The 576,716-nt window shown below is 39.3% G+C and overlaps 23 protein-coding genes, 1 long non-coding RNA gene and 1 other non-coding gene across 50 annotated transcripts in view; 12 read left to right on the top strand and 13 right to left on the bottom strand.

Moving 5' to 3' along the window:
• The window catches only part of LOC144082868 (X-linked interleukin-1 receptor accessory protein-like 2), a 181,180-nt gene extending 70,505 nt beyond the window's left edge, over positions 1–110,675 (bottom strand). For all 3 annotated transcript variants that reach the window (XM_077610328.1, XM_077610330.1, XM_077610329.1), the window contains exons 1-2: positions 109,844–110,675; positions 76,054–76,165 (exon numbers count right to left, since the gene is read on the bottom strand). In XM_077610328.1, coding sequence (XP_077466454.1) covers positions 76,054–76,159 — 106 coding nt within the window. In that variant the 5' untranslated portion in view covers positions 76,160–76,165; positions 109,844–110,675. The remainder of the gene's footprint in view (positions 1–76,053; positions 76,166–109,843) is intronic.
• Positions 110,676–146,760: 36,085 nt separating this feature from the next.
• Positions 146,761–182,985, bottom strand: LOC144082643 (pro-neuregulin-2, membrane-bound isoform-like). Of its 4 annotated transcripts, XM_077609927.1 has the most exons (13): positions 181,786–181,927; positions 181,494–181,699; positions 166,302–166,464; positions 164,589–164,707; positions 163,650–163,773; positions 157,840–157,898; positions 156,249–156,272; positions 154,365–154,467; positions 154,053–154,215; positions 153,684–153,811; positions 152,354–152,566; positions 151,142–151,325; positions 146,761–150,088 (listed from the first exon to the last, which is right to left on the bottom strand). In XM_077609927.1, exons 2-13 carry the CDS (start codon positions 181,600–181,602, stop codon positions 149,615–149,617), a joined length of 1,863 nt encoding a protein of 620 aa, XP_077466053.1. In that variant the 5' UTR covers positions 181,603–181,699; positions 181,786–181,927; the 3' UTR covers positions 146,761–149,614. The 4 variants fall into 4 exon arrangements, with proteins under 4 accessions (XP_077466053.1, XP_077466050.1, XP_077466052.1 ...); XM_077609924.1 differs by having other exon boundaries at positions 181,494–182,984; XM_077609926.1 differs by having other exon boundaries at positions 154,095–154,215; positions 181,494–182,982.
• Positions 182,986–187,692: 4,707 nt separating this feature from the next.
• LOC144082822 (transcriptional activator protein Pur-alpha-like) lies at positions 187,693–192,528 on the top strand. The gene has a single exon (XM_077610252.1). It carries the CDS (start codon positions 187,789–187,791, stop codon positions 188,635–188,637), a length of 849 nt encoding a protein of 282 aa, XP_077466378.1. The 5' UTR covers positions 187,693–187,788; the 3' UTR covers positions 188,638–192,528.
• A 1,288-nt stretch (positions 192,529–193,816) lies between these two features.
• On the bottom strand, positions 193,817–227,390 carry LOC144082310 (PH and SEC7 domain-containing protein 2-like). 7 transcript variants are annotated; one of them, XM_077609362.1, is made up of 16 exons: positions 227,246–227,390; positions 219,827–220,367; positions 218,004–218,756; positions 205,475–205,672; positions 205,308–205,388; positions 204,033–204,145; positions 203,059–203,117; positions 202,599–202,601; positions 201,725–201,814; positions 201,604–201,647; positions 201,325–201,515; positions 201,108–201,178; positions 199,773–199,930; positions 199,554–199,698; positions 198,570–198,713; positions 193,817–197,091 (listed from the first exon to the last, which is right to left on the bottom strand). In XM_077609362.1, exons 2-16 carry the CDS (start codon positions 220,285–220,287, stop codon positions 196,867–196,869), a joined length of 2,736 nt encoding a protein of 911 aa, XP_077465488.1. In that variant the 5' UTR covers positions 220,288–220,367; positions 227,246–227,390; the 3' UTR covers positions 193,817–196,866. The 7 variants fall into 7 exon arrangements, 6 of the variants coding, with proteins under 6 accessions (XP_077465488.1, XP_077465487.1, XP_077465489.1 ...); XM_077609361.1 differs by lacking the exon at positions 202,599–202,601 and adding an exon at positions 226,825–226,931 and having other exon boundaries at positions 201,725–201,815; positions 203,057–203,117; positions 227,246–227,279; XM_077609363.1 differs by lacking the exon at positions 202,599–202,601.
• Positions 227,391–237,137: 9,747 nt separating this feature from the next.
• On the top strand, positions 237,138–246,314 carry LOC144082799 (uncharacterized). Of its 4 annotated transcripts, none has more exons than XM_077610221.1 (8): positions 237,138–237,320; positions 237,396–237,442; positions 238,443–238,704; positions 240,326–240,726; positions 243,732–243,849; positions 244,704–244,818; positions 244,907–245,138; positions 245,678–246,314. In XM_077610221.1, the coding sequence occupies exons 4-8, from the start codon at positions 240,555–240,557 to the stop codon at positions 245,833–245,835; spliced, it is 795 nt and encodes a 264-aa protein (XP_077466347.1). In that variant the 5' UTR covers positions 237,138–237,320; positions 237,396–237,442; positions 238,443–238,704; positions 240,326–240,554; the 3' UTR covers positions 245,836–246,314. The 4 variants fall into 4 exon arrangements, with proteins under 4 accessions (XP_077466347.1, XP_077466348.1, XP_077466346.1 ...); XM_077610222.1 differs by adding an exon at positions 239,048–239,085 and having other exon boundaries at positions 237,138–237,442; XM_077610220.1 differs by having other exon boundaries at positions 237,138–237,442.
• An 11,200-nt stretch (positions 246,315–257,514) lies between these two features.
• On the bottom strand, positions 257,515–260,410 carry LOC144082850 (uncharacterized). Its single transcript, XM_077610301.1, has 2 exons — positions 260,077–260,410; positions 257,515–259,221 (listed from the first exon to the last, which is right to left on the bottom strand). Exon 2 carries the CDS (start codon positions 258,992–258,994, stop codon positions 258,098–258,100), a length of 897 nt encoding a protein of 298 aa, XP_077466427.1. The 5' UTR covers positions 258,995–259,221; positions 260,077–260,410; the 3' UTR covers positions 257,515–258,097.
• Positions 260,411–262,370: 1,960 nt separating this feature from the next.
• LOC144082350 (CDGSH iron-sulfur domain-containing protein 1-like) lies at positions 262,371–266,302 on the bottom strand. The gene is made up of 3 exons (XM_077609459.1): positions 266,110–266,302; positions 264,159–264,361; positions 262,371–262,970 (listed from the first exon to the last, which is right to left on the bottom strand). Exons 1-3 carry the CDS (start codon positions 266,165–266,167, stop codon positions 262,881–262,883), a joined length of 351 nt encoding a protein of 116 aa, XP_077465585.1. The 5' UTR covers positions 266,168–266,302; the 3' UTR covers positions 262,371–262,880.
• Positions 266,303–267,525: 1,223 nt separating this feature from the next.
• Positions 267,526–276,201, bottom strand: LOC144082072 (ubiquitin-conjugating enzyme E2 D2). The gene is made up of 7 exons (XM_077608906.1): positions 275,907–276,201; positions 273,455–273,518; positions 269,904–269,935; positions 269,698–269,775; positions 269,468–269,573; positions 268,893–268,986; positions 267,526–268,591 (listed from the first exon to the last, which is right to left on the bottom strand). Exons 1-7 carry the CDS (start codon positions 275,928–275,930, stop codon positions 268,546–268,548), a joined length of 444 nt encoding a protein of 147 aa, XP_077465032.1. The 5' UTR covers positions 275,931–276,201; the 3' UTR covers positions 267,526–268,545.
• Positions 276,202–276,772: 571 nt separating this feature from the next.
• Positions 276,773–313,742, top strand: LOC144082071 (protein phosphatase 3 catalytic subunit alpha-like). Of its 3 annotated transcripts, none has more exons than XM_077608902.1 (14): positions 276,773–277,144; positions 288,837–289,037; positions 291,760–291,884; positions 294,068–294,179; positions 296,764–296,909; positions 298,282–298,421; positions 300,177–300,254; positions 301,878–301,972; positions 302,048–302,173; positions 303,479–303,556; positions 305,361–305,445; positions 306,528–306,625; positions 307,887–307,934; positions 311,424–313,742. In XM_077608902.1, the coding sequence occupies exons 1-14, from the start codon at positions 277,102–277,104 to the stop codon at positions 311,600–311,602; spliced, it is 1,554 nt and encodes a 517-aa protein (XP_077465028.1). In that variant the 5' UTR covers positions 276,773–277,101; the 3' UTR covers positions 311,603–313,742. The 3 variants fall into 3 exon arrangements, with proteins under 3 accessions (XP_077465028.1, XP_077465031.1, XP_077465030.1); XM_077608904.1 differs by lacking the exon at positions 276,773–277,144 and adding an exon at positions 277,417–277,694; XM_077608905.1 differs by lacking the exon at positions 307,887–307,934 and having other exon boundaries at positions 277,124–277,144.
• Positions 313,743–315,515: 1,773 nt separating this feature from the next.
• On the top strand, positions 315,516–317,558 carry LOC144082723 (uncharacterized). Of its 4 annotated transcripts, none has more exons than XR_013303320.1 (6): positions 315,516–315,643; positions 315,827–315,912; positions 316,915–316,988; positions 317,048–317,184; positions 317,247–317,316; positions 317,425–317,558. It is a non-coding gene; the product is annotated as an uncharacterized LOC144082723 (long non-coding RNA). The 4 variants fall into 4 exon arrangements; XR_013303319.1 differs by having other exon boundaries at positions 317,247–317,323; XR_013303318.1 differs by having other exon boundaries at positions 317,247–317,366.
• Positions 317,559–318,883: 1,325 nt separating this feature from the next.
• Positions 318,884–339,249, bottom strand: LOC144082346 (bromodomain-containing protein 8-like). 3 transcript variants are annotated; one of them, XM_077609452.1, is made up of 22 exons: positions 339,100–339,249; positions 336,946–337,042; positions 336,795–336,864; positions 336,646–336,695; positions 336,433–336,555; positions 336,282–336,362; positions 336,119–336,183; positions 335,514–335,677; positions 335,189–335,380; positions 334,612–334,708; positions 334,352–334,497; positions 333,169–333,607; positions 333,056–333,093; positions 332,792–332,991; positions 332,593–332,685; positions 332,424–332,492; positions 331,442–331,727; positions 330,451–330,495; positions 328,863–328,962; positions 323,657–323,817; positions 319,181–319,254; positions 318,884–319,101 (listed from the first exon to the last, which is right to left on the bottom strand). In XM_077609452.1, the coding sequence occupies exons 1-19, from the start codon at positions 339,116–339,118 to the stop codon at positions 328,903–328,905; spliced, it is 2,334 nt and encodes a 777-aa protein (XP_077465578.1). In that variant the 5' UTR covers positions 339,119–339,249; the 3' UTR covers positions 318,884–319,101; positions 319,181–319,254; positions 323,657–323,817; positions 328,863–328,902. The 3 variants fall into 3 exon arrangements, with proteins under 3 accessions (XP_077465578.1, XP_077465579.1, XP_077465580.1); XM_077609453.1 differs by having other exon boundaries at positions 334,352–334,494; XM_077609454.1 differs by lacking the exons at positions 318,884–319,101; positions 319,181–319,254; positions 323,657–323,817; positions 330,451–330,495 and having other exon boundaries at positions 326,733–328,962.
• Positions 323,786–325,860, top strand: LOC144082347 (DNA damage-inducible transcript 4-like protein). The gene is made up of 2 exons (XM_077609455.1): positions 323,786–324,066; positions 324,952–325,860. Exons 1-2 carry the CDS (start codon positions 323,889–323,891, stop codon positions 325,395–325,397), a joined length of 624 nt encoding a protein of 207 aa, XP_077465581.1. The 5' UTR covers positions 323,786–323,888; the 3' UTR covers positions 325,398–325,860.
• A 719-nt stretch (positions 339,250–339,968) lies between the features above and the next one.
• On the bottom strand, positions 339,969–367,689 carry LOC144082608 (glypican-6-like). The gene is made up of 10 exons (XM_077609867.1): positions 367,669–367,689; positions 367,030–367,193; positions 352,186–352,344; positions 346,918–347,315; positions 344,780–344,945; positions 344,190–344,320; positions 343,964–344,110; positions 343,761–343,885; positions 342,767–342,939; positions 339,969–342,676 (listed from the first exon to the last, which is right to left on the bottom strand). The coding sequence occupies exons 2-10, from the start codon at positions 367,184–367,186 to the stop codon at positions 342,465–342,467; spliced, it is 1,668 nt and encodes a 555-aa protein (XP_077465993.1). The 5' UTR covers positions 367,187–367,193; positions 367,669–367,689; the 3' UTR covers positions 339,969–342,464.
• A 4,434-nt stretch (positions 367,690–372,123) lies between these two features.
• LOC144082493 (glypican-3-like) lies at positions 372,124–486,631 on the bottom strand. 2 transcript variants are annotated; one of them, XM_077609706.1, is made up of 8 exons: positions 486,164–486,631; positions 479,120–479,281; positions 425,168–425,850; positions 416,913–417,055; positions 414,702–414,827; positions 410,076–410,187; positions 390,336–390,522; positions 372,124–374,170 (listed from the first exon to the last, which is right to left on the bottom strand). In XM_077609706.1, exons 1-8 carry the CDS (start codon positions 486,321–486,323, stop codon positions 373,989–373,991), a joined length of 1,755 nt encoding a protein of 584 aa, XP_077465832.1. In that variant the 5' UTR covers positions 486,324–486,631; the 3' UTR covers positions 372,124–373,988. The 2 variants fall into 2 exon arrangements, with proteins under 2 accessions (XP_077465832.1, XP_077465834.1); XM_077609708.1 differs by lacking the exon at positions 372,124–374,170 and adding an exon at positions 383,641–384,285.
• A 5,929-nt stretch (positions 486,632–492,560) lies between these two features.
• On the bottom strand, positions 492,561–498,382 carry LOC144082758 (calcium-binding protein 39-like). The gene is made up of 9 exons (XM_077610158.1): positions 498,035–498,382; positions 497,543–497,682; positions 497,264–497,428; positions 497,050–497,168; positions 495,716–495,884; positions 495,567–495,626; positions 495,427–495,492; positions 495,201–495,344; positions 492,561–494,999 (listed from the first exon to the last, which is right to left on the bottom strand). Exons 2-9 carry the CDS (start codon positions 497,657–497,659, stop codon positions 494,808–494,810), a joined length of 1,032 nt encoding a protein of 343 aa, XP_077466284.1. The 5' UTR covers positions 497,660–497,682; positions 498,035–498,382; the 3' UTR covers positions 492,561–494,807.
• Positions 498,383–500,684: 2,302 nt separating this feature from the next.
• LOC144082919 (PHD finger protein 6-like) lies at positions 500,685–509,216 on the top strand. 3 transcript variants are annotated; one of them, XM_077610411.1, is made up of 11 exons: positions 500,685–500,851; positions 503,086–503,247; positions 504,744–504,845; positions 505,774–505,907; positions 505,990–506,036; positions 506,119–506,264; positions 506,353–506,496; positions 506,591–506,695; positions 506,793–506,926; positions 507,533–507,669; positions 508,257–509,216. In XM_077610411.1, the coding sequence occupies exons 2-10, from the start codon at positions 503,116–503,118 to the stop codon at positions 507,660–507,662; spliced, it is 1,074 nt and encodes a 357-aa protein (XP_077466537.1). In that variant the 5' UTR covers positions 500,685–500,851; positions 503,086–503,115; the 3' UTR covers positions 507,663–507,669; positions 508,257–509,216. The 3 variants fall into 3 exon arrangements, with proteins under 3 accessions (XP_077466537.1, XP_077466538.1, XP_077466536.1); XM_077610412.1 differs by having other exon boundaries at positions 506,116–506,264; positions 506,814–506,926; XM_077610410.1 differs by having other exon boundaries at positions 506,116–506,264.
• A 658-nt stretch (positions 509,217–509,874) lies between these two features.
• LOC144082642 (hypoxanthine-guanine phosphoribosyltransferase-like) lies at positions 509,875–517,269 on the top strand. The gene is made up of 9 exons (XM_077609923.1): positions 509,875–510,099; positions 513,348–513,454; positions 514,745–514,928; positions 515,012–515,077; positions 515,772–515,789; positions 515,881–515,963; positions 516,551–516,597; positions 516,673–516,749; positions 517,064–517,269. Exons 1-9 carry the CDS (start codon positions 510,073–510,075, stop codon positions 517,109–517,111), a joined length of 657 nt encoding a protein of 218 aa, XP_077466049.1. The 5' UTR covers positions 509,875–510,072; the 3' UTR covers positions 517,112–517,269.
• Positions 517,270–519,308: 2,039 nt separating this feature from the next.
• On the top strand, positions 519,309–527,029 carry LOC144082272 (P2R1A-PPP2R2A-interacting phosphatase regulator 1-like). 2 transcript variants are annotated; one of them, XM_077609307.1, is made up of 11 exons: positions 519,309–520,299; positions 520,373–520,484; positions 520,604–520,682; positions 520,747–520,800; positions 521,275–521,318; positions 522,503–522,557; positions 522,846–522,947; positions 524,321–524,406; positions 524,573–524,637; positions 525,171–525,267; positions 525,529–527,029. In XM_077609307.1, the coding sequence occupies exons 2-11, from the start codon at positions 520,393–520,395 to the stop codon at positions 525,668–525,670; spliced, it is 816 nt and encodes a 271-aa protein (XP_077465433.1). In that variant the 5' UTR covers positions 519,309–520,299; positions 520,373–520,392; the 3' UTR covers positions 525,671–527,029. The 2 variants fall into 2 exon arrangements, with proteins under 2 accessions (XP_077465433.1, XP_077465432.1); XM_077609306.1 differs by having other exon boundaries at positions 519,310–520,484.
• On the top strand, positions 522,619–522,773 carry LOC144083007 (small nucleolar RNA U109). Its single transcript, XR_013303442.1, has one exon. It is a non-coding gene; the product is annotated as a small nucleolar RNA U109 (small nucleolar RNA).
• A 96-nt stretch (positions 527,030–527,125) lies between the features above and the next one.
• LOC144082273 (motile sperm domain-containing protein 1-like) lies at positions 527,126–531,245 on the bottom strand. The gene is made up of 6 exons (XM_077609308.1): positions 530,776–531,245; positions 529,209–529,478; positions 528,303–528,378; positions 527,975–528,207; positions 527,744–527,905; positions 527,126–527,670 (listed from the first exon to the last, which is right to left on the bottom strand). The coding sequence occupies exons 2-6, from the start codon at positions 529,363–529,365 to the stop codon at positions 527,639–527,641; spliced, it is 660 nt and encodes a 219-aa protein (XP_077465434.1). The 5' UTR covers positions 529,366–529,478; positions 530,776–531,245; the 3' UTR covers positions 527,126–527,638.
• Positions 531,246–531,364: 119 nt separating this feature from the next.
• On the top strand, positions 531,365–543,045 carry LOC144082734 (integrator complex subunit 6-like). The gene is made up of 18 exons (XM_077610065.1): positions 531,365–531,678; positions 531,798–531,875; positions 534,262–534,411; positions 536,115–536,204; positions 536,273–536,456; positions 536,546–536,674; positions 536,810–536,976; positions 537,068–537,220; positions 537,394–537,526; positions 537,605–537,699; positions 537,787–537,897; positions 538,673–538,888; positions 538,967–539,093; positions 539,189–539,331; positions 539,421–539,652; positions 540,237–540,617; positions 540,760–540,853; positions 541,936–543,045. The coding sequence occupies exons 1-18, from the start codon at positions 531,568–531,570 to the stop codon at positions 542,048–542,050; spliced, it is 2,709 nt and encodes a 902-aa protein (XP_077466191.1). The 5' UTR covers positions 531,365–531,567; the 3' UTR covers positions 542,051–543,045.
• Positions 543,046–543,413: 368 nt separating this feature from the next.
• LOC144082871 (ER membrane protein complex subunit 5) lies at positions 543,414–546,155 on the bottom strand. Its single transcript, XM_077610339.1, has 4 exons — positions 545,979–546,155; positions 545,676–545,728; positions 545,489–545,592; positions 543,414–544,522 (listed from the first exon to the last, which is right to left on the bottom strand). The coding sequence occupies exons 1-4, from the start codon at positions 546,055–546,057 to the stop codon at positions 544,372–544,374; spliced, it is 387 nt and encodes a 128-aa protein (XP_077466465.1). The 5' UTR covers positions 546,058–546,155; the 3' UTR covers positions 543,414–544,371.
• A 150-nt stretch (positions 546,156–546,305) lies between these two features.
• On the top strand, positions 546,306–548,253 carry LOC144082872 (prefoldin subunit 6-like). The gene is made up of 4 exons (XM_077610340.1): positions 546,306–546,522; positions 546,671–546,741; positions 546,808–546,932; positions 547,707–548,253. Exons 1-4 carry the CDS (start codon positions 546,459–546,461, stop codon positions 547,825–547,827), a joined length of 381 nt encoding a protein of 126 aa, XP_077466466.1. The 5' UTR covers positions 546,306–546,458; the 3' UTR covers positions 547,828–548,253.
• Positions 548,254–552,150: 3,897 nt separating this feature from the next.
• Positions 552,151–554,390, bottom strand: LOC144082533 (transcription factor HES-5-like). Its single transcript, XM_077609763.1, has 3 exons — positions 554,257–554,390; positions 554,062–554,157; positions 552,151–553,346 (listed from the first exon to the last, which is right to left on the bottom strand). Exons 1-3 carry the CDS (start codon positions 554,302–554,304, stop codon positions 552,882–552,884), a joined length of 609 nt encoding a protein of 202 aa, XP_077465889.1. The 5' UTR covers positions 554,305–554,390; the 3' UTR covers positions 552,151–552,881.
• Positions 554,391–557,844: 3,454 nt separating this feature from the next.
• On the top strand, positions 557,845–560,489 carry LOC144082732 (transcription factor HES-7-like). The gene is made up of 4 exons (XM_077610061.1): positions 557,845–557,936; positions 559,378–559,473; positions 559,566–559,659; positions 559,763–560,489. Exons 1-4 carry the CDS (start codon positions 557,883–557,885, stop codon positions 560,377–560,379), a joined length of 861 nt encoding a protein of 286 aa, XP_077466187.1. The 5' UTR covers positions 557,845–557,882; the 3' UTR covers positions 560,380–560,489.
• Positions 560,490–576,716: the final 16,227 nt, after the last annotated feature.

Below are 576,716 nucleotides of genomic sequence, written 5' to 3'. Positions count from 1 at the left end.
GACAATCCTCTGGGCAGTGTTAATCACTTTCTGCATGGCCTTTTTGTCTGCCGCCGTGGTTCCAGCGTACCACACTGTGATGCCGTACGCCAGGATGCTCTCTACAGTGGTTCTATAGAAGGTTCTCAGAAGATTGGAGCCCAAGTTGTTCTTCCTAAGTACCCTATCCTGCAGCCACGGCAGCTGTTTCTAGAATAGTTTGGATACCTCTGCTTTAGAGGGATTATCATTAATAAAAACAAAAACGCCCCCATGGAACCCTCAGCTTCTATTTTCAGTTTGAACCCAATTATTTTATTTCTATGTATATCCTGGGAAAGTAAAGCTATATACAAAAACCGAGACATGCAAGGTAGGCTGATGGGACACTCTAAATTGCCCCTAGGTATGAATGAGTGTGAATGGTTGTTTGGTGACCATCTTTGCGTGATATCATGTTATTTTGGTCCTTCACTGTCTCTCATATCAGAAAAAAAATCAAGGGAGATGAGAATCAATGGTAGCATTTCTCCACAAATAGTAAGAATTACCCGTGTCCGAAAATGGATGCAATCTTAGAATTTTTTACCAAAAAATATATGCCTCCAAGGGTGAGCTTTTTAAAGTAGGCTTCAGTCTTCATGCAGCGTCACCTTTTTTAGTTTAATGTCATGGTTTAAGAAAAAAATTAACCTGTGTTTATAGAACTTTAATGGAACTTTATGCTGATTCCATAAATTAAGACTTTTCAACCAGGTCCTTCCACTTCCATTTAAGTTCATTTGAAGCTATTAGAAGAAAAAAAAGATAACCCTTTGCATTAGGCACAGATAAAAATCAGCTCTGGGATAGTTTTGCTACTTAAATTGGCCTGAACCTGCAATTTGGCATAAACTAGCCTTGTGTTTTCCACTAGGATTTACTTTTTTGCTCAAATGTTACTTGTTCGGTGTACAGAATATGATCATAACGTGTCATCCTTGATTTATTGCCATCTGTTAATTCCGTTTCAAATTTTCCTATGAACAGAGGTACTTTAGAGCAGAGATGGGTAGACGTCAGCATCGTTCATGCTAGAACGTTTTCAACTGACATTGCTCTGCCATTGATGGGGTCCCCTTTTCAGGACATAGCAGAGACTCTTAAAGTGTTACTTTTTTGCTAGAATACCCATTTTTTTCCATAGGAGAAATGAACAGATGCACATAGACAGCGGAGATGGGGAGCAGAGAGTGATTCTCAAAAGGACCAAGTAAGAGTTGCAGACACTGCACTTCTAATCAGATAGGAAAAGCCTCAGTCATCAAGGTTTAGGTTCGATGTATGTGTGTGGGAAATCAGGCACAGTGAGTGCACACTCCTGAATGTGACAGTGTGTTTGCCTGTAAGCATAGAAAAGTATGGTACGTGTGTAAGCAGCAACGTACTGTATGTGTGGGCGGGCTGCAGTGTGGCTTGTGTCACTCTGCTGATGAGTCAGTGTGAGACACAAGCTGCTAAATCACTGCTGACACACAGCAAGTGTATTTTGAATAATTTATGAAGATGTAAGATCGGATATGTGCATTGAAGGGTTCTGCAGTTAAATTAGGGCAAAAAATGTGGAGTCTTAGAAATGGTGAGTTCCTCAAAATCATAGCACGACTAAAAGTGAACTAAAGTATGTGCTGGGATTACGAGGGAATTGCAAAGTGCCATGGATTTGGTCAAGTAGTGATTTATATAAGAAATAAGAAACATTAGCCTATTAAAATATATATATTTTTGAAAATTTATTGGGAGGAGGCAAATGAACATTTAAGTCAAAATGGATTGGATGTCTAGCGCCATCAATGTCACTGGAATATGAGCATTCATGGGCCCCACCCTAGTTGAAAGGAATTGGACATCTGTAATTGTCAATGGCAAGCATTGAGTTAATGAGTGAATGGCAGCAATCATTTATCAATAGCTTTTCTAAAGTTCCAGCAACAGAAAAGTGATAAGATTCCATGAAAGTAGAATTAATTAAAAACTGATCTGATGAGATTCAACAGAGATCATGTGGACACATTTAATAGGATTGCACTTTTTAAATTAAATAGAATTCTCTATCTGATTAAGATCTGGATGGAACGCGATTTAGCATTACAACCTCTGATCTTTAATACCAAAACAGGCCTTCTTTCCAAGGCATTCTTTAAAAGGAAACTAAATGTTTCCACAACTGGATTTATGAAATGCAGTGTTTTAACAAGAATGAAAATAGAAAATAGCATGTAAGACCCATTGAACACAAAGTTGCTTAAAACAAATTCACGGGATTTATTTAGTAGCTGGTTATAGAAAGCAGATAAACTGTCATAGAACTCAAAATATTACTTTACCTCTATAATTGTTATTCAAAAGGAAGTTTCAATACTAATCCTAAACAAATCAACACTCCTGCAGACGTGACTTCTATTCCAGACTCCCTTTGGAAAATCAAATGATTCTGCAGCAGCAGAGTCCAAAAGTCTGCCAGCTTAGAAGCTGATGAAGCTTAGGCCTGCAGCTACATTTCAAAATATCCTTCACAAGATAGTTTTTTTTCCCCCTTGTTGTTTTTGGTACTTGCAGTGTTCGCATGCATTTTGTATATCTGACTCAAAAGCAGACTGAACGCAGCAGAGGTGAACGATGGAAAAATCCGTGGCACAGCCCGAGGGATGAGCTCGCTCTGATACTTGTACACAGTGCTTCTGCACAAACATAGAAATGACACAATGCCATATGGAATGTTGGCCCAAACTTAAACATCTATCTTGACTGACAACTCATCCCATGTGTGTAAGTGAAGGGTGTGTATGTGTCAGGAACAGATTAAAATTGTGCAATGAACACTATTGGACATTCACGTTTGGCCAGTTTTAGGGGACAAACTATAACAAGTTCTGTTTTGGGGATTTAACGTTAATATAGGCTCATTTATCTTGCAGATGGAAGGACATCTGGGAACAAACAATGAATTTAGGTGGTGCAATGGGGAATGAAGGGATTTTTCTTAAATAAATACGGAGGTACATTTTTAAATCTGCAACAAATTACTGTTATTAAGCTTATGTTTGCATGTGTGTGAGTATTTGGTAAAAAATATACATATACTTTGGAGTTTATTGTACATTATCCTAGCCAATATATTTGACCATATGTAATGCAAGAAATACTGTATGATCATTTTGCAACATTAGATAAAAGGAACTGAATTTGTAGTAGTCGCAGTAGTAAACATACATACCAAATGTAAAATTTTGGCGTGTGGTTAATGTTTAAAATGCACAAAAAAAGATAATATGGATTGTGAAACTGTAAATTAGGGTCATTCACTAATTCATTTTATCCTCACAAGGGTCATGCTAGAACCTATCCCAGCTAAGTACAAGCACCAGCCAGGGCACACTTTGATTCGGTGGCCAGCCAATCGCAGAGCACAACGAGACAGACAACAATTCACGCTCACACTCATACCTAGGGGGCAATTTACATTGTTCAAACAGCCTACCATGCATGTTTTTGGGATGTGAGAGGAAACTGGAGTACCTAGAGAAAACCCTGCAAGCCCAGGGAGAACATGCAAACTCCACACAGTGAGGGCCCACATGGGATTGAAACCTTGACCCCAGACCTGTGAGGGCGATGCGCTAAACCACTGGACCGCCTCAAGTTTGGCTTAGTATTTTGTAAATTTACATTGAGTTTATTTAGTTTGTTGTCCCTATTGACACTGGTTTATCATCAATCAAACTATTGTAAAATTATCCATAATTAAAAAAATATATACAAAGAAAACCAACTATATAGCGCTAGTCTAATCATATTGTTTCTTGGTCTCTATAGTTTAGGTACATCATTTTTTATTCAATTTATTAAGGACCACTGTCATTTCAAATTAAAAATCTAAATATCTACAATTTTCTGATTTGCTCTCAGAGGCAGTCTCATTTAAAAAGGCATCAATGAGCTATTGCTAATACTTTGTGAGTACTTAATTTAAAGTATATCTCGTGAGCAATCTGTGTTAAGCCTTACTGCAAACACTTTAAACTGGTATATATTGGTCCATTTCAACATTGAACTATTCAGCATTTAGAGCAAGCAATGCTCTTTTAACATTCTAAACCAAATACATTTGGTCCCTGCACATTTTGGTTTGTGACCCATAAATATTGAGTAAACTGATACGCCACTTGAAGTTAAAGTATTTTTCCCTAACAAAGAGCCCTAAAGCATGTTTCAGATGAAAGGAGCCGTTAATCCCCAAGTTGCCTAGTTAGATCAGGGATAAAATCAAGACATTCTCATCTCCAGAAAACGCTTGCAAAATATCAATAAATCATCTCATGGTTCAGCAATGGCACAGCCAGATCTAATCGGACAGGGGCGATTACTATCAACATGCTCCCTCTCTCCCTACAGCTGCAAAATCATCCAAATATGATAAAACTATAGAAAACGGAGATGAGGGGGGAAAGGGGCGGTCAGAGTGGAAGAGGCAGTGGTCCTAGGTCGAAGAGTAAAATGATATATATTGGGTGCAGTGAGAAGACAATTGATGAAAAGAAACTTTTACTTGATAAAGTGCAGTTAAATGAGTAAACAGGAGTAGAGTTCAAATAGCAGTTGATAGAAAATGTGTAATGACAAAAAAATACAGGAAATGAAGTTATTTTAAAATACATTTGGGACAATGCAGCAAGAGATGCTTTTTTGAGAGGTGGAAAATCAGCAGATAATTGCCTAATGCACAAGAAAAGTGATGTTCTGTCAGACAAAAGTATAATTATGTAACATATATTGTATTTTCCGCAATATATGGCGCACCGGCGTACAAGATGCACCTTCACTAGATGTCCTATGATAAAATGGTTTCCATATACAAGGCACACCGCATTATAAGGCACCATAGACGTAGTGAACGTAGTGGTTGGTATACGTTATGTATCCATTAGATGATATACAACTCTAGCATAGTCTCTTCCAGTTTAGAAAAATATTATATTATATTGGCTCGCATTCAAACGAATGGTCAGTATGTGTTAGCACATGCATATACACAAACACTAACTAAATATGCATGCCCTTAAACACTTGTGTTTCAAAAAGCTAACCAGAGCTGATTGTATGCTCATGTGCGAAAATACAGAATACACACATTTCCCTCTCTGTGAATATGCAATATGCATGAAAGCACTTTTCTGGCTTTTTTAAAGGAAGGGGAAACATGTGCATAGTGTACGCAACTCACATACTGTACCTGACTGAGAGTCTTTGGCAACACTTTACATTTTAATAGCCTGGTAATGATGATTTTTATAAGATTGACTTCCTCCCTATCCTTTGAAAGTCTGTCAAAAACTGTAGTTCCGAAAAAGTGTCTGTACTCTTCAGGTGGAACTCGGCTACGTCTCAAAATAAAAATAAAAAAACATACTGATTGAACCCTTGGGTCCTCTGTAAATACTTTATACTCTTTAGCAAACATTAGTTTGATCATTTAAATAGGACAGGAATATGCTCAAGAATGAGTATAGGTGCTTTCTTTGTTTGCGTGCAAAAGAAGTTGCACACCTGGGAAAAAAAATTCATTTTTTTCAGCATAACTGCATACATAGCTCCATCCTTAGTCAAAGTATCTTGTTGGTCTCGGAGAACAGCTTTCAAAGGACCTTTCATGCCAGAACACCTGCACGTACAATACTTTAAGTGGGGAAAAAATACAAAATGCTTTCAATTATAAATGAAAGTTATATTTTGAAGAGTTACAAGAGAAAAGGGATACCCAGAGGAAACCCACACAGGCCCGGGGAGAACATGCGAACTCCACGCAGGTAGGTCGACCTGGATTTGAACCCAGAACTATGAGGCCGATGTGCTAAAGACTCAGCCGCTGGACCGCCCAAATAGTTATTTTTAATTGAGATTTAAATACTGTTACAATATCCGAATTCAATTTCCAAAGATTTTGCTAGAAACAGAGACATTTGAAGCATTCATTCATCTTCCATACTGTGCATCCTCGAAAAGGTTGCAGGGGTTGCTGGAGCCTAACCCAGCGACTTTGGGCGAAAGGCAGACAACACCCTATGGTCGACAGTCAACCGTAGGGCACATGGAGGGTCAAACGATCTTATGCGCTCACAGTCATACCGCCACCAGCGGGAATCGAGCCCGCGGCTGCCCGCAACGAAGTCAGGCGAGTGAGCTTCTACATCAGGAGTCGGCTCCATAGTTATTCAATCAAATTAAAAATTCTAAAGGTCACACACAAAAAAAATGCATATTACACCTGGTCCGCAGTATTTACTATGGCTTCCTTTTAGGAAAATAAATTTGTTAGCTGTAAATTGTTATTTTGCATCCAGAATACATGGAATGATAGATTCAAATTGTGTCAACTTTTAAAAATATCTGTAATTATAAAGTAGAAAATTTCTTTTGACATATTAAATAAGGATTAAAAACTAATTTTATGCCACTGATTATGGCAGGTAGAACAGTTTAAAAAAAGAAATAATTGCAGGTGGTGATCCAAGCCTGCTAATCTTTGTTTGATGAGCGGGTGAATCACCCACCAGGGATTTCTATTAACAATATCTGTATATGTGACAGTATAATTCAACAATTAAAACATCTCAAAGTAGCATTCGACATTTTCAGGAATTACTTTTCAAAAACATTCTGTTTCTTTCTGCCTTTCATTGCTTGCTTTGTTCCATTTTTGAATTGAAATCTGCAGGGAGTGAAGCTGAGACACACCATCAAATCAATAATATGTTGTCTTCTACTCTTGTTTTGCTCTCTATTTCTGTCCCTGGGATTGTTTCTGCATTGACATTATTGTCATCATTAATTTGAACCTTATCTGTGTTTGTGGGTGTGCATGAGCATGAGCCCTCCCGAACCGTCAGCTTGAGTCTCAGCAGGAAATTCAGTTACAGTAGCCAATTAGAGGCCACACACTTCCGAAAGCCTTCACAGTCACACAGACGCAAAAACACTAACAGCTCAGCCCTTGGCTAACAGTCTACTCTCCAGGAAATTGTTCTCTTATATTATGTCTTTGGTGCACATTATAATTAAAATTATTCTGAATTAAAGTGATCCTTTTAACCAGTTTGAAAGTAGGCTTTGGGTCATTGCCAATTTGGAAGAGACATTTGTGGCCAAGGTTTTACTTCATATTATAATGTCGCCAAGCCCACAACAAGCCCAGAAAATGATGCTGCCAACAGAGCATTTCTACTTTGCTATAGCAATCTCAGTCTCGCAGGATTTCCCCTTTCTCCCCAAATGTAACTCTTCAATTTCAGTTTTGTCATTTAGATACCAGTTTGATTTCACAGTTTATCTGGAGTGCAGTCACAGCCAGTTACACACAACTATGGAGCTAAACTCTGCTCTTTGAATTGTTACCCGTAAACTTTCAATGGAAACTCAAAAGTCTGACTCAGGGAAAACTTCCATTTTGGGCTTCATCGATACACTCACGTACCAAGAGAAGAAATGCACCCTGTTCACATGCTAAAATTTGAGACTGAATCACTGTGTAAATCTAACAGTGATCTGGTCATCTGTGAATTGAAGGCCTGTTAAAGCTTGAGGCTAAAACTGAGCGGTGCGGCATCAAAAGATCCCTCTTCTCCGAATGGCCATTGAGGCTAGTTTTGAAATACACAACATATCCCCCACACATCTCAGTAGGTATATCACTTTCTTAGCTGCAGTACATACTACTAAGCTTCTTTATCACGTATACATCTCTTTTACTCAAAATTATTTTTCTGAAATAATTTGCTAAGATTTTTCTTTATTTATATTACAGAAGTAATGGATCACAACCAATCTAAAATATTGAGATTTAAATACTGTTACAATATCCGAATTAAATTTTCTAAGATTTTGCTAGAAATTAACACTTCAAACTATTTGACAAATGCTTTGTGAGTGGTCTGTGATAAATCATAAGATTATTGCTGCCTCTGTCCATCCGTATATGACCTTGTGCTACCCATAGATTTGCATTTCCCTGGCAACCAACAATATCAGAAGGAACACTCTCACAATGTTACGGTGCAGAGAAAGGCAATGGAATTATGGTTGACGCAAGAATGTGATGCAAATGTTACGTAAATTTACTTGCCAAGACAGCATTATGAAAAGGACGATTGGTGTTAAATTGAGGTGAAAAGCAGCTTATAGTAGGACTCAATGCCGTGTGAGACTGAAAGCAAGTGTGGTCACCCTTCACTCAACACATGGATTAAATGCTACAGAAACAGAGAAACGGAATGACATGGACGTTTTAAAGCCTCAAAACCAAGACAGAAAAATGATGTCTGTAAGATTGTTACAGTTTGAATTATATACAGTAGATGCATTTTTAAAGCTCCTGAGGACTCAGTTGTTGCAAAGATTAGCCATGCAATAAACTAAAGGTTTGGTAGATACGAAAGGAATGTCCAGGAGGGAATAATCAATAATTTAACAACTAAAAGATCAGTTACACCTGGATAATCCTTTTATACAAGTGGTGCATAAAAGGGCCTCCTCAAAAAATAAAGGAAAACTAAATAAAGCTAAAAAAAAGCTCAGTCATTCAGATTGCAGTTTCCGTTCTAGATGATATACTCCCCAACTATAACTATCTTTTCCTATTATAATAATAATAAAAAAGGCAACGTAGGCTAGAGTCTTTTCAGTTTCACAGATAAAATTAATGGGGGTATTAGTTTCATTTAAATAAACAAAACAATAATCAACTTTACATTTATTCAATATCAAATGGAAATATATGTTGTCAATAGTAATCACTGTCGAAGTACAACTTTGACAATATTTTCCAGAGCCAATTCCAAAGTGCATTCTGAGTAAAGATTTTCTATTGAGATTGGGGAAATAAACAGAAGCAAATGCAGCTGTAATGAGAAAACGTTTTGAAACAGCCAGAATATGCAACAAATGACCCAGAAACAATTACAGTGCATTTAACACATTCTTTCAATTAATTGAATTTGACTGTTTACCTACAAATCAGAATTCACATGCCGTTCAAAGCTCACACGTTTGGTGCCATTTCAGTACTCTTAATAGTTACTATACGAGCAAATATCTAAGCAAGAAACATAATCAAACATCAAGGTGTAGATATAAAAGTTTAAATGTTATGACTAATGATTTCTCCAGGATTTTGCTTAAAATAGCCCATATTTGATAAACCCACCCAATCCATTTGTCTACTTCCCTTGGTCTTTGAAAATAGATAAATTGGGGAGGAATCTGATCAATCTGGCAACACTGGCTGTGTTAACATAATGCAAGAGACAAGGAATTTTAACCTAGTGCAAAGTATATTTAAAATGGCGAATGAAACCTTTAGGCCAACCTGGGCATGTTCTTATTTGGTCACTGTAATTTTTTTTTAATTCTTCAGCTTCTTTGTGTCCATTTTAACTTAAATTTTCCAAATATGTTTATTGTATACAGTTTGTAGTGTTATACTATTTTAAGGGATACACATTTATATTCTGTAATTGAAAACAGTGTAATAGTGAAAAGTAAGATAAAGTTTAATAGAGTCTAAAATAAAAGTAAAACTAGAGCGGTTTGTTGGAATAATGATTCAAACCTCTAACAGGTTAAACAAAACAAAAGTGCTGGTATTGTCCTTTGTAGATCCTGACCAATCTACACCTACGCAAGGACTTTGAGGGGTATGGGGTTCGTGTGTGTGTGGGTGGGTGTTCACAGGCTGGACTGAAGACACAAAGTCCAAATTGAGGTCAGAAGACCTCCTTTATTCCAGAATGCAGCGAAGCAGACATGAGGATATGAATTGGAGCCTTTAGCAGAGGCCCTAGTAATGTGCAGCCCTCACTAATCGTGCTACATAATCAGTTTTCTGTGACTGAGCAATCTGTTTGAAATGGGAGGAACATGCAGTGGTGATTGCTTGATAATGCTCTGGTCTCCTAAAACATTGCGGTTTAAAGCACATCTGCTCATGAAAGACACATTGTTGAGGCTCATAGCGGCAGGCAGCAGTTAAAGATTAATGCCTTTTGTCCAACAGGAGACTCATGGAAATCACATTGCTCAATTTACCTAAAAAATAAGTATATATTTCTTCAATGTACACACAACATTTTTAGCAATGAATTCCATGGTTTGAAACTATTTGTTTAAGGAGAGGAATAAAGGAGATAAACAGGAAGGGGGAATATTTGTTTATTAAATTTTCATCAATCATTCATTCATCTTCCATACCACACATCCACAAAAGGGTTGCGGGGTTGCTGGAGCCTAACCCAGCTAGCTGTCTTTGGGCGAAAGGCAGACTAGTCAGTCGTAGGGCAAACAGAGAGAAAAAAATGACCATCCGCATTCCCAATCATACCGCCACCAGAAAAGTAAACCTTGATAATGTTTTTCTTTTTTTTAATTGATGTAGATTTTTTGAGATATTTTACCGATGGAAAAATCTCAGCAGATTGAGAAGTGAGAGCCTTGATGAGCATCTATTCATTTAGATACCTAAAAACCTTAAATTTTCAATTACTCTATTGCCACCATGCAACTTCTATTAAATAACATGCACTATAATACTTTTCCAGGGATTAACCGCTTCACAAAATTTAAATGAGCTTCCTTTTCTTGTGTATGCTCGCTTGCATGTCTGTCCGTGGGATCATCTCATTTCTATATTTGTGCCATCCTCAGTCCTACCTCCTCTACTCCCACCACATTTCCAATTGAGGAGATGAGTAGACAGGAAGGAATCACAAAAATGAAATGAGACTGTCATTCCTTAATGACATGGTATGGGAATGACTAAAAAAGATGATGTCACACTCTCAGTAATCCCTCTGTTAGAATAATCACTGCTTCCTGGGCCAAATTACCCACAACAAATGGATATGTAACTGCAGTGTATACCATGGTCATACCTAGTAATTTTAAGACAGGAGTCATTTAAAAGGAGGCGATGAATTACATTTTCACACGCACCGACATAAATAACACCATTCTTTAATCCATCCATCCATTAATCCATTTTATATATGAGCTGAAACATTTTCCGAGCCGATTGTGGGTGAAACACAGGGCACAGAGAGAAATAGCCATTCATATTTACAGTATATTCACACCTACGACAACCAAGACACAACAGTGAATGCTCACAGATTGCAGACAATCATAGTCAAAAAAACAATTTGTAGCAGCTAGTGTAGTAATGTGGAGGTCAGTCTGGTAGGAAGCAGGTCAAACTAAATGGTACGTACATGAATAAACACTTGATGGACACATCTCAAGTGAATGAGAAATGTGGAGTTAAAAACAACTTGCTTCAATAATCAACAAAACCTCAAGTGTGTAACTGAATTTCAATACATATGCTGATTGGAGAAATTGACATTATACTGGATTTAATGGAGGGACGTTTTTAGCACATGATCAATTCCGGAAAATTTACTGTATAAATCAGAAAAAAGTCATGTGTTTTTAGAGGCGCTATTGCATGAAAAGCCCCTTTCAGACACACGGTGAAGTCCGATAATCTGGGTATTTACCCGAGACAGAGCGCGGAGGCTGATGACGTAGCTATTACATGCCTGCACTACATTTCCACATTTTTCTTCACTTCTAGATAAAATGACTTTTGATAAGCAATTGGAAGTCTCTGCCAATTTTAGGGCTCAGGAAGAGACCTTTGAATGGGACTGTGCAGGGTAGCAGAAAAAAATGTAGTACGGATGTTTGTAGCAGTCTTTCTTTGTATTATTGTTAGAGTTTAAAAAAACGTGAGAGAACATGGCATTGTTCAGCAGGCTCTCTTATGAATGAACCTGTCGCTTTGGGACAACAAATTAACTTTCTCTAGCTATCTAAATAGGCACAACATCACGCCCGAGTCGCGCAGTGTATGTTATAGCTGCCGAGCCACGTAAATTCCAGTACATTTCCATGTTGAAAGTCAAAATGCAGGTAGATAGCATGTCACATACCCCAGTAATGTTGCTGTATAATATGTCTAATAGAGAAAAAATTTAAATCTCTTCCATCTAAAATGAGAAGGCAATTAAAAGATGTTTCATTAATTAATACAATTAGTGCTTTTGCTCAAATTAAATATGCTGTATTATATTTAAAATCTCAGTCACAGATGTTCCCTAAAGTATTATGCTTCTTTTATAGATTTCTTTGAATGAAATGTACAAGACAGTAGAATTTGTGTGCCAGGTTGCTCAGACTCTCTAAATCTCTGGTATAATAATTGCCCCTGGATGGTACTTTTTTAATTTTTAATTATTATTTTTTAATTCTAAGGCTCTTATTTTTAAGGTGAATGTAATAATTTGATAATAAATATGAATCTGACATCTGTGAAATCTTTCGTTGCAAAGGTGTTTCTAAATTGATTATAAATCCAGTTTCTTTTTACGAATCTTTATTCTGGGGAAGATTTGTTATTATACACAGATTAAGCAGAAAAAGTAACAAGAAATTAAGAAGTCATATAAAAAACAATGAGAGAATAGTCATTCAAATGACCCTTAGATAAATATTTAGGTCAAACCATGGAGTTTGTTTGCTACAGCCGCTAAGTGTAGTGAAAACATGTTGTGCCTCTTTATTGCTTTCATGAAAAAAAACAAAAATCAGCAAGTCCAAGAACTTGGCTGTATTGCCTTTGTATTCTTTCTTTCATTTTATTCTGTCCCATAGATAATATTGCTAAAAATAGAAGATTTTACAGTGAAAGTGGAATACACAATTGAAATAAATCATACAATGTGCATATGGTCACAAGAATATGAGAGTGTGAAGTGATACGGCATTAGACTGCAACAGGCATATAATAACATTGGGCCCTGTGACATTTTAATGAAGTCACCAGGTGGAAATTCTGGACATGGTCCATGCTCTTGCTAATTAGTGGACCTTTGCAGTTCAGCACACATTTTTACAAACACACACACCTGTGTATGCACACATAAATGATGGATAGATGTCAAAACCAGGTCTCCTATCTGTTTGTGTGTGATCAACGAATACAAGTGCAAAGGTAAAAACCTATTTGTCCAGACTCTATTAAACACCTGTTCACTAGTTTAATGTATATGACCTTTAGACTCAGGCTGCTACTGTTGTACAGCAAAGTAAGTAGATGAGGACTAAAGCCTTTCTGAGAACAAATTCCTAAAAAAAAACATTCACTAATCTACCAATAAAATAATTATCTTGATATATGATTTCCAATTGACATAGTAAATTTTAAGAGTGTATGTCCCTATTGCCTTCATACTCGTCAACAGAGCGATGGAATTCTGCAATCTTGATTCTTTATCATCTATAACAGCTTTAAACAACAGGAACAAATAAGATGTTTAAGGAGCAAGCATGCATTTGAAAAGCAGAGATCTATGATTTTAATTTAATCGCTATTTTGTTTGGTATACTGTAGTTTTGTGCTATAGAAAATACTGAAGTTTGAGTTCAGTAAAACAGGGTTTTTTTAATAGATAATACCATTTTCTCATATAGTAGTTATGGCTGTGCGAGTGCATGGTTGTCCCTCTCCTTGTGCCCTGCGATTGGCTGGACACCGATTCAGGGTGTCACCCCCCTCTGGCCCGAATTCAGCTGGGATAGGCTCCTGCACCCCCCACGACCCTAGTGAGGATAAAACGCTTCGGAAAATAAATGGAAAATTAAGGATGTGTGGTATTAGTGCCAAACTAAACTGCCTTGCAGGCAAAAAGGCACAATGATCCAGAAATGACAGAAAATAAAATTCACTGTGCTGAGTGGTAAAATGTGTCTGGTCACTTGCTTTACTTGTAGTCAGTGAGTCACCTTATGAACATTTTTCTTCTGGTTGTCAATCCGAATGGATGAGACTAATAGGGTCATGCATGCAAAATACTCCAGTCTCTCTGAGAGAGGAATCCTCTCTTTGAGGTTCACCATATAAGACCTCAGAATGTTGAGTGGTTTGTGGCAAGTGCTGTCAATGTGACTTCGAGTCAGTTCCTCAGACAGCCCAGCCGTGCAAGACAGTCCCAATGGGATGTTTTTGCTCCACCTGTTGCAATATTAGTTTGTGTATTCTGTTGGACACGGAGAAATAAAAATGAAAGCTTGTAATGTCATGTTTCATTGAGAGTAAAATGAGCTCCACTGCTGTTATCACATTTATGTGATAACATGAAACAATAACTGTAAAACCAGTTGCTTTATACTTGCCAGTAAAATTAATAGATTTTTAATATTGTGAATATTTAGACTTAAGACAATACACATTATTTGTGCTTGTTAAAACAAGCAACCAGTGACAATATACGCATGAGAGGATCTCATCTCATCTCATTTTCTGTGGCCAGCCGATCGCAGGGCACAAGGAGACAGACATCCATGCACACTCACACCCATACCTAGGGGCAATTTAGAAGGTCCAATCAGCCTACCATGAATGTTTTATATATACGTATATATATACATATATATATACATACATATATACATATATATGTATATATGTATATATGTGTATATATATACATATATACACATATATATATATATACATACATATATACATATATATGTATATATGTATATATATACATATATACATATATATATATACATATGTATATATACATATATATACATATATACACACACACATATATATATATATAAAATGTAATCATGCAAACCGTATAAATCGATTTACTGTTTTTCTCCAAGGTGGATTATCCGCCTTGCAAAAGTGCAGCCTACAATAGCAGCGTACAGGCAGTGGTTGAAATTTAGAGTGGCAGTCGACCAGCAGCCAATGGCAATGTCATATAACCAATGTCAGACTATATATTGGATTGCCTATACTGGCATCACAAAGCGCTGAATTTTTTTCAGGCAGTGGCTGTGGATGCTAATGACAGGTATTCTGTATAACATTGATTTCTTTTCTACCTTGTGTGCCTGGCAGCCAGATTTGAGCACCAACATGATACCCTGTATCAAGACTGCTAATTAAATAAATGAAGGGCTCTTCAAAGAGCCAACGGGGTGTCAGCTCAGTCACTTATCGTATGGCAAACCCTCTTTGCTTCCAGACTTCTGTCATAGCTGTCAGAGCAATCGAATTAGCATGACTGAAACACTTAACTTCAACATCAGTATGGGCAATGGCCCCTACACTAAATACAGTATTCGACATCTAGGGACGCAGCAATGATCACTCCGTAACCATTATCACTCACGCAAGCTTTTGGCTGTAGGTGTCCTCCTTGCCACATTCTCTCTGCCTTCAAGATGCTCTCTCTCCTCCCTCCAGCTAATCATAATCTTATTACCTGTCCAGACATCTGTCCATTTTAATCATATCATTTGATTTAACATTGCACTGCAATAATAGCTGAATTACACAAATTGCAGGTGTCACAAACACAAATGTGTACCCGCATGCATGCATGATATATACATGTATACACGTGTATACATGTATACATGTATATATATATATATATATATATATATATATATATATATATATATATATACATATATACATATATATATATATTTATATTTATATATATATATATATATATATATATATATATATATATATATATAAAACCATAAAATATGTTTATACCAGCTTTTGCTAGACTTGGCTGATGCATTGATAATGAATGTGAAGCATTTATTCAATGAAAACCTCGTTTCAGATAAACAAATATGTACCAAAATGAATAGGATCTGAAATGGATATGAAATGAATTCATTAAGCAAATAATGAGGGATTTGATTTAAAGCAGAAAGCATAACTTGTCCATGTTTTAAGTCTCGCAATATTTCAGGGAGCATGAAACTAGTGGCCCATCCGGCCATCGTTTGATTGATGCTAAATCAGACAAGGGGTAAAAACGTGTCACTCTGAGTCATTGCAGACAGATACAATTTACTCTAATTTACCAATGTGACCTCCTCATTATTACTCACTTTTTTTACTCTCCTCTTCCTATTAGAAAGCTTCCAGTATTTTATAAATGAGAAATGTGTTTGAATACGAGATTAGTCTTATTGTTGATATTCTTAAATTCAATGAAATAAAAGCAGTGTGGTTAATATTAATCATGCCAGTTTGAACCAAATAAAACAGTATATATAACTGCATTAGCTAAAGATGTACGATCAATTGATCATTATCACCCAATATGGCTTGAAAACTATGTAATCAATGATTACCGATCAATATCTTTTAACTGCAGGTTCCAAGCATCGATCGATTAACAGCGGTTGGCTACTCTCCAGCTTGTTAACTGCACATTCTCCATTAGATTGGTTCAAACATTAATAGTCATATCTATATCAAGTATAGCATTATATTTTGATGTTCACTTGACTAATAGTTTGTGTTTATGATATTGTGAAATGTGTCTGGTGCATTGCCCATTCCTAATGTGTGCAGTTGAGCTAATATACTTTAATACTGGGAACAAGTAATGTGTTTAGCGAAGGAATGTGTGCAGTGTTCAGGATCATTGCATTTATTATGTGTGATTTTTAAGTCTGGTATCTGATCATGCTTAATTGTGTCTGTTTGCTAGAAACCAAGTTAACAATGTATTTTTCACACAATGAACTCATTGAATAGATAATTTGTATGAAGCCTGTAGAATTTTTTTTTTATTTTACCTGTTGCACTATTCAGCCTTTTGAAATTCCATATTTGGAATATAAATGTTGTGAATTATGGGTTTCATCAGAAAATTATTTTATTCTTGACCTTTAACATCAAAATAAGCTTGCCATCGCGCCGGAATGACATAAGGCAAACGAAACTACTGAACTGTACTGTTTCCTTTTAATTGTATTTCTTTGAATCTGTAGAGCTGCATTAGATATCTGCAGTGGATAAGGCACAGTTGACCCTATGGGCCGCAAATTAACAGGTATGTTTCCGTTTGACCGTCGGGCAAAATAATAGGTAACCAGCATGAAATACTATAAATATAATTTAATGTTACAATCCATAACCCTGGGTCAGCCTCAATATTTGATTTATTCTTCCTAATCAAAATCTACCTTTGCAATATTATCTTTTCAACTTTGAGTCTGTCACCTTTAAAAAGTATGAAGAGCATTTCACTCTGGTACTTGATACCAGAGGACACGGAATAGATTCAATTATTTGCTCGGTTTGATGATTTGCTATGGCTTTAATAGCTCATTATCAATGAATGTATGACTGTGAGTATTCAGCATTCATCATCTATTATCCATCTAGCCAGAATAAAGCCTAACATACAGGAGATTAGCAGACCACCACTAGTTAGCCAGTCAATTAATCACCAATCCATTCATTCAGTGCGGAAACAGACTGAGAAGACAGGTTGAGTCGTGACCCGCATTCTTTATCATGTCTGACTAACATTATGACTACTGTCTGCTTCCATCTATTTTTCCTTCCCTCACAGATCAAACCTTTGACTCTTCTTTTCACATTCCTCTTTTTTTCTGTTCATGCACGGATTCTAAGATAAAAAGTTAAAAAGTTCAGCAAGAAATCCACCATGAACTTGAAAACCACAATACTTTAAGAAATGTTTGACTGTTTATTTCTTACCATGACCTACTCCCGTCATTACTTTCCATGAAGTACTACAGTCTTTTCAGAACAGTTTGTTTTTTACATATGGTTATTAAAGAAGATCTATAAGCCACATTGCGACCACTGTTATCGCCTTCTGAGTGAATAAAGGGAAACATCAGTGGTCTTTGGCTCCTGTTGAGACAAGAAGAAACTAATGCTTAAGGGTACTCAGAAATAAGGACTCTGCATGGGAAAATGTAATCACAGCATTATGAAGGGCCATTAAAATCCTCATTTCCCACTGGAAATGCGGTGGTACAAACTGCTAACACAGATAGAGCAGGTTTGAGTAGAAGTGGTAAACACTATCAACAAGGACCTCGCATACGAGGAGATGCTGAGGTATGTAACGAATTGACATTGAAAACCATTCGGAGCATAACCAACGTAGGAGAGTTAACTAGTAGTGGTCTATGCTATCAACCCATGTTAATTGATATAAGCTCAACTGTACTAAAGCCAGGCCACCTCGTGGTGTAGAGGTTCACTCGCCTGACTTCGGTGCGGACTCAATTCCTGCTGGTGGGAGTATGATTGGGGGTGCGGATGATCATTTGTCTCTGTGTGCCCTATGACTGATTGGCGACCAGTCTAGGATGTAGTCTGCCCGAAGAGAGCTGGTTTAGGCTCCAGCAACCCCCGCAACCCTTTCGTGGATGGGCGGTATGGAAGATGAATGAATGTAAGCCTTACCAGAACACAAACTTAAACCATACAGTTTTTTACTTCAGCTCCAATCTATCGCAGTTATATATGCTTCAAGATGTTTCTGACCACCATAAATGCGCTTGAAAATCATGAGAAAAAAGCTATTCTTAATTGGTCGTCACACTCATACCTAGGGGCAACCGTACAGTATCAGTATCAGGTGTCAAAGAAAGATCTTGCAATAACAGTAAACGTAGTTAGTGAAACATCCATATTACAGATGGTTGAAGTTAAGTTCTACAAAGTACATGTAATGATTTTTTATTCTTCAATTAATGCCACATTCATTTGCCGTTTACTTGAGAAATAAGACCACCCAAGACAAGAGTATGTTACAACTGGGAGAAACATGACATTCATTCATTTTCTGAACCGCTTAACCTCACAAGGGATGCGGGGGGTTCTTGAGCCTATCCCAGCCAACTACGGGTGGAGGACATCCTGAATCGGTGGCCAGACAATCGCAGGGAACGAATAGACAACCATTCACACTCACACTCATACCTAGGGGCAACCTAGAGTGTTCAACCTGCCTACCATGCAAGCCAGGGAAGAACATGCAAACTCCCCAAAGGAATGTCCGGACCTGGGATCAGACCCTCAATCTCCAAACTGTGGGGCTGACGCGCTAACCACTTCTACACTGGGCCACCGATAAACATAACTGTGTTTTGCTATTCACACAAACATTGTCTTCTGAGCCTGTAAAGTGTGAAGGAAAAATAACAGTGTGGCATTAGTACATTGATCTATAACATCTTATGAAAAGTTGCCCAATTATTTGTGTGTTAATTCGGTGTAGAAGCTGGTGTCAGAAGAAAAGGCCTCCAACTGTCATCAGTTTCAAGAAGTTGGGATGCGTCGTTATTCTAAAAATATGGATGGCGCGGATATAAAGAGAGTTTTATGTCAAAAGTCATTACTAGTAAAATAAAAACTAGGAATGTCAAAGTGTGAGTCACTGTGCCTCTGCAAAGGGTTCATTATTGCAGTCAGATAAGAAGAGGGTCTACAGGGGCAGCATCCTGTCACCTGGTTGGAAAAGGACCCTCCACTCTGGCAGCTGCTTTAGCAAAGTAGCTGAACTGTTCCTCTAAGACACTCGAATCTGTCAGCACTCAGTTAGATATTGGCAGTCAAGGTCTCGTCAAACTTGTTTGTTTTGGGGGAAAAAAGAGCATCAAGTTACTCTGTTTTAGAAAAAATGTCAATGCTTTTCCGTGAAAAGAATGTCATAATCGGTCGGTTGGAGATATTAGCTGGATAAATTAGCCGGTTATGCTGATTTGAGTGTGAAATATTGATGCAGTCATTTGGTGACTGTACGAGATAATGACATTCGTTGAAATAAATGGTATCCGATGTAACCTGGTTATGCATCGTAATATCCTGCTGCATTTAACAAACCAAAATTGCAGCAAAGCATGCGGGACATACAGAACTTGAAGAGTGGCTGCCCTCCAGCACCCAAGTAGTTAATCGTAAGTACCATGGGTGATCAGGGGAATAACACCTGGACGCTCTGGCTGGGGTTCGATGTCAATAAAAAATACTACTTCTACTCAAATATTTTGCTCTAAACTCTGTATTCAATCTTTTTTGACGGATTTAATCTTGAGATTTTTTTAATATACATATCTGCTCATTTAGTCTTTGTTTTGCTATCTTTCATAAGTACTATGATTTGTTTTCTTATTAAATGATAAATTGTTTTTATTAGACATTTTTCTACATGGTGCGAGTGTGAATGGTTGTCCGTCTCCTCGTGCCCTGCGATCGACTGTCCACCGATTCAGGGTGTCCCCCGCCTCTGGCCCGTAATCAGCTGGTATGGGCTCCAGCACGCCCCTCGAAATGAATGAATTTTTCTACATGATAACCATGCAACAATGTAAACTGGCCTCATTTCATCTTGATTTAATTTTGAGGGTAATGGTTTTCTTTCTTTTCATTCAAAACAGTAACAGAACCACATCTATCAGTTCTGTTCTCTTTCAATCTTGTCCCCAACTGTTTCCCGTATTCATTATAATAAGATTGGTTATTGATCACATAATCATCCTCAATATTGATCCAGTAAGAAGTCCATGAAAAATCTCCACAGACTCCGAAAGAGACTGTTCTTGTTGGATGTGATTAACATTAATATTTATGGCTATAGTGTTTACTGCAAGGAAATTCTGGTTTTTAAGGTTCACAGTGAGAGCATTCTTGAAATAGAAGTGATTTCTTGGTGTACTCAACATAACTCCTTTTATTTTCTTTATGGCCATGATGGTAATGCTAAAATCGGATTGTGGTCTTTTATTTTGTAAATTAATAGAAAACACAGCTATTTTGAACGAATCCTCAGGCTGTGATAAAACTTACCAAAGCTTACTTTCTGGATCCAAACATCATCAGACAATAACGAGCAAAGAAAGAAAGAAATAAATTTGCTTAATTCTGAATGCACCATGCATTGTACCTTTGAAAACCATCCATAGTGCTACTGGCGGTACCGCCATATGTCTGCACGTAGATTAGACAGCAATAAATAGAACAGCTTGATAGCTTTCTAGTCTTGGCAAGACCTCAATTCATCTGCATCTTGTTTCCTAAATTCACAGCTTGACTCTTGATGTCTTCCTGATTACTCCGTGAACTGAGAATGGGCTCTGCAATGAGTGTGTCTTAAGTGTATATGAGTGACATGCTGAGATGTGATATTTATTTCTCTGAATTCAAGGAATGAACACACACACACACACACACACACACACACACACACACACACACACACACACACACACACACACACACACACACACACACAGGTTTAGACGCACATATGTCCTGCCTGGCAATAAATGCGCTGACAGGAATGGATGATTACAGATGCCTTTACAAAATAGGGGTCAAATTCAGTTCGGAATATCCAAGAAAAAAATGGAGACATGCTAAAAAGAATATTTTCTACTTTTGTCAATGCATAATGGCAAGTGAATTGTGTCTAAAGTTTCTATTGTAATGTACCTAAGCCAAGCAGTTTTTGTGGGGAAAAATGTTTGTGCCTTTTGCTCGAAGACAGGGAAAATTAACTAAGCCAAAGTGATTCATTTGACCGAAACTTCAATCATGTCATTGGATTTGAAACTCAATGTGATGCTGTTAATAGGGGTTATTATCCCTTTTGTTTGAGAACAGTGGGTCATGAGTTCAGAAGGGTACATGAACAGACAATTTGAAAATAAACACAAAACACCAACTGTATTTTAATTTAATTTACATGAACTATTTCAGTGCAAATGACAATGAACTGCTATCTAATCACTCTTGCGCAGTGAATTTAAATGAGTATATCGCTAGTAGACATCCATTCCATTTGAGTGAACGTTTTCTCATTAATTGCCACTCCTCCCACTTCAATGAGATGAAGAAGGAGAAAAGAAAATTAGCCATTTTGAAAATCAAAATTGGGTGTATAGTTAATAAAAATATTAAGATAAAGACAATTTTGTCTTAGTTGTCAATCTAGCCCCGGGTGCAGAAATATTTTTCAATGTTGAACATAAGGAAAAAGATGATGAAAACAATTATAAACTCTGTATTACAATGGTGGATAATTAAGTTAATACTCTCATGATTATGAAGTTGAGATCTTAAATAAGATAAAGGTCAAAAATGCAATAGTACTTAAATGAGTTTCTTCTAAAGACTTCATGACATGTAAGAATACACTTTTTTTAAAAACAAATTTAATCTCTATCGAATATAAACTCCTATCTTGACTTACATCAGCCTCTTAATTTTGTCCTATGAGCCACAGTGAGACACCAAGTCATGGGACTTGCACAATTTATTTTAGCTTCAGGGTACTTCATTATGAACTGAACTATGGTTCTGTGTATTCTTATTATCATTAGACTGAACAGAGAGCCACAGCGACCAAGTAACTAAAAGTTTAATTTTCAAGAACTACAAGAGCAGTCATTATTACTTACAGTCGTACGGCTTGGTGGTTTATGCAGTGAGCAACCTGACTTATTTAATCATTGTCTATATGCTACCTTGAAATTCTACTCAAGTCAAGGAAAGTCGAAGATAAATTTCAAGCTGATCTGGTTCATCTGTTGCAGCCAATAAATAAAATTAACATGTGTATCACAACATAGATAAAATGTCTCATCTCATTTTCTGAAGCGCTTTATCCTCATTAGGGTCGCAGGGGGTGCTGGAGCCTATCCCAGCTGACTCCGGGCCAGAGGCGGGGGACAGCCTGAATTGGTGGCCAGCCAATCGCAGGGCACAAAGATACGGACAACCACACCTAGGTGCAATTTAGAGTGTCCAAAGTCCCGAAGAAAACCCATGTAGGCCCGGGGAGAACATGCAAACTCCCCACAGGTGGACCAGCCCTGGATTTGAACCCAAGACCCCAAAGCTATGAGACCGACGCGCTAACCACTCACCCACCAGGCCGCCCAACGTAAAATGTCTGAGTTTTAATTTTCTATATGGAGTTAAAAAACCTGAGACCCAGGGGAACATTTAGTCACAATCCCGTGCTGTTGGAGGAATAAGGGACTAATTAGAAGGGACGTCTTAAAAGAAATGTCCTTGGTTATCAGTTTTATACGGTTACCTAAATATGCTCATCTTATACTTTGTACAATATGTTTTTTTTTTCTGAACTTAGTCATTTATCTTGTGTTCTTTCTTGTCTGTACTCTAATAAAAAAGCACATTCCTTATTCTGACCGGCAGCCACAAGGTTATCTGGGTCGTTTGTACACCTCAGGGAGGAGTACTATTGTTTCTTTCAAAAACAACACTATCTCATTTGTAAATGTTAAATTAACACAGACTTTAATATTAGAGAAGACATGGCCTGCCTGTATTTAGATGTCAGGCATACCTTTGGGGCTACACACTGAGTGAGAATGGAATAACAAAGAAACACACTTTCCTTCTCCATTTCTTCTAAAAAAAAAAACCAACATGGCATATTTGAATAATATATGATTTTTTTTTTTGAAGTCATACAACAAACAATACAAAGATGGCCTTTGTTATGAAAATGTGCAACACTTGAGCTGGCTAAAACTGCAAGGTATTCAGCATTTGGCTAATATGGTCAATCAAGGGGATTTTTTTAAATGCCGAAACTAATACATTATTGTAATTGTTTCATTTTAATAAAGTCAAACTGCCATCAAGAAAATGATAAACCCGACCAAAAATTTACATGAAAAAAATAATTTTCTGATCATAAGGCACTACTTATTCCCTGCACTTTACACTTTGAGGTTTACTGTACAGCACGGGATATATATGACTTGCTCTTTGGTGTGAATATATCTGTGGTTTATAGTCAAGTACGGTTTATAAAAGAACAAATGTTGTTTTCTTATAAAATAAGTTGGGTGTAGTTTATACTCAGATGTTCCTTATAGCCACAAAATTATACAAATACTTGAATTGAATGGAAGATAATTAATTTCCATTTATTACATTGTGTGTTTTGAACCAGTAAATCCCAATCTTTTGAGGCAAAGCACATATTTTACAAGAGAAATAAACTCACAGGAAACTGTCATACAAAGTGGATATATTATTTATAACCTATGGCATCCATTGGAGCAATAGAGCACTTAGTAATTGTTCTAACAGTCACTGAATCTCGCTGTTGTATACAGTGAAGCAAATTACTGGTAGTGAAAGGAAAGACCAATTGAGTGAAATTGGAAACATTTCCTTGAAGTCCTTGATTATAGCTCTCATAAAACAATGATTAGGAGTCATTTCATTCATTAGTTTTCAAAGTGCTTGGCATAAAAGCTGATAACTGTAGCTTTGACCATATCCAAGAAAAAAACACTTTCACAGGGTTCATTCATACTCTCACGACACTATTATGCATGGAGACAAACATGATAATCGCCGCATGCTATGTGCTCAACAAATGGAACCTTGCCCAGCTGAGATTCCTATAACATGAAACTGCAATTATATTTGTCGGACAAGCGTGCAACGATGGCTTAATGTTACTTACGGAGTGGAATCTTCCTTGTTGACATGATATGAAAGCAAAGATTTACTACAGATATAGTTGTAGATTCCAAAGATATAACCTAAAACTTTATTCATTAGCATTTTATGTTTTCACCTGTCTGTATGAGAGGAGTCAAATATTGCCCCCTTATTTTTTTTCCCATGCATGCATGGTTTATGGACCTTGACACATGCAATATTAAACAGGGTCTGGCGCACAGAGGTCAGTTATTTCTTTATTTATATCCCAACATATTTTTTATGGTTGTGATTCATACAAAGCTCGTCGAAATTGCTTGAAAATACATTCAAATTAGTTGAATAATGCGGTCAATGCTTAGCTTGTTGGTTTCATTTCAAAACCATTGTGATGGTTCTTAGAGGCTTATGTATGAGAACTGTGTCAGTGTCCAATATTTATGGACCTGACATTATATTGGCGAGCAAGTACAGCAAAATTGGCTGTCGACCAGGACTGTAGATGTGTTTGACTTTTAACTTTTCCTTACCTACTACTGCCGATACTCGCCAATTTGAAAATATGACTATAAGACCAAGGACAAAATTGAAACAGCATTTTATATTTAGGATGGGGGAAAAATATGCACAAGGAAGGTGTTCATATATGGATACATAATTAAACAACATGCATCCATGCACAAACAAACACAGGCAGACATCGGAATTCATTATTAAAAGTTCAACATTTCCCGCATTAAATATAGAAAACATTTTTAGCTTCAATGCAATCTAAATAAGTTCTACATTCTCTTATAATAGTAGTTATATAGTAGTTAAACATGATAGTGATCTTGTTTTGACTTGAAAGAATAGAGAGAAGATATTAATTCTTATGGTGGTTAACCTCACTTGGATATTGAGTATATTAATGTGATTATGCATCATCATCCCGGATTATCATTTAAATTAAAATCTACTATACCGTCTTCCCTGTGTTTGTCGGCAATTCCCGGGTGTGATTGCATCAGTTATATTTGCCAAATGTATTGTTTGTCATCCAAAAAAATAAAGCAGGATGTTCCTGTATCTGCTTGGTAACAGTCAATATTTAACCCCTCTCACACAGTTCAGCCTAACAACATCCCCAAATACGCACTCCCCCTCTCTTTCTTTCCCTTTAATTCAAATCCTATCCTCTTGCAGTTTTCTGTCTGTTTTCCAAAATTTCCTTTCTCATCTCTAACTCATCAACACTTTAGTTTGGAACATTATTAATGGCAAGCTGAATTGTAAAGGTGGAGGAGGTGGATGATATCAAGTATTTGGGGGGTCGGGTGGCGGTGGGTCTCGTGGGAAGACGTTAAAAGTGCTATATATAGTGTCGAGCGTGGGTAGCTGTTGTATTGACAGGAAAGGCACAATTTCTCTTACGAATCAAAAGAATGAAGGAGAGTGGATAATATGCAAGGAAAGAAGTGGCAAACATAACAACAAATAAGATCCTTTGCAAGTGTTTAGAGATACCACTATGTATTAACCCAAACCTGACCATACCTAAAGAATCTTGAAAATGTCAAAGTTAAAAATTCAGTTTTGTCAAATGTGTGTTAAGTGTATTTAGAAAGATGGTATGTGCACAAACAAAGAACAGTAATCATGCTAAAAAAAAACCAAAGTACTACGTCTTTCATTGCAAGCCGATTCTTACCACAATGTCATCTTTCTTTATTTGCATGGATATTGCAATGTACGCAATCACATTGATCACCCTATTATTGCACCATGAGATTATCTTTAATGTCTGTACAAGGCAGTACAGTGAGTAATTACTTGGTTATATTTAGTTTATGTTGTTGGCTTCCTCTGGCAGTAAACACTTTTTATAAGTGAATGTTGAAGTGCTTTTAACTTCCTTGACGTTAAATGTACTCTGCTTTCTGGAATTGAGCCAGTAAAAAGGAAACAAAAACTAAAATAAAAGTTAAAAAAAAATGCAACAATTGTTCCGAGAGGGCTTGTTTCTTAAGCAGAGGCCAAATCAAACATTTTTAAACATGTTTAATCATCATGAAAGCACTGTCAGTGGGAGGCAATATTATTAATAATGAACCAATAGTAATATTCTGATGATGATGATGATGATACTGATTTCATAATTTAAATCAAAAGTACAGGCCTTTGCATGACATTAATAAAAGCAAAAATAACAGCAAAACGTGTGAAAAAAAGTATGAAAACTTTAAATTTCAGTGGTGTTGACATTCTATCTTATCTCTAAACTATCACTGTTGAATGGTTATCTAACCCAACTGATGTTGGGCAAAAGGCAGACAACACCCTAGATTGGTTGTCAGTCAGCCGTAGGGCACACAGAGAGACAAACGACCATACAGACTCACAATCATACCGCCACCAGTGGGGATTGAGCGTGCCCGCACTGAAGTTAGGCGAGTGAACGTCTACACCACGAGGCGGCTGATCTTAGTTCTGATGCAGGAAAAATATTTTGGAAGCCATTTTGTCTTTAAAAGTGTTGATTTTTTTAATTTTACAATATAGAGCGATATCACGTTGCACAATTCTCATATCAATTCAAAAAACATCTGAAACAATCTTTACAATTTTTTAGCTACACTAAAAATCGCAATAATCTTCTTAATGCAGTGATGGGCAAACTGTTCCTCAAGGGTGCAGGTTTTTGTTGAAACCGATTCTGCACAGGCACTTTAACCAATGAGGTTTCCGTGGAAACAAGAAGCACCTGACTGCAACCCACTGATTGATGAAAATGTGTCCTCTTGATGGGTTGGGACAAAAACACGAACCTACTGCGGCCCTAGTTTGCCCACCCCTGGTCATAATGCGTACTATTGGGGTTAATTGAATCATGATATGAATCGTATCGCAATATATGAGGCTATACACACTCCTAATTACTCCCACTGAATTTAGGCTGCAATGCTCATCCACTTTTGGTTTCCACATTTTTGGCTTTCTAAAATTTCAGTTCTCGAACATTAATCCAGCCGCCTCGTGGTGTAGAGGTTCACTCGCCTAACTTCAGTGCGGGCACGCTCAATCCCCGCTGGTGGTGGTATGATTGTGAGTCCGTATGGTCGTTTGTCTCTCTGTGTGCCCTACGGCTGACTGACAACCAATCTAGGGTGTTGTCTGCCTTTTGCCCAACATCAGTTGGGTTAGATAACCATTCAACAGTGATAGTTTAGAGATAAGATAGAATGTCAACACCACTGAAATTTAAAGTCTTTATACTTTTTTTCACAAGTTTTACAGTTATTTTCCTTTTATTAATGTCATGCAATGGCCTGTACTTTTGATTTAAATTATGAAATCAGTATCATCATCATCATCAGAATATTACTATTGGTTCATTATTAATAATATTGCCTCACACTCCCACTGACCGTGCTTTCATGACGATTAAACATGTTTAAAAATGTTTGATTTGGCCTCTGCTTAAGAAACAAGCCCTCTCGGAACAATTGTTGCATTTTTTTGAACTTTTATTTTAGTTTTTGTTTCCTTTTTACTGGCTCAATTCCAGAAAGCAGAGTACATTTAACGACAAGGAAGTTAAAAGCACTTCAACATTCACTTTTCACAACAAACATAAAAAAGTGTTTACTGCCAGAGGAAGCCAACAACATAAACTAAATATGCCCAAATCAGGTTAGATTTTTTTAAATTTACTTAAATGAAAATCTATTAATTTTAGTTGCATTCTTCATCAACATCAGCTCCAGTGAACAGACTCAGTGGCCTTTTTTCTCTTTCAATGTATGCCCAATCAATGCATTCCTCCCTTGAGTACACTTGCAGTTATTAAATAATCAATAGCACTATTCTCATTAAAGTTACTGCAGAATCAATGCAGCATTCAGATTACAGCTATGAGCTGAACCAATATCTAAAGTCTTTGAAGGAACTTCACATACAATTGCAATTGGGATTTTTCTTGATTTACAATTGATCAATGAAGTCCTGGTGTATATATTAGCTTTCTGGATTACTTTTACTTGTTGGTCTTCTAGACGAACACCTTTCAAAACACAGAGAACACACTACACTGTCCTACAGAATCATAATATCACTATTAAAATGCCTTAGGTGTCACATCTGAGTTGGCTTTGACTTGTGTGCAAAAAAGGAGAGAATCATTCCTGCTGAAGAAGAAATAAAATATATTTTTAATATCGTTTTACATTCTCAACTTATTATATTTAACAGAAAGCGATCTCACTGTGCTTCAAGGGTAAAGCTAGGGGCACCACGCTTAGGCAAAACTATATGCCTTTGAGTTTGACTTTATTACTAAGCTTAGCCTAAGTCCCAAAGCTATTGCAAAAAAATAAAAATAAACTGTAACTAATTGCTCCTTGTTAAAGCCGTTACAGTGACATCAACCTCTCGACAGTCTTCACTCACAGTCAACACATACCTGTAACCATATCCTTTTCAGATTTAGGTATACATTTACTAGATGTAAAGAGAGCATCATTTAAGTTATCGCTACAATCATAAATTGATATATACTGCTTTTGTAATTTTTTTTGCAGCATCAGTTTTGTTGCTTTTTTTTAACTTGAGTTCAATTTTTGAGGTACTTTAATTTTTGTTTTCTCACTTGAGTGCTCTTAATGGTTTTTAAATATCGTCAGGCTGTCGTTTACTTGATAAGGCTACACATTACCCGAAAACAGTTTAAGTTTGCGTCTCGAATCTTTATTACAAATTGTGCTAGAACTGCTTGACACCTGATTGAAAACCAGTATTTGAAGTAAATTGTAGGTTGATGACGATTGCTTTTTGTTTGAGCGGCAGTTTGAAGATAGAATTTGAGATATTCTTGTTACTTTAGTGACAATAATTATAATATGTTCAGTTATTTCAGTCTAGCATTTAGTATAGTGTGTCAGTCAATAGATAAATGGCATGTGACGTGGTAATAATGAATAGACTTCAAAGTGAAGCTTTGTGAGGAATGAAAATGGATTCCTGCACAAAAAAAGACAACACAGAAATAACATGTGCAAGACAACTTTTCCATGTGGTGTCGAAACATCCTTGAAAAATATTCTACCCCGATGGGAAAACATTGAATAAATGCAATTATAACGCTCCTACCCTAAACAAGATATTTTAGTAATGTGAATTGCACATATCTTGTACAATATTCACGTGGCAAATTAGAATTATTATTAAGGAATACTTTTATATTGCAAATTAATAATATAAAAGGGGTTAAGGAAAAAGTCAAGTACAACAAAACAATCAATCAGTCGCAATCCCATAAATTCTAGTGTAAAATGTTTCTATACATTATATAGGCAGAAAACAAATAATTACTGATTTCACCACATTAAATATAGCTGTGAAATCAACGTACTAATCTGAATGTTTAATTGTGCCTTCCATATAGTTCTACTTAAATGTCTATGTTAACATTCGCAAGCACTTGTTACACAGGGCAAAAATTGAAAATGAATTCAAGACGATTAATTTCATTTGGCTGCACTATGCAAAAATAATTCAGTTGTCATTGAATCACCAAAACTATGAAGCAAAGTTATGTCTGTAATAAAGCAGATTGAACTGCCTCTTAGATTTTATTTGCCTCCTTAAAATTGGAGTCTGGCGACATGTCTGATTCATTAATTATTTTTAATAGTACGACTCATACCAGCAATCCTGACAGTGGATTTCTCCTGCACGTAGTATGTCACATTTACTGCTGTGGGGGTTGACCTTGTCTATTTATGGTTGTACTAAAAATGCTAGCAGGTTTTTAAAAAAAATGAGCAATTGAGCTTCAGAAACTATCTTACATGAATTCATTCATTCATTCATTCATTCATTTCCTGAACTGCTTTATCCTCACAGGGGTCGCGGGGAGTGCTGGAGCCTATCCCAGCTGAGTTTTGGGAAAGAGGCAGGGGACACCCTGAATCGGTGGCCAGACAATCGCAGGGCACGAGGAGACAGGCAACCATTTACACTCATTCTCATACCTAGAGGCAACCTAGAGTGTCCAACCTGCCAACCATGCATGTATTTGGTATGTGGCAGGAAACAGAAGTACCCGGAAGAAACCCACGCAGGACATTCATACTTCACACAGGTGGCCGGACCTGGATATGAACACAGAGCCCCAGAACTGTGAGGCTGACACGCTAACCACTCAGCGGCCAGGGCACCCATCTTACATGTGTTCATTGGTATATGTTGACAGCTCCCAAAAATGCATATCACACCCAAATATTACCACTTCTGCCCAGGTTTCCCTACATAATACTTTAACCCCCCCAAAAAGACATCGCAAATATACAACTTGATAAATGTGTGTTTTATGAAAAAAAACCCGAAATAAACTAAATAGTACGGTCTAAATTCTACCATGCAGACCAGTCAGCATTTTTTGGGAGGATCAGTTGGCATCCTACCCTTAGGTTGGGACAAATAGCACCCCTAACTAAGGTCTACTTCTGTCTGATGTTTCATCCTTTATCCTGTTAGAGTGAGGTTTTCTCTTGGCTCTAGTGATTTGTCACTCACAAATTTAACAGCTCTTAGAGCCAGCTCATTGAAGTAAACAACCTGAGCCACGATGGCATGAGTATTTCTTTCCATTGACCCTCACTTTCTTTCTACAAGCCACATGTGAGGGGCAGTAATTGCATTGATTGGTCATTGCACTGAACAAAGGACGGCAAGGCGGCAAACATGCAGAGAAGAAAGAAATATGAGCAAAAGAGAGCAAGAGGCAACGGACACAGGAGTGTATATTAAAAAATACAGTGGCTAAGAAAATGAGTGAGAACAGGAAAAGGAGAAAAATCTGGAAAATTTGATTTACAAATTCTATCATACAAATGCAAGACAATCTCGATTGATATGAAAACAACATGCACAACCACCCATCTATCCAATGAAAAGAATAAAGACAACCTAATTTGATAATAGCACGTGTCAGCATGTTAAAATTAACTGTTGTTGCATTGTTACTCTCCTTTGAAAAACTGGACCAACACAGGACCAATCATTTCCCACAGAATAAATCGGATCAGCTCCTTAAAGGGGACCATGCATCAAATTCCAATTTCATGCATGATATAGATCAAAATGATTGGGTAGTGCCTGAAGTTTGTCATTTCTATGGTTTTCGATTTGATTTTAATCACTTCTGTAAATAAAAATGCTTTTAAATCAGTGTCAGTTGACGCCATTCATTATGTAAGTGCCTGCCCACGTTGTACGTTGTTCTTTCTACACTTGGCAACAGCCAATCAGAGGAAAGCATTTAAATATCAACCATAAATATTAAAATTCAACCCAATGAGAAACTGGCTGAGGCAAGCAAAAATGAGCAACAAAATATAGCTTTAAAAAAAGGACATTCTGGGCGTTTTCAATGCAAATTATCTGACAAACTTCCAAGAATGTAAAGGTCATATGAAATCATGTCAAAATAAATAAAAAACACTTTTGGAGCCAACAAAGTGTTTACTATAAAAAATTTCAAAGTTCTATTATAAATAGTTAACTTTGGCTTGTATTTCATATTTTGTTCCTCGAATGCATTAATACACACTTTTATAATTAATCATTTCATTTATCTATTTAGTTATCATTAGCATCATTAGTACAGTCGCTTAAGTGCACCTATTGTTCAACAGGGGATTTTTTTTTTTTTAATGTGTGACAGAGCTTTGGCAATTGGGTCTGAAGTTGTTCACATAGAATTGTTTTTAAAGTTTTTCTATGTGTTGAGTGCTGGAGGGAGGCAGTTTGGACCTTAGATCACTTTAACTGAAAGTGCTGCAAATCCCTCTGCCAGTGTGACCTGATGAAAATAAGAACATGCCTGCCTTTGTGGTTTCAAGAGTAGATGCTTCCCATCCTTGACACCATACACAACTTTAGTGCATTAAACATAAGGTACAACCCTTAATAGGTAATTCAATGTGACATCCTTAACAGATGTTAACTTTTAAAATTCAAATGCTTTCTGGATCCAGCGGCGCGAGTAGTTAGCACGTTGGGCCTCACAGTTCTGGGGTTCTGGGTTCTAATCCAGGTCGGTCCTCCTGTGTGGAGTTTGCATGTTCTTCTCGGGCATATGTGGGTTTTCTCCAGGTACTCTGGATTCCTCCCACATTCCAAAATATGCCTGGTAGGTGGGTTGGACACTCAAAATTGCCCCTAAGCATGAGTGTGGATGTGAATGGTTGTCCGTCTCCTCGTGCCCTGTGATCGGCTGGGCATTGATTCAGGGTGTCCCCTGCCTCTGGCCCGGAGTCAGCTGGGATAGGCTCTAGCACCCCTCGCGAACCTAGTGAGGATAAAGTGGTTCAGAAAATGAATGAATGAACTTTTTACTCATTCATTTATTTTCCATACTTTTTAACTTCACGGGGTTGCTGGTGCATATACCAGTTAACTATGGGTAGCGGGCAGGGTACCTTGTGAGGAGACACAGTTCAGAAAATGAATGAATGAAATGCCTGCTGGACACGAACAAAATAAAGGAAATATAAATAAATACGGGGTGTTTTTGCTGAAGACACGGGAAGTATGTTGTTTGAATTGAATGATTTTGAAAGTAGCAAAAATATTACAAAAGTTTGATAGACTTTAATGCTGGAAAGTTGATGATGTCAATCACTCAGCTGTGCAAAGATTTGACTTCATATTGTAGTTATTCAAGGCAATATGTTTCAAGGTTGACATCAGATTGAATGCTTTTGTCATTATGCGTAATTAATTTTTAAGCTTCACCACGAAGCTGTGAAGTCGTCATACGCAGCGGAGTATGATGACAATTAGTCAATGATGACAAAGCCTATGTCTGATTATTATTATTAAGTGCACAAATAACAATCAAATAGACAAATAACTAATCAAAAAATAATAATATAATTATGAATAATAACAATAAATAATCAATAAATAATAATATAATTATGAATAATAACAATAAATTATCAATAAATAAAAATAATAATTATGAATAATAACAATAATAAATAAATAAATAATAATATAATTATGAATAATAACAATAAATAATCAATAAATAATAATACAATTATGAATAAATAAGAAATGAATAATAACAATAAATAATCAATAATAATGAATAAATAAGTAGTGAACACAATAATAAGTCAACAACATAGATAAGTAGGAAGTGCATAAGTAAGCCAGCTCAGACATTGTAAATTTGAATCCTAGCATGTGGTTCTTTAATTATTATTTTTAAATGCATTTACTGTAAATGTTTGAGATATTGCACAAAGTGCAAACATGCTAAGTAAATGCAATTGAGAGCAGTGCTTACCGAGTGAAATTGTTACAATTTAAAAAGAAACTGGAGTATGTGCTTTTTCCTTGAAAGCTAAGGACATAAATGTATTCAATTCGCTTTCATTGCATAATGAATTTGGATAGCTTGACCGCAAATTATCAGTACATCACTCGTGATGGATGCATGTTTCTGTGTGTGAGTTTTCAAGTGCATGCATTGGCATGCATGTCCTAAAAATAAGTGTTTTATGGGACACTTTTGTTTTGTTTCACTCTATTGGACATACTTAGCTTGGAGGTAGTCCAGAACAAAAAGGGAGAAAAGACAAGATGAGGAGAAAAGGAAAAACTTAAGAGACCAAAGGGAAGGGCCTAAATTATTTCTTTAAATAAAACTGTTTAAATGGGTTTTGCATTTACACACAACCAATCTTGGGATCCACGAACAATGGACCTGTTTCATCATTTTATATTTTGGTAAAAAAAAAGTCATTTTTAGAACAGGTCTTGTATATATGGAAGTGTTCTTTAACTTTGGACGGATAATTTTATTTACTAATTAATTGCTACTGATATGTAAATATACATAGATATAACTTACATTTTCTTAGAGGAGACATCTTATGGTCTAGTTAAACTTTGCACTGTTTTCTTACATGGAAACTTACAGTAGCAATGCTTTTACAAGCACAACGTCAAAACAACAGTTTGACTGACCTTGCTCAGCTCCACCTACTCGGAGTATACTAATCCATCACTCAGAGAGACTAGACACTGGACTCTCAGAATTAGACAGAGTGCAGAATAGCTCCATAAAGGCTGGGGGAAAATGTCCGCCGTGATCCGGTTTGTTTGTAATTTTGTGTGTGTGTGTGTGTGTGTGTGTGTGTGTGTGTGTGTGTGTGTGTGTGTGTGTGTGTGTGTGTGTGTGTGTGTTCGTGTGAGAGTTAATGTGATGGGTGACAGTTTATGGACCTATAAAGTCCTTGGCAATAAAATGGTGCATAGAAAGAGGCCAAAAGGAAGACAAACGAAAAGAATAAAGCAATCGAGAAGAGTGAGTTACTGTACGAGCTTAATTTGAAATCTTCAGATGACAAAAAACATCTGTTATTTTCTTATGGCTATATTTTAAAGCAGGATGGCTCAAAAAGTCGTTTACGATTGAAAACTATTAGAAGCAGTCTAGCAAAACAGTTAGCCTATCTACTGAACTTGGCGGGATCAAACATTGTTGCTCAATGTTGCTTTAATTTCGACATTTTAACATCTTGGAGCATTAAAACCGCAAGTGAATAACGTTCTTTAATACACAAATGTTAGTATTCAAAATACATCTCGCATCATTTACTAAAAACATGTAAACACAAGCAAACTGAATGATCCATTTTACACAGGGCTGATATTTTCATTAATATGCAGGACACATAAGGGGGCAGAAAAGAAAGGTTGCACGAAATGCACTCTCACACATCGTGATTTACTCCCTCCCCTTGAACCATGCATTTCTGTTAGTCTGAGCCTGGTGCCCTCTTTGTTCTTTTATTCTTGTACCTGTGTGGTGTCATCCTTGATGGCAGCTAGCAGAATGAATGCACACTGCAATGTCAAAGAGGACATGACGCCAACTCAAATGTAAACTTTTCAGGGACGTGTTGTTGTTCCCCATTCAAAGACAACACATCACTAGTTGCTCACGCTATGCTCCCTCACTGGAGTATTTACAGACTTTTTGAAGTAAAATTCATATTTCTGAACTGTGACAAGAAAGCCAGCTGCAGTTGAGTGGCCCTAGAGGTGACAGATGACCTTTGAACAAGGCACATTTTGCACTTGCACATATGTCACTCTTCTGTCTTGGCGTGACTTCTGGTGCTCATTGTTTCACAGAACTCAGAAACTATGACCTTTCCAAAGAACTTTGTATGCACGTTTCAAAAGAATTTTGAGTGGGCTTTTTGGTGGTTGGTTTGTTATTCAGCAAAAATCACCTAAAAGTAAAATACATGACATTTTTCAGAAAGGGAGATTCGTTTGCACATTTGCAGCTATTGATAGCAATAGACATGAAATCAATTTGAACTGAGATGTTTGGGATTGATTTGGTCATATATCAGTGTCATTGACAGCGACTGACATCCAGTGCATTTGAACCTGGAGAAGCTGGAAATAATCCACCCAGCCCCAATGGGTTGGACATCTAATGTTGTCAATGGGTTAATTTCTGAATCAGAAAAGTAAGAAACTTTTCAACATGCTTCCTTAGTTTTAGTGTTGAATTATAGTAATATGACAAAGTTACTGTGTGGTCAATTCAAAAGCTGTCAATGGCAGCCAATGAATTGAAAAGTGGTGCAAATTCAGATTTGAAAAAAAAAACAATATTTAAGAAGAGTAGACAAAATAGTTGTCACACATTTTGAAATGCCACTTTTGATTTTTAATCAAATGTGAATATTTCCGATTGCCCCGCCTCCTAGTCACACATTGGCTACATAAGATATTTTATTCGGCCAAGGAGAAGCAAATTTTGTCTTCCTTGTTTCATTCTTCTTAACTCACCTCCCTCCCCTAGGGCAGCAGTAGCTTCTCTATCTCCCTGAAGGTCTACTGTCAGATACCCGCTTACCTCTGCACTCTGTGTGTAGCCGAGTCGGGTTGTGCGTGCGTCTATGTGTTTTTGTATAAAGCTCTTTGCCAAGCTGCCCTACACAGCCTTACATCACTGGGATTTGACAGTTTTACTCGACTCTGTCTTTTGGGGGACACATATTGGTATAGAAAGGAATAGAGAAGCAGTTATTGTACTGTGGAGGGTGAATCTGTATCTAGGGACTTTGTAGAATTGTGTGCAAACAATGGAGACCCCAGAAAGTAGTACAGTTGAGTTGTAGTTTAGTAAGGTCTGGATGTTTTAGACTAAATCCAAGAAAATAGCTATAGTATTTCTTACCACAGAATCAACTGTAACTCTTAACACATCATAAGCAGACTGCATTTCCTAGAAATACCTGTTTTGAAATGAAATAGTTATTGTATTGTATGCACTTTCATTTTAAAATGACTGCAAAAACCTATTCAGTTTTTATTCATTCACTTATTTTCCGTACCTTTTAATTTTACGAGTGTCATGAGGTTGCTGAAGCATACACTAGTTAACTATGCGTAAGGGGCGGGGTAAAATCTGAACTGGGTGCCAGCCAAGTGCAGAGCTCAATACACATTAACAATCAGTATCGAACTTATGGAGTAGCTGGAGTAAACCAGCGCAGGCTACGGGCCAGAACGTCAAATATTCGAGCAGACCAAAATCATGAATATCTGAGCGGGCCAGGTGGAATTGCCCCCCCTCCCATCCGTATGGCTAAGTCTTGAGGGTCACCCTGAATTGGTTGCCAGCCAATCGGAGGGCAGAGACAAAACACTCATTCACGCTGATATCTAGGGACAATTTAAATGTGTTCAACCAGTCTCTCATGCATGTTTTTGGGATGAGGAAAGAAACTGCAATATCCAGAGAAAACACACAAGGGAGAACATATACATTCCACAGAGTAAGGTCGGAAATAACCCGGGATTGAATTCTTAATCTTAGAACTAGGAGACGAACGTGCTAACCACTATTTCACCGTGCCAGCCATACTCTTTAGAAAGAAAGTCAATTAAGGGAATTGGGGTCACTGCAATCATGGAGCAGTTTAGGAGAGCATTGAGTTAGAACTGACCTGTACAGATACCAGATTCTGGTATATTACCAATGCAACAAACTAAGAAACGACAACATTTTTAGCCATAATTTACCGTCATGTTGATTTACTGAAACATTTAATTTCATAACTAAAGAAAAATAATAAAAACATAGCATGCCTGTCAACCTCAGAAAATTGCTCCCCTTACTAATGATTGCAATTCCCCTTATTAAGCAATAATAAATCGTACAAATGCAACGGGGTACATATTTACGCATTGAAAAGTCTAAACTTTTCTCAAAAGTAAACGTATTGCCCAAGCAGTCGCTGTGCCTTTTGTATGCACGAAATACAATATTCTGTAGATGTTGCTGTATGACACCGACAGCTTGACTTTCTGGGTACATTGCTTGCTGACGCATTATATTTATATACTGAAAAGACGGACGTGTGAAAGGGGAATGCGTGTGTGCATATCATGGTCAAAGCATGACAATATTAGCAATCGACGATGACATTTTCGTCTGTACCAGCGACCAATATGATCCGGATTAGAGCCAAAATGGGAAAAACGAGATCGGTTTTACAAAAAAAACCATACTTAAAAAAAACAAAAAACCTAAATTCCCATACAAAAGTTGTTATACGGCGTACACTTTGAAATGATCAAAAAACATGTAAAATACGGGAAAAACGTATAAGTTGACAGGTATGACAGTCATTAAAAGGTCATGTATTTTAGTGGCGTTGCGCACAGATGCACGTAGTGAGCATGAGTACAGTAGGAAACTGGTTGACCAGTGGGGATAGTGTCAGCGCTGTCTTTGACTATCAGAATCCAGCTCCATCCCTAAACTGCTGACCTCACCATTGTGACAAAATAATCCTGTCAGAGAACTCCGCTTAGATGGCATGTTCTGGACTCAGCCTGCAAATGTGTTTTTGTGCGTCCGTGGTGGTCAACTACAATGTGGGTACCATTTTATTTTCGCCAAGAAGTTACTAATCTGAAATGTCAGCATCATTCTTTGTTTAAATAGCAGGTGACCAAGAATTTTAGCCATAGTAGACTAATTCAGACTAAAATATGAGATTATGGCACCTTCATTTGGTGGGAAAAAAATCCTTCCAAATTAAATTAAGGCTTATTAACACCAGCCCTGTTTGGTCCGGACCAAACCCTGTAAGATCCGTGGTGCGCCCGTTTGGGCTTGTGTGAATACAGACCAGGAATCTCTGGTGCAGACCAAACAGCGAATCCGAGACCTGGCACTGGACGTGGTCTCGGTTCGCTTAGAAGCAAGCCGTGATATGGTTCGGTGGATGAGTGAAAGCGACCACGCCGTCATTCAGACTAATGATTAAATCACACAACTATTTGCATGTAATAGGCTTCTGAAGCTACAGGCATTATAGGAAATGTTTGGTTTGCAATAAGTCGGTTAACATGAGTTAGACATGGAGGGATAAGGCAATGGAAAGTCTTCTAGATATTTACACCAAAAATCCATGTTGTATCAATACACTCTGATTTGCCAAATGTCCCACAAATGCATATAATTGGATGACCCATATAAATATGAGCACAGTGCTTATCCCATGCAAAGACTGCTATGCCCCCTGCAAACTATTTAAAGTCAAATGGCTAGTTTAGGTCATTCAAAAAGTGGATCATTCCAAATTATGACTAAATGCTGACTCATTCATTTTTGGACACCCCACACTACCAACAGCATCATGGCCATCCAACAAGTTGCATTTAATTTTAAGAAGAATGGGATGCAAAGATGACTCTCCTGTTCATCATATTTCCTTCTTTTTATAGAAAACCCATTTTGTAAAGCTGAGCAGATGATATGGCGACCAGATGCCAAGTATAGATTGTTTTTAATATAGAGGATTCACACATAAATCTGCTTTAGCAAACATCATGGATTAAACTGATTGACTAGAAGCACTCTTTGTGAGGCCGGAACAACCTGAAGCCTTTGAGCGGTGTTTAAACTATCGTCTGACCTAGTTTTAGTCATCAAATGTCTTGTGAGCTGAGTAACCAACAGCTGGCAAGACCATCTAGACTGGTTGTTTGCATGGGTGCATATTATCTATTTTTGTTTGTGTGGAATAAGAGGCAAGCAGCGTTCTTAATGCTAGCATGGGACAAAGACAAATCTGGGCCTGGTGTACTGCTATGCCTGCAGGCACGTCTTTGATTCAGAGTGAAGCCTATTCAGGTTTCTTCTTCCAAACATTTTCACCACATACCATGAAGATACAAAGGCCAAATGTCAAATGTTCTGTTTTAATGATGACACTCTTAGAAACTTTGCCAGTTTCTTAATCTGCCTGACAACCTCTGCGATAGGAGTATTTTCAAACATGATGAGCTAATCCAATGTTTTTGACAACGTGTCATAAAGAGGAAAAACCCTTCAACAACATGAAATGCTTTGATAAGCACTTTCCATATTTGTAATTCTAGAAAAGCATGTTGGGGAAATGGGAAATGTTTAAGTGTATTTTTAAATTGGATAAAAGTGTGAACAATAACCTCCAACCTGAGAATTCAATACAATGCAAACAATCAGTGCGACTTCAGAGGCATTTTGTCCCCAGGTACACTGGAACATTAGCACCTCTTCAAACAAATACTTATGCGTAGTTTAAATCAAGGTTTACAGGTACACAGTGAACATTAGAGCTGATATTAGACTGGGCCTTGTCTCGAGGGTCACCCTACAGTACTCTACAGTACATTTCAGTGTTTGCCAGTGTAGGCTAGTTAAGTGTTTTGTGAATCACTACAGTTGGTTCCCTAGTGACATTACTATGTTTGCACAAACTTGCAACCAACACTATTTTTGCCACTCTCCGCTCTGAATATTATGTAAAAAATGCATTGGAGGTAGACAGGACGGTTTTCTAACACACAGCCTCTATACCTGTCATTCCATGCATGACTCAAAGTGTTTGTGTTTTTTTTTAACCTCAACAACTGCATTGTCGCATTTTATTGGGTGAATGTTGTAAAAAGAAAAAAAAAGAAACCATACACAGTGCCTTCTGTTGACAAAAACCATCAGCCAGAGCTGCCGAGTCTACCGAATGACCTTAGTGATCACTTCAAATAAAAAAGTACTAACACGGTTATAACACAGCAGTAAATGACTTCAGTGGAACTTTTGCTAATAAAAATGGATTTTGTGATCCTGTCTCAGGGTTTAGGCTGCAATCAAGACACACAGAAGACACAGTGCACTGTTGATGAATCAATCTATTGTATATGTACATCATCCATTAGTATCTAGGTTTAAATTAGCAGTATATCAACAGTTAAATTCATTAGCGGAAAAAAACAGTACTTACAAATCAAATTGTGTGTGAAATAAAATTTAGGATAGGCTGATAATGGTCACTTCCATGCTGCAATCAGTAATTGCAAGATTGAAAATGGTATCTTGTTATTAAAACCATTAGGCTTTGTTGTTCAGGGATGATGAATCATTCATGGGACGATAAAGAGGGGTTGTATTCATGCAAGTTATTGGCTACTGTCATTACTTTATTGTTCGAAAGAGATTATTAAATAATTAATGTAACAAAACCTTGGGATTTGTGTGTTCATGGTATTTGTGGGGTAACCACTAATCCTGTGTTTGGAAAACAAGCATATTTGCATGACACTAGATTAGTCTACTTATCTAAACACTAAGTTTACTATTCAGCTTATTTTAGTTACCCTGATAGATAGTGGCTGCACCTGTAAGACTTGTTACTATGGAAACCAAGAGGGCTTTTTTTTGTTGACTGATGTGGAATTGAAATGAACGCAAATTTGAGTCTTGTTGGCCTTTTTCCTTACAATGCCACCGACTGCCCACGTACCTGATAGCAAACTTGCTTTTCTCCCTGTTCTGACCTGTAATTATATATCTTTTGATATGGATGTTCAGACGCAAGGGTTTCCAATTGACAGCATGTTTTGTATTCAATGTTCCGTTACTGCTCGGACGACAATAATACCTGTATGTGTTTGTTTATTTTATGTTTGGTCTTGAATGTGACCTTTTGCATTTATTTGATTAACTTTTCAGGAATGGATGCCCATTTTCTCTATGCCTGAGGCTATTTTTCAGAAAGGGCTAGTTTCCACCATACTGTTTTGGAAAAACTCTTTGACCAAAGGTTTGGATATTCATTTTAGTCCCTGTGTGTAAAAAGTTGGCAGGAATTATTACTATAGGAAATTTGACCATGGGTTGTAGAAACAAATATGAGGAAAAAATTATAGTTTCAACAGTGGCGGGCCATCAGGGCCTTCAAGGCCGTCTCTGCTGGCCTAAGAAATATCTGAATCATATTATATTTTGTCCATCAATACGTACTTATTATTCCAAATGGTCTGTTAGCTTCCTTTCATTGCTTTTCCCCCTGGTTCCACTGCTTCCAGATGTGTGTTTTCATATTGAAGCATTTAACCAATCACATTTCAGCCATTATTTGTTGCCAGATCAGATCTGCCTCAAAGCCTGCACAATCAGTTCTTGCGGGCTCTGCTGCATTAAACTAGACTGTTGCTTTTAACCAATCAGATTTCAAGTTGGCAACCCCACAATGATTTTTCATAGGTGTTAGCATTTTGCTGGCTGGGACATGTCATTGCTTTCACAAACTATGATTGGCTAGTAGGCGGGCCAAAGCAGTACCGAGGCAGCCGAGATCGCAAACTCCACCCACTATGGCCGACAGAAGCAAAAACAAATAGAACAAAGAAATGAAAAAAATGGACATCATTAAGAAAGTGCGGTCAACTCCGAAGCTAGCAAGCCTGTTACAGCCGGGAAAATGGTGTGTGGGGCACTTTCAGCGCGCTAACTTAGCTCCACAAGCAAATAGTATATTGTTGTTTTGATTTAAAGCCATTTTCAAAACGGACTATGCCAGAAATATGACAGGACAGGCTCGACTTTCATCATTAGCTTCGATGGCGATAGGAAAGAAGGAAGAAAGAAAGGAGGATGGATATTGTGTAAAAAGGATTTTGGGTGAGTAAAATATGGCTATATTCCTAAATAATATTTCAATTGTGGGCCAAGTTCTGATATCTGAAAAGCTCCAGTGTTTGTATTTAAGCTCCAGTGTTTGTATTTAATCACAAAATGCTGCTAGGAAGTGGATTTTACCCCAGTTTAATTTTTGGCGTTTCACCATTGACGTCCATCGCTGTCTTTTCCCAGGAAAAATCACCCCCCTGGCCTGGTTGTAATGTCTCAAAAGCTCCAGTATTTGTATTCAATCAATAAATGATGCTAGGAAGTGGATTTTACCTAATTTTAGTGCATTTTTTGTCATTTCACGTATGGACGTATCGACGTTCATCGCTGTCTTTTTACCGGGGAAATGATACTCCGGGCCCGGTTCTGATGTCTAAAAAGCTCCAGTATTTGTATTTAATCAGTAAATGCTGTTTTTGGCTGGATTTTACCCCATTTTCGGGCAATGTTTGCCCGTACGCCATTGACGTTCATCACTGTCTTTTCCCGGGAAAATCACCCCCTGGCCTGGTTTTAATGTCTGAAAAGCTCCAGTATTTGTATTTAATCATGAAATGCTGCTAGGAAGTGGATTTTACCCCATTTTTGTGCATTAATTTATTGATCATTTTTTATGTGTCACAGCTGTAGCTGCAGTAGAGGTTTTATAGCCATAAAATAGTTTTTGAGGGTTGGATTGATACGTTGAAGGCGCTACCAGAAAATGCACCGCCCGCCACTGAGTTTCAATACAACAAAAACAAAACTAAGCATATACCGTATATTACAAAGTTAACGCCTGGGGCAAATCAGATCAGGAGAGTTTAGATTTCCCACTCTGGCATACAGTGGCTCTAAAACTAAAAAAACACAGTTATCAAATGTAAAAAAAAATGGAAGGAGTGCAACTTTAATATGTTTTCTATTAATGTGCCTGTTACAAAATTCAGGGACTTGTATTATCTTGTCACTGTCATCTATATGGTTTATCTGACAGATGTGGTTTTTGTGGTTGTGCCAGCCAGGATTAACACAGCAACATCTCTCTCATGTGGTTTAAAGTTGTAGCCAACAGTCACCATAATGCTTGTGACAATGATAAAATAAATAATTCAGGGTGTGCAGGCTCCAGCACCCCCTGCGACATTTGGGAGAATAAGCAGTACAGAAAATGAATGAATTACCACAATCCTACGAGTTTAAACCTATCTGCCTAAGGCACCATGTTGGAAGATAATTTTAATCACAGGGTGAATAAAGCATCTTAGCAAGTAATGCGCTGTGTTTATTCATGTTGCTTCAAGGGGAAATTCAATCCCGAAAAAAGGAACCATCATTGGGAACAATGCATTTTCATAGTCCTTGCACGTCATTGATTTGTTTTCTCTTTTTCTCACAGAATCTGCCAACTCTGAGTTGGTAGACAGTCAATTCAAAGGTCAACAAGTGATAATTTGGTAAAGTAAGTTGGGATGCCATTCGTTTTGTTTTGCTGACATTTTTGCAGGCAATGAAATGGCTTCAGAAACATAGTACATGCCAATGGCTCAGAGTCTCCTAGCTTGAGGCATGGACCAACTCAATCAAATAACACTATTTTGAGCATTTTTGACACGTAATGACTCGAGTGCGTGACGCAAGGCTGAAAAGTGTGAAAAGAGCCAGTTGCCAGGTCATGCTGCAAATATTACACTTAGCACCATCAGCAAAGTGACGGAACACATCTGTGCCTGTGTGTTCTGTTGTTTAGGAAAAAAACATTTGTAGTATGGTTTATCATGCTACAGTAAAATAATTTAGATTGTAATACTCAGCATGAATTATTTTCAGTGTTTCATTAACTCAGGCAGTGGCCCCATTTTATTAAATGTATTGTGTTTACTCGGTTTGCTGCTAAAACAAACTATTCATCACAAAAACATGCTTATTTTACAACTACACAACCAACTGCCCTGGTTGTCAATTTGCAAAGCATGTACTTACTTTCTAAGCAGGTAAAATCAGTCTATAAAAAATATTATCCAGGAAAAGAGACCTCAAATTCTAAAAACAGATGATGTGTGTCATTGTATCTTGCATGCCAAAGGCTTTGCATGTTGGGAGTACCACACCACGCATGAGTGAAACTGTTGTGCTATGGCTTTTAGATTCAGGGTCTTTAGATAATGTTAGCTTGAATGATTTCTTTAACCTGACTTGTGACATATGCTGCAAGATAATGTCCTTTTAACAAAATGTTCCTAGCAAATTTGCAGTCTTGAAAAACAATGTTCTGTCTCACCAAGAAAAATTCCATTACAACACATTCAACAACACAACTTGTACTTGTTAACACTTTTAAACTATTTCATGTCCAAACAGATGTGTGGTTAATTACTTCTTCATAAATATACATGTTAATCATGAATAATTAATATTTAAATCTGACTTGTTGATTATTAAAATGAGTGGTATGATTTACAATACCTCAATTGGTGTGTTTCTAACAGTTATTAATTCGATGAAAGGCTACTTTTGAATAATGACCTCTATTGCTTCCTCATTTTGGGTGAGTCAATCTTTGGGTTAATAATGAAGAGAATTGCATTTGTTCTCTTTGTGGTAAGCAATTTATAATTAATGGAAAGTAGGGGGTTGGAAATGAAAATAATGTGGTATTTGTAATTCGTTGTTTGGGAGTAATTATCCAGGTACGTGGTTATCTGACTCCCTTTTCTCTTGGCAGTAAATCAAGGGACATGCCCTTTAGTCTAACACCAATCCAACCACCCCCCACCCCCCAGTCATTATACATACAGCCTGGAAGAAGAAGCTATCATAAGATGCTGTGAGCCAGTTTTGATTGGACATTCTGTACTCTGCCTTTTTGAGTAGACCTGGTAAAAAAAATGACTCAAGCACCTGCTTAACCACAAGTCCCCATGGTGTTGTTTGATGGTGCAAGGAGTGACATGAAAATTAAATATGAATGATTTTTTGCTTTTTGAAGAAAAATGTTAACAATAAAAATCCAATAGAAAAACTGTAGAATCCCCTGTTATGTGCCCTACCTAATTGGTTAGTGCCACCAAAATATCAATAACACCACGGCCATGGAAAAGTAGCAAAACATCATTTTGTCTTCTTTTATGTGTGTGTCATGGCTCCTCTGTGTACCAGTCTCCTCATTGAAAGCTGACTGAGATCAATGACATCACTGTTCAACTGACTCAAGAGACCTTGCTATGATGCATGGGCCCATTGAGGTGTGCACCAACGCTTGTGTATGTGGTTGCAGCAGTGTGTATTGTGGATACATGGAGAGGCTAATTCATAATCATGACAGGAAATACTTCATCATATTGCAGTCATCTTTAGCAAACAGCGGGGAGGAGAGAGGGGACTAAGAGAAATGGGAGGGAGGAGAAGGACAGACAGTAGCTTGAATGAGATGATGGTCGAGTGAGACAAAGATGGACATGCTGCAAAAAGGAAAATGAGGTATGCTGATTCAACTCTCATCATTTAAAATAAGTACATTTGTAGTGCGCCAGACATTGTATGTGAAATATTACAAACATAGGAGCGCCAAATAAATGATATGAAGTTACACAATAGGATGTTTAACTGATTACTTAAAAATGTTGACATGCTGAGTTTTTAAACTTAAAAAAAAATCAATTAGATAAATAAGCATTATTTTGATATAAATGAGATGCAAGAGAGTCAGTGGCACATCTTTGCATTCGTGCCTCATAATACTCAAGTGAATTAAAAACTAAAGTCCCCTTTAAAAGAACAATGAATATATGGATAAGTCTAAAGGAAATTAATTTATTCATTAATTCATTTTCTGAACCACTTTATCCACACAAGGGTTGTTTGGGGTGCTGGAGCCTATCCCAGCTGTCTTTGGGCACGAGGTGGAGGACCCCCTGAACTTGTGGCCAGCCAATCGCAGGGCACAAGGAGACAGAAAACCATTCACACTCATACTAGGGGCAATTTAGCGTGTCCAACCACCCTACCATGCATGTTTTTGGAATGTGGGAGGAACCGGAGGACTCGGAGAAAATCCACGCAGGCCCAGGGTCCACACAGGTGGACCGACCTGGATTCGAACCCAGAATGAGACTGATGTGCTAACCACTTAAACGCCGAGCCACCTCTAAAGGATTTTTTTTAAATAAATTAAAATGTCGAGAACAATGCTCAGTTATAATGGTAGATAATGGTTACTAACATATATGCCATATTTATCTAAAACATTTTACAATAGAGCTAATAATAATATAGTGGTACTGCCACTGTATGAAAGAAACTGTCAGCTTGTTTGTAAATGGCTGCTTGTCTATATGTTCACTGTGCTTGACCGATTAGCAGTCGCTATCATTCACCTTACAAGTGTTCCAATCTGTCCTTTTTGAAGAAAAGTTCATTACTTACAACAGTACAGTACTGTTAAAGCATGACTAATATGTTCCTTTTCTACAGTTATTTTAACAACATGCAAAGCAGGGTCTGATATTAATGGTTGGCCGATGGTCTGGGACCAGTATGAATGGCCCCTACAACGTCTTATTGATACAGGCCACACTAGACCAGTATACATTTCATAAATGTGATTAATTCAATACATCAGTAGGGTGTAGAGTAGTCAACCGACCGTGGTAACATTTGTAATGACATAACAGTGGCTGCCCACCAATTCAGTCAGGGGGTCCCCCGCCTGGTGCCCGTAGTTAGCTGGGATAGGGTCCAGCATCCCCCGCGACCCTCGTGAGGATAAGCGGTACAGAAATGAATATGCCAAATTATTAAATTGCAGAAGTGTTTTTCCTGTATTTTACTGCACGTGCTCTTAAACCAAGGCAGGAAAGTGGTGAGATATTCCTGCACAAGTAAAAATATTTTCAAGCAGAATTACATTTATTGGATGATGAGTTAGCAAGTCAGACTCACAGTTCTGAGATCAAGGGTTCAATTCTGGGCTCTGGGTTACCAGTGTGGACTTGTTCTCCTCATGACTGCGCCGGGTGCCTCCCACATCCCAAAAATTGCATTGTAGGCTGGTTGGACACTATATTCCCTATGCCAGGGATGTCCAAACTATTCCAAAAAGGGCCACAGTGGGTGTGGGTTTTCATTCCAACGCATCGAGACAACACCTTTTCACCAATCAGGTGTCCTACAACTGCAATCAGTGGATTGCAGTCAGGTGCTTCTTGTTTTCTGCAGAAATTTCATTGGTCAGTGTGTCTGTGCTGGATGTGTTGGAACAAAAACCTGCACCCACAGCGGCCCTCGAAGACCGGTTTGGCCACCCCCACCCTATGCTACCCGTGTATCTCCTGGTGCCCTGCGATTGGTTAGCCACCACTGACTGCCCATAGTTAGTTGGGATAGGCTCCAGCACCCCGTGACACTCGCGAAGATAAGTGGCTCGGAAGATGAATGAATGGATTAAACAAATATAGGCACATTTATTTTTAGCCTCTGGGGTTGTCTGTGCTCCCTGAGCCAGATTGACTTAAAGAAACAGCAGTTTGAAATGACCCGCTATTTGCCTAATTCCTGCGCTATATCACTGAGGAGTCACTGTTGGTGGTGTTCAGTATTCTGGGCATGAAAGACTGAGGCAAGATCGCAGGGTACGGCAGGGCAAGCGTGCCTCAGAGGCAGCTGGAGAAGGATGATAGAGTGAAAGCATTTTTGCTAAGCTTGCTTTTTTAACACTTACTAACAATATTTGAATGTGTGTTTAGAATAATGTTCCCGGGGGTATATACTGACATGAAAAGTGAATAAAATACAAGTCAAACTTAAAGGTTTTGTATATCAAATTTAAAGCATTAGCAAGTCATTTTTAACTGCAGCTTTAGTTTGCGGGAAAACCATTTTCACTGGAATGTGGAATGAAAGTAGTAAAAGAAATTAGCTTCTTTCTCCAGATGAGTAAATCTCCAATTATTGTTGGTGTCATTACATAGAAAAAAATTAGTGTGTTTATTGTCACTAACACAACGAAATAAAATATGATTCATGACTAATACAAGGCTAATCCCCGATCAGACAAAACACAGCTGGATGGCCTGACTGTATCTGAATGATGCTCATACTCTTTGCAAAAAAAAAATCATATTTTTAAAATGAACACAGTGTAAATAAATAAATTTAGTTCATTAAAATGGGCTAACAGAATAGCAATATGCCTGGAAAACCCAAATTATGTAGAGATTCACTCCATGAATTCCATGAAAGTTTTTATTATTTATTTTAGCCTTCCTTATAAACTGCCTTTTCCTATTTCCCTCTGTGTATACCTTGGTCTTTTGAAACTATTCAAAACAAAACAAAACATCAATGTTTTTTGCATTTTATATTCTTTTCTTAAATGAGTTTTGATATTGTTAGCTTATTGCTTTTTTAACTTCCTTGGTGCTTAGTAGACATGCTAAAGAACTAAAACAAGTCCCTTAAAGCAGAAGACTACAGCTGTGTTTAATATGAGCTTATTGTGATGCGGTCTTAGTTTGATGGGAGTGTGGCATATTTGTGGGAGATAGTATCACACATTGCAAGTGCCTGCTGCGGGGGTGTATGTGGCAAAATATTTGCAAACAATAAGTGTTGTGAAAACCTACTAAAGCTACTGCTAAAATTTTAATAGTTGACATTGAATGTGTGATCTACACCTGCTAGATCAAATTACAATGTTTTTATCATGCATGGGAAATGAGAGAAAACGATGATCTGCATCTAATGACATGATATCATCTCACCAGAAATAGGTTTATTCAATAAGAATTTACAAGAAAATGCGGATGAAATTATTCCACGACTATTGTATATCATTGAATTATGCATTGCATAAAATAGGGGGGAAAATAAAGACTGACTATGTTGACAAATAATGATGAAAATGAAAAGGATTCGAGAAAAATATATTGTATACATTTACACAATTTAATTTAAAAATTGTTAGTTATATAGGTAGGTATCCATAAGCAAAACTAAAACTGACTGTAGAACTGCTGCCAACACAAAACTGAGAAATATTGAAATGCACAAGTCAGAAAGGAATTCAAAATACGCAATATGGTGTGTATTTTTAACACATCTATTGTATCTGGAAGTTGACCAAATGATGTTAGGTGGACTGAACTTTATTGCATTTTTTATGAGCTTAATTTGTTTTCACAGATGATTCACTTATTTCACTAACGACACATTTTGCATGAATGTATTATTCATAATTTAGTTAAAGATGTTCAAGCTGTACATACCTAAACCTGAGGGAACAGCATGTAAGTTCGTTGGTTAAGCTCAGTCACAGTTTTCTCGAATCTTTGTTTGTATTTGATAGCTGTACTGATAGGTGGTAATTTCTGTAATGTGTTACTAGCCTGTGAAACTTTTGGTTAAACATTCCCTGCCAGCTCTTTTGGCTTTTACCCTGGAATTAGCTACAGTTCTAACCCTTCCGTCCACAAGTGTGGCAGATAAAATATAAAGTGAGACTTTTTTTCTATTTACTGTAGGTGTGATTCACATGCCTTCTGTAAGCCCACCTGCTCCCCTCAGAATTTATGAAATATTAAAATCTATTTGAGTCATCACATGCTTGTATCAAGATATAACACTCTAAATAAAAGCTTCAATATTAATACTAGTTTGCGTCATTAGAAATGGTTCACCAAAGAACTGAGAATTTCGCTGAGTCTTGCAATGCAGGAATACATACAGTACTTTCGAAGTCAATGACAATATTTATTTGTATGACGCCCATGCACGGATAAACTCAAACTAAACTTCAAGTCGATCTAAAATATTCATTCACTTATCCTCACAAGGGTTGCGGGGGTGCTTTTGAGTGTTTAAACAGCCTACCCTGCATGTTTTTGGGATGTAGGAGGAAATTGGAGTGCCCAGAGAAAACCCAGACAAGCCCGGGGAGAACATGAAAACTCCACACAGGTGGACCGACCTGGATTTGAACCCAGGACCCCAGAGCTTTGAGGCTGATGTGCTAACCACTCAGGGCAGCCCAACTGTGATATTATTTTATGTAAATTTAAAAACACAGAATCAGCAAGATGGTTTCTTTCCTGTTCGATATAAAAAAAAAAGTTGAATGGAAACTAGAAACCTCACTTCCAGTGATTTGTTGTTTTAGCAATGTTGTCAAAAAACAAACAAAACAAATATATATATATATATATATATATATATATATATATATATATATATATATAAATATATATATATATATATATATATATATATATATATATATATATATATAAGTTGAATATGACATGACAAATATGCACATATGTATAAAAGTGGAAGCTGTACTCTGCATTGTAAGGAGGTAAGATGTATGCTCATTGTTTGAGACAGAAGCACTCTGAGTAATTTCAACTAGAGTACTACAAGAGGAAGTTAAGTCAACTGTAATTATATAGCCTTTGCACATCTTGGAATGTCATAAATTTAATTAAGTCAATTTGTCAACTGGACCTGAAAATCCTGTAAGGAAATGTTGGACACAGTTGTTGGGTAAGGTTTATGAGCTCTACAAGATATTATGGGTTCATATTGTGTAATGTAATTCATTTTTCTTTTTGCTAGTGGAGGAATAAGACTTAGTGTTCACAATGTTTTTGTTGTTTATGGAGGATTGTGAAACTAGTGAGCCATCGTTTTGCAAGTCTTTGGTTGTTTTTCTTTTATGCCAAATGTCATTACTGATCCATTATGGCTCAGGACCAATAATGGAGGGCTGCATTGGCATTGTGAAGCCTCTGGTGTCGGTAGCAGCGAACATCATGCCAATTTGAATGATTTAATCATGAAAACATTTCAAAATCCTACAAAGCGCTTAATGCATCATTTCCTTGTTGGAAGCAATTCATCTGTCTGATGAAGCATTTCTGACTGACATGGAAGCAGGGACCAGGGTCATCAGCTCCTCATTCTCTATCTCCATCTACAAAGCTTGTCAAGCATGCTGTTGGAATCCAAGAAGACATTTCACAGGTGAATTCACACTTAAACAAGGGCATGCAGGAAACCTCTAGAGCGATGACAAAGGGAGGGGAGATTTAGAGGAATGGCTAAGAATTTCGACAAACAATTGCTCTCTCTTTCTTTGTCATCGATGGCAAGTAAAGCTGAGAATCTCCCAGGCAGTTACTCTCCAGTTCTACATGGCTGCCTTCCAATTGGAATACCATTACACTTGGTCAGGCAAACACAGAGGCACACAAGTGGATACTTAGGGCACGCATATCTGCAATGAAACCAATGGATCAATCACAGAGAACAAAACTAATTAGACAATGCATGATTCATCTTTTTCCGTCTTGTTTCCATCTTTGTGTCAATGATCACCTTCATGCCTGATCTGTCTTTTTATGTCAGCAGCTTGAGAGTGTTTTTCCTGCCCTTTTTTCCATGACAAGAACACGTCTCACATGAGGCCGGGTCAGCGTGATTTGTTTCAGTCGGCAAGCACATTCTGGACAGGGGTTGATTTGTTATGTGCTCTGATCCTCTGTCCCCACATTAAACACTTTGATTAGTGACCATCTCGAGCTGAACCCTTCCATCCCTGTTGCACATTTTGATTTGTTGCACTTTTCTACCAGCAGGGTGAGCAGGTCGGCGCTTCTGGAGACGCCTGACTGATGTTCATCAATAAGTAAACAGCCGTCTCACACTCAGTAATGATTTCTTTAAGTTCAAAAGATGGAATTAAAAAGAACTAAAAAATCATTTGCATTTTAGATTCAACAGCTGACATTTGGATGACGAACTAACATTGGTCGTTCTCACATCCCAGTCTATGGACTGGATTTACTCTCCTTATAAAAGACAATGGCTGGTAAATGTCATATCTCTCTGTGATTGAGAGCTTCTGCGTGAATGTGAGTGCATGCACAGGCACGTGTGTACATTTTCAAGGCTGTTTATTGTCCATTAGAGCCATTCAAGCGCTCAAGTGTCTGTAAGAAAATGAAAATGCCAATCTTACTGTATTTTATTTTGTTTTCCTCTACTAACTCGCTCTGACAATAAACACACGGGCAGATTTTTACGCGCTGGTTTCTTTATTACTGCACTTCATTTATCAACCGCACTTATTCAGTATGACCTTTGACGAAAGACAGAGCTGATGTGGAGAAGAGTAAAGGGCAGCAGTCTGGACATGGATGGGTAGAAAAGCATGGGCTCAAGTATGCATTGTTCTGCAAATATCATGAACTTTTACCCACATTTTACCTAGAATTCCCAAATAAAAAAGTAAAATAAAATGTCAGAGTATGATTTGATGGAATGGGAAAAGTTATTCTAGGTAAGATAATGTTTATGTATATTGCCTTTTCAAAGTAGCAGCTATGTGCCAAAGTGCTTTCGAGACCAACTGACATGGTAAACAAAAATAGGAATGCGAATGATAATAATAATAATAACACAATACTTGCTGTCTCTCCACATTTGATTTTTTTTTGCCATGACACAGTCACGCTTGAATGTGAAGATTACTGAAATATTTATTGACCAAAGATATTTAGTGAAAAATTATGAATCCACTCTGAAGTCTAAGCAGAAGACAGTTATATTGCCAGGTTGCGTGACCGGACGTTTGGTCGCCGGACTTTTGGTCGCCGGACGTTTGGTCGCCCGGACCCAAACAACCGGCGACCAAACGTCCGGCGACCAAAGGTCCGGCGGCAAAACAAGGTAAAAAAACACGGTCTACGCATCAATAAAAGCCAACAATGGCCCTGAGCAGTTTCACTGAGCGGACGTGTGAGTGTATAAGAGTTTGTATGTACATGAGTTGTCCCCTTAGGAAGGGACGTCAGTCAGGGTCTTAACAAGTTCTCCAACAAAACACAATAAAAGTACGGGAAATTTGGAGCTTTTCTTTAGCCTAATAATTAATAGGGCATTAACTATGACTAAATAATAATTCGCAGTTTGTATTTAGGGAATTTGAGCAACGATTTAAATGGTAATTATCAATAAACTTCCGGGCGACCAAACGTCCGACGACCAAAAGTCCGGCAACCAAACGTCCGGCGACCAAACGTCCGGCGACCAAACGTCCGAGTACCGCCAGGTTGTACAGATGCATGTGTGCCCCGGAGACTTGTTCCAACCATTCCAAGTAATCGATAAATTACCTCGTTGAATAAACCTAGCTGGCTATATTGGTGCAATGTACCCAATAAATCCTGTAAAATATGCCTTTAATGTAATCAATTAACTTTCATCCAACATAGAAAATAGTGAGGGATGAAGGTTAAATGATTTACATGATAACTTAATAATGAGACAGTAGTGGAATTTCTTAATGCAAGGTAAGAAGATATATAATATTTTTGACGTCATGCTAACCTGGTGTTGTTTTAGTAAGAAAGTAGGTAAAAAAAAAGAAGTATTGGAATTATTTAGCTTATTAAAATTCCATTATTGAGCGATAACATGACAATGTCATAAAATAGATTGTAACTTATTTGGATCTCGAACAGCGTGGGAGACATTCATAAAAAAAAACCTTATCAAACTGCCACAACTGATAATGACTTAAAATTAGGGTTTCAAATGTCAGGTTCCTCCCATATTCCAAAAAACATGCATGGTAGGCTGGTTGGGACACTCTAAATCGCCCCGAGGTATGAGTGAGTGTGAATGGTTGTCCGTTTGCTTGTGCCCTGTGTCCCCTGCCTCTGGCCCAAAGTCAGCTGGGATAGGCTCCAGCACCTTCTGCGACCCTTGTGAGGATAAGCGGTTCAGAAAATGGATGAATGAATGAATTTCTGCCAGGATTAACACACATTAACACAACTGTACATATTGGACATCATACAAATAGGTATTGAATGGCCAGTTCTGTGTTATTTGAAAATGTCAAGGGTGTTTTTTTTAATTATCTGAAATAGTTTAAATTAACTTAGGCTGTCTTTATGAAAACTACATTAACTGGACCTCCTTAAATTCTGTTTGATTACCACTGACTGCCTGCTACTGGCAAATTACATTACAACATTCTGTAGGAGGGGAGACGGCTGTTAACAAAACACCTGAGACACAACAGATTGACTAAAGGACTCAACAGCCAAAAACAAAAACGTAAGTCTCATTAACTAAAGCATTACAAGGTATCCCACTTCTAATGAATGGCTAAAAATGCTCCCCTTCCCCTTCCGTTTTTACTATTCCTTTTCAAACATTAATGCTATATTGAAAATTTCCACCAATACCATTGGTTTAAGGATTAAGGTATTATTGGAAACAAAGGAGCTATAAATCACAGTTTTATCAGTATTAATTATTTTTTTTTACTGTGTATTTATTTTCTTTTAAAACCAAATAGGCACTGAGGCATACACCGGAATTCAAGCCTTATATTATCAAACACATTAAAAGCCATTACTAAATTCAATGTTTTGTTTTTTTTACTGGAAAAGCGCACTTTGTGGAGTAGCACCACCAATTTCGTCATACCCAGCTGTGTATGATGACAATAGGCTTTTGATGATTCGATGATGATGATAAAGCCTATGTCTGAACAGTTATCAGAATAACATATCTAGTACTACATTATCAGGTTTATTATGATACGAATGGAATTTTAGCTGCAAAACCAGAGTAGGTTTTACAAACCATAATTGATCCTAACATGACAGTGTGTGCCTGTTTTGTGGTGTGTGTGTGTGCATGCTCGTATGTAATGGTATCTTAGCACCCAATAGGACACTTTCTTTTTTTACAAGTACACGAATAATTAGCAGGTGTGCAATAAGGCAATATGTAGAAATTGCTAAAGCGAGAGGGGGAAAGAAGGAAAGGAAATTGCTGCACCTGCCACTGAGAGAAGATAGTTGTGATCACACACATGCAGATACTACATCCCAGACAGTGCGACTGATTAGATGAGCATGAGATTTAAAATGAACACGGTGATGCATGTTTATGCATATATAGAGTATGTGCGCGTGTGTGTTTGTCAGAAATAAGAAAGAAAAATGTCCCCCAGGGCCTTAATTGGATAGGTAAGAAACTTATGTTGTGATACAACAGGACCTTTAGTTAGGGCAAATCTATGTCTAAAAAATATTGCTTCACTTAAAGAATGAGAGATACCTACGCTAATGTAACATCATGGTTTTGCGACAATGGTAAAAGGGATTTTTCATGTTCTCCAAGTGAAAAAAAGGCTAGCAACATCATCATGATCGCTTACTGTGTTCTCAAATACATCTACAAGTCAATCTGCAGCTTTTGTGGATAGCTATAGTAAAACTATTTTATATATTTTTGTTTAGAATAGCAATAGTGATGCCAACGACGCAGTGACGCATGATGGCATTGTTGGAAGGTCACAACACTTAAATACTGATTGACTCTATGCTATTTGAAATGTCAGTTTGGTATATAAATACAAATATTGATTATTCATTCATTCCTTTAAGTTTTTGCAGGTTTTTTTTTGTATTTGATCCACAAAAAAAACAGATTTGTGTTTTGAAAAGTATTGGCTTCTGATACACACAACATCAACAACTTAAAAGTGCAGTAGAACCAAAACATAAAATCTTACGTCTTCCAACAGTCAACCAAGACTAGATAAAACATCACTTACCCACATCTCACATCTTTACGACATCCAAATACATTTGTTCCATTTGACATTTCCGTTATGTGGAATTTCTATCAAACTTCTGGCTTCACCAGGAAAAACATTGCGGAGATTGTGAACAACACTGCATTCATCATACGGAAACAGTTGTTTAATGCGCAAGAAAGTCTGTTTAGAATGTATGAAACAGATGAAAATATTTCTTCCGAATCTGCAAATGCACACGTGTGGTCTGTGTGTTTATTGGTGTAGGAGTTGATATGTTCATAGAATGGCTTTCACTCCCGCTGAGAGTGAAAGCTCGACCCGAGGCCTCAGCTAAGATCCACCGTGCTTCTGGCCAACTTTTAGTTAAGCACCTTCATGCACACACAAACACACACACACACAATCCTCAAAATTGTATCTTCATTGGTTGTCGGAGCAAAAATACAGTACATGGAAGATAGCAGTGATGGTTCAACTTGCTTGAAACTCTCATGGTCAATAACAGAAAATTCCAACCTAACTTTATTTGTTAGAATTCTATTCTGCAGGTTGACTGTAAGATAAATAGAACATAAAATGATCAATTGGTTGGCCAATGTCATAAAATGTCATTGTCTTTTATTATTGTAAAGGCTATTGGGAAATAATTTTGGCACATCTGTAGGGATTCAGTTTTCAGAGTGATAGAAAATATTAGTGAAAATGTCAACATTGTTGATTGTACACTGACCCATATCAATGGATGAATAGATTTTATTGGCATTTACAATTTCCATTATTTTATGGTAAAAGGTATTTTAATACAAGTCTCATGGCTTTGGTAATTTCAGAATTACAAGACCAAGCGCATAATTTTATTTAGGCGTTATGATCCTGATTAGTGCTTTCCGCCTCTCATTTAAAAAGCCAGATGTGTGTTAAACTATTCATCCTCCCAGATCTCCCCCAAGTGGATGTTGTCACTATAATTACTTTACCTAAATTCCTCCCACTACTCCAGTTATAATTGCTATGCTAGCTAAAAACCCAAGACAAAGATGTTGTCACTGAAATATTAAAGATACAGTTTCTCGCTTTGGGGCACTTCAAATTAGGGATTGTGCCATTTGTCATGAGAAAAGCCATTACAGAGGGAACATCTTTTGAAATGAGATTTTAATATAGTTAAATGTAAACTAACCTCCTATGCAATATTTAACCATATAAAAATCTAATGATTTACATCCTAATTATGCAGAATAGGTTAAAACTGTGTATGTTACGGATTTAAAACTACTACTGTTAATTAATCTCGAGAGGTTAAATGACTGATAATTCTTCACTTAGATTGAAAGTAAATTTGCATGGAAAAATAGTAATGTTGAATATTTTATTCTTCAATAAGTGGAAATGTTCAAACTAACATTAACATACATAATGATCACTAACCATGATTTCTCATTTGATATCATCACTAAAATTTACACAATTTATGTTACACTTTATATGTTACGGTCAATGGTACCATTCCATTCACCAATTGCCTTGAAAATATTCACACTTTTGCTCTTAGCCACATTCTTTTCTCTGTAGCAACTCAGTTGATAAAAGTCATACAGTACCACGTATTGTATGCAGAGCCTCAAAAGCATAAAAAATAACCCAAGGGTTACATCCAAAGAACTGCAAGCTTTGCTGGCCATTCACTCATCAGAAAGTCACTAGCCTAAATGACATCAATAGGAGTGTTCCAAGGGAAAATCCCACTGATGACAGACAAAACAATAAAGGCCCCATCTATCGAGAAGTGTGTCTCAGTGCTTTTGGAAATACTGTACTATAGCCAAAGTTCCAATATTTATGGGAAGATGATTAAGTCAAATCAAATGACCAGTTCAGTTACTGGCAAACGTGGAACAACCAATAGTTTTAAGGGAAAAGTTCTTTTTAATGATGCATCAGAAAGGTTTCAATAATTTTTGCACTTCTTGAATGACATCATTCAAAAACATATCTGTTAATTCTTATAGTAATTAAAAAACATCTGAAAAGTGCCAAATACAATTTTACAGCAATGATACATGTTTTGTTAGAGCTGAAATAGGGCAGTTCACGTATACTATATAAATCTGATTACCTTTAAAATCCACTGTGGTAATGTTGACCATTGCAAAAAAATAATAATAATAATTTAGATGATATCAGATTTAGAAGAAGGGCTGATAAAGCATTTATATTGCCAGGATTAATGTGTTGTTTATTATTTGCTTAGCTTGAACAACCAATAAACCCACAGCACTGTATTATGGCATTTAGCCATGACATTCACTTGAGACTGCAAAAATGACTTGAGTCTCAAGGAAAAGTCCCCTCATCACACCTGCATTAGGACTCAAACTACAATTTGTGGCTGGTATAAACAAACTTAAAAACAAAAAGGAAAATAATAATAATATTAAAAAAAACAAATGCCACCCAGTTTTACATTTTTTGTGCAGGCTGTCTGGGTTTAAATCTCACTCAGTGGCGATGTGGTTGTGTGAATGGTTGCAGGTCTCAATGTGTGCCCTACAACTGGCTAGTGACCAGTCGGATCCAGGCTTGAGCACCCTGCGACTCAGACAAGGATAAGCAGTGTTGAAAATGAATGATTATAAACAAATTGATAACAATAATAATCTAACTGGGAACTTAAATACCCATGAATAATTAACAAAAGCGTAGGTTCAGAGAACATTTGTAACCAGAAAATGAATTGTGGGATAGCCTGTCTGTTTGGTCAATAAGGAAGCATTTTCTTTTTCTACTTGCCACTAGTTCAAGAGCATTCACTGGTGACCATGCATCACCTCCCTTATCATCTATTGTCTGCTGGTTTCATAACTCCCCCAATATGTCTGCCACTACATCCGCCTCTGCCTCTAAAGTCTAATTGAACCTTAGGGATGTCTTAGCTAAACTGATAAAGTGGCTTATGTGGTTAGTCTTTCAAGCAGAATGGCCTGCCTACAATCAGTACATTACATCATTATATACCTGTAGGTTTATCATTTCTGTTGTATTTCTACAGCTTCTAATAAATTGTGCACCGCTCACATCCAATAATGAATACAGTGAACCAAGTAGTTGGAAGACTTTAAAAAGTTTTGAATTGATTTAAACTTTTAATACTTAATAATCAACACTGTAAAAACAGTGTCTGTTTATTTTCCATTTTTCTGTGCTTGAATGAGGCACGCAAAGAATTGATGTCCTCGGTGATGACAATGGCTGGCACAGATTTCTTTGGAGAGAGCTGCATGGGCGTGGTGAGGCTTTGAAGAATTTGCTGCTGTGTTGGTCAGCATATTTTTCTGATATTTGGTTAGTCGCATATATCATTCTGCAAGGTTTTTGTACTCGAATGTTGAACATTGAGTATCTGGGGCAGGGATTTTGTGAACTATTAGCGTAGGTGTATTAAGCTACAAGATAACCCAAATTCAAACGTGGGTCATTATTTCCCTCCTAGAAAGATGCTAACATCATTTGCGTACTGGAATGTAGAGAGTTGTACAATTTGACAAATACACAAAAAGGTTCCCAGAATATGACCACCCATTCTTTGCTTTGCAAAAGTCAGCAAAGCAATGCATATTAAAGACTTCAATGACAACACACTTCTATTTAATTTTCTTGTGCACGTTTACAAATATTTAACACTGGTCTTTTATCTATGTTTTGATAGTTCTAGCAGCCCGAGCAGTTTATGGGCAAATTTTATTACGTTTCTCTTCCACTGAGACACAGGTACATTACCTTTTATGCACACAGTGAGACAGCCTCTATGAATCTATGAAGTTTACCTTATAAGCACGCTGAGATTTTTCTTTTGTTACCACATTAAATTGACCATCTAGTTTCTTTTCAGAATAAATGATCTGTTAAACTCAATTGTCCTGTGCTTCTTGACCCTTTTCTCAATTTTCCAGATGCTTTTTCACATCTTTACTTCACACCTTCCACACTGGTGCACCATTGGGGTGATAGTGACTATTGCATCTTTTCTTCCTGTGCTGAAGATGTATACGTCAATGCAACAGCTCACTAGGTGTTGCGTAAACCTGAGATTTTGCAAAGGATTCGTTTTATGTGCTTGTGCGCAAGTATGCACAGTTTCGATCAAATTGAGAAGCGTTAAAACCTAGATTCTCCTTGATTGTCTCTGCTTCCATTTCCTTTACACATTCGCTACAGGCAGCATGGGATCAATTCCCACTTAGTGGTGGTGTGAGTGCAAATGGTCTGTCACCAGTTTAGGGTGTAGTATGTCTTTCACTCAAAGTCAGCAGGTAAAGGCTCCAGTACCCCTCGACCCTGACAAGGATAAACTGTGTTGATAATTAATGGATTAAGAAAGGGTGACCAAACCCCAGTTATTGGCCTGCAGCAAATTATGGAAACATCATTGAATGTGGCCCGCACAAGATGGTTAAATAAAACCTACAGTGCACTTCGCAGCTAGTCACTTAAACATCGGTCTGTCTTGTAGCTCAGAGGTCAAAACCTGACAAATGTTGCAAAATATGGTGAGAACTGTATGGAATTATATTAGTGTGATATAAATATAGATATAATTTGGGATTATTTTGTTGCATGTAGCCTTCTATTGACAAATAGTATAAACCTTAAAATCCATTTCAACCTGAAACGCTGGTAATGTACAATCATTTCTTATACCTCCATTGATGGCAATAGAGGTCCAATCCAATTTTACTGGAGGGCTTGCAGCAATTGAATGAGTGGTGACAACTCTCATGGTAAAATGGAATTGACATCTAGTGCCCCAATGGGAGCAAATTAGTTAATACTTGAAGTACATTTCTAAACCCGATCTTATTCTTACCTAATTCTGAACATTCTGTTTTAGAAAAAGTGAAAGGATGTCAGTATGGCCTATGGAGTCTTAGATTTTTTTTGGGACAGCGGCTTTCGGGGAAACAAGTTTGGACGCACGTATGCATGTATGCACGTATGCACGTATGCACGTATGCACGTATGCACATATGTACATTTTTTCCCCTTCATTTCACTCGCTCTTTCTTCTTGTGTTTTGAATTGAATGTGGAGTTAGGAGTGTTACTTGCCTCCACTCAGGTTATGTTGTGCATGTGTGTGGGATTGGAGCTCAACTGTGATAATGTGAATAATTTGCAGGTGTTACCCCTTTTTCTATGTTTGAATCCACATTTACAATTTTACACTCACCCAAATGTTCCAATGTTTTTTGTTGGTGCTTTCAACTTTGTGACAGGATAAAATGGCCATTGTAATAGCTTTATGTACCAGTTTGGCAGTACTGTCACACAGCTCATTGCCTTTCCATGATGTTTCAGAACTTTTATAAAATTGTGTCTATTGTTACAATGCCCAGATCTCTTTTTATGCCATATTATGACATTTCATTTAATAGCGACACGCAACTGCTACATGCTTACTTTTATTGCTGGTGAAATGCAATTTTTCGATACGTGAAAAGAATAAATCCATTAACGTTGTAACCTGTACAAGGTTCTTCCTTCTACATCAAAACCAGGATGGCAAGTTGTAGCATGTCAACAGCCAAACTGACTGCAAGTATAGTTTTATGATAGCTCCTATAGATACATGAGAAGACCAACTAAAAACATGAAAATGTAAGGGTCGAGAAAAAAATCATTGGGCCTTCAGTGTAATGTAGTACTAAGGACTTGGGGTTGATGCAAAAGGTACACAACAAATTTAATTTTAATTCAGTAATTTCTACATTTGTTGGAATAAAATTTGCACGGGGACATTAGTTTGTTTTATAAATATTTAATTCAGGAAATTTTGACATTTTACTGGTGATACACACCACCACAACTTGTTCTTATTTTTAGTAAGAAGGTGCCTAAGGCCAGGTCATAGAAAGCCATTAAGTTTAGAATGTTCTCTCTGAAACTTGAACATGCATTTGAAGGACAACTGTGGCAAACTGCCGTGAGCCTGTCAATTGTACATGGATGGCAGAATGTATTGTAGCGTTGTGCAAACAACCAGCAGGGTTTAATAAATGATATTTAGTATTTATTAATAATGTAATTCATAAAAGAATGGGGATGATGATGAAACAAATATGGGAGGATGTATTAGTTCTTAAGCTTCAGATATCTCTAGTTGGTAGTTTAATTTGAGTTTGTTTATTCATTCTTTCATTTTCTGAACCGCTTATCATACCAAGGGTCGTGGGGGCAGCCGGAGCCTATCCCAGCTGACTTTGGCCATGAGACGGGGGACACTCTAAATTGGTGGCCAGCCAATCACATGGCATGGGGAGACAGACAAACATTCACGCTCACACTCAAACTTAGGGGGAATTTAGAGTGTTCAACCAGCCTACCATGCACGTTTTTGGAATGTAGGAGGAAACCGGAGTATCCAGAGAAAACCCACGCAAACCCAGACAGAACATACAAACTCCACACAGGAGGACCAACCTGGGCTCAAACCCAGGACCCCAGAAATGTGAGGCTGACACGCTATCCACTCATCCGCCGGGGCGCCTGGTATAGCTTGTAAGAGGGTCAATTGATTTTTGACAATAAATACAAAACTACAAGATAATAAATCTGAGCATGAGAGAGCCTCCAAAATTCAATTAGACTCTGGGGCAAATCCTTCAAACTATGCACTTTCACTCACTGCTGTGGTTTCTTTTAAATGCACACAATAGAGGTCAGTGTTTCAGCTTTCTAACCTGCAGCTATTTTCAGTATTAGAAGGACTCTGAAAAACTACTTCAGCATGTACCTAATTACGCTATTCATCTTTTATCTGGAGAATATACTGTATGAAACCTCAATGGTGCTCTATCCAAACAGAATGCTACAAATAGCCATCTGTTTTTACATTTTTTTTAAACCTTATCTTATTTTAGAGGTCTCTCTGAATAGATGTTTTTTTCATTCAGTCATTTTTCATATCGCTTATCCTAGTGGGGGCTGCCAGAGACTTTCCCAACCAACTATGGGCAACAGGAGGGGGATACCTCAAACTGGTGGCAAGCCAATCATAAGGCACTAGGAGACGGACAACTATTCATGCTCACACTCTAAACATTTCATTGCAAAAAAATAAAATAAAATAACAGGAACAAACAAGTTTTACGGAACGTTAGGGATTATTTAGAATGAAGAAATGAATTAAGACTTTGTGTATGACTAATATATTAATAGAATAATATTTCTGTGCGAGTGTCTAGTTTACGCCCTCCAATTTACTCTCTTCTTTGGGTCACTAGTTATTAACCCTCAAACAGTCACCTTGACAGACTTGCTCCGACACACGCAGAACTCGAACTGAGCAAGTCTGGCAGGCATACTTCTATATGATCTCTTATTAGGTCTTTTTGATCCATCCCATCACATCTATTGGCAACCATTAATCTCAACATGAATACTCAAAGGCTATATTATGCTTCATTGTAAGAGTAGCTTTTAAAAAAAATATTTTTTAAATTAGTCCATGGAAAGTTCTTTAAAGGTTATCAAATGTAATGTCAGGGGAAGTAATTGTCCAAAAAACTGCTTTATGATGAAATTTAAGGAAACAGATATTAGGTGGATAATTGAATTAATGACACAGAAATGGGGGAAAGTAGATAAAAGAAGTGTATTAGTTGGCAGTTGTAATTGATTTTTTATATGGGCTATAAAATATGTATAATAATTTCTAATACTCAAATTAATATTATAAAACCAAGCTGCTATATTTACCAAAAGTGAAAAGACTGACTTTACTTTGATTTACCTTGCAGTGGATAAATCCCTCTTAAAACTCTGTATGCTTGATAAATGGTTAGGGACATTTTTGGCTTGATGTGTGGATTTCATTCCTTTTAATATCTGTATAACCAACCATGACTGTCCTTAAAGTGTTCTTCTAGATAAGCGAATGAGGCCCTCGTTGTCGATAAAATCCCTAGAGTGGTTGATGAAGTGCGACAATTGAGCAGCTACCTTTTCCGTTACTAACAGCGATCATGTAGCAAACTCTAGCAGTCCTATTTTCTCTCCTGGCATTAAGGCTCTTTTGCACTCTGACACATTGTTCTGAGACCAACGGTTCAATTCTGGGCTTCAAGTGTGGAGATGTTCTACCCATTGATCCGGGTACTCTGGCTTCCTCCCACATCCCAAAAACATGCATGCTGGGCTGACTGAATGCTCCATTTTTTCCCTAGATATAAGGATGTCCGTGAATGATTGTTTTACATGTGCCCTATGATTCACAGTGGCAAAAAGTTCAGAATGTACCCCTCCTGCTCCCCATAGCGGCGATGGGCTCCAGCACACCCGCGACCCCCATGAGGATAACCAGTCCAGAAGATAAATGAATGGAAGAATACCTTACAAGAATTAATTGCTGTCACATTTGTCTTTTTAAGTGTTTAACATTTTTAGCAAAGGTGGTTAAAAAAAATTAGTCGCGTTTATTTTATGACAGTCTGTTCCATTTGTTTTTCAAACATGAAGCAGGTCGAGCTCCACTATTTCTGTCCTACTTTCACTGAATCCCACCTGCCCACTCTTTAGTTAGGGGCTCAGCTCATGGAATGTCCTTTGTATTGGTGGCTCTGACTCCTCAGTCTCACTGCTAGTATAAACCCAGTTGGGAAGCTGCTGGAGCTCCCAGGGCTTTGTTTTTGTTAATTTAAGTTTCAACATAATGCAAATTTGGACACACCAGCATTTCCGAATATGCTCACTGCATAATTAGACCTAAGAGTTTATTTGAATAAACTCCCACCCTCACCCTCTTTTCTTTACTACCTCCCTCCTTCTTACACACACTCCCACTCAATCGATATCGGCTAATAGCTGTGGAGTTTTTCAGACCTTTCTTTTGCCTGGAGTATCTAATTAAGTTAATCAAAACCACCTGACAAGACCAAAGCTGACAAGAAAGTGTTGTATCTGCAATTTGTTCAATAGCTTTTATGATCAGCATAGCTGAGAAGAGCTGGGTACTGATTTTTTTATTATTGCTTTGGTATTTAACAACCAGATAAAAGCAGGCAGAATGGTGATTGAGTGATTAGCCCATCTGCCTCACAGTTCTGTGATCGAGGGCTCAATCCCTGGTGGGTTTCAACCTTCCTATGTGGAGTGTGCATGTTCTGCCTGTGGCTGTTTGGATTTTAAGTTAAATACACTGAGTTATCAGATTTAATCATATCAGAATCTCTGAAATTGAGTTTATAGATTAGTGAGAAAATGGCAACAAATCAGGAATATTTGCAAGCACACTTAGGAAAACCCCATTTATATTATACACATGAATAATTCCAACTATATTTTCTTTAATATGTGTTTCTGGAATGTGCAAGGAAGTTGAAGCAAAAAGAAAAATATATCCCCCAAAAAAGAGAGGAGAAGATAGAGAGCAATATTAATAACTCTCTGTTTTAATCAGAATTTGGTAGTGACCTGGGGGCATCCGCCCCATATTCAAATTGTGCCACAAGCAAATAAGTCAGTTCAAACATGTGTTACTTGAACCATGTCATGTAAATACAACCCTAGGTTTATTAATGTTAAAAATCAGTTTGTGATCAAATTGATGATGTTCAATCAACAGTTTGTCTGCCCCTCAAATTTTAAATGTTAATTCAAACATAAGAGCCGGGAATCTCTGAAGGGGGTGGAAGAAGAATAGTTCCCAGTCCATTAAAATGTAATTAGAGAAAACCTCATTAAAAAGGCAGACAAGAGACAGAGTGAGCCATGGGGGATGAAGAAATAAACAGCTCTCTGCTTTCTAGTTTATCATTCATTCTGAAAGTAAATGATCAGTTTATGTCAAGTAAACACAATGAAGATGGGAAAACACATTGCTGGAAGGATATGTGATTCTAATTAGACAGAAGTACACGGTTTGGCAGCAAAGAGAAAATTGTGTTCGATTCACATTTGTACTTGGGTATATTGAACATATTTATTTCCAGTCAATCAGTCTTTTCACAAAGATCTGGGTTTATGTTTCCCGTCCTCATCTGCCAAGCAGCTCAGAATCAGTGGCTGGAATGATTTCCAAGTGTTTAGAGTAAAAAGGATAGAAATAATTAGGATACTTTCGCTGATCTGACTTTCATTTCTTTTCGATAAGCTTTTTGTTACTCATTGCAGTTGTTCTCACCAAATTTTTAGTCATGGAGAAAAGAAAAAAACACTGGGAAAATAATAGAACTTCTGGGTGTACTTTAAAGGAAATCTTGAATGCAGCAATTAATGCATGGAATGAGTTAGGTCATTACACAGCAAAATGATCATACAACTTGTAATTCTGATTTGCAGAGAAAATACAGAAAACCCTAAGCACAAGGACACATCGCACATAGGTTATATTCATCTTCGTGAGGTTTAAAATGTATATATAATTAAACTTACTTTGATAATTTGTTCATAATTTTCTTTCCTTACATTCAGTCAGTTAATTTTATTTCCATATGTCTGAAATATTTAGCAAAATGATCATCCTGTGATATCCTAGCAGTTATTTTTAAGCATAAGCGGATACTAGTGAAATTGAAAATCAATATCACTCTTCCATCACAATAATCCAGAATGCAGATCATAAATCTTCAAGCTGCCTTCCTTTAACTATGGCGTAAAAAAAATCATGTCCAATCAATAGGATGTTGATTTTGAATTCCTATGTGCATTTATCCAACTATTCATAAACACTATTTTGAACTCATACATTGTGAAAGACATCGACTTGAAAAACACTTGACTTAATGATCAATGCTTTGCCGTGGATGAAAACAAAAGCAAAGCAATCTGCTTCAGCACCCCAACACATTAACAGTATATAACATGGATTCATTTACATTCAAGGTCTAAGGCTAAGGATCTGTAATGGACAGTGATGGTATATATTCCTGGTCTGCTGCTTTTCATTATGCGGGTAATGATTTTCTGTCAAGTTCAATTGTAAATGAAGGAGCCACAAAAGTGAAGGAATAAAGAGTGGAAGGGCAAAAATAGGAAACTCCCAGTGAAACATTACATTACACACTAGGGTTGAGCATCTCCATCACAATGTGATATCCATATATTTATTCATGTATTTATTTCTTGACCTACTTATTACCTATCTATTTATGTCTAAAATGCCTTTCCTATTCCTGCATCCTCACACTCTTGCTACTGTGACAACGAAATTTCCCGAATACGGGATGAATAAAGTTATCCAATCCAATCCAATCCAATTACAATGTGATAATAACAGCTCTGGATGAAGGTCTGCTTGATGATCAAAAAATTATTACTTTACAAAATAATTACAGAAAAAAGTGCCTCAATTGCACTGTACTGCTGTCACTGTACTGCAAAACAAGCTACCCAAAACACAAACCTCATTTCCAATGGTGTCCAACTTCAAAATAAAAGCACACAAAGTAATGCATAGCTTATCATCGTGATAGCTGGTTTTCAATATTCTTGGCACAAAAATGTACACCGATGAGTGAACTCTGGTCAGGACGTTATTTTGATTACCACCAATAAATTATATAACTGCAATAAAGGAATTATAGTATTTGGCTAATCTGGTAAATCCATCGTGCTATTGAAAATAGGAAAATGGTAATAATACATCATTGCCATTACATACATTTATGCATTGATTTTAATATGGGGAATGTATCATTCAATCTGATTATAGAGTCAATAAAAAAACACTGAATGGACACACATCTGGTCCCAAATTATTCAGTGGTAATTACATTGTCAATACACAGCAAGCAATGCAGCATCATGTTGACCATCTCCTTAATAGGTAGACCAATGCTAGCCTTTAATTGTCCCATCAGTCAGTCAAATATTTTAGGACTTTGAGAGCACAACACACAGTCCCACTGGTGCATTTTTACTTTAAGACTCCCTGTGGGTAAATAAAGCAGTGGGTTCATCAGTGTCGCATCACACTCACTCTTTTTAAGCCACACACCATGATTTTATTTTCTACCTGCTACCCCAAGAGCTTCACATATTGAAAAGTCATTTCCTCATCTCTATCCCCGACACTCTCGAGATTCTCTTATTTAACCCCAACCTCTTGCCTTAAATCAATCCTTCTCTTTTTCACTATATAGATGTTTGTTTGTGCATTGCCTTTTTTTGCAATTTTGCAAAAACTCACACACAAAACACAAGATGAATATATGACAAAATTGCAATGCATTACAAATACACATCTGATCCCAAAAAAATATACCTGTAAAACCAGACCCAATCAAAATGTGTGCATTCAAAACCAATCTACGCTAAGGATTAACCCTTTAGAAGCCCACAAATTTGTCAAGATCAAATGGACATGGCTTTCATCAAAATACTTTTCAGCTCAGTTTGGAAAAAGAATAAAAATGTTAAATATAATGCTTAAATGCTTATAAATATTGAGTAGGGATATGTGACTATGTAGTGCAGCTGTTGGATAAAGATACAATGTGAAGTACAGAGGTTTGTACTAGACATTTGAATCAAAGAAACAAGAAATGAAAGAGCAGAACATCCGCGAAAAAATATTGGTGACCTGGAACAGTGATAGTTTGACTTCTTTCTTATGACATACAGGAGCACTATCCAAGTCCTGTCATGTTTGGCAGCAGAGTACAAAGTTCAGACCTACAAAGCTCTACTGTTATGGGCAATGGCAGTTCAGACAGCTTTCTTAAGACAGTGAAAGAGGTCATATTCCAGATTGGAGATTTTACCAACACTGTGAGCTCCCTTGATTATGATTTAATGCAATAATTCCCTAAACCTTTTAAAGATTCTGGGTTTTGGTTTTACTACTTAGTCAAATCACCTTCTAATATGTTTCTGGTGAAGATTCTTACCTCCTCAGGTGATGCAAGGATAAACACGTTTAAATTAGATGTTCTCATTTCTGTTACCTGTGTTCAGTTTTTTAAAAGATATGTATCTTTGAATTTTCTTCTAATTTCTGTACTACTCCTGCACTTGTATTTTCCAACCTCCACCGTTGTTCTTTCTGTCTTTTCTGTATCTACTTTCTGTGCTCTGTGTTAAATTACCACTTGTACGGAGCCATTGCAGACCGTGCTGAATTTAATTACATGCTGGCTGACAAAAAGCACCGTCTTTGGGTTTTCTTTTCTTTTTCCTCTTCCAGCTGCTTCAATTTTCAACTATTTCCTTACTTTCTTTGGAAAAGTTTGTTATTCTCTGATTGTTACTTAAAAGTTTTTACATTCCACTTTGGGGGAACTTGCTTATTGACCTGGTCACAATATGTTCAGGGAGGATCTTAAATGTGCTTCTTACCATTACTGGTATATTGTCCAATGTTATTGTACTCATTGTTTAACTTTTACTGATGGAGAAAAAATGATCCTGTACATGATGTCTTTCCATTGCCAGTATTTCTGATTCCTTTTTATAGTTGGTAAAATAAAATAGTTTAACAAAGCAAATTGCTTAAAAACTAAAAGAAATTGAAGCAAAATATATATTTATGTGTATAAGAAATGAGAATTGGGGTGGGAATTAATTTGTTCGCTGTATCCCATTCATTTTTAGGCATGTGTTTAGTTTATTTTTTTATTTTTTTATTTATAATGCAAACCAGGTGAAACTGATAAACTGTGCATGCCTTGATTAATGCAACTGCCTGAAATTAATGAATAAATTAAAAATACATTTAAAAAGAAGTTTCGGGAGTATGAAAAGGTTGCTGGTTCTGTTTAATAAAACTGAGCTATCAATTTATACATTTCACGGTACTCGGCCGTTTGGTCGCCGGATGTTTGGTCGCCCGGAAGGTTATTGATAATTACCATTTAAAATTGGTCACAACATTTCACTGACCCCTCCTTTTCAAGAGTCCATGTAAATCAACCCATTTGATTTTTTTTCCTTCGATGCAACATATATGACTGCATATGCAGACACAAACACAAACGAACACATTCAGACAGAGGAATAAACACATTTCTCATGCTCAAATCATAGTCCCGCTCCTCACTGTTCTAAGTAATTTTGTTTCCCCGCTGTTGAAACGTGTTGCCACATTATTTAATCAATTCCTTTCCCACATGAGACAACGAAACCCTATTCTATTTAAACAACATACTCCACTATTCCTTGTGTTCCTGCTTCTTGTGCATCTCAGCAAATTAGCCTTAAGATGTGTGCAAAGAGTGACAATCAGGCCAAATTACAGCATGTTCTCTCCCTTCTCATCAATGTCTGGCGAGGCTCGCTATTTCCTGCAGTGTATGAAGTTACTTTCTGTTAGGTCCTTGTTTGGTTATCTTCTCCCTGAGGCATGCCTCACTCGAGGCAGGTTGGGGGAATTGATTTGATTGCAAGTCGGATATCAAATGGGTGGAGTGGCAAGAGCTGGCAATTGCCATCAGCTGCCATTAAAATGTTGCCTGGTCGACTTGTCTGTTTCACACCTCGTTCATTTCTCGCCCTGTTTTTAGCGCAGTAGTACTACTAAAAAATGTACCCCTAATTAATCAAAGGGAATTTCTATATTATATAATACATTCTCAGGTGTCGCTTCATATTATTATTTTTTATCCTGTACTTTAATTCAAAATAGTGCCACTGAAACTGTTGGCTTAACTCAATTGACCTATTGAATTTGACAGCACTTAAATATTGTTGTCTAATTATGTGTTAAAATTGATAGATATCCAGCCACATTCGCTTGTCTTGTGATGGGCAATAAGAAACAGGAAATGCAGCCCCTTTTAAGTGTTAAAAAAATAAATGAATAATGAAAAGTGACAATGCTGCCATTTGAAGACGCTATTAATTGAGACACAGGTCTGGCTGAGCTCTTTTTGGAGTGGGGGGGTGGGGGGTTTGGAATGGGGGGGGGGTGTAGCCTGTATCTGTCTGTCTGTGTGCCAAATTAAAAATCGGATTTTAGGGTGGGTAGGTATGTGTAGAGCAAAACCCCTTGGTGTACGGAGTCAACGCCATGTCAGCTTTTATCAATATTTGAATGCAGTACAAGAGAAGGGATGAATCTTTAATACGACCTTGGAACTCGACATAGACACGGAGACAAGTGAAAAAGAGTGATGGTGACAGAAAGTGAGAGGGACAAAAGGGATTCACAGTCTCGGCACAAATAGGTTAGACGTTTTGATTGTGTTAAATATCATGTAGTAGAGTGGCATATACAGTTGGATTGGAATATGTTTGAAATGCACATGTTAGGTACTAGACATTTTTGTAACAAACAAGAACTATACAGTCTACTATTCGAGACTAATGGTATTTTTTTTAGGATATCCCTTTTTTCCGCCCTGTTCCTTAAAGAATACTAACTATGCAAGTAGATGCTGCAAACAACTGAAAAAGGAAAATATATATAAATATATGATAACTCTGGCTGGACATGGCATTGTAATGTATATCAATTGATACACATCTTCACAATTGGAATTTATTCTTTGTAACGCTCACGTCGCAGATCAGTCTGCAAAGCAGCTGGTTAGTAAGCAAGCCTTTGCTAATATTTCTTCTAGGTCTTTTGCGAGCTGGAGAACACCCACTTCACACAGACGGCCTGTCATCTTTGGCTTAGAGAGGCAACAAATGTGCAGTGTGGTAGTTGGTGGGTGAGCACTCTCCAACAAACACACATGCACAGTTGAATGTGGGGAGAGCTGTGATGATATGACAAACATTGCATCCTGCTCAATGTAATTAGTGGGACTATTTCAATTCATCTAATTGACTTTTTCACGTTGTTATTTTATTTTGGCTCAAATAAAATATATAATATTAAAAAAACATGTGATTGGGCAGAATGGGCAACATTGGTAGTCCTACAGATTTCTGATAAAATGAAGAAAACAACGTTTTCTCTCATTTTCATGCAATGCCAAACCAAAATTATACACCTTTGCAAATCTATGGATATAAATCTAACGACTGACATTTTCTAAAGAGACACGAAGAAAGGATAAATGAGTTAACTGGATCTTCGTGGTGAAAATAGCCTGCAGTGGGTGATACCCACTGGCACATGTCCAATGGACATATTGAGAATTGTCAAGTCTTAGTGGACATTTGCAATGTTATTCTAGTTAGTGGTTGAATTTATTTCTCCCTTCTGCCCTTGCTGGAATGAAGATAAGGGTCTTATCTTATCTCTGTTCACCTTCTCAGGTAATTTATTGCTTTTGTCTCGGATGATGAAAGTGTTAAGGTGTGGTATAGACCATAAAAAACTAAGCGGGTTTGTGGGACAGATTAAGAGGAGGTAGGTTGATGCTGGCAAAATCTTGAAAAAGAAATTATAAAACTAAAAATATAAAATGTGCACCTCACCACAGAATGTGTAGACACTGCCGTGATGCCAAAACTGCCATGAGCTGCTGGCAAGATATTTTGTTTGTGTGAATTTCAGTTGAAAGTGCTCTACTAATTAGCAGTGGAAATTGTTTTAATTGCTCCTTTGCTTAGTCATTGAAATATAAAGTTAAACTAAGATGGCTTTCCAGCAGAACTTTTCGAATTATGTTCCAGTGTAGCAGTCGATATTATGGAAGGAGAACAATGCATATGTCTTGAGAAATTAGTTTGGTTTTGTTTTCAATTACTCCAATTTGACCATTATTTTTGCTACCAAATGTACAAATTAGTGTTAGAAGTGAGCCGGAACCATTCGAGCTGAATTTGGGCGGGAGGCACAGTGTTCACTGGACTGGCTGCTGGCCGGTCATGGTTAAATGGTCCCTCCTCTCATTTTATGCATCTCTCATGTTAAAAAAAATTGCACACTCCTATTAGCTAACATTGCGTTTCTGAATGTTCTTTACATACCAAAATACTCCTTGTAGCCATTTTTCATCCTAAATGCCATGTGATTGAATGCAAATACCTGTAGCCCTTTCCCTCTTTAAATTAGATTGTCTATGACAAGAAAACATTATCATGGAAAACAATTTCAAAGACAAACAATGCTAAAGTGTCCTTGAGCCAGACACGCTTGACAATACATATACACAATGCACCCGGATGTTGGATATTATTACCATTTATGTTGTGTACCATTATCACCGCCACGTCTGTGTCTTTTATTTCTTATCATGGCATGTCCTCATTTTGCCTACTTCAACAAGGTCTAGTGGAGAAACTGACACGAGAAAATTGTAGTTCCTTTCCACATGGTGTGTCCAGTTAAAGACACCTAAGCAGCCAGCGAGCCTATCTTTGACTGGATGTAGCAGTCGCCCACATAAATGTCCGCTTGGCTCTGCTCTGATCACATAATTGCTTTCTACACACCTCACCCACACAAGTGCACAAATACTCGGAAGCGAGCAGAGCGAGTACATATACTAGAGGTCCACACCACTGGCCATAACACACAACATGCACAACAAGCATGCATGTATGCCTGTGATCTTACGCGTTTTGAAAAATACCAAACTACTCCTACCAGCTCACCACCTACACAGTCCAGTTTTAGTGAGTTTACAAGACACTAGCGCAAGGAAACCAGCCAAAAGATGAAAAAACAAAGTAAAACCAACCCATTTTCTCTTTGCAAAGACAAAACCAAATCCTCCCTTTAACGGGATATTTACACGTTGAAGGTGAAGAATATGGAGCTTGTCTTATGCGCAATGCAAAGGATATCTAAAACAAAACAGGAGGCTCGAATGACCTTACTTCAACCCCTGACATCATTGTTATTTCAAGATAGGAAGGGGATGTGAGCATTTTGCAAACTCGAATATTAAATTAAAGGTACATGAAAGTCTGTTAAACTAAAATGCATGTCCTGAGGGGTTTATAGTCAGCGGATACCTCTTCGAAAGAGAAATATTACATAACTACTGAGAGAAACATGAATATCAGTTAAAATATTAGGTACAGTACACTGCACCTGCAGTTCCATTTATCACCATATATGTCAGGGCATATTGTTGGGGTGTTGGTTGGTTTTGTTATGCCTTTTTCCCTGTGGGTCCTGTCTGCGTGCTTTTCCCCTCGTGTCCCTCTGGGCTTCCCTTCCTGTTGTAACCAGCTGCGTGTACTTTGTGATCAACCCTTGTCTGTCTATTTAAACCCATGTGTTTGTTAGCCATTGTCAGATCGTCTGCTATGTTTACTTCATGCCAAGTTGCCCTGCCATGTTCCATTTTTCTTGTTTCCCCATGTCTTCCCGTCAGGTTTGGTTTTGTGATTTGATTTCCAAGTCCATGTTGTTTTCTGAAGAATTCTTCCTTGGTTATTATAGTTTTGTTTGGGCACTCTACGTCCTTGATTGATTCCCTGCTTTTAGGTCTAACCACGTTCCACGAATGACTGAATTGTGACAATATATTTTATTTCTTGATTTCTTTGGTCCAACATCCAACGTCTCAAGAGAGGAAAGCAGTGCTCCAAGACAGTGGGGAAGGGGCACTGCTGACCTCGCCTCGGAATGTTATGAATTGATGGGCCGAATACTTTGAAGACCTCAATTTCACGACACGCCTTCCCATGAGGTAGCACAGCCTGGGGAATATGAGGAGGATTCTCTGACACGCCTCTGCAATATCGCGTGGAAATCGGAGAGAGTGCCTCTGAATTGGCAGACCAGGATGGTGGAACTGTAGGGTGTGTTCCAATTTTTTCCTATTTTAGGGTCTGCTCATTTGACCACAAGAACATGAATGTCCACTGGAATGACAGCAGTAAGTAGTGTGTCGGCAACAAATGAAACCAGTCAGTAAAGCGGTCAGGGTCATACAATAATTTGAATTTAGTACAAATACAAGGGACACCACGGACACCCTGTTTCAAGCACCATTGTTGGACAGGATAACATTGAATGATGCACTTGCAAGGCCAGGATTTCCAACGTGTTTAATCATTTGCCTTCATTCTTTTTCAAGGCTCACTCGGTGTGAAATTGTAAAACAGTAAGCTACCTCTAAATTAGGTTGCGATGCTTTCTGTCCGACAAATATACTAGAGTCAGTGAAGAGAGGGAGTAAAGAAATTTGAAACTTTAATTCACACAGTCACACGTCTTAAAGCTTAAATATCACTCTGTCACAAACAAATATTTGTTTAACTACTTTACTTCTGTTTTACTCCTGCACTTTCAGTTTCTAGAAAGAAAACAGACTACTTATGTTGAACTTTCCTGAAAATAAAATATTTTAACGTGTTATTTTAAATGTTTCCGAATCAATTGCAAGCCATTTCTTTTTTTAACTTTACTGAACTGTGTTTTTTGCGTAGTTACACACCAAAAATTGAACATTTATTTTAGCTTAAAACTCTTGCACAGCCATCTGATGGTGTGGGGGTTGACTCGCCTGACTTCAATGTGGCCAGGCGCAGGCTCGATTCCCGCTGGTTGAGGTATGATTGTAAGTGCAAATGGTCATCTGTCTCTCTGTGTGCCTTATGACTGGCTGGCGACCAGTCTCGGGTGTAGTCTGCCATACATCCTGAATCAGCTGGGTACTACAGCACCACTCAACCCTTATGAATATGTGCGGTACGGAAGATGAGTATATGAACTCTTGAACGGCAAAAATGTTTGTTTATCTGTTTTATAATCACAGTTCAATCATTTCATTATCATAGCATACCACTTTTACTGAAGTCACACAGTGCTGATTACAAGGCTACACACGAAGCAGGTCCACCATTGTTAATAACAAATGCAAATGCAAAAATCACTTTTGATTGTTGGGAGCCAAACTCAACATCCAAATCACTGACAGCAAGAACCAAGACACCATCAGAGAATTAAATGGAATTTGTTAAAGGAAGCAACACAATAGCCAAGTCAAGAGACACCCAAAAAGCAAGGGTGGATAAAAATGAGGAAGAAAAGAAAGGTGGTTAGATTGAATAGAAGCTGGATAAAGAAGAGAGGAGAAATATGATAAGTGTTGCTCCCAGAAACAAAACTGAGAAATTCTGAGTTTAATTACATCACAGACCAATGAGCATAACAACCGGAGGAAAGTATCTGTCCTACCAGAGTTCCTTTTGGAGATGTACTTGACATCATCACCGTTTCCTGAGGCAAGCAACGCAAGGATGAGAAGGAGAAAGAGTGAAGTCTTCATTGCTCTCCTCTCCATTGGGACCTTAAGAACAAACAGGACAGAAATGTTATACGTAAAACACCATGCATAATTCTGTCACTCTTCCAACTAAAACAAACAAAAAATTATCATCAAAAAGAAGTTAAGTTCAGATGTAAAGAGGATTGTCCTTCTGACCATGGCCACTTGGCATACCCCACTATATTTCATTAAATAATGTTTTATTCAGTGATGAGTTATGTATGACCTTACGTTGATACCTGCATCTAATTAGTTAAACATAGCTTCACCTCTTTAAAGTGAAATTTCAGTTTGGGGCACAAAATTTAACCAAAAAAAATGTAGCTTGTTTTTCAAAACGTTCATATTTTTAATGTATTCCCTTGACATGCCAGGACTAGAAAAACAAATATTTGGAATAATCTTACAAAATGACAGGGCTGCAATTAAAGGTTAAATGTTGCATCACCGCAAGGTTTGTCAGGGTTGCGAGGTCTTGGAGCCTCTCCCAGTTGACTTCGCTAAAAAGAAGGCACATTATACTCTAGACTGGTCGCCTGTCAGTTGAAAGGTAGACACAGTGACAGACAACTACTCACACTCACAATCATTAAGCCACCAAGTGGGAATTAAACCCAGGCTACCCGTACAAGACAGAAGAACCACTGCACCATCAGTTGGCAAAACCAAGATGTATTCATTCATTCATTAATTTTCTTTACCGCTCTACTGGTATTGTTTGAGCCTATCCCAGCTGATAAATAGAAATTCCATCGAATAATAATGATCTGAAAATGTAGTTTCAATACATTATTTCATCATTTTTCATCTGGTAAAACACCAATAGGTTTTGATCTTGTTTGAAACACTTGATCCAAACCCATATGTATCACTAAATATAATATATATAATATATACACATAATTTCCCTTTAAAATAAACAGAGAAAAAAAGAAAATACACTTACATACACACATACATGCACAAACAGCCTTTGAGTAACCTGTGGCGAATCCTATCGATTTTCTTATGCTCATACAAACACGCTGGGAGGGTAAAGCTCCAAACAAAGGGTAAAATCAAAGAAGCGTTGGCATGCAAGCGTGCATTCCACTGTGTTCTCCATAAATATGACAACAGAAACATATACTTCAGCCGGACCGTGAAATAGCATCAGTTTCTCAAGGACAGTGTAGTTGATCAAAACGACATGAGTGATATTTACGAAGTGAGAGAGAGTGGTTTAGTATCAAAGACTGACAGAAGACCTTAAGTTGATGAGACAATCGTGGTGAACAAAATATGACAGTATTTATGTATTTTTTTAATTATAATTATTGTTGGAAAGTGGCATATTACTGATCCCTGCAGTCATTTTGGATGTATAATGCCTCTTATCACTTGAAGCTGAAAGCAGAATGTTTTTTTCAAATAAAAGTGAATTAAAAGGGTTATCCAATGAGGAAACCCTGGAGGAGACAGACCGAGACCTCTCATATCGTAAGTACAGTACCCTTTAGGTTCAAGAATAAATGAGTCAATCTACAGAAAGCTAAGAATCCGAAGGGCATGAATAATTTAATAAAGAGGACTATACTGGTCCTTTCAGAACAGAAATTCCTAAAAGACGGTTAAAGAAGAGTGTGCTATTTTCCTATTTCCTACTACTGTAAACTTACATTAAAATACCAGGTTATTATTATGCAGCGAGTGAATATTATATTCAAGAATAGTACATGTGTTTTGATTATATTTTTGTTTGGTGGTCTGCAATAAAGTTGTTCTATTGCATATGTGACTTGGTTTAGGAAAAACTCAGACATCAACACAGCAGGACTTCAACGGTGACTAACAGCGCCAAACTAGTTCTGGCTGAGCAAAGGTCAAAGCCAAAGTAAATAATAGACAACACAAACTACTGTGTTTGGACTAGCACCGAAGTGTGAAAAACAGTGTGCAATGCATTTAGATGAAGGCTAAATGGCAGCATGTGTTATTGGATTGCATGATACTCCCCATGCTGTTTTTTGGGGATGATTTGTTTCTCTGTAGCGCTTCAAAAACTAGGTTGAGCGTCCCAACGAATTCACATTCAAACACCAAATGTTTCAAATAAATCAGACATGGATTGTTTGATCACTTTCAAAACTGGAGCAATTATAAACGATGCATTATTCATTGTAAATTGAAGCAATTCTAGGAGGCACACTTTGAAGAGTTCAGCACTCTTGGCTTGTGTTACACTGTTTGTGTGTTGTCTGGCAACCTGACGTTAGCCTACTTCCATTCTCCGTAGGAAGTGTGCGTGCAAACTATATTTCTCTACCGCAGATGACGTCACTTTCTTTTAACAAACTGTAAACTGCATCTAGTAGTATATGTTAAATAAACAATGGTGGGTTTGTTTATACAGCATTATATTTGTTGTTATATAAAATTTACTATGGCATTAGACGACAGCATATGACTCACCATGGAGCATGAAAGCTTGGATCATCCAGTTGCTCAAATAGCAACGCTTCCAGCTTGTCTAATTAACCATGCCCTCTTACGCAGTGCTTCCTAACCCAACATACAACACCTCCTTTGGCATTCAAGTGGTGACTTGAGCATTCTTTGGATAATTTGCACTAGGTGCACATCTTAAGTCTAAATTATGTCCCTCTGAAAAAAGCTAAACAATCGTTGTTCTTGTAACACTAGAGATCTGTGCCTTTCATGAGCAAGTCAGATAATGCGAGTGTGAGATTGCTCCATGTTAACTGGCTAACTTATTAGGCCTAGTGAAAGGCATTTTGCCTGCTGAGTTACTCTGCATGAATGTCACCAGTGGCAGCGAGTGAATCAATGCGCTTACTAAGTGTTTTCTTAAGAGTTTGTTCAATAAAGCCATTGAAATTGTATCGTTGTCTGTGTCTTTCCTTGACCACTTGCGGATTGTTATAATTTGATCCTTTTAGCAATGTTATTCCTCAGTAAATAAAATGTTACTGTATATAATAATTCAGCTTATCCACCCCACAACAGGGAGTAGGCAGGGTATATCCTGAATTTTTTACCAATGAATTGCAGGTTACATGAACTAAAACTAAAATCATGCATTCATATCTAGGGAGAATTTTAGGTGATCAGTCAGTTTATCATGCATGTTTTGGGAATGAGGACACAGATGTGCAAAGTACAGCAGATCAAAAAAGTAACTGCTGTTGAAGTGGAATAAATTGATTGTGCTGTGATGTCGTGGAAGAAAACCGATGCAAGCAAATGTGCAAACTCACACAGGAAGGTGTGGATCTGGGATCGAACCATTGATCTCTGAACTGTGAGCCCTGTGAGGAGTTTGCATGTTTTCCCTGGGCTTGGGCGGGTTTTCTCCAGGTACTCCGGTTTCCTCCCACATTCCAAAAAACATGCATGGTAGGCTGGTTGAACACTCTAAATTGCCCCAGCAGGTATGTGTGAGCATGAATGGTTGTCCATTCCTTTGTGCCCAGCGATTGGCTGGCCACCAATTCAGGGTGTCTAAAATCAGCTGAGATAGGATCCACGACCCTTGTGAGGATAACCATTTCAGAAACATGAATGAATAAATGCTTGTAAGGTGGTTGATTTTAAAGAACGTAAACAACAAAGCCTCTGTGCATTTACATAAAAACTAAGCATTCACAGGCAGAGAGCAGAATGGCAGCATTGGAATTCATCATTAACATGAAAAATTACAAGTGATCAGTTGAAAGAAATGAATATTGCACCCCTGTGCATCTAAATGAGGTTCCCTTCAAATTAAAACTGCTCATTTTACCAACATTTGGTAAATACACACAGAGGAGGACTCAGAGTGAAAAAGAGAGCAGGGCAGAACAAATACTATTAGAGCATTGCTCACATCCTCACGAATCTTTCATCCTCTCTGTGGCCTTGCTTTATGTCTGTCAGTCTGTGATAATAATGTGCCAACATGGGGAGAGCCAAGCGGGGTCAACGTGTATGATCTAAGGCACACTATGCATTGTGTCACAGAATACATCCACTTATAAATACTGACCTTTGCTTTGTGCTTGTTTTTGTGTTGTTGTGCGTATTTTTAAGTGTGTTATCATCCCTGGGCTCTTTTGGCTTTTTACTATGTGCTCGTCTGATGGTAAATGATGTGATGTTTCAAGAATTGCAAGCAGACGTAGTAAACTCAGTTATGTTCATGTCTTTTTGATCCTGTAATTTACATCTTTATAGCTTCTGAATAATTGGTGGTATGATAAAATAAAGGATCACAAAAGGAAAAACCGCGGTTAAAGCAAATACAGTATATATGGTAAATAAGTAGATGTAGTTCTTTATTTTAAGACACCCAGGGGCAGGCTCAAAAGGTCACTTTGTTCACTATCTTCTTGTTGAGAACACTTACTGAAATTACTACTCCGCCATTATTTGTGGAGGGATGCGAATGAAATGTAATAGGTATATTTTTGGGACATTTTTTTAATTTTTATAGCCGTCATACGGGATTCATGTAAGGTGATGTAAACATTGTCAGATAATGCTTCAAGTGTTTTAAGTGTGGAAACGTAAATCATTATTTACAATGTATAGCTTTATTAAAACTAGTTTGCTTTTAAGTCACTTTAGCAAACTTGTGTGAACACACACAAGCCCAGATAGCAAGCTATTCTTGTCTCAAATAGACCAATGCTAAGCCATTAGGGTGCATCAGCCACACATCCAATATTAAAGACAGCCTCGAGCTCTTTTCTGTCACACTATCTCTTCTCTCCCAAACTGCATGAGTCATGCTGTTTTAGTTACAGAGGCAGTCTGTGTTTTACATGGAAGCATAAGTTGCGTTGTCATCATTAAGAAAAATGTGATATCTGTCCTTTTAATCTCCTCATCAGGATGTGTAATTAGTTTGAATCTGGATTGAAGTCTGGCACCGTACTGCATTTAGGCTGGATATAAATTGTGTATTACACTGAGGCTGAGCGGCATCTAATATCTAAGTACTTTCCTTTTGCTCTCTTGACACACGTTTTAGTGTACTCGTGTGCACAACATCATTTTGGAACTCAACATTTTCATGTAATCTTTTTGACAACGTGACTGTTGTACACTCCGTCTCATTTGAAACAATGAAAAAGTTGCATTGCACTTTCTGAATTTAGGTCTCTAGCAGGTGCTTTTCTCGGACAGAAGGTTTGAACACTAATTGAACACTAACACTAAACACTAAACATCGAACTAAAAGAAAGAAACAATAATGTACTACACAACCAATTATATCTACCTACTATGACCATATCCAGCGCTAATCTCTCTGTTTCAGAAGTTAAATATTAGCTTTGATATCTGTCACATAGAGAACAGATATTCATTTAACATTTACATTTATTTTTGCTGTTTTGAAATTGTTTAATGTACAAATGATGACCTACCGTATTTTCACGCCTATAAGGCGCGCATAAAAGTTAAAAAAAAGTCAAAAAAATTCTCCAAAATAGACAGGGCGCCTTATAATGCAGAGCGCCCTTTGTGAGCGCCGAGCGCCACCAAGCGGCGCCGAGCAGGAGCGCTCGCGGGGGCGCCGAGCGGCGCCGAGCGGCTGGCGATAGCGCTGGCTACCGGAAGCAGCTTATTTCCCGGTTCCGGTGCGCAGTGACTGCTGGGAAATATAGTTCTTCCTCGCTACACCCACATGCTAAAAACATGTTTTAAAAAGGCAACGGAAGCAAAACTGAGTTCGGTTGTACTTTATTTAGACATTTTACAATTTACTCAAGTCATCATCACCTTCAAATCCCTCAAACTCCTCATCTTCTGTGTCAGAAATAAACAATTACCCAAACGAGCCTTCCAAATAGCAGCCCCCCCCCCCCTCTCTTCGTTATCAGTCACCGTAATTTCCATGAGGCTCCTTAGAAATTATGCCGGCTTTGGCAAAAGCTCGAACAACCGTGCAAGCAGACACGTTCGCCCAGGCGGCAACGATCCATTGACAAATCGTAGCGTAAGAAGCCCGGCGCTGCCTGCCACTTTTCGTGAAGCTGTGTTCGCCAGCGATCATCCACTGCTCCCACGCCGCTCGTAACTTTGATTACGGCTGTAATTCTTTGGTCAAGCCTCCGGCAATGACGGCAAGCTCTGAGTTATTATATATAATATATATACATAGTTCACAGTCTAGCTTTGAATGCTCTGTTGAGGCCAACATTTAGCGGCAGGATTTCTTTTGTAAATACAGCCAGCACCAAATTAGTGTGGTCGCCGCGACCACACTAATTTGGCGGGACCCAGTGGGACCCAGCGTTTTGGAAGACTCATTTGGGCAATTGTTAATTCGGACACAGAAAATGAGGACTTTGATGGATTTGTGGGTGATGATGACGTTAGTAAGTTGTAAAATGTCTAAATAAAGTACAACCGAACTCAGTTTTGCTTCCGTTGCCTTTTTAAAACATGTTTTTAGCGTGTGAGTGTAGCGAGGAATAACTATATTTCCCAGCAGTCACTGCGCACCGGAACCCGGAAATAGGCTGCTTCCGGTAGCCAGCGCTATTGCGTTTCGATTTTCATCCTATAATATATAATATATATGCGTCTAATGAAATGGTGCGTGCTTTGTGTGTCTAAAATACAGAAATAGCACTCGTTACTGACACTGCGGCGTAAGAAACGATGCGCCAAATAGGCGTGAAAATACGGTACATTAATTTTCAGGTGTCTTTGTAAGTAGAAAAATAATGGAAAGATGTATTCTTTTTAAAAGCACAATAACCAGGAGTTAACCGATGTTACTAATTCATTTAATTTCATTCATTTTCTGAACTGCTTATCCTTACAAGGGTCGTGGGGGATGCTGGAGCCTGTCCCCATGGAGTTCAGGCACCAGGCGGGGGACACCCTAAATTGGTGGCCAGCCAATCACAGGGCACGAGGAGACAAACAACTATTCACGCTCACACTCATACCTAGTGGCAATTTAGAGAGTGTCCAAGCAGACTACCATGTATGTTTTGGGAATGTGGGAGAAAACTGGAGCACCCAGAGAAATCCCACCCAAGTCTGAGGATATGCAAATTCCACAAAGTGAGGACCAACCTGGGCTCAAACCAATAGCCCAAGAACTGTGAGGCTGACCCTCTAACCACTTGGCTGCTGAAGAAAAGATTACAAGTGTATTTCAGTGGAACAAAGTGACCTCTATATGTAAGCGAACCAAAAACTGAATAAACTGTCAAATTACACGGTCATTTTTTTAATGTAAAGATACTTATGGTCAACATGTGTGGTAATGGAATATATTCTCGTTGATAAAATCTACATTAAAATGCAACACGAGAAGGCATAAAAGCTGTGACCATCCCATCTGCATTCCGTAATTTAAAAGACACGGTGCTTATTTTAAGACCAGTCCAATTATGCACACCTCTTTTAATGATATGTTGATTTAATCCAGAAAAGGACTCTTGCGGAGCAACTGCAGTGTGTAGGTTAGACATATGCTGTGACACAGCAAGATATCAGGATCAAGCTTTATTTGTTTAGAAATTTCTAACTACAAGATGGGGCAGAAGGTACCACCAATTAATTTACTGTTTTAACAATGACATGCTGACAAATATGACATAATAGAAAGAATGATATATCCATCATCCATCTATCCATCCATCCATCTATCCATCTATCCATCCATCCATCTATCCATCCATCCATCTATCCATCCATCCATCCATCCATCCATCCATCTATCCATCTATCCATCCATCCATCCATCCATCTATCCATCCATCCATCCATCTATCCATCCATCCATCCATCCATCTATCCATCCATCTATCCATCTATCCATCCATCTATCCATCCATCTATCCATCCATATCTCTATCTCTAGATCTATAGATAGAGATATACATACATATGCATACGTATATACAAACACACACACACACACACACACTTTTAATGAGTAATATATTTAGTGTTTTGCTTTTTTGCTACAATATGCTTGTCATATAACACTTAAAAATACAAAAGAAATTCTATGACATTGGCTGGCCACCAGTTCAGTTTCCCCAGTTATCCTGCCTTGTGCCCATAGTTAGCTGGGATAGGCTCCAGCACACCCATGACACTTGTGAGGATAAGTGGTACAGAAAATGAATGCAATAAAATCAGTTCATAGAATTGAAGTAGGCAGTTCTGGCAGAATTTTACACTGGAGATACAGTAGTAGTGACATTTAACCCTCAAAACTATATGCTTTTGTACCATTTAATTTTTTTTAAAAAGCCTGTAAAATGTTTGCTAAAGCTCTAAATAATAAAAGCCTATCCCAGCTGAGATTGGGCAAAAGGCAGACTACACCCTAGTAGATTGGTTTCCAGCCAGTCATAGAGTACACATAGACAACCATTGCCACTCACAATCATAACAGCACCAAGTGGAAATCGATTCCACACTGCATCCTCCAAAGTTAGGCGAATGAACCACTGCACCAACAGCTGGCTTTACATTTTACATGAAAACTCAACTATACCTTTCTGTAGGAAAACAAAAGTTTACCCAATACCCAGATTTGTCTGAACACCAATAATGCCTGAAGTCTTCTCCTTAGTTTGGCACCTTAAAACGAATTTGAGCTAAAGACATATTTCACACATCCCCCCCCCCCATCCACAGTGGGCACCTTTGGCTATAGGAAGATTGGCACCGCACTAAAACTTTACGCCAATTTAAAGCTCAACACTCAACACCTACTAGTATTTCCAATATATACACAGCAACATCCCAACTGAAATTTATTGAGATTATTATTATTCTCTAAGTAACTAAGAAGACCGCAGGTGGATATGATATTCTGTTAAACCTACTAACTTGAATATTCGACCTCCGCTTGCTAAACTGCCCTTTTGACCGCCACTGTCAAGATAGTTTATCTGTATACTGAGTGAGTCTTACAACTCTCCCTGGCATTCCTCATCAACATGACATGCTGTACCCTGGAGACTGCAAGTGCTTATGATTCAAAGATCTCACAATTCAAGGCATTACCACACAAATATTACAGCTATTTTGAAGAAGCACAAAAAGCTGTTTTTGACACCAAGGATCACCAGCTGACACATGTGGACACACAAACGTGCACACACCTACAACAATATCCAGCACAAACTGCATTAACAGAACAGCTGGTAAACACAGTGTAAAAGCGCTTTTGCCATAAAGTTGTTTTGGATGATTTCAGAGACAAACTCCAAGGTCATGTGTGACACTGCAAGAGAAATGAGTTTAATGAACATAGATGAACAATTTTGATTATTCTATTTCCTAATTTAATAAGCCTATGCGTATGCAGTTAGGCATTTATTCATTAATTAAAGTGAAAAAAACAGAATAGCATAGCGGTTTTTGCTATCCCAAGTATTTTTTTCTTCAATGAATAAAGATTGCATTCTAGTGAAGATTTTTTATTTTATCGGAGACCAAGAACCAGATTACTTAGTAGTAACAATAGTAACACGGAGAACAACAGACTAAATAGGGATCTGCTAAGATAACAGTTTTTCCCGATAACTAAAACAACAACATAACAGGCTGTCAGTGTTCAGCAGAGATTTAAAAAAGAAAAGAAAAGAAACAACCATTCACGCTCACACTCATAGCTAAGGCAATTTAGAGTGTTCAACCAACCTAGGATGCTTGTTTATTGGATGTGGGATGAAATCAGAGGACCCAGAGAAAACCCACGCAAGCCCGAGAAGAACACGCAACCATCACACCATAAGGACCTGGGATCAAACCTTCGACCCCAGAAAAGTGAGGGCGACGCACTAACCACTCCTTCAATGTTGTCAACATATTAGTAATAAAAAGTAAAATGCAACAAAAGTCTCACGTGACCACTAAATACTAATACATCACTCTAAATATTTACATTTGTGATTTTATGAAGTACAGCATGGGCGTGCAGGGATTTAAAAAGGGTCTTTAAGGCATTCGCAGTATGAATACGAGGCAACATGACACTGACAAACAGACCCACATTCATGGATGCATGCACTGAGTAATACACAGCATGGGGTGGGTGCTAATGAATGCAGTACCACCTGTTCAGTAAATGATTTAATTGCTCTCAGCAGATTCACATTTTCTCACTTTTACACACTAACAGCAGCATTTAACAGGTAAGTCAGGCTGTGAGGCTTTGAGCAGTACTTACCCTCGCACCTTCACTAATTCAACATTTAATAGCATCTCTTGTGATCACAGCACCAGTTGCTTTTATGTAATAAGAAAACTAAGAGGGTTAAAGGGATGAGAGGTAAAGCTAGCTTTTAAAGTGGCAAATCAAAGAATGGAGATGGGGGGGTTTGATGCTAAGTTAAAGATTTGCATGAGTGTGCGGATAGGAAACCATTACATTTCGACATAAACTGTTTCACAAACGTATACAAATGCAAATATGTTGAACATATGAACATGATTCATCCAAGGCATCCACTTTTTTTTTCTATCCCGCCATGCAAATTTTGACGAATCAAAATACACTCTATACTTAAAGAGCTCATGTCAGGGTGCTGAAATCTGCATAAACCACACTCATGTCTTTATAAAAGAGCATCCATTTGACATATCTAAGCCAATTCGCAGATGTTTACTGGTAAAAGAGAGGCCTCCAAACTTAAATAACTTTCTTAATCTTCACTTTCAACAAAAGTTGATGTCATTGAATGGATTGATAAATACCCTTGTTTAATTGATTCAGAAAATAAATTTGGAATAAGTCACAAAAGGGATTTTTTGTGCTTTTCATAAAATGAATTTCAAAAAGCCAAAATATAGGATTTGATTTAATATTGCTTTCAATATATTCTGATAAAACAAAGAAGTAACCTTCCAAAAATCCAACATATACTCTAGTACAACTTATATATTTTATTTTCTTCTTCATTGTAAATTGTTTGGCTGGTGCGACTTAGTCCAAAAAATACAGTAATTCCATTTTACTATTTTTCATACTTTTATTTTGTGTGAAAGTCTGCTTTGGGAGCTACTGCACAAATAGCCTCATAGTCATAGTCAATCATTATATCCATATAAATGATCTAAAAATTGTTTCAATAAATGTTTCTTGTAGAATTCTACAGAATATATATTAACAGAAATGACAATGTCTGAGCTTTCCTCTGTAGTGATTGGGTGTTTGCTTGCCTGGCATAGATCTACAGAGAAGGGATTAACTACATGGCAAGACTGTCCTCACCACTGAGCCACCTGCCATCCAAACAAGCAGCAGTAAAAACTAAGGCTTCAGTACATAATTTACAGTGTCCGTTGAGCCCTTTTAGAAAAGAAACAAGATACACTTGTCTCTGGCTGCAGAGTAAACCCTCAAGTCTGTCATTTACAGTCAGGGGAAAATTATTAGGGCATTGTGTTTTTCCCAGGCCTTGTTCATTTTAACGGGTGGTGCCACTAAAAGTGCACACAGTGACTTAGGAACCAAAAAAACCCCAAACATAAAACACCAATTTTGACATTGCACTGCAATTTCTAACAATGGTAGGGCATAAGTAATTTTGGTCATTATGCAGAAAATCCCAGAGGATGGCAATAGAGGGTTAAATTAAACAAACAAGCAAACTTATTTTACTATATGATTATAAAATCTTCCCATTCTATCTTGACTTTCAAATGTCAGCCGTATGCTAGTTTGTGCATCTGCTTTATTGTATTCTGTCTTCACAGTACAAGTTCCATGCGCCATTAGTTTTGGCATCACAATGATCAAGTTTTAAAAGAAAATACAGTGGCACCTCTACTTATGAAATTGATGGGTTCTAGAACTTGTTTCTTAAGTAGAGCAGTATATTATACGTAAATTCTGTAATTCGTTCCACAGTCCTCCAAAAAAATTGAACAAAAGATGCAAGAAACAGACAAATGAGAGAAAATGATGAGAACATAATTTATTAATGTATTAAAATGAATAACAAACATGCAAAAAAAAAATCTTCTTCGTGCAGGTGCAAAGGTGTAAGAAGGAAGCTACTGTTAGTGACAAGCAAAGCACGGTCAAGGAGACCGCAACAATTTCAAAATAAAATTAAGGATACAGGAAATTTATTTATTACTAGGATCTTGTTTTCGTATAGAGGAACAGTAATTTGTATATCAAAGGCTTCATAACCTGAAAATGTCATATGTAGTGGTACCACTGTATTGAATTACTTAATATGAATCCTTAAACACCCAGTTATTCCCTGTCATGTATAATCTTAAAAATTAAAGTTTGCACCAATGTGCCCTATTGAAATTTCGAATCGACTTCCACAGTTGGAACGGTTATGCTGAAGCTTGTTCATGCAATATTTATTCAAGACCTTTTCCAGTGCCTGGGAGAGAGCAAATCACAGCAGAGAACCACACAAACAGCAAACTGCTGAGTTGAAGCTGTTTATGTAGGAACAAACAAAAATGTGCTGTGGAGCGTTTCCAAACAAGTATTTTCAATGGTCCTCTTCATTACAATATTTATGCTTACCATGCAACACCACAAACATGCGACCTAATTTGTGGTGGTAATTTTTAATTCAATCATTGCTTTAGTTCAGGTTAATATCCTCGAAATTGGATCTTGTATATACATATATACACACAAACATACATACATACATATATCAAACCACCAGCAAGTATTATGTGGGTCTCATAATAGTACCATGACCTAGCCGAAATAATGTAGCATAGAAAGCTGAAATACAGGAAAATACGTAATTTTTCTTACATATGGATTCCACACAAGATCAAAGGAAATTGTATCCAACTAAATCTTTGAAAAGTAGAGTTTTCAAGAATACACTTAAATGTTAAAAACAATTAAACTGTACATGAATTTACTGCAGTTAGGTGGATTAAAAAAGTTTACAGAAGTTTGAACATTTATCCAGTGATCTTTTTGTAGAATTTTCTCAAGATAAGTCGACTAGTTATGTATGTGATTGAGGCTACTATGAAACCTTAAAATGCCTTACGTCAGTAAGCACATTCCAAGTATGACCCCTAAATAACTAAGCTCCCGACATGCAGCCCAGAGCGCTGCTGTGATTTGAATATACAAATCAGATGCTATGCAGGTCAACTTGTACATTAAAATATCACAACTTTATATTGAATAGTTTAATATAAATATAAATGTAATAATTCAAAATAATTTAAGATGGAAATTAGCCCTTGGGTACAATCTTAAATATTCACATATATGTTCATTAACATCTACATGAATATGTTCATTAATATGTGCTGTCTCTTATTAAATAAATGAAACTCAAACATTATCAGTCATTTGACTCTAAGGTCATGTCAATATGCAGGCCCCCAATGAGACTAGAGAAAAATATGATGAGGTCAATTGTATGAGGGGATCAATGGAGATTTGCTTGGCATTCGGGCATGTTTTCATTGGATATAAAGCCAAAGAAGAACAGCCTTGAATCCAGGATTTCACATTTGGTGCAATTGTGTTTGTGGGCCATCTGGATTTCCTTCATTTAATTATGCCAGCTTTTTTAAATTAAAAAAAGGGAAAAAAGTACAAAATAAATACCATACAGACAAATAGTGGGTGGCCAGAACTCAGGACAACTATGAAGGATTGCATTTAATACCTTTGGATAGGGGCGGCCCGGTAGAGCGGGTGGTTAGCGAGTCGGCCTCACAGCTCTGGGGTCCTGGGTTCAAATCCAGGTCACATTCACCTGTGTGGAGTTTGCATGTTCTTCCTGGGCCTGCGTGGGTTTCCTCCGGGTACTCCGGTTTCCTCCCACATTCCAAAAACATGCATAGTAGGCTGATTAGACACTCTAAATTGCCACTAGGTATGGGTGAGAGTGTGCATGGTTGTCCGTCTCCTTGTGCCCTGCTATCAGCTGCCACCGGTTCAGGGTGTCCCCCGCCTCTGGCCCGGAGTCAGCTGGGATAGGCTCCAGCATCCCCCACGGCCCTAACGAGGATAAAGCGGTTCAGAAAATGAGATGAGATGAGAGACTATTGGATAGATTGTTGGTCCACAGGATGATAAGAGAAAAACTAGCAGGCCTACATCAGTACAACAGAAAAAAAGATTTTATATTCAGCACATTGCAAATGGTTGGGCAAAGGCTTTGATTTTCCATCTTCACAATGAAATTATATTCACGCTCCTGGAAAAGTTTCAATTTTCATTTTATCAGCAGTTATCAAAGTATTTTTCACTGACAAAACTCCAATCTGACTCAATAGCCCAAACAGCCCTAAAAAATGCTTTTATCAGTCATATTTCAGAATACTCAAAAGATTTCTCACATCATTAGAATCTTTGTGCATGTAAATTATCTTCCTTATTGATACAATGCATAATGCCAAATTAATAATATTCAAGATAAAGATGCAACATATGTGTTCAAGGTGTATTCACTTTAATGCCCTGTTATACTCTAATAAAGCTTTTTATGACTTCCAAACCGGTACTCGGATGATTCGCCTAAAGACGTTTCGCCGACGGACGTTTGACAGACGGACAGGTCGCCGAATGGACGTTCCACCGAACGGTCATTCGGCCGAATGCCCGTTCGGCCGAACGGAGGTTTTGCTGAAACGGGATTCGCGCACTCGCCCCGCCCCCGGATCGTGTGTGTACAAGTTTTGCAACCTCGGCCCGCGGGCCATATACGGCCCGTTAGGATTTTTAATCCGGCCCGCCGAGTAGGTAAATCATATCCCTACGGTCATCGGAGGGGTTTCACCCCGGGAACAGTGCTTCGTGGGCGGATTTTAATGACACATGCCGAGTTTCATTATCGAACTCCATATATTTCCCGAGATGAGCACTTTAAAAATTGGCGGGGGTTCCCCCCGAGCCTATCCGAGAATAGTGCACCGTGGGCGGACTGGGTTAGACGACGCCCCGCTGAATTTCTGCAGCTCCAGAAATTTTTCAAATTTGAGCCCCACACACATTGGAGGGGTTTTTCACCGAGCACAGTGCTCTGTGGGCGGACAGGGGTGACACATGCCCCGATGGAATCCTGAGCACCATATTTTTTTTCTAAGCGTGAGCACCACACATCTGCGGCGTTTTTTCCCGAGCGTAACCAAGGATAGTGACACATGAGCGGATTGGGTTGGCTGATGCCCCGCTGAAATCCCGAGCTCCATAAATTTGAGTATGAGCACCACACACATCAACGGTGTTTTCCCCAGTGCCTATCCGACATTTGATGTCGCAAATACAAATACTAGTATTTGTATTTAATCATTAAACGCTGTTTTTGGCTGGATTTGACCGAATTTGAGAGCATTTTGAGCCGTTTGGCGAATGGCTCTGTTCTTAAAATGGCCGACAAGCGACAACGTCGAGCTCCGTTGCCTCACAATGAGCATCGGACATCTAGTTTGTATACACGAAGAATGTGAATTTCCTTTCTCTTCCTTTAAATAAGATACTAGTATAAAATACAATACTAGTATTGTATATACAAATACTAGTATTTGTATTTAATCATTAAACTCTGTTTTAAGATGGATTTTGAAAAATTTCTGGAGCTGCAGAAATTCAGGAGGGGCGTCGTCCAACCCAGTCCGCTCACGGTGCACTATTCTCGGATAGGCTCGGGGGGAACCCCGCCGATTTTTTAAGTGCTCAAACTCGCGAAATATATGGAGCTCGATAATGAAACTCAGCATGTGTCATTAAAATCCGCCCACAAAGCACTGTTCCCGGGGTGAAACCCCTCCGATGACCGTAGGGATATGATTTACCTACTCGGCGGGCCAGATTAAAAATCCTAACGGGCCGTATATGGCCCGCGGGCCGAGGTTGCAAAACTTATACACACACGATCCGGGGGCGGGGCGAGCGCCCGAATCCCGTTTCAGCAAAACCTCCATTCGGCCGAACCTCCGTTCGGCCGAACGGCCGTACCTCCGTTCGGCCGAACGGCCGTACCTCCGTTCGGCCGTATGGCCGTTCGGTGGAACGTCCATTCCGCGACCTGTCCGTCTGTCAAACGTCCGTCGGCGAAACGTCTTTAGGCGAATCATCCGGCCACGCTTCCAAGCCAATGTGCTGCAGGTCATTTAGCTTGCCTTGACACACATCTGGGACACAGACGCACACACACATACACAAACAGAGTAAAACTGCTGCATTAACAGCTTTAATGTGCCTGAAGATAACACTATTACCACAACATGAACATATGACATCATAACTCCATACACTTAATACACAAACACCTGTGAAACTCATGCATACATACACTGAATCCACATTCGTCACGCCCAATCTTGTTTGTTCCAGTAATAGTTTGTGTGTCCTTAAGTGTTTCCTTGAGTGCGTAAAAGGGACTAGGGTGTGAGATGGTTGCAATAACATACACAGAGGAGCACTTTTTGATACACTCAGTCTACTTTCACACTGCATGGCCCACAAATTGGCGCATTAGAGGCGTTACTGTGGATTAGGGATTTATTTACCTGTCTCATTAGAGATGCAGCTCACTGAGTTTACTGCAATTGGATCCAGGTTGAGATGCAATATTTTGTTTAGATAATTAGATGTGCGATGACCTCAGTGTAGTATTGTCAATTACTTTCAACACAAGGGCAAGGACAATGCGTCCGAGGTATTAAACCCCAAATACTACTTGCGCTTGACAGTGTTTCACTTATACTTGCAACTTTTCAGACACAAAAGTTGGAAAGTATGTGCAACCACGAAAGGGTGTAGACGTGTTGTCCTAGCAACACAGCCAGAAAAAGGAAGAAAAAGTGCTGTTGCCTTTTGAACTAATAAACATCCACTGCAAGACTACAAAGTATTAGCCTGCATTAAGTAATAGGTTATGAAATGAGCTCACACTAAACAGGACAAATGCAGTTTGATAAATGGGTATTTTGCAATTACAAGAGCTATTCTTTCAGTCTGTACAGGTGTTGACATGTAGCCAACAGCTTGTTTGTTTCAATTTAAATATTACTGTACTTTGTGAACAAATTAGAAAATGTATTATCATTACCATTTCCATAGTTATGTAAATAAATTGGGGGGGGAAATACCTGTTTTCTTTCAGGGGGACATGTCCTTACACCTCTGTACAGTACAGGAAATCTTTAAGATTTCTGACTGCTATTTTCAGTAGGTTGTTCCATTCTCATACTGCAATTTTCAAAGAGGCCAAGTAAACTGAAGAAATAATGGATTTGCTTAGGCTATTTTGTGGTAGGTAAAATGAGTGTGGAAGAATGGCAAGGTAATAGAAAGCTAATGGAAAAATGACACAATGCATGTGTTTGTTTGTTTGTTTGTTTCTATCATCACTCAAGACATGGAAAGATTCAAAAACCCAAACTGTCTCAGTGCGTTGCGCAAGTGCCTCACCCATCGCATTTGATTTTGTAACTTTACTCTGTGAGAATGTGTTAGTGTAAGGTCTGTGATTTAAATCCATCTTAATGTGAAAGTCTCAGTGTGTGTGTGGCTGAGAAGTGACACAATATGGCACCATTACGCCACTTCTAATAACATCACATTCACCACAAAGCCTTTCAGACCATAATAATGTCTGTATACAATACTGTGTGCATGCAGGATTAGGGTTAGTGCCCACTTGTAAATGTCTTCTGGAGGCTTTGTTACAGTCAACAGTGTCCAACCTAGTTTGAACAATTTGTGTCAAATACCTTGATTTGTTCTTTAGAGGTCATTTTATCTTTATACTACACAAAGAGTCATTGCAAAATATTCCAAGTGGGCTGTATGCAGGTTTGTTACTATTTTAGTGTGTTGTCTTAACACACAGACACTCACACACAAACAAAAATCACTCTTGCTCAAGTCTCAGGATAGAGACATTACAGCCATGACAGCCCCATATTGAAATACCATATGTGCTCATCAATTAAACATCCAAATGCATAACAAATAACCACACACAGTCTGCTGAAAGACAAAGAACACCTCAGAAAACACGCACATGGTTTGTTGGTGTAATGACCCATTTGGCATTGAAAAGCATGTGAATGTGTTTTGCGGGTGTTAATATATTTCTCCTTGACACAGTCAGTACCACGTGTTTATGGAGAGGGCCGGCATGTCCCAATGTGGGACACATGCTTTCACATGAAGCCCTGCCACCTGCAGAGCAAAAGCATCTTCATCATCAACCATCTGATTTTTTTTTTTTTTAAACCTAAAAAATTCAAAGAAACAATAAAACTAATGTTTAGTGGTGTGTAATTTGTTTCAGTGTTGTTGCCTTGTGTGAATTCATTTGCTTGAACTACTACAGTTATTTTGCACATTATTGCAACCACCTACTGACCATGTAATGTATTCAGTATATGAATTAACCAAAACTATTGCCGAGTTATTCTGTTAACTGCTGAAAATTTAAGGCATGTAAGATGTTTTAATAAGCAGAAGAATTGTGTCAATTCAGTAGTAGTGATTTTTTTCTTCCAAAGAAAAGGACTGAGATGTGGCTCAACACAGTCCTAACTGTCAAATTCAGTACCCTCACACGTAATATGGGGCCTTTAAATTCCATTCAGCACAAAATATGTGATTAGTAAAAATGCAAGGACAGATGACCAGCCACGAATACATTTAAAAATGCCTTCAAATTTTACTTGGGTGAACTAAATTGTTGCTGAAGGCATATTGAGGTAAAAACGCCATTGCCTGCAAAATTCCATTTTAATTAGTGTAGTTGTACAATGTCCTTTGACCCCTTCCCAGATGGTAAAAATAAATGCATCACCGCACAACCACATTTTTAAGCACGTGCATGTATTTCTATATCTACTTAATTGGCACATTGTTCTGAACGCAGTCTCAGATAACACACCAACAGAGCTACATTATTTTTTTACAGATCTCAGTCTCATTTCATGATTTTGACTAGAAACACTTTAATGTGTCATTTTCTTTGCACAACAATGATGAAAGTGGATGCAACGGATGTAAACAGTACGTACTGCTTTTCTTGTTTTCATTTTGGGCTGTTATACAAGCTCATCATTTTGGGTAGTAATACATAATGAATAAAGTTAGGGAAATAGGGATTCCCTAGAATTGTGTTGATCACTTTGTTACTTATTTAAAATGCAGCAATTGAAGTATGAATAGTTCCCTTCACTCATTGCGATCGCCTGCTTTTCATTGGGTTTCTAAACTGTGGAACCAAGAACAAATGTAGACGGAGACTCACCATAAGTTATTTGGTGATGTAATAGTGAGAAATAGATCCTAAAAAGATTTGTTTAATCTGTAAAAAAAAAAAAAAACAGTTTCAAAGGAATTACAAAAAGGCTCTGTGTTTGGCATACTGAATTTATCCAGATTAGAAATCATGTTTAAACAAATTATATGCATATAGCGAGATCTACGAATCAGAAAGTTGTTTAATCAGCTTCAGCTAAGAGCTTCATATGAAACATTTAAAAGGTAAAAGTCTAATGTGATTATTTATCTATGCTGCCTAATTGAAAATTGTCATGTTAACAGTCTCATCTCATCTCATTTTCTGAACCACTTTATCCTCATTAGGGTCGCAGGGGGTGCTGGAGCCTATCCCAGCCAACCAATCGCAGGGACCAAGGAGATGGAAAACCATGTACACAGACCCATATCTAGGGGCAATTTGGAGTGTCCAATCAGCCTACCTTGCATGTTTTTGGAATGTGGGAAGAAACCAGGGTACCCGGTGGAAACCCACACAACCCCAGGGAGAACATGCAAACTCCACACAGATGGACGCGCCCTGGATTTGAACCCAGAGCTGTGAGGCCGACGCGCTATCCACTCACCACCGGGCCGCCCAGTTAACAGTCTGGATACATATTTAAAATAATCAAGAAAATTGTTTTCCATCTCTTGCATCTAATCTTAATTTTGATGATCATTTTTAAAAGGGGGTGAGCCACCTGATGGTGTAGGGTTTAACTCGCCTGACTTCAATGTGGGCAAGTGTGGGATCGATTCCCACTTGGTAGAGAAATTACCCTTGTACTTTTTCACATAACACTGCAAATATTTTTGTAATGAAAGTGCAACAATACGATACTAAAAAAAAACTCGACAATTCAATTCAATTTATTGGCAAGAAAAAGCACTAGGCTAAGGGCCATGTAACAAAGATACAAGAAATGTGCAACAAAACACGGTGTAGTCACTGGTTCACGGCCAAAACGTCATCCAGAGCCCTCTTGAACTGGGCGACCGTCGGCTTCTCGACCACACTCTGCGGAAGCCGGTTCCAAGGACCGGCGATGCGCACTGAAAAAGCAGCCTTCCGCCGATTCAACCGGAACCTGCGAGGATACAGCTTCCACGGATGACCCCTCAGACCACGATCAGGTGCGGGCGTGAAGAAGAGATCGCGGGGCATGTTGTAGATACCGTGGAGGATGTTGTAGGACAGTATCAGGTCCCCTCGCAGACGCCTAGCCTCAAGGGTCGCCAGGTTGAGTCGCTGGCATCTTTCCTCGTAGGACATTAAGCTGAGGCCACGGACCATCCTCGTTGCAAGCCTCTGGACCCGCTCCAGATGCTGGATGTCCCTGGCGAGGTACGGTGATGCGGCTTGGATCCCATACTCGAGAATGGGCCTCACCAGGGAAACATACAGCGGAAGGAAGATGTCTGCTGTGATGATGGCAAAGGACCGGAACATCAGGAACAGCACTCCGCGAGCTTTGTTGGCTGCTTGGATGCATTGGGCCGTTGGTTTGAACGTGTCGTCGACAATGATGCCCAGATCTTTGCACCGTTGAGACAATGTCTCCTCACAACTTCTCCACTGCCATTCTCAGGAGAGAACCAGACCATTCATTTAGTGCTTACATTGACTTAAATAAATGTTGACAAAAGAGAATTGAATAGTTAAGAGGATACATACAAATCCCCAAGTGGATTCTAAATGCAATGAGATCCAGGCCACATACCAATATTACATTTCATCTCAATAATATTGCCTGTGTGAAGCTGCCTGTTTCCCAGCGGGCACATCGAGATCTTGCGTGTATACGTACACAACAAGCAACCTGGCAATTTTGGGGGGGCCACGACGGATATTAAACTAATGAGAATTTATCCCTGAAAGTGGCATCGTGAAACCAATATTTAGACATTATCACTAGCACATGCACACACGCATTTAATTCTCCTTAATATTCCTTCTTCACCCATTTGGAAACCTGCTCTATTGACAGTGCAATAGTCCACTGGGAGCCCCGAGAGATAATATGAAGGCAAGATTTATTGCTCACATATACATATACACACACACACACAATACATGCAAACAAGTCCATTTGTGCACATAGAGAAATATCCTTTTATTACTCACAGAGAGGATACTTAAAGAAACTGAATTTTGTGCAATATTTGTGATTCACACACACAAACACATTCGTCCAGAAAAGGAACCTATTTAAATGCTAAGTAAGCAGTCTCCGTTTCAGGGCTATGTGATTATACAAAGGATCTCATAAGCAATGCTTCACAAATAGATTTGCACATGTAGAACTTAATTACAAGCGGCCTCATTTCTCCATGGGTGATATTCCCAGAAATATGTCTACTGAGAGGTGGGATTACCTTACTATGTTTGCTTGTAAAGACCATGTAGCTGCTGTTTAGATTTGATGACACATTTCCATAAACAAGTTTGAGCTGTGTTCCCAGAATCGCCTTTGGAATTCTCTTTTGCCTTTGTTTAATCTATGTTATACTCACAAGGAGAGGACGCCAGCACCCCAACAGCTCATTGTGAGAATGAGTGGCTCACTGCCACTTCCATAAACACTGACATATGGATTGGATAACTTTATTCATCCCGTATTCGGGAAATTTCATTGTGGCAGTAGCAAGAGGGTGATTAGACAGAACAACAAAGCAAAAGCACAAAGTACAAAGCAAATCAAAGTAAATGGGATCATTGAGAATCACCAAATCAAATCATTTAGACAGAAAAGCAGCAAAAACACAAAACGAGCAAGAGTGGACGGAGCTACCGCCGCCGGCTGCCACTTGAACGGCGCCATCTTGGTTGCGGTAGCTAAAACGGATACAGACTCAAAAAGACGTCGTAAAGTATCCTTTTGATTTTGTATGGATGTTACTTGATGCCTGCATTGTGTTAACACTGCAAGTCGCATGTTTTTGCATGTGGAAGGTCAACCTCAACTCACCATCAATTCAAAAATAACAAAAAAAAGTATCTAAATTCAGCATCACACCCTGACATGCGAATGTAATGGTATGCAGCACCCTAAAGAACAGTGGTAACTTCAACAATAAAGAATATAAGACTATTACTGTATTTTTCAAACTATAATTTAGCAGAATGGTTGAAGCACGTCGTGTTCAGAGTTCTGAGATCGACGTTTCAATGCCCGGTGGGTTACGACCTTCCTATGTAGAGTTTACATATTCTCCCCATGCCTGCGTGGGTTTTCTCCAGGTAGTCTGGTTTCCTCCCAGAACGTGAAAAACATGCATGGTAAGCCATTGTCCTTAAAAGTGAGCATGATTGGTTGTCCATCTCTTCCTGCCCTGCAATTGGCTGGCTACCAATTCATCGTGTTCCGCGCCTGCTGCCCATAGTTAGCTTGGACAGGCTCCAGTTCCCCCCTGTGATGTTAAGCGGTACAGAAAATGATAGGATGAGTTTTTAATTTTCACCTAAGTATAGGTCACAATGACGAGAGAGACAGAAATTATATAGAAGTCCCATTTGCATTGTGGGAGGGATTTTACTAAAGACCAAGAACAAAAACTACAATTGGAATAATAAAACAGTGGGTGAAAAAAGCTTAAATAGGCTTTTAACAATGTCAAATTAATAGTTACTAGAGCCTAAACAGCACTGCACAATTTACAAAACTCTCTATTTCATTGAAAATACCAATCAAATCCATTCAAACATTAACGTCATAATCACTTCTGAACAACTCTAGCGACTCGGGCATGCCTAGAAGGACCTCCATAATGCTCTCAGAGTTAAAAATAATAATAATTTTTTTTTTTTAAATGCTTCTGAGTATTAGTCAGAAACTTTGTTCGACTATGGACACGGTCTGAATATTTTTTGACTTTGAGAAAGTGTAACAGAAACATGAAGTTCGACTTTTGGATGTAACCAAAGTCCCAGTTCATGGTCATGGACACACAGTATGTCGCTCACTGATCCGAGACATTTAGTCCGGCAAAACATAAAATGGAAACACCTTCTGGCAGGAAAAGACACGATCTTCTCGGCTCATTCAGGCAGTTGCAGAGCCCATGTCGCTGTGAACAAGCTGGCCAAAATGGAGGAGCTGTTCTGCATGATAATGTTCCAGCTGCAGCAACACAGCACAGTACACTTCAACCTGTTTCCCAAAAATTTCTCGCTCTTCTAACCACAACTGTATATCACAATGTGACATTTACAAATGGCATTATTTTTCCTTCTTCAATGGAAACCGCATGAATCCCTTTAGTACTCAGTCCGGTGGAACCTGCAAGTCCGTTCTCTTTCACCTCCCTCTACATTAATAAAGCCACGGCTACTATGAACACTAGCTGACAAAGATGAATGGGGGGGAAACGCAGAAGGAGAAGAAAGAAATGAGAAGGTGAAAGAACTAGAATGCATGGAGATAGAAGAGACCACCATTGTTTCTGACTTTCACAGGCACTCATCCAAGCGGTTTCAATTTTCTGGTGTGGTATGTTTTCTCCAATGGCAAAAAGGTGACCAAGTCATTTTTAAAGCTCTCGAAACACAAAAAAGCACACACTGAGCTGAAATTGATGTCTCTTTAAGATAAAGCAGCTTAAGGGGGAAAATCCTTCAATTTAGATTAAACTTGCTGTGCACAGTAAGAATGTGATGGATGTTATGTAAATGATCCCAACAATTTATTGAATGTAAATATTCCTATAAGGACATTTTGACTCTGGCATACAATGACTTTCTAGAACATATGTGTCAAAGTGGCGGCCCGGGGACCAAATATGGCCCACCGCCAATGTTCCCTCTAATTTTTCGTTGGTCTGGGCAGAAAGACAACCTCTCTGAGCGCACTGAGTACCAGTGTGAGCGACATCATTGGTACTCGGATGATTCGCCTAAAGACGTTTCGCCGACGGACGTTTGACAGACGGGCAGGTCGCCGAATGGACGTTCCGCCGAACGGAGGTTTCGCCGAAACGGGATTCGCTCGCCCCGCCCCTGGATCGTGTGTGTACAAGTTTTTCAACCTCGGCCCGCGTGCCATATACGGCCTGTTAGGATTTTTAATCCGGCCCGCCGCCGGCGTTGTCCAAATTATAGTAAAAATCAATGATTCATTTCCCTTTGCCGCTCATCACTCTCAATTTATTAGTCTACCATCAATGGCAGCCCGGGAATAAGCACTCTTGGGTGGGCATGGCAGCCCGGGAATAAGCACTCTTGGGCGGGCAGATGTAGCAAAAACGAGCCGTAAAATGACAGCAATCGGGTCAAATCCATCTTAAAACAGCATTTAATGATTAAATACAAATACTGGAGCTCTTTGGACATTAGAACAGAGCCCAGGGAAGTGAATTCCTCGGTAAAATGTCGCGATGATGTCGCATGGAGGCAAAAAAACGTCCATATACGTCCATTCGCCAAACGGCTCAAAATGCTCTCAAATTCGGTCAAATCCAGCTGAAAACAGCGTTTAATGATTAAATACAAATACTAGTATTTGTATTTAATCATTAAACTAACAAATACTAGTATTTGTATTTAATCATTAAACGCTGTTTGAACGAACGTTCATTCGGCGACCTGTCCGTCTGTCAAACGTCCGTCGGCGAAACGTCTTTAGGCGAATCATCGGGTCACAACATCATCATTGCTCGCTATGGGCACACCAGTATCACACCTGCCACAAGCAGGTGCATGTCAATGTTCCCTCTAATTTTTCATGTAAAACATGCTGTAAAACACGAAAAACATAAGAGTGGACAGGGCTACTGCCACTGGCTGCCGCTTAAACGGCGCCATCATGGGGAAAGGGGTAAAAAAAAACAATAAAAACAAAAAATACTGCGCGCCATATGATTGCTGCTGCGCAGAGAAGACGAGAGTAGTGCGCAATTCAGCACGCACGCAGCTTAGAGGGAACATTGCCCACCGCATCATTTTGTGTGGCCCGGGAAAGTAAATCATGAGTGCCGACTTTCTGTTTTAGGATCAAATTAAAATGGAGTAAAGATGTATATCAAATTTCCTGATTTCCCCCCTTTTAAATGAATAATTGTAATTTTTTAATCATTTTTTTCAGTGTTTTTAGTTCAAAAATCTTTTTGTAAAATCTAAAAATATATTTAAAAAAGCTTAAAATAAACATTGTTTTAGATCTATAAAAAACTGAATATTCAGGGATTTTAATCCAGTTCTTTTAATCCATTTATTAAAAAAATCTAAATAATATATATAAAATGGTCCGGCCCACATGAAATCGAGTTAACATTAACGACCCCGCAAACCAACCCGAGTCTGACACCCCTGTTCTAGAACCTAGAAAAGCTGCTAGTGTCTCTTTTCTCTCAGTTAGTGAGTTTTTCCTGTTGCTGTATCAACAGGACTTGAAATTAGCAGTAGCTTTGATTCAGTAGTACTGAACTCTTCAGATAATACTGTATATAATCATTCCAGTAGTTTCCAGTTTTACTTTTTGGTTGTCAAGTTGCAAATCTGTTTTGCAGTACTATATTGAATATACAATGAAAAATAGAAAAACACATTGAATATAATTATAGTTGCAGCTTTAATGCCACGTTGATTTGCGCACCCATTTAATAATAGTAGTTTGGAGGCGACAGTGACTAAACTTAATTAAAATCAAGCGAAATATCATCAACACTCCCCATCTGTGGAATAAAAAGGCCGGAACACACACACACACACACACACACACACACACACAAATATAATTGCATGACAAAGCTACAAATGTCTGTCCGTCTGCAATTATTAACCAATCGTTATTATTGAGCGTAATGTCTGGAAAAGGTAGACATAAATAAAATGATTGCTTGAAGGCGAGGCTTTAATGCAAACATAATATACATTCATTTTGTGGATTCATAATTGTTATGGGTGAGCTGCAGCATTTGCTAAGTTTTTTTCCTCATCAATCTTGAGATTAGAATCCATATTAAAATTTAAAAAATAAACAGTGTGTTCAAGATCTATTATACTTAATATTTACAATATATTAGAAGTCACATGTCACTTTTTAATTTCACAAATAAAACTTCCAAAAGAAGCCTACTTTATTCTATAACATTTATTTACCCATGGTTTGTCAAAGGAATAACTGCTGAAGCCTTTAAATAACTACAACAGTGTCAGAACTCTAACAACAATTTTAAGGGAGATAATTTATCCCTCATATGCCAAAATCAAGTAATAAGGCAAATTTGTTTACCTTTAATTCAATGAATATCAAACATTGGTTTACTATTTACCTAAGAGGCTCATTTCTGCATGTAATCTGGGACAATCGTGTTTCTTGGACATTTTTAGTCATTTTTGGCAAAGTGTTTGCTATTTTGAAATATTGATTATTGGCAATATTATACATTTAGTCTGTGTTCATTTTAAATAAATAAATAATGTTAATTAAGTCATCCCTAGGTGTCAAGGAGCCTCACATGCAAGTTTTAATTGCAATATGAGCACGTTTTTTTTTTAAACTCTTAGAAGTTCTGAGAGTTCTAATATTTTGGTAACAAAAGTTAAGGTTTTCATTTCCCATACAAATGCAGTATGGAAACATGCAATGTTTCAGAACAGCCATACATTTCACAAATTAATGATTAAAGCAAATTATAGTACATCTCAAGAAAACTAACTATGTAGAGCAGTGGTTCCCAAACTATCTTACCTGACGCCCCCCTTCTTGCTTCCAATAGACCCGCACGCCCCCCCCCCCCCCCCCCCCCCCGCCCTCCCACTTCCTCTTTTGCTCATGTGAACTTATTTTATTTTATTGCATTTATTTCTTAGCATTGTTCAGGAAAACAGATCTCTGTTAATAGAAAACGGGTTGGACCGTTGGAGTGACTGCTATAATCATATTTTGCATGCATTTAATGGCAGATATTTGTTCTTTGATTTTATTATTCTTATAATCTATTTAAACATTTTTTTAGCAGATGACTTCACGCCCCCCTTGAATTCTCTTTACGCCTCCCTAGGGGGCGCGCCCCCCAGTTTGGGAACCACTGATGTAGAGGATGGTTTCCATGCAGAGCATTTTCCTCTTTGTTTTCAATCCTGATTGTGAGTGGCATTTTCCTTTTTAAAGGGAATAAAATCCAACATTTTCCTCTTTGTAGTAAGTCTGGGTTGCTGGTAAAACATGTGTTTCACAGTGAGAACTCCATTGTTACAATGACCAGGCACTCTGATTGTAATGAGTCACACCCGGTGCTCCCAGGTAACCAATAAATGAGAAGGAGAATCCAGGGGTGGTAGAAAGGGAGCCAGGAAGGCAATTTGACAAAACATATTGACCCTGCTCTCATTCAACTGCTTTTATTTTACGCATGGGGAGTCTGCTTTATGTTTATTTGATTCAAGTGAAAATCTAATGCAAAATTAAGAAGCCATGTTGTTTTTTTAACAAATGTGAATCTATACATGGGTGTTGTTCTACCGAAGTAATTTAATCATTTCATTTTACCAAATGATTAGAATATATTTGAATATGGTCCACCAAAAATCTTAAATACAGCCTAATTTGTTTTGCAATTCTCAACTTGACCACTAGATCACTTCACACACACTTACACAATGCCTGTTTTTTATATAATAAATATATATATATATATGTATATATATATGAATATATATATAAATATATATATATATATATGTATATATATATATATATATGTATATATAGATATATGTATATATATAAATATATATATATATATATAAATATATATATATATATTCTGGAAATCAGACCATGAATAACTTCCAGTTATTTTTTTTTTCATGTTTTACATGCAAAATGATTACTATATGTTGTACAATATCATTTTGTTGGTGGTAGTTCTTAACCCATTCCCTGCTAAAGACAGTTATAGACATCAAGTTTCAACTGGGAGTACTGGCGATAGATAATCAATTCAATTTCAGCTGTGTCTTACAGTCAATGTTTGATCTGAGACATCCCCCAGTCAAAATGAAATGGTTCTTTATTGTCGTCAATGGCAACCAATGAGTCAAATACTTTAAAATACAAGTTTCAAAACCTGATCTTTTTTTAAGATCACAATTTCAATATTGGAAAGATTTCACGTTGGCCCTCGTATTTAACTTTTCTGAAAGCAGCCCTCAGAGAAAAAAATGTTTTCATACCCTGATGTAACAGATTGAATTTTTTAATGATGGTATTAATCTCATTCTGCATTGTTTTATTCTCCCTATTTGTTTCAAATAATTAACTAAATGAATCAGTAGTTTTCTATAAAAATATTTAAAGTAAATAAGTACGGACTCCACGCTTAATATAAACTCAAATTCACAAGAAACACCATGTAATGGAAACTGTTTAAGTAGTCTTAAACAATGCTGTTTTCAAAAAACAAACTCAACTGCTCATGTACTTTAAAGCTACTTACATGCTTTTTTGTCAGCGTAATGTAGTCGAATGAATGTAAAAATATGTCAAATCGTTTTGGCAAGACGCTGATCTTTGCCATATTACGGCTGCTGTTTTAGCAAGCTTGAACTGCACTGTTGTTGCTGTGTACACTATTACTCTATTTGATCACAATCCATAGGGACGAGCCTGTCAGAAAATGTTACTTCAACAAAGCAGAGGCTACAGACACTGGTAGATTTGCTGAGGGGTGTACTAGAGAGCCACAGTGATGAATAGGAGGGGGCGAGGAGTTAAAGGAGAGGGCATATGTTTCTATTTCATATACAAACTGCTACCAATTTCATTTATGGATTGAGTGAAAGAAAAAACAACTGACAACTGATAAGAACTAAAATTGGATAGAATAGTGATTATTTTATGAAAACATTTAACATCATCCCACAGAGAGTTTTGACTTGTTTTAAATCTCCTGTAACTCATTGAATACCATTTTTGGGCAGGATGACCAATTTATTTGAACTAAGAGAGACAAATTAATTTGTTCATTCACCCCTTCCAGTTCAAATGAATTGGTCATCTTGAGCCATCAATGGCAATGAAAAATGAGTATTCCCAGCCAATCTTCTTGGTTTAAATGATTCAAATGTTTATCTTTGTCAGTGGCAGGCAATGAGTTAATTTTGGGACACTTTCCTGTTAATGTTAGGGTACTAAATGATCATCTGGGATTATTTCCTAAGCATTTTGGGGCCTTTCAATGTCACTTCCTGTGTATTTTGGATGAACTTGACATTCATTCATTCGTCAATGACGCTGAAAATGTGTGTTCACAGCCAATACTCCCATCTATAATTAAGTGGATGTCTGTCTTTGTCTGTATCAAGCAATGATTTAATTTTGGAACACATTTATGTTCATTTTAGAGTGTTAACAGTTACTTCCCCTTTACTTTGAGTCACTTCTTACACATTTTGGCTGTATAAGTTACTGTGTATTTTGAATAACTTTATTTTTGGGCATTGGCAGGTTACATCCTGTTCATTTCTAAATCAAGTTGATAAAAACCTTTTTTGTGGCAGTTGGATCTGCCATTGGCAATGAATGTGAATAGGCATTGGGAGGTTTTTGTAAAAAAAAAAATTAAAACTGACAATTTTTTTTTTTGCCAAAAACTAGCAGATGACTTTGTGCGCCTTGATTTTGTGAATATTTTTTCTTTTTATTATTAATGTGTGAATTGGTCAAAAACTGTAGAAAATGTAACATTTTGAAATTTATGTTACAGTATATTGTTTGATTTTGATAAGATAAACTATTTACAAGTGCCTTGGTAGGACAATGTTGTTCCTTATCTACATTGATTTTGGGAGTGTCTACAGGCAAATGGCTTTCACTGTGCGTAGATGAGTACACTTTCCATCTTAAGAATGGACATTGAAATAGCCACCAGCAAGATAAAATCTTTTAGTGTTCCCCTCCGTTGCCAAGGTTTTAGAAACGTCTCTAACCTACAGGAAAAAAAAGTCCTCCCAGTCAGATACCCAATCACATTTAGGCACAAAAAGAGGCATGTGACCAAAATCGCTAATACAAGGACAGTTGATAGTTGCAATCTAAACACTGTGACCGCTAAGAAGGCTAACACTGCCTGGGGTTTCTTCTACTGTTGGATTGCCACGAGTAAGAAAAAGCATTGAATCTGGACAGCATTAAATGACACCTCCACCCTCTGTTAATGGTGCCTATACAGCTATATTGTCTGTAGTCCCGCAACACAACCAAAAGTATATCTTATCATCACTGGCAATGATGAAAGGCAAATAAAAATATCATTAACAGTGAATCAGCTCTTCAGAATAATCAACCTTCAAGTGAAGGATCCTCATCCGAACCCTTTGTCAGCACACAGCCACCCTTCTGACAGAGAATATACTGAATCACCAAGTCCTTATCAGCTGCAGGGCTCCATTCTGAACTCAGCTTGTCCTCCACAACACTGTGAATTGACCTACAGGCGCCATAACACTTCCTAAGAATGTTATTATCATTTGCTGCAGGAACAGATTTAGAAGTGGCTCAGAACTTCTGGCTTTTTTTGTTGCAACAGTAGCAGAACCATAGCAATCAAGTACTGTATGTTCACAAATGTTAATTACAATGAACTGGAGTATTGTGCCAAAGTTAAATACTAGAATAGAATGATGCGTGAATTTTGTTCAACGTATATGCAACGGAATACTCGACAATGAGAAATATTGGGCCTATTTTCCATTAATTTTCAAAATCAGGGTCAGAAGTCTGTTATTTGAATTAAAGTTGGTTGGTGGGGACTTTTGGAAGGCAAACGTGCTCCATGGTGTCTTTTGACATTTTTTCGAATGTTATGATGTTGAAACTCCTCATATTTTAAATAATCTTAATGCAGGTTCTCATTTTATTTGATTTTAATTGTATTTGCACATTTTGGAAAGCATCACACAGACAAAAATCTTTTTTTTTTACATTTCCTCTTTGTCTCCACTTTTGTTGGAAGGCTCCTGTGTGTTTCATGAGCTCAGAGATTTAAAAAAAATATTTTTCTAAATCAATGTGTTTTGAAAATATCCGTGTGTGCGCTATTACAATATGTGCTTGATTTAAGGGGTCTAAAAAATCACTTAACCATAAGAGCAAATGCTAATAACCTTCCTGTGGTAAGATAAAGAAGCATTGATCAAGTCTCCATGCGTGAAACAAAATGTCAGTTTCCCATGAGACAATCATCAAACTAGCGTATTGTATGTCATTAATTTTACCAAATACAACTTGAAACTATTGTAACTTATGTGTATTATTTCAAAATTAAAAATGAGAGGTTTAGAGAATTATGAATACGTGATTTCTCACAGTGTTCAATGGAGAAATAATGAAGGGCACCTTATTTAAACAAATACTGATAGAATGAACTGAGGCAGGCTAAATGACATCTTCGGTATACACTGATTTATATTTACCTAGGGGGTGATGTTCAGGACCATTGCATTAGACAAAAGCCACCAAGTGGCAACCAAATGTATATATTTTAAAGCTAATGCATATGGTAATAGGAAGTGTGAAATGATCCCAATTCTCTCTGCCTTTGAAACACTTTCCTTCTGGCAAGTGCTGACTACTCTGCTGTAATAGGCTATGTGGAAAAATAATTATCACAAAATAGCAAAGAGTCAGCGACTAAGAAGGATTTTTAAATATTCCAATGCTGTAAAAAAGAGCCAAGACAATTATTGCTTACTTTTGTAATTTTATTATATAATATTTCAATTTTAAAAATATTGTATGCTTTCATCAAAACAAAGAGACTTTGACCGATGGGTAAATATGAACTGTAGGATTTTTCTTTTATCTTGCCAAAATATGATCTGGAGTTCATGAATTTAACCCCCAGTGAGGGTGAAGATTGAGGTTGAAGACTTGCGGGAGGATTGGCCGACGGGAAGTAAGAAAACAACCTGTGGGTCATTTCCAAAGAACAGAGCATCAAACCTCCAACTATTGACTTTAGTTACTTCCATCAAATCATGCTGTGCCCAAGACAACTATTTGTGACCTACAATGTTGTCTGGGTCCACCATTTATCCAGTATTTAGCCTTTTTGACCCTTTACTGTCCTTCGGTGCCCACCTCCGTCTTGTTCAGGCCACTATGAGAATCTCTCGGGCAGTCTTCAAATACATCAATTTGTTTCATACATTTTGCTCTCTTGTCTCTCCACTGTAGCACAATTCACAATGTACAGTGTTCGCTTTGTTTCTTATTTTTTAATGCCTCTTCAATCTGTATGTCTTTCATCCATAATGTAGTTTCCTACTGTTTCTACAAACCTTTAATCAGCACCATTCTAAGATAAGCAATTAACATTAAGTTCTACATCCCTGAAGTGATTTACATTTCAAATTTGACTTCACTTTCCATCTGCAAAGGTTCAAAAGGAAGGGTAAAAAAGGATGGACGGATAGACGGATAGATGAACAGATAGAGGGATGGATAGATGGATAGAGGGATAGATTGATAGACAGACTGACAGATAGATAGAACGTCTTAATTCATAAGCATTCCTCATAAAAACGTGTATACCATTGCATGACCAACACACACTGTTTTCTGAACGGAACCTCCCTCTAATGCTCATACAGAAAAGAAGATGGTGGGGAGGAGGACGGAAAGGGAAAACACCTGCTGGGCTATAGAGCACTCAGACAAACAGTGTCTGTATTTGGACGACTTGAACAAATGACAAAATTATACAGAGAATCCCCTAAAAGATGTTTTGTCCTCCTTGCTGCTTGACTGAATGTAGAACAGCCTAAAAATATACTACTAATTTCTATATTCTGAAGCCAATAAGTGTACATTGCAAAAGCTCCAATAGAAGAGTACAACAATATCAATTTAAAACATTATTTGTAGTTTAGCACGTTCATTGATTTCTACATAGTTTGTAGCAGCGCACAATTGCACTGCTACAAACTGAAAGATAAGACGATGTGTTCGTAAAGGCCCGATATTAGGAAGAACCTGATGATGTACTGCAGTAGCCAGGTTGGAAAACACGCAAAAATGCATCAACTTTATATTACAATACGTATTTGACATTGTCAGCTATACCATACAATTGCATTAGTTGTTCTTAAACCGCAAATGTATGCCTAAAATTGTGACCTTTACCTTTCAGCAAGTGCAGGACACTAATGCAGGAATTTAAGAGGAACACAAGTATACTTGCATGACTTTCAGGAGTGGGTGTGCAGGTGTGTGGGTGTGGGTGGGGGGGGGGGGGGGGGGGGGGGGGGGGTTAAACGTAAAGCACCGAATACTTATTTATAAAATATATTTGTGTTGGCTTCCATGCAATGCACACACGCAAACTGTCTCTGCAATGCATGCATGCCCACTTTACCGGCCATGACGCACACATCCGCGCGCCCCCAACACATAAACTTGCCAAGTAGCCCCCCCACACACGAAAGCCACGCGTAAAATTGCTCCTTGACAGCATCTTACCTGCAAGTCCGGCGTCCAAAAAAAAACCGTCAATGTTATGGAGGTAACGAGGACAATCACATATAAAAATAATCCAACCTCTCCTCTCTTTTCAACGCTGCAGTCAAGCGTTTCTCCTTCCAGACGCTCGCTTTCCTCTGACCAAAAAAAAGCGAACTTTCTAGGTTCAAAATATAGGGGTTCAAAATGAATAAAGCCTCATGCAATCTTCCCTTGGATCCGTCTGTGTCCGCGCATTACCATGTAGCCGTCCGTCCACTTTTACGCATCCAAAATGCATTCAGTGTGAGGCGTACACAAATAAAAAAAAATCAATGTCCATACAGAGCAATGAAGCTAGGGATTTTCGCAATATAGAACTTTGAGTCAATCATTCTCCATGCGTATTTTTTTACCACGTCCTTAGAGTCAAGTGATAATTGACTGCCAATAAATTGGGCAATTTATTATAAGAGTCGTCTTCAATTCTGTCCGTAACATCCCAAACATGCCAAAATGAAATCCTGGTGAAAAGTGGCGTTTCATGCAAACGTGCGCCTCCCAATGTATATTCCAAAAACACGTTCAACCATGTCCACCTCCAAGTTTTCTGCTTTAGACGATTTGTCCGCTTTTTCTACCATTTTCTTCCAAATTCCTCCAAGAAGCGCATCTGAAACCCCCGATTAGCAGTCTTCTGCCCTTCACTGGATTGGGCGCTCTTTTGCAAGGAAAAAAAAATGTTAACAAGCCTCGAGTCACATCTTTTGTCCTGATGATGCTGAGAGATTTTGAGAGGATGGATGTCTTCGCTTCCGACCACACAACAGACCTCTTCCAGTGACTATGTGACAGATCAACTCCACTTTTCCCAGTGAAGGAATGTGCCGCCCCCTCTTTCTCCTCACCTCCTCCTCATCATCATCTCTCTCCTCCTTTTGCCAATCCTAAATAACTTCAACTCCGCAGAAAGGCACCATGAAATAAGAATTTAAATGTGACATTTTATGTTCACTGCAACCGAATTGTTTTTATGAATACTTTAAAAGATAGGGCATCCCTACCCACAACAAACCGACTGATAGGGATTGCTAGGGTTTTGCATTGTTGTTTTTTTCCCAAACGCTTTTTTACACGTAAAATTATTATTCATCATTTTGACCTCAAACGTTGCAGAGCAACTTAGAGGAGAGAGGAGATGCTTTTTGTACGTGGGTTGTAGGAGGAAAAAGTGCCATTGTGCTGCCCCCTTTTGGTTGCAAAACGTTATAAACCCGTGAGGGACCATTACTGTATAAAGAATAACTGCTTCAAATCAGTTGTTTTAACAGACCATGCAAACAAGGCTTTATAGTGGTTGACAGATGGTTGACACTCTAAATGACTGCCCCTTGAACTCCCCCCATCCCTTCATTTGGTTTTACAATACTTTATTAGACAATTCTATATTCTTTGGACCACATAGTCAACTGTGGCCCACAAAAGCAATGAAGCAGGCAACAGCTGAAAAGGCAGGCTGGTCAAGGCTGCAGAGCTCCTCAGTATTTCAGTAAAGCAACTTGGAAAAGGCAGCATTACATTGCCATATCTTTCCAAGCAAACCATGCAAATCTAATGGGCGATACACCGTTATAAAATAGATTAGAGTTTCCCACCCGACATGCCAACAAACTCTCTCTCTATCTCTCTTCCTCCCTCAATCCCCCCTCTCTCTCACTCTCTCGCTCTCTGTCTCTCGCCCTCCTTCACTCCATCTCTCTCTCCTCTCTTCCCCTTTTTCTCCCTCTCCCCCGCTCCCCTTCTCCCCCTCTCCCTCTCTCCCTCTACCTCTTTATCTCTCCCTCTCCTTCTCTATCTCTCCCTCTCTATCTCTCCCTCTCTATCTCTCCCTCCCTCCATCTCTATCTTTATCTCCTCTCTCTCGTCCCTCTCTCTCTCCCTCTCTCCCTCCATCTCTCTCCCCCCCTTTCTCTCCCTCCCACCATTTCTCTCTCCTCCCTCCCTCTCTCTCCCTCTCCCTCTCTCCTTCCCTCTCCATCTCCCTCCATCCCTTGTCCCTCCCCCCTCTCTCTCTCTCTCTCTCTCTCTCCCTCCCTCCCTCTCTCTCCCTCTCTCCCTCCCTCTCCCTCTACATCCCCTGTCCCTCCCCTCTCCGTCTCCCTCCCTCCCTCTCTCTCTCTCTCTCTCTCTCTCTCTCTCTCTCTCTCTCTCTCTCTGTGTCTCTCTCTCTCCCTCTCTCTCTCTCCCCCTCTCTCTCTCTCTGTCTCTCTCTCTCTCTCTCTCTTTCTCTCTCTCTCTCTTAATTTCTCTCTCTCACTCTCTCTCTCTCTCGCTATCTCTCTCTCTCTCTGTCTGTCTCTCTCTCTCAATCTCTCTCTCTCACTCGCTCTCCCTCTCCCTTTCCCTCCCCCTCTCCATCTCCCTCTCCATCTCCCCCCGTCTCTCTCTATCTCTCCCTGTCTCTCTCTCTATTCCCCCCACTCTGTCTGATAGGTACTTCTAGCCTCGCTAGGTCGAACATAAGCATTTTGGTAGGCATCACATTTTCTATAATATCAATGACAACAAGTGGAAAGCTGTTTTGTTCCTTCTACTGCATATGTAGTTAATGTGAATTTTCTACATGTCTGTGGCATAAGTATAAGTATAAATATATATTTATATATATATATATATATATATATATATATATATATATATATATATATATATATATATATATATATATATATTTGCTAATTGTTTAAGCAAACAATTAGTTTGCTTAAAATGGAGAAAAAATGTTGATAGAGTTCAATATATATATATATATATATATATATATATATATATATATATATATATATATATAGATATAGATATATATATATATATATATATATATATATATATATATATATATATATATATATTGAAATCTATCAACATTTTTTCTCCATTTTAAGCAAACTAATTCAGCAAAATTGACTACTTTCCCGCAGCATCCAAGATCATCGCTCATGATTGTTAAATCACTGATGCAGAAAATCCTGAAAATATATCAGGTTTGGGAGATAAACATTAAGGGACTATGTGGGAAAACAATTGTATGAATCAGAGGCCTGAGGCTGAGAGTGACATTGTAATCATCAACATAATGCTTGTGAACTATTTTACACAAATAATTAGAATTTTTAAGTCACCTGTGGTTATTATGAACTCCTTTTTTAATGGTGCCGACTTATCGTCTGTCTTGCTAAACAGGGTACGCAGTGTGACAATATTCTTTTTTTTTCTCTGTTGCCAGCGGGCATTTAAATATTTGGGTACTCATGGTTTTCAGTTATGGTGTTTACACCAGACCACAGTCTGCCAGTGTGGCCACTGCAATGAAATAAAATTACTGTGAGATGATGATAAACTGCTCATAAAAGTGTTTACTCCCAAATCATTTGCCCTAAATTATCGATTTGCCCGTGCCCATATCAATTACACCACGATCACATTGTTTTATATACAACAGCAACGTGGTTTGGCCAGCTTTTGACTACCAAGAGGCTCACACAATAAGAACAATAAAATAAAAATAAAACACGTGGTTCAATGATTGACAGCTAGGCGGCCCGTTGGCCTCACAGTTCTGGGGCTGAACGTTCCATCTCAGGTTGGTCCTCATGTGTGGAGTTAACATGTTCTCCCCGGGCTTGCATGGGTTTCATCTAGGCTGCTTGAACACTCTAAATTGCCCCTAGTTGTGAGTGTGAGGGTGAATGGTTGTCCGTCTCCTTGTGCTCTGTGATTGGCTGGCCATCACCACCCCGCCTGGTGCTCGTAGTTAGCTGGAATACATTCCAAAAATAATAAAAAGTAATTAAAAAAATGAAAGAATGATTGACAGCTGCAGCAAGTTATAGCCAGTGCAGATGATTGAGGATGTCAATTCAAAAGTGAAAACTCTTGAACAGATGGCTAAATAGATGTAAAAGGTCACTGTCAATACTGCCTGCCCTTTTCTTCACCCTGGTATCATGCTGTTCCTCGAAAGAGTCTACCAGACAGGCCAAGTACTCAATGATGCAGAAAACATTTTGGATCTGGTCCTGGGAACCCGAGGAAGCAGAGACAATCCAAACGGAAAGAGACAGTTGTCAAATTATAACGGGGGATCATAACATTTCAAAAAACATGCATGGTAGGCTGATTGGACACTATAAATTGCCCAGAGGTATGGGTGTGAGTGTACATGGTTGTCTGTGCCCTACGAGTCGTACAGTGTTTGTAAGGTTTTTTTGGGGTTTGTAAGGGGAATCATAATCATTTATAAGGGCAGTTATCGGCAGAGGTTGACAGGTATGTGAATATGTTTACTAATCTGCTAATTCCCTTCACTTGATTGTGTAGGTGCAGTGTGATAGTGTCTTGTTAGTCTCCTGTCTAAAAGGTCAATATTTTTGTTAGTCTCAATAGTGCCAGTCCATTCATTTCCTCATCAACATCCTCTTCAAAATAACTAGTATAACATACGGTATTTTCCTGAAGTTGCTGATGATTAATTTTTCCCTTCAGAGAAGCGAATTTTTGCTAGCAATTAATGTTTCAGCCATTCTGAGAACTTACTATTCACTCATCTTAAGGCTGTCTTCTCCCAAATTGCTGCTGTCACAGTGGAGAATTTTTTGCAATATACCTCAGGATTAACTGTTGTTTCTAGCCCTCAACTCTTTCACTGCTATTGACAATTGTAGACCTCAAATCCATTTCAACCGTAAAGGCTCACATTGAGTGATCCTATTTGACTGCCATTGACAGCAATAGACTTCCAATCCAGTTTGATTGAGCAGCATTAAAAAATGAATGAATGAATGAATAAATGAATATACATCATTCATTCGCTTCCACCCTCCCAGTCAATTGGATCTGCCTTTTACTGACATAATGACAGCAAATGAGTTAAAATGTAAAAAAGAATAAATACATTTTGGCTGCCTTGTGGTGTTTTTTAGTGCATGTGCAAAGTAGATGCCGGTAAAATATTATTTTCTATTAAACCCAACATTCCAACTGCTAACCTTTTCTTGCCTCATTTTAAAATGACTAAATCTTACGATCTGGCAAATTGACTGTCTTTTGTATTCTTCTTAATTTGTTAAACTGCTATTCGAACCAATCAACCACCCACCATCCTTTTGAATATAAATCTGTCTGAATCATTTTGTGTGGATTTATTTGTTATGGAGGATAAAGTGAAGATTTTTCAGTCACAGATAGAATGAAGACAAGAAATTGGTGATGCAGAACAAGAAACAGAGGACTTAAAACAGGCCATAAGCAGACATGTGAAAGGGGGCTTAATTGCCTTCGTCTGTGGTTAACATTTTGTTTTCCCTCACTTGCTTTGACACATGCACACTCATTGCTGTTTTTAATTCTAATTAGCACTAAGAGAACTCTGCAAGCTATTTAGAGAGTAGAGGGCGCTTTGGACAATCAAAATGACACACACATTCGAGTATCTGAACACATAAATCAGTTGTTTGGTATTGGATATTTGTTAATTGAACACCTCTGAAAAGCAGGTCAAACTTACTTGTCTCATTTTAAAATGAGAAATCTTACGATCTGGCAAGCAAGTCAAACTTACTTGCTTCTGTCAAGATAAAGTATTCCTTTGGCATTAAATTGAAAATGAGCCTCATTGACTTGTTAATATACGTATCATTTGGCATTGGGCTGGCATCATACTTGGCAATCATGGAGGTCTTGATTTCCCAGAGGTTATATCTTTATCATAATACCAATTAAAGATCATGCCTACACCAAATGCAAAAACAAATTCCACTGATGAATACAAGTCAACTATCAAACATGCTGTCCTCAGCATTGAATTAACACCTTCATTTACATAGTAAAGGCAACACAACAGACTGCTTTGTGACTTTAAACTGTTGAAATGATGATTACATCACACTATCAGAATCATTGGTATCAGATTCATAATTGATCATAAAATGTAATCTGATGTCTTGAAACATAGCCACGTACCGAGCTGAACATACCAGTGAACATGCCCTTCTAAATACACTGTTTTCCCCCCCAAAAAAAATCTGCTATATTTAATTACTACACTTTGGACAAAAGGGCTCTCAGAATACCAATGATCAACAGTTTTTAGCTTGCACAAAGGTGGAAATAGTCATTGAAGTATTTCTAAAAGCATTGACGCTCAAATCATTGAGACAGATTTTAACGCTGTTTCTGCTCTCCCTTGTGTCTGGCTTATAAAGCTTTTGCAATGAAAATAAAGCATAATGCCCACTGAGCGCAGAAAAAAAAATCCTACAATGTCGTCTAAAGACTGAGAGACATATCTGGGACATGCTAACATCTCTGTTTTCGTAAGCATTAAACATTGTGTTTCGGATTTTAGATGCTCCTATTGATTCTAAGCAAACAAACACACAAAAAAAGAGTCACTGCCTCTGGTGTGACATTTTCAAGAAAGAGAAGGAATGTCACCATTGGTGAATTTCTTTTACACAGGTTTAAAGTCATCTACCTTCTTTTATTGGCAAATGTAGCGGTGTCAGGAAAAGGTGGCAAAAAGATTTCGAGAGGATTATAAAAAAATATAGCAGCCTGGCAGATAAGTGGTTAGCACGTCAGCTTCACAGTTCTGGGGTCCCGGGTTCGAATCCAGGCCGGTACTCATGTGTGGAGTTTCCATATGCTGCCTGGGCTTGTGTGGGTTTTCTCCAGGTACTTCGGTTTCCTCTCACATTACAAAGCATACCATGAATGGTTGTTCCTTCTCCTCGTGACCTTCGATTGGCTGGCCACAAATTCAGGGTGTCCCCCGCAACCCTTGTGAAGATAAAGGGTTCAGAAAATGAATGAATGAAATATAAATATTTAAAATTATATACCCAAGAGAACAGAATGGGTAATAATAAAAAACAGCAAACGCGAGGATTGGGAAACTCAGTCAGGTCTGGAAACTAAACAATAAGTAATGTCTGCAGGATAACACAAAACAACTAAAACTCGTTTTGTCCGCTGATTCTTTCCCAATCTAAACTTAAACATTTTCATTCGAGAGTGATAATAAAAAGGTGATATCATAGGTAGCTTTCACTCATTGGCAGTTTTTTCTGCAGCAACATAAGCATTAGAGCAAGTTTGAAAGCGTGACAAAGCCAAATAATAAAAGGATCTCTAATATTACTTTCATATCTAAATCATATTTTTTTTGTCTTATTTTACAAATTTTAAACCTGTGTTTTTCACATTTGTTGGAAATTGACCCTAACTTAAATCTTTTGCTGATATCTGAGACTCTCAATTGGTATTTGGCATCTTCTTGATGCTGATTAGATGAGGCATCCAATCATCAGCATCAGATACTGCAGGTATGCTATTTTGCCATCACGAGCCCACCAAGCACCTATAAAATATACTTTATCTCATCTACTGGTCTACCATGTCCGTTCCACTCAGTTTTGATCCTCGCCTAACAAAGGAATGAGCACAATGCAATATGACTGCAAAAAGACACTGCATAGGCAGTTGCGTATTAAACCAAAAAACAAAGCAATAAATTGTATTAGTATTTTGTTTGTTTGTTTGGCTGTACAAAATGGCTGGTTACTGTACTTTTTATTATTTTAAGAAGTAGGTCAGCTATGATCATGAAAGATCTGAACATTTCACCGTGGCCATATTTTGATCTCAGTTGAGAAAAAACAGAGCTAAAGGATATCTGACTCTCTCTGATACACATAGGAGTCATAAATCACGTTGATCCATTTAGAGAGAAGACTATTTGGGGGACACATTACAATGAAACAGAAATTAGATTTAGGAATTATTCTTAAAAGATAAGAGAAAGTGTATGCTGGTCTGCCTTCCCCGACTTCATCACTGTTGATAGCCACTATTGATCAACTGATGTTCCTTTTGTCACATTTTGTCTTCTCATACTGCTCTGCCATATAATATTGAAGTAATTTGGAGATACTTTTTTTCTTCATAGCCTTAAAATGTAAAAAAAAAATAGATCAAGTATGTCCACATTTTTTTGCCCTGAAAAAAAACATGGGCCAACTTGAAATCATTCCACTTTTGTTAGAATATCTGAATCAGGGAAAAACAAACTAATAAAAAATTAAAATGTATTTTAAGAATGAACTCATGGGCAAAGCGGCACAGGTCGCCGGGGTGCTGGAGCCTTTCCTGATCATCCTGAATTGGTTGCCAGCCAATCGCAGGGCACAATGAGACGATAACCCATCCATGCCACACTCATACCTAGGGACAATTTAAAGCGTTCAACTAGCCTACTATGCACTTTTATGGGATGTGGGAGGAAATCAGACTAACCGGCAAAAACCCACGCAGTTCGGAGGAGGAAAAGTCCAATACGTTTGGTTCCATTCACTCATGTTTTATCGAGGTTGTTGTAAGTATTATTTTTGTTATTGCCTTCCTCACCGTTACAAAGTATGTTTTAACAACTGCCAGTTTTTTTATCTACCCATTATCCCGATTATTACTTAGTACACCAGTAGTTTGCTTTTGCTATTTCCAAACGGTTATACTGTAGTTGCAAGTACCAATGTTTATGCTGAGAAACTTTGTAACATTATACCAACCCAGCCTGCAGTGCTTATGCTCTTTAGGGCTTTGGGGGTGCTAGAGACTATCCATCTTGTACAAAATAAATACTGAATACAAAACATTTGCGAATACGATGTGGTCTTACACTTTCAAAATGTCCTTCATAGATACGGCAACATGTTGTAGAGGCAATTTTCCCATTGTTAAAGCAATCCATCTTTTTTTCTGAAGCAATACCACGCTTCATAGAAAGAAAAACACTGTGTGTTGTGAATTGCAATTGAAGTATAGTTGAAATTGGTGATGGACTGCCTCTGTTGTTATTTCCTACCCAATTTTTCTTTTTCAATATATTTTCCTTCTTTGTATTTCCGTATATAACTACAGAAAGATCAGTCTTTGACTGCCCAGTTCTGCTTTTAGAGCCATGCTAGAGGCCGAAGTAAAAGATGGATGAATATAAAGAAAAGTAAAATAGAAAATGCATGACAGAGCAAAGTGAGCTGAAAGCTAAAACAGCAAGTTGCCCTGCCGGACAGCTGAGCTTGCAATGAATATAGAAAAACAGCAATGCAGCAGAAAGTAGATGAAGTACATACTGTAGTGGAAGTTGAAATTAGTTTAGGGAGAAAGAAAGGTGTGGATGAATGTTTGAGAAGGGTGTTTACCTGAAGATTATTAATTAATTAATTAATTAGATTCTAAAAGATATCTTAGTTGCAAACATCACCAATTTTTCTTCAACGCAACACTGACCTGTGTGACATGCACTGCATAAACAAAGTTAACACCAACAGCTGTGATTTCTCCCTGTGACCCATAGGTAGTTTGGGTACACGGTCGATTGGTCGGCGGTCTTTTCGTCGCCCATCTTTTGGTCACCGATCTTTTGGTCGCCGATCTTTTGGTCGCCGATCTTTTGGTCGCCGATCTTTTGGTCGCCGATCTTTTGGTCGCCGATCTTTTGGTCGCCAGTCTTTTGGTCGCCCGGAAGGTTATTGATAATTTCCATTTAAATCGTTGCTCAAATTCCCTAAATACAAACTGCGAATTACTATTTACTCATACTTAATGCCCTAGTAATTATTAGGCTAAAGAAAAGCTCGAAATTTCCCGTACTTTTATTGTTTTTTTCTGGAGAACTTGTTAAGACCCTGACTGATGTCCCTTCCTAAGGGGACAACTCATGTACATACAAACTCTTATACACTCACAACCATTGATGCGTAGACCGTGTTGTTTTACCTTGTTTTGTCGCCGGTCTTTTGGTTGTCGGTCTTTTGGTCGCCCGTTGTTGCGGTCTGGGCGACCAAAAGACCGCAACCAAAAGACCGGCGACCAAAAGACGGCGACCAAAAGACCGGCGACCAATCGACCGCACACGGGTAGTTTGGGGGACCTTAGAACAGGTTAGGGCTTTTACATGAAAAATGTGTCTCTAATGACAAAAAAATTCAAGTTACAAAACCACTTCTGTGACCAATTAATTTGTAAGTAGAGGTGCCAACATAAATAAGGCGCACAAAATGCTATATTTAGGTTTATTTATTGAACGCAGAATTAGATTCAATGCTATTCATTGAGCATTATTTAAATAGAAAGAAAACTAATCCTCCTAAGTCAATGCAAATTGCGTTATTGCGTGTCTGTCTTAAATGTTGACAGTGGACTTTTGTTTTAAGACTAAGCGGAACTCATGTATCACAGAAGTTCTCTAATTCCCATGTAAAAATGAAGGCATGCTCTTGAAAATATTGTTGTTTGTATGTATACATATCAGAACATCTCTTTATTCATCTCTGAGGAATCTTGACTAAGCATGCACCCAACACACTGGTTTAGCCGTGAAAAGCAAAGTGAAAAAAAGGATTGGTAAGAAAACTCAGATACATGTGTTTTACGCTTTGAATTATGCAAATTAATCCTTTCATATGTTGATTCATAATACACAGCATTTCGTTCCCCAATTGAAAGAGTCAAAGTTGACGTCACCCACTAAAAATATCCTTTACCATAAAACACACAGCAGCCTGCCATATGAGAAGCATGAATTGAATTAATTTGTTTCGACAGTAGGATTTCATTTTCATATTCTTGGAAACAGACACACATTTTCACACCAACACATGAAAGCTCAACCTTGCTAGCAGAACTACAGACTCAGAGAATGATATTTCACATACAATGGGAAGCCCCACCGTTATTAAACCTTTGCTCATTGTTATGCAAATAAAATGCAGCCTTATTAAAAGCCTTTTTATTTGAACCACAAGTGTCAGTGATATCTTTTGACATGTAATTCTTTTCATCAATTTCTCCACTCCCTATAAAGCTAAGTTAAAACAGCGTACATGAGCTAAATGATGTTCTTTTTTTTCTTAACTTTTCTTTAAAAACTTAAATAATTGAACAGCCTTTTCTGAGGTGACAGAATACCATTCTAAATTCATGCTTGACATTTGTTAAGATGTTACATAAGACCTATTGGTGAATTGAATTTGTTAACTTTAGGTAATGCAACCCAATGGAGCAGTGGTTCATTTGCCTGACTTCAATGCGGGCAGCATGGGATCAATTCCTACTCGGTGGCAGTGTATTTGGGAGTATGTATGGTTTTCTGTCTCTAAATGTGCTTTATGACTGACTGGCGACCAGTCTCATCGGTACTCGGCCGTTTGGTCGCCGGACTTTTGGTCGCCGGACTTTCGGTCGACAGACTTTTGGTCACCGGACGTTTGGTCGCCTGGAAGGTTATTGATAATTACCATTTAAATCGTTGCTCAAATTCCCTGAATACAAACTGTGAATTTTTATTTAGTCATACTTAATGCCCTATTAATTATTAGGCACCAACAGCTGTGATTTCTCCCTGTGACCCATAGGTAGTTTGGGTACACGGTCGATTGGTCGCCGGTCTTTTAGTCGCCGATCTTTTGGTCACCGATCTTTTGGTCGCCGATCTTTTGGTCGCCGATCTTTTGGTCGCCGATCTTTTGGTCGCCGATCTTTTGGTCGCCAGTCTTTAGGTCGCCCGGAAGGTTATTGATAATTACCATTTAAATCGTTGCTCAAATTCCCTAAATACAAACTGTGAATTTTTATTTAGTCATACTTAATGCCCTATTAATTATTAGGCTAAAGAAAAGCTCCAAATTTCCTGTACTTTTATTGCGTTTTGTTGGAGAACTTGTTAAGACCCTGACTGACGTCCCTTCCTAAGGGGACAACTCATGTACATACAAACTCTTATGCACTCACACGTCCGCTCAGTGAAACTGCTCAGGGCCATTGTTGGCTTTTATTGATGCGTAGACCGTGTTGTTTTACCTTGTTTTGTCACCAGACTTTTGGTCGCCGGACGTTTGGTCGCCGGTTGTTTGGGTCTGGGCGACCAAACGTCCGCGACCAAACGTCCGGGGACCAAACGTCTGGTCACGGTCTCGTCTGCCTTTCGCCCAAAGTCACCTGGGATAAACTCCAGCATCAAGACCAAGTGGTGTTGAAAATGAATAAATGGAACTCACTTTGAAACTACCAATGGATTTTAGTGGGAAGAATTGTTTGAGGGATAAAACGCCTACAATTCACTGACACGTTGTTGGGGTTCCATACCTATGAGGCATGCAATTGTATTTTTAACATCATTGAGATACTGCTTTAAAGAGCTAAAACAATAAGAATATCACTGTGTGTGATGGATGTGCACAAAGTTCCCCCTGCTCTTCTATCTGTCACTCCAATTCAATAATTTCCGGTTAGACCAAACATTATAACGGCAACACAGGCAAACTGTGTGAAAACACTTAGAAGTGAACTGAAATGGAAGTGACAAAAAGTAGGGGCACTTTTCAAAATGAGAGATTGTGCTCCGTACAGCACCCACACAGACTTTTCTGTACCTTTGAACATACAAGTGAACACCCACTTATCATCCAAATGAAAGTAGCACCAAAGGCGGCAAAGACTTTTATCATTTGGTGCAGATATTTCAACGTGTACTTCAAGTTATTCACGAACAATCAAATATTTGGTATGGACATATGCAACTATGATACCGTAATCGAAAACAAAAGCTAAAAAAGTAAATGACATCTATTGGTTTAGAATTGGTTACAAAGCCATATTCTAAACATTGAGAGGGAACGAGAACAGAAAATTAGAGAAAACTATGCAGTTATATAAATTTTAGAAGGAAGCTGCTACTTTTCCACAGTGCTGTGTATAATGAATTCAGAAAAAAAAACTTTTTAACATAGATGTATTTTTGTGCATTCAATGTGATTACATCAGGTTAGTGCAGCACCTAATGAAGCAGGCTGCGAGTGTGCTGAATGTTCAGACACACACAAAGCTCTCTGATGAGTTAATACTTTGAAGTGCAATTCTTTTCCCACATGTTCATCCTGCTTTGTTAAGGGGGGATATATCCAGAGCCTCCCTGATGGTGCTTGTAAAAGCTTTTGCGCTTCCTTCAATACCCCTACACCCCTGCAATTCAAATCCACTCTTCCACTACTTCACTGCCCAATGGAACCTGCCTTATCTCCCCACCAATTTTCAATGCACCACCTCTCAACACCAGTATTTATGTTTTCTTTCCTGCATTTATATGCTGTAGGTCAACTCGCGCATCAATGTTCTTGCCTTCATTCATTTTCTTTCTTTGCCTATTGGACAAAATGCTTTCAAAAGGCATTTAAATTCTCCCCTATTGAAGATGAATATTTGCATCATTAATTTAGCATGTGTTTTATGCTTTAGACCCCAATGAAGTTGGGCCATTGCATGAAACGTACACAAACGTAGCAAAGCCTGGGTTACAAGCAGCTACGTTTTTCACAATGAGAAGCAAAACGATAACCCATCCGCATATGAGTGTAAAATATCTCTGAAATTCTGGATTGAGAAGCCACTGTATCTTTTTCAGTGACGAAGCCTCTCTTGATCTTTTCTTCTACCCCTGCTTTAGAAAAGACCTGCTCACATCTCTTTGGCAAACACCCACACCACAATACACACTCTTTCGGGCGAATCATTGCACACACCCACATGCTCACACACACATACACACACACGCATGCTTACAGTACCGATACAAGAGGAAAGCCGGAATAGCCCAGAGTGTTTACAGCCCACACTGGTTTCCTGTGTGGAGATAAGGCACCATACACAAAACAGCAATTTGAAACAGAGGAAAAATCACATTCCATTTTTTGATCCAACTGTTTGATTTTTTTTTCCATTTCGCCAGCATGCTCACTTAGCAACAGTGTGCTTGTGCAGTCTGGACATTTTTATACATCTAGCAATTGTCTTTAACATGCTGTGGAATCTTCAACCTTTTTGTGTGACATTATTCTATTCCATGGGTTCGCCATTCTTGGCTTCAGGTGTAAGTTTTGGAAGCTCATTGTCATGTATTTTTGTTTTTATGTCTTGATGATATAAACATAATCCATTCCACAACCAAGCTCGTAAAATGAAGCTAAGTCAAGTTCAACTTTATAGTCAGATTTTCCAACATAAGACATACCACAGAAACAACGGTCCTCCTGGACGTTGTGCTTGTTTCATGAATTCATTGTCTCTCAAATACATAAGTGAATACCACTCATGCTGTGTAACACATCCCATGACCCCTATGTTGGCCCTGCGTAATAATAATAGTATATATAATGCATTTAATAATAGAATGTATAGCATATGTAATAAAATGGGCATTATTTTTGTTGTAATTAACTGGGGGGACGTGGCTTATGCTTACTTTTAAGCACAAATAATCGGAATTAACTTTGATACAAAATTAGGCAACAAGGATTAGCGGCAGGTGGGAATATGGGGGATTATGTTGATGCGAGATGCTCGTATCCCGTTTTCTTATGTTCATCTTTATGCAACAAATTTTACCTACTCAATGTTAACACGATTTTGTACATTATTAGAATTAATAAGACTTTAAGTTACTACAAGCTTTCTATAGTTCACTTGCCTGACTTCAGTGTGGGTAAGCTTGGGGTCGATTCCTGCTTGGCGGTGGTATGATTGGGTGTGTGATTGGTTGTCTGTCTCTCTGTTTTCCTCTACAGCTGACTGGTGACCAGTCTAGGGTGTCATAAGCCTTTCACACCAAGTTCACTATAATAGGCTCCAGCAACCCTTGTGAGGAGGTGCGGTACAGAACATGAATGGATGAATGCTTTCTGTATGCTTTGGGCTATGGCCAATCATTTATAATTAGAAAATAATATTTTACATTACAATGAACAGGTTTCAAATCAGTTGCGGGTATAATTTGGTTTGTGATGTTTTAGAAAACCAAGCGGATCACAAACCTTCAAGCGAAGATATATCTAAAAGTAGTATTTCAATTATTCTCAGATTTTCATCATTGTCTCCATTTCCTCCTTCTACTTTTACATTCTTCCCACTCTTTCTCATCCTGCACTGCCTCTTCTAAATGAAGCTCTTTACATAACACCTCACCCGTGATATGAAAAACACATGCGTTTCTACATTTACATAAAAAGATCAGGCATACACATGCAAAATTTTGTATTAGAATGTGATTGCAGAAGGCTTATTTGCAATGTTGCACACACAAAACAAAAAATAATATCTTTGTGGACTTTTACCAAGTCTGAAGTCATAGTCTCTTCCATCAATCTATCATCCATACATTCATCATGCACACATAACTACGTTTTATTGCTTGTTTTATTACAAGGAATGTTGCAGGTACTCCAAAGTTAAAGTAGGCAAAAAAAGCTGAAGTAAAAATGAGAGCAACAGAGAAATCAGATTAGAGGAGAGTTGGTACAGGTGGTTGAACATTCTAAATTGCCCTTAGGTATAACTGTGAGTGTGAATGGTTGTACGTTTTCTTGTGCCCTGTGATGGGCTGGTCAACAATTCAGGGTGTCTCCTGCCTGGTGTCCATAGTTGGCTGGGATGAGCTCCAGCACTGCCCTGTGAGGGTAAGTGGTATGGAAAATGAATGAATAAACATAATATCAATGTCACACTTAAGTGGAGCCTGTGGAGAGCAGCCACACAGCCTGTGGAAGATCATTGCTTTGCCCAATCAAAACTCAAAATGTGCTGTAGACTAAACAGAAATGGCAATGCTTTACTTAACAAATGTTATCTTTTAGCACCAAATCAAGGAAACCAGAGTACCCAGATAAAACCGACGCGTGCTCAGGGAGAACATGCAAACTCCACACAGGAATTTTCGGACCTGGTATCGAACCCATTTAATAATCGGAAATAGGCTTTGTCATCATCATTGACTCGACAAAAGCCTAATTGTCATCATACCCAGAAACTGCGTATGACGAAATTGGTGGTGCTTCTCCATAAGGTGCGTTTTCCCGGTAAAAGACCCAAATAAGTGAAAATAATTTCAGACTCTTAATTTGGCATTCTGCCGTGATGGATACATCGCATCACCCCCCGAGCGGATCACTTACCTCTCACTGTCTTTCACTTACCTTCAGTCAGCCAGTAGGAGGCAGATCACCGCCCAACGTCTTTTCATATTACCTGTCACCTCACCCAGAAGTTATTACACATTTGAAGGGATTGTGTGTCCATCTTTGAAGCCGACATCCTAACGACTCATCCACGGGCGTGCTAGACAAAATAAAATAGAGCTTAAATGAAGCTTTACCGATCTCATTATGTGTATCCATACCGATCCCACACCTCTATCGTACTCATCGCTATTAGATTAGGAGCCAGATGAGTCACGTGGAGGTACTTTAAGGGTAAATGAGGACAACAATGCTAATTCTCCCTGCTAAGTATGCTCAAATGTATAGAGAACTCCAATCAGGTAGTAATGGCGGCCAGCCCACAAGCACCAGGTTTCTCAAGCCGCATCCTGTTCCGCATCGCACTACACAGCCTTGGCCGAGCCAGACAGGCTCCTGGCACAAAGCCACAGCGGAGGTCGGATGGGCCTGCAGGGAACGTGCTGCAGCAAGTTGATCACTGCTGTACACTCACCTGCCCCACAGCTACCTGTTTGATCCAGACAGAAGTGTATGATTTTGCCAAATATTTACACTCCAACTTCTTGTAAAAGAGTAAAGTACAGAGTAAATAAAAGTAAGCACTGGTGGGACCAGTGTGTCTTGGGTGTTGCTAAATTTGCAGTATAGTGGAAGAGTTTTTGTTTTTTTTATTGCTGATTAATATGACAACCAAAAACAAAGTTTGTTCTCATCCATTTTACCCTTCTGGAACTAGATGTACTTTTCTCAAATGAACATAATATAGGAATATGTTTTTCAGGGTATACATCTTTTCTTTTTGACATTTATAGAAAATTTTGAATTTCGTTTTGGGGCATTTTTTCATTCTAGCCATATATATATATATATATATATATATATATATATATATATATATATATATATATATATATATATATATATATATATATATATAGGCAGGATTCAGTTTGGTGTAGACCTATTTTTTTTCACTTTATGTTTCATGATTTTCCTGATAAACGGTGTGCCTCTGCTATGCTTACAGTATGTGAATTGGGTCTATGAACTAAAAAAAAATCTAAAATATTAGCCTTGCACCTTCATTCAACACCAGCCCCCAATGTGGATATAATATTACTAGACTGTACATTAAGCCATTTTGGGAGCAAAATACAAGATGTATTTTTCACACAAGTTCATGGCAGAAATCACAAGGTCAGAGAACAGGAAATGAAGAGATTGAAAGTGGCTGACATTGCAGACTGTGTTATCCATGGGAGGTGAGGACACGAGCACCTTTTTAACACTGATGAAAATTTTGTGCAGCCACTGAAGTGATACTTGCTGCGACAGATGATGTTTCGCCAATGGACTGGCCTAAGCGTGCGTAAACAGTGTGCGGCTCTGCCAGAAGGTAGAAATGGATCGCTAGCTAGTTCAAATAATAATTATCAAACGCTATGTAAATGTTTACCTTGGAGCGGAATTTTACAGACATTTAAATATTTAAACCAAGGACGCGAGAGAGCATGTTGATTTCCTTTGTCAATATTATTCCAACATACATAAGAACAGAAAACTTATTGGGCCTTTTCCTTATTGAAAAGGAAGTCTCTAAAACTTATTTTGGGGCACAAAATCAAGTTTACTTTGTTATAATTGCATCCCTAACACAGCATATTCACACTGAAATTCCATAGTTCACTTTTTTATGCCTGTGATTTCAGAACTGATTCAAACCAAAGAGCAGTCATTTTTCCAGCCAATAGCAATCCACATCTCGGTTCGATCAGAAATGAACCAAGGCCACCTTTCCGTCGGCGTCTTGGACCACTTCACACTATACTTTGCTGGTTTGTATTCATACTAACCCAAAAGGTGCGCACCACAAACTTAATAAGTTTAGCCTGAACCAAACAGGGCAGGATTTTGTGTGCCCTGAAACTATTTTACAGAATGTATTTTTGAAATATCAGCTGTAATACACAAATCACATAAATGTGTGGTTTAATATCCTCAGTTTGGAGTGTGTGCATATGTAAATGGTGCTTTTTGATCATGAGGGAATTCAAAGGGTATTAGTATTTACATTTGCATAATCCCTTTAATCTTTCACTCAAGACAGTTTTGTTCTTTAGACAGGGTGAACGTTAGTATAAATCATCGATAGTATCAACATAAGCAGTAAACATCTTAGTTGGAGCAGGACATGCCTTTGCCATAAAAGTGAATCATGCCCTTTAATGACTGTACTATTTCACTTCAGTGAGAAGGAGATGACATGTAGGACAAACTTCAGCAGCTGGAAGTCAAGCCATTAACAGACCTTTGACATCCCTGCTGTCAGATTAAAACTGTCAGGGAAGAACAGCGGGTCACGATGAGTTTTTCCATGCTTAACCGCAGGTATTTTATGTTAGGTGTGATAAAACTTAAATGATTCCTGCAGGGAAATTGCATGAAAACGAGGATATTTCTATTAGAGGTAAACAGACTTAGGGGAAAACTCCAAAACTGAAGTGTGAGCTATTAGAATTAAACAAAGACATATTTTTAAGTTGGTCTTTGAACATGAGGTTGATTCTATGAGCATGTTTTATACATAGCTGTACGGAATGTGACCTTTGGAGTTCACCAGATTAATACTTTTTTTAAAATGGTCTATGTCCAAGTACTATATCTTCATAATCAGCTTCTCTATACATTCACTAAGAAAATATGAGAAACTGAGCACCTGCAGTAAGTTTGATAAGTACTGGCCTTCTTGATATATTGATTGAATCGGGAATGAGTAAAGATGTGCACATGAATTTTTGTAATGACTGGTTGTGGTTTTTGAATTTAAGGCAAGTTAATAAATAATACATCATCAATCAGAGCTCTTACAAGATTTGTTTTTCTTGGAAGACAACAGCTCTGGTTTTAGTTCAACATTGGCGAAAGTTTTCTTTTGATTTAACTTATGACAAATTAGAAAAAGCTCAAGCCAATGCAAGCAAATTCAAGTTCAGTTTTTAAAATGGCTAGACCTTATCAGGTCTCCTGAAAATCCTAATGGAAATTGCCCTTACTTTTGTGCAAATGCCACAAATTGGACAACTTCTGGTAAAATATGGACCTTTAAACTACCGTGAAAGATGATTGAACAACTTGTTAACGCTTTTGACGGATAGCTGCTTGAAAGAACTACTTCTCTGGGAGAGTTTGTTGAATTTGATTTTAAGTTCGGACTAGCTGACATTCACTGGCCTCTACATCTTCTTCTATGAGTCAGCCAATAAATCAGTACATATCATCGGATATATCTTTTATTGAATTCCTGCTGGCTTCTTGAAAGAAAACCATACAAGAAGATGAGGGGCAACTCGGGAAAATAGGTTCAGAGAGGTGATAGCTGAGTGCAGAAGACAGCTTTTCAAAAATACTAGAAAATATTTCAGAGGGTCTGCTGTTATTTAATTGCAGGACTTGAACAATTGTAAGCTACTGTACAAGACCTAATGGCTGACTACTGCTTAAGTTGACTAGCTTTTGGAGGCCTCAGATTAATATTTCCCTGATCACTAAAGAAGTCATTGAATTTGCCTCTAGCAGGGGTCAAGAACTCTGGTCCTCAAGGGGACCTTTCCAGTCTGTTGTCCACGTATCTCTCCTAATCAGAATGAGCTCCTCGGCAGCTTGCTGATGAGTTGATCATTTCATTTGGATGTGGTAGAGGAGGGATATATTGAAAAACAGACTGGATAAGGACCCTCGAGGACTGGAGTTGGCTCATAGTCATTTTAAGTGATGGTGTACTGGCTGACACCAGTGTCTGGTTTTCCATTGTTTTTAGTTCCTGTCTTGAATGCTTAGGTTTTAATTCCCACCTGTTCTTGTCAACCCTTTCCTCTTTTTAACCAATCAGGTTTCCTCAGACTCCCATACCGAGTCTAGGTGGTCCTATTTAACTCATCAATTGCTTTCTTTCTTTCAGTCTCTCTCAATTCATTGTTGTTGTGCAAAAATAAATGCATTTCAAAAAGTAAAATAAATAGAGAGGCCCCAGTGACCCCTGTGATGAACTGGACTTTCAAGGTTTAAACTTTAAAATTAGTTATCATAAATAAGGTAGTTAGGACCTTTTTTTTACAGAATAGGCAATTTGAGGCAGTCTTTCATGGCTGGATTCCTGCAATGCACTTTTTATGCTGATTTTCCAGTATCTGAGACTTGTACATATATGTTTTGTTTGGCTTTTATTTCACACTCAAAATCCTGCATTGCTATTGCATTCTAATTGCCTTCCTGCTCCCCTGTATTGAGGGTTCCATGTCTCCAGAAATGTTTCATGCATATTTATATTTTATCATGCTGGTATTCATGCAAATTTGAATGTCTAATTGCGCCAATTCCAAGAAATGACACAGGCTGTGGGCATACTGTGTGTGACAAATTATATTGCATACTTTGAGGGAAATATAGGTATGTATTTGTAATTTTGTTGCATGGGAATGATGCTAGATGTGCCTCAGGTGTGGGTTGCGCTTTATAGTCGTGACGGAATTGTTCATTTTCTTGTATTTTATTTTTCTTTTGTACTTTTTCCAAGTCATACATACAGGTGGATGATTAATATAATCTCTTTGATGTACATTTTTTTACATGTTGTTATTACAGTAGGTAAACAATGTTTATCATTGGAATTCAATTCCTCCCACATATAGTGCACAAGCATGTTGTGAGCTATGTTAAGCCTGCTGGTAATACAATACCGCTATTCCACCACAAACGGAAAAAAAAACAGGAGGAGGAAAATAATTCAATGGGATGATGAAATTATACTAACAAATGATTTAACCTAACAATACATATCTTAGAAAGGTACATCAGAATATATATTCAGGATTAAAATTAATCATCATTCAATTGCTTTTTTTGCACATAGTCCCTGCTCTTTATGTTTTCTTCTTTAGGTAAATGCTAGTAAAAACAAAGCATTGAGCATACATATGAGATTTACAGTAGTGCTTGTTTTGTCCTAACAGCAGGATTAACTATCATAAAGTTGTGCTCCCATCAACACTCATGAACATATCTGGTATGATCCTCTACTCTATTTTGTCTTATCTGATTAGCATATTGTGTGCAGTAACTTGCTTTGAACAAAACATAATCTACTGGAAAATGTTTAATGGTCGGCCAAGTCTGCTAAGGTTCATGCATGTTTGCATTCATGTCACTTCAAGTTTTTTTCACCTCAGGGTTTTTGTTTTATTCTTACATGAAATCAGCATGTTGTTTGCACTTAACAGTTTGATGCTTTGGGCAGTTAAGATGTTTTGAAGCACGTGCCAACAGTAAACAAATAATGTAAACAAGATGTACACCTGGGGTATGCATATAGAGTGGCAATTCGTGACAATCATGCAAATGCGATCTCACATAAACTAAGTATGCCGAACACAGTATTGTATTGACGGTTTAATTGGGAAGATTAATGAAGTTCAGTATACCACAAAAGTTAAAAAGAGAAGTACGTAGACACCTCTGGACAAAGAAAATCAACGGTACACTGGGTTGAGTTTGTAAATCCACCACCAAAAGTCAATGTTCTTAGAGGTTCATCAGATTTATTTTATTATTAATTGACTGTATGTTCACAAATATACAAAATCAAAAGTGTAGCAACGTTTTCTTTTCAGCAACCAAACATTATAACAATACTTAATCCTGTAAGACTCATTAGTGTCACAGTTTCTTTAAATGACTAGTTATTTATGGGGGAAAGGACTCATAATATCGACACATCTGTACTTGTCTGCAATACATATACTTGCCTCAGACACGAGACAGAAAACGTGTCTATTTCACATGTGCACGGGACTTGTAGGCTAATTATTTCATCAGGCACCAGGGAGGTTTTGTCTTTGCAGACCGAATATGACAGGGGAAATGTTTTCGCCATGAGACCACACTACCTTTAATCGAAAAGATAAAAGAGGAAAACTCATAAAGTGTGGAGGATGTGCTTTATGTTAGGGATTTAAATCAAGCACCACCCAATACGATTTCCCAAGAACCACAAATGACCACCAATGTGGCGTAGGCATGAAATAATTCCACAAGAAGGTGGGCAAAAAATGATTAAACAAAAGATCAAACAAGAACAAAAACTGCATTGGGGAAAATTAAAACCTGTCCACGTCTACGTAATGTTAGAGAGGCATTACAACAGGACAGACCCACGACATTGAGGGCCTTTAGGCAATCCAGTCAAATCTCATGAGTATGTAAGTATCCTCCATTATTCAAATGTATTTCAATTGCATTTACAAGTGTCAGGAAAATGGCATGCACCTTGATTTCCGCCCTATCCTCAAAATAAACAAGTCATGCATTTTTGGTGGCTGCGCACAAATCCTCCTCTTTATGCACGATGAGTGTCTTAGAAGTGTGAATGTAAAAATAGTAAATGGTAATTTCAAAGAGGAGCAATTCAAAACCGGCTTTAGTGCGAGTGCTGAGTGTGTGTCCATGTGTGTGACTTCTAAGCTGGGTTTTCTCCAGTGTCACAGCATAATTAGACAAAGACCCAGAGCATCTGCAATCCATCGATCACTGGCACACCCCCATATCACCTTGTCGCCAACAGTAAAGACAAGGTAAGAGAAAATACAGTCCAGAATGTTGTTTGAATACCTCTCGTTGTCAATGGCAGTAAAACATGATCGCTAAATCCCAGACAGCTCAGTTGAGTGAGTTTTAACTCTCAGTGGCAGTGACTGAGTTAATATTCACCTCATGCTACTGCCATATTAAGATTTTGTATTGTTCGGGTGTCTGGAGATGTTATCTTGGAACATTTTGTAAAATGTCAAAGCTATAAATCTATATCAAACACCATATTAACATTCTTGGCACCTATGTTAATTCAGGGCAAAGGAAAACACATTCAGGGTTTTAATTGAGTTGCTTACCTAATTTAAATTTCCTTACTATTTTGTCAGATTAGCCATTATGTGGTTTGCCCTTTGGGACTTCCATGTGTTGAAGTATATAGCTAATGACAGTATTAGCCAATATTGTATATACCAACACAGTTAAAACATATATATAATAATTCCCAAATAGTGAAGCTATTTCTACAAATTTTAGACTACCGTATTTTCACGCCTATAAGGCGCGCATAAAAGTCAAAAATTTTCTCCAAAATAGACAGGGCGCCTTATAATGCCGAGCGCCCTTTGTGAGCGCCGAGTGCCGCCAAGCAGCGCCGAGCGGGAGCGCTCGCGGGGGCGCCGAGCGGCTGGCGATAGCGCTGGCTACCGGAAGCAGCTTATTTCCGTGTTCCGGTGCGCAGTGACTGCTGGGAAATATAGTTCTTCCTCGCTACACCCACACGCTAAAAACATGTTTTAAAAAGGCAACGGAAGCAAAACTGAGTTCGGTTGAACTTTATTTAGACATTTTACAATTTACTCAAGTCATCACCTTCAAATCCCTCAAACTCCTCATCTTCTGTGTCAGAATTAAACAATTACCCAAACGAGCCTTCCAAATAGCCGCCCCCTCCTTCATTCTCAGAGTCACCGTCATTTCCATGTGGCTCCTTAGAAATTATGCCGGCTTTGGCAAAAACTCGAACAACCGTGCAAGCAGACACGTTCGCCCAGGCGGCAACGATCCATTGACAAATCGTAGCGCATGACGCTGCCTGCCACTTTTCGTGAAGCTGTGTTCACCAGCGATCATCCACTGCTCCCACGCCGCTCGTAACTTTGATTTGAAAGCCCGGTTGATGCCGATGTCCAGCGGCTGTAATTCTTTGGTCAAGCCTCCGGGAATGACGGCAAGCTCTGAGTTCATTTTCATGATCTGGTTTTTAACCGTTGCTGTGAGATGAGCACGCATGGAGTCGCAAATCAAAACAGACGGCGAGCCGTGAAAAAATCCATCTGGTCGCTTGACATATACGTCACGAGCGCCGCCGAGACTGGTTACGTGACGTATACTCAGAGCTTGCGCCAAATAGGCGTGAAAATACGGTACTTGGATGCTATTGGTTTGTTTTTTTAGGTACCGTATTTTCACGACTATAAGGCGCACCGCATTATAAGCAGAATGCCAATTACAAGTCCGTACTAGATTTAGGTCTTTTGCCGAGTAAACGTAGCTTATGGAGAAGCACCATCAATTTCGTCACACGCAGTTTCTGCGTGTGATGACAAGTAGGCTTTTTGTGTTGTGATAACTACAACAGGGGCCTATGTCCGATTATTATTATTATTATAAGGCGCACCCTCAATGAATTAAACATTTTATTTTTTTTCCATATATAATGCACACTGGATTATAAGGCGGCCTGTCTATTTTGGAGAAAATTTAAGACTTTTAAGTACGCCTTATAGTCGTGAAAATACGGTAAATTTAGTTGTTGATTTTCTGTGCATCAATTTTGTGTACAACAAAATGGTTTGGGATTTACATCACTTAATGGATCATTTTTTTCCCAGTTTAGTATACAGTACATACTAAAATTTGCTAATGATATGTTTGCGTGGCATTGATTTGGGCAGTGTGGAATATTTGTCTGTCTTTGTGTGTGCCCTACGATTGACAGACAACCAGTTTAGGGTGTAGTCCGTCTTTCACCCGAATTCAGCCAGGATTGGCTCCGGCACCCTGTGACCCTGACAAGGATGACCGGTGTTGAAAATGAATTAATGTACTAAAAACATCCAGTGCTTTTCAAGTACAAATCAGAGTAGTGTTGCACAAATTTCTACAATGTCTAGTGGGGTAGCATGCTCAAATGGCATTGGTCATGCATCATTATTCTGAGCTGTCAAATGGAGTTTGCCAGTGGTGTTAAATCAAAGTGTACTTAAGAACTAAAGACAAGGCAATCACATCAAAATGTCATACTGATTAGCCTGAAGCAGAGTGATCTCTAAATATCAATGCACGAGGCAAGAGAGTAGCAGGCCATTTCCTGATTCACAAAATATAATATTTTGTATGAATAGGGTTCCATTTCATAGTCTAGTGTAAAAGGAACTATTCTTGCAAAATCAAACTGCAAAGATAGAAAAAACATCTAACAACAACACAATCATTTGTGTGTTTATATATTTGGTCTCTCAGCCGACTACCCCAAAGTATGATAAATTGCATTTGTAATGCAGTTCAACTTCATTTTCGAGTGGAGCTGGCGAAGGTTTTCAACACCACAAATGCAAAAATGAGAAAAATAAATAATTATTTTTAATAGACTGTAATATATACAAAGGAGTATCTTGTCTGCATGTTTCCTACTTATTTTTCTATGGTGAAAGCCCAATTGTTTTAAATGATTGTGCCATATAAGTATGAAAAAACAAATATTTACACTATATGATTATAAACACTCCTTGCATGGATTTGAGTAAGTCAAGGGTTGTCATTTGCCATTAACATGCTCACACTAAAAAAACACAACAACAAGTAGCCTGCAGATCCTCGGAAGTTTTTGGTACACAAATGATTCTTAACTGATAGGAAGACTAACATAGTGGGACAAAGATCAACTCTCGCTTCAGAGAAGTTGGCCATACTTTTTAATAAATAACACATGTAGTGTCAAAACAAGAGATTACTTAAGTGAGTGAGTTGGAGTCCCAGGAGTGCATAAAATGTAGTTGGTCAGCATTTGTAAATAAAATTGAAAAAAAATGAAGATGGTCATGCTGGAAAATAATGAAGGATGGAACGGGGCAGGAAAACAAAAAGTGACAGGTGCCAAAGTGGTCAGAGTCACGGCTGATCTACATGCCACAATGCATTGACGTCCTTGTGCGTACGTGTTGTCACCTTACATTTTCATCTTTGGTGACAGTGTGTTTCTTTACCTCAGTCTGTTGTTTATGTTATATTCCATTACAGCTGTGTAAATGAACCTTGATTTCAAGAATAAACAAGTGTGTGGTTTATATTCATCCTCCAAATTAATATGAAGATGTGTGAAATGTGTCATATTCTTACAGCGCAGGCTGCACAGATAAACACGACCAGTAATTAAATAACAAAGGAGAAAGAATGATTAAAAAAAGAGAAAATAATGGAAACTAACTTAATTTGTATATTCTCCTCTCCAGTGTAAAACAAAGATAATTACTTGTCTAATGGCTTAATTGTTTTGCTCTGCATGTCCTGAATGAGTACTGCGTCACAGTAATTTATACAGTGATTAATCTCCCGGTATATCAAACCTTTGAAACAATGGGGCTCCATATATTCCAGTTTTTATGTTTATAATCTCAGGAGTTCCATATAATAAAATTACTAAACATAAGCATATTCGCTGTTATGCTGTTAAGTCTTAGAGGCAAGTAGAAAACCACAGGGAAGCAATATTTGTGTTTACTTAATGAAGACTGGTTGGGCCCCCTGAAGCAAAAAAAAAAGAAAATTTACTCTGCTTACCCTGATGACTACAGCAAGATAGAAAATAGTGTCGAAATATTCCACCTAAAAATTACACACAAAGTCACCTGATGGTTGAGAGGTTCACCCGCTTGACTTCAGGTAGGCGCGGGCTCGATTCCCGCTGGTGGTGGTATGATTGTGAGTGCAAATTTCTCTTTGTGCCCTACGGCTGATTAGCGACCAGTCTAGGGTGTAGTCTGGCCTTTAACCTGGAGTCATCTGGGATAGGCTCCAGCAACCCCCGCAACCCTTACGAGGATGCACGCTATGGAAGATGAATGAATGAACATTACACACAAAATGTGTAAACAAATAAAATACAATGTGCTTCAAACCCTCTTAATTCATCACCAGCAATTAATGGTGGTAGAGGTCCAATTCATTTGAAATGAAAAGCATGATCTGACAAATTTTTTTATTTGTTTTCAGAGGAATTGTTGATATTCACAATGAAACAGATGTGCGACTAATAGATATCTCCTAAACAAAGCACACACTTAGTTCTTTTTGCCGTCATAAACTATAAAGAGTTAGACACCTTGACTTCAAATGATTCCAAATGAAATTGAATAGTTATCTGATTGGTATTAATGGAGAATTGTTTCACAAAGGGGTAGAACTGTAATTAAATCATACCTTAGTTAATAACAAAGATTCATTCGTTGCTGAATCCTAGCCCAGCTGACTTCAAGCACTTGGTGGAAGACACCATGAATTGGTGGCCAGCCAATCACAGGGCACCAGGAGACGGACAATCATTCAACAATTTAGAGTACTCAACCAGCCTACTATGCATATTTTTGGAATGTGGGAGGAAACCAGAGTACCTGGAGAAAAGGCACGCAAGCCCAGGGAGAACTTGCAAACTTCATATAATGATGACCAACCTGGGATCAAACCCACACCCTCAGAATTATGAGGCTGACTCACTAACCACTTGGCCGCCAGGCCACCATGACTAAAAAAATAATAAAATACAATGAAAAATACTCCGTTTTAGCATAAGGCACACAAAAGAATGTACCTTCTGGTATTTCTAGCATGCTTGTGTCTGTACGATTGGACAAAGAATGTTGCCCAACTCCCAGGGCACCCCAATGAGTCCCATAAATTTTCTTGCCCAGAAGGAGATTGAATTAGAATGACAGCTTATATAGCCTACGTAGACTCTAGTCTAGAGCAACAACCCTGCGTGCCACAATATGATTTGGTTACTAAACATACTCCTATCCCGTGTTCCTTTCCTCTACTATATTGAAGTCATTTGATATCTGGACATCTCATCTTGAGGGTACACAAAACATTACATTACTTACCAAACGCTGCCAGTTAAATAGTAAAAGACCTTAATAGGACTTTGGTCTACCTAGACAACTCGTAAAATGAGTTTGTTTTTTTGATTGAACAATTTGCTGATTTATTTACTATTTATCTAATTTGACATTTTAGTAGGGTGGCTCTGCAAATGAGTGTTAGCGCTTCAACCTCACAGTTCTGGGTTCCTGGATTCGACCCCAGGTCGATCCTCCTGTGTGGAGTTTGCATGTTCTTCCAGGCTGTGTGGTAAAGGAGGGAGGTATAGAAAACAAACTGGAAGTGAAACATGATGCTTCTTATACCTTTCAAGCGGGGATCTGTCATTCTGATTCTAAACAAAACCACTAAAGGACATTCTTGTAAAAACAAAAAACAAAAAAAGAGGACTGAAAATGGTGATTGTAAGCAATACGATGGTGTGTTAACTTCGACCTTTTGAGCCAATTAGTGTCACTTCACTTCTGAAAGAAAAGGTGTCCCTGAGTACAGATACACACAGAGGCATCCTCCAAACACACACACGTATGCAAGACATATCAACTTTCATTCTTGGTCCCATAGCCCATCTGTTGCATGGCCTCTGTCAACTAAATGTCATTTGATGACATCATAAGCCTGTCAACCTTTCCCCTCATCACATACAGAAAGTGTTCGCGCTTAACCCGATTCAACTTCTGCCTTGTCCTTGATTTTCTTCTAAACATTTTCCTAAATCTTTTCAGGTAAAGACATCCAAGATTTACTTAAACAGCACCTTTCCATTAGCTGAGAATTTTGATTTTCACAAATAAATAATTCTCTTTGTTCTCCAAAGTTTGTTTCAGTAGTGTATGTATTATCTATATATACATATATATACATATGTGTGTAATAATACATATGTATATATATGTATATATATATATATATATATATATATATATATATATATATATATATATATATATATATATATGTATGTATATATATATATATATATATATATATATATATATATATATTTATGTATTATAGCTGCAGTGTTACCCATCTTTGGGTAAAAACTTTTGATGACATTTTAACCTCAAAGAACTAACAGAAAAAATTTAATCCACCTATAACACACCCTTGGGTTATCATAGCCACTTTTAATGACACAGGTTATTTTCCAGTCAGATGGCATTGCAGTAGCTTGAAACATTTTGACAGCCAAAACTGTTATTTCATTTGACCTTTGCATCAGATTTTTTAGCTTTGCCCTTGTAATGTTTCACAAGACAGACATGCTCACTTGATATATTTTTCTGTAATGGACAGTTTACAAAAGATTTATTCGGTTTAGCAATTTCACTCTTTAAGGCTGAGTTTCCCCTCAAAAAGGGTGGCCGACTGATTTTTCAAAGGGGCCGGATGAGAAACTGTGATACTTGTGAGGGCCATGACAACATGCTAAGCCAAGTTGGTTATCTATTATTTTTCATATATTTTGATCTATCAAGGTTTTTACTTATCATTGTTTTGTTATAACTAAGAAATAGAAAATCTTTGATAAAGTCATAGTTATTCAAATTATATTGTCACACATGTTATATCAATTATTATCTTGTCCAGATTCACAAAAATCATGTCTCACAAGCTGATTTTTTTCTCCCTTTTTACATTACATTTTCAGTTTTGTTATACATCACTAATTATTACATTATATTTTATTTAAATTTTACTTAAACAAGAGTAGAAGAATAAAGCTAAAAAGGATAATAAAATGAATCCAGTTAAATGCATTAATTTTTAACACCGCTTATTCCTGTCAAGGTCACAAGGTGCTGGAGCTTATCCCATCTGACTGTGCAAAAGCCAGAATACACCCTAAATTGGTGGTAATTGACTGGTAGGGCACATCATATCCAGTTAGGTGTTTTTCTTTGTGTCTACTAATTTAAAATGTATTTTCTTAGAAAGCCTATTTGTGAACTTCAAATTGTATGGCTTTCTGTGCTTTGATTAGAGATGTCCCATTGTCCAGTTCCTGGGCCAATTTACAGTTACTTCAGTGGTCAACCAAGGAACTGTAACACAAAAAAATGTCTTTATTTCCAATGGCCTGCTAAACTACTACTTATCACTTCTACATCCGAATCCTATCATTATCTTTTAACACGCAATACTGGCGAGAAACAATAAAATAAAATAAAAAGACAGGAGATTGTAAAACCTTTATAGAGAACCACTTTGTGGATGTTCGTATTTCGTCTGACTTGCCAGCTAATTAAAGCCATCAAACACACATACAAATACATTTCTATGAGCATTTCCTAGACGGCTAATTAAAGCATCTGTTTCTACCTGATCTTTGGTCCTTTAATCTTTAATGCTCGCTTTAAACATTTCACTGCAGTTCCTCGATAGACTTTTGGGAGGAGTAATAAAAACAAATATATTACCATATTGCATCACCTTGAACATCTTGGATATCAAAATGAGTGATTGAACATGATGCTTTATCACAAAGTCTCAGTGTATGTTTTACTAAAGTCATTACCCTTTATTTAGTGAAACCCATATGGACCTCTGTCATGGCCAAACTACCTGTTGTTAAATTTGTCGGACTTCCCTTTGGTTAATGTGACTAGAGATATGGTTGTTCCATTAATGTGACTGTGGCAATGTTGAAATGAACATGGACAGCTATTCATAAGGTGACACTTAGGACCTTTAGCCTATGGCATCTAAATGCATTAACATTAATGTTAGTGAGTGTGATTGACAAACAGCTTGGGCACGCCTACAGAATCCTAGCATTGACAGGACAAGCTGATTAAAAAGGCTTATTTTGTCTACTTGTCAGGATTGGTAGCACTCTTTACTTTCACCCAATGTAACAATTTATACATTTCAATTTGACCTTCGAGAACCTTGAAATATAACCAATTATAGTTTTATTTTTTAATTCATTTTAATATAATACTAACTACTAATGTTATTATTAATAGATGAGGTGGCTTGGTGGGACAGGGTTGGTGGTTAGGACGTCTGCCTCAGAATTCTGATATTGAGGGTTCATTTCCCGGTGGGCTCTGATCTTCCTGTGTAGTTTGCATGGTCTCCCCGTACCCGTGTGGGTTTTCTCTGGGTAGGCTGGTTGAACCGTCTAAATTGTTTGTGTCCTTGTGCCCTGCGATTGGTTGGCTGGCTACCAATTCAGGGTGTCCCTCCACCTAAACCTAACCCTTCCCTAAAAAATGTGCATTAATATGGTAAATCACCTAAAAACTAAGAGCTTGCATTTTTATCAAAATCCTCACTTATGGGTTTTCCCTTGCACAACATACTGAAATTTCATGCTTTAGTTTTGGCATTGTGTTGCTGTTGCAAACTATATTTTACAATTGAATGATTCTTGATGTCAGAAAGACTGCTGAGGAAATAAGGTCACTTTTAAAGGCTTTTAAAGTTAATGGAGCAATTAAAAAGGTGCTATTTCATAAGACTTTATATTTATTTGATATCTTCTTACATTTCCATAATTCATTTATGGATGCATCATACATTTTAGCTTTATTTTTATCCTCTGCCATCACGTTATGTCAGTGACCTCGGAGATAATGGTGAGGACTGTTTAAAAAAAAGTTAAACAACAGTCACATGGATGGATAAACTTACTTCACCTCAAGGGAAATTATTGAAAATAATTGAATTTACGGAACAGTTACTAAGCTGTCGAGTTGTGCTTGTTAAATCTTATAATCACTACGAGGTACCGAATTGAATGACGTGTTTATTGAAAATGGCCATGGGAGATCTGAGTAGGGAGGAGTAGAGGAAGTGTTATATATTTAGTGTTTTATTTATTATTACTTCACGCATTGAAAAAACAACCAGTGATCGGCTAAAAATATCGACGTATAACTCAACCCAGCCTGTTAATGAGGCCTAGAATGTCTCACTGATGTCATTTGTACATACAGCTACAGTGGTTCTACTCGAGCTGAGGTGCCACTAAAAAAATGCTAAATAAAAAGGGGAAAACATTGAGCCAACCCTTTTTAATACTGAATTGTATTTTCAATATTTTTCTTTATTATTTTTCTAGGGATCCTGTCAGGGGAGGTCTATCACAATGACTTACGTATTCCTACCTGACTCTTAATGCCATTTTACAGTAGATATAGTACTGGGGAAAATGCTCTAATTCGTCTTTGTGGTGCTCTACTGTCATCCAGTGGTAAAATGGGCTATCGCAAAATCTAGTTTTCATTGTCTTCTGCTTTCAGGTGGAAACTAGAGTTTTAGTATAAGGAGTTAATTATAGTCAACTAAAACCGGAGTACCCAGAGAAAACCCGCACAGGCCCGGAGAGAACATGCAAATTCCACATAGGAACGTCCAAATCTGAGATTGAGCTTTCGATCTCAGAACTGTAAGGCTGACACACTAGGTTAAGTTAGATTAGGTTAGGTTAGAACTTTATTTCATCCCGTATTCGGGAAATTTCTACAAGATGGCGCCGTTAGGCGGCATGCGATGCAGTAGCTCTGTCCACTCTTATTTGTTTTCGTGTTTTACAGCCTTTCTATCTTTTTTTATTACATTTTAATATTTCTTGATACATTCCTTATTACTTTACTTTGTACTTTATACTTTTTATTTTAATGTTTTTACATTTTTCTTTGTTCTGTTAGCCTGGCTTCTTTCTGCTACTTCTCGTTTTGCAACCATTCAGCCATGCCTACGCTGTCAAACACATGGGATTAGCTGTGAACAATACAATACACACCACTCGACCACCCGGCCGCCCCATATATTAATGAATAAAATTAATATGCATTCTGTCACAATATTGAGCATCATTGAAGTCCTTAAATAACAGAAGTCATGATTAGCTCCGAGCTGTATATAAGCCGACTGTAGTACAGAGTGGGAAAAAAAAAGTGATTGGTTCTTTATCACCCTACTTAAAAATGAATGGTACACTAACTTCTAAACTATAAGTGGAATTGAATAGATAATATAATATGATAACTCTGCCTCAGATTTTTCGAAGTTGTTGTTCTAACCAGAATAAGCATACACAGCATCCACTCTGAATTCAATCAGATGGGAAACAAGGCGTCAGCCATCTGACATCATGAGCATCATGTTTGATGACATTCTTTCGAAACTTTGAATCAAAGTCAATTAAAGCTGATATATCACCTAAAGACTTAATTGCAAACAATGCTGCTCGCTTCTCCAATAGAAAATTTTCCCGCATTCAATGTAATTGTCTTAAACTAGACTTAAAATAAAATGACTAATTCAAGCTCAAAATGACCCAAAAAACTGGCATTACTTTAAAACTTAAAGGTATACACTTTGAGATACCTAGCTTTAAAAAATAATACATAAGTATGCTATATAAAAGTAATATCAATATAATTCAGAAGTCAATATTATCCTAAATATTGCGAAAGGAATTTTCTGAACATATTTCTGGGTTTGTCCGTATTTCAGAAATCCTTCCTCCAAAGTATAAGGCAATCGAAGTCTTGGGAAAAGGCAGCTATGGAGTTGTGCTCAAGTGTTTGGATCGGGAAACCAAAGAAAAAATTGCCATAAAGATTCCCAGGCCAGGAAGGAACATCCAACGCGAGGTGTGTAACTGTGTTTATTTATTTACACATCAGTTTGACATCATCTTTTTCCTTTTTAATTTTAGGCATCCATACTACAGCTATTGATGGACATTCAACTGGATAGGGACAATATTGTAAAGTACTTTGGTTCCTCCTCCAGTGAAAATTTTCTCGTCTTTGAAATGTTGGACATGAGCCTGGCTCAATATTATCATGCAAAAGGCCGTATGCCCCTGAGAGAAATAAGAGCCGTCATTCAGCAGGTGAGGATGAATATGTGCTATTTGTGTTGTTTTTTTGTCGTGATTTCTCCATAAATATGTACTGTATATTTGGCCGTCCAGCTAGCCACTGCTTTTGATGCGCTAAAAGCTGTGGGAGTGATCCATGGGGATGTTAAACCAGACAACATCATGCTGGTGGATCATGGAAAACGGCCATTCATGGTAAAACTGATTGACTTCAGTGTGTCTCTTACACGACATGAAGCCAAGAGGGTCGTGATGAGACAGGTTGCTTATTTCAGGTAAGTTATCGTGCAAAGGTCACTGTGATTTTGTTTTTCTCTGTATCCTGTTTTATTCTGTATTATATATATTTTTACCTTAAAAAAAGAGCCCCGGAAATTATTCTTCAGCATCCATATACAGAGGACATTGACATCTGGTCACTTGCAGTTGTAGCGGTGAAGATGGTGCTTGGCATTTTTCCTTTTTTGGGAAGCACAGACTATGACTTAGTACGTATATTGATTTGTTTTTGTTTTTTAATCGTGTGACAATTTTACAAGACATTTTCTTTGTCTATACGGGTAGGTTTTGATCAAATTTATTTTACTAATCTTTTTTTTCCGTCTAGCTGGAATGCATGATTGGTCTACTAGGATTGCCACCAGATAATGTTCTAAGTGGTGGGAAGCAAACATTGCAGTTTTTCAACATTTCAGATTCTGGTCAGTGGATTTTCAAGGTAAAATGTGAATTTAGTTGTTAGTCTAAAGCAGGGGTGTCAAAACTACGGCCCATGGGCCAACTCCAGCCTGCTGCCCAGTTTTTATGTACAGGGAGAAAATAATAAAAATATCACTGAATTTGGCCTGCACATAAAACTTAAATTCAGCCTATATCACACTTTGCATCTTTAACAGTACATGGAGCTAGTCACTTATAGAATGCCTCTCCATGAGAAGTGTAAATGCGATTAGATGGAGTATATGTGTATTAGATTCCAGATTAGATATATTGTAATATCTGTTATTAATATCTCTATTATTTTGTTGCTTGTAATCCTTAACTCATACACTTCTATTGGCAGTATTGGTATTTTAACTTCACATGTTTGTATTGAGTCAGTTTTTAGTGATAGATGTCCAATCCAATTTCACTGCCATTTTTTAAACTGATTCCAATCATCTATTTAACATATAAAAGTGGAACAATGTCAAGTTGGCCCTTGCATCATTAGATATATTTTTTTAAACGGCCTGCAGAGAAAAAAATTTGGGCACCCCTGGTCGACGGAAAATATAAATCTCAAAATTATTATCCAATTTTGTCATTCAAATTGTACCTGGAAGTACTCAAAATATTAACTGATTGAACCCCAGGATGTCAGGTTTGCACTTTAAAAGATTCATCCAAACATATTTGGACACCTTAACATTTTTGCTCTAAGGATGGACACACAAACCATTTTACTGTGACCATAATGAGTTTTAGTGAAACTTATCACAGCTGGACTGCAAAATAGTTGTTGTTTCGGTATCTTCAACTAATTTTTTTTTAATAATTTCTCCTTCAGAAGCGCAAAGAATATTCCGAAGAGTCAGGTGTCAACACAAAATTTAAAATTCGTTCTATGAAAGAATTAATCAAGGTTGGTCACAAACAGCATTACATCAAAAATTGAATGTCATTTTTAATAGTTTTATCATTGTTTGCCTACTAGATGTTTCCAGAGAGAGACAAAGAGGTTGATAGTTTTTTCGAACTGTTGAAAGCGATGTTCAAGTGGGATCCCAGAGAAAGAATTAAACCCAGCAAAATTCTCAAGCACCCATTCATCAGGAAAAGCTACAGCTACAAGCGCTCCCACCTCACTTTATCTCAGGAATTTCACCGGGCCTTGCAAGCAGTGACCAACCAGGCTGCCATCAAATGTGCCAAACTGGGTTGCAGATGTCTTGCTACTCCACCTCCTAAACCACACAAGAGGAAGCGACATGCAAAGAAAAAGGAAATGCACTGTATCAAACGATTATTTTACTGGATGAAGAGAAACATTTTGCTGTTCCTGCTTGAAGGTGCTTGTTCAACAAAAATCCAGTAGGTCACAAGGCCAGAATATTCTTCCGTACCTACTCAAAACATACCTTCGATTGCACAAATATGCATAAAACATTTATACTAACACACGATCAGATTTTTTTTTTATCTTACTGCAGCTTTATGGTCATTTTATTTACTCGTCTGCCTCAATTGACAGAGCTGGATGTTCGATCTAGAACATTTGTTCATTCGCCCCTCCCAGTCAAAAGGAATTGGACATTTAAGGCTGTCAATAGCACTAAAAGACTAGCATTCATAAACCTCACAGTCTAAATTACTTATTATCATAGAATAACTGTGCTAACATTTATTCATTCATTTTCCAAACCGCTTATCCTCAAAAGGGTCACGGGGGGTGCTGGAGCTTATCCCAGCTGACTTCAAGCACCGGGGGAAACCCTGAATCGGTGGGTAGGCAATCACAGGGCTCAAGGAGACAGACACATTCACGTTCACACTCAATTTAGAGTGTTTAACCAGCCTACCCTGCATGTTTTTGGAATGTGGGAGGAAACCGGAGTACCCGGAGAAAACTCACGCAAGCCCGGGGAGAACATGCAAACTCCACACTGTGAGGACCCACTTGGGATGGAACCCTCGACCCCAGGCTGACATTCCCTGCTAACATAACAGTGGGAAATCTGCTCAAATTTGTGCTCAAAATGATCCAGTGTTGGTGTCAGGGATGGAATTTCCTCTGCTTAATCCCATTAAAGAATCAGAGGGAAAATACATTTTGAACTAATGTGTCTATGCAAGTGTTTTGTTAAACAATTTGGCTTAGAAGAATGTCGCTCAGTTCCGATGGTTAATGTCCATTTTGGTTTTGGTTTTTTACACACAGTAATCCACAGTAGTTAAGAGAGAGAGACACACACATTTATAGGCAAAAGCTGTGGTATTTGGTTCATTACTGGGTTGCCCTGTTGAATTTAAACTCAGAGATGAGCTCCATATTTTTATTTTTTGCAATGGTTGGAGTTTTCCTTTCTTTTCTACCTCTAGAGAAGCATCGATAAAATATAGGCAGAACTGCACTCCTTTCATTTTGTTTCCATCCCTTTCCATTTATGACTATTATGGCTATAGGATGATGGACTTGAGATAATTATGAATCATGTGGTGTATTGGTCAACACTTGAGTAAGTCATTCTTGTTTTTTTTCTTCCTTTGCCAATTTGTTTATTTGTGAAAACATGTGTTTCTATGATTTTGTTAATATTTTTATATAATGCAGTAGTATATATATTTTTCAATATTTGAATACTCTCATTTATGTATTATTTGAACCCGGGTGTGGGGTAGAGTTATGCCAACAATGTTTGTCCGAATGAGGAACTGTTTAAACAATTAAAAATAAAGTTGTTTAAAAAAAACAGGAAAAAATGTATATACTGGTCATAAATCACTCACGTTAAAAAAAAATAAAAAAATGACGACTAATCAATGATTGATGTGCTGATTACCTTGTCTCGGATCAGAACATTTGAAAAAATACTTTAATTTACTGTACTGAACTTTATGAAACTGGAAGTAAAAGAAACAATTATCTTTACCTTTGGTAAAGATGGCAGGCCTTTTTTCAATGGTAGGAATAAAGTTTTATTTTTTCCATATGAATTGAGTGAGTTTAGACTTTTTGTCTTTTACAGGTTTTTGTTTCTCGGTAAAACTTGCAAACAAACAAAAATCTAGCATATTCCAAAAAGGTCGGGCATGAAGATAAGGGGATTTATTGCTGAATGTTAAAATGAAGACACATTTTTTTTTCACCAAGTGAAAAAAAGAAAGTTTGCTGACGGCTTTATCCATGCACCCAACTACCAGTACCACTAGGACATGCAGGGGGAGGAGCTGAGAGTAGAGAAGAAAGGGAATTGGTTAAAAAGAAACAAAAAATGGTAGCGCCAAACTGCGTGACATACACAGATGTGAAAGGGCTTCATGTTTGTTCTTGTACATGTATGCTTGATTGTGTATGTGAAGTGTGTCACACGTATGTCTAGATTGAAAGGGTGAGGAGAAAGGGTTGGAGTGTTAACAATTCAACTAGCTCTAGAAGCACACTACCCTCACTTGCATTATTTCCACATTGCAAATCCCAGATTGATTACAGTGATAATAAGACAAAACTAGGCAGACCTTGGAGCCATTAAAGCCAAATGTTTTTTTTATATATATTTATATAATTCTAATATGATTCCCCTTAATTGAATGGGTTTCTCTTTTTAAAAATACTTGTTTTTAACCGTGATCCATGCATCTCCTGTGTGAAAATAATATAAGAGTGAAGATTATTGTATCTGACACATAGAACCCGGAGGGCTCTCTAGACCCAATGCACTGTACATATCTGAAATGTAAGGGTTTCCGGCACTATCGCCCTACTATAATAATGCGCAGAAGATGGGGCCTCAATTCGCCAATACTTCAGAAATTGTCTAAGGGTTAAAGAAAAACGTGGATGCGGGAGGATGGATGGAGAGGAAGGGGTGGCCGAAGACGTGTATAACAGAGCATTCAGTCAATATGACCAAGCAACACAAATTTACCAAGTAAAGTATTGAAATACATATCAAGGATGCAGTAATTGGTGTAACACCAGTGTTTGGAATTGAGCTTACTGAAAAGTCAAGCCAGAGTTGCCTTAAAAGTAATAATGTACCTTTCCGAGCAGTGAAAGGTGAATTCTTCACACAGAAAACTTTCCAGTAGTGCAAAAAAGAACTGAAGTCTAAGTAAGAATGGGGTAGTCTCATTTGCAACATGCATGCCTGTTTTCACGCAGCCTTTTTGGACTTTAAGGAGAACGGAAATGATAAATCAAAATGGAAGCTTTTGTCCACTTTTTCTACCCACGCATCCTAAACCGCTGCCCTGACCTGATCGCATCAGACTTGGTCAAGGAAAGTGAGGGGGGTGTGATTCTTGCCTGCAAACGGAGAGGCTGTCGAGATGAGGAGCTCTCTCTGCTCAAGTCTTTTTAGGTGTGATGTGATGAGGAAGTCCTGAGACACAGTGCGGCTCTAAGCTGCTGGCATAGGAAAGATGTGGGCTTGGCAGTCCACAGGAGGCCAGAGTCAGGCTGGATTTCAACTGGTGGGTTTGAACGGACGGCTCCCTGGCCAATCAATGACTGCTCACGTGGAAAGGGTCAGTGCAATGGAAGTTTTGGCAGCGCGAGGGTCGGTGAAAGGAACTCGCAAATGAAACAAGACACCAACCACATGAGGCTTGATGAGGCGCACACATACTGTACACACATACTCTCAAAACCAACCCCTGTGTTATGACAGCACCCTGATCGCGTACGTGAGAATGAGATGCCGCATCCTCATTCAAATTCCACTTCTCACGGGATAACCACATCAGGCAGTGAGGGAGAGACGCAAAATGAAGGATGCGCGTTCAGCCAAAGTGACAAAACTACCCAGCGATGTCCCTGTGAGACGAGCACGTACGTGAATCAAAACTATGTAAACTGACACTTTTTACACAGAAGGACTCGATATTGCATGATGACATAATCAGATCACAGTTCAAAAAGAGGAGGATCCCAAATCAGAGAAAAGAAAACAAAGCAAAAGTAAGGAAGAGTATCGGTCTCTATAAAAATGAGAAGTCTTTATAAGAAAGGCTACAAAACTCAATGGGACCTCCGACTTCAGCGTACAGCAAAAGGCACCACAATATTATTCTATTTATCTAACTTGTGAAAAAATTGGCACGTAATTCTCGTATTTTCATCTCTCGTACTGCTGTAAATCAAAAAACCTTTACATATAAATATTTCCCCCCTTTATAAAAAAAGTCTTTGCTGTTAGCTAGTAGACAATTTTTGCTGAAATGAAAATAAATATTTCATTTGTTTACAATATCTGTCTGTTATACAAAATAAAAATATTTCTCCTTGGTGCAGGTCTCTAGTCCAGAAGAAGGAAGAGGTGTGCGAGGTGGAGTGGTGTGTGGTGTGGGAGGGGGGGGCTGCATGGGTGGACAAGTGGGGGGCTTTGGGAGGGAATCTTAAAGGGGCATGTTGTCTGACTTGAATCGCTGCGACTGTGAGCTCCGACTGTGCCCATTGCTTCGATTCCCCGGCCGACTCAGCCCTCGGTGAGTCCGCGTGTCGGCCCCCGTCGATGAGTGGTAAGCCGGCACGGTTAAAGGCAGGTCCATGTTCATGTTCTGCATACTGAGGAAAGGTGTGCTCTCCCCCTGAGCTTCGTCTTCCTCCTCCTCTTCCTCTTCCTCCTCTGATTGGCTGAAGCTCTGTGACCTGTAGTCCCGTAGGCCCGCTGACCTCTGAGATTGTCCGTTGAGGCGGTTGCGTCGTGGGCGCCGTCGACTCCGGATGGGCTCCCTGGAGGAAGCGTATTCCTGCGTGGTCTCATAGGCCTCTTCGTCAGGGAGTCGGTAGGGACTGGATGGGAGACTTCCTGTGCTCTCTGTCAGGTAGGGTCGACGCGGTCGTCGAGGCTGCCTGTACAAACTGCGATCCTAAAACACAAAATATATATTTGCTACACCAGTATTTGATGCATATTTAACCTAGATGCTAGATGTCTATAAATTGGGTGACACATTTTTTACATGATCAGAAACACCACACGACTAAGTGTTGGGTAACATACGTACAGACATAAAAATAATAATTCTGGCCTTCATTGACTTTGATTGGAAGGAACGATGAATGTGTCAATTTGTTTCTATTATCAAAATAGTGATTCCGTGAGACACAAGTAACAAGACTTGATGTGTCCTTTTTGACAGTTTGAGAAATTCGGTACTCGGACGTTTCGTCGAAAGACGTTTGGTCCCCGGATGTTTGGTTGACCAGACGTTTGGTCGGCCGGACGTTTGGTAGAACGGACGTTTGGTAGAACGGACGTTTGGTAGAACGGACGTTTGGTAGAACGTACATTTGGTAGAACGGATGTTTGGTCGCCGGGTTGTTACTGTTGAAACCAGCTCTCAAAATTATAATCATGAGAGAGAGAGAGTGAGTTCAATATCTAAATATCTAATATCAAAATATTAACAGTAAACTCTCTGTCATAATTTGACAGCGAGCAAACCCGGTGACCAAACGTACGTTCTACCAAATGTCTGTTCTACCAAACATCCGTTCTACTAAACGTCCGGTCGACCAAACGTCCGGGGACCAAACGTCCGGGGACCAAACGTCTTTCGACGAAACGTCCGGTCGCGGAGAAATTCCCATGAACACAAAAGAGAGGGAAAAATATTTTCAGTCAGGCGAGTCAACCTCTACAGTCCACACCATCAGGTGGCTAACCTGACATAAGATGACATAAAATTTGGAACATTTTCTCTTCATTTTAGATTGTTATTATCATTATTTATTATAGCTTTAACAATATGTGTTGAAAACACACAGAATTTACAATCTGGATTGATTTTTTTTTACTGTTATGACAGAAAAAAACAATTGTTCAAGGTTTTATGGCATGTAATTTGAATCCTGAAAGTGAATGTTTTATATACAGTCCTATCATGGATGATTATTATGTAGATAACCTGTGAACATACATCAGGGCATCTCAGTAGCGGCTGGTCTTCCTCTCTATGATAGGTTGCAGCGGCAGGTGGTAGGGAGAGAGCGTGGCTTGTGTTGGGTGAGGTGATGTGGAAAGTTGGAACATGGGCGGATAGCGGTGGGTAGTGAAACTCCACTGGTGACAAGCGAGCTGGTGTGGTCAATGCAGACACGTATCTGAATGGGGAAAGACAGGAAAACACCAGACACCGACAGAGTTGAAAGGGTCATTGAGCATAATATATGCAGTCCAGTAAAAACGAATTGTGCCTACAACTCATCTTTGTACACCATTTTGTTGTTAATGCATCACTTTAGCGTTCTCTTTGTTGTTAGTTCATCAACTGCTAGTGCCTACCTAAACCACAGAATAAAGAATCAAACTGTTCATATTTCGTGCCACTTGATGTCGCCAGAAACTAAATAGAGTTGTGCGACCACTGTCTCAGTGACACACATTTTTAGAGAAACGGTGCAGAATAAGTGTTTGTTTTACACTCTCAGGCACCCCCTTTAATTTTGGAGGGCCTATTTCATGTAGCCAACCAGTCAACAAAAAGGCATTTCTTTAAAAACTGACTGAGTTGAAGATCTGTGTAATAATAATAATAATATCATCTCTCATTTTCTGAACCGCTTTATCCTCATTAGGGTCGTGGGGGGTGCTGGAGCGTATCCCAGCTGAGACCGGGCCAGAGGCGGGGGACACCCTGAATCGATGGCCAGCCGATTGCAGGGCACAAGGAGACGGACAACCATGTACACTCACACCCATACCTTGGGGCAATTTAGAGTGTCCAATCAGCCTACCATGCATGTTTTTGGAATGTGGGAGGAAACCGGAGCACCCGGAGGAAACCCACACGGGCCCGGGGAGAACATGCAAACTCCACACAGGTGGACGTGACCTGGATGTGAACTCAGGACCCCAGAGCTGTGAGACCGGCACGCTAACCACTCGCTCCACTGGGCCGCCCTTATAACAATAATAATAATAATAATAATGATAGTAAATTAGACCAAAGAAAGTGGGAGGGAACCAGTGTCTTGAAATTAACTTCATATGATAACACTGTAATAGTATGGAATACATTTGTAACACATTGAAACACATTTCCAAATTATTATCAACACAAATAGAGGGACTTGTGTAATGTATAAATTTCACAAAAATGTCACCGAATGCATACATGAAACTTCGCTACCTGTCACTGTGAGGGGAATCTCTAAGTGAGTCGTAGGAATCTCCGTAGTGCATTCCCGGACTGGTTACATCTGTGCAGCCCCAGTGCGCCCTCCTTGCCATACAAGCTGGACTGCTGCATTTACTGGTTCCAACAGAGCTGGACAGGCCACCTGACTGGCAGTCCGAATTCATGCTGTCTGTTCGCTCCATGCTCCATGTCTGCTCCTCATGTCTGTGGATGTAAGCGAAGTCCTACTTTAAAAGGTTACAGTAGCACCGGTGAACCAGATAGACAGAGTAAAGCAAGATGACAATGGGGACTATGGTGCAGTGGTACTTCTACATATGAATGTCTCTCTATTCAAACATTCTCGTATATCATCCTGTAATTTATCTTGAAATTGTCGTGATAGGGTTACTTTCCCAACATTATGCTGGACTCCCATTGGCTAGAAGGGAGGTGCCTCTACATGAACCAGAGGGTAGTGCGCTGTATGCGAACGCGAGAAACCGGCCGAGGGCAGTAATGGCCACCATATGGGACAAGGGAGAATTTCAGTGCCCTCAAGCCTCGTTTGTCACATAGTTCTAACACGTTTTTTTCTTTTGTTTTTCTTAGTGTGCTTAATTAAGCTTTCTTCCTTGTTTTGCATCACTTTACCAAGGAAATGTATGCTACAAGGGAAAAGAACAAGCATGCTGTTATCAAAGTGTCCATCAGTCTTGCTATCACCCATTTTGACGAGGAATACCTTGAACATTTTAGGAAAATTATAAAAAGTCATCAACGGCAATCGATATTCCACCAATTGTAACATAATTTTAAGTTGTTAAGTTGTATGTTTATATGCATGTGTACATATGTTTACTCAGCTGCCAAACGTTTGCCTCCTCCTCCACCCTCAAACACACACTCGCCCATCGATCCCAATGGAAAATGTCTTTGCGTGTCTCATTAATTTTAACAGCTTAATGAATAATTTTCTTATCGCTTTCCTCCATATTTTGTGTTTGGCACATATTTAATACAAAACTGGTTTACTTTTATAATTTTTTAAAGGGTTTCGGATGTGGTAGTGGGGACTTGACATTGGTTGGAATAAATTAGAGATTTTACATCTAAAATGTGTCTCTAGCTACAAAATAATCCAAGTTAGGAAAACACTCCTGGAGCGAATTAATTTTGTGGGTAGAGGTACCACTAAATATGACATAAATGTGTGTAAGTCAGATTTGACCTCCCCATACTATATGATTTGGCTCCTAGATTAACTAATTAGTTGGTTTGGGGGTGCAAGGAGCATGTGAATAAAACACATTTTCACTGAAAAAGTGCATGTAAGAGCTACCTGGATGCATGTGAGGCAGTGGTCGAATGATGTGAGCGCGTCGACATTCTGCTGCCAGCATAGTTGCCAGCACCTTCAGCTCCGTGGCTGATGACACACTCGGTGGTAGGGACACTCTTGGAGATGTACTGTAAACATGTAACCAGGTTTTAGTTTTAGTAAAAAAAAATGATAAACATCTAGATGCTTTCTAATTTGTAGTTAAATTAGGATATGAAGTGGTTTTAATTGGTTATGCTTCCATTATGTTTGATTATAAAAGATAAACAATAGACAATGGAACTATAAATGCCGATTTATGGGTTGTTTTGTATGTTTCCATTTGTACTCAATGTCCTGTCTATTGAACCAGTCTGACATTAGAATTACCTGTACCTGTCTCTGCTGTAAGTTTCTACTGTTTGGACTCACATCAACCATGGGAATTTCCTCGGGACCAGGCCCGGGGTGGTTGGGCCCGTTGGCCAGCATGCGATTAGGTTGTTCCACACATTGATTCTGGTTCTGATGCAGTTGGTGTTGCCTGTGCTTCCTGTAGGTCACAAAATATGCAACGGAAGTGGTTAGTGGTTAATTGACAGATGACTGTTTTTCTGGGTTTCTTAATTATTATTTTTTCTCCAAATCAGTCCAATTAAAGGTTTAACAACATTCAAGTGTGTAATATTTGTTTGGACATACTTCGTTTTGCAGTAGGCCACCACACAGACAATGCCAACCACCAACAAGGCCACACAGACTCCTGTAATCGTCAGCACCCGCCTTTGGTAGAGCTCCTCGGCCTCTGTGAAATGAAAGGCACACGTACAAATACACACATTCGTACACACGCGACACACACATTCATGTGTTGGAGACAGTACAGATACACAAGAACACAAATAAGACATGAGCATGATGAACACATCATAAATGAGTTGCAGTGCTTTAGATAATACATACTAATGTTTTTTTTTTAAGTGATGATATTATTTAGATTTTTTTTGCATATTTTCTCATTCACCTATATTACATTGAACAAATAAATTCAACCAGAGTCATATCATAGTGTATGAAGTATTTACAAATTTGTTACATCGTTGTGAGCTTTAAATCTACTCGTTCTATGTATATTCCGGTTAAAAAAATATTCTATCACATTAAAGACAACATTTACACATTATTATGAGAGGGAACAGAAACGGTTGCATTGATGCAAAGCAAAATTATAAAAATTAAATGAAAAATATTTACACCACAATAATAGCACTAAATTTGCTCATGCTCTGTAAAACCTCTGAATTTGGGGCAATAGGAAACATATATTTTCAGATTAATTTACCAATTATGTTTTATCTACTATTATTAGTTATAGTAGTAGTAGTAGTTGTTGTTGTTGTTGTTGTTGTTATTGTTGTTGTAGTATGCATGAAAACTATTTTGTACTACAATGACATAGTCAAGTACAACCAAGTTTGATATAATGCTGTTTGAATCTGTCCACAGCCCATGTGAATTTATGAGATCAAATATCTGAGATCAATGTAGTAATTTGAATTTGCTTTACTGTGGTGTAACAGTGAAAGCTGAGGATGCACATGCAAAAACACAATGATGGGGGGAAACAGACTGGGAAAACAAGAGGGGAAAGGAGAAAAATAAGATAAGAAGCATCAGCGGTAAACATTATGGGAGCAGGATAGGGACAGGGTCTACAGAGAAACAAAATAGTCCAGGAAAATGAACTGGTCCCCAGAAGCTGTAACATAAGACTGTGCTTACCTAAATAGGATTTGAAAAGCTTGTCGGTCAAGCCCTCTTTACTTTACTTTAGTTAAGTAGAGTTCAGTGTTGTATATAAGATGAGTTCTATTTTGAAAAGTACATACATTTGTTATTATTCGACATAACCAGAGGCAAGTCCATATCATTTTAACCCAATTTATTAATTTAACTTTAGGAGGGAGGCTATCGTTTAGAAATGAAGGATCTAATTGTGAATTAATGAGCCGTTAGTAGCCTTGACCCTGAATTGTGCATGGATCTCTGTGTACTGATACAGAAAACCAAAGGGAATTGGGAAGGCAACCTCGCCTGCACAGCGGAGCCGACAGCATTTGTGATTTAGGACAGACTCGCTCTGACACTGTCTCAATCAAGGACACAACAATTAGGACAAACAATGTGGTCATGGCCTTTTTTAGTCTTTGGCAAGACTTTTCAAAATTATTTGGCCCATAGCATTTCTTCAGATTCTCTCATTTTGGGTTGTGGCTCTAATCTTCCAAGTGATCCAGTCCATTTCTAGGCCCTTTACAACCCCTTAAAATTACTTCTGCCTTTCTAGCTGGAAGGTATTTGTTTCAATTATCATTTTTATTTCTCCCTAACTAAGTTAGTCTATAAAGGAGTGCATGCAGAGAAGGAAGAAGAGGGATTGCATTTCTAAAAATCAGGTTGCTGGGCGAAAAAAAAGGAGGGACAGGTTTGTTGCTTTAACAAAGAAGGTAGCACAATAATGTGTGACTTTGACACAATCTTGGCAAACGCTTAAAGCACAGCAAAATAAATAATAATGTTCCATACCCATAAATTCAATTCTGAGAAGCTCTGCCAGCACAGAAAGTTGTTGTGGTGAAAAAAAGGAAAGAGACAGACAAGGGTCAGCGGTAATGTCCACTTTGGAGAGGATCTGCTGTATATTATGTTCCTTCCCTGTATTTGCTGAACCAGGAAGTTAATTAGTGCTGTGGAATCTGTCAGTCAGGGTAACTGACACATGTGCCGTCCAGTAACAGACAGACAAGTCACACAGCCTCAGTTCTGTAAACCCCAAAAATGTCAGAAAAAAACTAAAACACGCAGAAATGAAAGACAAAAGGGAGAAAATGAAACAAATCAAGAACAAACAAACCAAAATAAAAATAAATTAAAAAAACAGGCAGGAAAAGGCATGCGGAGAAACACGGACCAAGATAAGGCAAGCAGCCACATCACTGACTGCCATATTGACAAAAGCCTATTCATATAACATTGGACATTTGTACAAAAATACAATAAAGTGAAGATAACAGTGAAGTGAAACACATAAATGCTTATTTAAGTAAAGATGATGTACAAACAATGGAGATGTGTTTCCTTTGACAAATTATATATATATATATATATATATATATATATATATATATATATATATATATATATATATATATATATTTATATATATATATATACTTTTGGGGGGGGGGACACAAGCAATATTGAACAAGACTTGCAAGTCTTGAATATGGCACAAATATTATATTAATCACATTTAAATGTGACAGTTTTGTCACTCCATGTACTTTCTGGCAATCTGTTTTTTCTTCTAATTTCAGAGAAGAGAACACAGAAAACAGTTGCCCAAACAAAGTGAGCTCATATAAGCAGTGAGGATTAGCAATGGAAATGAAACCACAGAGATAAGTCTATTACGTTTATATTACTTAAATATATATGTACAGTAGAAGTCTCAAAATTGTACGGAAAAAATATGTGCTTTTAGGCCCAGCTTAAGGATTTACTTTTGCTGCTTATGCAAAGATAACTTTCAACTCCCAGCTCCGTGATTCAAGTTTTCATCTTTGTTTTACAATTACTTTAATGTTATTCCAAAGCAAGATGTGACAATTTAGCTTCATGCAAATATGACAGCACGTAACAGATAAACTGTTTACAGTGATGATGAAAACAACAATCGCAGTACTAGGCTTTATCCTTGTCCAACCAATACTTCAATCAATCCAATACTTAGTAAAATATAATAAGCCTTAGAAGTATTAATGTAAAGAGCATCCCCAATAAATAGTGTAACTTCGGATAAAATAAAAAGCCTCTGGCGACTATTAGTGGGAAAAAAAGAAATATAGTAGCGTATTGTGCTTCAGGGTTGCAATTTGTCCTTCATTTTTTCAAATTGGACTTTAACTTTAAGTGAAATCCAAAGTAACCTTTGAAACTGTTTGAAATTGTACACGTATCAACCATAACAACGACAGTTGTCTCAAAGGGTAGCATAGAAACAAGTGAGCACAAAGCATGCAGACACACATTTAGAGTATTTAGAGTATGCACCACCCCGTTAATGTAGCATGCTGCATTTTAATGAAAGGAGACAGACAAGAGCAAATGAACATACTGTAGAAACCGGCCATGACAGAGTTTTCACAGCGGTCCCCCGTATAGTCATTGGGACACCTGATGGAGAGAAACAAGACACAGAGGGGAAAGAAAAGGGTTTGGGGTAAAGGATAACAGTGGTGGGAGAGGGGATATATTGGGAATAAATAGGAGTAGAACAAATACAGACAGATAAGAAAGGAGGAGAAAAGGGGGAGGGAGGAGACACAAGAAAGCACAGAGAATGCTGAATTAGAAACAAAAACAATTCACTAATTACAGGAAAAAGATGACCTGTATACTATCACATAACTGTCATATATATATGACAACAGTGATGCAATGAGGATATCATCACAGTAATGAAGGTCATGTGATGCTACTATGGGAAGTTAATGTGGGAGTGGCAAACACCTAACTACTACAATTACAGGTACATTTACAGACGAACATAAACATGTAAAGTGCAAATATTGACAGGAACATTTGCATTGCCTAGTGAGCAAAATGATTTTTTAAAAAAAACTAAAGTAATTTTGATACTGCAGCTCCTAATCCACGACGGGCTGAAAATAGAATAATACGTTTTTAAATCAGTACCTCACAAAATGAGTATTATATTGGCGTTGAATGAGGACTTTTAATTTCTTGCGCAGGACTTTCTCTTAACCAAACAGAAGACAATGACCAGCAGACTCCAAGGAATTGATTCACAAAAGGTTATAAGTTTTAAAAACAGAGATAAAACTACTTCTGATCTACTAAAGATCGAGGGCTAAATCTGCCAAACACTTGAAATTTCATGTAGTTTATTTTGTACATTCTGGGAGAAGTACAATATATGCAAAAAGGTGAAGTTAGCATGTGAATGATAAAGTCTCGGACAAATTTTGAGAACTGATTTTGCATCTTAAAATCTAAAAGTCAGCTGTGAATGGCACCACTTGGCAAATAGGCAAGGTTAGACGAAGAGAAAAAAACTTTTTGGCTGATGTAAATATATTTGAATGCATAAAACAAATATTATGGTATATCCTCAGTTCTGAAGCTCCTGAATAATACAAGGGTTGGCTTGGGGCCAGCCACAAGTAGGAGCCATGGCATTTGATCTATTAAAAAAAGTCTGCATATATTAATGTCTGGATAATTTTACATCACTGTAATAATTGGTCCTAGCCATTACCAGATGAGTTTTCCAGTTGTGCTGTCCCAGGTTTAAGCTAAATGGACGCATACCGCCAATTGTATCAGATCAAGTTTTTCTATTTTCACGACTATAAGGCGCACTGCATTATAAGGTGCACCCTCAACGAATGACGCATTTTAAATTTTTTTCCATATATAAAGCACACTGGTTTATAAGGCGCCCTGTCTATTTTGGAGAAAATTTAACACTTTTAAGTGCGCCTTATAGTCGTGAAAATACGGTAATACAAAACAAGTTGTTGTTTTTTTAAGTTGCTGGCTCCCCCATAATTATCACTGTCAAGTCAACTAACAGGAAGATGCACTTGCCCCCCTCCAGACCTGCAGGGGGCAGAGAAAACCCAATCAGATAAAACTTCCTGCCCACAGATAGTCTTTAAGCTTGAGTAGAAAAATCTAAACAAGCCTCATGAACCACCAACAGAGCAAAGCAATGGACAAGAGAAACCCAAAACACCCTTCAGTTCCAAAAAATTTCACACTGACCTAATGTCACAAAAGTTTATGTCTGCGGACCCTGAACAACTTCCAGTTCGAGTGAGGCAAAAATAAGTAATGTAATGTATTTAATCACATAATTGTATGACTTTTCTCCAAATATTACTTAAATCTCTTAATATTACGCAAAAAAAATTGCCAAAAGTTGATGGCCTAGAAACCCAATAACTGCCAGTTCATGTTAGAGAAAAATAAGCAACAAAATGACTGTTTCACGATTTGAATCTTGCAATAGTATAATCTAAGGTTCTTTCCAGATGGACTTGCCCTCAAAGAACTATATCTTTCTCAGGAAGCTGGAAACATCCAAAGTTGAGGATGAAGCCTCCAAGCATGGAACTGGAAACTCCTTTTATGTCATTCATCTCATTTGATAAAATGAAATAATGTGAGCAAATGCCAGTTTCATGCCATATCTCAACTGGCTGCTGTCGCTTTGTAGGAAATGGATATGTTGCTGCTTCTATCAAAGTCATTTAAATGGGCAGCATCCAACAATGGCCCTGTGATGTGCGATTGTTTTTGTGTTACAAACTTTGTTTTTGGCAGTTCACAACTATGGAAATGTCTCTCAGCTGATTAGCTGGCTTTCTCTTCTGTTCTCTGACAGCAGCCTAAAAGTAGGCTTGCAAAAAAGTATCTTCACAGCTCATTTTAAATTGATAGCTACAGTGTGTATATCTGACTTATTCAATAAGTAGTCTTCAGGATCAGTTGTTTGGATTACTGTACAATATTAACATTGCTGACTCATAACTGCAAACAGGCTGTGGTGTTTCATTTGTTTTTCTTCTGTAAATATTTAACTGATAGTGAGCCAAATAGTAAATAGCTACAACCAATACCATGTTCATAGTAAATTATTTGCACGTGTAAAGGAAGGAAAAACAAAATCTAGGATCTTTTAAAGATTATTATTCATTAAGAATTTCTTTCCCCGATGGGGTTCCACAAAGTTAATATCGGGTGTATGTACTTTATTTTATTTATCTTAACGTGTGTACTTTCGAACTAACAAAAAAGTTGAGGCTATTTCGTATTCGGTTGTTGTTTTTTTCCTGATGAATTTTAAATTCTGAACTCTAAACTTGAAAGGTGAATTTCATTTTACTGCTAAACTTTTGAAGGTACTTTCAACTGCTTTAAGAGCTATTTGCACAACCTGCTGCTCACTAGCAAGGAGCAGAAAGAGAGAATTCACATTAAATGTTTGATCCGTGAGGATTTCTAAGGACGTCTGCATCTCTGCCATAAAATGTAAAATACTCTGAGGTCAGTGAGAGCAATACAAGAACAATGGATCAATCTCATGTTGTTAAAATGTGATACACATATTGAAGAATACTCTTTAGACTGTTTGCCAAATGTAAATGAATCAGGAAATGAATTGGGGGATTAATGGACTAAATTATTGGATTAAGAATTCTGAAGTGTATGTGCAGTCAAGGACCACAGTGTTCGAAAACATGTATTACCTTTTCATTCATTTTCTGAACTGCTTTACTCTCATTAGGGTCGCGGGGGGTGCTGGAGCTGAACCCTACCCCTAATCCTAACCCAGAGGCGGGGGACACCCTGAATCTGTGGCCAGCCGATCGAAGGGCATGAGGAGACGGACAACCATTCACGCTCACACTCATACCTAGGGGCAATTTAGAGTGTCCAATCAGCCTACCATGCATGTTTTTTGGAATGTGGGAAGAAACCAGAGTTCCCAGAGAAAACCCACGCAGGCCCAGGGAGAACATGCAAACTCCACACAGGTGGACCGACCTGGATTTGAACCCAGGACCTTAGAGCTGTGAGGCTGACGCGTTAACCACTCATTGAATTTTTTTCATTTTATAATTTTTGTATTATTAATTTAGCATAACCAGTAAAAAAAAGTAAAACTATCATTTAAAAAAATATCAAAATCCACTACATAGCAACAGAGCACGACAGAGTAAGGCAGCCACGCGATACATTTCTATAGCCTAAACAATATGTTGTCAACATAATGAGATTAAAACTGTAAGGATCACTCTCCCCTCATGCATATATATGCGGTCCAAAAAATTGGCTGAGTACCCTTTTTCTCTTCTTTCTTAAAGATAACTGGCATTTTTAATCAATTACAGCGAAAACCATTAAAAATGTCCGCACAGCAATTTCTCAGAGTTATAAATAGAGCAGAGTGAGGTGGAAGACAGAAAAAGCCTTAGACCAACATGGAATTAATAGGTTTTGTTGTTGTTTTTCTCACTCCTTACCATTTAACTTCCACTGCTTTCTTTGTCCACATTTTGTTATTTTATCCCGACACCGGTTTTACAACTACTGGTACAAGCTAGTGAAGTCGTACACATTCTGACCCCTCATTTTCTGAAATGTCAAGGTGTGCTTTTCATCCATCCATTTGGTAATTTTGCTTTGATCTCATCACTCGTACATTTCCTCACTGTCGACATACAGTAGTTATAGCTGCCCAATGACAAAGTGAACAGCAGATAATTCCTTGATGCCATCATCACTACAGTATTCTGAACTGTCATAATCTTCACTAGTGTCATCAAATAGAATGGAAACATTATCCTCTTCTAAGCAAAAGTAAACATGTTTTTTCTTCTTGTTTTTGGTTATATTTGACGCTTTCAGAACTTATTTTCTTGTGTTTTTTTCCAACCTTTTATGTTCTGTTTTTTGCAAGCATTCTGTCTTCAGGACTCTTCAAGAAGAGTTGAAAACCTGTCTATCTATCTATAACTGCAAGTAAAAAAAAACTGCCTAAATTTTGTGATCAAATGTGATAATCCAATGTACAAAAAATCTAAAATGCAATATAATATTTTTTTACATAATCATGAGTACCCCAGGTCCTGTAAAATCATGTTTACAGTATAGACCCATTGAGTATCTTACTATAAAATTAAAATGCATTAAAAATGTGTTTAAAAGTTGTCATAATTTGTAAGAACACGGTAGCGACCTTGATCCTAAAAAAATATTTTGGAAGGCAACAGTATTTTTATTTATTTTTGTATTTACTTTCAAGCCATGCATTTTTTTCTTCTCAAGAAATGTGGTTACATGAACATTTTTTTCCTATGGATAACAGGAAAAAACTTCTACATGAGCTCAACTCGCCCAACTTTGGGTGTCTGCAAATGTGGTGTCTGCCCATATGAATAGCATGTCAAATTATCTTGGTGCGGTATTGCATTCATTATACAAATCATTCTTGCCTGAAGCCAAACACGTAAAAAGAAACATTGTGAAAATTTCATTCTATCATAATTTGCATACGATTAACTACTTTTAAACTAGCATTGCAACAGTATAATATCAACAGAAGCAATTGTAAGGTTCGCCCACAGCTGCCCGAAATCACCAAAATCACATTTGTATTTCTGTTATTCTGTGAGGGGGAAAAACTAGGAACAAAAAAAGTAGTTTTATTGTTGATGATGCCAGAATCCCATTCTAAGTATCTTGCGTTTTTAACTGATTAATTCATTAATTAATAATTAATAATCTGTCCAGTAAACTATCTTAAACTAGTGTATTAAAAGGTGAATTCAGTTTACAATTCTTAATCCCTGTGCAAAGTGGTGATCTGATGAAACGGTTAATGGTAGCTCAATGATATTTATAATAAATACATTTTAATGACCTTGTGAAGTGATTTTCTTGAATTGTTTCTAAATGCATTACATATGTTTGAAGATCTTGAAACATCGGCACAACATAGGTTTGAGTGACTTATGAGACTACATACATATATATTCTCTGCAAGTCATATGCTTTTGTCCCTGCTTTAGTTGATATTCTATTCATTGGACATAGAGCTGAAGAACGTTGTGCCATTCAATCACTATTACAATGCACTAAATATATAGACTCATGGTAACAGCACTTTGAAAATGGTATCCTTCATGGCTGGGACTTTGGTTGTCTACTGCATTTAATAGAATCATTACAAAAAAGGCATTGCAGAGGTTTGTGGGTATATTTCGACCAGTGGACAGAGGACAAAGAAAAGAATGGCATAAAGCAAGTCCTTGGCCCAATACAAAAGATTGCTAGACAACAAGAGGTGAGATTGGAGAACTGACTGAGAAGATGGAAACAACAGAGTCAACTTACTTGCAAGAAAGCTCGTTAATACCATGTATGAAGTAACAGTCTCCACCGTTGCTGCAGTAGGCCTTTTCCGTTTCGTTGCAGTGCCTCACATGGCTCACACCCAATGACAAAGTGGTGGTAGTTACTAAAAGGTACAAGGTAAAAGTTTTTTTCAGTTTACAATGAATGCAACTTGCATGTCCTGCTACTAGCTGTAACTACTTATTCAAAACGTGTATTACAAAGAATACTAAAAAGGGACAATGTTTACTTCCATTTTGACCCAGAGTGACTTTAAAGACCCTGATGATTTGTTTCTAAATATGTTTTAAAATAAGTGACAGAGAATTCTGAACAATTTGATACTGCGCAAGTATGATTTTTGTGGACTAAAGGCACACTTGACCCCTAAGTGACGCATGAAGCGAGGTAGTGCCGAATTCGTCACGTATACATTACAAGACGGATGAATGTCAAGCAAAGTTAATTGTTTAGAACATTAAATGTTAATTGTTATAGCTAAAACCCAGTGGCAGGCTCGTCCAATATGTCAAAACCTCCCTGAAAATGTAGGTCCACATAATAGAGACACTTCAGGAAATTTTAACTGTTTATTTAACACTCAGGGTCTTTAAAAGGCCTTTCTGTGTTTACTTAGTCTCCCCAGGATTGGCTCTCTGTCGCACAGTTAGTTCAAGGTTCAGCTTCATTAACCAAAGCACTAAAACAAAATCTGAACCGTTAGGTTACATATTTTAATTCCCACTGGTGCTTAAAGATAGTTTAAAAGTATAGAGCGTATTTGTGGCTAATAAAGAACCTTAACTTTATATTAAACTTTTTATAGTGCGAGTTGTAAAGAACTATATTCAATCTTCTGCTCTAAACCAGTACAGTAACACAATTCAACCAAAAAATTGTAATAGATAAAAAGTAACATTTCAGTTGATTAATGCTCACATATGTGCACGCTGATAATACTTGTGACGTTTTCTTGTCCAACTGAGTTTTCAGCCACGCAGGTGTAGTTTCCAGAGTCTTCCACACGCACCCGACTAATCAGCACCTTGGAATTTTTTCTTTAAAAAAATATTGACAGCAAAAATAGAAGAAAAGAAGCAGATGTTGTCTGTGATTAGACCCAATTGACATTTGATACTTAAATATGTTAATGATTTTGAGGGTTGGTGATATAAAAAAATTGAAAGCATACAAAAAGACAAAATGTTATTCCTATTCCATATTTTATCACACCTTATGTATTATAGTATATATATTGTAATACCGCGCATCCTTGTAAAGGTTGCGGGGGCTGCTGGATCCTATCCCAGCTGACTTCGGGAGAAATGCAGACTACACCCTAGACTGGTCGCCAGTCAGCCTTTGGGCCCACAGAACAACAGACGACCATTCACACTTACAATCGGACCGCCACCAACAGCAATCGAGCTAGTTTGTGTTAGAATCTAAAAATATCAATCAGTTTAAAATGCAGGTCAGTCCTCACTGTGTGGAATTTGCATGTGGGTTTTCTCCGGGTAGTGCGGTTTCCTCCCAGATCCCCCAAAAATGCAGAGTAGGCTGGCTGAACACTCTCAATTGCCCTCAGGTATAGTGTGAGCACGAATGATTGTTCATCTATTTGTGCCCTGCGATTGGCTAAGGCACCGATTCAGGGTGTCCCCAGCCTGGTGCCTGTAGGTAGCTGGGATAGGCTCCAGCACTCTACGCGACTCTTGTGAGCATAAGCGGTTCTAAAAATGAATGAATGTACATCACTGCAATTATGATGTAAGAAATTAAGAATTCCGACATTTTTAGAAAGTGATGGTTACCACATTGTAATTCTGCTCTTGATCTCTTTCTCATGTCTTTGCATCAATATAAGGAGAAATGTATTACTTTCTGGCCTTGTTGTTTGGCATTATTCGAGATCTGCATACTACCAAGTGCCCAATTTTATATTGTGTTTCACGTGGGAAGTGGAGTAGAAATGTAAATATTGGATTGGATTGGATAACTTCATTCATCCCGTATTCGGGAAATTTCGTTGTCACAGTAGCAAGAGGGTCAGGATGCAGAAATAGGAAAGGCATTTTAGACATAAATAGATAGGTAATAAGTAAGTTAATAAATAAATACATGAATAAATAAGGGTGTTGCTAAAAAAAGAATATATATATATATATATATACATATATATATACATATATACATACATATATACATATATATATACAATATATATATATATATATATATATATATATATATATATATATATATATATATATATATATACACACATATACATACATACATATACACATACAAGATGGATCCAAGATCCAAGATGGCGGCGCGCACGGGTGCAGCGGCTCTATGCTCTCCAGTTTGGTGGCATTCGTTATTTTACCAATTTTGTCATACGCAGTTTTTGGGTATGATGACAATTAGGCTTTTGTCGAGTCAATGATGATGACAAAACCTATTTTTGATTATTATTATATGTGTGCATACACGTGTGTATATATATATATATATATATATAAATACATACACATATATAAGCACATATATACATACATACACATAGATGTACATGCATGCATACAGTAGGTCTTAAATGTAAATGTTAACACATTAAAACTCCAAAGAGTTTGGTGGACTTACTTGTTGGTTTTTATTCTGAGGTCTCTCCCTCGCTGAAGTTCATGTCCATCCTTGTACCAGCGAAAGGAAGGGCTTGGATTCCCTGACGCCTCACACTTCAAGTACAATTTGTCCCCTTCCATCAGAGACTGGCCTTGCATCAATCGCAGCTTTGGAACAGAGGCTGGCAAAGAAAAACTTAGCGTCAGATTTCGTTTGATCGAATAAACAATTTGCACTATCAGTTTTCACTCATCCAAGACACTGTGCTGTTTCTACAAAATGCTTCTGTGATAGATATAACCACGTTTTTCACTTTATGCCACAACAATCAAATGTGTTTCCTCGACAGAGAATAAAACACTGTAGCCCTGGCAAAATAAAAAGTTCCAAGGCAGTTTGCCGCAAGTACATTTTGTCCTACAGATTAACACTGAAGCTAAAAAAGAAGACAGCTTTGTAGCATCAAAAAGCACAATAGAATCTCTAGTAAATCCCAATACTGACTTAGTGGAGAGCTTCTCTTTGAAGTTTGCTGATGGCCGCAGGGGGGAAAAAATCTTTAATATTCCATCTTTTAAATAGAAATCTTCACATATTCCATTTAAACTGTATTTGAATGTGTCCCGAAAAAAATATTTGACTCAAAATCAGTCAGGAAATAAATGTACTGTATAGTCCAATAGAAAACAAGCCAAAAAACCACCCTTTCTATCATAATTATAGGAATTCAATCTTTCAACACATTGTTATATCCAGGAACGATGCTGTTTCCGTGCCGAGACACTAGTGATGTATAATTCCCAGTCATGCCAAAGTAAATCATTTCAATATGAGCAGATGCTGCCTCTCTTTATGACTTCTGCCTTGAAACGAGCTGTACTAAAGAAGAGAATATCATTGCTGTCACATTAGGGAGCTGCTAGGTTAGAGTCTGAATTGCTTGCTGCTTGAATATTTACTTGGAGGTAGGTCCAGATGTTCTTGTGTTATGGTCTTGTTAATTGCTAGAGCAGGCTTTTGGATTCGAATTTAGCTTTGTTCCTATTTTAACAAAGGGCTAGTATACAACTATTTAACTCATTCACTTCCATTGATAGGGATAGAATGCACATTTCTTTCTGTCACTGAGGTGGTAGGCATTGAATCCATTTTGACTGGGAGGGTCTGGCAGAGATTGTTCGATTTATGCCAGCACCCCCCCTCGGAAAGTGGATTGGAATTCTACCCTTGTCAACAACAGCCATTGAATCAAGGCATCCAGATACAATTGAAAAAAAACAGTCTTCCTTGGTTGTGTACAGTGAGTTGTTGCATGTTCTTCTCGTCCCTGTGTGGATTTTCTCTGGGTACTCCAGTACTCGGCCCACATCTCAAAAGTTTGCATTGTAGGCTGGTTGAACAATCTAAATTGTCCTTAGGTGAGTGTGAATAGTTGTTTGGCTCACCATGCCCTGCTATTGGCAGGCAACCAATCACATGCCTATATTTGGCTAAGATGGGCTCCAGCGCCCCCGTGACCCTTGTGAGCATAAACCAAATGATGAATTAATCCATCAAAACTGTGTCATTTTTAACAGGTGATTAACAAATCAAATTTTTCATTATCAACGACGTTAAAGAAGCTAAAAGCATCACAATGAAACATTGACATTTGGTTAGTCCCATATGTTGAATCAGTGCCTGAAATTTAATCTCATGAAAAATTGTTTTATAAATTACATTGAGCAGTCTGTCTGATGTTTTGGTCCAGTGTTTTACTTGGATATTTTGCAGGACACAATAAGGGCATCATGGAAACTGAAATTTAATAACAATGTACCATACATGCAGTTAAGATTTCATTACGGAAAGGGGAGGACCAGATATATGGACGTGACATTTAGACATCGCAGTGAAAAAATACCTCCGTTAATAATAATTTTTCTTTGCATTGGACTTTTCAAATATGAATTAGGAAGTCAGTGAATATATTAGAAAATTCTGATGATCCTTTACAAGTAAAAGGAAAATGTCAAAAACTGGAAAGCGACATATATGATATTGTGAATATTACAAATCAAAACATTACATGTCAATCTTGGGTTAAAAAAAACGTGTACATAAGCTACCAAAGGACTGAGATTTTCCTTCCTTAGGCTAAACATCATTAAGCCAAGATTACAAAAATCATATATGTGTGGCCTGGATCAAGTGTCATGTCATTTACCATGATATTAATGTTCTTATCATGTCCTGATGACCAAGCAAGATGAGTTATTCAAAATAGGCATTGGTCCTAAATAATAATGTAATGTTGCACATTTTAAATTTACAGTATTAGCATTTTCTTGAATCTTGGCTTGAAATGCTGAGGCTGCCCTAAGCAGTCATTCAGAGGAGACTTTTATGTCTTTATGAGTGTGAAAATGAAGAGTAGTACAACTGAAGCAGGTGGAAGAGGAGGTGAATCTTGTTACAAATGTGCTCATCCTTTACCAAGGTACCACTCCTCGGGCACCATGATGCTTTTGTCGGCTAGCAAATGTTCGCGGAACCCTACCCGTACATATAACCTCCAATTTGTCATGCAAAAGGAGAGGTAATATTACACATTTCATTTTATTTACTCTCAACATCCTAATTAGAGCAATAATAGTGGTTATCAAGGCTTTATTGAGACTTTTTTCATTTGAACGTTTCCAAACATGCAGTATTACATATATTGTTTGCACCTTTGATTTTGCATAGACCAAGGGTGTCAGACTCGGGTTGGTTCGCGGGCCGCTTTAACGTCAACTGGATTTCACGTGGGCTGGACCATTTTAGATATAATATTTAGATTTTTTTTTTAATAAATGGATTAAAAGAACGGGATTTAAAGCCCTGAAGATTCATTTTTTATAGATGTAAAACAATGTTTATTTTAGCTTTTTTATATATATATTTTTTTAGATTTTACAAAATAATTTTTGAACTAAAAACACAGTAAAAATTATTAAAAATTACAATTATTGATTTAAAAGGGGGAAAATCAGGAAATTTGATATAATCTATACTCTTCATTTTAATTTGATCCTAAAACAGAAAGTCGGCACTCATGATTTACTTTCCCGGGCCACACAAAATGATGCGGCGGACCAGATTTGGCCCCCGGGCCGCCACTTTGACACAGGTGGCATAGACTAAATTGTTTTTGATTTAGAAGTTGAATAAGCATGAATTGAGTTTGTTTTTCAGTAGAGGTTTTTGCATGTTTTTTTCCCTTTGTTTAGATTGCGGAAATCAATGTCAACTGTGATAATGAGTTTCCAGGTGAGCTGGTTGTTCCATGCAGTGATGCAAATCAGAGTTGTTTTTTCATGCATAACTGTGGAAGAGTAGCAGAATTTTCTAGGCCCGTATGTTTTTCTCCAATGCAAGGTTGAAAAATAAGAGCGAATAGACTGGACGCATCACGATAATCATCCTACTATTAAATCATCTGCATGTGACTCGGAGAGCAAACAGCCTAATTCAGGTATAAGTAAGGTTTTATGGAAAACCTCTGTCAGGCAAATGTGTCATATTGAGAGAGAAGCTGTTAAAAAAATTCCAGGTGAGCATTAATTAAGTAATTAAAAGCTACTGCTGTTCTTAGAGTCCCATAAAATGCCTTAATATAGTATCCTCAAATATGAAAGTGCATGAATCCATAAATGTCCCAACCAATTTCACAACATTGTGCTTGGAAAGAATTGAGAAATGTTCAGATGGTCATCATGTCCCAACCAGGTTATGATGTGATCAACGAAATGGTAGAATAATAATTGAGTAAGAATTAAGATCATGCAAAAATTAGTCTGACGGGATTTAACTGACCATTTCCTCCCACAGCCTTCTACACATTAAAATAAAAGAAAATATATAATCTCAATTTTGCAGGTTAAAACAATCTTAAATTGCTATCTATATAGACTCTATTAGTGGTATGTACTGCCTCATTTCTGGCAGTGTGATTCATGTCACGATACACAAGTGATGATTCAATCCGGTCCCGATTAAACCCATTAATACACTTTAAGACCAGTATTGAGATGTACATAAAAATACATTTATATCAATTTATTTCTGAAACCTCAGTAATCACCAAAGTAAACATGGTTTTTGTTTTACATTTGAACAACACAAAGCCTTCATTATAAAATGTTCTTAGTTTTTTGTGCATACCTGCTTTTGTGCAAACCAGATTTAGTCCAAACCTGCCTAAAGAAAGGATTCTAAATACTAGGGAAAAAAACATTTTAGAGAATGAATAGCACTCAATAACGAACAGTTGTTTAAGACAAAAATGGCAGGTCAAAACATTAGCTTGAGCATTCATGTATACCAACCACCACCGGGCCGAAAGATAAAAAATAAAATAAAACATACTCAATGTATTGTTTGGGCATGACTCTCCACTTGTTGAATAAATGTATGTAGTAAAATTTTATATGGGACCTTGTGCATAGGAGCACAATTACTACATGTCAGCAAACTCATTTTTGTAGTTATTTTGGCAGATTGCAAGGCACGGCGACTGGGTACATCCAATTAGTGGACAGGGTAGAAGTGCTGCCAGATATTGTTTATTTCCATCAAAAACACGTGTAAACAATGTTTCAGAAGGATTTTGAATCGATACAAGAATTGTGCAACATAATATGACGACTTAACGCAGAATCAATTTTTAAAAACACCTCTAGTTGTTCTACAATTAAACAATGAAGAAAAAAAGCGAAATACTGCCAGTGTTGGGTATACAAAAGTCATACCAAAGCGACAGCTGTGTTGTGACGCAGAATATATTACTGGGTGATGCTGACCTTTGAATGACTCTTAATATAGAGTAACTATATTTTCAATCTCAGCCCACCGAGGGATTAGTAAAAAGAACATCCATCTTGTGAACTCTGTCAAAATCTCTCTTAAGGACTTGTGAAATAATCTATTTTTGGCAAAGGTGTATACTGAGAAATATTAGACGGATTAGAGTGAAACCATTTTGCAGTGGCTCAATAATGAAAAGCTGCGTGTGACGTTGATGTTTAGCACATTTACCAAAGCCAGGTTCAATCTGCAGCTGCGAGTGACACATAGAAACTACTCAATGTTTAAGTGGAACATTTGTCATACATTTATAAATATTTACTGTAGTGTGTGCACCCGAATGTGTCAATGTACGTGTGTGTGTGTGTGTCTGTGTGTGTGTGTGTGTCTGTGTGTGTGTGTCTGTGTGTGTGTGTGTGCATTCAAGCACTCAAAGTTGCTGATCCAAGCCTTCTGTATCACTAAGTGATGGGAGGATTCCTCAGCAAGAGCACTGGGGGGTTGAGGGGATTCTGAAATGGACGGCAGAGTGCGGCCAATAGTCTGTGAGTGGCCTTCTACGCGAGCCAATCACACGTGACCAGCGCTCCCAACAGCCATCCATCAAGAGGTCCTTTTCTCAAGGTCAGCTGACGCTAGTACCCCTTTCCCTCCACCCCGCCCCCTTCCCCCATTCAGTAAAGTCGACATCAACAAAAGTGACATCTTTTCGCAATTCCTGTCAGAGTATCATCTAGTGCAGGGGTTTGTATGGCCTCACGTAAGTATGTTGGCCTGAACACCAGATGCTAGTCAGGTTAAATAAACGTGTGTCTATTGTGAGTTAGTCCGCTTTATAGCACCCACGTCACGTCTTTTCTCTTATTGACGAGCCTGATTAGTTATGTTTCGACTCACACTTCCTGTTTCTAATTTTGTGCGCATGTCTGTGTCTCTGCTCATGTATAAAAGAAGAAGCCTCTTCTATCTCATTCGCCGATCAGTGTGATTTCTGCAGCGCACAGCTGTCACCATGGAAACCAGGGAGGGAGCCGGAGATAGCGGATGTAAGGGAGAAAGAAAAGGGAAAATGAGATTGAGAATGAGCCAGAGAGAAAAAGAGAGGAAGGAGGGTGTGTGCGCGCTGTGTATGTGTGTCAGTTGTTGGATAACAGCCACAGAAGGCCTGCATGCAGTACCACCCAACTAACCTCTGCACAGCAGCAACATGAGGGGAAGAGAAGCAATTTGTGATAGTATTTGTCATTACATTCAATTGGTGAAAACAATGAGCCCTGTTCAAAAAATGAGCACATGCATGTGCTAAAGTAACAGTTAGTCATGTTGCACATCAGTGCAATGACTTTTTCTGTACATAAGAATTCTGGAAATCTCACACTTGCAGGATTTCTTTTTTATATTTAACGTGTGATGTTTGGTAGTTCTGATTTGTCTGTCCTTTTTAAAAAATGACTGAAATTCTCACTTCTCTGCTGATCCATCCATGGGTGGATGGATGAATTTTGGTTCCCACCTGTTTCCAGAGTATTTCTTATCAGACTTTATTGCATCTTGCCCCCCTCCTTTTTGTCAGGCACACACTCGGTTAAGAGTATGCCATCCTCTTTTAGCCACCCCCTCCAAATCTCACCCCTCATTTTTGCCTCTCTTTTTCACTTGTGTCTTATTCCTGGTTCATCCATTCTGCTCTCTTAACTCTCTTCACCCTTTTTCACCTCTCATTTTAACCTCAAACAACCCTGCCCTACCTTACATGTACACACACACAAAAACACACATGCAACATTAGCTTCAGGCAGGTAGAGCAGACTAACAAGCACAGTTCAGGTGTTGATCACATCTGTTTTCCATCAGTAGTGAATGGTTCGATCGCACAAAAATGTCCCATTGGTCCTTTGAAAAGCCTGAAAGTGGACTACTGGGAGTGGATTACCCTGTTGCTACTTAGAAGTGCCATTAAGAGGCAATATAAATCTTGTGGTGTGCCTCAGGGTCCTTACTGGTATTCCTCTATTTTAGAAATGCTTTTTAAAAAAAGGGAGCATAACACCCGAAACAATTGTTTGAAGTTGTCTGATGTTGTTTTTGTGTCAAGACTCTTATTGCGGAGATCAGATAAGAAAAATACGGTGCCTGAAAAGTATGAACCAATAAACCTAGCATGGTACTTGAGAAACCTCCGTTATGGCTGACAAAAGATTTCATGTCTGAAGCATGGCACGTTCACTTTGCATTAAAGACAAGTGATAATATGGATCACAATGAAAATGAAAATTAATTAGAATTATTCAGTTGTTCTCCATACTGCGGGGGGTGAAGTCTATGACAATCGTAGCCAGCCAATCACAGGGCACAAAGAGACGGACAACCATTCATGCTCACAATCATACCTAGGGGCAATTTACAGTGTTCAACCAGCCTACCATGCATGTTTTTGGGATATGGGAGGAAACCGGAGTACCCGGAGAAAACCAACGCATGACCGGGGAAAACATGCAAACTCCACACAGGAAGGTATGAAACTGGGATCGAACCCTACCTACTGCTTTTTCATTGTGTCTTATGCCTGCTGCTAGATCCTGTCCTCCCAGTACATCATCGGTTTTTAAGAATGCTGATCCACATTGTTGCATAAATTATTTCTTTTCTGTACAATTTTAATAGTTATGAATCTGTCTGAGTCTTGATAGTGTGCTTGAATACGTTTTGACAAGATATCATTTAATTAGTGTGTTAAAATCTGTGATACTTCAATACCTGACACAGAGAAAGGTAAAAAAAAAATGTTGCTTTATATATTCATTCTTCAGCTTGTAGTATTTCTATTTATTTTGAATGTTCTCTTTATCTCTCTGCTCACAATGTACCCACAGAGTAGAGTCAATATTAGGTCCAAGAGAAGATGTCACCAGGTAGACAGAAAAAGATACGCTGCCTGTCACAATCAAACACCAGTAGACTAAAAGAAACTAAATATAGAATACATTTGTGCACCGATGATTTCTCAAGAAAGAACATCATAAAATTCTTTTGTTGCTCGAGTAAAATAGACCAATCATGTTAAGTTGTGGTGGGATCAAACACAGCGAGAGCAAAAAATCACATAACTTCCCAAATAATTTGTGAATATCAAGCGTTAGCTTGCTGGTCACAAGCACATGCCAAACACATTTCCATAAATGCGTACCTCATACATTTTTTAAATTTTAAATGAAGTGTGCACTTCTACTATAGGGCAAAAATCTTAAATGAGGAGGTTGGAGCAAGCCCATCTCTGCTGAAAAGAAGCACTTTGCTGATGGCACGTGTGGGTAACATGCGCTTCTGCGTGTGCGCTCGTGTGTGCCTTCGCTCACGGTTTGACGAAGACCTCCCTCATTCATAAACTAAGCCATGTGGCAGTGAATCTGCCCCTTTAAGAGGCATGAGCTTTCTACTGAGGCTGACTCTTGGAAAAAGATGAGTGCCGATACATTATTCACCACCAAGGACACACACACGTGCCGATACACAAACATTCTCACACACAACACAACCAAGGACAAGAAAACGAGTTAGGCAATCAACAGCGAGAAGATGCACAAAGAAGTGCGTTCATATGAAGCGATTGGCGTAATGTCACAGGGAACATAGGCATTGATGTACTTTTCATCGGGGTGATACTATCATATGGAGTCTCAAACACACACCAGAAGGGAGAAATTTTCAGCATTCTGTTTTTCTGTGTGCATAATTTATAGCATCCCCAGATCTCCCCACTAATGACAGAACACTAGGGCATCTGCAGCACAGCAGCAACAGCTGACTGGCTTGGTGGAGGGTGTTTGTGTGCGTGGTGGATGCGCACATGGTGAGGGGACATGGGGCAAGGACAGCATGAGAGATCGAAGTAAACAGAAAAAGAAGAGAAAGAAACACAGCGGGCTCAGTTTTCATACCCAGCACAAACAGGTTATAGAGCGGGTGTGTTGGTGCGAACAGGTGCAATTGATTCTATTTGCTGCCAATCCAAGCGAATCTCTCATTCCCTTTAAATGTGAGGGATTTACATGTCATATAGCGCTATCTCCAAAGGAAGACTTCCCAGCTACCCCTGTGTTTAGATCATTTTCAGTTCACCTGGCCATTGTGGTAAGAGACAACAAAAGTGGGCACCCTCAAATAAACTGGTGATAAATGCTAGGTATTTAAATGTGTCCACGTCACGTTACTGTATCTCAACCCACTCTTGCTCGTTTTTGTGTTTTTGCTGCTTTTCTGTCTTAATGATTTGATTTGGTGATTCTTAATGATCCCATTTACTTTGATTTGCTTTGTACTTTGTGCTTTTGCTTTGTTGTTCTGTCTAATCACCATCTTGCTACTGTCACAATCACATTTCCTGAATACGGAATGAATAAAGTTATCCAATCCAATCCAATCCTGATTGTTACTGTATTCATTGTATTATGATAATGATGATAATATGAATGATCATGGGTTCTCAACATATCTTAACATTGCTGCCATACTTGTGCTATTCAATAATAATAACTCCTTCAGTGCCGTTGAGGATGCTAGACATTTGCCATGAATAGACATTCAGTACATTTGAACTGGAGGTCGGGAAGCGAATGAATGAATGTCCATCAAATGGACTGGATGTCTATCGCTGTGAATGGGAGTCACTGAGTTAATATGACTGATCACTACAAGTTATTTTGTAATGGCATCAGCAACTACTCAGATGTATTGAATTGATAATATATGCTAACCCTCGTGGCCCACAATTATACCTGATATTATTTTCTGGCCCACTAGGTTGCCCAACCTTGCCGTCTGCTTTGGATCATTTTTCTGCCTTGAAATTGTCAATGCACCAGACATAGAGTATCTTGAAGCACAAACCCTTGCTACACTGCAACAACCAGTGATAAACCAAATTCCCAAATGGTGTGTAAGGGTTGGACCTGCAAGAAAATCCAGATGCATGCATTTTTCCACTTGAGTACTGCCAGGCCATCTACAGAAATAGAACACAGTGTGACTGAAATAGACACAGGTACGCAACAATGATACAAATGTGACAAGACTCTCCGGAGACACATGCGCACACACAATAAAGTTAAACTCCTCAGGGATATTTTTTCCCATTTATGTTCAGTGTGTCTGTCAGTCTGAGTGGCACTTTGACAAGCTATTAGTGTAATGGTGATTGTAATGTGTTAATTATTAAAGCACCAAAACACTATCGCGACTACTTCTTTTTATTTTTTGACCAGTAATGTGTAGGTGTGAAGAAAAAATACTGATGAAAGCTAGTCAAGGGTGTGGCTTTGGCTACGACTCCTGTTGTGAGAATTGTCTAAACGTGCTGCAACAGGGCAGAGATCTTCTAATTCTCAGATCAAATCCTAAGTGATTCTGCCCTGTAGGTGATACGTACAGTGACGGAAGAAGAAGCTAAGAGAGCACTTCTTATTAGCATAATGGCCTACCCGGAATACAAGCATGTGTAAAAAGCTAATTTTACATCTTGTAAGTTTGTATCGTTTTTGTGCTTGTTTTTCTTTTTGGAATTTGGAGACTTTGCTGAATTCGATAAATTGAAAAAAAGCACAAAACACAGTTTTAGTACAATTTTACTCTTGGCCAGGTAGTCAGTTAATGACGTAGTGGAAGCTTGCCTTTTTTTCCTCCGTTTACTTTCATGGCTGTGGTGGGCAGCGTTTTAGTTTTTTTCCAAGTCAATCTCGAAAAATGGTTAATACGTGTTATGTAAGAAATTAGTCCAACACTAGCGACGTAACACTGTTTTTTTTCCCGCCCTACCAATCGGTAAACTGAGTGCATTGAGCACACACAGAAGTAAGTTTTTTACAGACAACTGCTTTGAATAGTGACGCTAATTAAATATTAGTAATTGTTGACACCGGTGTCGCCAAAAGAGCACCAGATAAAATCACGGTTTTAATATTTTCAGATTATTTTTTTTTTACTTTTAGCTTTTAGTAGCCGCCCGTGATCCGATATTAATGGAACCCAAAATGTTTGCTTGTCAGGCCCTCTCTCTCTTCCTTTCTCACTCGCAGTGTTATGGTCATTCTGCCTCTGGTTTGAACTTGCACGGTAAAATCTCCCTGAAAACATGTTCTTTGGGACTTACTTCCTCCGCTGACACACTTTCAATTTTGACTTCTGACTCACCGCACAAAGTCAATAACTCTCGACTACTGTTTTCCATTGCAACATATGCCCTCCTCCGGAATCATTGCTTTTGATTTGATTTCAACTATGCAGAGGCATAGCATAAATAATTTTTATTGTACAGTTTCAATAGTTATGGATCTGTATGAGTCTTGATAATACATTAATGAATACTCTTTGTCAAGATTTACTAATTTAATTAGTGTGTAAAAAAACGTTGGACCTCACCTTGAGTCACCTCTAGCTTGTTGCGGTTTATGGCAGAATATTAAAAGTAACGATATTTGTTCTTCCACTTGATAAAATGTTGGCTACTATCAGCTTTAGGATATTAACTTAGTGGCTGCCATTGACGGCGAGAGACGACCAATCTAATTTGACTGGGGGGCTGGAAGCAATAGAAATCCAGCCTCCTAGGCAAATTGGATTGGACAATATCAATGGCAGTGAAGCAGGTGCCTTAAAGCCAGCAAAACCAGTTGATACAGATTTGATGTCTTTCACTGTCAATGGGAGTGAAGGAATTAATCATAGTCGCATCTGGTGGTCCCGTCATAGCATCAGATCATTCCTCACCATTGAGTTCCACTCCTCAATTTTCCTGACTAACTGTGGGGCAGTCATAACTTGGAACACTCTCCAGCCACAGCAGGGAAGGAAACCCCAAAAGTGTTGTGAGAATCAGTGACGGGAGTTTATGGCCTTCAAAAATTTGATTTTAGGAAGAATCTTTAATTCATTCATTTTCTGAACCGCTTATCCTCACAAGGGTTGCGGTGGGTGCTGGAGCCTATCCCAGCTAACTACAGGCACAAGGCAGGTTCATTCATTCATTCATCTTCCATACCACCCATCCTCAAAAGGGTTGCAGAGGTTGCTGGAGCCTAACCTAACTGTCTTCGGGCGACTGGCAGACTACACCCTAGACTGGTCGCCAGTCAGTCGCAGGGCACACAGAGAGACAGACAACTACTCACACTGCCACTGAGTGGGAATTGAACTTAGACTGCCTGCACCAAAGGCAGGCGGAATAACCACTGCACCATCAGGTGGCTTCACAAGGCAGTTGACATGCTGAATTGGTGGCTAGCCAATCGTAGGGTAGAAGGAGACAGACAATCAATCATTCACACTCAGACTCATCATTCAACCAGCCTACCATGCATGTTTTTGGGATGCGGGATGAAACCGGAGTACCTAGAGAAAACCCACACAAGCTTGTGCGGAAAATGCACACTCCACACACTCAGGACCCACCTGGGATCGAACTGTGAGGTCGACATGCTGTTAAAAATGAGTTGAGATTTGACTATATTAATAAGGAACTGCAATGGTTTCTTTTAGTGTTAACTACATTATTTTGTCCAGATTTTAACATGAGTGTGAGAAAATGAAGTGCAGGCTCAAATCACTGCTGAAACAAAGTATGGTATGCAAGTCTATAGTTGGGAACATCTGGACAAATAAGAATTTGTCCATATTATTGTTTAAAGTAATAAAGCTAACATTGGGTGTTGGAGGGAAAAGCAGGTGGTAAATCCAATTTATCAAAAGTGAAAAGACCTACTTATCACTTTTACCATTCCTTTAAATGCAGAACTTGTTTACAATGCAAAGAAAAATGCTCCCTTGTGATTTTTTTTTCGCCATTACAAATGGATCATCTTCAGAGTTATCCACAGTAAATATTAACATTTAATAGACAGTCGCCAAGCTTTGATGGTGCTGTCTATGTAACAAGAAAAAAAGAGAGACGTACAAGTTCTCGGAAAACATTTGCAGCAGCAAATTATGATCATTTGTAGGAAAATGATTTGCTTCGCTGAAGACCTACACTATATTCCATTTCATTCAAGAAACAGCCAATTCAGTGGAAATGGGGGAATTACAATGGGAGAGGGTTCAGTTTCAATGAATGAAATATTCAATTTTTCCAAGTCTCAGCAATACAAAATAAAGTCGTTTTTGTTCTTGAAAATACTTGAGCACAAATCAATTCTTAAATCCGAAAGCACAATCAGAGTTTTAAATACATAGATTAGAATTGTATGTGTTTCCAGAAGACAGCTATTATTGGTTGGCAGGTATTAGGCCCGGGCATTGATTGGTTAGGCTCAGGGTGTGTGTCTGCAGAGAGCCGCTGAGCTGCTTCTAATGAAAGCCAGCTTGATGTGGTTTTATATTATATCGAATTATAATATATTAGATTGATTAATCCAATCTATAATGTTAACACACGCTTTTAAAGTCTACAATGGATTGTTTCCCTTGCCTTTGTGTCTCGGAGTGCCAATCTCTGCACTGCCTGAGAGTGTTCCACACTGAACCCTGATTACAACAGCTATGTCATAAATAAATGACTTGATCATTTTAGCATGTCACAGAGCTAAAAATAGAACATCACAATGTTAGCCGGCCTGTTAGATGAGCTCTTTGTACAGACGTTTGACTTCCTTCCTGTTCCAACTTCCTTCCAAGGGTTTAATTAGATTATTTTTGATTTATACAGTGTCTTTTCGGCACAACAAAAGTCAAGGCATTTTCCATTCACATTTGCAGACTGGTGTTCAGCGCAATTATGCCACGCAGTGTTGATTTTGCTTTCAAAATTAAACATACCAAAGACATATAGATGGCAGATGGAATGTTATTCTGAAGAAAAACAAGAACTTGGAAGGTGGAAAAAAAACACTTCTAGGTGAGAGATGGTATGCTGTACAATTTGTATCATGGAGTGATTTGATTCGAGCTACAGAGTTGGTTTCTTTAGGAAGACAAATGAGAGGTAGGTTGTTGTAGGGAAATGTTCATTGCCATTATTACCTTATTTTTTTTAAATAAAAGTCACTTTTATTAATAGTTTGGCTAGGCCTGTGACTTATTCTTGGGTGTGACTTATATGTTTATTTTTTTCCAAGTGACAGCTGAATGAAAGAGACAAAGCATTCTAGTCCAGCCCTCTATTTTCATAGTCGACAGAAGTGATACTAATAAAGAAAATTGGGTTGGCTAGTGATTTGGAGTGAGATCGAGGTGTTTTTTTATGTAAATATTTGAACAAATGGTACATCAACAGGGTGCTTATTGTTCTCAATTTTAATTTTATGAGTTTAACATATGTATAGTGTTTATTCTTGCTCGCTGATAACGTAAATTTCCCCCCAGAAATGCAATTTACCCTGCATTGTGAAGTTTTTTTCTTACCCATAACCAACTCATAGTACATTTTTGGCGGGATGTGAAGTCCGCAAAATAGGGTATTTAAAAAAATAATAATAATAATTCAAAATGTCCAAGATAGGCATGTTACATTCCCTCATTACAACTACTAAAAGTTCAATGTTGGCAGAGTACTTTTTACATTATTTCTGTTTGTAGAATTCATTCTCATTAGTTACCAATGCTTGACTTCAACTTGTTAGGGCTTTAAAGTTTTTCCTCTAAGGTCCTGGTTATGTACAATTTGATGCCAGAAGAGTGAGAGGCATTCCCTAAACTTTTCGCATGAGTTCCAAACATATCCATCCCAGTTCCTAATCCATTCCCAAAGTACGTCATGAGAGTTTGCTTGAAAATGCTAAAAGCTAAACGTGCAACAGATGCGTCTGCATAAACACTATTTCCGTCAGATACCCGGGGAACGGGATGGCCTATCCTAACCCTGTGCTCACAGGTCAATGCAGTCACAACTGCTAGACATGTCATGATTTGACATCTGATATACTGGCCCCTGGCAACAGTCCTCAGCAACAGACACAAAGGTCACCTCAATGCAAGCAAGCTTGCTGTCCTCACACACACACACACACACACACACAAACACACACAGGAGCTCCACTCTAATCTGTGATGGTGCAGATCTTGCTGGCTCTGCTCAAAGAGTCAGAATGCACTGATCACCAGTCAGCAGGAGTCTGCAGTGGATGGAAAGGAGGGAGGGAGAGAGAAGGGGTAGTTTCTACTAGCACACGCGCATTCATATGACACACACACGCACGCACGCGCACACACACACACAATTTCTAGCATGCTTCTCATTTAATTATGGGTGACCGGGTTATAGCGGTATTGAAGTGTCAATCGGCTGGCGCATGCGCACGCGCAGACCCCTGTATAGACTCGGCACGTGCACGCGCGAGCCGGTCCCCCTTCGCCTTCAGTTCCAGTGGCCCTCACTCACTCGCCGTTGGAACTTACCGCAGTCCTCGCATAACACTCTCTCCACATCTTTCTTGAGCTCCGGCTCGCTGGCGTCCACGGGGGCGTAAGACGCCTTGAAGACGTAAGGCTCCCCGGTCGGGTCCATGAAAAAGATATATTTGTGGTCCTTCTCCACCGTGGTGCATGGGGCCTCGGAACTAAAGTCCCCGACGGTGACGAGCTGCTCCCTCTCGAGGCCGCCGCTGTTGACGGGCCACACGTCCAGCACTTTGACATTCACACTGTAGGGCTCCCGGGAGGAGACGTTCTCCGGGGAGGAGGAGCGCACCTCGCCCTCAATGACCACAGCTGATCGGTACGCTTGGTCCTGGAGGGAGTTGAGACTCGGGGCGTAACAGGCGAACGAGACCCCGATGACCAGCATGGAGAAATGCACTGGATCAAGCCTCATACCGTCAGCCTATGCTGTGGTGCAGTGCTGCTGGGCGGCGGAGGGAGCTGCAAGAGAGAGACGGCGGCGGCGAACGAGCTCCGGCAGGGGAGAGGCAAAGCGGCAGACCTTGTGGAAGTGTCCATGCCATCTGTGTGAGCCGCCGCTTTCCCCATACGGCTGCTGGCCTCGGATGGGGGGGGGCACACACTCAATAACACACTAGCACGCACACTCCAACACACACGCACGCGCGCACACACACTCTCACGCACGCACGCACTCACACGCTCTCACACGCCAGCCTAGGAACCGGAAACGGCCCGCTTCTTCTGCATGCTTAAAAAATGTGACTGCTGCATTCTCCTTTCCCAACCGCCCTCCGCCTCCTTTCCTCTTTCCTGAAAGGCAAAGCAAGACTCGTAAATTAGTCTTCTCTTCAATGCACGACTGAAACCTCTCCCTCTCTCTCCTCCCTCTCTCTCTCTCGCTCTCTCTCTCTCCAGCTAATAGGCTAGCATCGCATGGGTGGGCGCATTGCCTCCCCGGGTGGGAAAAAAAAATCTTCTGCGCGTGTAGTGGGAATCACAATAAACGATAAACACTCCACGCCAGCTCAGGCTTTTGATCCGCTTAAAAAAGTATACATCACGAAGAAGTCTCTGTTCGCCAAATCCGTCAGTCAGTACAGAGGATGCCGGGGAAGACCAGACAGGATGAGATAGCGGTTATCCGGTGAGGCGGTGCAACAGTAGCGCGCACCCTCCAACCGCGTCCCCTGCGCCCCTCATCGCATGCGTGCGCCTTACGTGAGCAAGCATCACCTTCCCGGCCACTGGCGTCCGATCGCCGCTTCCTGCGCAAACGCTCTAAAATCCCGGAGAAACAGCTGGAAAGCAGCGATGGTGGTGCATGTGGATGCAAGGCGGTCGAGCCCCCCCTCGTTGCCTGGTTGCAGTACGCAATGCACAGACACAATAGCGTGTTGCCAAGCCTCTCGTATAGGTGACCAGTGTGGCTCTCCAGTGCTCCCTGCTACACACTGCGGTTGCGATGAGTAACGCTGCGAAATGCTTTCAATGGGGTCCTCGGCTACAGCATGTGATGTAAAGAGAGAGACGCCGCAGCGACTGATGCACAATGTGCTGTTTGGCGATGAAATGCCATGTTGCAGTTGTCGAAGGCAAAAAGACATTTATTGAAAATGAAAAGAATTTGACATCATGTGTTCAGGATCAATTTGCCATCCAATATCCAATTTCTGTATCCCTCTGCGTGCTGGAGCCATTCATCGTGACATAGCCTTTTAACACTGTCAACAGCCAAGCGTCCTTTACTAGAGGTCAGAAAGCCTTTCATTGACCATCCCGTGATCAATGAATTCACGGTCATACAGGGCACCTAATGGGAAAATTGAAGGCAAGGGCATTTTCTGAGTGTACCAAAACTAAACAGCTTCCTCCATCTGATTCACCAGAGGATCACGCGAGCAACATGCTTGTCCAAGATTCTGAAAGTGCTTAGGCCTAATACCAATCACATAAAGAAGGCCTTAGGAACATCATTTGGATGAAGGTTTGGTTGCCCTCTTTAAGATCCAATTAATAATGCGCTTTTAATACCGGCTGCACCCCCCTTAAAAGAATACTACCAAATCTCAATTAATTGAATGAGAGCCACATTACTGGGATTGCTGCTCCAATTCCAGGAATCAGTTCAGTGACCCACCCCCTTCTCTGCTGTCTACTTATTCACTAATCATTCTTCTTTATCCTCATGCATTTAGTGCAAACCTCTCGTGTGGACCTCACTATGTCAACATAGTCTGTTTAGGACTTTTTTAAAAAGATTAATTAACATTTTTATTTTAAATGTGTAAGACTGGCGCTGATTGGTTAGCAATTTAGCACATCTGCCTCACAGTTCTGAGATCAAGGGTTCATTCCACGGTGGATTCGGACCTTCCTGTGTGGAGTTTGCATGTCCTCCCCAGGCCTGCATGGCTTTTCTCTCGGTGCTCTGGTTTCCTCCCATGTTCCAAAAAATGCATGTTAGGCTGGTTGTGCATCCTAAATTGCCCCTAGGTATGAATGTGAGCATGAATGGTTGTCCGTCTCCTTGTGACCTGTGGTTGGCTAGCCACCAATTCAGAGTATACCCCGCCTACTGCCCATAGTTGACTGGGATAGGCTCTAGCACCCCCGCCCTCCTTGTGAGGATAAGCCAGATGGAAATTGAAAGAATGAATATGTAAGTCTTTTGACCAAAAATGGTACTGCAACCCCAATCAACCTATTGCCGTGCATAACATCAGCCTACAAATCAGCACAGTAACAAATATTTCATTTGGTAATGCATTGAAAGCATCAATTACTAACAAACGTGCATGCCTAAAGTGGCTATCTTTGAACAAACAATCTTTTTTTCAAATTCTAAATCTGCATTTAATATAGTAACACAAAGATATTGTTCGAGAGCCAAATTGCTGTTGTATTTTTTCTTGCTTTCGTGTCTTTTAAGAAGCATATTATTTATCCTATATCCTATCCATATAAAATAACTATTATTTGTTGAATGGATATATTCTAATTACAAATGCTACATGCAAGTGAAACGTTTAAAAATTTTCTGATTCCTATTGACCAAAGCACTTCAAGTGCAAGATCTGATGAAAATGAGTGAGAACGTAAATGGTTGATTGTCTCATTGTGGCCTGTGATTGTCTGACAACCAATTCAGGGTGCCCCCTGCCTACTGTCACAGTTGACTGGGATAGGCTCCAACACCCCCACGACCCTTGTGAAAACACATGGTAATGAAAATTAATGAATGAAGAAATTATCTGAAAAAGTTATATACGTATTATGAGCAATACTGAATGGATGAATTTTATTTGTAATGAAGATTTTAAGCATTGTTATTTCCAGTAGTAGAGACAAAATTTTAAGAATTGATATTCATTTTCTGAACCGCTTTATCCTCACTAAGGTCAGGGTGCAGTGATGGAGCCTATCCCAGCTGACTTAGGCACGAGGCAGGGGGGACACCCTGAATTGGTGGCCAGCAAACAACCATTCAATTTAGATTGTCCAACCAGACTACCATGCATGTTTTGGGACCTAGAGAAAACCCACACAGGCCCAGGGAGAACATGCAAACTCCACACAGGTGGAATGACCTGGATTTGAACAGTGAGTCTGCCAGAATGGAATTTGTCACTTATTCAAAGCGCTATCCTTTAAATAACTAAGGGTTGCACACAAAATGTATTTGTTACGTCCACGGGAGACGTCAAGGCGAGGTAGGAGGGATTAGGACCCAGTCGCGGGGAAGCAGGTGAGGACGAGGCAAATTGTGCTCATAACCAAAACTTTAATAACTTAGGAGGGACCTTGCAAAATAACAAGGAAACGAAACATGAAACCAGACCGGACTAGGGAAAACACGTGGAATCGAGGAACAAGGTAACGTGGATGGATGGTAAGGGAATTTAGGCAGACGATCTGACAATGACATTAAACTCAGTGGGGTTTAGATAGACAAATCAGGGACTAATTTCGAATCACGCGCAGCTCTGCGAACACAACGGCAAGGCAGAAGGGACAAACGAGAGTTGGGAAAAACAATAGCAGGCTGCTCCTAACAGTAATCTTATTCGGACAATACAGTACCAAGTATTTTTTTCAGCTCAGTTTTTGAGCAATTTTATCATGTATCTCAAACATTTTAAGTGCAAGACTTCTCAAAAAGTAATTCAGTTTGAAAATAGCTTTGCGTTTGATTGGCAACATAATTTGACACCTGAGGCCAAATTACAAATGTTTTTATTTTATTTTTTATCTTACTTTTCATTGCCCCACTGAGTGCAATGGGAAAATAACTTCTAGGATCAGCTGTCATACAATATGCTTTTCAAGCTTTCATGGTTATTGCGGCCTCTTAACAGGATTATGTCTGCCTCATCCCATTCTTTAGCTGCAGTTTTATACAATTAGAAAAATTAAAGATGTAACACAAGATTATTAAATGCATTAGTCAGACTAAGAGAAATCAGAATGCACATACAAGGCAATTTAGAACAGCCTCTTCTGTTGAAATATCACATTTTCCTCGTCATCCGAGGTTTCAAAGTTGTTGTTATTATTTTTAATCAATCAAATACACGTGACCAATCTCAAACGTCAATTACCAAAATTTACAGTGGGCAAACAATGAAAATCAAGACGTCCTGCTGGGAACGTGTGAAGTGAGGCAAATCGGATTCCGCCTCTACACTGTGCAGCCTCTTTTAGAGTGGCCGTGGCAGCCACACTCAAGGGACGCAGGAGGGCACACAAACTGATGTTAATGTAGTTAGTTGTTTGACTGCAAACCAGACTGTACTGTGACTTTGACAAAGACTGCACACTTCACAACTGGTGGGGAATAAATGCAAAACTCACAGAAAGCTTCTTTAAACTAGGCCAGCAGTGTCAAATAAGTTTGTAACTAATACTTATGGTTAAATGTGATTACTTATTATATTATTTTATACACAACAATTTGAGGTTTGTCTGTTTATCTATGCTTCAATTAGAGAGAAAAAATTAAATTCAAAACAAAAATAAAGTTTGGCAGTCCGGTGGAAGAGTGGTTAATGCATTGGACTCACAGTTCTGAGATGGACGTTGCAATCCCCTGTGGGTTCCGACCTTCCCATGGGGAGTTTGTCCTGCATTGATTTTCTCCGGGTACTCCGGTTTCCTCCCACATTCCAAAGACATGCATGTTAGGCTGTTTTAACACTCTAAATTGCCCCTAGGTATGAGTGTGAGCGTGATTGGTTGTCCGTCTTCTTGTGCCCTGCAATTAGCTGGCCACCAATTCAGGGTATCTTATGCCTGGTCCCCATAGTTGGCATGGGATAGGCTCCAGCACCCCCTGCAACCCTTATGATGATAAGTAGTATGGGCAATGACTGAAAGAATGAATACAAATTAAGACAGTTTCTTTCTCAGGCTACTTAAAATGACCTGGATTTAGCCAATTCTAACAAATATCACACTGCTAAACAAATGAACCTGACTATGATTGTGTGTTAATTTGTAAACATGAACAGATGTAAACGTGTGTTACACGACAGTGCAATGACTACACAGTAAAAAATAGAAGCCTACAATGTATAATCGTCTGTTCTGGTCAATCTAAAGTACTCTGTACATTTGCTATATTCACATCAAAATGAAACTCCTGTTCCCCACCCCAGGTCAATAGAGGTCTTTCGCTATCGACGGATTCATTCCTGCGAGGCCATCAATAATTTCCCATTGAGAAATAATCCCACACAAATCCAATCACAAGGCAATGATTCATGGAATTTCACCAGCCTCCCTCAGACTCCCACTCGGCTATTCATTCAGAAATCTTTCCTTGACACCCCCAACGCATTCACGCTCGTCACCACGCGCGCACGTCGTTTGCCACGTTCGCTGTCCGTGGTCCTGAAAGCCTCACCCCTTGACGCCCTTCAACCTGGGCAATTTGCCGGCCATCTGTCTATCCAAATTACCGAGGCAATGCATGTTTTTTTTAAAAGTCAATAAATAGAGAAGGATTTTTCTTTAGAAAGGAGTTTTTGATTTGCAGCCCTGCGTTTCTAGTTGTATTGTGGTGAGCAACAATGTTGCAAAATCACCGTGAGTGTCTTGAACGTCGCTTAGACGCATTGAACTACAGTAACCATGGTCACTTTTGCCTTTTTTTCCTCCCTCCATCCCTCCCCCTCCAGTTTCACCCTCCCTCCTCTCTCCCTCGCGCACTTCTCGCGATAGCAGCGGAGCCGTTTTGACAGGCAGTCGAGGTTGCAGCAAGCAAGCAGAGGGATACACGGTGGAAGGAAGGTAAAGCAGGGAAGGCAGCATCATGGCGGACCGAGACAGCGGCAGTGACCACGGAGGGCCTACTGCAGGCCCTGGCTCGCTGCCGCCGGGTGCGATGGGAGCCATGTCCCGGCTGCAGCACGACACCGAGGAGCTCGCCTCCAAGCGGGTCGACATCCAGAACAAGCGATTCTACCTTGACGTCAAGCAGAATGTTAAAGGACGCTTCCTAAAGATAGCCGAGGTCGGCGCGGGGGGAAACAAGAGCCGCCTGACACTCTCCATGTCCGTGGCCGTGGAGTTCCGCGATTATCTCGGCGACTTTATCGAACATTACGCCCAGCTGGGCCCGAGCAACCCCGACTTGGTGCAGGATGAGCCGCGGCGGGCGCTCAAGAGCGAGTTCTTGGTGCGGGAGAATCGGAAATATTACATGGATCTGAAGGAAAACCAGAGGGGGCGGTTCCTGAGGATCCGGCAGACCGTTAATCGGGGGCCCGGGCTGGGGAGCTCGCAAGGCCAGACCATCGCGCTGCCGGCGCAGGGTCTCATCGAGTTCCGCGATGCTTTGGCCAAACTCATCGACGACTACGGCGTGGACGAGGAGCCGGCCGAGCTCCCGGAAGGCACCTCGCTCACGGTGGACAACAAGCGTTTCTTCTTCGACGTGGGCTCCAACAAGTACGGCGTCTTCATGCGGGTCAGTGAGGTCAAGCCCACCTACCGGAACTCCATCACCATTCCGTGCAAAGTGTGGGCAAAATTTGGCAACACCTTCTGTAAATACGCCGACGACATGAGGAAGATCCAGGAGAGGATTCGAGAGAAACGGGTCTCGGAACTACTGCCCGAGGGCCCCCACGGCGCCGATGACGACGGCGACGACGACTGACTGACGGGCTCAGACGCCAAACCGAACTGAGAACTCATCGAGGAGATGGGACTTCACGGTGTCGAGCGACTGTCAAGAGAGAAGAAGATCTCCAAGGGAATCACCCCCGACCCCACCGTCCCCTCCACACACGCACATAAGCACCACAGAAAAGGCAGCAACTTGGCTGTCTTCTCTCTCATTTGACTGGATGTCACCCACTTGATCACCACGTCACAGTAAGCGCTGCTATTAAGGACTGTAACATTTCAACTGTTTCTTACTTGAGTTCAGTGACGATGAACAGTGTTTATATCTGTCTAAAAAAAATTGCACACCTCAAAAGCTATTTAAAAAAAAAAGAAGAAATCAAAACTACTAAAGATTTCACCAGAAATGACAACAGAGCTCTATTATGTATAAGAAAAACCGCCTTCTCATCGAATGCGTTGAAATATCAGCACAAAGAGAACATTTAATGACAATATATCCCAATGTTTTATAGTTTAATATAAAGGTACGCAGACTAAATATGGAAACTCTCTACAGGTGATTGACCTGCAGAATGGCAAAAGCCCTTCTGCATGTTTGTGTTCTGAAAAGAGGGTTGGTAAATTACTTAGTTATTTAAATTTGACCCAAAAATGCACAGTCTAATTAATTTTAGAAAATTAATTAATTAATTAATTGAGAAAATAAAAACTCCATGCACTTACAAATGAGATACTAAGTCTATCTCCGTGCTATCTTAGGGTCCGATCCTCCTGCACCATGTCCTTAAAGACTTCAGTGGGGGGGAAGTGCTAACTTAGATGTACAAATTATGATTTTGTGAATCAGCTCTAAAAAGAAAACAAAATCCTTACGATACCCACGTTTTTGTGGGAGAATTTTTTTCAGTTTCTTTTATCCTCCCACAGGGGAGAGGGTCCATTTTGGGGATGTGCAAAGCTTATAATTAAGGGGGGAAAGACACGCCTACGCAGTGTGGGCATCCTCTCTGACGTCATTAGAACCCGTGCCTTATACACTCCGCCCATTTACGTGTCCTCACGGGAATGGTCCGTGACCTTTGTCCACTTTAATTTAAGTGTGCTGTTACTTAGGTGGAATGGCCTCCATACTGTTGCAAGGGCGGTAACGTTGAGAGCCTTGCGAGGTAGCGAGCGTGATGCTTTCCCAACGGCAGCGTGTTCTCTCACCCTTCGGAACGCTCCGAGGTGGCCTAGATGTTCCTAAAATGTCGTCGGTGGCTCTGCGCACAGCTGGTGTAAAAAGTAAAGCGGCAACAGAAACAAAAGAAATCCGCAGAGGCTCCACCAGACGGTTTGTCAGCGTGGAGCAAAGACAGAAGCTGTTAAAGGACCAGGCAAGGCGTCCTTGTGCCCTTTTATCAGTGCAGGGCTGAGGCAGTATAAATGTTATTATGGTGCTATAGCCCCGACATTGCTCCTTTTCTCATTTTACATATAATATACGTGTATATATCTATATATATCTATGTCTTTTTTGCTCTGTTCTTTTTCCGTTTAGTTCCCATCGCTTTGTCATGCCGAAAATCGTGTCAGGTTTCCCCCTCCTAGACTGGGGCGGAGCTACTTACAAAAGAGGGACATTTCTTATTAGTGTGCAATATTACATGCATGCCGATCATGGCGTAAGTGTCACTTGTATGGACTATCACAAGATGAAAACAATAACTCGGTATATGAATATTTGAAAGCATGGCAAAGTACTTACACAACGTGATGTTTTTTTTTCTCAGCTAAAAATTCTGTAAAACTCGGATCGGTGTGTGGGGTTTGCTAGTCCACCATGAACAACTCTCCCGTCTTTTATTCTGCTCCACGCACTTACAACGTGTACACTTGCTTTGGGGTCTTACACACAAGCACGCACATAGCCTCCCCCCTGCTGAGGCCTCATGTTGCTTTTGGAGCGTTTGGGAGGGCTCTGCAGTATTTTCAACAAGGCCTCTTCTCATTTGAATCCAAAAGTGTGCTTGGGGACTGAGCGCAGACCTTTTTTCTCACCTGGCACCAATCATTGGACGTGCACATTTGATGATTTCACAAAAAAAGTCATCTACATAGGTTTTCTAAAATTTTAGAAAAGGCTCAAGGTTGGTCTGTTGAACGCTTGAGTGAAAGTGACGGTGCGGACTCAACACCACCAATCTAATGTGATGGATTCTAATGATTACCTTTATACAGGTAACCTTTGATTAAGACTTTAGTGGTCCCATTTGCCCAGGTTTTTGATGAACCAATTTTTGGCTAAACTAGCATCCAAGGCGTTAGAAAGTCAAGCTCCAAAGGTGGGAATCCAACTATTTTTGGAAAGGTTTGCATGGCTAAATATGAGGAGAATCCAAGTGTGCTCATAAACGTGTTTTGTCAATGAATAACTTCCACATAGATCGCAATTACCCAGTCGTGTGTTGAGTCCTCTGTAAGAGAAAAAAATAGTTTTTTTTCTTACATGCACTATATTATTCTTAAGTGCCCCATTATTATTGTTTGTTAACAACAGGGTTTGCAAATATAATGTATACACCACTTGAAAACAGCAGTGTTTAAAAAGGATTTTAATTGAACATGCTTTAAAGCCTGACTTGGTTGCTTTAAAAAAGTCTTTTTTTTTTACATTGACCACATAGTAACGCATCGTACAGAAACTAAGGAAACAGATCTTATACCAAAATGGACAACAAACTGAATTTATACTTGGCGCTATGATTCAGATTTGACTGTCCCTCAATGAGTTTCTGATAACATTAACCACACAACCAACAGCAACAGTCTTTGGTCTCAACTCCACACAAACCACCCACTAAGTAGCTCATTCAGCTCTTCTGTTTGCACTCTGATCAAGTGTCAGCTCCATGATTGGCAGACTGTTTAGGCTAATATTGTGTATAGATGTTCGTAAGGGAAGTGGATCCCAGATTTTACAGGGCAGGGGTGGGAAAAGATGGTGTCTATGCACAATGGACAGATCCCATGTCACTATTAGGACATAAGCCCTTTACCATCCCATAAGAGATATGTTGTACCTTACAAAAAGATTTTATCTGTGCTGTGTATGTGTGTATATGTATATATATATATATATATATATATATATATATATATATATATATATATATATATATATATATATATATATATATATATATATGTGTGTGTATATATGTATATATATACACATACATAAATACGTACTTAGAAAATATATATATATATATGGTTTGTTTATATGGTGTGCCTCCTTTAAAAAAAAATTACATTATAAACAGGAAAAACATTGCGTTTTTCTTTTGCTTTGTATATTTATACTTACAGAAAGCATTGGATAAAAACAGATACCTACTTGCACTTTAGATATACTATGAGAAATACAAATCTGCATATAATTTTTTATAGGGATCTAATTCAAAGGATATGAATTACAGGCTTTGTGGTTATTGCTGGACAGAGATGTATTGAGTTCTACTTATTGAAGTATATTTTGTCTGTGTCAGAAAGTTTACTGAAGTAAATTGCATGATAAAGTAGTGCTATACACCAATATTGTTCTTTTTTTAAGTTGGTAAAAATGTCTGAAAACTGTGATAACAACCTTCTTGTATGTTAAAGCTCTCCTTCCTGTCAAAATATGGCCTTTCCTGACTACATGACGATGGTGCTTATACTTTGACATCAAGCTCATCCTGTACATCTCAGCATCATCGCGACTCGTGTCCTTACACTCTGTTTACCACCTTATTAAATTTATGTTGATGGCTAAAAACAAAAAGGAAAACAAAAGCAAAGGTGTGCTGTTTTGTACAGTGCTGTTTATTTTTAATGTTTGGGGGAGTCTTGTTGTCTGAAAAATGATTAATCATGCAATAAAATCTCATTCCATGTGTTATTGTCACTGCAGTATTGTATCAACACTACATTTACGGATGGCAATAGTTGCATATTTATTTATATATATATATATATACATACATACATACATACATACATACATACATACATACATACATACATACATACATACATACATACATACATACATACATACATACATACATACATACATACATATACATATACATATACAAACATATACATACATACATATACATACATATATAGTCATTATGTTTTAATTGGATTGACTTAACTCTCCTACCTTAATGGATAAATAATAAAAGGTATTATTTATTACTATGTTGTGTATATTAGTTAACATTTTGTGAACCAAATTTCACAGCCACTTTGCTCTTTTTGAAAGTTTTCGATGACAATGATCATATTTCCATATAATAAAAGCAATACTGTGAAATGAATAGCATCGTAATGAAAATTAAGAAAGTATCTTAAATTATAGTTAATAATAAATGTTATCCTCACTCAAAAAACAATTAACTCAGTTGGATTACTAAAAATTTTGGATGGAGCCTTTTAAGTAGTGTGGTTATTGCACTACTTGGGGTTGCGTAGAATAAAATTGAAACATATTACTTCTTTTAATTCATGAAGTAAGGATTATTTGATTTAAAAAAAACATTTCCCTTGTTTAACATCAACAACAAATATCTGGGCTAATTGTTATCAAATGTTTTTTATACTGATGCTTAACGTATTAAACATGAATCCGTACAATCACTTTTCTTGAGACATTTCAGATGAAGTAAATCATCGGGTTTTAATTAACGGGTGAATTTAAATTGATTGCTTTTGAGTTTTTGGAAATAGCAAAGCTACAGTAACTGAGTATGTTTGAATGGAAACAAGTTTGGTTTAAAATATTTAATGGGAAGATTCTTAGAGCCACACCGATGGTTTAATGTGAAAATAAACATTTACGTGGCGATGAGGATGTAAATTTAACAACCCTCATCAATAAAAAAAAGGTTGAGTTGGCGTGAAGTCAGAGCCTTCAAGGGCTTGTCTTCTGGACATTTAAATACTATCAGAAACAAAGACCGAGATAAATGTACAGATGAAAGATTGATTTAATTGGAATGACCATTTTTAGGAAGTAAATTGCAAGAAAACTAAGAAACGTGTGTACCAAGATTGCCGGTTTGCACATTTCAAGCTAGGACATTTGGGGGGGGCAGCAACCAACTGACACAGGTAAGGAAAAAATAATTATTGTTCGTAGATCGTTATCTACAATTCAATTATGACGCAGAAAATAATTGTCTTCTTCTAAAATGCCTTTAATATAGAGTACAAAGAAATATGTACAGTACATAATTGACGTCAGTGGCACCCAAGCTGCTGCACATCATTTTGGTGCCATTATTAATAAATCACAACTCCAATCTTCTCTATAAAAGCTTACTTTATGAAGCACATACTAAATATTCAGTAAATATGTTTCTTACGCTGTAGGAATATCTGGGTGGAAGAAATTTAAAAAAACAGTTCAGATATATACAAACAAAGTAAAATGACAGGTCTATGCTGACATCAAAGTGCCAAAGTTGTCTTTTTTTTTTACTTAACATGACAATCAACAAATATTTTTGTCACAGTCCTATTATACAGCACAGGCCTACCCTAGGACATGAGGACCAACTGTTAGCACAATAGTCTAAATGACTAAAAGGGCCTCTGTATTAAAAAAAACAAGCATGATATTCATCCTGATGTTACAAAGCTCTCTACTGCTAACATTATTCAGCCCAAATTTCCAGTGTAGCCCCCAAATGATTTCTAAACCTGTCCATTAAGAAACAGAAGAACTGAACCCCAAAGCGAAGACATGACAGCTCGTCATTCTATGGCACGCTCAGGTAAAAAGTCAACAAGTGCCTCACAGAGGCTGCGTGAGGGGTTCTAAAATCTACAGTTGTGTCATAAACAAATTACTTAGAACGGGTGTCTGTGCATTTGAGTGAGATCAACAAGGTGCTCACAAACATCGGTACCATCGCCACTGGCTCGACAAGCCAATGTTCTTGTGTTATCCAAGAGGAGCCTTAATGTGATATGTTGTTAAATTAGCACTAGATGACTGCTTTGTCTTCTAGGTCTTACTGAGAAAACCTAAAAATCCGCTTGTTGGAAAACAATTGTTTCATAATAAAGTGACCAACGCGGAGGATGTTTCGATGGATATTCCCCTGCTGAACTTGTTTTCCAGCCCCTCTTATGACACTCTTATTTGACGTTTGTGTACCAAATGGCTGCTACGCTGGTCCAAAAAGGCCAAAGAGGACAACACGATGAAGAACACAGGACTGAAAGATTTGTATGTTTGCTCAAAAGCTGCATGTCAAAAGAAATTGAGTTGTATTTGTACTGAAGTTTTTCTGAGGCGAGAAAGCCATTTTGGGATTCAAAAACTTCAACAAAATACTTCATGACCCCTGCAAGATGAACTTCTTCATGAACATTTTAAGTATTTTAACAATGACGGTGAGAATTGGTGATTTCATTCATCTCCTATTATCTGACTGAAGTGTAAAATTCCAGCTTTATTTTAAGAGGGTGAAAGTGAAAAAAAAACTTTCACAATGATACAGTGGAGAAATAATCATCACATAAATATTCACTCAAATCTTTACTGGATATAAAATGCTAATTATAGATTAGATGGGCTTTCTCACGTTGGTGAATCAGATTTTCACACCCAAGAATGACAGTAATTGTAGTTATATTGTTAAATTATCCCAGGAGAAAACGCATTAAAAAGGGATCTCAAACTTGTGGCCTTGTGGACAGTATTCTGCTTCCCCCTGACCATGATTTTTAACAAGTGTGTTTTAATAACTTACAGCGCAGGACAAGCTACCATAACTCAAGTTCATGACAGTTTTCAGCAAGGTTTGTCAATAAGTTGCCAAATTTTATTAGCCAATGTCACTTGGTTAAAACCAAGGGGAAAATATGTTTTAGTCATTCCTCTTAGCATGCTATGAAGAAAGCAGTAAGAAAGGTACAATGCTCAAAATATTCCAATAAGTCCTTGTATTTAATACTTTAAAATACAATATGGAAGTGGTCAGGACGAGCCCAGACTCTATTCCACCTGCCCCAGGGAAAAAAATGAATTTGAGACCCCTACTTTAGCATCTTCACACCAAAATAGTTTTAAGCCAATAAAATTGACATTAGAAATAAAAATTGCCATTATTACTGAATGCCAATCAACAGTTTTTTTTGTGAAAACCTTTAAACTAAAGCTAAGTTTCTAGACTTCAATCACAATCATCTGAAGACTGAGACTTAGTCTAAATAGTACTAGACCTAACTGTATTGAGAATTGCTTCCACTGATATTTCCAGGTTCATACATCCATCTTTAAACGCTTCCCACCAACTACTGTCAGTGCAGTCTTTTAAGAAAAGTAGGTTGGTGGTCATAACAACACGGCACAGTGCTTTAATTCAGTCACATGCTGATTCCCACTATAAGACGCTAGAAACAAAGAATATTTAAACACGTGTCACTATTCAGGGATAACAGCAAAATCTAGAGCTCGAGCCAGATCTGGCTCGGATTCAAGTTCTTTTTGATTTGATTCAAGTTCTTCCTGTTGACCGTTTGCTCACTAGCTAGTCAAGGTGCCGCGAGTAAGGCACTCAACTCCGAGCTTCTCCGGCTAACAGTTCCACGGGGACGGCCCTCTCTACACGTGTGCAAGGAAACGATGGTAAACAGAGTGAGTTCACGATCGTTTTTTTTAATTATTATTATCATCATATTAAGAAAGAAATAAATAAATAAATATGCTCGGCATGGGCGGATCCTTCTGAGTTTCAGGGAGTTTCTGTAACAGATTCGTGGCGTCGCCTTTGCAAATCGCACCCCAGCCAAAAAGTAGGTCCAAAGGGGGGAGTGTGAAATGCAAAGGGAAAAATGCTACAGTAGTACCATTTCCTCTACTTCAGCCGCTGCCTGCAGAGACTATGGCATCGTTCTCTTTGCTCAAACGTACTTTATAACACTTATTTTAACTAATGACTGCATCAAAGCTTGCTTTACAAATAAAAATACTGATGATGTCATAAATATTGATCACAGTTCCGATCATTTTCAATGTGCAACAGCAATGAGGTTGAGGCGGGCGGGGCAGGGTCTTCTATTGCTCGATAGGGTTTTATCACCAGGGTTGATATTGGTATTTTCATTTCGGTGGAACGACAAAGAGGGAACCTAATATAACACGTTACGTGACGCTGGTTTTGGCTTGGAGGGAGGTCGTTTTTAGGGCAGTGGTCTCTGCGGTCCCTTTCTCTCCTCAGCTCGTCGTCTGTTCCACAGCAGTGCAATCGCCGCCCCTCCCGTTCAAGCCACTGTGGGCCTGGCTGATGGACGGTGAGGACTTTGTCTTGCGTAGGTGGCCAGCGTGGACACCCTCCGTCATCAGGCCGCCCAAAATGCTGGCCTCGATCTTCTCCAGATCGTCTGTCTCAGTGCGGATTTTGGCCCCAAGAAGGCTGATGTATGTCTCATACCGAGTTTTCTGTTGAGGAGAGTATATTGGAAAAAAGAGAGAAATGGGCAAATAAGCAGTATGACCGAAAATGGTTAAAAACTGTTATTACTGCACTGATACACAAACTGTACATGGTCACAATTTGGCTTTTGCATTTTTCCCACCTGAAGAATCACCTCTTCACTGATTTGTGATCAGACCAAAGTCATGTCTAACATGAAATTATTGTTTTGGCACCATTTTGTGGAATCTGGTGGCTAGAGAAGGAAGGGAGGAGACTCACAAAATCGCCACCCTCTTGTGGCACCAACAGGTAATTACAAACTTTTGAGGTCGGGGATATTTTTCAGTTTTTTGGTTTTAAAAAAAGGGCTATGTGAAGTATTTGGCAACAGAAAAGAAAAGAACATATCGACACTGAAATATTTCCTTGACTTGACAATTTTGGTTTTTTGAGGAACGACACTTGGATCCTAAACTATTTTTTCCGACTGTCAAATGGCTGGAAATACCATTTGTCACATTGTGCTACTTTAGTTGTGTTCCTTAGCCACCAGGTAGCATAATACTAAAAGTCACAACAACAACAATACTGGTCTTGTTATACATGAAGACGACAAACACAATTGCTAACTTAGCTTAGGTGTTTTTGTTTGTTTATTTTAAATATATATTTGCAGTTGTTCTCTCTGAATATGTTGAAGGTTTAAAATCGCACCTTTTCATATCCTAAGGCAAAGTTGTCTTCATGTTAAAAATATTCAAGGTCCAATTCTCTTTATTTAGTTTTAGTTAGGCAATAAACAAAAAGCTGTATTGAAAGAACATGTTGAAGCTGCTTTTTCTAAAGGTAGGTAGCTAAGCAACAACTTTACTCTTTAAAAAACTCTATTAAATGCGTCACCACTCCATGTACCATTAAATTTTATGTTGTAAAAAAATAAATAAAGCACTGCATAATATATTGAAAGCAAATATTACCCCTAACCACAAACTCCTCTCAAAACATCAGTCCAGGCATTTGCGGAGTTTGAAGAGTTACATTTTTTAAAAATTGTATTCCTTCTTGATCCACTCTCGATTCACGCGAAAGCTTACTGCCGACATGCCAAATTCATAAGAGCTTAGCTAAGGAAATCAGCAGAGGATAGGGATCAAAATGTTATTGTCGTTACCAATAGTACCTTGGCTATCTACCAATAGTTCCTTGGCGATCTACCAGTAGATAGGGATCTACGTAATGGGTACTTGGTGTGGATAGACCAATTCTACGCCCAAAATATACTAGCTATACCACGTTTGTGATATACATTTATGAAAGTGGAATTCAAAACTGAGCATTATTTTGTTATTCATTTTATACAGCATTTGTATTAGGATGGAGTACATTGTGTTCAGAGAGAGCAAATCATATATGTCATTGGTGATATGCAATAAAGCCTTAGCATATGACAAAATAAACAACATTATGAAAAGAAAAGACCAATTATAAGCAAAAAATATACCTCGTATGTGAGGTAGTGCTCTTTGAGCCGATACTCCTCCCACTCGCGGCTTTTGGGGTCAGATGAGGGTGGGTTTTTCCGGTGCTCTTCCAGCTCCAGGCTCATCTGCTTCAGCTTGCTCTCGTGACTCAGCAGCTGCTCATCCTGCACCAATCGCATGCCAGAAAAACAACAGAAGACCCACAAGACAACCAATAAGAAGGCTTTGCACGGAAATAGAACATGTAAACGTATGGAAGGTAATTGAGAGCAGGTGTGGTTCCTAATTTGCAATCATGTGTAATTATCTTCTGGGAATATGTAAGAAAATTTAGATCAAATACATAAAACAAACAATCTTGGGGTGAGTCTATCCTACAGTTTAGGACTCAAATGTTTGTGGTAAGAATCATTTTTAAAACTTTAGGCAAAAGCTCAACTTTGGTTGGAACGGCTCCCATATCCACTAGGCGACACATTTATGCATATGTGAATTGGTACACGGTCGATTGGTCGCCGGTCTTTTGGTCGCCCATCTTTTGGTTGCCGGTCTTTTGGTCGCCGGTCTTTTGGTCGCCCGGAAGGTAAGTGATAATTACCATTTAAATCGTTGCTCAAATTCCCTAAATACAAACTGCGAATTACTATTTAGTCATACTTAATGCCCTTGTAATTATTAGGCTAAAGAAAAGCTCAAAATTTCCCGGACTTTTATTGTTTTTTGTTGGAGAACTTGTTAAGACCCTGACTGACGTAGCTTCTTAAAGGGACAACGCATGTACATACAAACTCTTATACACTCACACGTCGGCCCAGTGAAACTGCTCATGGCCATTGTTGGCTTTTATTGATGCGTAGTCGGTGTTGTTTTACCTTGTTTTGTCGCCGGTCTTTTGGTCGTCGGTCTTTTTGTCGCCGGTCTTTCGACCAAAAGACCGCGACCAAAAGACCGACGACCAAAAGACCGGCGACCAATCGACCGCACACGTGTGAATTTGTGTATACCTGCTTGAGTCTCGTTGATGAGGACGGAAGGATGGGTCGGCAAAATTTTTTCATGGAGCCAATGGCGGCGGGAAAGGCCGGAGCGGAGAACAGTGCTGCCACCAGATTTATTCGAAAGATCCACGACATCATCTCTTCCTCACTCCTAAAGAGAAAAAGCACAACGATAAGCTGATTTGGGGTAAGCGAGAGAAAAAGAGGGCTCTTCCGTTTACTCACGGAGCCTGCAGCAGAAAAACTCTCCAATCGGAGGTTTTGAGCTTGAGTACGTTGGCTTTCTTGCTATAATCGGTAGCCCGAGTGGCTAAAGCGTGGTGGATTCGCACGGCGTTCTTAAGATCCACCTCGGAAATATCAGCATCTGGCTTATACTCATCCTGAATGAGACAAATTTTAGGCCGTATTTATTGATAAGAATCACCTAAGTTTTTCATGGTAGAAGAGTAAAAAAGATGATCATTTGCAGCCTTAATCGAAGACTGTTGAAAATTTGAAGAATCAATCTCTCTCTGCAGGTGAAATTCTGCTTTCATAGAGCACATACTGTATTGAGCAATGGTGTGCAATTAGTGCACAAAGGGCCGCAGTGGGTGCAGCTTTTTAGTACAACCAAACAATAGGACCCCACTTCCCCAATCTTGTGTCTTACAAGTATAATCAATTAATTGCAATTTAATTGACAAAACTCTGCAGCAATGGTTGGAACAAATACGAGGACCCACTTTCTGGAATAATGAAAATAATCCGGTATAAGAACACCCCCATTCACCCACCGTGGAGCAGCCCATCCCTAATTACCAGCTATTTATCAATCTGTCTGGCTAGATAGGTCTCTTTCAATCTGTAGCAGATAGAATGTTCACCAAAATATTCCTCTGGACTACAAAATGGCATTAATTAAATCTCTTCTCATTTTCTGAATCGCTTTATCCTCATTAGGGTCGCGGGGACTACTGGCCAGAGGTGGGGGACACCCTGATTCGGTGGGCAGGCGATCGCAGGGCACGAGGAGACGGACAACCATGCACACTCACACCCATAGCTAAGGGCAATTTAGAGTGTCCAATCAGTGTCCAATCAACATTTTTGGAATGTGGGAGGAAACCGGAGTACCCAGAAGAAACCTACACAGGCCCGGGGAGAACATGCAAACTCCACACAGCTGGACCAACCTGGACTCGAACCCAGGACTCCAGAGCAGTGAGGCTGACGTGCTAACCACTCGTTTCACCGGGCCACCCCAATAATTAAATGTGTATAAAAGAAAATACTGGCCCCTCCGTTCACCCTTCTACCAAAAATTTGGCAATCTTAACATATTTTTTGACAACATTTAACCTAAGATCAATGTTTTTGAGTCAGAAAAACGCTTGCAAGCACAAGGCAAACCAGCAGAAGGCGACAAACACACTACATTTGAGAGACCTTATTTGCCTCGCTCTAAAGCACTCAAAAGCGCGTTGCAGTCGGACCACTCTACAGCATCCACCACATCAGTGACGTCTTGTAGTGTTTGTTTCTATGGCAACGGAGAAAACGGGTGGGGTGCAATACCTTTTGGAGATATAATATCATTCCCTTCAGAACCGCGTAGAACTTCTTCCAACCACGGCGACCTCGAGGGGCTGGAAAGTACAAATAGGAGTGAAATTGAGGTGAAATCGTCTCAATGATTTACAAAACTATAACGTATTTTGACATTCAAAAAATATATCAATTAAAATACTGACTTCCCAGTTTATGCATTACTCAGCTCTTATTTGTGACTCACTCCGTTTGCCATCCATGTCAGCATGGCTTTTGCGAGTCAGCACTCCGTGTTTGTAGGTTACGGCATTAAGGAGGATGGGGATGGCGATGAAAGGGTTATTACTGTCCGTTACCCTGGCAACACGTTTACTCCCGCCCTCACATTGCTCCTCCACCAGCTCTGACAGACTCTTACGTAGCTCTTCTTCTTCCCTGCACCCAGAAAAGGAAAAAAAAGATGAACAGGAGATTCACATAGTGAGATGCACCTTCTTTTAAACAGAACTGAGAGCATACTCACACAGCCCACTCGAGTTTCTCGTTCTTGATGGAGTTATACAAGATCTTTTCAGAAAAGGTCGAAAAACGGCATTATTAAATCTTAATAGCTGCACACCTTTCAGAAAGGCTAAGAGCTGTACCTTCAATAAGTCCTTGGGAAAATCACTGCCATTGTTGAGGCCATCTAGATTACTGATAAACTGTTGGCAAGACATCTTTTTTCCAATGTTCTGAGGAACGAATAAATCAAATGTGTGACAGTTATAATTGTTATGTTCTGCATAAGAAGATGTAAAACTTGCTCCTAAAACGCCCTTTTTATTTAGTCTTAAAGGGCCCAGAATGAATGCACTTATAGATCTGTCCACCTAGGGGCAGTGTTTGTCTTCCCAACTCTCCTGCTTGTATGTGACGTGATAAAGGTGCTGGTATATGGCAAATGCATATCTTAGTAAGCTTGCTTACAAATCATAAACATCCATGTTAAGTGTCATAAATTATACTTAATTCCTCATTTTACAAGATTTAGGTGTTATCTTGGGAAATTGGCATTTGATTCAGTTTCCATGAGTAATTAAGTGTTTTTGTTGTTGTTGTTTTCTGAATGTCCTACTATTGTTCTCTGAGGATGTAGCACAACTTCCCATGAAGGATGTAATGTTGCTAGTAGATATCTAATCAACAGCACCTCTGGTGGTTGCAGAGCTAACTACTACATTTGATTCACTCGTGTCAAGAAATGGAAAATTAACAATTGAATTCATAGCCTCCAAAAATGTTTGTATTGGCCTAAGAGCCATTGCTTTTTTTCCAACTTTATAACATTTCGCATTTAGAAAAGTACATCTCACGGAGCTCTGAAATCATATTAAATTGCTATCATTTTGGTGACAGCTTAATCTACTGAATGGAAGGCAAACATAGCATCGGCGCACCAAAATTGGGACATTACTTAAGAAACCAAAATGAGCACATTCGGATAGATTCCATTTTTGGCTCCAGAGGAATACTTACCACCTGCAGGGACATAGAGAGGCCAGGAAACCGGATGTGGTGAGCAGGGGGTTGGGGGGATTTGAAAGGGAAGAAAAGGAACCAAAAAGAGAGAAAGGATGTTAGTTAATGGAGGGCTATTCACTACACAAGTGTTTAGCAGGGGCAGGGTAGATGTGAGCAGTTTAGGGGACGTTTGATGACTACTGATTGTGCTATGTGGCTCACATCACAATGCTCCAGTTAGAAATGAACACTTGAGACTATCTAAGGACAGTAGAGACAGAAACAGGTCAAAAAGTAGGCTGGGAGGCAAGCGTGAGCAGAGTCAGCAAGACGTGGGGAGGAGGGATGGGAAATCTTTAGTAAGAAAAGAAAATGTAGATATATATTTAGTATATATACATTTTGGGTTTTTTCAAATGTGCAAGGTGATTAGATACACTGCTTGCATTAGAACTAATATAGTGTTAATACATACATGTCCATGTAGATCTGTGTTAAGCAGCATGAGAGCGCAGGTTAATGTGTGGGCTCCATCTGCAGAGGGACGACATACACGAATGAGGTCAATTTAATGTCACACAAAACACACATGAGCACATTGTCACACATTCTCTGACTGTGTAAATCAGAAGCGTTCAAGAGATCTGAATGAGTTGATGTCGCTACTTCAGTGTTTCACAACGTTTTTTTAACTCCAGCATGCATTTTGCATTGGAAAAAATCTCAAAGCACACCACCAGCTGAAAATGTCATTTAAAACAATGTCACTTATATTTACAATATAAAAAGTTGTTTCTATCAAAGTTTTTATTTATTTTTTATTTTTTACCAGGAATCAAATAAACCCCAAAAGTTATTCCAGGCAGAACATACAAACTCTACACAGGTGGACCAACCTGGAGTTGAACCCAGGGCACCAGAGCTATGAGGCCAACGCGCAAACCACTCAGCTGCCAGGCCGCATGTCTTACATTGACATATTTTTTCTTTTAGTATTTAAATCACACAAAATTCTTCATGTTGGTAAATATGGTGTTTCCTGAAGCAAATTGACAGGATTTAAGAGAAGTATTTGTAAAATGCTGTAATATATCTGTACATCAGTGTTAAAGTTATGAGTACACTAAATACTGTATTTGTATTTAAAAAAAACACTTGTAGGATTAACACGTAGAGGGAAGTTTGCCTTCTTTTGTGAGATGTACTGTCTTATATTCCTGATGTTGGATGCAAGCTTAAAGTGACGTGGGTCCCAATTTTCCTAAACTGCCGACACCCTATAATTACATTTGTGAATGTACTTAATATTGTGCTCAGTGAATATATACAGTTACTATATGTATAAATAAAAAGTACATCATATTCAATATATTCTTAGCGATAATGGAATGGATTATCTTCTGCTAGTTCACTTCATTAAGTTCGCAAAACCAATACTATTACACTGACCTTCAGAAGTGAGGGTTTGTAGATTGCAGTGGCAGAAGCGCTTGGAGAAATGCACAAGGATTCTCTCCCTTTCCTGTGTCTCCCCCATCAATGGAAAGGCTTTTAAAAAGTTCCTGTCATGCATAAAGGGTCAACTGGGGGTCAGAAGTCTCCTAGTAATGCTACGAAATATGCACATTCATCATGCTTGTCATAAATAGAATTTGAAAAGGTCACACATACAGACAAAGTTCACATCGAATACTGTCAAAAATTTTAATTACGTTTTTCAAAAGATTGTATGAGAGATGTTACTTGGCAAAATGTCAAAAACAGTAAGGAGTTGAGGATCATCCCTTGTTCATAAATCGAAACAAAATATAAAAAATAAAAAGTCTCCCCTTTGGTCTTGGAATTAAAAAAATCTAAATATAAAATGGATTATGTGGTTATTTTTTGTTTCTTTTCAAATATTGCATTACACTTCATTTTTATCATTTCAAGTTCAAACAGAGTCTCTTTAAAAATGAATGGGGCATAGCAAAGTAACCTAACTTTTGCACGCAACGCAAAAAAATGTGTTTAACATGTTAGGGTTAAGTACATTTTAAAAAATATTTTCTTGTTTTATGGTGTCTGTTTTCTCCATGTATATTTTTTTCACCTAATCAGTACATTTTAACCCTTAATTTACACAAATGGTCAATGTTCTTTATGAAGACAACATTTAATGTTGACAAACAAGAAACATTGAGAAAATTTGTATAAAATGAGCAATTTAAGATTTATTTTCAATATGTGCGCATAGTCTTCAATAAGCGGCCTCTGCGAATATGGCCACCATGGACATGTTACTTAGTTAGGCTATAATAGTGCATTGATGTCTTCATAGATGGATTACATCATGGTGTTCCTCCTTACTTTTCAATTTTTCCCATACTAAAATTAAAAAAAGGCTGTAATTTAGAAGCATTACATTGACTCACAGTAATAATGACTGAAATATTATTTTCAAGTCATCTAAAAAAACCTGTCTCTTTTGGAGGTTGATTGCTTTTTTTTAATGCTATTGTTGGGAACAGTACTCCAGTAATTAGGACAACATCATCTTGAAATCCCAGCAGGTCAGCTACAAGCAAGTGATGTGCTTACCGTCTGTCAGCTCTACTAATAACTCCACACGACTGCTTAATTAGCAGAGTCAATGCCCTGTGAATAGCAAATGTGACTTCCACACTTGTGGACAAGTCTTTACACTGCCCCGCACGTACACGTGTATAGCTGTGTGTGCATTACCGTAAGGCCCTATCCAGTGAAAAACCGGAGAAGTCAAAGAAACTCAGGTACTCTGACGCCACCAATTGACTGAAGTCATTACTGCAGAAAAGGGCAACAGTGAATCAGTGACCAAAACAGTAGAGCTAGGCCTATTTTTCTCAGTGTTCATGTTCGCATGTGCTCACTTTTTGCCCAGGTGTCTGGCCACATCGCAGCGTTTGAAGCCCTCAAGGTGATAAAGGCGCTTGGCGAGCCTTTTGGCTGCATCGTAGTCCGCTCGGCAGCCATTGGCCAAAGTGTCGGTGCTTCCACGCTCCAAATGCTCCAGACTGCCCAATTCACACTCTTCTGAGTCAGACAGCACATGTGTGAGGTTGGCATCGCTGGTGGGAGGAAAACAAACACATGAATGGAAAAAGAAAAAACAAACACATGACGAAGGAGGCCAGGAACAGAAACAGTCTAACATAGCTAATAAAATTGTTATTACTAGTGAATGTGGTAACAGAAATAATGATGTATATTGTTCATCTATCCCAAAAAAGGTCAACATATCTCAAACTTTAGTTCAGGTATTTCTCTGAAATTCTCCATGATGAAAGGTAAAATGCCACTTCGACATAGCAAGACTGAGCTTTTATTGTTTTAAAGATCCTCAAAGAAGCACCAAGTGTTCTCCCTGGCCCTTCAAGTTGCCCCTGAGCTAAACGGCATCAGCTGACCTACAAAACTGACAATCTCATGCTCACTAGCTTCAGATCTGGCAAATAATGGATACAAGAGTGTGACACTGAGGCAGAGTCCTCTGATCTGATCTCTTTTAGAACTGGATGTTCAACACTTAGTCACTCCTATTAGGAACAGTTATGCAAGTTGAAAAACTGTTAAAGGCCCTTTAAAATGTAAATGTCTTTTAAATTAGACAGACTATGAAGGAGAAAAGTCAGACATTTAATATTGAGTAATTAGCACCACGATTCATTGTTTTAAGTAAATTTTAAGCAATTATCTTCAAAAGGGTATACACTGTATTTTTCAAAATTCAGTCATTCATTTTCCAAACCGCTTATCCTCACAAGGGTTGTGGGGTGGGCTGGAGCCTATCGCAGCTAACTATGGGCAACAGGCGGGGTGGGGGGGGACACTGAATTGGTGACGAGCCAATCTCAAGGGACAAGGACAGGGACAACCACACCGGGCCGCCTATTTTTCAACAAATAGCTATATTTACATCACACGCTATTTAATGCATGTAAATGTGCTTTTTTTTTTTTACCTCACAAATATACTGTAGATTTAAACGCCCTGCAGCTCAAATAGCATGTACATGCACCATGTAAATGTCATGCAATGCAAGATTTAACAAGAACCCCCATAAATAATATGCATCATCATGAATAAAACCAGATTAAGCAATAAAAGTGTCAAACTGGCTGCCATGTATTACGACTCACAGTCTTTTTCAAACATTAGGAAAAAATCATGTACAACCACAAACATAATTATGGAGAAAGAATACAATACATGCTCAGTATGTTTACTCTTCTAGGAAACAAACAAAGCTATTTACCTGTTACATCTGTATGGTGTCATCACAAATGTGAAATTTTTTATTACTCAAGCCCAAGTTTAATATTCTAGCTGAGAATAGAAGGTTTGACATACCAATTTCATAGTTGAAGATGAATTTTCTTTTAATTCCTACAAACATACATAATGAAAACAAAACTGCAGGAGGCCTTTCTCAGCATAAACTCAAGCTCCTATTTTCTTTCATCACACTAAATGTCATTTGTTCATTTCCTCAGGGTGTGCATCTGTGTGGCATGTCAGCATTCCCACCACATGGATCAGGATTTTTTCTCTTTTGCATAATGAGATCAACGCAATTGTGTTACCCTCACAAATTCAATAAATTACAACCCATTACAATTTGTGATTTGCCAGTTACCATGGTCGCAGTGGAATCCAAATTCTCCGTGAAGGCTGCCAGGCTCAATTGTGCAACTCGTCAAAGAAAACAAAAACTGTCATGTGAATAGAAATTGACACTGAAGAAACCCACAGTAAAATGGTTCCATTCTCCCCCCCTTTCTATGCTGTGCCCCCATCCAAGGCCCTTGACAATATTTCTACATGCAGTGTTATGTTTTCTTTTATTTACTGATTCAATTAGACGTTAATTATTCTCCATAAAGCCCATGACCTTGAAGCACTTGGAGCCACTGCGCTCAACAAAACAAATCCCAAGTTGGCATTTATCCATCAACCGTAGATTGACCTTCACCACTCTCTTTTAAAGTATAGATTGTATCTGCTAAAATTACTTTGAAGTGGAGGATGTCTAGTCTCATCCTTGGGGACAGGGTGGGCAGCTGTTATATCCGGAAGTGTGAAACCATTAGAACAGTTAAGGGGCAGCCAGTGGACTTGGTCGGAGGGAATCTGATTAACCTTCTTCCTGTACTGCTAAGGGGGATGCGTGTATTTGCAGGGGTACATAGTAGAGCTGGGCGATAAGACGATAATTATCCTGAAATAATTTTTGTCAACGATAATATTAAAAACTTTTGATACAAATTCCATAATTTTAAACTGCAATTACACCAGCCGACCACCACAGAGAACGGGGGCACTGTTGTGAGATAAACGCTAGTTCCAGACCAAGTTGATTATTTTATTGATTTCATATTGCACAGCAACTTTTGGTTTGAAGGCAAATTTATAAAAATAAAGAGGCATGTTGAAATTTCTGCAGATGTTATTCTTTAGTGCAAGGGTGTCAGACTCGGGTTGGTTTGTGGGCCGCTTTAACGTCAACTCGATTTCATGTGGGCCGGACCATTTTAGATATAATATTTAGATATTTTTTTTATAAATGGATTAAATGAACTGGATTAAAATCCCTTTATATTCAGTTTTTTATAGATCTAAAACAATGTTTATTTTAGCTTTTTTAAATATATTTTTACATTTTACAAAATGATTTTTGAACTAATATCACAGAAAAAAATGATTCAAATATTACAAATATTGATTTAAAAGGGGGAAAATCAGGAAATGTAATATACATCTATACTCTTCATTTTAATTTGATCCTAAAACAGAACGTCGGCACTCATGATTTACTTTCTCGGGCCGCACAAAATGATGCGGCGGGACAGATTTGGCCGCCGGGCCGCCACTTTGACACCTGTGCTTTAGTGTAAGCAGGGAGTTGTCTTATCTTTATTGCAGAAAAGAACAGCAAAATTACTTTTTAAAACCATCATACTTCATATTCTCTTTTCTTATAAAGTAAAGTAACATCGTTACCTTCATTTTTTAATTTAATTACTTATTCACAGAAGTTTGAAGTTTCAAAGTTGAGACAAAAAGATGTGGTAGTTATCGAGATAATGATTGATATCAACTGATATATTTTTTTATCGTGATAACAATTTTTGTCATATCGCCCAGCTCTAGTACATAGCCAAACAAACCAGAGCTTCTGTTTATAATAATACTATACCACATACCACACAAAATAGCAAAAAAAAGTGATGCTATACTGTATACCTGCTCAGTGAGGACACCAGGTTGCATTCAAATGTTTAATTGCGTCAGTGGTGGTGACATAGTGAACATGATGGTGCATGCCACTGACTCACCTAATCTCTTTGGTGGTGCACGAATACCTAAATTGTGTCTGCCTCCAAGGTATGTGTTACACTTTACAGTATGTGTAAGCATTAGTGGGACTATAAGTGATCCCAGTGGCATGAGTGGAATGAAATATTTTGAAATTCTGGGATTTTTCACTGATCAATCCACTGTGGGTCACCATAGTACAAATCAAAACATGCAGAAAAGCTTTTGTGTATGAGTCCTATATTGTATGAGCACATTTTACTGAAGGATTTCAGATATGTTAGCTAGAAAAAAAATGTTGCAATAAGTACTATTTGGCTTTAAACTGGTGTTTCAGCAAATAAAGATACTTATGTGTGCAGAGTTGGTTCATATATTGATTTAGTAATTTGGAGACCACCCACTGGTCAGAGTACGTTCATGAAGATAACCACAGTGAAAAATAACATAGATGAATAGGTTTAAGAAACTATTTCAGAGCAATAAATTACAGAATTTTGTGAGATGATATAATAATTTCCAATTTGAAAAAAAAAGTATTTTTATTAAACTGCACTTTTTATTACTTCATTCCTATACTGTGACGCCATCTGTATCGGCCGAACTGCGATTAATAATAGGCCATTATTTATACAAATACACATTAAAAACAAGAATTAAAAAAAAAAGCAGTAACATTAGTAAGCATTCATTCGTTCATTTTCTGTAACATTAGTGAACGCGCCCTTCATATGAACACTTTTCCACGCTGGAAAGTCGCAAATTCGCCGGTAAATTTCGTAATCAATGATTTGGACTTACAGGAGTTGCAGCAAAAAATCAAAGTGAGCATCATATTCCTCTTTCCACATCGTCTCAGATTTGGCAAATGACTGGCGAAAGGCGCGATGTCCGACCGACACATCATCCGGCTCTCGCCCACATCTGTATGCGTCCGTTCGGCTATTCTACTCCGAATGTTAGCGCAGTCAAGGGGAAGGAAGTCCGCTCTCGTATAAGTACAGCCTATGAATGATACGTAGTCGTGTTATTCCGACATACTGTCAACGGGCGGTGAATAAATTTGGATTTTTTTTTCCTAGAAGTTTCTTGTATGTCTGAGAGAGGATGTAGGGGCGGAGCAGAGACTTTTCCTGATGCATGGGTTGATTCTTCTGCAATGGCCCCAACTTCCTCTGGGGCCCCTCGTTAGTTATGAACACTTCTTTTGCTTAATTTCATGTCGGTTTAAAGCAGTGTTTCCCAACCTTTTTTGAGCTGCGGCACACTTTTTGCATTGAAAAAAATCTCAAGGGACACCACTATCTTAAAATCTCATCTCATTTTCTGAACCACTTTATCCTCATTAGGGTCGCGGGGGGTGCTGGAGCCTATCCCAGCGGACTCCGGGCCAGAGGCAAGGGACACCCTGAATTGGTGGCCAGCTGATCGCAGCATTTTAAAATATTTTAATTTAAAACTATGTCACCGATATTAACAAGTCATTCTCATCAGAGTTTTATCAGCAGGAATAACATAATCTTCCAAAATTATTCCAAAATCAAATTTTGCACACTGACCTAATGTCACCAAAAGTTCATGTCTGCGGACCGTGAACAACTTCTGGTTCGAGTGATGCAAAATAATGCAAGATGCGGTTGTAAGTGGTTTGCGCCTTGGCCTCACAGTTCTGGGGTCCTGGGTTCAAATCCAAGTCGGTCTACCTGTGTGGAGTTTGCATGTTCTCGCTGGGCCTGCGTGGGTTTCCCCTGGGTACTCATGTTTCCTCCCTTATTCCACAGACAAGCATGGTAGGCTTGTTGGACACTCTAAAGTGTGAGCATGAATGGTTGTCTGTTTGGCTGGCCACCGATACATGGTGTACCCCCGGCGACCCTTGTGAGGATAAAGCAGTTCAGAAAATGAATGAAAAATGCACGGCTCTATAATACAGTGCTGGGTTTCCAAACCTTTTTTGAGCTGTGGCACACTTTTTGCATAGAAAAAATCTTAAGGCACACTACCAACTGCTGAAAATCTTCTCATTTAAAACGATGTTGCCTATGTTAACAATAAAAAGTCGTTCTCATCAAAGATTTTTCAACAGGAAGAAAATTACACCCCTAAATTATTCCAAAATCAAATTTTTCACACCGACCTGAAGTCACCAAAAGTTGATATCTGTGTACTCCAGACAACTTCCGGTTCAAGTGATGTAAAAATAAGTAATGTACCGTTCTTAGTCTCATACTTTTATGGCTTTTTCTCCCAATATTAATAAAATCTCAGAATATTACGCGAAAACCAAGGTTGTGCTTCGACAGATTTTACTTCTCCAAAAGTTGAGCCATAACATTTAGTTGGCATTAATGTGCCCCGTGAACCAAACTGAGTTTGATACCTCAGGTGTATAGTTTTTAAGTGTTAAATATCTCTGCCAGCATATCCCCCTCACCCCCAAACACACACTGCTAACCCCATTGCCTTCCATTGACAACATTCCAGTCCATTTAGGCAATTTTGTCATCTGAATCCAGTACATAACAAAACGTTTCTGTCAAACTACTGCAGCAGCATTTATTTAAGGCCCCAGATCACAGGGCATCATGCTGACACAACATTACATGCCTCCCCCCCTTCCTCTTTTTGATTAAGTGGAAAGAAGGAAAAAAGAAACAGATGGCTGAAAAGCCGCTGGAAGGTCAGCAACAACAGAAGATAAGAATGAAGATGCAACAATGATGGATTGGTAAATTATGTTAGCACAAGGTAACAATCGGTTTCATGTCTATGATTGTGGATGATTAGTCTCGTCTCTCGGTGCCAACGCCAAGTCCATTTTTGAAGTATACCCTTTGATCAGTCGGTAAGAGTTCCATGACTCATGGATAACCTATGTTATTTACTCAAGTTTTTCTATAACTGCTACTATATTATTAACATGATGCAGCACAGATGTAATATCATAGCAGCATAAACAGAAGATGACTTAGCGGCTTCTTAATGTATGCACTCAACAGTTCGGGCTTCATTAGTCAAAGCACTCAATCTTTCAAGTGACTAGAAAACATTTTCAAGCCAGAAAAAGGCCCAGACCACAATTAAAACATCAATATCCCCATTTTAGTCCACATCATGGATGGGATTCAACTAAAATACCTTGTGCATATTGATCATGTGACGAAATGCAACTGTAATTCTTACATTGTCTGAGCTACCCCAAAATAAAATCTTAGCACCCTAAAAATACCAATGACAATAGTGATTATATTCACCTTTATTATTATTTTCTATTGTTTTCACAACATTAAACGTCACAGTCATCTTCTTTGTATATCTTAATGCACATGTGTCAAGGTTGCGGCCCGGGGGCCAAATCTGGCCCGCCGCATCATTTTGTGTGGCCCGGGAAAGTAAATCATGAGTGCCGACTTTCTGTTTTAGGATCAAATTAAAATGAAGAGTATAGATGTATATTACATTTCCTGATTTTCCCCCTTTTAAATCAATAATTGTAATGTTTTAATCATTTTTTTCTGTGTTTTTAGTTCAAAAATCATTTTGTAAAATCTAAAAATATATTTTAAAAAAAAGCTAAAATAAACATTGTTTTAGATCTATAAAAAACGGAATATTCAGGGCTTTTAATCCAGTTCTTTTAATCCATTTATTTTAAAAAATCTAAATATTATATCTAAAATGGTCCGGCCCACGTGAAATCAAGTTGACGTTAAAGCGGCCCGCGAACCAACCCAAGTCTGACACCCTTGATATAGCCTATTCAGCGCATGTGCTGAAATTACTCACAGAACACATTGGGATAGCTCACTCTCGCCTCCTTTTTGACAGTCGGTCTTCAAGTCACTCATTAGCATTCAAACCATTCATTTGAATCGGATTTGAACTGAGATTGAGATTTGAAACTCATTTCCATGTTTACTAATCTTTAGTAAATTGCGTCTATCAAAAACAATCCAGGTAAATTTGTTCAGGCTCATTACACAAAGACTAAATGTGCCTCAGCCAGGAATTACAGTCGCTTTTAAAGTACCAAAATGGAGCGATTACAAACCACCGATTAACATCCTTTCATTTTCTGCCACACCATATATCCTGTTTAGAGTCACATGTTGAGTCTCTTAATGGCAAGTATCTTGTTAATTTTTTATTTTTTTTTATAAATGTATTTACATTTTTCAATTTGAAAAACACAAAATGTGGAAAAATTGTGTCATGTTTTAGTTTATTTTTTAATACAATTTAAGTGCATTTTTTACTGTTTGAAAAAAAATCATTTACCTTAGTTTTTTCATTAAAGCAAAAAAGGCCGTGTTCTCTTATTTCTACAGTCCATATTATTGCATGGAGGACTACAGAATCTCATCTCAAATCATTTCATTTTCTAGGGTTGCGGGGGGTGCTGGAGCCTATCCCAGCTGACTTCGGGCCAAAGGCGGGGGACACCCTGAATTGATGGCCAGCCAATCGCAGGGCACAAGGAGACAAACAACCATTTACGCTCACACTCATACCTAGGGGCAATTTAGAGTGTCCAATCGGCCTACCATGCATGTCTTTGGAATGTGGGAGGAAACCTAAGTACCCGGAGAAAACCCACGCATCCCTGGGTAGAACATGCAAACTCCACACAGGATTTGAACCCAGGACCCCCACTGTGAGGCCGACCCGCTAACCACTCAACCGCCGGGTCGCCCCATGACTACAAAATTTTAAATAAAATGTTATTTTATCAGTCAACGGTCATGATTTACTTTTGTGTAGCCGGGCTTCTTTGGCCCCCAAGCGTTGAGTTTTACACGTGCTCTAATCTATCCTGCTAAACCTGAAACTTGAGGAGGTATCTTTTGTTCTGAATACATCTCAAAATGCTAAAAAGCAAGCCTCGTCAATTCTGACTCATCAAAGTCAGACAGAAAAAAAGAGAAACGCGTGTGTAGAAGTAGCAACCTCCACTAAACCTGTTATTGTTACAGCGAGGCTCTCAGACGTGTGTGAAACACACAGAGTGCGGCTATATATAGACCAGAATAAATCTGTCAGTGCTCAAATGATTCAGCGACTGTGTGGGCCTGTGGCGAGGATGCAGCAGAATTTGAATGTATTATTGCCCGTGCGTGAGTGCATAGCTATTCCTGTCAGTGTCTGTGTCTATATCACTACATTACTAAGAACCCATGAAGGGATAATCTGCAGAATATGTTTGCCACACTATAGAAACATTGTAAAGGTTTAATTTCTCTAGTGTTGTGCTGAAATATTATGAAGATTTGTGTGCAAACACAGAACGACTTGCCCCAATGAGCGATATGAGGTACTACTTTAATTGTGCCATTATTCACATTTGTTTGCAAATGCACTGCATGATTCGAGCATACGTGCAAGAGATTAGTTCTCAAAGCAGAGCTGCCTCTGTGATATGGAATCAAATGTGCTTGGCTTTTATCTTCTCTGCATGGGCTTAGATCTGCTAGTCTTGAACGCAAGGGGGAGGAATACACAAACCGCATGTTTCCAGCGAAAGGCGTGCTTGCATGCAAATGCGCAGTCACAAATTCTGTACACATTTAAATTGGTAATCCACATTTAAATACACACATTACACTATGTGCTATAGATTGCTGAGGGCAGTGTTTCAGAGTAGCATACATGTAAGATGTAAGGCAGGGGTGTCAGACTCAGGTTGGTTCGCGGGCCGCTTTAACATCAACTTGATTTCACCATTTTAGATATAATATTTTGATTTTTTTTTTTATAAATCGATTAAAAGAACTGGATTAAAAGCCCTGAATATTCATTTTTTTATAGATCTAAAACAATGTTTATTTTAGCTTTTTTATATATATTTTAGATTTTACAAAATGATTTTTGAACTAAAAACAGAAAAAAATGATTAAAAAATTACAATTATTGATTTAAAAGGGGGAAAATCAGGAAATTTAATATACATCTATACTCTTCATTTTAATTTGATCCTAAAACAGAAAGTCGGCACTCATGATTTACTTTCCTGGGCCACACAAAATGATGCGGTGGGTCAGATTTGGCCCCCCGGGCCACCACTTTGACACATGTGAGGGATTTACTTGAAATTTTCCCTTCACCTTGTATTTCAATGTGTTGAAAATGCACAGTGTAAAACATCTGCAATGCTTTCCACTGTTTTATATATCCCCTTGAGGCCTGTGGTCTACTTTACTGCAAGGCGCCTGGTAAGAACAATTAATATAGGAAAGAAGGAGATTTACGGTGCTTGTCTAGGTTGGTTTGGGGGTGTGAGATTTGTGTTTTAGTCTCCGTTGGTTGGGGGCGTAACATACTCTTGAACAGGTTTGCCATGGTGTTTTTACCTTGCATTTGCAATTTTAAGTACTATAACTGCCGGGAAATGCGTTTGGATCTGGTCCCACTTTTACTAATTAACATAACATTGGCTGCTGTTAAAGGTAACAGACGTCCAATCCATTTGAACTGGGAGAATTGGCAGTGAAAGATTACATTTCAGTGCTACTGACATCCAATGGTGAGGATCGGGTTGGAACAGAAGAGGATAACTTGCAGTTCCATTGCAGGGGAACTGTTTGCCTTGACCTACATCTGCTTAACAGCTGTTGTGAGTCATAAAAGAAGATATCAGGGGTTCACTCCAGGTCTTGAAATTGAGTAAAAAAGAACAACTCGAGAAATATATCAAAGTTGGAAACATCCATCATTAGCAACAGACTTAGTTGACTATATTAGCTGGCAAAATGTACATGTGAAAATCTTCGTTGAGTGGACCTTGACAGCTGGTCCATTGTGAAATAGATACCATCTTTGAAAGAAAAGTACCCCACCAGATGTATCCACTCGTAAATTAATTGGTCAAATGTGCAAGGCAGCTTGCGTGGTGGGGCAATAACATCTCCCACACACAAACTGTAGACCAGCCTGTTGGGTAGAGGAAAGCTGAAGATGATGATGTCATTGCATAAACAATAGCTCTTTCATTCTGGCACTTTTGGTCAGGAAGCAAGTCTGTGCCTGAAGCCTAACATCTGTAGATGGGGGGACCCACATCATCTTATCAAAACTTACTGAGCTGTGAAAGCACCAGCAGAGCCTATAAAACAAATCCCAACAGTTAGCAGATGAGATCATGTCAAAGGTCTCCCATCTATATGGCATTCCTGTCGTTTTGGAACTGGAGAAACAGTAGTGGGCCAGGGGGGGACCAGTGTGTGCTAACAAACCAAATAGAATTGCTGCCATAGTTCAGGTTTCATGGCTCTCCCCATATGGTTTCTATTAAAACCTCCCCCCTTCAGTAGCGCTCATTTGTGTTCTTTAGCCATGGTTCGAACGATTAAAAGGTACTCGTTTGTATTTTTGTTTAACCCGGTCTTCGGGGCTCCGCATTGTATGGATCAGAATCGATTCTTATGTGTCAAAGCAACATGACTGCTTAGCAGAGGTGAAGTGACTAACACAGGGGTGGGCAAACTGTTCCATAAAGGGCCGCAGTGGGTGCGGGTTTTCATTCCAACCCATAAAGAGGACACCTTTTCACCAATCTGGTGTCCTACAAGTGCAATCAGTGGATTGCATTGCAGTCAGGTGCTTCTTATTTTCTACAGAACTCTCATTGGTCAAAGTGTCTTTGCTGTATCGGTTGGAACAAAAACCAGCACCCACAGCGGCCCTCGAGGACCGGTTTGCCCACCCCTGGACTAACATCTTGTCCTTGGATATTTGCCTTAGAAGTCTTGGAAACTGAAATTTTCAAATTAAGTCCATTAAAAAGGGTTGTGATGGAAAGTTTGCAATTCTGTGTTTCTTTAGTAAAGTTTTTTTCTAAAAAAAAAAAAAAAAGGCTTTTGCGTTATTGAATCTCTGCTTTGGGGCTAAATTTTTGTCATCACGAAATCTAAAACTTGTATCACTAAAGGGGAAAAAAATCCTTCATGAATTTTCATGAATCCCAGTCATTTACATTTAAACTAATCAGGCTCATTATTATTTCCAGATTTTCAACCTTAGTATCAATTTACTTTGACATGTCAGTACATTTTACTTAATTAAAGTCACTATAAATATTCATTGGCTTTTTAGGGCTACATGAACAAGTGTTCTTTCGCTGCCAACCCTCCGAATTCAAGCCGTAGAAACATCTTCTACTGACTCAACGTCAGAGTAAAACATCATCATTTTAGACTGATAGATGAGTTGTCAGTAGATATGTTCCCTGTAAAACTAAGGAGAACAAATTACAGCCTCATTTCTATTTAATTCATTTCAGTTTTGAAGTTAAATTAATTCCAATGACTGTGATTTCACATTTATTTTTCAGTCGAGTGTGCTCTCAGTCAAAATAGCCTGGTTTTTGCTTATATGTTGACTTCACATTCCATAAATTTACATTTGAGAAAAACCAAATAACAGAAACCAATTTCTCCTCAATTACCAACCTCTCGCCACCTACTGGTTCAGGCAAGGTTGCAACAAAGTATACTGCAAGATCTGCATCATGCTTTAATAATTCATTCATTTTCCATAACGCTTAACCTCACAAGGTTTTTTTTTTGCAAATGGACATCTGCCATCACATCCCTGTAAAAGGTGGCAAGACACATTAGATTTCTTCTTCCTCTTGCTATATAATTAGTAAATTGAAGCTTTGTGTTCTTATAGTTTTGTGCCAGTACTTAACTGGTATAGGATCCAGCATCCCCCGCGTGAGGATAACCGGTTCAGAAATTAAATGAATGAATGAATAATAACATATCCATGATATATGGTTTATTACATTGCATAATCGAGCGGCCAATGTATATAGATTGATGTTTTTATAATTTTTATTAGTTTTTTATCTTGTATTCACTCAAATAATATATGCCTTTATTACTATTATTATTTACTATAATATAATCTGGGTGGGGGTTAATACATTTATCGACTCTTATTATTATGTGTCCCAGATATGCTGAATTTGGACTAAAACTCTAAGAGGTAGATATATTAAATAATGTTTGGTGTTGTTGACTGTTATTTAGGTATATAAGAGGAGTATAAAAGGTGAAACGCAAACTGTGAAATGTAAGACCTTACCTAAGCGAGTTGTGCATGGCTCCACAATCCTCCAGGGCTTCCTGGGAGTCGCTATGGTATCCATTGGGGATGGCCCAACGTCCAGGCTGACTGAGAACAAACTCCGACCTGCTCCCGGGTATGGTGGTCCTCAGTGGGCTTGCTTCTACACCTGCCCCAGCCCCGGCTCCACCCCCGTCATCGGGATCAGCGGCCGGGGCATCTGGTCCGGCCTCAGCCCCATCCTGCTCTTCAACCGTTGCCAGCTCCAGCTCCAGGGGCTCGGGGCCCTGTAAGAGAGCCCTCTGTTGGATGAGCGGCGTCAGTGGAGCTTCAAAGCTGACGCAGCTGTCAGTCTCGTCGGTGAGCGACAGCACATCCAGAGAGTCCAAACTGCTGTAACAGGTCCCGCCTCTCAGCAGGGCAGACTCCACAATGCGCTCAAACGTGGAGCTGAATCCATCCTTGTTGTCCAGCTGACCTTTCTGTCGCTCTTCTTCCACAGCCGTCTCCTGTTCGTCCTCGCCTTCCGCTCGCACCTGCTCGACAACCTGCTCAAACGCCGAGCTGAAACTGTCCTGGTTTCTCCTTCCAGCTCCTTTATTAGGCACATCTTCCTCCTCCTCTTCCTCTACTTCTGTGTCAGCCTGTTCCACAGTGGTTTCAAAGTCAGAGCTAAAAGTGTCCAAGTGAATGTGAGGCCTGATTTCATGGCCTTCGTAGTCCACTTCAGGAACTTCGTCGTCTTCAGTCCCGTTCATGCCGTTTGTTAACCTGTAGAAAGAGGTAAATATATTTTGCTTGTGCTTTAATCAGGGGTGGACAAACTGGTCCTTGAGGGCCGCTGTGTGTTCAGATTTTTGTTCCAACCGATCCAGCACAGGCACTTTGACCAATGAGATTTCTGTACAAAACAAGAAGCACCTGACTTCAATCCACTGATTGCACTTATACGACACCAGATTGGCAAAAAGGTGTCCTTTTTATGGGTTGGAAAGAAAACCCGCACCCACTGCGGCCATTTGTGGAATAGTTTGCCCACCCCTGGCTTTAATCATAAGACGGACTGGGTCGTTCGTTTCACAGTCACTGTTGAATTTGGCTTGAATGAAAATTTAAGAAACAGCTTAATGAAGTACTTGAAAAGTACATTTGTACTCTTATCCCATTATGTTTCTTTCTATTCATATACTTGAAGTATTTTGCGTTTTTTTAAATAAAATTACATTTAAAAAATCACTTTCAATGATAAAAATGCTCCGCATGTATGCTCATGAAATCCAGTTAGCTTAATTACAATACTCACATTTAGTTATAAATAAAAAATAAAAAAGCCAATCAATGAAATGTAACTCTGAGTGGCATTGACGCTGATAGCTGTCCAATCATGTGGCTCTGTTTCGATTTGGAACGAGTTTGTTACTGGTAGACATGCATTGCATTTTAACTTTGATGACTTTTTATGAGCTTTGATGTCATTGGTTTGTACTTCTATAGCAAAATGTAATACAAATCGAAACAGTAAACATTTTTTCCCCCGCTTGTAAAAATGATACTACCCAGAGTACTATATGAGCCTGTTTAAGGATATTAAACCTGATAAAAGGGTTGATAAAGAGCTTATGTGATGCTCGGTACAAGTGGATCCTCTGCCAAAAACAGATTCAATTTTGTGGCGATTTCCATGCACTAAGCCTGAGTTGACCCGAGTGATGCACATTAAAGGAACTGCAAATCATATTTTCATCCGCTGTCATCCATCTTAGAGATCTCGAGTTAACATCTACACATCGAGATAGTGACAGAGTAATCTTCCGCTAAAAGTGATGAGCTGTGAAACTAACCGTCCAGCTTGCTGGAGCCCAGTTGCTTCGTCCTCTGTGTACGGTTGCATCTCTTCATTACTTCCACCCTCTTGGTCTTCTTTCATCTCATCTGCAGCGTGTGTTTTCTCCTCTCCTGTTGAGCTCACCTCATCCTTCCTGCACTCATGTCCGTTTGACGCATCGCACTCTTCCTCCTCCCCTCTGTCTGTCTGTTGATCGTGAACATCAGCACTCTCATCCAAATCACCTCCTCCTCCCGCCCTCTTTATGTCTGCCCCCCCGTCAGCATGACACCGTGTATCCTCCTCTCCTTTCTCTTCTTCTTTCCTCTCCTCTATGTCTTTCTTCCCCTCTTCGCTCGGGTTGTCTTGCTCTCCCCGATTCAGAGCCTCTGCGGGCAGGTCGTTGGTAGTTGAGACAGGTTCTGTTGTGTTTTCCGATGGGGTGGGTGAGGGCAAAGCCTGCCCCTCCTGGGTCATGTTGCTCCTCACGACAGGGTGCAGTTGTTCACTCTGGTCAGGGTGGAGAACCAGAGAGATTGGCAAATGGGCGGGATTCTCTGGAAAAAAAATAGTGAGAGAAGTACATTAAAAGCAGCAGAGAGATTACTAATATAAGGAACCTATTGTGGACAGTCCTTGAACTTTTTTTTTCATTGTCAGGCTGGTGATTACAGAATTGGAGCAAACAAGCGACCTCTGATTGCACGGCAGAAAACACTGCAAACTTCCCAGCTTCAGCTACCTCGTGGTGTAGAGGTTCACTGGCCTGACTTTGGTGCGGGGAGGCGTGGGCTCAATTCCTGCTGGTGGTGGTGTCATTGTGAGGGCACGTGCTCGTTTGTCTCTCTGTGTACCCAGTCAAGGTTGCAGTCTACTTTTCACTTGAAGTCAGCTGGGTTAGGCTCCAGTAACCCCTGCAAGCCTTTTGAGGATGCACAGTATGGAAGGTGAATGAGTGAATGATTGAACTTGCCATCTTAGCCAACAGAGTGGCACATGCTGGGCCCATAACGGGAGAAAACACTGTGAATTTCACTCCTCAGAGAGCAGAGTGGTGCAGTGGGGGGGTGCTGGGCCCATAACCCAGAGGTTGATGGATCAAAACCATCCTTTGCTACATGGGTCTAATTGTCATCCCACTGTAGTGTTTATGGTCATTAAAACTAGTACATGGTTTTTAGAACCGAACTCTGTTTGCAGCGGAGAACACACTGCAATCTGCACAGCTTCGACAGCAGACTGATGCAGTGGAAGCGTACTGGATCCGTAACCCAGAGGTCGGTAGCTTGAAATCATCCTCTGCTACATGAATCTATCAGTCCACCCACTTCTGTGTGTATAGTCATGAAAACTGGCACATGATTTTAAGAACCGACAACTAATTGAACGGGAGAAAACATTGCGAACTGACCTATTCAGACAGCAGAGTGGCGCAGCCATAACCCAGAGGTCGATGGATCGAAATCATCTTCTGCTATCTCGATCTATTGTCCACTTATCTGTGTATGGTCATAAAAACTGGTGTGTGATTTTCAGTATCAGCCTCTGATTGCAAGGAGGAAAGCACTTCCAAGTTTAGACAGCAGAGTGGTGCAGCTGAAGTGCGCCGGGCCCATAACCCAGAGGTTGATGGATTGAAACCATCCTCTGCTTGATCTATTATCCACCCACTTCTGTCTGTTATGTCAAAAAACTGGTACATCATTTTAAGTACTGACCTCTGATTGCAGACTAGAAAACACTGCATTTTTCAAATATTAGACAGCAGAGTGGCACGGCGGAAGCGTGCCGGGCCCGTGACCGGACGTTTGGTCGACGGACGTTTGGTCGACGGACGTTTGGTCGACGGACGTTTGGTCGAACGTCCGGGTACCGCGGGGCCCATACCCCAGAGGTCGAAGAATTGAAACTATCCTCTGTCATACAAGTATGTATTTGTCCACTCACTACTGTGTGCAAAACTGGTAAATGATTTTAACTACCGAACTTTAACTACCGGTGAGAAATTACTGTAAAATACCTATAATTGGCGATGGTATACTGGACCCAAACTCACAGGTCGATGGATTGAAAACATTCTCTTCAACCTGGATCTTTTTGTCACTCCAGTACTGTGTCAAAGGTGATTCTAAATGATAAAACATTCTCAGTACCGATTTCTAACTCCAGTGTAGTAACACTGCCAAACTAAAACATATTGAATTAACTATAAATGTGACGGTTATCATATGTGTTACAGCAAAACGTAAATATTTTCCAATGCAAGTGACAAAATGCTTTTCATCAGGTTAACCTTTCACTCACTTTTTGAACTAATGTTTTGATTTAATAAGGCTATAAAATTTGGTGTCTTTGGCTCAAAATGATGACACAAATCATTCAGAAGCCAAAATTCCAACTAGGCATGTAACCTGTCTTTTTTCCTTTGTTCTCTACAAGTGATTCTTTCAAATAGATTTCTTTGTCCTCCTTGACAGAAAATGCATTAAGTTATTCAATTGCAGTATACTGTAAAATGCGGCACTTTTTTTATTTGTGTGATTTCCCGAGACCGTGTGTGTGTCTGCTCCTGTCCTCTAATCCCCCTTTCTCTTGTGTGATGATCTCAAAGGACTCTCTGACTGATCCCTCGGCAGATTCTTTTTGAATTTGTGAGCTGTAATTGGCTGACTCATTTTCTTCACGGGCCTATATTAATTGGAACTATAATCTATTTACCAAATGTTGTCAATATATTCCATCTGCAGGCTTCGGTCCCTGTGGTAGCACATAAGAGTGGTTCATTTGATTCGATTAATTTAATGCACTACAACACATTTTTAAAATGTGCATATAAAGTCGCATTTTGAATATTATCACAACAACTAACAAGCCCTCTAGCTCTCATTACTCATTGTAATTAAATCCAAATAGCCCTGTGCCATAGTGTTGTATACAGTGGAGCTTAAGTAATTACATAGTGAATGCAAACAAGCACTATTAGCATCCATTTATAACTATACAAACACACATCTGCACACATCAACACGTAGTCAAATGTGAGCACATTCCAAAGCAAAACAGTGACACTACTCCATAAATGGAAATAGTGAACACTTATGAAACCAGACATGGAAAGTTGGAATTCACTTTGTGTCTGTCTGCAGCGTACCGTTTCCTTTCCCTTCCCTCCTCTTCATCTGTTCCACATTATGTTTTCTAATATCTCTGTCTAAATCCACTATCGGATTCCCATTTTGAACTAATTGAGCTAAATGGGCCTTAGAAAAATAGGACAGTGGTACTACAGTGCATTGTGATTTCCACTACTGAGGAAAACAGATGTGTTCTCACACATCTCAGAAGGATTGATGGAGCATCTGTGCTTGTTGAGTGTGTTTTTTGCGTTTATATAACAGCTAAGGGATTCTTCTTGCAATTCCATGTTTCTCAGCAGAACGGTGGAGCTCTTAAACCTTATCTAAATGCAGTGGCCGGCCGTCACGGCCTTCAAGGCCTTCTCTGCTGGCCTAAGAAATATCTGAATCATATATTATATTTTGTCCATCGATACTTAAATAATTCCAAATTGTCTGTTAGCTTCCTTTCATTGCTTTTCCCCCTGGTTGCACTGCTTCCAGATGTGTGTTTTCATATTGAAGCATTTAACTAATCACATTTCAGCCATTATTTGTTGCCAGGGATAGAAATCTGCCTCAAGGGCTTCACAATCAGTTCTGCGGGCTCTGCCGCTTTAAACAAGCGTCGATAAGACTGTTGCTTTAACGAATCAGATTTCGAGTTGGCAACACCACAATGCATTGTCGCAGGTGTAGGGATACGTCATTGCCTTGTCGCAGGCGTAGGGATACGTCATCGCTTTCACCAACTATGAGGCTAGTCATTAGCCAGAGCTACCAAACTGTATTTGGAGCGGGCTGCACAAGCAAATATATTGTTGTGTTGATTTAAAGCCATTTTCAAGATGGACTATGCCAGAAATACGACAGGACAGGCTTGACTTTCAGCATTAGCTTCGATGGCGATAGAAGAGAAGGAAGAAAGAAAGGAGGATGGATATTGTGTACAGTTAAAAATGATTTTTGGTGAGTAAAATATGGCTATATTCCTAAATAATATTTCAATTGTGGGCCAAGTTCTGATATCTGAAAAGCTCCAGTGTTTGTATTTAATCACTAAATGCTGCTAGGAAGTGGATTTTACCCCATTTTAGTGCAATGTTTGCCGTTTCGCGTATATGGACGTATCAGCGTTCATCGCTGTCTTTTTCCTGGGGAAATGATACTCCGGGCCCGGTTCTGATGTCTAAAAAGCTCCAGTATTTGTATTTAATCAATAAATGCTGTTTTCGCCTGGATTCTACCCCATTTTCGGGCAATGTTTGCTGGTACGCTAATGACGTTCATCGCTGTAAATCACCCCCTGGCCCGGTTGTAATGTCTGAAAAGCTCCAGTATTTATATTTAATCATTAAATGCTGCTAAGAAGTGGATTTTACCCGTTGAAGGCGCTACGAGAAAATGCACGGACCGCCACTGTCTAACTGCTTTAATTTCACTCAAACTGGCATGGCACTCACACAACCAATCAGACAAATAAACCACCAGTGAGCATGATAAATAATCAACTGTGACATGTTGCTTTTTTAGTTCAGTCTTTTGTGTTTCAAACCCACACAGACACTTCACGCATGTGTATATTGTGCACACACGAAGGTGTGTTACACAGTATCGATCCATCTGTTATACATTCGTGGTCCACTGGGAGGGTCTTCAGATAACCATGATTGCGATCTGTCATAGATCCCATAGCGGCTACTAATGCAATTAGAGTGGAATTAAACAGACCCACTTGCTGGCAATCACATTTAACACAATCCTCTTTCAGGACTACAATCAAGCTAGATAAATACAGACCATTTGATTGAATCTTTTTCCAGTGGAAAACTATATATGAAACATATGTAAGGATTAATACATAGTACACTGCCAGAGTTTACATCCCCAAACATCTAACATTGCTTCGCAGATTGGCACAATATCCTGTGGAAACTCTGTAATCAATTTCCGTGCGGTTGGGTCATTTTTTTACACCACACTTGAAACCAAAAATCCCATTGCAACCATCATTCACTGATTGAACTTCACTGATACGTTGAGCATCCATCAGGAATTAATTCAATATACTAGGTTTGTCATTTTATTATTCATGTGAGAAATAAGACTGTCATTATCATTATCAAGAACCAATGTGTGTTTGACATTGAAGTCTCTATTATAGTGTCCACCTGAACTCAGCATCCTTGTTTATACACATCGACCTCCAAACTCACCTTCATGTGTTCAATGCATACAATCAAAATGTGCCACTGGTGGATAATTTTGCTTCTTTTCATGCTAATGAACTGAAAGATGATGACTATGTGTTAGTAGCAGTATTACCATAACAAATAGAGCAAGAATAGCGCAGGTTTTGTTGTGTCATTTAAAGGACAGTGAGAAAATAAGATGTGCTTCAGCTTTTCTGACACAACTAGTACATCAAATCTTTATAAAATATGTATTGAATGCTAAATTAATTAATTTCTAAAGCACATCCACTCGCAAAATTTGAAAACAATCACATTTCAGTCGCTATCTCAAACAGAGCTAATACAATATGCATGAAGCTGAATCTGAACACTGATGAAATGAACCATGACAATAAGATGTGAGTCGATGCCTCCCCCTTCTCCATCATAGACATTCTCAGGAAGAAGAAAAAAATCACTCACAAACCATAAATGACCCACTGACCCTGTTCACTTAATGTTCAGCAATGCCACTGCAGCCACTGTCCAAAGCTTCAGTGTCACCTTTTAAAAATGCATTTGAGTGTCACGCATGCAGATGGAGGAAGAAATCCTTTCCTGGTTGTCAGCCTGAGACAGGAAGGCAGGAAAACAAAAGTTGGAAGCCTTCCAGCGTGTGTTTCTGCCTGCCTACTATGTCCCACCATCATTGAGCCTCCAGTGAAGCGGAACAGTTCCCTCAAATCACCCCGATATGTCACTTCTAGCACATCAAGGTCAAACTATTGTGCCAATTTACCGATAAACGACCCTAATAGATAAACACATGCAACATACCGAAGGACTTTAGACACTACTTTGGAGTGTGTCTGTGGATTATATTGTGACTGTGTAAAAAAAAATCTGCTTTACTTCATCACAGTTGTTAGAAAAGGCTGCTATCAACGAGTTCTAAACTAAGCTCAATCAATCATACTTTCAAATATTCTCACATATAGATATGGAAGAATTAATTCATTTAAAGTCTGGCATCAAGTCTCACAGGGAACGAAGGGTTCCACCCCAACCCTTGACTGATTAATTAATAAAGATGTCCCAGTCCCTTCATGTCCATATGGCATCCATAATGCATGGCTTTATCATTTTATTGGCTTATTCCTCGGTTCATTCCATAGAGGACACACTTGTCTTTGGGTTGTAATATAAAACTTAATCAGTTTATGTAATTCATGGGTAATTTCCATGTTATCTTCCCTTCAATGCTGGCGTTGTATCTTTACTTGTGCTGACAAAGTGTGAGCCTAATGCAGCTGATGGAAGCGCCTTCTCGTCTAACACCTTGACATTGAAAATCTGACTCTGGATCTGAATTCAAACAGACCTCGATTAGACATGTCTATAATTAAGATAATTGTGCCTTTTATGATGCTGATTGTAATTAACCTGCCATTAAGTGTCTCTTGTCCGGAAGCCCTGTTTCAGGGGAAGGAAAATTTACACCCTATTGTTTTTGAGTGTGCACATACCAAGTTATATAATCGTTATGCGTGTTATTGTGCCAACCGTCTGACAGCTAACATGTGCTTGCCGCATGCTTGTTTTTCCCAGAGTCCCCAGTACACTTTAAGTGACATAAACAAACTAGATAGACAGGGCTCATTGTCTGCTCGCCCAGAGAGAGAGAGGAGGGGGGTTTGAGAGAGGGAGAGAGTGAGATGTCCTACCAGCCTCCTCGAGCTAGTAACCATGACAACAAGATGGCTGGGCGACTTGCTTGAAGCTCAAATCAGGCCGGTGTCTTGCATTTCCTCCAAAATAAACCTTGCTGACACTTCAAAGAACAACGCGGCTTTGCGTTAAACGATGAAAACCAGGAACTTTTTTTTAAATTACAAACTCACCTCCCCCAAAATCCCACAACCTGCACATTTACAACGGCTAAACAGAAACTGCAGGTCTCAACCTAATATTTTGATCCCAGATTAGCAAGAAAAACATAACGTCAAACGTCATAGCAGCCTGGTCTATCCATCGTGATAGAGAAACATACCAAAAAAATACATGTTTTACTTCCCAACAAGATGACATGCTATTGTCATATAAGGCTAACTGTATGGCGTAGAATATGAATATTTCTTCACTCACCAGTAAAATGTGAAAGCGGAGCTGCTCCTCTTCACCCGTCTGCCTTGGTACATCCACACCGGGGAATAGAGCGAGCAGACGGGTTTGTTTCTCCTTTCCAATTCTCTCTCTCTCCCTCTCCTCTCTCTCTCTCTCTCTCTCTCTCTCTCTCTCTCTCTCTCTCTCTCTCTCTCTCTCTCCACCTCTCTCTCTTTCACTCCCCCCTCTCTGGTTAAAAGGACGGATGGACTGCCTGTGTCCGCCTCCACGCGATGCCGCAAAAAATGTCTGAAAGGCGGCATGGGACCGCCTCACTCTCCCATCTAGGATTGGAGCACCAACTGGGAACAAAACGCAAATGTCTCCTGTCTTCCAGCAAGATGGGCAAAGTTGCATCTGACTGAAATTGGGATGATTAAAATCCTTTAACCGTATTAAATGTACAGTATGGAGCTCTATATGTCAAGGGATGCCCTCCTCTTCAACTCCTACTTGCCTATTTATTTCACAGAGTATTGACATCACATGATGATGTTTTGATTGGATGGCTTTGGTTGGAATTGTGACCTGCAAAAAAAGCATAGCATGCAGATGATTTACAGGCAGTTAAATAGTTCTGTCCAAGGTCTAAAGTCATATCTAGACGTAAGCATTCATCATGCAAGTTTGGTTTAGATAGGACATTGACATCAGCCAGCAAAAACAAGATTGAAATAGCTGGGTTTGACATTCTCAACTGCAGGATAAATAAATCAAACCATTTAAAAAGGATTTGTGGCCATGTAAATATGTCAAGAATATAAAGTATTTAACTGATGCTAGATTGAAAGCCGATTCTTTGTCCAAATTATACATTTGCTCGATTTAAAGTAGTGTTTCCTAACCTTTATTGTATTTCACAATAGGGGGGGAAACAAACCTAGCAAATGTATAAAAATACCTTTTTGTGGAAGATTTTTCGATGCTTATATACGTCAATATACACTACTGGGATACTGTAGATTGATTAACAAATGTTTTTTCCACATAATTTGTGTTCAGATTATTATAAAGGAACATGACATTAATTCTTTGGATAGAATTGATAGTCCTCTTATCCTATTGGATCAGCCCAGTGATACACTCAACTGGATCATTTAAACATTTAATTTGATGTTTTCTGTCAATTCAATGAAAGCTAACCCAAATAAGAAATACTGAAAAATGCTGAAATTTAGACAATCAATTATGCAGCCTTATGAAAAAAGATAAATAGCAATTGGTGTCAGTTGACACCAGTCGAGAAATACTGATTTATGAGCAGTTGATTTGTTGTTTCGTGGTCATTGTCTCTTTGGGACAGCATTCTTCACAAAATGAGGAATTGATTTTCCACCACATATTAGTGAGCCGCTGATGTGTCAGAAAAGAGCGGAATTGCGCTGTCAAGTAGAAAATGGTTTCTGCTTCCATGTGTGTCTGACAAAAGAAAGAATATTTTTACCGACATTTTTTATTAGCTTGATGCATTGTCCTCAACAAAATCACACCCCTATAATACTTTTCTGTAAACTTTGACAGTAAAATAACCTACTTAAATCAATATTAAAGAATTTATTGCACGATAAAGATATTTTATGTACATTGTTTACTACTTCCAACTTCAAATATATTTCAACTTACCTGTCCAAGTATTCCTGTGCACCCGTTCACACGCTTTCCCTGTAATGAAATGGGAAACTATCATTGAATATAATTTTTGAGAAAAAGAAAACAAATCTCCCCTATACAATCAAACTTTTAAGAGCAACACGTTTATTTGTTACGTTTTTTTTTTAATTTACTATCTACTACAGAATTGTCTCATTAAATAGTTAATAAATATTGAAAATATCAAATTTTTCAACCTAACAATATAATCATATGAAAATTAGTCAGCTTAAAGCAGCGGTGTCAGACTTGGTTCGTGGGCCGCGTTAACGTCAACTCGATTTCATGTGGGCCGGACCATTTTAGATATAATATTTAGATTTTTTTTAATAAATGGATGAAAAGAATTGGATTAAAAGCCCTGAATATTCAGTTTTTTATAGATCTAAAACAATGTTTATTTTAGCTTTTTTAAATTTATTTTATTTATTTTACAAAATGATTTTTAAACTAAAAACACAGAAAAATTGATTAAAAAATTACAATTATTGAAATAAAAAGGGGGGAAATCAGGAAATTTAATATACATCTATACTCTTCATTTTAATTTGATCCTAAAACAGAAAGTCGGCACTCATGATTTACTTTCCCGAGCCACACAAAATGATGCAGCGGGCCAGATATGGCCCCCGGGCCGCCACTTTGACACATGTGGCTTAAAGCTAACAAATAATGCAAAATCCCATTTACCAGCTAAGTAAAATTAGCGTCGAGGAGTACGCTGTAAATGTTTAACATAAAGAAGGTCATTGCATTAGTGTTATCTTGTGGTATATTAGGTTATATTACGGTATGGTACGGTGCATTACGTTTCAGTACGGTGCGTAACGTTACGTTATGTCATGTTAGAGTGTGTTAAGTTATGTTATTTTGTGTTGTGTATCGCCACTCTACGCTATGCGATATTATGTTAGTACTTACATTATATTATCATTTATAAAAGTAGATTTGGAGAAAACAATTAAAATGTTACTACAAGGCCTCAGAAAACACAACACTGCAGTGACCTTGTGTTAAGATTTGGTAATGTTTTCTTCTGGGATATTAAGAATTCTGGCCTTTGTCTCAGGCTTTATTGCAAAGTCTTTATAGATTGAGAAGATTAGTCCATCAGGTGATCTCTGGTGATCAATACCACATGAGGAGGAGAAGAAGGAGTATTTGGAAGAAGAGTGCATATAAAATCTAAAGGGTTTGTGAACAGAACAAAGGAGATGTGTGCGTTTGAAGACAAGGGGAGGCGAAGGTTAGACAGGCAAGACCTACTGTGAGGCAGGTAGGGGGTGGGAAAAGATGATGTTCTAAGGTTAGAGATAGGTTGGGGTGTAGAGATGACAAAGGGGAGATGTGCAGCTAACTAGAGAATTTGAGATTTCAGAAATACGTAGTTTGGGGGAGGCCTACTGCAGACGCAACGTCAATCCTAATCACTAATTCATTAACCTGCTGGTCTCCCCTCCTCCTCCTGCGGACATACACAGATGCACTCACTGCTGCCTCTTGTGTGTCCCTGGAGAGGCGGAAGGCTGGATAGAGAAATAAGGAGGTGTGTCTGCCGCTAAGTGACATCTGCTGGACCATGACAGTGGAAATATTTTGGGAACACTGGAAATCCCTGGTGTGACTATGGGATGGTGGGGAAAAGTGGGGGAGTGATTTTCGAGGGATGAAAAAAGATAACAGCTTGGCTGGTCGGTCGGTGTTAGGTGGTCCCCAGTGATGGTGCATGCAGAAGTGTTTTGTTGTGTCAGAAAAATAACATCAACTTGCGCTGCGGGTAAGGTGTGCATGGGGTGGGGATGCTATTCATTGAAAAAAGCTGGCTGTGGGGATAACAAATCAATATACATAATGAGGTTGCTGAGCTCACGTAATAGCATTATGAAAATGCAACTCACTTGCCATAATATTAGGTACACTTCCTGCATCAAATAATGGCCATGTCGAACAATATTTCATTGGCTGCAATTGATGGTTTTAGATGTCCAATTCATTTGGACTGTTAGTCTTCATATATCAAATGAATTGGCAGTCTGTCGACATCCATGGCAGGCAATACGTTACAATAAACTTGTGTGGAATGGCATATACCATAGTTTAAGGGTGTCAGAGTCGGGTTGGTTCGCGGGCCGCTTTAACGTCAACTGGATTTCACATGGGCCTGACCATTTTAGATATAATATTTAGTTATTTTTTTAATAAATGGATTAAAAGAACTGGATTAAAAGCCCTGAATATTCAGTTTTTTTATAGATCTAAAACAATGTTTATTTTAGCTTTTTTATATAATTTTAGATTTTACAAAATGATTTTTGAACTAAAAACACAGAAAAAATGGATTAAAAAATTACAATTATTGATTTAAAAGGGGGAAAATCAGGAAATGTAATATACATATATACTCTTCATTTTAATTTGATCCTAAAACAGAAAGTCGGCACTCATGATTTACTTTCCCGGGCCACACAAAATGATGCGGCGGGCCAGATTTGGCCCCCGGGCCGCCACTGTGACACATGTGCCATAGTTTGAGCATTAACCCTGCAGTTAGATTTTAAAGAGAAAAAGAAATAACCTTCCTGCATAGAGTCAACCACATGGGTTTCTCCAGGGTACTCTTATTACCCATAGTCGGCTGGGTTTGGTTGGCTCCAGCACCCACACTACCCTTGCAAGGATAAGCAGAACGTAAAATGAATGAATTAACGAATCAACTTAATGAAAGGCAACGTACTTATTTGAAGAGTTTTTTTTAAGTCAGATCCATTTTTTTAAATATAATTAAATGATTTTCTTGTTTTTTTTTCTGGCAATGACTCAATGGGATCCTATTCCCATATTTTTAGAGCAGTAAAAATTATGCAAAACATAATGTCACCAGTAAATGACTCATTATTTTTTAGTATAAGAGTGACCCCTGCTACTACTACCTCCTCAAGAAATACTCTGCTTACAATATACGATTACTTTCTAAAGAGAAGTAGTCCCGCTCAGCGGACATGCTTGCCTGGTGGTTTAATTAATAACAGCCAAAAAAAATGTACTGTAAACACATTTTGCTAGCCAATTTTGTTACCAATTTTAAACAGTACGATACGTCAAAAATAGGCCAATGTCAATTCTGAGTATTGGTTTGGGAGCCTAAATAGTTCAATGTTATTACCCTTAGAAAGTGTTAATAAATATTTTAGAAAAATCTATTCTTAAACATAAATATGACTCTTTTGGAGCTAAAGTTGAAGACAACCTAAATGTACTTGATTAATTCTTTGTAGTGGATTAGACAATGTTTGAACATTTTATTCATTCAATCTGTTGTGTGGCAATAAAATGAGCCGGGGTACCATTGGTGGTACTCATACCACACTTTCAGGAAAGCTTTTCTGGATGTTTTTTGAGGCAATTGGGAAATTGGTCAGGTCTAAGGAAAATGTGATGTAGCTAGAAATCCTGGATAAAAACCCGCCCTCAGGTGCTTTCGATCTCAGACTAAGAAAATAATTAATCTGTCAGAAAGACAAGAAACTGAAGCGCAGGGCTTGAGGACAACTATGTGAATGTCCTTGAGTGGCCTTGCCAGAGCACTGACTTGAATCGACTGAACATCTCCAGAGAGATCTGAAAATAGCTAGTTATCAAACCAGATGCTGTTTGCAAATGGCTTCAAAGACAGGAGTGAAATGTGAGTAGTTTATTTTTCACACAAAATAAAAATTCACAATTGTTATGGGTTTAAATAAATGTCAATAAAAAAAACACAGTAAGACATACAAAGATGGTAAGCAGAGGTCCCAATATATAAAGACCCACACGATCAGTGGTGTCTGTTTTGTGTTTTAGTGCTGTTAGATCAGATTTTCAGATATTCACTGAAACTATATACATTTTGTATGTCCTTTTTGGGGTAGAGAGATTAACATAACAAGTAGTCTCATCTCATCTCATTTTCTGAGCCGCTTTATCCTCATTAGGGTCGCTGGGTTTGCTGGTGCCAATCTCAGCTGTCTCCGGGCCAGAGGCGGGGGACACCTTGAATCGGTGGCCAGCCAATAGCAGGGCACAAGGAGACAAAGGACAACCATGCACTCTCACACCAATACCTCGGGGCAATTTAGAGTGTCCAATCAGTCTACCATTCATGTCTTTGGGGGGGGGAATGTGGGAGGAAACCGGAGTACCCGAAGGAAACCCACGCAAGCCCGGGGAGTACATGGAAACTCCACACAGATGGATCTGTGATTTTATATGTAACCACATTGTAAGGGTTTATTTACACTGACTGTGAGTATGCCCAGAATCCACAAATATACTGGACACCTTTTGGCCTGCAACTTCTTGGGTTTGTTCTGTGTGGTATGTAATAATTGGAGGGTTGTCCATGAGTCATACTTACCACTTGAATAATTTAACCCTATAAACTATAGTAGTATTCGGTTGAAAAAAGTGGTACTCAGTATCTTTTTGACAGAATGAAATAACCCATTTTTAGTTCACATTTTGCCTGTTCTGCATATATTTGGTAACGCAAGTATTCAGTTCTGATGAACTAGCTTTGTATCAGTGTGTTAGTCTGTAAGTGTGCTTGCACGTATGCTTGCAACTGCACACAAATATGCGTGCATCAACGTTCGCTGACATCAAAGCTATTTTTATTGCAGTTGACAGTTAGAAGACCTAATCAGCATCACAATGACTATAATGTAGGTCATTTCAATAGAAAGACACCTGTGCTTCATTGGTTTTCACATCATTATTCAGACGGTTTTCATCACAGCTTAATCAGCCACATTATCACGGAGGAGAAAAGGAGCAGTGCGTGCTTGTGGATATGTATATGTTATAAGGGTCATTTTGTCCACAGGCATGAAAAAGTCTGACACAGCCCCATTTAAGTGGCACTTTGAGAGGTTTCCGTCACTTTCAGCTGTAACCACTCCATCAGATGATCCATGAAAGGGAAGCATTAGTATCTGAAAAATGTTCATACCAATTTACTGAGTGCATGTGTTTGTGCCAGGCAGACAAACATCGGAAAGTCTGCCAGCATCATGACAGAGTGTGTTTGAGACACACACACTGCGTATGGTGCTGATCGTGCGAACTGAGTTTGTCGGACAGCCAGGTCAAAAGACCGATACATCGCTATAGCAACAGCACCAAGCTCAGTCCTCCTACTTGCCAAGTAAATATCCTCCTGCCCAAAAAATAGCCATAGTCAACATGTAAATGGTATTTGCCTCCAAACGTACTTCTTTTTTTAATGTGACTTGCTTCTGATTTGCAGACAGCAGCGGATTTAATAGAACTTAAGATCATGCAGCAGGGGAAAAAAACATATTCTACCTCCCCGCTAGTTTTCTTTCCAAAGAATAAGCCAAAACACACAATTGTTTTGACTACACTGCTCGCTTTTGCGGGGAGATTCAGCTGGTATTCAGATGTTGCACTTTCTACATTTGAGATTTCCAATGTCGAACCAGCTGAGTGTAAGCGAACCATTTCATAGCCTTCATCTTGGAGGAGCTCCATCGTCTGGCGTTGGAGGACCTGACAAAACCATGAATTGATGGCATCTTTAAAGACAATTCTGCCATTCAGAATTTCTTGGAAAGAAAATGTCCCATAATACTTTGAGGTCTGTTTAACTACAAGCATAAGGGAGGAAGCTATATTTTTCCATTGGGGGTCACATAAAAAGAAAATGGAAGAACCATTCATTCATTTTCTTTGCTACTAAAAACTACATTATAATGTTATGTAGACATTTTGCCTTGACAAGTATCTTTATAACTTTACACAGTTGCAATAACAGTGTCGCATATTAAATAGTGATGCACTAAAGGGATTTTTTTTTTATCACAATCATCTCTAAAATGTATTCCTAATGGCATAGCCAAATCATTTATCATTTTCACACTGATGACAAACTGAGCCACCCAGTGTTGAAATAAAGAAGTGCAATGCAGACAATCAAGTTTAGTGCAGGCCCTGTTACATGATATTTTTAGAGCATGCTGCAGCCTGTGAATAACGGATATGGTTCGAGGCTGGACATCAGACACGCCTGTAATTGAAATTCTGCCAATTTAAAGTAAGGATTACAATCATGTTACCAATCAAGACGACTCAATTCTCCCTGTAAATTGAATTTATTACATTTTTATTACAGTCTATCCAATTTTTGTCTTGCTACTTTTTTGTGAAGCATTTGGTGCAGAGGAAAGCAAAATCCTGGACCCATATTTGGTTGGGCTCAACAAATCCTCTCTTTCTTTCCACCGTGTTTTGCATTTTTGGTCGAGGAGTGTGGAAAATGTTGCGGTGTGTTTTTTCATGGCTACCACTGGAATTGGAGAATATGACGGGATAAAGTTATAAAGCAGCCTTTCACCAGTCCTCCATTCTATTCCTCAATCCTCAACTTTTTTCTTGTACATGCAGTGTAGGAATAACACAAAGGTGTAAAGTGTTGCATTTACAAAAACTCAATAATTAGTTGTATTGTTGCATGTAATTTCAAAGAAATTTAGTTGATGAGGTTTGTAACTTCAGGTTTTGCAGCTCTATTTACTTTTAAATCATTGATTTATTCTTAGTTCAAACAGATGAGTAAATCCTGTTGCCGTCTATGGCACCAAAACATGTTTAAAATGAAAAATTTACGTAATATACTAGAATAATTCATGTGTTTAGTAAGACATTGTCACGTGTGGCCAGCAGGGGTCACTGTTTGTATAAGGATTCCATTAAAACGTGTCCTAATCTCATTCACGTGCTCGATGACGCTATGGTGGTATTTGTGGAGATTTTCTCGAAGTGTGCCTGCGGGAAAGGCAAATGTAGGTTGCACACATGGTTTGTTTCCAGTTGCAAACAATTTATCCACCAAAATTGCTTAAAAGGGAAAAGAAGGCGTCATCATTTTCACAAAACTCATTTGACATTTCATGCCTACCCATGTCTATTGATTGATGGTACATTTATGGGCTGTCATTCTTTACCTGTATGTCAATGTGAGTTAACTGTCTTTTGATTTTGTTCACAGTTGCGCAAGTACTAGTTTTGCCTATTTGTTGTGTGTCTCAACCTTGACCTTTCCTCTGTCTCGGCAGTGACAAAATAAAGACAAACAAATAAGAGTCTGGTATCACTGTGACTCTACTTTTTGACAGAAACCCATCTGTATTAATCGATGTGGTTTCGTTTGATGCAATGCTATGGGGGGATGCAAGAACTCATAAGGATCTTATCAATTTTGTTTGGTTGAATTGTTTACACACATGTTCTGAGTAAGGTCATACCCATCTAGGTCTTATGAGTCACATGATCAGGTGGAAAAACATCCCTGATAGGTATCACTTAGAAAGAAATGTCTCACTTTGAATCGATACATAAGCCTGTCCACATGTTATATCCGTTTGAATGGACTATTAAAAAACACACATCATGCCAGTTTTCTCCATCATTCTGTTCATTGAAGTGCTTGTTTACTAATAGTGAGACATAAAACAAAGTTAAATGACACATAATGGAAAGATAACATTTTATTGTATGTCGTAGCTGGAGTTTTGGAGACCATGAATTGGGAAATTCAGCCATAAATTGACCGCCTTCAAGAATGCATTGCTCATTTGCCATCTATGTATATAGGTGGGAGACTACTATACAGTTATGACCGTTTACAGACATGCAAATATTAGTGCTTTTGTGTCCTGTCCACTGCTACATTACCTGATTAACAAGATATTTGACCATTTGGATGAATGATTGTCAATCTCCTTGTGCGATTGGCTGGCAATCGATTCAGGCTGTCCCCTGCCTGGTACCCGTAGTTAACGAGGATAGGCTCCAGCACCCCCTGCAACTCTTGTGAGGAAAAGCGGTTTGGAAAAGGAATGAATGAATGTCGGTTCCCACTATTCGACTTCCTTTATGTTAAGCAGGAAATCCTTCTTGAATAGGCTGATTTTAACAAGACAATAATTAAATGGTGACCCCCCCAAAAAATAAAAACAAAAACACAGACTAAAGCAGGGGTGGGCAAACTATTCCACAAAGTGGGTGCAGGTTTTCATTCCAACCCGTAAAGAGGCCACCTTTTCACCAATCTGGTGTCCTGCAAGAGCAATCAGTGGATTGCAGTCAGGTGCTTCTTGTTTTCTGCAGAAATTTCATTGGTTAATGTGCCTTTGCTGGATCGGTTGCAACAAAAACCTGCACCCCCAGCAACCCCCAAGGAACGGTTTGCCCACCCTTGGACTAAAGCATTGGTACCTGAAGCATTTTTGTGGCTAATAATTATGTACAACTAGAACTAGCAATTGTCAACTTGTCTGGGAAGTACATAGAAACACAATGAGTGGTCACTTGACAAGCATGCCAACAGCCTATCATCAGCTTAGTTTAAGTATGCGCATTCCTTCCTGCACATGTGGTGTTTTGATTACTGCTTTCACACAAAGCCAACGGGACTTCCTTGCAGGAAAAAACAACGGAAGGGAACTGAAGATCAACAACCAAGTGGAGTAGGTAAATAGATGAAATCAAGGAGGGAAAAGGCCAATGAGCCTCCACCACTTCCTGTTTGTGGCGTCCGCATTATGCAAGTGCAGCTCATTCTGATGGGGCACATTTGTATTTAAAAATCTTTAGCATGATTGTGATGCTTTTTATTGAGTAGCTCAGGTCATGTATACAGCCATGAGAAGGAAATATAACTTTAATTTTGATTATATGTTTTGTATTTTGGGTGGTCAACAATTCAGGGTGTCCCACGCCTGGTCCCCGAAGTCAGCTAGGATAGGCTCCAGCACCCCCCGTGACCCTAGTGAGGGTAAAGTGATTCAGAAAATGAATGAATAAAAATAAAATAGTTCTTAAAAAGTTTAAATTGTAAATATGATAATTGCTAAAAATGTCTTGCCTTATGAGGGGTGAAGATTTTCAACCCTTGACATCTATGCTCTTTGTTCTGAAAAGTTTCTTTCACTAGTGTAAATATAAATATACAGTATAAAACTTACTACTGCAAATTTTGCAATATCCCTCTGGATTATTTAAATTTATTTCAGAAATAATGCAATGTGATAAACTGAGCTCTTTTGATTTTCTTGACCCATGTGCCCTCTTTGTTCTGCAAAGTTTGTTTATTATTATTGTTTTTTGTATCCCTGAACTGCCATTGACATTTACAGACATCAAATCCATTTGAATTGTAAAAGCTGGCTGGCATAGAGTGATCATGTTTCACTGCCATTGATGGCAATTGCCGTCCAATCCAGTTTGACTGGCGGGATGACACTGTCCAAGTGGAATGAACGACTTTCGCCATCAATGCTAGGCATTGAATTAATGCTTAAAAACAGAGAAACACATGATAAAACCCTGATCATTTGTACTCGATTCCGATCCTCTGAAAGTGACACGATAGGGCACGATTTCCGAACACATGATCGAATCTAAGACAGCTCTAGTCAGGGTTAAAAGTGTGCAATGTAGTGCCCACTGTGCTTGAAATGATTAATTGCAGTGATAAGAAAAGAGGAGGAAAAAGAAGAATGTTCCGACGTCAGTCCGTCCCACTCATGTCAAGTCCAAACGCCGCTGGGAAGAGCTGAGGCTGCATTCCACCACCCTGACGCCTGACCTCACACACACTCACACGCACACACACACACACACACACACAATATATGCACAGTTCCAGGCGCCCACGTCACACGCTCATCACAGCACTCTCTGGAGGAAGCTCAGAACAGTGGAAGGGGATGCTGGCGGCTGGCAGCCACTAAGTAAGTCCACTCTCATTCCCTCTCTCGGCTTTTGTCTTTGTTTCGCTTGCCATTCTAGAACATGTCTCATTTCATTCATCTCCCACACTCTGTTCTGTCACTGTGAAAAACAGCCGCTGTGTTCTCACATGAGGGGGACTTTTTCAAACTCTTCTCTCAGTATGCCTTGCACACACACACCTTTCTCCCACACACACACACTTTGTTTTCGCTGCGGGTGAGCGGAGGCACAATTGAAGTCTGGGCCTATTTGCATGTTGGAGCACAGCCACAGTGGCAAGTTTTTTTTTTATTACATGGAAACAATAGAGTTAAGCGTGTGAATGCTGATCCTCTCTTTTAGGACCTCTCCTGGAAACTTTGCTTCATTAAAGCAGCTAGGTAAATTCATGTTACGTATTTTGGTTAGGGTCATTCTTGAAATATGAAAATTCATAATATCAATTGTATCATGATTGATTAGCTTTGAAATTGTGCAATAAAAATGTGCAGTATCTTAGATTGTGCAATATTTTAGAATTACCTTGTCGGACGTGACTTTTTAAATTACTTATTTATGTTTTTACTGGGAAACACGCACTTTGTGGAGTAGCACCACTAATTTCATTATACGTAATTGTTGTATAATGACAATAAAGGCTTTTGACTTTGACTTGAAATTTGAAGACATGATTTATTTTGTGTTTACAATATTGAGTATAGTCCAAATATGTTACTAATGTTGGCTTTTTCTCAGGGTACAAGCTAACCTTTTGTTGCTGCGGATCAAGAAGAGACACTAATTTGCGTAAATAAGTAAAGAAAAGTTGAGAAATAAATAATCATAAGTATCTTAATCTAATTGCAGAGTGTAGTATAAAGTAGAGTGAGACATTCAATCAAGGCTAACTATTAAAAGAAAGAAAAATAGAAGAGGAATAAATATAAATTTGCTATAGCCTTTAAAATTAAAATGCTTTATGATTCAGTACATTATTCAACATTTGAAGCGTGGGATGCAAAATGTCCTTTAATTCTGAACTAACGCATTATCACTGTTATATTTTCCTGGGCATATTAAAATGTTCATGCCGCCCCACGAGGGCAATGCATGCCAGCTGACAGATTTAAGGCTTAATGCTTGGATCCAAATCTACCTCGCACGTGGCTACACTTGAAGCTCTAAAGTCGGGCCTGATGTTTCATCTGCTTCAACATGTTTCATGTCCCTCTCTGAGTCATTGGCGGAGCCTTATCAGAGCGTGTACGTAAATTCTATTGGCTCATTTGAATCTTTGTTGACATACTTTAAAGGAGGAAGACGGCGGTTATTTTCCGGGAATATGCTTTTTTTTTTAGTACTTTCCCAGTAACAATTAACCAGGCTCTCAACAACTAGCAGTGTTGTGTGTCGGTGAGCAATAAAAAGAATGTGTGCTGTTTGTGGATTCATTATTACGTATTTGTAGATAGTCATGTGTCAATGTGTGCCTTGTTTGCATTGCGGTATTTCCAAGCGCGGTGACGTTCGAATTGCCTTCTCACTGTATGCACAGTAAAGAAGGGGCATGTATTTGAAGGCCTATCTTGTATGTGAGTGGTCAATCATCTTTCTCTCTCTCTTTTTCTTTTCAACTCACAGCACCAGCCTTTACTCAGTTGATCCAGACAGGAGAGTCCAGCATATTCCCACTGTGAGGGAGAAGACTGGCAAGAGGATAGCAGGGTTTTAACTCATTCACAGAGCAGGAAACCGGAGCCTAAAGAAGGGGGGGAAAAGAGCGAGACATCATAAGGCACGGCTGAAACGAGATCCTCTCGACAGCTGCCCGGCTGACAACTGGTTGTGGTGCTTGAAGTAAAGCGTCAGGATGCTGGCTAAAATCCTGGAGGAGATGTGGGTGGAGCCGGAGGTGCTGGAGGCTCTGAGCGAAGAGCAGAAGAGGATCCTCTTCCTGAAGATGAGAGAAGAGCAGGTACGCCGCTGGAGGGAAAGAGAGGAACAGGAAGAGGAGGACATCACCAGAAGCAGACCCAAGAAAGGTAACATGCACCAGGAATACCACAACTTACTTAAGATACAAATCTTATCTTTTTGCCTAACCCTATATATTGTCAAACATATAATTGATACATTAATTTTAAGGAATGTGATATTTTTCCTCCTGTTAAAATGGATCTGTCAAATGAATGTGATATAAATTTAGGAATAATTATATTTTAAATATGGTCCTTTTTTGTCCTGAAGGACCATTGTAGGGCTCAGGGCTTATTATTTATTTAGTGGTTTAGGCTTCAAAGAGTTTAAAAAAAGAGGGTTTGCAATATATACTGTATATACTCCCCACTCTAATAATAGAAAGAAAACTGCATAGATCAATCATCATTAGGACTGTTTGCACATTTATTCATTGATTTACTGAACCGCTTACAAGGGTCATGGGGGTGCTGGAGCCTATCCCAGCTAACTACGGTCACCAAGTGAAGGACATCCTGAGAAGGGCAACTATTAAACGCTCACACTCATACCTGGGGGAAATTTAGAATGTTCAACCAGGCTACCGTGCATATTGTTGGCATGTGGGAGCAAACCGGATTACCCGGAGAAAACCCACACAACATGCAAACTCCACAGAGTGAGGAGTGACCTGGGATCGAACTCTCGACCCCAAAACTGTGAGGCTGACGTGCTAACCACTCAACCTCCAGACCACCCCTCTTTATGAATAATTCTCTACAAAATATAATAATGATGAATTTGTGATGATTTCAACATTTACTGCAGAATGCTATGAGGTGTGTCAAAAAACATTGAACCTATCAAAGGTAAAGGTTAAGCATAATAGTAGAAGTGAGTGATTTAAAAAAAAAATCAGGGCACTTTGTCATTGTGTTTTGAGGCAAACACTTCATCTGATTTGTCTATGGCAAAACAGTGGTTGGTGGTGGTCAAAAGGGCTTATGATGCAAATTGCCTGCCTCGCTTTTGTCAGTCTGTCCCCGGGCAGATGTAGGCACAATAGTAGCCCAGCTAGTTTGAAGTGAATAATTGTAGCCCTTGAGTGTCCTGGGAAAAAATACAATAGAAATCCAATGTATGATTGTTTCATTGTATTTAATCAGCAGTGACTTACTTTCATGAATTCTCCATTTGTCGCTCATTCGACACACACGCACAGGTGTTGGGTCAGGATGCGACAATAGTGTGTAGAATGGAGAAAAAGAAACGTGGCCAGTCTTCTCTTCTGTCTTCCTGCAATCATTCTGATCCATCTTTATTTAGTTCTACTCCAGCAGAGAGCCTCACCTTTCTCCATTGGTTCAGCAACTCAACGTGTACGCATGTGTGACTGACAGACTCTATCAGCATGAGTCGAATCGGTTTACGGGCTTGCAGCTGAGTAAGATTGACTAACCCCCTGTGGTTTCAACCATATATTAAATTACAGTCTTTGTTTATCCAATCTCTGTCATGTCACCCGAGAGGCAACCAGGTCTGTTTGTGTTACACAACACGCACTTTTTTTTTTGCATTCGTGTTGGTGGCAAGTGCCTATACATAATTTAAAAAAATAACAGGAAATTACGATTCCCTTTAATAATATATATGCGTTGGTTTTAAATATGGAGAACATTATTAGATAAAAGTTTTTTTTAAATGTTGAATGTCAAGTTCAGGTATTACCTGTGTTCCAAATGATGAGAACCTGTATAAAATGTTGAAATATAAAAAATAATTGGGTAGAGATACACTTAAAGTTATAGCTTATGACAACTTTAAGTGAATTTGGGAGGTTTTACCTATCAATATATGGTATGCAGCAAAAGTAATATATACTATTACTATGTACAGGATATTTCAAGCTAAACTTCATACAGAATGGACAATTATTGTGTACATTTTACGTTATGTTTCCATGACTGGTTCTAATGACTCCGATAGTGCAATTGCTCTCTTGTGCATGTCCGTAACATTAACTCTAAAGAATCCATTAATAAAGTCTCTCCTTTGAGCAGGAAGAAAACCTTCAAACAATTAATGGGATGGAAAACATTTGTCATGTTGGTTGTCACTGCCTGTACTTTGATGTCAAGTGATCAAATTGCAGCTAAAAATAGCCTAATTTGCACTTTTCATGTTGTAAATTGAATGGAATCATTGAATTGGAGAATTTGTTGCAGGTTATGTTGTATTTGCTAAATGGAAGTTGTCTTATATTGTTTTGGCGACATACAGTTAATTAATGTTTTGAACATTGTATTATGTAAAATTGTATTATTAACAATGAGCGGCCCAGTGGTAACTGAGTGGTTGGCCTCACAGTCCTGGGCTCAAGGGTTCGATAACAGGTGCGTCCTCACTATGTGGAGTTTGCATGTTCTCTCTGGAATTGTGTGGGTTTTCTTCAAGTACTCTGGTGTCCTCCCACATCCCCAAAACATGCAGGGTAGGCTAGTTGAACACTTTAAATTGCCCTTAAGTAGAAGTGTGAGCATGAATGGTTATCCGTCTCCTTGTGCCCTGTGATTGGCTGGCCACCGGATCAGGGTTTCCCCTGTCTGATGCCCGAAGTCAGCTGTGATAGGCTCCAGCACCACCTGCGACCCTTGTGAGGATGAGCAGAAGAGAAAATAAATGAATTAATTATTAAGAGTTTTGAAAGCAATATTTTAAATTATCATGACATGGTTATGCCTGTGTTTAAAAAATAAAATAATCTACAAAAAAATTATGTTAGTATGCCAGAACTCTGTCATTCCAGTCTGTTATCAATATAATGACAATTAAACAAGGTTATTAATTATTTTGGTCTTAATGGCATGTGTGTTTTAAGTAAAAAAAACAATGTTGTGGCTCGCTGCTAAACAAAGAATGATTGACTTAAATCCGTGAACAAAGGGCCAAAAATTCAGAAATAATCTGCTAGGACAGTTTATCAGACTTTGTACAACAGCACCACCTTGTGGACACAAGTCCCCATGACAACCCTTGTGGGCAACATGCTCAAATAACGTGTTCCTCTTTTTGTGTGTGTTGTTGTTTGCAGCTACCAGTAAGCACGTGAGCTGGCTCCTCGGTCGTGACGGAGACGTGTGCGTTCGTGTGATTGGAGAAACGGATGAGTTCAGCTCATCGAAACTTCTCCACAACCTTTTCAATGACAGGTTAGCGTACACAAAAAAGACAATTAACATGACTGACAGATCCACTACCATTATTAGGGCCCGAGCACCATCAGTGCGAAGGCCCTATTGTTCTTTAATTGTTCTTTATAAGTGCTCAGAATCAGTTACCTTTTCAGAGGCCTTAAAATGCTCAAATGTTGAGGAAAGATTGCAAAATATGGTGGTTTCAGGAAAATCGCACAAAAAGTGGCTGAACGACTGCCCCTCAAATTTTTCTAAACCCCCATTCTATCCCTTTTTTCAAACATAGAGCTATGAAATCTATCGATACTTTGGCCCAAATGCACAAAAAAAGTTTATTTTGGATTGAAGTTGGAAAAATTGACGCTTTTTGGCCGATTTTGGCCATATCCAGGGTCCGCATTGGGGCGAACTTGTTAGTTATTGTTTTGAAAATAGGGATGAAAGCAGGTTTTAGAAATACAGCAACAACCCTGACCAGAAAAACTAACAACTCCACATTATATTCAACAGGATTGTGGAGTCAATCTTTATGCTCAAAATACCTCATGCCTAAACCAAGGTGTTTTTGGTGCCCACCATTACTTCCTAGCAGGTCTTGTGCGACTCACTTTAGTCTTAGCTGTCATGTTGACTCGTATTCTCCAGGTAATACATGACCACATGCCCCATACATTCCTGTCCTTTTCCAACATGGCATCTCGTAGTCAAAGCAGCACCAAAAAGGGAACCGAAATTTACATTTCAAGGGAGCTCAAGGTTCACGTCTCCCTCATTAGATCATTGAATTTATTGGTTAAATGAGTGAATGGCTGAGTGATTCATTGGCGAGTCTATCTGCTGACTGCTCTCCAATGGCGATTGTCCCATAGGCTGCGCTGCGATAATATGAATGGCATCCAGACAGCAGATGTGCAGGCAGGAAAAAAGGCCCTGCAGCTTGGATTTAAAGAAGGAAGCCAACTAGCCTTTACTGAGGACACCACAGTGAGTTCATGTGTTTGCTTTGCTGTTTGGGTAAGGATACTACGATAACTGTTCACTGATTGTGACATTATACACTCTTTGCGCACAGAATGGTTGTGACTCACCAAACAGCCACTCCTCTCAGGACGAGATGGACTCCGACTGCGCGGATGATGACCCCAAGGACCCCGGCGAGGGCAGCGACAGTGAATCAGGCAGCAGCTCGGACAACCTCGGCGACTGGGCTCCTCTCTGCGGGCCCCGTCTTAGTCGCCATGGCAACAAACCTGCACTCAAAAGCCAGCTGTTCGACGCAGAGATGGTCAGCCCACAGGCCAGAGGTGAGAAAATGAGAGGATGATTGAAATGAATTGCTAATATTCATTTCCTTAAGAGGAGCAGCATACCGATTAATTAGGCGTAAGCAAATCGAACAACTCTGAAAATGAACATTGAACATTAACAATGGTACTTTAGTCTTATTGTTAAATTCAATCTGGAATTAGTTTTTTTGCGGTAATGTGTCATTGTGCCTTTGCAACAAAATACTATTAATGGCGCTGCCAGTGTCATAAATTAGAACAAAAAAATCAAGGATAGATTAATGCATTATTAATGCTTGATGGATTAACTCAATGAAGTTCTTAGAACCAATACTTCAGAGATTCCACTCACTGCAATTTGACTGTGCGATTCAAAGCACTAATAATACATTTGTTTGAGGATGTAAACTTGTTTAGTTATTACAAGAAACTATTACTATCATGTTTTATCTTCCTATCCCTCATCCTGTTTTGGATAAACATTTAAACCTATGCAACAATATGTGTCATTTTCATTCCATTTTTGATATTAATATTAACCCTCCTTTCCGTATCAGATGCCTGGCGGGTTCAAGAAAACAAATCGGAATACGGTGGGAGAGTGGCCCAGCTCAGAAAAGCCTTTGGATCTGCTCCTTCAAACAGCTTCAGCAAGCCTCCATTACCTGCCAAAACTGCTCCTCTACTGACCAGGCGCATGCCGTTGATCCATTAGCCTTCCCTTGGACCAGCTTTGAAATCATGCTGTGAAGCCAAAAAGACAAATTAACAGCTTTTCCAGAGTAACATCAAACTCAAGATGTTTGTGGTCCAGAATAAGACACTCATTTCAATCCTAATGGTGAACTGAGTACAGAGAATTACAAAGAAATTGCTCAGTCTCCATCAAGGAAAATACGGAAATGAAATGTAATAATTGACTATTCCATAAAGCACTTAGATTAGTACGTTATATTTATTTGTGGATCTGTAAGTACAGGATCGTACATGGTATTTTATCCTGTATTTCTCAATTGTATCTTTTGAAATCCATCTTATTATTGAATATGCCAAATTTTCTTGAAGTACCTCGTTTTAAATAATGTTCTTTTCATACAAAATGAGTAGAAGCTGTTTTTGTTATACAATATAAAGTGTACACACATGGGTAAAAAACATGCTATTCAAGTTATTCATAAATGAATGTCTCACTTATGTCACTGTCAAAGCCCTCGGGTGCTGCTTTCATTTAAAACATTACATCTAATTGTCTATGTGGGAATCCATATTAAGACTATTAGTTCTGGCAAGGGTGAGGATTCATGAGAATATCAAATCAAATCAAAAGCCTTTATTGTCATCATACACAGCTGCGTATAACGAAATTGGTGGTGCTACTCCAAGCTTTTCAAAGTGTGTTTTCCCAGTAAAAAAACAAAAACAAATACAGTGGTACCTCGTCATACGACCGTTCGTCATACGGAATGCTCGTCTTACGGGGGAAATTTCGATCGAATAATTCGCCCGTGATGCGGTCAAAATTTCGTTATGCGACCAAGCCAGGTGGCCATGGCATTTTTTTTTGCATATCTTTCGTGTACGTATAACAATATTTACGAGCACCGGATGAGCTATTCAGACCAGGAAACGCACAACGCCCATGCGCGGGGAAAAGAGGGCTTTCTGGGTAATGAAGTATACTCGTGCTCGCAACAGCATCCCCGGTAGCAACTCTATCATAGGCGCCGTTCGAGGGGATGCGAACACAGATGCTACAAGCTAAAAGGAGCCGCTAGCCAGCGCCCCTGAAGCTCCCATGAGCACATCGGGGGCACTGGCTCGCAACAGCATCCCCGGTAGCAACTCTATCATAGTCGCCGTTCGAGGGGATGCGAACACAGATGCTACAAGCTAAAATGAGCCGCTAGCCAGCGCCCCCGAAGCTCTCATGAGCAGCGGGGCGATCGCTGATAAAAGACTCTGCTCGTTGGCAAGTGGTCGTGCGTTCTCCGATTGTGAGGACATTTGTGTGCATCATTTTCGGAATATTTTGAAGGGAATAGTACGACAGCAAACAGCCCATGGATAGCGAACGTGAGGGTGGAGTGTTTGTTCTGTTTACGAGTGCGTCGTGTTGAAAACAAACCGAAGCCCCCCGCCCCTTTTGTGCGTCTCTCTCTCCCCTCGGCGAAATCCGCCCAATTTTAGTTAGATTAAACACTTTATTTCTATTAAACCACTCGTTATTTATTACTTTGTCAATATATGGCGAATTATAAGAAATAAAACATTTTTTTCAATCCAATATCCTGTTTTTGGTGTTTTTTTCAGAGAGTTGGAACGAATTAATTTGTTTCCCATTCATTTCAATGGGAAACTTTACCTCGAGTTACGAGAAACTTGTCATACGAGCTCAGTCCCGGAACGGATTAAGATCGTATGTCGAGGTACCACTGTAGTAGTATAAAAGTCACATCCCTAGTTGAATTCTCAAATAATGTGATAATAATATGATGTGTGATGGGCATTGCTACCTGCCTTATTTACTAACATATTTGAAGACACTTGGTAAACGACATCAGTCCAATCAAAGGTGAACGTGACTCCCCTGTTTTGCTGTTCTCACATAGTTCAATTTCATATCCTAACTTGTATTGAGTGCAGTGCAATCAAAACCAAGTGAAGGCAAGGACTGTTAACTCAATACATTACAGTAATTATATATATTTTCATTACAACAACAATAAGGCATGCTGTGAATTCTTTTTCAAAGGAGGTTTCCAGGCAAAAATTAATAAGCATACAATGATCACAGCCATGTAATTTTCTATATGAGAAAATGACCACTCTGAAGTGATTCAACAAAAGAGTTGACAATGAGACCATGTTTAAGTTCACTGAAATGCCAGGAATTCAGATTTTTGGTGCACGGAGGTGATAAGACGGATCAAGTCAATGTAAGAAGCTGTCCTTGTTTTTGTTATCAGTTGTTGAATGTGCAAAGGACACTTAATCCTTTTTGCTTTCAAAAACTATCCTGCGACAACAAAGTTGGGTCTTATAAGTATTTTTTTTTTTAATGGGATAAAATAAATCTCATTTCCATAGAAACCCCAACATATTTGATAATGCAGTCACTATAATAATAGAATCATTTATTGTCTAGTATGCTGGTGAATGTAGCCAGAAGGAGTGAAAACATGTCAAAAATATTGACAGACCAAACTGCACTGTATCACTTAAGGGGGGTCCAAATCTGGGGGAAAAAATTCATCGCATCAAAAGAAAAATTGTTGTATGACTTAAGCAGGAGTTACAATTGAGTAATACAAATTTTTTTATTAACTCCTAAAACATTTGGGATGAACAACCTAAAAGAGTGGCTGGCTCTCCAAGTACCACTATAATGACCAATATTAAATACATAAATACAGTAGCAAGTATTTAGAAAAAAAATTGCCCAAAAGTTCTCACATTACAAGAAATAAAGTCCAAGTTTTGCGGCAAATAAAAATATTATAATTACTCATAGTCATATTATAAGGTTACAAAATTATTATATTGGCAAGTTAGCAATTAGCAGTATCCTAGACCAAAACATAACATAAATGTGAATTAAACACAAATAAATGTAACATTTTACATAAAACATGTCTCATTCATAATATCACAATCAATATATAGGGGAAAAAGCACAAAAAACTGAATGCTTGATGCAACATCTTTAACATCTTAAGTTCAAAATCATTGCACAATCCAAAAAGAGAAAACACCCATATAAAAGTGCCAAATGCAAACATACATTGAAATAAAGTTAAATACAACTGAACTGGGCTACTCATTTTCTTACCACTAGAGGGAGCCTGGTCACCACTTGTGGTACTCCACCATACTTTGGAAACCATTGAATTCACTTATTGGCTGCCATCCCTTTCCAGTCCAAATGAATTGGACCTCTATTGGCGTCAATGGCATTGAGAGAGTTAAGTTGCACTTTTTTTTTCAAAAACCTATTTGACTCAAGTTGCGTGTATCTATAGTTGACATTCCGTGTGATGGGGGGGTCGGGGGGTATTCTGTTAGGTTTAGACAAGGAGGTTGTTGATAGTGACTCGCACAATGATTATCTATTCAGCAAGAACACAGCCCACCAGAGATCAAACAGAGAGCACATAAAGCTGATTAGCATGTGGTTAAGACGCATAGACAGAGGGCGAGACGCTCGGGGAGACGGAGCAAATGTGAGTTGGGTCACGGGGAAGCAACACGTCACAGCCGACTCATTAAAGCTCCTCTCAGCATTCCCTCACCGCCTCCACACCCCCAGCCTCGGGATTTGGCGTCTGTGTATGCGCCTGAGTGTGTGCACGTCCAGCCCATATCTTGGATCATGTGACTAGACGCACGCACGCAGTGCGAAAAGGCCCACTATATTTAGCAGGCCAGTGTAGGGTTTCCTAGCGAGGCATTGTGGAGAGAGCGGTCAACTTTGTCGCACAAGAAACTGCACATCATATTAAGGGTGAGAAGCAAGAGTGCGCAAGGTGCTCTTTTTTATGTCTCTCTGGCCCAGAAGGAGAAATCAGGCCACTTCTCATGTGTGGTGACAAAGCACCTGTCCAAGATCACATGCTGGACACCTGAGACCATTTCCTCCCACAACGAAGTCATTGTGGAGAAACAGGAGATCAGAATGTTAAGCTACGGCTCTCAGCTAATGAGATATTACACTTTTTGAAATTCCTGTTTTAGAGGAGGTGCCAATTCATACCAAACTTCAACATTAAAGTAAGATTTACAGGTTAATGTCATATTTTTGTCATAACACTACAACACAGTAGACACTTAAACAATGACCCTAGGCCAAAGGTGTCAGACTCGGGTTGGTTCGCGGGACGCGTTAACGTCAACTCGATTTCATGTAGGCCGGACCATTTTAGATATAATATTTTTAGATTTTTTATAAGATTTTTTTAAATAAATGGATTAAAAGAACTGAATATTCAGTTTTTTATAGACCTAAAACAATGTTTATTTTAGCTTTTTTAAAATATTTTTAGATTTTACAAAATGATTTTTGAACTAAAAACACAGGAAAAATTGATTAAAAAATTACAATTATTGATTTAAAAGTGGGAAAATCAGGAAATTTAATATACATCTGTACTCCTCATTTTAATTTGATCCTAAAACAGAAAGTCGGCACTCATGATTTACTTTCCCGGGCCACACAAAAGGATGCGGCGGGCCAGATTTGGCCCCCGGGCCGCCACTTTGACACATATGCCTTAAGCCAAACACCTACAACAGGGGTGGCCAAGTCCGGTCCTCGAGAGCCCCAATCCAGTTTGTTTTCAATATCATCCTCCTCTACCACACCTGAATCAAATGATCAACTCATCAGCAAGCTGTCCAGAAGCTTCATACTGATCCCGATTATTTGATTCAGGTGTGTTGGTGGAGAGAGACATAGAAAACAGACTGGTTAGGAGCTCTCGAGGACCGGACATGGCCACTCCTGACCTACAAGGTAAACGTAAAAGATGACAGTTTTTGTGACTAATTTTGTACTAAAATATAGTGCAGGCCACCTCGTGGTGTAGAGGTTCACTTGCCTGACTTCGGTGCGATTCCTGCTGGTGGCTGTATGACTGGGAGTGCCTATGGTCGTTTGTCTCTCTGTGTACCCTATGAATGATTGGCGACCAGTCTAGGGTGTAGACTGCCTTTCGCCTAAAAATAGCTGGGTTAGGCACCAGCAACCCCCGCAACCCTTTTGAGGATGGGTGGTATGTAAGATGAATGAATTAATGAATGAATGAAATAGTGCTGTGTATGGCATTTATTGCACAAAGGGTCACATTGGTCTTTGTTCCAACAGATGAGGTTTCTGCTGAAACGAGCACCACCTTACCGCAATCAACTGGTTATACTTGTAAGACACTGAATTGGTGAAAAGACGTCGTATTCTCCAGTTGAACTAAAATCTGCACCCACTGTGACCGTTTGTGGACTAATTGCCTACCCTTTGTATAGTGACTACACTTTGTAAAAACATCTTATTCCTTTACGTATCACTGACATTGCAATAAAAGTTCAAATTTGGTCCACATAATATCCATATAAATGGGTCTGTTCTAAATCAAAAAGTCAAAAAGTAAGCAAAGATGCAATCGTTTTATTGGGTGCATTCATTAGACAATGCTAACAGTGTTAGAATAGAGACTCGAGGTTCTACTAGATTTCAACCTGAAAGCTGATGATTTTCTGAATCTTTTATTCTCAAGGGTAGCAGGGGGTGCTGGAGCCTATCCCAGCTAACCACGGGCACCAGCCGGGGGACACCCTGAATCGGTGGCAAGCCAATCGCAGGGCACAAGGTGACGGACAACCTTTCATGCTCACTCTAATACCAAGGGGCAATTTAGAGTGTTCAACCAACCTACCTTTTTGGGATGTGGGAGGAAACCAGAGTACCCGGAGAAGACCCACACAAGCCCAAGGAGAACATGCAAACTCCACACAGTGAGGACCAGTCTGGGATCAAACCCACGACCCCAGAACTGTGAGGCTGATGCGCTAATCATTCAGTTACCGCCATATAACAATAATAATTTTTTTTTAAATTAAAGTCTATCACTCACTTCTCCTTAATTTTAGTCCCTCTAGCTAAGTGACTTGATTTGATCCATTTTCAGCCTGATTGAACAGCGGCGAAAAGTAAAAAAAATGTGGTATGTTCAAGAGTATATTCTTTTTTTTTGGGTTTCTTCTACTTGAGACTTGAGAGGCTTCTTTTGTTTGTCCAACAAAAGTCCTTTAGATCATGCTTAAGCATGTGCATTTCAAAGGTCATGTCAGTACATGTTTTTTGTCAGCACTCTGCAACGTGCTATTGATCTTTCTGTTCTTCAGTGATTTTCTTGCTATATTACTTTAAAAACCTTTCAAATAAAAACCAAGTCAAAATTGATCGAATATCAGTAAAACTATTCAAATTGCTGTAGTATACAGTCAGAATCCATTGAAATCTACAAATGCAATCATTGATTTGTACTTGTTTGGAAGTTATGTTGTTTAAATTGTCTCTAAATCAGTGTGGGTTCACGTTTCATCTTTTGCACGCAATGCGACGCACATGTTTTCTCAGTGCAGTAATTCCGAGCATGCACACGACACTGACGCACAACAAAATTAACCGATTGACATCAATGTGCCAGAAAATCGGGCAAATGACGTTAAGGACGAAGCAAAACGACATTGCTTGGATACGAATCTTGATTTTTAACAAAAAAAACATGCCTGTTGGGGAAAAGAATGCGAGCCTTCAAAATGTTGACATTTTTGTTGTTGTTTTTAAGACATCTTAATTATTCACTAATTTATTAATTTTCCGTACCGCTTATCATTAAAAGGGTTGCAGGGGTGCTGTGGGCAGTTCAGCGGAGGACATCCTGAATGGGTTGTCAGCCAATCACAGATCTCAATTATTACTATACTTTGAATACTGCGCTCTAAAAACCATAATAAAGCCAACTGAATTCAGGAGCAAATCACAAACCCAAAAAATAGTTCTACAATTTCAATGTCCATTTGCAAAAAGTATGATCTGAACAAACAATACAAAAACAGGAAAACTCCACGTCCATTTTAATCTTCCATTTTCTTATCCACTGTTTAAAAACACACACAAAAATACTAATATTTGTTCAAACGGCGCTTCAAGAGAGATGATGACTCACACACGGCTGAAAACTCATGACACATTATTGTAACTGGTCTCCCTTTGTGGTAAAGTATGCTGGGTTGGTCTTTATTCTTTGGAAATTAAATCAAAGAAATACTTTAATACCGTTAGGATGAAGCGTACTCAAATTTCACAGTGATTACACAAAAGTCCTGCAAAGTTTGATTTAAAATGTGCACTTGTAACTTGTGCTGGTCAAATATAGATCCGGGTAACTCACTATAGCGGTTAACGCTAACAACTAGTTACCATTTTATACAATTATATTCAATGGCAGGGTAATTGGTTTCATATTGTGTGTGCATGTGTATATTAGATTAGGGAATGTACATGATTTAAGGATGGAATGGTGTTGATATAGGCAGCAACAACGGGATGTATGATGGCAATATAAACTGCCATGGCACCCACAAATCTCAAAGTTAAAGTCAAATCAGATGCCATGTTAATTTATCGGTTTTCTTTTTGATTTTGATTTTTTTTTATATAATATTGACCAGGTACCAGTCAGAAGCAAAACAACAAAATGAGGTCTGGTGGGAGAAGAAAATAAAATAACGGGAGGTCACTGAAAGGAGTTTGGAGGTGAGTAGCAGCCTTTTAATCCGGTGCTCGGACGTTTGGTCGCCGGACGCTTGGTCGCCGGACGTTTGGTCGCCGGACGTTTGGTCGCCGGACGTTTGGTCGCCGGACGTTTGGTCGCCCGGACGTTTGACAACATGACAGAGAGTTTACTGTTGAAACCAGCTCTCAAAATTATATTAATGAGAGAGAGAGTTTAATATCTAAATATCTACTGTTGAAACCAGCTCTCAAAATTATATTCACCCGGGCGACCAAACGTTTGGCGACCAAACGTCCGGGCGACCAAACGTCCGGCGACCAAACGTCCGGCGACCAAACGTCCGGGCGACCAAACGTCCGGCGACCAAACGTCCGGCGACCAAACGTCCGGCGACCAAACGTCCGGGCGACCAAACATCCGGGCGACCAAACGTCCGGGCGACCAAACGTCCGGCGACCAAACGTCCGGCGACCAAACGTCCGGTCACGACCTTGATGCATCAATGTGAGAATTTCCAAACAGTGGTTTAAAATATAAAGTTTTGCCATCTTGAATTTTGTTATTATCAATAATCGGAGAACAGTGCATTTCAACTAAAATACATCAGAAAGAAATCGGAACATTCATTTCCCGAAGCCCTAATTTTCATTACGTAAAGCACAAAGTAGGAAGATTTATATTGCGTTTCCCTAGGGATAACCACAAATCACTTCATAAAACTGCAATGAAAATGTTAGTTCATCCCCGTTTGGAATTGTATATTTATTTAAAATCACGCAAAATTACAGCTCCTTTCATGATATATCACTGGGTTAAAAAAGGAAACGCTTTTGAGAGTGATGCAAATGGAGGAGCGAAGGCCGCTCCGAGCTGAATCCTCGGTGGTAGCAATCGATTCCGCATCATGAGATGGCGTGACAAGAGGCCGTGATGAACTATCCCTGCAGGCAGGCAGACTTTATCAGCGTGCTTTGCTTAACTTCCTGGAGCCACCGTGGCTTTTTCCCCTCTGCGACCAGCAGCAGGCTAAAGATTAACAGAATTTCGTGCACACATTACCGCTAAGAGAGAACGCCATCTGACCTTGCCTAAAATGGCAGCCAAATGCGTGAAATGGCTTTGAATGCTTAGAGGGGCAAACTGGAATATATGTATTACAAGCCAATCATCAAGAATTGGGATGAACTTTACGTCCTTTATATTTTAGAGTACCAAAATTAGCCTGTTAATTATGATGGCACTATCACTTGCGAGTAATTGACTTGACTGCTGGGTTAATGCGGGTACTGGTTTTGCGATATTGAACTGGTAAGCGATCATCTTCTATTTGGTAGGCGGGAAAAAACACGTGCCTTGAACTCTTTTACCGACATTGACAGCAATATACATTCCAGAGGGAGGACAGGAACGATTAGTGCAAGGGTGTCAGACTCGGGTTGGTTCGCGGGCCGCGTTAACGTCAACTTGATTTCATGTGGGCCGGACCATTTTAGATATAATATTTTGATTTTTTAAAATATAAATGGATTAAAAGAACTGGATTAAAAGCCCTGAATATTCAGTTTTTTAAAGATCTAAAACAATGTTTATTTTAGCTTTTTTTATTTATATTTTTCGATTTTACAAAATGATTTTTGAACTAAAAACATGGAAAAAAATGGATTAAAAAATTGCAATTATTGATTTAAAAAGAGGAAAATCAGGAAATTTAATGTACATCTATACTCTTCATTTTAATTTGATCCTAAAACAGAAAGTCGGCACTCCTGATTTACTTTCCCGGGCCACACAAAATGATGCGGCGGGCCAGATTTGGCCCCCGGGCCGCCACTTTAACACGTGCCCTACATCATATCTGATTGATTGCTAGAGAGGGTTGACTTTCAAATGCTGTCGCATTCAATTGACAAACTCGATAGATGACAACTGTAAAACGGCTAAAACATTTATTTTGCTCTAGGATGTGCATGGGAAAATGGAATTTGACAGAAGACTTTAAAATAGCAACAACACATGGGATTAGCTAGTGCTTTACCCAAGATATTCAAAGTGGCTTTGCAAACAAGCAGTAAACATTGACAACGGATATTTTGTCTTGGTAACTTTTGTGCCAATAGATTGGTATTGTAATTTTTCGTACAAAATTGTAGAAGGGGAATTCAATGTGTTGCAACTGTTTGTTGATGTCTTTATTGATGTTTGTGATTTCTCTTGGGAATTGAGTCAGCGAAGCCACATATAGCTACGGCCTTTCCTCGATCCATCTTTATAGCTTAAAAGGTCAAAGGTGAAGAATCCACTTTGACCCCAAGTGTCACAAAAATACAAGCGCAGGGCAGATGAGCCGGATTTTTTCCAGGAAGTAGAGACATTTGTGTTTTGGAAGGGGAGGGCTTAGGTTACCACACGAGAGGCCTATTGGTTAGGCCTCACAGCTCTGAGGTTCCGAGTTTGAATCTCAGGCCCCACCCACCCTGCGGCACAGCGGCCCAACTGAGGACACGCGTGTGCTGCAAAAAAGGAACGGCGTGTCGCTATTCAAAACGTACCGACGCCATCACACCTTTTCCAACACCCCGAGACGCAGCGTCTGCGAGCTCACGCCAGGTCCGTCCGGCGAGCGGGCGGGGGTCCGCCCTGCTTCCAAGGAGCAGCCTGGCAGAGTGTTCCACCGCAGTGCGAGAGGAGTTGCTGCCAACATACGTAGGCGCCACGGGGTCGCTCGATTGCACGCACCGAGCGACGCCAGCGTCATTCGCTCGCGCACCTTAGCGTCTCCCAGCATTTCTATCACCTTCATCACTTTATTGTGCGTGGAACTCTCAGTCATCTTTTCACTTTCTTTGTTTGGGCAACGTTATCTCCATCCCCTGCTGTCCGTCTCCCCGCATGTCACTCTTTCTCTTTTTCCCCTCCTGCGGCCTTCTTTTCATCCACCCCTCTCCCGTATACCCCCCACCTCCCACCCTCCCTCCCTCTCTGCCCTTCACCAAGTCTCTTTCAAGCCCCCCTACGCACCCTCATTCACCCTCCACCTTCTCTCCCTCTCCCTGGATCCGCTTTCGACCCCCACCCCCGGCCCTCCTCCTCTTCCTCCCCCAACCCCCTCCCTGTCCCCTGTTCAATCCCTTTTCCTCCCCCTTTCTTTCCTGCCATCTTGCAGGCCAGTGGAGCCAGACTGCAGGCGTTCAGGGAGTCACTGGACCTGCTGGGCAGCGGGTGACACAGATTTCCGGTGTGGGTGTGTGCGTGCGTGCGCGAGGAAAAAAGGGGAGGGGGGGATTAGGCTCGGAATCACTAGAAAGAGGGGAAAGAAAAGCCGCAGATCCAAGAATGTCGCTCCCGAGCGAGAGCCGAAGAAAGACGAGCGCGCCGACTTCAGCGGGAGATTTTGTGTTTGTCATTCAGAGCGAGTGTCGTAATTGCATGATGTTGGAGCTCGCCGCTGTTCTCCATGAGTTGGCAGTGTCCTGCGTTGGTTGGCGTGCTGCGCCTCTCTCTCTTTCTCTCTCGCCTGCCTGACAAACACACACAACCCCCCACCCCCTCAGATGCACGCACACACACACTCTCACACACACACTCACACACACACATGCACTCACGCGGTCCCTCTGCGATCCCCCCTGACTGAAGGCGCACAGGAAGTGCAGCCGTGGCCCAATTATAGCGTGACACCTCAGGCCGACCGTTGCCATGGTTACGTCTTCCCTGAGGTCCCCTGGAGTGTGGCGCCGAGGAAGAAGGTCTTATCACATCAGCCATCGTTACGGCAACAAGCGAAAAACCCGCACGGCCCGGTTCGCTCCGAGATGTCCTTTCTTAGGCCAAGTTGCGGATAATAATAAAAAAAAGCACGTTGCGTCACGGGAGCGGGCGTGTGCGAACGGAGATTGTTTGTGATGTGTGTCAGCTTAGGTGTGCGCGCCAAGCGGCGAGTAGGTGTGCGTGCGTGAGCGTATGTGCGTCTGCGGGGTGGTGATAAGGCTTTCCGCCACGCCATTAGGTGACTCATAAGCCCCACATACGCGCACGCACACGTATCAGCGGAAGCACGGTGGCCGGCAAACACATATTCCCAATTAAATAGGAGTACAAGCGTGTAGACAAGCGCGCGTGGCCAATTTCTTTTATTTCAAAAGGGCAAACAGTTCTATACAGTACAAGTTGCACATGAAATAATTTAGACGACTCGCTTACTGATGATGCGTTGACAACAGAATCGAGAGTCCCCGTTCGAAACAAAACATTTGGCTCTTTTTTTCCCGTCTTTCTCTTAAGCGGCTGCAACACAATACATCCAAACTGGAAAGGGATGTAAAAAAAGACATAATGTTTCCCCCCATATTTACAGTCTATTTACAGCTTCTTTTTTTTTGTTTTGTTTTTTGTTTTCTCCTCGTTGCCGACACGGTTGACACACGGGTGTCCTTCTCTCGCTCTCTCTCTCTCCCCCCTCTCTCTCTCTCCCTCCCTCTCTCTCTCTCCTCTCCGATTCACTGATTGTCAAAAGAAAGGATGGGAACGAGTGAGAACATTCTTGAACAGAGGTACAGCTCTGCACTAAGCATCATGTTCGTGTCTTTCGACCAACACGGTGTCCAGTGTGTGTTTGCGTGTGTGAGTGCGTGTTTTACACTTGGGCTCCTCGACAATCATCTGAGCGGGATCCTGTGGCAGAAGTTACTATCCGTCCAAGGCGCCGCTGCTCCTCTCCTGCGCCAGGCCCAAAGAAAAGTCGGAGCCTCTGAGGTCAAACGCGGACACTCGACCCTCGAACCCGGGGCCGCCCGGCTTCCTCTTCAGCTCCTCGCACTTCCTGTATTTACAGATCTGGTGTCCCCTCTTACGATTGCGGCAGCTGCTGCACTGTTCGCAGTTCGTCTGACGCCGACATGGCACGCACTCGCCGCAGCGCTTCCTCTTCCGCCGGCCTCCGCCGCCCCCGCCCAGGGAGCCGGGCGAGTGACCCTCGGCCACGAGGCCTTCCATGCCGTCGGCGGCGACGGCCGCGCTCCTCCAATGGCCTCCCCCCATCTGGAAGCCGGCGAGCGGCAAGAGGGTGGGGCTGAAGGGGAACCAGGCGCCCAGGTAGGGCTGGATGTCCGTCCTGCATCCGGGCGAGTCCTCTTCCTCCTCCTCGGGCCCGGAGGCTCCGCCCTCGCCGGCCCCCCTTCCGCCCTTGGCCTCGACCGCCTCCCTTTTGGCGGGCTGGCCGCCGCTCGGCGCGCTCGGGACGGCCTGCTCGGCGGCGGCGGGGGTGAGCGCCAACAACCCGGCGCGCATCAGCAGCTCGGCGGCGTGCGCCAGGTGGAGCCCGCTGGGCGACTCCCACATGTCGGGCCAGGAGGGCGCCCGGCGAGGTTTGGTGGGGCCGGGCGGAGCGGCCTGCTGCTGGGCCTGGGAGGGCTGCATGAGGCCTTTGACGTCCATGCCCTGGGTTGGGTTGGCGATGTAATGGGACAGGCCGTACGGGTGGCTGGAGCGCTTGAGGCTGGGTCTCAGTGGCTCGTTGGGGATCTTAGCACTGCTGTTGCCTTGGTCTGGCGAGGAAGGGCCAGCAATGTCTAATGCTGTGGACATAGCCGTGAATGTGGGCGGCGGTTTGTGTCCTTGTGTGTGCGCCGGAGGGGGGGAGGAGAGGTGAGGGAGGGAGGGAGGAAGGGAGGGAGAGAGAGAGAGCGAGAGAGATAGAGAGAGAGAGGGATTGACGCCGGCGCGCGGGCTTGACAACTGTCCTGTTCCTTCAGCCAAAATGGCAAGCCTTGGCCTGTGTCCCTATTCCCATTCTCTGCAGCAGCCGTGGAGTCCTGGGGAGCAACACATGAACAGGGCGAAGGGAGGAGGGTTAAGAATAGAAATAATCGGGGGAGGGAAAAAAAAAAAGAAGCCAAGAGTAAACACAGCGGGCTAACCTAGCTCCGGCACTGCTCATAATGTGACAAATGCATAAGAAGGGTGGCAAACGCATAACAACAACGCGGCGGTCATCGACATCGTGACAATTGTTTGAAAAGAAAGCCCCCCGAGGGAAGCTAAGCGGCCCCTGCGAGCGCATGTGTTGCCACTTATTTCCGCATCCAGGAGGTTAGTATCCCTTTAAGGATTTCACGGTATATCAATGCAATCAATAACAGAGCGACAACAATATGCAAAGATATGCGCATATGCGCAGGTCAAATGTGGAGCGCGCTTTTCAAATACATTTTGACGACTGCTCTTATGTGTGCCAGCCACGCTTATGTGGCTTTCCGGGGCAAGAGCAAACGCACAAGCGTCCGAAAACAAGGCTGTCTTTTGTCTGCTATCGACGACGACCAGCGGCGAGGTGCGCAACGATGCGGTGGCGGCGGATCGAGGGGGGAAAAAAGCAAGCGGGCGAGAATCCACGGACACGTCGCTGGACAAATTCGCCGTTCGCCCAGCGATTCGACACGGCTAGCTCTCGCCCGGGGAACTCGGCGCCTCGTTCGGGGTAGGCGCACAATGGCGGAGCCCGTCGGCCGTTTTCGGCCGAGTGGACGGTTACCTAAGACGACGCTCGGCCGACGCCACGGCGCGCTGACCACAGTCCGAGTGGTCGCTGCGACACGCTCGGGAGCGAAGGCGACGACACAAAAGCAGCCCCGAGCAAGCAGGAAGTCACGCCGAATGTGTCCGCTTACCTTTCAAAATCGCCCGTTCGAACGCCGCTGTCACCGAAAAACCCTTCGACGAAGTCATGAACTAATGGCGTTGGCGCTGCTTGGAGCGTACACAGACGGCCGAGCTGCCGATTCCTCCTCCACCTCTCCGTCCCGGAGGGTCTGCAAACACTCGGCACGGAATTTGGGGGCGTCGCTCAAAATGCGAAGTGGACTCTCGGTGGCGGCGGCGGCGCGACGCGGCCGTGACGCGATGGTCGTCGCGGTCACGACGACCCACGCCGAAATTACATGGAAAGCTGGCGACCCGCTAACGGAAGTCGATACTTTTAACACGCCGAGTGGAGGAAAAACAAAAGCACACGTGCTATTAGACTATACAAGTTGCTCCTTATAGTTTTACTCTTTACGGGGATAATGAGTTGACTCTCGTAAAAGTTTTTTTCCATTAGTCAATTGGAAGAAAATGTCATATAACACCTAGATATTGATATTATTCAGACAATTACATTATTTTTTTTTGCAAATGTATAGTATTTGAAGTTGTCAATCGTTAAAAGAGGAAATGTACTTCCCGATTTCAAAGTATAACAAGTATAAGAACAGATTTTTTTGGATTCAATGACTTTTGTTTGGTCAATAAATGGCTCAAAGGTTCAAGCATTATATTGCTTTTTTTTGCCAAACAGAAAGTACATTTTGTCACTTTTTTCATTTTTTTCAAACTCTGACATCAAGGGTCATCCAACATTTTAACTGGGATAACTTACTCTTAATGCTCAACTTTCAATGTATTTGACGTCTAGTGCCGTCCATGGCAGCCAAACTGTTAGTAAGTGTATCTTTTAATCGTCATATGGTGCATTTTTTTGTTTCCTAAAGAATAAAAAACATTAATTAACATAATTTAACCCAATATTCTCATTTGAGGACAGCTGGTCATTCTTATTTTTTTGTTTTTACTTGATATATAGGAGTTTTATGCAAATGTTATGAAAACGTTACAAAAATCTAAACATTATTAACTTGAATTAAGATTGTAGCGAGTATAAACCACCTAACATTATTGAGGTATAAAATGTGTGATTTGGCTCAATAACGGTTGAGAAACACGGAAAGGATAAAAAAAATGTTTTAATAGTTTTGAGAATACCCACATTAGTAAGTTGATCTGCTCTGTAGGTGTAAAACACAAAATCAAAACCAATTATGTAATGTTACAAAACGATATACAAAATAAAAAGTTATGATTGTTTTAAGCCTGTTGGGTGCACGTAATCCCCCGCACTATACTCTGTGATTTCAGTTTATATTTTAAGTATGCATTAGAGGAAGACATGAATCTGCCAAAATAAAAATCAGTGTGTCCTCTAGAGACGTTTTGCATACTATTAAAATCACAGCCATTTCCAATAGCATTTGGCTGTTTTTTTTCATATTTCTTTTTGCTCCAGTTCCCCTCAGCTGCCCTTTTATTCTGAGACAATAAAAATGGCCGGAGCGGGGACTAGTGTCGCTTTCGCAGGTGACTCCTCACGAGACGCAAAGTCCACTCCACCTCTTGCGAGAGTCCTGCTTGCATCTGGCACGCAGCCACATAAGCCCGTGCACGCGCCCGTGCGTGTGTGCGTGCGCGCGTGTCACTATAGCAGCAGGGGCCCCCACCAACACTCGTGAACACGCTCTGGACACGACTGCTCGTGTAAACACAGCGTCTTCTAGTGGTGACCACACATACTGACGCGTCTTAAAATGGCCACTCGTGCTCGAGGTGGACACTGCAGACCCCCCCCCACTACCATTTTCATCCATCCCCCCCTCCACTACCAGGTTCGCGTGAGTCAGTGCTTGATCCAGTGGTTTAACAAAAAACACTTTTAGTACTTTGGTGGTAAAGACTTTTTCAATTAAAGAAACAAATAAACAAATCAGGACGGCCCGGCGGCCGAGTGGTTAGCGCGTCAGCCTCACAGTGAGGGACCTGGGTTCAAATCCAGGTTGGTCCACCTGTGTGGAGTTTGCATGTTCTGCCCAGGCCTGGGGGGGTTTTCTTCGGGTACTCCGGTTTCCTCCCACATTCCAAAGACATGCATGGTAGGCTGAATGGACACTAAATTGCCCCTAGGTATGAGTGTGAGTGTGAATGGTTGTTTGTCTCCTTGTGCCCTGCGATTGGCTGGCTTTCACTTCAGGGTGTCCCCCCGCCACTGCCCCAGGATAGGCTCCAGCATCCCCCACAACCCTAGTGAGGATAAAGCGGTTCATAAAATGAGATGAATTGAGACCAACAAAACAAGAAGCGTGCTGAGCCACTATCCTCCCCACAAAAAAACTTTTATTCACACGATGCGGAAGGGAAAATCCTCAAATCAGACAACCAGGTGACAGTAGATACATTAACATTTTCGGGAGAAATGTCCCCACAATGATTTTGGCTGATCAACACTTGCGAGTATTAGAGAGAATAATTTAAGACAAACATCGAGCTCTTAGCTTAGCAAAACAATCACATGGAACATTCAGCTTTGTAGTGCGTCTTGGAATTCATTGATTTAAGGCCTTGAGCTTTAGGATAGATATCAGGTCTACAACTGAATACACCAACCATTCTTAAGTGGATGGAGGCTGAAACACCACCTGATTTTGGCATTCATCATCTCCTTGCAAACGTTTATCATACTACTTTTGTATAACTTGGTGGGGAATCAAATTCTACTGAGGCCTGTGTGATTTGTCGTGTTAATGAAATACCGTAATGGCTCTTGCGATGCCGTTCACAAAAACAAAAACAAAAAAACAGGAGCGGAGCCAAAGTTGGGATGGTCTCATGCGTCCTTCTTCTTGATGATGAGCGGCCCCACATTGTCACCGGTTTCCTCGTTATGTTTGCTGTGGGCGCCGTCGCAGAAAGGGAACTGCAAAAGCAGAAAATCACAATTCACACAATCTGTATATGAATGGATGTGATTCTTATGTAGAGGTTGATGTTTTTTTTCTTTTGCATCATTTGGAAAATTATGCGGGCGACGGGGTGCTGAAGAATACTTTCAAAACGGGGTTTAAGTGTGTGTTAAGACGGTAGAATGTAAAAGTGTATTGTCTCTTTGTAATGAGGATTTGAATCATTTAGGACGTGAGCACAAGTTAGCGATTGCCTGAAGCATGTCTCAAATAAAATGTTTTAGTGCGACCCAGCTTGACCCTGCAATATTATTTCCCGCGAGGAAAGCTGTAGTGATGAACAACAAATTATTATCAAAACAATTATATAATCCACAACTATGGCAGCCCGAGTGGTTCGAGTGTCGGCCTCACAGTTTGAAGATCGGAGGTTCAATCCTAGGTTTGGACTTTCGTGTGTGGAGTTTGGCATGCAAGTTTGGTTCCTCCCACATTCCAAAGACATGCATGGTAGGCTAATTGGACACTCTAAATTGCCCCTAGGTATGAGTGTGAGCGTGAACGGTTGTTTGTCTTCTTGTGCCCTGCGATACTGGCAACTAGTTCAGGGTTTCCGCCGCATGATGCCCGTAGTTTGCCGAGATTGGCTCCAGCACCCCCCGCGACCCTTGTGAGGATAAGCAGTACGGAAAATTAATGAATCAATTTTTTTGTTGGATTCACTCAACGGTTTTAACAGGAATTTGTTAAAAGGGTCAATGCAAATTCTTACCTTAATTGAAGAAAGTGAGACTATGACACAATGAATCATCAACAACTATTCTGATAATCGATTGTTCAGAGCAACATGAAATATTTTCTAAATGCAGTCCTCCTCTATGAAGACAATCTGATTATCTGTATTTAGTAACAATATGTAAATGTTTTTGCCCCTTTTCAGTTGACAATTGCGCATTTTCTTCTCTGCCAATATCAAATGTCCAGTTTTTAAATAAATTGATGGAAATTAGAAACTTGAAAAGATAATCAATAGCACATAGTAAAAACAGAGTTGTAGCCATAGGAATTTGTGTTGAAATCCAAACAATACCAACGGTCTCTTTTGGAACACTAGCAATAAATGACCTCAACAAACGGTCGTAAGAGTTACAGAAGAGACTTTGATCTTCAGCAATAACTGAAACAGCGACACACAAACTGACCTTCTGTGATTTCCAGCAGCGACAGTAGACAGCTTTGGAGCCAATGTCCTCCATGTCAAAGCTATGCACCACTTTGGGACTATCTTTGTTGATGCAAGTGTTGACCAGGCCCTTTTTGCAGCTCCGCCCACTCAGGTAACGGCTGACCAGGAAGCCTCCTGCGGCTGCGACAACAGCCACGGGCAGCGCAACCAGAAAATGTTCTGCAGAGAACAAAGCAGAAGGCACGCAAATGTTATAAAGTACCGTAATTTCCGCACCAGTCAAACAATAAAGAGGAAAAAAATATATAGCACTGGAGTATGAATCACATTTTTGGAAGGGCTTTCGTTATTTTATCAGAAACCAAGAAGAAACCTACATCCAAGTAACAATAATGAAATAGAGAACAACAGACTAACAAGGCATCTGTTAACATAACATTAACAACATTTTTTAGATAACTTTAGCCTAATAATAAAACATAGAAGGCTGTCAGTGCTCAGGGAGAGAAATTAAAAACAAATATAAGTCGCACTTGAGCATAAGTCGCAGGTCCAGCCAAACTAGGAAAAAAATTACAACTCATTTCGACATGAGTCAGATGTTGCATTTCCGATATCCACCAATTGTGCAGATTCTCAGTTAGTAAAGATATCTTGAAAAAGATGATACAAGCTCTTTGACGCCATTGTTTGAAGTTCACTGCCAAACAGTTTGCAACACAAATATAATTACAAATGAGAAATAAAACAAGAACGTGGCTTTGAAAGCCTGCAGGAGAAGGCTAACAATGCAAAACATTGGGCTAAGCATCTCATGGTGATGTTATGTTTTAAAGAACTGATATTTGGCAGCTAGTATAACTAGCCAAAACAATTAAGTTTTATTCTCTGTGGAAATAATAACTACAGCAGCTTCTGAGGACTTTACATTAGTTGGCTGTCATGTCACGACACAGGTGGGAGCCATAATTATTCCTGACGAATAAACGGTTAGCGTCGTTATATGTGATTCAATTAGCCAAGTAAAATAGTATAAAGTGCTAAAATGAATCTTTTTTTGCATTGCAAACATGTTATTAGAATCAAGCGGTATATACACCGATATTTTGACATTATTTCTGTATTTTCATTTCGCGATTTGTCATCACCGGAACTTTGGGAGTTTTTCGTGTCCAGTTTGGGAATGCAGGTTGTTGCATGTTCTTAAAACATAACCCAGGGGGGAAAAAAGACAAACAGTGGTTGGAGAGATGTTACTCATTGGTGCCCTTGAGCAAGGCGCCACTCCCACCCATCTAGCCAAAAAGCAGCAGTAAGGACAGCTAAGACCAACATACGTGGCTGGACCTGTTAAACTTGATGCGTTATAACTTATAGATTTCAATTGTGTAAAATCTGCTAGTAAAAATTTATATTTAATTCTCTTTTTCATCAAAGGTATCCATTTGTGACATGATGTGTTGTAAGATTTAGATTGCCTAATCTAATTTGTAACACATTTTATCTGCAATCAAAATATCGCATGAATTTCAAGCGAATTCTTTTTTTCTTCTTTTATGAGGCCATAAGTAAGCAGATGCCTGCAGAGTAGAAACAGGGACGAGCCGCCTGTCAGGCTTAGCAGGTCCCGTGATGAGTCTTTACTCTGGGGCACGAGGCCAAGCCACGGTGAGAAAGTTGGATAGCCTTCAAAACGACCACTGCTTGGAAACTAAATAGGACTCTTCGGACTGTTAAATGTTAGGTGCGTGTTAGCCTGCAATAAACGCAGTTCGTGTCCTTGCAGTGCTCTTCACGCCAATCATCAACCTGAAGTGACTTCCGGATGCGTTATACAAACAAAACAAAGCTGTCACAAAATGAGAAGTCAGGTGCCACCGATGTTAAGTTTTGGGGGGTCGCTAAAATAAAATAAGTTAGAACAAGGCCCGTCGCCACATGCTAGGCGCTATAAATGAACACTTTACCTTTTGACAACCTCATTCCCGAGCTTGATGACAACGGAGGGATGGAGGGGGTGGCCATTATTTCCGTGGACGCTGGTGTATTTGGCTGCAGCAACAAGGTCAGCCGCGGCTAAGCGTTAGGTCCTCTTTCTGCTAGCGTTGGTCTCGTCCTGCGTACGTCAACTAACAACACGCATACGTAATACAGAGAGGTTACAAGAAGCTTCAATCAGTTCCCCCCTAAGAACTTCTGGTTTCGCTTTAGCGCTATTATGAACGCTGCTCGAATCTCCAAATTTCCCTCTCAATGTTATTTTGATGTTTACGCATAGCCATAGTCGTATTGAATAACACCAAATATTTTTTTTAACAACTGAACGTTTGAGAAAAAAATAGTACGAGCTTCCGTTATTCATAATCGTTGAGATGAACTCGCTTGATAAGTACCATCTTTGGTTACAGTGACGTCAGTACCCCCGATCCTGACTCATAGATATAACATACAAGGCAAGATGTCTGATGCGCACTGTAAGCCAGCGGTAGCAGGCGTCGTCAGTCGCAGCCTTTTTTTCGGTCACAGCTATTCAATAAACACATAATAGTCAACGAAACGTGCACTTTGAAATAGTTATAGATTGCCTAACTTTTAATCTTTTCATAAACATAAGAGATACAGAAAGGTTACTGTATTCACACAATGTATTTTTTTTAACCAATATTAAGCCTGATGTCGTTTTTGTATTTGTAAATAAAGCTCACTTTATTTTAATTGACCATCCTTATGCATTGCAGTAGTAGGCTAAATGTAGTACACAACCATCGTAATGAATCAATCATAATGTTGTTACATGATGTAATTTTGTGAAACGACTAAAGGGGGCGACAAAACACCCACTGCTAATGGAAATCAAATCAAACGCTGTAGTATAGTCAATAGCCAAAGGAAATATGTACTATTTACTTCTATTGTAAAGGTGTTCCTAAGGTTGGATATAATCAGCTTCATAACCTAGATATGGTTAAATGCTAACAGAATGTACAAATTTAACCCATTGATGTGTGACCCTGTTGAGATTTTAATGTCTTTATCTCTGCAATAAAGTAATTTCAGGATTCAGTATTGAAGGTGTTGCTCAATTGACTTGTTTTTAATCATTATACATTCTACATGCATTATTTCCTACCTTATTCACTACACCTCAAATGCACATCAAAACGTTAAAACTGAGATCTACCCATTTTCAATAGTATTGCATGCATTGAGGAAAACTATTAGCCAAAGGATTTGGGACATGTTTCCTCTAGGAGTAGGAAAGGGAATAGTAACAAGGTAGTGAATTTGTATGTTTAAAAAGGGATCCCACGCAAGACCTCGCTTTAAAAATAACCCTTTCATCCTCCCATGTCCTCCCCAAAGGGTGTTAAAATGACCCAACATAGGAGTCAAGGGTTTTTATTACACAGTTTAATCAACACAGAAAGCTCAACGAGCCTCTCAGGTAATTCAATATACAGAGGTTTTGTGCAAGAAGAGTGGGTTCTCCTCGCACTCAAGAGCCCAAGCCAGTCCCAGAGCCATTTAAGATGTTAGCCTCTAGATTTAACAACAACAAAAGCAAGTAACAAAAAGAAAATAAGCAGCCTAAAGAGTTATGGGGAGATGGATATGTGGGGGGATTTTAAAAAAAAACAGGTTAAACTAGGAAAAATTCATTTTTAAATACCCAGTCCAAAGCCTTCACTTGATCGATGAAGAAAATATGCTGGCCATTATAGGGGTGACATAGGTTTAAAACGGTTCATGTGTGTTGTATCCTTATAGTTAATAGTCCCCTTCAACACAGTCAGTCTGCTTTCTCAACATGATAATAAAAATAATAATAAATGGGAAAAACAGATTTTAGACTGAAAAAAATACCCCCAAATTTTGTGTGTGTCCCCAACCCCCCCAAAAGGGAAAAAGAAACAGGTCCCTTCAAATTAGATGTTTAAAGGAATGCTTCAAGTGATTAACAACCTGTGGTGGGATACTAATTATGGGGGCGCAAGAAAGGCGGTAGGGGCAGCCCAACCTGTACGTTAAGTAAATAAAACCGAAAATAGACGGGAAATAAAAAGGTAGGGCACTACGGAAGAGGCGTTTATTACAATTGCACGTTGGCTGTTAGTTCGTGAGAGGGAGGGCAGGCAAGACAGAAAGATGGAGACAGGCTGGGGTAGGGGAGACAACACAAATGTGGGTGTGTGTGGGGGGGGGGGGGGGGGGGGGCAGAGGTACTCTGGTGATGGGGAGGCGTGGCTCAATGAAAGCACTCCAATGGAAACCAACAAGATCTTATTTTAAAACTTTTCTTTTGTTTGTATGTTTTTTTTGTTTTGTTTTGTTTTCTCTTTACATCTCAAGCTCCCCAAACGTTTGCCTTAGAGCTGGTTGGACATGATTCTGCTTCGCCAACACTACATTGCATACTTTTGTGTCCATTCCCGGGCTATTTTGTTATACCTGTAAACAGACAAAAAAAGGTGAAGTTATTTTCTGTCGTTTTAAAATGTGACGTGCCATTCCGATTTGACACAATAACAATGGAGGCATGATGTTTCATAATATTTTATGTATTGTACGTACATGGCTTCATGTCAAAGGCGGAGAAAACTAGGGTTATTCATGGGTAATTTCTCAATTTATTTCTGATAAATTTTCAAATATAATAATTTTAAAGACAATTTATGACATTGAACTACTCAGGGAGTGCACACCCACTGACAAACTGAACTTCATCAAAATATAGAATGAGAAAACATACTTTTCCCTGTCCGTCTTGTAGATACGGGCGATCTCGGGTACTAAGGGGTCATCTGGGTTTGGGTCACACAGCAGAGAGCAGATGGACAGGAGAACTGGGAAGGACATGTCAGAGGGTCATCAAACAATTTGGGAATCTGAATTCAAATCGGACACTCTTTTTCTGTAAGCATTTTTTTTTTTGCCAATAAAGATTTCATGTATTTGTGTAAGGCAGAATTTTTGCAAGGTGATGTTTTTAACAAAGTGGGCACTTAAATAGCCCAATAGTAAAACAATATTGTATACGCGAATATGAGTGCCAATTTTAAACAGCCAGAAATATTTTAGTAGGGAGCAGCTAACAAGCTCTGAGAAATTGACATGACAACTGGCTGCCATCTAGCCTCGTCCTTTTCCATAAATTTTTATTTCTTGTTTTAATAATGAACATGACCACCACCGTCTTGGCAATCAGAGTAAAAAGACCCCCGCGCCAGGAAAACAAGCTTTGCTTGCTCTATAAATTCTTATGTAGTGAGCACAGTCAGGGTAGACACCCACTTTTAGTAAAAAGTCCAACACAAAACTGCCTACCTTTGGAGATGGTGAGAGCCGGAGACCATTGTGATCGCAGGATGTCAAGACAAATGCTGCCGTTGCTGTTAATATTTGGATGGTAGATTCTTGTTGTAAATGAAACCTGAAGACAGACACGTGGGTGATTAATGCAGGGCACCATGGACACAGAAAAACTAGGCTTGGCTTCAGCAATGTGTTGTACTACTTCACTGCTCTAATATTTAATGTATTCCTGTCTTGCAAACCTTTGGTGGTTTGAAGGGGTAGTCTGTGGGGAAGTGGATGGTCAAGAAGAAAACCCCGCCTTGGTAAGGACTGTCATTCTAAGGTGTAAAGAGGCAAAAAATTGTAAGCAATGCATACACAAAAGAAGCTGGAATATATAAGTAAAACTAGATATCAATTTTTCTAGTGGCCATGTCAATACAAGAGCAACCTCTTGAATACTTACAGGTCCCATTATTGTGGCTTGCCAATGAAAACCTGTAACACAGAAAATGATTATGAGGGCACATTAGTAGCTGATTAACCCTAGAATGGTTACCCTCTATTTCAGGGGTTACCTTTCACGCTTCTGAAATAGAGGGTTACCGGGGGGGGGAAATGGGTCCTAAGCAAGACGGTGCAATGAAGGGTACCAATTTTTTCCCTGGTAACCATGGTAACCCTCTATTTCAGAAGCGTGAAAGGTACCCCCTGAAATAGAGGGTTACCATTCTAGGGTTAAACAAATGATTACATAAACTAGGCCTGGGCGATGACAATATATGTATATAACTATCACATTTTTTGTCTTTCAAACTTTTGTGAGTAAGTAAATTACTTTCCTCATTATTCCAATTTGAATGTAACAAATTGTACTTTAAAAAAATAATATAAAATATAATGATTTCAAGTGTTATTGTTGTTCTGTTGCATGATAAAGATAAGACAACTTCCTCCTTCCATTATGAAAAGTAACAAAGAATAAAACCTACAGAAATTAGTATAAATTTGCACTGAAGTCAAAAGTTGCTGTGCAATATGAAATAAATAAAATAATCAACTGAAGCAGACTATTTTCAGCCTCACAAAAAGAAACGATGTAAATTTACCTTATGTGGTAATTAAAAAAAATTGGACGAACTTAACCCATTTTAAACCAAGTTAACAAGATTTAGATTTCTGTTATGTTTTCATAACATCTTAATTAAATAGGGAAACTACTTGATGTCAAGTAAGTAAAGAATTACAGGCTGTCCTCAAATGGGGAGAGTGGGTTTAAATAGGTTAGGGAAATTTTCAATAAGGCTGCTTTTTGTGCACAGGTGATTAAGAGGCATTTTAAAAATAGAATGAAATCCCATCCATGGCTCTGTTTAGAAGAGCCCTACCCTGTCAGAATTTCTCATATTGGCTTCGGTGCCCAATATGACTGTTTACCATGTCCCTTTAACCTTTGTTCTAATATAACATTTCTATGGACGACTACAAGTGGGCCACTTGTCCTGTCAAACAAGGTAACCAACATTTTAGAGATGCCCTATAAACATTCTTTATGGTATGTTAGTGATAGGCTTGTTTTGTATCTGTTCTCACATCGTGTAAAGCTCAAGACCAAACAGAAAAACAAAATGCAAAGTTAAACTATTAAAGAGGCATCCTATAAGCACGTATAAGGAACACAATTTAGAGCCAGTGTTAAAAGCTGAATTCAACCGATTAGGCATAGATTAATTGGTATGCTGTAGTCGTACTCAGTCTCTCCTAAATGCTGTCAGTTTGTGAACTATTGCCCCTTTTCCCAATGCACAGCTCCACTTACCTCCCCTGCATAGCCCATTTACACTGATGCTCTGATTCTTTGGTAATTAGTGCAAATTATATACTATATGCATACATTTACATTTATATAGTATAGTATTTGATGCCTGTAGCTATTAACTTATTTACTTCAATTGACAGTTATTGACATCAAATCCATTTCAACTTGGAAAACTGTTATTAAGTCATCATGTATAACTGCCATTGACAGTGATAGACGTCCAATCCAATTTCACTTGTTGGCTGGCCGGGTGTCACAAAAAAAATGGATTGGATATCTATTGCCGTCAATGGCAGTCAATGAGTTAATGCTTAAAACACATTAACTTTTTTTTAACCTGATTCCAATCATCTTATTAAAAAATAAAAATGGAAGGATTTTAGGTTTTCCCTTGAATCCCTTTTTTTTTTAAAGTGATCCTTGGAGAAACAAGTTCAGAGACCCCTTATCTAGATACAAGTTAACATTAGTTCAATTGCGTTCATTTAATTTTGGCTGTACCTTTGTATTATGAATGCCATTCGAATCCCTGATGAGACTTATAGCAAAAACAATCCCCATTTTACTTGGTCAAAGACAATATATGCAGTCAATGGAGAGTATATTTATGTATATGATATAGTCGTTGAAATTAATGAAGCTAAGGGGTATATAAGTGGTGTGGATGGAGCCATTACCAGACAGAGCCACCTTAATTTGGCTCATGGTGGCCCAATTCAAAGAGCCTTGTTGACAGATGGTGGGTGCCATGTCTGTTATTAAGGATAACTACATCCCCTGTTGCGCTCTCAGGTTCTGCTATCATATATAAATGCACGGGGAGATAAGGAAACATCTGGGATATTGTTGCAGGTTGGAATCACATTTTGGGGAGAAAATTGTTGCGGGAACACTCAAGTAAAAGGAAAAAAACTAAACAAAAAAATTGTATTAATACAATTGGTTATTGTTGGGTTACGTTGACACGATCCATTATGGCAAAGGGATGTTGAAATACGCATTGCACTATATTGGAAAGGCTTTTCAGACTATTTTTTATGTTTACGGATACATGAAAAACAGAAAGAATGCATGTTTAACTTATTGTATTTGTTTCAGGTTTACTGAAAACAATATTCAGGAATTACATAACTAGCTATAGCCCTATAGCTATGCCTGCATATGAAACATTTATAACAATGTGAAAGTCAGATTTTTAAAAAAAATATGACGATATGACGATTGTAGTTGGCCCGGCACAATCATTCAATGCTAATATCCATTATCTATAGGTGCAGCTTGCTTCTGCTGTCAAAGAAAACTGTCTATTAACTATGAATGATGTCTCAATAAGATATTTACACAATACATTTGAAACTAAACGTTGCGTACATTGTGAATGGCATATTATTTTCAATTCCAAAATATTGATATGCCACTAAGCTTGCCCAGTTCTAATGAGAATAGTTAAGTATTGTTGTAAAACATTATTTGTGCGTTGAACATATTGAATTTATTTGTTTTGGGCAGCCCCTCGACGGCTCGGGGGTCTGACTCCCGAAAATACAGGAATGTATTTTTATCATGTGAAAGACAGAGAACAATAAGTCCAACAAGTTGGCGGAGAGCAAGACATAACCAGTTGGGGAATGACAGGAGCTAGATCATTTCCCCCGCTGATATTTATTTTTCATTATAATTGTTTGCTTCTTTAATTACTATCCCACAATAAAAAAATCTAATTGACAACAATTGGGAAAGTTTTCAGTCAGATTTCCCATGTTGTTTATTACGCTGGGTAATCGGGAAGAGGCTGACTTGGAGCGCTCTAAGAAAAAATGGAATTTACATCATTATTTGGACTACAGTGTATAGACATACAAACAACCACTGGTACAGTGCTGCACAACAAAAGTGGATGGAATCGCGTTTACAAAGCGACAGCTGACCGGTTTGACAGGTTAATTATTAGACCATTTGGGGGCTTATATAGGTGTAATAGATTCAAATACAAAGCTGTTTTCAGACTTGTCTTATGTGTTCTATACTTCCAACAGAAATTTCCATCGTGTTAGTTATTTATTTATGAAATTATAAGTTATTTTATGGAAACCCTACAAAACCAATAATCTTTGAATGTGAATCTTTAGTAATAGTACTCTATAATCACCCAACTTTTGTTGACCTTGGTCCTTAATAGAGTGGTGTGGTAAACTTACTGTCATCTCCTACTGGTCCAGCGGAACACTGGGCTGGGGGATCCCGTGCGAAGTCATTCAATTCCTATCAGAAACCAAAAACAAGAAAAGCAAAACAGTCAGATGTGGGTTGACTGACAGGTGTTGCTTTCTTTTTGTTGCATTTTTGCTTCCATTTCAACAGACAAGGGAAGGAAGTGCAGAAGGTTTGCTTCCCCTATTACCATTTTAAAGCAAAGTTATTGAGTTATTCAGGTTGGAGTTTTGTTGTTCTTTGGTATTTGTGGCTTATTACAAATTCATTAACAGAAAATTAGCTGCAGCAAATACAGATTTGACAAAAACAGAACCTAGTGTTCAGTCCACTAGTGCACAGCTCAGTAATAATCCTATCTAGCACTGGGAGATCTATTGTATCACTCTTTTGGATGAATATTTTATTAAAGCTCAATGTGGAAAAGGGTTTATAGAGTTTACTTTGCATACACAATTTTGTCGCTATGCGAGACTTGACATGAACTCTGGTCTCACGTACACCAGGGTCAATGTTGGACTCCATTGAAAAGAAAAAAAACTATTTTTTTTTCATTCTGGGGGGGGGAATCGCTATCATTTAAAAACCATGTTTGTATTGCACATTCGCCACTTTGCCAATGGTGAATAGAAATACCACCAGAGACGTGTCCTTTAAAAGTTACTGAGACAGGTGGAGCCTCCTTGGGCAGCCATTTGGCGAGCCTGCTATTCTGGAAGTGGGGCCAATTCCAAAGCCCAAAAATTCCTGCCGGACGAAAGTCAAAATGATCGCGATTGGACCAGTTCCAGTAGGGGTACGACGTGGGCTACATAACAGTTAAATTTCTTGGTGTAGTTTTTCCTCCGGTGTAAAATGTGATCCAAATGGACACCGCAGGCTGACTGCACACTACGGAGGCTGATGGGTGGTCTCGGCTTGTAAACTGCTCTGAGTATCAAAAGGAGAACTGCGATGCGAGACCCCATCTCCATGGCCTGGCGGGTCACATATACTCAGCAGAATTGAAGCATATCATTGTGATGTACATTTGCAGTTCCGAAGATTAATATGTCCTGCAATTCATTGTAGATGTTCATCAATCAATGCATTAAAGACTAGTCAGTGTCCATTGCACTCAGAAATTGTACTTCTAATTTCAGTCTTGATAAAACAAAAGGGAAAAGAGGATAACATTTTTTTAACAAGATTCAATCATAACTTTCGTGTAAATAATGGTCACAAATTATTTTGTTTTACACATTTTCTTGCAATAACATTTGGAAAAGAATGTTGTGACATGACAAATTAAGGCCGTATTGCACAGCTCTACCGCTATCTGTGGTATATTTCTCAAACTAGTTGATTAAAGAATCAAACCCTTCATGCTACGGAAATATTTCAGGTATGGCAGACCGAGCCAACAACGAAGGAAGTCAACATTGAGACAATTTCAAGTGAGTGACGAGAACTAGTATAGCTTCCAAGAGAGAATGCTCGCGGCAACAACTGCTTAGCTGTCAGTAGTCGGTTCAGATGGGCAAACCTCAACTTGTCTCAATTCAAAAGCGCAACTCCCGCCGTAAAAAACAGCCACGTCTAATATATGTAATAATAGTTATGGCTAAAGACGTGAACAAGCGGCAAAGAAACGGCGTGACGGCGTCCTGCGGCTGGCCCGCTGTCACTAGCACGACATCGGCCGAAGGACGCGTGGGGCCTGCTCCTATGACTACTAGCATTCCCACGGTCGTATTTTACGGCCAATGGTAAAACAAATACACATTTACATTCAGTAACAAATTATTAGCAAAACAAACGCGTAAAAATGGCATTCAAGGTGGCGCATTGTTTAGGCGACGTGATGAAAACACAGCATCACCTACGTTAGCTGATAACCGTTCTCGCTGTCACAATACAGAAGCCGCGTTTTGTAATTATGTAAAAACACGTAACTGCTGGCAATGTATCTTGGTAGTACAATTGTAAAAAAAAAAAGTCTTACATTACAAAAACGAATATGAGCGAGTCCACTCAAGTTTCACCTTAGTGTGAATGTGTTAGCTTAGCTGAAACAGCGGAAACATTTAGCTTCTCGTTAGCCGAACATCGGGACGTAGCAAGATACGACTTTGTTCACGTAGAAACGCCACAAGCATTTTAAACACCGCAACATATGGTGGTTCGACGAGTTCGGGGTGAGAGTATCCAAGATGAGAATTCGAACCACGGGAAGAGAAGGCTTTAGTGTCAGTTGAGGTGGCCCGTTAGAAGACAGAAAGGCGGCGGATTGCTCCGACTCTAGTCGCTGGCTGCCCGGAGACCGTACGTCTTATTTTGTCAATATCATATCAATCTTCGGAGCGTAACCAAACCAAAGTGTCGACCAGAAGACGGACGACTCGGCCTAAAATCCCCGATCTAAGTGCGAATGCGGGGCCTCGCCGCTCACTTCCTTACCTTGTGGATTCTTTTCAGAGCCATTGTTGTGCTAGCGCTTCTGTCAGGGAAAACGTGCGGTTAAAATGGCGATTGATGTCAGTCCGTGGAGAACAGAGCGACGTAATTATCATAGAACACGACTAGAGCACACTCAAACGATCGCTATTCGCTATTACAAAGGGCAATCTTGAGATTTTCGAGTCGAAAGTAAACGATGGAAGGGGTAGACCCGCGGTCCTTCCTCCTACTGCAGCGGCTACCAAATCACAGCGGGCCTGTGCTCACACGACCGGAACAAGAACAGAACATCCGTCTGGGTCTTTTCACAATAATAAATCAACAACTGCAGCAAAGATGCGATGCAACTTTCTGCTTGGCCCATCAGATGTCGCAAGAACTGATGATACAACACTTTTTTTAAAAATCGTGTCAATATTTACCACATTTAGGTGTTCAAAATGTAAGTAACATTTTGTGTTCTAGGTTAAAAAAAAATTCTTCTTTTGTGTTGTTTTAATCGCAATTGGGAAATTCAGAAAAGTCTAGTCAGGATTTTGTATTTCCAATGGGAACAGTGTAAAGGCAGATGGGAAAAATATGCACAATATACATATCCTCCATAACAAGACGAGAATAAATTGTGCAATTCCTATTCTCATTTTCTTTTAGATTAGACACACAATGGCGCATTTCTTAAGACACTGGGAGATAACAATGTTGAAACGCAAAATGGGAAGCAGCTGTGTTGTGGTAAAAAAAACAACCCTGCAGGACTTTAACAGTGTAAACCTCCAGAGGATGGCAGTAAAAGTCCGGATGCGTTCATATCTGCCCGCGTGAATATGCGTGGGAGTTCATCTTTCTCTCGCCATTCCGGGGTGTTGCCATCCAGCTGCGCATCTCATCTTCACTTTGCAACGGTTGTCTTGGGGAGCTCGAGCTCAAAACCCTTTCCCACCCCTTTTCCCGCAACTCCCAGGAATCTCCACCAAATCAAATCCAGGATTCAAACATGCCGCCTCAACAGGGGGGAAACCTCTGCCTCCCCAGCCCCCCGATCTCAACGACCACAGCTGGTCATCCCCGCCCGTGACAAGACGGCGACGCCACCGAGTGATGCCTGCAATCACGAGGACCCGCCAACGCCACCGTGTTTGACAGAAGACCCGACAACCGCCCCAAAACACCCCCTGACACCCACCCACCCCCAAGGATGTCCGACTGCAACGCAAGCCCCGCGGATCGGCTCATCAAATGTAGGCATTGGCGAATGATGCACGCCCAGCGACTGTACATTATATGCACACATGACTCTGCTGTGATCCTCCCCCTTTTCTCCCCCATGTAGCACGCTGTCTCGTGTTCGTCCCCCTTTGTTACTGTAGCACTTATCACTCAATAAAGTCACCGTGCATGTGCCTGCCTCTCAAGATTTTCGGGGAGGGGCGGGAGAGGAGAAGCTGTAGGTGGGTGGGTGAGGGCTGGAGAGGGTGGTATCCGTCGCTATACGACACAATCAGGGTCTTCCCCTCTTTATTAGAATTCACTCCTCAGCAAGGCAATACCCGATTTTCGGAAGAAGGAGGAGGATGAGGAGGAGGGGTGAGTGGCGCTATTGTAATACACGGGCTTCCTCCGTGCTCGCGGGCTACCCCTAGCGGTGGTTGGCTGCTACTGAATAATACCCTCCAGAGTCACCCACGGAGTGGTAGAGGGAGGCACAAGCCAGCGAGTGGGAGAGATGAGCATCTTGTTCCAATGAAACGGCGAACAGTGTGAGGATGACAGCGAAAGGCAGACATAAAGGTAAAGAAATGGTGCTTTCTTTTTTTGTTTTGTTGTTTTTTTTTTGTTGTTGCTGCTGCGTGGCGTGAACGTGGTCACGGGAATGATGTTGCGGTGAGAGAGGGGGAGGAAAAGGATGCTGCTACGAGGGGGCATTTTACAACGTTTCTGCCTATCATATGCTGAATTTTTAATGTGCATGTCATGTTTATGCGTGTGCGCGTGTCTGCTCCTTCCAAACGCTGGCCTACATTGGTGGTCTAGTTTTATTTTTAGAGCCGGTCAGGTGATCGATTGCTTTTAAACGTCAGGGTTGGGGGGAAACTTTTCGAGTGTGTAGCATGCTTGCGTATTTTTTTTTTGCTGTCGACATCCCCCATCGTGGCCCTTTAAATCCCCCCACGGTCGTCTTTTCCTCAAGGCCTGCGTGGTCGAGAGAGGTTGCGTTTGTTGCCGTTCCTCCAAACCTCCTCCTTGGCTTCCCTTCATGTTTCCCTGACGGTCAAATGAGAGACAAAATGGAGTGAGGGGATGTGCAGGGCTGCAGATCCGCGATGACGACGGTGATTCGTGCCGTGTTGTCATTGCATCGTTGGATTATGGACTCACTATATCATGTGTTGATGATGAGGGGGTGTTGGTTCTTTACGCGTGGTCGGGTTATAGGGAAAAAAGGGGGCTTTGCGGGGCACTGATTGTCGTGCCTGTGAAGCCATTACTACGAGGGTGACATGTTTCACGCACACGCAAGATCACACGCGACGATGCTTGGTCGACTCTCGCGTAAATAAAGTTCCGAGCTCTCTCTGCCGGAAGAAGCGGAGCTGACAGCTGGACGCGTCGCCGGGGCATGCCCCGGTATTCCGTGCGTGTGGCGTGGGTGGGGAGGGGGAAGGGACGGGAGGGGGCTTGCAGTTTTTTTTTGCACGTAGACCTTTTGCACTATATGCATATCATAGGCGGTGTCCTATAGGTTTTTGTACTTGCACTGGTGCACGGCCGGTGTTGGGATGTCTGGATTTCCTGGAATAGGTGATTATATTGAACGATAGAAATAGGTTTCCCCTGGTTGGTGAGATGAGTGGGTGTTTCAGAGAAAGAGAGGTTTTGGCAGGGGCGCAGTTGAGGGGGGGATGGAGGGGCACGTCACTTACGAACCGCCTCCTCTTCATCACTTCGGAATTGTGCATGTATTAATTTGATTCTCTTGTAACACACAACTATCGTTATATGTTTTCCAGAAATAGTCAGTGCAAAGACATGGCTTTGTAGAATCCAATAATCATGGTCATACACCTTAAATGTTTGAACTACCACCCCCTATAAATTAGTCTCTTAAAAATATAATTACAATGTATCATCATGCCGATTCAACTAATAACATAAAAAACTAGAGCAGATTAAAAATAATATTTCTCGGCATGTACTCCTTTGTTTTGATTTTTGTGAGTCGGAGGAATGTAGAAAACATCAACAAAGTGATCAATCCTTTTTGTTTGATTTCATCTACCTGAATGTTTAATCATAAATCAACGTCATCATCTACTTCCGTTGTGACAATATAGTAACCCAGGGGTGTCAGACTCGGGTTGGTTCGCGGGCCGCGTTAACGTCAACTCGATTTCATGTGGGCCGGACCATTTTAGATATAATATTTAGATTTTTTTTAAATAAATGGATTAAAAGAACTGGATTAAACCCCCTGAATATTCAGTTTTTTATAGAGAATGTTTATAGACAATGTTTATTTTAGCTATTTTCATATATTTTTAGATTTTACAAAATGATTTTTAAACTAAAAACACAGAAAAAAAATGATTAAAAAATTTACAATTATTGATTTAAAAGGGAGAAAATCAGGAAATTTAATATACATCTATACTCTTCATTTTAATTTGATCCTAAAACAGAAAGTCGGCACTCATGATTTACTTTCCCGGGCCACACAAAATGATGCGCCGGGCCAGATTTGGCCCCCGGGCCGCCACTTTGACACATGTGTAGAAAGCAATATAACGTGATACTTTGTATTTAAAAAGGTTAGCAATATGCTCCCGCCAAAAATCAATATATCATTCTAAAAAGATGTCACTGTTCATTAAAATAGCAACAGGTTGCCAACAAGTATTTTTTCACTAGTATAGTGTCTGTGTTAACTCAATGGATGGCAATGATGGCACTAGACATTGAATTAATTTTCAATGGGAGATGCAAATAAACATTGGCATTCAAACATGAGCATCCACTTCCAGTTTGAATGAATGGAACATCTATTGAGGGCGCGGATGGGGATCACAGTACAGCTTTGCACTGGGGGACCATCCCATTTACTGATGCCCACCCTTAAAAACATGCATCCCCAAGTAGTGTGGTGCATTAAAATTGGAGGGAAATTGAGGGAACAATAGAAATTAATGTTGTTTTAATGTTGATTTTGGATAAGAGTTACAGTACTATACTATATTAATACTATATTAGTAAATATTTCATGCTAATTTATAATAATAGTCTGGAGAAGCAGGAAATTATCAGCTATTAGTATTCGTTTTGAAAACAATATTCAGTCCTTCCTAAAATATAATCATTATAAAGTTTGAACTCCAGCATCATTATTTTCATCTGCAAGTGGGGCATGAGTCAAGATGGAGGAAATAATAAACAGTTCGAAAGCTATTTGGTGTCAGGCCAAACCTTCAGTCTAAAGGGGCAGGAAAATCTTTCTTGACCAGTTATACTTCATTTGGTGTTAATCAGAGACACTTTCAATCGTTGCAAGTTGGTGCTGACTTGAATTTGACATGTGTTTGAATCTAAACATAATTTAGATCCACGCTTAATCGTTACACCTATAGTGGTTCGTTAATCCTTCAGAAAAGTAAACATTGGCTGAAAATATGAGTTAATACTGTCCTTACATTGCGTTTGGATGCAAGTAGTGCGGAACTCTGAGTGGGTGATGAGACATGATGATTATATAAAAATAAGTGCAATATGTCTTTAAAGGATCCGGCAAAGATTTATGTTGCTGTCATAAACTATGGACATTTCTAATAGGTGAAACGAAACCTGAGCCGTCTTTATCACTCAATTGTGTCATTTTATGTCCACTTGATAAATGTAGTGACCATCGGTATTGTATCCATTTCTTATCAGTGTAAACAGAATACCCAATACAAACAAGCTCCTTTATAGCATCACATTAAAATAAATAATCATGCCGGGCTTGCTTGATGCAGTGCCTATAAGACAGATAAGAAGCCGTGAAGATAGGTGAAGAAAACAAATGGAAATGTTTTATGTCTCCATTAGGTCATTTATTGTCTGTGGCAAAGCTATGTTTCACTGTAATGCCCTCCAAGAGACCTTTTGCTACAGTGCACGTTTTGGTTTGTAAGCACAACTGTGGTCGGCAGTGTGAGTCATGGCCACATTTCATTTTGCTGTACAAGAGTGCCGTGGTGATGTGACTATATTGCCTGACTGAAATGAGGAACTGGGTCAGCAAACCTGAGTGGCACGGCTGTGAGTTTCACTTTGTACCTTACATATTGGAAACAAGCACGTAACCTGCGTAAACAACTTCAAAACTTATATAGTATACACAGAGTGGCGTGATGGTCAAATCAGATTTTTTGTTAGCAGGAACGAATGTGACTTTTACCATGATGGGCATACAAAATGTACCATGTCGTCACGTGTCACATGTTCATGGAAGTCTATATGGTCCTTTTAGAAATTGTACGTCAGGGGTGGGCAAACTATTCCACACAGGGACGTAGTGGGTGTGGGTTTTCATTCCAACCCATAAAGAGGCCACCTTTTCACCAATCTGGTGTCCTACAAGTGCAATCAGGGGATTGCAGTCAGGTGCTTTCTATTTCTGCAGAAATTTTATTGGTCAAAGTGTCTGTACAGGATCGGTTGGAACAAAACCCTTCACACAGCAGCCCTCGAGGACTGGTTTGCCCACCCCTGTTCTACGTCATCATGCTGTGGAACTTTTGAGGATTTCATGCTAACAAAGGTCTTTCCCTAACCTGATAGCGTCAAATGTGGTAACAGGAAGTATTTTCCATGCATTAATCTATAATTTAATTCAAATCTGATGGTTTTAGCGAAAAACTGTGACAGTCTTTGCCTGTTGTTGATGTATGCGGCAGGTGCATATGCTTACTTACTTACATATTGCAGAAGCATTGTATAGATAGCCGATTTATATCCCGATTGAAATGAGTCCAGATGGGAATTGGAATGTTCTCTTTGCATGAAAAAAAATCGGATTTGTGTCACATATGGACATAAAAATTGAATTTGGATTGGATTGGATTGGATAACTTTATTCATCCCGTATTCGGGAAATTTCCTTGTCACAGTAGCAAGAGGGTGAGAATGCAGATACAGAAAAGGCATTTTAGATATAAATAGATAGGTAATAAGTAAGTTAATAAATAAATAAATATATAAGTAAATATATGAATAAATAAATAAGCACGTTGCTGATATATATATATATATATATATATATATATATATATATATACGTATACATACATATATATACGAATACAAATAAATATATGAATTTGAACTGCTGAGTGGACGTAGCTTTAGAGCCCCTCTTCAGGAGTGTAGTCCAACGGCGACTCGCAAAGAATGTGACTTTCTTAATTGAATTTACAGAGAAGATGGCAGAAGTGGGATGTCTTCTCCAGGTCAAGAGTTTCTACTTGAAGTGGAGGAGTTGAAGTATTTTGGGATCTTGTTCATGTGAGGGGAAAAATGAAACGGGAGATTGACAGCAGATTTGGCGTAAAGCCAGAAGTGTCATTGTAGAGAAGTAGTCGAGGCGTTAGGCGCCAGGGACGACCCAGAATGCACTGGCAGGAATATGCCTCTAATCTGGCCTGGGAATGTCCTGGGATCTCACAGCTGTGGTGGAGATAGTAAAGTATGGGTTTCCCTGCTAAAATTCCTTCCTCTACAATCTTCAGAAAAGGTTCAGTGTGAGATTTGTTTGGCCTAAATCTTGGTGGAAATAAAAACATATCATCTGAGATTTTTTTCCTTCTGTACCAAACTACACATAGAAAATCTATCTCCACACAGATACAATAGATCAAGGGTGTCAGACTTGGGTTGGTTTGCGGGCCGCTTTAACGTCAACTTGATTTCACGTGGGCCGGACCATTTTAGATATAATATTTTGATATATTTTTTAATAAATGGATTAAAATAACTGGATTAAAAGCCCTGAATATTCCGTTTTTTATAGATCTAAAACAATGTTTATTTTAGCTTTTTTTAAAATATATTTTTAGATTTTACAAAATGATTTTTGAACTAAAAACAGAAAAAATGGATTAAAAAATTACAATTACTGATTTAAAAGGGGGAAAATCAGGAAATGTATTATACATCTATACTCTTCATTTTAATTTGATCCTAAAACAGAAAGTTAGCACTCATGATTTACTTTCCCGGGCCACACAAAATGATGCGGCGGGCCAGATTTGGACCCTGGGCCGCCACTTTGACACATGTGCAATAGATGATCAAGAATTGTTTGTTCAATTAACCTTGCAGTACATAATGTGTGTGAATATATCAGTTCATTATATTGTATCTAATGTGCACAGTTGCACACATGAATGCAAGTATTCATGCATGCACAAACAAAGCACTTCTGGCATGGCCAGGGGCACTCTGGGCATATTTCCTTTTAGTGCAACATGCTGTCCCATTCCCTCATGGTTGGCCCAAGGCCTTGCGAGAGCTGCATTTAGGATAAGTGTGTTAAAAGTTGCGTGTTGTCTCATGAGTTAGGGGTCCCACCTTGACAGGTCTGTGTCTGCCCTAGTGGGTAGGGTGGTAGGGTACTGTCTATTTATAGAGAATTAAGGGGGAGAGAGGGAGAGAAAGAGAGAGAGAGAGTTGTCTAATGAGGGCAAGCTGTTAGGGGATGAGCTGTTGTTTCTGTTTGTGTGCGTGCGTGTGTGTACACAGATGGGTCTTCAAGTGTGTGACTTCAAACGTATCTTTGCTTGTTTCCTTAACACCATCACCACCTTCAAACACCCATGGTCCTGTTAGCTAATCTGGGTCAAAGACAGTTGATAAACTCACACGCACACTTATACACTATTCTTAAGAACCTCAAAGCACCTTTCTAGATTCACATGCACCCCATTTTTTTGCACTCCCATTCTTCCTAATGGTTTGGTCTCATTCTTTCATCCCCCACTTCTTCCTGCCTTATTTATTCATGTTGAGCAACAGATTGAAGGATCTTGGAAGGTGTGTGTGTGTGATCATGTGAAATGAAGGCGACCTTCATCTAATGCAAATGTGTCAAAGTGGCGGTCCGGGGGCCAAATCTGGCCCGCCGCATCATTTTGTGTGGCCTGGGAAAGTAAATCATGAGTGCTGACTTTCTGTTTTAGGATCAAATTAAAATGAAGAGTATAGATGTATATTAAATTTCCTGATTTCCCCCTTTTAAATCAATAATTGTAATTTTTTAATCCATTTTTTCGTTGTTTTTAGTTCAAAAATCATTTTGTAAAATCTAAAAATATATTTAAAAAAAGCTAAAATAAACATTGTTTTAGATCTATTAAAAAACTGAATATTCAGGGCTATTAATCCAGTTCTTTTAATCCATTTATAAATAAAAAAATATATAAATTTATATCTAAGATGGTCCGGCCCACATGAAATCGAGTTGACGTTAACGCGGCCCGCGAACCAACCCGAGTCTGACACCCTTCATCTAATGTCTTACTTCCTGCACTACCCCACATTTTATTCTCCCTGGATGAAAACAAGAGGCAATTTTTGCCGGAAATAAAGGATCCTCAATTGTCTACTGTATATGTCATTTAATAAGCCTTGGCTCCAAAAATTCCAACTAAGTGACAAGTCTACTTGCTTTCATACCCATTTTCTCTTTTGTTGAACAGACAAATTAGGCCAGACGATTGCCACAACTTCCTCCTGCAGCAGCCCCGTCCCCTGATGCTAAAACTAATGAAATATCCCTTTAATTGATTTTCGCCATTAGAAATAATGGAAGGGTGGTTTCTGATCAAATTCTGCACCACTTAGTGTATTTGACCAGCCCAAACAAATTTAGGGGCTTTGGTTGAAAGCCATGTCATGAGCTCGCTCTCGCTGGTTTGTGCTCTTGAGATTTTTGGCTGAGCTGGCAGCTTTGTCGCTTAATAAATTCCACACTTGGTAGTTCAGCTGTGCGGAGTGGGCCAAAGGATATAAACAGTAGGAGGTATCTCCAAGTGATCTAATCTGTCATTGTGCAAGATTTAGAGATGATTGCCTCCATTTTGAAGTTGAATTTTTTTAGTTTCTTCATCAAAAGTTTTCTTAAAAGGTTATATGTTCTGGGTGAGTAGACTGAAAATTCTTTTCACTACTGCAGGGGTCGGCAACCATAGGTTCTGGAGCCGCATGCGGCTCTTGAGCGCTGCTCTTGTGGCTCCCTGGAGCTTTTTCAAAAATGTTTGAAAATGGGGGAGAGAAATATATTTTTTGTTTTAATATGGTTTCTGTAGGAGGACAAACAAGACATAAAAAACATTGTTAAAATTTTTCAATGCTGTAAATATGTATCTAGAAAAAATATTAAAGTTCAGCATTTCTGTCAACTAAGATTTGCGTCATAGCCTCGACATGCATTTCTATTAGCAGGGCGGGATGATAATCAGCTTGCTGTTGTAAACAAAACGGCGACTGTGTTATAGGCCATGGATCCCAAGGGAAAAGAGAAAAATATTTTTAATTTTTTTGCATCTCCAGAGATATTTGTGTTTTTTTTTTGTCTAACGTGGCTCTTTAAACATTTTGGGTTGCCGAGCCCTGCATTAATGGTATAATTCAGTTTGTTGTTGTATGTTTTCACTCGTATAATGAGTCGTTTTCTCTCGCGACGATGCTCATATTGTGAAAAATTCGTAATGTGATGTGCTCATATTATGACTGTCCACTGTTAATAAAGAGTAAATAATGGTCATGAGTAACTACCAATATTTTAAGAAATACTGTTTAGATGGTTTTGTCCTCTGAAAAATATCTATTTCCTGGACTGATTGACCCAATTAGGATCACAAGTATGCCGAACGTATCCCTAAAGTGATGGCTACTCAGTGGATGTGCTAAAAAAAATAGATATAACTAGAGAATATTTCTCTCACGTATTTTATTTGCAGCCTTTCACGGAGTTTGTAACTTTCCCCAACACCATCTGTTGCAACACCCTGAAGACAGTCAGGTGCTATAGGGATCATGTCTAGCATTAAATATTGATTTAACGTCTGAAGTATGCATATACTGCCTTGCTCAAGGGCACCTCAGACAAACTGGTATTTCTACACACAATTGTATGCACATCAAAACAGAAAACGACTCCAGGCTGGTTGAAAAACATTATAGACTGGGAACAACTTGACATTTTTTTACAAGTCATTGCAACAGTAGAAATGATTTTGAACCTCCAATTTTTGGGGTAAAATACTAAAACTACTGGAGAACAACTGTTTTTGGAATGTGGGAGGAAACTGGAGTACCCAGAGAAAACCCACGAACCCCAGGGAGAACATGCAAACTCCACACAGTGAGAAATGGCCTGGGATCACTTAGAAAACATCCCCCCCCCCAAAAAAAACAATAAAGGGCATCAAATCCCAAATGCATAAATATCATAAACACACTGTCCTCACACAGCGCTTAAAAATACTGTAAACAAAATATTTCATTTTTACAGCCTCCTTTAAAAAGAACCCTAAAGCTCAAACATCTTTCTCAACGGAAATGAAAAGGAGCTTGGATTTTGTCCCAACAAAAGGTCAGCTGTCCGGTGAAAACGACATTTATGGTAGATCTGAACTGGTGTTATGCTAAATTCTTCCTCTGCCCAGTGCAATTTTCCCAAGTATAGCTCTTCTCCCAGAGCTGTGTTTCTTCTGCTCTTGACGCATTCATACCTGCCCTATTTTTCACAGTAGGCTCTACATTTACGACTTACACAAACGCACGTGTGCACACACACCCAAGATTTAGTTTTGCCTCAAACCTACACGTGGTGATCATGTATAAGTACCAGCATGTGTTCCCTCATTTGCTCTAGAACAGTACAGCGCGGTCCAGGCAAGCACAGAACAGTACATTACCGTACTTGAGTCACACACTGACTATTGTTATCTTGTTTTTCAGCTCACACTCATGAATAGCTTTTACGCTGCCAGGTTGTGCACAAACTTTTAAATTATTAATTCTTTTTTTTTCAAAGTCAAAGATGGTTTCAGCACTTGGTGTGAATGGATGGAAAGCAGACACTCCAGTTTGGCAGCTGCTGGTGTCCTGGCATGTGTCAAGGCGGGCTTGTGTGTTGAAGGGTTTTTCACTTAATAATAATAATAATAATTGGACATAGGCCCTGTCGTCATCATCAATAACAAAATCCTAATTGTCATCACACCCAGAAACTGCGTATGACGAAATTGGTAGTGCTTCTCCATAAGGTGTGTTTTCTCGGCAAAAGACCTAATAAGTGATAGTTTTGGACTCATAATTTGGCATTCTGCCATTATGGATACATCGCATCACCCCCCCGAGCGGATCACTTACCTCTCACTCTCTTTCACTTACCTTCAGTCAGCCATTAGGAGGCAGATCACTACCCAAACATCTTTTCATATTACCTCACTCCGAATTTATTACACAGAAGGGATTGTGTGTTGTGTTACCGCAAGTTTAGAGTTCTGATGGATGTGGGGAAAAAAACTGTCCTTAAGCCTATTTGTCCGTACTTTGTGGGACCTATAACGTCTGCCAGAGGGCAGCAGCTGGAACAGATTGTGACCAGGGTGGTATGGGTCCCCGATGATGTTCCTTTTTTCTTTTTCCACTTTTAAGGTGATGTAATGTCATAAATATTGAGATATTAGCTAGTTATGTGCTACCTAATGCCTGAATTTCTAAGTCCATTCCATACCATAGTCCACGGGTCGGCAACCTAAAATGTTGAAAGAGCCATATTGGACGGGAAAAAAAGCAAATGTCTTAAGCCGCAAAAAAATTAAAAGCCTTATATAGGTCTATTAATGAAGGCAATCCATGCTGTATGTATCTACATTAGCCTACTATCAAACGATGTGGGGGGAAACCAAAGTACCAGGAGAAAACCCACGCAAGCCAGGGGAGAACATGCAAACTCCACCCATTGAAGACTGACCTGGAATCGAACTTTTCTTTTCATTTTTTTCCAATGTCCCACATAACAGAAGCGAGCATACTGTGACAAAAATGTGGTATAAATTCTATATAGTACACATACAGATGTTGTTGTTATATTTACCACTATTGCACAGTGTTTGACTTTAAAATGTTGTAAGTGACAACTGTGCAAGCGGACGTTGTCGCCCGTTCACAGGGTCAAGATGAGAGCGTAACAAAGGGAGGATTCAACGATTTTAGCCTACCTACTTTTAGAGTGTGATCTAGGCCATTATCTGTGTTAGCAGTGGTGGGGCTCAAAGAGGCTCAGAGGATTCTGTGTAACAATACCTTTTATGACGTATGATCTCATGTGTTTTCGTGTGTCCCTCACATATAAGCAATCAAGCATGTAAATGCCAAGACTCCTTACGTGATGTATGCATGCGCCCCCCACGCTTCTGCCTTTTGTCTCTTACCGCCGACTTTGTGCGCCTTCGTGTATGTTTGCACAGTTCTCAACGTGCCTTGTTTGTGTGTGTGTGTGAGACTCCTCACGTGCAGCTGTGCACTCTCGCTGTATCACCCCCCGTCGTCAGTCAACCCCCCTTCTGCGCTCCAGCGGCGGCCCCGGGGACTTCATTATGTAAGAAAGACATTACTGCAGAACAGAGGCGGGAAACATTACTGCGGAATAGAGGAAGGCAACCCTGATAACTGTGGCAGCCCCTGCTTTATTACCGCACGCCCTAGCCTCCATAATTCACGCGGTCAGAGCATGCGACGTTCTAATAGAGAGCTCAAAGGGGCTAGTAATGTTTCAAGGCGACTTTTAGAACGAAAACATCAATTCATCATGTTCCGGTCCCCGGTCATTATGCAAACCAGCTCGTCAATGTTCTCTCATGCACTTATTCCTATTATTCATCCCCACAGCGGTCCCCTTCCCTCTGGCCCACCGGCTAACCATGAAGGAGGTGTTTGACGCCGAGGGTAGACCGAGGGTGGACCTGCTCAAAGCTCACCTCACCAAGGAGGGCCGGCTGGAGGAGGCAGTGGCCCTGCGCATCATCGATGAGGGTGCTGCCATTCTGCGCCAGGAGCGGACTATGTTGGACATTGAAGCGCCAGTAACAGGTATTTGCATATGGATGTATAGCGGGTCTCAAACTCAGGGTCTGGGGCGCAAATGTGGCCCTCCACATTATCTTTTGTGGTTTGCAAAAGTAAATGGTGCGGACTAGAGAAATCTGAATATTTACACACGCACAGCCTTTTATTAGGATTATTAATATACACTATATATATTCATATATATATATATATTACAATTTATTTTAACAGGAACACATTTTTTAAACATTCTAAAAATTATAAAAAGAGAATATATATATATATACCTACATATATATATATATTTTTTTCTCTTCTAATTATCACTACTTTTATGTTTTCTTTAAAGTACATTAAAAGAAACTTTAAAAAAAATAATTTAAAATAATAATAAACAGTAATATAAACAAAAATATTTGATATTAACAGGCTTGGAAAAGAGGACAAAATTCAAATGAGTCCTTGGGATTTAAAAAGCTATTTCTTTTCTTTCTTTTTGCTTTTTTTTTTACCTGATATCGATCCTGATTATTAAATGAAAGTGGAAGGTTTCCAAGTTGGCCCTTGTATCATTAAAATTTTCTGAAAGCGGCGCTGACAGGAAAAACTTTGGAGACCCCTGATTTAAACCATATTGCCCGCACTGGCACTGCCTTTTCGGTGATATCATTTGCCATGTGTATTCACTGCCCTTTCACCATGAACTATTGTTCCCGCGCACTTTGCTGAGAGATGCAATCGGTTTGTCATACCCCTCCGACGCCTGCGTGCATACCCTGGACAGGCAAATGGTTTGAAGCAAATAGAATATGAAAGTTGGAAGCAGAGGATAGATTAAGATCGATGGAGAGTAAAATGGAAAATAGATTTCAGAGAGGAGACGGCCTCCATACTCGGACTCATCTCAGAACATCAACAACAGCGGATGTGCAGGTGTGTGCATTTATGCAAATCTAAGTGGTGAGATGAATCTGTGTGGGTTGTTCCAGTGTAGGAACGTTACTCGGCTTTCACAGGTACAGCTCCCCGGGGGCAACCGAAGATAAGGTGGATTGAGAGTTGGTCGAATAAGAGGTGTTTAGCACAGAGGTTTTTCCTGACTTTTTCCCTTCGGCAAAGAAATATTGATCTATTACTCGAACTTCCGCTACATCATAATAATCCTGATTTTTGTCTGGGCAGGCAAAAGTGATAAGTAACAATTTTCAGGGTGAGCTGAGGTAAATTCATTCGTGTTTTCATCTTACTTTGTATATGTTAATAAGAAGGCGATTTTTATCTACCTGGGAATTCAACATAGCTGATGAAGTAAAGAAACAAATGGCACATTAAGAATATTGCTTTGCAAACAAAACCGGGTCTTAAGATAGAGTTCTGAGTAATTTCCAATTAGGATTTGGCACAGTATAAAGAGTCTGCAAAAAAGTGGAAGATGAATCGGATTTTTATCTCCTAGCTTTGTCCAAAGGATGCATCCAATTAACAAAAGAATGGATTCACCAGAAGGAAAAAATATTGGGAATGCCCAGCCATATTTGCTGTTCTTCTGCATACAAGCTTTAACAGACAAATGATCATCTTGTCTTACCCGTAATGACTTCAACAAAGAGCACACTCATCCTTAGTTGTACTACTATTTCTTTCTTTAGTATACATACAAATGTTCAATGCAATAGAATGAGATAAAGACACAGTTCACATCCATTATGTACATTTGTGAATAAATTGAGGCTTTAGTGCATTAATGCGAGCTTCTTCTAATCTAAAATTGGGAAAAAGCTAGTTTACATGAATGAAAACACTGGTTTAGCTTAGCCATCTTGATTTTGAATGATCCTCAATTCCCAGGCCAATCGAAAAAGAGACAAAAATGGAGGGACAGAATGTTGTTAGCAGTCAGACAGATGCAAAAGATCTGAAGTGAAGTGGCTGCAGAGGGGAACTTGACTAAGTGAAAGCAGACAGATGGCGAGAGAGGCGGATGGGATTTTGTGTGCTGACAGATCACACGGTTCTGAAGTCTACGTATCAGAATGTGACAGCTTCAAACAAGAAGGGTCATTTGAGGTACTAGAGTATCGAGCACATGTATAGAGCAGGTGTTGGTAATGTTGAGAATAGGCACAGCTCCAGAGATCTTCAGGTAGACTGGCCATACTACTATTGGAGAATTAGAAATAACTTAACTTGCATTTTAATCAAAGTGGCTACCCTCATTCCCTTTTAAGCATGGAACACTCAAAGTTTGGGTAAGGATGTAATCACATTTTCACTGCTCCTTGTGTGGCAAAAGACTGTGAGTGGGTGTGAAAAATAGTGGATCACATTTTTTGAGACCTTTTTGATCTCGAAATTCTCTATATCCTATTTTTTTTTTAACAAAATGCCAATTTAAAAGCATTTAGAAGAGTAAATAATTTAAACAGAAAAAAATTCTCATTTTTGTAGTGCTCGATTTTTAGTTGAGGACAAAAGAAACATGACTTTAGTGAGAATCACGAAGTCCAAACAAATGATTAATTTTCACACGCCACACACAACCGTTTGGCACTTTTGCAATAGTCACTTAAAATAATAGGTCTTAGAATGTAGGATTATGTGTTCTTTCATGTGTTCTGTGAATGTAAACACTGGCGCATTCGAATTAACAAGTTGAAATAACAAGGTAACTTCATAGTTCAAATCATGAATGTGACTGCTATGACTGTGTTGTTAATTCACACTCGCTCATGTATCATTCTCACAGTGTGTGGAGACATTCACGGCCAGTTCTTCGACCTGATGAAGTTGTTTGAAGTGGGAGGTTCCCCTGCCAACACGCGCTACCTCTTCCTGGGGGACTATGTAGACAGGGGCTATTTCAGCATTGAGGTAATAATGCATATATATATATATATATATATATATATATATATATATATATATATATATATATATATATATATATATATATATATATATATATATATTTATATATATATACATGTATACATATACATGTATACATATACATATACATATATGTATATATGTATATATACATATGTATGTATGTATATACAGACGCTCCCCAACTTACGAACGCAATTGGTTCCGAGCGATTGTTCATAAGTTGAATTTGTTTGTAAGTTGATTCAGTGCTATATTTTGTATTATAATTTATGTTTAAGGCCGATATAAGTATATTGAAGGTTTATATAAGTGCATTTGTATGTTTAAGGCTTGTATAAGTAACACGCATTGGTTTGTACTGAAAAAAAAACATTTAATAAAATGGAGAGAATATGTACAGTACTGTAGAGAGAGAGAGATTTATGTATTAGAAACTGGCCAAAAGAAGCGACCTAATGACAATTGCACAGTTTTCTTCTTTTTTTCATCATAAATGATGCAGTAGCACTGTATGGCATCATTCAATTGATTTGCAAACTTTGTGCAACGTTCAATATTTGGGTCCTGCTGCTCGATCTTTCTGTTTATAAATGGTACTGACGGTCGAACGATGTGCAACGCTCACCACTCTCACGCGCATCAAGCTTCGTTATTATTGCCACTCGTTTCAAATGAAATGGCTTGCCTCTTCCTTGCAACTCCCTCAATAGAAGCCTTTAGCTTTTTACCAACCATATTCAATATTGGATGCATGAGATATTTAATGACACAAATGAAAAAGGTTCTTTGCACACTGGAGATACATTCACGCACTTCCGCATTGCAACGAAGAAGAAGGTAGATGCTGGGTGAGCTGAGCTCTCACAGCGCCAGGCGTCGGTATTAGCGGCGGAAAGAAGTACTACTCCGAAAAAGGCGAAATACAAAATTGGACTTGCGAACATTTTTGGACTTAAACGCAATTTGCAGACATGTTCGTATGTACCGTTGTTCGTAAGTTGAATGTTCGTAAGTAGGGGAGCGTCTGTATATATATAATTTTTGTTGTTGTAAAATTCGGACTCATTAGTTTTATTTAATGTATTGAATTGAAAAATAATATGAGAACAATGATGATAAAAACTAGATTCATCCAATGAAAAAGAATAAAAACAGAAATACACTGGTTATGTGACCCAATGATATCTAAGTATAGTCTAAAGTTGATTTTATCTGTTGATTTTTATATTTCTGAATATTTAACTAATTGCATGCAATTGGTGGCGCTAAACGCGCAATCCATATTGATTGAGAGGGCTGGCAGCAAAAATACTAGAAATAAAAACCTAAAGCCTAAAATCACGAGCTTTTTTCCCCATCCAATAATTGACTGAAATACGAACAAACACATACAGGTGAGTTATAGGTAAATTTTCTTTGGCAGCTGATATTATTTGCTAAATTAACCTGTTAATCGGGCAACAATATTAGTAACGCTTTGGGAAAATGTATTTTGATTATTTTGAACCAAAGCTGTCTGGTTAAAAATGCAAACCAAATTTGTGTTTTTTCTCCTAGTCTGTTTTGCGACTAGATAAGTTAACCCTTCACTAGGCACTCATTTAACTCTTGCGCTGCCATTGACGGCACTAGACAGCCAATCTATTTTGAACGAGAGGGGTAATAGCGAATTATTGAAAGAATGAAACTAGTTCATTATATAAAGGTTAAAATCCCCATATGCTGTATATTGATATTTGTGCGATGGAAAAAAAGGGAAATGATTGGATTACGCATTTGTTTCTGTACTATAGAGGCAAGTGCATAAAGGTATTTCTGTGATCACATTGTGTGTCGGAAGTGAGCCGTGATGGGATGAGTGTTATGTCATTGACAGTTGGAAGAGAGGTGAGCAATATTTAGTCTGCCTTTGGTACACTAACCAAGAGCAGGTAGAGCTAATGTAGAGCAATCACTTTGAGGATCTCGGCAAAGACAATTTCATTCTGCATTTACATTAGTTTATTGACATTTTAAGTTCACTTTGCTTGCTTTACTCCAGTTAGCATTGTTGCTCTAGGAACACTGAGGTCCAACACTTCTAAATTGAGGCTCTAGTTTGAAAGAACACGGGAAAATAACGTGCCATTTTTTGCTTCTTCTAATCCCCTCTTCCCATTTAGTGCGTGTTGTACTTGTGGTCATTGAAAATCCTCTACCCAAAGACACTATTTCTTCTACGGGGAAATCATGAATGTAGACATCTGACGGAATATTTCACCTTCAAACAAGAATGTGAGTAATGCATTTGTTCCTTTTTAAATGTCACTTGAGCTTTTGTGTCATTGTTTATGCAGAGGGCGAACATTTCTCCAATTGTGTGTTTAATTTTATCATTCGAGGAATACAGTACTTAAGGGTTTGGTAGAGGAGGAAGTGATAAAAATGATCTACCCGCTTCTATAAATCCTATATTTTATCCTCACTGTTTTACTTTGTTAAAATGTTATGGAAGGCTCATTAAAACAGCAAAGTAAGTCAAGCCTTTTGCATTGGATTCTATTGGTACTTTCTACCATTCCTTCAAGCGTTTTGCACAATCCAGTTTTCTCCATCTTGCTTCCATCTAATCCAGTGTCCAATCCGTGGCCTGGGGATCAGATTTGGCCCAAAACATCTTTTTTTTTTCGTGGCTCGCAAAAGTCAATCATGTGCATCGACATCATGTTTTCATTTAAATAAAAATTAAATACATTTTACTAGTACTCCATGAAAGAAGGGGGACTACAGAAATGAGAGAATATTTACTATTTGTCTCCCATAATAAAAAAACTAATAATAAAAGAGAATATCTACAGTGTTCCTGTTTAGTTTGATTAAATAAAAACAAAACAAAAAGTATATTGAAAAAGAGAATATTTACAGTTTCTCCTTTCTTTTTTCAAATTAAAATAATGCAAAACATTTTTTTATACATGAAAGAAAAAGAAAAAAAGAGAATCATAATTCTTTAAAATATAAATAAATACAATTTTAAAAACTTCATTAAATTATAAAATTTCACTAGTATGTACAGGAATATATCACTAAATTAAAACTAAAACAATAATTCATTTTCTCAAACGCTTATCCTCACAAGGTTTGCAGGGGGTGCTTGAGCTTATACCAGCTAACTATGGGCACCAGGCAGGGGTTATTTATATTCCTTCCAAAGGTATTCACAACTATGATGACAAAGATGGGTTGGATCTAAGTGTTCTATTGCATTTCCGAATAGTCCGGGAACCTCATCTTTGCCTGCGAGTCCTGTTTGAGACCAGGTGATTAGCGGCCCTTAAATTGGCCCTCAATGATTGGCTCAGGGACTTCCACCTCGGAGTTTGATTGGCCAGGGGACGGGGAAGCTAATTTCCCCTGGCGCACTTGCCAAATAGTGGTCGCCCTCTATTACCATCTGCTGTATGTGTGTGTGAGAAACCGAGAGAAAAAGAGGAAGAAAGAAGAAGATAAAGAGGAAAAAACTGACATCTGGCAATAATGATCTCTTGTTATACACCAAGCACAGAAGAGATTGACAATGACACTCCTGACAGACACACATTTCGAACTTTAAAAAAAAACACTCACTGTTCCAACAGAATCGGAGTGCGTAGGTCTGTTGTCCTCAACCGCACCCTTCTCTTGATATTATCCACAAATATCAGCCCGTCATTTTCCCTTTCCCTTCTCTCTTCATCAATCAGCCATTGTCCATCCTCCCATTTTTTCCCTCATTTATCTTTTGTTTTCACCTTTTGACAATTTTAATCCATAACACTGTTTTTCTGTTGGCCGTAATGTGTGAAATGTACTTTCAAGATGCATCCTGTTGGATGTCACAAGTGATATAGCAGCCAAATCAGAGAAGGGGGAACAAAACAATCTGCCTTACAGGGTCTCTGTGCTGCTTCCTGCTCTATTTGGGTCAGATTTTACTCCATAAAATCTGAAGCAAAGTCTTAAAGGAAATGACAACTCCATGATCATGTGCATTCTAGTGGAAATTACCTCTTGGGAAAAAATACTGACTTCCACTTTTCTGAAAGGTAATAGTGGAGAAAAACATAAATAAAATAACATAACAATCAGAAGTGGTGGCAATACTGTTTTAGCCGAGCCAATCATCCGAGTATTCCAGATTGCATCATTAATACCCATTAATGCATGCACCTGTGCTCGACTGTGTATGATTGTGGGTATAACTGACATCCCAAAATGGCTCCACCCATTATATTTACTTTTTTTTCCTATTTAACCTCCTAAGACCCAAACTCTTGCAAGGCATGCATTTTTAATTTCTCTTTGATCTTTAGCCTAATTGAAACCTGATGAGTGTAAAAATAAAGAATTATCTTTTTACATGATGTAGTTTCTTGAGAAAAATGATGTCCACATAATAAGTAGACGCCAAAATTTAACATTGTAGTCTTGTGACAACCAAAAATGTGATCTCCACACATGTGGACGCCAGATCCTAGAAGGTTAAACATTACTTGCTCCATTTTCAGAAGTCTAAGAAATACACCATTTGCATACTCAATTACTTGAAGCGACGATTATATTCTTTTATATGCTGTGTTATTCTCCTGTTAAACTGACATTACAGTCACTTCATCCTATGTGCTGTATTTGTTTTCATCCTAGCATTAATTAATGAACACTAACAAAAAGTCATCAAATGCCTTCAGTCCTAGCTTTGATCCAACATCCTTTGTACTTTTGTTTGAATCCAATAAGAAAAAGCAAGCGCGACAAACTGGTGGTTCAAAGCGCAAGTAATAATTTAAAAAAATAAGTCATTTCGAGCTTCTCTCAACTTGTGTCCTCAAATGTCCCGCAGGTAAGATCAAATATTCGGAGCAGGTTTACGACTCCTGCATGGAGGCATTTGATTGCCTCCCCCTTGCAGCCCTCATGAACCAGCAGTTTCTGTGTGTGCATGGGGGCCTTTCGCCAGAGATCCACACACTGGACGACATCAGAAAGGTAACAATGATCATGTTTCACTTCCATTGACGTCGATAGCCGAACAATCTGTATTGACTGAGAGCAGTGGCGGTCCGTGCATTTTCTGATGACGCCTTCGGCAAAAACTATTTTATGGCTATAAGACCTCTACTGCAGCTACAGCTGTGACACATAAAAGATAATCAATAATAACCTCATACAATTGAAATATTATTTAGGAATATAGCCATATTTTACTCAAAAAATCATTTTTACCTGTACACAATATCCACCCTCCTTTCTTTCCTCCTTTTCTATGGCCATCGAAGCTAATGCTGAAAGTCGAGCCGGTCCTGTCGTATTTCTGGCATACGTTTTTATTCGATTTAGTGCTGAAAATGTTTGTTCCCGGTTGTGGCAGGCTTGCTTCCTTTGGAGTTGTCCGACCCTTCTTAATGATGTCCAGCTTTTTTTCTTGGAAAGTCCGTCTTGAAAATGGCTTTGACAGTAAATCTGCAAACGAATCCATTTCTTCTCCTTCAGCCATTGCGGGTTGACTAAACCGGTATTAAATCAACACAACAATATATTTGCTTGTGCAGCTCGCTCCAGATACAGTTTGGTAGCTCTGGCTAGTCCACTCTATCACTAGCCAATCATAGTTGGTGAAAGCGATGACATATCCCTACGCCTGCGAGAAGGCCTTGGTGTCACCAAGTCGAATTCTGATTGGTTAAAGCAACAGTCTTATCGACCCTTGATTAATGCAGCAGAACCTGCAGAACTGATTGTGAAGCCTTGAGGCAGATTTCTGACCCTGGCAAAAAATAATGGCTGAAATGTGATTGGTTAAATGCTTCAATATAAAAACACACATCTGGAGGCAGTGCAACCAGGGGGAAAAGCAATGAACGGAAGCTAACAGACAATGTGGGATTATTTAATAAGTATTCATGGACAAAATATAATTAACATTAGTCTGTGATTCAGATATTTCTTAGGCCAGCAGAGAAGGCCTTGAAGGCCTTGACGGCATACCACTGACTGAGAGACGCTGGAGTCACAATAGATCGAATGTCTATCGCCGTCAATGGCAACCAAAGAATTACGCGTAGAGTATTTCCTCATAATGAAGCCCGCACATGAACGCGCAGACATCGAGGGAACACACACTTCCTCCTCTAATGGCAGCGTTACCATGGTGAATCTGCGAGTGTGACATCCTCCCTTCCTGTGTGGAGGGGGTTGCCACGGAGAGGATCTGTAGTGTTATGTGTCTATGTGTTTGCTTTTCTTTTCTGTGATTTACATGACATCTGATGGTGTGTTTGTTTCTATGGAAGAAAATTGGGTTATTCTGCATAGGCTTGGTGTGTATGTTACTTACACTTTTTTTCTCTATGTGTCCCAGTTGGACCGATTCAAGGAGCCGCCGGCGTTTGGGCCCATGTGTGACTTGTTGTGGGCAGACCCACTTGAAGATTTTGGAAATGAAAAGACCCAAGAGTACTTTGGACACAACACAGTCAGGGGTTGCTCCTATTTCTATAGGTAAAATTAATGGCGCTTGCCTCCACAAGGTCCAAAATACACAAAATTTCAACGATGCTCCTGGGAAGCCCGCTAAATGTGTTGTTTTTAAGCGGAATTAGAGGTTATTTAATGTCTAGCATTTTTAATAATCTACACGAGAATACAAAACTATGTCTATATGATTACATTTATTTGTCTTGAGACCAAATTACTACCGACGTCGAGGTGTCTCGTACACAAACATACAGAAAAAACAAACCTCTCTGACCTTTGACATCTTTAGACCCATTTTTAATCAGTTCTTCTGTTTCATACTATACAAAAATATTTGGCAAGTTAAATAAGATCCCTTTATCCATTCTTCAACACGAACATACAAACAAACAAACCAGACAAACAGAATTCTACATAACAAAAATCAGACTTACTAAACATAGTTTTATAAGACATCATAGTGGCATTTGAGAAGAGAGCAATTCTTCCAATGATCTAAGAACTAATAGCCATCACTAGGATTAATCCTAGAGACACAGAAGTCTGGCTTGTTTACACACACACGCACACACACACACGCACACACACACACACACACACACACACACACACGGTTCTGAGATGAAACACATCAACACAGCACGTTCGCAAACACATGCACGCATTTCTGTTTCGGCATGAAACGCTATCCCACAATCCCCAGGGAAGCTGCACGGTTCTGTTGCTATGACGACCGGTTACCCCTGCCAGATACAGAGCGATATTAAGATATAGTGAGAGAAGAGGGAGAGCAACATGGGAGAAGAGCTTGGCGAGGGTGAGAAGATAAAAGATGCGCCTACAACTGTCAGCAGTGAGAAATTTTGAAAAGACAGGACACCCTGTGTATGCGTCGTGGGGGTCTTATGTTATTGATCCAACATATTGTACATGAGAAAAGACAGTAATTTTCTAGAAGTTGAGTTGGGGCAACAGTTACTCATCTTAATTGTGGTTAATCTCATTTTGTGTAAAAATGAATTCAAAAGTATCTATTGTCTGTTTATGAAAATAATTGGTCCTAGAAGTGGTTCCAAAAGTTGAAATTTTCATAAGTAGGGACATATTTTACATGTCAAATCCATTCCAAGCTCCGCAACACTACTAACTAAATGAATAAAAGTAGACCAACGTTGTGTGTGTATGAAATATGTGAGAAACACACAAATAAGAGGAAAAAGATAAGAAAATGATGCATAATTTCATTAATGATAATTCTATTAAGCCATCAAAATGGATAACAAAAAGACGCATGAACATTTTCAATTGTTGTCGAGAGTGTAGGTGAGAGAAGAGGAGGCACACATCTAAATTAAGTTGATCAATTTAAAATAACTTAACTTTCTTGCTGGCTAAGATGAAAAATAAAGAACTCTGTGATGATCAATGTGATGTTGACGGCACACAAAAGCGTCATGGAGGCGCCAATTGGATGCCAGTGTTGGGAGATAGCCGGGGGTAGAACAACTCTATCATGTCAATTTTAAAATAAAATACAAGAAACAGGATCTTTTTGCATCTTGGAGGATGTTTTATGTTTTGCAGTTTGTAACTTGAAATTATTTTGCATCCTGAGACAAAATGTTCATATTTCATATTAAATTATAAGGAAACAATTGAGTTAAAGTGCAGATAAAATAATTAGCTGTGTACTCTACTCACCTAACCCAAGTTCAGTAGATGCTTTTAAATATTAAGATTTACTCCATTTCTTTTAACTCCACCTCTTTTCTTTTCCAGTTACCCAGCAGTGTGTGAGTTTTTACAGACCAACAACTTGCTTTCCATCATCAGAGCGCATGAAGCACAGGATGCTGGGTAAGAAGAATTCTTTCATTTTATAATTTAATTGTAATATAGTATCACTGTATGAAGTATAAGTTCATTTCATTATATAATTCTGCCAAGAATATTTGCTTCTGTCATTTTGAAAATGCCATAACAATGCTCAAACAGTTTTTCAAAATAATAGCATATATTTCCACAACTGAAAGGTCTTCAAAACACACCTAACAATAAGCGTGCCTCTAAGCTATGAGCTAAGATGAAAATCTTACATAAACTCAGACCTAAACATTTATGTTGACTGTTATTTGTTCTGTCATACTTATTTCCAATTTTAAATGTATACAGTGGTACCTCGAGATATGAGCTTAATTCGTTCAGGGACTGAGCTCGTATGTTGATTTATTCATAACGTTTCTCATAGAAATGAACTAAAAACAAATTAATTTGTTCCAACCCTCTGAAAAAACACGCAAAACAGGATATTGGATTGGAAGAACATTTTTATTTGTTGTAATTTGCCATCTATTAACAAAGTAACAAATAACTAGTGGTTTCATAGTACTAAAATGTGTTTAATAGTACTAAAATTAGACGGATTGCGCAGAGGGGAGAGAGATGGACAGAGAGGGGAGGGGGGGGGTACTTTTTGCACGGCAACACACTCGTAACATAACATAAACAAATTTAAAAGAACTAGGATAATGATGCAGACACACTCAAAAATAGCTTTACACTAAACTTAATTCTAATTTTGGTTTAAATTTTGATACTTTTCTTCTCCCGGGTTGGCTCTATTTGCCCCGCTTCCACCTCTATTTGCCCGAAATTTTACTCGTATCTCAAATTGCTCGTATGTCGAGGTACCACTGTATAAATTTTTAGTCATTGTTCTTCTCCGGGTTGTCACAAATGCTTTATTTTATATAGGAAAAAGCTCTTTATTTTAAGCGGAACTCAAAATTCCATAGTTCTGCTGGATCAACTTTTTAAATTAAGTTTTCAACTTGTTATTAAAAGTCCATGTAGGAATTATATTATTTTCTACTGAAAAGCTTGTGATTTTATGCTCAACTGACTTCTCCTGCGAATCATTATTAAGCGTGTAGAGGACCTGAGAAGAAAAAAAACAGGCTCGACTACATTTAAGCATTTTACAAACATGCAGCTGTTTTGACTATTACTGTCAAAACATTTGTGGACTATCGACTTACAATGCTGCAATGCCATAAATAGTAAGCAAAGCATGTTTGCTTCGAGCAATTTGTAAGTCCCAATTAAAGTTAACCGCAAAACAGGAGAGGGGCTTAAACATGGAATATTTTACCACAAAGATTTTAAACAAAACCTTGTGATTTCGTCTGAAGATTGCCATGAAATAAAATGTGAATATCCATAACTATGTGAGTTTTCTACCCATTGTCAAGAAAATAGTTTCAGGTCAAATCATCGTCTGACCGGTAAATCAACCCTGGCATCTGTTATATGAGAAAAATCCTCTCAATGTAATGCAGCAATTAAGGTTGCCCTTTTACATGCACTGTTGCTGTTGCGCTTCATTCACTTTGGTGAAACCATTAGTAACATTACGTCAAACAGTAACCTTCAAAATTCACCAGAAAAAGAGCTCTTGATTTAAAAACAAATCTGTTTTAGATACCGCATGTACAGAAAGAGTCAGACAACAGGATTTCCTTCCCTCATCACCATTTTCTCTGCTCCAAACTACCTGGATGTCTATAATAACAAAGGTAAAGAATTGCACATGCATTTTTGGGGGGAATCAATTCAAATGAGATAAAGTGCTTGTTACTTTGTGTTTCTAGCTGCGGTGTTGAAATATGAGAACAATGTAATGAACATCCGTCAGTTCAATTGCTCTCCTCACCCGTACTGGCTGCCCAACTTTATGGACGTCTTCACCTGGTCTCTGCCTTTTGTGGGGGAAAAGGGTAATGTGCGCCCATAAGAGGCGAATACAAACCTACCCAATTTATTTTGAAGGTTTTGAAAGAAACGCAATTTCATTTTTCTCCAAGTCCAGTATGTATTACTGCAGGTTTCACATTTCTGCTTTCTGTTTGTTGGCCTATTAACATTCAGTTTCTAATGAAAATATATTTGTAATGGTTCTGTAGTTTAAAACATACAAACATAAAAAGTGAAAATTTATCCTGTTGTATATTTCGGATGTCACTTCATAAGACACCACTATTATCTCTGCTTAAAAAGTGGCTAGCCTCGACTTAGAGGATTAAAGAGTGGTGGGTGTGCAGGGCTTAGGGGGATTTGCTAGTAACTAGTTATTTGCATATTCTTTGTTTGAAGTGTTTGAGGCTGGGTTTAAAAGTCCAGAATAATAATGGAAAATGTGAATTATTTCATGCTAAAACAAACAACAACAAAAAAACAGAGGATAAGACGAAGCGAAATTTAAAGGCTTTGACTAAATGGAAGGTAATAAAAGTGAACTTTTAGAAGAATTAGATTTAAAAAAAAATAATGATGTAAGCAGTTGTGAGTTTGCGATAGAGTTCTATAGAGAAATCACAAAGGCTCTTTAGCTATTTTCTGTTAATGTTCAGCGGATACATTCATGATTGATCGGACCACTTTTTTTTCAACCATAAATTATTGATGCATAAAATACGGATATGCAATGTAAAAGGGTTGAGCCTTTGGAGGAGGAAAGTTCTACACATGCCAGAACATATTCTCTTCCAAAAGGTTTGACATTTTTTCAAGGTTATACAAAATATAGGTTGGAATATCACGTTTTATGCTAAGCTACACCGTGACCGGACGTTTGGTCGCTGGACGTTTGGTCGCCGGACGTTTGGTCGCCGGACATTCGGTCACCCGGACGTTTGTTCGCCCGGACGTTTGGTCGCCGGATGTTTGGTCGCCGGATGTTTGGTCGCCCGGGTGAATATAATTTTGAGAGCTGGTTTCAACAGTAGATAAGTAGATATTAAACTCTCTCTCTCATGAATATAATTTTGAGAGCTGGTTTCAACAGTAAACTCTCTGTCATGTTGTCAAACGTACGGCGACCAAACGTCCGGGCGACCAAACGTCCGGGTGACCAAATGTCCGGCGACCAAATGTCCGGCGACCAAACGTCCGGGCGACCAAACGTCCGGGGACCAAACGTCTGGGCGACCAAATGTCTGAGTACCAAGCAGTTTAGTTTAAGAGAAAATATCATCATAGTAAAGTCATCCTTTTGTGAGCCTGATGTGATTTTTTTCTTACAGTGACAGAGATGTTGGTGAATGTCCTAAGTATCTGCTCTGATGACGAACTCATGAATGATGGCGAAGAGATCTTCGATGGTAAGGAATAATCAACATGGCTACTGTGATTTAGCATCACATTCCTGATTGAGATATGCACCATGCATAGTATTCATCGTTTAGGAGTGTTTCCCAACCAGTGTGCCGCGGGAAATTACAAGATGTCACACATCGTAAAAATCCAAGAGGGAAATCTAAATATTATCGCACTATTACGAGGTTAAAATTTAAATATGAAATCATCAATTGTACTATAACATGATTCACATCGTAATATTATGAGATTAAAGTCATTTTGTTGTTTATTTTTATGTTAAGTAAACCGGAAGTTTTCCGGGCTTCAACTTTTGTCGACGTTAAGTCTGTGTGAGCACAAAACGGCTCTTCTCGTAATGTTAGGTTGGTTGAAGTAATATTGGGAGATTTAAGTCATTTTTCAGTTTTTACGGTACGTGAACCAGAAGTTGTTTGGTTTCAGGGTTTTCAACTTATTTTGGTGACATATAGTCTCTGTGAGCACATTACTTTTTGCGAAATATTGGGAGAAAAAGTCAAAAATTTAAATAAGGGTAAAATGATTTTAACATAAGTAGAACTGAAAGCTTTTTGGGGTCTGCAGACATCAACTTTGATGACGTTAGATTGGTTAAAAAAAGATTTTGGAATCATTTGGGGGGGTTATTTAATTCCTGTTGATAAAACTTTGATGAGAACGACTTTATAATGTTAATATAGGCAACATAGTTTTAAATTAAAAGATTTTCAGCTAGTGGTGTGCCTTGAGATTTTTTCAATGCAAAAAGTGTGCCGAAGCTCAAAAAATTTCAAAAAAAAGATTTTCGGAGGAATCCTCAACAGACCACTCAGGTGAACATCCAGGGTACAGACATTGAAATCGTGGAGAATTTTAAGTACCTGGGTGTTCACCTCAACAACAAACTAGACTGGTCCACAAACACAGATGCCCTGTACAAAAGGGGCCAGAGCCGCCTCTACCTACTGAGGAGTCTACGGTCCTTTGGAGTGTGCAGGACACTGCTGAGGACTTTCTACGACACTGTGGTGGCCTCTGCAGTGTTTTATGCAGTGCTTTGTTGGGGATGCGGGAGCACGGAGAGGGACAGGAACAGGCTGAATAAGCTGGTCAGGAGGGCCAGCTCTGTTCTGGGCTGTCCTCTGGACTCTGTGGAGGAAGTGGGAGAGCGGAGGATGCTGACCAGGATGATGTCCATCATGGACAGCACCTCCCACCCCCTGCATGAGTCTGTGGAGTCCCTCCGAAGCTCCTTTAGCAATAGACTGCGGCACCCTCATTGCAGGAAGGAGCGCTTCCGCAGATCCTTCCTCCCATCAGCTGTCAGGCTTTTTAACAAAAAAATGGCTGTGTGTTAAGACCTACCGTATGCATGCATGTACATTTATGTGTATGTATGTATGTATATATGTCCTAAGCAACACGCTTATTTAATTATATATTTATTCATGTATTTATTTCTTGACCTACTTATTACCTATCTATTACCTATCTATTTATGTCTAAAATGCCTTTCCTATTCCTGCATCCTCACCCTCTTGCCACTGGAACAACGAAATTTCCCGAATACGGGATGAATAAAGTTATCCAATCCAATCCAATCCAATCCAAAAGGTTGGGAAACACTGGTTTAGGATGTGCAGACACAACTGTTGATGATTTTTTTTCAACATTTTAAAATGCATCAATCATGAATTTACCTATTCACTCATTTCCAGCAAACAGATTACTACACATAGTGCATTAGTGGTAGTAGTACATAAGTGTTTCTTATAACAAATAATAACATGCTGTCTGTCTCTTTTATAGCAAGTGCAGCTGCAGCCAGGAAGGAAGTGATTAAGAACAAAATCCGTGCCATCGGGAAGATGGCTAAAATGTTTTCTGTTCTACGGTGAGTTGACTTGTTTGAAAAAGGGTGAAAATAATGAGAGAACCACCTATTTTTAAGTCAGTCTTTCTTGTAACAAAGCAAAAAACGCAATTTAACATTCGTTCATTCATCCCTCATAGTCAAAATGCATTGGACGTCTAGCAACGTCAATGGCACTGAAAGATGAGCATCCACAGCCAGTTTAATTAAATTGGACATCTATAATTGTCAATAGCAGGCAATGAGTTAATTTTGCATCACTTTTTTTGTCATTTTATGGTACTTTTAGGTCCTTTAACCTTAGAATGGTAACCCTCTATTTCAGGGGTTACCTTTCACGCTTCTGAAATAGAGGGTTACCAGGTTACCGGGGGAAAAAATGGGTACCCTTCTTTGCACCGTCTTACTTAGGACCAATTTTTTTCCTCGGTAACCATGGTAACACCATGGGGGCACTTTCAGGTTATTTACTGTTGGTTTTGCAACATTTTAAGGTTCACCTAGGTCGTACGTTTAACACCACTGCTGTAAATTGTCCAAGAACTTTCACTCTGAATGTGTTTCTGTGCCTTTTGTATCTGTTTAACCCAATGGTGTCAGACTCGGGTTGGTTCGCGAGCCGCTTTAACGTCAACTTGATTTCACGTGGACCGGACCATTTTAGATATCATATTTAGATTTTTTTAAATAAATGGATTAAAAGAACTGGATTAAAAGCCCTGAATATTCAGTTATTTATAGATCTAAAACAATGTTTATTTTAGCTTTTTTTATATATATTTTTAGATTTTACAAAATGATTTTTTGAACTAAAAACACAGAAAAAAATGGATTAAAAATGACAATTATTGATTTAAAAGGGGGAAAATCAGGAAATTTAATATACATCTATACTCTTAATTTTAATTTGATCCTAAAACAGAAAGTCGGCACTCATGATTTACTTTCCCGGGCCACACAAAATGATGCGGCAGGCCAGATTTGGCCCCTGGGCCGCCACTTTGACACGTGGTTTAACCCATAAACAGTCTGGACAGGTGTATGCTTCTATTCTTAGCCTTTCTTCTGCTCTTTCTCTGTCTCTCCCTCTCACTGACTCTCAGGGAAGAAAGTGAGAACGTATTGACCCTGAAAGGCCTGACCCCGACAGGTATGCTGCCAAGTGGAGTGCTTTCAGGAGGCAAACAGACTCTGCAGAGTGGTGAGTCTTTTGCACAATCACAAACACACACATTCACACACCTGATTGTCAAAACCAGAGCTCAACTCTAGTGGAAAAATACACACTCCAAATACAAGTTAAGCATACGTTATGGACCACAGCGAGGTATACCTTTTTTCCTCTTGCACTTACTATCTCCTGTCATCCTATTGCCCTGCGGACTCATTGCCTCTCCTCACTTCACTGCGCTGGTGCTGAGGATACTAACAGCCTGCTGGTTATACGTGTGGGGGTGTGAGACAAGAGAGAAAGGGATAGTGTGCGAGTGAGAGAACGCTATTTCTAACCCCGGGGGTCCTCTAACCCAGTGTTTCCCAACCATCGTGCCGTGAGCGTTGCTCAGGTGTGCCGCAGGAAATTACAAGAAGTCATATATCGTAAGAATCCAAGAAAGAAATTTCAATATTAAGAGATTAAAATCGAACTATTACGAGGTTAAAATTGAAATATGAAATCATCGATTGTACTATAAGATTCAAGTTGGAATATTATGAGATTAAAGTCATTTTGTCGACGTTAAGTCTGTGTGAGCACAAAATGGGTCTTTTCGTAATGTTAGGGAAAAAGTTGTAATATTTTGAGATTTAAGTCATTTTCCTGTTTTTACGGTACAGGAACCGGAAGTTGTTTGGTTTCAGGGGCATCAACTTTTAGTGACGTAAAGTCTCTGTGAGCACATTCGTTTTTGCGTAACATTGGGAGAAAAAGTCAAAAACTAAAATAAAACGTTGGATTAATTATTACAACATCAGTCGAACTGAAAGCTGTTCGGGGTCATCAACTTTGATGACGTTAGATCGGTGTGAAAAAGATAGATTTTGAATTTGTTTTATTCCTGTCAATAAAACTTTGATGAGAACGACTTTATAATGTTAATATAGGCAACGTAGTTTTAAATTAGAAGATTTTCAGCTAGTGGTTTGCCTTTTTTCACTGCAAAAAGTGTGCCGCAGTTCAAAAAAGGTTGGGAAACACTGCTCTAACAACGCATGGATTGAGCTTGAAACATTCCTTTTCAGTCAAGAATTGTTTCACATATGTTTGCAAGAAAGGCCCTGGATTTTCCATAAACGCCCATAAGTCACAAACACTATCATATCCAGGTGTATCTGCACAGAAGCATGTTTCAGTCTTCACTCGTTTTTTTTCCTCCTCCGTCTCATTCCTATGCTCTCTCGGAACCTGCCGTCTTTCTTCCTCTCCCCTCTTTTCTCTCCTTATCTATCTGACCATCATTCAGCTACCATTGAGGCCATAGAAGCCATCGAGACAGTTAAGGATGCTGAAGGTAAAAGCCACTCATATCACCGTGCTTGGCGTGGGTCGGTGGTGGGGGGCGGGGTTAATGCGAGCAGCATGGCTGCGCTCTTTGCCACCATGCTCAACATATCATAGATTGTCTTGCTCAACGCTTTTTTTAACCGCCTCACCTCTCACAACAATAATCACAGCTCGCTAACATTCAACGCATTCACATTGTCGACATTCTCACCCAAACATTTTGAAACACGAGCGCACACCAGAAATGCGGGGGTGAACATTGATAAGCAGGCGGACCTTAATCTGACCCCTTGTTGTCTGTTTTCTTGTTATTAAATATGTTATAGGTGCTGTAAAGGGTCACTGTGCAATCAATCTGTTTCCTCTATCAGCTAGCTGTGATGGTGAAAATTAAATACTAGCTCTAATATTTACAAAAGAATTTATGCTTTGATACCACGCTGACCCGTAAAGTTTTCATTCTAGCATAAAATCAAAACCTTTTAAAAGCCTTCTACACATAGCTTCGTTTCAATGACACTTACCTGATTTATGAGGCTGATTTATTACAATGTTTGTACAATTGAGCATAAGTTATTGATCCTGCTCACATATCCCGGACTGGCACTCTATGAACTTAGCCTAGTATAACAAAAACAAATAGACATAACTTTGTTTTAATTAGCGTTGCATTGCTTCGATTGGCTGGCAGAAAATTCAGGGTGTCCCCTGAATACAGCCCAAAATTGGCTGGGATAGGCTCCAGCACCCCCGCAGCCTTTGTGATTACAAATGGAATGGAAAATGAGTGAAGGAATGGTGTTGCACTGATACCATTTGCTAACTAAATTCACATTGTTGAGGTCGAAATAGGATGAAAATAATTAGTAAACGAAATCAGTGATCAGAATAAATCGTATACAGATCAGCTACATTTTCTCGAGGCGCAATGCAGACCTTTCAAAATAAACAAAAACTACCAAACAGATTGATTTCATGGTACTCAATGTGTCAGTATTTTGTGTGCAGACGCTTGGTGATTAAGTGCACGCTTTAATTGACTGTAATAGTTCAGTTTGTGCAAACCCTTGTTCCAAAATCACTGTGAAAAGCAATGTTTGCATATCAATAATCAAATGTGGAATTTAATGCCTGCAAGACAAAGTCGTTAAAGATTGGTAAATGATTGCAATGCTGATCGTTTAGCACTCAAGATAGATTTCTACAAAGAAAGCCATGGTCAAAAACATCAAATAGTTTTAAGAAGAAAACTCAAGTTATTTAGCGTATGATAGGTAGGCATCAAAATCTTTATTCCCACGTACTTTGATATTAACACGAGAAAATTATTGCTCACATTGTCTTTTTGGACTTTGGATTTGTATATGTAGTCTTGTCTGTGGCTTATGTGAAATACAGTCCATAATTTGTTAAGGAAAATAAATTATGGGTATTGCTTGAATTGTGTTTTTCTGTGAAAGATGGGAGCTAGAGTTCGTGATGGGTGTACACTGAAGCAGAATATTTGTATGTGGCTTCACATTCATGAAAAGTAGTTTTTAAAGTGGTGTCATCAATTTATAGCTATTGTGTTGTTATCGGTGACTATGCTTACTACTATTATCATACTCGGAATAAACTAGGTCTCTGAAAAAATCAAATAAATGATCAACCACAAAACATTAAAAGGAATTTCTACTGTATATATAATACCGAAATGAGCTCTGTGCATAGAACGCTTTGCTGTCCCGTCTGCTGAAGATTTTGTTTCTCAGTCTTAGTTTGGGTCTCCATGAGTTTCTAGCCAAGCTTGATCAATTTTTTGTTCTAAAAGTAACGGAAACAAAAGCTACATTTAAGAGGGTACAGAGTGGAAGTACAACTACGCCAGTAAAATAATTAGTATACACATTTAAGAGACAAAATGAATGCCCACTTCAGTTTGGCTATGCTTTGTTCCATCCGTATTCCCTCTTTAGGGCTTTGTTGGTCTACTTCAACTAATCCGGCCGGGCTCTGCATTGATAACAACAGATAAACACTGCCTGATGTGTGTCCATACTACTACAAGAACGTATGCAAAGCGACCAAATTCTGTTTATCTGAGCCCAAAGCTTTAGGGGAAAAGAATGGACCAAATGTTCTGTTTGTCCTGCCAAGTATTGAATGAAAACTCCTAAAAAGTTGAATTAGATTAAGATGACACTTGGGCCACATTTAGAAGACCTAAGCAAAAACGTGAAAAGTGCCGTGTAACTGCTATTTTAATTCCCCATGTAGTAGAACATTTGGAAAACACATTACTGTATGAACCTTCCAATAGTACGGTCCTTCCAGGTCTCGTCCACTCGTCTTTCTCTTTCGCTGCATCTTAATGGATGCACTAAATTGCTCGTTTATGCTCTAAAAGACTCTCTGAAATGAGCGTAGTCAATAGTTGATTGAACTCGTGTATAGCATTGACCGCAGTTAGTTTATGGAGAATAATAATCCAGTCTTCGAGGGTATCTGTGGGTTTTGGTTTTTGTTCCAACCGATCCGGCCGGCATAGACAATTTCACTCATTGAAGTCATCAAATTTATAATGTACTATTATCACTACCTAGTGACCTGGAGTACGGAAATCAAACGTCACCCAAAACTGTTTAAACAACGGGTGGGCTATTGTGCCACAAAGGGTTGCAGGTTTGTAGTCCAACAGCACAATACGACATCTTGTCACCAATCCAGTGTCTTACAAATATTATCAGTTGACCGCAGTCCGTGACCGGACGTTTCGTCGAAAGACGCTTGGTCCCCAGACGTTTGGTCCCCGGACGTTTGGTCGACCGAACGTTTGGTAGAACGGACGGGCCGTCGACTAGACGTTTGGTCGCCGGGTTCACTCGCTGTCAAATTCTGAGAGAGAGAGAGAGAGAGAGAGAGAGAGAGAGACAGAGAGTTTACTGTTGAAAGCAAGCAACCAGGTAATCGCTCGCTCTCAAAATTATAATCATGAGAGAGAGAAAGAGAGAGAGTCTGTTCTACCAAACGTCCGTTCTACCAAACGTCCGTTCTACCAAACGTCCGTTCTACCAAACGTCCGGTCGACCAAACGTCCGGTCGACCAAACGTCCGGGGACCAAACATCTTTCGACCAAACGTCCGAGTGCCACCGCAGTCAGGTGTAGAAACCTTATTGTTGATAAATTTATTGTGTTGGATTAGTTGGAACAAAAACCCGCATCCACTTTTGCTCTTTGTGCAATAGTTTGGATACCTCGAAGGGTGGAGCGCTGTCAAGATTTCCAATCTGGATGGAGTTTTCAAAATTTTCAGCCATAGGCGTGTACATGGTGGACTTTTCGGAAAAGTTTTTGCATTTCATCCTTTTACCGTTGTCGTGTAAATGGCCTCTTAAGATAGACTGACAGTCAGTAAAGGGGTTTTCTTTCAAGAGTTTGAATGCAGGCAATTCCATCAAATGCCAGATAATAACTGCGTCTGCATGTTTGTGTCCGACTCCTTGTCCACGCAGCTATCCGAGGCTTCTCCCCGCAGCACCGGATCAGCAGTTTCGAGGAGGCCAAAGGTCTAGACCGCATCAACGAGAGAATGCCGCCACGGCGTGACGCCATCAACAGTGTGGGCCTGTCAATGGGCCGCATGAATATGGGAGAGCCCAACGGGACCGACAGCAACAGCAATATACAGTGATGGATGCGTACTGTCACACGGCCAGTCACAGTTACCGCAGTTACGACACCCTTAATAGCACCATCCTTACTGATTTCTGTACATAGACATACTCGATACGCAAACGCATCACACAGCAATGCAGTCTTTCAAACATCGTTTCAAACAAGACACACTCTCACATGATAATCTACTCCTTCTCTTTGCTGTATGTAAAGGCATCAGTGTGGCCGGACTTGACAAAGGCTTCTCTATTTAGAGAACTGCAACTCCCTTTTACCTGCGCGACAGACAGAGGAAAGAAACTACTGAATGAGCAGATCGGGAGGAGCTACTATTCACTGTGCATGCCGGAGAACCCCGATGGGTGGACAGTGTCAGCGTGGTGCGACTTTCTTGGTGGAATGTGTCGTGTTGACGAGCAGCGGCCACCGGGGACATCTTGTTCCTAATTTGCATCCAAAAGTCGGGAAGTGGAACCAAACTTACAATAGTTAGTTTTTATGGGATTGCGAATACACTTTAACAATGTCAATTGCAGTAATATTTGAAAAAAAAGAATGGACGGTGGCTTGATGAGCCCCCGCTTGTTATTATTGGGATGAGATGAACCGTTTGCTTTTGTAGCACAACGCCTCTATTTAAGAGTGGCGACCCACTCGCCCCTTTTGGTCTCAGGCTAAACAGCTCTCGGGGATTAAAAAGGTCGGAAAGTCGGCTGTGATCGGAAGCAAGTGTCTCATGAGTTTTGCTGTGGAAATAGAAAACTTTGAACATTTATATTGCACACCTGATGCAGGATGCAGCTTAGCAGAAATAGAATGCGTTATATACGCGAAGGGGACGGGAGTTATAATGTGAAGTCATACTATATTAAATCCCTATTGCTACTAAATGGCAGTGATAGCCAACATTCTCTGGGCTAGAAAGTGGGAACTTATATCTTACAGCTGCCAAGACCAGAATAAAACAGAGGGAAAACGTCTTTGTAAAGCATTTATATTAACGCATCGGTGCATGCAAAGTTAAGTTATTTGATAATAATGTGAATTATATTTGTGCTCTGTGTTTCACTATATAGTAGGATTTTTATTTTCTGTTTTTCTGGAAAAATGAAGTGAGGAATAACAAATAATTTATTTTGTACATAATGTTAATTTGCTTTTTTGTATTCACTTTTGTGTTTTATTATGTCGACTTTACTTCCCGGTTCTTTTTATCACCTGCTTCCCATTTCTTTTTGCGCTGCACTAAATAACAGTACACGCGGCGGAAACAAAAGAGCAGAGTCCGAGTTAAATTCTCTGTTCTTTGTCAGTGTGGAGGAGTTGTTTGATGACATACAAATTTGTAGTTAATGACCACACTATATACAGAGGCACAGGCATTCGGCAGGCAAAAGCATGATTGCATGGTAAAAAGAAGAAATTGCGTATTTTAAAGCGACACCAAGACATTTGAACAGAATAATGTTGCCGTAACAATAACAAAGCGAAGTGTACGCTCATAAATATTGTTTTTTTTTTAAATATATATTTATGGTTTGATGATTATTATATTTACTATGAACATTATTGTTAGTATTTAAGCTCTGGCTCTCTTTCTGCTAGTTGCTCCTCATGTTGCGTTGCCCCTTGGTTGATCTTGCTGTGATTCTTTTGGAGAGACGAAACCACTAAACCATGAAAATCCCGTGCCATAGCGATGTTGCCACGGTTTTCTCTCTCTCTCTTGCTCTCTCTCTCTCTCTCTCTCTCTCTCTCTCTCACACACACACATTCTCATTCTCATTCTCTCTATCTATCACACACACACATTCTCTCATTTTCATTCTCTTTTCTCTCTCTCTCTCTCTCACTCTATCTATCACACACACACACATTCTCTCTAATGCTCTCATTCTCTATCTCATTCTCTTATCTCATTCTCTATCTCATTGTCTATCTCATTCTCTATCTCATTCTCTATCTCATTCTCTATCTCATTCTCTATCTAATTCTCTATCTCATTCTCTATCTCAGTCTCTATCTCATTCTCTATCTCATTCTCTATCTCTCTCGCTAACTCTTTTGCTTTCAACTTCCCATTCACTAACACTGTAAGCATGCCCCATGGGACGATCCACTTTTTTTACTCTTGAATAAAATATGCATGAACCTTTGCCATTGATGCTGAGCCTTTATTTCCTGAAGGAAGATCTATAGCCGCATCGCCGTCAAACGCAAAAAAAGACCCAACCAAACCCAACTGAAAATGAAAATGAAAAAGCGATGCAATGCCGAAATCTGACGTGATAATACACAGGTGAATTTAAAGAGAAATTGTGAATATTTGTTTCTTTTTTTCCCAGTCACTTCCAAAAGTAAGTGATCTGTGGCATCATAAAGATTAGAGGTGCTTAACTCATTTCTGTCAAAAGCCTCATTGCAGTTCATTTTTACTGAGAATCATCATGACTGGAAACTTGTGTGTGTGTATGTGTGTGCGTGTGTGTGTGTGTGTGTGTGTGTGTGTGTGTGTGTGTGTGTGTGTGTGTGTGTGTGTATAAAGGCCTTCTCTGCTGGCATAAAAACTATCTGAATCTGACTGATGTTAATTATATTTTGTAGATGAATACTTATCAAATAATTCCAAATTATCTGTCAGCTTCCTTTCATTGCTTTTCCCCTGGTTGTGCTGCTTCCAGATGTCTCGTCTCATCTCATTTTCTGAACCGCTTTATCCTCATTAAGGTTGTGGGGGGTGCTGGAGCCAATCCCAGCTGTCTCCAGGCCAGAGGCGGGGTACACCCTGAATCGGTGGGCAGACGATCGCAGGGCAAAAGGAGACGGACAACCATGCACACTCACACCCATACGTATACCCATACCCATACCTAGGGGCAATTTGGATGGTCCAATCAGCCTACCATGCATGTTTTAGGAATCTGGGAGGAAACCAGAGCACCCAGAGGAAATCTACACAGGCGGACGTGACCTGGATTTGAACCCAGGACCCCAGAGCTGTGAGGTAACCACTCGTGCCACTGGAGCCACCGCTTCCAGTTGTGTTTTCATATTTAAGCCATTATATATATCAGTGGTGGTCCGTGCATTTTCTCGTAGCACCTTCAACGTATCAATCCAACCCTCAAAAACTATTTTATGGCTATAAAACCTCTACTGCAGCTACAGCTGCGACAAATAAAAAAATAATCAATAAATCTGCACAAAAATGGGGTAAAATCCACTTCCTAGCAGCATTTCATGATTAAATACAAATACTGGAGCTTTTCAGACATTACAACCGGGCCGGGGGGTGATTTTCCCAGGAAAAGACAGCAGTGAACGTCAATGGCGTACGGGCAAACATTGCCCGAAAATGGGGTAAAATCCAGCCGAAAACAGCATTTATTGATTAAATACAAATACTGGAGCTTTTTAGACATCAGAACCGGGCCCGGAGTATCATTTCCCCGGTAAAAAGACAGCAATGAACGTCGATACGTCCATATACGTCCATACGTGAAACGGCAAAAAAATGCACTGCCACTGTTTAAATGTCTAGAAGTAAAAAACAAACACTAAAGTGCGTGTCATCACAATGTTCATAATGTGCAATCCTACTGTATTTTAAAGGATTAAAGCCCAACCAAAAAATATTTACAGCTCCCCCCACTAACTAATGCACGTTATGATGAAAACAATGTTTTTTTTATGTATGAATGCCCAATCAACACGTATTTAGCCCCGCCCCCGCCCCACCCACTGACTAATGCATGTTATTATGAAAACAATGTTTTTTTTTTTTTAGTATTAAAGTCCAACCAAAAAGCATTTACAGCCCCCCCCCCCCCCCTCACACACACTGACTAACGCACGTTATTATGAAAACAATTTATATTTTGTGTGTGTCTATTTTTAATAGGCGTGGCCGAGGTCACAGTTCAAATAGCCGACGTCAAACGCCAAAATGGCTGATGAGCGAGGAGGCGACACTGGCGTGCACTGCAGAGCAGCTCAAAAGTGACGATTTGCCGAAGTAAGCCTGACAAACTTCCCACAGGACGACGCAGCACATTCGGTACGTTGTCATTTGGGGATTTCGAAGCCCCAGTTCTCGTCTTAAGAGTGATAAGAGCATGATTCGCTGACGTGATGTAGCCCCATGTGTGTGCAGACGGCAAAATGTTTGCAAACAAATTGGCTACATTGCGTTACCGATCGCTCTTTGTTTAAAAAGAAATCATTCCATTGTGTGTTTCAGTCCCTCAACGAGCACAGACTGCTGGGAAACATCAAGAATGTGGCCAAAACGACCAGAAAGGGGCATCTTGTCGACGCCATAACAAAGTGAGTCATTTTTAAATACTAGTTCCGATTTTCTCTATCCGTGTAATATTTAAATGTCAGCGTTCAGTATTCAAGGATTTGCGCAATTGGTTCGTTTTTCATCATGATACATTCAACTTTTGAATGAAAACACTAATTAGCTTGGTGTTTTTTAATAGCAAAAACCTGTGGATAAGTCACCCACACAAATGCCATTAGTGGACGTGTAAGGAATAAACAGTAATCCCTCGATTATCGCGGTTAATGTAGACCAGACATGGCTGTGATAAATGAAAAACTGTAAAGTAGGGTCATCCCTATTGAATTTAATTTTTTTTTAAAATACTATAGTGGCAAGTGTAGGAGTAGCTTCCGCTTGTGAGTTTCACATATTTCTGAACTTACAAATAATAATCGAACATAGGCTTTGTCATCATACCCAGATAACTGCGTATGATGAAATTGGTAATTGGTACAAAAAATTCTGCCATGTAGTGGAACTGTGCACTCGGATTATATACCCTTACCCCGTTAACTTTCTTAAAGACCTCAGGGCTTGGACTGTTTCATTTTTAAATGTGGTTTTGACAAAACCTGTGACATTTATTCAACAATAGTGCAGGTGTCATTTTTGACTCCTTGAAACATTTTTTTCCTTGGCATAAGAAGAGTAAAACAGAAGCAAGATTTATTTTTGTTATTTTCATGTAATTTGTACCTTGTGGGCCGTCTATATTTCCCACCACATCAAGATCCTGATTATTTGTGGAGGAAAATGTGAAAAATAGACTGGATAGGGGCCTTTAAAGACTCGGATCATTTTTTAGTCTCTGCAGAAAACCCAGACCATCAGGAGTATGTCTAATATTGCCTTTTGCAGCATCTAAATAATGGGTACCCTTTTGATGTTTTATAGAAAAAAAGCTAAATGTAGGAGGTTTTTTTAGTTAAATTAGGCCCTAGTCTGTATTTCTTTTTTATGTAACTTAATCTTTTGTGCCTTGACCCCTTTTTGTTTTCCAGAGTTCCCTGCCTATGTTGAGATAGGCTGATGCTCCCCCTCAGTGTTACGCCAGAACCTATCTTCAAAATAAAAGGTAAGACCTTGCGAATGTCTTTTACTTAACTTTGTGCCTAGACCCCTTTTTTTTTCCAGAATTCCACCCAATGGGGGACAAGGTTTCCTGCCTATGTACAGATAGGCTGATGCACCCCCTCATTTCTCGGTTCTGGCGTAACACCCAGCACTGAGGGGGTGCTTCAGCCTATCTCCAAACTTTTTCAAAATAAAAGGTAATACCTTGCGAATGGTTTTTTACTTAACTTTGTGCATTGACCCCTTTTTTGGTTTCCAGAATTCCACCCAATGGGGGACAAGGTTTCCTGCCCATGTACAGATAGGCTGACGCACCCCCACATTTCTCGGTGCTGGGTATTACGCCAGAACCTATCTCCAAACTTTTTCAAAATAAAAGGTAAGACCTTGTGAATGGTGTTTTACTTAACTTTGTGTATTGACCCCTTTTTTTTCAGAATTCCACCTGGTGCCAAGGGGAGTTTCTTTGTCCATTTGAAAATGGATGAAGGCAAAACTGAGTTTTAAAAATGCTGGAGGGCCTGCGTGAACCTATCTCCGAAGTTTTTCAAAATAAAAGTTTTTGAATGTATACATGTGTTTGTCTTTATCTAACAAAAAATGCAAGTAACAATCCAAGTTAAAATAATTTATTTACAGGTAAACATTTCAACTTAAGCATACTTAGTTGGCATTACATTGAAGTGTTGATTGGTGTAGCCAGTCTTTTCTCTGGTTTGTCCACCTGTAGACATAAGAACAGACATTTTAGTTAAAGGGTCACAAAACAATTTTACACTTAGAAAATAAAATTAGAAACAATTAAAGCTGGGGGAATAAACACTTAGAAAATAAGAAATCAAAAAAAATGGGGGGAATAAACACTTAGAAAATAAAATTAGAAAAAAAATGGGGAATAAATACTCTCTAAAAGCTTGGGGAATAAACACTTGGGGAAAAAAAATGGGAAAACGCCTAGAAAATAAAATTAGGAAAAACAGGGGGTATATACACTTAGAAAATAAAATTAGGGAAAAAAGCAGGGGGAATAAACACTTAGAAAATAAGAAATCAAAAAAATGGGGGGAATAAATACTCTCTAAAAGCTTGGGGAATAAACACTTGGGGAAAAAAAATGGGAAAACGCCTAGAAAATAAAATTAGGAAAAACAGGGGGTATATACACTTAGAAAATAAAATTAGGGAAAAAAGCAGGGGGAATAAACACTTAGAAAATAAGAAATCAAAAAAATGGGGGGAATAAATACTCTCTAAAAGCTTGGGGAATAAACACTTGGGGAAAAAAAATGGGAAAACGCCTAGAAAATAAAATTAGGAAAAACAGGGGGTATATACACTTAGAAAATAAAATTAGGGAAAAAAGCAGGGGGAATAAACACTTAGAAAATAAGAAATCAAAAAAATGGGGGGAATAAACACTTAGAAAATAAAATTAGAAAAAAAATGGGGAATAAATACTCTCTAAAAGCTTGGGGAATAAACACTTGGGGAAAAAAAATGGGAAAACGCCTAGAAAATAAAATTAGGAAAAACAGGGGGTATATACACTTAGAAAATAAAATTAGGGAAAAAAGCAGGGGGAATAAACACTTAGAAAATAAAATTAGAAAAAAAATGGGGAATAAACACTTGAATAAAAGCTTGGGGAATAAACACTTGGGGAAAAAGAAATGGGAAAACACTTGGAAAATAAAATTAGGAAAAAAAACTGGGGGCATATAAAATTAGAAAAAAGAAAATTAGGAAAAAAAGCTGGGGGAATAAACACTTGGAAAATAAAATTAGAAAAAAAGCTGGGGGAATAAATACTTAAAAAATAAAATTTGAAAAAAAAAACTGGGGGTATATACACTTAGAAAATAAACTTTAGAAAAACAGGGGGAATAAACACAGAAAATAAAATTTGAAAAAAACTGGGGGAATAAATACTTAGAATTCCTGCTCTAACATTAACTGAGATCCTTCTTACCTTAAAGATTTAGTCAAAGAGCTGTGGAAATGAATGGCCAGTGAAACATCACCATGATGATTTAGGCTTTTATTTAATTTGGATTTTCAGAAGTACAGACACCATATGATTCAAGTGGGCAACTTGTGAGGAAGATCTCTCAGGCCTGTTGCATGCAAAAAAAATAGCAAAAGTTAGAATATATAGAATGGAGATTCAACTTTGGGGGGGGATTGTAGTTTTACCTTGATCTGGCACAGTCTCCTCTTCTATAACCTCAATAGTGCTCTAGGCATGCTAGAAGAGCTGCATCTTGGTGCTAAACAGGGAAAATTTGCACACAAAAAAGCATAAGTTAGCATATATAGAGCCTGGAGATTCAACAGATTGGCTTAGTTGTTTTTTGGGGGAAGTAGTTTTATCTTGATGCTAAACAGGGAAAACTTGATTTAACCAAGGTATTTGGGGGCTGCCAAACAATTACGGGATAGAGAAATCTTACAAGAAATTTAATAAACGATCAAGATAAAGAATGAAAATTAGTTAGCGAGAGCCAAGTGCTATTTTTCCTTTTCCAGACAAGGCGATTAAATATACAGACTGACATTAACAGCTAGGACAAGGGTGTCAAACTCGGGTTGGTTCGCGGGTCGCAATAACGTCAACTCGATTTCACATTTTTGAAATTATATTTTGATATTCTTTCTATTTAAATTTGATTAAAAAAACTGTATCAAAAGCCCTAAATATTCTGTTTTTATATATCTAAAAAAATGTTTGTTTGAGCTTTTTTTTCTTCATGAGGGAAAATATCTTATAATTTCTTTTTCATTTCAAAAGGAAACAAAATATTTTGGGGAATATGTTCAATATTAGAGTGGAAAACAGAATTTTTTAAATATATTTATTTTTAGATTTTACTAAATGCTTTTTGAACTAAAAACAAAGGAAAAAAAATGGATTAAAAAACTACAATTATTGATTTAAAAAGGGGAAAATGAGGAAATATAATATACATGTATAGTCTTCATTTGAATTTGAGCCCAACAGAAAGTCGTGACTCATGATTCACTTTCACGGGCCGCACAAAATGACGCAGCGGGACAGATTTGGCCCCCGGGCCGCCGCTTCGACACCGGTGAGCTAGGAGAAAGTTGGCTTAATAGTTTTGTATACGGCGATTAAATATACAGACAGACGTTAACAGCTAGGAGAAAGTTGACTTAACAGTTTTGTACAAGTGATTTTTTTTGTAAAAACAGAACATTTATAAATCGGCAACGGGTGTTTAGTACTCACAATGAAAACTATCATTCCATACAACAAACAACAGGAACTAAGTCGTGCCTTCTAGAGTGAGCATTTACCCAGCAAACTGTCGGTTGATGACTCGGCGTTTTTTGATGAAATTTAAAGTCTTGCCACACGACTCAATAATGGAGAGAAAACGGACAACATACTTTTTAAATCAAATCGTGACACTAACGCTAATGTTAACTAGTACCATACAGCACAGAGCCGGTGGGGAAATGAAGCCCAAACTTTTCCAAACTGTCGACGGTGTGTTAAACTTGGCACTAAACTAAGAGATTTGTTGGCGTTTTGGGCTCAATTGATTGCTGAAAAATATCCCGATAGCGTGATAAAAGGCCAGCGAATTGCTCTACTCCTTACCTCGTTGGCGTACTTGTCGAGCGTCAGCGTGGGACAGCCGTTCCAAAGGAACGGTTACTGCGCATGCGCTTAAGTAACTCAGCTACGTCGACAATGGGCGTAACCACGCCCATATAGTCCCGCCACATTTAAAGTGGAAAACACCTCAATGTCCATGTTTTGAAGATGACGTAGAATAGTCATGAGTTTTGCGGTCTTGATACTATGATACTATAAAACCAGTAGCGGTCGGTGCATTTTCTCGTAGCGCCTTCAACGTATCAATCCAACCCTCAAAAACTATTTTATGGCTATAAAAGCTCTACTGCAGCTAGAGCTGCGACACATAAAAAATAATCAATAAATCAATGCACAAAAATAGGGTAAAATCCACTTCCTAGCAGCAGTTCATGATTAAATACAAATACTGGAGCTTTTCAGACATTAAAACCAGGCCAGGGTGGCGATTTTCCCGGGAAAAGACAGCGATGAACGTCAATGGCATACGGGCAAACATTGCCCGAAAATGGGGTAAATTTATATATATATATATATATATATATATATATATATATATATATATATATATATATATATATATATATATATATATATATTATATATATATATATATATATATATATATATATATATACATACACACACATACAGACACATAGATGCACATATAGTTGTGGAAATACCCATTGCATGAAAAGCTACGCACAAATTAGGCAAATACTGAATATTGTATATTATGCCATAAATTGTGTTCTAAAAGTTTAAGTTCTTCTTCAAACAAGGAGCAAAAACTGTATTTCTTGCTAAGATAGGGCTTCTGATCTGACCGTTTAGCTTGGCTACTACTATTTTTTTGTGTTAAAGCCAAACAAACACTCAGCTGAAGATGCACGAGTTCTGGTGCTAGCCACAATGAGGAATGACCATTGAGACAGGTCAGACTTGTTTTCGACCAATCATTACATTGTAAGCAGCTGACATCATCTGACATGTTGACTCTATTGTAACAATAAGGCTCAGTGTTCTGGCCTGTACTAAACAAGCCAGTTTTATAATTCTCTTTGTGATATAGGATCATTGGAGCTTTGAGGGTTGAATGCTGGTCAGGGGTTTTACAAACATTTCTGATATGCTGTGAAATCAGTTTTTTTAAAAAAAAGTTAATTTCATGGAAGTCTTTAATGTTTTTATTTTTGGTTAATGCGAGTGTTCTTGTGAGTTACAATGAACAACAGAAGTTACTTTGTTAATTAAATAAATAGCTTGACACAATCAAGATATTACCAAAGTATGTACTTCAGTTAATTCATTTAATTCAGTTAAAATGGAGTTAATTGTGGCCCACATAAATGGAAGAAACTGTGTGATGACATTTAAGCAAACTCAATAATTGTTTTGCCTTAAACTGACTAGATGAGAATTGAATAATTCCCCAGTAATTTAAACTATGTTGGCAAGTACTATACACTACTATTGATATTTTACCAATTTTGTATCCTATTTTTCCTATTCATTTGATTGTTCTAAAAGGAATTAAGCATTTTGAGTCACTTTTATACATTCATGATGAACATGACGCATGGCATTGTTTCTCCTGGCAGCTACGGCTTGATCTTGTTGTTTCGTTCCAGACATTTTCTGCATAAATCATTATATCAGTGGGCGAGAGTGAATTCTCTGTGAAAAGCACTTTTTGCTCCAAATCTTTGTCTGAAAAGTGTAACGCTTGATCCGTAGATAAAGATAAATATACCTCAAAAGTTAGATTTATTATCGTTAACAGACGTCATCACATTCTTGATTAAGTATTGTCTGCATTTATTGCCTCTTTCGCTATAATTCCCAGAGAAAAACAAACACGTTTTTCTGCATCATTGGTGAGGACTGCTGATGTCGAAGGAGAAAAATGTTCACAGTCATTGTGATTCAACAGACGTGTGGTTTATATATTGCTCCAAAAGTTTTCCACTTAAGACTCAATGAATGAATGGGTCAAAATATTTTCAGGCCATGATTTCCTCGTTGTGTGTTTTTTAAAGCGACGACATGTTTCAAATGTGAGGTGGTATTAAAGGGTGGGTTTAAAAATACAGTAGAATAGGATGATGTTTTCAAAATTGCAGTATTGGGAGGTAACATGGATTACGTATTCATGAGTGAGGTTTTGTTTCAGACAGGTGTTACTCAACCGTGAGTAAGGCAAAGCTCACGTCACGAGCCCGGACCTGCCGGGGTCTCGCAATTGCAGTCTTTCCACCATCTCGTGTGGAAGCACACGGCTAAGTAGAGAGGCAACATTTTTCCAAAGAGTTGTTGCATAAAAAATGACGTCAACAGGTCTCGTAAGACTATACTTAGATTATCATATAACAGGAGTGTGTATCTTAAACTATGCATCAATATATACTCCTAGTTATTATGCAAGAATAACCATCAATATATCAACAAGATATTAAGTTGTTGTTATTTCTATTTTAACATTTATAACAATTTTCCACAAAAGCTAAATTAATGAAACGTGCAAACACGCAGAAATGTTATGTTGTTGTTCTTTACAAGAACAAATCACTTTACCATTCAAAACAAAGGGACGCACTTTCTACTTTTGTTCGAAAAGGCTTGTTATTTACTTCAAACTCAGCAGAAAAAAACAAGGTTAAAAATGAGTTTTCAGCTGCAGTTAAGATATTGTTATTTTTTTCATACTATCCAACTCATTGCATGCCATTGACGGCGCTAGACGTCCAATTTATTTAAACGGAGTACCGGGCATGCATGCTGATCTTTCAGTGCCATTGACGGCGATGGACGTCCAATACATGACTTGGACCTCTGATGCCGTCATCGGACGCCAATGAGATTAATTATTAAAAAATATTAGGGGAAAAAGGTCATAATTCCGGCATGAAAGGGTTAAACGACCAAGAATCGTCATTTTTGAATAGCTGTCCACCACGCTCTTAGAAATTAGTTAAATGCATCTTTTTTTCCACATTGTAGGCTGTTGTTTTTGTTGTTGTTTTTTTGTTTTTTTGTTTTTATGTTACCTGTCTGCAATGTCCTGCCAAATTGCGTGAGACACTTCGGGAACTTTCTTCCATTGAAGCCCCGCCCACGAGACAGCAAACTCAGCTGATGCAACAAACTCCTCCGCTATAAAACCTCGTCCACTCTCATCCGTTTATCTCCTTTCTTCCAATCGCAGTTCCTGCAGTACATGGAGAAGATACAAACTAAGCGTCCGGAGGCAACACCGGAGTTCTACAAGCACAAATCAAGATGGTCTATACCGCGGCTCTTCTATTTGGAAAAAAGCTCCCCGTATTTCGAGAGGAAGAAAGCGTCACGGACATGATAGGAACGTACTTTTTTAGGCTCGCGTCCCTGCCTCAAGAGGACAGTTCGATCCGACGGGGAAGCGTCGACAGTTTTGACGACATCAACTGCACTTTACAATGTAAGTATACGGAATGGGATGAATAGTTTAGACGCACAACGGCTACGGAAAACAACGCAATCGCGAGATTCACCTGTGGTTTGGTCGAACTAGTTTATGTAGCGGAAGCGCAACACGCGAACTCTTTCTGATGCAAGTAATGCGGCTGTAGAATCAGCTGATGTCATGCTGAGCTGTTCAGTTGACCTGGATACTAAATGTAATGTCTTTTGTTCTCGTGGCTCTCTGCATTTATGTTTTGTCACATATTTTGAATACATAGTTAATGGAAAAAATGTGTATACTCCATTCCAGCTCAATAGTTGAAAACCACCAATACAGTCCTACATTAGGGTTGGTAGGTTATAATGGTAAAAGCCAGAGTGACTTTTTGTTATAAAAAGCCAAGGATGCAAGGGTCAACTTGCACTCTAATTTGTTAAACGTAGTCATTTAGACGTCTGATCCATTTTGATTAGGAGCTACCATGATTACTAATGAAAATGAAATGGAAGGCTCACAAGCAACAGATTCTTCCAAAGGTATAAGGATCTTGCAATATTTGGATTTGCACTACTGAAACAAACTTTGCCATGCAAAGAGAAAATGTCCAGTAGCAGAAAAACACTGCAAAATCCCAACCAACATCACATCATATTAGATTATTTATGTATGGATATTAAGCAAAACACTCAATTTTTTGTCTCTTACACTGATTTCAACAGGTTTTGACCATACGACTAATTAACTAGCTCCACCTAATGATAAATCTGAGAATGTATGCTGAATTTAAGCTTCTTGTGTGGGCTATATTCATTTTTTTTTTAATTTTTGGTGGGCCAGTATGATCCGTTTTGAAACTCCTATTGTTGTATTTGTATCAATAAATGTCTTTTGTCTTCACAGATCCCAACATGGAGGTTGGTTTGGAGCATGACACAAAAGTCCTTCAACAAGATCTGAAGCACCACATTGAGAGATGCCTGAGCGAGGCCAAGGCATCAGTCCTCCAGTGCAAGGTGTTGCTCCTCCCCTGCCAGATGACCGCCAAGGTCAGCCGGGACATACTGCGGTCGTCCACAGACGAGCCTTGCGGGCTGCGGGGCGCCTCCATCAGGGTCTACGTGGAGACCAAAGATGGACTCAAGTCTCTAGGGGGCATTTTCCCCATTTCCAATGTCATTCCGACATTTGAACTCTCTGTCGTATTTAAGGCAGACAAGAGCGATTGCTGGCCGCCACTTAAGCGCATATTCGAGGGCAATAAAGTGTTGAAGTTGAGGCCAGAGTACAAGCTGGTCAAACGGAAGCTCTACTCCTCCGCCAGCCCTGTCATTCACGAGTTCAACTAGAGCCAATGATCATAAGAGTATTCCTTGTCAAGGTGTGCGAAATGTACAGAAATTGATAGCATAATAGCAATTTTGGCTAAATCGACACCATACGATATATCTGGCACTACTTCACATTAAAGTATTACAAGGTGGCGGAAAAAAATCTCTTGAGTATCGTAAGATGAACATTCCACATGGTGCAATATAAAAGTCACACAACTGGAGTTCCATATATAGAAAGCTCAGGTTTAACAAATAGACTCTCAACCAAACCTGGCATTGTGGTGAATATTCTAGTTTTATGGGCATAAGATGTTGAACATTTTGATTGTGTGAGAGCACGAGGTAAAACCTGCTTGTCTGTGTTGGTAAATTTGCACATTGTTCTGAGTGTACACTGTTTATGTCCCCTCTGGAAGGGGAAGGTTTCATTCCTGTATTATTCTGTATTTTTATTTATGATTAAACATTCTGGTCACAATCGTTTTGCTTATTTATGTGAACTATTGAACCTTTGTGATGAGGGGAACTATGTAATACCTAATAAAATTCATTGGAATCAATAACAATGAAATCTAACAGTTTCATACATTATTTTTTTCAAATGTATTTTTACTAAATTCATATAGAACAGGTGCTGCAAACTAGCTGTCCAGGGTACAATATTTTGGGGGCTTGGTTTGAAATTAAACTAGTGCAATGTGCACATATATTGTGATGGTATTAAAAAAGGTGAAGCATTTACATATGAATTGAATTTAGTAAAGGACTATCTTAAAATATATTTCTATATTTTGTGATTAAACCCCTGAAATTGTGAATTTTGCTCTGCCAAGATAGCCTTTTGTTTGATAAATCTTCACTTAATTCTTTGCCTGCCATTTCAATTGGGAAGGGCTGGACGCAATTGAACATAATCATGTTCAGCTGTGCCAGTTGGAATGGATTGGATGTCTTCTACTGTCAAAAGTTATTTTTAACATTTTCATTCTTACTAACCCCTGCCCCTTTAATGAGGATAAAGCGGTTCAGAGAATGAGATGAGCCTCTTACTAACTAGAAAAACAGATATTTGTTGGCCTGTTGTTGTAGTAATCAGTAACACGCTGACCTGAGCCCTCTCAAAGTGCACCAACGTCTCATATGAGCAAAACAAATTAGGTCACCATGTGCTAATCCTGAAACACTTGCTTAACCGAGGTACCATTCTACAAACTCAGGACGTAAAACTTTGGCAGTTTGAAGAAACTCACATGCAAACCGTTCCAAAAACATCTAACACTTTTTGTGTAGCGTGCAGTCAAGTAACAAGTGCGGGGAAACTGCAAAAAGAGATCATTATATTTCGTGAGCTAGTTTAAAACATCTTTTATTTAACAAATGTACAACAAAACTTATGATACATTTATTAGCTACCCAGACACAAACTCTAAATGGTCCATCACGTGAGCACAAAACATGTTTTCTTACTTTCATCTAGGACACATTACATAAGCTGTCTTTGACCACACCACGCACTCTGGCAACACGCTAATATGTTAGAACTAAGGCATACATCAATGGTAGTTTAGCTAAACTGAATCGACGTATTTTTGACCTGGCTTTTCGATCATGCTTGAACCGATTTACCAATGTTGTTAAGAAAAGTATCTCTGGGCTCAATTCAATTTCTTCTGTGCAACTGGGAAAAAAAGTCATGGCAGGAATCATTACAAATGATTCATTAATTGCTTTGGAACTAAAACATTTCTTAGACATGGACTTTTTTTTTTGTCCAGCTGAAAATTGTTGAGGTGGAGCATTCATTGACATTAATAGAGAATGGGAGTTAACACGGAAACAAAGTGTCATCTAACAGTACTAAATCATTACACAACAGAAAATTCCAAAAGAGCAACTCAAAATATACTTTGGAATAAATTAAAAGAACATAGGTTTCCATTTTTGCTTCATAAACAATTCAAGTCATTAAGCAGCAAAATTTGAGTGTCGAAAGACGAGCTCTCCAGGTTTACAGTTAGCTCAAATTTCACTTTTGTTTTTTACAGTACGCTTCTTGATAAACACTATCCATAACAAGCAATGTCAATGATGTGGATCTTGCTTGTGGTTCTATTTTATTTTCTACCCTATACTTGCCACCTTGTTGTATGCAATCAGCTGACATTGGCAGATAACGTGTAAAAAGATAGGAAGGGATTACGAAGGTGATCCCAAAGTGACCACCCCCAAGAGAAACACGGTACATGTTCAATTTAAGGAGTGTTCCAGAAAATTGAGGCAACTATGGGACGGATTATGTTTGCTTTGTACTTCCACAAAGTTTAGGGAAAAAAGGACCAAGAGTGCTGGAATGTACTTCAGCATGAGAGTAAATGTACATTTTTTACAATGATATGCAGTACATTCTTGTGTATGGTAAACATGGTTAGCTACACATCCATGTGTTCTGCCAGCAATTCTAATATAGTTTACGTACACAAGAATATGACATAGGACAGTAAAAAATGTATAATCAGAATTTTGTACAACACAAACAGAATTATCTTTGGCTTTCCCAGGCAGGGTCCACTTAAGAGACCACTTAAGCTCACAATAAAAAAGGCCGCATCTACTCCCACAGTGCCTCGAAAACATATTTGCCCAGTTTTCAATTTAGATTGCTTTTCCCCATAGTTCTATTAAAATGTTTGAGATCATCAACAAATGTGAGTAACTAAAAACAAAATACATTTTTTAGATACCATGTTAAATGGGATGGGTTATCAACTGGGACCAATTTTTAAACTCTGGTTCTAGTTGATGTTCTGGCATTCGAACAGCCTTTAACTTTTTGTCTTAATATTATCTTCTTAAAATTTTATTCAAAGTCAAGAGTATTCACTGAGCACACTGAACATGTTTAGATGGGCGGAAAAGAATTGCATGCACTTACCACCATGGTTACCTTCTTAATAGTTACTCTCCACGCAGTGAGGAAATAGGAGTTCCTCACATCCTACATTTGTTCAAGCTTTTTCAGTTGATTAACACTGTGAAAGAATTACAGTCAATAAAGCTCCAGTGTTCGTTATCACAAGATGTGTGCCTTCCTGAAACGCTTCAAAACACAAACCAGTCAGTGTTTTCTTAATCCAGTACACTAATAAAAAATGATTAACAATTTCTGTTGGCTTACAAAGGCTCTTTGAGTGAACTGATTGGATACCGGATAGTCTTTAAATTGAAACGCAGGTATATTTTCCCAACCCGTCTTACAATCTCCAATGTCTATGAATGCGCCACCAAACGAGATGAACATGCTCCTAGCTGGTAACTACATACGAAGAAAAAAATAGATTCAGCTCTACCAAAACACATCAACATATCCGCACGTACCATATGCTCCTCTCTAGGAAAGAACAAATGCACTAGCATAACTGCTAACACACTAGGCCCACAGACTGAACAGCTCTTTCTACTGAACCACTGGACCAAACCTACTCTTTTCCATCTTCTTGGCCTCCAGGCATCTTGCTCAAGTCTATTTCTTCATTTTCAGGTCAGCCTCCATTGCACTACGGCGACCCCTGGTGCCGCCATCCTGTAGAAGAGAAAGCGTTGAGGAGGAGGAAACGACCAGAAAGAAAAGAGGGAAAAAAATGACAATTTAAATCGAGAAGAACAAAGATTAGCGGGACAGAGCGACAAAATGTAAATTGGGTCTGCCCGCACACACAATACACAGAAGGCCCACCTCTGTGTAGGATGGGAGTGGGGGCTTCCTACTCAAATGGAAAACAGAAAATAAAATGATCAAAGGAGAATACATTCAAGACAAGAAATCATATCATGCAGACAGACAATAAACAAAAGAGCTATGGGTCAATGTCCCGACGATGGCTGGTAACAGGTTGCTAAAAGCCCAAGTCAGTGTTCAAAAATAGAACTGGGATGTTTTAGGAAAACATGGAAGTAACCACTATTTGTTGGCTAGGCACTGATATTTATCAGACTTTTAAAAATCTGAATTGTCTTTTTCCCTGGCAAAGTCATTGCATTATACTAAATAGTACTTTAGTGCATCTGCCTGCATTTAATCCAGGCTAATGCTTTTCTTGGAGTTATTAGCTTCCCCAAAACTCCAAAAATCAAGCCTGTTTGTTTCAGTGTCTTTTAGTGTAAATGGATGTTCTCCAATTAAACTGTGATCCCAATGAGAAAATAAATGTACAGTTTTAAACAACCCAGCAACTAGTTAAGAGCATACGCTGAAATTAGACTGTTAAGTATACTGACAAATTCAAGCCAAATAGATTCAATGAGATAATTTAGGAGAGCAAAAGCACTTTTCTTTCTTGATTTGTTGAAAGTTGTTACTTCTTTCTTCCAATCTATTAAAACATGAATGGCATGCATAACTAACATCCAACATTTGTGTATCCCCACAGTAAAGTAAAAGCCAAGCTAATAGTTTCACTCTTTGTGCAACATTAGTTGATAAGTGACAGCGTTTCAACATAGTTAAGTCAACAACACAACGATGTGTTGAAACACCTCACTTATGAGTAAATAATTTTTCATAATTTGTCTACAAATCTGTAACGGAAGTTCAATAGATTTAACAAACCTAACTATAGATATAGATAGACCCTACAAATCAAACAGCTAATGAGTGAGGCAAGTTAAGTTGCAACAAACACAAAAGTGTCTACAGATATCCTTTAAAATCTGTTGTGATTCCCTTAAAAGTCCTCTATAAGTATGTTTTTTGGACAATTACTGTTTGAAAAGCTCTGTCTTTGAATGTAAAAGTCAATTTTGAACGATGATTTAGATAAATCGACCACTTTCAGGACTATCAAAAAAGCAACCTATTTGTTGTTTGAATTATTTACAAATGTCTTAACCAATTGCACCACCCAAGTTTCACAGTTTGCGATGATCTGTGACCCAATACACTTCTCTCATGCCAGAAATGTCAAACTGAAAAGAGAAGACGGGTGAACTGATGAAGCGGTTGCAATGACAAATGCGTGCGCGGAACGTGGCCTGCTTCTGAGGAAATCTGATCAATAGCCTGCATACTTACAAAAAGAGAGAGAAGGAAAGCAGGAGAGGCCATTGGGACCATGTCCTACAGACGGACACACATTGGATTGAGAAGGAGAGAACACACACAGACATCGTGTGAGAAAATGTCATCTACTTGTCAGTCCGTCAACTGGGTAAAGCAAGTGGAAAGACAAGCACCAAAACACAAACTAACTTCTTGACAAACAGTCATTCTCCAAAGTGTAATACACAAAACGTTGTCTTTTGTAATTAATTGGAGTCTTCTAGGCAGACGTGAACATTTACATACACACGGAGAAGTTAGGGAAGTGTAGCCAGCGTGCAACTAAAATATGCAGCAAAGCACTTAAAAGGTGAGCAGAGAGTAGACAGTCAGGCAAATAAAGACCATTTTTCAGTGTTCCGTGCATCTCAAGATGTGTCTGTCTAGCTAAAAAAAACAATGTTAAATGGAGCAGACACAGATAAAAGAAAACAACCAAATGTCATTACTTATTGGGGAATATAATCAAGATGTTTTTTTTCCATCTATACATACCATTGATTGTGGTAACGTGCCATAGCTGGTGAAGGAGAATACTCCATTCACTGCTATACATATTTTGAGAGATGATTGACAGGCATAGGAATAAAGGGAGCGAGGATTCCAAGGATGTTGCACAATGTATTGCTATGGACAGTGCAAGGCACAAATGTAGTTGAAGGCGCATTCTTAACAAAAGAAATGTTGTGTTATCTAGGTCCCTAAAGCTAATGACAAGATCTGTAATTATATTTTCACTCATACGCCACTTTTACAATCTCAACTCATAGAAAAATCTCAATTTAAACTGTGAAACAAGTCACATCCGAGGCAAAAAAAAATGCATGCGTGCCGAATGTGGTTGCTATTTTAGTCTTGTTTAAATTTGTCTGGATTCTTAGCACACCTAAAAAACTGCAACAAACCAAATGCCGAGACACATTTGAGTAAGCCATTTTTCTGTCATTTAAGTTGTTCAACACACCTTTTCAGCTGGCTCGCCTGGCTTGCGACTTCCTTCCCTTCCACGGAGGCTCTTGGCAGAGATGGCGCTCTCCGAGGTCTGCATAATGAGCTGCGTGGCCAGGAATTGCTGGACATGCTCGAGCACATCTCGCTGCATCTCCAGGGCCATGTGATAGACATCGTGGTCGGACGAGTTGTACATGACAGCGTTCTGAAACATCAGCATGATGTCGCGCTGGAATTCTGCTGTCGTACGGATCACACCGGATTCAATGTTCTTCTTTATCGCCGAGAGGTCCATTGGTCTGAAAAGGGAAGAGGCATGAGCGAGGATAGTTTCTTGGTAGTTTTAAAAACGTATCTTATCAATTAAACAAATTTAAAAAAAAAAAAAAAACTACCTGGGTTGGCTAAATAACTTCAAAGGTGAAATCTTGTAAAGATTTTTACTGGCAGAAAATGAGGGAATTAAAAAAAGAATAAACACTGAAAAAAATGGGACATTACCGTTACTGTGGTAGTATTGCCAAATTCCTTTTCTGGCCTCTAAAACCTTTGATCTCATTGCCTCAAACGTAATCTGTTTCATTTTGCAAACATATGCTATTTTAAAATAATCCCCTTATTTGTTCTTGAGTTCTTAAACATGAGCACACAGACAAACAGAATTACACGACCCGTAAACAACCTCTGCCTTAGGTAAGATTTGCCTGCTAGCAGAGGTAGTATTTTTTTCTTTTGTTGAGGTTTTTTTTTACCCTGCATCTCACAATTAACTCTAGAAAAAAAACTAAACAGTCCTAAAACTCATGAGTTCAAGAAAAAAACAAAACTAGCAAATTTGATTTAAAACAATTAAAACAATTTGGGGAATTAGAGGGAAAATTATTCAATAAACTGAATATATAACAAAAGTATAATGAATAATCCAAAATTATTCTAACCCTAACCTTGGTAAAGGTGTCATGTTTGGACAGATTGCAAGGACACAATGCTCATACCTGTGTACAATGCTGTGGTAACCAGGGGCGATGTCATCTGACACTGGTTGCAAGAATACGCTGGCATACCTTAGAGAAAGAATGTGGAGAGAAAAATAAAAGGCCAGTTGAGTTTTAGAGAAGCACTTTGAGTCAATTTCTGGTTTTAGGCAAAGCTGTGAAGCATCACCTGTGGTTAGCAGCAGCTCTCCACACCAGCATTATGGCTTTCTTCCAAATTTTCTGGGCTTGTACTGCTTCTTGATCTTCACCACATGTGGAACTAGTATGAGCAAAGAATGGTACCCAAATGACAAAATGCATCTATCTCTTACAGCTTTTACGATTCATTCAAATATGTCTCGATTGTATCGCTTGAGGATTCTCACAGCTGGGAAGAAGAAGCAGGGCTACTGGCCAGTGAATCGGCAGTGTAGCGTTGCGAGGGCGGCCCGTAACCGTCTTCACTTTCGCTGGCTGCCCGCTCCACTTCGGACAAATACGGACCCTCGCCTTCACCGCACTCTTCTTTCAGCTCCATTCCTTCTTCTGGGTCACATTCACTCCCCGCTTCTTCCTCTTTCACCTCCTGAGTTGAATACATGGCGATATTTTATAGGAGTCTCCAAAATGACAATAATGTTCACTATTACCTTGGATTCTCTGCCAGACACAGAACTGTCCTCGGAATCTGTGGGCATAAATAATGCATTATTATGATGGAGGAATTGGTATTCACATACTTTCAGTGTATCTGTTTGTTCACCAAGGCATGGCGGGTTTGCCTCAGGCTGATTCCACTCCTCGACTTCGCTCTTCACTTCTGCACTTGTGCTGGTCTTCCCAGCGTTCTCCTCTTCTGCGACATCACCTTCAGCTGCCACATCGTCCGAAGATTCACACATAGCTATGTCACGCTCACTCGCGGCTGCCTCACAGTTTTCTTTGACATGTTCGGAGGTGCTTGTATTTTCTGGTTGATTCTTGTCATCTAGCTCGACAGAGGCTGGGACAGACAGCGCCGCATTGTTGCATGGCTCTTCTATGTGCTCATTCTCTTGGACGGTTGATGTTGGGTCTGATTCTTTTAGTTCCTGAGTCTCCCAGGGGCCTGGTAAGGTGTGTCCTTCTGAGACAGCTTCTTCGCACAGAGACAGCGCTGCTTCCACTGCTGCTGCATCTAACGCTTCCACTGAATCGTCCACCTGGGAAGGAGAGCAAGCATGAGTTGTTTAATTGAAGTTCGAACTCTATAATAACAATTGTCATTAATCAATATCGATTGAAGATTGACCAATATGAGGAAAGCTACAGCATGGTTCAACAAACTTGTCCATTCCTGAATAGAATTGTGAGCAATGCTTGAAAAATGAACAAAAACCACTGTTCTAAAATGATGTCTAGCTATAATGATTCTTGGAATCAAGTTAAAACTTGCAGCTTTCATTTTGTAGGCTAGTGAGGAATCGGGATATTGTAGCTTTTTTAATCCATACTTATTCATTTACCTCACCCACCCAGGTCCACATAATTGGTCCCAACAGCATAAATGCATGGATGCATTGATAATCTGTTCTAAGAAATTTGTTTGTTTACATTCTTTAAGAAAAAGATATTTCATACGGCGGTTATTTATGCAAGGTCATGACACTAACAAAACCAGAATCTATTCACTGGCTTTGAGAGTTGTCAAAATGGCACTATACTGCCATTTGTTGTTGAAATGAATCTTAAATGAAACTGTCCTTTCATTTAGCATGGAAATTAATCACCACATTTTGAGATGTCAATTACACACAAAATGTTAATAGATGCACGTAAAACTGCAAAAGAAAGAAAATATAAAAGGCAGGTGGACATCTACAAACCCAAAGTTTTTGGGAGAACACAATGGAGGTGAAAACCAGCATATGTTGATAAAACAGAAAATTAAAGTCAGACGTGTGCACCTTCTCCTCAATGATGGCAATGATGTCCCCTACAGTCTCCAGATCGAGTTCGTCCCCCATATAAGAGACAGCGACAAGGTCTTCTTCTACTAGACCCACTTCCTCACCCAGCTCTGCCTTCACTGCTGCTTCCACTTCTCCTTCTACTAACAAAAATAAACCCAGTTGAATAAGAAATGTGGCTTTCTTAATCACCAAAGACAGGTGAAATGAAATTAAGACAACCAAAAGTTGCATTACATAAAATTGAGCACATTGACCTGTCATGACTCCATGCCCAGACGGCAACGGGGCGGCGACAACAGCAGCAGTCTGTATTCCATTGCTCAGACTGCCAGAGGAGTCTCCTTCGGTTACCTGCAAGAGCAAGAGATTGTATTGTTATTGCAAGGAATTTAGCCTGTAATTTTGAGTAACACATTTTTTAATGTTCAATTTTTTTTTAAATTCTGGATTCATTAGATGGAACTACCAAGTGAGATTAACATGGGCTCAATCATTTGTTTACAGTATTTCTACATAGTTGTGGCACTTTAAAAATACATCTCTAATTATCTATATGTATTAAATAAAACAGATTATACTAAAAATATATTTTATACGAGTCAAGGATCAGGACCTGTAATAAATGCTTACAATATATATTGTATTTGTCTTGTTTACTAAACTATCTGATAGCTTTGGCAGTATGTCTTAATTTCATTTTAAAACGGCGTGCTCACCCAAAAAATATTTTGAAAGGAAAATACCCTGACAATAATTTTACATATGATATTAATAAATACAATGTGTACAGTTTTGTTGTTGTTGCAAAATTCAGGCTATGCTGGTTCTCACAAGGCGGGGGCTGGCCGAGATGTGGTTGCCTTTTTTCAGCAGTTCCGACAATAGCGGAGACGGCGGAGGCGTAGCTTTCTGAGCCAGGAGTCTCTTCTGTGGGGAGTCCTCTACAAGTACAGCGTGGCTTCCATCTTTAATGCCTGAGCCTTGCCCCTCTGACACTGGAAGTAAAAAACTTACACCTTGGACCTGGAGGAGCGAGGGGAAAAAGAAAATGAGCGGCCAACATTGCTCAGAGAATTATAACAACTGTAATGCAAATTGGAACATTCCTGAAAATGAACTCGTACTTCAATGAAGTATATTGTAAGCATGTTCTTACAGTGTGGGTGCTGGTGTCATCTGAGGCGATGCCTGCAGGTTCCGAAGGTGGTGTCGGGGCAGAAGAATCTGGCTGGGAGTCCACGCTGGTGGGACTGGCTCCCAAAGGGGATCGAGTGGTGACACTGGGGAAACGCTTGGGCGTGTTCTTAATAGCCTGACGAGCTGAAAGAAATAATAAATAAATAAATATTTCAGTGCTGTGTTCATAAGACAGGCTCACATTTTACATGAATTTTTCAATCAACGGAGACATTATCATTTCAGTATTTATCCTTCTTGCAACAGTTTAGTGATATGACAGTTTTCTTTATATAAAATGGGTTTAGATTTAAAACTCTTCATAACGTTGCCCTTTTTTTTTCTTGGTGGAGGTACACCTAACCACAAATACAGTGCATCCCCACGATACGACCACCTCACATTACCAGGTTTTAACTCCAATTTAAAAAACACATTCATTAATTTGGTATTCATTTCAACTGGGTGGGCTGGCAGTGATCATACACTGTCAGCCTCTCCCAGTTGTCTCCATCAATGGGAGCCGAGGAGTAAAATAGTTTCTACAACCAAAATTCCCAATTGTATGTTTTGTACGTTTCTCACCTTGATATGCCATTTCTGTTGCTCTCTTTTTCTTATCTGCCTCTTCCTCATCCTGCGTTTTCTTTCTATAATGGAAATATGACAAACATTAAAAGCAATTGGGACATTTTTTAAGAAGTAGATGCTTTAATAAAGGAAATAACTATAAATCAGCAGCTCTTACAGTGTAATCTCTGCCCACACTTCTTTTAGCTGGGGGTCCATGTGACCGGTCTGTATCAGATCGGCATCCTTTTTCAATTTCCTACAGAGATGATAGGCGTACAGGTCACATAAAAAAAAATCTTACAGCTTCCTCAAGAAGTCATAATTACCTGTACTGTTCTTGTGTGTCTCGCAATAGTTTTTTCAGTTCCTCTATCCTTTCAGTAGTAAGCCTCCGAACAATTACATCTTCAATGGTCTCAACCACTTCGCCCTTTTCACCACGCTTACGCCTGGAAGAATAATATATGGAATATAAAACTGGATTACGAACCAAAAGTTAGGCTTTTTTGGACTGGGTATTTGTATTTTCTGGTACTGACTTAGGGGCTTCTGTTGCTTCCAGTAGCTCAGAGTATTGTGAGGCACAGTGCTGTAATGTAAAGATATGAAGAAATTATTCCTGATATTGGGAATAATTCAGTAAATCCACTGATAGCGGATCAGAACAGAAACAATTGGGAACTCTTACCTTCTGTGAGAACCAATCAGGTGGTCGACCTGGCTCGGAAAAAGGTTTGATGGCTCTACTTACAGATACCCTTCAATATCAGAAGAAAAATTATTTGAAATGAGCAAAGTTAAGGATGTTTTACTTTAAGAACACAGACATTTATATTTACCAGTTTTGGTCACCACTCCTCATAACAGAAGAGGCCAGGCACAGTTTCTCTCTGACTGACCATGGCTCTGTCGGTCCCACATTCAAAATCTTATGTTCTGGGAAAATGTCGAAGGACAATTAAATTGTACAAAAGCTTTGTATCAATAGCTTTGAACAAACTAAGATAAAATTGTATAGCAAGTATAGTGGCCCTTGACCTGACATTTTGGGGGCACCTTGAAGTATTCAAGGCTGCAAGTAAAACGAATTGTGCAATAAATTCACGTATGCATTGATGTTCCTGATTAATACTTTATCGTGACGAATTTATTGTACACAGGGTCAAATTTTGAATGGCAATTAGATTATTCCCACGTAAGCGTAATAAATGAATGAAATTGCACTGATTTTGGATCAGACTGAGCCCTTCGTTTAATAATACAGTGGTACCTCGAGATACGAGCTTAATCCGTTCCGGGACTGAGCTCGTATGACAAGTTACTCGTAACTCGAGGTAAAGTTTCCCATTGAAATGAATGGGAAACAAATTAATTCGTTCCAACTCTCTGAAAAAAACACCAAAAACAGGATATTGGATTGAAAAAAAATGTTTTATTTCTTATAATTCGCCATATATTGACAAAGTAATAAATAACGAGTGGTTTAATAGAAATAAAGTGTTTAATCTAACTAAAATTGGGCGGATTTCGCCGAGGGGAAAGGGGCTTCGGTTTTTTTTTTCTTCCACACAACGCACTCGTAAACAGAACAAACACTCCACCCTCACGTTCGCTATCGATGGGCTGTTTGCTGTCGTACTATTCCCTTCAAAATATTCCGAAAATGATGCACACAAATGTCCTCACAATCGGAGAACGCACGACCACTTGCCAACGAGCAGCAAGCAGTCTTATCAGCGATCGCACCGCTGCTCATGGGAGCTTCGGGGGCGCTGGCTAGCGGCTCATTTTAGCTTGTGGCATCTGTGTTCGCATCCCCTCGAACGGCGACTATGATAGAGTTGCTACCGGGGATGCTGTTGCGAGCCAGTGCCCCCGATGTTCTTATGAGCAGCCAACGAGCAGAGTCTTTTATCAGCGATCGCCCCGCTGCTCATGGGAGCTTCAGGGGCGCTGGCTAGCGGCTCCTTTTAGCTTGTAGCATCTGTGTTCAAATCCCCTCGAACGGCGCCTATGATAGAGTTGCTACCGGGGATACTTTTGCGAGCACGAGTATACTTCATTACCCAGAAAGCCCTCTTTTCACCGCGCATGCGCGTTGTGCGTTTCCTGGTCTGAATAGCTCATCCGGTGCTCGTAAATATTGTTATACACGAAAGATATGCCAAAAAAAATGCCATGGCAACCTGGCTTGGTCGCATCACGAAACTTTGACCGCATCACGGGCGAATTATTCGATCGAAATTTCCCCCGTAAGACGAGCATTCCGTATGACGAACGGTCGTATGACGAGGTACCACTGTACATGTGTATAGTAATCAGAATTTTCAACTTATTAGGGAGTACTACAACGACACTGAACAATAATATACCATAAATTAAAGTCATAAAAATAAAGTGGAAACCCATTCGTTTATTTAAACGACACAGAGATACAATAATATAGGAAATGTTTACAATATTTTGAGTTGTAACTGTTGGTTTTGGGCATTTTAAACTTAAATTACTGTGTAAGTTAAAATAGCAACGCGGACTGAACTCTTAACTGTTCGGCATGCAATTCTCTCATAAAAAAACATTTATAATAACGCAATAAGATGAGTTAATGAAATACTCGTCCAGGTTACGGTATGTTGCTAATATGCTATATATGATTTTAAGCGCCAATTATATTAATATCTACATATTACAGTAACAACAACAGATACATGGAATGATTGGACACAGTAAACAGAAAAAGAAACATTATTTTAAAACTATAACCCAACGAAGACAAATGTCTAAAATTCATTTTGCGTTAGCTTAGCTTTCTTATTACGGGGGAAGACAATGGTGAGACACAACCATCTAGGCGATATAGCGTTTATTTAAGATGAAGAAATACACATTTTCAACTTAATCAAGGTAGTCGTATAGGTTTTTAATAAATTCGATACATTTTTGTTCTCTAAAGTTAATAGAAAAACCTCCCAAACAAATAAAATAATACTCACTGCCTATGCCGCTCGCCATTCCTTTTGTGACAACAAGGCCGAGGGCCCAACTTCTCCCGGATGGTTTTGAGTGGTACACAAGTTATAGTCAATATCACATATACGGGTCTAGATATCTAAAGGCGCAGTCATCGGCGTAAGTGACTGATAGTGTATGTATTGTTGGGTGGCATACGTGAGTGATTTCCTCAAACAAAATGTTTTCATCTCGCTGAAATCTTCACGGATTTACAAACCATTTGGCTTATTAAAAATCATATTAAATTGGCAATGATTTAGAATGTATGTTGAAATACACGTCATTCTTTTTCAGTTAACAGTTCATTTATTGGATCTCTGAGATTTATAAAATACAAAACACTTGAGCAATTAATTTCTATTTCAAAGTACAGAATCCTCTCAAATGATCCCGACGCAAAATGGCGACTATATCCGTTGGCTCACTGAGCGCTCCAAAATATCTAGTCACATATATGTTGTCTATTTTGCGCGCACCATATACGTATACATAAAACATTCAACGCGCTCATTGCGCAAAATTGTACATAAATTAGAATGTGTAAACGAAGACTCCCTATTAAATTTCTGACTATAAATCACATTTAGCAGGCTAGACGTAACTGTATTTTATCAATGACATTTGATTGTAGTTAGTTTTTTTTTTACAATAAGAGAATGAAATTTGTCCTTTTTTGTGGTGGTAAAAGCAGGATATCTACAGCAAATAATTACCACTCGTACAATATGCCCTGACAATTTAAAACCCGTCATATATTCTTTCTTTCACAATGTTACTGTTATCTGAAATGTTATCTGTTGAATACAAATTGGATGAAAAGTGTGCAGATGACAAAAGAAGACACGTATAATCATTTAAATATTGGCAGTCTTTATTTCAACAAGACTAAGAAATGTTGTTTAAAATACATTTTTCTTACAATTCAACATCTATCTCATCTTGTTTCCATAACATTTAGGAGATACTCTGACATGTAAAAATCTGTTGTACTGTTATGGCCTCTTTTAGAGACATCTAAAACGGCTGCTCTTTATTTACACTTCTCTTATTCTTTTCAGTCATCCACACAGTCCCTCCTCAGAGATGATTCAGTCCATTCAGTTTCCTTGTGGACCATAGACATTCTAAAGACTACCAACACCTGTCCAACTCAACTTAGTCACTAGACTGAAGTTGATCTGTGGTTAAAAAACACAACATACTGCAGTGGGACCGACTCCTGCCATCTGGAAAATGCTGCTCCGGCCCGCAAGCACAGACATACACCATTTCCCAAAACATTTACTCTGAAAGTTTTTCTTTTTGGGGGATGGGGGGGATTCTTCGCTCAATGTAACCCTTCTGCAAGTCATGAAGACTTCCATAAGCACTTGGAAAAATGTTAAGAGATATACTACCATGTTCATATGTCAGCCATATTGAAGTACAGTATTGCCAAATCCAGTTGCAGCGCACTATTTTAAATTAAGGCTTCACGGTTTTTAAACGGATTGCATAGGGATTCCTTCCATGTGTGATTTTCAACAGCAATGTCTCAGTGACTTATTTGCAGTGTATTTGACAGGACTGTAGACTAGTTTTGAAGACATTTTCATGTGAACTTACAATCGACCTGTCAATTTTAGAGCCAAAAAACAGACAAAATGGTGATGTACAGCACAGTATTTTGTTGCCAGATGTTGAAGGTCCATTAAGATATATGGGGAAAGCCACTTAAAAATGGTAGGATTGCATACTTAAACCCTAAAGTGTGAATCAAAGACTGACTTTTACATGACAAAGAAAACTGAAAATTCAGAGTCTTGTCCAGTATTAAGAATTATTTCATGTACAAAGGCTATTTGACCACAATCTTGTAGATGTAATAGAAGAAGAAAAAATCTAAAGAAAAACAAATCTAATCGTCTTTTTAGGAAAAAACAGCGTTGATTGAATTTCCACAACAGAATTCAATTAAATCTATACATTCTTTCTTTACAAGTTTCCAATTATGTCTGAAGATGATCAGAAAAGCTGTGCCATAAATTGCGTTAGTTTGGTTGAACTTGTGAAAAAAATTCAACATTTTAACCACGATTTGAAATGATGTGACTAAAGGAACATGAACAGTAGATTAAAAAGTTCACAAGGATTCCAATTATACTGAAAAAGGCCATATGTGGGAGGTGCAGCCACAAAGCACACCAGCCAGTTCAACTGCCTAAAACTAGCATTCAAACCCCATTGTAGTACCTAATATATATCTTCATACCAAAAATAGCTATACAAATACAGCACCTCTTCAACATTATTTAAAAACCCTGTAGTAAAACAACCTGTCCTTGATTTCCTTTGACTGAAGCACTCTCTTTTGGTTTTCTAAGTTGAATGTGATCTTTTTCAAACTTTAGACTGCACAAAGTCAGATATTCAGTCGTGAACTAAGCTTACAGTACAAAAAAGGGAGGGGGGGTTAATAGGGGGTACTTGCTTTGCCTTTTTAAGGGGTAACACTGGGAGGGTCCTGCTGCTGCTCTCCAACAAACACTTTCAACTCCATTATCACTAGATTGCACTAAAATAGCGTGAATGAGGTATGACCTTACTACTGAACTACTCAGTAGAGAAACCAAAAAGTTAGGCTGTTATATGCACATTTGCAACCAAAGGGAGCCTTCAAAACTCTTGAAAAGAATGATTCCATCTCCTGTTTATCCTCCTCCCCCTAGTAACTTTTCTCTTTGTGTTTACGAAGTAATGCTGCAGTGCTAACAAGATATTCTATCTTTCCAAGGAAAACCAAAAAGAGAGTGCGCACATGTGAAAACGCTCCATTCCCAGAATTTCATACTGGCTGTTGTAGGAAGAAAAAAAAGCATAAAAGCGAAGAGATTCACAGTTTGCACACAGAGAGGTAATTGACGTTCATAAATGAACACTCAATTTCACTGTTCAAATACAACTACTAAAATCTACATTACTCTCTGATTTCTGTATGATGGAAGGACACCAATAGGTACCATGTGTTATTTTTACATTGAAGAAGGCACACATCGAAGTATGAAATGAAATTGCCGAAATAAGACAAAATAGTTTTCCTGAAGCTGCAGACAGAACCTTAGCGTAGCCTTAACAAAGTCAAGGTGACTTTCATGGGGTGATAATCCGATTGAAGGACACAGTTGCCCTCAAAACATGCAAATAATTAAAAGTGAAATCACTGTAATGTTAAAAGAGACTCCCCCCTCCCCCAAATTTTGGACTGTCCGAGGTCCTGAAGGAAGCCTTGTTTAAAAGTCTTTCTGACAGTTTTCCCCTTCGCTCCGTCATTCTCAGTCATTCTCGTCGTCTCACGGCCCAAATACTTTTATCTCAAGTGGGCAGCAAGCAGGGCCAGCCCGCAGAACAATAGTGCCACGCTTCCCCGCAAAGTGACGCCGGCCGATGCTTCACCATGGACCAGATTAACCCGAGGATCCACCGGAATGGGTGGAGTGGAAAAGTAGATGTCTCGATCCATGTCGCAGGACGGAGAATCGCAGCCGCTGCCGCTCTCCTCTCCTCCGCTGGCTTCCTCGTCTAAGAACACAGAGACAAAGCGAGTCAAATGTTTGCCAGTGGACATCATAAAAGTTTTCAAAAAAAAAGAAAAAAGCTGATCATTCTCACCGTTATCAATGGAAATATCATTGCCGCTGTACGCAGCTTTGAGCCAACTTGTCATTTCCTTCAAAACTGCAATCTGGCTTCGAATCACAGTGTCTGGCTTTGTAATGTCCACATCCACATCAGGGTTGGACCCCTGATTAGCCAAGCCGTTGCCAATGACTACAGCCTCATACCTAAGTGATAAAGTCAATAACATTAGTAAGTAGTAAGGGCATAACGTTATATTTATCAGAATTACAACACTTAACGTCATTCATGTAATTTTATTAAAAAAAGAATGCCATCCATTCAAATATTTGAAACGTTTCAGTAAAAAAGTTGTCAAAACTTTGAAATATATTGTTTTAGAGTGAAATGTAATTGAATTTGTTAATGGTACATAAAAGTACATGAAGTACATACAATTTGTTTACAAAAACTAGAGTTGAACGCATGGGTGCAAGAAGAGTCTCTGAATTATAGGCAGAAACTCTTTAGGGTTGATTTTTGAAGTTTTTGTTATAGGCAGGTTTAAAACACAAATTGTTGTCGCCACGAGCCGAAGCCCAGTAGTGTCACTGGTATCTGACCTACAACTTCAAATCAGTTGGTTTTCCATTTTAGCAAAGACCAATATCGCAATGCCCGAAATATGCACATTTCCTGAAACCCACATAGCAGTAACAACATGGTGACGTTATTTTAACTACCTAAAAATGACAAAATAAAAACTACTTTATTCAAACCCCACAAGTGGAGGTGTATTTTACATACAACATACACGTAAATATGTATAATTGATATCATTTCTTAGCAAGTCGAGGGTTGGGGAATAAAAGCCTAGCGGCCCGCCAGACTTTTAAAGCACTGCAATTGTATCTTAATACAATTGGTCATTTTCATCCTATCTAAGTAATGCTGATTGACGAGTAGCATTCAAGAACTACACAAAAAGGGTAAAATCTTCTTTCTTTCTAGTTTTAACCATCAGGCCCGTTTTAATCAAATCCTGTACCTGCTTTTTGCTGTTCCATTCCAGCAATCATCACCAGGTGCAATTCTCTCACCAGCACAAACTGTGTCTGGCAAAGTTGACCAGAACTTCTTGGCATGTTTCAACTTCTTCTTTACATCGTTTGTCTATTGCAAAAAGTAAACAAATCAAGGACAGCCTCACAAACCTACATCAAGTTCTCCTTCTGTCCACTCACACCTTACCAGTCTATCTAAGCTCGTTCCAGCAGCAGTGGTAGGTCTTGCGTCAGGGCTGTAAGGGCGGAAGCGTCCAGTGAAGGCTGTCTCCTTGGCGGAACGTTTGGAACGGAATGCCATGCTTGGTTTAGGCTGGCCGCATCCATGGAATACCTGTCAGCGAAGGAAAATGGTTGATTACGAAGGAATCTGTATTTCTTGCGTCTGTCAAAAACATGGGAAAAATACTGACTTTCTGCGAGACTTGCATGCTGTTCTCTTGCATGTTCATGATGGCCTCGGAAATCTTCACATCAATGGGATCCATGACAGACTCAAAATTAAAAGGACCCTCGAGTCTCTCAGCCAAACCAAGCATGGCATCTAAAATAGACAAAAGGGCAAAATGTCAAGTCAGGAAAAAACGTCTTGGCCGCATAAATTGGTTATACAAATAATTTCCAATAGGGGGAAGCAAGGTCAAAATCACAGAAGTTGCTGCAGCTTGCGTTGACTCTCAATTGTGGGGTAGCTCCACAAAGAGCCGAGTTAGTGAAATAAGTGTTAAAAAATGGTTTTCTTCACTAAATGATTTTACAACTAGTTAAGTAAAAGTTCATCATTTCCCACAAGACACCTGATGCTATTTTAAAAAGTGTGTGCCATTTTTAAGAATGACTTATGCAATTTAGACAGGAAACCTTAGAAATGTGCCTTTATAATAATTGTGTTAATTCGGCGAGACATGCAAAGTATTGTGAAATTCAGAAATCTGACAACACGCAGCAGTTCTATAAACGAACGGAGCAAGAGAGTGAAGCTGCAGGTGGTATCGCCACTTACCAAGAAAGTTGTTCCATTCAGCGTCAAGGTCTGCCTGGTTGGCCAAACATCCCCGCATTACATTAAGACAGTAATTTTGGCAGGGCTTCAGCGCTACTTGGCCCGAGCAGTAGGGACAATACAACATTTTCATGGCCGCTCGCACACAGCTGGGAGACGCGCTGACCTGCAGTTCAGTTGGAAGACAAACATTCAATGAATAATGTACTGTACTTTCAGACTCTTTTACACAACATTTTTTACAAAACCGTGTAATCTACTCATCAATTACTGTGGTTTCTTCTGTGTGTGTGTTTTTGCCTACGTGTGTATTTTTAAATGTTTGCCGCAAAGTACGGATTGTGAAAAGGTGTACTTTCATTCCGCTAACTTTTGAAATGTCCCATGTTACATATGTACCGTATTTTCACGACTATAAGGCGCACATAAAAGTCTTAAATTTTCTCCAAAATAGACAGGGTGCCTTATAATCCAGTGCGCTTTATATATGGACCAATACTAAAATTGTTATCACGATAAAATAAAATAAATCAGTGGATAGGGTACACCATCCTCTACAGCTCTCACAACTACGGCAAGCAGCGCCCGACTCTACTATTTTCCCGTAGAAAAAGTACTGCGCAGTGACTGCTGGGATATACAGACGCTCCCCTACTTACGAACATTCAACTTACGAACAACGGTACATACGAACATGTCTGCAAATTGCGTTTAAGTCCAAAAATGTTCGCAAGTCCAATTTTGTATTTCGCGTCTTTTTCGGAGTAGTACTTCTTTCCGCCGCTAATACCGACGCCTGGCGCTGTGAGAGCTCAGCTCACCCAGCATCTACCTTCTTCGTTGCAATGCGGAAGTGCGTGAATGTATCTCCAGTGTGCAAAGAACCTTTTTCATTTGTATCATTAAATATCTCATGCATCCAATATTGAATATGGTTGGTAAAAAGCTAAAGGCTTCTATTGAGGGAGTTGCAAGGAAGAGGCAAGCCATTTCATTTGAAACGAGTGGCAATAATAACGAAGCTTGATGCGCGTCAGAAAGTGGTGAGCGTTGCACATTCAGTACCATTTATAAACAGAAAGATCGAGCAGCAGGACCCAAATATTGAACGTTGCACAAAGTTTGCAAATCAATTGAATGATGCCATACAGTGCTACTGCATCATTTATGATGAAAAAAAGAAGAAAACTGTGCAATCGTCATTAGGTCGCTTCTTTTGGCCAGTTTCTAATACATAAATCTATCTCTCTCTCTACAGTACTGTACATATTCTCTCCATTTTATTAAATTTTTTTTTTTCAGTACAAACCAATGCGTGTTACTTATACAAGCCTTAAACATACAAATGCACTTATATAAACCTTCAATATACTTATATAGGCCTTAAACATAAATTATAATACAAAATATAGCACTAAATCAACTTACAAACAAATTCAACTTATGAACAATCGCTCGGAACCAATTGCGTTCGTAAGTTGAGGAGTGTCTGTATAGTTCTTTTGTCAATACACCCAATGGATTGTGGCCTGGCGATCGGCATCAACACAGCTTTACGAAGCATGGACGCTAGCTACTAGCTAGCTACTATTTACGAATGGATTTTGGCCTGGCGATCGGCATCAACACAGCTTTACGAAGCATGGACGCTAGCTACTAGCTAACTACTATTTGCGAATGGATTGTGGCCTGGCAATCGGCATCAACACAGTTTTACGAAGCAACTTTGATGGATTTGTGGGGGATGATGACGTGAGTACATTGTAAAATGGCTAAATAAAGTACAACCGAACTCAGTTTTGCTTCCGTTGCCTTTTTAAAAACGTGTTTTTTAGCATGTGGGTGTAGCGTGTATGTTTAAGCTGGTGTATGTTTTGCCATGCCTGGCTGCGTCTATAAAAACGGTGCGTCCTTTGTGTGTATAAAATACAGAAATAGCACTCGTTATTGACAATGCGGCTAAAAATACGATGCGCCGTATTGTCGTAAAAAATATTTTTGCTATTGTCGCACAACATGGGGAATCGTATAATTCGTTTATGGGTATGTAAACATACTTTTGATAGGTGGTTTTGAGGCGCATGCTACACATGAGAAAAAGTTTATTGCTGTGAAACGTGCTTTGCTTCGACTCTTACCGTAGATACTTTGTTGACCACCTCTGGCATGAGGTTTAAGCCACGCACAAATGTACGCGCTGCGACAAAAGCGCGCGTCAACTGGATGCGGAGCTTGCGAGGCACGTCACCGAAAGGCTGCAGCTGTTCTGTGTGGCGGCTCACACACTCCATGTAGGCGTCACTGAATTCATACTGCACGTTGACAAGCCGGAACATCCTCTCCAAGAGGTCTGCCCAAAAGTCTGACAACATGGACTCCAAGTTGACAGCCGCGCTGCCTGACACGTAGTACCGTGTCAGGGACTCGAAGAAGTTCTTGAAGAGCTCGGCGTTTTCCACATACATCATCCCGTAGGTTCGCACAAACATGCTGTGTAGCGAGACTTCTGCATTTTTCAAAAGTTCCCGGAAAAACTCTGTGATAGGTTGGAGAAGATAAAGAGAGGCATATTGATGAAACAACTTTCGGGTCGTGTCATTAAGAATTTAGAGAAACAGACATTCTGATAAAATATATACCTTGAGCTTAAGCAGATACTAGAAATTGAATTGTTCCAAAGAAAAAAAAAAGAGTTCTACATCTTTCAGATATGAAGCTTTGTTAACGAGTCAGTAGTAACAATTCTGAAATGCTTCAGCAACCAAATTGTCAATAAAAGTAAAATACCCATAATGTAATACACTGGGTCCCTCTAGTGGTAAGCAAAAGATTGGCTGAATAAATTGTTCTAAATCATTTTAGAGTGCATTTAATCAAATGCAAATCAGTTCTATTCATCTAAAATGACAAAAGATTCAAACTTAATGTTTAAGAACTGTTTCTTTTTAAATGTTTAGGAACAACTTCTAATTTAACTCAGCCTTAAGTACATTCCTTCTTTTTTCTTCCGCTTAGTTAATGTTGTACCTTATAGTGCTACCCAGATAGCCAGATACTCTAAGTGTAATAGTTGCATTTTATTCAAACAAGCAAAGGAGAGAAAGTAAAAGAATGTTGTGAACAGTTCATTTTAGGCTGGCCTTAACACAAAGGATCAAAAACTTGTAGATTGTGCGGTGTTGGAAAATGTTTTGCTAAGTAATGCACACAGGCCAGTCAACTGGGACATCTCTTCACATCAAACTGACCATCAATGGCATTTTCTCTGTTGTCACATTCCACTGATTTTCTTTCTCCTGGCTTCTCTTAGACTGTCCTTCAGAGGGATTTTTTTCAATAGGATTACTGAATAATAAGAACTGTTTCCCCTCCCATATATGGACCTGTGCGCCTTCACCCATCCCAGCATCTCCCTCGCCGTACTGCTTTCACTTCATCAGTTTCTTCAGAGATCTCCCTTCAGTAGACAGGGAACAATGACCTACTTCATCCTAAGGAATGTCCCCCCCCCAATAATCCAGTCCCCCTTACCCCCGACTCTCTTAATCTGAACAAAATGAGAATTCCAGAGTCACTGAAAAATGTGTCGCCTTCAGTCGTGCATGCATGCAGGCGTACGCGCTCAGCCCCCTTTCACTCATCTCTTTTCTATCACTCTTGCCGCGTGCAGACAAAACTTCTGCCCCGCTGGAGTTTCTCTGGGTGTCCCATGCCTGCCTTTGAAATGTAAAGTTCCCATGCTCTCACAGGAGGAGACACTAAACGTTCCCTGCCACCGGCAAGCACGCGCACGCACACACGCACGCACGCACGCGCACGCACGCACGCACGCGCACACACACACACACACACACACACACACACACACACACACACACACACACACACACACTCACACACTCACACACTCACACACTCACAAACACTCACACAATCACACAATCACACAATCACACACACAATCACACGCGCGCACACAATCACACGCGACACACAATCACACGCGACACACACAATCACACACACACACAATCACACGCACGCACACAATCACACGCACACACACAATCACACACAACCACACGCACACACACACAATCACACACACACACAATCACTCACACACACACACACAATCACACGCACAATCACACACACACACTCACGCACACACACGCCGTCCCCTCGTAATGCTGTCACTTCCACTCCAGACTGACACACTAAAAAGAAAAAAATGGGGATGGGGGGTGAGTGAGGGCAGCATGGGGTGGGTTAAGTTGAGGGCTTTTTTAACTCCAAATCCCTGCTGTGTTGCCAAGGATACCGGAAACACAGCAGCCCCCAAATCACACGCACACATAGTAGACGACAAGAAACCAAGTGCTACTCTTCATTAATAAAGATTGACCCCCAACCATGGAATGTTATAGTACCAACAAGTTTCAAGTCAGTAAAAAAAGAATTGATGGACATGAAAAAGGAGAAAGAGAAGCGTCTGTTCGCGCCAAAGAATACAAACAAATAACAGGCATAATGATGATGAGACGTAGCACAGGAATAAATTGGCATTTTTCATTATACTTTAGTCTTATTTATATAAAGATTTTTTCCCCAGAAATCATTTGTTTTAACTCGGTTTATATTACTGTTTATATTACAGTTTATATTTCCTACTTTGCAATATTTGAAATGTGCAAAATAAAAAAATAAAAAACATTTTTAAGCATGTAAAAAATGTTTTTAAGCGTCAGTAAATAAAGGCATTAAATATGGCTTAAATTGTTTTTGCTGTTTTATTTTTTTAAACAACACAGTTTCAGTTCTATATTTTTTTTAAATATAATTTTATTAATCTATATATTTTATTTATTTCACTATTTCACATTGCCATTCATAACCTTGACGTAGCAACTTAAAAGTTGAAAAATGTAGAAAGCAAACATCCAAATCTAGCCTATTTTGACAATTCCATTACACATGGTTCTTAGAGCCCTAAATTATAAGTAATGATTTTAATTCGTCACAGCATCAAGGAAGCAGAATTCCTCCCACTCCACCCTCCAACTTCCTCCAAAGTACACCCCCACCTATTTTACTTTAAACACTGCTCCTCCCAATCCCAACCCAACTAGTAATTGCACCCCTATTTGTGCCAATTAGTTCTTGCTCCTCACTCTTTTCTCATGGGATGCGATTTGGCCACTCCTGCTGCTGGATTTCTGGGGACGGGTGTCTCTTATGAGAAGCCTTAATCCACGTTTTTGAATTACACATGTAAGCCTGCACTGCTGGACAGGGTCAGCGTATTAAGGCCGACAGACAGGCCGAGATCGTGGCAAAGCGGGTAGAACTATTTCTGCCTCCTAATTGGCCATGACTTCTTGCTCCAGGCCCAGGGTGAGAGCGTGTCTAATCACATACTCCACTTCCTGAGTTTGGAAGTCTGTATATGCATGTAGTCATGTGCGTTTTTTTATCGTTATTTTTGGCTGAACTGTGTTTATGCATTTATGCAAAGCAGTTACTACTCATTTACTACACCACTGATGGCAAAAGATGTCTAATCCAGTAGTGTTTCAAGTGTGATACACGGACGTCCTCTAATGGTACTCCATTTTCATTCATTCATTCATTCATGATGCCACTTAGCCTCACGAGGGTCGCCGGGGTGCTGGAGCTTGTCTAACGTAGAACGAATTATGCTATTTCAATGACTGACAAAAATTCCAATTTACAAAATCAGATGTACCACTGTATTACTCTTTTACAAACTTACCAGGCTGTAACAAGGTTTAGGTTATTAATTTGCCACATTTTCCAACAGAACATTTTGGCCAACTAACTCATTGTCTGCCATGGACAGCGTTAGACGTCCAGCCCATTTTGAGTAGGAGGGATGGCGACAAAGATTCGCTGCCAGCCTGTCCTGGTCAAAATGTATTAGACTAATACTGTTGAAAATGGCAGCCAATGAATTAATCTTTTTGACAAAGGACTAATACTGGAAGAAGCACTTTATGAGTCAGCTCCTGAGTGTCATGGTGTGTAACAAGTAAATAATGGGATGGCAACATGAACATGTCAACATAAGCAGTTAGAGGTGTCAAATGGAGCAAGTGGAAAAAAACGCAGCAGGCCTTTGTAAAGAGATCCCACATCTAACAGTTTGAATTGAGCCGCCCGCAAGCTTCCTGCAGTCATAGGGGGCACAAAAGGTGAATGAAAAGCAGGTTACAATTTCACTCTCAGCTCTGGGCTGGCGGTGACCCCTCCAAGATATCTACATGACTTGAAAAATGGATCGTATAACTTGCAGTATTCCACAATGATGTAATGATTACCATATATAGACATATTTGAAGCATGGTATTTTAGTGTTTAACACGACTGCTAAAAACATTTGCAGTAGCATGTACTTTATATGTTCCTACATTTTCAGTCAGTGCATTTTTATTTAGGAAAAACAAGACGAATGGGGAATGTTTATTTTATTATTCTAACTTTTATTTTAGGTTAAAGCCTCAAGTTTGACACTTGTGCTCTAGAATGATTGGAGGATATCTATTGACACAAGACACTAACATGGACCTGCGTGCGTACAAAAAAAAACACACTGAAAATTCAAGGAAGAATGAAAAATACTAATACATAGAGAGAAAAGAAAGGTCTGAGTGGGATGACAGGGAATGTCAAGAGAGGCATGAGATGGGACAAAGGGGCAGGAAAAGGAGAAAGCAAGGGGCGGGACAGTGTGAGCTGCCACTGCATTCCGACACGTCACATTCCAGTTCACATCTGGCTGCAATACACACTCACCCTGTTACTGACAATCCTTGACTCTCTTTTTTAGACCCACAACATGTAAAGGTCTGCGACTCACATATGCACAGGCGCGCACGTACAAGAAAGGTGTCACACATGCACAAACTAACCCAACCTTTTCTTCCTTCCCCGTTATCTTTTTTCAAGGAATAAATCCATGAAAACGGCAGAAGTGATAGGTCGGAGGAGTCAAAAGTTGTGCCATTTCCTCTGTGATTCCGCTCCGTTGCGTGTTCCCATGTGCTTCCGCCATACATAAGTGAAATCTGATCCCACTATTTACTGGCGTATGAACATGTGAGCATTCACTGAGGAAAAGGAAGCACAAATCTGAAGATGTGTGTGGTCCGTCTGCGAGTGTGCGGGTCTTTCTAGAGAAGGAAAACCAGGAGAGGGGGCAAGAGAGGGCACTGAGATGTTGAGAGACAGGTGGACCGGCCAATGGATACAGACCGACTGTCTCCGCTTAGGGCAATGTAATGGCAGGTGGGATTGTCTGTCAAAAATTGTGTGTGCTAAACGCTGGTAGTATGATGAAACTTTGTGACAAAATAGCTGGTATTTGTGTTAGTTTGTTTGCTTACTGTCAAAGTGCTCATGCCTCTGTCTAAAGGTGGACTGCAGATTGGTGCTAAGTCTGGAGACAGGGGCTTTGATCTCATAACGACTTTGCTGACACAGCTTCTCTTCCATTTCCACAGTGCAGCAGGAGAAACCTTGCGGACATACTCTCAGCGATTCTCCTGGAAAAGAGAAAACAGAAAATGTAAATGATGGATGTTAAGTGACAAAAAAGGAGTGATTGCTTCATATAGTTTTGAGAGAAATGCAAAGTAATAAGTAAACACACTTAAGAAAGGAGTGAATTCAACATTTTATGATCTCAGTTTGTACAAGCATTTATGAGCTTTTTAAAAAGGATGCAAATCAAAGTTGAAGGGAATACTGTGGGGAAAAGCCTAATGCGCGAGGATTAGTTAGTATTTTCATTGAATTCTTTTCCACTATTTTGGGCAAATGTGCTGCGAATAACTAAATGCTGCAACCACAGGATGAAAAGACAAAAACATAAAATGCTGCAAAATAAAACAGCTGTAACCACACAAAATAATTGGAAGCAACAACTTTCCACTCACATTACAGACGCACTGAAATGACAAAAATATTTCAAAAACAGTACAATGATATCTTTACTTATGCACATCTCTACATACGAAATATTAATGTCACGAAACGCCTAAAAAAAATTGACTCGGGATACGAAAGCATTTTAAGTAACATTTCAGTTTTTTGAGTGTTTCTCATACAAAATTGGTATAACCTGATGATTTTTAAAGAGTTTCATTGGTAGTATAGGAACGAAATAGGGCTATTAACTGTAAAATCTGTCTCTACTTACGGAAAAATTAAAGTTATCACTTCTGGAATCACTCGACTTTGTAAGTAGAGGTACCACTGTATTTTGTGTTTGCAACTGTGTTAATGTTTCCTTTTCAATAAACATGGGTCCTTTCAGGCCTTGTATGGTGGTGTGTTTAGTTTTCCCCAAGTCGAGGTGCATGCAAAGTTTTTTTTAAAGGTTATACAGCCAAGTTCTCAGTCTAAACACTAGGGGCACCATACAAATTGGTTAAATTGAAAAACACTTCCAGAAGTGATTCATAGTCATGAATCAAATGTTTAGAACAGAATTATACACTCTGGCACCATGAACTGCTTTTCTCTGTCTATACAGTACAAGTCTCTAGTCCTCCATTTGTCTCTAACCGTTGACCATCCAACCAGGCTCTGCTCGTGTACACGTGCATGTGAGCAGCCCCAACTTAAATATATTAACACATCACATCACTGCTCAACACATGGCTCTTTGTACAGGCATGATTGGAGGCACTGGGACCAAGGGCTACACACACTCTCAACTTTTAGGTCTAACAGACATCCAATTGGCCCCCCACCCTTCAGCAGCGGCCACACCGCACAGCACTCAGAAGGGCTATATCCACATGGAAAATAGCCCTAGTTACCAAAGTACACAAATAAAGTGAGATGGTCGATATTTCACAGGAATGTCTGTACAAGTGTTGCATTGTTAACTCACAGATTCACATCTAAAAAAACTCAAGGTTCTTAGCTCGGGCATATAGTGTCAAAGTCAGTTCTTGTCTTAACACAAAAAAAGAAGATTGAGGTACAAGACACCGAGTACCAGTAGAAGTCAACAACAGGCTGGACTATCAGAGTTACTTATTTACAGCGATCTTTGCCAATCATTTTCCTGCACATTCCTTGACATGAATAGTCTTTGTGTGTGTGTGTTGGGTGGACTGAATCTTCCTTTAAGGGGCCTCTCAAAGATGAAACAAGAAACAGAGGCTAAACCTTGTTGGGATGTCATTCTGAAGAGGAAAATAGCCATTTATGGTGCTCAAAACAAGAGGACAGCACCTTGTAAACAATCGTGACTGCGCGCCATGCATTCATCAGCACTCCACCACTTTTCTGGCTTCCTTTTGTGGGGTGACCACCATTCCCTTTAAATGGCTCATAAAATAAGACACTTCCCTTTGACATTGTTCTGTCCCAAATGCTTTTCCCAGAAGAATGATGGCGGGGGAGGTGAAAACGCCTCACGGACAAAAAACAGATTAGATACCTTGCCGCCCTCCTTGCCTACCATCATGTGCTCCCGAACCAGACAGACATCAGGATGCAGCCCCCACCCAGCGCTTGCATGCCCTCCGCCTCGGCCACCATCACCCTCTAGGCTTAACCAGTGAGGTCAAGGGTTAACAGCCACTCCTCTGAGAGAGGTCCTGTCCTCTGACCACCCCCTTGTCTACCAGCCGGTACATCCACCACACATAGTAACATAGAGCCTAAACCTCAGTCATCCAATAATAATGCCACTAACACACATCCACCCAGACGTACTGGCAATTAAGAGTCGTAAAAGTCGCAGACACAAGCAAAAAGTATAAATAGAAAGGCCAAGTGGTCAATTCTCTCTATCTGAAGTCATGAAAGACCCATGGGGATTATTTCTGTACTTTCTTGAACTCAAGACATTGCTCAAATCTATTAGCAGAGCTGTAAAGGAAACCATGGGATAAGTGCACATTGCACGACTGTTTGCTTGCTTCTATTGTAATTGGAACCCCGCGGTTGTCAGGGCTTCCACACAGTCAACAACATTTGTAAATAATGAACTGAACTTTGGCCAGAGATTATGTACATACTGATTAAACTTGAGATGTCTATTTTGCAATGTAAAACCATTAAGGCATGCTGCAGCGTACCGTTATTCATTTTCATTTTCTCTGTCTACAAAAGGACGAATGAAAGACAGCACCAAACATTGTAAAGAAACTATCATGACATGCAAAAACAAAGACAAACATAAGACCCTGCTTCCCTGAACATGCAAAGAACAAATCAGACTGTATCAGCATTGTTGTAAATTTGCACGCCTTACAGACGCAACATTCCTTCTTGTTTACACTTTGCTGCTTAGTAAATAATCCCCAGATATTGAGGTGGAGGTCTGCAAGCTTCTTTGCATCAAAGTCTCGATATAAACATTCCAGATCTCAATTTTGATAATTAAAATATATACTATATGGACTTTACACACTAGCACCACATATACAGCTAGGTCCAACTAGTAACATATTTATACAGTGGACGGTTTTCAAACGTCCCAGGCTTCATTGACATCATTGAATTTTACATTAGTGCACCCACATTTACTCACCTCTGCCCGCTTGATTACCAGTGTTTGCCCATTGCCAATATGTTCAGTAGTGCCAGTTTTCAGAAAATTGTTAAAAAACAAATGTTGCTTACTGCCACCCTGATGACATTTGCGGACTGTGGTCAGTTTAATAGTACATTCCAAATGCAAAATCCAATATTTATAAACATACCAGGGGAAATAAATTATTAAAATTGATATACTTTTTTGCAGTAAGAGTTGTAGTTCTTAAAAAAAAAAAAGAATACTGAAGACAATAGTATTTCGGGGATCGTACTGCAATCTAGCGAGATGTCCGTATTGTCCAGACTCAATTTCTGGTCAACATCCTGGAGGCTTTTCAGCTACAGTGGTGCTTCTAAAAGTTTGAAGCTGGAATTCAAAAGCGTGTGATTTGAACCATTTGTGAGTTTAAAGAAAGAATCCAAAGGTTTGTTTATTGGGTGTAGAAAGTAAGAAAATTCCTTCCTCTTTTGCATGCATAATCCAGTAAGTCAACTTTTCTGGATGTCTTTAGAAGACATTTTGCTTTTCCTTGTGAGCAAGCTTCATCAGTTTATGCAACAAAATTACTTAGGGTAGCAATAACCTAAACTGAATCAATATCTTGGTTTATTTCCATTATTCATAGTACCCATAGTATATCAACATTTGGCTTTTAGTCATTTTACTTAACAGCGTTGTAAGGGTAATTTTAGAAAAGCTACCGTATTTTCACGACTATAAGGCGCACTTAAAAGTCTTAATTTTTTTCCAAAATAGACAGGGTGCCTTACAATCCAGTGTGCTTTACATATGGAAAAAAAATTCAAATGTGTCATTCATTGAGGGTGCGCCTTATAATGCGGTGCGCCTTATAGTCGTGAAAATACTGTATAATGAATGTGTAATAATGAAATTAAACTCAAACCTTTAATGAGGAAAAAAATATATAGTTGTTTAGAGGGCCCAGTTTAGTACGGGGATCTCCACCACAGTGGCACTTAGAGACATAAAAACAAAACTTCCATAAGTCGAAGCATTAAGTGGCGTCAGCAGAGAGAATTTACAGACACCCACATATTCACATTAAGTAGCCACTCGGTAAAATCACGTACTCTTGCTCGAGGGCACTGTGCCATAGTTAAAGAAAGATGATGTGTCTTTTGTGCACATTTCCAAGTCAGATTTTCCAAGCTCTTCAATGTCAGGGCTGTCCTAAAGACAACGTTACCTTTCAATTTTTAAATTAAGACGGTCCTTGGTTGTAATTATTTTTAGATTTGGTGGGTAAAACTAACATTCTAATTTTGAAATTTTGCAGTATTTGTGAGAAAATCTATTTCCATCCAAGATCTAAAGCCAAAGTACACCACAGGCAACACCCTAACCTAGATGGCTTTTATCTTACAACCTCCATATACTAGATCATAAATGGGTACAATAAGAATAAAGGGCGAATAACCAAAAAGGAGATTACATTTTATAAGCTTTATTAGACGCAGAGCTGAGCATATGAAGATAATGAGAGCAAGGCAATGTTTCCACCTACTATGTCAACACATTATCCACTTAAAAAGATAATGTGATGAAAAGTTTATAGCCAAATGCCAAAACCAATAATGAGTTTCAGTCCAACTCCCTTAAGAGGTCCAGAACCGCAAGACTATGATGGAACTGTGCCCCACAATCTGTCTTAATTAGTTTTTCTGGTCAATATTTGTCCCATATTTTACTTTCTGTTAAGTGATTCAAGCGACAAGTACTGACTAATATATACTGGAGATCTGCTATTGTAATAGTTGGCTCACAGTAGTTTATTTAATTCTAAAGTATAAAATATCTTATCTGACATTAAATCATCTGGATGACTTGTATGAGCAAGAAATTCCAAAGACGTGCCAAAGACGTGGCTTTTGCCCTTACAGCTGTCCCATGACTTTATTCATTATTAGTCAGAGCGTGTCACCAATGAAACAAAGTGGGAACCTTTAAGTTTCACACTTAAACATAAGCAACTTTATCTCTGTGCTCTCACACAGTGGCTCATTGACAATTAAATCTGAACTTCATTTATAAGTGTTTGAGAGACACTGCAAATTGTGGCTTAGATATTTTGCAGACAGGTACAAACATAGTTTGACTCCAAATAGAAATAAGTGTCGACAGAAAAGCTCTGTAAAGAAAGGTACCACATGAACAAAAGAAAAAGCAGGAAGTTGTGCATTTACTCTAAGTAGACATGTCTGGATAGAATAGATTTAAAATTGGAGCCAAAGACGGTTTGGGGAAGCGCCAATATAAATTGAGGATTACCACTTTTTAACAACAGCCTTTGAAAACATTGAAGTGCCAATTTTTTTCATGATTCAATCTGTGAATCCTTTTGCCAAAACATTCTCTGAAAATATCAATTTTATTTATTTACATTTTTCTTTAACCCAAATAAATGCACATTCTTAAGTTGTTACCAGAGTCCATTACCGATTACTAAACCAGTTGGGGCCTCTGGCCAATTAAAATTCTCCACTTGTGAGTGTTCCAAAATGCTGTCATCCATGAACATTTACCCAGAAGCGCCTGGGGAGATTCCACAACATCACAGCAGCCTCTCATTCCATTTCCCTCTCCTGTCCTGAGCCGGCATCTCCAGCTTTGTCTCTGGGGACAAAAGCTCCCTGCCTGCACCACTTCCCAGGTCACTGCTTTGTCAGGGTTTCAACTTGCTCCCACATTTGCCTGAGAGCATTTACAAATCAGTGAGGAAAAAAAGGTCTACCACTGTTCTGTTGCCACTCTCAAAACGTCCCACAGTTGACTATTGAAATATTCTTTAGACGATGTCTGACCTCTATGTGCAAACAGCATGAGACAAATGTAGCTCCTCAGTGTAGAATTGTCTGTAACTTGAAAGGATTGACAATTTCATGTTATTCTTACTCATTCTATATTTGAGTGGATATGATAGATATGATTCTTAGGTTTCAAACTGAATTTTTTTGCAAATAGAATTTTAAGAAGAGACAGTGCTAAACAGACAAATGCGTTAATTAATGATTAGTAATGTAGCTCCTCAGTGTAGAATTGTCTGTAACTTGAAAGGATTGACAATTTCATGTTATTCTTACTCATACTATATTTGAGTGGATATGATAGATATGATTCTTAGGTTTCAAACTGAATTTTTTTGCAAGTAGAATTTTAAGAAGAGACAGCGCTAAGCAGACAAATGCGTTAATGATTAGTAAAAGATAAAGATTTACAGGTCATCCCTTAAACCGGTTACATGATAAATGCCCCCCACACAGAAAAAAAGAATCAATGAGTTCTAAGCATAAAACAACATTGCCTAACAAACTGTACTTTCTGTCCTTTGGGCAACAAGTACAACATCTGAGACTTGTATACACAAGCTCTGCAAAAACATGAAGGATTAATGCAGTATCTGGTGCACGCAATTTTTAAAAAATTGATTAAGCAATAGTTTATATGTCCAAGAATGATTCATATGCCTATTAAGTAATTTGTCAAACTTAACAGTTACCTGCGAGCAAGCACAATCAACAGGGAAATGATTCTTTGCATCAAATTGCCTCTATCTTTACAGTTTTAGTTCATTTCTTAGAAGATCCATGCTTTTATGTATGTTTGATCAACTGCATTTGCAGCATGTTCAATTTTGCCATTTATCCAGCTCACGCTTCTGTGTTTGTTAGACAGAATAGAAGCATTGGAAGAGTGACAGGGTTTAAATGAGAGATTTGCAGAGACCGGGATCTATTTAGTACACAAATGGAGAACAAGTTGTAGCATAGCTTGCTTGATTTACGCAAATGAAGAGAGAAGAGGAAAAGAAAAGGTGGCGCCCAAGATCTTTCATGTTTGTACTGCAATATCCACCGTCAGGCTATCACCATGCTTATGGCATATGTGCAAAAAAAAAGCATGCATGAGTCAGAATTCGGTACAATGGAACCCTTGTTAGATAAAGATTCACCTTGGTATTTTGCAATCAAGAAAATCAAGGTGACATCACAATCACTCCATTTAGGCCATGCAAGAACAATGTGCACGATGGGCATGTACTATAGAATCAGAATCTTCTAAATTGTTAGAATATAACTTTTAGAAAAGGCGTAATACAAAATACTTCAAATCTCATCTGTGGAATATATTTACAATATCCTAAACAAGGTGCTATACACCAGATGTTAAAGCAGAACATGGCCAAGCAAAATGCTCCAGGCAAAATGAGGTCAGGTAAAAGATTAGGTTTCTGTACGCTAGCTAATACAAAGAGGCAACAAAGATTTTAATATACCTGTTGGGTTTTACGACACTGGACACCAGTTGAAGTGACAGTCAAAGAAAGTAGAAAGTCTAACACTAACAAAACAGGGGTGTTATGGACTTTAGTCAAGAATGGTACAGCATTTTCGGAATTTTGTGAATGTCTATTTGCATCTGAGCTTGTTGATAATAATTCAAGTCCTGGCGGGACAACTAGAGCTCCCACTAAACACATTTGTCTGCCAACACATATCACACCAAAAATGCACTGACCGAATGATTTGCAACCTCAGAGCCATCGTTAAACACAAAAATCTTTGATGTGTGCGCTTCTTTTGCCTCAAGCCAGCAGGAAGCCTGCCATTGTTTCCATCATGTTTTACTTTTCAGTTTTGCTCTAAACATGGCATCACATCATGAGTCAAATTCAGAAATGTTAAGCAGCCAAGAACCCGCCTCAGGTTTTTTGGGCGGTTGCTTTTTGGACAATTTAAAATGAATGAAAACCTCCTGTTCTTTCCTTAAATGTTAGAATTGTATATTTAAATTCATCTACACAGAAGAATGAGAGGAATACTCGGAAACCTACTTAAATTTCAGGTATCAAACATGAGCTAAGAGTGAGCAACGGTCTCATCAGCGAGTGATTTTTTTGTAGGACTTGGGAGTAATTAGCAAGGATTACAGCTTGTCTGGCTCAGAACCAGCACTAGATTTCAACCCAAACACCCAAGCAAGAACTTGGCTCCACTCTCCTTTTCTTTCAATTTATATGGACCTCGACCAAATGCACAAATCCCTAACACTGCAACAATGCAAGACCTGCTTTGATTAAAATTTATTTAACTTTTTATTGTCTGTTCCTTCTCATTCAGTTTACACCAATGCCATGACAAATGTGAGGGAATTGTCTAACCAATACGTTCTCACTCTAGCCCACAATTTCATTTCCGACCATAGAGTCTTAAGTGTTGGCAGAACATCACTACTAGTGAAGGGATCTACACAAGGGATATGCTCATGAACCACCAATAGACAAGATTTATTTCTATTCCAAGCATTTTATTTGGGAAAGGGCTTCATGAACAAGTCAAATAGATGGTTAACGCCCAACAGTCTTTAAAAAACACTTGAATATCAAGGATAACATTTAGACTTTGAGATATATGAGTCTTCATGCACTATTGTCTTAATACACAGTATTTAGCAGTGAATGCAAAAATGTACCCATTAGTCTGAAATGGGGGGCGGGGTTCACAACAACAAACGGGGGTGCAAGAGAGGTTTTTAGGACTGCGAGGAGCGCGACCTTAAAGTCCTGGCAAAGAGGTTTCAGAGCTTCATTTTCCAGCAATTCATAAAGTACGGGAGAAAACAAAACCTCAAGGGCACCATATCTGCCCACCATCAGCCTCATTCTCAGCAACTAACTCTGACCTGAATAATATTACAGCTTGGCATTCCATTCACTCAACTAAACAACTGATATTAAAAGCCTGAGCAAGTCGTAAAAAAAAAGGTATACAGTAGGCCCAATAGTAGCAAAATAGTAGCAAGAAGCGCTGTAAAAACTACGGCTAAACAACTAATCGCTTTAATTGATTCAAATCGATTATTAAAATCGTTATAAACTAAATTAGTCAACAATTAGTTTTTAATTAACTTGTTTTTACTAGTCATGCCACGACCTGATACTCAGTATTGGTGCCCGATATAAATATTTTTGGAGTATTTTTTTTTATCACAAGGTCGGATCCGATCTAGCAGTCGCATGTTTTTTTTCCTGTATCATGGTGCTTTTCAACTGCCGTAACTCAAACCACAAAGCAACATCTCTTTAGCAACTAATGACAGTAACAGATTATTGTATGATATCATAAACAAAGCATTTCTTCAATTTAATACAAACAAAGTAATTTATCAACTACTGGTTACATTACAGTTTACATTTTACTGGTTTAAAAATATGAGCATCGGTTCGGGATCGGCAAAACACATCTTGAGAAAAATCGGACTGGAACTTAAGTCAAAGAGTGATATGAGATTATTTGCTATTTTGAATCTTTAAGTAGGTTGACTTAACTTAAAAACTTGTGGAGTAATGTGGATAAATATAGACCAAAATTTATGTAGACATAAGATATTTAACCTCACTTCAGCCCCTGAAACTACCACAACAATTAACCCATTACTTTTAGTTTAACATCTGAAACTGTCCATCTCTTTCTAACATTGTCAGTTGGGTGTTGCCTTCAGGAGATTGGTAATTGTTCATAACTCACATGAAATCCAAGTTTTCCAAATATATATAATACATGGGTACAAGGGATTAAAATATTTTTGGGAGGGTTTCTTTTAGGGTGAGTGTGCTATACACAGGGGCATATTACACTCGGGACATTGTGGTATGTGCATATGTGCTTTTTGTCTGCTGCCCGTATTCCCGCGTCTCAAGGACACTAAGATCAACTTCCCCTGCTCCAAACTTTTTCCTGTCAGTCAAATACCCCACTCTTTTTCTCCACATGCCTTGGTCAATTCCTCCGGAACGCTTTGTTATCGAGTGCTCCCAGCTCTGGGGTTCCCAGAGTGTGGGTCTTGGTGGTCCGGTGTGGAATGTGATGGGGTGGGGGGTAGGCAGACTAGAATATAAGGGGGTGCTCAATTGTTCCCACACGCAGAATCAACCCCCCACTGATCTCTTGCTCACTTGGCCATTTGTAGAGGTATTGGCTACAGAAAAAGATGCAGGGATGGAATGGCAGGCCTCTAGTGGATAAACTGCTCTTGAACCGAGACTCCACACAGAGCATAGTAAATGAGTTTGAGAAGGGAAACTTAAATGATGGCTTTTCAAAACCTGGAATAACAATGACACATAAATGTTGGCATTTTCAAACAAATTCAAGGGAAGACTTTTCCTGGATACTGATTTGCTGTATTGTTCTGGGTTAGTGATAAGTACTTGCTAGCATCCGGAGAGCCACTGATGTCTGAGCTGCCCTGCTGTGTTCACAGGAAGCTGATAGAGGGGAGAGACAGAGTGGAGCTGACAGGCACGTGTAGCAGGACTCCCACCCTCCTTTTAGATGGCCGAAGTCAAAGCCAGGTTCCCCCTGCACCTTGGGTTCGTGAGACCTTGGCCTCATGATATCTAAACTTAGTATTTATCCTCAGGGCTCACCAAGCAGTAACAGGGGAGATGTCACATTTCAAGGGACAAACGCGACAGGATTCATCCCATGATCACTGCTAGCGAATGGGAGACCAGTCCAGAGGGGGCCCTTCAAGCAAGTAATCACAATCTTTTTAATGATGTGTCTGTCAACACCTTTTTAGGGCACTGTTACCTGGAGCATATGGAGATTCTAAATTCATTATTGGGGTGCTTTGTCACAGTTTGAATCACACCCTATACAAAAATCTCAAAAGGTCAACTTTTTTTTTAAAGGTAGCCACTATTTGGCAAGGGTTTGTATTATGTGCAACCTTTAAAATTAAAATAAATGAAAAAAAAGTTAATTTGGTCGCTCAACACTTAAAACATGTAAATTACATAACCTAAACAAACCACACAAATAAGAAAAGGCATTAGATATGAATGCAAAACCAAGTGTAGCACCTACAACTTCTCATGATTAAACATGAAGTGTGGTTCAACTTAAAACAGAGGGCCTTTTGGAGTTAATGGGATTGACCTTGAGTGCATACAAAACATTTATCTGGTTGTTTAATAGTTAATTATCACTGGAGTTAAAATACTAGGCCACAGTCCTTCAGAGGTGGGCCAGTAATATACTGACCTTTGGATAATAAAAGTCGTGGGAGGCTTTGTGTACACTAAGTTCCTTCACAAGTATTTAGAGGATCTGCATTACAGAGTTTTGACATTGAAGCCCATGTACAGAAACTTCAGACATTATGCAATGGGCTGATTAACAGTAAGGACTGATTCTCCCTCTGTTGTTGCCCCGTAACTTAAAAATTACATCAAGCCTTGGGGCAACATAATAGTGATTTCATTCTTCCTTTTTGGTTGATTCCAAATAAAAAAAATATCCGCATATTGCTCAAACCAGCAAAAATTGCTTTAAGGAAACCACCCTGGTCATGACATAGCAAAGGGTCCTCACATTAGTACCATTAGTTAAAGTTTCATGGTCGTCCACAATGTATACTTCAAATAAACAAGACAAATGAAAAGGTAATCCTTTTGTCACTTTTAATGAGGAACCTGACCGGATTAAAATTTATGACATGAGTCTTACAAACGTCCTACTTTGAATTAAAGAGAAGTGGCTTAAATGAATCGCCACATCCTGTAGTTGGTAAGAAATTCGGCGTTGGATGGAGAAAGAGGAATGACACTGATTCCATGTGATCAACAAGGAATTCAAAATCTCAGCCTGCTGTTACTGTCTATCACTTAATTTGCTCTCCACTGAAGCAATCGGGGTTTCCATTTCACTTTTACTGCATTACAACATCTTTATTGTACCTCGTCAGGACTCAACAAAGCCCCTGAAGTAACATTAACAGTAACAAACATCCCCACTGGTGTGTCGTGCCAACAATAACACAAGATGTCCATAGTTGTAACAAGCAGGTTTCTGAATTCTGTGTCTGTTATAAGAGTCATATTCCAGCGGTTTGATTTACAATCACCGTAGGCGTGCCAGTAAATATTTCAAGAAGTACTTATCAAGCACCTGGCAAACATGTAGTCTCTCCAAATAAATAGAAGCAGTTATTCTAGAATAACAGTTTAAACTATGGTTGGGATCTTAACATACAGCACTGTTAACTGGGACCTTTAGCAAATGTAATGGACAATTGTCAAAAACGGACGATCTTTGCCCCCATTGTCCTATCTATCCAGGTTTAACTGTATTAGAGATTTCAAGAGTAGTTCTTTTGAAGAAGTTTGCGGCCCCTCCCAACTCGCTCTAGCGTCTAAGAACCTTGAGACTTGAATGTATGAATTATCTCAGTCACCATCTATGACAAAGGGAACTCATTGAGACTGTTGGCCCAGACATACACACAACAGAAATCTATTGTAAGGGAAAAACACGTAGATGGCTCACAAACCTGTCCAATAAATCTGTCTTTGTAAGGATTCTTCTTTCCAATACCATAAAACAAAATTAAAAGTGACCAATGCTGAGAAATGTAATGGAATTTAGCATCACAAACAGTCACTTATTTGACAGTTCCACCCAATTTTAATCCTAATGACCAAACTCTACAGTTCTTACCATTCATAATGATCTCATTTGTAATAAAGTAAATTGCCAGTTGGGGACATATTCCTTTGGAATTTATGTTCATAGGTATGGTACAAAGTACAACAAATGTTGATGCCCTTTGTTCAGGGCCAAGAGATGATACAGTTAATGAAAAACACTAGCAAATCAGTTGTTGACACCAGAATGACACTGTTATTCTTTGGTTGACAAACATCCCAGATGTGACTTTCTAAGCAAGGAATTTGCAAAACTGGAAATCAAATTGGACTGAAATGAAATCAAGTCTGGGTATGTGTGCATATTCAGTTAACGACCATAAAAAGGAAATGAGAGAAGGGAGGGATTTGAAGTATGCGGGGCACAGTGGAATTTCAAACCCCAACTTTTCTCCCCCACCCTAGACCTCACTGTAAAAGTCACCCCCATTTGTTTCCATTACTACGGTTTAACTCACAATTACCTATGCCGAGGGGATTTGTTCTTACCAGGCTTAAATTGTTTGCCTAAAGTGATAACCAAGCTATCTGAAGTTCCTGAGAGGCAATGTCTGTTGTCAAATTTGACAAGTAAACGGAAAGGCTGTTTATCAAACTTTGCACAAGGCTGTGCTTTCACTTTAGCAATGTATTATTGATCAGCATCCCATTGTAGATAATATACACCAACACATCATATTACTTTGAAAACACTCTTTAACCAACACTGACAGTCCGGAAAACCTGTCCTCACTACCTGCCGACTTGGGAGTTTTACAAGGAAGCTTGAAAATAAACACAGACTGGATTTTTTTCAGTGAGGAGCACAGCGTGTGAGTTGATTATACCTTTCCATTGTTATGAGTTTGCTTTTAAGTATTTCCTAAATGAATGGTCTATTACTGGTTGCAACAATGAAGTGTTGCCAGCCACCTGCCAACCTGGACAAAATGTCTCAAAATTGACCTATGGAGCTTAAATTATCCAGGTCTCTTTTCTTAAGATGAACCCTTTATAGGACACTCATTCAACTCATTGGACACCATTGATTGTGCTAAAAGTCCAATCCGTTTTGATGTTTGATAGTTATACTTGTCCATAAGTTAAATACTATGAAAGAAAAAAAATAAACCAACTTTCAAGTGGGGCGGCACACTGGTCGAGGAGTTGGCAAATCAGCCTCTGTAGTTATGAGATCAAGGGTTTAATCCTGGTCTTTGGTCTTTCTCTATAGAGTTTGCATGTTTTCTGTGGGTTTTCCCCTGGGTACCGGAGGGTTTCCTCCCACATCCCAAAACCATACGTGGTAGCCTGGTTGACCATTTCAAGTTGTCCCCAGGTATGAGTGTGAGAATAATTCGGTGTTTGTCTCCTTGTGCCCTAAGACTGGCTGGCAACCAGTTCAGGCTGTGCACCGCCTGCTGCCAATAGCTAGCAAGGATAGAGTCCAGCCCCCCTGTGATCCTCGTGAGAATAAGCGTTACCAAAAATCAATTAATTAAGTTTAGAGTGTTAATGGGGGCCATAATCATTGTATTTCTGTTTTGATTAATTCTGATTTTATATATTTTCCTTATCAAATGTATTCATTATAAAAAAATAAAAATGACATTTAAAAATACAAAGATTATATATATACATACATACATATATACATATATATACACCCATATATATATATATATATATATATATATATATATACACAAATATTTATAATTGACTGGCAAAATTTTGGTCATGTAGGGCATTCCATGTTAGTATTATGGCCTGGATGTGTGTATGTACTGTTGGGCAAATTGTGTGTAAATAATAATAATTACCTAGTACCTAATAGTTACCCAACATGTGATTTACACATAAGTGGACAGAAGGTCTTTATGGATCGAGTTTTTTTTATTACCATCAATCACTGGCTCTATGAAGGATTACAATATGTTGAAATTTTTTGAATGAATGATGATCTCTTTCATAAATGCACTAGAATAAAATCATTTTTGTAGCCTGAAAGAAATGCAGAAGATCTTACCTTGTTAATCTATCTTTGCTAATTATAATTCACCCACTGGCCTACCACAAGATCTCTGGGGCCAATGCCGGGCCCCGGGCCCTATGTTTACAACCATTCCTTTAAATTAAAATGTTTAGATCACTGCTCAGGAAAGTGAAAGATTTCAAATTTACCGTTCACTCCTTTGTTGGGAACATCGTTGATGTTGAAGCCTTTGGAACTATAAGCATCTCGAACATCGTTGCAGTTTTTCGACTTTTGCTCCGCCGTGGCCGACATACAAAACACGACCAGCGTGTTAAACACACACAGCAACAGCAGCGTCTTCATTTTGTATCTACTTCAAACAAACAAAAAACTAAATCAAGTTATCAATTCGCTGAGAGCAAAACGTAAAAAAATGCGTCCAAAATGTTGGAATCTAAATGGAAGTGAAGCCGACGTTCCTCATGGAGACGCGTTGCTTTCCTTCGGCAAAAAACAGGCACTTCATTCACTCCAAAAAGTCAGGGAGCAAAAAAAAAATCACAGAAAAATCGCAGACTAAATTATTCCCTGGAACACAGCGTGTTTAATAAAACTGTCGAATTCCAGACTCGACTATAAAAAAAAAACACGAAGACGTTTGAGAAGTTTTAAAACTTTTTGGGGATTTCGGATAAGTATCCCAAAACCTGGGTCCTGGTCTTCGACGACAAAGTAACCACAAGTGGGGAGTAGACGACAAAAAAGTCTTGATATTTCGTTTGTTTTCTGTTGTTTTCTACCGCAGTTTCTGAGGGTCGGCACAGTGGAGTATAAAATCGCCCTACTGCGATCCAGATGCAGGGTGAAGGCGCTGGTAGGCACCCAGGAGAGAGTGGAGAAGTTCCGGGGACAAAGAGGGTGGAGAGGAGGAACACCAGGGCCGGACTTTGGAGCAGGAGTGCCTGGATTTTCTTGGGTGGACTTGAATCAAGACTCCTGGTCGCCAGCATTACAAATACTTCACTTATCACTAAGAAACCGTTTACAACTCCAAAAGTCTTAAATCACACATCACTGAAGACCCTAACGACCTTTTTGATTTCCATATCAATTGTTCCAGATGGATGACCGTTAGAAATAAGAAGAACAGTAAACCAGGGGTTTTCCTGGATCAGATCAGGGCAGATGTGGTTCTTTTCTGATCATTTCTTCAGGGATTTTTCTGACTCAGAATCTCCCTTTTCAAGTACATTGTTTTTTGGGGGTTTTGATTGTTCTCAGTGGTTTTCGTTGACAGTGAAAGACATCTATAATTCATTTGAATGGGGAATATTTGTACATTCGCCACTGTGCAGTTCAAGTGGATTAGACGTCCATCGTCGTCAATGGCAATGGAAAATATTTCACTGATAGATTATTTTTCTAAATGCACTTAGGTCATAATTTTACTTGAAAACATACTTTAATTACTAGGCATTCATTCTCTGAACCGTTTTATCCTCACAAGGGTCGCGGGGGGTGCTGGAGTCTAAACCAGCTGACTTTAAGGGGACATCCTGAATCGGTGGCGAGTCGATCGTATTCATTGAAAACAAAAACATAAGGTGTGTAAACACACCATCAAATGTGCTTGCTTACAGAAGTAGCAATATTTATGTGTTTGAAATTCTAAAGAATCGTCCAACACCAGAGATAAAAATTTCAGTTATTGGTTTTAGGTGTTAAGGAGAATTTTGAGACCTTTAAATAAGTGCCTCAAAGTGTTTTCGTTATTTTTTAAAAAAACAGGAATATTTTTCGGACTATAAGTCGCACTGGAGTAGAAGTCGCACTCGAGTAGAAGTCGCACTTTTGCGGGGCATTTTTTTTATTTCATCAGAAAAATAAGGACAAACATATGTTAAAGAAAAAATAGTAAAATGGAGAAAACGGGCTGAATATGCTTTAGATAACACAAGAGTTTGAAAGATAACTATAGCCTATAATATAAATCACAGCAAGAAAGAAAAAACACACATAAGCCGCACTTGAGTATTAGTCTCAGGCCCAGCCAAACTGTGAGAAAACTTGCGACTTGTATCCAGAAAATACGGAATGTACTGTATGAATTGAAGGGAAAACCTCTTCGCAATAGTTAATAATTTTAATAGCTATGAAATATAAGATTTTTCTCGTAATCAGGTGACCTATCGAGAATCATGTTGAAAACAAACACATTTTGTGTTGTAACAGTTCAAAATATGCATTAATTTATTTATTTCTTGACAGAGCTTTAATCACATGACTCTGGAGGTAGCTCTTGTCCATAGATGTTGTTTCAGCTCAGCCTTTATTATTCAATACACCTTGGTTTGTTTAAAATCCAGCTAGGGTTACAGTATCTACGGAGTCAAAATTCCAACTTTATACAAACACAGATCAGGCTGAGTAAGGTATATATTTAATATGTTAGTTGCTTGCTGGTCAAAGTAACTCCTCATACTCGATTCAAGTGAAAGAAGCATGATAGGCAAGTTGTCAAAATGACTTAAAAGAGTATGTGTCGAATAAAGTGGCTTACTACTTTAATACTGATATAGCATTTTTTTTAGTATTCTCATGATAATGTTTGACATGTTTATTTTTCACCTTTTGAGCCAGTCAGAGACACTTGATTCCCTTATGATTGTATCCTGCTTGAAATCCCATACTGAAGGTTGTTATTTTAGTAAGCAAACAGTCCACATGTTTCAAACTCACGCTACGGTCTGAAAAACATTTTAATCGAAATTCAAATTTTCTAAATTCTTGAGCTGCTTATAGCCTCCCGAAGTGATGTTTTATATGTAGGCCTTGGGGATAAATTGCAGCACACATTTTTTATTGAAGAAAGTCCCTTACTTAAATGAAAGCATGCTTATTAAAAGTTATATGCCTGCTTTCAAACACGTTTAAACAAGCCTGACTTGTGTGTGTGTGTGTGTGTGTGTGTGTGTGTGTGTGTATGAGTGCACGCACATTCATTGGTTTGGGGGTAGCACTCAGCAAAATGAAATTCCTCCTTTTGTGTCCACATTCCTGAGGCGGCTGCATTCATTCCGTGTGACTGTGGCGGCTGCAGGGGAAGCCAGGGGTTGCCGAGGAGCAGGAGGAGGATGCTGGGGCTGTGTGCTTGGGAGAGCGTGGGCCCGGTGCTCTTAATAGGCCAACAAAGGGTCTAAAAATGCTGCACTGCCGTGGTAATTAGACATGAATGAGCTCTGAGCGACGTGACATGTCTTGTGCGTTCCATTTGACAGAGGAATGTAAGCGTCCAGCTTAGTTTAAAATTGGACCGGACTGGGGATCTCATACACACGGAAGCCCCAGAATTATAATGTTATCTTAATTTTATGCAAGGTTTGATGGTTAGACGGGTAGACCAAGCATGAAATAGTTTGGTAATACATATTTATAGGGAGATGGAAAATGCGAGCAGTCCTGATAGTCAGCTCATTTGAGCAATCCTGCTGACTAACATCAAATTGACCTTTCACTCTCATAATGCTTGCTGTTTCAACATTGCCTCAATATTACCCTAAGAAAACACATGAAGTCTGCATCTCAATAGACCCGTTTGCCCTTTCTCTAGCCAGGCATTAGCATTCAGAATCTAACACCCAGACCACCACGCCTTAGGTAGGCTGCTGTTCTCTCTGTGGCCGGCGTTTGCTCATCCCCTCCTAATCAGCCTCTGTTTTCCATGTAAAAAGCTGAAATGCAGTTCATTAGATAATAGCACAGCTGGGCCACAACGGTGGGCCTGTGGGTGTGAAGTTTTACAGTAAAGGACTCAGACAGAGAAAACAGATTTTCAATTATGTTTGCAGTGATGGGCGTGTTATGTGTTTGGCCTTGTTAGTTAAGTGGATTCCTTTATTAGTGAAGGGAAAACAATTCCCACTAATTAACCTTTTGATCATTTCTGCCAACTAGTCATAAAGACAGAGAAAAAAAAATCATCTGATGCTATGCAATCACGATGCTCTTATGACTAATCCAATTATAACAGTATGAACTACACTATATGATTCGTAAGGGACTTTAAAGTGGCTATGGGAAAAATGCTGAAGAACAATGGGGGTTCTAGTCGGAACAAGTTGCTATATTCTCTTGCTATATTAAACATGTAAACAATTCTGCACGCCCAAATATGTAATATCTGTGGTATCATCATGTGATACTGAGCCACACTGACTCACATGATGGCACATATCTTTTACAAATGATGCCTTTAACTCTTTCAGACCTATTGACAATGACAGCTGTCCTATCGTGGCTCTTTTAATCCTTCTGCTGTGAATTTAAATTACTTTATCACTAACAAAATGGTAATTTGTTGCCCCATTTAAATGGGTTGGACATTTATCCCTATTTATGGCTGCCATACTTGACTGATTTATTTTGAAGCCAATGTTTAGAGCATTCTTAGCTCATTTAATGAAAATAATTATAAGCGTGAAGGACAGCAGGAGTGGAATCACAATTGATAATTGCGATTAGATTAAATATTTTGTTCAAGTCTCTCATTAGATTAGATAACTTTATTCATCCCGTATTCGGGAAATTTCATTGTCACAGTAGCAAGAGGGTGAGAATACAGACACAGGAAAAGACATTTTAGAGGTTAACCTTTCAATTAACGTGCAAAAAAAATAAATAATAATTTAACCAGGACAAGAGTTTAACTCACCTTCAGAAGAAAAGTTATACTTAACATCCCATCCCTGTGGAAGCATTGTAACGTGAGCTATTGTGGTTTTGACTGTTTGTTCAGTTGAAACACCTCCAGACTGTTAAAAGCTGAACAAAGACTAGAATGGAGACTTTGGGCTTTGATAATGAAGAACCGTCACCCAAACTAAACATTTTGTGGTGATGTGTTAAATTTGTTTTGACAGTGATGTCTGCGTTGCCGCAATTGAAATACACTATGGACAAAAGTATTGGCGTTTACATCAGGAACAATGTAACATGAGATTGTTTCGTCTGAAGTTATAAAAGCCACACTTCCAGGAAGAGTGTGGAGAGTATTACAGCTCATCCCAAAGGTTTTTAATGTGGCTGAGGTCAGTGCTCATAGATTCTGGCACACAAAAAATATGCAGGCTGTCATTTCCCAAACGCTGCCAAAAAAGATCATTGAATTGTCCCAAAGTGGCTCTGAATCTTTGCCATTCCTCTCAAATCTTCGGTGAAAAATGTAAAATAATCCGCATGGGAAAGGAGGTGATTTGACTGTCCAATGATAACAGTTGTTTGCTCATACAGCCACATTTAATATCTTTGTTGTGAAGTTATTAAGTAATTAACAAGAAAAAAAATTGCAGTTATCGGATGCAAAACATTCTGTTTAATGTGTTCAGCTCTTTTCTTGAAGTAGATACTCGTTTTTGTCATTTTTTTCTTTTAATGTCATTATAAAATGATATATCACAAACATATTATAAATATAATCAATAAGGTCATTTATTTACATTAGAGATGGACGTACACGTTGAATCATTCATTATTCATTTTAAATACATTCATTGGAATTAAATGTGTCTTATTTTCCCCATTTCAACTGTTGGTCTAGACAAATTTTCTCATGACAAAATCATAGTAGTCATTGCATCTTACTGACCAATTGTGTGCCAATATGAACAAGAGACACTTTAGTTAAGTGAGGTCAGTCTAATCCACATTTTTTTTCAAGTGGCAGCCGCTTTTTATAGTGCAGATCTTCTAAACATTTTGAAATACAACTACAAGCTGCAAAAATAAAAACATGTAAGTGAAAATACTTTGAATCTATACTTAAAACAGTTGGACACAGAGTTCAATAAACAGCTGCCGCAAACAGAAGTGCAATGCTATAACTGCTGTACTCACATTTTGTTGCCTTGTGCTTATATTAGCAGGGTACTCCATTCTAGTACTGCTTTATGAAGGGTGTTCATGGCCTTCACCATAGACACGTCTGAACTGTAGATCCTGTATTGAGCTCTAAATTGTGTGTCAGAGGATAAATTAGTATGAAAAAAACACCATTATTCAAAATCAGTTAAATGTAAATGTGACCTTTTGATATTTATCATCACAGTAATTTACATACAATGGCAGCTGTAAACGCTCATCAAAACATTAGCAAAAGGCAAACTGATGATCTGGTTTGAATCAGCGCTAAAAGCATACAGTATGTGCACAATATATATAAATTTACCGAGTACGGGATGAATAAAGTTTAATCTAATCTAAAAAATCTTTCTGAACGGGCATTTTACACTTGTTCATTCAAATGTCTTCAAAATGTACTTTCAAATTCGCAAGTTGTCCATTTTTTAAACAACAGGATTATTTTAAGTGGTCATCCTTATTTACAACGTCATCAATGTGCAGAATTTCAGCAAAACTAAATGGGTACATGCTTTCAAGAACCTGCTAGACACATCAAAAACTGCAGCTAAACACACTGTCATTTTAAAAAAAACACAATTTTTGCACTTTGTGCTAAGTAAATGTAATTAATGTTCACATAAAGTACACAAAAATATTTACATACAATTCTGTATTAAAACTGCTATGGAAAATTTGTTATGGTTTTTCATCATCTTTTTTACTGTCCACCATGTGGACTAATATTGCAAAAGAAAAAAATGTTATAAAGATGCGCTCAACAAAGAGAAACACGGTACATTTACTCAGAAGCAAGAGGTAAAAGGAACCAGTCTGAACATTTGTGGCTGTCTCTGAAGATTTCTGAGAAATAAAAAATACATGGTTTGAGGCATTTGATAATAGTGAGTCATTTTATGAGCGAAATTTTACCTCTCAAAGAAAAGGGTTATTCGCTTCCATGGGTGACATCTTACGTTTGCAAGGCAGTAATTCAATGCAGATAAGCATTAGCTCTGTAATAAAGGATAGCTACGACTTCTTATTAGAGTGGAGCAAAGAGGACGGGTTTATTATGTTGCACTTTATATTAGCTCATGTTTAATCAGACGGGCTTGAAAAAAAAAACAAATTTGAAGAGAACTTCTGATGCTAATGCATTGTTACGTTTTTCTTTGATGTATGTCTCCAGAACAATGTTTGAAGTGTGAAAGTTTTTCTTGTCCTGCAGAGCTGGCAATGTGCGCAATGGAGTGCACGTGGCAGACTGTCAGTGCTCCCACAGTAGAAAGAAACACAGAGTGACACACAGTGGGACGGTCAAAACCGGGTAAACAGTATGTGGCGAAGTCCCGGGAGAAAGAACGTCTCCAGCCCCTGCTGTTGCCAACCGAGGGGTCAAAAGCTGCTCCTGGAAGGTGAAGTCATCCATTGCCAGGTTATCCGCGAGGTCTGAGTGGTAAGCAGATGAAAGAATAAAACACCACATGAGGAGCATGAAGACGTTTAAACCCAACATTGTCGCAAAACTGATAAACACGTGTGGTATGTCTGTCTGTGTTTTGTATGATGTCTTGCCCAGCTGTAACAACAATGTTACTTACACTCAGAGAATGTAAAAAAAAAAACCAGACGTGTAATTGTAAACACAAGCGTCATCACAAAAGATATCTCACTCTAAGTGTTGAATTGTGAATTTAAGTGGTAAGATGAAAACCATAAACAGTTGCCTCAGTTCAAGCTTCAGAATTGTTAAATGATATCTTTTTACATAAATTCAAGAACTGTCTGACTTGAGGGCCATGTAACCAATAGTTGTTTTGTTACCCATATTTATATTTGTACTAGGCAAAACAAACCATGCAACATAATTGAGAGGCAGCAAACACCACTTAGAAAAGAACCTAAATTTCAGACAATTACAGACAGCGCCTGTGGTGCTTTCAAAAGTGTGATCGAAACAGGAGAGGAGAAAACAGGAGGCCAGACACATTTTTAAAATTCTTAACAGTATTTAGTAGCTACTGTATTTTGTGAACTGTAAATTGCACCTGAGTAATTGCACCAGTAAAGAAAAATACACATTAAAGAGGGTTAAAAACAAATTGCACTATACTAAAAATCATATTTTAGGGGGTTATTTCATTTGATCAGACACCAAAAGCAAACATTCTACATCAGAATAACAACAAGAAGAAAAACAAATGGCTAATTGGGCTTTTGACTCAGTGGCGGGCCGTCAGGGCCTTCTCTGCTGGCCTAAGAAATATCTGAATCATATATTATATTTTGTCCATGAATACTTATCAAATAATTCCAAATTGTCTGTTAGCTTCCTTTCACTGCTTTCCCCCCCCCTGGTTGCACTGCTTCCAGATGTGTGTTTTCATATTGAAGCATTTAACCAATCACATTTCAGCCATTATTTGTTGCCAGGGTCAGAAATCTGCCTCAAGGCCTTCACAATCAGTTCTGCAGGCTCTGCTGCATTAAACAAGCGTCAATAAGACTGTTGCTTTAAACAATCAGATTTCGAGTTGGTAACACCACAATGCCTTGTCGCAGGCGTAGGGATACGTCATTGCCTTCTCGCAGGCGTAAGGATACGTCATTGCTTTCACCAACTATGATTGGCTAGTGATTAGCCAGAGCCGCCAAACTGTATCTGTAGCGAACTGCACAAGCTAATATATTGTTGTGTTGATTTAAAGCCATTTTCAAGACGGACTATGCCAGAAATACGACAGGACAGGCTCGACTTTCAGCATTATCTTCGATGGCGATAGAAAAGAAGGAAGAAAGAAAGTAGGATGGATATTGTCAACAGTTAAAAATGATTTTTGGTGAGTAAAATATGGCTATATTCCTAAATAATATTTCAATTGTGGGCCCGGTTCTGATATCTGAAAAGCTCCAGTGTTTGTATTTAAGCTCCGGTGTTTGTATTTAATCACTAAATGCTGCTTGGAAGTGGATTTTACGCCATTTTAGTGCAATTTTTGCCGTTTCGCCATTGACGTCCATCGCTGTCTTTTCTTGGGAAAATCACCCCCCGGCCCGGTTGTAATGTCTGAAAAGCTCCAGTATTTGTATTTAATCATTAAATGCTGCTAGGAAGTGGATTTTACCCGTTGAAGGTGCTACGAGAAAATGCACGAACCGCCACTGGCTTTTGTTAACCTGATAACAGTTATTCACATAACAATAGCATACACAATAACTTCTTTATAGAACTCACTACCACTCAAAATCACTACCAATTTAATACAAATCTCCATCTTCATTTTTCCCCCACATAAATAAAGTAGTGTTGTGCATTTTCCTGACTTTGGCACCGGTAGGTTCAGATCCCACTTGGTGATATGCGAATGTTTGTTGATCTCTACGTCCCCTGCGACTTGCTGGCGACCAGTTCAGAGTATAGACTGCCTTAAGTCTGAAGTTGGTTGGGATATGCTCCAACTCGCTGCTACCCTGAACGGGATAAGTGGTGTTAAAAATGGTTCAATGGTATAATGATCATACTGTAATTACTTCTAGTAGGATTCAGGCAATTCACACTGTGTTACAAGTGCCGTGATGTTAGAACTCCACAGTGTTGGGAGGAGCTGTAAACAGTAATTAGAGTAAGGGCAAGCTGTATTTAAAATATAATTTATATCTGCCATAATCATACATTAATCCACAGCTCCTGTATCACACTTCTCTTTTTCCATCTGTTGTGCATGCTGCAGAGATTTAGTCACCTGCTGCTGAGTTCTTAGTCACAGCTGCTTCATCGCTCCGCATCCACAGCTGTGCTCCTACTGACACTGAGCAGAAGCCTCTCGTCCTGCGTGCATGTATGTAAATGTCTATGTGTGTGTTTGCGTGTGTGTGTGCACGAGTGTGGGAGGGTGTGGGAGGGTGTGGGAGAAAGAAACACTGTCAACTATGCTTTGTCTGCCGAAAAGCTGTGAGGGGGACTGTAATAAACAGCCTGAGTTATGAGAGGGCGGTAGGATATCAGTAATAATGTGCACTGCGCTTCGGTATCCTGACAATGAGATAGTGCCAAATGATGCACACGTACACACACATAGACACTAACACACTCGTGCTTAGGCAATATAATACAGGCCGCGTTAACTTCAACTCGATTTCATGTGGGCCGGACCATTTTAGATATAATATTTAGAGGGTTTTTTTAATAAATTGATTAAAATAACTGGATTAACAGCCCTGAATATTCTGTTTTTATAGATCTAAAACAATGTTTATTTTAGCTTTTTAAAATATATTTTTATATTTTACAAAATGATTTTTGAACTAAAAACACAAAAATGGATTAAAAAATTACAATTATTGATTTAAAAGGGGGGAAATCAGGAAATTTAATATACATTTATACTCTTAATTTTAATTTGATCCTAAAACAGAAAGTCCGCACTCATCATTTACTTTCCCGGGCCACACAAAATGATGCGGCGGGCCAGATTTGGCCCCCGGGCCACCACTTGACACGTGATTTATATGATGTATTTTTCTATTTGTTCTCTTTCATTAAATCATGTCAATGGGATGGAAACAAATTCTATTCTTGTGTTGCCTCTCCTTTTCCTCGGCATCACTGGCAGCCAGTTAATTGACTTTTTTATGCACCATATGTTTGTGTGTGTTGATTTTTCACAACATTGATTTGCTGGTAAAAGCACATAGACGCGTCACTCTGTTGAATACAGCTTATTCAGATTGATGATGGAAGGAAAAAGGATACATCATGCATAGTATATATTGATTTTACATATATCTCCCAGCCCAGTAAAAAAGCAGTTAGGCAACAGTCAACAGGTTTAAAATGCCCTCCTTAACTGCTATCTTAAACAGAAAAGCCACAAATAAAGTTCGAAACTGCCCCATCTGTGAATTTCTTTGCGACAATTACGACAACATTTGATCTTGGGCCAGAGGGACAATAAACTTTTTTTCTCCTCCTGTGTGCAACCCACAATCCCTCATGACATGGCAACGGGCAAGCATTCAGAGAAGCTCTGAAAGAACAATTTGTCACCGTCGACAGCAGTGCACCGTAATACCAAGCCAATTAAGTTCAAGGTGCAATTTGATACAGCCAGCGAAAAAGGAGCATGCGAACAAGTGTGTTTGTTGGCCTTTAGCTGTTAAGGAGTGCTTTTAAGAAAAAGCGCAACGGGAGAAGACATTGTAATTGAGTAGCTAACAGTCTCAATCTTGTGTTTAAAAAATAAAAAGGACCTCCGTCTTCCTGCTAGTCTGAAGACATACGTAAGCAGGACTAACAGAGAGGCCTTGTTCTGAAAGCATTAAAAACAACTCCACGGGGACAGAACACTATGAAAACTGAAATCCTTTACGGTCCAGCACAGAGTTTGCTCTAATAATAACCTGGTATCATTAGAGATCGACACCTGTGCTTGCTTGTGTAAGTATAGAAAGAGTGAGGGCCACAGAGATGAAGACAAAAACACTGAGGACACTTTTGTTTCGTCCACCTGTCGAATGCTTTGAGGCAGAAATCAGAATAGTGGACATGCACTAACATTAGGGATACAAACAGAGTTGAAGTCAGGCTTTAATTTACTGTGTTATTAGTGCAAAAAAATGTGGGCTCTCGAGGCTTTCGCTGCACAATAGTCCCCCTCATTAACAACCATTTTAACCTTCCATTCCAAGACAGTAATGCCACCAAGGGCACCACCTTGCTAATGTAACCCTGCTAGTTTTATTGTAGCTATATGAGCTCGAGTTACAAGCCAGGAGGGAGGTCAGCAGCTCACGCATTGATTGGTGACGCTCTGTGAATGATTCGGCCAGGCACTTCACATGCAAGTCAACAGACGCTGATGCATTTAAGCTCCCACTTTTTGTTGTCTTTAACCACCAGTCCCCAGGAGGAGGACAGGCCAGGGAATTGCGGTCTTTAGGGGTGAACGGATGTTTGTTTGGGTCCCGGGAGTGGGTCAAAGAGTGGCCACTGTGGCTGCATATACATGCATGTATGGAAGTGGATTCGTGCTGTGGGCTGTCTGTGCAAAAGGAAATTGGGCTAAAGGGGATGGGAGTCTGGACTTCTTTCTTTTTTGACAGTGCCTGAAGCTTTTGGGATACAAGCAATGTCTAAGAACTTCAGAAAAGCTACAATTTCTATTGCCTAAATCTGAATGGAAGTTGACTTTTGAATAATGTCAATGACAAAAATCATGGGGTCATATTTTTCAAATAAATATATGTAAAAGTAAGTTGATCATTGGTATGAAAATAGTCTTGAGTCAAGTGAACATTATTTAACATGGCTCTAAGTCAAATATATAATTAACAGTAAACAAAAAGCTAATTTCGCCTCTGAAAGTAGTATTCACCAATGGGAGTCTTTTTTTCCATCCTGCATAGCTAAATGATATAATTGCTCTGTTGCTTTATTCAACATAAATGCAAGAGCAAAGTCAGGACAAAGTGCTGCTTAAAACTGTTTTCTAAAAAGAAATACGACAGATGTATCTAAAATGGGAATAATTGATAGAAATGCGTGAAATGTGTCCAAATTAATGATAATTTTAAGAAGTTAAGGAGCGGCCATGTGGTTGAATGGTTAGAGGCTTCATCCTCCGGTTTCCTCTAAAATCCCCATATCATGCATTGTAGTCTGGTTAAACACTCCAAATTGCCCCTAGGTATGAGTGTGGGCATGTGAGTGTGTTTGTCTGTCTCCTTTTGCCCAGCGACTGGCTGGCCACTGATTCTGGTTGTCCCCCACCTGGTGCCCATAGTTAGCTGGGATAGGCTCCAGTGCCCCCCACGATCCTTGTGAGGATAAGGAGTTAGGAAAATGAATGAATGGATGAGAAGTCAACCCAGTGCAAGTGAGAGAAGAGAAATCTGGCAACCCGTTATTCAATGGATTATTACAATAGAAAGATATCGTTCCTTTGTGCGCTTATCATTATTTGTATATTTGGTGGCAACATCAACTTAAAACTCTGAAAAAATCTAGGTTTCAAGGAAAATAATTAAAGATTTTATTTTATGGCCATATTGCTTGACCCGACTCATCTAATTCTCCCTGTCTTATAATACTACAATGAAAAAGCAAACACACCTAAATTTAATCATCCGCTGCTTACCAAACGGAGGTCCTATAACACGTGTCAAAGTGGCGGCCCGGGGGCCAAATCTGGCCCGCCGCATCATTTTGTGTGGCCCGGAAAAGTAAATCATGAGTGCCGACTTTCTGTTTGAGGATCAAATTAAAATGAAGAGTATAGATTTATATTACATTTCCTGATTTTCCCCCTTTTAAATCAATAATTGTATTTTTTTAATCCATTTTTTCTGTGTTTTAGTTAAAAAATCATTTTGTAAAATCTAAAAATATATTTTAAAAAAGCTAAAATAAACATTGTTTTAGATCTATAAAAACTGAATATTCAGGTCTTTTAATCCAGTTCTTTTAATCCATTTATAAAAAGTCTATCTAAGTTTATCTAAAATGGTCCGGCCCACATGAAATCGAGTTGACGTTAACGCGGCCCGCGAACCAACCGGAGTCTGACCCCCCTGTCCTATAAAGTACACCACGGTTTTATGTGCAACTTTGTACCATAAATATATTTATCTGAACGTGTTGATCAAATTCCAAATTTAGTTCCGAGTAATTCACGACTTCCAATTATTGCGCCCTTACATGTCTGACCGTGTTAGTTACAGAGACCCCATATTATAAGGACGATGAATGTACTGACGCAAGATTTTTTTTTCTGTTGCTTATGTTCTGTTTCATATTTAACATATTTTGGCTTCCTTGTTTGTTACTGTTCTCCTTTTGTTACTCTTATTTTCTTTAGGGATTTTCCATTTCTTTTAACTTTGTTTTTTGTTCATTATTTTTTGTTTCCTTTTTTTCATAACATTTTTCTCTTGTTTTTTTGTGGGTGCCAATGTTTTCTTTTCTTATTTTCATTGCCTAAAGTGATGATGCCTTTTGTTGTGCAATCGGAGGTCGCTCTTTATTCACAGCCGCAAACGTGAAGTTGTTGACCCATCCGGACGAGAATTATTTGAGTACATACATCTTAATTTCTTTTAGTAAGAGTGAACATTGCCAGATGACATGACTGTTATAACCTTTCGAGTGAATGTGTACCTTCATGGTTCAGTACAGTTTATGCAGTACATGTGCACTACGCACAAAGGCTTTTTTTTGGTAAGATAAGTATGTGGAATGTTAAGTCTCCAAACACAGGTGCTTCTTATGAAATTGGAGAGATGGTTTAGATTGCTGTTACATTGGCAGACGCTGTGTGCACATAACACGGCAAAGAGGGTCAAATTTGATCTAGCTTCTCAACCAGAATCACCATCTTAGAAGATATTAAAGAGTCTGAGGTAAAGCAAATATTTAGCATTTCTCTCATGTCCAAAAAAATGAAGTGAATGTTACACCAGTAACAAACGGAAAGTTAAGTCTCCCTCTCTGTCTTTCTCTTTCAATGTGGAATCGTTTGGCCTTTGGAACTGCAAACTCATCAATGTACATCATTGTTTTGAATTTCGTATTGCTATGTGATAACGCTTGTGTACAGTATATGTTTAGGTAAGTTCATGGTCTGGGGTGACTGATTACTGGCTTGTTGTGGTCAAATTATATTGCGTCTGTGACTTGACCAGAGTAATTTGTCCCATGACATTGCTGAACGAGAGCTGAGAAGCAAATGAGGGCGCCGTGCAGGATGCTTCGGACCGTGGAATGTGACCGTCTGCCTCCACGCCCACAGGCTGACCACAGGGGTGATGAGAGGGACTGGGAATGTCGGGCCAATACAAACGGGACGCGCTGAGGAGGCCGTGCCTCGGGCAGATGGGACAGCACTGCGCTCTGAATGACTCTGGCCTCCCAGCCTTTAAAACAGTGTGTTATTATGTGACGGAATAAGAACAACCGGAGGATTACCGTAAATGCTGATGATATAGAATGGATAATGGCGCTTGGAAAAGATTTGATGAGAAGTTTCGAAATGGTAGACAAATGCAAGTCAACACTAGGGAGTTGGTTTATGTGGGATAGGAATTATTCAAAACTGACCTCTCGGTGCACTTTGCACCCTGACGTATTTATTGTCTTTATATAACAGATAAAACAGTTGTAGACATTCAAAAGTGCGGGAGTTTGAGGAGAAATTAAAACGGGAAAACAGGGACGTACATTTCAAATGAAAATTCCTTGTAGGACTGTGAGGCTGGAAAGTGTGTGAGCAAGCAAGTGAGGTAAAAAGTACAAGTCAAACATACAAAGACTCGATTCTGTGCTTAAGGCATGGAAAGGGGCTCATTCAGGGTGGGGAGCTCTTGTGCTCACAGAAAGGCCTGTAACCTTTTGCTCTTCTGAGTTTGGTGCTGGCAAAATTTCAGAGGTAGACTGGAAGCCTTTTATTTTGTTTCGAAACACAGGAAGGACAAGAAAAGGACTAGTGCAAGGGGTATCATCCTCATCTTTGTCGCAGGCTACATCGTTCTTATGGTTTCTTGTGGACTGCAATGATTAATTTATTATCAAAATAATTGAGGACACCCGATGGTGCAGTGTTTTTTTTTTCACCCGACTTTGTTGCGGGAAGCGTGGGGTCGATTGCCAATCGGTGGCGGCGTGGTTGTAAGTGAGAATGGTTTTCTGTCGCTATCTGTGCCCTATAACTGACTGGCGACCAGTCTCGTGAATAGTCTGCCTTTCACCCGAATTCAGCTGGCATAGGCTCCAGCACCCCTGTCAAGGAAAAATGAATGAATGAACTGAGAATTATTTTTGATAGTCAATGAATTATTTAGAGACATTATTGACCTCAAATTGAAACCTTTTTTTAGCCTCATAAAAGCAATTAGTATTTTCTCATGTTTTAATTTGAATTTTTAGGTGCATTATTTTATTGAAAAAAATAGGGAAAAGAGTAAATATAGTCTTTTTGATTTTTTTCTAAATATTATTCATTCACACATTTTCAACACAGTTTATCCTTGTCAGGGCTGACTTCGGGCAAAAGGCGGATTACACCCTAGACTGGTCGCCAAAATGTAAATATTGTGGTCTACATGACCCAAAATGTGTATGCCCGGTATTCATGATTTTTTTTTGGTTTGTTTGTTTTTTATTACAAAAATACTCACATTCTCTATAGAGTGTTAATCTATCTGTACATCAAAAATCTATTTTAGCAGAGTTATGGAGATAAGTTAGCCACCAAGTTTTGTTTTCAACATTTATTCACACTTTTTAGAAATAAAAACAAAGAAGGGGAAATATTTATTTTAATTATTTTAGATAAAGGGAAAAATACAGCTTATTATCTGATTTCTGGAGTGCTTGATCTTTTATTATGGACTAGAGCACAGGTGTCAAAGTGGCGGCCCGGGGGCCAAATCTGGCCAGCCGCATCATTTTGTGCGGCCCGAGAAAGTAAATAATGAGTGCCGACTTTCTGTTTTAGGATCAAATTAAAATGAAGAGTATAGATGTATATTAAATTTCCTTATTTTCCCCCTTTTAAATCAATAATTGTAACTTTTTAATCATTTTTTTTCTGTTTTTAGTTCAAAAATCATTTTGTAAAATCTAAAAATATATATAAAAAGGTAAAATAAACATTGTTTTAGATCTATAAAAAACGGAATATTCAGGGCTTTTGATCCAGTTCTTTTAATCTATTTAATAAAAAAAAAATCTAAATATTATATCTAAAATGGTCCGGCCCACATGAAACTGAGTTGACGTTAATGCGGCCCGCGAACCAACCCGAGTCTGAAACCCTTGGACTAGAGTAATTGTATTTCCATTTTATTTTACCAAGAAACATGAAGTCAATGCAAAACAGTTTCTTTCGCATGCCACACAGAATGAGGTAGTAGGTCGGCCATGACTTTCACGCCTTTGGGACTACTGTAGTGGATCAACTTTTCCCCCAAAGAGCCTCTCGGGAACACATTCTCCTGGTGCTATCATTATCATTCAATAAGGAGTGAGGCTGGCATAGGACAAGATTTTTAACACATGTTTTAGACCTGCCAACAAGCACAAAGCCTTGTCTTTGCATTCCTTCTGGATGAAAGACTAGAACTACTGCAAAAAGGGACACACTCTGACCATATATCCTGAGCTCCAGTTGATGCTTTCACTGACAATTTGGAGCTGGTTCCAGCGGTCAGCTTGTGGTTTCATGCAGCAGCTCCCAGTCTATCGACAGCATGTGTCCAGAACTGCTCATTGCATTGTTGAATTACATTCAGGAATGAGGCCCGCCTCGACTATGTGCGTAGAGGGAGAATTCGGGAGCTGCTTGGGAGAGTTGAAGGTTAACTTGTAAAATGCAAATGAGCCGAGCCTTCAACACGTTCCGTTGGAGAGTCCTAGAAAATGGCTGCAGTGTGTAAATGTGGCAGCAAGCAAGGGAGTAGTGTGCTTCGAGAATGGACCCGCTGTGTGCAGAGTGTTTGTGGACTGTGGCTGAGCTGATGGACACAACCCAGGAACGGGCCTGGAATCAATTTAGTGCGTCCAAAAGTGCCTGTGAATGTAAATAAAGCTCTTGAGCAAACAAACGCTTTTCCGAAAGGCACACACAAACACAGAAAAATGCATAAAGCCTACAAAACGAATCAAGCACTGGTGGGCCCCCTTCATGAAAATGATGAGAATCCAGGCAGATATCTGCGTGCTTGTTTCCACAGAAATTAAAACCAGGGCTCCTCTTCCTGCCTTTGACTAATCTTTAAAGGTTTTATCCCTGGAATCAGTTGAGAAGGCGGCATGGCAGAAGACCAATGAGGGTCCAATAAGAGGCTAACTTCCTCCCTCTGTTCCTTTCCACGCTTTTCTCCCATCGCCTTTCAAAACACTCGCACACACTAGTCCACACATAGTCAGGGACACACTAGATCCAGTAAGAACCAGAGCGCACTCTCGCAGCTAGCCAAGCCTATTTACACAGATGGTGGCAAACGTCATCTTTTTTTGCCGGGCGTGGAGAAGGTGTGGAAGGAGTGGGATTCGCTGACGACACAGAGGTTGGTTATGAGTTTGCAATGGCATGGAAGTTCCAAACATTAGCAGACACATTAGCTCATTCACTCCCCTTGACAGTGATGGATGTAAAATCCATTTAAGGAGGATGGCTACCATTGATCACGATTGGTCATTTTTCACTGCCATTTTCGGAGACAGGCATCCAATCCAATTTGACTCCCAGTCAAAATGGATCTGTTGCTGCCAATGGCAGTCGATGACTTAAGACGGCTTCCCATGTGTTTAGAATCCATCAACTTGTAATTTTACTTTGCAAATTAGTCGCTAATTATAAACACAAAATACACAACAATGTTCCATCTTTTCAAACCTCAACCCTCAACTTCAAATAATAAGACATCCCAGAACATAGGGGTGGGGAAACCGACCCTCGAGGGCCACCGTGGGTGCAGATTTTTGTTCCAACCGACCCAGCACAGACAGTTTACCCAATGTGATTTCTGCAGAAAACAAGAACAACCTGACTGCAATCCACTGATTGCACTTGAAGAACACCAGATTGGTGAAAAGGTGCCATCTCTATGGTTTGGAATGAAAACTTGCAACCACCGCGGCCCTTTGTGCAATAGTTTGCCCACCCCGGCCGGCCATAACATCATATAATCCAGCAGTGGCGCTTTCAGAAATTTTTCACTGTGGTGGCCAAACTTAGAGTCTCAAGACCAAAAACTAAACACCATTATTTCAGGACATACGTTTTGTGGTAAACTGGTCAGTAGAAAATACCCGAAATATAATACAATAGAACAATTTATCAGGCACATTTCTTCATCTGATCTCGGTGGTTATATTTAATGTTACCAATAACCTTGCTAAGTGACTTTCTAGCTTCTGCCTTCGAAAAACACCAAACATAAATATTGAATTATAGATATTCATATTTAGATTGATTTATTACTACTAATGTGCAGATACTAATATGAACGCATTATTAAAATCTACAGTAGATGAGTCAGTGTAGTGGCCAGCCACCAGTGGAAAGACCACCTAAATTTATAGGTGGGCAAAACCCCAGCTAACCATTTCTTAAGGGTGACATTGTAATTTTGGGAGCATGTTTCAATCTAAGTATTATTCAAGTGACATTATTGCTTTCCTGTCATCAGATTTTTGGTGGTCTGGGAAAATCTGTATATACATGCTTTCATAGGCCACCATTGTACATGACATCATGAGAAATGTCAACAAGTCATTCCAGAAGTTACATTTTCTTTCACTTAATTTATAGTTGATTGCTACATAGTCACTCCGGATACTCTACTATTTGCATCCAAGTAATTAAAAAGTCAACACAAAATGTGCCGTTTGAAACAACCCCTGTACAGTTAGTTTTTTTTCTCCATTTTTTTAAGATGACAGCGTGACCTTGTCTCTATTTAAACACTCCAGGAAAAAAAAACAGTCTGACACGTCGCCTCCTGTCTCACGCGAACCTCTTCCACGTGGTCCGTGCGTGGCCACCACATGCAGAAAAACATCTCACATGAATCAGCTCTAGGCAACCCAATGGAAGTTAAAGCATTAACACGCTGCAAATGTAGTGGATTCATCCTGAGCCACCAACGCTAATACCAACAATGTCTGAATTAGGGTTGCTTTGATGAAAACATGTGGTAAACACTACTGTGGAAGAGCGGCGCCATGTGACTCACCTATCAGGTGCTGAAGGTCAAGGGTCACAGCTGCAGCCTATTTACATGCCAGGTTCTCGTTGTGGTCGCATGTACGAGTATTAATTCGACCCACATCCAGGGTACATAATGTTTATATTTCCCAGTGTATCAACCTACAGTTATAAAAGGTGTTTTTTTGTCTCATTCTACTCTTCCACTGCATTCTTTCACCGCCTTCCTCTTCCTATCACACAAAGACCGGCATCAATAGCAAGTGAGAATTTGAGACTCCCATTGTCAGTCATGTGTTTGACATCGTGGCAATATTTCCACGTTGTATTTTGCTAACCTGCAGTGTTAATAAAATGGTCCCCGGCTTCCAGAGGAAAAGCTTTCCTTTGGGGTACTTAAAGCAACCAGGCATATGAGTGGAAGGTTATTACAAGAGGTCTATTCAAGGAGCTCCTGCTGAGCAAGTTGAGTTACAGCACACGTCAAGCCGGGCAAAAACAAAACAAAACAAAAAAATGCACAAGAGTTGGTACTCTGACTTTTTTCGCTTATTGACATTAGACCATTATTAACTCATTCAATGCCATTGGCAGTTATAGACATCAGCTCCATTTCAACTGCGTTAGCTGGCATTGAGTGATCATGTTTCACTGCCATTGGTGGCGATTGACGTCCAATCCAATTTGACTTAGAGCGAGGATACCCTGAATGGTTGCCAAGGTCGGCCCCCACAGGGGGATTGATCCGTCGATCTCAGAATTGTGAGGCGGAAGTGCTCACTACTTTTTCACCGTGCCGCCCACAGTTAAATTAAAAGAAAAAGGGAATAAAGTCTTACAGGAGTTTTAAAGTAAACAGAAGATAGTTATACTACTACAGAGCTGTCAAAAATATTTTTTTCTTTTTAAGTGAAATTCAAATGTCTGTGACTTAGGTGAAGTTTAAAATCAGTTAATTATTTGCAATAATCTTTGAAAGCCAACCTGCTTACAAGACAAGTGCATCTAAATTTGGCATAATTGTGACATTGGAACTCAACTTATCAGCACAAAGTTGTAACTTGCTATACTTCTAGGAATTAAAATAATAATAAAGGAAATCTGTAAGCGTTTTGCAGATGGTCGTTTGTTGTTCTTTGTGTCCTGTCTAGGGTGCAGTCTGGCTTTCACCTGAAGTCAGCTGGGTTAGGCCACAGCAACACCCGCAACCGTTTCGAGGATGCGCGGTATGGAAGATGACTGAATGAATTATTTGTAACACTGTTTACATCACCAATTTCATTGGAGTTGACTTTCAGCGAGAGACGTGGTACAGCCTTGAATGGCCGCCAATCAATTACAGGGGGACCATGCAAATTCCACATAAAGATGTCCAAACGGAGACTCAACTCAACTGTGAGACAGAGATGCTCACCACAGATGATTTAAACTGTAAAAAAAAAACTGCTGCGTCAAGCGGTTTAACAGTTCTGCAGCACAAATCACAGCAGGGAATGACACATCATCAGAGGTCACCGTAAAGAATGATTTGTGCTTGGCTCTTAGTGGCGAGACGGGGGGCAGGGCGGCCTGTGGGGGTTGTCCCTATCCTGGAATAGCTCTCCTGGCCTGGAATGTTCTGGGGAATGTTAGGCCAGAGGAATGATTGGTCAGAAGGGCACGGGTGTGTGTGTGCCTGTGTGTTGGAAAGGTAATCAGTCAGTTATGGAATCTGTTGAGAGCGAGTGAGGACTGATCAATCATTCCCCACGTTTGGGAACATCCTCCTGGATGTTTGGAGGTTGACAGCCGAGCTGTGTGGGCATCTCAACCCCACGTTGGTTCTTTCGCCACCTTATTGTTTTGCCTTCTGTCCCTTTTCCGAGTGCGTGTTTGCTTGTGTGATGTGCAGTATCGGCACTGCCTTGCTGTCTTTGTGAAAGCAGATCTGCCTCGTCCATCTAAGAGCCCCGCAGCTCAGACAACTAGCCCATTAGGCCTCATGCTCTGTAGGTTGACCTTTGCACTCCAATCCCCAAGACCTGTATTTGACCAAAACAGGCTGAGGGGCCATACAAGGTCAGCGTTTTGCAGGGTCATTACAGACTATCAGCCGCTATCTTTGTGTCTGCCAATGAGAAGGAACCCGTCAAGGTCTGCAAACATTTCTGGCTTTAAACGCAAATGGGTTTGTAAAGCCCGACGACAGTCCCAAAACTGTGGCAAAATCTAAAGCTGGGTAAATGTACCCATTTTTTAAGATTATCTTGTGTACTCATGAGGATACATACAGCAAACAACACACATTTTCTCTACAAACAAAATGGATTTTTCCTCAACTTAGTTGAGTCATGAAATTGATTGATTGAAATGTGAAGCTTGGCTAACTTCTAAGTTAACTATACTGTGAGTGTAAATTTGTAGATTGTGTTCAATGAAGGCGGCCCATTGGACGAGTGGTTACCCCATTGGCCCCGCAATTCTGGTGTTGAGGGTTCGATACCAGGTGAGTTCTCACTGTGTGGAGTTTCCATGTTTTCCCTGAGCTTGTATGGGTTTTCTCCAGTTACTCCGGGTTCCTCTCACATCCCAAAAACACACTTGATAGGCTGGTTGAACAGTCTAAATTGCCCCTTAGGCACGAGTGTGAAGGTTGTCGCATGTATGGTTGTCTGTCTCCTTGTTCCCTGCGATTGGCTGGCTACCAATTTAGTGAGTCCCCCACCTGGTGCCTATAGTTAGCTGTGAAAGGCTCCAGCACCCCCCACAAGCCTTGTGAGGATAAGCGTTTTGGAAAATAAATGACCTGTGAAAAATGTTTGGGTTGCTTCCGAGCAATTGATGAGTTTCACATTACAATCACTGAGTCTCCAGCATGGCTGACATAGATTTTGTCCTAACACAATGTGGATTTGTGATTTGCCAATATACATGGCCAATACTTTTTTGTGCAGTCTTAACAAAATGTAGACCACAGTTTTAAGGGACTTGTTGATGGGAAGAAGGGAAAATTCTCAAATTTGGCCTTATTGCTAAGTGTACTATGTACTGCTCTTAATCTGCAAACTCACCAACAGATATAAGAAAATGGAGCTTTGTTTATACAAAAGAGCCCTAATGTCCCACTGTGTCAACCTTCAGCAGCTAGTAAAGAAATAGGAGACAGTTTGATTTGTAGAGAAGCGTGCGAGACAGCAGAGTCCAGAAGTGAGGGCATTAGGCTCTCACGGCCAAGCCTGCTGGAAGTGATGGCCCTGCAGGATTCCAGTGTTAACCTCTGCTTCTCATTCTAGCTCCCTGCCCAGAAAACCCAAATCTCTGCCACAACATCCCCAATAGGAGGACTACTCCCTTGGCTTTGTTTGCTCAGCTGCACTGGCTTTGTGTCGGCATATTGAGCTCTCTTGTTCCTGCTCCGCGGCAGTTTTCTCCCTCTTCTTATGTTTAGTTTCTTTTCTCTGAGCAGTTTGTATCCTCAGTTGTTCTTTGTTTGGTCTGAGGGGAGCCCATCTGACCGTTTTAACTGACAGCGGTAAGGTCAGGAGGTTGAGTTGAGGGAGCTACCTGAGGAAGTCTCACGTCTCCTGCCTCATAGTGTCACCATGGTGTCAAGATGTACAGTAGTCATGTAAACACCTCTGCGTGTGTTTGGTCTGTGCTCATTTTGACTCACTGCAGTGGAAACCTTGTGGTGTGCTTACCAGTATTACTTAGCAAATAACTCTAATTTGGTCCACGAGAAACTACTTATTAGCCTGTGATACAAATATTTTCACAGACTGTCTCATAAATTCAAATAAAGATGTTTTTAATTGAGATGATGACTGGATAGGAACAGTCTGTCATTGTACCTAATATTAACTACTTTTGTAGCACATGAGCTACCATGCAATGGACAAATGGATAATAAATGAATGCATGCATCTAACCTGCAAAGACGCGTAACCGTTTTCGTCGTGGTGGTGGTCCCAGGCCAGACATGCCAGCGCACTCGTCCTCATCATCACAGTCGCCACTCTGAAATCCCTCTTCTCCTTCGTCGCTCCACCCTTTCGCCACACCTGTGCGCGTCCGGGCCCGCCACCTTTTTTCGGATACCGTTACATGCCGCAGCAGCTGTGGGAGAATCAGAAAGTCGTAAAGCCTAGCAGTACATTAACATTGAAGACAGATAAAGGCATTCATACTAATATAGGATGTATTTCATATTGGAAGAATCACCTAAACATCAAAATCATTGTGATTCAGAAAACTCATTGCCCTGCACTAATCATACCACTGCCCTGACAACTGGCACACTTTTGGGTCTACCATGACATACAAAAACCCTCCAATTCGCTGATCACCAATCCATGGTGTGTGTACTTTAAGATAGATTCCTTCTCACCCGAAGTGTTAAGCAAACCTAAAATCAAGTTAAAAAAAAAGTACTGGCAGCTGAAACTAGACTGGACTGTTAGCTCAGTAGTCAGTACGCTTAACTGCTACAGTGACAGTCAGTATGAACTCAATTACTGGTTGGAGAGGGAGGAATAATAAAAAGGAAGCACAGTGATGTCATCACCACAGTAAGACCATTAGTTGAAATGTACCCATGTACTTCTTTTTACAGCAGTTGTCAGCATGTGAGGACATTTGTGGTTTTCTCCATTTTTATAACAGTACAATTCTGACAACCACAACTCCCAGTATTATATATCATATACTAAAATTTTATTTTAGTGTTTTTTGTAAAACCTTTTTTTTTGGTTTACATTTTACCAGAGAAATAGTTAACTTAAATAAAGATTTTTTTTGTACAATACAATGCAGAAAGGACACGCATGTGTGTGAAAATCAGACATGTGGTTCAGTAATGAATTTGTATTGTAAATGGAGTATTCTGCGATTAAATAAATTGTGGCTAGGAGCTATCAATTTTTATTCTCCACATCTGTTTATTTATTACCAGATTCTAACACACGTTTGGTTAAAAAGCAGCTTAACCCTTAATGCTGGCCAAGAACTTGACAAAAGCTTCAAATGTGCTGCACAAAACATAACGGAAGCGTTTTACCGAGCACTGTGGGAATCTAATCTCAGAAATCAACACGGAATTGCACAAACCAAATGCAGTGTATCATTCTTTTATTAAACCAATGTGAAACGTTTCCAGTTGGAAGAGGTAACATACTTATGATGCATTACCAACAGAGGAATGAGGGGGGAAAAGTTCATTCTTGTACCTACTGGTGAAAAACATGTGAGTGAGCGAAACAACGACCTCACCTGTCACTCTCTGACCATCTTTCCACCTTCGACACATCACACATGATTGAGAGCCCTGCCAAGCTAACAGATGTGCTAAATTCCAACGCCCTTCATTGCGAGTCCTCCTTTCATCTCACCGCTGTGCCTTGTATGCTTTTTATTGAGTTCCTTCCTATTAACATACGTCAGCATGCAAGTTGTGTTGTTGTTCTGGTTGTTTAGGCGTTTGGGGAGAAAATTAAGTTCATATGTTCCGTGTCTCCGGTCAGATGGGATTGGACTTTGTGTTTGCGTGAGTGTTTAAGCGAGAGGGAGAGACAGCTGACGTACAAAACTGTAATCATGAAACTATGCCTGTCGGAGGATAATCCAGACTGTTCCCTTTTTGTCCATACAAACTAGTCAATCTGGGCTTTACAAGAGATATAAACCGTAGAATTAAGACAGAGTGAATGTACAATGTCTTGACAGTTGCTTAAACAAACTTCCATTTATTTCAGAACATTTTTAAAAGGCAGTCCGCATACACATTAGGATGAACCAACGGCCAACCACAGGCAGAATAGATGATACATAGGGGAGACAAGAGGTGTCACTTGAGAACTAATTCTCTCAATGATGAGCGAGAGTTAAATCTACTAAACCGACTTGTTTAAGAGAGAACTCTGTTTGTCCACCTTGGCCAGTGTCTTCCATAGATTTACTGACTTGGAGAAATTCCTTTTCGTAGTCCTCGGCAACCCCCTTGGACTTTGTGAGAGAGCCTTGTAGCCCATCTAAGGCAAACAAACACTTGAAAAGCAGCTCGATGAAGAAATGCTTCTGGGAATTTTAGGGGAAAAGCATTTTTAAAGAAAACATTATGACAAAACCAAGAGTAACAGTGCCTCAGTGTTGGGTTTGTGTAAGCACCGCCACGTGTAACTGATCACCTGCGAGCATGCACACCTCAACACAAACATTCAGACTGCCATTTGAAAATATACTCACTGACTTGACATGTCAAAATGTGCACAAGATGCACAGAAATACTGCAATGTTTGAAAATGACAGTAATGTCAAGATCACAGAAGATATAAATACCTACAAAGGCACAGCAGATGACAATTTGGTTGTTTTTTTAAGGATTATAAAAAGAAGTGGGCAGAATCGTTATAGTGGTCAAAGTGGGCAATAGTCCTATGCGCTGCCCTTTTCCATGAAGGCGTGGGCCGTAGCGCCTTACTGTCAGGGTGTTGTGGCGTCTCTCCACAGTTCGGTCAGATTGTATGGTTGTTGTCATAAGTGACAAGGTTTTTTGAACCATGATCTCAACAGAAGTTCCAGATTCACCACAAACTGGACAAACGTCAAGTTGGTTCAGGATGCAGTTTTGTGGTAAAGAACAAAAACACAAAGCAAAATGGATGATGGAAAAAGTTTACTACTTTTGATGGTCAATGATTTCTGTTAACTCATTGGCCAACATAGTTAGTTATTTTATTTATCCAAAAATATCTATATATTTAAAATTTTAAAGTGATTTTTATCCTCTTTTTTATAATTACAATCACAAAGGAAATAATACCGTTAATATTATTTTTAAAACTATTTATTTAATGATACATTTTTAATTAAAAATCAATAAGGAAAAAAGAGTAAATATCATTTTTTATTTAGTTAGTTTAATCATATTTGATTAATTTTTGAATATATATTTCAAATAAGAAACTAAAAAAGAATGAAACAGTAAATATTATTCTATTTATTTACATACGCAAACACATGATGAATGAATGGGTAAAGGCTTGTATTTTTTTCTTTTTTTCACAAAATGCTGGCAACACACATTTAACACAAGTATGAGCCTCCAACAGGCTGTGGGGTCTTCACTCCCAAGCACAAATCACACCAAGGAAATGCTCACTTTAGAGAGGCTAAACAAGTTGTGTGGAATTGTGCTTAATGCAGCCCAGCCCAGACAGAAAGTCAAACCACAAGGGTGTCATTGCCTCCCACACAAGACATGACTCCACGCAGGGTCACTGCTGGACTCAACAGCTGCAACAGAGCCACCGTGAACCTGCACTGGTACAAATAAACCCGCTCCCACAGATGAAGTTTTCTCATTCATAATGACGCGTGAAAAAGAAGGCCAAATGCAGAACAGAAACATGTATCATCTTGTGTTTATATAGAGTGAATGAGTGCTGGTGCAGGTGACAGACAGCAGTTGAGTAATGAAGACAGAACGTGGTAGGGAGAAAAAGGGTCTCCTTGCTGTTATTTTCTTCTCAATGCAGAGGACACGTCTGGACAAGATGCTCATGACTCGGCTCAGACGGAATCTGCTGCTTGCAAGGTTTCTATCAATGAGTCAACATATCCCGAGTTTCTCTAACGACTGCTGCTTTTTATACTTCCAAGTCTTTGGTTTGCAGCATGTTATTTGAATCCATTTCAAAACTGAGGGCTAAAAATGCAAAACTACTTAGCAAAATTTCTAAATGCACTAACATATATTGACTAGTATCAGAAATTAGTATGAAGGAGCATTAATAAATCAGGTTGTTCATTGAGATTCAATGAAATTTACTGTTTTCAACTCGACCAGCTTGTATAATTACACCACCGTCACAAGTAGTCATTGTGTTAGAACCCCAACATTTTCACAGTTGTAAACAGTTTAATGTGATTATTTTTATATTTGTCTGTTTCCGACAAAAAAGGCGACGAAAAGTGACTATTTTTGCCACCGATTTTTGTTCACGACAAGTTGCTCATTTTTTAACGCAGTTAATAAAACAGTTTACAAGTGTCAGAATACATGTTATGACGTGCTTGGTTGGTCAAACTATCCTAAAGATAAAGAACTGAAAACACATCCAGCAACTCTATTTTAAAATTTGTCATGATTCTTGATTATTTTTAGCCTTATGCAACCATTTGTATGCACATGCAATTAAATAAAAAGTGGTCCCTTGAAATTGTAGTTGATTACCAAAGGCTATCAAAAAAAAATACCATTACACATAAAACAGGACATAAAAATGAAAACAAACAAATGTGTATAAGATCGATTAGTCAGTTATCGGTTAACTTCCAAGACAAACAAAGACCAGAAAAGCACCCTGATGACGAAATGGTTCATGGCATTTTAGAAAAAAAATAACATGAAAAATTAGAACACCCAAAATAAGTCTGGCCCTATGTGGAGCAGAGTTTGTGCAAACATAGCAATGTGTAACTTACCACCTGCCAGCAGACACACACACCTCAGCACATAAACATTTAAACTGCTCGTTACTAACTCATCAGAAATTTCATTAGGTCGACTGGCACAATCTAATAAAAAAACAATACACCTAAGCACCAAGTACAATTTGTTTTACAATATCGTAGTTGCTTATAAGAGCTTGGAGCCTTGGTTTTTTCACCGAAAGTAAAAAAATAAAGAAAGAGAAGTTTCAGTTTCCGTTCAAACGAGATGTTAATCTGTATATTCAACATCTGGTTGCCTGCCAATCCTGGTGCAACATATAGATGAACATCCATTTTACACCAATGTTATGACTTTCCAATTTCCCTAATATGTTTTTAAATTGTAGGACGAAGCAAAAGCACTGAGAAAATCCATTCAAACACAGGGAGAACATGTAAACTCTGGAGCCCACTAACCGCTATACTCCAGACAAGCATGACATGTTTAACATGTACACTGACTGACATATGACAGATCCATGGTTCTGCTATATTCAATCACATGTATTTTATGGCATCAATGGTCACTGAAAAGCCAGCCAGACAGTAAAATTGGGCGTGCAGCAAGTTGACACTCCATTAGAAACCCAAGTCACAGAGAGGAGTAAAACTGCCCAAGTGAAAAGAAACACATATGATTTCAAAATCCCAGTGGAAAGCTTTTTGAAAATAGTCTGTGGAATTTGAACCTGGCCGCCATATGTTTAAAATGCATCGATACAGACATAACAGGTACAATACCAGAAAACCCAAATACAAGTAGTGGGTAGTGATTTTAGTGCCTAGACCTTCAGTAGGGACTTGATTGACTTATTCTGCCATGCTCAGTCATGTAACAAATATGGAAATCACCACAAAAATTGCAATATAATAATAAATATAAAAATAAATAATACATAAAATGAAAGCATTATTAGATAATAGATTTAAAGTTGTAAATTGAGGTCAATGTTCCTGATCATATTCATGCTGGGAAAGAAGGTCTGGCTGGCCCCTAATAAAATTGGTAACACATTAGCATAATAATAGTACCGTATTTTTCGGACTATAAGTCGCACTTGAGAAAAAGCCAAGCTATTCAAAGAATGCACAATGAAATGGAAAAAAATATATAAGTCACATTGGAATGTATAAGTCGCATTTTTGGGGGGCAACTTTTTAATTTATCAGAAACTAAGAACAAACGTTAACCTTTTGCACAGCAACGCTCGTAACAGAACATAAACAAATTTAAATGAACTTGGATTATGATGCAGACACACTCAAAAATAAGTTTAATCTAACCTTACACTAAACTTAATTCGAATTTTGTTTTACATTTTTATACAGTTCTTCTCCCGGCCAGGTTGGCTCTGTTTGCCCCGCCTCCACCCTGAGTTTCAGATGCAACCTATCGATGGTAGTTTGGTTTTGTATTCCCTTCAAAATATTACGAAAATTACGCACACAAATGTACTCACAATAGGATAACGCACGACCACTTGCCAACGAGTAGTATATATAACTCTCGTATTAACGATCGCCTCGCCATTCGCAATGACTAACGGGAAAAAAATACTGAAAAAATGCAACGCTCCGCCCAGTGCTCGCAGAGACATTACAAAGAGGGAGTTGCGACCAGAGACATTACACGAGGGAGTTGCGGGAAGAGAGAGACAGTGCCCATGATGTTCTCATGAGCAGCATCTCAGTCCGCTGTCTGCACGTATATCAAAATTTGTCTCGTATCTCAAGATAAATATTTGCCCAAAATTTTACTCGTATCTCGAATTTCTCATATGTCGGGCAACTCGTATGTCGAGGTAGCACTGTATAAGCAATTTTTATGATAACTCTAGCCTAAAAAAACATACCAAGCTGTTGGTGGTCAAAGTGAAAAAAAAAAAAGACATAAGTCGCAGGCCAAACCAAAGAATGAAAAGGGTGCGTCTTATAGTCCGGAAAATACGGTACTGTCATTTTCGTATTATTGTAAAGTGTAATTTTCTGCCTTCAATTTTGACTGCACAGACAAATAGAGAAAGGTCCATGCAGTATGACAGCAGGCACTTTCCATCCTGTGACTCATGGAAAGCTCCTGCGCAGAGGGCTGCAGTCCCACCTGCTGCTTGTGGCCCATTACTCAACTTTTATTCAATGTGGAACCTAAAGGGGGAACAAACTTGTGCTCCTTCGCTCTCATTCTTCTCTCTGACAGCCCCACAAACCAACTCGCCCCCACCCAACCCGAGTCCTCCCGTAGCGTGGTCACGGCTCAGTATGTCACGCAACGGTCGCTTTGCCTCAGACTGTCAGACAGTTAAGGCAGACAAGATTAATTTCCTGATGTTAATTCCAGTCGTAACACAAACACAGAGAAGAAAAGCAACTCTGCGGTCGTTAAACTGGGCGCGGACCCGCTCCACCTTTGTGACTAAGCCCACAACTTGATTTCCAGATTTTTCTAGCTGGACTGAAAAGTGGATTTTTATATTTTGCTGGCAGTCTGGTTGTTTCTTGTTTCAATTATCTTTGGGGGAAAAAACTCCTGAGCAGTTTACATACTTTAGGACTATCGAATTAAATCATTTGTTGCCAGCCATCCCACCCTTTGGAATATTGAAATCTCTTGTCTGTTTCTTTTAAACCAGACTCGGCTCAGTTCAAGGCAAGAATTTCATGCCATGTACTTAAAGTATCTGGTATAACAATACTTTTCAACTGTTCAACTGCTCATTTCTGTGAATGTGTCCGATTGTCTGCGTGTGGTTGAACGTTTTCAAAAGTTCCATTCCGGTTGAGGCTGCTGGATGCAAAATCAGATTACACTCCCGAACAATCTCATTTTGTCTGCTGCTCGCCTCCTTTGCACGGTATCACGGTGGTTCCCAGAGTCATGTGTTTCTAAGAAATCGTCCATTTCCAGCAGATGGTCACTACATGAGGATCCCATGATCACACCTAGCAAAAGCCGGCAGACGCTCTGTTGGATAAAATAATAGAGTTGGTGTTCCCAACCTAGATGGTGCATATTTGGGATGGGCTAGTAATTCTCACGTACAATTGTACCTCAGTGGATATATTTTAAAAAGCATAGTTATACAGTGATAATGTGAGATCTTCATTAATTCATTCATTTTGCGTTTTGCGGGGGTGCTGGAGACTTCCCCATCCAACTATGAATTGGTTGCCAGCTAATTGAGGGCCGCAATGAGGCTAACAATCCAGCACTCATACTGAAGGACAATATTGAGTGATTACTCAGCCCTGCATGAATGTTTTTCGATGTGGGAGGAGATCAGAGTACCCAGAAAGAATCCAGGCAGGCACGGGGAGAACATGCAAATTCCACAGGTCGGAACCCACCGTGGATTGAACCCTCAATCTCATAACTGTGAAGCAGACGTGTCAACCACTTGGCAACCATGCCAAAAATGACAGGAAATAAATGGAAATAAATCTATGCACATGCTCTCAAAAAAGATAAGTACAGTAAATAAATGACAGTGTATTACTGCCTTGATTTCCTTTTCCATATTTTTAGTACATTGTAATTCATTTGAGGAACATTCTTTCCATATCCATCGCTTCTACAAAAGATCAACTTGTCTTTTTGGTAAATGGAAACAATTGTGTGTGTAATTTATGTCACATCAAATTTAGCGATTGTGAGCCCCGTTATTGATCCATCTCTTCAAAAATAGAAATACATTCTCCCTGTGTCCACCAAATTCAATGAAGATTCATGGTCTCGGAATTGTGCATTTGAAATGACAAACAAAGCAGTTTTCCTCCATACATACTTCACTCAAATACTTGAGAAGACTTTCCACACAATATTAACAACAAAATTCTACATTTACATGTAAAAAAAAGGTGGTTGAAAATGATCTTGTGACAGTCCTGCCCCTTTTATTTTCTATATATAAACGTAGAGGGAATCAGTCGTGGATGTTTGACTCAGAAAAGAAGTGAATATTTGACTATTTGAAAGTCTGTACTTGCAAAAAAGTACATGTTAGAATATCATAAAACATGGAGATCAATTTTGTGTGATAGAGTAGTTTAAAAGTGACTCTATTAGGGATCAGATATGAGGCCCTTAATTATGGTTACGATGACAGATTAAGTCAGACTGGAGTCCCCATAAACCACGATGTTTGCAGGCAACATTGTGATTTACACTGAAAGCAAGGAGCAGGTGTAGGAACATTTAGAAAGGTAGGACTACGTAGAAGAAAGGAATGAAGGGGAGATTAGTAAGGCAGTGATGAAATCATCCTCCTGCTTGGTCTGCGTTTGGTTAATATTTTTCCATTTGCTGTCATGGATGGGTGGAGCCTCCTGTGTGCAATTATCTGCTTTACAATCATCTCAGCTTTTATGCATAGGAGACAAAACATAGCGCTGATCACCCTTGCCTCATGTTTGTTTGTACTTTTTTAATATAGTATCTGGTTGTAACTGCTTTTCTCTTTGCTTTGCACAGAAATGTTGTTTTCAACAAGTATGTGAACTGCATGCATTGCATTGACCGAAGATTTATGCATGTTCATGCATGTTTTTGGATTGTGGGAGGAAACCAGAGTACCCAGAGGAAACCCACGCAGGCCCGGGGAGAACATGGTGTGGCATATATTCACACGTGACAATTTAGCTATGTTAATTATGAGCAGCCAGACTCAACCCAAAAATGTCAGGGACAAATTGTTTTGTCCTACTCCAGCCCCCACCCACACAGACAAGAGCTGCCACAACCTGAGGGGCAAAAGGGGGCTGTTCAGATGAAAAGCTAAGGACCTTGAGGGGCAATGAAAAAAGTTAGGGGAGTGCAAACATTCTGACAGGTCTAGAAAGGAGCCCCTACTCTGCTGTGCCTGCCGCAAACAAAAGGCGGAGAAGGTCTTTGACCCTCACATGAAGACCCTCTGATGACCTAGCAGAGACAGGAAACAGGAAGTGTGACCCTTAACCTCTTGGCGCGGGGAGGGATCCTGTTACTCAGGAGCATGTGACCGTGCCCAGTGACAACAAGCTCAGGATGTCAGAAACTTCAGCAGGAAGAACTCAGCTGTTCATATCTTCATCAACATCCACACAAACTAATAAAGATTAAAACATAATAAATCACGACCTAAAAATGCAACTATGTCATGACATAGTGAAGCAAGTGTGTCATTATTTTAAAGCGCTTTGTAGATCAGAGTAATTGAAAATCTGGTTTTCCAATTCACTATTTGCAAACTGAACCAAAATGAATAGCTTTATCCAAATTACATTTTTACGTTTGAAAAAAAAAATGCTTTTTATGTCACATAATAGTATAAAAATAATTGATTTCACAACCTGAATCATAATTGTTTTGTTAATTCATCAATAGGGCAACTTTCTGGAAATAACAAAAAGTGGAAGGAGAACAAATGAGGTGGGTCCAGATTGAAAAAGGAAATTACGCTGTAAAAAAAAAAAACCCAATTCTATTATTTATAATAATGGGCAATTTTAAGTAGACAACTTAAATTCTTGTTAGACTGTTACTTATTTTATCAAGTTAATACAGTTATCTTAATAAAATGAGTTGAATGAACTATTATTGATCTGTTTTCTGAGATAATGTATTATTGAAATACTTAAACTTAAGTCTATTCTACTTCAAATCTTACATTGTACTTAACAGAATTGCAGTTTACTTCTTAAAACGCCGAGTTCAAACCACTTTACAAAATTCCAGTTGACACAAAATGTAGAGTTTAAGGCACATGTGTCAAGGAGGCGGCCCGGGGGCCAAATCTGGCCCGGCGCATCATTTTGTGTGGCCCGGGAAAGTAAATCATGAGTGCCGACTTTCTGTTTTAGGATCAAATAAAAATGAAGAGTATAGATGTATATCAAATTTCCTAATTTTCCCCCTTTTAAAATCAATAATTGTAATTTTTTAATCCATTTTTTCTGTGTTTTTAGTTCAGAAATCATTTTGTAAAATCTAAAAATATATAAAAATAAAAAAAGCTAAAATAAACATTGTTTTAGATCTATAAAAAACTGAATATTCAGGGCTTTTAATCCAGTTTTTTAAATCTATTTATATAAAAAAAAAAAATCTAAATATTATATCTAAAATGGTCCGGCCCGCATGAAATCAAGTTGACGTTAATGTGGCCCACAAACCAACCCGAGTTTGACACCCTTGGTTTAAGGCATTAACTTTCAGTTTTCCATCAAAACTTAAAAATTTAAAGCCTTTTAAGCCTGCCTTGTCATAATTAGACACAGTGCATTGGGGTGGCCATCATGCGGGAGGCGTACATAGAGGTGACGCTGATTTGAGCCTCAAGGCTTGAAGTGGAAGGGGGCAAGGCTGTGGAATTATGGAAGTAGACGGAGGAATGGGTGGCAGTGGAAGAAGGGATGGTTGGGCCTCATTAGCTGGCAGACTAATTGGGAGGAAAAGGGCCCTCACATGCTCTGTCTGACCTTCCAGCCAGCAGGGGAGAGGGCTGCTGCGGATGGATGTGGACATGGGGACGGCTGAGGGGCGGCGGGGGGTTATCTGCTCGTTAGATTCCCAAAGTTAAAGAACCATAACTCCACATCACGCCTCCAATCCTAAAACTAGCATGAAGCCATAAGCCACCTGAAAGGATATGTGCGTGTGGCGCTTTAACGCGGGAAATGACTGCGCCTGCATAAGTGCCCCCACCCCGGCTCCTCAGAGGTTTACACCAGGTGTCACACTTCATTTAAAAAAAACCTCATGGCTTATCACCCGCTTATAAATATAGCTGAATAACAAGCGCTCCTTCCTCCTCTGCTTTAAAGAGCAGTCGTACCTCACCCACATAAAACCTGGGAGGCCAAGAGGACGAAAGCCCTGAGGGGGTATGTTAAATAACGCTTGGTAAATAACTTCAAACACAATCTGCCGCTTTGACTTGAGGAAGCATATTGGCTAGGTGAGCAAGTGTACGTTTACAAAACAGCAGGCTCCGTCTGACACTCATGATGTCTTTTAGACTGAAAAGGAGAGAGCCAATGATGTGATGAAATTCTTTCCGTTTTAGTTTTCTTCTGTAATCATAACATGCAATTTTTAGGTCATATGATTAAAGAAATATTTGAAGTGCACACAAGTCTCACAGTATGCCAAAAGTAGTAGGTTTTATACTACGGAAGGATTCATGCACGAGTTGCTAAAATATTCTACTTGACAAATTTGATAATATTCATTCATTTTCATACTGCTTGTCGTCGCAAGGGTTTCTGTCCATTGAAAACAAACACGACAAATTGCAATGATTGAAAACTTTGCATTTTTTTTTCATCAAATGAAAATATACTAAAACGTTAGATATCGTTATCCTAAATCAAATGGCTGATATTGTGAGTTGTTTTCATTTCATATTAGTTCAATTTCATCAAAAGCAATGAAAAATACAGTGCAATTTTGGCATTTTTGACTGAAACAGTTTGAACATTCTAATTAAAATCATTGTTTAGAAAAAAATAGCTTATGTGATGATGATGTAGATCAAGGGTGTCAGACTCGGGTTGGTTCGTGGGCCGCGTTAACGTCAACTCGATTTCATGTGGGCCGGACCATTTTAAATATAATATTTAGATTTTTTTAATTAAATGGATTAAAAGAACTGGATTAAAAGCCCTGAATATTCAGTTTTTGATAGATATAAAACAATGTTTATTTTAGCTTTTTTAAATATATTTTTAGATTTTACAAAATGATTTTTGAACTTAAAACACAGAAAAAATGGATTAAAAAATTACAATTATTGATTTAAAAGGGGGAAAAAAATCGGGAAATTTAATATACAGCTATACTCTTCATTTTAATTTGATCCTAAAACAGAAAGTCGGCACTCATAATTTACTTTCCCGGGCCACACAAAATGATGCGGCGGGCCAGATTTGGCCCCCGGGCCGCCACTTTGACACATGTGATGTAGATCAATTTAGATTTGATCATCCTTAACCAAATACATTGATTATATCAATGAATTGCCACACCCCTAACATACAGTGTCCTTGTTCTGTATGTGTTTGTTTTCTTCATGACTTTGCATAAGGTGTCACATACACACTGGCCAGGCTCGGGTGCCTCTAAGGAAGTGAGATTGTGCGATGGAATTTTTGGCACTCGGGATCTGGTTTATTTTCCACCCTGGATTCCTGTCCTACCTGCAGGATTTTCCCAGGTTCTGGCTTCAATTAGCCTGGGAAGCCGGGAGGAGAGGAGGGGATCTAGAGCTTTAGAGGGAAGGACGCGGCGGCGGGGTTGGAGGAGGGAGAAAAAGGGAGACAGAGCTGGAGTCTGTCACACACAAGTCAGCACAGCTGGAGTGTCGGAAAGAGGGCCAATGAGCGGACGGAGATAAAGACCGCTCCAACGTGTAAAACTTTAACGCGGCATTCAAAGATGGGTTAACCTGCTAATGAGAGAGCAATTTGAACAGTTTGCGATGAATTAATTTAATGTTGCCAAAACAGCATCTGTACAAAGACTTCTTTCATACCTATTGTGCTGTGAGTGTATCTCTCTAAAGAGTGTCACATTGCCAAGTGGAGCTTGTCAGAATAAGTCCCAGGAGGTCTGACCCTCTAAATTGCAAATTCATCCGACAAATGAGTGGGAAACGCTCTGTAATCAAAGACCAATCACATAATTGCTCTATTTTGCCACTAGCTCAACCATCTCCTGTGAGATTAGTTGTTCGGAGTAGAAACTTGATATGCTGGGAAGTTTAACAGATGTGGAGCAAAACAAGCTCATCTCTGCCGAACAAGAAACACATCATCAAAATAATATGTTCTCACTTGAGGGCCCTCGTTTCCACGCGGGAGCTGTCCGGGCCACTTTTCACAATAGACATATCACAAGCGGCGTGGATGATGCAATGTCATGGTGGCAGAGGAGATGTGTTACGTCCGTGTACACTCGACTGTTTCAGCTGTGGCATGCTCCAAACCGCGTAAACAAGACCTCACAAAGTGACAAAAATGCGCCGCGGTTCCTCAACATCTTAGACTGCTTATTTTTGAGAGGAAAATTGATGGAGAGTAATTTTTATCTACCCATTTATTGATACCAGATCGTGTAAAAAAAAAAAACGAATGTGGCTCAGAAGTGCTAAAGCGTGAGAATGCGAATATATTATTATTTTTTCTCTGAATGTTTTCTTTCAGATAGCCTTTGTAGATACTCAGGGACTGTCATTGTGAGAAATGACACATTTCCGGCACATAGCTGCATTTCTCACGGGTTTCGTCACAGGGCAGTTGGAGATGAAGGAACAAAAAACTAAAGATTCACATACCAAGTAGTGTGAAATTCGAAAACAGGCTAGATGGATGGTTATTTACGAGCTTCTTAGTGGAAGTTTTTGAGAAGATTTTTTTTTTTTAAATCCCGACTGGCGCAGGAACAAGGCGCCTTGGGATCCTCCCAGAAGAGTTGGATGAAGGTGCTATTCTTGCTATGCAACTTCAGATAAGCGGGAGAAAATTGGAAGGAGGGATGGATGTTTTAAATAAAAACATTCATATGTATTGTTTGGTCTCGTATGACTTCTCCAGCTAAGTGTGTAAAAACAGGCACAGTAATAAATTTAGCTTAACCCTTTGATTGCCCAATGCTGGGAGGATTTATTGATTGATTTATTTTCATTTTCTGAGCAGCTTTATCCTCACTAGGGTTGCGGGGGGTGCCGGAGCCTATTCCAGCTGAGGGTCAGAGGTGGGGGACACCCTGAATTGGTGGCCAGCCAATCGCAGGGCACAAGGAGACAAACAACCATTCACACTCACACTCATACATTGGGCAATTTAGTGTCTTATCAGCCTACCATGCATGTCTTTGGAATGTAGGAGGAAACCGGAGTACCGGGAGGAGACCCACACAAGCCCAGGGAGAACATGCAAACTCCGCACAGGTGGACCGACCTGGATTTGAACCCAAGACCCCCACTGTGAGGCCAACGCGCTAACCACTCATCCCTCAGGCCGCGAGAAGATTTATGCTTCCCAATTATTGCATTTTACTTATAGTATACAAAGGGGTTCTATTTCCTTCTTTTGTATAGTTTTATGATGTTGTGGAGACCATTACACATCCAAATATACCAATATTAGCTTTCTGAGATAATTCATATTTTCATTATGAATATTTTTCTTGAAAATTTATACTTTTTGGAGCTTAAAAGCGGAAAAATGTCCTGTAAATTGTTCATCCGCACTTGTCTTTTGTTTCCATTCAAACAGTTGTTTGGCGGAGGGTGATTATTTCTTCAAGCTGACAAAAGTTGGCAGCTAACGGACTCTAAACATTTAATTTCTGTGAGTGTATGCCGCTAACTTCAAAATGTTTTATGTTGTTGTTTTTTTGGGACATCCGGTGCATTTTTGCTATTTCGGCCTGTGGTCAGATTGTTTGGATTTTTGCAAAAATATGCTTTAGGTAGTAAAAGGGTTAAGAAATACTGAAATACTAGCCGTGCTCATCTCATGAATTACATTTAAAGAGACAGAAAGGAGCCGCTTTGATTGAAAACGGAATGGCGTCTCTCAAAAATGTTTCTGTGGCCCTAAATAACGTACTGAAACCACCCATGTAAGCCCATGAAATATTTTGAGAAAATGATCTCCACAGAGAAATTTTCTTTACAGTGAATAAAACTGTCATAATTGCTCTTCCACTATACCTTCAATGTGCCCGATGGAACAAGGCGTTCGCAAGCATCAACAATGAACGAGAAATAGCTGTGATTATTTTGCTATTCGTGAAAATTATCATAAATTGGTGAGCTCCAACTGGAAAGTCATTCTGCAAGGTCCCACCTGAGCCAATTGTGACAGAAACGGCGTTACACCATGATGCTCCAATTTCCCTGGAATGCAGTCTAACGATTGACTTTCCCATTTTCACCAATTCAATTACAAGTAAACAAGACTAATAAGTACTATCCGTGTGAGGAATGTTAAAAACATTCACACGGCGCATGGTGTGACTGAAGCAGTGCCATGTGGAATCAACATGGCACTCCTCTGGTCCACTTCCAGGGAGGTTTACACATGCTATCTGTGTTGTTGGCAGCTCCTCATGCATAGTGAACAATACGGGGGCAGATGAAAGTAATAATATGTGAGTTACTTTGTTCTTCTCCTATCAGATGCTTATTTAGTCCATTTGCGCTTCGCGTCGCGCCACACACAGCCAAATGTTGGGAGGCGGTGACCTTGTAAAACTGCTTTTAACTAAACAAGGACACATTTGCCAGTTCCTCAAGAGGATGTTTACAAGACACTGGCTGTGATCAGCGTGGTTTAACAAATACTTTATAGAGTACATAAATATTTCCCAGGATTTTTACATTTGTTCATTCATCTTCTGAACCGCTAACAAGGGTCGCGAGGGGTGCTGGAGCCTATCCCAGCTAACTACGGCCAGCCAATCGCAGGGCACAAGACAGACAACCATTCACGCTCACACTCAATTTAAAGTGTTCAACCTGCCTAACCTGCATGTTTTTTTTTTAATGTAGGAGGAAACCCGAGGACCTGGAGAAAACCCACGCAAGCCCGGGGATAACATGAAAACTCTGCGTAGTGAGGACCTACCGTATTTTCACGACAATAAGGCGCACTTAAAAGTCTTAAATTTCCCCAAAATAGACAGGGCGCCTTATAATCCAGTGTGCTTTATATATGGGAATTTTTTTTTAAATGTGTCATTCATTGAGGGTGCGCCTTTTAATGCAGTGCGCCTTATAGTTGTGAAAATACGGTACCTGGGATCGAATCCTTGACCCCAGAACTTTGAGGGGGACACACAAACCACTCGGATGCCTAATTTTTACATTCTTTAAAAAAAATAGTTGTACTGAGCTATTGGCAAGATGGCTAGGTTTTCTAATCATAATAATTCAAATTATTCCCTCACAGGGGTGGTAAATTGTCCCCGTTGCAGAATCCCAAAATGTAATTATTACATTAAGCACATCTGACACACGGCTGATATTGTGGAAAAATTTATTATGTAATTGCTTGGACACAAAGGACAATTTCTAGCGCGTCTAGCTAATCATCAACTGTGAAGTTGTGTAGCAAACTAGTATATGTTTTTCTACAAGGGTATATTTGGGGGGGTCATTGTGTCCCCTGAAAGTAGATTAATAGCCTAATTGACAATGTGAATTCAGCATCTTGGCGCCAAGTACTGCCTTCATGAGCTAAAATACAACCGATGCATTAACTGGCTTTATGTCGGCTTGATTACACTTGAAATGGGGACCTTAGCTTTTCCTCGTTTGTCTTGGTAATACAAAGGAAGTACCCTGCAGTATAGCGGGTTTGAAAGGGCAGTGATTAAAGAGCATAAGAAAGGACACCCAGTTTAACAGGGCAGGAATAAAGAGGGTGAAAACATAAGGAAAGTAACATACTGTATTGCTCCAGGCTACACTGAGAGGCTGTGCGAGCAAAACAGCCATTTCGATGTGATAAATTACCCTGTTTACCCCAAAACTGTTAAATTGGATTGCGTTACTGTCTTTTGCGGGGCGTTTCTGTTGGCACTCTATTAGAGTAATCAATTGTTACCCAAATATTTGTCTTGACAGCTGAGTCGTAAATTGTTTGACTTTACATTAAATCGGTAATCAGTCTTTTATCAGATGTTTTTCCAGCATTTTAAACCCAAAGTAACTTCATGCAGATATCAGAGTTAAAGGAGAACAATGATATCAGCAATCTATTTAAACCTAATCAAATAATGTTCTTTGTGTGTATATGTGCACACACACACACACACACACACACACAATATCTACAACATAACTTTTTTGTCATTTTAGCAAAAGCCAAATGCTATCAATCAAAAATATGATCTCAACGGTACTTGACGCAAACTGCTGCGGCTCTGCTTTTTATCATTTTGTTAAAAATATTTGTTTCTGGCAAGGCATGGCATATGAATCCGTGAGAAGCTTTGTTGTAAAAAACTTTAAAAGATAGTAACATGATGTCTTCATCAAGATTCTAAATATTTGGGCAAACAAAAAAACGACTTCTGCTGTTTCAAACTCCCAGAAGATATTTTTATGATCAACATTCTCTTCTATTCTAATATTTCTATCCTTCCATTTTCTACAGTGCTTGTCCTCATTATTTCACTGGAGCCTATCCCAACCGATTTTGGGCCAATGGCGGTGTACATCATGAATTGGACATACAGTGATTACTGAATGATTGGCAAAGAGGACTTTTTGAACTGTGTGGTCGGTATCCAATTTCTAAGGTCATAAATCACAATAAACAAGGAATACATTCCAAAAAAAGAGCAAAAAACAGCCATATTTTCAACGGACCGTTTTGTTATTGCGAACTTAGCATGATTACTGATATGCACTTTTTTTCCCAATGACAAACAATCATTATACACAGACAACACCCTGTACTATAGATGACCTTTATGTGCTAAACATTTGCATTTGTCGGATTAAAAAAATACCGATATACGCCAACTGTCCAAATATCAGCCCTGATAATCGGCCCAAACAATTTTCGGTCGATCACTACTTTTCATCACATTTTTCTTTTTAAGTGACCCAGATTTAGTAAAGTCTCACTACTTTTATCCAGGAAGCATTCTGTTTGTAGGGCAGTGTAATGGAGTTTAATCCCCCAAAAATGATAACAAAGCCCAGCCATTTTGTGGCATGAGTTATACACCGTGACCGGACGTTTGGTCGCCGGACGTTTGGTCGCCCGGGTGAATATAATTTTGAGAGCTGGTTTCAACAGTAGATATTTAGATATTAAATTCTCTCTCTCATGAATATAATTTTGAGAGCTGGTTTCAACAGTAGATATTTAGATATTAAATTCTCTCTCTCATGAATATAATTTTGAGAGCTGGTTTCAACAGTAAACTGTCTGTCATGTCAAACGTCCGGCGACCAAACGTCCGGGCGACCAAACGTCCGGGCGACCAAACGTCCGGGCGACCAAACGTCCGGGCGACCAAACGTCCGGGCGACCAAACGTCCGGGCGACCAAACGTCCGGCGACCAAACGTCCGAGTATCGTTATACACGATACACTCGAGTATATGTGATCATGAGTATAATGAACATAACGAGATATACTTGCATTTGATTGGCTAAAAGGCATTGATCAAATGGCCGCCACCAGTTAAAATGGCCACTTCTCTGGAAATAATGGCGTTTATTTCCATTTAATCTCCACTATTTCTAAAAATGAAATTCTATTTCCTCAAACTATTAAACAAGATTCTTTCCACTCTCATGTACATGCTAAAAGCGGTGTCTCTCCCTTTAGGGTGAATTCACCATTTCCAAACCATGAATGGGGAGGGTTCTGAATAACATTGAGTCACAAGAGTGGGATTTTAAAAATAAAATCACAAAAAAGGATAGGAAAAAACTTCCAACTATAATATTATGTTATAGCTTGACGCACGAGCAGGACAAACTATGAGGTAATGGTGAAAGAGAAAATTACAGCCAGAAACCACAAGCCTCTGTATTTTTTCAGAACGTAGAAAAAGCTGAGAGGTTCGGCAGCTGCTCTTTGGATCTTTCAGGTTTGTTTAAAGCCGAGGCAAGCATTGTAATCCGGCAAGACAGGCCTGTGGCACACACGACGGGCTCTCGGGCATTTTAAGCAAATGTCCCTATGTTTGGCGGCTGTGGTGATTCAGCATGTTGACAGTTACAATTTCGACCACCAGGAAGCAAGAAATTTGGCCTGGGACTTTACGTGATACATCTGCCCACTAACTTTGAGCCTATGTGCGAGCATTTCTGGTTCCTGCCGGCCGGCCACACTCCAAAAGGTGGTTTCTATGGTGATGACAGAATGAAAAATAGGTCTCCGGACTAGAAAACAGCTGGGTCTTCCAGTGGATGTTGCAAATAATTTGGGAACGTCAAAACAATCTCCCTCGCCCTTGCGAGCGTTCTCTCCACTGACACAAATGTGTGTCTCGGATAGGACGCAAATGTTTTTCGCAGGTTCTTGCCACTAATACAATTGACAAATGTTCCCTTGTCCTCTGCTGACTCCCACAACACCTGTGTATGTGTGTGTGTCTGTGTGTGTGGACCTTGGCTCACAGGATTCTGAAATTCCCACAGCAACATTTTTTTTGTGTGTGCGCTTTTGCTCACCTGGTTAATATGCTTGAGTTTGTCTATCATCTGACTGATGACAGGTTCAAGAGGCTTGCTGCTTCTGGATTCAGATCCTGAATGAGACCGCTTCAGCGTAGGCCCGACAAACCTGACCAGGGCAGCAAAAGCAATGCATTACAAGCAGCAAGATATGTTTAAAAAAATGTATTGACAATGTATTGAACTGAAATGGCATTTTTTAAGAGGTGCTCCCAATAAAAGGCCTTCAAATGTTCTTGAGTCGAATGAATAGACCCCTCTGAGGCCTCCAATGGAAATGAAATCCTATCAGCAAATATTGTAAAATTAGCTATCTAGTCACAAAACTATTTTTGTGCCATGGATGAGGTGAAAAGAGGAAATCTAGGAATTTAATGCCACCTCGTGGTAATGGTGTAAATGACAGTGTCTTTATTTTGTTTGATTCTTTTCTTATTAGATAAGAGGAAGAGGTCATGTAAAATGTACAAATCAACTTGAACTAAGGGGGCTCTTACTACATTTGTAATTACACAATAATGTTATTTTAAATCGTTTTAGTGGTTCCCTGTACAGAGGAGCCTACACCAGTTTTAATCAATTTTCTCAAAAGTGACATAGTACATATAACTTTTACAATCACAATTTCTCATGATCTTCCATTTACACCTTGAATAGGCCACAAAAAACTCAAGAAAAATGGCCAACAAGTTATGGAGATCATCCTTCTAAACTTGCTCAAGTGAGCTGCAAGGTTTATACATGCAAATTTCAATTTCCTCTACCAACTTCATCATTCAAAACTTTACCTATGCTCATTCCAAAGTTTCATTAAATTCCTATGACATTTTTCCCAATTATTTAATCTTCATATTAAACACAATCTCCACCCTTTCAGCTCCTAATGATCAAATTAATAATAGAAAAGGATGTGCTTTGAAAGACAGATGGGGGCTTAACGAGCATCACGCCTTTTGTGATATGCGCCTGTAAAGGTACCAAAACTAAAATATTGCATTTATTAAGTATTTAATTTGATCTTGTAATTGCGCTAGTCAAACTTATTGATAAGACTGCGTTCATTAATGGATGTGTTGCCTTTTCCCATCAGCATGGATGGGCATTAAGATTTTATATTGTATGCAAAGTTGAATGAACTGGTTCATATTTGCCACAATACATATAAGTGTTTTTTTTTATTGTTTCTGCCAATGCTGGCTGGTTGTCTTGTTCACAGGTCAATGTAAAATGGCTGGAACAAGTAAAGTAAATAGGCTCATTTGGACAGTAATGTGATTAGAACTCCTGTTCTGCTGCCATGGCAACACTAGAATTCAGTGATTCTCAACCTTTAACCACTGAAAGCTGAAAAATTGCCTCCAAAAAGTATTTTTATTATATGACCACCTATTATGTATTGATTATGAGCCGCATAGCGGTGTAGAGGTTCACTCGCCTGACGTCGGTGCGGGCAGGTGTGGGCTCATTCCCACTGGTGGCAGTATGACTGAGTGCGAATGGTTGTTTGTCTCTCTGTTCGCCCTACGGAGGACTGGCGACCAGTCTAGGGTGCAGTCTGCCTTTCGCCCAAAGTCAGCTGGGTTAGGCTCCAGCAACCCCCGCAACCCTTTTGAGGATGCCCAGTATGGAAGATGAATGAATGAATATATTACTCCGCTGGTTTCCTTCCACGTTCAAAAAACATGCATGGTCAGCTACACTCTAAATTGCTCCGAGGTATGAGTGTGAATGTGAATGGCTGTCCGTCTCCTTGTGCCCTGCGATTGGCTGGCCACCGATACAGGGTGTGCCCCGCCTCTGACCCGAAGTCAGCTGTGATAGGCTCCAGCGGTTCAGAAATTGAATGAATGAATGAATGACTAATGTACTAAACTGAAAAGTTAAAAACAACTGACTTGGGCTCAAGAAGGAGTCATTCTTTCACCAATCACCAGAGGGAGCTCACATACCAAATAATGAAAGTCAACTCCTGTTGCAGGACGAATTTTTCCATTTATCCAGATGAGGAAGACAGGTACTGAATTAATGTCCATCTAGATACACACTCAGGAACCAAATTATTAGGTTGCCCTGCATTATTAAATGCTGTCCTAATTCAAAAGTGTGATTTTTGTCATATTTAGCTCTCTCAGGCCAACTTGTACCTCACTACAGGTATTGAATGTTTCGAGTCGACGAAGCATTTTGTCTTTCATCATTTACCCCTTCACCAGTATGCAGAGGCGAATATGTAGTGTAGATCAGACATCGCCATAACTATCAGTTATCAGCATGACGCTGTTTGATGTGCTGAAAAAAGCAGCTCCTGTGATCTCAGCCCAGGAGGTAAGGTAAACACGGTTGACGGAAAAACTACTATATTTAGCTTTAAGATCACTCAAGTATTGCACACTTTGTGCAGTTTATCCTCCCACGGCGCGATACTTGTTTTGTTTTTTTTCTTCCTAATGAACAATGCGAGACAATTTACAGAATAAGATGATATCTGGATCGGTATTAGCTCATGGGGTGAAAAGGTAGTTTTCTGTTTTTGCAGACACATGCCTTTCGAGGTGACACTGAGAATTGCCGGCCGGAAGGTATTGTAATCACTCCATCATTCTGCTGCCTCCATACACGTTGCTATCGTTTGGTCCGGCTTGTAATCGTCCCCTCGGGATAACCGCGCCCCTCACCAGCAGTGTCTTCTCCTCAAATTCTCTATCTTTGCAGCAGAGGTTCTCACAGGAGCTGCCCTCGTGATCAAGAGGTCAAACAGCCACCTAGAGCATATTTCCTCGAAAAATGTGCCAGCGCAAAGATTAAATTCCACTAATAAGAGAAGGGAAGGTGTGTTTATATAAGAATCACAGCTACATTGACAAGAATGATATCAAAAGATGGGTAGACAGCAGGAAGTATTAAATGAAGTTGAATATTGTGGAGACCAAATTAGGATGATGGAAATGTTAATTAAGTGACCGACAACAAGGTGAAAGGATGCCTGTTGAGCCAAAATGAAAATTTACTCTCAGTGAGAGAAAGGTTTTGGGTTCATGTGGCGAACATCCTTTCAGAGCAAACATAACCTTGAGATAACCTCAATGAAGCACAGAGTGGGCGAGTGGCACAAATTAAAAAATATCATGGATGTCTGTCTGCATTTCTAATCATTTATATTCTTTGATCAATTTGACGTATGGTTATTGAGATCATACATTGCGGGCCTGAAATGAAGGATAACTTTGAAGAAAACTACATCGTGGAAACATCTTTATCAATACATTTGTTCGTGTGCGGTCTTTTGGTCGCCCCGACCGCGACAACGGGCGACCAAAAGACCGACGACCAAAAGACCGGCGACCAAACAAGGTAAAACAACACGGTCTACGCATTAATAAAAGCTAACAATGGCCATGAGCAGTTTCACTGAGCCGACGTGTGAGTGTATACGAGTTTGTATGTACATGCGTGGTCCCTTCAATTCAATTCAATTCAATTCAATTCAATTTATTGGCAAGAGAAAGCACAAGGCTAAGGGCCATGTAACGAAAGCTTTAAGAAGCTACGTCAGTCAGGGTCTAAACAAGTTCTCCAACAAAAAACAATCAAAGTCAGGGAAATGTGGAGCTTTTCTTTAGCCTAATAATTACTAGGGCATTAAGTATGACTAAGTAGTAATTCACAGTTTGTATTTAGGGCATTTGAGTTTACGATTTAAATGGTAATTATCACTTACCTTCCGGGCGACCAAAAGACCGGCGACCAAAAGACCGGCAACCAATCGACCGTGTACCCATTTGTTAGGTGCTGTGCAGAGATTTTGGTCATGTACATGAAATGGGTGCTATGCTTTTAATCTATTTAAATACAAGAACACATTTATTTTGGCCATTTTGGACTATAAATCGCACACTGTTTCATGGTTTTCTTGGCGCTGTGACCTATATTCAGGTGCGACTTATATACCAATATATATATATATATATATATATATATATATATATATATATATATATATATATATATATATATATATATATATATATATATATATATTTTTTATGTCAGAAGATCTAGATGTCATGTCCTAACTGGTTTGTTTTTACTGTATTGCAGAGCCCAGGTTGGGATGGCGGTGGACAGAGTCGCCTGCGGGTAAATTTAGACGCGGGTGAGCGTCCTTTTTTTTTGCTTGTTGCTGTCTCAGTTTTGATCCTCTGCTTTGTGGAGGTATGAAGTGGCTTGCTTTGTTTTTAATCTTGTGGCAATCTGTCCATAGCCTTGGTTGCACTTGGGGGTTTATTTTAGATCTTTTTGTTACTTCCTTTTCGTGTTTGCGTGTGTTTTTTTGGGTTCATTACTATTGTAACAGTCCTCCTTGGCTTGAGTTGTCTGCTTTGAGGTTCAACCTTAGATCCACTTTTCAAGATTGTAACACAGAGAAGTGATAGACCCTTTTTTTTTTTACAAGAGTAGTAATTTTTTGCCCTCATGGTGAGTGTACCATATCTCCCACCCAAAGTAAGCCGCGATACCCGCAATTCTAATGACGAAGAAATGTATAAAATCTTTTCACCGTGGTTCCAATGACCCTTTTTGTTCTTGAGCATTTCAATTCAAGATGATACGTTGCCGAGTTACCTGTCTGTCATTTCTTGCCCATTCCAGCAGAGAGAGTGGTTCGCTGGAGCAGGCTCTCGGTTGCACAGAGACTCTCCGAGACCGCCGTAGAACGAGCTGAATTCCCTCAGATTGGATATGAACTCCCTGGAGAAGGAGAAGCAAGAAAAATGTCCATCACGTGCCCGAAACAGGAAGCTAGCCGGTGAGATAAGTCTCGCGGGAGAGAGAGAAGCATGTCTCTTCTCCTAATTGACATTAATTTAGGTACCATGTTGCAAAGGCCAGTGGGCCCAGAGGGCATTGTTACAAAAAGCACACAGGACTGTTATTGCAATACTTTGGGGAGAACGGAGTTGGTTGTTGTAATGTTGTACTGTTTCAGGGATATCTTCTCATCAACACGACTTTGAAAAGTCATTTGTTTAATACAGGAAACTTAATATCAAGGGTTCAATTTGACATCCCTTCACTTTTGAACTCTTCTTTCACGGGAATGTATATTAAATGCATGCAATCCCGACGCTTTGTGATAACGATCCCCCCGCTGGGTCATTGGTGGCTTATTAAAAAGGCTTTTCTATTAAAATTGCTGAGAATCTTCTTAAAACAAGTTATACACCTTTTTAAAATGATCTTGATAAATGCGGAAAATGAATAAGAATACATTAAAAGTATGTGTTGCGGTAGTTATTAAAAGGAGTGATATTGAAAACGCCCAGTGGACCGAAACATTTTTGTGGAAAAACAAGAACTGATTGCACTCAAGAACACAAAATTAAATTGAACGTCAACATCTTGTTCGATAGCGATTGAGTCTGAATGACAGACAGAATCTGGGATCTTCATGTAGAGTGGCTGTGCTGTGTTTTACTGCTTTAAATAAGTTGGAATTTCTAGAGGTTTTTTTCTATTCTACAACATACACAACCGAGAGCTGTTGGAACACAATTTCACGGTGTCACACAGGGTGACAATACGATTCCTTTGAACTGTTGATGGGGTGACACCAATCCCCATCCAATCTGTGACCTCCCTCGTGATTTTGGCTAAAGGCGAAACTAACAGCTAGCAAGCAATTGGGCAACTTGAGAATATAAATCAAAACTGTAGCTTTTTTGTGCTATCAACGCCCAGCGTGTTTGTGCAAAGCATGCGCACATCGGTAAAAAAGTGACTAAGTACTATAAAGTACTATTTTTTTTATTAAGTCTTATTTTGCCTTTTCAAAATTTTAGCCATTTGTTTTCCCATCATGAAAATTGTACACTTTCTTGCAGTAACTTTAAAGTAGAGTCTTGATCTGTTGACCACGAGTCACATAAGCGATGTATTTATACCATAATCGTTTGATATTACTACTTATATTTTCTGAAGCATTTTTTAGCACGTCCATTAGGACCCATTACAAGAATAGGGCAATTTGGCAGAACACCAGTCCTTAAGTGTCGCTGTGGGTCATGGTTTTTGTTCCAAACGATCCACCACAGATAGTTTAACCCACATGTGTCAAAGTGGCGGCCCGGGGGCCAAATCTGGCCCACCGCATCATTTTGTGTGGCCCGGGAAAGTAAATCATGAGTGTCGCCTTTCTGTTTTTGGATCAAATTAAAATGAAGAGTATAGATGTATATTAAATTTCCTGATTTTCCCCCTTTTAAATCAATAATTGTAATTTTGTAATCATTTTTTTCTGTGTTTTTAGTTCAAAAATCATTTTGTAAGATCTAAAAATATATATAAAAAAAGCTAAAATAAACGTTGTTTTCGATCTATAAAAAAACTGAATATTCAGGGCTTTTAATCCAGTTCTTTTAATCCATTTATTAAAAAATATCTAAATATTATATCTAAAATGGTCCGGCCCACATGAAATCGAGTTGACGTTAACGCGGCCCGTGAACCAACCCGAGTCTGACACCCTTGGTTTAACCAATGAGGCATCTGCTAAAACAAGCAGCACCAGACTGCAATTAACTGATTAAACTTGCAAAAGATCAGATCATTTGTTGGGAATGCCTTCTGTGGAAGAGTTTGCTATCTAGTAAAAACAATATGATTGAAAGTCGCAACTGATATTTTCTTTCTTTTTTAATTGGCAAAATTCTAATCATTTCAATATTAACGTGACAAACAACCCTCTTCTCCCCTGAACTGAATGAAACCAGGACAGGATCATTTTGACAGACAAACAAACCGCTCTGAAATGACACAAAATGGAAGCATAGTCACCTGCGGAGCCCCCCTAAGGTCTCATCAAGATCTGAGTGTGATGTCTGACTGTTGCGGGTCAAAGAGGCAGCAAGTTGCTGGAGAGGGGGGGATGCCGCAGCGCGGCTGGACCGCTTCGGGGATTGTCCACACATTCCATTCACCTGCAGGAGAGAGGGGACGATGCGACCTGGTGAGTGTGCATTTTTTCCCCTCCTAATCGCAGTTCTCACACAATAGCGTGTTTATTGTCATTATTAGCAGCAACGCCACAGCAGGGGCTGTCAGCACTCTATCTTGCTGAGCTCCTCTGCAAATTGTCATCTGTTTAGGTGTGTTTATTTTGAGAATGGAAGAAAGTAGGGATTTGCATAACAAACACATCATTGTATCATCCGCCAGCCGTTCATGCTACATCCCACTTTGTCATTCCGGCACTCGAAATGCGAGGCAATAAAATGAGGCCTCTGGTTCACTATGCTCCCTAAATAAATGCCATTGTGTTTCCACATGGGACATACGCAACAATAATAAATAAGGAGTTCTTCTCTGCCTCCTAAAGATAATGGACTTGGCGCACACTTTGCAGGTGCTATAAAAATGCAAATTGTTGTTCATGTTTAGCTGCTGGTTTAAAGATTTGCCGGTGGGTTAATTTCCCCTGAGGATACCAGCCCGGACTTAATTTTGCCATCAAGCGCTAACAGCTAATTGTCTCATTTCCCTTAAACTGAAGAGGCTGGCATTGCGCATCACTCGACTGATGGAGACTGATACGTCAACATCTATATTGTGAATATCGTGGCAGCAAAGTCATACGGTCGCGCTCAAATATGCCTTGGTGGATAAAAATGCAAACGCGCATGCAAATGAGTAGTCTTAATTTGAATTTTAAAAAGCCATGACAATAAGAACACACATTTATTCACGGTTCGCATCATCTTAAACACCTTTCATACCTTGATCTTGTATACCGCTTATCCTCACAAGGATCATGGGCAATGTTCCCTCTAATTTTTCGTTGGTCTGAGCAGAAAGTCAACCTCCCTGAGCGCACCGAGTACCAGTGTGAGCGACATCATCGGTACTCGGATGATTCGCCTAAAGACGTTTCGCCGACGGACGTTTGACAGACGGGCAGGTCGCCGAATGAACGTTCGGCGGAACGTCCATTCGGCGACCTGTCCGTCTGTCAAACGTCCGTCGGCGAAACGTCTTTAGGCGAATCATCCGGTCACGACATCATCATTGCTCGCTATGGGCACACCAGTATCACACCTGCCACAAGCAGGTGCATGTCAATGTTCCCTCTAATTTTTCATGTAAAACATGCTGTAAAACACGAAAAACATAAGTGGAGAGAGCTACTGCCACTGGCTGCCGCTTGAACGGCGCCATCATGGGGAAAGGGGTAAAAAAAAAAAAAAAAAAAAAAAAAAAAAAAAAAAAAAAAAAAAAAAAAAAAAAAAAAAAAAAAAAAAAAAAAAAAAAAAAAAAAAAAAAAAAAAATCCGATTTTTTTTTTTTTACTGCGCGCCATATGATTGCTGCTGCGCAGAGAAGACGAGAGTAGTGCGCAATTGCGCACGCGCGCAGCTTAGAGGGAACACTGATCATGGGCGTGTTGGAGCCTATCCCAGCCAACTATGGGCAGTAAGCATGGGAAACCCTGGCAGGGCAGGTCACAAAGAAACAAAAGACCATTCACCCTCACATTCATACCTAGGGTCAATTCAGACTGTTCAACCCGCCTACCGTGCATGTTTTTGGGAATTGAAACCCTCAATCTCAGAACTGTGAGGCAGATGTGCTAAACACTCCTACACCGTGCATCTCAATGAAAACCATCTACTACAAAACACATCAGACATATCTAAAAGAGGATGATGCCCAATTTTTTGTGTTTTCATCTATGTTGGTTTATCGTTTAACCAATCAGCATTGATCGAGATCAATGAATTGTTAAACATGGACACTAAATTCAGTTTTTTTAAAGGCGCACTAACTTTTTTCCATTACCCCAGAAAATTCGCCAAAATGAATAATGTATATATTGGAAACGAGTGATTTTTTTCACACTTTTGTAAAGAGGTATATCAGACATTTCAAATTGACATACATTGCAAGAGCGCAACAGAAATACTTTTCCAATTTATAAGCCACAGGTCAAGATGTACCAAGGTACATGATTATTTTTCCTCCACACAGGTTTTGGGCATTCAAGGATGAGAATTTTTTTAAAAACAGCCTTCAATGGAAACACGTTTCAGTCACATTTTTATTATAAATAACGCTCATATTTTTCAAAAAAAACTTTAACAGAAACGCAGCTACTGTCTGACGGTGAGAAGTCATAATTTAATTTAGGTTAAAAGTAATAATTTGGACATACGGAAGCCTAGCTTCATTAGTTTTAGTGTAACATTTTGGAATTGGCTTTCACTGTCTATGGTCCTGAAACGCACCAATGGCAGCCAATGAGTTCTTTGTGTTCAGGAAGGCACTCAAAACATATCGGTATAGTTACATGAATATAAATAAAACAAACACTCATTCTCTCCGTCAGTGTATTCTCCTAAATCTTCCTCTCTAGTAATTGCCCGTGCTGTGCTGCGCCTGCAGCGAGTCCTGGTCCTCTTGAAGGCCGTGATTAATGTGATTGGAACCATATTCCTCTTATTGTTGGCGCCTTCCTTCAGAAACCACAGGGGACTCAGGGAGGAACTGATTCAGTACAGACGCTCACTTCTGCACCCGTGTCGATTATTCCGAGAATTTTCAAGGCGGGGGGCACATTAGCAAGGTATTAATGGCACGTAGGGATGGACTAACATAAGCTACAGGGTAAGGAACCACTGATAAGGCCGGCCCCAGTGGGAGTGCTTGAAAATAGCGGCAGAAATTTATCATCACTCAGTAGCGTGCTGCACTGACAGAGGGGACACGCTTTTTCCACAAGTCAAAGAACACACAATCACGCGTCGTGATCGATTGTGAAAAATTGGGCCATATTCATTTGGTGTCAACTTTATCTAAAACTAAAAAATGCAAATGAATGAATATCGCCTTTTAATCAAAATTCCACTACTGGTCCTAATATACACTATTATTATTATTAGGGGTATGTATTGCCTCATGTGTGGCGATACGATTCGTATCAGAATTCAAAAGTCACGATTAATCCCGATACTGCAGTTGATTAATGCGATTTTTTAATTTTTTTTTTTTTTAAATCTAAATGCACATGAAAGTACACGTTTCATTTTATTTCTCAAACTTCATTTAGTAGTAAAGTAAACATGTTTTTGTTTTATGTTTGAACAACATACTTGCATAATATTTATTTTTTATTTTTTTCGAATTGAAAACTAAATGAAAACAACGATCTTAAAAAAAACTTGCTTCTTAAATTCAGTTTTACTTAGAAGTGAAGGGGAAAAGTTCTAAAGTAATTTAATAGGACCGAAAACTAAAATAGTCAATGATGCAATTTAAAACTAGACCTCTGCTATTTAGCAAGTTTGTGAGAAAGAAAAATTGATTTCACAGTTTTCACTCACATATTTGTTATTTCTGGATTGTTCATAGCCTTTAAAAGCATGACTTTCACTTCATAGCGACTGCTTCAATAATCGGACATAGGCTTTGTCATCATCATCATCATCGACTTGACAAAGGCCTAATTATCATCATACCCAGCTACGTATGACGAAATTGGTAGTCAAGTGCAGAAAATGAAAATGTTTAACACAAAGACCCATTATTTCACAATAGATTGGAACCTGTTACCATGTTAATTGACTATTAACTATTTCCATACCGCTGACAACAATGTGGCTCTTTTCATCCTTCTGCTGTGAATTTCATTAAGTAGATCACTAGTAGGCACCTAAAGCGGCCTCCCATTTCAAATAGATTGGATGTCTAGCCCTGTCAATGGCAGCTAATAAGTGAACAAATGTGCCTTTTAATGGGAATGGTGTGTAATTGAGGTTACCTAATTCCGAGTCGCATAAATATAGGACAAATAGGGCAAATTTGAGTACACTGGCAAACACCAAGAGAGCAAGAATCAGTGACTTGATGACCAAAATCATACGCATGTCTGTGGCAAAGATGGCTGCAGGTTGTCTTCTCTTCTTAGAATTGTCTTGTGAGCTTTTATGATGTTTGTTTTCTCCTTCCAGACTAACGATTTGCATTTAATCCCTCAGTGAAATATCTGTTCAGACTTGACTGGCTCTGCACGCGCATGAGAAGAAAAGAAATAAGGGAAATTCTTCACAAAGAATGTGACCGAGACGGTGACAAGACACGGTGGCATTATCGCATGCTTGCTGCTGCGTCCAGCGTGAAACAACACTCAACAATTTCCAACAACGCCGGCCAGATCCATCATCTTCGTGTCACATCTTCATGTGAGCCCGGACCCGGGCGGCCGGGTGATGAATGTCTCCTGTGCGCTCGTCTGTTCTTCGTCCTCTTGGGCTCACCCCGCCACCCCTCCCCGAACTTCTATTCTGTCCCCGTCTTTGTCGTGCCTTCGTTCCTCTTCCTCCCGAGTAACCGGTAAAAATAGAGCTTCATAAATCATGCATCTTCTCTCACAGCCCAGCGAATGAGCGGCAGAAAGAGAGGGAATGGAAACGACTGTGTAATGTTCAGAGTGAGATATACAGAGTGAGGTGGATGACATCAAACTCGGAGAGAAGGCTGGAAAGTTGACAGGGGGATAGATCAGAGCTGCGGGGCTCTTGGCTGCCCTCTCTCTTCTCTCTGAACATAGGTTGATTCATGGTGGTGTTATGCCAAGAGGTAGAAATGAGCATTAACATGCTGGGGGAGAGGACCGTCAGACTTATGATTGCCACCGAGCTAGCGGAGTTCACGTTTTAAAGTGTTCACAGATGAGCCACAACTCTCACTTCGGTGCAGTCAATCCGTCTATCGCTTGAAGTAACGACAGTTCCCTTAAGGGCAGGTCAAGTGAGAGACTTTAAATAACAAGAAACGAGCAAACAAGCTGCTGTGAGAGGATCTTCTCTTCTCTGAATGTTTTCAAGGATACAAGAGAGGTCGTTATTTCTTTGAGACAACCAAGTCTGCTTGTCAAAGTTGGGCGTATTAAGTGCTTATTCAAAAATACTGTATATTAGGGAAATAATGGATGATACAGATGATCACTTGCATTTTTTGTTCATAGTTTGATTATCCCTGTGACTTCTTGAATTAATTTAACATCATTTGAAATGTTACTTAACGCTCTCCGATCATGGAGTAAAAATTACCCACGACCAGCCTTTTCCACTCAACATGGATCGGACGTCCATCTCAGCAGCTTCTAAGTTAATTTATAAATTCACTTAAAAAGCTGCCTTTGATGGCGATTAAGAATAAAAATAATAATGGTAAATAAACACATTACATCTAGTGAACATATTATCGAAAGGCGTCTGGTTTCTGTATAAGGGCCCATATTTTAGTGTCCATGACACCCTGCATCCCTCAGACAACATTAAAACAATATTTACCCAGGCAACCAAAGTAATACTGTGCTTAAGTAGTTGTTCCAAAGTCACATTATGGCAGAAAAAAATGATTCCGTAGCGTATTATCAAATTTGATCCTGATACTGTAATGTAAAAAAAACTACTTCCAGCATATTCATTCATTTATTTTCCACATTGTCTCTCCTCACAAGGGTCGCTGGGGGTGCAGGATCTGGCCAACTAAGGACAACAGGCGAGGGACACCCCAAAGGAGACGGACAACTATACATGCTTACGCTCATATTCATACCAAAGGGCAATTTAGTACCCACAGAAAACCCACACAAGCACGGGGAAAACATGGAATACCAATAGTAGTTGCTCCAAAGTGACATTATGGCAGAGAAAACGATTACGAGCTCTGGTGTCAAAGTGGCGGCCCGGGGGCCAAATCTGGCCCGCCGCATCATTTTGTGTGGCCCGGGAAAGTAAATCATGAGTGCCGACTTTCTGTTTTAGGATCAAATTAAAATGAAGAGTATAGATGTATATTACATTTCCTGATTTTCCTCCTTTTAAATCAATAATTGTAATTTTTTAATAATTTTTTTCTGTCTTTTTAGTTCAAAAATCATTTTGTAAAATCTAAAAAAATATAAAAAAGCTAAAATAAACATTGTTTTAGATCTATAAAAACTGAATATTCAGGTCTTTTAATCCAGTTCTTTTAATCCATTTATTTAAAAAAATCTAAAATGGTCCGGCCCACATGAAATCTAGTTGACGTTAACGCGGCCTGTGAACCAACCCGAGTCTGACACCCCTGACGTAGACTATTATCAAATTTGATCCTGATACTGTAATGTAAAAAAACTAGTTCCAGCATATTCCTTCATTTATAGTCCACATTGCATCTCCTTACAAGGGTTGCTGGGGGTGCAGGAGCTGGCCAACTAAGGACACCAGGCGAGGGACACCCCAAATTTGTGGCCAATCAATCACAGGGCACAAGGAGACAGACAACCATTCATGCTTATGCTCACATTCATACCAAGGGGCAATTTAGTACCCGGAGAAAATCCACACAAGCCTGGGGAAAACATGTAAAAGGCAGACTACACATGAGACTGGTCAGCCGTAGGGCACACAGAGCGACAGATGACCATTCGCTCTCACAATCATACCGCCAGCGGGAATCGAGCCCGCACCTGGCTGTCCTGAAGTCAGGCGAGTGAACCACTACACCATCAGGTGGCACATAGTCGAAGTTATTAAGTATTTTATTCTCCAGTGACATTTTATCATTAAATAAACAATGCCGCTGTCCTTCAATGACACCCCTGAGCTAGGGGTGTCTGAGCAAGATTACATTGGAACACAAACCCACCCAGACACACAAACACGACCTTGTCACAAAGCAGAGCAACACACTGACTTCGGAGCTATAATCCTATAAAGTGAAACTAGTCTGAGCCGTGAACACATTTTAAAGTCATCCGTGGTGACTGGAACAGCAATGCTATTTAATTTTAAACAGCAATCCTGCACACAGAGTGGCAAAGAGCATCAGCGATTTGTGGATTCCAAGTAAGTGAGGTCAACCTGTGAATTAATAAATGATAGCTTGTGAGTGGAAACCCAGTCACTGTGGGGATTCTGGGTGTGAGAGTGAAAAGTTCACCAGATATACAAGACCAAACACACATCCGGTTCTGTAACTGTGGCAACAAAAAACAAAAGTGCTTTCATATTTAATGAGCTCTTCTCCCTGACTTCACTTGTGCGTCTCGAACTGAACTGACGCTTTTATTGCAGTAGGAACCACACATAATGGGTCATGGCAATTGGGAGGACTTTTACTGCCGGAATAAAAGAAACGCATGCTAAAATAATGTTCACTGACTCTTCTGTTTTACGTTCGCTTTATGACTCGGGAGATGTTTTTAAAGCCGTTAATATATTCGCAAAAATACAAGGTTCACCTGGAGTTTTTAGCTGCAGTTTTTTTTAAAGTCTCTCAATTACAAAATTAAAAATAATATATATACATGAATTGACAGAAATATTTGCATTTTTTTTATTATTCTGCGTGACCTAATATAAATTTGTGGACATAATTCAACTGCTTTAAAAGATGTATTACTTAGCTACTATTTTTATTAATGCAAAATGCTGAACTCACACTGAAACACTACATTTTGATCATTTTCGTCTCATTTAATCAAAATTATTGAGAGATCCAACATTTTGCATCAATTTTTGATATCCCTACAGTATTACACTTTAAATTATTTTGGAAGACTAAAATATTTTAAAGACAGATACGATTCTTTCTCTGATGAATGAATACATGAAAGCCTAAATGTATGCATATCGTGACGGATAGTTATTTTTGCACTGGGAAATACGTATATATTAAGTATTCATTACGTCTTATAGTGTCTTCCATTATTGATGAACTAACATCATGCAATCAAAGGAAGAAGATTGCAAACACAGGAGGGTTCAACTCAAGATTCAATTCCAGGACCTACGCTGTCCTGTAAATTTGTGTGCATAACATTTTCACCTTGGGAGAAAATGTGCAATTTCTAAGGAGACTTGGCATGGGTAACAATTAAAATAAAGAGAAAGGTGAGCTCTTTTTTGTACTCCAATAAAAGGGTCTATCTACCTCACAGTCATCGAAAGTGACAGTAAAAATGATTGTTTCCCTTATAAAATTCAGCGCCGTTAATTCCAACTTAATTGTATTGTGCGGTTTCTGGACAGAGTGTGTGCGACTCACCACAGTATTGAGACGACTGCGAGCATTTACTGCGTGTTTGATGGCCAGTTTGATCATAGTCGGCAGCCTGAGGACAACAGCCTCCATGTCCTGCTCGCCGCTCATGGCCGCCGCCAACTTCCCCAAGCCGTCCACGTAGGTCTTCCAATGAGGCTGAACTTCGGCCGCTCCTCCCAGGCAGCTGTGCATGACGGCTTGGCAAAAACCTCGGCACACCGGCGGCCTGAGCAAGCCCTGGCAGTGCGGACAGTACCAGAGTTTCATCAAGGCTCGGCCGCAGTCCCGACTGGGTCGCAGGTGGTCGGTGGTATTCACCACCTCGATGCCCAGATTCAACGCCTGGAGAAAGACTCGGGTTGCCAGGAGAGAGCGGGAAAGACGAGTGGTCATCAATTTCGAATAGGGGCCGAATGCGCCGGAGTCCTTCCAGGCTTCTCGAACACACTCCTCAGACATTGACCCGCTACCCCCGAGCAGACGGCGATATGTGGTGTGAAAGAGGCGACCGTTGACCAGCGTCACCATGTTGTCCACTGTGGTGTCCGAGCCCAGGATGTAAAGCGACATGTCCAGAAACAGCTGACCGACAGAACTTTGGGCAGAGCCACCAAGTGCGGGGAACTCTGATTTGAGCATGGCCAGCGTGGCGTTACGGCCGTGACGAAGCACCAGGTCGAAAGCCTCTGCAAGATAGAAAGAAAACAAATATTCAATGTAAACAGTGAGCTTTTCAAAACATGTGATGGTGACACGCATTGGATTGGATTGGATAACTTTATTCATCCCGTATTCGGGAAATTTCATTGTGACAGAGCATTATTCAGAAATAACGTTTTTCCACAAATACATTCAAGAATTATATAATTTAAATGAGGTAACTTGACTTTCTCTGGTCCTGACACAAGAATAACAATGCGCATAGGATACTGAACTATTGCTGAGGAACTTTTCATTTTAAATATCTTTAAAATATATTAGATATATTATCTTATAAGATATAATATGTTGTGTCCATTTCCTTGCTGTTGGGGTTAACATGATTATTGTTCTATTTTATGTGGAATATCTGGAATTAATCCTGGTGGCTAACATGAACTTCCTGAAAAAAATAAGTCCGCTTTCTCCACTTCACAGAAATTATTTAAATATCGGCTCTAGTAAAAATAGCTAAAATATCATGGAAAAAATTCACTTTGAATTGAAAACTATCAGTCTGGATGGGTTAAAAAGACAATAATAAGGCTTCAGGACCACTGTGTGAGATGTTATCACAAATGGAAAAAAGAAGAAACATGAGTAAACCATCCTAGAAGTTGCCGGCTTCCCGTGGCATCTCCACTTTGACTACTCAAAAGAACAACTTGTTTGAAAACTATGCTTCAAAAGGCCGTTCAAGCTCATAAACCCAGCAGTCTGACTGTATCAGAACAATTCTGCCAAAATATCCTCCTGACTACCAGGAAAAAAAATGTTGTCCAATCACATTTATTTTGAAATCCACAATCTATGTGAAGTAATTGGAATACTGCAAAAGAAATTTGGTATCATTGGAAAGTTCTGAATCTCCTCTGTCGAGCACAAAATGAGTTAATACAATTGGGTGCACTGAGTGGGAGATATTTAGGTTTACAAATGTCCTCTAGAGAGGACAAATTTGAACTACTGGTAGTCAGTACTTCAAGTGAGATGGGAGAAAGAAAAAAGAAATACCCATAGGTAGCTCGACCAATTATTCGGTCTAGGGGGAACTACTTTTGCACACAGTGACAGATAGCCTTGAATATCACCGTTTGTGTGCACACCGTCAGACGGGTAGCCATGAAGAATGCAGTAGCCGGGGTTCCAAGGAGGGAAAATAATCCGTGGCATTCTGAAGCTCAAAGAGTCCAACGTCTTATCTCCAAGGTGGCACAGGAGGTGGGAACTACTGTCAATGCAGCCAGAAGCCATAGTAAGAAAGGACAATAACAGCAGGGATTTAGAGTACTAGTGCTGAACTTCTGAGCTGAAAGTCAGTGTAATGAAGCTTTGCCTAGGAGAGAGGCAAGTGGCGCTGATGTTAAAACCCCACGGTTCACTGCACCTCCATTTTGAACAATAATTTCATCCCATGTAGGAAAAGGTTTGAACAGAATGCCATTTCATCTGTTTGTAAATATCTGATTTCATTGGAGTTTTTATTGACAACTATTTTACTGGTCTATAAATTATAAGTTATAAGGTGGTTCAAATCCTTGTTTTTTGCACTAGCATATTTTAAGCAAATAACCTCTTATTCATTTATTTTGGTTACCTACATCCCTCCCCCCAAAGGCAGTAAACTACTACATGCTTTTTCTTGTTTGTTTTATTTTTTTAATTAGAATTGTCATCTGACAAATGTTTTAAAATGTATTGAGTTTACTTTTTGTAATATGCAGTACATTAAATATTAAAAGCAAGTAGAGAAAAGTAAATATTTAAAGGTTTAAAATCCAAAAACGGCAAATATTCTTTTAATTATTTTAATTAAAAAAGCTTTATAATTTTTATATCTTGAAAAAAGGTGGAAAGTATTCTAATCTTTTGAAAATATTTTTGGATTTTCTGCCCAAAAAATGTGGCTTGGAGCACAAGTTTGAAACCTGTAAACTAAACCATAAGCATAATTATGATTATACACTCCCCAACCCCCAAAGCAATATATAGCTTGTATTTCAAAATATATCAATTAAATTAAAAAAATAATAATTTAAATCTCCAACACAATTGTAATGAGTAGTTTTTATGACACCATTTTGTGCACAGATTGGTGATTAATGGTTGAATTTTGGTGCACTAGTTATGACATCCTATTATATTACTATTCAATCGATAGGTCACGAGGAATAATTCTGCTGACATTTCAAAGGCAAGATATTGAGCATGGTCTTAATTAAAGGTCTCTGATGACGGTCTTTGGTAATAACACACGACACATCTATTTTAAACATTGCCTTTTCACTAACGGGCCAATGCATATCTTCATCTTTCATTACCATGGTAATGCGGACGGAGCTTGTAAACTAAGAAAATAACTAGATAGTTACTGTTGAATAGCTCAAATTGTGATATTACTTTGTTGGAATACAATACTAAAAAGGTGAGCCTGGCATCAAATATTAGTAAAAAAAATATATAACTTTTGATTCTAAATTATCTGAAGATGTGAATACAAAGTGCTCGCATGCAACCCCTGGAAAGGATATGCATTGGAGAAAATGAATTAACGATCAAATACGATTTTGATTTGCGTTTGCGTGGTTCTGCTTCGCATTGTTAGTCTTACTGCCGTAATGTTATACGTACACACCATAAATAATAACTCACTCTTTCATCGACTTCTCTCAAAGAGATTATGCATGCTGTTTGCGCTTCAAAAAAGCTTTGCAAGGTAAGTAAGGTGTGAGACGATTATTAAACAGATTTCTATTGATGATTGAATGATCAATTAGATGTTAGCTAACGGTGCAATTCAATAGGCTTTCATCCTGTAGTTATTGCGATAACATCCTACTTCAGGGGGAAGGCGTAAACTTTGTTATCGCTCCCTGTGCAGCAGAACTGTTTGATTAAGTAGTTTAAAGAGTAATAAGTAGCACGGTTAATGTTGTTTCTCATTTTTAGACTCAGTTCTAATACTTTCCTTGTGATCCCTGGAGGGGTGAGGTCAAAACAAGATGTGCATCCAACTTAAGTAAATAGAAAGCATCTATCTTTTGTGACATTTAGTTGTTTTTCTTCTTTAACTGCTACCTTTAATATCGCTTTCACCACAAAGAGCCCATCCACTTTGTATAATGCATAAGAGAAAGACTAGAGGGCTTGTGATAAATGCAATTCAAAGACTGGAAGTAGGCAGGGTCATTGTAAGAAGCACCGCAAGCCCATTTCCTGCGCATGCTGCTGTTTTCTCGACTGTCGGTGAAAGGATTTGTGAGATCAGGTGTCCTCTAATGGAGAGAGAGCCAGTATGTCAGAAACCTGTGACATTCTGGATGTGACTGTAGGGGGGGTTGAGAAGAGACATTAGCAGACGAGTAGCACCACAGATGGATAGCTACGGGGACACAATTAGTATTTTCAGTAACATTTACTTTGTCAGTGTCACAGATGGAGGAGGCAAGCTGGCTGACGATTTGTCCGCTGAGATTGGGTCTTTGCACAGACGCGCAAAAGGAGGAGCAAAATTGAAATCTCTTTGCCTCGTTCCTGCCAGCCTGTCCCATTTGACCAAAGATGAAGATTTTTGGAACTGCTGCCAAATGTTGACATGACCGGGCACTATGAGAGGACAGGTAACTGGAGCATAGACGGCGCCATGGGGAGGAAAGGACAAAAACAGGCTGGACAGAATGCAGCTTTAAGGCGTTATAATTCATGCTCATACCATAATTAACCAGAATCTGGCTCTCCAGGTTTATTTGAAGACGGAATTATTACACTGTCTTGGCTAAAGAAAAAGGGGTTTTAACCTTTAATAGGGCAAGTAACTATTCAACTTGCCTATTACTTATTTATTTAAAAATAATTATTGGGTTTTTTTCTATTACATTTAATATTTTCTAATAAAGAAAACAATTGAAAAAATAACAAAACCAAAATTAATACAATTAAAATGAACACAAGGGAAGCACGTGAGATGAGTGGTTAGCATGTCCGCCTCACAGTGCTGAGATCAACAGTTCAATCCAACTTTCCTGTGTGGAGTTTGCATGGGTTTTTTCCGGGTACTCCGGTTTCCTCCCACATCCCACAAAAATATATAAAAAAAGCTAAAATAAACATTGTTTTAGATCTATAAAAAAACTGAATATTCAGGGCTTTTAATCCAGTTCTTTTAATCTATTCATAAAAAAATAAGTATATTATAATAAATATTATATCTAAAATGGTCCGGCCCACGTGAAATCAAGTTGAAAACGCGAAAGCGGTCCGCGAAATAACCCGAGTCTGACACCCCTGCTCTATTGCCTTCAATAACACTAAGTTGTTTTTTTCATAGTATTAAAGAGAAAAATAGTGGCCTATTGAGAGTGAAACGATTGGTGAACAAATTCCCTAAAAGAATATACTATATATTACATGATTCTGAGACAAATACTTATATTTCCATTTCAACCTAAGGTGTTGTCATCGCCACAGGAACCAACCGGATCCCACTTATTAAAAACAACTTCATACTTAATAAGATCAGAGCATTACATCAGGTCCCTCAAAGTCCTATAGAGGTTACTGACTCTCAGAGAGAATACTACCAGGGTTATATTTCAATTAGGTTAGCATATCACCAGTCAGATCTTCTTTCCTAGCTTGCCATGTCATTCCCCAAAGTCTGCCTTCAAGCTTTTGCGCATTAAGATGATTTAATGCCAAGACATGCCTTTGTTGGCATTAATAAATGTGTAATTGACATACAACAGTCTTTTTATCTAATCTATGAATGCTCTGTCATTGGATATGTTCAATGTCCATGAAGCCATCAGAGTGCAAATCAAATAAATCAGCTTTGGGGCTGAAAGCAGACATGACTGGCTGACCACTGACTGTGGTTGTCTGCAATGGCAGACACGCTCTGAAATGCCTCATCCATCTTTGAGCCATTCTCCCATTATCCACATGTGAGAAAAACATCAATAAATTACCACAACAATGAGACGAATCCATTTGGCTGATGGAGTGTCACCTCTAGATGCCATAGAGAGCCATGTAATAGCCGCAACCACCTGGTCCCGGTGAGAAAAGACTACATATGCAAGCTTCGCAAGAAGGACTGCCAGTGAAATTTGGAAGTATAAAATGCACAACTGTGTCTTGCTTTTGTGAGATTTTTCCCGTTTGTTGTTGTTGATGTTCTGTTGACAAATACCACCACAGAAATGACGACAAATAGGACGACAACCAAAGAAGTTGAAACGGAAGCGGATTTTTGTAAATTTCCGGGATGACACGCTGTTAATTTGAAAGTTTTGCATTAAAATCCAATCACTACATTTTACACCAAAGCGGATTTGTACCACTTAAAAAAAATAGAGCACCACTATATGTGAAGAGACTTTCAGGCACTGCCTCTGCAATCTTTTTGACCGAAACTCAGCTTTGAAGTTAAGGGTAATGGTTTTTACCGTTTCCAGCAGTTAACTTTTACGACTTATGGATGCCAAAACATTAGTTATAGATGACCTGTGTTGTGACGATCAAAGTTTTTGTGTTTCAGTACCTTTTTAATTTTTGTTATTTCCGAAAGGGGACATTGGCATTTTATAGCCTATAATGCAACAGCAGTTTTTGCACAGGATTAAGTGCTTGAGTTGTGAAAAGGTCTTTAAAACTTGAAGCGACCTAACTTTATTTCATGAGTTTAATGTGCGAGTAAAAATATGCAGACTGATGGGAGGATTTCCATCCAATTTTAATAGTGCTTGTCCTCATTAGGCCAAACTACGTAGTGTGAATGCAATATCGTCATATTAACATGAATTAACAAAGCAGTATAAAATATATGGTTCTGGAATATGTGCAGAAGTCTAAGTGGACAACCAATGAAGTGGTGTGTGGTGTAAATTAGTATTCTGAAACACACACACACGCTTCCCGACAGAATTTGCAAAGCAATTTTATGAGCCTGACTGCCACAGAAGCAGATGTGCTTCATTGACTGTAAACAATATGCAGTTTATCTAGTCATATTTTTCTCAGCTGCCCCAGAACAACCTGCTCCAGGTAATCTGAGAGCTGATTGCTTGACAAGCTGTTCTCGTGGGACGGGGTCCGGGCACCCGTGGCATTATATGGTGCCGAATGGTAGTCAGACGGGAGGAACCAAAGCAGAATCGGGTGGGCTGATTCCTGGAATCATGCTGGTAGGATGCTGGGAAGGCCCAGATAGCATCACAAGTCAAGCGTGAGGACAGCAGGATGGAAATGAGATTTGTATTATGTTACTCCATCTGTCCTTCAAGGTAAACATTCGCCAGTAAACATCGTGTGTGCACACACATTCGCATCTTATCGCGAAAAGCGCAACGGTAGACAGGTGGCCACGGCATGAAAGTGCATTTGGCACACCGTAGTGTGAAAGCTAGTAGTAACGCAAGTGGAAAAATCATGCGAGACAGTCACAGACAAGAAGTTCCTCCTTTTCTTTCATAAAAAAAGTTGGAAATTGCTCCTTTCCAAAATGAAATTACTGGCAGTGGAGCTTCAAACCGCCAATTGTAGTCTTCAGAATCCTAAATTTCCTCATAGAAAATACTCTAAGTTTATTAACTGTCACGTTTGGGGGAGAAAAAACTGTTTCCTTAAACTAAATGTGTTTTTTTGGGAGCCAAATGCACATTCTTGGGCTAACATTGCTTCATCAACAACAATTATTATACAACTATGTGGCAATAAAGCTTTACTTTTTGTATATCTAGCTAGCTAATTCCCAATTGGGTGTGTATAAGACTTTGCCATCAATCTCAGTAAGTAAAACATTAATGTATTAGTGTAATTTTGTAAATGTAAAAACAGCATCTACATCAAGGTAAAAAAAATGAAAGAAAATATAGGACAAACAGATGTCTACTTTGGAAGAACTCCTGTTTCTGTACATATATGAATAGATCACTATACATCATTTGGAACCTAAAAAATCAGTCAGAAAATGAGCTCCACTTGTTCAGTGGTCTCTGTTTCACTTCCACCCAGTGGCTTCACTGGTTTTCTCATCCACACACAACCAAAAAAACAGCAAAAAATAGTCTTACTGAAGTGATGAGGTCCAGTGAGACGTTCAAACCTACATGACTCAACTATTACAGCAATTTTCATAGTAGACATGTTTGCGGGAACCGATCATTATTATTTTTTGCCTGATACAAAATAGACCGGGCTGCATCTTCTTTTCCAATCCTTCTCACTTTCACTATCGACTCTGGTGGCCTGCGGTGCTCACCTAGGTCAAAAGGGCCGACATGCAGGCTCCATCAGAGGATGGGCGACTGCTGTGTAGAGGACACAGTGGGTAGAGAGAACGCAAGGACGTAACAACACAGCAAAGAGCCAGTGGGAAGAAGAAACCTTGAGTAGGGCTTTCAAGCTGTATTCAAAGGCAGCAAGAGTAAAGGAGTACCAGAACTACAAGAAGCTGCAGGCAACTCTTGGCTCAATTCAACCATGCTAACAGTGTGAAAACTCAGTCAAGGCAATTTTGTCACTTTTGAAATTGATGGTGAATTAACATGGTGATATAATCATTTACAAAGTGAAGTAACAAAGTATTGTGTTTGTAAATTGAGTGCTTTAAATTTCTATTTTTGCAAAGGCTTTTCACGTTTACCCCTTAAATTTATAGATACAGTGGTACCTCGGCGACATGCTCGAGATACGATGAAAATTTTCGATCGAATAATTAGCCCTAGATACGATCAAAATTTTGAGATGCGACCAAGCCAGGTGGCCATGGCCATCTTTTTTGCGTCTCTTTCGTGTATAAAATATATCTACGAGCACTGGGCTGCACATGATGAACTCGTTGTAATGGATGATATCATGTCGCTTGGAAATTCCTTGGGGCTGGAGGTTAACGAGGCAGATGTGAATGACCTAATCGCCGAGCACCACGAAGAACTCATGACACAGGATTTATTTGAACTCCATGAGAGTGAACATTTGTTGCCGGAACTCAGTAGCGAGGAAGAGGTGGAAGAGGCGGGGCGCCTGGCTACAAAAGATATCAAAGACATGCTCGCGAAGTGGCAAGAGTTTTCGGATTTTGTAGAAAAGAGGCACCCTGACAAGCTGGTAAGTGGTCGCGCGTTATCGTATTGTGATGACATTTGTGCGCGTAATTTTCGAAATATTTTGAAGGGGAGGCAAAAACAAACTCTCTCTTGATGCGTTCGTTTTGAAGACTCCGGCTGAACGTGCGGGTGGAGTCAACCCGTCACAAAGGGAAAAAAGATTAAAACAAAATTAGAATTCAGTTTTGTGTGAAGTTACATTAAACGTTGAGTGTCTGTATATATTTAACCAAGTTCATTTAAATTTGTTTGTTCGAGTGTGTTGCCGTGGATAAAGTCCCCCCGAAAAACCGTGTCAACCACAGAACTGTGATATGATCCAAAACCATACGTTTCACTGTTGTTACACGCAAACGCAGCAGACGATGATTTTCCAGGGTTGGTGCATTTAAAAAGGCTTGCCTAAACCACTCCAATTGAAGCATTCTAACACCAAACATAATGAACAACTTATCTCAAGTGCTCCACTCCAAATGAAGTAGACATGCTCTCTTCATCCAATGAGACACTCTGAGGCAGTCCAGTGGCATTAAAAGAATGATCCGCGAGAATACATTTGCAAAGAAATTAATTTCTCAGACCATGAGGGTGCTTTGACATTTCATAAAGTGTTTGAAGATTATATCTTTTTTTTCAAGTGTGGTGTGGAGGAAATACAATAAAAAGCTGAAACACTCAAAGTTGAGAAAAGGGGCTACAGGGACATGCTTTTTTTCAGTTTTTCAAACAGATGGGTTCCACAGTCTGAGTGAGAGGAACGTGAACGTGATGAGAAGAGAAATAGAAGCGTCTCAGATAGCTGCCGCCTCTGTTATATACACCAAGGAGGTTATGTTCTCATCACTCCCTTCCTATGTCATTAAACTGTCACATAAACTGCTGCCGTGGGGCACACACTAATGAATAAAACCCCCCAACACATTTTGTTGACTTTAAACACTCTCCCTTATCATTATTCTTTTAAGTAATCACAGAGTTTAGCAGCTCCCTCTCTTTAATTTCCTCTTTCTATCCGTGTAAATGTGAATGCAAAAGGAGAGACGATATCTATTCTGACGTAATATGGCTCCTTAAAGCCAATCTGTTTTAATTGGAACTGAATTTGGCTGCAAAATCAACGACTACCTGCTCTAATGAGCTGTTAATTAATTGTGCAGTGTTTTTAGTACACTTATTTTCCAAGTCTAAAATTCCTTGTGCTTTTTACATGTCTGGTCTTATTGTTAAAAGCATAAGAAAAAAGGCATGAGCAAGTTTTACTTGGTTCTTTAATAGCTGAGTCGAATTTGATCAAAGATTATTACACTTCCTCTAAGTTTAAATTATTAATGGCTGATTAATAGCAGCCACGTGAGGACTTCTTGCAAATGCATGTAGTCAGATTACATTAGTAGACGCTCACATTAGTCTGAATCCAAAGGCTCATGTATGATGTCATGAAACGAATGAGTTCTCATGGGTTCACGAAAACGAATTAATTTATCAGTGAAGGGAGAAGCATGATGAAATCCATGATCTTGGGCATCCGTCCTTTAAAAAGCGCGACTGTGACATCATATAACACAGATGTACTTTTACTTCATAGAAAAAGAAGAGAAGGCAGCTGTCTAAGTAACATAAGAATGAATGTGAAACGGAAAGAAGTCGAGCAGTTGGCTTCGGGAGCAACACTTCAGAAAAAAGATGGCACACTGAACTGGAACTGAAAGAATTCTTCATGTTGAGCACAAATTGTGCCTGGAACTAAAGAAGGGGAAAAAAGAATGCCTTACTCAAATCACACCAAATCAATATTTCCCCTTTAAGTACTGCGAAAGTTTGAAACTGGCCACCTAAAGTACATCACGTGTGTCGGCATTTTATGTTGAAATTCAAATTGTAGAAGATTCATTCATTCATTCATTCATTCATTCATCTTCCTTGCCACGCATCCTTGTGAGGGTTAGGGGGAGCCTACCCCCAGCTGACTTCAGGCGAAATGAAGACTATACCCTGGACTGGTCGCCAATCAGCCTTTGGGTACACAGAGAGACAGATCTTTAATAATTTATACATTCTTTCATTTTTTTGTACTGTTTATCCTCACAAGGGTTGTGGGGGGTGCTGGAGACTATGCCAGCCAACTATGGGTAGCAGGCGGGGGACACCCTGAATTGGTGGCTAGCCAACCGCAAGGCACAAGGAGACAAAGGACAACCATTCATGCTCACACTCACACTTAGGGCCAATTTAGAGTGTTCAATTAGCCTACCCTGAATGTTTTTGGGATGTGGGAGGAAACTGGAGTACCCGGAAAAATCGACACAAGCCCAGAGAGAAGATGCAAATCGTTTGTTTTTGGTTAAAAAAATTTTTTTTAAAAATCTAAAAAATAAAGAAAGAAAACTGAATATATCCAATTTTCCTGTCTATTTTTTTTAGATAAAAGAATTTTAAAAATATTTCTTAAAATACATTTTCTGTCTTTCTTTGAATGAACAACAAAGGATTAAAAGATAAATATTTAATATGTTTAACAATTAAAAATGAAAATTAATGTTTAATTTCTAAGAAAAAAAAGTTCAAATAAACATGTTATTTCTAAAAAGGTTTTAACCTTTTTTTAAATCCAAAACTATATATTTTTTCAATTATAAAATTTAGAAAAGTGTGCTACTCAGAGGCTCAAAACTTTGGAAAAATTTTAAAGTCTATAAATGAACAAAATGTGGCTCACGACAAAAGAATGAGTTTGACACCGTTGCATTGTATTATATTTCTGGAGTGCAACCTAACAGGAGAGGCATCAAAGCTAATGTGAGTACTGAGTGTATTTGACAACAAGCATGTTTAGAGCTTACTTCATAAGAACTCTCTTGTGTAACAATCAATTAGAAGCTAAACTCTGACATGATCCTGTCATTAAACACGCTAATAGCGTGAAAGTACATCAGACACAGAGTAATAAGACGCAGATTGCCGAGCTGCACCTGCTGCAAACATTAGAGGATATTAGTCTGTGACTGACACGTGATGCCAAAACAGACTGCAAGAGGAGCAGAAGGAGCATCTGTGCTGGACAATCTTTTTTGGGGTGGCTTTTTTTTTGCAAGTCAGGTTGCAAACAAATTATGTATAAATACATCCAATAATGGTACCACATTGGTTAGCGAGGGTCGGCCTCAAAGGTTCTGATCGTCCTGTGAGGAGTTTGCATGTTCTTTCTGGGCCTCCGTGGGTTTTCTCCGGGTACTCTGGTTTCCTCCAACATCCCAAAAACATGCAGGGTAGGCTGAATGAAGACTCAAAATTTCCCATAGGTATGAGTGTGTACGTGAATGGTTGTCCGTCTTATTTTGCCCAGCGATTGTTTGGCCACTACTTCAGGGCCCCCCCGCCTGGTGGCCATAGTTGGCTGGGATAGGCTCCAGCATCCCTTGCGACCCTTGTGATGATATGCAGTGCAGAAAATGAATGAATAAATCCAATAATCCAATGTGACAAATTGACCTTTTTTTGCTGTCACATTTCCATGTTCTGCTTCTTTTTTTTTGCAATGTCCTAATAGCTTTGGATAGAACAATTGCTTTCAGCCCTTCAAATCAAAATTGATTGGATGTATATTTCTGTCAACAGTAGCCAATAAATGCATTTAAACCCCCAATCTTTATGACCCAACTCAGATCCTCTGAATAGGATCTGCCCCAATTTCCGATAACATCCCTCCCCGTTTCTTAGTGGTTCCAGCGATTGAGACATGAAACTTTAAGTGATCAAAATCCATTTTGCCAATAAAAAGTGGATCACATTCCGATTAAAAAAAAACGTCATCCATTTACCAGGGTTCCCCTCTGCCAATATTTTTCGAAAGGAAAATGTCCTTAACGCTTGTGATCATCTTGAACATAATGCAACATGACGACGTTGCTGGTGACTGTGGCACCAAACCAAGAGTTGACAGTGCCTCTGCTGTCACCTCCTACGAGCACAACAGATGTCCTTGGATTTGAGAAATCCACCAGTTTAGGAGACAACGGCTCAACTAATGAATAAGGATTTGTGAATTGAAGGCACTCATTTTTACCAAACTCGCTAAGCAAAATTGCTGCCATACAACAAACTCAAACATGTTTATCAAAAATCCGCAAAACAAAAAACCAAATGTCTTAATGTTGCACCAAAATGCCCAGAAATGCAATAGGCACACCAACACTATGACTGCACAAAGAGCAACAAACATCAAAATGCCTTTTAAAACCCTTTTACGGGGTGTTTCAATGCTCGGCGTACCAAGTCGTAATTACTGAAGATTTTCATTACAGGATGCAGCATAATCTCCCTTTCGAATTGAACGAATTCATCTGGGGTAGATGTTTCTGTACAATTTACTGTGACAGGAAGGATCAGGATTAGCAAACAAGAGCAGGGCAAAAAAAAGTGTAATATAAAATTGGGAAAATTCTGCTGTATTCATGGAGTTAATAGAGCTGTCACTGGTGGCTTTTGATCCCTTTACAGTAATACCTTGACATACAAGTGCCCCGCTCGACATACGAGGAATTTGAGATACGAGTAAAATTCCGAGCAAATATTTGCCTTGAGATACGACACAATTTTTGTGATACAAGCATATGAGACAGTCAGGTAGCCAAGACGAGAGGGGCTGCTAATGATTTCAGCCGCACTGTCTTTCTCGCCGCAACTCCCTCATGTAAAGATCCCTCCCTACAAGTACTGGGCGGATCGTTGCATTTTTTACAAAAATATGCGAGTGGTGTATGCATGGTGGAGCTTGCTCGCCAATACGAGAGGAGTACTTCCCGGACAAGTTGGCAAGTGGTCATGCGTTATCCTATTGTGAGGACATTTGTGCGTGTCATTTTGGGAATATTTTCAAGGGAAGCCAAAAGCAAACAACCCTCGATAGGTTCCTTTTAAAAACTCAAACTAAAAGTCAGGGTTGTGGCAGGGCAAAAAGAGCCAACCCGGCAGACGAAAGGTAAAAAAAAATTAAAACTAAATTAGAATTAGGTTTAGTGATCGTAATCCAAGTTCATTTAAATTTGTTTATGTTATGTTACGAGCACGTTGCCGTGCAAAAAGTCTCTCTTTCTCTCCCTCTGTACAATGCGGAGTCATTGTACTGAATAATGTCTCTTTTTAGTATTCAACATCATAACCACTAGATAGTTATTAGTTACTCTGTTAGTAGATGGTGAATTAGAACAAATAGAAATGTTTTTCCATTCCAATATCCTGTTTTTTGATGGGTTTTTTTCAGAGGGTGGGAACAAATAAATTTGTATTTAGGTTCATTTCTATGGGAAAAGTTGATTTGAGATATGAGTAAATCGACATACGAGCTAAGTCCTGGAACGCATTAAGCTCGTATCTCAAGGTATTACTGTACTTACCACTCGTGTGAGCTGAATACACACACGTTTTTAAAATGGCTTTATTTTACTATATTGTAATCATTTTAATTTATTGTGGAATAATCAGGATAGTCTACACTGTACCGAGAAGCAGACCACACACACACACACACACATACACACTAAGTCCTTACAGATGAGTTACTGCTGCCCGTTTCCAAAGCAACTAGAGCCAGAAGATCTGAAATCGGGGCTGAATGATAGAAATCCCAGGAGGTGATGATTTTTTTTCCAAAAAAGAGGATGTCAAATCAACCTACCAAAAGTATTTCTTTCACATAGCAGTATGGGAAGAAAGTGCCACTTTCTGGCATCCTGGTGTTTGCGGTATGAATCTAACATAAGTGAAACATAATGAAGGTAATGCAACACCGTTGGACAAATAATCACAAAAGCAGAAATGAAATGGTAATAATTCTTTTTTTTTTGCACTGGATGTCCTCCATTCTTGTGTTTTGTTACATTTTTCTTTGTTTAAATCATTAGAGAAGTCAATAGTGGTTGCCTGAAGCGTTTATAGTGACATTGAGACCTAATAGTATCCCTTGCATTCATTATTAAATCAGGCACAAAGAATGATTTTGAAGGTTATGTTTGTTATTAGTCAACTCATCAGCTAATGTAAAAATGACATTATTGACTGGTATATTTCTTTGTTTTAAATGTTTGTTGAAAATGTGGATTGGAATCAAAACACTATACACTAAGAAAAGTTGGACTAACTATTTTATTCATTCATTCATTTTCTGAACCACTTATCCTCACAAGGGTGGTGGCAACAACAGCAAAAATGAATCCTTTACCTTTTTCTTCCTTTGTCTTTATACATTCTTTCAAATAAAATATATCATGTTTTTATTTTTAAAGTAGAAACTGTATAATTTAGATTCATCCTGCTTTGTTTGTTTTTGCAATATAAATAGAAGCTGGACACAGTGAACACGCCAGCAAACTGAGTAAAAAATCAGCACATTCGCAAAGTTTTATGTCTTCCGAATTGAGGAGCATCCAAAAAGGAGTTGTTTCTCTTTCGAACGGTTGCGCAAGTTGAAATAATTAACGCTTCTTCATTTCGGGTAAGTCAGCACTCACATGAATGTGAGCATTGTTTAGTTTGGTTAGCCAAAGTTTATGGGTAAACAATTTAATTGAATAATGCTGCAGTGTGAAAGCACTCTCCCACCTGCACTATAAATAGGTAAAAGGTAAGAAAATCCCTCGCTCAAAGGGAGGGAATCTAAAAACTCTTTGTTGTTTATGTGCGAGATGAAACACAAACGCCTACGCCGCCTTAGTGACTGAAGTACCCCCACCTCCTACGCTCACTTCTTGCTCAGCGCATCCTCACAAAGCGTCTCATCCCAAACAAAATTCCCTTCTTCAACACACACACATTGATGCCACTGAAGTTGGAAGTGTGTTTTAGTCACCACAACACAACTGAAAACACCTTGACAAGTTCCGGTTTTGATCAAAGGTACACGTGTGCACACGTTTAATTAATTATTCTTGCTCTAACCTTGTGTGCAGGATTGCAGCTTCCCCTATTTTTCACCTGCCAACCCCCAATTCCGTTCTATTTTAATCCATACTTATTCACCTGAGGGGAAATAGATATTTACATTAAAAGAGACTTTAACCGTGAAGTTCAAGGGGGTGACTATATTAATATTTATTGCAAAAGTGCCCTGGAAATGCACCAAGATGAAAAGAAAGTAACTCAGAAACACCCCAAATCAATAGCAAGTGACCAGACATAAACAGGGATGGGCCAAAAAATGCACCACAATCAATAGGACGTGATCTAAAATCATAGGGGGCTCAGAATGAGTTTGTGTTTGATTTATTTAATAAGGGAAAGCACATATTAATTAACATGTTCATATTCATGTTAATGACCATATATGTAAATATATAAGATTGTAGTCGCGGGCTAATTGTATACATGTGCATCTGTGTGTATGTATGCATATGTATATTTATATGTGTATATATATGGATATTTATATATATGTATATATATATATACATATATATACATATATATACATATATATACATATATATACATATATATACATATATATACATACATATATATACATATATATACATATATATATACATATATATACATATATATATACATATATATACATATATATATAAATATATATATATATATTTCAGCAACACGCTTATTTATTTATTCATTTATTTATTAACTTATATATTACATATTTATTTATGTCTAAAATGTATTTTCCTGTGTCTGTATTATCACACTTGCTACTGTGACAGGGAAATTTCCTGAATAAAGTTATCTAATCTAATCTAATATTTAGTTCCTTATGTAGGTTGAAGATAAATGATGACACACACACACAGTGACACACACAAACACACAAGTAGCACAGTTTTAGACAGTGTTATGATCTCAATTTTGTTCGTCTAACAGCTAGGCTTTAAGATGATTGGCAAAGAGGTTCAGAGACGGGAGTTCACGTATGGTAATTGGTATTGAGTTCCAGGTATGTGAGGCACGGACCGAGAAAGTGGTTTGGCTGAATGCACTCTTTTTGAAGTGAACTACACAGTCACCTCTAGAACCAGCCCTTGTTGATGTGTTGGAATTTTTTGGTGCAAAATCTTGCAGTGGAGGAGGAGCTTTGTGATGGAAGATTTTGTAAACCAAGGTTCCATCCGCATATTTAGCAGTATTGTCCCAATTTAGGCATTTGCGTGTTTTTAATATCTGACAGAGGTGGTGCTTTTTGGTTTTCTGTCCAATACGTTCAGAGCTTTCTCATAAATGGTTTCACTTGGTTTTAGTGTTGTTTTTTAAGGCCGATGACCAACAATGGCAATTGCCCCCAAGTCCACAGGAAAGGACAAAAAATTAACAGGACGTCATTATCTTGATAATAATAATAACAATAATTGCTCTTAAATTACTTCCTTTAACATTATTCTACACACGTGCAGTATACTGAGCAGCCTGAAAGCATGCCCTCCCAATTTCTACAAAAAAGCCATTTTCTAGTAGAAAAGTAAAACCGTATTTCCTTTTTCTCTCTACAGATTCAAATCTCTTTTGACCCCTGTGCACCTTCAGAAACACCCCGGCTCCTCTTTTACCTTACAATCTGGACAAACAGGTTTAAATTTTAATGAGGGTCTCAGTCAGAGGGGACCTGGCTCCTTCCATTCACCTTCTCCCACCGCATTGCGCTCACCTTCACTCCCGCCCCAGCCCTCTCTAACTTTCCTAGGCGCAAACCCATTCTTCCTCTTCCCCCACCCAAAGTCACAGTGATGAATGGGCGAGTTCTGCCATCTCCGCGCGCCCACCAGCTAAAGGCAGAGGCCAGCTAACGCGGCTCAGACGCTCCTGGGATCATACGAAGAAAAGACTGTAATTAATCCTGGGGCTGCAGGATGTACCACATGCTTTAAGACATACTGTGTATGCAGTCTGTGTGGCTGCGAAACTCAACACGGTTATATTAAAACATGTGTAGAACTCGGGGTGACGAGTCTCAGAGCACAAGGTTATGTCAGTGTGTGCGTCAGTGGTGAGGCGAACGCCTTAAATAAACATCACTTGGGTACAGACTGGAGCAGCCAGAGGCAGGACATACAAGACTGTCCTTGAACTCCTGGGTCGTAGACACACACACACACAATACATAAGCAATAATGAAGAACATGGCTGGGGAAAGCCACTGCAAAAGTGTGCCAAGGGGTGAAACAATATTCCAGCTCTTTTGTCGGCATCAATCGATTACCAGCCGCATTCTGAGTAATAACGAGGGTCTAGTTGGTCACGGAAATCTGAGACACCATCGCCTCCAAACCCCACATTTCCTTAAACTGCAGCAGAGGGCACTAGTCAACAAAAAACTGTAAGAGGTAAAGCTAGGTGATTTTCCAGGATATTTGCTCCAAAAAGATTTTTGATCCAACTCGGTGATGACCAACAAAATACTAAATCAACATAACCGGATGCAAACTGACTGATTTGTCAAGAGGAGTTCAGTTTGTATTTTTCATTCAGTGTATGAGAACACAATTAAAGTAAGGTGCAAAGATATAGCACATACATTAGAAAAACGAATAAAATACATTTCAAAAAACATTTTGCTTAATATTATTTCACCAAAGAAGACTAAGAAAAATAACATCACAGTAAAACATGTTAATTCAATCATCCATACCACTTATCCTCACAAAGGTCAGGGGGGTCAACTATAGGCAGCAGGCGGGGAACCCCCTGATTTGGTTGCCAGTCAATCGCAGGGCAGAAGGAGACTGCTTTTTTATACCAGCACGGTAACTTTCTCTGGTAAAAAAAAGATGAAAAACTGAGAAAAGCTGCTTTAAGCACACTAAAAAAAACTCACGGAACAGCGGTGTTAGAACTGCGTGACAAACGAGAGTCAAAAGGCACATGGATCAGGAACTCCCCCCAGGTTGGAGAGGTTCCGCCAAGGTCCTGGAAAAAGTGCAAGTCAAAGAGGGGGCTTTTGTTTGGAGGGTCACGCTCATACTCTGGTAGTGGCCACCACAGTGCTAATAGCCAATGAGAGAGCAACACTATCACAGCAATTTCAAAATCAAGGATGCTACAAGAGAATGTTTGAATATTTCAGATCTCATGTTTTGTAACTTAGAATTTCTGATTGTTTTTTGTGCCGAATTTCCCATCCTTAGCAGACGGCGTTTATTTTGTGGGAAGCATTTGAGTTCTGCAAAGGTAATGGTGTGCCTCAGTCTCAAGTCGTTCATTTTCTCTTAATAATGCAGTGCATTTAAAGGCTGAACTAATAATTCCCTAATTGTTTCCCCGCGTTACATATAATTAAAACTTGCACCTAACAGACAAGCAATACTGCTATAATGAACTTAAATCGATTTAACTCATTCACGGTCAATGGCACTGAAACATGATCATGCATCATGCTATGATGTATTGGTTGTCATATACACTTCTGATTCGTTAAGTGTAGAACTAATTAGGGAAAGGGGAGAAAAGGTCATAAATTCAAAATACATCACTTTGATATTATCTCCCAGAAGCCTTGAAGGTAAACTTGGCTGCATAAAAATCTACGTGTGTTCTCCATCATAATTCTATGCTAATTGGGCCAATTTGTTACCCATTTTGACATGTTTAATGATTCGGGGGATGACCGATTATTGTAGCGTACACAAGTGTCCGTGACGTCTAACCAGAGGCGCTGTGCGCTGTGCATCATTAGCGCTGGTCGAGTCAGCATACAAATCATGTCCCTACAGCATCATCGGATAGCTAGGAGGGAGTGAAGGAAATGTATTGGACGCTATACAGATGATATCTTTGAGTGCATGTGGAGAAACTAGTTGATAGGACATCTTAGGAGGATCTAGGCAGGGAAGATGATCTTTAAAATCTCCAGACTACTGAGGGACTGTGCGGTAACCTCAGTCTCAGTCTGCAGAAGGTCCCTTCCTTGTGGACTTCCTGTGTGTGGCTCCAGTTTTTGACCTAGGTCTACAATGTCTTGTGTGTCTTGTGTCTGTCTTACTACTGCAACCAAGAAATTTCCCGAATACGGGATGAAATAAAATTCTAATCTAATCTACAATTAAGCAAAAATGTTGGTTGAAATATAAAAACTTGAACTGTTGGATTTGAATGAAATAACAATAAAAATGTAGCTTCTTTGTTGTATTAAAAGCTGAATCTGCATCCCGCGACCCTTGTGAGGATAAGTGGTTCAGAAAATGAATGAATGAAATTTACTTTTGAACGTGTAAATATTTTTTTCCTATTTTGCCATTTAAAATCAGATGGCGAATTTCTATTCAGGTTTGCTGTGACAAGATTTACTAAGTAAAGGCAGTTCATCAATGTAGTTACAAGAAAGAAATGGAACCTAAGCTTGGAAAATGTGGTTTCATCACGTCTCGTGGGCACAGTTATGGTCGTTGGAGGAATGTCAGTCCAATGTTGTTCTTCCGTTCTGCAGATTTATCTTTGATTTCACAGCTCCGCTCCACGACATTGAAATTGTTCACTGTTTGAAAAACAAACTCAAAGTCTTTTGCATACCATTAAAGCCTTGTGTTTCGTCTCTGCGCCACGGGTGGGTGGCAGACGCTCTTATCAGCTCCTGTGCCACACCCATGTCCTCTGTGACACACCTTCCCCCAGCCCTTTCCCTTCCTTCTGTTCACATTGTGACTTAGTATTGAGTAGTTCTTCCTTTTGCTTCAATATGCAGCGTTTTACTAACTGGTCAGTAACTAACCAAGAGGTGATTGAGACCTGAATATGAATTGGGTTGAATTTTCCAAATACCCCCCACCTGAGCCCTTCAACGACACCCTCAATAATGAGGTTGTTCAAACAAAACAAAGCAATTATACAACTCAAGTTGAGCGATCCAGATCGAGTTTATAGCGGCACAAAAATTCTACCATCTCCCAAATTCAGGTACAAGTAGATGTCGGGCTATAGCCCACATGCAGTGACCCATTTTCCCCCAGAAAGAGGTAGCAATCAGCAACGTAGCCGTTGGGCGCCAGAGGCGGGTGTGCGCTCTCCCAGCGGACACGGCGCTATTACAGCACAGGAAATACAATCATGACAAGTCCAGAGGCTAAATGTAAGATTCAGCAACAGCACAACAGAGGAGTTAGGTCCTTTTAAGTCCAACCGGCACTCCCTACCCATGCTTAAATGTGTTTGAGCTGCTTGAAGATCTGATCAAAGACACTTGTACACCTACTGAGTAGCTGCTGATGCACTCCCTGCGCAGCATCCAGAACAAAAGAATGAAGGAAATTGTGTTTTCTCCTACCGAGAGATATTTTGGGGGGAGATTACCCAGCACGTTTCCAGTATGTAGAGATGACTGAGTTAAATAGAAAGACGGGATGAAAGGAGGAAGGCGAGGAGGGACGAGTTGAGATGAGAGGTCACAGCGAAAGAGGAGAGCAGACTGACAGATATGGAAATGAAGTCAAGGGGGAGACGGAGATACCAAGTTTTCCTTCACTTCCTCTTTGTATTTACCCTTCAAAAAGGAAGAGAGCTGAGCCTAATAAAACATTTATCATTCCAGGAAAGCGCTTTAATGTCTTTGCATTAAAGGTGAGGAAGAGGTGAAAAAAAAGAGACAGAGTAGGAGTGTAATAATGTATATCGTGGTGAAAGGTGTAGCAGTGGCAGGGCATATGAAAACATACAAGAACGAGTCATACGAGAACGTAAGATCATTTAAGACTGAAGATCAGGAGAAATTATTTATCAGAAGACAAGAACATTTTTTATGGTAATTACTCAGGCTTGATTCATGAGGAAGAAACACTCTTATATTAATCTTGATCTTGCACATAAAGTGAGTGTGTGCACAATTAAAATGGAGTTTTGCTTTCCATAAAATACTACTATATCACATTACCTGGAAATTCAGATTAAGTCAAACTCCCACGCTTGATAGTTTTCAGCCTTGTGGTTTGTTTCAACCATGCAGCCATATTCTGTTATGCTGGCTCTTTATACCAAATGTATTTTGTTTCAAATGATTTTGCTACCTTGGTGAAAAGAGAAAAGTTCTGGCCCCGCAGCCTTCATTGCACAGAGCGGCAGGGCAGTGTCGTAACTAGATCGGGCATCACCTGAGGCTTGAACACGACCGTCTGATATACCCAGTCGCCGAGAGCCTTCCCTCGGGTATGACTGGCAGGCTCAGTGGAATGTGGTTAACAGAAAAAGAGCCTCTGTGGCAATGCACAGTAGGCAAGAGAAACAGAGGAACGATAACAAAGAAATATTCAGCGAAAATCAGGTTGGTCAGCATGTTGGTGAGTGTCTGACTGCATCTGGTTTAAATTTGCCTCAGTGGCTTGATGCAGTCTGAAACGCGACCGTACTCTGAATGAAAGATGAACTTTCGACCTTAATGTGTAAACCCTGAAGCTAAAGGCTTCTTTCTCTGTAGAAGTGGATCGACTATGCAAGGTTGACTTTCCATTACTTGTATACAAATAGTTTTGTATCTGGAGTTCCTGTCCAGTGCCCACCCATCAAGTGTGAAATGAATTATTTTCTCAGTACATTTGTGGAATTAATGTGTTAGCGAGACGCTTCAGTGTCAGGTAATGTAAGTAACCGTGGAGCTACATTAACCACCACATACACCTTGTCTCCACTTTTTATGACGACAAAAGCTGGAATGCCGTAATGAGTCGGAAAAAACATGTAGAAATGGGCTTATTTCAGAAGAGTGATAAATATCGGGAGGAAAAAGTGTTATAATCCTTGATCCTTGGGGTATTTGATGAAAGCATGTTCCAGACACATTAACACCACAGTAGATAGTGATAGTATCCGTTTTAACTAGGAATGCTGGTTGTGAAGAATCATGTGTGATTTCCATTGGGAGTCTAAATGGACTGCACGTCTATCGCCTTCAAAAGCAGCCAGTGAGGTATGACATCTGACATCTACTTTAAATTGTAACAAGAAAATGTGTACTTAACTAAAACCATCACATCAGCATGTATAGGTATATGAATATTAGTCAAATTACCAAAATCAATTCACTGTATGTGTTCATTTAAGATATTCTTCAATGTTCACCTATGTATATAGGCATGTAATGCATGTATGTATATAATGTCTCTTATCATAGTTATGCAAAAATGACTTCAGGTAACTCCATCGCCATAAGTTGTGTCAAATAAGAAAGAAATATATAAATAACTAATTAATTAGTGTTGCAACTTTATACTCTGACACAGCTACAGGGAATTATTAGTATCAAGAGAGAAAGTCTTTTTTTTGTAATTTCATGAATATGTATTTCATACTCTATACATACTACAAACAAGATCTCCCTGAATGAATTTTTTCATTTAATTTCAAACAAGTTACATACAACCACGCAGATGCAGTTTAATCAATTTGCAAATAACTTCATCATAACTCCATTTGTTTAATTATGAACATCTTGGAACAAAGTCATGATAAATCCATAGCATAACATTTCAAGTCTGCTCTCTTTTTGGTTGTTCGTCATTGATATTAACCTAAAATATTCCTGTCAGAAATGGTACTGTATTTGACTACTTGCTCTCAACCTTAGCTGAAGAATTGACAAGTTAAAGGTGCTGTAAAGTCATTTGGATCATTTTCTTTTAAACACACGAAAGCTGGTGGGAAATGTAATATATTGATAATGACAGTTGCCTCGGGTTATGGAAGAGTGTTTAACCACGCCACCTGGAGCCGTGGGGTAGTACAGCGTAACCCGGACGTAGTAGTGTTGTGTGTCCGGTTTGTGTGTGTGTGTGTTGTTGGAGAGTGGCAATAAAGAGCTACACGTGTTTTACCCTGGGCTCCGCCGTCTATTACTGTTATGGATATATTAACAGTTATATAACCTGCAAAGTTATTACAGTGGCGACGAGGATGGGATCCCTTTCCATGCGGTAGGGATTAAAAGTTTCGGACGAAGAGATTAAGGCGTTACAAGGAGGTAACGTGACTTTGCAGACTAGCATTAGCACGAGTGCTAAGCTAACGGCGGCGCTGCATCATGGCCAGATTCCTGGGAAATCTCGGCGAATACGAGGCAGTTAAAGAAGATTTTGAATCTTACTTGGAACGTTTTGAGCAATGGATGATCATCAACGAAGTGGAGGAAGGTAAAAAAACCAACGTGTTCCTGTCTATAATTGGTGCAGAGGCTTACGGATTGTTAAAACACCTTTGCATACCAGAGAAGCCTAGTAGCCTCTCATATGAGGTGCTAAGTGGAAGATTAGCATCTCATTACAACCCGAAACCGCTGGTGATCGCGGAGCGATTCAAGTTTCAAAAGAGGAATCAGAGAGAGAACGAGTCTGTGTCGGATTATATCGTGGCGTTGAAGCAGCTATCCAGCCACTGCAAATTTGGTCTCCAGTTGGATGAAGCAATGAGAGACAGATTTGTTTGTGGATTGAGAGTGGAAGCTATTCAGAGAAGATTACTCACGGAGCAAGATCTAACATTTAAAAAAACATGTGAACTGTCGTTGTCCATGGAGATGGCATCAAAGAGTACGTTGGAGTTCGCTAGCAAAATGGAAGAACCTGCCACATTAAATAAGATTGACCAGGAAAAGACAAGCAAAAGTGCATGGAAATACCAACCAGCCACCAGCGATTGGGAAAGTAAAACCACAAGTGGAAAATTCAGACCACAGAGAAGAGAAATTCATCAACCCTGTTACAGATGTGGACTAAGCAACCACGCCGCTCATGAATGCAGGTATAAAGGAGAGACATGTTACAAGTGTTCAAAAGTAGGACACATAGCAAGGATGTGTAAAACTAAAAATTGGCAAGGACACACGCAGTATGTAAAAGGAAATAAAAATGAGACAACAGGAAATGCGGATGATGAACTGTGGGAGTCATATCGCTTGAATGCCGTGTATCCCACAAATGCTGTCGGGAATTGGAGGAAGGAAATGACAGTACAGGTCATATTAGAAGGAACTTGTTGGGGTAATCATTATTATAAATGTGTTTGCAATGAATATAAAGCCTTATAATATTATGCTTACTATATTAATCAATATATTTGCTTATTAGGAATAGTAATGCTCATCCTAAATGTGTAACTATATTAAAATATGTGTTGATCGCCTCCAACGAAGACAAACGCTTACGCCAAGGTCGACAGCTGGTTCCAGCGAGAGATACAAGGCAAAGACATAAAACAATACACCGAGTCCTTGCTCCGAGGACTCAGTACTGGGAGATACACCTCAACCTTTTCCCCAGATGCGAGTTCACAATGAAGATCGGTGAAGGACGCTTAAATTGTTGTTGGGTCAGCGGATGGCTATCAAGCATATTGTTTTAATTTGTGACGCTAGGTTGACGCTTGGGTTGCTTGATTATGGAATTGTTTTGTTTCTTGCTTACGCAAATGGAATTGTTTTGTTTCTTGCTTACGCAAATGGAATCAATAACCTTGTAATTGTTTTGATTTGAAGCCTTAAATAGGCAGGACATAATGCCGCTCTTTAGAATAATCTTGGGTGGGCCGAGCTGCCGGATGTATTCTCTTCTTGCAAGAATTAAATGTGATGTGACTACAGATGCCTTTTTTATTGAAAGCTGAATTGGAAAAACCTAAGGATGAACCTAACATTTGGTCCTTCGAGCCTGTGGTCAAGATACCGGAGCAGAATCCAGGTCGCTTCCGTTCGATATCTGGAAAGACCGTGCACGGCGCTTAAATACCCTTTTCCGGGCTGGATTACTCGACGAGGCGACTTGGGTTCTCGACGGTTGACGACTAACACTCTGAAAGAGACATCTGGTGTCATATCTGGTAAGTCCACGTGAATGTCTGCGTTTGTTGAAGGGGCATTACACGTGAGGTCCATTTTTTTTAAATGTGACTCGCGTCCAGGGGACTGCGACACGCGTCCAGGGGACTGCGTTACAAACCCTGGGTATACTAGTCGCTGCCAGGTAACGAGACAGAGCATGAGTCTATAAAACTTGGGGCAGTTCGGGGTGTCCTGTACTGTGGTCCGGAAAGGTACAAATATAACTCTGACAGTATATCAAGCTAGGGTATACATTTGTGTTGCGTGTGTTACGTGTTGCGTGTGTTACGTGTTGCGTGTGTTACGTATGTCCTTCCGCGGAAAAGAAATTTGCTAACTGATAACTGAGTGCTCGCGAGCTCCATCCAAAGATGGGCAACTCGAATAAAAAGCGGCTAGTGACGACGATCCAAAACAGCGTCTGCCGTGTAGAGATTGGAAGTTTGTTGAAAGTCAAAGCGCTACAAGAGTTAAACACCTAAATTTATGGATAAACAAATATGGGTTTGCTGGCCAGCTTAAATATGCATGAAATATTAAAACCTGCGGGATAAAATACGCACTAAGCATAGAAGTAATCTATATATAATATGTGAAGGGAGACACAAGCGATACGGCTTGTTCCACAGATACTAATTATTGTTTTTGATGACGAGCCGGGGAAAGGCAAAACGTGCTGTTTTGTAAATGATAGCGGTCCTCGGCTGGTTGATAGGAGCGAGGCGATGGGCTGTTTTATTCTAAAAACAAGACAGGCCTGCTCAAAATTATTTGAATGAGGATGTTGAGCTAAATTTTAAATCAGAGATCACATTCTTTGTGAATGAATTCAATTGGAATTTTTTGTATGATGCTGAAAGTTGTAAAACGGCAATTAAAATGGTTATTTCCGAGTGCTAGGCATGCTTTGTTAATAGTAACTAAATGTACTGGAATGAAATGGCTTATTGTGGCTTATCCTGGTTTCGTTCCCGTCTGCTAGCGGGAATATTTTGGTTAACAGAAATACAAAACAGCAAATTAAATGTTTAGCCGGGTTGCCAAAACTGCGTTTTTTTTTGTCATACTCTAAACTTGCCAAATAATGTGTTGATTGGGGGGAAGCGCTCTGTTTTGGTGCGGCTGATTTGACGGTGTTGCGCGCGGACCGCACAAGCGACTAAAATTTTTGGGGGACCCCTTCCGTGGAGAATATTACAATTATTGGCCTTGAGGGCGCTGAAGCAAACTTGAGGGCAGAAATGGGTTTTGCTATGATATAGTTGTGCTTGCAGCATATTGTGCGTTGTAATTGTACACAGGAGGTGAAACATTGTGCAGAAAGAAAAAGAGGTCGCTTAGGAATGTCAACATTGATAAGCTGCTTCTGCAGCGAGCGTGAAGGTCACAGTCAGCGGCTAAGGGCGCGCTTCCGTTTAAACATTTCAGAACAAACCGCGATTATCTTCGCATTTATTTTTGGGATTTAATCAGAAATGTCTTTCGAGGTGATAGAAAATCTGTTTGGCAAAGATTGATTTGGTAAAAGCTTTGGAATTGGGAATAATACTATTATTATTATTTTATTTTTTTGTTTTGTGAAGTTCAAAGGGCTCTTGATCGAAGAGAGCTAGTTTTGGAGGATAAAACGATATTATTACAGTTTTTGAATGGTTGGTTTGATCAAAATACTTCAATATAGGTGATTGGCTGGTTTAAAGAAAAATGAATGGAATTTTGTTTTTGTTTTTTTACAATATTATGGCATATTGGTTACAATTTGTGGGTCCTTTATTAAGCATTGAAAAATTGTAATTAGGAAATGCCTAGTAAAAGGTTGATTTCTCTAATTTAATTATTGTAGATTTTCCTTGTGGTAACGGAGAGCTATAAAAAATAGCTCTTATCTTAAGTAAACATAGTATGGGGTGATTTACAAATTATTTTTTAGGTATTAAGAGTTATTTGGTTGTTAAAGAGATCAGACATGAATTTAACAATGCAGAAATGGCATGAGAAATTTCGTGGCATTCGTCCAAATTATTAGGTAAATTGAACCTGGCTGGGGTAGATAAGATAATTGGTTAAGGATAGGCATAGTTTCCCTAGAAGAAACATGGAGCGCCTTTAGGTGCACAAAACGCGTTCCTTGTTTGACCTGAAGGGGAAAATGCTGTGGTATAGGTCATATTGATTACTATTGGGACTTTACTGCCTATTGCTTTAGGGGCATACAAATTAAGAATTTAGCCAAAACTTACTGCATTGCGATTATGGGGTTAATACACCTGAATGTTACGGTGATAACGATTGGCAATAACAAGCTTAGATAAAGGGGAATATCTACAACAAATTCAGGTAGGGCCTTCCATGGTGTGAAACAAGTGAAATAATGTCTATGTTTTAGAAATAACATCTCCAAATTATAAAATATCAACCTTGGAGAAATGCTTTAAGTAGATGGGTTGACTAGAATGGGCAAAATTCGATAACATTGAAAGGGGGGTAACTTAATGCAGAACAATGAGATAAAGTTTTTTTACAAACGGTTTAAAATACTAAAAGGGGGTGTGTGTGTGTTTCAATGTGTCACAACTTTTCCGTTATTGCATTATTGGCGAATAGATATGTGGCATGTGGATCTAATACATTAATTATCTAGTTTCTTCAGGCATCAATTTTGCGGTTCGATGCGGAGTGGATCCAGACCTTCCGGAGTGTGGAGTATTCCTGGTGTCCTCAAGAATTCGTAGGTTTTCTCTGGGTACTCCAGTTCTACTCCAACAAACCAAAATTATGGATGATTGGGGGAGCACTCAAAGCAAATTCCTTGATTATGAGTGCGAGCGTGGATGAGTGTCTGTCTTTTGTGTTTTAATTGGCTGGCCACCAAGATATATCAATATTCTAATATCAAGGTGGAATATTTCTGAAATCGCTGATAAGCCTTTCAAGGACAGCGGTGGCAGAGTAGGACAGAAACAAAAAGAAAAGAATTTCGCCAAATGAAATTTTTTTGATTTCTGCAATGGGAAATTTTGGGAACCTGGGGGACTAAACAAAAACAAAAGACTTATCTGGGAGGGCTGCCATTTTGAGTCATGGTAAATTTCATGCCTCAAAAAAGGGAGGTTATATATATTCAATCTATATGCGGATATATGGCCAAAACACGGGCGATTCCCCCTTATGTCAAGCTACAAAAACTACATATCCATTTCAAAGGATACACATGGATTTTATAGAATATGTGTGGTACATAACAGTCCTAAAACAGATTGGGGAAACCTTGTTGCAGAAACTGGTCTAGATTGGCAAGCTTGGATGACACACCCGTGTGCAAAAAACCATCAGGCCTTCGATAAAATTAAACCATACGGTGGGGGCATTACAAATCATTATTCAGACTGATCCGCCATAGTAAAATTAAAATCTGAAATGACCAGAGAATTCATTTCTGCAACGGGGAGTTCCCAAACGGGAGGCGGTAAGAAAAATTGGTTATTGTTGATGGAAAATGCAGCTATTACTATAAATCAAACCTGCATAACATGTATGGGGCCCCGCCCTCTCTTACGAGCAGTACCCGCGCAAATTACTCCTGATTGTGTAATGGAGATAATGACAAATGAAAATGTAAGCCCCAATTGTGAGAAATGGAATAATGTCTACCCAGTTACAAGAACTTTTCAACACATGTCGCTTTTAAATCATTTTACCTGCTTAAAACCTTACAGGGCATGGTCTGAAGCTGGAGGCGATAAATGAGACGTGGTGTGCCCACGTCCTAAAACCGACTACACCCTGGTACCACGTTCTGACCTATGGTGGTGGTGGGGTCAAAACAAATTATACGACTCCTGCCAAAATGACAGCAGGACTTTGTGCCTTGGTCTCACTGCTATTACCAGTGTCTGTTTTTCCATCTACAGTAGAGGAGATACAATTGGCTGCACAGAAATCCGGTATGATGGCGGGCCCCTCGCGACGGCGTCGCATGGAGAGAGGGTGATCCGACATACATTGATGCGATTGGCATCCACGAGGATGAGTATAAGTTGGCTAATCAGATCGCAGCAGGTTGGGAGTATATATTTTTTCTTTTAATTACTCCAAACAAAATGTTGATTGGATAAATTACCTGCATTACAATGTCAAAAAAACTTGGAAACTATACTGAACAGGGATTTGTGGCGATAAAGGAACAATTGGCAGCCACCAGTCTTATGGCGTTCCAGGATCGCATAGCAGATGATATGCTGCTTGCGGAGCAAGGGGGCGTGTGTGCAATGTTTGGAGATCAATGTTGCACCTTCATACCGAACAACACGTCACCCGGTGGGTCCCTCACCCAGGCCATTAGTGGCCTGCAGACCCTCAACCGCAATATGAAGGAGCATTCTGGAGTCAGAGAATCCGCCCTTGAAAGCTGGTGGCATGTCCTTTGGATTTTGGCCCAAATTTGTTGCATTTTCCGTAGCCCTTTTTGCTACGATTTTGACATTATGTGGGTGTTGTATTATTCCCTGCTTAAGATCTTTGATGAGCCGACTTATAACCACTGCGATTGCCCCTACAAATTCCAGATTGCATGAATTATATCTCCTACTGATGAAACGTGCTGACACTAACAGTGAATTCCAGGAGCATGGTAATTACGAGGATGGATTGGACGAAAATGATCTTATTTTCTGCTTTCAGACCTGCCGAACGAGTAGGGCCTAAGCGGGCAAAATTAAAACAGCCAACGGAGATATCCCTCTCTTCTTGGATTTGCCATAAAATAAATAACGAACATATAATAAAAAAGGGGGGAATGTTGGGTTAATTCTGGGATGTTACTATATGTTCATTTGGAATTAATGGAATAAAGCTGAAAGGAAGTTTTATTAAGGGGATCATGTGCAAATTTATAATATAGGGGGGAATGTTGGGGTAATCATTATTATAAATGTGTTTGCAATGAATATAAAGCCTTATAATATTATGCTTACTATATTAATCAATATATTTGCTTATTAGGAATAGTAATGCTCATCCTAAATGTGTAACTATATTAAAATATGTGTTGATCGCCTCCAACGAAGACAAACGCTTACGCCAAGGTCGACAGCTGGTTCCAGCGAGAGATACAAGGCAAAGACATAAAACAATACACCGAGTCCTTGCTCCGAGGACTCAGTACTGGGAGATACACCTCAACCTTTTCCCCAGATGCGAGTTCACAATGAAGATCGGTGAAGGACGCTTAAATTGTTGTTGGGTCAGCGGATGGCTATCAAGCATATTGTTTTAATTTGTGACGCTAGGTTGACGCTTGGGTTGCTTGATTATGGAATTGTTTTGTTTCTTGCTTACGCAAATGGAATTGTTTTGTTTCTTGCTTACGCAAATGGAATCAATAACCTTGTAATTGTTTTGATTTGAAGCCTTAAATAGGCAGGACATAATGCCGCTCTTTAGAATAATCTTGGGTGGGCCGAGCTGCCGGATGTATTCTCTTCTTGCAAGAATTAAATGTGATGTGACTACAGATGCCTTTTTTATTGAAAGCTGAATTGGAAAAACCTAAGGATGAACCTAACAGAACTCCTCTCGAGATGCAACTGGACACAGGAGCAGCTGTAACACTGGTTTCAGAAATTGTGTATAAGAAGCATCTCTCTCATCTACCTTTGGAAGTAAGTAAAGTGCAGCTGTCAACTTTTTCCGGAGAGAACATTCCTTTGATGGGACAAGTGACGGCCAAGGTAAAATATGGGACCCAGAGTGGGGAGCTACCATTAGTGATCGTAAAAGGTGACAGACCAGCGCTACTTGGCCGTAACTGGCTCAGGGACTTCAAACTGGACTGGGCACGCATCTTCTCAGTTGTACCAGCAAGGGGCGGTAACGATGCAGATGAGGAGTATGGTGACTCAAAGCCCAAGAAAGTGTGTGCAGTACCCCGTGAGCAAAAGCACAAGCGCTCCAAGGATTCACAGGATGAAAGTGAGGACTCCGAGGAAAAACTCCCCAAAACCAAAAATGATTCAGCAGATGACTTTGGTAGTGATGACCAAGACAACGACTTTGGAGAGGAAGATGAAGACGGAGGAAGTGACTGCAGTATAGAGTACAGAACGTCAGCAGAAAATGCCAACACACATGCGTTATCTAAACTGCCCGGGAAGGGGAAGGATAACACCGCGGAGGAAAACAGCATCTTCTATTTCTCAGTAGTAGATGAGCTTCCCGTGCAAGCTACAGAGATTGCACAGAGCACTCTCAAGGACCCAGTCCTATGCAAAGTACTGGAGCTGACTCGGTCTGGATGGCCAAGTCAAAACAAGGACGAGAGACTGAAACCATACTTTTTCAGGAAAAATGAACTGTCGGTGGAACAAGGTTGCATATTGTGGGGAATTCGAGTTATCATTCCACCAGCACACCGAGAGCGACTACTGCATGATCTTCACCTAGGACACCCGGGAGGGTGCAGGATGAAGGCCTTGGCCAGGAGCTATTTGTGGTGGCCGCAGTTGGACAGTGACATAGAACATACAGTACAACAATGTGACGCCTGTCAGAGTGTGAGGAAACTACCTGCAACCGCACCTCTACACGTCTGGAAATGGCCGACTAGAGTTTGGCAGAGAATACATATTGACTTTGCAGAGAAAGACCAACACCACTTTTTAGTACTAGTGGACAGTCATTCAAAATGGCTGGAGGTCATCGCCATGGCAACAACCACAGCAACCAAAATGATTGAGGCGTTGCGGAATATTTTTGCTTCCTACGGGCTTCCTGAGGAGATTGTTTCTGACAACGGACCTCAATTCACTTCGCAGGAGTACAAGACATTCCTGCTGAGCAACGGAATAAAACAAACTTTGGTACCAGCTTACCATCCCGCTTCCAATGGAGCGGCAGAGCGAGCAGTTCAGACAGTGAAAGCATCACTGCTGAAACAAGTACTCGAGGAGAAGAAACAAAAGGTCACAATAACTATGCAGCACAGGCTAGCTAACTTCCTGATAGCATACAGGAGTACACCGCACACTGTTACAGGATGTGCACCAGCGGAACTGTTTTTAAAACGTCAAATCAGGACCAGGTTCAGCTTACTGAAACCAGATCTCGCTCGAGTGGTGGAAGCAAAACAAGAGAAGCAGAAACACTATCATGATAGAACCACCTCCAAGCTGAGACATCTGTCTGAGGGTGACTCAGTTCTGATCCGGAATTTCCGTGGAGGGAAGGAGAGGTGGACAAAAGGAACAGTGGAAAAGAGACTCGGACCAGTCACCTACCTGGTGTGGAATGGTGTGAGCCGACGCTCGATCCACATTGATCATCTGCTGTACAACCAATCGTCCAGACCAGAGACATTGGAGCTTCCGGATGAGCAGCTGGACATCACAAACAAGTACCCTGTGGTGGTTCACGCAGATGTGGGGGGGAAAGGCACACCTGGAGCAGTAGGTGGTAGCCCGTACTCACCTGAAGAGACACGTGTAACATCTTCGCCAGGCTCAGTGGCCTGTGACAAGACAGTTACACCTGACAACCGAGCAGTCAGTTCCCCAGAGGTGTGTGGGCGCAGATACCCAGTGAGAGATAGAGCACCTCCGGAGCGACTGAATTTGTGATCGGTCAGTTGTGAGGAACGTCGTTCCTAAAATAAAAGAGTTCCTGTTCATACAAAAATGTGAAAAGAGTTCCTGAGATTGAAATGTCAAAGACTGGAATATTGAGTCTAATGGTTGTGTTAGCAGTAATAATTTAGTTACAAGTTGAGAAGAAAAAAATTATAAAAAGTTAATGAGGCAAAGATAATTGTTGGAGTTGAGTGCTAAGTCTAAATAGGAACTTCATAGTTAAAGGGGGAGGAGTGTAATATATTGATAATGACAGTTGCCTCGGGTTATGGAAGAGTGTTTAACCACGCCACCTGGAGCCGTGGGGTAGTACAGCGTAACCCGGACGTAGTAGTGTTGTGTGTCCGGTTTGTGTGTGTGTGTGTTGTTGGAGAGTGGCAATAAAGAGCTACACGTGTTTTACCCTGGGCTCCGCCGTCTATTACTGTTATGGATATATTAACAGTTATATAACCTGCAAAGTTATTACAGGAAAAAAGTGAGTTTTGAATCAATGAGTTCAGGGCAGAAATTAGGTGGCTTGTTATTCAATTGATTTTCCATTTTAGCAAGGGCCAATGCCAGAATTATTTGGATTTGCACATTTCTTGGATCCCACAATACACTAAACAACATGGTGACATTATTTAAACTACCGATAAATGAAAACATTAAAAAGAAGACATCATCAGGAGTCACAAAAATGGAGGTTTTATGAATACGCCTACAGAGTCCAAGGCCTGACAAGGGCAAGCCAATTTTTGCCCCTTTTTATAGCTTTATTATATATACTCATTAGTATATTTTCTTCATTCAAATTTCTCAGGGTTTTAACAACAGTCTTCAATTTCACTGAATCCAACATTTTTTTCATTTTTACTTTGACTTTGCAGCACCTTTAAGATAACTCACATGAAAACCAAGTTGAACAGAGTCATAGATGTATTTGTGGGTGTGGGTGTGGGTGTGGGTGTGCATGTGTACACATTTTGCAGTTGAAATGAATTCTGGTTAGAAGCGGCAGGAATTTAGTCTTATCTTAGAGAAGAGGAGGGATGGATTGTATAATTATTTTTGCAGACTTTGATCCAGCAGGAAGCTACTTCTGGACACCTGTTGGTGTCTGGCTCCATCTGAGGCGCCATAATTAGCCCAACAACCACAAGGACGGGACACATACCAGGCTGCACGCCAGTTTTGTGTCACAAAGATGCAAAGAACAGCATCACTGAGCTGCCCTCTGTGTACAACAAAGGGAAGGAATGGGAGTATTTTGCTAACATGCTAATTAATAATCACACTTGGACATGCCTGCCTCTCTCTCAAATGAGTCAGATGTGGAAATTTGTTATGAAAGACTTGGGTGTAAAACTTGTTTTCTAAAAGAAATAGCAACATAAGATGTTTTCGGGAAGCAGAAAACACAATTCATGTGTAGTTTTAAAGAGTACCTGTAGTTTGATGTGCATCATAAAATAAAAACATTAAAATCCTAGTGTAACCAACAATACACATCTAAAATATGCGTGTAGGAGAAGACTGGGAAAATAAAAGAGTCCGTATACAAGAAAATAAATGAGTAAGCAATTAGAACAAGACTGTATGCTCACAGTTGACAGAAACACGCAAACATGATGGATATAATGTTCTACAATGGCATTGCACCCAGTCAGCCAGTCGCGCCCACTTCTGAATAGATAGATATTAATAGATGTGTTGCCCTCTTTTGCCCAATCCAAACTGATACCACCGCTGTACGCGGCCCAACAGCCAATCAGATCCGGTACTCTGCCTTTCAGCCCCATTTAAAAAAAGACTGAACAATTCCATCAAACGATAAAATCCCAAAACAACTAAAATGTCAATGTCTACTTAAAAACGCAAGATGAAACGGCAACATGCTTGCAGTTCAGAAGAGCCTATTCTTCCTCATAAGCCATTTCTTCAAAAAAAATTGAAAAGCATTTTTGACTAAAACAGTTCTTTTATGTTGGTGGAAGAATCATCAGCTATTCCCTTTTTCTTAACAACAAACATCTCTCTCAAATGAGTCAGATGTGGAAATTTGTTATGAAAGATTTGGGTGTAAAACTTGTTTTCTAAAAGAAATAGCAACATAAGATGTTTTCGGGAAGCAGAAAACACAATTCATGTGTAGTTTTAAAGAGTACCTGTAGTTTTATACTCTTAAGATTTACATGAGAAGTGACAGATTTTAACACTGCAGCAGCTCCATGTCGTGGATTTAATATTTCTGTTCCTCAGTTCTGCGTCACCCCAAAAGCAACAAAGAAAACTGCGTCTCAACTGCCATTCACAATGTATCGACTTTCATATGACATTGATGCCCAAGAGTGTCCTGCATAGCAACAGTTCCATTAATTCTGCATCTCTTTTACGAGAAATATTGACTCAAATTTGTCATATACAAGAAGACGCTCATAGAAACCAGAGCGGGGGACAGAAAAGGGAATTCTTTTTAGCAAAATAACTTAGAAAGTCATCTTCTGACAGGCTGTGTCTTGTACATCCTCTTCAGTGTGTTCTCAAGGCTTCCTATTATTTTTCAAAGAACAGAGCAGATCTCTGTCAGTGGAAGACAAGAATAGATGGCAATGGCTACATTCTACCCGTTGCCTCGCAAAAGGCTCAACTTAAGCCAAGAACGAGAGGTTCTTTTTCGTCTGTACTGTTCCGTTTGAAATCTAGGCGCCAGCAACGCTTGAACAGATACAAGTGGACAAAAGGCTTCCTTTCAATCGATTTTTTTGTCCTATTCATCAATTTGTCTCATATTTCACTTAATCCCTATTTTTATAAGTCTACTGCAGGCGCTTACATATAAGTTGTACAAAGCACGCAATTCCTTGAGCTGTACAATAGAATAGTTTGTTAAGTTTAAAGATTATGATCATGCACCGTTCCATCTGTCTTGTATAACTACTACTAAATTTCCCCAGGGTTGATGATTAACCTTAACGATGACCCTCTTAACCTAATGAAGGCCTAGACACTCCAACTGGAGTTTTGTAAGTAGATCCAGTCACAGCGACACCCCTTGGGTCTTGTACCTAGTCCGTTCTTGAATGTTGTGGTAAAACCCAACACCTCTCCTGGGCTTTTGACAGGGTTTGACTTGATCTCTAGCTGCATGCGTGTTATCTTTTTCGAGTGCAGAAGCTAATGCCCTTCTGAAAATTATATCAATATGAAGTGATTTTTAATTAGAGCACAGTCCGCTGTCTCACTGCAGAAAGTATGTCATCTCACCCAACGTTTGTCATGTGTTTTGTGCATTTTATATTAGACAGAAACTCATGTTTAGGGAGAAGAGGAAATGAATAGGAGCACAAAATTAAATTCATTCATCAGATAACAAAGAGTCTCCACATAAATTAATGAATGATGGCCGCATCCTTTGTTTCCGTTTAATGATGGAAATGAATATATTGCCTTTGCGACTTGAAAGGACGCTTTGAAAAGTCTCAGCCAAAAGGCTGCAAACACAAGTTATAAAGTGAACCAGAAGTGAATGAGTTACGCACGGGAAATTGGATTTGAATTGTAGATAAGGCAACCTTGATGGTTGAATTGGTATTTCCTTATAAAGTAAAAAAGTGCTATGCTTCTCAGCTACTGAAAAAGGCCACAAATAAATTAAACTAACGCTTTTTATTTGAATGGTAATTCCCGTAATATTAGGCTTCCACTGTACAGACGCTCCCCTACTTACGAACATTCAACTTACGAACGGTACATTCGAACATGTCTGCAAATTGCGTTTAAGTCCAAAAATGTTCGCAAGTCCAATTTTGTATTTCGCCCCTTTTTCGGAGTAGTACTTCTTTCCGCCGCTAATACCGACGCCTGGTGCTGTGAGAGCTCAGCTCACCCAGCATCTACCTTCTTCTTCGTTGCAATGCGGAAGTGCGTGAATGTATCTCCAGTGTGCAAAGAACCTTTTTCATTTGTATCATTAAATATCTCATGCATCCAATATTGAATATGGTTGGTAAAAAGCTAAAGGCTTCTATTGAGGGAGTTGCAAGGAAGAGGCAAGCCATTTCATTTGAAACGAGTGGCAATAATAACGAAGCTTGATGCGCGTGAGAGTGGTGAGCGTTGCACATTCAGTACCATTTATAAACAGAAAGATCGAGCAGCAGGACCCAAATATTGAACGTTGCACAAAGTTTGCAAATCAATTAAATGATGCCATACAGTGCTACCTCATCATTTATGATGAAAAAAAGAAGAAAACTGTGCAATCGTCATTAGGTCTCTTCTTTTGGCCAGTTTCTAATACATAAATCTCTCTCTCTACAGTACTGTACATATTCTCTCCATTTTATTAAATGTTTTTTTTTTCAGTACAAACCAATGCGTGTTACTTATACAAGCCTTAAACATACAAATGCACTTGTATAAACCTTCAATATACTTATATCGGCCTTAAACATAAATTATAATACAAAATATAGCACTGAATCAACTTACAAACAAATTCAACTTATGAACAATCGCTCGGAACCAATTGCGTTCGTAAGTAGGGGAACATCTGTACTCACTTTAACTCATGTGAAAACAAAAAGTGTAATGTCAGTGCCTATGAAACCCTGAAACGCAACGCACGCCAATTACAGTATTTTTGGGACTATAAGGCACACCTGAGTATAATGTGCACTAGTTATAAAACAAGCAATGAAGGGAAAAAACATTTCTAAATCGCATTTTGGGGGAATTTTTAATCAGATAAAATTCCCAACAAAGAACTGACTGATGGGGCCGTTCACGCGGCAGCCAGTGGCAGTAGCTCTGTACACTCTTATGTTTTTCGTGTTTTACAGCCCTTCTCTTTATTTAAATTACATTTTAATATTTCTTAATACATTCCTTTTTACTTTACTTTGTACTTTATACTTTTTACTTACCAGCAATGGAGTCGAGAGGCTCTACTCTGCTACTGTTGTCTTCAGCTCCAGACTACTGAAGAACTGTGCGGATAAGCTTGGAAGAGTGACTCTGCATATTCTCTACCTCGGTCACAGTCTGCAGAAGTTCCCCATCTCGGGGAAGACTTCCTGTGTGTGGTTCCAGTTTCTGTCCAACTTTACGTCTTTTGAGTCTGTATCCGTTTTTGCTACCGCAACCAAAATGGCGCCGTTCAAGTGGCAGCCGGTGGCGGTAGCTACGTCCACTCTTGCTCGTTTTGTGTTTTTGCTGCTTTTCTGTCTTAATGATTTGATTTGGTGATTCTTAATGATACCATTTACTTTGATTTGCTTTGCACTTTGTGCTTTTGCTTTGTTGTTCTGCGGCCTTTGCGACTGTACTGTCTAACTTATAACTATGCCTTTTCTTGCTACTGTCACAATGAAATTTCACGAACACGGGATGAATAAAGTTATCAAATCCAATATCATTTTAAAAGACACGGGCTGGCTTGGGATTTATCTAGTTACTCCGGTTTCCTCCCACATCACAAAAACAGGCAGCAAAGGCTGGTACAACCCCTTTAATTATCCCTAGGTATGAGTGTAAGCGTGAATGGTTGTCCGTCTCCTTATGTCCTGCGATTGGCTGGCCACCAATTCAGGGTGTTCCCCGCCTGCTGCCCGAAGTCAGCTAGGATAGGCTCCAGCACCCCCCAATCTTTAGCGGATACCCAGTGGGAAAATGAATGCATGAATAAGTGATAAAAAATAAGGATAGAAGAAACAGCAGGCTGATTTTTTTCTTCACAAAATGATGGCAATGGTGACGGCAGAAAAAAAACTTCTACAATACAGAATAAGTGTACTGTATGTGCTATCCTTAAAATATCCAGAGAGAGGAAGTGTAAGCCTCAAATAAGCCTAATAGCATTGGGGAATAAGACAGACAAGCCGACAAAGTACATTAGACCTCATTGTATAAACATCTTGGGGTGGGTGTTTTTCTATTCTCATTCATCTGAAGTCTTTGTGTTCTACTAAAGACATTCTTAATGGAAGCCCTTTGCTCAGCTTACCACAGAAGCAAGATGAGTGGCGTGGAAGTAAACAGGACTGCTCTCGGTTATTAACACTGCATGAACTTGTGAACTCTGGTTGACTTCAGAGCAGTGGTCTGAAATCAGCATTTTCCTGGTGAATTTTGGTCAAAATGGTCATGAAAGCATTGGTTTTAAAGTGAGTACAGCCTGGCTGTAAGCAGATGAGTTTACCTCATTTTCTGGACATTATTTCATACATCTTTACATAAATTGGCTGGGCCTGGGAAATACACTGGTGTGACTTATAGGAGTTTAAAATATAGGATTTTAAATTGCCTAAAACACAGGTGTCAAAGTGGTGGCCCGTGGGCCAAATCTGGCCCACCGCATCATTTCGTGTGGCCCGACAAAGTAAATGATGAGTGCCAACTTTCTGTTTTATGACGAAATTCAAATGAAGATTGTAGATTATTTCCTGTGTTTCCTCATTTTAAATTTATAATTGCAAAAATTTGTACTAATTTGAATGTCCAAAAATGATCTATCAATTAGCACGATCGAGAAAGCTGTCAATTATTTAATCGATTAATTTTGGCAGCCTAGTTGGAAGACATAACAGCCCTCCTGATGTAATTGAAACTATCACGTGGCCCGCGACAAAAAATGAGTTTGACACCCCTGGCCTAAAATGTTTTATAACACAGGTCAATCATGGATGCAATAATACCCACAATTACCAGCTACAGGGCACTCTTGTTTTGTGATTAAAAAGCACTAATAAAGAGTGATCTTGGAACAAATATTTACACAAATGTATTCAAGATATTAGAAGGACTGTACAACACTACATACCGTGAAGGCGGTTTGGATGCTAAGTGAGGTAACTATTCATTATTTTATATAAAACTAGTGACTGTCAATATCTACTTGTCGAATGACATTTCCCCTCATGTCCGTTGTCGTCTTTCATTAAATTAAATCAGCTTAATCTGTAGTGCAACCTTATTTTTTCTGAGTGAGAGTTGAACTAAGACAATAAAATGAGAGGTTGACATGTTGTAAACCAGTACAAGTGGTATATCTTGGATGAGAAAGAGAGACTCAACTATGGAAAAAGGAGACAGGTAACAACAGAGCAACTCTTGGGAATTGGGTTGGAGGGCAAGTGGTTTGAGTGACAGGGTGACACTGTCAACTCCTCTGCATCACACTCTTCAGGGAATGCCCCGAGCGTGTTCAGCTGAGTAAACCGATGCACTGACGAGACATCCTGAAATAATACTAGGGCATGATTCACTCCTCTTGTGCAAATTCCCTGAAGTAGACCCGGTGAGGCCGACATACAGCCAGCACTTGTCAGACCCTCCAAAATGACTCCGTCGGCACGGCCAAAGAGATCTCTTCCCTGAAGGCTGGAGAACAACCCTCTGGTGGCTCATTCCAATCCGCAACAAAACAGACTCCTAATGAAAACATACTAAAACACAGCTCATCTCTACTGGTCCACCCTCCAGCTTGGCCATCAGGCAAGGATAAATTATAAATGATTGGCTGCTCAGCCACAGACAATCGATACTAACAGTGTCCGAATTTGCCATGACACATTTATCCAGTTTTTTTCCCCAGATCCTTTCTGTCTGAATGCTGCTTCATCTCTGCGAAGAAGAAAGGCCGAATGCGTGACAGAATAGCTACTTCTAAACCTACGATGAAGGTTTTAAAAAGCAAATATGTTGTACATGTTACAATATAAAGGGTTACTCGGCCGCTTTGATCGACCCAGCAGTTCCAAACTCCCGGCCCGTCAATTCTCAACCGACAACCAGACCGGGAATCAGCTTGGGGAGTGGGGTGAGGGAGCTTGTCGGAGTACTCCCTGCTTCACACCACTTAGCTTTTCTTCTTCTCTTCTTGGTTGGAGATGTCGAAGTGGGGTTGGGGAGGTTAGGTGGGTGGAGGAACTCCATTGGGAGATTGCACAGCCTCCTCGAGCCAAAACATTTCTCCTCACATCAGTCACACCGCGAGGGCAGAGAGGCGTGCAGCACTTCTTTGCGCCGCTTCTCTTCCTTCTGTCTCACTGTGTAACACAATTATTTTTTGCTTGACCTTGACATCCACTCGCAGTCTTGCTGGGCTAACATGGTGTCCTTCTTTATCACTCAATATTTTCTAAATATGGACAAGTCTACCTTGAACCGGTGACTTGTACGAGTCATTCCAGGATTGGAGAATATTCTAGCTTCAATTTTCTTGAAAAATAAGCTTTCCCTTTTCTGGCTTACTGTTTTACATTTATCATTGATATGTAAAACTCAAAGGCTTGATTTTCTTATCTACTAGATGAAAGGTAAATTTATTTATTAGATGTTTTATTTGATCTTTCCAATCTTTTGCACAATCAGAGGAACAGGGTTGCAGGGTTCATACGAAATTAAGCTTTTCTTCAGGGGTAGAATCAAGCTCCAAAATGATAATCTTATTTTTATTTCATGCACAGGCTAACTCATATGAAAAATAGAAGGTTATACAAATGCTTCCTTTGGAAAGTGATTGTTCATGTCAGTTTGTTTTGCTCCATAACTGCATGTTTTTGTCATTTATAATCTGGATTAGTTCTCATTTAGTAGAACATTTTTTAGGTAAAAGTTGAACACTAACAAAATTAATGCCTTTTTAACAGTGTGCTGTTGTTTGTGTAGAGACGACAATATTGTCCATCTCAGAGTACCATAGATTAAATCATGTTCTTTAGAATAACCAAGACATTCGACACTCTTTTACTGGTTTGTTCGTGTGTCCCTATTGGCATTGACATTGCTATACCGTTTATATACTTTGAATCATGACACTGATTAAACCATAAACCATGCCAACAAAAACTGAGTCACCTGACAGATCGACTTAATTTTGCTATTCAGTGATTTAAATTTAGCTCTGAGATGTCTGTTCTGCTTCTACTTCAAATATTGTATTTTATCTTGAATATTTAGTTACATTTTTGAAAATACAATAAAACATGTAGTGCAAAGTATGTCTGATCTGTTTGTGCTACTTTACTGATTGGTGAATCATTGGTGTTTTTGGTTAAATAAATTGTAAATTGATCTAAATGTTAGGATGTGTTTATTAATCACTTTGTTTTGGGGTATACCATTTATATGTATGTATAATAGTAGATTAGAATAATGCAAATAAAAGTTCATTTCCCAAATAAACCTTTAGAGAGTAAGAAAAAAATGGTTGAATCTCTTTTCCATTAAAAAAAATACTAAAATAAATAAATGGTGGCTGTTTTTGAGTCATAAGCGTGACATAGTAATAATAATCGTAATAGTAAATAGTAAAATCAAGGTATCACCAAACTAAGTAGATGAAAAAAAGCTTGCTTGGCTTTGGCAACAGCCTCTAGTCGATCAAGTGTCATTCTTTATATTTCTCCAAAGGCTAGACCCCTCCACCCAGCCATAGTTGTTTTGGCTGCAGGACTGGTCTCATATTGCATAAGCATTTTAATATTTCATGAGCAGATATAAAATATGCAGCACTCTGCAATGGCTGATGGTCAAAGGCATAGGACAAGCAGTGAGGTCATGAGGTGAAGAGACAATCGTAAAAATTGAATAGAACCAATAAACGGGAAGCTAATCACTTACAACTTGCACTCCAGCCTGAATCAATCTCAAACAACTTGGATTTACAAGTGATGTGACATCAGAGCATTTACCAGAAGGGATGCTTGTTATAAGCAACAACGCCTTGAAGATTAATGCCAGCGCATAAGTCTCAAATCACAACCTGACAAAACCTCAATGCAAAGAAAATGAGTTGACAGGGAAACACATCAAGGTCTTGGTGAGGTTGAACTCATAAAACTAAAAAGAGTTTGAGCAAAAGGTGTGATGGCTTTAACTAAAAATCTTTGAAACTTTTGAGTCACAACATATCAAATACAGAGATTCATTTAAGCTTTGAATGAATAATTTACTGTGTAGAGAAAACACGAAAATAGGAATCTGTCACTCAAGGCCAACATAAAACTATAAATTTGATCAAGATTGCGAGGAAAAATACATCTGAGGTTGTAAAGAAATTCAAAGTTTCAAATTCATGACGTCACATCAGAATATTGTGCATACCCTGAGCATACCACAAGGTATACAACGATTACCATTGCTACTTTTTGTTTTACTTATTCCAAAATAAGCGGCAGCCTCAATCACCAACAACAAACTTTAACCCCAAAAAATCAACTCACAGTCAACACTATAAAAAGATATACCTATATATATGGTAAAATACAGGCACCCATGGTTGCCAGTAAAAAAGCTGGCAAATATGTATATATGAAGAGTAACAGTATATGAAATTGCATTATATTTTTGATTAAAATAAGTTCATCTATACATTTTTATTAAACTGAAATCCATATGTAAAATATGGTGATATAACTGTGCTCATTTGATGAATTGCTCCCTTTTCCAAAAAGGATTTAAACCCATTTACTGACGACCAGTTGGAAGATTCTATTGTATACTGTATAGACGGTTAAGAAAACGTACTGTACCACCAGCGGAAAAGTTTGCCTGCACTTGCCCTGAAATTGACAGTTGACCAGTCAAGTAAACTATAAATTATAAGTACACATTCATCTGTTGCAATGCTTTTAAATTTACATCTATTACGTTAGCTCTGAAGGGGTTTGAGTTCCATTTGCCAGCAAACATGACATATGGAAATAGCGGGGCTTGATTTAAACAGTGGTGTGCCGTCAGTGCCTTCAAAGCCTTCTCTGCTGGCCTAAGAAATATCTGAATTACAGACTGATGTTAATTATATTTTGTCCATGAATACTTATGAAATGTAATTGCAAATTGTCTGTTAGCTTCCTCTCATTGCTTTTCCCCCCTCGTTGCAATGCTTCCAGATGTGTGTTTTCATATTGAAGCATTTAACCAATCACATTTCAGCCAGTATTTGTTGCCAGGGTCAGAAATCTGCCTTGAGGCCTTCACAATCAGTTCTGCAGGCTCTGCTGCATTAAACAAGCGTTGATAAGACTGTTGCTTTAACCAATCAGAATTCGATTTGGTGACACCAAGGCCTTCTCGCAGGCGGAGGGATACGTCATTGCCTTCTCGCAGGCGCAGGGATACGTCATCGCTTTCACCAACTATGCTTGGCTAGTGACAGAGTGGACTAGTCAGAGCTACCAAACTGTATCTGGAGCGAGCTGCACAAGCAAATATATTGTTGTGTTGATTTAATAGCGGTTTTGTCAACCCGCAATGGCTGAAGGAGGAGAAAACATTGATTTGTTTGCAGATTTACTGTCAAAGCTGTTTTCAAGACAGACTTTTCAAGAAAAAAAAGCTGGACATCATTAAGAAAGGTCGGACAACTCCAAAGCAAGCAAGCCTGTCACAACCGGGAACGAACATTTTCAGCACTAAATTGAATAAAAACGTATGCCAGAAATATGACAGGACACGCTCGACTTTCAGCATTAGCTTTGATGGCAATAGAAAAGAAGGAGGAAAGAAAGGAGGATGGATATTGTGTACAGTTAAAAAGGATTTTTGGTGAGTAAAATATGGCTACATTCCTAAATAATATTTCAATTGTATGAGGTTATGATTGATGATTTTTTAAGTGTCGCAGCTGTAGCTGCAGTAGAGGTTTTATAGCCATAAAATAGTTTTTGAGGGTTGGATTGATTCCGATAGCTAGAAAATTCACGGACCGCCACTGGATTTAAAGCAGTTCATTTGCCATTGTACAGATGCACAAGTCAATAAGTGGTATTGCCTCTATTTTCTGCACTCAATCACAACTCATGAACTTGTAATCAGACAGCCCAAAAAACAAAGGATCCTTCGCTCAGCTGGAGATGGGAGGAGCTGTCAGTCCCTTCTGCTTGGTTTGATGAGAGCATTTCAAATGACACTTTGATCCTCGCTGCACACTGTTTGTTTTTCCTCCATGATGAAATTCAGCTCGAGAGGCGTGCAACAGGGCGCATCATTAAAACGTGGCTCAAACACCAAGAGCTACTAGGCTTGTCCTGAAAAACCACTCGTGACAATTTTGGGTCACATCAGCATAAAGAACACAGCGTGGTAGGTGGCGTAGGAATTGTTCAGAACGGAAATCAAGTCTTTCACCCTGTGAAAACAGTCACCGTAGTGACTGAAAAACTCTCTTTTTGCACCAATAAACAAATCTAATGAGGCACATCAACCACAGCTTGCGAACCAAACAGCAAAAAATGCATCCTTTGCGCATCGACTACGAGTAAAACTTATTGTAAATTCCTTGGAAAAAAAGTCTTCTTTAAAAGAAAAATGTTCAATGGATGAGGAAACTACGAAAAAGATGTGAAAAAGAAAGCAAAAATGTTATTGGAGTTTTTGGAATGTCTTTTTTAACCTTGATATTCAACGCTGGCAAAACCAGAAAAAAAATCCTTTACACCAGAGAATGACTACAAGCTACCACACTTGCTCTGAGACGGAAACGATTCCTTTGTTAAGCACACATGTAAGATGAGCACGCCAAGCGAGTGTATGTCTGAAAGAGGCTCTTTTCTTTCGTAATTCCACTTTTGAATCAATTTTACCCCATGCAGTGTTGACTGGCTGAATTATTATCAACAGAGAGACAGCTGTCACATTCGTGTGGGTCAAATAAAAAGACAGTGTGATTAAATGATATCATGAACATACTTAAAATAGGGTGCCAGCTTTGTTGTTAAGGGAGTAGAAGCCTCCTGTGGAAACAGAAAAGCTTGGCAACCTACATAAAACCTACAGGGATAAGAAAGACTTTTGAGCGAAAAAGTCAATGATATCTCGGCAAAACGTGTTAAATCAAGCATGTGGTTTGTAGTAAGGTATCCAGCATGACTCCATGTTTCATCCAATGTTTGCAAATATAACAGTATTATAGCGTCAAAAACAATGAGTGTCAGTGATGAGAACTTCATATTTGAGTAATTGTATAGTATTTATTATCATTAAATTACTGGATTGTTTTTAATCGTGTCAAAATGGACTATAAAAAAATCGATGCTTTATTCAAGTTTTCAGCACCAGTGTAGTGAAGGACAATAAACGAGAAAATAATGAGTTCAAAATATATGGGTAGGCTGCATTTTTTATAATACCACATACATTTTGAATTCATGTTTATTAAACAGCTACCGTGCAGGCAAGCTTTATTACATGAAAATAGATACAGCATTTCTCAAAGATAAGTAGCTTACAATATTAAGAAAGAACTAGCACATTCACAACAAATCCAAATAGTCATTTGTAAAGAGGAGCGAACATCATAAATTGGCTCGCACCATTACCAAAAGAGATTTAGGAATAAAATGTCTTCTTTCATCACACGCGTATTTTATATTAAAAATAATAATAATAATAATAATTATCACATTAGCTTTGAATTGCGGCGATAGATGAATCAGATCAGTACTGAAAAAACAAACTGTTTTTCCATTAACCAGGCTGTAACTTTGGCAAATCGCTCAAACTGGATAATTGCTATAATAGCAGTCGTTCCCAAACCAAGAAGTTGTGTGTTCGATTCCCTGCCCTTGTCTATGTATACTTGAGCAAGACACCCCATGTTGTTCCTGATTCCGTGTCTTCAGTAGGTAAATACAATACAAGTGTTAGTCTATTTCCATCAACAACCTCCCTACTAAATAGCCTCCAGCACCCCCCAACCTACGTTAGGATAAGCGGCCCCCATTGAATGAACGAACCTCCCAAAAAATGTCATCCTACTTCATAAATTAACTACGGCTCAATGGCAGCTAAACTACTACTGTGTTCTTCGCTAACATGTCGCTAAAAAAGTCGTAAAGACTACAATCTGTTATTCATTCATATGCTTCCCAATCTAAATGAACATGGACATTTGGCAGCAGTGAATTGATTAAAAAGAACATACCCTGTTAATTGCCACAATGAAAATAAATCAATGGTTCTGCTTGATTTGATCAGCGCCCCAATAACAATTGAATTAAAATACTATACTGACAGCTTAAAATCATCAGTCTAAACATTTATGTGTGTGCATAAGGATAAAAGCACAGGTTTTCATCTACTAAATGCGTAAAGCTTGTCATCCTAATGGAGTGACAAAATGCATCTATTTTGCATGTGCCTCTGGGGACATAAGACAGATATTCCTGACTCTCTCCACAAAAGGGGATAATGAGCAAAGTCACAGTCAGCGTGGATTTGCAGGTGCATTTTTTCATGTTGTTTCTCAGACTCACACATTCTAAAATGTTCTCTGAGGCAATTCACTGCATAGACACAGACTCCTTAGTGACTTCTTTTAGATAAAAAAACTAAAGTGTTGTTCTAAAATAGTAAGGAGCCACATAGTATTACTTTGTTCATGATTTCACCAGAATAGGAGGACACAAAAAAAACTAATGGCTGATGGGCGTGATGATAAAATGCACTCAATGGCAATTAACTCAAAGTTAAATTGCAAGTTGATGGAGGAAGATCAGATAATGGTCCGTCTACCCTATTGTGCCTGCTAAACGATGCTCTGAGGAGCCCATTGGAGCTAGGAAAAGTGCACATCATTAAGTTATTAGATTGGCCCGAGGCAGCACGTAAACAACTTCTCGCAGTACTCAAACTGTTCACCTCACCAGTCTTTATTGGGAAAAACTACTTCAGTAAACAAAACGATTGCAAGGTGAAAGTTAGGTAAAAGAGGTATGTGTTGAGAACAATGGCTTACAGCATTTAAGGTCAAGGAGATAGCTAACGAGCCAACAAGAAATGGCACGGAGGATACCCAGGTCCAATTTTGATTATGGACCACCAGAGCCTGTCGGGATTGTCCACCAGTCACCTCTCGTTACATCTCTTAGTGCCGCCGCCACTGAAAACGCCAATTCAGCACGATCTGAGACACCAAGGCAAAGTCCTGTTAAGGTCGACCAGCAGTTGGCCAAAGAGAGGTCGCCGTTTGGATTCCTTGATAAAGTAGTAATCATATAGGAAGCAAAGTCGATCAAACGTTTCTTGCTGGTAATGAGATGCTAAATATGGAAGCTGCTAGGCATAAAGTAGGAGTCAAGGGCATTGTCCATTTACACTTTTTTTGCCGTTGAATGTTACGGTCTAAATACTGCAAGTTGACGTAAAGACGACAAGTGCCCCAGGGTCCTCAATAATTGACAAGGTTAATTTACAACGTCTCGTGTGTGGAAATACAACTTGTTCCTGATATTTCAGTAGATATAAGAGAACCAGTAATTTATGGTCCACTTAAAAGTATAAAAATACCAATTGGGAACTTGAGTCCTACAGGGAGAGGCCGTCTACTTGGCCATTTCTTCCCTTTTTAAATGTTCATTTACTGCAACAATGATGCATTCAAGCTAGAAATTGCTACTTAGTCTGAGAGTAGAAGTTTTCATAACAATTCTGATGTAATTTGTGTCCCTAAATTGAAAAAAATGGACTGTCCGTATGGTAGCATGGATTAATACAAAAAAATGAATACGTTCATAACACTTCTCCAACAGAGTGCCTGACCTTGAAAACAGACTACTGATCCAAACTATACAATCAATGACTGAGTTGTTCCAAGAGCACCACGCTGGCTTAGTGGATATCACATTTGCACTCTCATGCATTACATTACAACAATCCAGGCCAATCCCGTCATCTCATGTTTATTCATTTGGACTCGGGTGTGACTGCCCTGTGGGTCAGGGTTGGTTACCCCCAACTGTGGAGGACTAATGCACTGTGATGAAAGTGAGTTGACGGAATGAGGGTCTTTAGAACACATCATTATTGTATTATAGATGAATATTTTTAAGGATGTATTTAAACACCAATCAAATTCTAAGATTTCAAAATGTAAAATATTTGTAAAAATTGCGATCTAGATCTATTTAGATTATTTAGATGTTTTTTTTTTTATGTTAAAATGTCTTTTTTGGCACTTATCTGCAGCTTTCTGCGGCACGACATGACGTAACTAGCTTATAGCAAGAAAACAATTAGAGCTGTCAATCAAACTGAATGCCTAAAAATAGGGATTTGGATTGGTTTCTACCTTCAATTACACACGGGTGGAAGTATGGATGCCTTAAATGGGCTAAATCTCCTCACAGCTATTCCAACACGATGAATTCAGATCAACTTGGTTGGAAACTCGCGCTCCCAAGTTGTGCAACTATAGAGCAAACCACCATTATAAAATGTACTTTCACATGAGAACAAAATACAATAGTTTGTGACTTTCAAAAGGAGTGCTTATTTAAGTGTTTTTACTCTCCAATTCTCGATTTATTCTGTGCTCGCTGTGCCGCATCATGTGCTAACTGATTCCTTGTAACGGAATATTCATAATTCATTTGGCGTCTCATTTTAGACTTTAAAGGCGCAGGATTACAGATTCTCATTTTGAACTAAATTGAAAGCATCAGACCATTAAAGCAGGTAATCATTGCACGCAGGGGAAGTTCACGTTATGATCTCGATAATGCAAATCAAGATGAAATTTTAGTCCATGACAAGTCAGAGTAGATACTGCAATTATGCCTTTGCATATGAATCCATCAGTTTGCCTACAAAATTTTAGCAAAGGCTCATTAAATTCCCAAAGAGCAAACAAGGAAATGATGGAAGAGCTATGCACCATTAAAAAAAAACTCCTCACACTTTCCCTATTTTATTTTCAGACAAAAGGATGAGACCATCGTTTAAAAAAATATATATTTAAATGAAGAATTAATTGCAGCAAATCTGAGTCAAAAAAAATTCAACTCTCAAGTACAAAAACTGCAAAAAAGGATCAAAAAGGAACAGTGTCACGCTCTGGTGAGTTTTGTCTTGATGTGTTATAGCGTTAATTCCTGTTTTATTTACAAGGTGTTACCCACTTCATTAAGAGCTGAGTACCAGCGGGTCATTATTTGCTGGTACATCACCTGATCCTGAAAGGGAGAATGACATTTTTTTGTAAGCGAGTACCTAAATTTGCTTGCTACTTTCCTTGTGGACGTTTTTTTGGTTCTTTTTGATGGGAATGAGTTTTTGTTTTGTGTCATTTTCCTCCTTTAGAGTGATTTTGTATTTGATGGATCCCAACTTGCTTGGTAAATAAATGCATTTTTACTAGCTATGAAAACTCAGTCCAGCCCTGAAAATTGTTCAGATTTTTTGTTGTTGTTGCTGTTGTCTGAATTTATCAAAATATGTATTAGTCAATATATCCCTGCTTATCCTCACATGGGTCACGGGGAGTGCTATCCAAGTTAATTATGGGCAGCAGGCCCTGAATTGGTTGTCAGCCAATCGCACGGCACAAAGAGAAAAACAACCATTCACATTGACACCTGGGATTGAATCCTCAATCTCAGAACTGTAAGGCAGATGTATGTGCTCACCGCTCTCCACCAGGCTGCCTAGTATATTATCAGTAATAAAAAAATATATATACTAATTACTTTCAAACTTAACCTCCTTGGTCACATGTGTCAAAGTGGCGGCCTGGGGGCCAAATCTGGCCCGCCGCATCATTTTGTGTGGCCCGGGAAAGTAAATCATGAGTGCCGACTTTCTGTTTTAGGATCAATTTAAAATGAAGAGTATAGATCTATATTAAATTTCCTGATTTTCCCCCTTTTAAATCAATAATTGTAATTTTTTAATCCATTTTTTTCTGTGTTTTTAGTTCAAAAATCATTTTGTAAAATCTAAAAATATATATTAAAAAAAGTTAAAATAAACATTGTTTTAGATCTATAAAAAAACTGAAAATTCAGGGCTTTTAATCCAGTTCTTTTAATCAATTTATTAAAAAAAATCTAAATATTATATCTAAAATGGTCCGGCCCACGTGAAATCAAGTTGACATTAAAGCGGCCTGCGAACCAACCCGAGTCTGACACCCCTGTCCTAGGTCCTTGCGTCCACATGTGTGGACATCACATTTTTGGTTGTCACGAGACTACAATGTTAAATTTTGGACTACAAGGGGCTGACGTCCACTTATGATGTGGACACCATTTTCCCTAAAAACTACATAATGTAAAAAAATAATTCTTTGTTTTTACACTCACCAGGTCCCAATTAGCCTAAATATCAAAGAGAAAATAAAAATGCATGCCTTGGAAGAGTTTGGGTCTTAGGAGGTTAAGTAGGTTTTAGATTTTGTTTTGTTTCAATTAAGGATTTGCATCAGTAATTGTGATTTTTGTTGACTTTGTATTTTATAAGGGTGGCCCGGCGGGTAAGTGGTTACCGCGTCGGCCTCACAGTTCCTGGGTTCAAATCCAGGTCGGCCGACCTGTGCAAGTTTGCATATTCTTTCCAAGCTTCTGTGGGTTTCCTCCGGGTACTGCATTTTTTTCTCCTACATTCCGAAGACATGCATGGTAAGCTAATTGGACACTAAATTGCTCGTAGGTGTGTGTGAGCGTGAATGGTTGTACGTCTCCTCTTGCCCTGCGATCGGCTGACCACCGATTCAGGGTGTCCCCCGCCTTGTGCCCAAAAGTCAGCTGGGATAGGCTCCGGCACCCCCCGCGACCCTTGTGAGGATAAAGCGGTTCAGAAAATGAATGAATGAATTTTATAGTGATGCATAGGAAAAGCGAACAGGGCAGGGGATGCTGCAGGCAAAGGGGATTCCAAGCTGGAGCACTCAAAGAGGAGCAATAGACAAGTGGAGAGAAGAAGCCTTTTGATCTGTGGTGAAAGTAAAGTGTCAGAGGGGGGAAGAAACATGGAGCAGCAAAGAAGATTGCAAAGACGACACACTCTCAATTCCCAATACTGGTAGCATAAACAGAGAAAGAAAGTCAAACAGATTGACTGAGACACAGATAGAGAGGAAGGATGACAGGATCTGAGGGAGAAGGGGAAGATAAAGTAGAGGGAGACAGATAAGAGCGGGATGTTAAAAGGATGTTGGGCCGAGGGATGTTTTGCTAGTTCTTTGCAGCCCTTTGCTAAAGCAATTAGTATTGAATCCCATCTAGGAAAATGCAGCGGTCTCTAATGTTGTTAGCTGTGGATGACCAATTCGAGCAAACCCCAAACTCCCTGTTAAATCTCCCGTTTTAATTGCTATGTCAGGGGGTGGACTTGTGTGTTCACAGAGAAGTTGGGCCAGCGAAGCTCAAAATAGCAAAGTGAGTAAATAAATTTTTTGAAAAACATTGCAAGAAAATAAAAAAGTGCGAAATGTGGATTTTTTTTTGAGGGGCCAAAAAACATCTGCAACTATAACTTTATACTGTGTAACCAAGAAGTTCAAATAAATGCATCGCAACTCCTCAAATAGGCTACTATTTCTGTCTGAAAGAAAAGGAACCATAGCCTAAAATGGAAAATGGGCTTCCGCCTGTGCAACGCTTAAGGACTCTCAAAGTATACTTCAATACTGTCTTGTCATTTGCCTAGTACAGTCTTCCCTCGATTATCGTGACTTCACATATCGTGAATTCCCTTCTTTGCAATTTTTTCTGCTATTATATTTTTTTTAAGTTAATAAAAATGAAAATCCACTCTCAAACTGCGGAACCCACTTTTGCTACTACGACTCAGCACTGAAAAAAATGGTAGTTATAATAGGGGTGACCCTACTTCGCGATTTTTCGATTATCGCGGCCATGTCTTTTCTCGTGACCGGATGTTTGGTCGCCGGACTTTTGGTCGCCGGACGTTTGGTCGCGGACGTTTGGTCGCCCGGACCCAAAGTCCGGCGACAAAACAAGGTAAACACGGTCTACGCATCAATCAAAGCCAACAATGGCCCTTAGCAGTGAGAGTGTATAAGAGTTTGTATGTACATGAGTTGTCCCCTTAGGAAGGGACGTCAGTCAGGGTCTTAACAAGTTCTCCAACAAAACAATAGAAGTACAGGAAATCTGGAGATTTTCTTTAGCCTGTATTTAGGGAATTTGAGCAACAATTTTAAATTGTAATTATCAATAACCTTCCGGGCGACCAAACGTCCGGCGACCAAAAGTCCGGCGACCAAAAGTCCGAGTACCGTCTTGTCTACATAAACCGTGATATTCATAAAAGTCAACAATATCCCAATCAAGAGAGCCGAATTTAACATATTGGCCATTATTTACATATAATTTTATGAGAACAAAATATTTAAACGTCATTTTTATCGCAATTGTATTTTGTGCTGCAAAACTAATTTGGGAAAGAATTTTTTTTCGCTAATAACACATAAATGGCCTTACTGTTGGATAGCTTTGTTCAAATTTTGGGGGGGATACTGTGTGTGCTATTTATCCCCTCTTTAGTACATTTCCGAGGTTTCAGATTGGGACTCGGTATCAGCAAATCCACAGACACGTACTGAACTCACATGCGAACAGGACATCTTTACTCTGAACAAGTAAAACTATTTATCAATTTTCCGTCTATTTCCTGAATTAAAATACTGAAGGGCTCTCTCATAACAACATGCATATTCTCTCATCACCTGTCTGACTTCTCACCGTTGAGTGGTTGTCTCAACCACTGCTGCATTTCACAGATAATTACCACTCATGGCAGTAAGTGTGCTACAGTCTCTGGAGTCTGTCACACTTTTTTGAGCAACACGTCTGTCACTTACAGCCAAACCACAAGAAAACTCACTTTAACATCAACATTTGTCATTACAACCTTCATTTAAGCAGCTTGAAGTTGATCTGTTGCTAACTACATCAATATCAGTTCTATTAAATGTCTTCGAAAATGTAATCATCTCAGCTATTACCTTGGAAAATTGCAGCATTCTGGATGATAATACGCTTGAGTTGAGCACTGACAACTTGGAGGCCAGACTCCAAGTTGCTGCGAGCCGCTACCTGATACCGCTCCTCCATCTTTTTGGAACAGCAGACCGGGCCTTTGGTTTGGCAAATCTGCAGGTCAGCACCTGTCAGGAAATTAACAGAGACATGGGGGTGTGAGTCTTGATGAGTTGCAGGGGGAAGAAGAAAAAAATCTAAATTGCCTCTTGATGTAATACGCTAAGAGCTGTAATCAGACCAGATCCCGACTTAATGAGGTTAAGATTATTCTGAAGAACCACTCTTTTTGGACTGAAAATAAACAGCTGCTAAAAATATGAGTCATTTGGAATCTTGTGTGTGTTGTTTTCCACTGAGATCAATTTGGTCAAGAGAAAAGATGGGACTACTCAAGGCTGCACTAAGATCAGAAGTATTTTCCCCCACAAAGTTGGAAGCCAGGAGCATTGCAGTTTGCAAACAAACAAACCCAGCATGTTCTTAGATAGAGAGCCACTGATAAGACTGGTGAGGATGAAATGTGCAGCTGGCAAGTCATGCCTAAGGTTGTTTACTCATCGATTGATGAGAACTAATTGGACTCACAAAGATCCTTTCAAAAGAGTATATCAACACAGATAAAACTACGAATGTTTCTCAACAAAGGAAAACTGGATTTAATTTAATAAAGTGACACCAGAGGGAAGAGAGCGAGTTTAGACAGTCAAAATCTACTGTGACCAATTAAAGCAACGCTGCAGGGTCAGCGTAATAGAACTTCAGTATTGTCTGATGATACCTCAAAAGGACATATTTCCCCAATAGACTGCAGGAGGTGCATAAGACTACTACTGTGTTTGTGGCATTGCAGCAAGGAAAGCAAAATCCCAAAGCAGACCCAGCAATGGGCTCTGTTTTTCAATGTTTGTATATTTACAGTGGTACGTCTACTTATGAAACTAATTAGTAACAGAAATGGTTTAGTAACTTGAATTTTCAGAGCCACATTTGTAAATTCTCATTGTAAATTCTCTAATTTGTTCCACGGTCCTCAATAAACTGCCCACTAAAGTATTTAGAATGTATCAAAATGTACCAATTTATTATAAAATATGTGAAAATTAAACAAAAGAGTGGAAAAAATAAGAAATGTATCTATTAACTCATTTAAATGACAAACAAACATGCAAAAACATGTTTATGGTTGTTGAAGGACATGAAAGGGTTATAGAACTTTTTTTTCTGTACCGCTTATCCTCACTATGATTGTGGGGGGTGCTGGAGCCCATCCGGGAAGAACATGCAAACACCCCACAAGAAGGTTCGAGTCCTCATTCTCAGAGGTGTGGGGCCAACGCGCTAACCACTCGGCCCACTTAGAACTTAGAAATTAAAAACTATCAATTCAATTAAAAATTATAAAATAAAGAAAAATAATGGATAAAGTTGCTCTAAGCACTTTCAAAAGACTCAAGAACTCCGTGACGACAAACAGTGGTGGAAGATAGACTGAAAGCATCACGGAGGAAGTTGATTGGCTGACACAAGGGGACACAAGGGTTGATGAGGACAGGTGGAAATGAAAACCGATGGCAACATAGTGGGGGAGAGGCACTAGAGTGCCAGTCAAACTGATCAACAAGCAACAGGGACCATGCCTGTGAAAGATATTACCTAACTTCCTGATCTGCATCAAATCTCCTTCATGGTGGAAGAGCACAATCTAATCAGTGAATGCGGTAGTAAAACTGTCACACACCTTTTGGGTACAATCTAACATTGTTCAAGCCTTGAATCAATACAGACAATGGCATCCAATTTATAAGATTGACTTCATTTCAAGATGCGGAGCAAAATTAATAGACTGTCAGCAACAACACAGGTGAGCAGAACCAAATCAGAGGAGGCGTGTGCTGGAATTTTACTTTCAAACCTAACTAAAAAAAATACATGTCATGGGGCAGATGATAAATGTGCTTTACTACGCAAATTAATCATAAAGAAATAAAGAATTTCCCTAGTCAAAACACACGAGAATTCTACCTGCCTGTATTGTACTATTCAAGGCTAAATTCACTTTCTCATTACAAGTTTATTTAAAAAGCGGTTGTAAAACTTGCCGTTTAATTTTGGTTGGGAGGCTATTCACACCATTTAACTTGAGGTCAATTACTTTCAAGGATCAAAATGCTTACTTGCAAATGAATTCACTCTTCAAAATGAAGAAAGACAAGATGTGGGCCAAGATCAATCTATGTGTAAATGTCCCCAATATACAATCTGAGCTCAAGGTGATGCCTTTCAATTATCTTACAATCAATATGGTGAGATTGAGGGGCCGGGGGTCAGTCCATTGTACATGCAGAGCAGCTGTCAAGTTTTTTTAAGTGTCAATCTTGAAAAGCCATCTTTACTCTAACATATCCCATTAAAAAAGTGCTCACACATGCCTTACGTTGCCAAAAATTGAGCTTATGAAACCAAAAAACTTCTGGTTCACTTCACATGAAAATAGGCAATATAACTTTAATCTCACAATATTAGGTTTTTTTTCTTTCAGATTTTAATTCATATCTTTTTAAAATTACAAAAAAATCTCATTCACAATGTATGACTTGATTCTCGTAATAATACCACATTTCTCTCTTAATAGTATTAGCATTTATGACTTCTTAGCATGGAAGAGTGGGTGGGAAACACTAAAATAAAGAATAGTGATAAAAATCGAGGACGTGATTTTAGTTGTTTTTTTTAAAGTGATATCTTTTTTTGCATATTGCCCACTCCTAATTAGAAGTCAAAAAGTCAATATCAGGCCATTCCCAGTTATAGCTAGACTGTAAATTTAATGTTGACACCGTGTGGCAACAAGGTGCACCAGACTATAAGACGTACCTTCAATGAATGGCCTATTTCAATTTGATTTCATTAATAAGGCGCACCGGATTATAAAATGTAGTAGTAGTAGTAGTGGTCAGCGGTGGTAGTGGTAGTAGAAGTGTTATACATCTACTAGATGGAGCTGTAGTAGTAGTAATAATGGTAATGTTATATACATACACTCGATGGAGTTGTAGTAGTAGAAGTAGTAATAGTAAGTAGTGTTACACATCCACTAGATGGAGCTGTAGTAACAGTTGTAGTATAGTGGTTAGGAGTTGAGCTATACATCAACTAGTTGAAGCTGTAGTGATAATAACAGTAGTGGTTTGGAGTTGTGTTATACATCAACTAGTTGAAGCAGTAGTGATAACAGTAGTGGTTAGGAGTTGTGTTATACATCAACTGGGTTGACCTGTGCTTAAGGGAATTTCATACAATGATTATGCAACATGGAACCAAATAGAGCAAATAAAGCACATTGGATTATAAGGCGAACTGCTGGCTTTTGATAAAATTGAAATCATTTAGTTGCGCCTTATAGTGCGGAAAATACGGTGCTCGTTATGAGCTTACATTATAGATGAAGTACCGGTGTAAAGTCAAGCCACATGGGATTCTATGTCTTTTTTGCTCACAGCTATGAACAATAGGCAAATAGGAGAAACAGCAAATGAAATATTTAAACAGCACAATTTACAACCAACCTAAATATTGAGACAGTGGCAACGAGAGGAAATAATTCTTTGAAGTGTTTGCAATCCTTTTCACTGTATTTTAAGATTTTTTAAAAACAAAGCAAGGATCTAAAATTTAGAAGTGTGAACACTGCCAGCTGCCTCTGCACACATTATGCAGAACTACTAAATGAATGCACTTTAGTGTTGTTGTACTCGAGTGAGGGAGGATTTTCTAACATTTGCAAGTGATTAGATGATGCTCTTAGGCAGCTCTCTGATTCTGGTTCCAACAATGAGCCATTGCCAAAAGTCTTTGGCAACCTCATTTCTGCAAGATGTAGGTATTTGTTTCAACAAAAACAGAGAAAAGGAAGAGAGGCATCCTTTTTGGTAGGGATTTAAGGAAGAGAGATGTCATCTCAGCCTTCAAACTGCTTTAGGTTTTTATTTAGCAATAATGAGGCTGCAGTGGCTCTTTTATATGTGCTTAGATAACATGTGTCAGTTGGTCTTCCCTTTTTCACATTTTGTTCTGACAAATGTTTACATTTTTTATTGTTAATGCTTGAGATTACAAGACAAAAGGTTTGCAATATCTCAGAAGAATTAGCTAGCTACTAATATTTTAGTAGCATTTTTTAATCATCAGTTCGATACTTATTGCCATGTAAATGTTCAGTATTTTTTTTTTAAAGATGAATGCAGATAATTTAATACTGCATTATTGCATGCTCTTGACCCACTCAACATTGGTCAGTGCACACATTCAACATTTAAAGTGTAAGCATCGCTCTCAGGGCTAAGGTCATTCACAGTACTGGCTGTCTTATATTCAGTAGAATACATTTTATTCACATAGTTCTTCACAATTGTTTGGATTATAACTGTGGCATCGAGTATTAAAGCTTCTTGTATTATATTTGCAAAGTTGAGTTGTTGAGACATTGTGCATACTTTGTGATAAATTTGTGTATAACCTCACTACATATTTTCTGTCCAAAATCAGCAACTTTCGGGTCTGTTTGTTTTGTCCTTTCTCTTCAAAAATTAGCAGAAAATGACAGTGAAATTAAATAAACCTGCATTAAACCTCGATCCTGTTTTGAGTCTCACAATCTCTTAAAATCTACTTGCATGACACATTATCCGTGTGATTATCCATCGTCAATGTTCTTTCAACCCCCAGGTTAGGTAACATTAGAATAATGTCGTATTGATTATTTGTTGTTGTGTGGGAAGACATTTGAATCCTCCCACATTATAATCATCACCCTTTCAGTTCTACGCCTGGAATTTTGAAAGGCTCCCTTGATTCTAATTCAGTAGTTCTTCCAAAATTTCACCACATTTAATAACCTGAAGGTTTGACATATATTTATCACTGGTCTTTATAGCCATCCTCTCGTTTTGAATCCAGTCTCCCAATCAAACAGAAGTAATGAATGTCTTTTCTTATGAATACCATATTTATAGCTTATTCCAGCTAAGCACGTTGACCTGATTGTCAACATAACTGCAGCAAGTCAACTGTGGGTGTCGTAGTATGTATAGAAACATAACGTATGCCAAACTGTGGTGAAGCGTCCTTTGGCTGACCATGTGGTGATTTTACTTTAATGAATTTCTCTACCTAATTGAAGACCAACCGACTCTGAGATTTGTGGTAGCTAAATATTTCTATGGATGTGCTGGATTTTCCTCCCAGCGGCTGTCAGATATCTGCTGGCCCAGGTGTAGTGTGTTTGATTAAAAGTGGATGCATGGTGCAAACACGCTGCTGGAACTGCATGCACCCGCAGATGGGAGATGAATACGAAAGATAGAAAGCATACCAAAAAAATAACTTGCCTTATTGCATGTCGCTAGAATTCATTCCAGTTATGGAAAAACACTTGCTGACCAAGAAAAATAGGAGAATGGAGACTATGGTAGTTCACCTAATGGACTTTTAACATGCTGATGCCAGACACTTCCTGAATGTTCGCTATAGTCTATGACAGGGGTAGGGAACCTATGGCTCGGGAGCCATATGTGGCTCTTTCCATGGGTGCGTATGGCTCTCCACTAACCTGTGAGGTAAAATATGGAAATCACTGGTGAGAGAGCTGAGTCCCGAACGCACTAATATGAGCGTCACTGTGGCGTTGACACTACCTCTACCACTACTTTAATCATAATTTTGTTTTTTATTACTCTTCTGCATGCATGATATCATTTATACTGATTTATTAGCAACAGCATAACAATGTTATCAAAAGAATTCTGAGACTTTTTGTACTTTAAAAGTGGTGAAATGACAACAACAAAAAATCACACTTCATATATTTTTACTTTTCAATTCTGAGAATGGCTCTCAAGAAATAACATTAGAAAATATGAATAGTTTATGGCTCTCTCTGTCAAAAAGGTTCAAAAACCCCTGGTCTATGAGAATGCCACCTGAGAGATGATTCATTCATTCAATTTCTGTACCGCTTATCCTCACAAGGGTCACGGATGTCATGATCGCCTTGAGTGCGAGGCAGGAAAAAAGCGATGAAAGTGCTAGTGCACAACTCAGGGTTTTGATGACAAAAATGCTCAATACAAAAGTAACAAAGGGGATGAGACAAAAAAATGACTACACGCGGTAATACTCCCACAAAGTCGTCACTAAACACTTCTCTTAAATACACAGACGAGGGCTAATTACAAGTTACAAACAGCTGCCCACAACAGGAAGGGACACCAGGAGGGACATAAGAGGTGAGACGTACAGATCACCCAGACAGTACACACCAGGAAAACACACTTTCACCTCCACCCCAAAATCCCAACAAAACGTGACCAGGGACACCCGGAATTGGTGGCTAGCCAATTGCAGGGCAAAAGGAGATGGACAACCATTCTCACTCATAAACCATTCTCACTCATACTTAGGGGCAACCAGCCTACCATGCATGTTTTTGGGATGTGGGAGGAAACCGCAGTACCCGTAGAAATCCCACAGAAGCAAGAAAACATGCAAACTCTACACATTAAGGTCCAGACCTGGGATCGAACCCTTGATTTGAAAACCGAGAGGCCAACACGCCAACTCCTCGGTCACCGGGCTACCCACACGTGAGATGAACAATGCATAAATTAAATCCCAATGCAACAGGCTGCAGCCTCAAACCTAAAAATGAATCTCAGTTTTATCCTTTTAGATTGCTTGTTCACCGTCAAACTTTGGGATAACCAGAAATGCTATTTCTAATACAAAATAAAATCCCAAACTTGGAGCAAACAAAATCTAAAGGTGTTGAAAGAAATGAATAATATGTGGGTTCTCTCCCACTGATGTTGCAGGTTGTTACATAGCAAATGAAATAATAATTTAGTGTGATGGACAATGGCCGATGGATGCTGGACTAAGTTTGAGTATTACTGACACGAGATGCAATCATGGGCATCCTCGGTAGGTGAAAATGAAGGTGAAATAGTTACCTGACACGGCGGATTCGGGTACCCATTTGGATCCCGGGTGAAGTGTGTGAAACACAGCCCGAACCTCCTGGCAGTTCGGCGCCTGGCTGGAGGAGATCCCGGGGAACAAACGCAGGAAGGCGGATAAAAAAAGCGCACTGGTGACTCTTAAACTAAGCATGGTTACGCAGGAAAAACTTGAGAGCTATGACTGAAAACGCTGTTTAAACGGTTTAAAGTTGGGAGATCCGGCGTCCGCGTTGTTTGGATGACTCTAGTGGGCCAGCATCCCTCTGCGGGTCGCGATCCACCGCCGACCCTCACAAGTTGTGATCTCCTCCGCCGCCGAATACTGCTTGATTGAACTGGAGTTGCGTCTGTGTGTGCGCGCGCTCCCTCCGAGCGCGTGCACGCACGTTTGAAGCCGTGCACGAGCACGATTGATGAGACGCACAAGCTGTCGGTGATGAACGATCCGGAGTAATGTTGGACGCAATTAGGGTCGCTGTGCCTTTGTGAGTCAATATTTCACCAATAGATAAACGTGTAGGGCAAATATTTTATTTAACTGGATAATTTTCCAATAAAGTTCACAAATTGGAAAGTTTTTTCCCCCCAAGTTCATTCTTGAGTTTAACCTTTAAATTGACTGAAAATTATTTGGTCTAAGATCACATTAGTACTTTAAAGGCTCTGCTCCACTCAGTTTCAATGAAGTGGAAAGGGCGCCATCTAGTGGTTGATCAGCGTGCCAACATCACTTTTGTATGTTATAGTACTGGGGAGGGCAAGTCCAGAGGCCAATAAGAAATCATTTAACTTTCATTCGTTGAACAGATGTTAATTAGGTTAAAAAAAAATCAGGTTTGCAAAATTCTTTGGCTCCCATTGATGGTGATAAACATCCAATCAATTGTGAACGGGAGGTCTGACAGCAATCATCTAATTGCTACCTAATTGAATTGGACAACTCTTGCCATTAATGGAAGTGAAAATGATGCAAAACATTAAATCCCATTTGAAATGGTTTCTTTATTTTTTTTAACATTTAACTATCAATACTCCTGAATGAATTAAGGGCTACAAGCAACAAAATATAAATTTATATTTACACTTGAAACAAATCTTTTAGAACAAAACATGTCCAGCTACAGCAAAAAAAGTCAAGAAAATTACCATAGCTCAATTCACCACATTTGATTTATTATTTATTCATGTAAAACAAAATAAATACAGAAATTCAAGTTTACTACATTTTAGCACAGTACAGGTTTTGACCAGTGAGCTAATGGAGAGGCATCGTTACAATTAACAGCTCCATTTAGTGCCAAGACTAAGTGTGCCATAAAAGTCATAGGAGTAGACCGCAGTTGAACTACGGGCCGTAGTTTGCACTGAACTAAAGCTTTGACCATAAGGAACATCCAAGTCACCACACTCATTTTGACTACTTTTATTGTAGTGTTGCTAATACAATGCAGCACCGCCATACACCAACCTCGAACAGACCACCACCCCTCAACATAAACCACCTCTGCCAGTACAAATTGCTGCAAAATCATAAATATTTAGATGACCTAATTGTCTGGCGGATTACAGATGGATACTGTGCAATTCCTTTTATTTAGCAAAGTGTTGAAATTGCGAGGTCATCCACCTGAAAACCACAAGACATTTAAAAAATTTAAAAAAAAAGGATACTATCTCCTGTGCATTTTAGGACAAACAGAGAGCTTTGCATGGATTTGCACAGCAGAAAGTGAAAAGCTGGGAGAAATCCAACAAAACTCTTCGTCAGCCCACCCAATTATACATGGTGATTCATTGCGGAAGTCCAAGTGACTGGCCACACCTGAAGTGCACATACTGCAGTAGGTGACGTGTACACTACCTGCACTGTGAGCACTTTGGAACAGCCAAGTCAATGACTAAAACTCCAGCTAATGCTAGCTAATTGGTTGGTGGAATTAAACAATACACTAGTTTTGAGAGGTTCTAATTTACATTCTGTATCACTAAACCATAAGAGTGAAGCATTTACTCCCAAAAGTTCCTTGTAGAAAAGTCTCCAACTTGAGTTTGAAAGGGTTCACCAGCCAGAAGGAGCAACTAGGGCAGTAGATAATCAAGTATTTCACTATACTACACTAGATGCACCTTAGCTGGAGGGCCTCAACATCAAGCACCTCATCATAGATGCAAGACCAGTTTTATAGGATCTCCAGTCGGTCTGAAAAGAGAACAAAAATAGTTGATTATATTAAAATAAAGATTCATCTATGAATCGTTGTAAACAAATCAAGTTAAAGCCAAATAGAATCAAAACATACAGGAGTCCACTCTTTTTTCAGTAGTGCACATTTTTCCCAGTATGTTCCATCTTCATTTGCAATGCAAGCTTGATGGCTGTAAAATTCCCAACCTTTGCATCTAGTGAATATGATCACAGCATCACTGTTCTGTGCAATAAATATTTTTACCAGCTGAACACGATGCACTATGTTTTTTCTTTTCAAAATTCAACTTTATTGACTAACTATAGCAAATTAGATGCAACCCTGTTGCTAAGATGGCCACTTTTGAAAGATTTAAGTCAGTTTGGAAGGGAGCAAACCTGGGCATATTTTGCCCTAATTGGCCCAAACCATTTGTAAAAGGAAAGGGGGGCATCCAAAATTAATCAATTAATGAATTGAAAGCTTTTCCGACCGTGCTGATTGACAGATCAATTTTAGAAATTAAAATTATTACAAGTCTTCTCCTTGAGCCTCTTAATAGCAAATATTTTCTAGTAGTGGATTGTTTTTACATTTATTTACATTTTTTAATTAGAAAAGAGGGCAAATATTAAATATATAGTGTCTTATTTAAAAGGGAAAGAGTGAATATTGCGTTTTCAAAAATCTGTTTATTTGCATTAAAAAAATGAAATGGGAAAGAGGAAACATTTAGATACAATATTTAGATTTTTTTAAATTCTTTTTCAACTAAAAACAACACAAAAAGAAAAAGTACAATTTGGGATTAAAATAATTGCAATTATTGATTTAAAAAGGGGGAAACTGGAAATATTCCATATACATACATCTATAATTTTCATTAGAATTTGATCATAAAACAGAAAGTCTGCAACCATGATTTACTTTCTTGGGCCGCACAAATTGACGTGGCAAGCCAGATTTGGCCCCCGTGCCGCCACTTTGACACCTATGACTTATCTTCACAAGGGATGGGGGGAATAGTTTGGACACCCGTCTTATAGTCATTTGGTGTCTGAATGCTTGTGTTTGCAGACAAAGACAAGTAATCGACTTCCACTTTTTGTTTGTTTGTCAGTTAACAAAAGTACTGGAAGGCAGCCAAACGGTTCTATACCTTCAATTTTCTATTTAAAAGCAGGCAACATCTCATTTAGCCCTTAATTCAGATATTTTTGGGTCTTCATTTAGTTTATCAGGCCATGTGCTGAAGTCAGACAAAATAAAACAAAACTATTTTGCTTGATGTACATACACCCTTTCGAGTAAGTCTGTAAATGACCCATTTAATGAATACAAGGGATTAATTCTTTGGACAACAAACACTATATGCCGACATTGGAAATCCAGCCAAGCTTTGATAGAGATTCGATTCAACAGCAATTTGAATTCTAAAAAATAAGTTAGATTTTACCTGAAGAAAAAAAAAATACAAAGCATTTTTTAAAGTGGAGAAGATTTGAGTGAAATTGTATTCTTTTGAACGAAAAAAAAACCATTGAAAGGATTCTTTTGTGGGTCAATGTTCTATAGTTGATTCACTATAATCAGTATACTGATCTCTAGTGATGTATTGTTAAATGTGTACTGAATACAAATCTAAAATTAACTGAAGTAAAGAAATGACTCAAATGTATAACGACGGGGAATAAAATATTCCAAATAAATGAGATAAATGTTGTTTTTGTTGACTGCCAATTTTAAGATCTTTCCAATCACTGCGGTTCTAAAAACGACTTGATTATTTACAGAAGGTTTGAAATAGCTTGTTTGCAACAATAAAACAGAAAACATTTGAAAAACAACGCATCTGCTGTAGAAACAGTCCCAAGTAGGCCATTGTAATGTAGCTAGTATCCATCAATTGTAATGAGTAATTGTAAAATCCTTCTTCAAAAAACCAACAAGTTGAGAGAATAGAAACCAAGTTGCAAGTGGGATATCATGTGTCCTGCTTTTTACAAAGTGGCGCCAACTGCACCTCGTGATGGGCGCGTCGACACTCATTTAAAAAAAATAAAAATAGCCATCCCATCCGACTTTACTCGATTAGAGAACAAATATACAAGTCATCTATAACGGGGCTATTCATTTGTTGTCGTCTGATTTCACATCAAATGCTCATAACACATGCTCCCACCTAAAAAGTTGGTGCTGTTTGGGTTTTTTTCTGCACAATTCCTGCATTATGTTCCTTTTTTTAATACAAAAAAAGCGTTTGGTTATAATGAATGATAAGAGTGGCTTGAATGAATGAGCACAGCCTACCTTGAGTTGGATCCCAGCGAGCCTGGAAAGGAAGGAGGCACCAGCCTGGTTTTTTGGGACCAAACAAAACGATATGTCAAGCATGAAATCGGGAGCGCATCTTCGAGTAGTTTTTCCTATTGGTGGGGGTGGGGTCGGCACGGCTACTATGACGCAATCCTGGTGGATGCAGGCCAAGAAACCGAGTAAAACCAAGCAAGATGAATCAATCCTAAATGCAAAGGGGGACGTGTATTTGTTGAATTAATCCCGACCCGAGTGCGATGTGGTTTCATTCGGTCCTCTTCTTTGCTCTGTGTGCTGGTTTAAGCAGCAGCACAGAAGAGACTTGTGACCTCTGACCCTTGTAAACCCTGCCCCCACATACCCTTCTGCTCTGTTTGCAGGAGACCGCCTCATTTGCACACAAATATCCCCTCTCCCCTCACCCCCTTTAAAAAGGGTGTGCATCATTACTATTTCCTGTCCTTCCACGAGCCATTGTGGATCCCCGCAACCCCCCTTTCTTTGTGGGACCCGGCATTGCCTAACTTGCCTTCTTCTCGAGTCGAACTTTGACCTACATTCCCATCCAGCGTGTTCCCTGCGTGTGCAGCGTGGAAAGCACGTAGCTCGTGGGGATGCCAGATGCCCGTAATTTGCATGATTTCATGATGAAGAGAGGCACACCGGGTCAACCTGTAGATATATATTCGAAGTTTTTCCAGGAATGTGAGCCCATACGAATAGTCAGGGATTATATGGGAGTCAGTCCAGAACTGCGGTCAAAACGGCCGACGTTAAACACTAACCACTTTAGTCACTTTTATACCTACTTATTCATGTTGACTACTTATCTATGTTGACTACTTATTTATTCAGTATTATTATTTATGATTTATCTGTTTGTTTGTTGTTGTTATTTGTTCATTTCCCTACTTATTAATGTTGTTGACTACTTATTAATGTATTCATTCATTCATTTTCTGAACCGCTTTATCCTCACTAGGGACGCAGGGGTTGCTGGAGCCTATCCTAGCTGACTTCAGGCCAGAGGAGGGGGACACCCTGTATCGGTGGCCAGCCAATCACAGTGCACAGGCAGACGGACAACCATTCACACTCACACCCATATCTAGGGGCCATTTAGAGTGTCCAATCAGACGACCATGCATGTCTTTGGAATGTGGGAGGAAACCAGAGTACCCGGAGAAAACCCACACAGCCCCAGAAAGAACATGCAAACTCCACGCAGTTGGACCGACCTGGATTTCAACCCAGGACCTCAGAGCTGTGAGGCCGACATGCTAACAGCTCACACCACCGGCCGCCTACTTATTAATTTATTGATTATCTATTCATTGATTATTTCTTTGTCTATTTGTTTGTTGTTGTTATTTGTGCACTTCGTGGTGAAGCTTTAAATCTCATCATACTTGTATAATGACAATAGAATTGTGAGGGGAAGAGCTAAGTCCTAATTCACAGGACCACCACCATACATCATTGTGCCCTGTGATTGGCTGGGGGCCAATTCAGCGTGTCCCCCACCTGGTGACCAAAGTCAGCTGGGATAGCCTCCAGCACCCCCTGTAACCCCTCTGATATAAATATATATATATATATATATATATATATATATATATATATATATATATAAATATATAAATATATATATATATATATATATATATATAAATATATATATATTATATATAAATATATATATATACATATATATATTATATATATACATATATCTATATGCATATATACATGTGTATATATATATATATATATATGTTTATATATAATAACTGCACCATTGATCTTCACACTGAGCAAATCAAGCCTTTGATGGTTTGTAACCTAATAGTGGTTAGTAATATGCAGCTGAAAATCAGTGAAGAATGTACTTTAGGAGATTGAACTTTATTTAAGGAATGTGGTCACACTTTAATTATAAATGTATATACAGAGAGCTCAACCCAAAGTAACTTAGACCATGATGAATTCAGGTGGAAAGGCATTAAATACTACCAAAATAAGGAAATATACAGTCAGACTGCTACTCTAAGAACTGAGGACTTAATGTAATCAATCATATTGCCAGTGATTTTACTGTAGTTGCAATTGGAGGTAGGATTCTTGAACGTGAAATGCTCTTTAGCACAATATAAATAAGGTCCCAAATCGTATTAGGAGTTCCCTCTAAGAGTGGCTGTAAAACAGATGGAGTTACCAGCAGATAGAAACTTTTGTGTATATTGTATTTTGTGTATACAATGTACACAACTGTAAAGCTGAAAATTTCCTGTTTGTTGTATTTGGGGCAATAATTATTAGAAATTTGTAAAACAACTGTACATTTCCTCCTATCACACTTTGGTTTAAAAACAGAATTAATGAAATAAACAAGACCGTTATGTTCCATTTCATATCTTTAAATAAGGCATCATTTACAATCATGGTCTCACACTGAAATTCTATATGAGAAAACACCCATATGGCCTGGCCAAATGAAATATATTTAAAATGTTTTCCATGAAGAAAACCCTGTTCAAGTTTGACCATATATAAAGATCACATAAAGCGTGCACAAAAACCAAAGAAATTGAAATGTCAATAGATGGAAAACAAATCCTAAATCATTGAGGTATTCAGCATTTAGGGGCTGATGGTCACATAGAATTCTTCCTAAAATTAAACATTTTTGTGCCAATGGCAAAAGTATAACAGATTTACGCTAATTGAAATGAGAAAATCAATAGATTTAATACTTATTGTGAAAAGTCCCTCTTGATTAAGTGATGCATTCAAAGTGCATCACAGTGGAACAATTGTAGTATACTAATCACGTATGTAATAATTAAAAAAAAAAAAATACATAAGGCATCCGACCGTGTACATTTTGTGATTTAGGCCAATAATCAAGAAAAAAATATTTAAACTCAATGACTTTCTATTAATTAATCACATCTTTCTTTGAAACAAGTAAAATTTACTAGGCAAGGAAACCATGTTTGAAAATACAAATCTAAATGTTCACTAATTACAAAACAGACTTGGTATGATTATTAGGTGCACCTTTATAAAAAGTTATAGCGTATTAACGGATAAATGCCATTGTCACTTTCAAGATGTGTCTTGGATTGGCATTGCTTGTGATTTTTTTTAAACAAGGTGACACGGAGAGTATTAGGGCCACACCAGGTAGGGAAAAAGTTCAATCAGAATGCTATAACTAAAAATATTATGAGTTAATTGGACTTTTGAAAGGTAAAAATAATCCAGGACTGAAAATGTTATTTCACTTAAATGCAAGTTAGGCTGTTAATCTATTTTGAGTAATATTAGTACAAACACTATTCCGAAATGCTTGATTTGCAGTAAGGGTTTTTTTTTCTACTCCAGTGTGGCCCTATTAACATGTACATGACAATGCGAGGATGGAACAGGGTCCTCCCAGTGAGATCAATTGGTATATTGTGTTCACAGTGCAGGGATGGCTGTCTGCTACCCCGCAGCACTATCTGATTCCGCATTCTATTTCAGACATGCGAGCCCCGCTGAGTGCTGGCTAAAAAATTAGCTCAAAATCAATTAATTCCTCTGCTGTTTTGATTTTCTCTTCCTGTGCTTTGAAATCTAGTTTGTTAAACCTCTGTTTGCAAAACGCAGACACATTAATAGGCACCAGGAATGACAAGGTGCAAACTTTACCAAAGTTTTGAAATTCTTCAAATCCTTGAGTGAAAAAGAAAATAGAACAATAAGGCAAGCGTTAAGAGAAGGGTAGAATTAGATCATACTGGAAAATGAATGTCCCTTCCGGTTTTCAGTCAAAACATATGAGTTTGTGTCAAAGGAAAATGTTGTCATTCTAAGGTTTGTGTTGGCAAAAAAAAGCGAAATAGTAACAGTTTAAGGTTCAACTTTACAAGGCTGGACATTTCAATACTTAAAAAGTACTACGGTTTATAGAACAGTTCTTGGACCACTCATGTTTCTGGATAGAAATCCCATCCAAACTAAAAACGAAGTCATATTTGCTTTATTCCTATATTTTGTAAATAACGCTAAACCTTAAAGAAACCCAGCTTTAGAAGCTGGCCGCTACTACTGCATCTACCACTTTTGGATCACTCCATCCCCACGCCTCAAGCTTCCTCTGGAGCTGCGGGCTTCTTAAGGTCTCGGATTTGCTTGACCAGGTAGTTTTTCTCGTCACAGAACTGTTCATCCTCTGACCGGTCTGTCTGGAAGTGGCTCAGGAAATCCACCAGCTTGGTCTGGTTCTTCAGAAGGATGTCAAGTACTGGCTGTGTTTTGTTAGGGTTTGCAACAAATACCTAAAAAATGCAATGGGAATTTTTTATTCTTCTTGTATTTCAGCAGAAAATAGATAAGAACATTTGCCTTTTTTCCTCTCCCCAAAAAAACCCATATCAGTGATGATCACATATGATAGTAAACCACAGACCATGGAATATCTTCAAACAACTACAAAGAACATGTTAACATTAGAACAATTGTCAACTTTTAATACTCGCCTTGAAAACATGAAAGGCTTCAAACTGGATGTTGCGACTGTTATCTCTAAGCATGTTCATCATCAGCTTCAAGTTCTCAGCGCGACTGATGTATTTTGTCATGACGGTGAAGTTGTGTCTATCCAGCAGAAGTTCCCCCAGAAGCTAAAAATATTTGCAAACAAATTTCAACAACAGTTTTTGACAGTGCCTTGATAGTACATGTTAAAGATGTTAAGATGTTTACCTTCAATGACTGTCGTTTGGTGACATAGTTGTCGGAATGTAGGAGCTTCTCGTATTCTGTAAATACCTAACAGACATTTTTCAAAGATTTGTTAAATAAAGTCACCGCATTGTTTCTCTTGAGGTCATTTGAACATTTACCCGGTCATAATTGGTCTCCAAGAAATCAGCACACATAAGCTTGTGTCTCGTGAGGAGATCCTGTGAACAGAAAATCAAGTTTGTCAGAAGAGTGGTTATATATTAATATTGTTAAACAGTTAACATTAATAAGCAATATCCTTGCCTACCTTAAATGATGCAAAAGCATCCGATGCTATGTCGAAGGTGGAAAGTTCCACATATCGGAAGAAGAAATAGAACTCTTCAGAGAAAAGTATCGTCCTAGCTAATGGCTCATGGCGAAGACACTCTCTCAGCATCATGCCGCAGTTTAGAGCCACTTCTGCACTCTCATATCTGTAAAAGTAGACACCATAGGAGTCACTTTTGGTCATTTATGTTCATTAAACGAGCAATGTGTAGAACTGGTGGCCAAAAATGGCAATGCAACCAGCATCAACATGAGCTCACTTCATTTGGCAATACATTGACAGTATCAACAAAGATAATTTCATTCCCTCAGCCATTTTACCAACTAAAACTTGTACATGCATAACGACACTATCTTTGCCCTGGACGCAGAAGCTACACAGCTTTAGCACCAACATGCCAACTTTGTTCATCTATTTATATATCGAAGGTATATGATATTAAATGCATATATCATATCCGGGATGCAACCATAGAAGTGTGTTACTCGCCACAAAATAGTAGTCGTTCAGCACCAAAATGCTACATGACTGTGTAACAAAAGAAAAACAAAATTAAATCAGATAAAATATGGATGGAATGCATAATAAATCTTCATGGGAAGGGTCACCTGCAATAGCATTAGTAACCCTTCCCATGTTTTTTACAGTTGGAATCCAAGTTACTAATGTACCAAACATTAATTTCTATTTTCCACTTATTTGACAATATGTTCTAAAAAGCGCAATGCACGAGGTCAACCGCCCTTTTCTGATTTCTTTGAAAAATCATGATAGAGTTCTGAGTATGCATTAGTAAAAATCTTTTCTAACCACTCCACCAGGAAAATAATATTTCGATTTCTACTAAATTTGATTGTAATGGGGAAAATGGTTTTTAAACATTTTAGTTCTTAAAGTAAATCACTAATGAGAATTGTTTGGGACAACTAAAGGAAATAAGCACTTCCAGAATGGAGGAATTATTGCAGGACAGCCTTATTATACACTGTATCATTTGATCTAGGTCACACAAATGAGCACATCAGTTAGACAGCAGCCTCAGCTGACTCTAACTCAATACAAACTGTACGTCCACAACACATGAGCACTTTCACAAACAAATAGCTTCGTTTGAGATAGCTATGAAACTAGCTTTGGACAATCATTTCCCCCCCCATATACACGTCAAATACAACAAGTCCATACTCGCTCCCTGGGAGTTGTTGGAACATACCCTGGACAGCTTTCAAATTTGAAAGGCATGTCAAAGCTCAATTATTTTAACTAATCATGCTCTTCTTTCTGATGTGAATCAAACAAGAGGGGTTTACCCTTTTAGAAGCATGAAGAGGATTTCTTGGTGCGTAGAGATGTATTCTACCGTGGGTGTGCGTGTGCCAATCTGACGTCTCACGATATTGCTGAAAAGGTGAACCACATCCTTTTTCCCCTGTGCAAAAAAAAGACGGTGACATTAATTTAGTTGAATGGCTTGCCGTTGGTACTTTTTTGGGCCAACAAGGCAACAGGGAGAATGTTTCCTACCTCGAAGTCAATCCGTTGCAAATTTGCAATAAGTGAAATGAGAAGGTTGGTGTTGTACAGCTCTTGAGCAAGCTGAGCTACGGCTTCAGTCTGGGGCTCCTTGTCACCGGTCCCACAAAGAACCTCCTTCAAGGAAGAGAGATTTTTGGAAATTTCCTCTGCCACCTAGAAAAAGAAGCAGAGAAATGTATTTCCCAAGTCAACTTAGAAAAAGAGCCAGAGAAATGTATTTCCCAAGTCAACTTATTCCAAAGACATTGACTGAAGACAGGTGGTTACCTTTTCACACTTTTTACTTTCCGAAGCCTCCAGTTTCTCCATGTATGCCACATTCTCTTTCAAGCTCCTCACAATTTCTGCTGGACCCTTTTGAGATTTCCCGAAAGGAAAAGGCATGACTGTATGAAGAGATACGAGACCTGCCAGAAAAGAAACATAACTGTGATATCTCATCGACGTGCATCAGGAAATGGCTGCAAAAAAAGCACACCTGAGAAACGCAAGGCCACGACGACAGGTTTGTCTCGAGCTGAAAGTCGACGCAAACTATTAACATCGGGTCAATATACTTAGCAAAGCAACGTTATTTTCCTCTATTAGCTCCTTTTTCGAGTTAAACAACTCTCTGCAGATTCCAACAACAACAACAGCAGTATTAATCGGCAAAGTTTTAGCTAGCTTGAAACCTAGTAGCAAGAAATAAGCGATCCTCAATGCTACGCGGATACTCAACACGACGGAAAAACACAATAAACAAGGATTCGAACTTACCGATCAGACGTGAGGAGTACTTTAAAAGTTGTAGCAAGCTCGCTGGCCAAAAGTTAGCTTTTAGGCTAGCGAGTTGTTCACTTTTTCACGGTGAGATTGCGTAAAATGTAACCTTATCTCAGATCAGTACCGTAATCGGGCTACTATTTTCCCTGACGGACGATCATGGTGGTGCAAATAAATTTGAACCTCACTGCTCTTTTCCGACTGTCAACCAACTTGCTAGCTGCCTAGTTTGAAGGAGATAGCTGGCCCGACTGGCTGTGGTAACTTCATTTCCCTGTTGTCTACTGTTGAAGCCTCCCCACGTCCTCTCTCCTCTTCCCGGGGACACTGGGTGGGTATGTTTTGCCCCACAAAATGATTGACATCGACTTTAGCCAATCGCACGGAGGAGCACGACACTGTTACGCTTGTAGACCCGCCCCCTCTTTACAAAAAAATCATTTTAGGAATTATACCGCCTTGTTTAGAAGCATCAATATGGACTAAAATTGAAAAGAATGATCAAAATATCTACATGAATTGAAATCAGGTTCAATGATATCTTGTGTGACCGAATTTGTAATGCATTATGTGTGCTAGTCATTTCTGTACCTTCATTCGTCAAGGTAAACATGGTACACGTCTATACGGAACTCTTTGTGACTCTGACGTTGTAGTATGCATGTTTTTGATTGGCTAAAAAGGATCCCGTTTTTTTCCCCTGAATTGTTACAATTGAATTTATAGAACATTTGGAATGGTCGGGTGATCGCTATCCACTCCTTCAGGTTCCAATGGATTGGACGTTTATTGCCGTCAATGGCAGTGAGTGATCGATTACTGCCAGTAACTCCCAATGAAAATGGATTTGACGTTTACTGAGAGTGTTATTTCACTTAAAACAGACAGAAACATTATATTAAAACTTTGGCCTTGCTTTAACATGAACAGAAACAAAAAATACGTTTTTCAGTTTGTTTGATGTTGTCTTTTTGTAGGAATTATTTTGGGAGCCTGTATGACAGGTTTTTGAAACCATTTTTGTTTCAGGTGAAGATAAAACTTATGGATTCCTTTGGTGAACCATCATGACTGCAAACTAGTTAAATCTATGATTATCTTAAATTATTACATATGTTTGGCAAAAAAGGGTGAATACAACCTGATATTGAAATCAGAAGCTTTTTAACCTTTGTTCAACAGCTATTCTTTTTCTTCTTTTTTAAAGGAAATTGTAACAAGTACTTGCATTATTTCAATTATTTTACATGTGTCAAAATTCTGCAATTTGGGTGTTTTAGCAAGAAACATTAAGCCAGTGCACATGATTTGCTTTTGCGGGAGATGTAAAAGGATGCAAAATAAAAAATATATATTTAAAAAAAAAATGAATATTTCCTAGTGGTAATGGGATGATGATCTGGGGGTACTTTGCTACTTTTAGAATTGGATGACGTTTTTTTTTTTACCTCATGCGGAAGCACACTTGGATTCTTTAGCACAGCAAAAACTCAAAAGTCAATTTCTGAATAACTCGTGGGAGAGGGTGATAGGAGCTTTATTGAACCCGGACTTGAATGCAGTTGGAACAATATGGCATGACCTTAAAAAGTCATTCATGTTCTAAAAGCCTTCCATGTTGTTGAATTAAAACAATCATGTAAAAAAATGAATTGAATTGAAGCATTATATTGAAGTATAATGAGATTTAAAGCTTCACCATGAAGTGCACAAATAAATAATCATATATTCGGCGCACCAGATTATATAACGCAGTAATAGAAGTAGTCGTGGTTGTGGTAGTGGTGGTCATGGTGGTGGTGGTGGTGGTGGTGGTAGTAGTAGGGGGCTTCATTATACATCCACTAAATTGAGCTGGAGTAGTAGTAGTGGTTGTGTTATACATCCACTAGATGAAACTCTAGTAGTAGTAATGCGGGGTATATATCCACAAGATGAAGCTTTAGTAGTAGCAGTAGGTTGTTTTATACATCTACTAGATAGAGATGTATTAGTAGTAATGGATGGACCGGTGATAATGCAAATTTTATACAATGACTAACCAATATTGATCCATATATACAAGGTGTGCAAGCCAACTGATGGTGCAGGGGTTCACTCGCCTGACTTTGGTGCGGGCAAGATTGGCATCGATTCCCGCTTGGTGGTGGTATGATTGGTCGTGCGAATGGTTGTCTCTATCTCTATATCCCCTATGGCTGACTGGCTACCAGTCTATGGTGTAGTCTGCCTTTCACTCGAAGTCCGCTGGGATAGGCCCCAGCAACCTCCGCAACCCTTGCGAGGATGCGCGGTATGAGAGATGAATGAGTGAATGAATATAAGGCGCATCAGATTATAAGGCACTGCCTGCTTTTGAGACAATTTGAAGTTTTTAGTTGCGCCTTATAGTGCAGAAAATACGGTAATTGGAAGAAACAATTCAATTTAACGATTAAAATATTTTTTCCAGTTGAGATAAAGTCATTCAACCCATAACAGCATGTATTAATGGAGGTTTGTGAACTTGTGATAAACATGGACGTGTTCTGCCTTGCAGCGACTCTGGTTAATAGTTAAGTTTCATGCATCCGTGTGTAGCAAATGTAAAAAATTCACATTCCCATGGACCACATTGCTACTCGCCATCGATGCTCTTATTCTGAAACCCAAAAGCGGAAGTGGAGAGCCCACTCGCTCGGCGACTAGCTTAACCGTAGCCGAATGAGGAAAGCACACGATCACTTGTGAAGGACGGAGAGAAATTCAGTCGCCGCTCGCCACACTTTCCCCGTTCTTTACCTTTTGGCGCCGTAAGATAATAGTCGGCAGGTAAGACCATTGTATGGGGGGCTCGCGAGAGAGCCCCCGTATTCCCCGTGTGCCTGTTGTGGTTCGAGGCCGTTGTGCTGGCGTTCAAGCCGAGCTGTGCTCTTCTTAGGGATCCATCACGTATGGCGCTCTTTGCTTTCGAAGCGCTTTGCAAAAGACCCGCGCCTGTCATGACTATATCCCTCATTTAAAGGGCAATATTCGCTTCTCTACCGCTTCCCACCACCATCGAAACAAAGAATCCTCTTTTCAGACCCATGGCCTTTTTTTAATTTTTTTGAACCGAGGCCTTGTGAAAGATCTCGAGGCGTCAAACCTTCCCAAGCCACCAAAAGATTCAGTTTATCGCTACTTTGTCGGAGAAGGAGATACACACCCCCTTTAATTCAAAACTTTGTGGGAACAAAATCTGGGGGAGTTTCCTCGTTTCATTTACTAAAAGACACCTTTTGTCCACGTTGTCTCCGTTTTTCATTTTGTGGAAGGTTCGTTTTTGAAGATGGTTTGGAGAATAGAGGAGTTTGTAAAAAGAAGCGTTTTGATGTCGTTGACATGGGATTATTGTGTTTGCACGCCGCTTGAGCCGCCGCAGTGAGGCGATGGTGGCTCTGCTATCATAGCAGCAATGGCTCGTTCCAAACGTCGCAGTATATTATTTGTCCTAAATAAAATATATATCCACTTTAATTATGAGCTCATCGTTGAGTCTTGTCTGGAAACCTTCCCGCATATCACGCGCATGACGCCTGCTTTTATACACACACCCTTCCTGAAAATATCGCACCCAATTTTACAGGTTAGGCTGCTCCTTTCTGATTAAAGTATTTAGATTTGACCATAAATGATCAATTATGTGTACAATGAATTAGATTTCAAGTCTTAAAAAAGGTAATATTTCAAAATAAAGGATTAAATATTTATATTTTTTTAAATTCTAAAAAAATTAAACCTGTGTTCCTCTGTTCTGAAATATTGAATTTTCAATAGAATGACATTTTTTGTTGGTATAATGATGTAATAGGAGTCAGATTTAAAACCTATGCTGCCAGAGAAATGATTGGAAACACGTTTTTGCACTACATATTGCATTATTTTGGATGTAGATGCACATGTAGTTATTGTGCATGCTTTGTATGAATATATTGGATCAATTTTAACTGGTCCAAATTTTGCTTAATGTAATATAATTACACTCATAATGACCATTGAAGCGGCCCGGCCCAGTGGTCGAGTGGTTATCGTGTCGTTAGCGTGTTGAACTTAAAGTTCACAGATCCCTTCCTGTGTGGAGTTTGCATGTTCTCCCCGGGCTTGCGTGGGTTTTCTCCGGGTATGCCGGTTTCCTCCCACATCCCAAAAACCTGCATTATAGGCTGGTTAAACACTCTAAATTGCACCTAGGTATCAGTGTGAGCGTGAATGGTTGTCCATCTGCTTGTGCCCTGCGATTTGCTGGCCACCAATTCAGGGTGTCCCCCACCTGGTGCCGGTAGTTAGCTGGGATTGGGTCCAGCACCCCCGCGCAACCTTTGTGAGAATAAGCGGTTCAGAAAATTAATGAGCATTGATTATGCATCTGAGTGGCATTGCTATAAATTTATTGTTGTTATCTACACAGTCTTACTCAATCAATAATTTTAGTAAATTAGCTGGGATTGGCTCCAGCACCCCCCGTGACCCTTGTTAGAATAAGCGGTTCAGAAAATGAATGAGCATTGATTATGCATCTGAGTGGTATTGCTGTGAATTTATTGTTGTTATCTACACAGTCTTACTCAATCAATAATTTTAGTAAACCTTTATTCATTTTTAAATAATTTACAGATGTTATGCCGGAAGATACGATTCAGCTTTTGTTGTGAACTCCCCACATCTCCAAGTCCGTGTCTACAAAGATGGGGACAGTATGGTTCTTCTTTTGTGGGGTTGTACTCGTTGCCTGACATTGACGGTTATAGACGTCCAATCCATTTTCCCTGGGAAGGATCACTGCCAACCCTCTCAATCAAAATGCATTGGACTTCTATCAGTGTCAATGGGGACAATGGAGTCAAAAGATTTTGAGAATTGCTTGCTCAAGTAATTAAATTTTGGTTTCCAGATTTGTCTTTGTATATTACTTGAATTCATCATTTAAACTCTGGCAGACACAGTTTTACAGATTTTAAATGAGAAGATTTAAGATCATCTAATCCATCTTGTCTTTTTCATTTGCAACGGTTCATTTTCAATAGGAAGTCCATCCACTCTTCACGCTCCGGATCATGTCTGGGCAGAGGAAAGGTGTTGCAGCTCGCCAGCCTAAATGCGCCTTTTGTCGAACCAGCCGGGAAAAGGACTGTGGGCAACTGCTAGTGTCTGACAGCCAGAAGGTGGCAGCCCACCACAAGTGTATGGTGAGCGGAGCACCGCGTTCTTTTATCCATAGCACACAGTCATATCTTGAGATACGAGCTTAGTGTTCCGGGACTGACCTTGTATGTCGATTTAGTCTTATCTCAAATCAACGTTTCCCATAGAAATGAACTAAATACAAATTAATTCGTTCCCACCCGCAGAAAAAAAGGATATTACAATGGAAAATCATTTTTATTGATTGTAATTCACCATCTACTAACAGAGTAACAAATAACTAGTGGTTATGATGTTTAATAATAAAATGAGACATTATTCAATAAAATGCGGAGAGGGGAGACATAAACTTTAAATTTAACTTAAATGAACTTCGATTCCTATGCACACACTTTAAATCAAGTTTTAATCTTACGTTACACTAAATTTAAACCAGGAGAAATCTTTTATTTGCTGTTGCTTTTATTTGTGCGAACAAATAACCTAAACAATATAAATGACCTTTTTAATGTGAAAAGTAAAATAGGAAACTATAGGTTGGACACATTTTCTTTCCCCTTTAGCACTTTGAACACAAACCTGTCACTCATTGACAAATAATTTATAAGCAGTTTGAGTTAATTTTCTAAAAAATGTGAAATGAATGTAAAAATTAAACAAATATAGAACTTTGCAACAGTGGCCATGTGAGAAGGTTCTGAGATCAACGGTTCAATTCTGTGCTCTGGCCTTCCTGTGTAGAATTTGCATGTTCTCCCCGTGCCTGAGTGTTTTTTTTTTCTGGGTACTTTGGTTTCCTCTCGCATTCCCAAAACATGCATGTTTGGTTGATTGAACACTCTAAAACATGGGTGTCAGACGTTGGTTCGCAGGTCGCATTAACGTCAACTTGATTTCATGTGGGCCGGACCATTTTAGATATAATATTTAGATTTTTTTTAAATAAATGGATTAAAAGAACTGGATCAAAATCCCTGAACATTCAGTTTTTTTATAGATCTAAAACAATGTTTATTTGAGCTTTTTTTCTTAGTAAGGAAAAATCTCTTTTAATCATTATGTTCCATATTAAAGTGGAAAATAGAAATATTTTTATACATTTTTAGATTTTACAAAATGATTTTTGAACTAAAAACAAAGAAAAAATGGTTTTAAAAAATTGCAATTATTGATTTAAAAAGGGGAATATAAGGAAATATAATAATACATTTATATCTATCATTTTAATTTGATCCTAAAACAGAAAGTCGGCACTCATGATTTACGGGCCGCACAAAATGATGCAGCGGGCCAAATTTGGCCCCCGGGCCGCCACTTTGACACCTGTGCTCTAAAATGTCTGTAGATATGAGTGAGTGCGTGATAGATTGTCTCACTGTGCCCGGCGATTGGTTGGTAATCAATTCAGGGTGTACCCCACTACTGCCCGTAATTAGCAGATAGCCTCCATCATCCCTGCGACTCTGATGAGGATAAGAAGCATGAAAAATAGACGAATGTTGTCCCCTTTTATTTATAATGTTTTTGTGTGTGAATTTAGCTTTTCTCCTCTGCCCTGGTCTCATCGCACTCGGATAATGAAAGCATTGGAGGGTTTTCTGTTGAGGATGTAAAGAAGGAGATCAAAAGAGGAAACAAATTGGTGAGTCAGCTCCCCGTCCTTCGCCCCAAGCACCGCATTAAGAAAGACGTTTTTTGACTGAGCATGTGTTGTGATAATTTAGTTCAGTGGTGTCAAGTTCAAATTAATGCTCGAGCAAAAGATAAAAACAAGAACAAAGTCACCAAATTAAATTCAGTGGTAACTAGACTTGTCAACGTCATGTCAATATTTCACCAAACGTAACATCATTTTTTGTTAAGTTGTGTTTTTACATGCAACACGGCTTCCCCAATGGAAAATGTCTTTGTATGTCTTATTGATTTTGATGTCTTATTAAATAATTTTCTTATCTTTTTTTACTCTTGTTTTTTTGTGTTTCGCACATATTTCACACAAAATTGGTATACTTTTAAAAATGTTTTAAGGACTTCTGTTGCCGTTAAAATGGTTGGAACAAATTACTGGGTTTCAATGTAAAATGTGTCTCTACTTACGAAAAATCCAAGTTATGAAACCACTTGTGGATCGACTTAATTTCGTAAATAGAGGTATCATTGTATTTCTTTGAAAGAAATGACTGCAATTGGACTTGTTTTTATTTCTACTCTTCAATGTATAACAAATAGTATCCCCCCACAGACCAATAAAAAAACAACAACCCCAATTTAAGAAAATGTTCTTCATTAAGAATTCAACTTTCAAATTGCTAACAGTAACTACCTTGGAACATTCTTTCATTCATTCAAGATGCTAGCTTTTTCCAATTTGTGATTAAATTGTAGTTTAAATTCTGCTGCAACCAAGTATGCTCACTAGGGAGTGGTGTTAGTCCATATTTACCACTGAGCATATCCTTAATGTATGTCATAAGGCCCCTGAAAAATTCACATCTGTGTTAGAATCTTAAAAAAAAAAAGCATTTTTATTATCAAAAATAATAATGTCATCTCCACACATTCTGCTACAGATGTGCTCATCATGTCACAGGCCTGGTGCTACTATTGGCTGTGATGTGAATACGTGTAGGAGGACGTACCACTATTACTGCGCTGTGAAGGACAAAGCCCAGGTTAAAGAAAATGCATCACAGGGAACTTTCCTGTAAGTTTCGTCTCATGGCATTTGAAAAACGGTTTCATGTCATTATTATTATTATTGAACTACTGTTTTCTCTCAATTTTAGTGTGTACTGCCGCAAACATAGAGATGCGTCTGGAGTTGGAATTGAAGGTAACTAATTATTTCTTCAAATCCTTATACTTTTTACCTGTAAAATTTTGACATTTCTGCCTTTTTTTGATAAACGAAGAAGAAGATGTAGTCAATGACTCAGACTCCTCGCCACCACGAAGTAAAGGTAGAGGTCGGTTTGAGAAGGGAAGATCCAAGGTTCGTGGCCAATCAGAAGACAACTGCTCCACATCCTCTCAGGCTGCAGATGAGGAGACGTCCTCACATGTAAGGCAACTCACCTGGACACTATGACTTTTTTTTAAGTGCATGACGTTCCTTTTCACGGTAGATGGATTGTATTTGTGTGTCGTAGCGGGAGAGGTCGCCACTTCGGGCCAGTCCGGATAATAGCGGCCAGCGTTGTGGTTTTTGCCATGCTGGCGATGAAGAAAATGTAACAAGGGGCGTGCTTCATACCGATAACTCCAAAAAAGTGGCTGCTCATTACAAGTGCATGGTAGGGGTTGTTGTGTTTGTGTTAAATTGCACACTTGTTGCATCCACAAACTTTAGTGTTGTAAATTGTCCTTGTTTTACAACTTCCTTTACAGCTTTTTTCATCCGGGACAGTTCAGTTGACTACTACGTCACGGGCTGAATTTGGAAATTTTGACGTGAAAACTGTAATCCAGGAGATTAAAAGAGGCAAACGAATGGTTTGAAGATTTTTCTTAATCTTGTTTCTTAACAGTTACTAAAAGTTTGCTGATTGTCATCATATCTGAATATGTGTTTGCCTTGTTTTATTTGAAGAAGTGTACACTTTGCACCCAGCTTGGCGCGACCATCGGATGTGAGATCAAAGCTTGTGTGAAGACTTACCACTATCACTGCGGTGTGCAGGACAAAGCCAAGTACATTGAGAACATGGCTCGTGGAATCTACAAGTGAGCAGGACCCTGACCACTTTGATTTCTAGTCTAATCATTTTTTTTTTTCGTGTGCGGTCATTTGGTCGCCCGTCTTTTGGTCGCCCGTCTTTTGGTCGCCCGTCTTTTGGTCGCCCATCTTTTGGTCGCCCGGATCCAAACAATGGGCGACCAAAAGACCGGCGACAAAACAAGGTAAAACAACACGGTCTACGCATCAATAAAAGCCAACAATGGCCCTGAGCAGTTTCACTGAGTGGACGTGTGAGTGTATAAGAGTTTGTATGTACATGAGTTGTCCCCTTAGGAAGGGACGTCAGTCAGGGTCTTAACAAGTTCTCCAACAAAACACAATAAAAGTACGGGAAATTTGGAGCTTTTCTTTAGCCTAATAATTAATAGGGCATTAAGTATGACTAAATAATAATTCGCAGTTTGTATTTAGGGAATTTGAGCAACGATTTAAATGGTAATTATCAATAACCTTCCGGGCGACCAAAAGACCGGCGAGCAAACGACCGAGTACCTTTTTTTAAATCTATCCATTTCCTATGCCCTTATATTGGGATTTTGCAACAACTTTACAGAAGATAAATTCTTATTGCTCTTGATCCTTTATTTCAGACTATATTGTAAGAACCACAGTGGAAATGAAGAACGCGATGAGGAAGATGAAGAACGAGAGAATCGCAGTAAAGGAAAAGCAGCAACCGATCACGGAGGAGCACCGTCAATGCAAGTGAATGGCAACTAGGTACAACGTAAGTATCCCCGTGTCTGATTACCGAGTGTATTCCAGATCTTTTTTAAAATTTTTCGAACCATGACTTGCTTTAAAGGGTTCTGAAGGTGTTGAAGGCTCCCCCTTTTCAGATTATTTCGTTGTTATCAAATCCATCTAAATCCCGCTGGCTTTTTCACATATAGTTGACTCGGTCACGCTATCTCCTGCTAACTGTTTATCTTTTATCCACAATAAAAGAAGGCTCTCCATCTCGTCATAAATGTCACTGCGCCGGTGGGAAATCATAGTTAGTCCTTTGGAAGGTGCAAAGCTCCGCCCGTGCTCGTAGATATATTTTATACACGAAGGAGATGTGGCAAGACAGTGCCATGGCCACCTGGCTTGCTCGCATCTCGAAATTTTTCTCGTATCTAGGGCGAATTATTCAATCAAAATGTTCATCGTATCTCGAGCATCTCATAGGTAGAGCTGCTCGTAGGTCGAGGTACCACTGTATTTGCTTATAAATGGTTACATTTAGATATTCTACCCACAGCCCCCCCCAAAATCCCAACTCTTTTCAAATATGTTGTCGACATGGTTGTTGATTTTAATGTTTCACAGGTTTGATGCTGCCAACGGCAAAACGTGAGAGAGCGGCGGGTCTTTATACAAAATCTCCAACGACTCTCAAAGTTGTGGTCTTTAGTTTCCCATGTACTGTCTTTCAAAACCTTGCCTTCCCAAAATCTGGATGCACTGCATTGAGACGAGATGAGCTTTTCACACAGCGATGTTATCTACAGCGCATGGACTCTGGCAGACTTGTGAAAAGCCAAAGGTTCACCTTCACAAGAGTTACAGATGAATTTCAGTTATTTGTTCTACTATCATGAATAAATGCTTGATAGACCAAGGTTATCATTGTCTCCCCACAGACTACTACCCAAGATGAAACCACATTTTCCCTTTTTTCCCCCTCACTGCAATGTCTGTCAACAGTCTCTACCAGGCTGTGCTGTTTTATCATTTTATTTTAATCATATCTTCAAAAATATTTTCATGTTAGCCTTTCTTTGTTGTGTAAAACCTTTACTACTGTGTAATCGTCATGGATAATTTTGAATATCTGGATTTCACATGGTCAGAAGTCCCAAGTTTTACTGGCATGCACTTGCATTTGTCCACACTTAACGGTGGATTCTTCTTTTTATATTAAACCGTGTAAGAGCACTGTACAACGCTCTTCAGGAATGTTGGATCGACTTTGTTTGGTGTGATGTTTTATGTATCTCTACAAATGTTTTGGAAATAGAAACTGTTTTGTATTCTATATGTTTACTGAAAATTTTGGTCCTTTCATTTTAGGGTTAGAAAAAGAAGGGGAAGAATAATTGAACTCTTGTATAGCTGGTAACTCAATGTTCCGCTTCCAAGAAAAGAATGTCACACCAGCCAAAGTCACTGCGTATGTGAAATCATTTATCAGTTTTTCATTCTTAAACTTGACTGAAATTAATCATGCTCACCTGGAAAATTCATTTTGCCTTTTAGTATTTTTAATAAATTAATTTGTACATTTCATTCATGTAAAATGCACAGATTGTTCTTTTGCTCAACTGTTTTATTCTTGAGTTCAACACAAATGTTCTATTGGTTTGATTCAATCAAAGTTGTGGACCCCAGGGGATTAAAAAAAATCTTGATTCAAAGCATTACAAAAAGGAAGATAACATATATATGACATCTGATTTACGGAAGAGAAGAAATTGAAATGTAAACCAGTTCGTGTATTATTAAACTTTCCAATTTTTACCTGATGTAAAGTATGCATATTGTTAGTTTTCCCCTCTTACAAATGACTTTTAGTGATATGTACGTGCTTTAATGTTGCGGTGACTTTTGCCTGACTTGGCGTGTGGGTTCGATTCCCACTGGGTGGTAATGGTATTTTTGCCCTTCCACTGACTGGCGACCAGTCTAGAGTGTAGTTCCAGCACCCCGTGAACCGCGGTGTTGAACATTAATGAATAGTGGTAATTAACAAGTAGTAGCTGTACAAAGAAAATGTAGGAATTTGGAAAGAAAGGGGCATTTTTTGTAATAAACAAAGGGAATCTTGACCGTCTGGAGCCAGTTACCACGAGTAGTTTAGTGAACGTTTGTAAAAGTGGGCGGGCCTTCTGAAGTCTTTCCCTTTGATTGGTCGCAGGAGTTTTACGTCATCCTGACAACGCCTCTTGCGCTTGACTGGACTGGAGGGGAAACATTCTGCAAGAGTGTGAGCCGGAAGGGTAAACGAAACGTTGTGTCGCAGCTAGCTTCTCCATGTGAGCTGTCAGACGAGACTGTTACCCAGGAATTGTGATTTTATGTTCCTCCCTTCCTCCGTAACGGGGAGCGAGATACTACATTAAAGGGAAGCTCGACGGGAACAGACATGGCGACATCTGGCCAGTGTATTGTGGTAGGTCGTCCTTACAGAAAGCATGATGTGGGTGGGCATGCTCGTACACATATGGGCACACTTGACGCTCTCTCTGTTCCTGCGCGAATTCGTTTTGGTAACCGCTTCGTTTTGTACCCTACAAAGTTTTCTCAGCGTTAATACGAACGTAAACGCCGTGTTTTATGTACGTGACTCAGTGCAGGAGATTTTTTTAAATATTTTGTTTTGATCGCCACATTCGTGTGACCCTGACCCCGCAAAAAAAAATACAAATAACGTGAGGAAATGCAACTTTGTGATATTTAATAGTCAGAGGGATACCGTAAGATGACACATTTACAAAATTGAAAATACATTCATTCATTTTCGGAACCACTTGTACTCACAGGGGTTGCAGGGGGTGCTGGAGCCTATCCCAGCTAATTACGGCCACCAGGCGTGGGACACCCCGAAACGGTGGCCAGCCAATCACAGGGCACAATGAGATGGACAATCATTCACATTCACACTCATATCTAGGGGCAATTTAGAGTCTTCAACCTAGCCTACTCTTCATGTTTTTGGGATGTGGGAGGAAACCGGAGTACCCAGAGAAAACCCACATAAGAAGATGGAAACTCCACACAGTTTGGACCGACCTGGGATCGAACTCTTGACTCCAGAACTGTGAGGCCGACGTGCTATCCACTACTGTGCCAGGCTGCCAATAAAAATATAAATTATTAATATTATTTCATGCTTTACAAACACATCAAACCATGTCTGTGTAATCACTTATAATAGAAATAATATTGATAAATAATACATGTAAATGAAGAAGCGTGGTGACCTTGCCGATACAAGGCTCACAATAATAATTATCTAAAATTATGGTGAACGAAATGTATAGTTACATGGATCTGGAAATCAATACCAGATATGGTACAATACAACTAATTAAAAAAAAAATCTAATTTCTGTCAAAAAACTGACTCTTTTGGTGCCGTTCATTTTCACATTTAATTTTTTGGAAGCGACCCATGATTTGACAACAAACCTACGTATTTGCACGGAAACTGTTCCCCTGGACCAAACAGGCCACGTGTTAATACGTCTTAAGAGAATATTACCGTCGAACATTTCTGTAAATAAATTCAGCGATGCTCAATTATTGCAACATTCTTCTCAACAAATGGTGTCTTTCTTAACTCCCTGTATGTCCAATTCTTTTTTTTTGTAGCAAATGAACATTTAAAATGAATTCCATGCTTCTCGCAATCAATGGCAGCTAATGAGTTAACATAAATACTAATTTTGTGGAAAAATTTTGAAGCAACCAGTTGTATTCTTGTTTTCAAAGCAATATATTGATACTTGGCGGGAACTTATCGATAATATAAGGTATTACGATATATCACTGCATCAATATATTGTAACATCCCTATTATGTAATAAAATGGGCCTGGAAAAAATTGGTATCTTGTTGAACTGGTCTTTGAGAGGCAAACGCTTTAGTTGTCATAAAATTTGCTCTTTTCTGAGGTATTTTCCTCAGGCAAACTTACATGTTCTCACATTTGATTGCTGCCTTCTCCAGACAGCATTCAGAAGCTTCTTATATAATTTGTCTGTATATGTGTCTAGTATGTGTCATCATTTATCTTCAACCTACATAAGGGACTAAAGATGGAAATTAGCCCTTGGCTACAATCTTACATATGGTAATTACCATGAATATTTGTGCAGTCCCTAATTAATAAATACATTTTAAAAAACTGTATATTGAACAGGATTTGGATCAGTCTTTGTTTAAAAAATCAGTTCATCAATTCAACTAAATATGAAATAAGTAATCAATGCTAAAAAAATTACGCGCAACTTTATTGTGAGGCTCTGACTTTTATCAGTTTGCATGGGGACAAATTATTGGCGTCCTTGTTTGTGGTTTTCCAGGAAGTCCGTTTGTGCAATGAGTACCTTGAACTTGGATTTGCCCTTTAAATTCTTCTTTCCACATACTTTATATTTCAATATGTAATCCATTTTGCTGTTTTGGACTCATCCGGGGAGGGTTGTCCCACTAAATCTAAATCCGGAATCACAAATACAACTGTTGTCTCATGAATATCAAACTGCTCACTTTTTAATCTTCTGAGATAACTCTCTTCATCGGTTTTTGTGGTCCAAGTTTCGTGTGGATCTTCAAATTGGTAAATTGAATACAAACTTAAACATGCAAAATAACAAGTCTGTAAATTGAAAAATTCCATCTACACAGCAAATTCTTTGGACTAACTGGGTCTTGGTTATCGTATTCAAACATCCATTCATTTCACCAGTGCTATTTTTATCAATGCCTGCACTTTTTTAGTCCGCATCAAATTTCATACTGTATGTTGCTTTATGTAATGCCGAGCTAAGTGGAACAGAAGCAAAGTATACATAAATTTCCTCCCAAAATATAATAAAATGATACAAAATGTTAACAAGTTAATTTATAGTTGTAAAACCTGTATTATGTTTTCAAATTTTGGATAACTTCACATAATTTGCCTGTACAAACTTCAAGGTTGTATTGTACTGAGTTCACGTCACATTGTGCGAGTGGGGAAAAAAAATCCCCCGACTCATGTGACCTTGAGGAACATCTGTCCCGTTTAATCGTTGTCTGTTGCCCAAACAGATGGGCAAGCTTTTTGTGCGTTCTCATCTGCCTTAATTGTGCGGCACTTTCTCTTAACCATGTTTCTTTAGAACACACATTACACATTTCTCTAACTCATGGCCTAAATTACTCACAGTATTCTATTCAGTATTTTTACTCTGCTTGCGACCGCTCGATTCTATTCAAAAATTGTTTTATTATTCTTGAGGTACCTCAAGATCAGCGCCCACTTGGCAGCTTTCACATGACACAAATTATGTCATCAGGCCAACACTTGTGCAGAATTTGGAGAGGATTTGACAAAATACAGGAAACATTGTATAGGATTTTCAAGTAAATCTATATAGCTGTTGTGGTCTGGGTATCTTATAGTGGCTGCTGTTGAAGAAAATCCAGACATTTTTAGAATGCCTTACCTTAAATGTAAATGCTTCAGTACAATAAGATGCTTGATGATCATGATCATTTGAGCTTGAGGAAGGTCTGAATGCGTTTGCAGTTGGACCTTTTTCTTGGGAAAGTTAAGCTATAATAATTACCTTGTCATCTTGTCTTGTAGTATTGCTCTTTCATCAGATTAATGTAAAGTTGGGTAACAAACCTGTTTCTTACTTCATTTCAGATCACTGATGAGGAGCAAGGGTATGACCTGGACCTGTTCTGCATACCAAGGCACTATGCATGTGACTTGGAGCGGGTTTACATCCCACATGGACTCATTTTGGACAGGTGCGAACAGACTGGCCATGTTTTTAATTGTTGAAACAGTATGATTGGTTCATGTCTGTCTTAATTTCTAAAAATCATGGATAGTTTGTAAATTTGTTTGGATTTGAAAACGTTACCATTACAGATCGACAGACCAATATGGGTTTTTCAGGACCGATACCGATTATTAGTAGTCAGAGAGGATGCCGATAACTGATATTTATTTGCAGTAAAAGTGTTTAAAAAAATTCAAATAATGCAAACACTGACTTGTTGAACTTTATTAAATCAAACACTTTTGTATATGGCTCACTCGGCACGAAGTTCGGAGGGAGGGCAGCTGAGACGGAACTCGGCCGTTTGGTCGCCGGACTTTTGGTCGCCCGGAAGGTTATTGATAATTACCATTTAAAATTGTTGCTCAAATTCCCTAAATACAAACTGCAAATTATTATTTTGTCATACTTAATGCCTATTTATTTATTAGGCTAAAGAAAAGCTCCAAATGTCCCGTACTTTTATTGTGTTTTGTTGGAGAACTTGTTAAGACCCTGACTGACGTCCCTTCCTAAGGGGACAACTCATGTACATACAAACTCTTATACACTCGCACGTCGGCTCAGTGAAACTGCTCATGGCCATTGTTGGCTTTTATTGATGTGTAGACCGTGTTGTTTTACCTTGTTTTGTCGCCGGACTTTTGGTCGCCGGACTTCTGGTCGCCGGACTTTTGGTCGCGGACGTTTAGTCGCGGACGTTTGGTCGCCCGGACCCAAACAACCGGCGACCAAACGTCCGCGACCAAACGTCTGGCGACCAAACGTCCGGTCACGAGCTGAGATGCATCTCATTATCAACAAAAGGTGCCGAATTAAAGCATAGCAGTGGCAAGCCTCTTCATGTGACAATTGACTTAAAGAGCAGCTCTTAGAGGTCGTTCATGATAGAGGTGGCTGTGAATAGAGCAGGACACACCTGGCAAGAGAGAGAGAAAGAATAGAAGCTCGGCTGCATCTGAGCCGAAACAACCCAGTTTTGAATTGGTTTCTTCATATCGGCCAGTCGAGTTAAAGAAAGGCCGATACACGTCTAATGTCTAAATATCGGCGCCGATAATCTCTTGATCTATCGTTAACTCTCATATGCATAGTTTCCGTAAGTTACATTTGGTGAAATGTAACCGGACTATAGCTGAGCTCGAAAGTGAGCCACTGTTCCCTGACAGAATCAAAAATAAATGGATTCCACTGCTGACCACAGCAGAAAACTGAACGGTCCACTGTCTTGTTCGCTCTCCCCATGTGATCCCAGGACAGAGCGATTGGCCAGGGAGATTATGAAGGAAATGGGAGGGCACCACATTGTTGCGCTTTGTGTGCTGAAGGGAGGCTACAAGTTCTTTGCAGATCTCCTGGACTACATCAAGGCTCTGAACAGAAACAGCGATAAGTCCATCCCGATGACAGTGGACTTCATTCGCCTCAAGAGCTACTGTGTAATTCATTTTTATGGGTTTTAGTTTGTTGAAAAATCACATTTTTAAACTGCAATGAGTTTGCTTGTTTCCTATTTGTAAAGAATGACCAGTCAACAGGAGAAATCAAGGTTATTGGAGGAGATGACTTGTCAACGCTGACAGGCAAGGTCAGTGCTCCATCTTTTGAACTCAGTGGTTAATCAAGACTTGAAAAAAGCAGCTCTCCCGTGGAATGCAATGTTACAAGTTACGTTAAGTGAAGTTTTATTTTTTGGGCTTGACAATGAATTGGAAACTCTTCTAGATAAAGGAGGGCAAGCAATTCCACAAAGGTTGGTGCGGATTTCCGTTTTAATTCGCAAGATTTCACCTTTTCCCCCAATTAGTGGATTCCAGTGAGGTGCTTCTTGTTTCCACAGAAACCTCATTGGTTAAAATTAAACTGCTGGATTGGTTGAACCAAAAAACTGCAACCACGGCGCCCCTTGAGCACCGGTTTTCCCACCACTATCCTATAGTACTCTGTGATGTATATGGACTAATAAAGATAAAGTACCAAGATAAAAATGTTCAAATCTGCCGCAGGCCCACTGATTGCGGGATCAAGGGTTCGATCCGTCTTTCCCTCGTAGTTGGCCAAGATATTTCACCCTACTTGCCTATTTGAGTGGTTGATCATGGTCAAAATGGCCAATGTCGCTTTTGTCAGACTGCAGCTGTGGCTACAATAGTAGTTTACCACTTTCTGTTGTGAAGTGAAATAATAATGCAATATTAAGCGCATTTGTGTGTCCTTAGAACCACGTTAATCTAATGCATTATTATTATCCCATTTAATTCAACTTCCTTTCTTTTTCACAGAATGTGCTGATTGTTGAGGTATGTCCATACATACGCATATTATTACATTCAGCTTTTTACTTGGAAAAAACAAACATTCAATCTGAACTTCTGTGGTGATGTCTTTCAGGATATTATCGACACTGGGAAGACAATGAAGACTTTATTGGAACTTCTCAAGCAGTACAATCCTAAAATGGTTAAAGTAGCAAGGTAATACAATAATGATTGCAAAAGCCTACCATATGCTGAAATTAGATTCAGTTTTTTAGCATGTGACTGCTGACAAAAAATAAAGTACAACAAACTTACATTTTTAGGGTCAAATGTTATGCTTCACATGTTTAAGACTTGGAAAAAAATTCTAATCTCAACCCAGACAGTCAGTTATTAAATACATATACTGGCAATTACTGTACATTTAAAATCGTGTCACTTTGTCACAAACTAGCAATGTAGTGATCACATGTTTTTGGATGTGAAACGGAGTCACCGGATTTTTTTAAGCTCTCCCAATATCACGTCCCGATGCGATACTGAAAATGTATTAAGCAGAAAAAAGCGCATTTAAATGTTATGTTTTGCTGCAGTGTTTTTATACTTCTGTATTATTTCATTACTTTATGCCTTTAACTCGTTTACTGCCATTGACACTTACAGATATATAATCCATTTAAATTTGGAAGGAGACACAGTGCAAACCACAAAAAAGTACTACTTTGCTTAAACAACTATTATAATTCCAAAAAACTAAACAATCGTTTCGTGAATCCTCTTTAAGCAAAGTTTTTTTTTAACAGTTTGTTGGTGAAAAGGACACCAAGAAGTGTTGGCTATCGACCAGACTGTGAGTTATAACTTTTTGTTGAAAATGTTTTACTGTGAAATGACGAGCCTGGTCAATTTGGCTTCTGTATTCCAGTTATAGGCTTTGAGGTTCCTGACAAATTTGTGGTGGGATACGCACTAGACTACAACGAATACTTCAGAGACCTAAATGTGAGTATCCTATTTCTATTGATGAAATATGCCGCAGATGACCATTTACTTTAATCTTAGCTAACCACATTTGTTTACAAAAAGCTCCAATACTGTTTATCTCGGACAGATATCTTTATAAAAAGACAATGTGAATAACGAAATAGCAGTTAATACTGTAAAGAATCTAGTTATTGTCATTATGCGCCACTTGCACAGTTATTTAATCTTAAATACCAAAAGTAAACTTCATTTTTCACTTTAAATTCACTTCATTATACTTGTATAATGATTTTTTTTTCAGTTTTTAATTGTTGGCTTCTTTATTGTTTCAGCATATCTGCGTCATTAGCGAGACAGGGAAAGAGAAATACAAGGCATGAAGAGCACCTTTATATTTTTGGGGGGATGGCTGGTTTTATTTTTTAAGTTTGCCTATATTTGTTCCCTCCGTATTGCCAGTACCTGCCAATTTTGGAACTTGAGCTTTTTTTTTCCACCTCAGAAAAAGAATGTACAGCAAAATATAAATCCACAACTCGATACTATAAGTATACGACAATGGTGTGAATGTTACGCGGACCTTTCTAAAAGTTCTGAAAGCCAACTAGGCACCAATTTGGGTTCTTCTGTTTAACTTTTGCATTGTTTTTTAAATGACTTTTTTGTTTTGTTAATTGTTTGATATGTTATGAGGAAGGTCAAGAAATCCAATTTTATTCATATTACACATTTTAAACTAGTTTAATTTATTACAGACCCAATGATTGCTGGAGTGTGTAATGCTGCTTAAGTTTATTGAACAACATTTCTCAATCAAGATCGTTACTTTTTCTGATCAGCCTCATCGCAGAAGTGTTCATGGAAAAAAGTTGCTGTAGATTGGTGCATAACTGGGGAAAAAAAGGAACCCAGAATAAATTCAAAAAACAGAAATATTAAAGTTGCATCAATTAAAGCTTTACCGATGACTGCATGACCTGGACAACCTCATTATACAAACACCAGTACTTTCTAAATTGATAGTGCACAAAATTAAAAGTGACCTTTCCTAGTACTACTCTAAGATTTCTCGGTACAATCAAGGATAAACTGGATGCGGCTGTAGTTGAATGAGAAAAACTGGGGAATTAATGAAATACTGGTTACATTAAAAACTGAAAATACATTCGGTATTGGAAAGGGTGTTTTGTCACCATTTTTTTATTATTACTGTTAGAATAATGACGAAAATAAAGTGCATCATTTTATATAAATTATAATACTATTGCTGACCTCCCAGCCCCCCAAAAATTGTCTTCTGTTTTTACCTGACAATAACAGTTATATGATATTTATGTCCACATTTCAATAGTCATTTCATAAACTCAATTTGTGGTTTGAGAATAAATGTTTGTGTCTTGTTATTTTGTTTCTGAAGAAAGTCTCACCAATGTAGAATGTGTCAGTTGAATAATGAGCAGTCTAAAGATGCATTTAGTTTTCAAACTCTTAACTCGGGGGTGCCCAACTCCAGTCCTTGAGGGCCCCCTATCCAGTCTTTTTTTCCATATTTCCCTCCTCTAAAACAGATGAATCAATTATCTACTCATCAGCAAGCTATCCAGAAGCTTGATAACGATCCTGATTATTTCATTCAGGTTTGTTGGTGGAGGGAGACATAGAAAACAGACTGGATAGGGGCTCTCGGGGACCAGAGTTGGGCACCCCTGTTTTACCTGGACAGCCCTGACCAATGTTTTCAATGTTTCCGTTGTTTTTTTTGTCTTGTTACAAGAGCTACCCATCAGTGCTGCCACCACTGTATGCCATCTTTTGCTGTGCTGCTCAATAAATATGCACAAACTGACTTGTTGACTGAAGTCCAATGTGAAAGTCTCAGTGTGATGATTTGAGATGATTTCCACAGTACCTGGTTATCAAGCCATTAAATCATTATTATTATTATTATTATTTGTAAATTCAAGATAGGAACAGCTAATAAGAGTTCCAATTTGTGCTCAAGATGTCAAGGAGCTTTAAAAAATGTATGATGTTTAAGAAAATATGTACATTGCGCACAATATTTTGATGAATATATGTAATGTTGTACTCCCCAAATGATTTATACTATGATTTTTTCCCTCATAATAATTTGTGTGTGTGCGTGTTTTTTGTCCTATTGTGCTCTGGGATTGGCTGGCAACCAATTTAGGCCCATAGTTGACTGAAATAATCTCCAGCACCCCTGCGACAAAGGTACTTTTATTTTGAAAAATGACATCAGAGCAGATTTGGTGAGTGGATCTCAGAAGTGGTACGATTGCAAGATTATAGGACTATTCTACTTTATTTTAAACATCAGCGTGTTGTTTGAAACTTTAATGTGAAACCATCGCACCCAAGGCGTTATTATTATTATTATTATTTTTTAATGGAGACAGTTTAACGCTACGGAACCGCCCTACAGTAATCGGATTGGATTGGGTGCTCAATCAGAACCCTTGCAACACGATTGGTTGCCACACTGTAAAACACGCCCCTTGTCATCCGGGCGGGAATGCCGTATTTTCTTAAATGAGATGGCACATTTCTAAAAGCAAAATCCATAAGCTAAATTTCACCCTAATTATACTTTCATTTGTAGAAGTGTGTTACATATTCTCAATGTCGATTTACTTTTCGTAGCCTAGGGCGCATTTTGCTTGGATGAGAGACTATTGCCACTTTCGTAGGATTCATAATCACGCTTCACTGCGCGATAACCACGCATTACCGTAATGCATTGTATAAACAGAGTTGGTCTTTTTGACGTCTTTTCAAGTGGAGGCTGGCCAACCCGCAATACATTATGGGGCGTGAAGTTTTGTGATGCCGCGCACAATGAAGATACGAATGGTTTCCGTCTGGCGTGTAGCAGAAGCTGAATAACGTAACTCCACGTCGTATATTGATTCTAAAAAGCCTGGTTAAATCGACCGCCGTCGATATCCACGCAAGTGTTTAGTTGATGACGAGTGACTTGGTCGGCTCTGTGGTCGGAGCATTACGGCTATTGGCGTAATGCTAAATGTAGCTTGCTGTTAGACTGTTGAATCGGCTAATGCTAACGAGCAACATGCTAACAGGAAAAGGTTGGCCGCGCGTTATCTCGAGATAAAATTGTGTAAGACTTGTTTGGTGTAAATTACGTTTAGTTGGTCATTTTAGCCACCCTGACCCGACTGTTTAACGTACTAAGATTCGATTGACATAGTTATAGTCAGCGGTGACGCTCTTCTTGCAACTATCAGCTCGAGTTAGTGGTCATTGTGCTGCCTTTCGCCATTGCATGCTAAGCATCCATCTGGAAAGTTGGCCGCATATCGTTACGAAAGCTGCTAACTCGGTCATGCCCCAACAATCTTGTCGGAAGGAATTGTAGTGACGACCACATTTTGTTGGACCACGTTAAGTTTCCTCTGCGGCAGAGTTGTTCTGAACACGGGCCTCCCTCCTGAGCCTTTTTCCATCCTCCATCATTTTTCACGCTTTCTTCATCGATGATTTTGCCTCAAGCGAGAGTCCAGTTGACACGTACAAGAGCAAACATGTAACAGCTTCGACAGGGCCTTTTGGATTGCAAAAAGATTTGCCTCGTTAACTCGGCACGATGCACAATTCAGGAGTCCTATCACAAGAAAAGATGGAGCTCGACCTGGACAGCCCATCTTCCTTAGTTCAGACCGAAGGACATCTGAGAAGATCCAACAGTGCTCCCATGATTAATGGCCTAAGGTTCTTTTGTTAACTATTTCCCCTGAATCTATTTCTCATAAATGTTTAGCTCAGTGTCGCCAACACTGACCTCTCGAGTGTTAAGCCCTGGGGCTATAACAACAAGTGTGTCATTGCAGTGATAATTCCCAAGTGTTCCAGAGAGACATCTTGCGAAGCCGGCGAAATAGCACAACGGTTGTCAACAGGCCCAACATGGTAAAAAAAACAGTTTTGTGTGTTTTTTGCTAACGGAGTCATTGATTGTTGACTTTTTTTGTAGATTCCCTCTTCGCCCATCCGTGTTCCCAGCACCAGGCTTCATCAGATTAAACGAGTATGAAAACGACCCAATGCATCCGGTCATGTAGGAACATAAGCATGTTAGACCACCATCACCCGTCTGAAACCGTAGGGGTCGATGGTGTTTTGTAAACATGCAATAGCAATATTTTGGAGTTCGCAGAGCCTCCGGTCATTAATTGATCGATTGGCAGTATCAGACTCGAACATAAACATTCAAGTCCGTGATTATGTTGATTAGATTTGGTAAAAATGTAACTAGATTTGGTAAAAATGTGACAAGATTTGGTAAAAATGTGACAAGATTTGGTAAAAATGTGACAAGATTTGGTAAAAATGTGACAAGATTTGGTAAAAATGTGACAAGATTTGGTAAAAATGTGACAAGATTTGGTAAAAATGTGACAAGATTTGGTAAAAATGTGACAAGATTTGGTAAAAATGTGACAAGATTTGGTAAAAATGTGACAAGATTTGGTAAAAATGTAACACTTGTATGTTGTCACAGGAAGAAGGTGTGGATGTGATGAACAGAGAAACTGCGCACGAGCGGTAAGATCATTTATAGAAGTACAGTAATCCCTCGATTATCACGTCTTCACTGATCGCAAATTCAATACTTTGCGTTTTTTTCCCGCTATGAATTATTTAAAAAAAATATTTAATTTTTAAAGTTCATAAAAATGTCAAAATCCACGCTGAACCTCGTAAGCTTACTACTAAGACTCAGCCCTGAAGAAAAAAAAGTTATAATAGGGGTGACCCTACTTTGAGATTTTTAAATTATTGCGGCCATGTCTGGTCTACATTAACCACAATATTCAAGGGATTACTGTACTTATTGTTTACACAACCTCTTAAAGGAGGGCATGCAAATTTAACATGTTAAGTTAATTAATATAAAGGATGACCCACAAATATGGAAAACATATGAGTAGGTGTTTGCTCACTAACTATTTGTAGATTGTAGTATACTTGAGATAACCAGCACTGCTCTGGACTTTTAAGTAGTAGTAGTAATAGTACAACTACTTATTTCTTGTCTACTACAAAGTAGTATTGGTCGACTGCATAGGTAGCTCTCAATACACATTACTTTTCTGGCGAACATTGTCGTCATTAGAGCCGTTTGAATTTTAGCTTTATTTGACTATATTTAACTTGTCTTTAAACTGAGGTGCTTGTTAGGAATGTTAAACTGTTATTTAAAGCATTAAGTGCAGAGCTAAAGTGATGATAGCAGTGATTTGTGGTGGAAATGATTGATTAAATGGATTTATCATGGGGACTTGTACTCTGTGTTCCAGGTTGGAGTAGCCAATGTTTTGTTAGTCACATTATTTTTTTCATTGGTAAATGTGTTTTCCTTGCGCAACAATGTAGCTGAAATCAGTACGGTATGCAGTAGAATGGGTCCAAAAATATCTAACCAAAGCATTCAGAACCCTTTCATTTCGATAAAGTTGGGAGGAAAAATGAATTCCACCAAGATTGTGAGTATTCAGAGTAGTCGTTGGATCACCACACGTCTCTGTGTATGGATTTTCTTTTTCCTGGAACTATCAGTGGACACATTACCGACGCAATTTGCCATAATCAAATCATTCCCAAGCTGACACAAGAACTCTTGCGATTACACAAGCCGCTTCAATGTTTGCCTGTTTGAACAGCCTGCAGTGATTGTGTCACAGGTTTGAATCACTTCTTAGTGTTCAGATGTTTTTGTGTCCTAACAGGGAAGTTCAAGCTGCTATGCAAATAAGCCAGTCATGGGAGGAAAGTCTGAGTTTGGTAAGAAAGCTCTATTATGGCATTATTCTCCTTTACATAAACACCTAGCTGTACTTCCTAAATGCATGTTATGTCCATCGCTTGTCTCTTTGTGGAGTGAGCATAAACTAACATGCTAGATTAAGAAAAAAAAATACAGTTACTGTATTTGGGAGTTAACAGGGCCACCAGTCTTTCAAGGTCAGACTGAGTCGGTAGTATAATACTCCAACATAATTCATGGTAGTTTTCTTTTTTTATCTGACTAATTTGTACTGTTTATCTTGTGTGTATATATATTTCGTGTAGAGCGACAATGATTTGGAGAAGTCTGCGTCATCTTCTCCGAAGCGCATCGACTTCGTGCCTGTGTCCCCCGCACCGTCTCCCACCAGGGGGATTGGAAAAAAGGTAGCCTCGACCTTTTGGTTTGTTTACATGCATGTGATTCGATTTTACTTCCGCTAAGTAGATGAAGGGTGTCGTGAAACAACTCTATACTAAACTTGTTTCCCCTCATCACCCAAATTGGATTTAGGAAATGGAATGCCGCATGGCAACCAGTAGGAAGTCATTTTGTGACTCCTGTGGACAAACAGTGATTTATTAAAATCTGTTATGTGAAGGCCTATCCTGAGGCTTGCTATTCTTGCAACAATCTTTCCATTATAGAAGTAAATTGTCAGTCAACCGTTCCTGTTTTGAATTCTATTTAGTTGGTGCCTTATTCTTATCTGATACTCAAACCAGTTTTTTCCCCCTATCATTTCATACACATGACACATGCTGGGAGAACCAAGCAAATGACCGCCTTGCTCAAAATGTCATGGAAATTTCTTCACAACTGTCCAAACAAATATAGTACACAATTATTTCTTGGCAACATTACATGAATTACGCAACCATTGAGTGTTCCTCTTTCTTTGATATTAGGATTAGCAAGACTTCAGCCTGTCGTACTCTGTATGGAAAGCTAGCTAGTTAGCCCAACAGTTAGCTAGGGTGTTTTAATAGGTTATTCTGAAGTACATTCATATTATGGGGGATTAAGAGATGTGAAATCATTAACATTGTGAGTTAAAAGTTGTGAGAACGTGGATAAATGGGGTGATAAGTTGCATTTAGTTGAGGAAAATTCAGGTTCAAATTTTAGTCAAGAATAATGAAATTCAAATGTTAAAGACTGCTGAACTGGTCAAGAAGTACCCACATTCACCAGTAGAGGATGCTTATGTATTAGTTAATCCCAAAATGGCATATCATTATTTTAGTAATAAAACCTAAATTTTAAAATTAGACTTTGTTCTCCTCACCACACGGAACAATTTCCTTTGCTGCTGAAAATGTGATTATTCTTTAAGATTTATATGACAAGCAAAAATTTGTGATGACCAATAGTTATAAAGACCAATTGGAAGTAATTTTGGTCTGAAAATGTCATGTTTGTGCACATTCTTGCTCACCCATTTTAATTGCTTATCAAAGGGAACTTAAACAAGGACTGGATATTTATAGAATTTTGTCTGTATTACTTTTTTGCTCGAAGCCTCCTTCCAATCTAAAGATCCGATGACACATATTTAGTTATGCTGCCATGAAGTAGTTCAAAAATATTTTACTACATGAGAATAGATTAAAAGAGATGTCTCAATTTCCCCTAGAGTCATCCAGTTTAGGTTAAATCCAACCTTTCAGTGAAAGAATGATTTGCACTGCTCAAATCTGACCATAACTTTTGTTTTCCCATCTCTGCCATATTAATTGGCGTCACTTGTCGGGAGCAGCAGTGCTTCTCGCCTTCACTTCAAATCCTCGTGAGCAGCAATGGCCTCACCCCCAGTCCGATACCAAGTCCAACACGACGCTTTGGGTGAGTCTCGTTTAGAGTGATCTCCCACTTTTCAACTCCATCCAATTTAACAACACTGAGTGGGTGGGATGACAGAGTTAGGTTAAGGTCTCTGTCAGCTGCAGCCATGCGTATTTTATATTTGGCCTACATTCATTAAAGTACTGTTCATATTTTTATCCTCCAGTCGCCGTAGTCAGAGCCCTATCAACTGCATCAGAGCTAGCATCCTTGGGCCTATTAAACGCAAGGGTAAGAATTTCAATATTTTGTTGAAATAGTCATTTGAACTGCAAACTGATCTCACTTTAACAAGGTTTCATTGTTGTGAAACACAACCTGACACCAACATGCAGTGGACACAATTAGCACTTTGATTTATTGTCATCCAAAATATGCAGGCCAAACTTATCTGCAATGTTCTTTATTCTTCATTTCATTGTATTATATTCTTTTTTTTTTTTCATTAGCTTTTTAAAATCATTGTATCTATTACTATTCAAATTAAATTATTGTCCCAAAATGATCCTTCAATTCATTCTATACATTTAAAGTTATTTATATGTATACATGTACATATTTGGCCATTGCAATACACATCAATCCTACACTAATAATACTATTAGAAACCTGAGAGATTAGAGAGTTGTTGTCCCACGGGCCACAATTGGACCCTTGACCCTACTGATACCCCTGTCCTCACAAATGTAATAAAAGCATTGATGGGAAAAATCCTAATTGGTGCATGAAAGATATATAATCTAGTTGTTTTTTTTACTGTGCAGGTGAGATGGAGACGGAGAGTCAGCCAAAAAGGCTTTTCCAAGGCACCACTAATATGCTGTCCTCTGACGTCTCCAACTTTTCGGATCTTGGCTCCTGGTAACATTTTCTCAAACCAAATTTCATTTGTATTCAAGTAATAGTCAAATACTAAAGATACTGCAATTACAAGAGCTGTGGAAAAGTATTCTCAATTTCTCAACATCATGGTGTAAACATCCACAAAAAAGCCAAGTAAGGCATAAATATTGCTGATGAAAAGTTATTTTATTCATCAAGGGGAAAAAAATATTTAAAACCTTTTAGTCTTGTGTGGGAAACGTGTTGATTGCCCTTGTTGAATATTCGGTTCTCACGCAGCCACTCGCTGGACGGATTGTTGGACGGCAGCCTGAGCAGCGTCTGCTCGTCCACGGACTCCCCCGGCAAAATGGAGGGAGTGTCCCCGTCATCTTCCAGCAACTCTCCCTTTGCTTCCCTCCCAGATTTGTCTCCCAAGTGACAATGCGCCGGATGAATGGAAAGTCTCAAACATGCTTCTCCACTTAGGGGGTGGACACATTTTCCCTGCAGGCTGTCCACCTCTCAGCAATGCTTTGAGGAATAAGTGCTTTCTATTGCTGCTGGTTGTCCAGATATGTCTTAAGTGGGGGGGGCGTGGCGGTGCATGGTGTGCAGTGGTAAACCTAGTGACAGACTGAGTGAAATGTCTGAGCACTAGCTGCTAATCTTTGGATGGATGAAGCTCAGCTTCACTGGCAGTAGTTTTACACTCGTAGTAGCCATCACTCTCATACCCAAGCACTGGACAAAAACTCATTTGGATTTGTGATTGCCCTTACTCGCCCCATTTTGTCCAACGGGCCTTGGTGCATACCCTTTTTGGAAGAAGATATTTATTATTGTCTTATTGTCCGCGACGTCCGTTCCCCGTTATTGTATTCGTCCTCGGAATAGCTTGTCTAGTTTGAAGTCGGCGTGAAGACTAACGGCGACACCGTGCATTGGAGGGGAGAGGAAAAAAAAAGGAATTGATGGAAACTACTGGTGTATGTAGACAGAACTGTTCCCTTGGTTTAAAGGTGTTAACTGTGGTGTTTTTGTATGTTTTTAAGTGGTGTGACGTTGGCCACGTTGTGTGTTACCAGGAGGCGGAATGAAAAAACGTGCAGTTTATCGCAGGCGGCACAAGGTGGTCCTGGAAGTGTTTAACACAAAAGGCCTCACTGTGGTTGTACAGATATGCTTTTTCTTATGGAAAAAATATTTATGGGGGGAAAAAAAGAAAAATTATATATCTATATTAAATTGGTGATAGTGTTCTATCCCCAGTCAGTGTCATTTTCATCCAGCGCAGTTAACACGCAAGTGACACGGATGCTTTGTTATATGGAAGGCTGCGGTTCCTGCTGTGGTTCTTGTTGCACAGGGTTTTGTTTTCAGCCTGTGTTCATGGTTTATTTGGGGGTGGAGTTTAACGTGACCTCCAATGAGTAGAAACAACAGTATGTCAAGATGAAGCCTTTACTGTGACTTTTGCACCTAGATTTTGGATCAACAGTCCCTCCTATGCCCCTTTTGTGTACAAATAAGGATGTGATTGTAATTATTTTAAAGGCATTGTGCCCTCTTTTTTTTTTAGCATGAAGTAAGGTTTGTTTGCAGTTCTACAATTGAATGTCATTTTACTTGATCCAAAATTTGAACAGGAGGGGGCTGGAAATAGTTTGCCTAGCTGTCAAGGCATGAGATTTATCTTGGGGTCTTACCAAACTCGTGCCCAGTGTCAAATCGACTTCTGCTTTTTTTTGTTTGCATTCATATCAAACAAAGATGAAATAAATTATTTCTTTACGTGTTATGTTTTTGTCCCATCTGTAGAGCGTTGGCATACTTTCTGCGATCAACTGGAAAATTATTTCATGAAATTTATTCAGACTAATGAAAATCAAAGATGTCAGGCTGATGGACTGACACTTTATTAAATGTTTTTGGAACATTTTTATAATACAAGTATTCTGAGCAAAAGGCTTTTTGACATGATTGCTGGAGGGAAAAAAATCATCATTCAGATCGTATACATGCAGATATCTGCATTCTAGCTTCCATTACACTGGCAACTTAAAACATCAATATTTTGGTTACAATTAAATATGATAAGAAAATTGCTATGGCTTTATGTACATGTAAAATGCATAATGTGCTCACTTCAGTCTCGTAGCAACGGACAGGAAACATGGGGCATACATACATACTTTCTTCACGTCCTGCTAGGGGAGGAACCTCCCCAGGGGACATGCCGCAAGTCTGTTTACATCGCTGTGCCGCCAACCCAAACCTGCGTTTGAAAACTGAAACTCGAAACGTTTCAGGAGCGAAGACGCGCTGGGAAAGAAAAACCTCCCTGTGTCAACTAATGAAACTGGTGCCGCGTGGCAATGTCTGAATTTTCGAGATGCCCCCTTCCGCTTCATGTGCGTAGGATGACCATTGTGAGAAGTCCTGAAATGAAACCATTTAGAACACCTTAGTCTTGAGGAAGCGCAACTCTTGAACATTAAAAAAAAGTACTCACCTAGAACGTAAGCTGCTACAAGTTTCTTGTTAACACTTAAGTGGAGGTAGACAGGCACAGTGGATTCTTGCTCCCCCAAGGTGGGGAGCATCAGGGCTGCCACGCACGTAAGCCCCAGTAGCACCGTCAACAGACTGGGGCCACCAGCAACAGGACGGGTCTCTACGAAACAAACGCCGTCAAATTTTCACCTCATTGGCTCCATTGAGCGATCCTCACTTCCATCCTTACCTGTTTGAAACACGGTCTGTTCAAAAAACTCGCTGTCCGCCAGCTGTTCTTTGGCTCGCCGCTCGTCATCTTGCGATCGAGCGCCGCCTGGCTCCTGCCCGGCCGTCGGACGGAGCGTGGCCGTCACCTCTTTTCGACCCAGGGCTTTGCGCTGGCTCTGTTCCGACACCTGCAGGCGGAACTTGTCGTAGACCCCGTAGTGGCATGGCCGCACGTCTCGAAGTCGGATTACGCTGAAATGCACGGGAGCAAATTTGGGTAAATCGCCGCCCACAGTATCTTCCTCAATTTTTGTCCACTACGTATTTGGCAAACGTAAGAAGCTCACATGTCAACACAGCACTGCGGTTTGACGGCTCCGGTGGAGTCCACGACGGTGTACTTGTTGGGCGCTGTACACAGCACTGTGAGGGAGGAGAGGGGAAAAAAGAAAAAAAAAAAGTAAAATAAAAATATTAATTGGAAATATGAGTCCAATCCATGTGCATTCAAGGGGACATTTTTGTGAAAATTAAAACAATCTCATGACAGGCCTGACTAGCAAAAATGCAACGGATGCTAAAAACAGTTTGAAGTTAGCGACGAGTGCGGACGATCATTTCACTGGACATTTTCTGGCTTTTAAACTCCCAAAAGCTAATTTTCCAAGAAAAATATTCATAATAAATATGATTTATCTCAGAAAGCTAATATTGGTATATTTGGAAGGGAAATGGTCTCCACAACATGAAAAAAATATGCAAAAAAGACATTTCATATATTATTATTATTAAGTAGGGTGATCCGGCGACTGAGTGGTTAACGCATCAACCTCACAGTTCTGGGATCCTGGATTCAACTCCTGTGTGGAGTTTGTATGTTCTCCCTAGGCCTACGTGGGTTTTCAACGGGTATTCCGGTTTCCTCCCACATCACAAAAACATGCATGATGGGCTGTTTGAACACTAAATAGGCTCCAGCACACCCGAGAAGCTAAATCAAATGCAATTTTTCAGGACCACAAATCCTTAATTTTTAAACTAAACTAAACACAGTCACTTTGAATCAGAAGCTTTTGTATCAGGAGCTGCTCAACCTCCAAACAAAACACTAAATACAACAGAGTACAAGTGAGAATTGTTTTAATGAGTCTTAAAAAGGCAAGTGGGGTTCCAAATCCAATCACAAAAGGTGAGATACCCGCAGTAATTGCTGTTATCGCACATCCAGATTTTGTCACAGCCCCACTACTGACCTTTAAACTTGAGCGCAAACTCATAAGGGTTGTAGAGGGTGAGCACTTGCTTGTGAGACGTCTGCTCATCGGCGTAGAAGACCAGCTCAGTGGGGAACACGAACACGGGAAGGTTGCCTTCCACCAGCTCAGGCTGTCGATGCTGCTGCTGCTGCATTGGCCCCCACTGAGATCCTCTTTTCCGTCTCCCGTCTACAGTCTCCCCCTCTTCCCTCACTCCGGAAACTCGGTCAAACTGGGCGCTAGGCTCTTGGATTCTATGGCATGGCACTGTGAAGAGGGGAGACACCAAGGTTTCTCTTTGTGATGATGAATTCCACTCCACTCGTGCTTCACAAGTGAATATGGACAACTGACAGAGTTAGCAACCTCCAATATGGGAGAAATGAGTCCCAGAAATAAATGGAAAAACTTACATACTGGATATTGCCACTGGAGGCGCATGTCAAAACAAGCATTTCATCATCTATAAACATGTTTAAAAAGCCTTGTACAAACTTTAAATTTGGTTTATATGTGACATAATTGCCTTATGACAGTTGTATTTGTTCGTACGGGTTTTTGTGTGCCACAAATGTCCAACATTTTATAACTGTTGCGTGCGTATTCAGAGTTTTCATGACACCTGCCCTCTACCAAACAATATAGTCATTTTAGTAATATTTAGTCTATGCAAATATTGCTTGCTGTTCACGTGATATAACTAACAGAATTACAAAGGGTTCCTAAAGTTCTTTATTCTGATAATGATGTTGTTTTGGCTCAATTTTATTTTGAAGCGAATTGCTTGGACACACCACATTGGGCAACAGTGTCAACTTAGATTGCAAAACATTACAAATATAGATCTTCCCATCCAACATCCGCGCAAACAAATGAGTACACTTTAGACATGGATGGTACAGCGTCTCTTTTAAAAGATGAGTTCATTTCACCTTTAAAGTGATCCCATTGACTATGATTTGCTTTGTTGTTCTGCGGCCTTTGACTGTACTGTCTAACTTATAACTCTGCCTTTTCTTGGATTGGATTGGATTGAAATTTCCCGAATACGGGATGAATAAAGTTATCCAATCCTATCCAATCCAATCCAAATTGCAACATCCTGTTTACATGTGGAGCGTGAACACGAACACGAGTGGAGTGTAGAAACGCCACCAAAAGTGCCCCTAAAACACTCAAAATAATATTTATTCTTCTTTATCGTTACGAAAACCTCACGATTTCGAGTTACACTTTATGTGTCATGGTTATACTATTAAGTACAGTCCTTCTTCGTCTGTAAAGAAAGCTCCGAAGCTAAAATATACCGCGAGCGTTCATGTCAGTATTATAATTATTCATTTTAAAAAGGTGTTAGGCGAGCCCAATATTTAGACTCGCTAATAAACCAGACATGTTTGAAATCCGATGACATTTCATCTGAATGGCTATATTGTCAAAAAAATTTCAAGCTATGGGGCTAGCCTGCTACGACAACCCAAATGCTAATTGTTTGGAAAATGCCATACTCAATCAACGAAAGAGATGATTTTCACAACAACCAACCGTGAAAATAAAGAATTACCTCGATTTTATCGCTAATGTCACCACCGATGGGTTGTCGCGCCGAATCCAGAAAGCTGTTATTTCTTTCAAGCCTTTTTTTCCTTTGTCAATAATAGCTGCAGCGTTCGCGGTGCATTGTGGGAAAGCTCCCGAGAACGTGCTAAGACGTCAGGAGATAAACAAGAAATCTCTACGAGCACTAGCTTATGCATTAAATATACGATACATAATACAAAATACCATGTTTAATTAAGATGGTTGACGCCATATTAGATTGGTATTTTGTTACTTATCAGGGGCCAAACAACTAAGCAAGCACACATTAGGTTGAGGAAATGGCTAAGTACATGTGGAAAACGTAATTTATACCGCTAAGACAACGAAGCTACGCATTAACGACAAAGAAATTAAACGCCAATTTGCGTGTATTACAGAGCAACAGCAACGGGGCACGTAAAAGCGAAACAACCACGTCGCCCTCGTTGCTGCTAGTTTATATACACTTGACATGGGAGGGGCGTGTCTTTAGCACGCCAACTCAGCCAATGGCGCTGCACCAGAGGAAGGGGGCGTTCCTTTCGGTAGGGAACAGAAGTTGAACAACGCGAGCCGAGTCAGAACACTGGAAAGGCGGACGGTGGGTCGGCAGAGGCAGCGGCCCTCTTCTGGAGGGGGGGCTTATTATAACAAATATATACGCACATGCGTGACCTGCTTGGCCGAACTATAGATCGGTCACATGTGGAAAACAGTTAATTTAAAAAAAAAGAGAAAGGAAAAAAGACGCATATAACAGCGGCTTTAATTTAAAATGCCTATTTTAGTTTTCCTCTTAGACACGTCCGCCTCTATGAATCAGCGCACTTATTTGGGTACGACGTATCTGGACATTGCTAAAGGCGCGGTTGAGGTCTTTATGAAGGTAACGAATGCTTTTACCCCGACTTTTTCCCCCTCCCAGCAAGTGTGCACCTTTTGGCTAGCGTCGGCTTCCTCGGGCGAAATTAATATATGTTGTTTCGGTTTTCCTTTTTTTGACAGCTGCGTGCCCGAGACCCGGCTAGTAGAGGCGACAGGTACATGCTAGTTACATTCGATGATCCGCCATACGGAGTGAAGGTAATTAGCAACTCATACAATTGATACATTTTGCTAGTTCGACTTATGTTTTCTGTTGGTGGGATTTTATTGTCCGTCTGGTTTGTCCGGCAGTTTCCGGTGGCCTCGAGGTAGCAAAAGAGCGGCAATTTAATTGTTGCCGCTGTCCGCAGAAGCAGACCGGCGCTGCCTCCTTCCATCCAGCGGACATTTTGCTTTTGTGTAGAGAAAACTCTCGGGCGTTGAGATGGAGGCGTCAAAATTTATTATCCAGCGTGACGTCACGTCCCCCCTCACGGTTCACTGTCCTCATTGGTTCAGACTCCCGTCAGTCATCCTCAACCCCGCCTCTTGCCTTATTGGCGTATTATCATTGGCCAAACATGGCCTGAAAGTTGATAAACCTCCTTCACGGGACGGAGCACGATGGAACAATATATATGTATGATGATTATTTTTCGTACCGATACTGCGAGGACTGTTTCAGCACACAATCACAACCCTCCCTTCCTCCCATCTGTCTCACGCATCCCCTATGTGTTGGATATTCCTCGGGAATCATCATTCTGGCCATTTTGCAAAAAAAAAAAAAAATGAATGTTCGACCGTCTGCCAGGATTTTATACTTTTGAAGAAAATCTAGTGATAAAAACCATCGACTGCCAAAATCCAGACTAACACCACAGTCAAATTGTGATGCAACCTGTGACTGAGCCACATTTCTATAATTCCAGAGCTCAGATGTCATCTGTGTGACGTTTTATAACCTGGCACCTGACTCTTGGCTTTTTCATGCAGTATCAATTTCCAACCTTGAGTGTCGAACCTTCCTTAAAGAGGTTTACATCAAAATGAAAAGACATTATCATGTTAAATGAGTTTTCAAATCCAACATGGGGAATGAGCAAATTGGATCACAGTAAACTGGAACTGCATCCCATTGCATTATGTGCTGTTTATATAACATTAATTGTGTTGATCTCCACATGGAGTTTTAAAGTAAATAATTCAGCTACTTGGCATTCATTACGAGGGATTTTTTTGTGTCTCTAGCTGTGCATATTACTTAGAAGTATCTACTGAATAGTGTGGGTGTTTTTTTTAAAGAACATTTTTACTGCTGTAGTTGCAGCGTGGTTACCAAGTGGGTAAGCCGCAAGGTCACATCCTCATTACTTGACAAATTGTTGTTATAAAATACAGTGAGATACGAGAACTTGGGTCATTCATTATGGGTAGTTTAAAAAAAAAAAATTGAGAATGATTTTAGTATCAGACAAGCATTTGTGTTGCGCCAAATCTTATTTATGCATTTTTTGTAAACTAATATATACATATATACTTCTCATAATATGACATGTTTGCATAATCACCAACCTACATTACACCATTTTAAAGCAGTACAAGTGTATTTAGATGAAAAGTAAGTTATTATATAGGACACGTGCTATATGATGAAACATTCAACACGCTTAGGTGTAAGTAGAACTTTGTAGTATTCTCTACTATATGGTCATGTCTGGGGTAAGTCTAGTCTTACTTGATCAAAGAGAGCAAGAGTGTTTGTTACTTTGTACTGCTTGCTCTTTTTAGGGGTTGCAGCTCGTCTTATGTTTGTTGTGTTTGATTTGTTCATGGAGGGTTGGGATGCAAGGGCATGCTTTTACTGCATGGGACCCCTCCAATTGTGCCGTTACACAGGCGATAAATTGTTGATGGAGGAGAGAGTCTGGTGGGTGGGAAGAAAATAAAAATATTCCGTAGTCTGAATTATTGAGAGCAAGCTTGGCTTTCTATGTCTCCCAGCCTACACAAGATCTAGATGTCTCAGTATTTCAGCGTTGTAGCTCAAATGGCCTAATGTAATACATGCAACCACGATGGGTTTCCCCTTTTTTCTCCCCCATTCTAATGCTATTCCACCTTGTGTCTGTGTTCAAAGCAAACACATTGATACTTGCATTTGAAGCTCTTTTCGGGCCCCTCCCTTTTCTACATGGGAAGTGGTAATCTTGCAGGTCATCCTTAGATTAAGCATGAAGCTTCAGCACTGAAGTACTTGACCTCACTGGAGAAAATGTCCAAAAGCAGCTCCACACCCACATCCTCTCCCGTAGGACTCAATGTGTCCTTCACAGAGAAAAGGCTACAGGAGGGGGGATTTTTATTTTCTTCTTCTCTGGGACACTTTTATTGAAAATTTGCCTCTTCACTGTAGTGCTGTGGGCATATATTATCACCACTCTGAAGAGTTTGCCTCAGGTAATGGTTGCTGTCATGTCTTGAAAAATGTGACGTGCTTGGACATGCTTGTCAGTCAAGAATTCATGACAGTTTGCCATTTAAAAAAAAAAAATCTACTTATTCTTTTGTACTACTTTATTCATGCTCAGGCTGTTTATTTCAGGCGGGTTGGAAGGAGAACCATGCCACCTTCATGTGCGAGCTGAAGAATCTTCAAGCGTCCGGGCTGACGACGTTAGGTCACGCTCTCCGCACGGCTTTTGACCTGCTTAACCTCAACCGCCTCGTTTCAGGCATCGACAATTATGGGCAGGTACAGTATATGATATTGCCATGAAGGACAAGCAAATTCAAATCACTCAGTTCAGTACATCAAGAAACTATTTCATTTCAAGGTCTATACACAAAGCTATTTTATAAATGTTATGGCAAACAGTCACTGACACGCCTTGATGCACGTATATTATGATTTTTTTTTTTCTTCAGATGTTTTTATTACATTCAAAGTCTGGGACATCGGTCTCAAACTTGCAGCCCAGGGCCCATGTGATAATACTTTATGGCTCCTACTTGACAGCCATATGTAGCATTGGTATTGCCTGCGATGGGCACTAGAAATTATATGTTGACATTTTAAAATAAATTCATCGAAGGATCCATTTTCGGGAGAAAAGAAACGCATATTGAAAAAGGCCCCTAAGTAATAAACATAAATAATTGTAAAAAAACAAAACAAATGAATATTAAAAAAATGAAAAGCATTGAATTAATGCAAATTGTAATAATTTCCCCCCCCAAAAAGAAGAAAAAGAAAGAAAAATTCGGAGATGTCTGGCTCCTTTATTTTATTCCAAGAATTTTGTTGATTTTTCTCAATAGTTGTTTTCAATATGAATTCCCCTCTTTTACTCACTACCACAATACTACGTACTCTTTGAAATGGGCTGGCAGTGAATGAGTGAACATAATGATAACTTTTGAATTGATGTCCACTGAAGAGACTATTGTCCCTGAAAGGGTTAATATTCTAAATTCATTTAAGAAGGCTAGATCTCAGTTCTTCTGTTATTGTTTTAAATACTGCTCTTTGGTGTCCATCCTACTTAAAATAAATCTAGTGTAAAAGCTTTCTATTCGACTCGACAGCAAGGCAAGTGGACGACATTAGATCATTTTTTGTGTTTTTTTTCTAATTCCATATTCCTCTTCTTTAAACCACACAATGGACTTAAGCTTTACGATGCCATGTATGCCATGTAGCCGCCGCATGTTGTGGTAATGTTTTCCACCTGACTCGTGTGGGTATCAGATGTAAATAAACGTCACAACCGCAAACTAGCGCCAACACCTTCTTTTCCTGATGCGTCAAAAGAAGTGTCTATTGGAGGTGTACTCGTTTATTTATTTCCAGTGCACAATGCACCTAGCAGTTCATGAGTGCACTCCACTGCTGCAAATTTGTAAAGACTTTTCTTACACAATCTTCTAACACATGGACTTTGCCTGCTTGAGAGAAAACCCGAAAGAGCGCAAAAGGTTGTATTCGTTGGAGACGGCAAATTCTAATCCACTCTTTCTGGTTTCATATTTTTTACTCGTGTCCCATCTCTTCCGCCGAGGTAACCTGGCTAGATGACTATGCTGAAGTAGTGACACCAGTTCAGGAGTGAAAAACTCTAAAATCATCACCCAAGCTGTCAACATAACAATTTTCCATTTTAACTGCTATGGATCTTTCGGCTAATGGTTCAGCCATTGGCCCAAAAACTTGGCGGTCAACACAAAATTAGCGTTGGGATATATCTGTTCATTTACCATGGAGTTTCACCAGTAGTCTTATAGTAAAAAAAATGCTATGGTTGTCAGAGACTTATGAATAGCTGTTTGTCTCATTGTTGTTTGATTACTTATTACAGCCTTGTGTGACTATTAACAGATAAAGCTCATCAAAAATGGGTGGATGTTTAGCCACTTCATCTAAATGTGTAGATGACTGTTGGATCTTTTCCCCCTCAGGGACGCAACCCTTTCTTCCTTGAGCCATCTGTAATCATCACTATCACTGATGGCAACAAGCTCACACATAGCTCAGGCGTTCCAGATGAGGTAAAAAAAAAGAGAGAGGGAAAATACAGCGCTGAAATTTCAATAACCTTTATTTTGCACCTGTGCAGCTTCACCTTCCCTTGAACTCGCCTCTGGCTGGCAGCGAGCTGACCAAAGAGCCCTTCCGTTGGGATCAAAGGTTGTTCGCGCTGGCGCTTCGGCTCCCCGGAGCAGCTACTCCAGACAACGAGCAGCTTGGCAGCGTCCCCACAGATGAGTCCGCCATCACCCAAATGTGTGAAGTCACTGGAGGTTGATATTCTCGCTTACCCATCGGTTGTATTCACACCCAACTTTTTTTTCGAGTAGTCATTTACACATTCAATTTATTTTCATCTCAGGGCGATCCTACTGCGTGCGAACACAAAGAATGCTAAACCAGTGTCTCGAGTCTCTTGTCCAAAAAGTCCAAAGTGGCGTGGTTATAAATTTTGAGAAAAGTGGGCCAGATCCACCCCTCGTAGGGGAAGGTAACTTTTACTAATGCCAATGTGCTGTTTTCCCCTTCATAGCATTGAAATAAGTTTTTAAGGGTAAATGTGAAAAATATCCATAACATGCTGCAGTATAACCAAACTGTCCTCTTTTTTTTAAAATTTTTTCAGACAACCAAGTGGAGTCAAACCGCTCCACGTCGTCGTCCTTCAATCCACAGCTGTGGCACAGTTGCCACAAACTCATCTATGTACGCCCCAACCCTAAAACAGGGGTGCCCGTTGGACATTGGCCCATCCCGGAATCCTTCTGGCCAGACCAGAACTCTCCCACGCTGGTGAGCAAAGACTTTTTAAAAGTTAATTTACACTGAAATTGAAATTCTGGAAGACAGGATTGTTCTATTAAAAAAAAAAATCTACTTTCAGCCCCCTCGCACTGCCCATCCTATCGTGCGTTTTTCCTGTGTGGACTGTGAGCCCATGGTGATAGACAAGCTTCCATTTGACAAATACGAACTGGAACCTTCACCTCTCACCCAGTACATTCTGGAAAGGAAGTCTCCTCACACGTGCTGGCAGGTAGAAAAAGCAATCCGATAAAGCTCAGAAAATAAATGTCGCTCGGCTTCGCTATCAAGGCATCCCGTGTGATTTGACGCCAAAGTAGCCACCGGCGCAATCCAGTTTGACTTCATGTGCACTAAGAACACCTTTTTTCCCTTTTTTTTTCCCCACCCACCCACTTTGCTCAGGTGTTTGTGAGCAGCAGTGGGAAGCCAAGTGACCTGGGTCAGCCTTTTGGTTACCTTAAAGCCAGCACCACCCTTACTTGTGTCAACGTCTTTGTTATGCCTTATAATTACCCGGTGCTCCTTCCACTCCTCGGTGAGACATAGTGCTCGGCTTTTTAATATTCTACCAGCATTGCACTGTGCAGCTCACTAGCTCTCTGCTCCGTTTCAGATGATTTGTTCAAAGTGCACAAGCTAAAACCGAACCTCAAGTGGCGACAAGCCTTGGAGATGTACCTTAAAACGATGCCTCCGTATTATCTCTTGGTAAGTCAATTACAAAGCCTGAAGTAGCTTTAATGTGATTTTGTTCAATTCTAGAATGCGGTTGAGTTCACTTGGATCTTTTTACAGCCTTTAAAAAAGGCCCTGAGGATGATGGGGGCACCAAATTTGATTGGAGATAGCATGGACTGTGGTCTGAGTTACAGTGTCATCTCTTACCTGAAGAAGCTCAGCCAACAGGTGGGAATTTCAATTGTCTTCTAACGCAAGGGTGTCAGACTCAGGTTGGTTCGCGGGCCGCATTAACGTTAACTTGATTTCATGTGGGCCGGACCATTTTAGATATAATATTTAGATTATTTTTTTTTATAAATGGATTAAAAGCCCTGAATATTCAGTTTTTATAGATCTAAAACAATGTTTATTTGAGCTTTTTTCTTAGTAAGGGGAAATCTCTTGCCAGGGAAACCAAATTTTTCTTTAATTATGTTCCATATTAAAGTGGAAAACAGAAAATATTTTTGATATATTTTTAGATTTTACAAAATGATTTTTGAACTAAAAAATTGCATTTTTTGATTTAAAAGGGGGAAAATAAGGAAATATAATATACATCGAAATCTATCATTTTAATTTGATCCTAAAACAGAAAGTCGGCACTCATGATTTACTTTCCCGGGCCACACAAAATGATGCAGAGGGCCAGATTTGGGCCCCGGGCCGCCACTTTGACACCTGTGTTCTAACGGATGTAGGTTGCCTTAGTTTTCTGTTTCATAACTTGTAATTGTCGTCATTTTCAGCGTTTATCTCCCACAATGGCAGCCAGTGAGTTAATATTCAACGTGGAGAAACAATCATTTTGTAATTGTAGTCAATGGTAGAAAAAAAAAATTAATCCTGTGGGACACACTGAAATATTTTTGCAAATTTAGACAAGAACATTCATAGTCCATGAAAGATATATTTGGTGTCTTAATACAGACAGTTGAAATGAAGCATTTGGTTCCATCAGGCAAAAATAGAGTCGGAGCGCCTCATCGTATCTGTGGGCAAGAAGGCGCCGCAAGAAACTGGCATGAGGGTGAAGAACCACTCGAGCTCTTTGTCTCTGGCTCACCGGCGAGATTTTAAGCAACTGCTCCATGGAATTACTGGCGAGGGTCCGCTTCGCATGGCGGACATCAACTTCAAGGAGTTTTCCGGCTTCCAGATAGCGTTTCTCAGCAAGGTAGGCGTTGGATGAAAAAGAAATGTCTTGAAAACTTGTTTCCCGAGTGTTGAAAAATGGCACTTGTCTTTCTCGCAGGATGTTAAGGCTCAAGCTTATCGAAATGCCTATGACATCCCAAGACGGAATCTTCTAGATCAGCTTACGCGAATGCGTTCTAACTTACTGCGAACTTCACAAAAGCTCATCCGAGGGCAGGATGAGGGTACGTATTTTATATCATATTTTCCATCCATTTTCTATGTAACAGGATCACAGAAACTCAATTGGGTTCATTTCTAAATGGACTTGGCTTGTTAGATTACCTTCACAGCATTCCGGTGGCTCAGATGGGAAACTATCAAGAGTATCTAAAGATGATGCCGTCTCCTCTCAAAGAAATTGATCCGGATCAACCGAAACGATTGCACACATTTGGGAATCCTTTCAAGCAGGATAAAAAGGTCACATATATTTGTAAAAAAAAAAAAAAAAAAAACATGTTACTTGATGCAGCAAGGCCGTCAATGTATTTGTTGCTCGTGCTTTTTAGGGAATGATGATTGATGAAGCAGATGAGTTTGTATTGGGTCCTCAAAACAAGAAAAGGGCAAATTCCAGTGACCCAAATGCAGGCGCTACTATGAAGAGAAGGCGGAGCATGTCGCCGTTACTACGGCGACCGCAGACTCCACCGGTCAGTGTCAACCACATTCCTGTTGGAAAAAGCCCAACTGGTGTTCAGGGACAACTGAATCTCCCGAAGGTCATACTGCCGCACAAAGGTAGGGATATCATGTCGATAGCAGGGTTGGGCAATCTTTAAAAAAACATATATATTTCCATCATTTTTTTTCTTCACATTTAAAAAAAATTCTCAATATTTTTTCAATTTTGATTTCTTTGTGTTTTATTGTAACTAGTAGTTTTAAAGAATCTGCCATCTAAACATAAGTAACTTTATTTACAAAATATTGCCTGCCCCTCACAAACACACATGTAGTATATATAAAAGTTTTTTTTTAAACAGATTTATATTGTATTTTTTTAATAAAATAATTGTTACATTGTGAAAACTAATGCATTAAATTGCAGGCAGGCATGATGTGTCAAATAAATGATTCATTGACGATGCGCCATTGAATCCAAAAAAATACACTTTTGTTCAGTTTGACAGTTTATTTCAACTGGAGCGTAACAAAGGACTTGAAAACCATCAAAGAACTCTTTTGAGTGACTTTTTTTGCCATCTGCCAAGATTTAGTCTGGCTGCGATTACACTAAGTTTGATTGATGAAATATGTCACTGAAATTGAACTCATTTCTTGCAACAACAAAAAAAGAAGAATGGATGATACTTTGTCTTCAGGGCCAGTTGGTGGTGTGGTGGTCACTGACAGTAACGGGGATGGCGGTCTTGTTCCTGACTCGGGTGACAATTGGCCCAGTGAGGTGGACTCTGTAGGCGGAATTCAACCTTTGCTCAACACGGCGGGAAAAGCAACACCAGAGGCAGTGGATGGGGATGAGGACATCCACGTGAGCGAAGAGAAAGCGATGGTTGAAGACGGTCGAGAGGAGCACTCACCAGAAGAGATTTTCAATTGTGAGGGGCTGAGTCCGCAGAGCAACTTGGATAGTGCAGATACTGAGCCAGCAGTCCTGGAGACCATATTCATAACGCCATTAGATGGCAGCCAAGCGGAACTGCGAACACGAGTCATCAAAGAAGTCCGCAAACCTGGCCGACGTGAGTTAAGAGTGCCTCAAAACTGTTGATTTTGGAGTCCGAGTAAGTTGGCGCTTGCTCCTAAATGTCTCCATTGCACATCACCTTCTTCGGGTTATCGGTTTGACTCTTGTTTATTTAACGTCTGTTTTCCTGGTGACAGAATTTGAGGCGATACTAGAACTACTGCAGCAGGTAAAAGGACCAGTCAATGTCCAGCGCTACTTCATCCAACACGCCATTCAAGAGGCCTCCAGGTAACGACTAGTACTGTGTAAAAATGTCAACTTTTACATGAAGTCCAATTTACTTCAAATTACTTACCGTATTTTCACGACTATAAGGCGCACATAAAAGTCTTAAATTTTCTCCAAAATAGACAGGGCACCTTATAATGCGCTTTATATATGGACCAATACTAAAAATGTTATCACGATAAAATAAAATAAATCAGTGGATAGGGTACACCATCCTCTACAGCTCTCACAACTCTAATATTTTTCCCGTAGAAAAAGTACTGCGCAGTGACTGCTGGGATATACTATAGTTCTTTTGTCAATACACCCAGTATCACGGCGAACACACTAATTTGGTGCTCACCGTCATTTCGGCTGTATTTACAAAAGAAATCCTGCCGCTAGATGTTGGCGTCAACAGAGCATTCAAAGCTAGACTGCGAACTATATATAAATATATATATATATATATATATATATATATATTATATATTATATATTATATATTATATATTATATATGGATGAATATCGAACTGCAACATGAGATTATGGCTACGTGAGGCGTATGTCAAGCGACCGGATGGCTTTTTTCACGGCTCGCCGTCACTTTTGATTTGCGACCAAGTCACGAAAATGAAATGATGACGCGAGTACATTGTAAAATGGCTAAATAAAGTACAACCAAACTCAGTTTTGCTTCCGTTGCCTTTTTAAAAACGTGTTTTTAGCATGTGGGTGTAGCGTGCATGTTTAAGATGGTGTATGTTTTGCCATGCCTGGCTGCGTCTATAAAAACGGTGCGTCCTTTGTGTGTGTAAAATACAAAAATAGCACTCGTTACTGATACTGCGGCTAAAAATACGATGCGCTGTATAGTCGTGAAAATATGGTACTTAAAGTCCAGTTTACTTCAAATCTTGAGTTCAAACCACTTAACTGCAATCCACATCATTTGGAATATTGAGTTTGTTTTCCATCAAGCCTTGACTACTCAAGTGAAATTGGTTGATTTGAAATACGAACTTCTTTTTTTTACTATGAAAAGCACCACGTGGGCTACTCTGAGTTCAACTCCTCTTCTTTCCTGGTAAAATCCTCCAGGTTCAAGAAACGGACACTAATCCAACAGCTGGAGCTTACTCTTGCCAAGATTGATGAGAAGCATGGGACGCCATCACAGCTTGCGAGCGATCATCAACAAAACACGCCAACGTAAGAGCGAGAAGCCAAAAAAATGACAAGCAGAAGACAATGGAACTAATATAGGAACGATCCAAATGTTGCCACGTGATTTCCTGTCAGGGCTCCTTATCTACAAGGCACATTCATCGGGGAAAAGTACGTAGAGGGAATTTTGGAATCTAATCCTCTTCACACTGATGGATTGACAACCACAATCATTCAGTAGACTGACACTCCGTACAGACTATAAGCCATAAAACATCCCTCAATGGCAGTATGATATTTCTTCAGCTGGTCTGAAATTTGTTTCTGAGTGTTCTTTTGAAAAGAATAATGTGAACCCTCAAACCCCCACCCCCCATTTCTCCTGCCATGACTGCCCTCTTTTTAACTGTTACCGTCGTTCTATATCGTGAAGCAATATATCACATTGCGTTGAGGTCAGGATGAATGCCAATGAACTAACATATTTTGGCACAATGTCTCAATACATAGCCACTGACGGCGATAGACGTCCAAGTCCATTTTGAACAGGAGGGCTGGCAGCGATCGTTAGTATTGGCGGCGACAAAAAAAATCTTCGCTGGTCGTGGTTCAAAATGGCAGCAACAGAATGTTTTCTTACTCGTGTGCAGCTGTCTGTGTCCTTTGAGAACACACACGTTTTCCAATGTCACTCTTAGGGGAGTTTTTGCAGATTTGCAATAATTTCCGCTGACCTCCCATTTGAAGTCAATAAAAATAGGCCAAGAAATGAGCACACACTTCTTTTACCATCGGAGAGGCTCGATTGGCTGAGTGCGACAGTTTTGATTTGAAGGCCTCTGCTGGTCGTCATTTTGTGTGATGTAACAATCCTTCACCATTGTTTTCATCTCCAATGTACCCTGTGTCATGTTCATAAGGAAGACTGATTATTTTTGTGAATTTGTTCATTTCAGAGGAAGACCAATATTTTAAAAGTCAATTTTGTAAACTTAGAGTTTTATTGAATTTTATACAAAATAATAAACCACCTGTAAAACGGTAGCCGCTGTTTCCAAGTTATGTGTACCGAAGCTGAAGACTATGAAGTATGCATTTGGGGATTTTGCAGGTGAAAACCTAAAAAGTTTTCAATTACAAAAAAGATTGTATTATTACTTTGCAATAATGAGTACTAAAAAAGTAATACGTGATATGGAAAGTTATTTTCATAACTAAAATCACAATGATCTTATTACCTACTATCAATTAACCCACAAAAAGGCTATTGTATTTTTGAGTAGTTTACATTGCCGCCATCTGGTGGACAACGTGAGTAATAACGGAAATATCTGGTGTCGCTCACGACCACAACTACTAGTTTATACGAAGACCTGCCCTAACTAAACAGAAACACAACAAGAACGTAAAAACAAGTTTAAAAACCATGTCGTTAATTCTTTAATTTTCCTTTAAAGACATTTGACAGCGAAAACACGGTGTCTATTTTGAAGAACATGCAAGTTCTTAAATCTTGGCAACCCCTCCAACTAATTTTGTTAATTTAAAAACGACATAAATACGGGCAAATTTGACAATGAGGAATAACATGTGCGCAAGTTCTTAAATCTTGGCAACCCTTCCAACTAATTTCGTTAATTTAAAAACGACATAAATACGGGCAAATTTGACAATGATGAAGAACATGAACGAAAATAGATCTTTGTAATGCAACGAAAGGGCAGTTGCTACACCATTTTGTTCCGCAAAAGCATTTATCTTAATAAACGTCAACTGCATAAAAGTCAAACATCAAGTGTAAAATCAGTTAGCTTTGATTAAATTATTTATATATAATAAACAAAATGTAAATGACAAGAGATGTACCATCATTTCATTTCCAAGTCAAAAAAAATAGTATTAGCGAGGGAAGAGTAAGCATTTCCTCACATCCTGTCACACCAAACAGAAACTTCCTTCAGGGAGCTAAAGCTATCGGAGAAAAAAGTTCAAACTAAGCGCTGCCCTGACATATGAAATATAACAAATGGGTGAAATGAATCCGGTGTCATTTTTTTAAACCCTTTCGTATGGAGATTATTCAGTGCAAAGGCGAGAAATACCCCAAGTTGTGTCAGAAAGGACACATTGACTCTGTCAAATGCCGAAGCATTTCCGTACAGCGTAACGGATGGACAAAATGAAAAGGTTGGCACACTGGTGGAAGTGACCACTTTAGTGAAGATAGGTTAGTTTGTACAGCATGACAGATGGACGATGTAAAAATGGTGAGTTGCGACTCCGCCCCTCAGTCTAACGATAACAAGAAGAAGAAGAAGGAAAATCCTATCTGACGGGAGTAATTTCTCAGGCAGGAAAAAAAGGCCAGTCTCAGTGCAAATGCTCCAGCTTGCGGAGCCGTAAGGGGTTGTTGGGAAGCGCTTGCTGGGAGGACGGCTCTTCCTCGCCGTTGCGGAACAGCACTCGTCCTCGGTGGTTGAAGAGGTAAAAAGACGGGTGATTCCTCAGAGTGTCAAATGTTCTGCAAGAGGAAACACTTGCTTACATTAACGTGAGAAATAAGGTAGCGTCAATTCAAGGTGAAACAATAAGGGCGAGGTTCTCGTGGTGTTGAAAAAAATTCTCCACCTTTGTAAGATGTGTAAACTAGGGCTGTTGCAAATGATTATTTTGGTAGTCCATTAATTGCTGATGACCTTTGCAATGAGTTCATTAATTGGGTAGTTAATACATCACAATTTTTCTTTACTGTTACACTACTCCGGGGTTTATATTTTAAGATGGAAGCTGCTTCATTGATGACTACCAAAATTAGAGATTATATCGTGCTGTCCTGTTTTTGTTTTTGAAATAAGTGTTTACTATTTTCCTTTTTGGTACATTTATTTTTCGAATATAGAAACATGGGGGCTAACTAGTAAGTTGCCTTGCCTAACTTACACAGAGGCAAGAATATTTAGTTAATGTTTTCGAATACTGTCTTACTAGGATGAAATTGCATTACGTTAAAGTATAGCTGTTTTATTAGCTTCAATTGGTAACGTTCATGTCCTTGTTAGCAGTCAATTCTATGAGTGTAACAACCATATCTTTTTATATAAACACAGCATTCTAATAAGCGTCTTTTTTTCCAATTTGTGAACATACACCCAACACCGTCCCAACCCTGTGCTTGCTGTACAAGTACCCCCAAAAAATTATAACATTTTCCAGTATATGCTTCCCTGCTGTAAACTTTATCGTTGGTGTCACAAACTTTGAAAGCATAGCAACAGTATCTAAGCAGGGCAAAGATATTCCAAAAGTTCAATTGGTAAACAGAGTGACCACCTTGCATTAGAACTCAATAACTGCCATTAAAAGCGATGGACGTCCAATCCATTTTGACTGGGAGACCAAGTCAAAATGGATTGGACGTCTATTGCAGTCAATAGCAGTAAAAGTTGTAATTTACAGAGTATTACTCGTTCACGTGAATGCAACATACTTGTTCTTGAGCTCCGAAGAGGCGTCCATGTCTTTAAACTCCCCTGCAATATGCACAATCCCATAGCAGGTCATGATGAACGACAGTAAGGTCTGAAGCACAATCTGCAACACGGAAAAAATAGACAATCGTTAAAAAAAATCTAAATCTACAAAGATGAACAGTTTCAGACATAAAGGAGACTCACGTCGATTGGCAGGGTTTCGTTTTCTTTCTCTGTAAGTCGCATGTACGATCGATCTGACGGGGAAGAATAAGTTAAGAAAAGAAAGACATGCAAGTTAATTGTTTAAAAAAATGTTACACAAGACAAACAAGATGCATTTCACAGTAAGAATCGGAGGACGTCATCCGCGTTCGCTAATAAGAATTGCTTTAGCATCTAGCCGTCACCCCACAAGGCCCCGCTAGCCGATGAATGAATTTGTAGCCCCCCATGAGAGATAGCAGTACCCCCACCCGGACCCCGATTTGAGGCAAACAAGCTCACGTTGTGCAGCTGAGAAACCTGCGTGTGCTAAGGCAAAAAGTCCAACGCCGACGACGCCTTTCCAAAACGACGAAGCCATTTTTCAACGGGACAACCGTGAACTCTGTGCAGCGTCGTAAAGCCGATCGCTGTCGTAAAAAGTCGCAATGCGACAAAAATCAAAACATCACAACCGACAAATAGCAATAGATTAGATTAACACTACCATGGAAGCAATAATGCATATGACCTATTTTTATTTTATTTTATTAACTGTATTTTGTCATAACCTCGTTCGGCATACACGCCACACCAGCAGGTGGCGATAAAATATATTTTTAATTGACTCCCCTCAAAATTACAAAGAACAAGAACAACTTCCGTCACCAGCCATCACCTTTTCCGGCGCTCAACCTGATTCTTCACATTTTGCAAATCATTGTTTTCTAAAATATTAACTTAATCAAGTGACCATTTGTTATTATAATAACCAAGAGCACCATGGCAGAGGCCATTCAAAAGAAACTCAACGCTGAGCTAGAAAAATACACCCAAATGCAAAAAGGTAGGTGCGGTAAGCATGGCTTTTGGCTACAGTGACTTGTTAGCTTCCCATATAAGGACACTCTTTAACTCTGTATATATCCAGTAGCCATTCTGTGCATTATTATTTATGAATAATTGACTTTCTCCCGATTGTCTGTGCTGTCTAGATGTGAGTAAGAGCATGACAGCCCGACAGAAGCTGGAAACGCAACTTGCAGAGAATAATATCGTAAAAGAGGTATGTCTTAATTCCACCTTTGACATTTACATTTTAAATACATCGGATTTACATCTCTGTTTGCAGGAGCTTGACATTCTAGACAGTGCAAACACGGTATACAAATTAATTGGCCCGGTTTTGGTCAAACAAGACTTGGACGAGGCCAAAGCGACGGTGACAAAAAGATTGGAGTACATCAATGGAGAGATGTGAGTTAATATGTTCAACTTTTATCCAGGCAACCTGCATTTTCTGTTTATTTTCTGTGTTAATGCACTGGGCTCGGTCAATGCAGTAGTTACCATTAAAAACCGACATGATTCGCTGTTGTGCTTCATGTGCAAGTTGGTACATTGAACAATTTAAGACTTGAAGGCGAAAAATTAACATATTTTAGCTGGGAATTTGCATTGCAAACAAAACAGTTATGCTGGAGAACGTGGAGACTTATCATTATGTAACTGGAACTGCATCATTGTTTACCAAAGGAAATGGAGGTGTTTGCAACTATTTAATTTTGATGAATCATAAAGATAATTTGCTTTCATCGAGGACAACAAAAAATGTTTCCTTTATTCAAATTCATTTTTTAAAACGAAATTAATTAAGACAAGAAAATATTTACTGTTTTTTAAAGGAGAAAATAATTAAAAAGTAACAATTATAAAATCACAGAAATTCATTTTTAGTTTGGACTATGTGTGAGATACATAGTTTCCTCTTATGTTTTAAAATTACAAATAATTTAAATAAGAGACCACCCCTTTTTATTAGAATAAAAGTCACTATAAAATTAATGTTAATACTATTTTTATTCATCCGTAACACTGCCCACCAACAACACCAAGTGTTTTGTGTCATTTTACAAATTCAGAATTTTGGGAGAGTCAAAATATCCATCCACGGCTCAATAAATGATCAACTTTCCTTTCGCACACAATGTTGCTCAAATTTTGACTCTTGGACTCCCTTCTCTGTTCCAGTCAGCGGTACGACACTCTCCTCAAAGACATGGAGAAGCAGTCTGACCAGCATCGGCAGATTTTATCCAGTTTACAGCAGGAGTTCAAAAAAGCGCAAGGCCTCCCTGTCGGCAAAGTCTGAAGACTTTTCATGCATCCGCACACACGTACTCACTCCAGTGGGACACTTAACTCACGGATGGCTGAGTTTGAAGAAGCGATGCAAAATTGCATCTCTGTCATTCATTTGCAGCTTTACTGTTGCCACTTCTCCGTTTTTAGCTAATAAACTTTTTTCTTTTCATAAAACTTTTTCATGCTTGTCATCACCACTGTTTCATTGCCATTGATGGCGATAGAAGTCCAAACCAGGCAAGGGCGGAGCTACAAAATTATTTCAGCAGGGGGCAGGAACTTTTTGACGGTCGACAAATATTTCATGATGGCGTAATATGTTATCGATTCTTTGGTATGATGTTCTGCAATGATCAATCTAATACAAAATGATGGCACATTTAACATAATCATCTCCAAATTACCTAAACCAATAAAAAATACCAATCAGTTTCATTGTGTATGACAATTTTGTCAAGAAAATATTTTTAATTGTTTTTTAACCAGGGCATATTGAAATGATATTCATTTAGCATTTTTATTGATTTTGATTCACTTGTGCTTAAACCAATATATTGAGCCACATCGTTTACCGTATTTTCTGCACTATAAGGCAACTAAAATACTTTAATTTTCTCGAAAGCCGGCAGTGCATCCTATTTATAAGGACTGGTATTAATTAATCATTGTATGAAATTACCTTCAGCACAGCCCCATCTTGTTGATATACGTATATAACAAAACTCCCAACCACTACTACTATTACTACTAAAGCTCCATCTAGTGCAAATTTAATATACATCTATACTCTTCATTTTAATTTGATCCTAAAACAGAAAGTCGGCACTCATGATTTACTTTCCCGGGCCACACAAAATGATGCGGCGGGCCAGATTTGGCCCCGGGCCGCCACGACACATGTGATCTAGTGGATCCATATAATACAATACCCTACTACTTCTCATGCCTTACATAATTTGATGTGTCTTATATATTCATTAATCCATTCATTTTTTGAACTGCTTTATCCTCACAAGAGTCGCAGGAAGTACTGGAGCCTATCCTATCAGACTTTGGGTCACGAGGCGGGGGACGCCCTGAAACCACTCACCCACCGGCCCACCCTGCATTACATAATGAAACAAATTTTGCAGATAAGCCACTCATTGAAGGTGTGCTTTATTATCCTGTGCACCTTATAGTGCAGAAAATACGGCAATTGTTTCAACCCTGATGTCAACATATGGCAGATTTCGAGTATTGCAGTTTCACACTCGTAAATGTCAAATTAACTGGAGTTTTTATTTTTTAAATTGGTCTCAACTGGGGTGGAAATCCTGTCTTTTAGGTTGCCAATTTCAAACTGCCTTCCTGGTGGATCCCCTCATGCTGGGGGTACTATTTTGCGATCTCTGCCAGCCCCTCCCACTCGAAGTGGATTGGTCATCTGTCATCGTCAATGCGCTCAAATGATCCAAATATTCCTATAACACTTGCGTGTGTGTGTTTTATTGTTACTCGAGTTGCGCACGAGTCTGCCTTTTCAGATAACTACACACACTCACCCACACAAAATCTCCACACTTTATGCGTTTAATTAAACCTCCAAATCCCTGTTAAACGAGTGTCTGCGAAGTGGAGCAACTAATCCCCCTTTGCGTTTTAACGCACACAAATGATGTTAAATCTGCTTTTTAGGAGGCTGATGTCCCTCAATGAAAAACTAATCTCATTCCGACTATTGATGCTCTTTTCCTGCGGGAGGTCTAATCCGTCAAGTAACCATGCGACCACCGCAGCGGGACTAAGGCCCCCATTCATGGAAGGAAATTAGGCTTCTCAAGTGATGAAACATCATTATTTTCACACGCTTTTCCAATCAAAATGGCAGTTGAAATTTTGTTTCACGTTAAAATAAAATAAAAATCATATTCTTTGGATTGTTTTCCAGTGTTTTTTCCCTTTATTGTTACCTGGGATGGGAGGTAGGAATGGCCCATTGAAGTGTGCTTTGTGATGTTGATCTCGTGGTGCTTTAATCTTTAAAGAGCCAAAACAGCGGCTGTTAACAATTGTAAAACTTCCATTGGCATCCATGAGTTTCAAGTGTAGCTTCTTTATTATTTAACATGTAGACAATCCTCTCCTCGATAGTCTATGAAAGGACTTTAACCTCAAAGGGACAGATCACACATTTATCGTGTGGGTTCCAGTGCAAATAATCTTGTTTAATTAAAAAAAAAGTAATTTTTCTGACATGGAATGTTTGTGGCGAGTGGTTAACGCGTCATCCTGGGTTCAAATCCAGGTCGGTCCACCTGTGTGGAGTTTGCCTGTTCACCCCGGGCCTGCATGGGTTTTCTTTGGGTACTCTGGTTTCCTCCCACATTCCAGAAAAACATGCATTGTAGGCTGATTGGACACTCTAAATTGTCCTTAGGTATGCGTGTGAGCGTGAATGGTTGTACAGCTCCGCGTGCCCTGCGATTGGCTGGCCACTGATTCAGGGTCCCCCGCCTCTGGCCCGAAGTCGGCTGAGATAGGCTCCAGCACCCCCCGCGACCCTAGTGAGGATAAAGTGGTTCAGAAATTGAATGAATGAATGAATGTTTGGGGGGAAATAGTCAGTATTTCCAGACGATGGCCACCTAACACGGGGGCAGACATTTTATCAATGGTGGCACTATTTTAACCAATCAAATGCAAGTATCCAAGATTTCTCACCTTCCTCGTAACGTCATTAATACTCTTTCTTATATGCACCTGTGTGTGAGTTCATAGCCGTAAAAGTGACAGAAAAGGATTGGTAATCGATGAATAAGACCCCAAATTAGTCTTCTTGGCCCCGCCCACGGAAAAATCTCCAAACAGAAGATGTAAATGTAATTTTTGCCTTCTGATAGTATGGTATCCACAGGTGCCCTATTCTTTTGTTATTTTGTAACCGGTATGTCATTCTGTCAATATATATCTGGTGGCATAGCACTACAAAAATAAAGATGATCGTCAATTCTGGTTGTGACCTCACAACCATAATAATAATCATAATATAAAAATTAAAAAATGGGGGTGCCCCGGTGCATTGCTTTCGGTAGAATAACGATGAAATTGTTATTCACAAGGGTTGTGAGGGGTGCTGGAGCTTATCCCAGCTAGCTATGCGCACCAAGCAGGGGAAATCCTTAATTGGCGTGACCGGACATTTGGTCGCCGGACTTTTGGTCGCCGGACGTTTGGTCGCGGACGTTTGGTCACGGACGTTTGGTCGCGGATGTTTGGTCGCGGACGTTTGGTCGCCCGGACGCAAACAACGGGCGACCAAAAGTCAGGCGACCAAAAGTCGGGCGACAAAACAAGATAAAACAACACGGTCTACGCATCAATAAAAGCCAACAATGGCCCTGAGCAGTTTCACTGAGCGGACGTGTGAGTGTATAAGAGTTTGTATGTACATGCGTTGTCCCTTTAAGAAGCTACGTCAGTCAGGGTCTTAACAAGTTCTCCAACAAAACACAATATAAGTACGGGAAATTTGGAGCATTTCTTTAGCCTAATAATTAATAGGGCATTAAGTATGACTAAATAATAATTTGCAGTTTGTATTTAGGGGATTTGAGGAACAATTTTAAATGGTAATTATCAATAACCTTCCGGGCGACCAAAAGTCCGGCGACCAAACTGCCGAGTACCAAATTGGTGACCAGTCAATCACAGTCCAAATTCATTGTTTGCATGTAAATTCCATTAGTGCAGTCATTTTTATTTTTTGGACATCGTTATCATTTAGTAGCAATTTTAACCTTTGGGGTTCTCGATAAAAACGTGCTTACAAGCAATACTTGTGGCAATTGATTGCATCGAGTTCATATGATGTGAGGGATGGCAGTGATTACAAAATGTTTTTCGGTCAAAACCCAAAACACCGTCACTAATTAGAGTGAAACTTGGTCGTTAACCGAGGAGACGCTGCAAAACACCCATCAACCCGGGCTATTTCCTCAGCTCTGATGTTGATCCGTTTCAATGACAAAACAATTCTCGTTTTGACACTTCCTCCACGATGTATGCAGCCCCTTTTTCTGTTTCTGGCCTGCAGTTTATTTGGGCTTTTTTGATGCCAATTAATAAGCAAAAAAATCCCTTTGTCTATCCGAGGTTGAAAAATCATGTGTGTTTATAACCCGTGTTCTTTTCTTTTTTTAAATCCAACTCACCCGGCCTCAAAAAGAGGCCACCTTGGAATGATCCATGCCGGAGAAGAAATACGGGGTAGATCGGGATTCACATTACACATTAATGTTGCTGAAAGCAGCTCAAGTTAATATAAAACAAAAAGGACGCTCCAAATGAGTTTGTATTATGTTGGGATTCATGATGCCATTTTATTTGGTTCATAATATGCTTCAAGGATCAGCCTTGCAGTTACAGATACAAGTTTCGAACAAACCAAGCTTTTCAGTTGCATTCAGGGCGTTTGTAGATTGGATGTAGTCTGGAACGGTGGACATTTTGTGAGTGGCCACTCTTGTGTGTCCTCTTACATGTGAAAAACAGTCCTACCCTACATTAGCATGTTAATGGACATGTCCAATGTGCAACAAGTACGTGTGAACTACAAGGCTTATCCCACTTTGGAAGACTACTGACTTGACACCCCCGGTTACAAAAAGTTGTTGTTTTTAAATCCCCAAAGTACAAAAAAAAATCTTTACTCAGTTGCAGCTAGTTCTCAAATTTCCCTAAAAAATATATTTAAAAAAGTTTTGCTGATTGGCTATTATAAAAATGGAAAAACCCTGAAAAATAGGATAGACAGCTGTTTTTGCACAAGTGATTACATATTTCAATGTCAACTGCAGGGGTACCAACACAGCCACATGGCTGCCATTGACGGCAATATACGTCAAAATCGTTTGAATGTGCGGTTCACATAAATTTATTTGTCACTGCAAATGGGAGCCAATGTGTTAATCAGACCACAGCATGAAGCTGCTTTTAGTTTAAAAAAATGGTGACCCCTAGTCCACTGCCATGCAAAGAATATCAAAAAATAGAATCTAGCTCTTGACTAAATGAGAATATTTATGACTGGGGCCAGGGTCTCCACACAGGGTCTGGACTTTGGGCACAAGACGCGGGGGAGGACAGCAACTCCCTGGTGTCACAGTACTGATACTCAGACCCCTGGCTTGGAGAAGGGGGGAGTATACCATCTTGGAACTGATAGCGGCGGTTCATATGCGGGGGGTACAGAGCGCGGCCGTGTGAGGGTGAACTTGTTGAAGCGGGTTCCCCGGACCCTTGCCCGAGCCCCTTTTCATCACTGGCTATGTAGCTTTGGATCCGTAGGAGACAAGACCTCATCCCCTCCTGGTAGCCGCGATGCTGCTGCTGATGATGGGGGCCGCAAGCTTGTTGCACCCTGGGGGATAAAACTGACTTGAGCGCACCCGAATCCCTCTCCTCCTTCTCCTTGTTGTCCGACTTGAGGAATTGAACCACGCTCTCCAGGATTTCGGCCTTCTCCACTTTGGGGTTGGATAATTTCTAAGAGAAAAACAGTTGAAGTCAGAATGATCTTGTGTGTGAAGTATTTCCTCTTCGTAAGGGCAACATTTACAGGAAAAAATATGTGGTTAGCGTGTCAGCCTCGCAGCTCTGGGGCCCTGGGTTCAAATCCAGTTCTCCTCAGGCTTGCGTGGGTTTTCTCCGGGTACATTTACAGGAAAAAATATGTGGTTAGCGTGTCAGCCTCGCAGCTCTGGGGCCCTGGGTTCAAATCCAGTTCTCCTCAGGCTTGCGTGGGTTTTCTCCGGGTACTCCGGTTTCCTCCTACATTCCGAAAACATGCATGGTAGGCTGATTGGACACTCTAAATTGCCCCCAGGTATGAGTGTGAGAGTGAACGGTTGTCCGCCTCCTCATGCCATGCGGTTGGCTGGCCACTGATTCCGGGTGCCCCCGCCTCTGGCCCGAAGTCAGCTGGGAGTTTTTTTATGAACAAAAACAGCCAATTATAAAACTGGTGCACTATAAAAGGGTTTAATGTCTTAAGAGTAAAAAGGTAAATGGGTAAAATAATTTACCCAAACTGTTCACAGCAGATTAAATAAACAAACACAAAAACAATCAGTTGTATTTAACTTTTGAGTTTTGTTTTAACACTTATTTGCCTAAAAGTCAAACCTTAAAGCCGCAGTACCTTGCAGTAATATCACATCCAACATGCTTTTGATTTTTAAAAAAAATGCAGTTTGTGTACCTCATTGTGTGTATTTTCCAACATCAAAATTCTTAGCGTCTCCAAACTGCGATTAATGCGCTCCCGCCTGCGTTTCTCCATAACCGGTTTGGACACCTTGAAAACAGACGCATGACTTTTAAGAGCTGTTTCCTTTTTGTTGTTGTTGATGTTGTTGTTGTTGTTGTTTTTATTCCATTTAAATCCGCACCTTACCCTCCTGGTTCCGTGCCTGTGAGGCTGCGGCGAAGACAACGCCTTCATCCCGGGCCGGAATCAAACCAAATACGAGACGGTGGATGTTTTGCACCTGGTGAGCAAATATATGGGCGTCCACAGGTAAAGCCCCGCCCACCCGGGAAAAAGAAAAGACAAAAAGGGCCGATCCAATTTACATCGCGTCAGCATGCGTGACGAGCAAACCACCTGGAACTGAATTCATATGTAAAATAAGTTGGACTGCAAAAGTACTTACCCCCCATCCCCCAAAAGACCCCCCCCAGCCCCCCCGCACAAGGACAAGCGAGCAAATTGCTGCCTTGACGCCCGTGCGTGTTTTTTTTTTACCCACAGGAGAAAACTGGCCAAACAGCAGCACGAGCGTTCGAGCTATAAACACGTGTCATGTGTTTGGATAACAACCAAATGTTGCCCTAAAACTGCATATGAAAGCCGAGTTGGAATTTGTTTTTTTTTTAACCTGGGGGGAGTGGGGTGCAGGGGTTGTGGTTTTAGGGGGTGCAGAGTGCATACGCGGTCGTCCTGATCCCCCATAATAGGCTCAAGTGTGGCGATAACACTGGGATGATCGGATCATGACTATCCCGTTGAGATTAAGCACTCTTTCAGGCGCACTCATACTTCCGTTTCAAATAAGAGAATGACGATTAGTGGAAGCCTGCGGACCCTACTGGTAACCATGGCACCCAGCCAAATAGAGTGACCCCCCCCCCCCTCTCTCCCCTTTTCTCCCCCTCCCACTCTCTCTCTCCATCTCCCCCCTCTCGAAATATTAGACCACCCTTCTTTCTTCAATCTTCAAATTCCACCTATCCGCCCATCCAAATTTGCTTTTCATGATATTTGAAACTAAAAATGATTTTTTTTTACAGGCGGAAGGTCTGTCTATACTCATTCATTCATTGAACCACTTTATCCTCATTAGGGTCGTGGAGGGTGCTGGAGCCTATCCCAGCTGACGGGGGACACCCTGAATCGGTGGCTATCTGATCGCAGGGCATAAGGAGACAGACAACAATGCACGTTCACACCCATAAATAGTGGCAATTTAGAGTATCAAATAAGCCTACAATGCATGTTTTTTTGGAACGTGGGACGAAACTGGAGTACCCAGAGGAAACCCACACCTGCCCAGAGAGAACATGCAAACCCCACATAGATGGACCACCCTGGTTTTGAACCCTGGACCCCAGAGCTGTGAGCCCAACACGCTAACCACTCAGCCACCGGGCCACCCTACCTATTTTGAAATTTGAAAGAAATATAACATGGGTTAGTATCCATCGAAGCGTGTATTTATTTATATTCAAGGCAGATTCATTAATTGTGGATTTATTCTTACCGTAGGTCACAAATTAGCCAGTTGAGGGCATGGACGCACAACCTTCAGCCTGTAGTGTATTGTAGCACAATCATGCTTGTTTTGCCAAATTACTTGCATACATTTATAACTACAGTGCCCATATCATTGGTTAAAAAACAACTACATAAAAATCCTTTCATGGGCGAATTAGGATTTGTTTTCTTATATTCAAGGCACTAGACCTGATGGTGTAAGGGTTCACTCGCCTGACTTTGATGCGGACACGCGGTGGAGCGATTCCGGGTTGGTGGTGGTATGATTGGGCGTGTGAATGATTGTCAGTCTCTCTTTGTGTTTTAGGGCTGACTGGTGACCAGTCTCGGGTGTAGTCTGCCTTTCGCCCAAAGTAGGCTGGGATAGCCTCCAGCAACCCCCGCAACCCTTACGAGGATGCGCGGTACGGAAGATGAATGACTGAATTTGAAAAAAAGTAAGTACCTAATATGAAACATTGTTAGATGACCCGCAATAGTGAAGCAAAAATTTCAGTCACGACTGTTTATTTCATTACAATAAATACAAAATGAACATTTTTAAAAATCTAACTAATTAACTTTTTTAAATGACAAAAACCACTAAACTAGTACAACAAAATGTCAGAGGCCTTTTGCTAACTATTTGGTGGGTTGATTTTGCAGAAAAAAAGTCAAATGTGGCCTGTTTTTGTCCACCTTTGTATGCCATTGACGACGATAGACGTCCATCCATTTTGACTGATTGAGGTTTATTTTACTTGCTGTCTATCATTAACGGCGATAGACGTCCACTCCTTCTGAATTAGGGTTTTTGGGCAACAAATGATCAAGTTTTAGTGCCATTGACGACGATAGACGTCCATCCATTTTGACTGATTGAGGACGGAAGCATTTCACATTTAAAATGGACTTTGCAGTCAATGGCACTAACTGAATTTACTGACAATAAAACCAGCACTGATGAAATCTAATTCAATTCAATGAAATCTAATAGTATATAAGTAGTGAAACCAAGTGGCCACGCCCCTTAAGCAAGCAAAGCAATCATATGCTCGTTGGAACCTGTGATGAAACTCGTTCATTCATTTTCTGAACCGCTTATCCTCATAAGGGTCGCGGGTGAGATGAAACTCATTTCTTTAAAAAGGGGCTTTGTGATCATGAAATGGAGCGTTGACTTCCAATCTTGTGACTTTCGGGGCGCATCGCGAGGTCACGATGACCAATTGTGCGAGTGTGTGTGTGTGTGTGTGTGTGTGTGTGTGAGTCGGAGTGCCGTCGTGGGAACGCGTCGTGAATGCAACAAGTGGCCCATCTTCCCTGTGAAGTGCAAACACGAGGTACGAATGTGACGCCCGAACAGCACACTTGACACGCGGGTGTCATCATCATCATCATCCTCACACATCATCATTTTGTTTCTACTGGTAGACAAACGTGTGCCCCCCCCCCCCCTCCAATCGCCCCCATTCATTTGTTCCCATGAACACAAACTCCACACGTCCTTACAATGCGTCCAAAGTTGAGCATCCCAAATAATAACCCTAACCTTAACCCCATCAAGGAAAAAAACAACCATAAATGCTTTAGAAATAATCCAACCAACTCTCCTTAGTAGCAATCGTTTGGTCACATTCATCACTTAATGCAAAGCAGTGAAGTCTCACACGTCATAAAAAAGCTGAGCAGTTTCTCACTTTATTTCTGTTCCCACGAGAAAGAAAGAATGAGGGGACTTTCCCAGCCTCGCACTTCTTTAAGGGCACGAAGAGGTGAATTCAAGATCTCGAAAATCCATTTAATATTTTTTGTCATTTCACTCACAGGCTGCCATTGACGGCGATAGTCGTCCAATTCAATTTGAATATGGCTTGGACGTCAACCGCCATCAGTGGCAGTGAAACGTGATCATTTATTGTTATTCAAGTTAAAATGGATTGGAGGTCTATTGCCGTCAATGGCAGTGAAATATGATGGATCTAATGCTTAGGACTTTCATTTTATTGAAATGCATTTGTAATGTTGAACCAAAACAATACATGCAAAGTTTTTTTTAAATGGGTAGTAATAAAAATTAAAGAAAAATTAATGTCATTTTGAAAGTTCAGTCTGGGCGGAGTTTAAAGTGTGTAGGAAGGGGTGGGGTCACAGACACCTGTCAGCCAATCAGAGGGGACCTTTAGGGACCTATTTAGTCACCCTTTGGGACCTCGTCACCATGTTGGACACTGCAGCATCTTTTTTTTTCCACTTTGGGACTGAACATGACCAGGAACTTTGCAAAAACCCTTCAAGAGGATCCCAAGGGTAGAAAACGGGTGAGATATTCTATTTTTAAACACAATTTATACGAAAAGTGGGTTTCATGGCTGGGGAAAATAGAGTTTTTTGCTTTATAATGTCCATTAATGAAATATGGAGGACCAAATTGAACGAAATGAAATAAAAAGACATATTCTTAGATAAATACTTAAAAGTGTCATTAAACAATTGATCTAAATACTTAATATTGTCTTTTAAACGATGTAATATTTTTTTTAAAAAATCCTTAAAAGTGCTATTAAAATAGGCATTGGAATGATTGCAATAATTGTTTTATCTTTCTTTCTTGTCTTTAATTACGCCAACACTTTAATAAACTCTCCCTTGAAAATGTTTTTACACGCGATCACGTTAGCCCCGCCCATTTATTATGAAAGGTGAGCTTGACAGTTTAAATACAAAGAAGTGCTGCAACATTTATCCATAATATTAAGAAATTATATGGTGAAATAATTCATTCAATCATTGTAATGACACTTTTAAGTATTTATTTAATAGAGTCACACTTTTAATGACACTTGAGTATTTATATATGTATTTAATCACTTTATTTGGTCCTCCACATGAATGTATAACATATTAAGATGAACAGAATGAAGTATGTTTTTTATTTTTTAATTACAGTTGATGTGGCGATGTGTTTCTAATATTTTGGTTCTCCTTTTCAGGTACCCAACACAGTCATTATGATGGCGATTGACATCCAATCCTTTTTAACTGGGAAGGCTGGCAAGATCGCTGCCAGTCAAAATGGATTGGACGTTTATCGCCGTCAGTGGCAGTGAAACATAATAATTGACCTTTATATGATCTCTTTTCAAACTATATTTTTAATGGGAGTAAATTATGGACATATTTTTGCTATTACAATTTCCAAATTGTAAAGAATATACATAATTTTGGAGTGCTTAGTACTTTGTTTACATTGGGGAACGTACATTTGGAAAAAAAAAGGATTTTTTTTTAATGCTGATTGCCATGATGGTTCCAAGATTGCTGTCAGATTTTTTTCTAGCATGTCAATACTTTCACAATTATCATTAAAATAGCTGTTGCTTTATGAAAAAAAAATAGATTAAAGTGCCATTCCTATTTCTTTCATACTTGAAATAATGTTAATATTTGACATTGTTTTCTAAGACAGGCACATGTAAAGTACAGAATTTTGATATATTTTAATAAAACAGGAGTCAATAGTTTAAAAACATGACATGATAATGAAAAACAAAGATGCGTTATAGATTTTGGAACTCAAAAACGGTTCCCATTGGATGTCAAACGTGACAAAAATTGTGTTTCCTGGTGTGATTTAAAGATGATTAAAGCGTTTTGGGTGCCACTGTGTTTGGTTTGGCCTCAGATTGGTGAAGATTCAAATCTACGTGCTGTATAATTTGATCATTCTGTAAAATGTGTCTCTCCATTCCCTCTCCACAGATACTCAAACCTGCCGTGGAAAAGAAGAGAAGAGATCGGATTAATAAAAGTCTTGCCGAGCTGAGGAACTTATTGTTGACCAACACAGCAGATCCCGTGAGTTGTCATGATAAAAATAAACAAATAAATCAATGCGAGCAGCCGTTAATCATCTCGGGGAATTGTATTGAAAACATTATCACCAACAGCGTTTGCAGAACCCCAAAATCGAGAAAGCGGAAATTTTGGACCTGACTGTGGAGTATCTTCACAAATGGACAGATGGCAAGAAAATGAGCACTGGTTAGTCACACAATGTGTTTTATCCTCTCACATAGGTTTTAGTCATGTTCATGTCAACTTTTGCAACACCTAATGAGGGGAACGATCCCTCTGTATCCGCCAGATGCTCTCGGCGGCGCGGTAAGTCTCCATCCGAGCGGCCCCCCTGGCTTTACCATGGAGGGTGCCGGCTTTCAGCAGTGCGTGTCTCAAATGGCCAGCTACATGCACACCATGCCGGCCTCGCAGCGAGCCGGCTTCTTGGAGGGCCTGAGGCACCACGCCGAGAAGCGGCAGGCCCGGCGGCCCCCGACATTAAACTCCCTCAGCAGACTCCTGGACGCGGCGTCGGGAGATGCCATTTGCACATCTGACAGTAAAGAAGACTCCCACAACTACCCTGTGTTCACGCATTCGCCGCCTCTGCCTCACGCTTGCTCCACTCCGCTGCATTCTCCTCCCACCTCTCCCTGGTTCTCCCCCTCCTTCTCCACATTTGCTTCCTCCTCTCCTCCTTTCCCCTCGTTGGCCTGCCACTTCTCCTTCCCCCCCAGCCTGTCACCTCCGTTGGCCAACACCTCTTTTTCCAGCCTCCACACACTTCCTGCCCACGTGACTTCCTCCTCACCCACGTTGGGTCCCACGCTCTTCCACTACCCTTCTGTCACCTCCTCGAGGTCACCGCCACACCCCGCACAGACTCAGAGGTCAACCTCACTCACGTGGAGACCCTGGTTCTGATGAGTGGCGGGTGAGTGGGACGCCACCGTGCCTGCAATGGACACTGACTGTATATTTGAAATAGCATTCATTTTGGAATTCTCTTGTAAATAAAACTTATGATAAACTCATGCTTTTCTTATTTTCTCTTCTTTAATTTTTTTACAAACTGTCTCCCATATGGTACAAGCAAGTGAGGTCATAACATTTAACACAACAACAAACAGACATGCACATCTAAACAAAAGAAAATGTAAATAAATATAATTATATATATATATATATAATTATAATTTTCTCATCTCATTTTCTGAACCACTTTATCCTCATTGGGGTCACGGGGGGGTGCTGGAGCCAATCCCAGCTGTCTCTGGCCCAGAGGCGGGGGACACCCTGAATTGGTGGCCAGCCGATCGCAGGGCACAAGGAGACGGACAACCATTCACACTCGCACCCATACCTAGGGGCAATTTAGAGTGTCCAATCAGCCTACCATGCATGTTTTTGGAATGTGAGATGAAACCGGAGTACCCGGAGGAAACCCACACAGCCACAGAGAATATCTATCTATCTATATATATATATATATATATATATATATATATATATATATATATATATATATATATATATATATATATATATATATATATATATATATATGAGCATGAATGGTTGTCCTATGTCTCATTCTGCCCTGTGATTGGCTGGCCATTCAGTGTCCCCTCCCCTCCCTGGTGCCCATAGTTAGCTAGAATAGGCTCCAGCACCCTCCGCAAACCTTGTGAGGTTCATGAAGTGAATGAATGCTTTTATTACTTTGAGCTGTAGCAGTCAGTATTAGAAGAATGGCAACAAGGGTAAAGAAAAACTGCCAGTTGGCCGGCAGATGGCAGCACTGACATACTTTAGTTAAATATACTTGTGGCCCTCCAAGCTATAGTACTTGCTTGTTCCTTTCCTTTCATACGTCCATCATGTACCTTGGGAGTTGGGGCCACTGGTGTACTGTCACTAGCCAATCCCAACTCAGATAGAGTGTAGACAACTTTTCACTTAAATTCAATACTTTAGAAAATGTAGTGGCACTAAAATGCATGATTTTGAATGACGCAAACCACACAAGGCCACAATTGGAGCTCCCAACTTAAGACTCGGGAGAGAAACGTGATTAACACTCGTCGGCTGAATGCGATTAATAATAAAAGCGACATTTACTTCAGCTGAATGAGATATTTGTGTAACTCCATCAGCGATAAGACATCATCTTTCTTCTTGCCTTTCCCACTAGGATGTGAATGCGTAGCTCTCTTATCTGGTGATGATCGGGTTTCTAGAACAAAATTGTAATAGTTACATCACTAGGTTAGAGGGTTCTGAGCGGGGAAAAGGAGAATTAATCACATGATGGAACATGTACATTGGATAATGGTTATTTTTCCCCCCTCTTTGCTCCGAAGAAGCTCCTCTGTGTGAATCCCATTAGTTCTGAGGTGGCCATTGTTCTTTGTCAGCCAAATGAGAGGGCATGCACATCACTGAGCAGCTTGACTCTCCAATGTGCCTCATCACATGTTTGGAGCGTATGAAAGCGGAGAAGGTCGGGCTCAACGTGAAGGATGCTTGCTACGGCAAAGCAGGTATAATTAATAGGAAAAAGTGGGAAAAGATCATCCTTCCGAGTGACCTGACAATGGTGGAAAGCTCCCTGGCATTTTCCCCTGACACGCTGATTAGAGCTGATCCTGTTACCGCTTCTAATCGCCGTTTTGTTTGCCGTGAAAGTGCCTCTGCATTCCTGATTGGGGGAAAACTTGAGATGTGGCGGCGATGTCACGCAGCAAGAAATGTGGGAATTCCGTCATTTTGCACCTTGTACAAATACAATACATTTTGGTACGCGTACTCTATATTTTGGTGAAAATTGTCCACTTCGTTCTGAATAACCAATGAAAAAATGTCATCGGAAACCAACTATAGAACCATGCAGTTCTGATATCAAGATTCCAACCCCTGGTGGGTGATGACCTTCCTGGGTGGAGATTGCATGTTCTCCACAGGCCTGTGTGGGTTTTCTCCGGGTACTACTGTTTCCTCCCACTTCCCCAAAACATGTATGGTAGGCTGGTTGAACACTCTAAATTACCCCTGGCTATGAGTATGAACGTGAATGGTTGGTTGTCTCATTGCTGCTGAGAACCAAATCAGGGTGCCTATTGCCCACAGTTGGCGATAGGCTCCAGCACCCCCCACAACCTTTGCGAGGATAAGGGGTGCAGAAAATGAATGAAGGAATGAATGAACATTGAACATAAAAATGAGCAGAGCAGTCAAGAGAATGCCAAGAAATAAATATAGACTTTTGTGAATAACTGAATACAAATGTATAATCATTTTAGATGCAGGTCTTTCTAGAATCTCCAAACCCAGGAAATAAGTTGTATAACACGTGTCAAAGATTCGGCCCGGGGGCCAAATCTGGTCCGCTGCATCATTTTGTGTGGCCCGGGAAAGTAAATCATGAGTGCCAACTTTCTGTTTTAGGATCAAATTAAAATGAAGAGTATAGATGTATATTAAATTTCTTGATTTTTCCCCCTTTAAATCAATAATTGTAATTTTTTAATATTTTTTTTCTGTGTTTTTAGTTCAAGAATCATTTTGTAAAATCTAAAAATATATTTAAAAAAGCAAAAATAAACATTGTTTTAGATCTATATTCAGGGATTTTAATCCAGTTCTTTTAATCCATTTATAAAAAAATCTAAATATTATATCTAAAATGGTCCGGCCCACATGAAATCGAGTTGACGTTAACGTGGGCCGCGAACCAACCCGAGTCTGACACCCCTGTTGTATAATATAAAATGTTCTTGTTCAGTTCTATCCCACAGCTCCTTAAAGCATTTGAAGTTAGTCCAAAAGAGTATTATTTTACACAGAAGGTGGCCTTAAATTTTTGGCTACCCCCCACCCCCCAAAAAACATAGTGTAGTATTTCCAGTACATTTTTTACTTAAGTACTTTACCTGAAACGCCACAGACTTCAATAGTTTTGTTTTATAAACACTTTTCTTACCAATGCTGCTAAATATTTTCCACCGAACATCATAACCGCGCCAATTACGTTTGTCAAATATCCAATAAAATCAGCACCTAATGGTTTTATCAGTTGTCTGTTTAAGCAGGCGTGACTTCACATTCTTTTACGGTGCAGTCATTTTGTTTGACCGAGCTCCATTTTGGAAGAGGATCCATCTACAAACAGATTTTTATTCATATTTATTTTTAATATATCTTCAATATTCGCTAGGACTCACTCGTCATCATTCCAGCGGCGGAGAAGAAGCGCGCTCAGATGGCGTGTCAATGCTGAAGAATGTAGATCTGTCAAGAAGCACAAGTAAATATCATTTTCCTCCTTTCATTTCTCTCTCTTTGCCAGGCTACTTTGAAGTAAATAGTGAAAGGATCGCAGACTGTAGCAAATTACCTGCAGACTGAAACATTTTTGACATAAGTCTTGAGAAAAGGGGCACGCCATTTTTCCTGGCGGCCCCTTTGGCGTTTTTAATCTGGGGCTGAGGGAGACAGCGGCGCTGACAGAATGACGGGACAGCTGGACCTGCTTCTCGTCGCACAGTAACGGGGCCAAGGAGAAGCCAAGTGAAGATATCTTAGAATCTGGTCAACAACTCCGCAGCGGTGGCATCATAATTAGCCTTTATTGAATTGTCCATATGTACAGTTTGTGGCTAAGATCCGTTTTGGACTCGTCGTGAAGGCAACCATCGCGTTGGTGCTCATTTCATTTCAATACCAAGAATTTGGATGTTCTTTCCATGCCTGCGTGGGTTTTCTCCGGGTACTCCAGGGGCCGTCCTTATCCCAAAAACATGCATGGTAGGCTCGTTGAACACAATAACTTGTTTCTAGGTATGACTGTGTGTGAGTGTGTGGTTTTTATTGAATGCTTACTGCCCATAGTTAGCTGGGATAGACTCTAACACCCCCAAGAACCCTCGTGAGGATAACCGGGATGGAAGATAAAGAATGAATGACTGAATGAAGGATTCAACAGCAATTATTTTTGATTTGAGCTTAGTAAACGACTCAGATGCAAATTACATTATTCACTGATTTGATTAGAAATCAATGGACATTTAGTTTTTGTTCCTTTTATAAACATTTTTGGACTAAAACATAAATTAAATATAATGAGAAAAAAAGAGAACCGACTTCAGAAATCAGAGAATATTTGCTCTTGAAATACTATAACCAAATATATTTTGTTATCAAGATAAAACAAGGAAAAATGTGTTTTTATTTTAAATAAATTTAGATATGAACTTTAAAAAAAAAGTTTGCTTTATTATTTATTTATTTATTTTATTAAATAAAATGAACTAAGTAACATTTACAGTTAGATGCTTTAAAAAGTATTTGGATTAATTTCAGGTCAACAATGTATTAACAGTGAAGTTACTCTCAAAATAGTGGTTGATTCATTTCATCATGGATTAGTTATTGATATGTCCCAACTGATTGGACAAATGTACCGCTGAATGGAAGCCTTACTGAAGAATGAATTGGACATTCATCGCCGTCAGTGGCAGCCATTGAGCCAGAATCAATAAAGATGGGCTCCAGGTCATTTGAAACCTTTACTAGCAAAAGCGCTATAGAAATAAATTGAATGGAAAAGCAAAATTTGTCAAAAACTGTCTGTAAACCTCAGCAGGGTTCTTTCTACTGGGAAAATAAAAGTTGTATCCATTTTAAATTGTACTTCCAAGTTCCATGATCAAAAATTCATTGCTTGCAGCGCAAGAATGCTTTGACATTTGCAACTGATCCAAAATTTAAGAATTAATGTCATTTTATTCTACAAACCCAACATTCTGACTTTTGTTTCAGCGCACGCAGCAGAATTGAACACCCTTGTGATGAGTAGATCATTTTTATTTTTAATACATAACCCTATACAGTTAGCTGCATTTGAAGGAAATTGGTTATTATTATGTTTGACTTATGACAGAGTATGGCACAATATTATTAAAACAAAACAAAACAAAACAAAACTGCAAGTCCAATTAAAATCCATGAACTTGACTATCACACACTCAAAGTAGAGAGGAAGTAACCCGAGCCAAGCAGGAGGGAATCAAACGAGACAACCAGGCTTGCTTGGACAATGATATTTGACATAAGGCGCTTTTGACTCACGCATCAGCGCTCTTCACTATCAGGGCTTCTATCGCATTGGTCCAATGGTTTGTCTTTCTCCAACTCTATTTTACATGAGTCATTTTTTCCGGACATGATGAACAATGGCCGCCTTTTCAGAGATCCTATGACATTTTCCTCCGGAGGGACTTTTGCCATTGGCTTTGAGCAATTCTAATCATTCGCACTGTGATTCCAATTGAACTCATTCACTGACATTGATGGGTAAACAAATCCATTTTAAAGGTGCTTTGAATTACTACAGCATGTGATCATATTTTGCACACAAATCTATCTCAAATAATGTCAGGAAAGACTTGATAATAAAAGTAGATCATAAAGTTTTCCCTTCTCAGCTGCATTGGCCCCACCCACGAAAAAAAAATCTAACAGATGATGTCACGCCGATAGAATGCGATCGTTCCGTTAACATGCATTAGCTAGCGGAGAACGTGAAAGCTTGAAATGATAAGCAATTCTGGTTGTGATGTCATAACCAGAATTGCTGTGAAAAGTGGACATTTCCTGATGGATTTTGGGTGGAATAACTGTGATATGAAAACAAGATTTGATTGCCTAATTAGTGTTCTCCATGTAAATATTTTATTTTAACATGATTAACAACACATTTACCTGATGGTGGAGTGGTTCTTCTGGCTGGCTTTGGTGCGGGCAGTCGGTACATGGTCGATTGGTCGCCGGTCTTTTGGTCGCTGATCTTTTGGTCGCCGGTCTTTTGGTCGCCCGGAAGGTAAGTGATAATTACCATTTAAATCGTTGCTCAAATTCCCTAAATACAAACTGTGAATTACTATTTAGTCATACTTAATGCCCTAGTAATTATTAGGCTAAAGAAAAGCTCCAAATTTCCCGGACTTTTATTGTTTTTTGTTGGAGAACTTGTTAAGACCCTGACTGACGTAGCTTCTTAAAGGGACAACGCATGTACATACAAACTCTTGTACATACACTCACACGTCGGCTCAGTGAAACTGCTCATGGCCATTGCCGATGCGTAGACCGTGTTGTTTTACCTTGTTTTGTCGCCGGTCTTTTGGTCGTCGGTCTTTTGGTCGCCGGTCGATTGGTCGCCGGTCTTTTGGTCGTCGTCATTTGGTCGCCGGTCTTTTGGTCGCCCAGACCGCGACAACGGGCGACCAAAAGACCGGCGACCAAAAAACGACGACCAAAAGACCGGCGACCAATCGACCGCACACGGGGCAGTCTGGGTTCGATTCCCACTCAACGACAGGGTAATTGTGAGCGTGAGTGGTTGTCTGTTTCATAGTGGCCTGCGATTGGCTGTCAACCAATTCAGGGTGTCCCCTGCCTGTTGCCTGTGGTTGGCTGGGGTAGGCTCCAGCACCCCTGTAATCCTTCTGAGGATAAACGGTAAGGAAGATGAATGAACAAATGTCTGGCATTGATGAATTTTGACTGGGAGGTCTGGCAGCGATTATTCGTCTACCTAACGAGTTAAATTTGTCTCCCTTCTCTCTTCCTTTTGTTTGCCTTCTGTCCTGTGAGAGAGTTTTGAGGTTCTGGAGCGTTTCATTTTCGGAAAGTACTTCCTCCGCAGCCTCGGTGACCCTGCCCACCCTCCCCCAATGGGTGGGCTGTGACCCCTCTAGCCCGCTCTCCCTGAAACGCTGGCAATCCGGGGCATGTACTTCACTACCCTCGCTGCTCTTTGCCCCCTTCCAAAACTCAGCGAGAACCTGCGGGGCCACAGGTCACTAGACCAAACGCCGGCGACCGATAAAAATAGTCGGTGATTCACAGGTCACCTAAAAATACCGGCTTCTGTTGGTTCTCATTTAGAAAGGAGTTAATTCCGAGGGCAGGCCGATGGGAACGTCTGCCCGGATGTCGCCAGAAGCGAGAGTGTTTTTGCAGAAAAAGGAGGCTTAGTGATGTAGATGTCCCTTTCCTCGCATGTAACCTCATACTGCTGAGAAAATGTCAGAGTGCACGAGAAAAAAGAGAGTGCGGCCATCAGATTCTCCAGGGCCTTAAGGGGCCCCATGCCCCTGACAAATAGAGCAGTCTGTCCTTATCTCTGCCACGGAAGAATTCCGCCGTGACTGCGGTAGCGTCCTAAGACATGCGCTTGCTTTTTGAATAATGCAGCTCACACCTAGTCTAAAATTAGTCCCATTTAAAATGTGTTTTTTTCTGTCTTCCCTATTACAATGGCACTATATTTAACAGAGCAGATGAACATGATCAAAGATGACAGGTACTTTTTTTTTCCGTGCCACGCTCCAAAATATACCACGACCACGCTCCAGAGACACGGCTAAGAATGGCAAGCCAGCATTGAAGTTATTTGCGGAATTCGAGCTCAGGCATTACAAGCACGGAAAAATAGATATGCTTTTTCTTTTATTGCCGTGTCAAAAGCGGACGCCTGTCATCGCTTCTGCAGAGGAGCCGAGGCTTGGCGAGCTGGGGTTTCCCGCTGCAACACCTGCAGCCACGCAGGAACAAGTGGTGCTACAGTAAAAGAGGAAATTACATACTGTCACTGCCAAATACCTTCAACATTTATTGAGCTGGGAGGACTATACATAAACAGTTGTAGTCGGTACGAGCCCCACTTTGCCTCGGCTAATAACGTTGACTGAGCTCGGCTCCGGAAAAATAAATAGCGCCGACTTTGATTCGACTGCTACGTTGTGCTACGGCATGCTTCACGTTGCGTTTTGAGACGTGATGAACACCTAATAAAATAAACGCATAATCATTATAATGCCACCTGATGGGGCAGGGGTTCACTCGCCTGACTTTGGTGCGGGCTCGCGTGGCAGTGTGATTGTGAGTGCTAATGTTTGTCTGTCTCTGTGTGCCCTACGACTGACTGGCGACCAGTCCAGGGTTTTGCCCAAAGTCACCTGGGATAAGCCTCAGCACCCCTATCCAGGGTTGTCGGTTTTCAAAATGAATGAATCATTATAATGAAAACATTCCACCATATCAAGTTGCAGTTGACAGTTGTGAATTATTATCTTTTTAGATTAGATTTTTTTTTTTTTACATTAGAACTTTATTTCATCCCGTATATATTATATGTATGTATATGTATATATATATATATTTTTTTTTTTTTCAGCAACACACTTATTTATTTATATATGTATTAATTTATTCATAAATTTATTTATTAACTTATTTATTACCTATCTATTTATGTCTAAAATGTATTTTCCTGTGTCTGCATTCTCACCCTTTTGCTAATGTGACAAGGAAATTTCCGTAATACGGGATGAATAAAGTTATCTAATCTAATCTAATCTATTTGGGAAATTCTCTTGGTTGCAGTAGCAAGACAGTAGCCGGCACAGACACAGAAGACATTGTAGAACCAGGTAAAAAAACTGGAGCCACACACAGAAAGTTGAAATTTGAACATTTGAATTGCAGCATTATTTTTGGAATATACATTCCACTGGAATCTCAATTAGGGTCGTTGATGGCGTAGTGCTGCGTTTTCCTGACTTTGGGGTTGACAGTGTGAGATCCATTCAGAGTCGGTGGCCGTGTAATTGTGAGTGCCAACGGTTGCCTGTCTCTATGTGTGCCCTATGGCTGACTGGCGACCAGTTAAGGGTGTAGTCCGCCTTTCGCCCAAGCTCAGCTGGGATAGGCCCCAGTACCCCCCGACCCTGACTAGTGTTTAAAAGGAATCAATGGAATATAAATTGGGTTCTGTATATAGATTGGGTTTTATTCAGTAAGAAACCAAAAATAAACATTGTAGATCAGAGTAAAAATGTAAGTCAGACCAAAAGGCCAAATGGACTAACATAACAATTACAGTTACTCAGATACTGTAAAGCCGAAACAACCACTCACTATCAAATCCATTCAATATTTCATCTTCACGATCACTATTGAATAATTGCAATACCTTTGGATGCAGCTGTCGTTGTGAAAAAAAATGTATGAATCACATTAGACTATATACATAAGTCGCAGGCCCAGCCAAACGATATAACAAAAAGAAGCGTGACCTATAGGAAATACAGTTTTTTTCTTGCCAGCAAACAGTTCTGCCAATTTTGCAAATCGCAAAAATGTTGTATCATGTTTCTCTTCTACTGGAAATGTAATATTTAATGTATAAAACACAAGGGAAATTTTTGCATAGTTGTTCGTTAATTCCATGAACAGCGTTCTATCAAATCGCACGGAATTTTCTACATAACAGACTCCATTTGTCATTCACATTGTGTAAATCTACTTTTATATATATATATATATATATATATATATATATATATATATATATATATATATATATATATATATATATATATATATATATATATATATATATATATATATATATATATATATATATATATATATATATATATATATATATATATATATAATGCTCATGTTTCAACGCCATTGACCGCACTAGTTGGGTTCTGTATATAGATTGGGTTTTATTCAGTAAGAAACCAAAAATAAACATTGTAGATCATAGTAAAAATGTAAGTCAGTACTAGACGGCCAATCCATTTTGACTGGGAGGGGCGAATGAACGTTCATTGGAAGGGAATCAGTTAAATTAGCACCCTATAAGGGTTTTAAAAAGTAACAGTCATTTGTGTGTGTCATAGGGGGAAATGGAAAAAAACCTAAATCATAAATAGTAAAAAATTGTTCTTCTGGCCCCAATGTTCACATTGAAATAACTTTATATACTGTTGTTAAAGAAGTAGTTATTAAAAAAACTCACACACAATAAAAAAAACATGTAATATTAATGTAGTTCGGATAGAGAACTAACTAAAATGCCACTGTATTAAAAAAAAGTGGCCCTTATTTAGATGAATAGATCAAAGATTTTCTTAATTCCATTATTTTCACATTGATGAGTTTCACAATTAAAAAGCCAATTTCTTATAAATTCGTAAAGGTCATTTGGATGGACAAGCTTTCCCTTCCCTCATTTATTTTGTCGCCATCCTGTCGTTTCATCTCAAAGCTTCAGAACATTTGAGAGATGAGTGCTCTATCTCCCCTTGAGAAGTGGTGTTGCGTGAGACTGTGTGTGTGTAGTTTATCAGAGATGTTCTCCCTTCTTCTCCTGCTCTGTATCTGTCTTTTTCTTAAAAGAATAAAACGAAGATGCCCCTATTGAATGCAGAAGGACTTATCTGTCGTTCCGAGCGTAGTACAACAGTGTGGACCACCAACCTCTCATCTCCTCTAAGGGGTAAAGGCGGTGAGATGTGATGAAATAGATGAACTTCTGCTTAAAGCTACGGGACCTGGTGGTACTCTGTCTGGCGCATCTCGATAGGACGCTGCGATAAGTAACATGAAAGTGTCCTGTCATCAGCTTTTTTTATCCTTTCTTTTCTACCCGACAACAACATGAAGCATCAATAAAAATGCTTGTTTGCACGTTACTCGTTTTTTTTTATACAAGTGAAGGTTGGCTCTTTTTAACCCTATCATGCACCAATAATGTTTTTCTTTAAAGTGGGCATTCATTTAACTGATATGTAGATGTCTAGCACTGTCATTGGTACTGAAAAATATTCAGAGACAGCCACTCTTCCGGTTTTAATGAATGGAAATCCATAGCTGTCAATGAGTTAAATACTCAATTTTAGAGTATGGTTGTGTATTTTTTATTTATTCTTCATTTGCATGTTATGGATTTCTAGTTATTATCACCAATGTGTTAATTTATAAAATTGATTACAAAGAATATGTAAATCTATAAAGAAATACGATAACGATTTATAATAGAGAAACATTATAAAATAAGTTTGCTAGCTTCAAAGTAGGGGCTATTGTTTTTCTATTCATAACTGCCTTTATACCGTATTTTCAGGACTATAAGTTGCAGTTTTTCTTAATAATTCTGGTGTGACTCCAGTGCGGTTTATGATTCACACATTATTATATCACTGCTTTGTTTTGAATGTTAGCAAATAAAATTCCTCAAAAATGCAACTATACTGCAGTGCGATTTATATATGTTTTTTCCCTTTCCTTCCGAAAAATACAGGCGTTTAAGTTTCAACTTACATCATTTCTGCGTTTTGCTCACATTTCAGTTCTGTTTTCTGCTTCAAATGTTTTAGTTTGAACTATTTTGATCATTTAATGTGACTTTATGTATCATTTTATGTGTATTTTAGACTTTGAATTTTATCTTGTGTTGAATTACAAATAAATTTGCTTTTCCGAGTATGTTTCTCAAATAAACTATACATATCATAAAATAACATGATATCTTTTGCAAACAAACAAAACTTGCCAATTCTATGCTCATCAAATATAATTTAGCAAACAACACAGAATAATCTCAATTAAAAGAATTATTTTACAAAAGGGTTTTCGACAAAAATACTGATTAATCAGGTAGTGCATTTGAACCAAATAATATTGTGCAGCGAGTTGAGGTTGAAATGAGACATTTTTGTTTTTCCTGGAAAGGGAATGGAGGCTGACATCTTAGTCATGGGATCGTTCCTCATATTTATCACCATTTTTTAAAGCTATAAAATCCATCATGCAAGAGTAGGATGCTAGAGCAGGATGCAAGTATGCAGTGCTGCTTCCCTGGGAACGGATTGGCAAAACATCAGTTTTCCTCTATAAGTAAGGGAGTTTCTGGGAGTTGCATCTTATCCCAACTGCCTTAATGCCTTGCCCTCAATCATAGAGTGAAGAGAAAAAGACAACCATTAATAATGACGACAATAATAATAATAATAATAATTATAATGATGATAATGACGACAGGGCCTATGTCCGATTATTATTATTATTACAATGCGTCATCACCTGCATATATGAAAGTTATCCCCATCAGTGACAGAATGGGAAAACAAATCTATACAAATGTGTGAAAACAAATGCAATTTGGCCTGCAAATGTGTGATTGGTGAGAAAAGTCTATTATTTACAATAGATTCCAACTTTTGAGACTTCACACGACTGTAGTTGCTTTTCTAAGTGGAATAAATAAAACAGGACAGGAAGCGGCCAACCACTCCCTGTCTTCGGGAACTTGGCACTTGTTTTCTCTTGGCTGAACTATTGGTTTTCAAAACTATATTCTGATTTTAAAAAAACGGAAAAGGGACACAATTCATTCATTGGCTGCCTTTGAGAGCAATGGACGTCTAACCTGTTTTGATTGAGAGGGTAGGCAATCATTGTTCAGTAATTTAATGCCATTGTTATCAATTTTGCATTTATTGGCTGCCATTGACTATGATTGACACCTAGTCTATTGTCACTGATAGGTATGACAGTTTGATAGTGATTAGTCACAAATTTAGTGGCTGGGATCACACATTTTTTCTCAAATTTAAGTCATTTGCTGTTATTGATAAGAATATACCTGCACTCCATTTTGACTGGAAGGGCTGGCAGTGAGCATTCAGAAATGAAGCTACAGAGAACAACAGTGGGCTATCTTAATTTATCTCTTCCTCAACTGCCTGCCATTGACAATCATAGACGTTCAATACATTTTAACTTACAGGACGCCACTGACCATTCCCAAATTCAGCTACAAAGAGCAACAGTGGATTAACTTATTTTTTAAGTCACCATTGAGAGTTATGGATGTCCACTTGGACACGTATCGCCGTCTATATTAGCCAATGAAGTAAACAACATTGATTGATTTATTTTCTGTCCTCACAAGGATCACCGGGGTGCTGGAGCCTATCCCACCCAACTATGGGCAGGAGTTGAGGCACACCCTGAATTGATGGACAACCAATCGCAGGGCACAAGGAGACGGACGGGCATTCACGTTCACAACCATACATAGGGGCGCTTCAGAGTGTTCAACTAGACTTTTTTTCGGGATGTGAGAGGAAACGGGAGTATCCGGAGAAAACCCACGCAAACTCCACACAGGAAGATCCAAACCCCTGATATCAGAACTGTGAGAGCCGGTGGAAGAGTGGTTAGGGCGTACTAACCACTCTTCCACCGGGCAAGAACAATATATAAAAAAAAAAAAAAAAACAAGATGACAAAATTCAAGGAAGTACTCTTTTAGCACTATCAATGCGCCGCTGCATGCTCGTATCAGCGCAGAAGACTTTTCACATGATGACAGCGTCCTTGTTGACACAGCGAATGCTGAATGAATGTGTAACGTCTGCTGCCGTGCAGACGTTTAAACGCGTCTCTATCAATGTTGTTATGATTACACACCACATCTCTTTGGGTCAGACCAAAGGAATGAGGTGGTCCTTGTGAAAATAAACACAATCTGCACCGTGTATTACGCCCGATTGTAAAACGTCCAACAGTGACAACATAAACCCTCACCTATCTACCTTCAGGGCCTGGGATTGCCACGACTATTGTGATTGGTCACCGCAGATGAGGCGTGTTGTGGAAACACCGCGCTTTCGGCCTCCCAGAAAACCATCTTTGTTCGCCTCTGACAGGGGGAATGTGCGGCTAAGCATCCATGTGGCATTCGGAGGAGTTCAGATGAGTCCCCCTAATGTTTATGCACCGGCGCTTTGATCCCCCCGAGCAGGTGGACGTCAGCTGTGGAAAAAAGACGGCACATTGTTACTCTTTTAAGCGATCTCCTTTCAATTTGGCACCTAGTGGAGCACACTTGTCGCCAACATCAAGGTACTTTTATCCTCTTCTAGCAATTAAACTACACGTTCTGGTTTCATAACATGAAGAGGCCGACCTGCCCCGTTGGCAGCAGGTCTGTGATCATCTCACTGATAAGTTGGGCTCCAATAAAAACATACCAGGACTCGTGCGCCCGAGCCAAGCGGACATTGCTGAGAAAGACTGTACCCTGATGTGAAACATCCAAGACGACGTGTTCCACTTGAAAAAAGGGAGAATGTGTACAGCTGGCTTTGTGTTGAAGGGGAGAGATAATTTCAATGTGAATATGGCGCCAGCACAAATTGTTGTTGTAAAGAATGAATAAATAGAAATCGAATGAGAATGGAAAACAAAAACATTGAACTCCAAACGTCCTTGAAACATCAAGGAGAATCAAGTCTGCTTACAAGTTGGAACTAGTGTGTCACTACAGTTTCGTTCCGCAACAAATGAATTACCGTATTTTCTGGAGTATAAGTCACGCTTTTATTCAGAGTTTGGCCTGCGACTAATACTCCAGTGACTTATATAATATGTATTTTTTCTCCCTCTCTCTGACCTCTGGCGGATTGGTATTTTATCTGAAAAACTGTTATGATAACAAATGCCTATTTAGGCCGTTGTTCTCCATTTTGCTATTGTTAGTTTAACATATACCGTAAAACCTCTATTTCAATGGCATGCTGTTCTATTTTTCAAAGTTTCCCCCATAGTGCCGTTCAATTAGAGCAGGGGTGTCAGACTCGGGTTGGTTCGCAGGCCGCGTTAACGTCAACTCGATTTCATGTGGGCTGGACCATTTTAGATATAATATTTAGATTTTTTTTATAACTGGATTAAAAGCCCTGAATATTCAGTTTTTTATAGATCTAAAACAATGTTTGTTTGAGCTTTTTTTATATATATATTTTAGATTTTACAAAATGATTTTTGAACTAAAAACTGAAAAAAAATATAAAAAAATTACAATTATTGATTTAAAAGAGGGAAAATCAGGAAATTTAATATACATCTATACTCTTCATTTTAATTTGATCCTAAAACAGAAAGTCGGCACTCATGATTTACTTTCCCGGGCCACGCAAAATGATGCGGCGGGCCAGATTTGGCCCCCGGGCCGCCACTTTGACACGTGTGAATTAGAGCGAGGCCGTTCTATTTTTCAATTCTTCCACCAAGGTATTCTATTAGAGGTGCCGTTCAAATAGAGGTGCCGCTCAAATAGAGGTTTTACGGTATATTTGTTGTTTGTTTCTGATCAAATAAAGAATTGCCCTCCCAAAAATGTGACTTATATATTTATTTTTCCTCTTCATTGTGGATTTTTTTGGGCTGGTGCGAATTATTCTCGGGTGCGACTTATAGTCCCAAAAATACGGTATACTATTTAACCACACACCGACATTGACGCATTTCAGGTTCACTTTGGAAAAAACTTGACGTCAGCTGGCCTACATTTGATCCTCTTTCCTCTGTCAGGATCCATGCTTGTGAAAAGCAAATTGTCTCTAATGAAGCAGACAACATGGAGATCCTCCTGATTGTGACATGGGAAATGAACTTGGGAGGTTCAGGTGAAACTCGAGAAAACCTGACAATGATATTTCCTGTGAACATTGAGTCTATTCTTTGCCAGATCAGTGGCGTGATTAGTGGCCGGGAAGTCAAAGGATGCATGTCTTGCAAAGTGAGGAGGAGGGTGAAATGTTTCATCAAGGCCAAGGGCATGAAGTGTTCTCAAATAAATACTGCAACTACTACTTTGTGATAGACAAACATTAAACAAATCACAGGTTTCTCGGGTTATAGGTCACATTCATGGTGGGGAAAAGTGTTTTCTTTTCCAATTTCTATATTCACGTGTCAAACATCATGTAAAACAGAGGTAAAATATTTTAAAAGTTGATAAATGCCCAACTCATGTTGACTGGGAGGGTTGGCAGTCATCCTTCACTCTCCTTAAATTATTTGTATATGCAATAAGGTTGTTAATCATGCATGTGTAACCATTTTTCAAAAAATCAAAATCAAATCAATCAAATCAAAAGCCCTTATTGTCATATTATTTACACAGTTGCATATAACGAAATTGGTGGTGCTACTCCAGTGTTTTCCCAGTAAAAACATAAATAAGTAATATAAAAATATAAAAAGTCACATTTTGTTCTTTTAAATGCAGTATGTCATTTTGCCATTTGATTTATATTTTGATAATTAAAAAAACTTACCGAAATAACCAAGACTAAAGAAAACAACTATTGGGAGTGCTGATTCCTTGTTTTTTTTAATAAATGGATTAAAAGAACTGGATTAAAAGCCCTGAATATTCAGTTTTTTATAGATATAAAACAATATTTATTTGAGCTTTTTAAAATATATTTTTAGATTTTACAAAATAATTTTTGAACTAAAAATACAGAAAAATTGATTAAAAAATTACAATTATTGATTTAAAATGGGGAAAATCAGGAAATCTAATATACATCTATACTCTTCAT

This window comes from Stigmatopora argus, chromosome 9 (genome assembly GCF_051989625.1).
Source record: "Stigmatopora argus isolate UIUO_Sarg chromosome 9, RoL_Sarg_1.0, whole genome shotgun sequence".
NCBI classification, from domain to species: domain Eukaryota; kingdom Metazoa; phylum Chordata; class Actinopteri; order Syngnathiformes; family Syngnathidae; genus Stigmatopora; species Stigmatopora argus.
Note: the sequence above shows the minus strand (reverse complement) of the source record. Positions and strands in the feature narration are given on the sequence as shown.

Excerpts from the sequence above, each read along its gene's own strand:
- LOC144082643 (XM_077609924.1), bottom strand. The coding sequence starts at position 181,908 with ATGAGGCTTGATCCAGTGCATTTCTCCATGCTGGTCATCGGGGTCTCG. Across the intron at positions 157,899-163,649 it reads ATTAACGAGCTTTCTTGCAA|GTGTCCCAATGACTATACGG; the intron begins GTAAGTTGACTC and ends TCTCTCCATCAG. Across the intron at positions 156,273-157,839 it reads TGTCATGGCCGGTTTCTACA|AGCTTCTCAGAATTGAATTT; the intron begins GTATGTTCATTT and ends CTGTGCTGGCAG.
- LOC144082822 (XM_077610252.1), top strand. The coding sequence starts at position 187,789 with ATGGCGGACCGAGACAGCGGCAGTGACCACGGAGGGCCTACTGCAGGC.
- LOC144082310 (XM_077609362.1), bottom strand. The coding sequence starts at position 220,287 with ATGACCCAGGAGGGGCAGGCTTTGCCCTCACCCACCCCATCGGAAAAC. Across the intron at positions 201,179-201,324 it reads TGACATGGATGGCAAACGGA|CCCCTCGAGGTCGCCGTGGT; the intron begins GTGAGTCACAAA and ends TGTACTTTCCAG. Across the intron at positions 198,714-199,553 it reads CATCAACGAGACTCAAGCAG|GATGAGCAGCTGCTGAGTCA; the intron begins GTATACACAAAT and ends CGATTGGTGCAG.
- LOC144082799 (XM_077610221.1), top strand. The coding sequence starts at position 240,555 with ATGCTGGCTAAAATCCTGGAGGAGATGTGGGTGGAGCCGGAGGTGCTG. Across the intron at positions 244,819-244,906 it reads CCTTTACTGAGGACACCACA|AATGGTTGTGACTCACCAAA; the intron begins GTGAGTTCATGT and ends CTTTGCGCACAG. Across the intron at positions 245,139-245,677 it reads GGTCAGCCCACAGGCCAGAG|ATGCCTGGCGGGTTCAAGAA; the intron begins GTGAGAAAATGA and ends TTTCCGTATCAG.
- LOC144082850 (XM_077610301.1), bottom strand. The coding sequence starts at position 258,994 with ATGTCCACAGCATTAGACATTGCTGGCCCTTCCTCGCCAGACCAAGGC.
- LOC144082350 (XM_077609459.1), bottom strand. The coding sequence starts at position 266,167 with ATGGCCACCCCCTCCATCCCTCCGTTGTCATCAAGCTCGGGAATGAGG. Across the intron at positions 264,362-266,109 it reads GGGAATGAGGTTGTCAAAAG|AACATTTTCTGGTTGCGCTG; the intron begins GTAAAGTGTTCA and ends TGTTCTCTGCAG. Across the intron at positions 262,971-264,158 it reads GCTGCTGGAAATCACAGAAG|TTCCCTTTCTGCGACGGCGC; the intron begins GTCAGTTTGTGT and ends CTGCTTTTGCAG.
- LOC144082072 (XM_077608906.1), bottom strand. The coding sequence starts at position 275,930 with ATGGCTCTGAAAAGAATCCACAAG. Across the intron at positions 269,936-273,454 it reads TGGACCAGTAGGAGATGACA|GTTTTCATTGGCAAGCCACA; the intron begins GTAAGTTTACCA and ends TCTGTGTTACAG. Across the intron at positions 269,574-269,697 it reads ACCCCTTCAAACCACCAAAG|GTTTCATTTACAACAAGAAT; the intron begins GTTTGCAAGACA and ends GTCTGTCTTCAG.
- LOC144082071 (XM_077608902.1), top strand. The coding sequence starts at position 277,102 with ATGTCCGACTGCAACGCAAGCCCCGCGGATCGGCTCATCAAAT. Across the intron at positions 303,557-305,360 it reads TGGCGAAGAGATCTTCGATG|CAAGTGCAGCTGCAGCCAGG; the intron begins GTAAGGAATAAT and ends TCTCTTTTATAG. Across the intron at positions 307,935-311,423 it reads GACAGTTAAGGATGCTGAAG|CTATCCGAGGCTTCTCCCCG; the intron begins GTAAAAGCCACT and ends TTGTCCACGCAG.
- LOC144082347 (XM_077609455.1), top strand. The coding sequence starts at position 323,889 with ATGGTCTATACCGCGGCTCTTCTATTTGGAAAAAAGCTCCCCGTATTT. Across the intron at positions 324,067-324,951 it reads CATCAACTGCACTTTACAAT|ATCCCAACATGGAGGTTGGT; the intron begins GTAAGTATACGG and ends TTGTCTTCACAG.
- LOC144082346 (XM_077609452.1), bottom strand. Across the intron at positions 335,678-336,118 it reads AACAGAAATGGCATATCAAG|CTCGTCAGGCTATTAAGAAC; the intron begins GTGAGAAACGTA and ends TATTTCTTTCAG. Across the intron at positions 332,686-332,791 it reads CCTGCTTCTTCTTCCCAGCT|TTCCACATGTGGTGAAGATC; the intron begins GTGAGAATCCTC and ends TGCTCATACTAG.
- LOC144082608 (XM_077609867.1), bottom strand. The coding sequence starts at position 367,186 with ATGAAGACGCTGCTGTTGCTGTGTGTGTTTAACACGCTGGTCGTGTTT. Across the intron at positions 344,321-344,779 it reads TGAATGGAACAACTTTCTTG|ATGCCATGCTTGGTTTGGCT; the intron begins GTAAGTGGCGAT and ends TGTCTATTTTAG. Across the intron at positions 342,677-342,766 it reads TGATATTTCCATTGATAACG|ACGAGGAAGCCAGCGGAGGA; the intron begins GTGAGAATGATC and ends CTGTGTTCTTAG.
- LOC144082493 (XM_077609706.1), bottom strand. The coding sequence starts at position 486,323 with ATGCTTAGTTTAAGAGTCACCAGTGCGCTTTTTTTATCCGCCTTCCTG. Across the intron at positions 425,851-479,119 it reads GAATGCTGCAATTTTCCAAG|AGGCTTTCGACCTGGTGCTT; the intron begins GTAATAGCTGAG and ends TCTATCTTGCAG. Across the intron at positions 390,523-410,075 it reads AACTCAAGCATATTAACCAG|CTGCTGCGGCATGTAACGGT; the intron begins GTGAGCAAAAGC and ends ATTCTCCCACAG.
- LOC144082758 (XM_077610158.1), bottom strand. The coding sequence starts at position 497,659 with ATGCCTTTTCCTTTCGGGAAATCTCAAAAGGGTCCAGCAGAAATTGTG. Across the intron at positions 497,169-497,263 it reads TGCAACGGATTGACTTCGAG|GGGAAAAAGGATGTGGTTCA; the intron begins GTAGGAAACATT and ends TTTTTTGCACAG. Across the intron at positions 495,493-495,566 it reads TGGAGACCAATTATGACCGG|GTATTTACAGAATACGAGAA; the intron begins GTAAATGTTCAA and ends AATGTCTGTTAG.
- LOC144082919 (XM_077610410.1), top strand. The coding sequence starts at position 503,116 with ATGTCTGGGCAGAGGAAAGGTGTTGCAGCTCGCCAGCCTAAATGCGCC. Across the intron at positions 504,846-505,773 it reads TCAAAAGAGGAAACAAATTG|ATGTGCTCATCATGTCACAG; the intron begins GTGAGTCAGCTC and ends ATTCTGCTACAG. Across the intron at positions 506,696-506,792 it reads TTAAAAGAGGCAAACGAATG|AAGTGTACACTTTGCACCCA; the intron begins GTTTGAAGATTT and ends TTTTATTTGAAG.
- LOC144082642 (XM_077609923.1), top strand. The coding sequence starts at position 510,073 with ATGGCGACATCTGGCCAGTGTATTGTG. Across the intron at positions 514,929-515,011 it reads TTCGCCTCAAGAGCTACTGT|AATGACCAGTCAACAGGAGA; the intron begins GTAATTCATTTT and ends CTATTTGTAAAG. Across the intron at positions 516,750-517,063 it reads AATACTTCAGAGACCTAAAT|CATATCTGCGTCATTAGCGA; the intron begins GTGAGTATCCTA and ends TTATTGTTTCAG.
- LOC144082272 (XM_077609306.1), top strand. The coding sequence starts at position 520,360 with ATGCACAATTCAGGAGTCCTATCACAAGAAAAGATGGAGCTCGACCTG. Across the intron at positions 520,801-521,274 it reads GGCTTCATCAGATTAAACGA|GAAGAAGGTGTGGATGTGAT; the intron begins GTATGAAAACGA and ends ATGTTGTCACAG. Across the intron at positions 524,407-524,572 it reads AGTCCAACACGACGCTTTGG|TCGCCGTAGTCAGAGCCCTA; the intron begins GTGAGTCTCGTT and ends TTTATCCTCCAG.
- LOC144082273 (XM_077609308.1), bottom strand. The coding sequence starts at position 529,365 with ATGCAGCAGCAGCAGCATCGACAGCCTGAGCTGGTGGAAGGCAACCTT. Across the intron at positions 528,379-529,208 it reads GTTTGCGCTCAAGTTTAAAG|TGCTGTGTACAGCGCCCAAC; the intron begins GTCAGTAGTGGG and ends CCTCCCTCACAG. Across the intron at positions 528,208-528,302 it reads CCGCAGTGCTGTGTTGACAT|CGTAATCCGACTTCGAGACG; the intron begins GTGAGCTTCTTA and ends CGTGCATTTCAG.
- LOC144082734 (XM_077610065.1), top strand. The coding sequence starts at position 531,568 with ATGCCTATTTTAGTTTTCCTCTTAGACACGTCCGCCTCTATGAATCAG. Across the intron at positions 537,221-537,393 it reads CTCCTCACACGTGCTGGCAG|GTGTTTGTGAGCAGCAGTGG; the intron begins GTAGAAAAAGCA and ends CACTTTGCTCAG. Across the intron at positions 540,618-540,759 it reads AGTCCGCAAACCTGGCCGAC|AATTTGAGGCGATACTAGAA; the intron begins GTGAGTTAAGAG and ends TCCTGGTGACAG.
- LOC144082871 (XM_077610339.1), bottom strand. The coding sequence starts at position 546,057 with ATGGCTTCGTCGTTTTGGAAAGGCGTCGTCGGCGTTGGACTTTTTGCC. Across the intron at positions 545,593-545,675 it reads ACGAAACCCTGCCAATCGAC|ATTGTGCTTCAGACCTTACT; the intron begins GTGAGTCTCCTT and ends TCCGTGTTGCAG. Across the intron at positions 544,523-545,488 it reads TCTTCGGAGCTCAAGAACAA|AACATTTGACACTCTGAGGA; the intron begins GTATGTTGCATT and ends TTCCTCTTGCAG.
- LOC144082872 (XM_077610340.1), top strand. The coding sequence starts at position 546,459 with ATGGCAGAGGCCATTCAAAAGAAACTCAACGCTGAGCTAGAAAAATAC. Across the intron at positions 546,742-546,807 it reads AGAATAATATCGTAAAAGAG|GAGCTTGACATTCTAGACAG; the intron begins GTATGTCTTAAT and ends CTCTGTTTGCAG. Across the intron at positions 546,933-547,706 it reads GAGTACATCAATGGAGAGAT|TCAGCGGTACGACACTCTCC; the intron begins GTGAGTTAATAT and ends TCTCTGTTCCAG.
- LOC144082533 (XM_077609763.1), bottom strand. The coding sequence starts at position 554,304 with ATGAAGGCGTTGTCTTCGCCGCAGCCTCACAGGCACGGAACCAGGAGG. Across the intron at positions 554,158-554,256 it reads ACAGGCACGGAACCAGGAGG|GTGTCCAAACCGGTTATGGA; the intron begins GTAAGGTGCGGA and ends TCTGTTTTCAAG. Across the intron at positions 553,347-554,061 it reads TGGAAAATACACACAATGAG|AAATTATCCAACCCCAAAGT; the intron begins GTACACAAACTG and ends TTTTTCTCTTAG.
- LOC144082732 (XM_077610061.1), top strand. The coding sequence starts at position 557,883 with ATGACCAGGAACTTTGCAAAAACCCTTCAAGAGGATCCCAAGGGTAGA. Across the intron at positions 557,937-559,377 it reads ATCCCAAGGGTAGAAAACGG|ATACTCAAACCTGCCGTGGA; the intron begins GTGAGATATTCT and ends CCCTCTCCACAG. Across the intron at positions 559,474-559,565 it reads TGACCAACACAGCAGATCCC|CGTTTGCAGAACCCCAAAAT; the intron begins GTGAGTTGTCAT and ends TATCACCAACAG.